The 568,094-nt window shown below is 50.1% G+C and overlaps 8 protein-coding genes and 1 long non-coding RNA gene across 15 annotated transcripts; 2 read left to right on the top strand and 7 right to left on the bottom strand.

Annotated features, from left to right (window-relative positions):
• The first annotated feature begins 14,834 nt into the window (after window positions 1-14,834).
• Window positions 14,835-41,952, top strand: Glp1r (glucagon like peptide 1 receptor). Its single transcript, XM_048347307.1, has 13 exons — window positions 14,835-14,953; window positions 20,939-21,035; window positions 22,162-22,269; window positions 28,404-28,522; window positions 28,696-28,802; window positions 31,510-31,663; window positions 32,251-32,410; window positions 35,228-35,288; window positions 35,764-35,833; window positions 35,929-36,017; window positions 36,380-36,518; window positions 37,337-37,378; window positions 41,780-41,952. The coding sequence occupies exons 1-13, from the start codon at window positions 14,876-14,878 to the stop codon at window positions 41,945-41,947; spliced, it is 1,392 nt and encodes a 463-aa protein (XP_048203264.1). The 5' UTR covers window positions 14,835-14,875; the 3' UTR covers window positions 41,948-41,952.
• An 18,175-nt stretch (window positions 41,953-60,127) lies between these two features.
• Saysd1 (SAYSVFN motif domain containing 1) lies at window positions 60,128-64,147 on the bottom strand. Its single transcript, XM_048347827.1, has 2 exons — window positions 63,905-64,147; window positions 60,128-60,783 (listed from the first exon to the last, which is right to left on the bottom strand). The coding sequence occupies exons 1-2, from the start codon at window positions 64,109-64,111 to the stop codon at window positions 60,439-60,441; spliced, it is 552 nt and encodes a 183-aa protein (XP_048203784.1). The 5' UTR covers window positions 64,112-64,147; the 3' UTR covers window positions 60,128-60,438.
• A 14,684-nt stretch (window positions 64,148-78,831) lies between these two features.
• On the bottom strand, window positions 78,832-102,229 carry LOC125352622. The gene is made up of 3 exons (XR_007211195.1): window positions 102,135-102,229; window positions 87,941-87,945; window positions 78,832-78,845 (listed from the first exon to the last, which is right to left on the bottom strand). It is a non-coding gene; the product is annotated as an uncharacterized LOC125352622 (long non-coding RNA).
• Window positions 102,230-103,208: 979 nt separating this feature from the next.
• Window positions 103,209-137,837, bottom strand: Kcnk5 (potassium two pore domain channel subfamily K member 5). The gene is made up of 5 exons (XM_048347826.1): window positions 137,297-137,837; window positions 107,967-108,078; window positions 107,291-107,457; window positions 106,624-106,792; window positions 103,209-104,226 (listed from the first exon to the last, which is right to left on the bottom strand). The coding sequence occupies exons 1-5, from the start codon at window positions 137,480-137,482 to the stop codon at window positions 103,331-103,333; spliced, it is 1,530 nt and encodes a 509-aa protein (XP_048203783.1). The 5' UTR covers window positions 137,483-137,837; the 3' UTR covers window positions 103,209-103,330.
• A 29,206-nt stretch (window positions 137,838-167,043) lies between these two features.
• On the bottom strand, window positions 167,044-172,762 carry Kcnk17 (potassium two pore domain channel subfamily K member 17). Its single transcript, XM_048349204.1, has 5 exons — window positions 172,526-172,762; window positions 170,280-170,394; window positions 168,500-168,660; window positions 168,235-168,409; window positions 167,044-167,336 (listed from the first exon to the last, which is right to left on the bottom strand). The coding sequence occupies exons 1-5, from the start codon at window positions 172,760-172,762 to the stop codon at window positions 167,044-167,046; spliced, it is 981 nt and encodes a 326-aa protein (XP_048205161.1).
• A 1,542-nt stretch (window positions 172,763-174,304) lies between these two features.
• Window positions 174,305-177,972, bottom strand: Kcnk16 (potassium two pore domain channel subfamily K member 16). Its single transcript, XM_048347306.1, is given in 6 exon segments — window positions 174,305-174,522; window positions 174,755-174,859; window positions 174,862-174,919; window positions 175,717-175,883; window positions 176,145-176,259; window positions 177,760-177,972. Coding segments are annotated over 6 exon segments (876 nt in total).
• Window positions 177,973-185,836: 7,864 nt separating this feature from the next.
• On the bottom strand, window positions 185,837-416,227 carry Kif6 (kinesin family member 6). Its single transcript, XM_048349203.1, has 22 exons — window positions 416,094-416,227; window positions 411,590-411,699; window positions 410,555-410,629; window positions 365,032-365,179; window positions 360,752-360,861; window positions 348,364-348,493; window positions 332,619-332,825; window positions 316,602-316,745; window positions 315,068-315,154; window positions 310,810-310,913; window positions 284,661-284,766; window positions 283,503-283,641; window positions 282,258-282,476; window positions 236,108-236,216; window positions 227,726-227,781; window positions 202,268-202,318; window positions 193,795-193,885; window positions 192,803-192,938; window positions 191,194-191,291; window positions 189,687-189,872; window positions 189,325-189,431; window positions 185,837-185,905 (listed from the first exon to the last, which is right to left on the bottom strand). The coding sequence occupies exons 1-22, from the start codon at window positions 416,157-416,159 to the stop codon at window positions 185,889-185,891; spliced, it is 2,496 nt and encodes an 831-aa protein (XP_048205160.1). The 5' UTR covers window positions 416,160-416,227; the 3' UTR covers window positions 185,837-185,888.
• A 39,722-nt stretch (window positions 416,228-455,949) lies between these two features.
• Daam2 (dishevelled associated activator of morphogenesis 2) lies at window positions 455,950-552,004 on the top strand. 6 transcript variants are annotated; one of them, XR_007211194.1, is made up of 27 exons: window positions 455,950-456,202; window positions 504,822-505,035; window positions 507,770-507,859; window positions 509,236-509,310; window positions 509,874-509,968; window positions 512,770-513,103; window positions 513,855-513,965; window positions 515,333-515,436; window positions 516,456-516,522; window positions 517,656-517,773; window positions 519,732-519,870; window positions 522,841-522,899; window positions 523,021-523,205; window positions 523,546-523,845; window positions 527,920-528,027; window positions 529,573-529,599; window positions 530,435-530,541; window positions 531,511-531,595; window positions 534,048-534,154; window positions 534,315-534,403; window positions 538,095-538,263; window positions 538,404-538,511; window positions 538,826-538,886; window positions 540,326-540,457; window positions 541,479-541,649; window positions 541,743-543,747; window positions 551,994-552,004. XR_007211194.1 is itself a non-coding variant. In XM_048347820.1 (26 exons), exons 2-26 carry the CDS (start codon window positions 504,862-504,864, stop codon window positions 541,962-541,964), a joined length of 3,237 nt encoding a protein of 1,078 aa, XP_048203777.1. In that variant the 5' UTR covers window positions 455,950-456,202; window positions 504,822-504,861; the 3' UTR covers window positions 541,965-543,803. The 6 variants fall into 6 exon arrangements, 4 of the variants coding, with proteins under 4 accessions (XP_048203777.1, XP_048203779.1, XP_048203778.1 ...); XR_007211193.1 differs by lacking the exon at window positions 551,994-552,004 and adding an exon at window positions 543,817-544,767; XM_048347820.1 differs by lacking the exon at window positions 551,994-552,004 and having other exon boundaries at window positions 541,743-543,803.
• Mocs1 (molybdenum cofactor synthesis 1) lies at window positions 545,600-567,359 on the bottom strand. 2 transcript variants are annotated; one of them, XM_048347824.1, is made up of 11 exons: window positions 567,188-567,359; window positions 562,509-562,635; window positions 561,085-561,252; window positions 553,152-553,316; window positions 551,683-551,744; window positions 551,389-551,500; window positions 551,154-551,266; window positions 550,679-550,789; window positions 549,572-549,692; window positions 548,477-548,524; window positions 545,600-546,680 (listed from the first exon to the last, which is right to left on the bottom strand). In XM_048347824.1, exons 1-11 carry the CDS (start codon window positions 567,311-567,313, stop codon window positions 545,920-545,922), a joined length of 1,914 nt encoding a protein of 637 aa, XP_048203781.1. In that variant the 5' UTR covers window positions 567,314-567,359; the 3' UTR covers window positions 545,600-545,919. The 2 variants fall into 2 exon arrangements, with proteins under 2 accessions (XP_048203781.1, XP_048203782.1); XM_048347825.1 differs by having other exon boundaries at window positions 546,541-546,680; window positions 548,462-548,524.
• Window positions 567,360-568,094: the final 735 nt, after the last annotated feature.

The following is a 568,094-nucleotide window of genomic DNA, read 5'->3' as shown; positions in this document are numbered from 1 at the left end:
TTTCCATCACCTGGAAAACACAGCCCTCCGAGTTGGTCCAAAGACAAAACAGCCTTCCTGCCCACTCCGTCACCCACCTTGCTCAGGGGCTTCTCCCCCTGCGACTGTGTGTGATCCCTTGAATGTTGCATGTACTTTTACCCTCGTGCTATTTCCTTTACCTACCCCCAGCCCCCCTCACACACAAAATCCCCTACTCAGGATCACAGTTCAAAGCCAGCCTGGGCAGAAAAGTGCCCGGAAGACTATTAGCTCCAGTGAACCACTCAAAAACTGGACGTGGCCCTGTGACTCAAGCGGTAGAGCAGTAGCCTCAAGCACAAATAGGCTCAAAGATAGCACCCAGGCCCCGAGTTCAAGCCCCATGACGGACAAAAAAAAAAAAATTCCTCTTGTGTAGAACATCTGAAATTGTGGTATCTTGCCAGAGGCAATGTACCATAGTACAACCATTTTCTGGAAAACAGTCCGGTAGTTTCTTAAAAGTAAAAGCCACTCTTAGGTGGTAGTGTTAGGTCTGCCCGGGGAGAACAGCCCCTTCCCCCCCCCCCCACGTGAAGGACAGCACATAGCCTTATCAGAAGTCACCTGCCGGGAACCGGATCACCTGGGACTGTCAATCACCTGACTGCAAGTCAGCAAAACGACCCAGGCTCTGAGGTCACTTCCGCGTCTGTGGCGGCCACAGACACTCCTTGCCTTTCCCTGTAAAAATTCTCTCTCCACCATTATTAGTGGAGCACTTGCTCCTCTCTGAACACCTACATCTGGTGCTGGCTGGCCGTTTGGTTGTCCCAGTAAACTCTCTTCGGCCTGCACCACGTACGGTCTCCTTTAGGGAAACCCTTACAGGCAGGAGGAGCACCGAGAGCCTGAGTCCATGCAAAGACAAGCATGGGAGTGGTCCTCAGAGCTCTGCTTGCAGCGGCTGTTACCAACAAGCGCCGGGAAGGGTGGTGCTAGCCCCACAGTAGGACAGAACTCAGTAACTAGAAGAGCCAGACTTAATGTGCAGTGCAACATGGTGAACCCCAAAATAATTAAGCTGAGGGAGAAAAGTCAGACCTCCCCCGTATAGAGTTGCAAAAAATGCAAAGCAACCTATAGCGAGAGAGAGCAGCTCAGGGGTTTTCTGGGAAGAGGGAATGGGAGACAGATTGCATACGCAGGGAGATGTGTTCATTCCCTTGATGATGCTGAGAAAGAGGAGGGGGAAGAAGAGGAGAAAGAAAAGAGGAAGAGAAAAGAAAAAGTGAAATTGTAGCCAGGCACCAGTAGTCTGTAATACTAGCTACTACTGAGGCTGAGATCTAAAATGAATATGTTCATTTACAAGGGCTTTGTCCAGCCACAGTAGCTCAGCAGAGGGGAGCACAGAGTCTGTCTTTGGGGTTAATCATGCCAAACACTGCACACTGGCCGTGGATGCCGCTAGGACTCGGTGAGAAGGGAAACCTGAGCTTCCTCAAGCAGCAGCGGTGGACGTTCTGGGAATGTGGTAGAGCACTGGCCTTGAGCAAGAAAGCCGTGAAGAGTGAGAAGTCCTGTGAAAAATGGTGCGATCGCCCTGACAGTCAGTTTGCAAGTTTTCTGTGCCTTAGAAAACATACATGTCTCATGACCCAGGAACACTAGTCCTAATATTTAAGTGAAATAAGAATCTATATTTAGGGGCTGGGAAGGTGGCTTAGTGGTAGAGTGCTTGCCTAGCATGCATGAAGCCCTGGGTTCAATATATAGAAAAAGCCAGAAGTGGCGCTGTGGCTCAACTCATAGAGCGCTAGCCTTGAGCAAAAGCAGCTCAGGGACAGTGCCCAGGCCCTGAGTTCAAGCCCCAGGTCTGGCAAAAGCAACAACAACAACAACAGCAGCTATGTTTAGCCCAGTGCAGTGGCGCTTGCCTGTAATCCCAGCTACTTGGGATTTGGAGACCCAGAAGATCACAGTTTAAGACCAGCCTGGACGATAGAGCTAAGGAGACTTGTTGAGATTCCCCATCTCCATGCGTGCCCTGGGTACAGTGGTGCCAATGTGTCTTCTCAGCTGTGTAAGGGAGATAAATCGGAGGATTGTAGTGCTGGCCTGCCCAAGCAAACGCGCAAGTCCATACTTGTCCATTAAAAGTGGGCCTCAGCCTCCCCAGGGAAGAATTTGGGGGGGGGGGACAATCCTGCAGGGAACCCATGAGGAGAATTGGGGGGAGGAGGAATCTATGTGCAGAGCTTCCTCTTGCCTTCCTTTCTCCATTTCTTTTGAGTTCAAAATAAATCCAACCTCTTTTCCTCTACGTCCCCTTTAGGCCCTCCCCAGAGATCCTTAAGTGCAGGGAACTTTCCAGAATACCTGAAGTAGCAGAAAGAGACCCGAGGCACATGTGATTCCTGTGTGTACTGAAAGGCTGGGAAAGAAAGAACAGTCTCCACTCGAGGGAGACCCCAGACAGAGCCGAGTTACAGGAGGAGATTTATTTTTAAGACACCCTCCCCCCCCAAACAACAAAGACAACTAAAATGGGAAAGCCTCCATTCTCGATGGCCGTCATTGCTTCTGACGTTTGGAAGGGGAGCGCTGGGCCTGGATGGAGGTGAAATCCCCGGGTGTACTTCCTCCTCCGGGGCTGGGCTCCGCCCTGCAACACTCAAGCCTTCATTCACATCGCCGTCTCAAGCCTTCGTTCACATCGCCGTCTTCCGAGGGGACGATAAACACTTTGGAGCAGCGTTCAAGGAGTGATCGACTCCCAAGTCAATATGAAGCCCTTCCCGAATCTGTTGGTTTACAGGTTATCCTAAGATCATTTCCTTCCCCCACCCCCGGCCCCCAAGGAGCTGGGGAAGCGGAGAGGGGACGGGCCAGGTCACCTTTCTTGGTAGAGAGGGGGGGGGGGAAGGGGGGAGGCTCTCAGGCTGAATGGCAATGGCCTCCTGACTTCTGCCACCCTTTCTCACGCAGGATGGGATTGATTAATATCCAGGCAAAAGTTCTCATTTGACCTGGTGCGCACAGTCAGTGCTTGAACCTCTAAGTTCCTGGCACCTTCTGGGCTTCTTGAGCATCGTGTCTACAAAAAGGGGGGGAGGGCTCCTTTGCAGTCCCCCGGGGGTGAGTCCATGGGCATTTCTGTCTCTGGCAGCCCAGGGTTTCCTGACATGTGACCAGGGAAAAGGGCACCCATCATTTGTGGTTTCCGCAAATGCCTGCCTGATTATGCAAGCCCTCTCTTCTCTATTCTTCATCTTCCATTGTCCCCTGAAAAGATGCCCAGTGTCCTGTCATGATAAGACCGGAAAGACAGGTTGACGAATAGAAAAGGTACTTCTCTCTCTGTTCTTGTCTCTCTCCCATCTGTCTGTCTGTGTGTCCCTCCTGTCTGTCTGTCTGTCTGTGGACTCCTCTCCCCCATCTGCAGAGTGAAACTAGCTGTTTCGTGTTGAAGCAGGGCTACCTCAGCTTTGTCTCTCCGATGTGTCATCCCCTCTCCTGGGGAAAGCAGTCCTTTCAGTTTTTTTCCATGCTTGTGGAATTCTTCTTTAGAGAGCGGACCTGCTCTTTCTGCCCATTCTGCTTTCTCCAAAAGCGCCAACTGCCAGGAGTCAGCCGTGCCAGGCCCTGGCGGGGAAACACATTCGCTAGACCCCAGTCCTGCTCCCAAGCCTTGCCAGGAGAGAGCAGAGGTCCCGGGTAGTCACACTGGGTACCCCTCAGACACCCCTCGGTGAGCCAGCTCGCAACATCCCTTCTTGCTCCTCCTTGTACCTGGGAGGGGCTGGTGCTCGCTGAGTGAAAGCAGAAGACGCAGATAGGAAGGGACCAAGTGCTGCCCTGCCTTTTTTCATGACATCCTTCCAACAGCCCTGGAATGTTCTGGGGCCCAGTGCTGGAAGACAGCATCACCAGCCCTACATGCCGCTTGTCCCCCTGGGTGCTGTGGGGGAAGCGTCTGGGTTCCCCTCCACCCTCAGAGTTGTCCCGGCCGCCTGCATCCCTGAGACTCGACTGACAGCTGCTGGGCCGGTGTCAGCCCTGCCCAGCCCTGCCGGGCGCCCGCCGCCCTCCACTCCCTCCTCATCCTCCAGCCGGCCATGTACACGTCTCTAGGTCAATTTATGTATTAATTTGTCACTTGCTGCATAATATTTAGCACTGGGATAAAAAACAACAACAACAAATAAACCAATCCTATGAGGAATTGATTTTCCCTTCCACATCTGTTCATGAAGACATAAATCTAAAGTTTTGCTACTTAAAAAGCCTTCAATGCAAATATAATCTAAAATTGCTAGGCTTTGAAGTTGGGCTTTTCTGTCAGAAGATGTTTATAGACCTGATCCCTGGAGCCTGGCCACTCGTCTTCTGCCTCCGGGCTCAGAAGACATTGATCACCTTTGGAGATCGCTTCCCATTCACCGCAAGTCAACGCCACAGGCTTGTGTGCAGCTTGCACGCGTCAGCCCTGCCCCTTGGGAGAGATGCGGGAGTCCCCGAGCCCTAGAACCCCAGCTCTGCACACGAATCTCCGCCTGAACCAGGAAGTTGGTTTTTGCCCCACAGCTGGAATCCTGGGTTAGGGAACCCTTGGAAGTCCTGGGAAAGGAGAGGCCGAGCCATCAAGGGTGGAAGGGATCCCCCGAAAGGAAGTGAGGGGAAGAGCATTCTGGAGGGAGGAGCAGGAAAAGCAGGCTGGAGGGCGTGGCGTTTCGTTTGCCTGCAGCACAGGACGTTTGAGGGGGGCAGCTGGGAAGAAAGGCTGTGGAGGCGCAAACGTGCAGTAGCCTCAGGAACTGGGTGGGCGTGGCCGTGACCATTCCAAAGCTCTTTGCACGTGCACCCATTATCCCACCGTTTTCCACAACCCTCCTTCTGTGGGCTACAGCAGGGACCATCAGACAACAGAAAAGTGACAACTCAGGAAACGAAGCCCACCTGTTCTAGGGCGAGTGGCGGGAGAATCCGAAAGAGAATGCAGGCCTTCCCCGCCCTGTGACCGGGACCTCGGTCCTAAGCCGCACCAGAAGACCACGCGCTTGCTTCTCAGTGACTGACACAGTTGAGCTTTCTTAGTTTGCGTTGGGGTTTAATTCCCTGCTTTTTCTTGCGTAGAGGCATCATGGGTCGCCACCCAGGAGTACTCTGGCACGGGACGATATCTTGCCAGAGGCCGTGGTGGCTGGTCTTGGATGTGGCATCGAAGGTAGGCTTGGCGGTGCTGGCAGAGGCGTAGCAGTCACCCGGTGCTGCTTCCTGGGTGCAGGGGCCAGGACCGCGCCATGAGTCAGGCAGGAGGTGGAGGATGCAAGGCTGCATCTCTGTCCACACGGAGCTTGCTCCTCTTGTCTCCTGCTAGTGTTGACCCACCAAGATGGCAGAGATTGGGGCAGGCTGATGGGTCTGCAGATGGCAGTGGGCATCTCCTGTAATCACTCAGCACGACTTCACTGCCCTTGTCTCTGGTGGTAACAATGGCCTTGAACTTTGCCCATTGGCCAACGGTCTGAGTTTTCATAGACATCATCCTCAGGACCCCAACCTTGAAGGGCATCTTCGGGAAACAGTCAGCCACCTCCGGCTCCTTGATGGGAAGGAAGAGGCCAGATCTTCCGGACTTGATTTTAGGGTCCTTGACCTGATCACCTAATCCGGCACTGGGAACTCATTCCTTGTTTTAGATAACCTTCCCCAAGCTCTAGTGGTCCCAGCTTTGGCACTGGCCATAACCAAGACCCCCACCCCACACCAAACAGTGGCACTGCCAACGTCTCCCGCAGTGTCCCCAGTCTCCCTTCAGTGTCCTCCTGCCCCTCCCTCAGCATCGGATGCTGCCATTTTCTTAGAGATATTGTTATGCTTTGAACAGGTTCCCAACAGGTGCATGATGTTGAAGACTTGGCCCCCAGTGGGGGGTGCTGTTTTGGAAGTTCTAGAAACTGATGGAGGTAGGGCCTGGGTGGAGGGAGGAGCCTTTGAGGCTTATACCTGACCTCTGCGTGCGCGCTCCCCTCTCTCTCTCTCTTCCTCTCTCTCCCTCCTCCCTAAAGTGTGTTTTGTCACAGCAACAAGAAAGCTAACAAATACAGATGCGTTTGTACATTTTCACTTCCCCAAACTGCCCTATTTGGAGGGAATTCTGCAGGCCAGCTCCCCCGCGGGCTCCCCTGCGAGGCCCTGGGTGGTGGCGTTGGGCATCTGAGCCATTAGGTGCTGTGGTTGCTCGTCAGCTCTGTTTGCCATCCCATTTGGCAAATGACCCAGAAATCAGAGCATTGTCAAGTACCCTGGGAGTGAGGGCTTTTAGGCCAGGGAAGGAAATGATTCTTGAGCCAGCCTCATGAGGAGAAAGAGCAAGGTACAGGAGGGCCTTGGAAAATGAGCCCTGCGAGGCGGTGGCACGGGGCCACAGGAGGCCCCGCTGGTGGTCAGCCCAGTGCCACTGAGGCCTTGAGCTGGGCGTGGTCAGTGGGACGGGGTGAGGCCCAGGAGGCTCCAGGATGAGAATCTGCCTGAGATTGGGGTCCTGCCTGCCCTCTACTCCCAGAGTCAGAGTCATTCTGGTCAGAGGCCATCCTGGTCCCCTGCGGACCCTGTTTCTCCTCCAGGCAGGACGGAGGGGAGCAGCCGAGCGTTTGGGTGGAGACGGCCGCTGGCTGGGGTGGGGGCGGGGTGGGGGGGTTAACACGTTGGTCTGCGGAAATCTCTTCTTTCTGACTCAGGATGCTGTTGTGTCCTTTTCTCATTTTGGTCACAGTGGGTTTCCTCTCCGTGACAGAGGAGCTCAAAGGCTACGAGGAAAGAGGCCCCGTGTGACTCTTCTCTTCATTTGCTTTCTGGATGTGCGAAATGGGCCACATGTTCTCCTTCCCCACAGGAGCTTTAATTCCATGAAGGGTCCGTGTGGGCTCTGTGGTAACAACCCCTGCCAAGAAACCCACTTCGTTTCCAGAGAAAAAGGCAGATGTGCGAGGACCGCTGGGACGAGGGACAGTGAGGGACAACTTGCTACAGTCACGGCTACACAGAATCCCAGAATCCCCTTTCTGAGGCTTGATCCTCCGAGTTGGAAGACACAGGGGAGAAAGCCCTCGGTGTCGCCCGTGGACTAGCCGGCCGTGATCTCATATGGGCCCGGGGCACCTGCCAGCTGTGTTCTCCAGGTTACACTAACTTCAAGGACAACTGTTTCCCAAATCCCAGTGGCTTAACATGCTACAACGCCACAGGAGGCTCTGCCCCACACCACCATTCAAGGGCCCAGGCTCCTTGTGTCTGTCTGGAGGCTCTTCCCATCTTCTGGAGCTGGGCGTTCTCTACTGATCCGCTATGTCTCACACAGCAGAGGGCCAGGAGGGTTCCTTGGGAAGTTCTAGGGTCCTGGCCTGGAGGGGTCTCCATCACTTCTCTTCATGTTCCATTGGTCACACGCAATGCCAAGAAGGACTAAGAAAGATGACTTCAAAAGCCGGGTGCTATAATCCTAGCTACTCAGGAGGCTGAGATCTGAGGATCGTAGGTCAAAGCCAACCAGGGCAGGAAAGTCTGTGGGACTCTTATCTCCAATGAACCCCAAGAAAACCAGAAGTGGCTTAAAGTGGCAGGGCGCTAGCCTTGAGTGAAAAGGCTCAGGGACAGCACCTAGGCCCTGAGTTCAAACCCCATGATAGATACTTCCCCCCACAAAGGGCTTCAGTGTTTTCTGAATGAAATTGTCCCTCTCTAAAGGGATACTTTGCAGTCCTAACTCCCAGTACCCAGAATGCAACCTGCTTTGGAAATAGTGTCTTCACGAGAGATAATCAGGTTGATAAGATCCTTGTGCAGGGCCCTAATCGAAGATGACTGGAAGTGTTGTAGAGAGGGAGATTGGGACACTGAGAAATACTCAGGGAGGAAAGACAACACAGCCACCCAGGGAGAACGCCGCCCACAAATCAAGGAGCACCCCAGGCTCCTGGAAGCTGGGAGAGAGTCCCTCCCGGAGCAGATGCCCCTCACCATTCTGATAGGGAGCGAGCTCTGTCAACGCTGCCCTCTCAGCCTTGGAGGCTCTGGAACCCTGGGACCTTAAATGTCTGTTTGCCACATCATTTGCAAGACTTGCTCACCTGCCTGCTTGTTCCACCCCCCCCCCCCCATAACCAGCAGTAAAATACATGTTGGGTTTGGGACATCCGGGGAGCTGCCAGCTTCTCCTGTGACCCCAGCTCTGGTTAAAAGGGGGAAGAAAACAGAAACCAGCTCCTTCTAGAAGCTTTCTGGCTCATGAACATGCTGAGCCCCTTACTCAATGTCCTATGCCGCCCCCCTGGGACATTGGCTACCTCCTCCCTACTCCTGATGCTGAGAGAGAGAGAGAGAGAGAGAGAGAGAGAGAGAGAGAGAGAGTGAGATCATGGCCCCAGGCATTTCAGGCTGGACTCCCCATGTGGAAGGGGAACTGTGTTGCTCCCACCTGGCTGTTTCTTCTCCCCTGGGTCAGACCTGCAGAAGCCTTGCCAGCACCTTCCTAAGGGACCTCAGACATTTCAGCCCCTAGGTGCTGTGGGACTCGGGGTCCCTCCTTGTAAGGGGAGTCCCCTCCCGCTGACTTTCCTGTCCACACAGGAGTCCAGCGGCGAGCGGCGCTGCGGCGCGTTGGAGACAGAGTGTGCTGCATCCCCCCAAGAGAGCAATGATCACCGGAGCTCAAGAGGCCGTAAATCCTGCCCGCGACAGCCAGAGCTGGACAGGGCCCAGCACCTGGCAAAGGTGGCTGGCTGGCTTGGGGAATGGGGAGCAGCCAGGGTTACCAGGGGGAAGGGTTCCCAGGTCTAGCAGGGGATCAGCTAGATCGCCAAGGCCTAACCTTCTAGACCCGGGGCTCTAGGCAGCACTGCCTGGGCAGGAAGGGAGCGCTGTACTGGGGGACCCTGGCCTTGGCAGCTATACCTGCTGCCTGGCTGAGACCTGGCACAGCTAAAGCTGCCATTTATTGAGGAGTTCACCCATGCCAGGCTCTGGCCAGGGCCTGCTTCTGACTGTGACATCCTCCCTCGCTGGTCAGTGTGGCTCCTGGGGTCTACGGGTGAGTGAGGCTTCAGGAAGGGTTGCATCCAACTTCTCTCGGGCTCCCTCAAGCCGTGGTGGGCTTGTTGCGTACCTGTTCTCTGCATCGCCATCTTTTACTTGTAAAAATTGGGTTGTCCAAAACAACTCCACTTTACAAGCCGGTGTTGCTGTGGGGTCAGGTTTCAAGAGGGTGGAGACAGTGCTCTGAGGAGAGAAGCAGGAGGCAGAGAGGCAGAGGCCTTGGCCACGTGGGTGGGCATCTTCCGGAACAGGCTGTCCGCAGGGGCCGCAGCAGCTGGGCTGAAGACCCTGCCTTCTGCCAAGGGCCAGGTGAGGGTGCTAGTGAGCAGGACAGGAAGTGACATCCAAGCGACCCACAAGTCCTCGGAGATGCTGGCCCTCATCATGATACCCACGCTACACATCATGAGTCAGGTTCAGCATCACTGAAGATTATACAAGTGCCTGAGGTGGATTGGAACCCATGACTCTACAGTCCATGCGCATCTATGTTTGTGTACAAGTACAGGCTAAAAGGTGGTGGTGACCAAGATATCAAAAAGACATTTGCACTTCCATGTTTATCGCTGCACAATTCACAATAGCCAAAATATGGAATCAACCCAGATGCCCCTCCACAGATGAATGGATCCAAAAAATATGGTACCTATACACAATGGAATACTACATAACAATCAGGAACGGTGAAATATTGTTATCCGCAGGGAAATGGTCAGAACTTGAACAAATAATGTTGAGCAAAACAAGCCTAGAACACAGAAAACAAAGGGGCATGATCTCCCTGATATATGACTGTTAAGATGGGGTGACGGGGAGACAGTAGAGACCAGGTCTGTGAAACCAAAAACTTCTTGTCAAATGGTATTTCCCACAGGATTGGGTCAGCGACCCAACATTATGTAACTAAAACCAAACAACTACTCAACATATAAAGGTCAAAAATTGACCTCTCAGTGGAATACAATAGCTCAAAAGCTATGTATGTACGTTCATATAAGACTATTGTTGACATATTGTCTAATGTCGACATTACATTTAAAGCCCTAGGCGAATTTTCTTTGGCGTAGGCCATGTGGCTACTGTATATGTTCTTGGTACATTGTGTATTGTATATATGTCTACCTGACCTAGGGAAGGGAAAGAAAAACAGGGTGTAAGATATCACAAGAAATGTACACACTGCCTTACTACGTAACTGTACCCTTTTTGCACAACACCTTGTCAAAAAATTTTTGTTTAATTAATAAATAAATTTAAAAAAAACGTGGTGGTGACATTTCCTTCATCTCATCACTCAGAAGAGGGATTCCGTCTTGAACTTCAGGATAAAAATGGGATTGCTTAGGGAATTTCCCCCCTCTTCTTCCTCCTTCCCCTTTCCAAGTGAAAGAGCTGCCCTTCCCACGGGCCCACTGTCTAAGACTTCCCTTGGAGAGGGGTGGAGAGGACCGGTGGCTACCCTCAGGCCAGCTCCCTGGACAGCCCGGTAGCATCTTCTCCTCTGGGCCACACACCAGCTGCTCCTGGCCCCGTGTCTGAGCACAGGCTGAAAAGCAGGTGTCTGTGGAAGCCGGCAGGCCTCCCCTGGGCTCCTTGAGAAGCCTGGGCCTGGGGGGGGGGGTAGCAAGCTCAATGCTTGCTGTGGAGGCAGGAGCGCCTGGGAGATGCACCTGAGTCAGGTTGTGGGGAGCACGAGCCCCAAACCCCTGGAGGCCACAGGTCCATTCGCCTACCCAGAGCTTCTTTCTACACGAGTGTGGGGCAGGGCATGGGAGACCAGGTCTGCTCCCATGAACGACCCACTTTTCATCCCTGAATCCCATCCATCAAATGGGTTTAATAACTACTGGGCCATAATACTTGACGAGACCAGACCACCAAGCATCCGGTTAGTGGCTGTTGTTTCTGTCTCCATGGTTACTGTGAATACAGTTTAACTGCAGGACTTCCTAACTCTTAGGGAGTCATCCATCCATCCTCTTGCTCCGGGAAGCCTGAGGGAGGGGCTCTGCGAGCAGCGTGGGGAAAGAAATGCGCATGCCCAGTACACACCTCATCCTCTCTCCCTAGAAGGCTTCGGGCACCTTGTTGTATGGACGTACCTCAAATGCACCCGGAGAGCACAACTGCAGGCACAGAACCCGGTCCCTGCCACGACCCACTGTGCTTGTTCTTCAACATGAGAGTCCTGAACACCCACTATGTGCCAAGTCCCATGAGAGTCCTGCACCCACTATGTGCCAAGTCCCAGCTGTAGGCTGTGGGCACAGAGGACGGCACAGGGCATCCATGCCACGGCGGGGACAGCAGTGAGCTCGGGGGTGCCGTCACCCCACCGCCATCACGTCCTAGCTCCGCTGTGTCCCCACAGTCAGGTAGGGGACCCATGAGGCGCGAAGGAGAATAATTAGATTGTGATTTTAAAAAGGGAGGACTGGCTGGGCGCTGGGGGTCCACACCTGTCATCCTAGCCACTCGGGAGGCTGAGATCTGAGGATGACGGTTCGCAGCCAGCCCAGGCAGACAAGTCCATGAGACTCTCCTCTCTAGCAAACTACTCAGAAAAAGCCAGGAGTGGGGCTGTGACTTCAGTGGTACGAGTGCCAGCCTTGAGCACAGAGAGGCTCAGTGACAGTGCCCAAGCCCTGAATTCAAGCCTGCGGGACTGGCAAAAATTAATGAATTAGTTCATTCATTCATTGATGGGAGAGCTGGAGGCATGGTTCTAGCTGTAGAGCACCTGGCCTGGCAAGTGGGAAGCCCTGAGTTCAAAGTCCAGTACTGGAAAGAAAGGAAGAAAAAGAAGGGAACTGACTTTGACCTTGGAAGTCTACTTACTTTGCAGGCTGGGAAGGCCAACCCGCACAACCTCCCACGGCTTCGGGACCGTCGTGGCTGGAGCAGAGCAGGACACCTGGTCAATCGTCCCCCACAAAACCAAAACAGCACCGGCACTTCCTGGACACCGTCCTGAGCTGTGCTGAAATACTGCATGGGCTCCTCCGGGACCCAGGATGGGGACAGCGCGAGAATCCCGGACCATGCCTGCTGAGATGGGTGGCACCAGCGCCCAGGGCGCCCAGGCCGGCCGCCCTGCCCCTAGAGACCCTCCTTCGCCCTTATCTTCAGCTGGGGGTGAAGATTGAGGCACGTGGTTTCTCTATATTTGGGAATGCGCCCAGTATGCGCCAGCCCTCTGCCGTTGGAAAGGAAGCCATGGTGGGTGCATTACAGAGCCTGTGACCACGCTAGGAATGCTGGGAGCACTGGGAGACTGGCGTGGACTCCACGGACTCGGGAACCGTCCTTCCATTCCTGTCCATCTGTGAGTGGCAGCGGTCCCTAAGGATGCCTAGATTTCACTGACCACACACACACACACACACACACACACACACACACACACACACACTTCTCACAGCCAGAGAGAAAGTGGCCTTTCCAGTGTGGCACATGCCAGATACCTGTTCAAGACATGTAATGTGCGGTTGAGGAATTCATGGGGGAAAGTGCCAGTTCTGTCCGGAGGTTCTGTCTCCTCCAGCCCCTCGCTTCTCCCCATCCCTTACCCAGTAGAGCAGAGCCTGGGAGCCATTTCCTATTACATGCCTTGTCTTCTCCCAAATTCATACTGAAATTTCACCCCATTATGAGACCAGGTGGGACCTTGAAGAGGTGATGAAGGCTGGGCTCTCACAAATGGTTCATGCATGCAGCGAAAAGACCAGTAGGTGAACAGGTTAGTTTGAACATGTGTCTGCTGTCAAGGCCAGTGGGGCCAAGTGTATAGAAGACTCTGTCTCTCACCATCTTAGGCATCTGCCACCCCGAAAGGTGTCACCAAATGACAGCACACACACCTGTAATCCCAGCCGTATCACCGGTTGTGGGTGGGCACAACCTTGGAGCAGAATTAGAAACCAAATCAAAACTCTTTCCTTAAATAAAATGGGCCCAGTTGGTGGCACTGTAGTATTGCTAGAAGCAGACGGAGTGATAAAAACTGAATACTTAACTATACCCATGACTGCCTGGCATAAAAAGGAGTGCTTGCCAGCCTCCCTTGCAGCTACCAGTGCCCTATGACTAAGTTCTGGCCAGCTGGTTCAGAATGGGCCCCACCGCATTCAGGATATGTTGATATGAGTCATCACCTAGTCCCTGTGGCCGGAGTCTTCCTGGTGGCCGGAGATTGGATTTCAGGACTGCTGTGGACCACTGGAGGAAAGACTTGGACCAGAGAATATTGGAAGTTAGAGGATCCGGGGCTGGTTAGGGATGGAGATTACAGATTAATGACCAGATTATAGCACAGACCTCAGGGGCTCTCAGCAGGCCCCTGGGATGAGCTGCCTGCCTTGGTGACATAAAATACCTTGGCTACCCAACTATTGTGGGGACACAGTATGAGTCGGGCTTGGACACAGACACCCAAAGCTCCTCCCGGCCAGGAACAAGCCCCTGGCAGAGAGCGAGGAGTCTTTTAAATACCCTGCAAGAAACTTTAACAGCGCCTGCCCTCACAGGGGCTTAGCTCTGTGGAAATAGCAGCTCTGGGATGCTGCATGTATTCATTTAACACCCACTACCAGGGCTAGAGAATAATCTCTCTGAAGGTACCAAAGGCTTCTCTTCTCCATCTCCAGGGTCTGGCACGTGAGGTGTGGAGAGTTCTGTCACTTGCAGTTGAATGAGCTAACTCTAAATGACACACGAGGGACACCGGCATCTGGGGGGGGGGGGGAGACGGGGAGGACCAGGGACTCTTAAGAGGTGGGGGGGGGGGGCGGGATCTCTTGCTGGAGTTCTTCCCTTTGGGGGGTTCGAACAGATCCTGCTTTTCTCAAGACTTTGAAAAGTTCAGGTCATGACCCCCTCCCCACAGCAGGTCCAGGGCTGGGTGTTGTGCCACCCACCCTTCTTCCCAATGGCATCAGGTTCTTTCCCAGGGAATCCGCTCTCCCATTCCCACCCCTCCAGGCTGCCAGGAGGGAAGCCCCGGGAAGGAAGGTGTAGAGAGCCGGAGGAGCTGCCCCGCCCTGGGCTGGGGTGAGGGGCAGCTAAACAGAGTCCCCGCAGGCAGGGCGAGATGCAGGGGCCCAAAGAACAGCCACAGGCCACAGGCTTCTAACAGCTGGCACTGGGGCTGCTTGAGGGGTGAGCTGCCGAAACGTATGGAAGCTTCTAGAAAGTCACACCCAGATCTCAACCCCGGGGTTCCCACCTAGAGGGGAGTCTGTAGAACCTCCCCACCGTCGGGGCTCCACGGATGTGCGCGTCCTGGCCGCCCCATCCCCTCGCCCACACCCCCTGGTTGTCCAGGACCGCCCCCCCCCCCAGCCTGGGGGGCGGGGCGGGCTGAGACCTGGGCGGCCTGGCGGTGGGTCGCAGCCCTGGGGTCGCGCTTTCTTTCTGGGAGAAGTCTGACAGGCGATGTGACCTTGGGCCGGTCCTGTCCGCTCCCGGACCTCAGTTTCCTTCGGGGTCCCCTGAGCAGGGGAGCGTGGCTTGCTTTGGCGGGGCACGGGATGGGGACCGGGCCCCAGGGTCACCGTCTGCCCCGCTCGCCCCCTCTGCGCTTCCCAAACCCAAGCGGGCCCGGGCGGAGCGCGGCGCCGGGGCCCTCCCCGGCGGGGACCCGCGGGCTGCGGGGCGGGGAGGCGGCCCCCGCCCGGCGCCTCCCGCGCGCGGGGCGGCCTCTCGCCGGCTCCTCCCCTGCCGCCCGCCGCCCGCCCGCTCGCCGCCCGCCGGGGACCAGTCGCGGCGCGCGCGGTTCCGCAGGTGGCAGCGATGGCCCAGCGCTGAGCGCCCCGCCATGGCCGGCGCCCCCAGCCCGCTGCGCCTGGCGCTGCTGCTGCTCGGGGCGGTGGGCAGGGCCGGCCCCCGCCCCCAGGTGAGCCCAGCTCGGGGGGCCGCGCGGGGGACGGGAGGCGCGCGCGCCCCGGGGCGCGGGGTCTGCCCAGGGGCCCCAGACTTGAGCCAAACTCCGCGCTCGCCGTGGCCGGGACGCGAAGCCGCGCGGGGAGGAAGGGACGGCAGGGGCTCGGGGCTCGGGGGCGCTCTGATGGGGCGAGGCTGACGCCCCGACCCCGGCGGGGCGCTCGCGTCCTCTCCGACCCGGGGCCCCTCTGCTCCCGCGCCAGCTGCCCCGCGTCGCCCCGCGCTGACTTGGGCGTCGCATCCCCGTCCCTCCCGGACCACTTTCCCAACTCCGGCTGCCCCTGCGCGCCCGCCCCTGGCCCGCCCCACTGCGCGCCCAGGACCCCCCGGCCGGCGGGGGCCCTCCCGCACACGCGCGTCCTCAGCCCTCTTGGTGGAAAGAAACCCGGAAAAGATCCGGGAACGCTAAGAGGACCAGGATGTGGGGACCCAGCGCCTTCCCCATCCGCCTCCCCTCAGAGCTTTGACTCATAGCCCCAGGGACCCCGGTGGCCGCGTGCCGTCCTTCCCCGTGACCTCCCAGATGGAACCAAGTGCCCCCCTTCCAGCCCCTGCAGCAAGCGCCCCCGAGGCCGGCGCGCGCCCCCTCGCCCCCCTGCAGACACCCTTCTAACCTCCCGCACTGACGCCCCACATCGGAAGGCATAGGGGGACCCACAGGGACACCCCCATCTCCTTGGTGCGGCTAGATGACAGGCTGCAGGTGGACCCTTGAAGTTCCAGAGCTCAGTCTGCCCTGCCTGCTTTTTCTGCCCCAGGGGGAGGACGGGGGAGGGGAAGGCCGGTGCCTGTGGTCTAAAGATGCTGGGACATGATTGAGCAGAGAGGAGCTGGGGGTTTGGGGGTGCCCTGGGAACTGCTGTCTTCCCATCTCCTCCTGCTCTTCTTCACCCCCTACCTGAAGAACTGAGCTCTTTGGGTGTGAAAATTCAGGTGTGTGGCCAGGTGGGGCTCTCACCTAAAGGGATAGAACACCTTTTCCGGACCCCCAAGTCCCTGTTCCACATTCAATCCGCCCCTCTTCTTGTCCCCCCCCCCCTCGGGCACCAGCACCCACCCCAGTCCTATGCAACCCTCTTCCCAGCCTCTTCCTGGCCCATGCCATCTCCCCCCCCCCACACTCCCTGCAGGCTGTGGCCCCCTTGGTGACATTGGGATCTGTCCAGGCCACCAATCCACTGCTGGCTCCCTCTTCCTCACCTCCTCTGGAAGGCTGATCCTCAGCCGCTGCTGCTGCAGGCCGGGGTTGCAGATCTGGGTAGGATTAGAGAGCAAAGGTTCCTGGGGCTGCCTCTCCCCCTCCCCCACCCCCCAGATGTCAATCTCCTTAAACTGACCTCTTCCCCACATCCCTCCCCCCCACCCCTGTGAGCCTTGGCCCACAGGACCGGAAGTGCAGGTGTGGAGCAGGGAGCGTGGGCGGGGGGGGGGGGGGGGAGGGGATGACCCTCCTGGTGGGGCACTGGTGTCCCTGTCCGGTGCCCCTGCAGAGATGGGAGGGACGGGCAGCTCTGAGGCTAGACCACAGTATCCGTGAGCAAGCCTTGTGCAAGTGGATAAGACACTAACAGATAGGTGTTGCCCTTTTTTATTTTCTGAGCTCACAGGGCCGAATGCGGGAAGATGGTGGTGGGTGAAAGTGGAGTGAGGGATAGGCAAGACTGTGATGCCCAGCATTAATACCAGATAGCAGTGGTGTGCCCATCGGTGATCCAGGATCGGATGTTTAGCACCCTGAGCCTCAGTTTCCTCATCTGTGAATAGAGGTCATCCACTTTAGTGCTTAGGGCCATGAAGCAGGAGGAGGCGCTGGCACCTTGGAACCGCAGCCTTAGCCCCTGGGGGGAGCTGGTGCGTTCGTCCTTGGGGACCTGGCGTGTGCCCAGGGTTGCGGACTAGAACCTGAGCGAGGTCGCCGAGGAAAAGCGTGATGGAGGCCAGAGCTGTGTGCTGGGCAGTGCAGACTTTGTCCTGAGCTGGGAGGGACATGGACCCAGAGTGACAGCGGGCAGGAGCAGCCGAGAAACCAGAGCTGCCCTCAGAGGCCTTGCACCGGGGAAACCCAGGCCCCTTGCTCAGGTGCAACCTGTCCCTGGGAAAATGTGTGTGTGTGTGTGTGTGTGTGTGTGTGTGTGCACGTGCATGTACGTTCATGCATGCATGGGTGATGAAGAGGTATTTAAGGTAGATAGATGAGGGGGGAGGAGGGTGCAGGGCACGAGCCCCCGGTTCACTGTGTATCTAGCAGCACCTTGGTGCGTGCTTGTGTGTCTGACAGTGGGTTACGGTGACCTGGGAGAGTCTTGGAGTGTGAGGGCTTGTCAGTGACTGGGGTGGGGAGTGGTGTGCTGTTACAGTGGGAGTGTGTGTGTGTGTGTGTGTGTGTGTGTGGCCATCTGTGTGTGGTTTTCTTGGAGGAGTGGACTCTGGTCAGGGTCCCTTGAGGATGCCTGGGTGACACAAGTGGCTATATGGGGGGGAGGGGTCAAGGGGAGCTTGTAGGTTGCCCTGCCTTGCCCTCTGTTCAGAAAGAACCAGGTGGGGGACAAAGCCACGGGGTTCCACGCCCCACCCTCCAGGGCCCAGTGATAAGAGACACTGCGTGGGACCCAAAAACCCACAGCTGGCTAGAGCTTCCAGAAAGTTCTCCTTGGATCCTTCTCTGCTTCCTCTGGGGAGCCCTTCCTTCCTCATCGCTCCCTGCTCAGCGGCCCAGGCAGGCTGGGGCATCTTCCCCGCTTCCTTCGACCCAAAAGTTTCCAGAACAGAAAAGAATCTGGTGCCTGGATTGACGTGGAGGAAAACAGCCTTTTCCAGGTGTGGTCAGGCTTTGCAGAGGGGGTTCCTTCACCAGGAGTGGGAAGGCCCCCCCACCTCGAGAGCTCCCCTCTGCCCCCCACCTCGAGAGCTCCCCTCTGCCCCCCACCTCGAGAGCTCCCCTCTGCCCCCCACCTTGAGAGCTCCCCTCTCCCACCTTCGCCTCCTCCCGCTGCTCCTCCACGCTGTCGTGCGTGGGGCTTGATGAGTCCCAGGGCCTTCCTCCTGCCCCACGTGTGGGAACCAAGGGGAGGAGATGCCGGCTTGCCTGGTGGGGAAACCGAGGCCCCAAATGACAGTCCACATGGACAGATGAGAGCCGAGAGGCCAAGGGAAGACTCGTGGTTCTTTGTGCAGAACTCCTCCACTTCCTCCTGGAAGTCCCTTGCTGACTTCCTGTCTCTTCCCCAAGTCCAAAAACTGCCAGGCATCCCCTCGTTGTCCCCGGCTGCCATCCTCCTCCTCCGAGGGACTCCTGGTTCCAACGCCACCGGTCTGCTGTTCCTCTGCTGTCCAGGGCTCTTCCTCCAGGGCGCCGGGCGGTGCTTCCATCAGGGATAGGACACTGGACTGGGTGTCTCCCCCGCCCCCTCCCACACCAGGCTTGGGGAGGGGCCTCAGATCCCAGAGGAGGAGCCTGGGCACTGGCTCCTTGGCCTGCCTGGACCCTCCCTTCATCCTGTCCCTGCCTCACAGTCCTAGGGTGACCCTGGCCCCCAGATCTACACTGAGACCTGACCCCAAACTCCTGCAAGCCTTACCTGCTACCTTCTCCATTTAGTCACTTGTCCTCCCAAGCATTTGGGCCCCGGCCCCAAGCTGCCCGAGGATTCTCTCAGCCAGGCTCTGTCCATCATCTCTGTAGCCCCGCCCTGTCACCCTCTCACCGCCACCCCCAACACGCCTGGGGCGTCCCATGGGGGAGGGGCCAGAGGGCTCCGGGTCTGTTCTCCCTCTTTTCCTCTTAGAGACAGAGCCCAGGGCATTTCTCCCCAATGCTCAGCCCTGCCCACCACTGGCGGCTGCTGCTTTGAGGCCAGCAGAAAAGGGGAGACGGGAGAAGACAGTGGGTGTGTGGGGGGGGGTTCCTCTGCTGAGGGTCTTGTGAAGCAGGGTCTCGAGCCGCTGGAAGCCGTGTGTCCTAGGGGCCTCCGAGGCCCCCGGGCCCAGGACCTGAGCAGAGGCCGTGCTTCTCTCAGCAAACCTGTGATTCCAGACGGTGACATTTCATGTTCATGTAGGTCTTACATTTTATACAAGGGGCTCTCTGCCATCTTGACAATTGCAGCTTCTGAATGAGGAATATTTATTTATTGACTTTAAAGCTGCTGAGGGGGGGGGGAAAGGTGAAAATTAAAAAAGCATCACAGCCCAAGCCCAAGACATCACCAAGAAGAGCCCAGAGATGTGTAGCAGGGGTGTGACCAGTGGAGCAGCTCGCTCACAAGCCAATGTTTAACCCCTCTGGGCATCACCTTTATTGGGTTTTGGTGGTGGTAGTGGTGGTGGTGGTTTTTGTTGGTTGTGGGGCTTGAACTCGGAGCCTGGGCGCTGTCCCTGAGTTCCTTTACTCAAAGCTAATGCTACCACTTTGAGCTGCAGTGCCACTTCCTGTCCATTACCTTTATAATAATAATAAAAATACTTTTTAAGCCAACGCTAGGTCAGACGCAGTGCTTGTGCCTACGATCCTAGCTACTCAGGAGGCTGAGAGCAGAATTAAAGTTCAAGCCCAGGCAAAAAAGTTCATGAGACCCCATGTCAGCCTGTCATCCCAGCTACCCAGGAGGTATAAATAGGAGGATCACTATCCAGGAGGGCCTGGGCATGCGTGCTACTTGTAAAATAACTAAAGGAAGAAAAGGGGGAGGTGGGGGGGATTATGGTTCAAGTGGTAGAACACTTGCTTAGCAAGCATGAGTCCCTGAGTTCAAACACCAGCACCGCCACCAAGAAAGAATGTTTTTGGGGCTGGGGATATGGCCTAGTGGCAAGAGTGCCTGCCTCGGATACACGAGGCCCTAGGTTTGATTCCCCAGCACCACATATACAGAAAACGGCCAGAAGCGGCGCTGTGGCTCAAGTGGCAGAGTGCTAGCCTTGAGCAAGAAGAAGCCAGGGACAGTGCTCAGGCCCTGAGTCCAAGGCCAGGACTGGCCAAAAAAAAAAAAAAAAAGAAAGAAGTTTTTAAGCCAATGCTCTTATCTGTAAGCTAAGGTTTATGTCCCCCACTCAAGTAGGAGGCCCTCTCCATTTAGCAGGTGGGACTTCAGTGTTCTGGAACCTTCCTGACCCTCTTCCCCATGTCTTCAAGACCCCTACCTCCTCAAGCTTCCTGTTGGGTCTGTGTTGTGCTAGAGGTGGTGGGTAGGAATGGGTTCCGGGGGGAGGGGGAAGGCAGGAGGGATGTCACCTTGTCCTCAGCCTCGTCATAGCCACTGGCTGCATGAGTCCTGCTTCTCCAGGTGCTGTGGGCCCTTGGCTGAGTGAGTCTCCCACTCCGGCCTGTGTGTCCTGTCTTCAAATGATGGAAAGTTCCAGAAGGCCTCAAGCAGGCCGGCCAGAACAGGATGAAGCCCTGGCCACAGGCAGTGACTCCTAGGTGAAGGCAGACAAACCCCACACCCCACACCCTCTGCTTTCTTTTTGCCCCCGCCCCCAAAGCATCAGATATTTCCTGGGCACCTCCTAACCTGGAGCCATGCGCCATCTCCTGGGAAAGTCAGGGCCTCTGCCCAGAGCAGAGGTGGCCAGCGCCTGCTGGGGTTTGTGGCTCCTGGAGACCGCCGAGAACAAGAGCGATGGGCGGGGAATGTGGGAATGTGGCTTCGCGGTAGAGTGCTCGCCTAGCATGCACAAAGCCCTGGGTTCGATTCCTCAGCACCACATGCACAGCAAAAGCTGGAAGGGGCCCTGTGGCTCAAGTGGCAGGGTGCTAGCCTTGAGCAGAAAAAAGCCAGGGACAGTGCTCAGTCCCTGAGTTCAAGCCCCAGGACTGGCATAAAGAGAGAGAGAGAGAGAGAGAGAGAGAGAGAGAGAGAGAGAGAGAGGAGAGATGGATTGTAGGCAAAGGGCCAGCCGAACCCACAGTCCCCCCCCCCCCATTTCTGTCCTCCTTCAGGGTGCCACTGTGTCCCTCTCAGAAACAGTGCAGAAATGGCGGGAGTACCGACGCCAGTGCCAGCGCCTCCTGACCGAGGCTCCACTTCCAGCCACAGGTGAGTCCAGATAGGGCCCTCTCCCCCCGCCCCCAAGGTCCCCAGAAGGCATGGACGGAACCTACCCCCATGGCGGGGGGCATCACTGGCCTCTCTAGAACGCCACCCACCCCGGGTCCCCTTCCCTGTGGCTGTGCTGTCACCTCCCGGCTTGCTTCCCACACCACCCAGGTTCCTGGAGCCCGGTGTCCGCATTTCCCTTCTGGCGAATCCCCGTGGTCTCTGCCTTGTTGCCTGTGGGCAGCTTTGGGGTGTCTTCCTTGTTGCTGCTTTTTCTTTGATCCCTGGGCCCTGGCCTTACCTTGAGTCCAGAGACCTGACCTTTCCGTTTTCTATTCTGCTCAGCACCCCATCCCAGGCCCAACAAACCCTTACCACACAAGCTTTATAAAAATCAGCTTCCATTTGCCAGGCACTGGTGGCTCAGGCCTGTCATCCTCACCACTCAGCAGGCTGAGATCTGAGGATCGCCGTGTAAAGCCAGCCCGGGCAGGAAAGGTAGCGAGACTCTTCTCTCCAATTAACCGCCAGGAAACCGGGAATGGCACGGTGGGCAAAGTGAGAGAGCATTGAGCAGAAGAACTCAGGGACAGCGCCTAGGTCCTCATTTCAAGCCCCACAACAACAACAACAAACAATCTGTTAGTTATGGGGGTTTCCATACATGTTTTAGCAGAATCTTTTGGAGAAGATTTACTGGGAGGAGGAGGTTGAAGGGGATTGGACACAGCTGGACGGACGTGAGTTCTAATCCTGACTCTGATCATAACACAGGAAGGTTTCCTCAGCCTCATGAGCCACCATTTCCCTCTAATGTGGCCAAGATGCTGTATGAGCAGGTAGACAAGGCATGTTTAGTGAGCATTTTCTGTTCAGTTGTCTACACACACACAACCTTTATGCCCTAGGGCACAGAACATATCCCCAGTTCAGGAGGACACGCAGGTGTTAAGTAGCGCATTCAAGGCCCCACCCTCGGTGAACGGCCCGTCCCTTGCCGGGCCCCTGCTGGGAGGTGACAGTGCTTTACGTCCAGTGCGTGCTCAGTAGAGTTGAGCGGGGCCAACCGTGGTGCTGAGCCTCAGGCCGGCCCAGGTGGGCTCAGAGCTCTTCCCGTCACCTGCAGGCCTCTTCTGCAACCGGACCTTTGACGACTATGCCTGCTGGCCGGATGGGTCCCCAGGCTCCTTCGTGAACGTCAGCTGCCCCTGGTACCTGCCCTGGGCCAACAGCGGTGAGTGTCGCTCCCGGTACCCGGGAGGCCAGGGCAGGAGGGGGCCCTGCTTCCCTTCCCGATGCTCAGCCCTCCCTGCCCCAGAATGTCCCCAGACCCCCCCCCCCCGGAGTGGCCCACCTGCCTTTCAGAAGTGTCAAGTGTCGGGGGGCCTAAGGCCTGTGCTGGCAGGTATGGGGGGGGGGTTCTGAGTCTGATTTAAAGTAGGAATGTGACCCTCTCGGATCTAGTGGTGAGGGGAGCCAGGTGTGAACAGATCCTGGTTTGGGGGGGGGGTATGATGTACATGTATGAATCCTGATGGGTGTAGATGTGTGTGCGCATGCACGTGGGGGGCATGCACAGGTGTGAACAGATCCTGGTGCGTGTGTGTATGTGTGCTTGTGTGTGTGTATGTAGGGGGGTTATGACGTACATGTGCAGGTGGCTCATCCTGCTTCCTGATGTTTTAGGGGTTCATGGGGATTGGTGGGCAGGACATGGGTGGCCCGTCGGGCCTGCCCAGCTCCCCTCTGGGTACCATGGTGGGTATCACTCAGACCCATCAATGTCCACCGTGCACCAAGCATGACCAGAGTACACTCATTCCTTCTGGCCAATGTCCCTCCAAGACAAGTCCCCGGATTGCTTCCCATTTTCAGATGAGCAAGCCGAGGCACAGAGAGGCCGAGTGGCTTCTCGAAGCTCACAGAGCTCCCGGGCAGGAGGCCGGGGAGTCTGTCCCAGAGACTGGTTTAATCACTGTGTTGATTGCTACACCCGCTTCCTTGGAAGAGGGGTGCTCACCTGGAGATGGGCGAGTGGCCCCCGACCCCTGCTCTGGAGGTGCCACAGGAAGGGCAGCGAGCCCCTGGCCGCTCCCTCTGCACCCTAGGTTTGCTTGTAGATGGCCGGAGCGGCTCTGTGAGCAGGGACCACGTTGCCAAACCTCTGTGGGCCTGGGTGGGTGCCCTTGGGCGCGGGATGGTCAGGTGACATGGAGTCAGGCATGGGAGGAAGGCAGGGCCTTGTGGACGGGATCACTATGCATTTCTCCCACCCATCCTCGCTGCTTCTGGGAGGTTCCAGAGCCCCCTGAGGCACTCTAGACCCCAGGGAGCCAGGCAGGGGACAAGGCCCATCGCTCAACGCTAAGCGCCCCCAGCTCCGCTGCCGCTTGCGGCACCATCCATCACCTTTAATTTTATTTGAGCAGGAAATAGGTCCTGGCGGTGCCCGTTTATGAGCGAACATGGTTTTATTGCTTTCTCCATGAAGATAACGGCCTCTGCACGGCCCCCCTGCCAGCCTCTCCGCCCCCCCCCCCCGCCACTCACCAGGCTAATTCACTCAGGATCTGACACTCGGAATCTGCCCCCCCCCCAACGAGTGGGGGACCTGTAGAGACGCCCGCCTAGGCTCCCACAGCCAAGTTGCCACCCCAGGCCTGACCGTCTCCCTGGGAACCGGGGCTCCCTGAGCTCCCTCAGGGAATGGGGGAGCAGGAAGGAAGCAGTTCTCAAGCTTCCTTCAGAATGGGGGTGTCTGGCCCAGGAAGCAGCCCAGGGAGAAACTTGACACTGGGAGTTAAGAAGGTGGGCGGACCCCATCCCTGCTGGCCCCTCAGACCTCTGTGGAAGGACGGAGGGAACTTCAAGGACGTCCCCGTGGGGATTGGAGAAGGCCATGGACTTAATCATCCTGGATGGGGCAGGTTGGGGGCAGGAATGACAGCTGGGGCTGCCTTGGGAAGCCAGAACCTCAGAGCCCTCCCTGAGGGGAGGAGGGAGGAGGAGGGAGGAGGAGGGAGAGGTGGAGGGAGGGAGGGAGGAAGCCAGGAAAATGCCCAGACTCTTTCTCCCAGCCAGTGCCTCCCACTGGCCAAATCCAACCAAATCTGGAATAAGAACAGGCAGGGAGAGGAGTGGGCGGTTGGAGAAAGGATTCGCTTCAGGGCCGTGGCCGGACCTCAGCTAAGTCTTCATCAGGAACTCCCTAGGCCTCTGGTGGGTGGTGGGTGGCGTGGGCGAGAAGGGACCTTCTGGTGGCTCAGGCCGGGGTGCGGAGGGAGCACCGAGCCATCTTCAGCCTGGAGTAGGGCTTTGGGAAGGCGCAGATGACAGGAAGATGCCGCGGGGAGGGGAGGGGGAGGGGGAGGGGGAGGGCCCTCCACAGGGGGAGGACATCGAGGTGGCGCATTGGACATGGGGCCACCAGGCTTCAGGCATGTCCCCGGGCAGCCAGCCGAGCCCTTGCCATCTGACCCTTCTAAATGAGGACTTGGGACTCTGGATGGCGGGGGGAGGGGGAGCAGACGGGGGAGAGCCCGGTCCACCCACGGGAGGAGGAGGGAGGCCCACGGGCCCAGTGGCCGCCTCCTCGAAGCCTTCCACAGCCCGCTTTACCCACCGGCCTGGGATCTGCTGCTTACCAGCCTCATTCGCTGCCCCTCTCCTGCTTCCTACCTGTTTGTTAGCTTAGTTCTAATTATACGAGAGTCATAAACTGCTTTTAAAATAGCTTATCATTCGCAATTCTTAGAAACTCCGGCAGGCATCCCCCCTCAGTAGTGTTGAGCCCGGGAGCTTTGATAGCAGGCTGGGGTTGCCAAGGGAATTCAGGCCTGGCCTGGGCCCGAGAGTTGTTCTGGTGCAAGGGGCATCCTTCCTTCCATCTCTGGCCTCTGTGTGACTGTTGTTTGGTTTGGTTTGGTTGGTGCCGGTACTGAGGCTTGAACTCAGGGCCATGAGCTCTCACTTGGCTCTTTCGCTCAAAGCTGGTGCTCTGCCACTTGAGCCACACTTCCCCTTCTGGCTTTTTTTTTTTTTAAGCTGGATACGTAGAGATGAGAGTCTCCCATTGAGACGGCTCCCTTCTTACAGATGAGAACATGGAGACGAGGGCGGTGACGTGACCTACCCAAGGTGCCACCGCTAGTGAAGGACAGAGCTGGGATTTGGTCTCCAGTGTGGAGTTTAGAACAGAATCTCCTCTTAGTCACTGACACGCGGCCTATCCCGTGCCCCTACCCAGAGCTGGTGCTTTCATCGCCGCCGGCCTGTCTTTGACCTCCAGCCCATACTGCTGCGTTGGGGACAGTGCCTCGAGTCTCAGCATCCTCATCTGTAAAATGGGGCCCTGTGGTCCCTCCCCGTTGCCTCTGTTGCTAGGGAACAGGAGCTAATGGATTTCCTCGCAGCTCTCCACCATGCTGAGTGCCTATGTCCATGTAGACGGGCACTGCTAGCTTGATTTCAGACGCCACGGCAGCTTCTGGGTGTGTGGGTGCGTGTGTATGTTTAATTGAGGGGTTTTATTTCAACACTGGGGTCTGGTTAATGAGATAGTCCTGGGTCTCCTGGCAAGTGGCCACCCAGTCACCTCCTGTGTAGCGACACTGAGGCCAGCCCCCCCCCCCCAAGCTGGATAAAGCTGGACTGATAAGCAGGGTGAGGCCCTGGCCTCCCCACCTCCAGCCTAGATGGGGGCCCGGGGACCACGGGGTAGCCAGGAACAGCCCAGGCTTCTAATACTTGATGGGAATGAAGGAGAACTGACGGGCACTGGTGCACGCTGGCTGAGCTTCTCCGGGATCATGGTGGTCCCTTGGCGGTGTGCCTGGAATGCACACCTCTGTGCACACACCTCTGTGCACAGTCACACACTCCCACTGGCCCCGGCCCTGGCTGCCTGGGGTCCACATTGACACAGAGATCCACCAGGAAGAAAACACGTGTCAGGAAGTCCAACCCCAGAGGAGGCGCAGGGTCATTGTTGACTCACCAGCAAGCTTGGTTACTTCCGTTTGGCCTCTGGAGGCAGACACCTAGGAGCTGGACACGGCATATACACCTGCAGTTGTGGAGTGCCTACTGTATACAGGGCCTGGTATACTGCAGCCGTGGGGGTGGTAGGATCTCCTCGCTGTGTCTGTCCCCAGCCCCGCTCCTTCCCCTTCGTCCTCCTTCCCACACAGACTGTGGCCAGAGCCGGTGGCATTGACACCAGTTTCATTCCTCAGAGTGTCCGGCCAGGTCCAGATTAGTGTTCTTGGGAAAGCCACAGCCCAAGATGGCGTTGGTGCCGGTCCAAAGACTCGACCTCGGTCAAGAATTTCAGGCATCCCTGCCATAGATAAGAGAGGCATTTGGAGGCCTGAGAAGAGCCCTTCCTTCAAGCTGCTGAAATGAGACTGTGTGTGTCCCCTTGTCCACCTCTGTCCGTGCCTGACTTTGCTCTTACACGAATGGGGGATGCTCTGCCCACCGTTATTCCCAGGGTGGAAAGTTCCATCATTGGAGTGGTCAAGTTTTTTTGTTCCTTTTTCAAGGGACGTCTCATTTAAAAGGCAAGTTCTTCCAGAAGTAGTATCGCTGACCATGATTTGTTACTGTGTACCAGGGTCACCATCACTAACAGGGACCGGGTTCAGTTTGTTTGTGAAAGGAAGGGAGACAGAAGGAGGGAGGAAGCCCAAAGAGTCTGCCCCGGCTGGGTGAGGGGTGAGGGATGATGGGTGACGGGAAGGACAGGGTCCTGCGGCTGTGTCAGTCCTGCACAACAGCTGACGCAGGGCCTGCCGCCAAGGTCTCGCTGCAGGTCGCGACTGGACCCCAACACTCATCACTCAGCCTTTTCTTACTGCTAATCTCGCCATCTAAAACCCAACCATGGTGGCTTCGCCATGCTTTCTCTCTCCCTCACACGTGTGCCTGTCTCCTATTGCTGGGAACTTGGTCTTCAAAGCCTTTTATGAGTCTTTTGCCTCAGGCTCCCTGGTGCCAGATTTGAGCTCCCCTGCAGGGAGGTGAGCGCGAAGCCCCGCATCCCAAATACAAGAGCACACTCTCCTCCTTTCTCATCAAAACCTGAGCAGGGGCGGCACGCGGGGCATGATGGGAGACCCTCACAGCTGGATGCTCAGGGAGCCGTGAAGGACGATGGGGGAGACCCGCCCCCCAAGTTTCCTAGGTCTGTGTTTGGTCCCTGCTGGTTTGCACAGATCCTATTCCTTTCTTAGAACTTCTCGCTTTCCCCGTGGTATTCATACTAGGGGCTGCGCCTCCTCTCTCAGATCGTGAGCTCCTTACGCAGGACTTACATTGCTTCTTTCTCAGGGGGGCGATTCCCATCTCCAACACGTAACTGGGGAAGCTTTGTGTCCCCCGCTTTGAAGGGAGAATTTCCAAGGGAGATCTCCTCGTCTCCACATGGGGACCTTACGTGTTCCTTTTAAAATCCCCTGTCTCTGCAGGGAAGTGGGTGTCCTCGGTCCGGTTGGGCCTCTCTGAGGTAGGCATTGGCCCGCTTCCTCTCTCAAGAGTTCAGGACCAGGTTTGTTCTTGGATCTTCTTCTTCCGACAGCGTGTGGGGGAAGAAAATGGCCCTGAGTCTGGACAATCAGCAATGTCTAGGGTGACTTTCTTGCTATGCAGGCGCTTTACCATGTGAGCTATGCGTCCAGCCCGGCGGCAGAGCCTCTGCTTAGCCCCGCCATTGTCAGGAATGCGATCTGAAGCCAGGGGGGACTGGGGGACGAATCTGGACTGACACCTCATTTAAAACACTTATCTGGTTTAAAAGATACGGGTTTATCCCGCTGTGTCTCTGGGTGCCCAAGAAGAAAAGCTGAGGGCATCTGAGTGACTCCCCTCAGGGACTCCCCGTCCAATTCCTGGGCCATCGAGGTGTATTGGAGCCATGGCCTGAGGGCTGTCTACGGTCCGCAAAGTCACTGGTCACACAACGGGACAGGCATGGATGTTTCCCAATGGCCACCACCAGCCATTTGCTTATGTAAATAATGTTGCGTGGGCCACAAAACGATTTTTAAATATTTTTAAATTATCGTCAAGTAATTGTACAAAGGGGTTTCAATTCAACGTATCAGTTGCTGAGTGCAGTGAATCTTGATGAAGGATGTCATGAATATCCAAATGGCCCTTGACAGGGAAGAAAAAGTCCAGGGGGGAGGGGTGTTCCTCTTTGGTTTTGTGTGTGAGAGGAAGGCCCAGAAGTGTGAGTGTATGTGAGTGTGTGTGTGTGTGCGTGCACGCGCACAGGGGGTGAAAGGTTGCTGACGGGGCAGGGGGAGGAGGCATGAGGAGGGACCGTCATCCATCCTCAGCGTCTCCTGTGCTCCCCCGCACCTCCAGTGCTGCAGGGCCGCGTGTATCGATTCTGCACAGCCGAGGGCCTCTGGCTGCACAAGGACAACTCCAGCCTGCCCTGGAGGGACCTCTCGGAGTGCGAGGAGTCCAAGCGGGGGGAGAAGGTGAGCGGGGAGGGGGAGGCGGGTTCTGAGCCTGCAGGGGTGGGGCGGGCATCTGACTCACACAACCAGAGACCCCGTGGGACCTGGCCACATGCCCACCCGAATCCCTGTGTCCCCGAGAGGGGAGGCCCCGGGCCGCATCACCCACGCCATGTCCCTGTGTGCACACACAGAGCCCCCCCGAGGAGCAGCTCCTGTCCCTCTACATCATCTACACCGTGGGCTACGCGCTGTCCTTCTCCGCCCTGGTCATCGCCTCGGCCATCCTCCTGGGCTTCAGGTAAGGGGGGGTGGACGCCCCAGGGGGCTCTTCACTCTCACCGGGTGCTCAGGTTGCCCCTGAGCTCCTCAGAACCAGGCTGGAGACACGTGCAATCTAATCTCTGCGTGCGTGCCGAGTGCAAAGGGAAAGAAAGAAAAAAGAAAAGGAGGGGGGGAAACCCCACTCCTGCCCTCCCCGTGAGTGGCGGGATTGTGGGGAATCCTCTCGCGTGAGCAGGTGTCACTTAAAAATAATCCGTGGGATTTTCGAGACCTTGGGGATGGGAGATTTTGCTCTGTTTGGTGCCTGATAACCCTAACGGAAAAGTTCTTCCTTAGGTCTCACCTAGACCAGCAGATCATAGTTTGAAACCAGCTCAGGCAGAGGATTCTCGAGAGACTCTTATCTCCAATTAATCCGCAAAAAAGCCAGGAGTAGAGCTGTGGCTCAAGTGGTAGAGTACCAACTTTGAATGAAAAAGGGTATTGGTAAGAGTGTGAGGTCCTGAGTTCAAGTCCCAGCACCTGAACAACAAAAAAAATCGCAGGGGCTGGTTTTGTGTGCATTTGGACCACATGTCATATACATTCTCCTGCCAATCTTTATGTTTTTGTGAGATTCATCCACAAGAGCATACACAGATAGCTTGACTAACATAAACTATCTGCTCCCGTATTCTGCTGTTCTAGAGCGGTTTATTTGCTTGTCATCATTTGGGTGGACATTTGTTTCCTTTCCTTCCAAATACGAGTCCCTGTGGCAGTGAGCTCCTCACCCGGGGCCCTGGTGTCTCCCACGAGCGGCAGGCCTGGCACCTGCTTATCTAGGTGGCTTTGCTAGGCGGTGTTCAGTTGTTCTCCGAAGTGACTGATGCCCATTTGATCTCCCTTCTCAGCAGCAGTGAAGGAGAGTTTCCTTCACTCCAGACGCCCCCCCGATTTCAGAATTAAACTGCTGCCAGTCAGACGATCGCTAGCTGTCTCATTATGATTTCACTTGCCTGTCTCTGATTCCTAGAAGGATCAGGCACTTGTCTCTGGTGTGGCTTAAGGGTTGGCTCATTCATAGCCTCTGATTGTTTTTAGTGGTTAATGTGGCTATTGGCTGTGTATTTTAGCCACTGGCTGTCCTGAATCCTGGCCAGGGATATCCCTTTTCTTTATGATTTATTTCTTCATCCATTCAGTGGTGCTTTTCTGCACAGAAAAGTCGTGCATTTAAAAGTTCTGCATCGAAACCAAGCAGCCAGTGGTTAGCGCCTGTAACCCTAGCCACTTGGGAGGCTGAGATCTGAGGATCTTGGTTTGAAACCAGCCTGGGCAGGAAAGTGTGTAAGATTCTTCTCTCTAAATAAACACCAGAAGGCCGGAAGGCTTTGTACTTGCTGGGTAGGTGCCCTGCTGCTTGAGCCAATTTTGAGATACACTATAGGTGTTCACCCAGGTGGGCGTGCACTGGCACCCTCCTGTTTAGACTTCTCGCCATAGCTGAAATGAGGCGGGCACTACCATGCCCAGATGTTTTGGTCTTAAGAACTTTTTTTGTCTGAGCCAGGCTAGACAGCACTCCTTTCCATGCCTCCTACTTTTGGGGGATGACTGGGGCAAGCCACTAGGTCAAGCTGCTAACTTTAAATGGGATCCTCCCAGTCTCTGCCTCCTGAGTAGCTAGGATTCCAGGTGTGAGCCACCAGAACCCAGTGTTTACCTGTCTTTTTGTTAGACTTATTTCTAGGGACTCAGTTGAAGTGTGAGTGGATTTTAATCTTCTAATGTACCTTTTAACTGTTTATTGCTGGTGATCTAGACACAATCAGCAGCCTTGCTCAATTCTGCCCTCTGCACATGTTCTTGGGGTTCTATAAAGACAATGTATCATCTACAAATAATAACCATTTTGTTTCTTTCATCCCTCCCTCCCTCCCTTCTTTCTTTCCATCTTTCCATCTTTCTTTCTTTCTTTCTTTCTTCCTTCCTTCCTTCCTTTCTTTCTTTCTTCATTTCTTTCACCAGTCCTGGGACTTGAACTCAGGGCCTGAGCATTGTCCCTGAGCTTCTTTTGCTCAAGGCTAGCCCCCTATCACTTGAGCCACAGCTCCACTTCTGGCTTTTTCTGTGTATGTGGTACTGAGGAATCGAACCCAGGGCTTCATGCATCTTCGTGCATGCTAGGCAAGCACTCTACCACTAAGCCACATTCCCAGCCTCCCTTTCTTTATTGTTGTGGCTAGGATCCATAGTGCATATTCAAGCAACAATAGTACATATTCTTATTTTGTTCCTGATTTTAAATGAAATAGTTCTACAGTTTTTGGATTAAGACCGATGTTCATGGATGGGGCCAGGGCTGAGCGATGGAGCACCGGCCTAGAATTCCTGAGGACATGAGTTCAGTCCCAGCACAGGAAAAAAGCAAAAACAAAAACAAACAACAACAACAACCAAAAAAAACCCATGATGTTAGGGTTGGAAATGTGGCTTAGTGGAAGTGGATCTTCACACATAGAGCTTTATGGAGGAAGACGCTATGGTGACTTGAGAATGTGGGCGGGAGGAAGGGGACTGACAGCCCCGCCCCAGGCTTCACGGAGAGTCAGGATGCGAGAAGACACAGATCCACGTTGGAGCTGGAAGCTCGCCTGATCCGTGGGTTGGCCTGGGAGCCAGGGGTATGGAGTGGAACCGCTGGCCATCTTGCCAGAGAAAGGCCCTGCTTTCTCCCTCAGACACCTGCACTGCACCCGGAACTCCATCCACCTGAACCTGTTTGCGTCCTTCATCCTGCGAGCGCTGTCGGTCTTCATCAAGGACGCCGCCCTCAAATGGATGTACAGCACAGCCGCCCAGCAGCACCAGTGGGACGGGCTCCTTTCCTACCAGGTGCGTGGCGTGGCCGGAAGGAGCCTGGGCAGGGAGGGGCAGGCCCCTCTACGTAGGCCCAGGACAAGGAAGCGTCAGAGCTGACCAGCCTTGGCCTTCACAAGCCCCCAATCTGATAAGAGAGGCCATCTAGTCTGATGGGAGAAGCAGTCTATTCTGGGGAGCCCCTAGTTTGACAGGGAGACAGTCCATATGGGAGATGCCAGTCTAAGGGGGGGCGGGGGGGACCCTAGACCCTGCCCTAGGGAGCTCTCAGTCTGACAAAGGAACAATCTGGAAGGTAGACCAGAGTTTGGAATGTAGCTCCGCCATTCACTGGGCTGTATAACTCGGGAGCCATGGGTCCCCATCTCTGAGGCTGTGTGGGGATAAAATGCTTCCTTCCACCCACGAGATGGGGAGGGGGAGGGGGTTAGAGCGCGCAGAGTTCCTGAGCGCCAGCCCAGGCTCAGAGCGCTCCCGTCCCGCGGTACCCACGGCAACATCGTCCTGCGGTACCCACGGCAGCATCGGAGCTGGGACAGGACAGCCAGGGGTGAGCCGGACAGGCCGCTGCCGTGCTCACGAGCCCCTTCCTCTGCCCCCAGGACTCTCTGGGCTGCCGCCTGGTGTTCCTGCTCATGCAGTACTGCGTGGCGGCCAACTACTACTGGCTGCTGGTGGAGGGCGTCTACCTGTACACGCTGCTGGCCTTCTCCGTCTTCTCGGAGCAGCGCGTCTTCAAGCTCTACCTGAGCATAGGCTGGGGTAAGGCCGAGGGTGGGCAGCTCGGAGCCCCCGGCCAACTTGGGACTGGGAACCAAGAATGGGAGCCAGCCCCCCGGGACGACCACCGCCTGGTGACAGGACCCTCGTGGGGTCACATGTACCCACGCTCACCCATGGCGTGACTCTCCTGCCCCCCCCCCAACCCAGGGAAAGGGCGCGTCCTGGCTTCGGGGTGGGGTGGGGGATGGGCGGGTGGGGAGGACACACTGCCTCGTGATGATGAGCCCGGGCAGGCCAGCCCCGGAAGGCCAGGGGTGGACTGCGGATGTGTCTGGAGCCCAGCTGGAAATGTTCTAGCCAAAAAAGTTTGCCAAGAACCATCGGGTCCCTTTTTTTTGCTGGAACATTTCTGGTTGTGCTTCTGCCTCTCGCCATCCCTGGAGATTCGCGGAGGAAGGAGGCCACGAGCTCCGTCCCCACCGGGAAACCGAGGCAGCAGCCCCTTCGGGAGCGGCCGGCGACACGCTGCCAGCACCCAGCCTGAGAACGGGCACCTGCCTGCCCTCCGGTCCTCTCTGATCGGCCTCGGGGGTACCGCCCATCACCCCATACCTCAGGCTGCCCGGCTCCTGCTGCCCCTGACCGCCAGGGACCCTCCACAAGTCCAGGAATGTGCTGGAAGCATCCCCTCACCCCTGTCATGGCTGCTAGCCACCTGTTCAGGAAGCTGCTCCAGGCCCCAGGCCCTGGCCTTAGCTCTCTGCCCTCTCGGCCGCCTGCCCCGTCCTTGTGCTGCATTCGCCGTCCCGGCGTTCTTCAGCCTCGTTGTAGAAGAGTAGCTCTGCCCGGGACTCACTGTGGCCGGTGCCTTAGACACACCAGGACCCACAGAGAGACAAGGCCATGAAAGCAGGGCAGGCGCTGCACCCCAGGCTCCTGGGCCCTGGATCCTGGGCCTTCTACCTCCTGCCTGTCGTACGCAGGCCTCGGCCCGTGCTCATCCCTGCAGTGCCCTTGAGGGCCCATCGAGTCTCTCACAGGTGGCCTGTGCACAGGCCTGGCTTCCGCACACAGGTCCTCGACTCTCCCCTTCCTCCCCCAGCACCTGACCCACCCTCCTGACATCGCCTTCCGTGCGTCCTGCTCACCCTGCCCAGTAGCCAGGCAGGCAGGGGCAGCTGGAGACGCAGGGTGGATGCCCAGGGAGGACAGTCTTTGGGTGTGGGGGGGGGGGGGGACAGCGGCTGTCCATTCTGGGAAATAGCGTCAGCCCTGTTGGCGCCGGTCACCATAGTAACCTGAGGGCGGGACCAATCGCAGGGATGGGAGCGAACCCGGCAGAAGAGCGGGTGGTTGGGAAAGGCTGCTGAGGACGCCCTGCTCTGGAGGTGTCTGAGTGGGAAGTGGGCACGGGGAGCAGCAGCCCTGTGAGCCCCTTCCCTAAGCAGCACGGCTTTCCTCTTTAGGAAGTGGGAAGGGGAGAGATAGACGTGGAGAGAAGAAACAGGGTCCAAGGGCTCCTGTGTGATGCTAGGAGGCGTAGCTCACGTCGGGATGGTCAGGGACAGGCGTGACACACAGCAGAGGGACCAACGTGAGGATTCCGCCATTGCTGGGGGGGGGGGTCAGCCATAAGGTGCAGTAGCTTCTGCTGCAGTCCACCGGAAGCTGGGTCCCCCAGGAAACGGCAGAGGAAGGGAGGTGAGTGACAGGTGGGGGTGCTAGGTTCAGCATAGCTGAGTGCCCCTGGCCCCGGGGTCCCTAACTGCAGTCAGTGCAGTTGTCATCCGGGGTCGCTGGGAGCTACTTCCGAGGTCACCGCAGAGGTCATTTGCTGGGGCCGCCTTGGGACCTCTCTGTAAGCTGAGTGTCCTGGTGACATGCCAAGTGCTCTTCCCCAGAGTAAATGGAGACAGACAGACACACGGAGAGAGGCGGAGAGGAACCGGGACGAGCCGCAGGGGGGTTGGTAGCCCCGTCTCAGAAGCGACCTGTGTTAGGGACCGCGTGAGGCGGGGCTCGTGGGGCTCTGCGCCGGCTTTGCATCGCTAGAGTGAGGTACCCGAGGCACATCACTTCCGAGGAGGAGAGTCTTGTTTAGCTGGAGTTTGCAGTCCAGGGTCAGATAGACCTGTTGAGGCTCTTGTGTGGTGCTGGATCTCAACGGCAGGGTGAACATGGAGAGACAGGTCAGGCTGGGATCTCAGACATCCCCTTTGGGGGCCTGCCCTCAGCAGCGATGGAGGAGCACTGGCGATCCCACCCGCCCCCCATGAGAACCGAGCCTTGAGCCTCGTAACCACGGCGCTAGGCCACCGTGGGGCTAGCATCAAGGACGGGGCTGCTGCTTCTCCTCCAGGCTTCCGCCCAGCTGCACATTGGGGCGTGGAGCGGGGAAACCAAGACCCATAGGGGCTTCTGGGGCCTGAGGGAGTTGACAGGGAGGGGTGTGTGAGCTAAAGCACAGGCATTGGAGGGTCCACCTGACCCCTTCTCATCCGGCGTATCTTCCGGAATCAGCAGCTCTGGCCCTCTGCTTGTGGGCTGGCTGCGTCCTGGTGTCTCGGCCAGGACCATGGGGTCAAGCCTTGGTGTGTGTTAGGCACACAGGAGCGGCGGGACTGTGGAGTCCGGGACGTGTATGTGTGTGTGTGCGTGTGTGTGTACGTGTACACCCGTGTGCGTGCTTCCTGCCGCCTCGCTCCTCTCAAGCATCCAGACCATCCTAGAAACACATTTGGGGCCAGGCAGGAAGGGAGGGCTGGAAGGGTAAGGGGGGGTGGCGAGGCCTCTGAGCTCCGTGGCGTGGCCGTGGCCTGCCAGCGCCTCTCCTCTGTGTCTCCTCTCTCCTCTTAGGCGTCCCCCTGCTGTTTGTCATTCCCTGGGGCATTGTCAAGTACCTCTATGAGGACGAAGGGTGAGTGTGTGGGGGGGGGGGGGGCGGGTGCTGAGGGGCCCAGCCTCAAAGCCCATGGGGTTCTTCAATCTCAGAGCATGAATTGAGATAGCAGGGGGCCAGAAGCTTAATGTGTGACATGAGTTCTTGGGCCCCTCTTCCCTGCCCCTCCCTCTGCCCCTGCCCCGGGATGGTGCGGTGACAGGTGGCCCTGGGCCTGGGGGGGGGGGAGGGGGGAGTCCTCTGTGACATTTCTGTAACTCCCGTGAGCCAAGTGTCATGGTTCGTGTATGATAAGCTAGAAATGCACAGATGTGTTTCTCTGTGTATGACCACCTATGGAGGACGTGTGTGTGTGCGCGTGTGTGTGTGCACGCACGTGTGCTTGTGGGACCGGTTGTTGAGTAGCTGCAGTGGCCGGAAGTGGCAGGCACCGTGTGCCTTTCCAGCCCTGAGCCCCGCGTGCATTGGTGCCTCTCGCTCTCTCCCTCCTCAGCTGCTGGACCAGAAACTCAAACATGAACTACTGGCTCATTATCAGACTGCCCATTCTGTTTGCCATTGGGGTGAGCCACGGCGTGGGGGGTGGGAAGGGGGGGCCCTGGTGGACCCCGGGCCGGGCTCTGAGAGGGTCCCAGCCTCGTTCCCATCCGCCCCGCAGGTGAACTTCCTCATCTTCATCCGAGTCATTTGCATCGTGGTGTCTAAACTGAAGGCCAATCTCATGTGCAAGACAGATATCAAATGCAGGTGACCTAAGCCGGCCGGTGCTGCTGGGCGTCCCTCCGTCCCCCCTGAGAGCAGAAAGCGATCCTAGCATACTCGGCCTAGAGCTCTGTGTGACCCTGTCTGCTCTACCCAGGCCGGGCCTGAGACTGCACCCTCCCCCACCCCGCCCTTCCCTTCAGCACGTCTTGGATGAAACTCTGGGTTTCTGGGGCCTCGAGCGCTAGCCTTCCCGCTGAACAGCCTGGCTCAGGAGGGGAAGGGCGTCCATTACCCAGATGGAGGAAGGGGGAAGGGCACCGAGAGGGGAGGAGTCCATGCTTGCTCCCCCCCCCACACCAAATCACTCTGAGGGTTTCGCTGTGCCCCCCTCCCCCGCCCCCCAGGCTAGCGAAGTCCACCCTGACGCTCATTCCCCTGCTGGGCACCCACGAGGTCATCTTTGCCTTCGTGATGGACGAGCACGCCCGGGGAACTCTGCGCTTCATCAAGCTGTTCACGGAGCTCTCCTTCACCTCCTTCCAGGTGACTCGCAGCTGGGGAGATGAGCATGGGACACGCTGGAATTGGGGGGTGGGGGGGGGCGGTGCAGGCAGGGGAGGAAGCCAGCTTCATAGATGGGAAAGGTGGGCAGGCTGAAGCCTGGGGGAGCGGCCCATGCCCAAAGCCACAAGGTGGAAGCAGAGCTACGGGTAGCACCCCAGATGCCCTGACACCCCAGCCCATCTTGTCTGCAAGTTGTCAGGACAATAGCCTTCCCTGGTGTGGCCCTAGGCATCCGCCAACCACTTAGGGGGAGGCAGGAGGTGCCCCGAAAGTGCGTTTATACACTGGTGCATGTAGCCCACCCAGAACTCAGCACGTGAGTGGGAACGCCCTGGCTTGAGCCTCCAAAATGCTGCAGCCAGATGGGCCGGGACCACGTAGCTTCAGCGCGAGGACTCGATCCTCTCCGCCATCTTAGTAGGGGCGTAGGGACACAAGAACCTGACCCCAGCCCCTGGAGAGCGTTGCAGGATGCCCCTAAGCACCCGGGCTCTCGTGTGTGCATTCACACACGCGCGTGCATCCGCACAGAGCTCAGTTCTGGGGCCCTGGGAGTTGCGTGAGGGCAGGGGTGGGAACTTCTCCTGTTCTGGGCCTTCATGAGCTCTGGCGTCTTCAAGAAGCACTGCGTGAGGGGCCTCTCACTCCTCAGAATGGGAATCAGAAGGAGCACTAAGACTTGGGGACGGGGTCTGTGGAAGCTAGAGCTCCAAAGCCCTTCCCTGGGTCAGGGCCTGGCTGCGGGCCCCTCCCTCCTGCTCCCTTCCTGCTGACCTACCTGAACCTCTCGCTTGCAGGGGCTGCTGGTGGCCATCTTGTACTGCTTTGTCAACAATGAGGTAAGGCCTGGCCAGGGGCAGGGGAGCTCTCCTGGGAGGCTGCCCCTGTCTGGGGTGGAGCTGTTTCCGGGGGAAAATTCCCAGCTGAGACCCCCCTGCAACCCGCTGCAGTCTAAACTTGGGGACACACCTTGTGTGTGTACTGTGTGCGTGCCTCTTCCCCCTCCCCCTCTAAATCTCAGCCCTTTTCTCATCTACAAGACAGGGGTCAAAAGCCCCATTAAGGAAACACACTCTGCCAACGGTGGCAAACGGAGTGGGCTGAGGGTAAGGCTTCATCAGGCCGGATGCCTAAGGCTGGTTCCATGCCCCTTGGCATGAAGAACTGGGTCCTTCAATCTCATGGGTGCTCAGGAAGCAACTGCGCTTCTGTTTCCTTCCAGAACTTAATGCTTCCCAGGGGCGGAGGTCATTACCGAGGAAGTGAGGCAGGGCAAGAGGGAAGGGAGGAGAGCGTTCCCCCTTTCACAAGGCCTCCTCCAGCTTCTCTGAACAGGGGCGTGTGTGTGTGTGTGTGTGTGTGTGTGTGTGTGTGTGTGTGTGTGTGTATGCTGGTTCTGGGGCTTAAACTTAGGGCCTGAGCGCTGCCCCTGAGTATTCTGTGCTCAGGGCTAGTGCTCTACCACCTGAGCCACAGCTCCATTCCTAGCTTTTGGGCATCTAATTAGAGATGACTGACTTTCCTACCCTGGCTGGCTGCAAACCATGATCCTCAGATCCCAGCTTCCTGAGTAGCTAGGATCACGGATGGGGTCCACCGGCGCCTGCCTCTGAACTGGCTTTCGGCTTTCTATAGGCTGGGAGCACATGGCCATCAGATCTCTAAAAATTGTGGGAAAGCATTTCCTCTGTGCTTCCTGCAGGCAAGCGTTTTATTATGGCTGGTCCTGTGCGTCAGGCACAGAGAGAGAAGATGGAGGGTTGGAAAGGTGGAAAGGGATCGCCCTGGAGGAGTCGTTCCAAGGAACCTGGTGTGGACTGGGGGGACGCGCTCTGCGGGGCAGCCTCCCTTCACGAATGCTTCTGAGCCCGACGGGTGGGAGGAGCACCAGCCAGGAGCACCAGCCTGGCCAGATGTGGGCAGGAGCAAGACAGCCTGAATCCCTGGGGGAGAGAGGAGCAGGGGTCCCTGAGGAGACCCAGAGGCTCCTCGCGACCACCGTGTCACCTCCGAGCCCCTCTCCCCTTCTTCCCCCCGTCCCCAAAGCCACACACTTGCGCCCACACTTCGTGGAGTCTCCCCCAGCTCCTTCTCCCGACTCCATCCTACAAAGCCCAGCCCGTCGGGCACCTCCCTCCTCTCCCATCACCCATGCCTGGCCCAGTTTAGCAAGGAGGAAAGGACGGGCCTACATTCCTGCTCTGCCCCTGGCAGAGAACTCGACCCCGAATCCTCAGAGTTGTACTTTCCTGGCCAGACCTAACTAACTACAGGCCTCGCTGGCGTCTCCCCAGGCTGCTCCCACAGTTCCCGGAGACCCCGTTCCGAGGATGGGGATTCCAGCCACTTCCTTGAATCCTGCCCCAGAGTCCCCTCCTGCCCCGTTATCTCCAGACGTCTCACCGTCACCGGCTCCCAAGGGCCACAGGAGCTCTTGGGCTGAGGCCTCTGCCCACAGAGCTGTTCCCAGACCCCATGTTGCCATGGTAATGCCAGGTACTTGTGACTTGAAAAGATGGCCTGAGCATCATCGGTGTCATGTGGCCGGTGAAGCCTGTGCCCGCTTCTGGTAGGCAGGAAGTGGGAGCAGGGGTGGGCGGGCCTGGAGACGGGTCTGCCATCGCTCAGGTCTAAGGGCCAGTGCGAGTGGAGTCAGGAACCGTGCATGCGAGCCCTGTCTCTACCTGCCTGGCTGTGTGACCCAGGGCAAATCACGGCCTCCTTTGCCTCCTCTCCCCAGATGTAAGTGAAAGGTCACTGGCGTGTGTGTGGCATGGTGGCTGGCCAGGAAGGCAGCTCAGGACATGTTTGCTGGGCTGCAGAGCTCAAAGGGGAAGGAGCAGGTGAGGTCGGACCAGGCAGAAGTCCTGGGCCAGGGCTCCAGCGATCCATGCTGACTTGTTGGATTTTCATCACTGAAAGATCTGATGTCAGATGTCCATCCGTGTACTCGCCCCTTTATCTGACTTATTTAAACACAGTGACTGCGTGCCTGCTGTATAGCGGGCACTGTGTCTGGTGCAGGGACACAAATAGGAGGAAGACACAGCCTGGGTCCCGCTAAGAGGGGAAAGGAGACATGGCCTGGGACAAGCCGGGCCTTAAGAGCTGTTGTAGGCAAGGGACCAGTGGTTAAGAGCTGGGCACTGGAGCCAGGTTTGATCTAGGTTCGACCTGCCTAGTCCTAGGGAAGGTTTTTAAGAACTCTGTGCCAAGCTGGGCACCAGGTGCCTGTAATCTTAGCTACTTAGGAAGACTGGCATCTGAGGACAGGAGTTCTGAGCCAGACCAGGGAAGAAAAGCCCGTGAGACCTTCCTTCCTTCCTTCCTTCCTTCCTTCCTTCCTTCCTTCCTTCCTTCCTTCCTTCCCAGTCATGGGGCTTGATCTCTGGTCCTGTGTGCTGTCCCTGAGCTCTTCAGCTCAAGGCTAGCACTCTACCACTTGAGCCACAGCCCCATGTCTGGTGTCCTGGTAAACTGGAGATAAGCATCTCATGGACTTTCCTGCCCGGGCTGGCTTTGAACTGCATCCTCAGATCACAGCCTCCTGAGTGGCTAGGATTACAGGTGTGAGCCATCAATGGGATGCCTGGGTGAGACTCTTATTTCTGATAAAGCAGCAGAGAGACAGAGGTGGAGGTGTGGCTCAGATAATAGAGCTTTCGCCTGGAGCAGAAAAGCCAAGTGAGAGTATGAAGCCCTGAGTTCAAATCCCAGTTCCCACACACAGAAAAAAAACAAACAATCTTGTCTCTGTTTTCTTCATTTCTGCATCCAGAAAGATTGACCTCCCCCGCGGATGTGTGCCTCCCACCCCTGCCTGCTGCCTGAGAGCTGAGCAGGGCCAGGAACTGGCCAGGGTGGGAGGGTCGGGGGTGGGGAGGGTGCCTGCTGGACCTTCTTCCCTCCCCAGCCCGGACCCGGGCTTTACCATTGCTGGATACGGCCCAGGCTGGCCGGCAGGCAGGGTCTGGGCGCTCTCACTCAGCCTGACTCAGAACAGAAGTTCTTTTAAGGGATGGCATGCGGCCACGCCAGGCGTCTTGCTGGGCTTAGCCAGATGGATGAGAAGGGCTTGTTTGCACAGGGGCTGGTGGGGAGATTGGCTGAGAGCCCCTGACCAACTGCTGGCTCGTCTGGTGGCTTCGTTTTGAGAGGGACAGAAGCCCAGACAAGGCTGGGGCAAGAGTTAGGGACATCAAGAGGAAAGGCTCTTCTTTTCTTCTTCTTCTTCTTCCTCCTCCTCCTCCTCCTCCTCCTCCTCCTCCTCCTCCTCCTCCTCCTCCTCCTCCTCCTCTTCCTCCTCCTCCTCCTCCTCCTCCTCCCCTCCTCCTCCCCTCCTCCTCCTCCTCCTCCTCCTCCCCTCCTCCTCCTCCTCCTCCTCCTCCCCTCCTCCTCCTCCTCCTTCTCTCCTCCTCCTCTCCTCCTCCTTCTTTCATTGTGCCAGTCCTGGGGCTTGAATTCAGCTTGGGTGCTGCCCCTGAGTTTGCTTGTTCAAGGCTAGCGCTCTACCATTTGAGCCACAGCTCCCTTCCAACTTGGTGGGGTTTTTTTTGTTTTGTTTTTGGTGGCTAATTGGAAATGAGAGTCTCGCGGACTTTCCTGCCCTGTCTGGCTTCAAATAGCAGTCCTCAGATCTCCTGAGCCGTCCTCCTGAGTAGCTAGGATCACAGGAGGGAACCCTGTGCCAGGTGATCAGGAGACCCCCAACCTAGCACAGTAGGGACCCTGGTGGGTTGAGCTCCCCTGGGTTGCCTGCCCCTTTGGTGCTCACTGCTGTCTCAGGCTGGGAAGCCCCGGACCACAATTGTCTCCGCCCCCTAGCTTCCTTCCCCCCCCCCCCCCCCCCGCTGCTGTGAGGTGGGTGGGTGGGGGCTGGAGGACCAGCCTCCTCTCCAGTGCTGGCCTCCACCCCATCTCCCAGCACGTCTGTCTCCTCCCTCTCCTTCCCGTCTGTGATGGATTGTCGGAGGTACTTAGCTGAATCCGAGTTTGGAGATGGAAAAGGCCAATTAGGTCATCAAGCCCGTCTCTCCTGAGGAGAGGCAGAAGATCAGAGACAACAATAAACAATTTTATTGCGATATTCATGTAGGCGCCCGAAGGCCTTGACTTGTGTCTCTTAACATAATGCAGCGGATTTTTTTTTCCCCTTCCCCACTAATGTAATAACAGGGCTGCTTTATGGGAGGCCCATCGGCCTTGATGCCTTTGGTTTCTCTCCCTGTTTCCCACGGAAGGTCCAGATGGAGTTTCGGAAGAGCTGGGAGCGCTGGCGGCTGGAGCACCTGCACGTGCAGAGGGACAGCAGCATGAAGCCCCTCAAGTGCCCCACCAGCAGCCTGAGCAGCGGGGCCACCATGGGCAGCAGCGTGTACGCGGCCACCTGCCAGGCCTCCTGCAGCTGAGCCCCGGCCCCGCCCTGGGGGAGACCCACGGACACCCGCACCCCAGCTTTCCCTCCTCCAACCCATCAGACGGGCAAATGGGCAGGGCCTCCTGGGATCACGGACACATTTTCTCTGAGGAAGAGCAGCCTGCTAATTTGATCACCGTGGCAGGAGGAGAGGAAAAAATGGCTTCAGCTAAAAAGAGGAGGATTTCTTCCTGTCAAGCCACAAGGCCCTTGGGGTTGCCCCCCGCCCCCCGAATTCAAACTCAAACGCAAGGTCAATGGCTTATTAGTGGGATCGTGGCTTGCCAACGGAGGTTGCTCTGCAAGAGGCCGGTATAACCTCAGCCAAACACGACTCTTGGTCACGGGAGCCCACTCCGCCCGCATCCGGCTGGGGTGGCCACCCTCCTCTGCCTTCTCCTTCAGACGGAGGCTCTTCGTGCACCTGGGTGGCTTGTTTTCCTCATCTTTCCACTCATCTCACTCCTCAATTTCTCCTTGGGGGGCTGTGTTTGGGCCGCCAGGAGCAGCTGTCTCTGGAAATGGCTGTGCGTGGTATTGAGAATGCCAGGCTGGTACCCACTTCCCCGCCTCTGGCTGGCACCCACTTCCCCCCTGGCTGTTTGAGTGACTGCTGTCTGCTTCCTCCACATTCGGGGAATGAGGGCAGGCCCACCCCTGGCAAGCCCCGCCCTGGGGCATGCGTTCCCAGCTCTGTTCTAAGGAGGCTCGTTTAGGGACATGTAAGAATATCCCCAGTGTGGATGTAGATTGCCGGCCCTGGCTGGGAATCAGAGGGCAAAGAGAGCCACCACCCTTCCCACCCCGCTTCACCCCCGCCTCCATGGGGCGCTACCTACCCGTGGCCAGAATTATATCTCAAATGGAAGCTTGGGTGCACCCTCCAACTTCGGAGGAAGCCAACGAGCCACAATCCCATGCCATTACATCCTCCCACCTTCAAAATACACCCATGCACACACCCGTGCACGCACACACTGGGAGTTTGTATATACCTTACTCCTTTTCCTTTATCTCTGTGATTAGTCTGTTTATGCGCAAATGTGCCATTCTGACTTCTCCCACCTGATCAAAACAAGAACTAAATCATGTTTGCTGTGCTGGTGTTTGGGGGAGTGGGGTGGTAATTAATTTGATGCACCCACACTTTGAGCTAATTAATGTTCACCCTGCCTCCAGCCTCTCATCTCATTAATAATGAGTAGCACAAAGGCTGGATGGGGGGGAAATATCTATTAATCCTGCCCCGTGGAGGAAGCAGACAAGTTAGCAGCATTTGTGAGACCTAGATAGACAGGAAGGCGGCAGCATCAGGAAGCCAAGGAAGTTTCTAGAGCAGGAAAGGAATGCCTGGAGCCCAGGGCAAAGGGAGGGGCTCCAGATGGCTTCCCTTGTGAGGTGATCTTCCTCACCCTGCTTAGCCAGACACATTCTCCTCTGCCCCTCAGAAAGGCAGGCGGGGTACAGGGAGAATAATAATGGCACATAAAACACATCAAGCAGAAAATTCCTTATCCTTGGGTCTCAGTGAAGTGTTGGGTCTATGTTAATAGGGAAGTAGAACCTCGGGCTAAAGAAGGGGGGTACAGCCAGGTTGGTTGTCTCTTTGTCGCAGACAATGGGGCAGGTGGTGGGGGAGGGGGGCTTCTGCTCCCCCCAGAACCAGGACAGCCTTTCGAGTAACATCACGTGCTTGGGAAAATTTCTGTCTGGGGGCAGCCGGAAGACAGGCGCCGCTGGGTTGTTGTCGGCTACAACTCTGGTATCAAGTATCTCAGTTTGGGGTCAATGGCAAGATTTTTTTTCTAAATTACATCTTTTATTATCATTGAGTCAAGTTGTACAAAGGGATTCCCATTCACCATGACAGTCTGTAAGTACAGCTCATGGGGTTCAAGTTCATCCCTCTCGTCATTCTCCCCCAACTCTTCCACGCCCCCCCCCCCCATGCCCTTAGCTTTCCCTAGCTTCATAGGAAATGCATGGACTGAGGTCTTCCCTCTTCCTCTCTTCATTCTTCTACCCCCTCCCCCTGAATGATTTTGGAGAATTGTTAATACATGACACAGAAGCCAAGAAAAAGACGCTCGGGGAAAGCTTGAGGGGAAGAAAGCAACGCAGACAACCCGGCTTAAACTCTCCATTCTTTGCTCGGCGGCAACCTGTGATTCCTAGTGTGGGGATGTTTATATCTCTTTGCCACACCCCACGCCCTTCCACACTGAGGAAGTGTGGTCTTCTCGGACAAACACAACAAAAGGACTCTTTTCCCTGTTCCAAAACCCTGTACTATTAATATACGAGTGAATGGTTCTGCACTCCCTCCAAGCTATTCCCAAACTTGCCTAAGCTAAATATAGCTCCCGCAGGCAGGTCTGGGAAGTGTACTCTGAAATTCCACTAGCTGTTTACATGGCGAATGCATGTCTAAGTCTAAGTCTGGCAATTGCTGAGAACCGTGCTCTGGTCTCCTCCCAGGGCTGCTGGTGCAAGCCGGAGGCTGCTGGCCCTGATTGGCTTACGCTCTGAACGCTGGTGTGAATGGCAGCTGACTTCAGGGCCCTGATTGGTTTGTGCTCTGAAGGCCGGTGTGAATGGCAGCTGGCTTCAGTACTCTGGCCAGCTCCCTGCAACTTGGGAGGGGCTTACTTAAATCCCGACAACTCCTCTTGGCCCTTTGAGCAGCTACATCTCAGAACTTCACAAACCACACTGCAAAGTTGTCTTCTCTGTAAAATGGCAGGCATGGGTTGGGTGGCCACCTCGCACTCAAGACCATAATTTAATGGAGTTCTTAGTGACCCAAAAGCAGGAAAGATCTTGAAGACTTCTGCTAACCCCATCTATAGAGGCGTTGGGGCAGGACGGGGGCGAAGGAGAAACGGCCATTCAACATGGGCTAAGTGACCATCCACATAGACACATCAGGCAGCTCAAGCGTGACCTTTGGTGATTTACTCTGGCAAGAGGAGGGAAAGATAGGGCTTATTCTATTCTATTCTATTCTAGTGCTTCACTCATCCTTGCCTTAAAATTAGAACACAAAATTCATAGAAACGGCGTGTGAGCTGTTTTGGATCAGCAAATCCAGCACTCTTCATGGGGTTAGCTTAACTTTTTTCCTGTTGTTTTGGTCTGATGCATGTGTGTGTGTCTGAAAAGTTGTGCTTCTAGCCACACCGAAGTATACTAAAAGAAGCCAAAAGATGTCGTGAACTTCCCCTTTGCTTCTCTAGCGCTTCCCTATATGTGGAGACTGGCCAAAAAACAAAACAAAACAAAACCCCACAAAAACATAGCAGTACAGTTGGGACGAGACAGCGGCACCAACGGCAAGGGGAATCCATGAGCGTCTGTGTCCTGAGAGGCCCTCGTCAGGGCTGCTGCAACAGGCCGATTTCCTCTTCCTATACCTTCCCCTGTCTGTCTTCCACTAGGAGAGAACGTGTGTGTGTGTGTGTGTGTGTGTGTGTGTGTGTGTGTGTGTGTTGTCCTGTGCCTTCCAGCATCAAGTTAGGGCATGATGAGTCTGGAATCATGGCCCCCACTGGCTGAGCAGCGGCCGGCGTGAGGACAGCTGGGGTCTGAGTGCTAGATGCTTCTTCTCCATGCACAGACAGGCCTTCCATTATGGCTCATTCTTACGACGTGCTCAGGGAAGCCAAAATATATTCCAAAGCTTTATTTTCCTTCCACGGAATTGATTCCGATCAACAATGCTGACCCTGCTTTTGGCTTCTAGGAGGTAAATTATATATACATACTTAAAAAAAATACCTCAAAATATGTAAGCTTACTCTGCTAACATGGCTATGGGAATGACATCCTAAATATTCAGCAGAAACCAAATTACCATCCACTCACTTATTTTTTTTTCTCCTTTGCATGGCTGGAGTGAGTTCCCTTGGGAAAAGAAAATATGGAAAAGAAAAGCGTGAAAAGAAAGCGTCTGTCAACATGACCATGCGCCTTACACCTGCCCCGGGCCTCGAGCTGGAAGCAGCCTCTCTGACCCCTATCAGGAAGCGTTGTGAAGCAGTCTAATTTCAAACACTTTACTTAATGCCACAGTCTGTCTACAGTAGCTATAATTATTTCTGCTCTGTCAATGGATACAGACTGGCAGGAAGCAGATAAGCATAATGGTTTTCCAATAGCCAAGTCTCCTGTGCTTTGCCTACCTCTGACTCTCTCAGAGGAGAGAGATTTCTTGTCTCTGCCATTTTCGGTTTTCCGGGGCTGTATCTAGTAATGCCTGGGTTCTTCCCTAATGTACCCACCCTCTCCATCTCCATCCCCCCGTCTTTTAAGAGGTGACCCTGCTTTGCTGTAGCACAAATGTTATGCATTCGCCTGTGACTCATTTAGGGGTTGAACTAATGCACTACATTCCCTGGCACAGGGTGGAAGCCCATGGTTTGGAACCTCCTGTATACTGATTTTATACAGCCTTCCCGAGGGAGCTTGTCAAACCACCAGTAAATATCCAACCCAGACAGTCTAGCAGGGCTAATTATCAAGGCTTGCTATTTATTGTCAAAGCAACCCAAGAGAAGAGTGGCATGTGTAAATGAGAAGGAACTCCCCCCTTGCCCCGTCTGAATTGGGAGCAATTTCAGTTCTTAGGGATTTGGGGTGGGGTTTTTTGGGGGGGGACGGGGGAGATCCTGGGAACCACTGAGGCCCTAGCAGGAAGGGCAGGATTCACCCCAGAGTTCAGGAACGGGTCTTGCCAAATGGCTCATGTTCTACTTCGAAACCCTCAGTTCAAGCTTCCCACACTAATAATCAGGTGAACTCCAGCACGCCATTCATTTCAGAGGGATTCGACACAGGTCTTGAAATCAATGTACCTAGAGAGGGGAGCCAAAGCTCTCGCGAGGGACAAAGTTACATTTCTGTCCCTTAGTGCCTGTGGGAGACATTTGCTCTTCATGAATGTTTAAACAAGATCATTTTCATGCAATTCCTTCATGTATAAATTCACGTGAGATATGGTCTGGGCCTGGGTATGTAGCAAATGTGTGCGGTGTATAATTCTTTGTATCGTTGTGAATGGCTGTGGGCTCTTGCCTTAATTTTGCTCTGTAAGTCAAATACAAGCCTGCCGCCTTTGTGTCTCTCTTGCTTCTCGGGAAAGGAGGTTTTCTGTGATGTCAGCCCAGGTGACCCACGGCGCTGTGGGAAAACACAAAAGATGCTGTTTCCAGCCCAAGGGAAAGCGCTCTTGGCTCATTACTCACTTGGCGATTTTCATCTTCAAAGCACTTACCAAGTACTAATTTATCCACCGCAGCCTTTCTACAGGACTGCGATGCCATTTAATTAGAGAAGTTGGGTGGTCGAGTGGCTTACACAATGACTGATGGCCAAATGGGTGTGTATTCTAATTCTGCTCATTCATCTGATCTCCCCTGTCTAAATGAACTCAGTCCATTAAATCCATTTGAAGAAAAAAAAAAGTCATAAAAGCTTGAGACTTGTTTACAAAGCAGCCACAGAGTGTGAATGGAGCTGCTGTTTAGAGATTCAACTTGAGAGAAATAAACTTTCCTGTAGTTTCAATCATTGCTAGCCCCACCTGGTTTGTAGCTCACCCTTAGAGGAAAACAGAGGAATTGCAAATTCCCTCTAATAATAGCTTGGGTGTTTTGGGGGTTATTCCTATTTGAAGATCACTATTTATTTGAAGGTTTCCTTTAACATCCCCTCCTGCCTCCTTTTTTGGTGCCAGTCATGGGGCTTAAACTCGGGGCTTGGGTGCTGTCTCTGAGCTTCTTTTGCTCAAGGCTAGTGCTCTACTACTTGAGCTCCACTTCTGGCTTTTGGGGGGAGCAGTGTATTGGAGATAAGAGTCTCACGGGCTTTCCTGACCTGGCTGACTTCCAACCACAGTCTTCAGATCTCAGCCTCCTGAGTTGCTGGGATTACCGGTGTGAGCCACCAGCACCGGGCTCCCTTCTCCCACACTGCCCTCTGGCCTAGATGGAGCTCTAGAAACTGCCCTTTGGATCCTAAGAATTCCTTCTTGGAGAGCAAGTCACACCTTGAGCCAACCCCCCTCCGGATTTGCATATGATTTGCATTCCAGATTCTCTGCCCCAGTCTGGCTTTGAGCCTCCCCTGGCTCCACCCCCCCCCCCCCATGACATCCTCTCTATGTCCTCCTTCTGCTACCCCTGGGAGCTCTGGCCAAACAGAGTAACGAGTAGCAGCACCTTCGTTTCTAGGAAGGGGTACGCCCAGCACAAATTCACCCTGCTCTGATCTTGCACTCTGGCTTAGTAGGATTTGCACCCCACCAGAGAGAGGGAACAAGGAATTAGACATCCCATCCTGAAGAGTCCCAGCCCTGCGGAGACAAATGAGAGCAAGCCAGTGACCGGCCATGTGCCCCCACTGGTGCCACGCGAGGGAGGGCGGTGGGAGAGAACTCACCCCTGTGTACCCCCACGTCATGCCTATTGGGGGTCTTAAAGGTTTGGTGCCCCTCAATACTGTACTGTCTCAAAACCCTAGGCATTAGCTCTCACGCGAAGTGCAAGCTCATTCCATCTCTCTCTGTGTCATTAGATTGGAAACGAAAAAAACAGACCTACTATTGTGTGCCCATGAGGAGAAGTAGGCATTGCTATCTGCCAAGGCAGGAAAGGTGTGTATGCGGGGCGGGGGGGGGGGGAAGACAAGGGAGAGGCCAGAACATGGGCAAACAAAACAGAAAAATGGGGGCTGGGAACATGGCCTAGTGGTAGAGTGCTCGCCTCATGTATATGAAGCCCTGGGTTCGATTCCTCAGCACCACATACACAGAAAAAAGCGAGAAGTGGCGCTGTGGCTCAAGTGGTAGAGCGCTAGCCTTGAGCAAAAGAAGCCAGGGACAGTGTTCAGGCCCTGAGTTCAAGGCCCAGGACTGGCCAAAAAAAAAAACAACAACCCAAAAACCTGCCCACAAAAAACAGCAAACTGTTTAAAATGTGAACCATGGCTGCAGGAAATGCAAAGGAAGGAATTATAGGAGTGGAGAAAAAGAATGGGCTACAAGCAGCAAGTGACAGAAAGCAAGGTTAGGAGCCCCAGGTCTGGTCAATGTTTTAAATAACTCCTTCCATAAATCGGAGCTCCTTTCCTGTGGAGTTCTCTAATCCCCATCCATGACGGATTACTTCCTTCGCTACAAAAGATCATTTTCACTCACAGTGATTTTTAGGAAAAGAAAAAGACTCATAGCCTAGAGTAAATCCAACAAGACTCTTCTATGTCACCCCCTGACATTAAGGCGGCAGTGTCTGAGTTAACAGGACTCCCCTTTGTGTAGGGCCAGTGGACCTCAGAATTTATCTGTGGTACAACCTCCTACTGGGAACAAAATCGATAGCTGAGAATTACAAATACTGAGCGGTCCCTTGCCAAGAGCTAGATTACCATGGGCTGAAGTGAACACCCAGAGAGACCTGGCAGGCAGCTGGGGTGTGTGTGTGTGTGTGTGTGTGTGCGTGCGTGTGTGCGTGTGTATTTTCCAAGTCTCTAGAACCAGAGCTTGAGGCTTTCAATAATGTTTACACAGGACTTCACCATTCCAGTGACCTAACATGGGTGTCAGAAACACAGTCAGGACTTGGGAACAAGTTTAAATCCATTTAAAGAAAAAAAAAGTCATACAAGCTTGAGACTTGCTTACAAAGCAGCCACAGTGTGAACGGAGCTGCTGTGTCTCTCACAGCTACAACAACAAAAGGGAGTGACTACCTTTTAGCTGGGTCTGATTTTTCCATGGTCTGCCATCATTATGTATATTTCTGTCTGGGAGAGACAGGTGTTTCACCACTGACATTTTTTTTGCCCTCCACAAAGTTTCAGAAGCTTCCAGAAGGTTCCGGAGGAAGCTGAACCCACTGTTTCCATGCGTCTCACTGGTACCCACCAATGAGATGCCACTTGACAAGGAAACGACCCCTCCCCCAGCTTCCTCACCTCTCAATTCCTTATGTTCAAAGTGGTCACGAGCAAACAAAAAGGCAGAAGCCACACTTTAGCTCTCTCTGCTTCAAGCTAAAACGGAAGTCTTCACTGTGACATGTGGAAAGGCACAGTTAAGCGCAGACGGGAAGAAATTGCCGTACACGCAGGCTAACCACTGTATTTTGATGAGCTATCCTTGATCATCAAGACAACCATCTATAATATCAACGTGACGAGGGATTTACAAAAAAGAGCCACCGGACATGAAACCTGCCCACCAAAGCACCATGGGGCCACAACCGTGGCGTCCCCTCATCTGTGGCCTGGTGGGCAGCGCTCTGGCTCCTGGCCTTGAACTCCACTTGCTCTAAGGACGGGTCCCCTGCTGGCTGCCGGCCTCTCCTTGGGTCAGGCTTTATTGTTTTCATTAATGAGAACCCTAGCACCCTGCGCCGTTTCACAATCCGCTTGGCACCGACACCCTCAACCCAGAAGTCTCAGAGGGAGACATCTTTAGGAGCAATGGGATTAAAACAAACTGTGTAAGGACGCTGTGTTTGCCCCTAGAGATGATCCTCTGTAACTGAACTGCTACAAGTATTTAAAAAGTACTCCGGCCCCGTGCCAGTGGTTCGTGTCCATAATGCTAGCTACCCAAGAGGCTCAGATCCAGAACAACTGAATGATAATTAAAAAAAAATAATAGCCAGCAAAGAGCCAGGCTGGAGGCTTGGCTCAAGTGGTAGAATGTCAGCAAAGCAAGCAAGCTGAATAAGCACGACACCCTGAGTTCCAGCTCTGGCACCCACAAAAGAAACACAGGAAGGACTCTGCCTATAGGTACAGGGTTTTCTCTAGGAGTTATTAAGATTGTTCTTCTTTGTGAAGGGGCTAACTGAAGAGAGAGGAAATGGCGGGGGGTGGGGGGATGTAGAAATGTTAGGGTGGGTGGTGGAGGCGGGGATCTCTCTGGTAGCCTCTGAGAGTCTGGATGGAGCCAGGCAGGCGAGAGCTGGCCCTCAGGTCACGTGGGGAGTGACTCTCTACCAAGGGGAGCCGCTGCTGCAGAGACACTAGAGCTAAAGCTTAGTGCGCAGGTCAGCCCAGCTGTCTGCTGGTTCAGTCTCCATTCTCAGAGGTCACCCTTGAGACTACAGGCATGAGCCACCGACACTCAGCTTCCATTGTAACATCAGATGAGAATGAAGTCAGGGCGAAATTCAAAAAGGCATCAGAGAGGGATTTTCTTTTTAATGATTAAATAAACATCCTGTAATGAAGATCTAAAAATATGCCTTTTTGTTATTGCAAAATTGAAAAAATGCCTTTAAAAAGGCAAAATGCTTTATCTCATGAACATCACTGGTAAAATTATAAAAAGGAATATGAACAGACAGAATCAGCATATTTACAATAAATCACAATCCAGGGCAGCTTAATCCAAGATAAAAGGTTGTATTTACATGAGTGAGTCTGTGATATGACTAATTATATTAACCCATCAAAGAGGAAAATCACACGACAGAAGCCCATCGCACTGATTGCACTGGCACGAAGCTGTGTAAAACTCAATCATTGCTATTATAATGGTGATGCACAGAAGGGTACAATCACATTTATCAGGTAGAGAGTACATCTCTTTTTGGACAATGTCACCCCTTCCCTCCCTCTCCCAGTTCTCCCCTCCCATCCTTGACATCCTTGTTTAAGAAGGAAAGAAAGCCCCGTCAGTAAAGAAAGTTCAGGTGAACAATTAACTGCCAGATTATCTATTTGTCTCCCCATTGCGTCATGTTCAATGGAAAGTCATAAAGCATGCTCCTTAATGATAAGAACAAAGACAAAAATACCACTACTTCCTATTCTACTTAATGTTCTCCTGGAGATTCTAGCCAAGAAGGGTGAAACAAACAAAAGTTATACACATTGGGGAAAGAGGAAGTAACTTTTACATTATTTGAAGGAAAATCATTCCCTATGTAAAAATAAAAAAACAAAACAACTCACAAGAAATAAGGTCAAGTGGAAAAAAAACCCCACAAAAATTAGTAAGAGAATTTTAGTAAAGGGCAGGAACAAAATTAACATGTTCAAATTAATAGCTTTCATATTTGTATGTGCATGTGCACACACACATAATAGAAGGAAAATCCTACTTCATTTATAGTAAAAGACAAAATATCCAGGGACATAAAGCACGCTAGAAAATACAGTCGAATGACTATAATAAAGAGGTTTAAACCAACGTTATATGTATCTTATTCTCTTATTCTTGAACCAAGAAAAACTTAAATATATTACTTCTTATTAAATTATCTGTAAATTTATGATGAGACCAATAAATATCCCAACAGAAATGTGAAGGACCTGGTCAAGCAAATTCTAATATTCAGAAGAAGAAAATAAACATGTAAAGCTACATTTTTGAGGGAGAAAAAAATTAAATATTAGTAATGAAGATATTAAAACACTCTTTTAAGTTACAATAACTTTTATTTATTTATTTATTTATTTATTTTTTTGGCCAGTCCTGGGGCTTGGACTCAGGGCCTGAGCACTGTCCCTGGCTTCCTTTTGCTCAAGGCTAGCACTCTGCCACTTCAGAGCCACAGCGCCACTTCTGGCCATTTTCTGTATATGTGGTGCTGGGGAATCGAACCCAGGACTTCTTGTATACGAGGTGAGCACTCTTGCCACTAGGCCATATCCCCAGCCCTACAATAACTTTTATAAATGAAGTATAGAGTGTAAAAAGACAGGCAGATCAATGGAACAGGCCAGAAACTGAAATAGATACAACTATATGTGAAACAGACTACACACTAGAGACAGCTTTTAAATTACAGGGCAGAGGTGGGTTACTCAATAAAGGACAATAAAGAAAGCTGGGGGGCTGGGAATATGGCCTAGTGGCAAGAGTGCTTGCCTCGTATACATGAGGCCCTGGGTTCGATTCCTCAGCACCACATATACAGAAAATGGCCAGAAGTGGCGCTGCAGCTCAAGTGGCAGAGTGCTAGCCTTGAGCAAAAAGAAGCCAGGGACAGTGCTCAGGTCCTGAGCTCACGGCCTAGGACTGGCCAAAAAAAAAAAGAAAGCTGGATCTCTACCTGTAACATAACTCCAAAATAAATACTAAGATGATAAAAAAAACACCTAAATATAGAAAATGCAAACACTAAGTGAACATGGAAAAATTTTGCTGTATGGTATGAACCCAGAAGTAAACAATTAAATGCATGAATTTGACAACTAAAAAATTCCAATTAAAACATAATGTACAACAAATTGAGCAAAACTATTTGAAATTCATAACTCAAAGAGTCAATTTCCTTTATTTATAAAATGTTAAAAGTCATAATCTTCCAACAGCCACCATGGAAATCATCAAAGAATGGAACAGTTCTTAGGTAAATACAAATGGTTTCTATATTTATATAAAGAAGTTCATGGATTTAAAGAGAGAGAGAGAGAGAAATGTGTCAGGTGCCAGTGGCTCTTGCCTATAATCCTTGCTATGCAAGAAGCTGAGATCTGAGGATCACAGTTCCAACTCAGCCCAGGCAGGAAATTCTTATCTCCAACTAAGCAGCAAAGGCTGACAGTGGAAGGGTGGCTCAAGTGGTAGAGTGCCATCCTTGAACAAAATTAAGAGACAGTGCCTAAACCCTAAATTCAAGCCCCAGTACCTAGAGAGAGAGACAGAGACAGAGACAGAGAGAGATTCAATGAAATCTAGGAGAGTGTGACCGCCCACCTTATCAGCCTGGCAGAGAACAGAGCGCTGTTCGCAGTGGACCCTGGCAGGAAAGGGGACCTGTGCTTTCTCCTATCTGGTTGGTAGGAATGTAAACAGGAGCCATTTCTACACAGAGCCATGTTTTTCCATATTTAAGGTTAATGTCCCTTGACAGCAAACCTAAGGAACGAGCCGAGAGCTACATGGCCGTGTGCAGACACGGCAGGCGCAGGGCTGGTCGCTGGCATGGCTTCCGCGCTGGGTAGATCTCGGTACTGAAGCCGCTCTGGCTGTGGGAGGAAAGATGCTGCTCTGCTCACCGAGCTGAGGTACACGCGCGCTGAAAAACACGATGGCATTCAAAAGAGGAAAAGGAGAGAAAATCAGGTGTGGTGACCGCGTCTACTGTCTCAGCTACCAGGGAGCCGAGGCGGGAGGAGTTCAAGGGCAGCTTAGTTGAGAGAAGGAGATGGGGAGGGAAGAAAACAGAAGGGGGAGGGGTGCGGAGGGGAGGGGGAAAGAGGGGAGGGATGGAGAGAGGGAGAGAGGAAGAGAGGGAGGCAGGCAGGCATGTTCCTTCCTGGAATCGCCTCTCATCCAATTCTTTTATTCCCCCCCCCCCCTTAACATCCAAGTCCTCAGAACGCGTCAGTGTTCTCAGGATATTTAAGCTACTCCTTCATGATTATCATCTTTCTCTCAGGTAGTTTGTTCTACCCCAAAATGCTCCCTCCCTCCCTGCCCCCCCCATGTCTTCTGGGGAGCGCGTGGTCCTCACTGTCAGAGCAATGTCACGCCCTCCTGCGTAAGCCCTGGCCTGCGTGCGCTGTGGCACTCTGGCGGCCCTCTCGCTCTGAACCGGGACTGATTCCCGGCCTGGCCTGCGTTTGCCTGGGAGCTTCTTGAGGGAGGGGAGCTCCCCGCTGGGCACAGAGCGCCGAGCGCAGCTCGGAGCGGACGAACCGTGATCCTCCCCTCACGCCAAGAGCCAGCAGCTTTTCAAAAGGGAACACGGAATCCGCGTCACCCCTTACATAAATACTTCACACACACACACAAAGCTCAAGTCCTAAAAGAGGAAAGCACAGAGCCAGCCAGGGTCAGGAGCGCGATACGAGGCTATCATTCTTCAGCTGAAAAAGAGAGGACCGGAGCGGTTCGTAGTCACTGTGCACCCTATGGACTTCTTGATTTCTAGAGGAGATGAACACAAGTACAACACCACCTCACTCTTCTCTGTGTTTTCCAAAGTGTTCTAAAGTTCCAAAGAAAAATTAAGGCACCTTTCATTATAGTCTTTGGAATTAACTCCTTGGGGGGGGGGGGTGAGAGTCCGGGCTTGAACCCTGGGTCTGGGCTCTGTCCCTGAGCTTCTTTTTCTCAAGGTTATCACTTGAGCCACAGTGCCACTTCGGCTTTTTTTTTTTTTCTCTATGATTAACTGGCGATAAGAGTCTCATGGATTGTTCTGCCTGGACTGACCTTGAACTGTGGACTCTCCCAGCTTCCCAAGTGGATGCCACGCATGAGCTACCAGGACCCCACTCCAAACAGTTTGAAAAATGACCAACATTTCTCCCCCTGTAAACATACACACACCCATCTTTCTTCCCCTGGATGTAGTCATCGCTAAGTCAGCTTCCTATTTTAACACTTAGATTGACATCAGGGGCTCTTTGTCTCTATCTGGCTGGAGGGCACAGACACGGGAGGACTGTCAGGATGGACTCTGGGGGTCAGTGGGTATGAGCGGGGCTCTCAAATCTGCACCTCATCATGACTGTGCATGATTCTTCTGAGAGGGGCTCGATCCACAGAACGTTCTTCAAAACACTCAGTGATGGTTAAGGAAACAGTATCTATCTATCATCTATCTACCTATCATCCATCTGTCTATCTATATGCCTGTCTATCTATCTATCATCTACCTAAGGAAACAGTATCTATCCATCCATCCATCCATCCATCATCTCCCTATCCATCCATCTGGGGTTTGAACACAGGTATTGTTTACTTAGCTTTCTTGCTTGGCTGGTGCTCTACCCTTTAAGCCATACCTCTATCCCTGCTTTTTGCTGGTTATTTCAGAGATGGAATCTAGTGGACTTTTCTGTCTGTACTGACCTTGTACCTCAGATCCTCTGATCTCAGCCTCCTGAGTAGTTGAGATGAATCAGTAGGGCATGAATCAGTAAGCCCAGCAGGAAGCCGTGTTTGGGGGTGAAAATCCTGCCTTGTAGACCGGTCCTCCTCTACTCATCCTTGGTGTCCATTTCTCATGGAGTGAAAGAGGACAGAAAGATTAAGTGGAAAATTCCAGGAGTGAAGAAAGACCATTAATTTAAAGTAACTTTCACCCTAGTATATTGCTACAAGTGTTCTATTTGATTGTTACTTATTGTTATTCTATTACTGGGCCTGATTTATACATTAAACTTTAGCATAGCTATATATGTAAGAAAAAAAAAACGATTTTGTACAGAGTACAGTATTACTCATCACTTCAGGCATCCATGGAATGTATTGTGTTTGATATGGGGACCAATGACTAGAACTTGGAATTCAAAGTGCTCTGGTACCACCTTCCCCAACACACACACACACACACACACACACACACACACACACACCCCTGTATCAGGTTACCAACCTCAGGTAATTCTTCGTGTACTCATTTCTCTTCTCTCTCGGCTATCTGGGACTGAGGTCTTCATCCAATTCAGTGTTCCGGCTGTGAAATAAAAATATGTGCCGCAGAAACCAAAGCGGTTAGTTCTAAGTTCTCCTTTTTCGGCTTAGGGACCAATTAATTGTTCTCTCTCCCAGCCCCCCCCCCCCGCCCCCTACTACTGCCCGCTAAATCTAGAGAGGCACTGTCATTTGGTTTAAAAATATGGATATCATCAATCACATCGGGTGGCTTTCTAGACCTTTCCCAGGCCCTCAAGGGACCTTTCCTCCATGAATCTTAGAGAAGGCCTGAAGACAAACAGCTCAAGTGGCTGGGAAAAACATCCCTGTGGGGTTCCCCATGGAGAAAACCATCTAGCGGACCCCGAAGGTGCCCAGGCCGGGGAGCAGCGGCTCTATGCTGGCCCCTGGCGGCCGCATGCGCCCTGGCGTCCCAGCCCCATGAGCTCTGGGCGCACCGGCCAGGCTCACCGTGTGAGTCAGCCGTGCCCAGGCCCGTGTGCCGGTGAGTATTCGCTGGCGTGAGTGGCAGAAGCCAAACCCACAGAGTTGTAATTTCACGTCCATGTGCCTGCCTGGGGGCGGCTGGCTCTTCTGCGTGTGCGGCTTCGCGACGTGCGGTAGCACAAGCTTAGCAGCCTCACCTGCCTGAACTCCTAGCTTCTCAGCAGGCTGCCATCTAAGGAACAAGGTTCAAATACAGCCTGACGGGAAAGTCTGTGAGACTCTTATCTCCAATTAACCACCAGAAAACCACAAGTGGCGCTGTGGTTCAAGTGGTAGAGTGCTAACCTTGAACCAAAAATAACTCAGGGACAATGCCCCCCTGAGTTCAAGCCCCAGGACTGGCACAAAGGCAAAACAAACAAAAAAAACATCAAAGCTTTTGAGAAACATTGTTGCATCTACCAACTAGGTCCTTCACTCTTGCCCTGCTCTGAAACTCTCACATGCCAGAGTTGCACAACTCTTAAGATTTTTTTAAGGACAAAAAAAGGAGTGGGGGGGGGGGCTGGGGATATGGCCTAGTGGCAAGAGTGCTTGTCTTGTATACATGAAGCCCTGGGTTTCAATTCCCCAGCACCACATATACAGAAAACGGCCAGAAGTGGCGCTGTGGCTCAAGTGGCAGAGTGCTAGCCTTGAGCAAAAAGAAGCCAGGGACAGTGCTCAGGCCCTGAGTCCAAGGCCCAGGACTGGCAAAAAAAAAAAAGGAGTAGGGGAGGTGACTGTGGTCCAATTCTGCCATAGCCTGAAGAACAGAGAGCTGAGAGAGACCATTCGAAGGTGAGGCCACGTGACCAAGGCCACACCAGGTGCTCCAAGCCCATAGAAATCAGAGTAAAAAGGAAAAAGCCCATAGTGGCAGAGCAGCCCAGAGTGGCAGTCAGGTCCTTCAGTAAGGAGAAAGAAATTCTAAAGTGTGTCTCCCTCTTATAACTGCATTGTTCTTCTTTAGAGGTAACTAGAAACAAACTATCTTTCCTTAGAATCAATGTAGCCCTGCTCAAGGTGAACAACTGCTGTCATTCTGGGGTCTTTTCCAGAGGCTCCCTATGAACGTACAAGATGACAGGAGGGAACATAAGCAAAAACCAATTACTGGGAAGAGCTAGACTGTAACCACGACCCTGGTGCTCCTCGCCTCCACCCCACACACCGGCACTCACCTCTTTCCCTCAGGACAAAGGACACCTTTGATGGGAAGCCTCTCTCTGGGTTAATGGCCAGGCGCTGAGTGAAAATTCTGAGACCCACAGACCCCGATTCTGGAAATCAAGACTGTAACTGACAGTTAATGGTCTGGTAAGAACACACCGTCCTTTCTCCTCCCTGCCAGGCCTATAACAGGCTCACACCTTACTTTTCCTAGAAGGCAATGTCATCATTATGGGCCACTCGGGGAAGAGGTGACCCATGGCTCATGGAGAGTTCCATGAACGACAGCCTTCGGGCAATCTGGGCTCCTCATTAGAAAGTTCCCTTTGTAAAGACCACTACTCAGCTCCCTCCTATGTTCATTCTCTGCTAGACTGATGAAAAGCTTCAACCCTCCTAGAATCAGCTGAATGGATTGAGCCCCATAATGTGGGGTTACAGACTTGGGGTTACAGATGATCTGTAACTAATCTCTTCCAACAATACTCATTGTCCCAGACATTGGGGTAGAACTTTAATCGGGGAGACTTCTTGCTAGGTGAGCTTTTAGGAAAGAGGGAGGTCCACGCGAAATATCGGGGAATAAAGAAAACATTTGGGCTGGGCATGCTGGTGGCTCATGCCTATAATCCTAGCTACTCAGGAGGCTGAGATCTGAGGATCCTGGTTCAAAGCCAGCCCAGGCAGAAAAAGTCTGTGAGAGTCTTATCTATAATAAACTACTCAGAAAAAGCTGGAAGGTGACTCAAGTGGTAGAGCGCTAGCCTTGAGCACAAAGAAGCTCAGGGACAGAGCCCAAGCCCTGAGTTCAAGCCCCAGGACCGGCCAAAAGGAAAAAAGCAAGCATTTGGAAAACAAAACTGCACGTTAACCCCAACCAAAACCTCGTGTCACAGGGGTTCATCTGCTTCCCACCTTGTCTCAATGCCAAGGTCAAACAGATGAAACAGGAGGAGACTCTGCCAGCTAGGAGGGGCCTTCTGCTCGTTGGGTGGCATGGGGGACACTGGAAGAATGCTGAAGGTTCGGGGACGCAGGACTGGGCTGGTGAGTGTGCCCTTCTGGACTTTCCTAGAAGTAAACGCACCTCCCTCCCACCCCCAGCCAGACTGTGCGCTGGGACCACGGTCATAAGCCTGCTTTCTTCCACCCTTACCTTCCAGGGGCCTGGAGAAGGGCTGGCACTCAATAAATAAGACCTGAATGTAAACCAAGCGAAGGGCGTGCTTAAGTAAGTACGCCGGGCAGGAAAGACTCGACGACAACCACCATATGACTTCACAATGTTCCATCAATACTAATACCCGGATGGATAGCTCAACTCCGAAAGTAGAAACAACTTGCTGGGACCAAACTACTGCTTTAACACATCAGTCCTTTCATTCGTCAGCCTGCGTCAGGAGAGGGAGCTGCGCACTCGCAGTCGGAGCGAGCGGAGGCTGGCCCGTCGCGGCCAGGGGAGCACCAGGCAGCCTAAGCAGAGCAGCACTCTGGAGTTCTTCCAGCCTCCCCCCCCCCCCCACCCCACACACTCTGTTCTCCCTCAAGGATTTCTCACTTGAAGATGTGGTTGGGGAGGGGATGGACCAGAGGGAGCGAGGGAGGGAGGGAGGGAGGATGGGGGGGACCCAGGTCCTTCCCCCTCCCGCCAGAAAACGGCCAGAAGCGGCGCTGTGGCTCAAGTGGCAGAGTGCTAGCCTTGAGCGGGAAGAACCCAGGGACAGTGCTCAGGCCCTGAGTCCAAGGCCCAGGACTGGCCAAAAAAAAAAAAAAAAAAAAGAGTAGAAGAGGACACACTCCTCTCGCAGAACTGAGGGTTAGACGGACGCGCCTCACACACACACACAGCTTCGCTTTGTCCCGTTCGTTCTGACTTCGTCTCATCTTCTTTTGCCCGGTGGGAAGAACAGCAGAAGGAGGGAAGGGAGCAAAGGGCAGTGAACGGGGGACCTGATTCTGAAAGGGAGACGTTTTTAAAGACGTTCCAACAGCATTCAGGATGGAGAAACGCAAAAATGTAAGCAGGAAGAGGAAAATACAAACAAAACAGCCCCAGAACCTGCAACTAAATGAAACTTTTCAGGAAAAAGCAAACAAACCAATCTACCCTGGCGATCAAGGCCTAGCGCTGAACCCGCAGCCCTGATGGTCCTCGTCCTCCTCCAGCAGCTGGGAGCTTTAACAGAGACGCCGGGGCCTCCCTGGGGCCCCCCATGACCCCTCAAATGATCACACACACACCGGCATCCTTGCTGTGCAGCATAGAACGTTTATAAATGGCCACTGCCCCCATAGGGAAGGTCCAAAGAGAAAGATGAAACTAGGAGAGAACTGTGTCTGAAGTCCACTTGGTCCTGCGTGCCTGAGGCCGCGTCGGTGGTGTTCCAGGGCTCGGGCGGGCCGGCCACGGGTGCGGAGGGCCCGGCCTGGGTGCCCTATCTCCCCTCCGGGGGTCTGAGCTGCAGCTCGCGTTCCAGCTGCTCTGCAGTCAGGGTGCCCTGGATGGCCTCGCAGCCCGGGTTGAACACGGAGTAGGCACTCCTCTCGCCTGCCCGCTTCTCCTCGGGGCCTCTCGTCCCCACGTACATCCAATAGAACAAGGACAGGACGAAATAAACCAGGCCGAATTCCAGTTCCACAAACAGTCCCAGCAGAACCAACCAGAGGAGAACCTTCAGGACGGTGACGTTGATCAGGAAAGATTGCTGGCCGCTGGAGGGCAGAGGGACGGCTGGGCTCCTGGGGGGCCCTGGCGGGCTGCTAGCAGGCTGGGCGGTTCCCTGGGATACACACGCAAACACAAGTAAGAAGAAAAGGGCAATGGAGCCAGGAGGATCAGAACTAATCTAAACAGGCAGTCCTCACTGCTCTAGGAAGACTGCGGCGCATTTCGTTTCCATTTTCTTGCCCTCCTTTTTAAAAACCATCACAGCCAGACAGTGTATGTGCCCCTGCTCCAACCCCAGCAAAACTCATCAGCACTTGGGGCGAAGCGACTCCATAAAAACCCTGCAGCGCCCGCCTGGGCTCCGTTCACAGAGCCATTGCTTCAGATGAGTCTGCTGCTCCCCCAAGCTCATTTGCGCCCCACACAGAATCCGCCCCCCGTAATTGCTAATGCAATAGCCAGCCAGTCACCGTCCACATACCGTTAGCTGATCCATGCCCCCCCACCCCCCCCCAGGAAGCGCGAATCCCGTTCCCAGGTGAAAGCAGCACCGTTGCGGCCATCACCATTCCACCCCACCACCATGCCGCCAGACCTCTCTCCAAACCCGGCCTGCTGGCAAGCGGGTTGGCTCGATTGGCCACCACCTCTGCCCAAGGCCCAGAGACGCAGTGGAGGGCAACACCCGTGCGCAGGCTGCTGGCTGGGGGCTAATGGGGGAGCCCGGCTGTGCAGCTCCCGGTCAGTGCTCACTGAACCCTTGGAGACACCACCCACAATCAGCACTGCCTCTTACCCTGCAGCCCAGGCGCACGTTTCAAGTCACCCCAATTCCACCGGTCCTCTCCTTCCGGTTCTGTTTTCAGAACGGTCACGCCACGGGCTACAACCTGGCCTGGAAGTCACTGTTTGTAGCACAGGTTGGGTGGGACCCACCTTCCTGCCCGAGGGCTGGGATTACAAGTATGTGCCACCATGCCCAGCGTACACAGTTCGTCACCGAGGATAAGACCCTCGCAGTTGGTTTTGTCATCCACGCTAAAGGGGTCCTGACTTGCGGCTTGGAAAACAACACAACAGGCTAAACATTTTCTAGGCAACGTAAGCCAATGAGCCTCTATGGGATCTTGATGCCCCAAAGACCCTCTGAGGCCCAGACCATGTGGGAGTCCTCTGCCTCCCAGAAACCAACGGGCTCTTCCTTATAGCACCAAAGTGTTCCGCTCTAAGTGGTTCTTTTTAAACCGGGACACACAGGTCCTCGAGTGTTCACATGTACCACAGAGTCCACAGACTATCTTGCCTTTCGTGTCTCCAGAGCCAAACCCAGTACCCCCATACCCTATAAGGCAAAACTTGAGTTGGGCTTCTCAGTTACCCCCAATATTCTCTGATGAATATTTAGAAGAAGGCCACAAATATTAGTCTCCATAAAAGGTATTTGTTGGCTGATTTATGGTGCTTTAGAAATTCTGTTTTGTTAGAACCTGCTCTCTTTTTAGCACTAGAATTGTAATTATTATCTTCCCCATTAGACTGGAATGTCTAATTAGACTGGAATGGCCAGACTATAAGCATATCATGAGCACAGGGAAGCTGACACTCCCACCGGATTACAAAAAAAAAGCTCAAGCATTTTCTTCTTGGTGTGGTAGAACCTTATCACAGAACTGTGGAAGATTTTTTTTTTTCCTCCAAGCAAAATTTGGGAGGAGGGAGATGAAGGGTATAGAAATGTCCCTTGTCAAATGACTATTGAAAAGCAGCAATTACAAATGGAAGGCTAAAGAAATCTCTAGCAGCCACCAGTGTGCCATCAAAATCACTAGATAAGAGAGAGGTTGGAAATTTAATGAGAATTGTTTACACCCAGGGTAAACCAGGGACTATAAGCATCCGTGAAATCAGCCTAAAGCCAAGTAGGCAGGCAGAGCAATTAATAAGAACCACCAGGAACCCAGCACCTCCTCTTATCTTTTTGTCATGCCATTGACTTGTGGCTTTTAATAATGAAAGCTTTCTCCCAGTCCAGCTTTGCTATGTCAAACTCTGTGATCTCATATTCCTTTGGAAAAGAGACATACAGTCAAAAGCTCATTGTGTGGCTTAGACATTGTTTGTTAAAGGCCAGGGCAAAAAAAAAAAAAAAAAAAAAGAGTAGAGGAAATGGATTCTAAAATCCTGAGCAATTGTGCTGGGTAAATTCGAATCCACAATGGTTACCCAGGGAAAATCGTGACTGAATGTATGCAAGGAAATGGGCTGTTGAACTCTGCTGCCCCTCTTTGCCTCTTTTGGCAGGTGAGGGGGAACCATCTGCCTGTAGTAGAGAAAAATCCTGAATCAAAATCGAATTACAGGGCTGGGGATATGGCCTAGTGGCAAGAGTGCCTGCCTCATACACATGAGGCCCTGGGTTCGATTCCCCAGCACCACATATACAGAAAATGGCCAGAAGTGGCGCTGTGGCTCAAGTGGCAGAGTGCTAGCCTTGAGCAAAAAAGAAGCCAGGGACAGTGCTCAGGCCCTGAGTCCACGCCCCAGGACTGGCCAAAAAAAACCAAACAAAAAAAAATCGAATTACAGTATGTTCTTCCTGATTAAAGGGAAAGTTCCTGGGAATGGGAATGTGGCTTAGTGGTAGAGTGCTTGCCTAGCATGCATGAAGCCCTGGGTTCAATTCTTCCGCACCACATACACAGAAAAAGCCAGAAGTGGCGCTGTGGCTCAAGTGGTGGAGTGCTAGCCTTGAGCAAAAAGAAGCCAGGGACAGTGCTCAGGCCCTGAGTTCAAGCCCCAAGACTGGCATATGAAAAACAATAAGCCAAAAAACCTCCGTCTTGCAGAGGTCGTGACCAAGCATGGTAGCCACGGCAGGAACACCCACGACCACCTGTGTGCTCCAGTCCCACTTGTGCAGCACAGGCGGCCTGCGGTACCACTGAGGCTCCCAGGCTCCCAGGCCCTACTGGAGCCGCAAGCCCCGCAGTGAAGAGAGGGCGCCGCGCCGTCCACAAGTCCCAGGGGACCCCAGGCCCCGCCTCCGGGCAGCCGGGCGGCCCAGGCCCCGCCCACCCCAGCGGAGAGGGCGGCTCTCGCTCGTGGTGGGCGGGGCCTGGGGCGGAGTCTGCGCGGGCCTGGGGCGGGCCAGGGGCCTCAGGCAGAGTTTCCAGAAAGTCCCTGGCGGAGTCCCGGGGGGTGGCGCCGCCGAGGCTGAGGTCCTCTCTCCTCACCTGAGCGGGGCCGGGCGAGGCTTGGGTATCCGCAGGCCTCGGGTTCCACCCGAGGAACCGCTTTAGCCAGCCAGGCGCTGCCTTTGGGGACGCGGCTGCTTCCGCCTTCTCTCCGGAGGCTGGTGCGCTCTGGGTTGCAGGCTTGGGCTGGGCCTCCAGCTCGGCCCGTTTGCGGGCCGCCCGAAACTCGGCTAGTCGCTGTTCCATGGCGCGCGCCTCGGCCCCGCTCCCCGCGCTCCCGGAGCGCGCCCACCCGCCCGCGCGCGCGCCGAGCCCTCGTCCGCGCTCCCGCGAGGCGGCCGGGACGTCCTGCGCCTGCGCGGCCCGCTGTCGGTTGCGCCTGCGCACTGGCGTTCGGCGGGCGCCTGGGCTCCCGCGGGTTTGTGACGCTCCGGGGCCGCCCGACGCCCCCGCCTCGTCGGCTAGCGGGGCCGGGGCCGGCGCGGGCGCGGTCCTCGGGGAAGTCGGGCCCAGCATCCCGGAGCACCGCGCGGGAGGGTGGGGCCGGGACCAGCCAGGAGACCCGAGATCGCTAGGATGCATCCAGCTGGGCATCGGGACTCACGCCTGTCACCCCGGCTACTCCAGAGGCTGAGGCTTGAGGACCGCGGTTCAAAACCAACCCCGCAGGAAAGTCCCAGAAACTCACCCCCAGCCAACCACCAAAAAGAGAAGTGGAGCTGGGGCTCAAGTGGTGGAGCGCTAGCCCAGAGATCAAACCCCTAGTTGCTGGCAGCACAATGAATGGGTGAATGATAACACTGTCAGATCTAAATTATGCCATCACTAGTGGGGAGAACGAAGACCAGTGCCCCCGGAGCCCCTGAAATGCTACTTTCTTGTCAATGTGGTAACAGATGCACACAGTGCGATTACAAGGAAAACTTGTGCACTGTAAGTTACACTCCAATGTTTATAAACTTTCTGGCTTAGCAGAATATGTCAGTATAGCCTTCCACCATAGCAAGAGCAAGGAAGTTTGCACAGCCTGCATGTGAGTATCATGGACTTTATAAAAAAGGATCCGAAGTGGAGCTGAAAAAGCTCAAGGCTAGTGCTTGGGCCCTAATACCAGTGCTTAGAGAAAGTGTCTCATGGACTTTCCTGTACAGGCTGGCTTTGAATTGAGATCCTGAGATCTCAGTCACCTAAGTAGCTAGGATTATAGGCGGGAGCCACTGGCGCCAGGCTTGCACTCGGAGGGTTTGAGCAAGAGATTAACTGGTATATGAATCACACTGGCTGCTAGAAGCAGGGCCTGGGGCAAGTGCAGGTGTAGAAGGAAAACCATTCAGGAGCAAATAGGTAGAATAAGAGAGACTGGGAGTTTGGGCTGGTGTGGTTTTAAAAACAAAACTGGTGGGATTATGAAGTTTTGGAGATTTGAGCCACAGTGTTATGTGGATGGGTTGGATGTGGAGTATGAGAAAAAGAGGAGTCCAGATCTGGAAATACCTCGCTTAGGATTTGTGCATTTTAAGTTGCACCTCAGTAAGAACAGGTGTTCCAATGGACTGAAGAAGTGGTTGACTTTATAGAAGGACTCGGAAGACAGGAATGAGACTAGAAGATGAACTGTCATTTCAAAGTGATTTTCCTTATAAAGGTGAAAACAGAAGAAATGCTTTTTATTAAACCAGCTTTAAGTTTGCCTCTTTGCGAGGTGTGTTTGGGGGGGGGGGGGGTTGTTGGTGATTCCCTCCTGAATTCCTGCAAGGTTGGATGAATAACTTACATGTGGGATTGTGGTACACAACTTTTAGCATGAGTGACTCCTTTTCAGTCTGGCCAGTCCGGCTACGTACAGAAGCTCAATCCAAAATGATGGCTCCAATAAGTATCACTTAAGAGACTCATGCATATTCACTGGTAGCCGGGACAAACAGGTGAATGGTGCTGGGGCCCTCTGCCTTTTGGGGTGTGGAGGGACCTCTAGGAGGAGAGGATCATGGAGTGAACACTAGAAGTTCTGTTTGGAACATGGCAAGCGTTTGAAGCACCTGTTGGCTATCCAAACATAAGTGGATAGCTAGTGAGAAGAGGAAGCCAGGACTGTGGAGCTTAAGTTGTAAGACCACCTGCATAAGAGGAAATTTTAAGGAGAGGGGTTCAAGCCTTGAAAGGATGGTGTTTCTCCACCACATTGTCCTTCAGCGAGAAACCACAGAAAATGCCTGACCTGTGTTGGTGTTGGGAGCAGAGGTGCTTTTCCATGAGAGGCTGGAGGTCTTCCTGCTCATGGACTTCGCCTGATGGGTCTTACAGCTGCGTTGATGACCCACACCTGGCAGACAGAGAGAATGAAGGCATGGGCTTTGTAGATGTTGAAACAGGGACCCTGACTAAAAGTGTAGCAGCTTCAGAGGGTTCAATAAGAAGGGTTTGGTGAAGGAGTTGGTTGTGAAGGTGAGGCAGGATGAAGGGAGCTAGCGAGGGATGGTTCACAGGGTGTCATGCCAGAGCCTAGGCTGACGTAAAAGAAAGGAGCCCTTAACACACCCTAGAGCAGGTAGAGAAGGGAAAACGGGAGATCTGCAAGGACAAATAATACCTAAGCAAATGTGACTGTCATTCTTATCCTTCATTGCTTTGGTAAGCTTATTTTCCCTGTGTTTGCTTATTCCAAATTCATTTTGTCTTGATACTTTGTAAGCCTGCTTCAATCCTTTTTGGAAGAGGTTGAAAGAATGGGGGTGGGGGGGGGAGATAAGAGCAATGTTCATGAGGAACAACTCCTGGCAGACCAATTTAATTTCCTCTTTAGATAGGATTGTGAAACCAGTTGACGAGAAGAGTCCCCCCTACCCCCCAAAGAATGTACTTGATGTGAATTTAATGAGCTTTGCTTCCTCAGGGGGCTAAGGGATGGTGAACTTAATAACAGGAATCCGGTTGTAGAAGCTAGGACACTGACAAACATACGCGACAGTGGTAACACCAATATGCTACAATGCACAGGCAGGGCCCAACCTCAGAGAATTATCTGGGCCCAAATGTGGAGTGTGCCAGGGCTCAAAACACTACAGCAAATGAGTGGAGCTGCAGGGTCGCTGAGGTCTGGCAGGAAACCCGTAGGCCTTTCTGAAAACTCACCTAAAGGGCTGGGGATATGGCCTAGTGGCACGAGTGTTTACCTCGTATACATGAAGCCCTGGGTTCGAGTCCCCAGCACCACTTATGTAGAAAATGGCCAGAAGTGGCGCTGTGGCTCAAGTGGCAGAGTGCTAGCCTTGAGCACAAAGAAGCCAGGGATAGTGCACAGGCCCTGAGTCCAAGGCCCGGGACTGGCAAAAGAAAAAAAAAACAAAACAAAAAAACCACCTAAAACAAACAGGGTTGGGGGTGTGGCTTCGGGTGGGGGAATGGGGGTGTGGCTTCGGGTCATGGAATGGGGGTGTGGCTTCGGGTCATGGAATGGGGGTGTGGCTTCAGGTGGCAGAATGCTGGCCTGGTGAGTACAAGACTCTGAGATCAAACCATGCAAAAAAAAAAGGTGGGGGGGAGGAGGAAGAAGAGGGAGGAGGAGAGGGAACATTCTGGAAGAAGGTACCAAGAATACAGCATCCTGACAGGAGGAGGGACTGTCCAGCACAGCCTGGGTTCTGTCCTTCTCCCTGCTACGGTAAAATGCCTGACCTGTGTATTTCAATGATGCCCAGAGCATGAAACCCAGCGTGAATCTGGGGATTCCTCAGCAGCTGGGCAAAGCAGCACCCACACAAGGGAGCCTCCCCGCCCCCTGATCAGCCTTCTGCGGTCCTGGGGAACCTGCTCCCGGTGGGTCCCTGGTGTGTGTGGATTCTGGCCATCTGTCAATCCTAACGCTGCCCCGCCTGACTTGTTATGTAATCGTTCTGTCTCGTCGGACTTAGTCCAAGAATGTGAGTGGCCTCCGGGTCTGCCTTGAGCCCCTGCCAGAGTCAACAGCCCTGGCAGGAGTCGGGCAGCTGGGTTGGTGGTGTCGAGGCTCCCACCCGACTTAGAGACCCTGACAGAAAATGGCACAAGAAGCCTGCGATGGGCAGCCTCTTTCCGGGGTGTCCCCTGGCGAGGATCAGTAAGTTCACAACGTTCACATAAAATACCGGCATCGCTCACCCCCAGTCTCTCCTGCTGTGTGCACAGATGCAGGAGCGGCTTCCACAGGTGTTGGGGTCACCCCCCCCCCCCCGCATACATACTGAAATAGACTGTTCCATTTTGTCCAGCCATTGGTGGATCCCTCCCCCGCTCAGGGGCTTCAGCAGCCATATTGCCCCCAGCCTCACCCTCATGAACGCACCCAATGCCTTTGTTTCCCTTCCTGTCTTGTTTCCCCACCTTCCCTATTGGTGTTTCCTGGAGAGAAATCTCTCAAATTCAACTTTCATCTCCGGATCTTCTGAGAGATCTCACGCTGAGACCCGTGCAGAGAGACCTAAGCAAGGCTCCTGGTTGAAAGGGAAGAGAAGGAGAAGGCTGCATTTGTGCTTTGGATACAGAATGTTCCCTTAGGCTTGTTGGTTGCTGATTGGGCCACTGAGCAGTGATTGGCTCACGGGGGTGATTGCGTCATCAATGGGTTAGCTCATTGATAAATTCACAGCTGAATGAACTATTAGGAGTTGAGGCCTCTTTGGAGATAGAGGTCATCGTGGGCATGTCCTTGAAGACTATATCTTGTTCCCGGTCCCTCTCTGTCTCTCTCTCCTTCCTGGTTGCCATAAAATGATTTTCCAAGATGATTTTTCCTTGCTACAGGCAGTGGAGCCCAAATGACCATGGGCCAAACTTCAAAACAAGAGCCCCAACAACCCTTTGTTCCTCAAGGTGTTTCAGTTTTTCTGCCACAGCAGAAGAAGGAGGAGAACATTTGGAAAGAGAAATGAAGCTAAGAACAAGGAAGGGGGGAGGGGGGAGCCTGTCAGGACCACTTCTGGGAAGGTGACTAGCTCATTCTTTATTCTAGCTCTGGAGGTCGTTCCTGTGGCTCTGTCCTTCAGGGACTTAAGAGACCAGGCCATTCAGGCAGCAATTGTTGGCTTGCGTATCTGCTACCTGCCAGAAGGATCTTTTAAAAGGATCTACAGTTTCAGTATGTAGGATTTCAAGCTCACGAACAGACAATTGCAACGTAGAGAACTAAGGACGCAAAAGAAGAGTACCATTTCAGGCTGGGAAGTATTATGACTTCTTCAGATTTAAATATGGGGAGATTGAGGCTCAAAGGGAGTCAAACAGGAGGTCTGTAATTCTCTGCCATTTCTGTAGACACGAAGCTACTCTGACAACCACTCAGTTCCTAGTCCTCCAGTACCTCCAGTATTATCTGCATTTGCTTAGAAAGTTTGCTTCCTGGCCCCACCCCATCTCACCTGCTCTCTACTCAGGCCTTTTTTTTTTTCTTCTGTCATTGGTTATGGGGCTTGAACCCGGTGTGGGCACTGTTCTTTTATTTTTTTTAATTTAATTTATTTATTAATTGAACACAAATTTTTTGGACAGGGTGTTGTGCAAAAAGGGTACAGTTACATAGTAGGGGAGTGTGTACATTTCTTGTGATATCTTACACCCTGTTTTTCTTTCCCTTCTCTAGGTCAGGTAGACATATATACAATATACAATGTATCAAGAACATATACAGTAGCCACGTGGCCGCGCCCAAGAAAATTCGCCTAGGGCTTTAAATGCAATGTCGATATTAGACAATATGTCGACAGTAGTCTTATATGAACGTACATACATAGCTTTTGAGCTATTGTATTCCACTGAGAGGTCAATTTTTGACCTTTATGTGTTGAGTAATTGGTTTTAGTTATATACTATTGGGTCGCTGCCCCAATCCTGTGGGGAATACTATTTGACAAGCAGTTTTTGGTTTCACAGACTTGGTCTCTACTGTCTCTCTGTCTCCCTTTGTTAACAGTCATATATCAGGGAGATCATGCCCCTTTGTTTTCTGTGTTCTAGGTTTGTCTCGCTCAACATTATTTGTTCGAGTTCTGACCATTTCCCTGCGAATAACAATATTTCACCATTCCTAATCGCATTGTATTATTCCATTGTGTATAGGTACCATATTTTTTGGATTCATTCGTCTGTGGAGGGGCATCTGGGTTGTTTCCATATTTTGGCTATTGTGAATTGTGTGGGCGCTGTTCTTGAGCTCTTTTACTTAAGGCTAGCACTCTACCACTTGAGCCACAGCGCCACTTCCGGTTTTCTGGTGGTTAATTGGAGATGAGAGTCTCACCGACTTTGCTGCCTGGGCTGGCTTCGAAACATGATCCTCAGATCTCAGCCTCCTGAGTAGCTAGGATGACAGGCATGAGCCACAGGGCCCCGGCTCCGCTCAGGCCTTTGCCCACAAACCTCTGCTGTTGGTTTGAGCTTAGCCTTTCTTTTGCTCCATTCCCCACAGTCCTGCTATCTGAAGCCTGTGAACTGTCCCTTTCACCTTTCCCGAGCTCTTTTTCCCTTCCAAGATCTCAGGTGTGGCAGGTTTCCCAAGCACCTGTATCACGTCCCCATTGCAGGTGCTGAGCTCTGTGACTCAGAGAAATAACTTCCTGTGGAGGCTAAGATGCTCACAGAGCCTGCAGCAGCACGGCACAGATCATCTGTATAGAAATCTCCACCCCATGGGCTGGGAATATGGCCTAGTGGCCACAGTGCTTGCCTCAGAAATCTCCATCCCAAACTCTCTCAAACCATCGGAAGGCATTTGGAAAAGACTCTCTTTGCAAACTGACAGCGCAAACACATAGAAAATGACAAGCATCATAAGCTTTAGAGGAATCCGCTGGCAATTATGCACAGAAATAAAATTGGAGAGAAGGTGAGTTTTTGTTCTTTAAAATCTTTGCAAGAGCTGGGCACTGTCAAAGTCCAACTCCTCAGGAGGCTGAGATCTGAGGATTGTTGTTCAAAGCCAGCCTGGACAGGAAAAGTCCATGAGATTCTGATCTCTATCAAAAAGCTGGAAATAGAACTGTGGCTCAGGTGGTAGAGCATCATCCTTGAGGGAAAAAGCTAAGGCACAGTACCCAGGCCCTGAGTTCAAGGCCCCAGTGTGAGGTTTATTTATATCTTTATAAATACATAAATAATACAAAAATTCTTGCAAGAAATGGCCCGTTTTGCATATATGTATGCATATATATGAGCAATGTATCTCCTGACTCAGCCCCTTTCTTAGAAACTTCTCCTATAGCCCTTGCATTTATTTCTAAACACTGATCAAGAGTCTTGCCTAAACACCAGGGTTCGGAGACCCAACAGACCCATCTTTCATGTGCTAGTGTTGTCTGCTGCTGACACTCAGAGGCCGAGCTGGCTGCTTCTGCCTGCCTTGATAGTGGGGCCCCCCGCCCCCCACCCCGGCTCTGCTCTCTCACAGTAGTCACCTGCTTGGCTGTTAGTCATTCGGATGTTCTGCACCCTGGGGAGTCTGTTGCTTGCCAGAGGACAAGATGGGAAGTGGGGTGACTCCACCCCCCCCACAGGCCCCCCTGTAATGTGTGAGATATTTTTTCCTAGTCTTATTTCCTATCGAAAGAAGTTTTTTTCCCTACCTCTGAGTTCATTCTTAAAAAAAAAAAAAAAGTCTTAATTTCACCTTGAAGATCATTGACTCATTCACCACGAACAACCAACACGTACAGGGCTCCTAATAATAGCTGACCTTTGCAGAGAGACTCGCGTGTCACACCGGGAGTTGGTATGGACTTCATTTCTCAACAGACCTGCAGGCGGGCACTTGGACAGAGCGGACACAGATTGGCCTCACACATCAAGCAACTAGCAGGGACGGGATGTATGTGACTCCAGAGCCCCAAACCCACCATGCTGCCTCCTTCTATATGCAAATCACCCCCAAAGTTCCGAGGAGTTATAAATAAGAGCTCATTAGGCTCCAAAATAAAAGGCTTAAGTACAGCAGAGGGGAGGTGAAACAAGAATGTGGTGAGATCCATAATGCCTGACGTGGTTTGAGAGAGGGACGGGATTTCAGTACGCTGAGAAGAGGAAACCAGCCAAGAGGCAGAGGGATTTGAAGAAACATATGGTTCAAGTTCATTTCTGACATTGTTCTGGGCTGTCATGGGAAAGGTGGCCAACTTCTGCAGTGGTGTAGTTTCTGTCCTGTAGAGAGAAGTTCAGGCTTTCAGTGATAGGGAGACCTGGGACCAGAACACCTGCCTTCACAGAGGTGGGGAGAGAGGAAAAAAGGCTCTAGCTACAATAATAATAATAATAAACAAAATCTTAAGTCCCTCTGCGTCTCTTGGATCTCCAAACAGGACTCAGCAGTGGGCCAGTCTCTGTAAAATCCTCACAGTTTAGTCCTTCCAATGAAGAGCTTGCTACGGTCCCTTTGTCCCCAGTAGACATGTTACCACTGTGCATTTATTCTAACTGCAGCTTCGCCCAATGGCACCTCTTACTCCCCCACATGGTGGAAACATTGTTTCCTCTCTGGATTCATGGCAGGTAATTCTTGTCTCCTCTTGTCTGTGTGAATTCTAATCCCCAGGTTATTGTTAAAGGCCAAATAGCTTTGGAGCTTCTCCAAGTGTGTGCAGTGATGAATCCATTCTCCTGAAGCTTACACACAGAACTGAGCAATTCAAAGCTTCCATTCAGCATAAAACCAACCGCTATGCATTTTGGGAAGAGGTTGGGAAATTATTAGACCTCAAGATGATTCTCATCTCACTGGTCCCTTGGACAAGGTGTGCTGTCTGTCTTTAGAAAATTACTTGAGCAGGGACTCTAGTAATAGTGGAACTTTTATTTATCTCCTTCATGAACAGTGAGTTTTGCCTACATCTTCTACAAACCCCTATGGCAAGCTAAGGACATTGGCATTGTTCGTTGCAATGTATAGATGACAAATCTGAAAGCCAGAGGAGTAGAACTAGGTTCCAAGTGTTAATCTATTTGAATTCAAATTCTGAGTTAACTAAACCACTTCTCCCAAGTGTGTGTGTGTGTGTGTGTGTGTGTGTGAGAGAGAGAGAGAGAGAGAGAGAGAGAGAGAGAGAGAGAGAGAGAGAGAGAGAAGGACAAGGAATAGAGAAGCCGCATTGCCTTGTTCGAGCTTGCTGCCTATTTTCCTTTCCTGTTCCTATTTTCCCTTTACCTTCTTATGCCAAGAGTGGACACAGGAAAAACCAAAGATACAGGGAGGGAAAGATCAGCCGAAAAAGTGGAGTCTGTTCTGCAGAAGCTAGCTTCCCCTCTGTATCATTGCAGAGCCCCGGTGGACCCACAAATATCATTCTTGGCTAATCATGGAGGCGCCCGGCAGTTATGATCAGCAATAAATGATTCACACAGTCATCTGGGTCCCTGCAACCCAATCCACCATGTTTTTTGGAAGGAGTTTTATTCAAGAGAGCACATGGATTCCTTCCTTTCTGAATTTCCATCCTTTGCTGATTCCCTCTGCTTTTTGGCTGAATCCTTCAGCATTCCGACTCCACAGAGCTGAATGGGAGAGGTGTGGGCGTATGAATATAGCCAAGAAAGTCTCAGCTCTGATTCCTGAGCAGTGGCACTTTTTGGTATCAGAGTTATTCTATTTATTTTATTTTTGCCAGTCCTCGGGCTTGAACTCCGGGCTTGGGCATTGTCCATGAGCCTCTTGTTTGCTCAAAGCTAGCACTCTACCACTTGAGCCACAGTGCCACTTCCAGCTTTTTCTTTTTTAGTAATTTATTGGCACTGCGATCCTCAGATCTCAGCCTCCTGAGTAGCTGGGATTACAGGTGTGAGACATTGGTGCCTGGCTTCAGAGTTATTTTAAATTGGAGGCACCTGAAGAGGAACATGGCCTGCATGTTGGGTTCAAGGTTTTGCTTGGAGATTGAGTTTGTCCCTTCGCATGCTATTATTTGCAGATGGAGGAGAATTCTCCTGGATCCCCTTGGTGTGTAGCCATTAGACCTCCTATGGCAGTCTCCATTAGTCTCCTATGGCAGGCTGGGCCTTCCAGAGCTTTAATTGGCTCTAATGTAGAGTGGTTTAAAATAATTCACCCTTCCACAAGCTAATCTCTAGAAGGAATTGTTTGGAAATGAACCATGGAGAGAATTCTTCATGCTCAGCCCTCAGTGGGTTGCATATTTTTCTAGAAACAAAGTCGATGTCAGGACAGAGGAAGGGGAAACTGGCTGTCTGACTCCAAATTTATTTCCTCTCGTCTGCACAGTCTCCTCCTTGTCCTCTAAATGCAGCTGTTGAGCCCAGGGCACTGTGCATGGAGAGAGTCCTTGTATTCCCACACCATCCCGAAGATGAGGTGGTCGAGCCATAAGGGCAGCTAAGTGCCAGTGTGTGGCAAGCAGACGCAGACTGAGCGCTTGCCTTGTGTCTCGTCTACAGAATGTGCCGGCTGGACTCACTACTGTCTGATTTGAATTGATTGAAGATGACATTTATTAAATCCATTCCATGATTCCACACAGACACCTGATAATTCTCTGCCGCAGGAGCTGTTACATCTACACTGGGGGTGTTTATAAGCATCCCTCCTTAAGCTGTGCCAGGAGTATCCACCCCTTGGTTGTGACAAATAAAGTTATTGCTCTGGGTTGAAAACCACTTTCAATAGTCCCCTTCTCTCTACAGAAGATTCAATCACCTATTTACTTTTTTTTTAAATATTATTTACTGAGTACTTACTAAGCCCAAAGGTAACTGAGACTCAGTCTCTGACTCAAGACACTCACAGCCTACATATAATTATAATCTAGTATACCACATTTCAATGTCCAAGAGATGTTCAGAGGAAGGAAGGTGGGAGGGAGAAGGAGTGCAGAAGACTCTGGAGCAGTTGATGGTTAAGGGGAGCATTGGGAGATGGCTGCATAGAACATCCTCAGCTGGCATTCCCAGCCAAGGGGGGTGAAATGGGGTGAGTGAATGGGATGAGAAAAGACAACAGCCTGTTTCCTCAAAGCTCTTTGGACAGGTAGTAGTGATAATCACTCGGGGACTGAGAAGCCACCTCAACTCCCAAATCCCAGACGTGTGTGATCCAGCAGGCTTGGGGGGAAGCATTTCAGAACTCTGAAGAGCTCCTACCAAGGCGGGCATGGAGCTCTCCAGGGTGCTGAATGGTGTCCCTGTGGACCCCCTTCAACCAGCAGCTGTCTATCTGCCTAGGACCCGGCCGGCCTCTCCTGGCTGTGACTATGACTGCTGCCATTGGCTGGTGCAGGTAGTGGAAAGAGTCCAGGTTAACCAACCTAAGTGACTCAAAGCAGGGGAGAACCCAATAAGTCATTGTTAGTATTATCCTATGTTGTAAATTATGCTGTGGTCCTAGCCTATGAAAGAATGGGACAGGGAGCAGGGAATGAGGCTTAGCGGTAGAGTGCTTGCCTAGCATGCATGAAGCTCTGGGTTCGATTCCTCAGCACCACATAAACAGAAAAGGCCGGAAGCAGCACTGTGGCCCAAGTGGTATAGTGCTAGCCTTGAGCAAAATAAGCTCAGGGACAGTACCCAGGCCCCAAGTTCAAGCCCCAGGACTGACCAAAAAATAAAATAAAAAGAAAAGAATAGGACAGGTGCTTTGATAGCCCTGTCGTTATTTTTTTTAACAATTTTATTTTGAACTTTCTATATTTTCCAGGATATCTATAAGAAGACTGAATTTCGTTGCTCAGAAAAAAGTAGCATTAAAAATAATAGGGGCAGGGGCTGGGGATATAGCCTAGTGGCAAGAGTGCCTGCCTCATATACACAAGGCCCTAGGTTCGATTCCCCAGCACCACATATACAGAAAACGGCCAGAAGCGGCGCTGTGGCTCAAGTGGCAGAGTGCTAGCCTTGAGCAGGAAGAAGCCAGGGACAGTTCTCAGGCCCTGAGTCCAAGGCCCAGGACTGGCAAAAAAATAAAAAATAAAAAAAAATAATAGGGGCTGGGAATGTGGCTTAGTGGTAGAGTGCTTGCCCAGTATGCATGAAGCCCTGGGTTCGATTCCTCAGTACCACATAACAGGAAAAGTCAGAAATGGCACTGTGGCTCAAGTGGTACAGTGCTAGTCTTGAGCAAAAAGAAGCTAAGGAACAGAGTCCAGGCCCTGAGTTCAAGCCCCAGGACTGGCAAAAAAAAAAAAAAAAGTGGAATGATTCCTATGAAATATAGATAGGGTGCTATTAAAATGAATTTCAGCTGGGCACTGATAGCTCACAGCTGTAATCCTAGCTACTGAGGAGGCTGGGATCTTAGGATCGAAGTTTCATAGCCAGCCGGGTCAGTCCCTGAGGCTCTTATCTCCAATGAACCACCAGAAAACTGGAAGTGGCTCTGTGGCTTAAAGAGGTAGAGCACTAGCCTTGAGCAAAAGAGCTCAAGGGCTCCCTGAGTTCAAGCCCCATGGGGGGGGGGGGCCGCGGGGAGGAACTTTCAAGAAACTTTGAAGTCAGAAACCCATAAGGGAAATGAATGAAAATGTCTCCCTGAGAAGGAAGGTACTGTTGAGGAGGTCATGATGCTGGGAAAACGTTTCAGAAACCTACAAATAGCCTCTTATCGTGTTCTCCTCTTCAATCTCTCCCGATGCCCCTTCTACTGCTTGTCAGGACTCTGGCTGCTACATGGGGGCTGGTGTTTACGTGTCTCTGCTCAGGGGAAGGTTTGCATGTTACTACGGCTATGGGGGTGGTGGGGGACATCCTGGGAAGCCCCCTAAGCAGCTCTCTGCTGGGGTGGTCTCCAGGGGAGCCATTGTACAGCCCTTCCCACACGCGCCATCTTACCTGGCCGTCTTGTCCACAGGGACGTCTGCATCTAGACGCCTATTTCCATTTAGCCGTGTGTGTGTATGTGTGTGTGTGTGTGTGTGTGTGTGTGTGTGTGTGTGTAATGGCCACACATTGGTTTATTATTGGATGCCTTGTGCTGCTAGCCAAGTGTAGAGACGTCTGGGAGGCTGCGCTCCTGGCTCATGGGATTTTTCTTCCTCTTACACTTCTGACCTGGAGGAAAGGAAATGGTCCGTCCGGACACGCAAGGGACACACAGCGCCCGGCAGCATCCTCTCTGCTTTCCTTGGGAGAAGCCTCTTTTTTTTTTTTTTTTTTTTTTTTTTGCCTTCTTCTTTCCCTGATTGAGTCAGATGCTGACCTCTTAGCATCTCCCCTCATCTTCCTGTTGCCCTTCCCGGCTGGAGATCAAAGCTCACCTCAGGAAAACCTCAGGGGGCAAGACATAGCCCACAAACTCCCAGGGCCCGGAGGGGAAAAGCAAGTAAACAAGGGACTGACGCATTTGTAGACAGGCCTGGCTGGGGGTGAATGAGAGGAGGGAAGTTGAGGAAACTGTCCAGGATGGGGGCGGGGTCTGGACGACTCCAACAACGCATTGTTCCTCGGGGTTCCCAGGGAATGAGGTAGGCCTCCCACAAAACAAACGTGCCAGGAGGAGAGGCTGTTTGTGTTGATAAACACGGAATGAGGGGAAGTGACCGCCCTGAAGGAATGAATGCACCGTATTCTGGGAATCGGTGTCCGCACACCTAGGGGATGTCAGAGGAAGGAGACGGAGCTGGGACAAAAGCAGGCCCTGTTACAGATTCTTCAACACGGAGGACGTGGAGGGAGGAAGATCTTGGTTCAAATCCCGTGGCCTTGTGTTTCCTAAGCTTGGTCGCTTTGCCCTGTTGTTTCCTTTCTCTGGGCCTTAGTTTTATTTTCTGTGAGATAGGAATGACAATTCCTTACCCAAAGTTTTCTTTTTTTCCTTTTGGTCTGTTGCGGGGCTTGAACTCAGGGCCTTGGCATTGTCCTTGAGCTTTTTATTGCTTTGAGCCACAACTCCACTTCTAGTTTTCTGGTGGTTCATTGGAGATAAGAGTCTCACACAGACATATCTGCCCGGGCTGGCTGCAAACCAGGATCCTCAGATCACAGCCTCTTGAGTAGCTAGGATGACAGGTGTGAGCCCCTGGTACATGGATGGCTCCAAAAGTTTTCTTGAAGGCTTAATAAGGTAATACACTTAACATATCTGACACGTAGAAAGTTCTCAAGAAGATGTTCAGTCTTGGTGGGAAGGCGGTCTGTCAGCGTGGGAGGGAAAAGGGTTCCTAGGCCACGGCACTGCATTGTCACGGACTTTGTGCCACGTACCTCACCTTGGTGTGAGACTTTCGTAGCAGACCCTTTCAGTCATGGCTCTGATAAGAAGTCACCGTGTGAGCTTGAGCGAGTTGTGCCACATATCTGGAGCTGAGTCTCTGGCATAAGGGCCCTGGCTGAGGGGGTCTCCAGGGCTCTTTCTAAGCACCAAGACCTGTATCAAAGAAAATTGTGACTCAAAGACAATGCCCCCAAAAGCTGGGCACCGGTGGCTCACGCCTGTAATCCTAGCTACTCAGGAGGCTGAGATCTGAGGATCGCAGTTCAAAGCCAGCCCAGGCAGAAAAGTCCCGGTGAGACTCTGATCTCCAACTAACCACTCAAAAACCAAAAGTGGCTCAAAGTGGTTGAGTGCTAGCCTTGAGCAGAAGAGCTCAGGGACAGCACCCAGGCCCGGCCCCAAGTTCAAGCCCCACAACCAAACAAAAAAATAACCGCCCCCCCTCAAAAGTAAGAATGTGTAAAAGTGCAATCAGCAGTGAAAAAGCCGGAAGTAGAGCTTTGGCTCAAGTGGTGGAGTGCCATCCTTGAGTGAAAAGCTAAGGAACAGCACCTAGTTCCCTGAATTCAAGCCCCACTACAGCCACTCAAAAAAGCAAGTTCTGGTCCGTGGCCCTTGGCCCCGTGCGTCTGGGCCTATGGCAGTGGGATGTAGTGCTGATGGGCCACGAGGCACAGGAGACCTGCTCACTTTGCCTGGAAGCAAAGAAGGGAGGGGTATAGGCTAGGATCCCAATTTTCCCTTTAAGGACACGCCCCCAGTGACCTAACTTCCTCCCCTTAGGACCCGCCTCCTGAGGGCCCTCCCCTCTGATAGGGCCACAGCCATCAGGCCGGTTCCAAGGCTGTTTACGAAAAGCCCTCACTGGAGGCCGCCTGAATGGCTTCATCAAGCCAGGAGATAGAAACATTTCCTTCCAATGATCAGTGACATTTAGAGCTCCGAGAAGTGCAAGGGAAACATTTTTCTTGCTGACTCCTCTTTCTCCGGCTAATGAAGTGGTCATTAGAGTCTTTCAAAAGGTGGACTCCACCAGTCAAGAACGTGTCCTCCTCCCCCGGGGGAGGGAGCGACACGCCGTAAATGTCAGACATCTGACAGCTCTGTCGGGAGGGCGCAGAGCCAGCTGCTTGGAAACTGTGCGACCAGAGTCATGTTTCTTCTTGACCTGAAGCCGCGGCAGACTTGGGGGTCATGCCCCATGGGCAGATGAGGGGGCAGGTGAGGTGCTCCTGACCTGCTTTTGAAATCTGATATGGAGTGGGGTGCTGGCGGCTCATGCCTGTAACCCCAGCTACTCAGGAGGCTCAGCTCTCAGGATCACGGTTCAAAGCCAGCCCGGGTTGGCTGTCCTCCAGCTATGTCCTCCTCCACCCTCACGTCTAGGAGAGCGGACAAGTCCCAGCCACCGAACCCCCACCTGCTCCTCTTGAGCTACATTGAGGCTCCACAGTCTAGCCAGCGGCCAACTAAGGGCGATGGCCCACCCTCTGTTAGGTGTGTTAGTGACCCAAGGCATTTGGAAAGCACAGAGCACAATAGCATGTGCTAAAGGCTGTGACAAGTCCTGCAACAACTCCCAAAACTAAACAAAAAAAAAGTGTTCAGCCCGTTTCACGTTGGTTGGTTAGGCTCACATTTCCAACTCGTATTAATTCCCTTCTTGGCTAGGACAGCCTTGGAACGTGCTTCGAAGCCAGGCTCTGGGCACAGCAGCCTTGATCCAGCGGCCTGAGAAAGTCTCTCCGTCTTTCCCCATTTGTTTTTTTCCCCAGAGGGAAAAATGGGATTCCTCACCCCATTTTGAATGGTTGTCACATCATAGTTGACAGTCATTTATTTCATTGCTGACACTGAAAGAAAACCGTAGATGAAATATACCAAGCCGGTGGTGAGTACCGGCAGTGTTACTAACGTCCTGACGACCAAACTGCCTGCCCTCTGCGGTTGTGTGCTACCAGTCTCCAACTGTGTGTGTGTGTGTGTGTGTGTGTGTGTGATACTGGGGATTGAACTACAGGCCTGCCACACTCCAGCCACACCTTCAGTCTCCTGCTTATTTGTTTTCATCTCCTATTTTCTTGTGTGTGTGTGTGTGTGTGTGTGTGTGTGTAAGTGAGGATGGAGATCTTGCACCAGTTTTCAACAACAAAAAGCCAAAAAGCCAAACAGGAGCTCAAGGCCCCGAGTTCAAGTCCTAAAGATGAATCATTTTTTAAAACTCTTCTGTAAGGGTAACCTATGCTTCTGAGCAAGGTAGAACAATGGGGACTCGATTTAGCCTATGCCAGAAACTCAGTATTTGAAGCAATGATGTTTAGAACAACTGGATATCATTCAGTTTGCGGAGGGAGCTCAGGCAATCTTCCCCAATCTCCTAGGTAACTGAGACTACAGGTGTGAGTCACCAAGCCCAGCTCAGAAAATGCAGATTCATGGAAAGTGACAGCAAATGTGGGTACCGAGGGACAGGAGGGAGGGAGGGAAGGAGGGAAGCAAGGAGGAAGGGAAGGAAGGAGGGAGGCATGGAAGAGAACCAGAAAGGACACTAAGAAACTTCTGGAGTGATGAAAAAGGCTTGCTCTTTGATTTGTGGTGATCACAAGTGAGTGCACATATCAAAATGTGTATCAAGTTGCGCATTTACATAGACATTTAATTATATAATTATTGCCACTTCAATAATATAATTATATGTAACTATACACCAATAAATATATGTTAATATAGTGAAGAATATGATTTTTTAAACCTCAAAGAAATATACAAATAACTATTGGCATAAGGAAAAAGAAAGAAAGAATATAACATTAATTTGTTTTCCAGACCTGGGGCTTGAACTCAAAGCCTGGGCACTGTTCCTGAGCTTCTTTTACTCAAGGCTAGCGCTCTACCTCTTGAGACACTTCTGGCCTTTTCTGTTCATGTGTTACTGAGGAATCGAACCCAGGGCTTCATGCATGAGAGGCAAGCACTCTACCACTTTCCCAGATCACTAATTTTTTGCTTGGTGGAGGCGTACTGGGGTTTGAATTCCAGGCCTGTGAGCTTGCTAGGCAACCTGGGCGCCATGTCCCCGGCCCATTTTGCTATGATCCTTTTTGGATAGGGTCTCTCATGGTTGCCCCACCAGCCTTGGCACTTGATCTACCCATTGTATGTGTCTGCCACAGAGCCACAAATGCGTACACACAATCTGTTGGCTGAAATAAGTCTTTTAACCAACTTGGAAGTTTTTGCCCAGGTTAACCTTGAATCCCAGCTCTCCTGCCTCTTAAGTAGCTGGGATTACAAGCGTGAGCCTTCATACCTGGACAAACAAATGGAGGTCAATTTTCTTCCTCTTTTTATTTTGGAGGGGGGTAGTACTAGAATTTGAACTCAGAACCTTGTAGGCAGGCACATGTGTGAACGCGTGTGCACACGTGGACACACACACGCACGGCATTTTCTGGGTGTGGTGACACATGCCTAGAATCCCAGCATTCAGGAGGCTGATGTAGAATCATGAGTTTGAAGGCAGCTTGATTTATATATTGAGATTGTCTCCAGAAAGGAAAATTCTCTTTAGGAATTATCATGACATTTTGATAGCGTCTGTGTTTTGGGTTTTGGAATTATTGTTAATTTTCTGAGGTCTGAGCATGGTGACACAGTTAGATAGAAAAATATCCGTATTGATTAGACATGCATCCTGAAATATAGAGAAGTGAAGTATCGTAACGTCTGTGGCTGAGTCTCAAATTCTTCAGCTAAATTATATTTTACATAATAAAAGAGGGGGTGCCCGTGACTCACACCTGTAATCCTAGCTACTCAGGAGGCTGAGATCTGAGGATCCTGTTTCAAGGCCAGCCCAGGCAGGAAAGTCCATGAGACTCTTATCTCCAATTAATCACCAGAAAACTGGAGGTGGTGCTATGGCTCAAAGCGGTAGAGTGCTAGCCTTGAGCGAAAGAGCTCAGGGACAGCGCCCAGACCCTGAGTTCAAGCCCCACGACTGAACCCCCAGAAAAGGCAAAATGGTAAGAATTTGCAACAATGACTAAAAGTATGTAGGGTGTTTGGTATACTAGCCTTTTTCAGTATAATGTTTCCAAAAATATAAAGATATCCCATTACCAAGAGAACATCAGGGAGGGAAAAAAAAATAGTCTTCCAGAGAAATAAAGACCCCAAAATACACATCGCCCTCAGGAAGCATCTGGGCTCGAAGATAGAATCAGATAACTTGAAATCATTCGGATGCACAGGAAGATGAGCTCACTGCTTGGGGGAACGGAGAAAAATGAGAACAAGTGGGAGATATTGCGAAGTTGGAACTCAGTGGGAAAATGGCACTCTTTTTACTAGTAATTTTATTAAAAACCAAACAACTTCCAGAGGAAGCTAGGTCCCTGGTGAAGAGAAGCTAAGTGAAATGAAGGGGAGGCGTGCCCTTGAATTAACGTTTAAGAAGGAAAACTTCCAGACTTACGGCATTCTGAGGAATCACTCTGGGCTTTCAGAACAACTGATGGCCAGGGCAAGAAGATAGAAAGTTCAAGAAGACAGACAAAGGCTACTTCTTGAACAAACTTAAGATTCACAGAAATAAGTAGCATTCAATACCAAGTAAGGTGGACTGTCCAGCAGTCGTGGACCATTTTGGGGGGCTGGGAATGTGGCTTAGCGGTAGAGTGCTTGCCTTGCATGCATGAAGCCCTGGGTTCGATTCCTCAGCACCACATACACAGAAAAGGCCAGAAGTGGCGCTGTGGCTCAAGTGGTAGAGTGCTAGCCTTGAGCAAAAGAAGTCAGGGACAGTGCCCAGGCCCTGAGTTCAAGCCCCAGGACTGGCAAAAAAAAAAAAAAAATTCAAGAGGTACTAAAATATAGGCTCTTTCCTTTTTCTCTCAACTTAGTGTGGTATTGTGTGTGTGTGTGTGTGTGTGTGTGTGTGTGTGTGTGTGTGTGTGCCAGTCCTAGGGCTTGATCTTGGGGCTGGGGTGCTATTCCTGAGCTTTTGTGCTCAAGGCTAGTGCTTTGCCACTTGCGAAGCAGCTCAATGTCTGGCTTCTGGGTAGTTACGTGGAGATAAGAATCTCATTCATGACTTATGGACTTTTCTGCCTGGGCTGGCTTCCAAATAGCTGTTCTCAGATCTCAGCTTCCTGAGTCTAGGATTACAGGTGTGAGGCCCTGGCACTTGACTAGCATGGTAGTGTGTGTGTGTGTGTGTGTGTGTGTGTGTGTGTGTGTGTGATTTAAGGTCAATCTAAGAATAATTAAAAGTCTTTATTAGCATGAATTTTGCCTTCGTCCTTATAGTCTGCAGTGTGTCTCTGATGTGGAAGTCACTAAAGTGGTCCAGCCCTCTGTAGTTCATGCATAGACGTGTATTTAGTTCTCATTGGAATCATAGACATGCTGAACAAAGTGAGCCTCTTTCTATCTGATTCTTCTGTCCACACTTCTACCTTCAACTTACCGACCCGGATGAGGAGGGAAAAATGAGGGAGAAGGAGCCGTGGGCTGCTCTGTCTTTTCGTTTCTTCCTGGGACATGGTTTTCAGGGTCAGTGGGTGCTAACTGGGTCGTAGTGACAGGACATGACAAAGTTCCCCCGCCATTCATGTTTCTCAGGACTCTGCTTCCTTCTTTTTCTTTTTATGTACCAGACCTGGACTTGTACTCAGTACCTGATGGTTTTGCTCCCTGGCTAGTGCTCTACCAACTGAGCCAACCCTCAAACCCCCAAAAAGGTTAGTGATTTCTTTTCTTTCTTTTATTCCACCTCCTTCTGGCGTTGGAAATAACCTCCAGCCTGCGGATGACTCCATCTTATTTTCCTTTTTCTTTGAGTCTGTGACTGAAACTTGAACTCAGTACATGATGCTTTTGCTCACTGGCAGGCACTCTACCAGCTGAGCCACTGCGTCCAGCCTCACAACTCCATCTTAGAGCTACCACCTCCTCTCACGTCCCTCCCATTCACTGGTGTGGGGGGGGATGGGGGGAGGACAGAAATTCCTTGCTTTGGAAGCCAAAACACTGGGTCAAAGACACAACTATGAAGAATTTCAAGATGAGCTGTAAGCCAGACCCGCCCCAGGTCAGGTGGTGGGGTTGTTTGCAACTTCCCAAGCTGCCCACCTTGGAAGCCAGACCCTTACCACAGGGCTGAGTCCTCTGAGAGAGAGATCTAGAAGGGAATATGCAACTATCTATCAGCCTTGATCTAGTATAACAAACCAGTCTCCTCAACCATGAAGGATGATGTAATCGAGGCAACCCCGGGGTGTGCGCGGTGAGCAAACAAATATGTAAGTGAATGAATGAATGAATGAGTGAATGAGTAAGTGGGGCACTGGGTGAGTCAGTGATTGAATGAACGCATCCATGAATGAACGGACAATCAGGTGGATCCATGAGTAAACAGACGAGTAAGTGGATGAGTGTGCAAGTGAATGAATGAATGGACAAATAAGTGAGTGAGTGAATGAGGGAGTATATACATGAGAGGATGAATGAATGAATGAGGAATGAGGAGCCCCCCCGCCCTCACCGCCCCCCCCCCCCCCACGAGGCCTCACGGCCTTCCAGCTCATTTCCAATTTGCTTTCGGGTGTCTTCATTTCTAGCCATTACAAATCATCTTAGGCAGAGGACAGGGTCTTAAAACTAAAATAAATCAGACAGATGAAAGCAAGGTACTCCAACAGAGCTAGCCCCCCTCCCGTGCCCCCCCCATCTGGACCTGCTACTCGGGTGCCCAGGCCCGGGCACCCAGAAGAATGACTCTGCAGCAGGCCCGTCTCCTGCTTCTGACACTCCCCCTTCATCTTCCCAGCCTGGACGCTTCGGCTGTGACTCCAGGCTGCGCCCCAGGTGCTCAAGGTCAATTTGATCTAATATTCATAATTAGTTGTTGCCTCCCATCTGAGCGGCTGCTTCTGCTTTGATGGGCTAAGCACCCACCGCCCCTCCCGAGGGGAGGGCTGGCGGGGAGAAGTCCATTAGTCTTTATGGCCGGGGTAACAGTTCACTGGAGGCGGCGGGCGGCTCGGCCCCCTACGCACCAGCTTCTCAGCGATGCACGGCTGGGCGTCGTGGGTGCCCACCACGCGTGCTGACACGGGGGGGCTGGCCTCCGGTGTGGGATGTGTCCATTCCTCCACTGTCCCAGGGGGAGAAGAAGGAGCTTTGTCAAAGATACAGGTGTGTCCTCAGAGAGGATGAGAGCAGACCTTGCTGGAAAAGCTGTCGTCTGGTGGCATTCCTTCCATAGTCCAGCTCTATCGCTCCCTCGTGTCTCTTTCTCTCTCTATATGGAGTATTATATGTGTACAGGTTATCGTGTGTGTGTGTGTGTGTGTGTGTGTGTGTGTGTGTGTGTTGATGCCAGTCTTGGGGCTTGAACTCAGGGTCTTGAGCTCTCCCTTACTTGACATTTTCCCTTAAGGCAAGCACTCTACCACTTGAGCCACAGCTCCACTCCTGTCCTTTGGCTGGTTAATTGGAGATAAGAGTCCATAAGATTTGTCTACCTCGGCTGGCTTCAAACTGTGATGCTCAGAGCTTCAGCCTCCTGAGTAGCTAGGATTCCAGGTGTGAACCACTGGTGTCCTGCCATGTCCCATATATATGCATATTTAATGGATGGAGTGGAATTGGTAGCAATTTGATTTGTCAAGGAATGGTGTTAGAGCCTCCAGGGCCAAAGGATTTCTCACAGCTCTTGGAGTCTAATCATTATTCATTTCTCTCCTTACTCCGATGAGGAAACAGACTCAGAGAAGAGCCTAAATATTCAGGACAAAATTCCCAAGCATCCTCAATTCCTAACAGTAGATGGCCAAGATATGAGCATTCCTCCATCCTATAACAACTAAGTATTGGAAGTAGGTAACAAGAATGGTGGATTGGGCTGGGAATATGGCCTAGTGCTTGCCTCGTATACATGAAGCCCTAGGTTCAATTCTTCAGTATCACATATATAGAAAATGGCCAGGAGTGGCGCTGTGGTTCACAGTGGTAGAGTGCTAGCCTTGAGCAAAGAAAAGCCAGGGACAGTGCTCAGGACCTGAATCCAAGCCCCAAGACTGGCAAAAAAAAAAAAAAGAAGAATGGTGGATTTTTTTTTTTTTTGTAGGCAGGGAAGATGTGTGCCGACAGGACCCTGGAGCAGCCGGGGAGTGAGGTGAGAACAGAGTGAGGACATTTGTCCCCCAGGAAGGGCTGGCTCCTCCTGGAAGCCAGCTAATCCAAGGCTGGGCCTGGTTCACGTGAGTGGAGGGGGAAATAGTTACTGAAGAAGAGAGCAGAAATCCCCCTTGGGGATCTCATAGGTGAAATTTTTGTGAAGCAACAAAACAAGCAAACCCCAGCCAGCCAGTGGTGGGGTCTGGTGTGAGGAAAATAAAGCAAAATGAAATAGAGTCCAATTAGTTTGCTTAAACAATATTAAATTCCAGAGGCAAACAGAATGAAAGCCCTACTGACATTACTTGGAGCTGCAGAGGGGCCAGGCAATTATATTAGAGAAAGCAGATAAGTTTGTGAGTTTGCCAAATAATAATAATTTAAAAAAAAAAAAGACCCCAAACAAAAACCAATCACAGAGATAAAAGCAGGCTGTATTCTGCCACCCAGAAAAACAGACCTAAATCATTCCTTGACTTTCAAAGCAGACCCTGAGCACCTGAGCTGGAGGCAAATAAGATTTTTTTTTGTGATTTTTTTTTAATGGTGTTATCACAAATTGCCTGATTCCTTTGCCTGGAGCTAATTTGGATTAATCTATCTCCCCGGGAGGTGATAAAATTCTTCCTTTCCTGCATAAACCTTTGGAAGGACAGATGGTCACTCAACTGCAAATGAAGTTTGAATTTTCTTACCATAGTAGCAGGAAGGTGAAGGGGGAGGGCAGCGGAAATATGGGTGTCAAGAACTAGGAAGGAGGGGCCAGGAGTTTAGCCTAGTGGTAGAGTGCTTGCCTCGCATGCAAGAAGCCCTGGGTTCAATTCCTTAGTATCACATACATGGGAAAAGCCAGAAGTAACACTGTGGCTCAAGTGGTAGAGTGCTAGCCTTGAGCAAAAGCTTAGGGACAGTGCCCAGGCCAGGACTGGCAAAAAATTTTAAAACTGGGAAGGAAGTGGGGGGGGGGGGGGAGGAGCAAGATGGAACCCTTTGTCCTGTCCTGTTTGGGAATTGAAAAGTACCTTCACCACGTTTTCACCCTCCTCCTCCTCCTCCTCCTCCTCCTCCTCCTCCTCCTCCTCCTCCTCCTCCTCCTCCTCCTCCTCTTCATCTCTCTCTCTCTCTCTCTCTCTCTTTCTCTCTCTCTCTCCAATACTGGGATTTGAACTCATGAACTTATGCTGTACCATGCTCCCAGCCCTTGCTTACAGCTGTTTTTCTGATCTGTTTTACTTCCTCCCTCCTTCCCTTCCTCCCTTCCTTCCTTTACTTGGGGCAGCTTCTGATTCTATCTCTGCTAGTATTACAGGTATGGCCTACCAGGCATGTTTTGTTTTTTATTGGCTGTAGGGCTTAAACTCAAGACCTGATCACGGTCTCTGGATTCTTTAGCTCAAGGCTGGCACTCTACCACTTGAGCCACAGCGCCACTTCTGGCACCCAGGGCTTCATACATGCTAGGCAAGCACTCTGATCTTGAACCTGATCCTCTGGTCCCCACCTCACAAGTAGGTGGGATTACAGGTGTGAGCTACCATACCCAGCTCATGTTTCTTTGGGGGGTTTGTTTTGTTTGTTTTTAAGATGGTAAGTCCCTGGTTTTTATTCAGGTTATGGCACTGTCACCTCAGGACACTCACCACAGGACAATCTCTGTGGAATCCTGAATTCCACTGAGAATCTGGTCAAAGGGTGTGGGCTCCTTCCGTATACAACACACGCACTTGCCCAGCGTTGGTGGCTTAAGTCTGTAATCTTAGTTACTCAGAAGGCTGAGATCTGAGGATCGTGGTTCAAAGCCAGCCTAGGCGTGAAAGTCCATGAGATTCTTGGGCAGGAAAATGCATGAGACTCATGTCCAATTAAACACCAGAAAAACCAGAAGTGGATCTGGGACTCAAAGTGGTAGAGTGCTAGCCATGAGCAGAAAAGCTCAGTGCCTAGACCCTGAGTCCGAGCTCCACAATCCACCAAAGATAAACTTGTAATTGGCTATGGTTGGTGTGCACATGCACACGCACACACACATGCATGCACACACACGTATACACACACACACAGAACCATTGTCCAGACTAGAGAGAGGCAGGCCTGGTTCCATGAGGAAGTGTGCCTTCAGCCTCAAAGGAAGCTCTGCTTCTCGGAGTGTTTTTCTTCTTGGAATTCCCATGTCCTCCTCATGGGCACTGAGCATAAAGGACCAGCACTCCAGCCCCCCATGCGCGGTCCCGTGCTGGCTGCGTGTGATTGTTCGCGTGGGCCAGGCGTCTTTAGTCACGCAGGCAGCGCCGTGTCCTTCCCTGAGCAGGAGGTGGGTGCTTTGGGAAGAGCTGGGCGGGCCCAGAAGGACATAAAAGACACAAGCATGCCGGGTACCCATGGCTCATGCCCGCCACCTGGTCACTCGGAAGGCTGGGATCTGAGGATCGGTTCGAAGCCAATCTGGGCAAGAAAATGTGTCACACACTTATCTCCCAATTAACCACCAAAACGCCAGAAATACCCTTGGAGCCACAGCTGGCCTTCAGCGAAAGAGCTCAGGGGCAGAGCTCGGGTCCTGAGTTCAAGTCCCGGGATTGGCACAAAAGTGGGGGAGGGGGGAGGAAGACAAGGTGTCGGGAAGGGGGAGGGGGAGAGAAGGTGGACGGGCGGGGAGTAACCGGACAGGAAGGGACCTTGAGTGCCAGCCAAAGTAAAGGCCTGGACTCGGCTCTGTGGGCGAATGGGAGCCAGTGAGGTTTCCAGGGGAAGGGCCTTGGGCAAGGTGCAGAGAGGGCAGTAGGGGTGAGCAGGGCCCTGATGGAGTCCCCCCCCCCCACCTGCCCAGGAGGAAGAGCGTGGGGGGCTGACTTACACGGCACCCTTGACAGTGGGGGGGGAGGGGGGGACTCGAGTGCGACGGTCAGGGGAGGAATGGAGTCCCCGAGTCCCCGGCCCCCCACTGGCAATGTCCCCAGCTCCTCCAGCCCCACCTAGGGGTGCACCTGCGGGACCCGATGCAACAGGTGCTCCAGGAGTCCTCCCGGCCGCACGCCAGCGAGGCCGGTGGGACAGGAACGGAGTCCTGTTTTACGAATGATGATGGGGAGGCTCAGAGAGGTGGTCTGGACCTATCCAGGGCACGTGGCGGGCTGGGGAAGGGGTACTCGAGGCGTTCCCTCAGTGCTACGTGGCTTGGCTTCTTGTGACTACTCTCTGGGGGAAAGCCGGAGGCAGCCAGAGCTCCAGTTTCCCCCATTTTGTCCTCAGCCAGGGTGCATCGCCCTGGGGGAGAGTCCCTGGCCTGGGGGGGGGGTGGGGGCTGGGGGTGCCCGGCGAGGGGCTGGAAGCAGCTGCTTGGCCATTGGTGTGACCACCAGGGGGCAGTAGTGTCCTGCAGCGTCTGTGAGGTCCGCAGAGGGGGGCGAGGGGGATGAGGGCGCTGCCGCTCCCAGCCGCTCGACCCCCGCCCCCTGCTGCGTGGCTCTGACCCACGCTGGTCTTTCTTGGGTCTCCGGGGCCGGCCTTAGGCTCGGTGCTCACCCACATTCAGCCCCAGCGCAGCCCCAGCGGGGACCCCCCTCATGCCAGCCTCCAACCTCCACGGTGACCACCCTCTCCGCTGATCCCCTAGAAGAACTGGGAGAGGTCGCGCTCCTCAAAGCAAGTTCCCCGGGACCCCAGGGTATGGGGGGGATCTGGGAAACCAGGCAGGCTGGGCAGGACGAGGATGCCGAAGGAAGCGGTGGAGACGCTAAAGACCCACATCTCCATAACTACCAAGGCCTGGGGTCCCTGGCAGAGGGGGCGTCAGGGAAGAGGTGGCGGTTACCAGGCTGCAGACCTCCCCCGAGCTCCAAGGCTTTGAAGCTGGGAGCCGGACACCCCTTGCCAGCCAAGTTGATGTCGTGGTAACAGGGACAGGACCGGGGTGATACTTCCAACCCTGGCAGCTGCTTCCTCGGGGCTCATCAGCCCTGAAACTTGAGGGCCTGCAAGGCCTAAGAGCAGGTTCCATACAAAAGACGCTGGGGGACCGTGACACAGAGGAACAGGAATGGCCACCAGTGTCTCACCTCTTAGGAAAGGCCAGAACCAGAAACAGACAAGACAGACAGACAGACAGACAGACAGACAGACAGACAGACAGACACACACACACACACACACACACACACACACACACACAGCGCCGGGGCTCAGGGGCTCAGTGTCTGCTGGGGACAAGGTCAAGGGGCGAAGCAGAAGGCTCATGCCTGTAATCCTGGCTACTCAGGAGAATCAAGGTTCTAAGCCAACCAGGGCAAAAAGGGAAGTGAGATCCCATCTCACCAAAATAAGCTGCATGTGGTGGCCTTCTTCAGGGGTGGCGCGCTTTGGGGGTCCCGGGTATGTGGATGGCATAAGTGGGAGGACTCTGGTCTGAGGTCAGCCTTGGGCAAAACAATGAGACTCTATCCAGAAAAATACCCAGAAAAAGAAAGAAAGGAAAGAAGGAAGAGAGAAAGAGAAAAGAAAATCCAGCCCAGGCAGGGAGGCCCCTGATCTCCAATGAACCACCAGAACACCAGAAATGGCTCTGTGGCTCAAAGCACTGGCCTTGAGTGAAAGGGCTCAGAGACAGTGCCCAGGCCCTGTGCTCGGCCGGCAGAGCTGGAATGAGTGTGGTCCAGTGAGAGCCAGAGGATCGGGGGAGAGGTGCACCCTGGGTAAGGTGGGGCGGGAGGTACGCCCTGGGTGACTGGGCCTCAGGACTTCTCCTTGGCGCCCGTTCTCCTGCTAGCATTCCAGCCTGGAGGCAGCGGATGAAGAACTCCACACCCCCAATCACAGATGGGCGAGGTGACAAGATCACGTGACCACACCCACCCCGCCCCACCCCACCCCCGTGACAGGTAGGTCACCTCTCTTATGCAGCTGGCTTTGCTCTGTGGCTCAGGCCTGTCAGCCCCGGGGCTCCGGGGTCGCCATACCCACCTCAACACAGCTGAGTCTAACAAGGAAGAAAACAGGGCCCTGCATCCCCCCCTCCCAGATGCCCCCCCCCCCCACATCAGTCTTCCTGGTCTGGGAGCTCCTGGTACAGCGTTGTTCTGAAACAACCCCGCTGTGGTTGAGGCAGAGTCTGGGCTCAGCTGGGCTCGGCTGGGCTATGCCGTTGGGCTCCGCTCAGCCCTGTCCCACGGGCGGGCTGGGGGTTGGAGGCGGGCACCCCGGGCCTTGCCCGGCGCCTGTGGACTTGGCATTTCCCATGCTTGGATTATGGCTTAGCCAGACTTCCTGTGCAGGTGTGCCCATCCCGAACCCTGCGGGGACAGGAGGTGGAGAAGGTCTCAGACTACTCAGTTTGTCTGCTTATTCAGTGAAGGTAAAAAGGAGGAGAGGGGGCAATGAAACCAATGGGCCCTTCCTGCTTCCCCCTTCTAGGACCCTCACAACCCAACCCAGGGCCCGGGGACCAGCGGAGAAGGCCCAGGACACCAGCTTTGCCTTCCCAGCAAGGATCTACAAATGCAGAATGCTGAGCTCTGCACACACAGGAGCACGCACAGCACGGGGACCCCTGTGACAATCCCATGATGTGAGTACACACACACACACACACACACACACACACACACACACACACAGCCTTTGTGTCTTAAAATCAAAATCAATGAACCTGGGCAGACACAATGTCACCAGGCTGGCTCTGCCCTAAGGGTGTCACAGAGCCACAGTGCCAAGATGGAGAGTTGGCTGGAAAAGGGAAGGAGGGCACCTGGCACGGGCCGGGCAGGCCAGGCGCAGCAGCCAGGCTGTGGTGTGGCGCCTGTGGGTTGGATGGTCTCCTGGGAGGAGAGCCATGGAGCCAGGGCCTGGGGCCCAGTAGGGAGCAAGGTGGAAAGCAGACAGCAGGACAGACAGACTCCAAGGACATCTTATTCCCACCGGGGCCAGGCTATTATTCAAAAGTGTGGCTAGCCAGGTGCCAGTGGCTCACACCTATAAACCTACCTACTCAGGAGGCTGAGATCTGAGCATCCTGGTTCAAAGCCAGCCCGGGCAGACAAAATCCAAAAGACTCCAATTAACTAGCAAAAAGCTGGAAGTGGGAGTGTGGCTGAGTGGTAGAGAGAAAAAGCTAAGCAAGAGCATGAAGTCCTGAGTTCAAGCCCCAGCACCAGCACTCTCTCTCTCTCTTGCTCGCTCGCTTGCTCTCTCTCATACACACACACACACACACACACACACACACACGCATGCACACCCCCCCCCCCCCCCCCGGCAAGGATCAGCTTGATATGAAAGTGTCATAAAAAAAAACAAGCTCATAGCTGGGTGCCAGTGGCTCACGCTTGTAATCCTAGCTAATCAGGAAGCTGAGATCTCATGATCTCAGTTCAAACCCAGCCCAGGACGGAAAGTACATGAGACTCTTTTTTTTTTTTTTTTTGGCCAGTCCTGGGCCTTGGACTCAGGGCCTGAGCACTGTCCCTGGCTTCTTCCCGCTCAAGGCTAGCACTCTGCCACTTGAGCCACAGCGCCGCTTCTGGCCGTTTTCTGTATATGTGGTGCTGGGGAATCGAACCTAGGGCCTCGTGTATCCAAGGCAGGCACTCTTGCCACTAGGCTATATCCCCAGCCCAGTCCATGAGACTCTTATCTCCATCAAACTACTTAGAAAAAGCCAAAAGTGGTGCCTGGGGCTCAAGTGGTAGAGTGCTAGCCTTGAACAAAAGAAGCTCGGGGACACGGCTCAGGCACTGAGTTCAAGCCCCAGGACTAGAAAAAAAAAAAAAAAAAAGAAAAGAAAAAAAGAAAGCGGGCTCATGAGTCCTCAGATCTACTGAACAAATAGGACCTTTTGTTTGTTTTTAATATTGATAATGGAACCCAGACATGGTCCTTCCCTCCTGGGCAGTTCGGGCAGGTGAGGTTGGCAGGAAGGTTTTCTTGAAGAAGGGTCACCAGAGCTGCATTAGCAGAGGTAACACAAAACATGATCACCTTCTGGAACACAAAGACCAGTGTGGCCAAGAGGCAGAGGAGTTGGATCTGATGGGATGCATGTGAAATTCTCCATGGAGCCAGAGAACCTTGGTGCCAGCCACACCCCTTGAAGATCAGAGCTCAGAGAAGCCTAGAACATGACAAATGGAAGGAAGCCCTGGGTTCCAGAACATTCCTCAGTAGCACATAAACAGAAAAGGCCAGATGTGGTGCTGTGGCTCAAGTGGAAGAGTGCTAGCCTTGATCACAGAGAGGCTCAGGGACAAAGCCCAGGCCCTGCCTGAGTTCAAGCTCCAGGGCTGGCAATCAATCAATCAACCAACCAATTAATGGAAGGAAGGAACAGCAGGTTTCATCCAGACCAATGCTTTGAGCATAGATGAAGACGCTGTCCCATCATACATTAGCTGTAAATATGACCTTAGGTACCAGGTATCTCATCTAAAATAGTTGGGGATGAAAAGAGACTCCCATTTTGGGTAGGCTGGGAGTGGGTTTTATGTGTTAGATACACTTGAGTCTCAAATAAGTGGGTTAAGGAAATCTCACTTTTCTCACAAGCCACAGTTAGTACGGTGTCCCATGGTGGTGAAGGACCAGCTGCCTTCTTGTGAGTTGCAGCGCTGACACCTACAGCATGTGGCTCCCATTTCATACAGTTCAAGATAGTGGCTTCAGCTCCTGCCATCGCATTCGCACCCGTTGCCTTTTAAAGATGTGATCCAGATACTGCACATAGCACAGCTGCCCCTACCTCATCGGCCAGAACATAGTCATGTGGTCACATCTAGCTGCAAGGGAGTCTGGGAAGTGTAGTTCTTAAACAGAGCAGCTCTAGGTCTGCTTAAAAATCAAAGTACTATGTAAGAGTAGGAGCTTAGATATTGGGTGCAACAAGTAGAGGGAGGCAACTTGGGGTCTGAAGGAACAATTGGAGCCCAGTTGTCAACATGGTTTTCCCCTTGGCCTTGAGCTGCCCTGGCCTCCTTCACTATTCATCAGTCCCTGGCTCCATGCTGCCTGTAATCCACCGGATGCTTGCTGACCTCAGGCAAAGGGCTCAGCCTGTGGAGGCTTCGGTGGTGTAGAGTTACAGTGATGGAAGGGGGTCCAGGGGCTTGCCTCATCCTGCATCTCAGCCCACGCTGGGTTCTCAGGGGCTTCCTGGCAGGCTGCAGGAAAGAGGCAGGGTTTCCCGCACATACCTCAGCACTCACCCTGTCAGAGGCTACTGCTGTCCACCACACAGCAGGCAAAGGCCAGGATGGGGTGGGTAGGTGGGAGCCAGCCCTGTGTTCATTCCCTACTCCTGAGCCAGGACCAGGGTGGTCCTGCAGCCAGGTAAACAGCTGGTGGCGGCAGCTGGAGTGGCTGGTGAGATCCTTCCCATCAGATGACCTGACCCTTCGAAGGCCAAAAACAACAGCAGCCGGTTCATGAAGCCAGCAACCTGCCCACAATCTGAGCTGCTCATCCCAGCCAGCTGCTGGAGATGGCTCCCTCTCAGGAACTCTGCTCTCTGCTCTTGTTTTCTCTGAGGATTAGAGGTGTGGGCGAAGTTGGGGTTAGAGGAGAGCAGAATTTCCCAACTTCACCATGACATCATTGAAGCCGGACAGTTTCTTTCTTTGCCAGCCTGTCTGCCTGTCTGTCTGCCTGTCTGCCTGCCTGTAAGTCTCCCTCCCTCTCTCCCTCCTTCCCTCCCTCCCTCCCTTTTTCTTGGAAGTACTGGGGTGCTTTCAAGAACTCATGGCCTCATCTTGCTAGGCAAACGCTCTACCACTTTAGCTATGCCCCCAAGCCCTTGTTATTCTGGTTATTTCCAAGAGAAGGTCTTGCTTTTTGTCCCAGTTCATCTTGCACCTCGATCCTCTCATTTATGCTTCCTTGTATAGCTGGGATGACAGGTGTGCACCATGATGTCCAGCGCTTTCTGTTGTTAGGATGGGATCTCATGACCTTTCTTTTGCCCAGGCTTGACTGGAACCATGATCCTCCTAATCTCAGTCTCCTAAGTACCTAGCACTATCCCTGTGAGCCATTGTGCATGGGTATGCTGCTTTCTTATAAGGACACAGAGTCCCCTCAGGGCCTCCCTAAGCCTCAAGGGTCATCTCCAGAGATGGGGCCATTACTGAAGAGGAAGCCTGGAGAACCGTCTCTGTTCTCTTTAAAATCCTGCTGAGGCAGTGTGGTAAGGCATAATCCAGAAGAGGAAGGATGGAATTATGGGATGTATGTTATTCTGATGTTTTGTCTTTGTGACCAATACCCAATGGGGGCGGGGTATATATGAAAGATGAGATATTTGTTTTTGACTCACAGTTTGAGAGGCTTCAGTCCACGAGCAGCTGTCTCTGTTGTTCCTGGGCCTGTGTAGAGGCAAAGCATCATGGCGGAAGGGCAGGGCGGAGCAGAGCTGCCCACCTCCTGGCAGCCAGGAAGCAGAGAGGCCCAGGAAGGGGCTGAGGACAAGACACGCCCTCTAAACCCCCGCCCCCAGTCCTCGACTTCCTCTCGTGAGGCCTGCCCCTTAACTTTTCCACTACCTCCCCAAATGGCACCACTCAGTGGGAGCCCGGTGCTTAACCTTGACCTCTGGGGACCTTTGACCTATGGTCTTAGCAGCCTCAGATCATGTGATACCACAGGTTGAGTAAGTTATCAGGAAGAGAGGTTGGTTAGGGCTGATGGGTTCTGGACCAAGGTCAAAGGTTACTGAACCTATGAGAGTGAAGAAAGGGATGACCCTGTCCAAAAAGACATGTACTTTTTACCTGACTTACGTAACTGTAAACCCTCTGTACATCACTTTTCTTTTTTCTTTCTTTCTTTATTTTTGGCCAGTCCTGGGGCTTGGGACTCAGGGCCTGAGCACTGTCCCTGGCTTCTTTTTGCTCAAGGCTAGCACTCCGCCACCTGAGCCACAACACCACTTCTGGCCGTTTTCTATATATGTGGTGCTGAGGAATTGAACCCAGGGCTTCATGTATACAAGGCAAGCACTCTTGCCACTAGGCCATATTCCCAGCTCTTTAAAAAAAAATTTTTTTTAAAGAATTGAATCACCCAGCACGGTGCCAGGCATCTGATGGCAGAGACCAAGAGCCTGTGTGCCAACGAGCAAACTAACCAAATCTGCTTTCATAGGATGTTCTGACGTCAAAGTAACTCATTAACCCATTAGTTACATGAGTAGATTAACCCACCCATGAGAGCAGACTGTTAATCATCTCTTAAAGGCCCCATGTCTTTAATGTCTTACCACGAGGGATAAATACCAACCTGAGGGTTTTTTTTTCCTTTGGGTGTGGAGGGCGCGGGCAGAGAACCACAGAGTGGAATAATCAGCACCATCCTGGAAGCTGAAAGGGGCTGGTTGAATTTGAGAGTTACTGTTAATTTTCTCAGGTGTGATAAATATCCTTAACCTTAGGATCTGCCAGCTATTTAGAAACCAAGTATAAAATCAGGTATAATATGGTTTATAAATTTCTTTCAAATCATTTGCTAAAAAACATAGGCATCCAGGCATTGGGGGACAGAGATCTGAGGATCACAGTTCAAAGCCAGCCTGGGCAGGACCGTCTGTGAGAGTCTTATCTCCAATAAACTACTCAGAAAAGGATGGATGTGGTGCTGTAGTTCAAGTGGTAGAGGGCTAGTATTGAGAAAAAGAATCTCAGGGACAGCACCCATGCTCTGAGTTTAAGCTTCAGGACCAACACACACAGCAGATGATAGATAGATAGATAGATAGATAGATAGATAGATAGATAGATAGATAGATAGATAGACAGACAGATGGGATGTAGTCATGTAATTAACAATTATTCTGGCTCTTTCCTGTCTGACCCAGTGCTGATTCGTAGCCACTAGACTTTGAGATAATCTGTTGTTGAGAACATAAAGCACACACGATTTCAGGCTTAGTATCAGAAGGGGGAGGAAAACTATTTCACTAACCGTATTTATGTTCATTGCAAATAAAAATGACATTTGGAAGCACATAAGGTATGTTACCAAAGTTAATTTCATCTGGTTCCTCCTACTTTCAAGTGCCTCTACTAGAAAATTTAAAATTCAGAATGAGGAGGGGTAACACAGTGTAGAGTACTTCACTAGCATGTGGAAGATCCCAGGTTCAATCCCCCACTCAACCAAAAAGTAAACTTGTATTTTCCATGGAAGAGCGTTGACTAGATGGCGGGAGGTGAATATTAAGCAGACTCCTCCCTTTTGAACTTTTCTGTACATTTGAAATCCTCTTACTAGAAAGGAAGAATAATGCTGGGTGCTGGTGGTTCACGCCTTTAATCTTAGCTACTCTGGAGGCTGAGATCTGAGGATCGCAATTTGAAGCCATCCCAAGCAGGGAAGTCCATGAGACTTTTATCTTCAATTAACTACCAGAAAAGCAGAAGTGGCGCTGTGGTTCCAAGTGGTAGAGCGCTGGCTTTGAGTGAAAAAGTTCAGGGACAGCGCCCAGGCAGGGCTTGAGTTCAAGCCCCATGAGGAAGGGGCTACTTCTGGGGTTTGTTTTTGTGCTTCTGGGGATGTAAGTCAGGACCTCATATGTACTGGGCAAGCACTCTGCTATGGAGTTCCAGCCTTGACTACTGCAGCAAGACAAGCCAGATGAGGAGAACCATCAGTGTGGATGGGCTACATTGCATGACCCTATCTCAAAGACGGAAAAGAAATGCTTTTTTTTTTTTTTTGGCCAGTCCTGGGGCTTGGACTCAGGGCCTGAGCACTGTCCCTGGCTTCTTCTTGCTCAAGGCTAGCACTCTGCCACTTGAGCCACAGTGCCCCTTCTGGCCATTTTCTGTATATGTGGTGCTGGGGAATCGAACCCAGGGCCTCATGTATACGAGGCAAGCACGCTTGCCACTAGGCCATATCCCCAGCCCCCGGAAAAGAAATTCTTAAAGAGCTAGCTCTGACTTCGAAAAGCAAGGGGGACACGGGGAGAAGGAAATTGAAAGTCTACAGGAAAGATCTGTCTGTGGGCAAAGCTAGGCCGCTGCTCTTTTCAATTGGCAATCTGAGGAATATTATTTGACTTTTAAAAAGGTATTTATATCTATTGCTTTGCTATAAATAGACATTGGATTACAAGATTAAAAATAAAAAAAGAGCCCAGGTCATTTGGAGAAAGACAAATGACTACCCAGCCTTGAAGGTCATTCTAGACGCCATACTGCCTGCGTCACCTCCTTCGGAGCCTTTGGGGGAGACACCCCCTCTCGCCTTAGGCCATGAGTCACAGATCCCATTGTTCCCCCACCCCTGCACCATAGGATATGGGTGACCACCTCACAGGGAGGGGCCCAAAGCAACCTCCTGGTGCTTTTGTTTGCTGGACTGCCTGCCCCCATCCCCAGGGGTACTGGCTTCCTTGCCAGGTACCGAGAGTCAGACAAGGGGCACTGAGTGCCAAGGGAGAAAAAAAAAAAAAAACAATCTTAAAATATCCACTGTGGGAATTCAAGATCACATGGGTGAGACTTACTTTACCACAGGTAAACATGTCCCTCTAGGCAGAGTGTGTGTGTGTGCGTGTGTGCCAGTCCTGGGACCTGAACTCGGGCGCTGGGCGCTGTCCCTAAGCTTTTGTGCTCAAGGCTAGCTCTTTGCCACTTGAGCCACGGTTCTACTTCCGGCTTTTGGTGGCTGATTAGAGGTAAGAGTCTCACAGACTTTCCTGCCCGGGCTTGCTTTGAACCACGATCCTCAGATCTCAGCCTCCCAAAGTAGCTGGGATGACAGGCGTGAGCCACTGGCGCCCAGCTCATGGTTTAATTTTTAAGAATGGCTGTGGCTTGAAAACTTTCTGAAACGCTAACCATTGACCCCCGGAGCCGGCCTACGTGGGCCACTGAGTCAGAACCTTTGGGACCTAAGTGCACAGAAAAACAGACAGGGTTGGATCTGACTGTCCGGCAGGTAAGTGCTGCTCGCTTTCTTTCCCCTCCGCCCCCAACACGGGAGACGCTGAGCAACCGAGGAGAGGTGTGGCAAACCCAAGTCCTCCAAGCGTGCGGCAGCGAAGCCCAGAGCAGCCCCCGGAGCGCGCAGGTGCAGGCGGCAGGCATGGGGGAGAAACACAGGTTTCCACGCAGAATGCAAACATAGGCCGGCTTGGCAGAGGATGCTGCCAACAGAACGCACCTGACCCCTGAGCTCTCCAGCCGGGGGTTCCCAGAACCTGGCTATTTCTGGGCTTTCCTTCCCCACCCCCACCCCCACCTTCTGAGTCACGATCTCTCCAAGGTAACGCTCAGGAACCTCCTGGAAGGTCCTGGTAGTCACCACTGGCCTGGCCGGGGGTGCTGGACCTATGATGGTTTTTGCACTGTCCAGTTGTTGTGGGTTGTTTATCTTTTGGGCATCCCCGCCCTTGACCAGGTGAGTTTGCCCCAAACAGACTTGTATAGTGGTGAATAACACAGGTGCTGGGTTCTCAGAGGAGACTCAGGCTCTGCCGTGAGCGGTGCGACTTTTGGGTGAGTTATGTAACCACTCTGAGCCTCCAGTAACGGGAAGGGGGGCGGGGGGGGGGGAGGAACAGCAATCGAGATGGTTGTGGAGATTAAATGAGATGATGTGCACAAAGAAATCACAGTCGCTGTCTAAACTGGGTGCTGGTCATCACCCCTGTAATCCTAGCTACTCAGGAGGGCTGAGACCCACAGGGTGCACAGTTGGACACTATTAGCCCAGGTAGAAAAGTCTCCAGAATAACCAGGCCTGGAGGTGTGGCGCAAGTGGTAGAGGGCCAGCCAAACAAGGACAAGTCCCTGAGTTCAAAATCCCAGAACTACCCCCACCCCAAAAAAGCACACGGGTATGCAAGCTGGCTCTTCAGAGCAGCCAGGGCAGGACTGCGGTCCCCCACAAGCTCACAAGCAGTTTGTCTCTCTTGCCCTTTCTTCTCTCTCCCTCTCCTCCTCCACCTCCCTTCCTTCCTGCTACTGCTGGATCTAGCCTAAAGCCTTGCTCCTCGGCAAAGCCAAATCAAGACGCTGAGTTTCCTTCTTTGGAAAGTTTAAGTTGGGTCGTAAAATGCTGCAGCCCGCTGGGGTCCTGCAGAGGAATGGAAGTGAAAGGGTTTGGTGGGCTGGACGGCTGGTGTGAGCATTGGTATTTCCTGGGATGCACAGGGATTTGGAGGGGGATGCAAGAATGAGACCCAGCTGCCCTGTCTTCTGTCCCTGAAGCCAGGGAGGGAGGTGGGGGAGGGAGGGAGCGATAGAAGAGGATGCAGACAGCCTCCACTGCCTGGGGCGGGCTGTGTCCCCAGCCTGTCCTCCAGACTCAGGTGACTTGGCGCTAGGTGAGGTGACTCATCGGGCCACCTCAGCCAGCGACAAGGTGCCTCAAGATCACCCACCCAGACCCGCTGGGGCTCGCCCTTGTGGAACAAGCTTTGTCCCCGGACTTGGCCAGCTCCTAGACTGCCAAAGGGAGGTGCCCGGGCTCTGGTCAGTCACCCTCCATTTAGTAAACACACTGGGCCTTCAGCTGAGGGACAAAGGTGAAGCAGCCCCTCCCTGCTACCCACTTCCTGCCAGGGGAGGGCGCTGGAGAGCAGACCAGCAGCTGGCTCCAGCGCTGAAGACGAAGCTGAGTCCTACTGTCAATCCAACAGGCCTATCCAGGAGGGAGAGAGGAAGGGCGCCCAGGAAACCCCACCAGCAGAAAAAGGTCAGACTGGCCTTGAAGATGAACCCTGCAAGGGAAGAATCGGTAGTAGAGGCAGGGAGTCTTGAGGTGGAGGCTCATTCTTTCACTCATCCGATACCTGTGGTGCCCTCCCCTCCCCGGTGCTGTTGGAGGGACCCAAGGGAGGGGTTCTAGTTTAGAGTGATTGGACCCATGATGGAGACCAGGGCAGGGAGAAGGGGCAGAGGTCCCAAGAAGTGACACATTGAATCCTAGACACCCTACCAGGTCACGCACTGGCATTTGATTTCTGGGCCAGCTGTGTACAGATGTGGAAACCAAGAAGCTGTTATCTCAAGCGTGGGGAATGGCGGTGCACACCTGGAATTCTAGCACTTGGAGGAGGCTAAGGCAGGAAGATGATGAGTTTGAGGCCAGCCCAGGCTATAAGGCAAGCCACCCCCCAACCCCGTCTAAAAAAATTACAAGAAAAGGCAACTGGGTGTGGTGGTTCACACCTGTAATCCTATCTACTTAGAAGGCTGAGATGGGAGGCTCCCTGTTTGAAGCCAGCCCAGGCAGGAAAGTCCATGAGACTCCTACCTCTAGTTAACCACCAAAATGCCAGACCTGGAACTGTGGCTCAAGTTGTTAAGACAGTGTGTGTGTGTGTGTGTGTGTGCGCGCGCGCCAAACTAAGAGAGCTGATGAGCCAGAGCTCTGAGCACACTTCAGGGTCCCTCAGATAAGCCGCCATTTCCAGAGACCCTTCCAGGACAAGGCAGTCCACCCTAAGCTCCAGAGTTCTCCCAGTGACTCCCAGTGACGCCATCTTCACCCCCCCATCCCCACCAGATCTTCACAGGGCCTTCCAGACCACCCCACCCCCTCCACACCTGTCCTTTGTCCTCCTTCCCCAGGGGCCACAAAACAGTCCCCTCTCCCCCCATATATATATAACACACAGCAAGCTGGTTTGTCCACGTTTTATTCTTTAAAAAAAAAAAAAAAGTTGAAAATAAATTACATTTGGCGCCATTGCCAGCTATGTACATACAGTGTGGTTCCTGGACCGGCTGACCACGAGGAACTCCTGACATCTCTCAAGGAAGGTTCCAGGCTGGGGGGGGGGGGGGTCAGCCTCTGTAACCATTTAAGAGAATGAGCGCGGACAGTCCTGGGCCGTCTTCACATGCGGGGAGGGGCTGGCTCGGGCTGAGGGTCCCTGGGAGGGGAGGGGCTTAGCGCGGGCCTCTACGGTGCCCCTCCCACCCCAGCCACGCCCCACCCCCCCATGAGGCCCTGGCACGGGACAGTGCAGCCTGGCTGAGGCCAACAAGAAGGTCCTTGTCGAGGGTGGGGAGCAGACCTCCCAATAGGACCCCGGCTCACTTACCACTGGCTAGGAAGCCAGTAACAGGTTGTAGGTAGAAAACAAAGACAGCAGTTCACTAAAAAAGGAAAAAACAAAACACTCAGGGAGGAGCGGGCTGGTCGGAGGGGAGCACGGCTGACCCCCAGGGATGTCAGCAGCAGCGAGTTCTACCCACCCCCTTGCCAGAGAAGAGTCTGCGGACAGTTTCACATTTTCTTGGCTCTCCTGCTCCAACGCTTGGCTTACACACACATGCACGCACACACGCACATGCCACAGGGAGCAGCAGTTCCATTCACATTTTTTGGGGGGGTGGGGGGAGGGAGGTCCCATCTATGAGCCAAGGACAATTTGGCCTGAGGTGGGGGAGCGTGGGGGGAGGGGGGGTAACCCAGAGGGGGAAGGACAGGGAGTGTGGGTGCGCTTAGCCGGGACTGGGGTACACATTTCTGGGGAGGGGCGGAAGTCACCAGAGCTAGAACTTCAGTTCACGGGTGCCACCTTCCCTGGCCCACACCGGCCACCCGACACCCCCCCCCCCCCACCAGCGTCTGCCATTTGCTTGGTCCAAAGGAGTGTGCGACGGGGCGTGGCTACAGGGAAGCCCTGGCTCGCTGGGAAGGGAGAGAGAGGGGTCCTGCCTGAAATGTACCAGCTCGGATCACACCTTGCGCTTCTCCCAACACTTCTGGGGTCCCCAAGACCAAGCCTGGGTCTCACTGGGGAATGCACAGAGGGGATGCTAGGCACGAAGACGTCGCTCATTTAACACTGGTCAACTCCAAGAGCTGAGGGATCCCTCCCCACCCCCACTCCCACCCCCACCCCCGGACTGGGGAAACCGTGTGACATTCAAGCACGTCAGTGATGGGGGAGACTCGGGAAGAGCGCAAGGCGCCGGGGGCCCCCGATCATCAGTCTGGCCCGCGGGGCTCGGGCCGGCGGCTCCGCTGGAGAGCAGAGGGCTGGCCTGGGCCTGGCGCAGAGGGGAAGCAGGGAAAGGCAGGCCTCGGCCCCCCACGTCCACTTCCAGGACTGCCCCCTCTCCCAGGGGCCCTGGCCACCGGCGGCGGGGCGGGGGGCCGGCCCCCCCTCACGTGCCTCGGGGGCCGTCTGCCTTATTGTATTCGTTCAGCAGTTGCTCGTAAGGCACGGAGAGCTCCGACTCGGTGCTGGTGAAGGTGGACTCGTCGGACGAGGGGAACTCGCCCGGGGTCAGGGGTGCCTCGGCCACAGGCCCCTCCTGGGGCTGCTCTTCCCCGACCAGGTTGTCCTCCAGGGAGGACTTGGAGGTGTCCTCGTCGGACAGGCCGGCGTCCTCGTTGGCGAAGGCGATGCTGGCGTTCTGGAAGATGAGGGGGTGGTAGTCCAGCGTCTCCCACGGCTCGCCCTCCTCGCTGATGCGATCCAGCTGATTCACGAACACCTCCGAGCCTGGGGAGTCCAAGTCCTCGTCCGTCCTGGGGGCCGGGGGCCCTGCCTCCTCGCCGGGGGGCCGGGCCACGTGGCCTTTGCTCCTCAGCGTCTGAGACACCTCCTCCAGGCTGGGCACTCGGGTCTTGGAGTAGACCACCAGGGGCGCCAGGGAGGCGGGGACCCCCGTCAGCTCTCCTGCCTGCAGCCCCCGCCCGGGCCCCGGTCCCGGGCCCGGGCCCCTGTCCCCACCCCCGCCATTCTTCATGGCCTTCTTTCCGATCTGCTTGATGAGGTCATTGTAGGTTTCCTCCTTCTTGGACAGGAAGCTGAAGATGTTGATGTCCTTGGTGTGGGCCCCGTGGCCGCCCGCCATCTGCAGGGCCTTGCGGGGGTGCGGGGAGCTCTCGAAGGATTCCTTGCGCCTGCGCCGCCGCTTCTTGATGGCCTTGTGGACCTCCACGAACATGCTCACCTTCCAGTTGACGAACAGCGACAGCCAGGCCAGGCCCAGGTAGATCCACAGCTCCACGAAGTAGCGGTACAGGGCGTGGTAGTTGGCGTTGGGGTTCACACCTGCGAGGACAGGAAGCCCAGTGGGTCAGGCGGGGGCCCCCAAACAGCCGTGGCCAGAACTGTGCTGTCTACGCAGGCATCGGAGCGGAACACTCTGTGTGCGCGCGCGCGCGTGTGAGTGTGTCTGTGGTGACAACTCCGCTAAAATCATGATGGAGACATAAATGGACACATTTACAGCCCACGGTCAAACTGACCAGAGTCCAGTGTGGGCAGCAGGGCAGGGTCCCCCGGTGGGACCCCTTTGAACAATCAGCAGACGGTTCAACAAAAACTAGGAGCTGAAATAGGCCTTGTCCAAGACAGGTGGGAGTTCAGGAGAGAGCAAGGACAGGCCGATACTGTCATAAAATGCAACATGCAATTATGTAAAAGTGGACCTAGGCCATTCGAGGGTGGGGATGGGATGGGAAAGACTGGGAGAACAATGGAAGAAAGGGTGACATGATCCAAATGCACTGGACTTGTAACCTGAATCTGGAATTGAAACCCCTTGGTAATTTAAGATAGCCTTGAGCAGAAGAAGCTCAGGTCCTCAGGACTGGCAAAAACAGAATAGTAACAATTACTATTATTATTATTATAAAAGACTTTTAGCCAGGCACTGGTGGCTCATACCTATAATCCTAGCTACTCAGGAGCTGAGATCTGAGGGTCACTGTTTGAAGCCCGCCCGGGCAGCGTCTATGAGACTCTGTGGTCAATCTCCAATGAACCACCAGAAAACCGGAAGTGGTGTCATGGCTCCAAGTGATAGAGCGCTGGCCCTGAGCTGAAAGAGCTCGGGGACAGTGCCTAGGCCCTGAGTTCAAGCCCTATACAACCGGCAAAATAAATACTTGGATAGAAAAACCAAACAAAAAAACCCTGATGGGAAGAAGCCGCACCACCGGGGCCCGGGCTGCGCGGGCTGAGGGTAGACTCATAAACTCACTATGAGCATTGCTCAGCAGGTCGGCATGACCCAAGAAGCGCTGACGATGATGGGGAATATTCCGAACCGTCTCTCCCGGGCCCGCTCTGCTTCCCTGGGTCTCGCCTTCCTCGTTCTGATGGCTCCACCCTGTCTGTAGCCCTCACCTCCCAGGCCAGGCTCCTACGGTTGCTGCTGCAGGGAGCCTTCCGGGGCGACCCTCACGGCTCTGGTGGCTGGTTCTCTCCTACATTCTAGGGTTGAGATTCCTATCATGGCTTCCCCCTTGCAGCCATGTCCATCTAGATCCTGTCCCCTCCCCACCCCAGGGCAGGAACTATGATTTGGGGAGCTGCTGTCTGAGGGATGCCGTCCATGTTGCCCAAGGTTCCTGTCACAAGCAGATTGAGGATGACGGGAACCAGAGAGTTGCAGGTGCCAGGGGCTCACGCCTGTAATCCCAGCTACTCGGGAGGCTGAGATCTGAGAGACAGAAAGTCTGCAAAACTCTTTTATCTCCAATGAAGCACCAAAAAGATGGAGTGGAGCTGTGTCAAACCACAGAACAACTAGCCTTGAGCAGCAAAGGCTAAGGGACAGCGTGTAGGTCATGAGTTCAAGCCCCAGTACCGGCACAAAAACAAACAAACAAGGCTACCCTCTGTACTCAGCAATAGAACCTGCTGGTTTCCCCCCCCCCCACCACGTGGTGGCCTGGTCCTTCTTACCCACGCACCTACAGGAGGAGGGAGCTGAGAAGCAAGCAAAGGCCTCACTTCAAGAGCTCTGGGCTGGAAGATGGGGCCTTGGGGAGCCGCTGCATTATCTCCCCGCAGCAGGCAGGACCCCCCCCCCCCCCCCCCGCAGCTCTGCTCCATCCTGTGCCTCCCACCCACGCAGCTGCCCCTCCCAGCACTCCAGGCCCTCTGGGTAATCAAGCCCGTGTGGAGGTCAAGTGGGCAGGAGGCAAGCATGAGAGAAATAGACCCTGGGTCAAGAAGATTAAGAACCACAGGCACAGTGAGCGTGTGTGTGGTGGTGGGGGGGGGGGGGGAGTGGCGCTGGTTCCAGGCCTCCAGACACAAGGGACAAAGAATCCATTGCCTTGAGGATTAAGGGGCAGAGGAGGGGGAGGTGGAGGGGTGGAGGGCGGAGGGGGCAGGGCAGCCTGGAGAGAGAAGGCCTCTCTTGTGTCTGTGCTTGTGGCCAGCCAAGCCTCAAGACAGACACCTCCTCTGGGCGATGAACGGGAGGTCCCCCTGGCTTGGCTCTGACTGCAACCTGGCCTATAGGAGGCCCGGGTGGACCCAAGCTCAGGGCTCGCGAGACAGCGAGAGGAAATAGCAGGAGGAGAAGGATACAGCACCCCCCCCCACCATGGCCACCCCCCCACCCCCGTGAAGTTTTGCTAGATAGAGACCCAAGATGAAGCAGCAGAAAAGAAAGGGAAGGGGAGGGGGAGGGGAAAGGGGGCAGGGACTCACCAGCCACAAAGTCACCGAAGCCGATGGTGGAGATGGTGATGAAGGAGTAGTAGAGGCCCTCGATGTACTTCCACTCCTCGGTCACCATGAACACGAAGGGTGGGATGACCAGATGGACCAGGACACCCCATACAATGAAGATGGCTGTGCACGTGATCTGGGCCTTCCGCTGGGGGAGGGAGGAAAGGGGGGCGGGCAAGTCAGACAGGTGGCAGAGAACCAGAACCCAGAGACCACTGGGGACCCCCAGAGGGCTGGGGAGACGCCAGCTGGGTGCCCATGGCCGAGCTACCCAGGGCTTCCTGTCCAGGAAAGAGGCAGATGTCCTCTCGCTGACCCGGAAGGGCAAAAAGGGGCAGAAACTGCACTCCTTCCCATCTGTCCTAACAAGGGTGCTCCAGGCCTGAACGCCGTCCCGAGCTTTCACGCAAGACTAGTAGCGCTCTACCACTTGAACCACAGCTCCACTTCGGCTCTTTTTGTGGTTTATTGGAGATAAGAGTCTCATGGATTTTCCTGTCCGGGCTGGCTTTGAACCATGATCCTCAGATCTCAGCCTCCCGAGTAGCTAGGGTGACAGGCGTGAGCCACCAGTACCCGGAACCTTCCAGATCTCCATTGTGTCACGATCCCCGTCTCTGGCTGGCACCTAGGACTGGGGACATACCAAGCTCACGCCTCTCCGAGTGAGGAACTGGCCCAGCCTCTTGGCACGTCCCCCGAAGAACTTGCCCAGGGCACTGATCCACGTCAGGCAGAGCGGCACGCCGAAGAGCCCGTAGAAGACGCAGAAGAGGCGTCCGGTGGACGTCTTGGGAGCCACGTTGCCATAGCCTGAGGAGAGAGGCGGTGAGCTGAGGACAGGGACACAAAGCCGCGCCTTGTAGCTTCACCGTCAGCTGGGTGCCCAGCCAGCCACCATGAAAACACCACGCGTTCCAGAAATCCGGTGACCCACAGGCCGAACCTCGTCAACCCACAGAATGGCAGGCAGCAGCACATGGCGTTTTAAACCTCCAAGTGCTGGAACGGGTGACCACGCAAGCACGCACAGAACACCGGGCCTTGTGCGGGGAGCAACCTGTACCTTCTCCTGCCTGGCTCCAGCCATTGAGCTGTGTCCACTGCTTCAGCTCCAGGAGCCCCAGGCCAGGCCCCCCTGGCAGGCCTGGCTCCTTACCAAGAACCTCTAAGTCCGTATGAATGGAAGGGATAGAGTGCAATTTCCTGCCTCGGTCCCCAACAAGGCGGAGTCACGACCAGAGCTGACTCCCTGAGGCTCTGGCTCTGGGTGGAGAGGGGGGGACATGGGGGGGGTATCCTCATGGCCTCTCGAGACTCACCAATAGTGGTGATGACGGTGGCTGCAAAGATCATGGCATTAGGCCAGTTCCAGTTGTTGAAGGTCTGATTCCCGGTGATGGCCACGCCCTGTCCCGCAGCTTCTGATACCACCTGGGAGGAGACAACAGGGCAATGGTGCTGCGAGCTAAGCCAGGCCCCCAGCAGGGCCGGTAGGCGGCTCATACCCGTCATCCAAGCTACTCAGGAGGCTGAGACCTGAGGATCTGGGCAGGAGAGTCCTGGGGACTCTTCTCTCCAGTTAACCACCCAAAAGCTGGAAGTGGAGCTGTGGTAGCCCACAACCTGATACCACCTGACCAGCCCCAGCCCCACCCCCGTCCTTGGGAGAGGGGGGACCCCACAATGGGGCCTCCTAGATGGTCTGAGTCCCACAAAGCGAGGCTCTACATCTGAAGTTCAACTACTGTAAGTCCAAAGACAACCTCAGGATGACCCATCCAGACAAGGGAGCAGGAACTCAGCCAAACACTCCATGAAGCGCAAGCCAAAGACATCAGGAAAAGAAAGACACGGGCGTGAGGGATGGGGAAGGAGACGGAATTTCTAAGCCACCCGAGACACAACTGAGGTTGGGTAGGAAGGGACGGGTGGAGGGCTCTGAAGGAATGTGCAGGCCGTGTAAGCGATCCGCATACTCGGGGAAGAATTTTCCATGATGACAAGCTTGCCCGACCGACCGACACACCATCAAACCGCGCACTGCTGGCTCCCCCCGCCATTTCCAAAACACTGGCTATGTGGAAGACAGGCATCGGTACCTCGAACCAGGTCAAGCCCCAGCCTCGGGAGAAGCCCTCCCATGAGTGATTACCGGATGACAATTAGATACTGACAGGCCAGCAGAGCTAAGACAAAAATACGAAGGACCATCCGCAAGTATTTCTTTCTGGCAGGGTGCCGGTGGCTCATACCTGCAATCCTGGCTACTCAGAAGGCTGAGGCCTGAGGAACACGATTTGAAGCCAGCCCTGGCAGAAAAAGGTCCGTGAGAGGGGCTGGGGATATGGCCTAGTGGCAAGAGTGCTTGCCTCGTATACATGAGGCCCTAGGTTCGATTCCCCAGCACCACATATACAGAAAATGGCCAGAAGTGGCGCTGTGGCTCAAGTGGCAGAGTGCTAGCCTTGAGCAAGAAGAAGCCAGGGACAGTGCTCAGGCCCTGAGTCCAAGCCCCAGGACTGGCCAAAAAAAAAAAAAAAAAAAAAGTCCGTGAGACTCTTATCTCCAATGATGCAACAAAAATCTAGACGTGGAGCTGTGGCTCAAGTGGTTGAGTGTCAGCCCTGAGTGAAAAAGCTAAGAGTGCAAACACCCTGAGTTCAAAACTCCTGTATAGGCACCCAAAACAAAAAGCCTTTCTTCCCAGTGCTGGGGAATGAATCCAGGATCTCACCCCTGCTAGGTGAGCACGCTAACCACTGGGCTACACCTCTAGCCCCATAAGAGTTGTGAAAGCCTTCCTTTATTTACTTTCGAATGCTGATCCTGGGGCTTGAACTCAGGGCCTGCACACTTTCCCTGAGCTTCCCGCCCCCCACCCCCCAAGGATAGTGCTGCTCTACCACTTGAGCCACAGCTCCACTTCTGGCTTTTCGGTGGAAATAGGAGTCTCATTGGACTTGCCTGTCCTTCCAGGCTGGCTTCAAACTGTGATCCTCAGATCTCAGCCTCCGGAGTAACTAGGATGATGGGCGTGAGCCACTGGTGCCTGACAGACAAACCGTGGAAGGAAGGGAACGAGGAGGTACCAGTACCCTGGGTGCTGACATTACCCAGAAGACACTGCGACTCCCCTCTGCCTCCAGCTGGTATCTCTGACACTCATCTTCAGCCAGGCTGCTTAAAATAAAACAGATGAGAGCAAAAGAAGATAAAACCAGCCTGCCCTACACAGGGAAAGACTCTCTCCAAACGTAAGGAAATAGAGAAGATACAAACCCATATAAGAACGCCTTTCAAGTGGGAACGGAATGGCTGATGGGAGACGGCTCTGCGTCACCAACCTATCCTTCATTCCCAAGGAATAGTGGGGTGTAGCAAGACACCTCAGAATACAAGCTGCCCCTACTTCTGCACAAAAAAAAGGGGAAGGGAAGACTGGAGACATCTGGAAAGTGAGCCTCCATCTCGGGCAAACCTTTTGCCTGTTTGTTTCAAGATAACTCCCTATGTAACCCCCACGCTGGCTTCTATAGCCTATACGCATGACCCTCAATAACCCACAAGCCCACAATCACCTGAGCAGACATCAGGAACGCCCACATGCCTAAGATAGGTGTTATCTTTGAAATTTAACTCTTGCTTCTTTGCATTAGAAAAGACCAACCAGGCCTTGGGTTTCACTAACCTTGAGTCAACAAACATGGCTGCCAAGGAAAAGTGAATAATACCAAGTCAGAGCCGTGAGCGCCTCTCTCCCCAGGGTGGGAGACACTGGTGCATTCTGGGTATCAGGGTTCCCAGGCTACGTTCACCAGAGGGTCTTATCAAGGGGAGATGGGGTGGAGATAGAGATCTAGCTCCGAATGAGCAGCTCGTGCAAAGATCAGCTTCTGACAACCATAAATATTTACACCAAGGGTGAGTATAGTTCATCAGCACTGCACACTGTTCGATAGAATTTGAATGGCGGCTCATCTGGGGCGGGGGCAGCTTGGAAAGGGCTGCTGGAGGGGGAGGGCACTGTTCGTGCCAGGCACAGGGGGCGGCAGGGCAGTGAACAGGCAGTCCTGTCCTCCTACAGGCGGCTGATCCACACGGTCGATGGGAGACGGGAGCACACTTGTATCACCCGGGCGTCAGACGCATGAAATGCTGAGGCTGGAGGTCAAGACCACGCATGAGACTGCACTGCTGAGACCCCCAGAGCCCATGCAAGGTAATTGGAGGTGCAGGAAAACAGAAGAGGTGAAGCAGCCAGTGAACTAAAGGCTGACAAACAAACAGTCCGTCAGCTGGTGGGAGCGCACACCGGTCATCCTAGCTATCCAGGAGGCTGAGAGCTGAGGGTCATGGTTCAAAGCCAGCCTGGACAGGAAAGTCAATGAGACTCTTTTCTTTAATGAACCACCAAAAACATGGAAGTGGAGCTGTGGTTTAAGTGGTAGAACACCAACTTTTGAGGGAGAGAGCTAAGGGCAGCACCCAAGCCCTGAGATCACACACACACACACGCACGCACGCACGCACGCATGCACGCATTACTAAGTAACATTAGGAGCATGGAGAGGCAGGCGAGCCGGGGGTCCTGTTCTTTACCCTGAAGATGGCATGATGTCCTCCCATCCCCTACCCACTACCCTGCTTGCCTGGGGCCCTTTGCCAGTGCCGCCTCCTCTGCCCACGAAAGCTGAGCTTCCGGAGTTGAGGGATGATTGTGAAGTTGGGGTGCCAGCACCCTGTTCCCACAGCCCGGTCACGGTTGGGATTCTGTGGGGGGAGGAGGAGGGAAGGCTTAGGTCTCCCAGAACAGAGGAGCTGACCGGAGGATGAAGGCCATCGGTGGGTCAGGAGAGGGCCGCGGGGGAGGCAGGCAAACACCCATCGGACAAGGCGTCCTGTCCTGGGGTTAGAGAAACAGCTTTCCCAGGAGGAGGCGGCCCCCGCTCACTTGCGGGCTTCTTTAACTTGGCTCTCAAATCTATACAAGACAATATTTTCATTTTCCTTCTAAGCCTAGAGGGGGATGGGAAGGGGGGTGGAGGGGGAGCTGCACCCACCCAGGCCTCACTGGGCTCCTGTTGGGGGACAGAGTAGAGTTAGCTGCCTGCCTCTGTCACCTCCTTTATAAGGCCGCTGTGATTTATTGAGTGCTTACTACGTGCCAGGTGCTGCGCTCGGCATTTTATGAGCTTTTAGCTCATTTGATGAGGACAGAATCCTGCTGGGAAGAGATAATCATTCTTTCCACTTTGCAAACCAGGATTTGGGCTTTTGACAGAGTAAAGTGGCTTGACAGGGTTTAAAACAACAAACCAACAACAATGGACTGGGATTAGATAGAACCCAGGACCTTCTGGATGCTGGGTACCGCGATCCCATCCTCTTTCCCCACGAAGACCACAGGAAGGAGGCCCGGCACGCTTCCGCCCTTCCCTCCCATCTGGGAAAACGGCGCCCTAAATAAAACCAGTCCAGCCACTCTACCCCTGCCCTCCACCGGGCGACACCCATACTTCCTTCACTTGCTGTCCCCACAGCCAGGGTCCCCCGGACACCCGAGGCCTTCCAGCTGGGCGTCCCCTCGGCAGGAGTGGACACACCCAGGGCTTGGGGACCTGTTTCCAACCTCACACACACGGGCAGGCAGCTCTCCCCTTTATAGGCTGGGGCATTAAATCCCAGCTACCTGCCTGTTACCCACAGAGCTCTGCCCACCGGTGGCTGCTCCTCCTGATTATAAGACCTGCCTTCACCCTAGGACTCTTCCTGTATTTCCTCAATGCTCACTGCCCCACCCCCCACCCCAGGGTCTCTTCGGAGGCAGGACAGGCTCTCGTTTCTCTCTTCAGGCCCTGTCAGTCTCCCGGTCCTATTGCCATAGGTGCTAAGTTTGCTATCTGAGCACTTCACCAGGGCAGGCCCTCATCCAAGCACTTCAAAAAGCACTTAGCTCACTGAATCATTATGCCGGGCAAAGCAGATAGGATGATTACCGCTATAGTAAATAGGCAAAAACAAGCACTTAACCAAGGTCACACAGATAAGTCGGTGACGGAGGCGGGATGTGAACCCGGGCGGCGCGACTACACAGAGAGCAGCGGGGGACACAGAGCAGGAATCTCATTCACACGTGAGGCCCAAGTCTGGACCGGGCTCTGGGCGGCTGCAGGGGGGGAATGTGGGCAGGAGTGGAAGGTTCCCCAACAGACTCCTCTCTCTATGACTAGACTAAGACACTCCTGGCACATAGTAGTTCTTCAACTAGGTGTATTTTGGGGTTTTTTGTTGCTGTTGTTGCTAGTAGTAGAACTTGAACTCAGGACCTAGGCTGAGCTGTCCCTGAGTTCTAGCATGCTCTACCATTTGAGCCACAGCTCCGCTTCCAGCCTTGGGGTGGTTAAGTGAAGTAAGAGTCTCATGGATTTTCCTTCCCCGGGCTGCTTTGAACTGTGATTCTCAGATCTCGGCTTCCTGAGCAGCTAGGAGAACAAGCACGAGCTGCCAGTGCCCCACTTCCACAAACCTTGAGTGGAGGCTGAGATCTGACTGGATCACGGTTCAAAGCCAGCCTGGGCAGAAAAGTCAGCAAGGTCTCCAATTAAGCAGCAAAAAGAAAGAAGAAAAAAGTAGATGTCAAGATGAACATAGCAGGGTGGGGAATATGGCCTAGTGGCAAGAGTGCTTGCCTGGTATACATGAAGCCCTGGGTTCGATTCCCCAGCACCACATATATAGAAAATGGCCAGAAGTGGCGCTGTGGCTCAAGTGGCAGAGTGCTAGCCTTGAGCAAAAAGAAGCCAGGGACAGTGCTCAGGCCCTGAGTTCAAGCCCCAGGACTGGCCAAAAAAAAAAATAGATGAGCATAGCAAGACATTTTTTTGCCAGTCCTGGGGCTTGAACTCAGGGCCTGGGCACTGTCTCTGAGCTTCTTTTAAGTCGCACGCTACCTCTTGAACCACAGCACCACTTTGGGGTTTTTTTTATGTCTATGTGGTGTTGAGGAATCGAACCCAGGGCCTCGTGCATGCTAGGCAAGCACTCTACGGCTAAGCCACTGGGAGAGAAAGTAAGCAACTCCTCCCGAACAGAAGAAAACCTCGCTTGGCTTTCTCTGCCCCAGGCGGACTCAACCTGGGGAGCTCGTTCCTGAAGGTTCCCTGGGGGTTAAGGGAAGGGGGTGCTGGGCTGGTGGTTTCCGGGTGAGGAGCCTGAGACGTCTCCACCCCTCCAGCAAGGTAGTGACTGGCAGCCTCGGCCGGATGCCCAGTGGAAAAACCGCTTTGGGGGTTAAACAAACACTAAGTCTGGTTTCCATCTGCGGATAGCCTGTTGGCCTTGGCATGCGTTTACGAGGTCCCCGCCCCCACCCCCATCAAAACAGGTTAAAAAAAAAAAAAAGAAGCTCCAGAGGTCAGGGCAAAGCCGGGCAGCTGCCTCTGGCGGAAGAGCGCGTGGAGTGCCTGGTGCAGGCCTTCCTTCCACCTGCTTCTTTCTGAGAAGCGAGAGCAAGGCCCGGGAAGGAATTCTTGGTATTTTCCTCTGCCTGGCCCAGGTGACGGACTGGGGTGTGGCTCGGAGGGGAGCTGTAGTTCAAGGCAAGGTGCTGGCACGATCCCAATGGTGCCACCCGGCTCCCTGCACCAGCTGGGACCCAGGTTGCGTGGGCTGCGCCTCACGGAGGCAGGGAATGGATCTGGGGCTGAGCGGTGACCCAGTCTCCCTTACACCGGGAACTCCCCTCTTCTTTTGTTTTAAGCCCCTCTGCAAATTACTTCTGTACCCGTTCCAGTAGCTGCACAAAGTGTCTGTCCTGGTTTCAGCAACAAGAGGGTTGGAGCCTGGCACTGGTGGTTCACGCCTGTAATCCTAGCTACTCAAGAGGCTCAGATCTGGGGATCACGGTTCAAAGCCAGCCTAGGCAGGAAAGACCATGAGACTCTTATCTTCAATTAACCACCAGAAAACTGGAAGTGGCTCTGTGGTTCAAGTGGCAGAGCGCTAGCCTTGAGCCGAGGAGCTCAGGAACAGCGCCCAGGCCCCAGAGTTCAAGTCCCACGATCAATACTCACCCCCCCCCCCAAAAAAAGGGGTTGGCTCCATTGTTGGAGCTTTGGCATGCTAGGATGACAGGATATGAAGATGGGGAAGAAAGGGGAGAGGGATTCCATTGGGCTCTACTTGTGCTTTGAGAATCTCCAAAAACCTTCCCCCTCTACCTGCCTAGGAGCCCTGGGTCCACTCAGGGGACAGGTGAAGCCCCGTTCATATTCACTTTTTTTTCCAGACCAGCCATGTAAGGCCCACATGAGGGGTACCCTCCAGTCCCCCACCTGCTCCATCTGCTGCCCTGAGACCCTTGCTGTCTACCTTTTCTATACCTCTACCCATGCTCAACCAGCCCCATCTTCGCTTAGCCTTGTGACACTGTCCTCTCGGCTGGCTCCGTGCCTCCCCTCTTCCCGTGCACCCCATCTTTGATGGGGGCCTGTGCCTCCCTCCCGCCTGCCTTTCTTGCTTGGTCAAGGTTTTTTCTCCCTGGCTGCTGAGAAAATTTAGGAAGAGGTTGAAGCTGTGGAGTGACATGAGAGAAGAATGAGGGTGCAAGACGGGGGAGGGGGGTGACATGAGTGCAGACCCCCTCAGTCCCTGGAGATAGACCCTAAGATGCCTAAACGCATGGCTGGCCACGCACCATGCAGTAAGTACCATAACAGACAGGCAGGTAACACAGGCATCATGGATACGTGCCGCCAAAGGTCTGATTCATGTCCTGGGCTGGCTGGCTGCCAAGAGATTTCACCCTGCTGCCTCACAATGTTCGAATTCACCGACGACTTATGGAATTTTCCACGTGGCGATGTCAGCCGCAGCTCCCTGGAGCCAGGGACCGCAAACGCGCGGAGAGAGGAGGAGGAGGAATATCGAACTGTGGCTTCATGTGACGTTACCTAGAAAAGTAGGGGCGCAGGGTAGGCTGGGGAAACACTTGTGGTTGGGTCCTAGGCCCCAGAGGTCCTGGGACAAGCAGTCCGGACCAGAAGTAGGAACTGAGGTGCTTAAAAGCTGCCCTTAGGTGACTGATAACTACCCGTAGCCCATTTATAAAAAAGCAAGGAGGCCCTGGCCCAAAGTCTGCACAGGTGACTGGCAGCAGCTCTCTCCTCCTCCTTTGGATTTCCCCCACCCACCCCCCTGGGCCCCCACCTACCCCCCCCCCTCCATGGACTATTGATCTCACTCAGCAGTCTCTGCAGAGCCCTAGGCACCGTGAGATCTCACCCTCCCTCGCTATCGGGGAGCGGGCTGGTGCCAAACGCGAGGCAGGTTTTCAGCAGAAACTTCTGCGTTTCCGACATTCACAGGCCTGTCCTCATCCAGGAGGGACAAAGAAAACAAGATAGGTGACCCTGCCGGCATTGTTCTCAGCTTGGGGTGGTCACCTCCCAGCTCCGGGGGCCAGGCGCCCCTCCCGTGAGAGCCGGGTCCAGGGTAGAGCTCCGAAGGGACCGGCTGACCTAGGGCTGCGGCAGGTTTGGCTAAAGCAAACAGTGAAAGGCTGGGAGTTGGGACTCGGGAAGGGTGTCAGCATTCTGAAGCACCTGGAGGCCCGGGTGACGAGTGATACTGGGAATCCCTGTGTGTGTGAGCGCGCGTGTGTGTGTGTGTGCACGTGTACACAGGGGACCTTCCAAGCCCTGACTCCGTCCCCCAGCTCGGCTGCCTGCCTGAGAACTGGCCTTGGGGAGGAGGAAAGAGATCCCGCCCCTCCCCAGCACCCCCACACGACATGATCACCCTCGCCTCAATTCCTGAAGGACTCCGTGCTCAATGCCAGGAAGGGCGTCCTCCATCTACCCACAGTGCCGACCACGGCCCGGTCGCCGGTCGCCAGTCCCCAGCCTTAGGTGCTGGACCTCTTTCCCGCCCTCAAATCCCCATCGGGAGGCTGCCTGTCCTCTGCGTTGATGCCCGCGGTGAGCTGAGCGGGGGCAGGGAGCGGCTCCAGTTTGGGGGAATGAGGAGCTCCCTTCCCAGGGTGCTAGGCCCCGGAAGGGGATTGTCACGTTTGCTTCCGCCCCTTCTCCAGCCCCGGCAGACACCTACCCCCCACCCCCTCCATTTACCCTGACCTTGGAGGAGAAGGAGCAGCCATGAGAGAATCACCAGCTACTCGGGGTTTCTAAAAACAGCACCCTGGTGCGGCGCAGGCCACAAAGGAGGTCGCGGGAAGCGCTGACTCGCCATCCCCGCGTTCGGGTCGGGCCATGCCAGGTAGATGGGAACACCCGCACCCCACAGGCCCTCCCAGGCCCAGGCCCACACGGGACAGCCCATCCCAGGACCCACAGACGTCCCGTTTGTGGGATACAGAGGGGGACAAAGTCCTAGGTGCAGAGCAGACACACTGGGGTTCGAGTCCTGCATCCCAGCGTCCCCAGCCTATCCGTTCCCCTGGGCCACTGCTCCGGGATCCACCTTCCCCATCTAGGGAATGGGAGCCACCCAACCTCACAAGGGGCAGCAGGGATGACAAACAGGGCCCCCTCGGTGCTGGGTGCAGAGGATGTTCCAGGAAGCAGAGTGTGGCCAAGTGGCATCCCGGACACTTGGGGGGATGGGCAGGGGCGGGGCCCGTTGTGCTGAGGGTCTTCGAGCTGCAGGTGGCCTCCACTGTGGGAGGGGCAGAGCTGGCTGTGATGGAATGGCCACCGGCCACCGACCTCACCTAACCTCACCTCATCTAAGCCCCCTCCCCCGAGCTCACCACTGACTGACTGGCCTGCGGGGTAGTTTATCTGGCCCACTGTGTATCTCCAGATCACAGATCACACCCTTTGCCAGCGGGGGGGGGGGGGGGGGGCAGGTGCGCCCCTTAATCCCACAACAGAAGGTAGCAGGAGGCTGGTGGTCAAGTAGTTGACACCAGAATACAGGACGTGGGAGTCCTCAGGTGGCTGGGGCGGATGGGGAGTCCGCACAGGTGGCAAACGCCGGCTGGAAGGGTGGCAGTTTCCAGGTCCCGGTGCCGTCCCCCCAACCCCAGAGGTCCTGGCCCTGATGAGTCAGCTCCCTTGTGTACTTTGGAATCGGACTCCAGAGGAAGGAGACAGAGGGATTGGGGGAGGGGGAGGGGAGATGAAGGTCCAATGCAGCCTGTCTGCGGCTACTTGCTTGCTGGCTTAAAGAAAGGAAGGGCTAGCTAGGCACTAGTAGTCTGTCTGGGGAGGCTGAGATCTGAGGATCACAGTTCAAAGCCAGCCTTAGCACGAAAGTCTGTGAGACTCCTATCTTGAGCAAATGACTCAGAAAAGACCAGAAGTGGCGCTGCGGCTCTCAAGTGGTGGAACACTAGCCTTCAACCAGAGAAGCTCAGGGACAGAGCCCAAGCCTTGAGTTCAAGCCCCAGGATTGGTGTGCACGCGTGTGCTCGCGCATACACACACAAAGGGGGAACCTAGTACCCCAGAATCTGAGCCCAGTAGCTGCCAGTTCTGTTCTGTTGAGCACAGCTGCCTGCTCAGGGCAGTCTTGCTGCGTGGCCAACATCCACAGCTCCCACCCTAACACTAGCTACATTCACTCCACCCCTCCAGCCCACTCCTATATCCTTACAAGGGTCACGGCAGACCATCTGTACCCCAAGGCCCACACCAGCTGGGCACAGTCCCCGACCCGGGGCCTGCCACCGGCCCGTCACTCTTTCTCCCCAGCCTTTGCCCGCCCGTGGCAGCTTACTTAGGGTAATGAGTAACTACCCATCTTCAAGGGCTGGGGTTCTGATGACGGGAGGTTATGAACCCTCCTTCTTTATTATGATTTGTTTAAGACGACCAAGTGGTTAAACTGTAAACCTCCTCACTAATTAAAAAAGGAAAGCCTGGAGGGTTACCGGGCGGCTCACCCCAGCCTGACTCCCAGGACATAGTCCCCTGTCTGTTTACAAAAAACCAACCCCCCGGAGCTGTCCAAGGAGCTGATCTCTCTAGCCATGCCCAGAGCAAGATCTTACCCCATCTTTCCCCACACAGCTCCCCAACACCTGTCCCAAATTCCAGCCCTATTGCCTGACCCTGATCTAAATCCCCCGCTGAAGGCCAAGTCCATTTCCTCTGGTGCGGGCTTGAGACAGACGTGAGCAGGCTTCCACCCTCTCTGGGAATAAATTGTACAAGAAGGTTCCAGCATGCCCGCCCAGGCGTCATGGTAATGGACGGTATTCTTCCTGCCTCCATAACCCACTGTAAGACGCGTCACGTTGTACCATGCCCACAACCCCGAATACACTGTGCCAAAAAGAGGCCATGGCGGGGGGGGGGAGGGGGGAGCCACGCAGAATCCCCATCTGTGATCCCAGGCCACAAGGCTCACACGGGGTACCCCTGTTTGGAGACCCCAGGGAGGATGTGGAATGATGCGTGTGGCGGGTCCTTCCTGCCCCTCACTGCCCGGGCATGTCAGAAAGCAGAGGGACACCCAGGCATGGCTTCTCCTACCCCGCAGGATGGCCTCCACCCACCTCCCATCCCTGGCCCGTAGCGGCGTGGGCTGTGACCGGGGTTAGACACACGGAGCGCTTTGTGCTGAGGGTATGGAAAAATACAGCCAGGCTCTCGGAAGACAGAAAGGCTGGGCTGAGCGAGGTGAGGTGAGGGGTGTGGTAGGTGGGGGGCGGGGGGAACCCCTCTCCTCCTCCCCCTCCCCTGCAACCTGAGTGAGGCCCAAGGACCAGGGACAGGCTGGGCCACAGGAAATGGAAAACCGCCAGTACAAGGTTCTTGACTGAGCTGCAGTAGGGTTGTGAAATGCAGGAGGAGGACCATGGTTTGGAGACAGACAGACAGACAGACAGACAGACAGACACACACACACACACACACACACACACACACACACACACACACCTTGTCTCCTTCTACAAGAGCTGGAATTGTAAGCAAGAACACTTCCCAGGCCGGGCCTGGTGGCCCGGTGTCTGAGATCCCAGCACTTGGGAGGATGGAGCAGGAGGATGGCGAGTTCCAGGCCAGCCTGGGCTACATACCAAGTCCCTGTCACAAAACAACTCAACACAGGTTCCCGAGGCCGTTTTTAACCCACTCACCCTCCTTCCTGCCCTCCCAGGATCCTCACGGCCTCCAAGCAGAGTGCCAGAGCATTCGGCGGACGGCCTGCACAGCGCTGGTGATCTCCGAGCCCGTAAGCCCTGGCCTCTGTTTCTTTGTAAAAATGACCAACGCAGCGGCCGCATCCCGCCAGCGCTCAGGGTTCCGGCAAAAAGCGGAACAGAGTGTGAAACGTGGCTACATCAGAGATGCGTCTCGTTCTCTCCCAGCATCTACACACGGGGGCTGGGGTTAGGGGTGCTCCAAGATTGCAAGCCAGCTGAGGGTCAGGCAGGAGGGTGACGCAGGGGACCAGGGCCCTACAAACTCGGACTAGGTCGGCAGAGGAGAGCCTGCGGCCTACACTCACCCAGGGTCCAGCTACCCTCAAGTCTGCAGAAGCAGAGCCTCTGTCCCAGACGATTGAGGTCTAAAACAAACTGAGCAGTGGACTCAAGGACACTGTGTGAAAAAGGGGCCTCCCAGTCCCTTCCCGATCAGGAGACCAGGGGGCAGGTGGAAGACCCAAAGGGTTCTCTTTACCTGAATATTCTCCTAGGCCTTAGGCCATTCTCTCTCTCTCTCTCTCTCTTGCCAGTCCTGGGCCTTGAACTCAGGGCCTGGGCACTGTCCCTGGCTTCTTTTGCTCAAGACTCTGCTACTTGAGCCACAGCACCACTTCTGGCCATTTTCTATATATGTGGTGCTGAGGAATCGAACCGAGGGCTTCATGTATACAAGGCAAGCACTCTGCCACTAGGCCATATTCCCAGCCCCCATTCTCCTCTTTAGAGGGCCCAAAGCACAATCACAATCAGGTCTGCTTGCTCCAAATGTTCTATCTGGCCAGGCACCAGTGTCCCCGGCCCATGTTCCCCTCTACTTATGCAGCCCAGAGAAGATGGGACCCCGAGCCACAAACAGACATTCCTCTGCTTGACAGAGCTCAGGGCAGGGCCTACTGATTCATCGAGGATTTGCTAGGCAACAGCCATGTGCCCAGCACTGGACAAAACAAAGGACGGACAAGCCGCAGCCTGCCCGGCGGGACCTCACAGCCTGAGAAGACAAAGGCAGACCGATGGGCTAGTTATGGAAAAGATTGAGAGAATGCAGCGGATAATCCAGCAGCAAGGCCAGAGAGGCCGCCAGAGCCATGCCAGTCCCCTTTCAAGGACAAGCAACAGGCAGGGAAGTCCAAAAGCAGAGGTAGAGACTGAGGCACAAAAGACACAAAGGGAAGCGTATCAGTGCACGCGTCTCAGCACTAGGGAGGCTGAGGCAGGATAGCGGTGGGTTCCCAGCCCAGCCTAGACTATGCGATCAGCTCAAGGCCAGATGGAGCTGCACAGGGTAGCAAGACTCTGTCCCAAAACAAAATAACCCTGCAAAAACGAACTAAGCCTAAAGTAATATCATAAATGACCCACCAGAAACAGGTACCTACATGTCCCTCTGTCTACCACCACTCACCCCGAGAGTCTTCCACCTTCCCTGACCTGGAATTTACCGTAGGCCTTAGAAGTAACCTGGGAAGAAAGCCCCTGGAAAGCTGGGTGCCGGTGGCTCACACCTGTCTTCCTAGCTACTCTGGTGGCTGAGATCTGAAGATAACACGACTTGAAGCCAGCCCTGGCAGAAAAGTTTATGAGACTCTTATCTCCAATGACCCACTCAAAAACTGGAAGTGGAGGTCTGGGAATGTGGCCTGGAGGTAGAGTGCTTGCTAGGCATATATGAAAGCCCCGGCCGGGTTCAATTCCTCAGCAACACATAAGCAGGAAAACAACAACAACCAAATAGAGGGGAGCTGTGGCTCAAATGGTAGGGTGCAGCCTTGAACAAAAAGAGCTCAAGGACAATGCCCAGGCCCTGAGTACAAGCACAAAAAACAACAACAAAATATCCCTTGCAAATTTAAGTCACCTCCTTCCATTCTTTCCAGATCTGTGGGCGGGGCTATATATGCTCACGTGCCCAACCACTGGCACCTCCTGAACCCCCAGGATGAGGCTTTTCAGTGGGAGGCCCTGAGTCCAAACCTTACCACCAAGAGAGAAATAAAACTATTAAAAAGGGAACTCAGCAGCCTCGGCAATGAGCAATATCACACTGGAAACTGAAACCACAAAGCAGGCTACAGATGATTCATACACTACCTCCCAATGCATCCTACCTGAATCTCCCTCTGGATGGGGGTTTACTGCCTCGGGCCCTCGAGCTGACCCGAGCCTCGGGCCACTGTCCACACGCAACATTCCAGACTGACTGACACACGCGGCCCTGGGCCGTTAGGGATTTGGCCTGTGCTGGTGTTTCCTGTTCATCTTAAATAAAGCCTAGGCAAGGCCCCCTGTGGTTTCCTGGGAAGTACACGTGAATCAAGACCACACTTGTCCGTGGGAGTGTCAAGAGCGAGCTCCCCGTGGGGTCGCAGGCCAAGGCTGGCTATACGGGTAAGCGGCGTGTGCTTCCTGACCAGGGCCAGGCCAACGGTCACTGGCGAACCTCTTGGTCTGTGGACCAAAGGCTTCACCTTGGGTTTCTCCAGGCATGGGGCTTCAAAGTGCTCCCAGTGAGTTATCCTGTTGGCAGCTCAGCAGGAGGACTAGCCCACTGGACAGGAAAAGATGCTGGTTTTTCAGGGAACCTCCCACGAAAACCCACGTTTATTTGTGCTTCTCAGCAGCCCTGCGTCGTAAAGTAAAAAATAACCAGGGACATCGAGTTTGCCCCCTCTTAAAGAGCGGAAGCTCACTGTTACGAAAGCAGCGCGACTAAACTGCATTACAGAAGGCGTGAGGCAGGAGCAGGAGGGGGAAAGCCATCAATAATTCTGTCTCTCCACCTCAAGCCCTGCCTGGCTTCTGTTTTTAAAATTGAGTTTCTATGACTCAGACAAAACCATACACTTGAACTTGTACCTCCCTGCTTCTTCCCTACTCCGTGCAGCCTCCAACCCACCCACAGCTTGTCTCTTCATGCCTGAGGGCTGCCCACGCCACAGGCTGGGACCGGACCAATGTGATCAATAAACACCATTTCAGTCTTGAGCAAAGCACTGGGCAGTTGTGCAGGAGGGGGGAGGAGTGACAGGCAACCCCCCCCCCCCCCGCAACACAGCTAGCAGAGAAGGCCACAGGCAACTTAACTTGGGCTCCACGGCATTCATTCTGAAGAAAATGCTGGGGAAACCCACCTCCAGTCCACAGTGGCCTTGATGGCTATGGGAACCTTCTAGAATGACTCTGAATTTGCCCCTACTCCAGCCTGGGAACCTGCCAGACCAGCACTGATGATGCACTCTGACCCTATAACCTGTGGACTGGTCATGCAGAACGGCCTGTCCCCGACCGTGAGTCCCCCCCTCCCCCCCCGCAGGTGGGGAACAGGAGTGTGGTCACCCCAGGTGCCTGTCAGCTTCACAGTTGCCAGGCCAGGGCTTGGCCCTCCGCTGGGAGCACTAGAGATGGGTCCACGGGACGGCGGGGGGAGGGAAGGCTGGGGCAGTGCTGCGAGGTGGGCCAAGGGCTTAGGATCTTTGGGGTGGGGCTCTAGTTGAGGGCCCTGAGTAGGTAGGAGGGCTAGAGTGCGGAGAAGGCAACCCCTAGCAGAGCCTGCTAATGAATGGGGTGGAGGGAAACCAAAGGCAGCCATTTTTCTTAATCCCTAAACCGCGCGCACGTGCCAGTCCTGGGTCTTGAACTCAGGGCCTCACATCACACTTGAGGCTGATGCTCTCCCACTTGAGCCACACACCCCCACTTCCAGGATATGTGGGGGGGGGGGGGAGGGAGGCTTCTGGCTAATTGGATTTACCTTCCCGGGCTTCCTTCAATCTGTCAGCCTCGGGAGTGGTTAGGATGACAGGCCTAAGTTACCGGTGCCTGGCCTATGTAAAACAGGAATTTGCATGGCGGCGCCTCCCCCACCCCTCCTATGTTAAGGCCTTACCAGTCAAACGCCAGTGTTGCCTAGTATTTCCTTAATCCCCACACCCTGATAATCCGGGCCTGAGTACACAGTTAGCACTAGGTGTTTACCTGCCTCCGTGAGCAAGCCCTGGCTCACAGAGGTGCAATGGATCTGAACTTGTTGGCCATCAAGCGAGTTAGCAGAGCCCCCCCACCCACCCACACACACCCCGAGGGGCTGGGCTGTCTTCTGGAAGAGTCCAATGCACTGGGCCATTCATCTAAGTGTGAAAAGCAGAGCTGGGGCTAGAGCCTGGGGGGGGGGGAGGGGGGCTGGGCCGCCTTTAATCAGGACACCCTCCCTTTTCCTCTCCCCTGGGGGTGCTGACAAGACACTCCTGCATCAGCCTGCCCCACTTAGCCGGCTCAGCACTTTATCCCCTTGGCAAGAGGTGGCCGGCTTGCTTGCTTGCTCGCTCAAGGGGGGGGGGGCAGGGACGCTGGGAGAAGGGCTCCCTTCCAAAGCCAACACCAGCAGGATGCATTCCACAAGCCAGGGGGCCAAGTTCTATTTGAACAGGAGTGACAGGGACTGCATGGGAGATCCTTTCTACCCCAGAGTGGATGGACAGGTGCCCGCCTCCGTCCCACTCTGGGGGAGGCAAGGGGACCCAGGAGAAGCCACGAAACCCTTCCTACTGAGTCCTCAGCACCCCTACCAAGAGGCGGGGTAGGCACTGTCTGCGTGGGGTGTGTAACCCCTGGAGAAAGCCGCAGCAATAGCTTAATCTCCAAGCGCAGAGTCCCAGGAGGGGCTAACCCCTGGGGACGCCAACTGGACAGATGTGTCGCTGCTGCTGTTTTTAATGCCTGTATGTCATGTGGAGACTCAGAAACCCTCACAGCAAGAGGCAAATGACTCCTAACTTCTAGCTCCTTGATTCTTTGGGGGGGGGAGGGGGAGGCTCTCAATCTCAGGGTCCCTGCTCCCCAATCCTTGCAAGAAACAGGAAGCCTAGGACTGAATGAAGTCATGTTTTTTTTTTTTTTTAAGGGCTATAAGGATAAGAATTGGGGAAGAGACTGCAGGTAAGGACACAGGTAACAGCCCAACCCGACTGGCACAGTTATATAACCCAGGTCTTTCCTGAACAACTTTTCTTTAAAAAATGGTTGAAATGACCAACAAGCCATGTATGTTCCATGTAGCCAGGAAACAGCGGTACTTGGATGTCCGAACTGACAAGATGCATGGGGCCAGGACTTCGTGGAGGAGCTGACAAGCAAGTGTCTGTGGCCCTTCCCTAGATGCCGGGCGGCTGTGGCCTAGCATGAGCCCTGAAACAGGACAGTTAACTGAGAACTCTCAGGAGGCTGGCGATCCAGTCCGCTGTGTGACCTTGGAGGTATTTAACCACTCTGCCTCAGTTGCCTTATCAGCAAAATAAGAGTCCTTTATCTCTTACCTGCTTTGCGAGGCTTTTGTGTGGTTCTCAGGGCCATGTTATTTACCCACCGGTCATCTGCTCTCATTGGATACAAACCTCAAGGTCTTTGTAAAAGTGAAAACTTGCCAGCACCAACAGCAAGTAATCTTAGAGACGTGGGAGGCTGAGACTTCGATTTAAGGCCAGCCTGGGCAGGAAGGAAGGTCCATGAGACTCTTATTTCCAATTAACCACCAAAAAGCTGCAAGTGGAACTGTGGCTCAAGTGGCAGTCCTGAGCAAAAGAAAAGGCTCAAGAACAGCGCCCAGGCCCTAAATTCAAGCTCTAGCACTGGCCTGGGCATAGGCACACACACACACACACACACACACACACACACACACAATTGCCAAAGGCATGCAGGCACAGAAGTTTGCTGAGGTCCAGCAGGACCAATGGTAGGAGTCCAGAAAGAAGTAGAACCCCAGACAAGCAGAGCCCCAATCACTCAGGCCCCTTCAAGGCCTGGCTTATTCTGAGGGAGGAAAGCTAAAGTTGTCCATCTAGGCCAGTAACCAGGGGACCCATTAGTAGGTGCAGCCATCACCTTGGACTGGCTGGCTGGCTCTCTGAGGCCGTTGCCTCTAACAGGAAGCCTTCCTTCCCTTCCTTGAAGGCTGCACTGGGCTCTGTTTGATTCTTTGTGTGGCTTCCCCAAGCCCTGGGTGAGCAGAGCAGCCTAGGACAAGTTGCATAACCTCCTCCCACCTCCGGGCCTTGGCTCCAGGTCGCTGCAGACCAGTTCAACAACCCGAAGCTCTCTTCAGTTTCCACCGTGTTACATCTGCAGCCAGGGAGGTGCCCTGGGCATGAAGCATTTCCTGAAGACTCCTAAGAAGGGCCGCAGCCCCCAGCCAGCCAGTAAGCACGCCACGCCATGCTGGGGACACTGGACTCACCGGAGGTAGAGTCCGGCCCTGGAGAAACTCCAGAAACCTGAGGTTCCAGTCAACGCCCCCCCCCCAAAAAACACCCTCTTTTCTGAGCCTACCACAAGTTCAACATGTGCCACTCTTTATATAAGTCCCTAAGGGGGGGAGGAACCTGGCACTCAAGATCCCCGAGAGAGGTGGGCTGGGCAGGTGAGGGTATAAAGTTCAAGTAGAAAGAGCGCTCTGCACCCTCAAACCGTCGTCAAGGGTTTTTGTTTTTAAATTAAAAGCAATTTCAAAAGGAACTAGAGCCGGTACCAGTGGGTCACTCCTGTAATCCTAGCTACTCAGGAGGCTGAGAGCTGAGGCTCTTTTGCTGAAGGCAAGGGGTTGGTGCACCATGTTTGGGTACCTACAAGCTTCTTGGAGCACTGGGTGGGGCGCCCTAGGCAACACCCTGCAAACACTTGTGCTTCTTCCTCCCTGTAGGGTGGGCCAGGGGTGCAATCGTGGAGGGAGCTGCCCATGCCAGCCAACAGCACAGGCCTTCCTCTGGCTCCTCCTCTGGAGATTAAACAAGATCAGGGGCGTGCACGCCTCCTGGGGTCCTACCCTGCTGGTCCACTTGCCTTTCCTGGTTCCTACAGATCGTGGCCATGGCATTCCCTAAGAGACAGACAGGAGGAACCAGGGCTCAATGGTCCTCATCAGAGCCGTCTGGGCAGGCCCACTGCACGTGGGGGGCTTGCTCAGAAAGTACCAGCTCAGAGAGGGCCTGCAGCCCAGACACTAAAGACTGGGAACCCATCTGGAGGCTGCCTGAAGCCTTTTCATCCCCCAAGGAAGGAAGAAGGCTGGAGAAACTTCGTGGCCATGCTAATGACTCACACCCGTCATCCTAGCTACTCAGGGAGCTGAGATCTGAGGATTGCGGTTCAAAGCCAGTCCCAGGTTGGGCAGGAAAGTCAGTGAGACTCTTCTCTCCAACTAACTACCAGGAAACTGGAAGTGGTACTGTGGCTCAAAGTGGTAGAGCACTAGCTAGCCTTGACTAAAAAGAGCTCAGGGACAAGTCTTCAGTGCAAGTCCCATGACTTGACAAAAAAATAAAGGAAGGGAAAGAAAAGGAGAGAAGGAGCAGAGAAGGGGTCCCTAGAGATAAGAGACCCTGGCAGGGAGGATTACTAATTCTGTACAGTTCCCATCAAAGGGGGAAAAGAGACAGACAGCTCACCTCTTGAGCTTTCACACAGGCCAATTTTTGGAGGAAGCAAGCAGTGAAAAGGTCTCGAGAAGGCTGGGAGTGTGGCTTAGTGGTAGAGTGCCTAACTAGCATGCATGAAGCCCTGGGTTCAATTCCTCAGTACCACCTAAACAGAAAAAGCCAGAAATGGCACTGTGGCTCAAAGTGGTAGAGTGCTAGCCTTGAGCAAAAAGAAGCCAGGGACAGTGCTCAGGCTCTGAGTTCAAGGCCCGGAACTGGGAGGGAAGGAAGAAGGAAAAACTCTCAGGATTTGTAGAGCTAAGGAAGAAGGATTAAATCCTGGGTACAAATCCTAAGTGCCTGTTAAGCAAGTGAAAAAGTCCCGAGTTCAAAACCCAGTACTTCCAAAAGCAAAGGAAAACAATGAAATAAAAAGAAAAGGCTAATGACCCTGACTTGAGCAATATACACTGTACACATTTACTGAATTATCACACCCTGCCCCATAAACACATACAATTATTATATGTCAATTAAAAAGACACACACTGAAAGTCGCCCAGGATGGTGGTACACGCCTATAATCCCAGCACTTGGAAGGCTGAGACAGGGGAACCAAAAGTTGAAGACTAGCCTAGGCTCTAGACAGCAAGACACTTACCTCAGAAAACAAGAAGAAGAAAAAAAAAAAAACAACCCTGCCCTTACAGAGCCCATCTGATAGGGCTTGAAGAGGGAAGTGAGAAGACATTGTGGTCATGGCACGCTGTCTTCCTCCAACAAGTCAAAGAATCAGAGGCGAGCCTGGGCCTGGTGTACCTGACTGGCTTCCCCCCCACCCCCCCCCCCGCCCCGCCTTGACCTTGCAAGAGGCTCAACCCCCTCCTGACTGGACTTCCGACCAGAAGGGAGACATAGCACGGAGTCTCCTTCAGAGCCTCGCATACCTCGGGCAGTGTGGACACGTGCCCGAGAGTTGGCACGGGTGGGGGGGGGGGGTCACTGCCCACACCAGGCCCTTACTGTCTATCTAGCTCTCATGTAACAGGCGTCCCAAGCCTTCCTCCATGAATGAATGAACCCAGGGAGGTAAAAATCTAGCTGGGCGTCACGCAGTGCGCATATAAAGCCCGGCCCTAGGTTAGATCTGCCTCTGTCTACGGTGGCCTGGGTGAGTTTCTCAGCCCACAGAGCCAGCCTCCAGGCTACATGACCAAGCACGGTGGAGCAAGGTTGGTCCTATCATCAGTCACCCTGCCTCGCTTTTCACCAAGACTCAGGACATAGCAAGTCTGGTAGGAGGGGGGTCAGGCTAAGCAGCTGCAGTCAGGATCAGGCCACGGGAGGTGACAACAAGCAAAAGTATACAGTCCTGCCTAAATAGGGCAGCAGGAAACAAATATTTAGATAGAGGAGAGGGCAAAAGGATGTACGATTCTAAGCCAGTCAGAGTCCGGGCCACCAAGGAGGCTCTGAGGGGGCAGAGACCTCCCAGCTTCCGTGGCCACCACCCAGGGAAAAAAACTCAGGAATTCTCCACAAGGAGAGGTTTCCCCCAAAGATGGGGCCTGGAAGGGGGAGGGAAACCCAGGCTTTCAGGTGCTGACTGAAACTCATCTGTGGGTTCTCTGGCAAGAAATGGAGAGTGTGGGCTGGGAATGTGGCCTAGTGGCAAGAGTGCTTGCCTCGTATACATGAAGCCCTGGGTTCGATTCCCCAGCACCACATATATAGAAAATGGCCAGAAGGGGCGCTGTGGCTCAAGTGGCAGTGTGCTAGCCTTGAGCAAAAAGAAGCCAGGGACAGTGCTCAGGCCCTGAGTCCAAGCCCCAGGACTGGCAAAAAAAGAAATGGAGAGGATGTACGACCCTTAGGAGGGACGTAGTGTGGGTTCACGCGTCCTCGTAGGGCCTGAAGACAGGCGCCCGAGATTAGGTACCCGGAGAAATGGGCAAGAGGACAGTCGATGCCTAAGAGTCACCGGTGACGTGCGCCAGCCAGGACTGAGTACAGCACTTCACCGTCCCATCTCAGAGAGGACTTGCTCAAGGTCACATCCCATGCTCAAGGTCACACGCCAGCATAATGACGGCTCCGTCCGCAGTGATGTGAGCAGACACGGAAAAAAAATGTGACACAAAAAAAAGCGTGGCATGGGAAACACCCCACAGAAAGCCCAGGGGACTGAAGGCCACACTCGCCTTCACTTCTAGCTTCTCTCTCTCTCTCTCTCTCTCTTTGGTCAGTCATAGGGCTTTGAACTCAGGGCGTGGGTGCTGTCCCTGAGCTCTTTTGCTCAAAACTAGTGCTCCACCACTTTGAATCACCAAGCCCCCACTTCCAGAACTACGATCCTCAGATCCTGAGTAGCTAGGATTACAGGTGTGTGCTAATGGCACCCAGCTTTTTTTGGGGGGTGGGGAGGGGGGTACCGTTACTAGAGGTTGAACTCGGGGCCTGGGCACTGTCCCTTAGCTTTTTTTCTCAAGGCTGGTGTTCTACCATTTGAGCCACGACTCCACTTCCAGCTTTTTGGTGGTTATTGCAGATAAAGTTTCAGGGGTTGTTCGGTTGGTAGAGCACTAGCCAAGGAGTGAAAGTGGCCACAGCCACCAAGTTTTAGTCTTGGTCTTAGACCAAGAAAAAAAACATTCACAGACTTTCATGCGCAGGCTGGATTTGAGCGGAGATCCTCAGATCTCAGCCTGAGTAGTTATGCATACAGGCGTGAGCCACGCCTATCTTTAAGGCGGATTCATCTCCCTTCGGTGCGTACTTTGAACTTATCCAGAAAGGAGGGACACGGGGTGAACAAATGCAGCAGTGGCAATCACAGGACACTGCACTGAAGATGAACTATACAACTTGTGGGTAGGGGATGGGAGAGCAAGGGAAGGGTGACATGGCCCAAAAAGTAACATACTCCCGCCCGATTATGCAACAGAAGCCCCTCTGCGCATCACCTTCATAATAACAATAAAGTATTTAAAAAAGAGCTTATCCTGGTGAATTAGGCAGCATCCAGCTTGGTACTGCTTCTCACCTCTTCTCCTCTAGAGGAGGGGGAAGAGGCTGTGTTTATTCAGAGTCTGGCTCCCCCCCCCCCACCTCCTCCCTGCAGAAGGCTTTCTTCTACAGGCTGCAGGAAACAGGAAGTGAACCTTCCAAGGCGCTATGACCCGGGTCCATCTCTCCAGCTCCTACCATCTGCAACCCATCACTCAGCACTCTGGACTGGATTTCCCCTCATTTCACCATCACGGCCCAATTTCCTTTCCCCAGCTTACCCAGAGCTCAGGGGCTCGCGACCCTCTGACATTGAGAGCTTCTGCACACAGAAATGAGAGCGGAGGAGGGGGGGTCGCCCTCCATTCTCACTGTACCCCCTCTGCCCGGGGTATGCCTTACACAAAGCCTACCAGCCTTAGACCCAAGCTGGGTACACCACCCCACCTTTCACACCAAAGGGGGGGGCATAGGCAACTTGAGAAGCTAAACCAGAAGGTGGGGGTGCCGGTCTGCAGGGGCTTTCGGGGAAAACCCACACTTTATCTCCTGAGGAAGAAAAAGGAAGGAAAAGAAGTGTCCTAATCACAACGTCCATCTGTGCGGTAAAGGGAAGTACCCTCAAAAAAATTCAGTTAAAAATCTGTTAACTGGGCGCCGAGTGCTCTATTTCCTTGAAGTTGTAAACTGGCTGTGAAGGAATGTTCTGAAATGTTATCCACTCCCGTTATTTGAAAATTGCCAAAATCCTGACGGAGTTCAAATTCCTAAGCCAAACCCGAAAGAGCTTCGTCATTTGACCCTCACATCCCTGGCCAGTAACTGTGACCCCACAGTACATGGTGGCACTGTTACACCTCCCTAGGGGACTATGGGTGAGACAGGGACACCGTACCCCCAGCTCCTAGTTCACTAAAAGACTCGGTTGAGTTAGTTGGGCACCTGTGGCTTACCACACCCATAATCCTAGCTACGCACGCAATAGGCTGAGATCGTCAGGACCATGGTTCGAGGCCAGCCCAGGCAGACAAATCCTAGAAACTCTTATCTCCAACTGACCAGCAAAAAGCTAGAAGTGGAGGTATGGCTCAAGAGGTAGAGTGCTAGCCCTGAGCAAAAACGAAGCTCAAGGACAGCGCCCAGGCCCTGAGTTCAAGCCCCATGACTGACCAAAGACAACAACAACAAAAAAGACTGTCTGGGGGCTTTTGTCTCAGGAGCCTTTGGCTTCTCTGCTCCCTAAAGCCTTGGTAACTCCCTGACCCCAACCCCCACCATAACCACACACTCACAGTCCAGAGGCTGAGTGAGCTCAATCTCACAGCAAACAACCAAGTTCAAGATGAAACGCCTTTGACCTGAGGTCAGGCCCAGCCAAACACAGCATCCCAAACCCGGGGATTGTGTGTTTCTTGTAAGTGCCAAACTATAAATAGGGTACAACCCTAGGAAAATACTTAAAAGCAGCAATCAGCTCTCTTGCAGGCCCCCTTCACTGCTCCGAGACTCCCCAGGCCTTCCAAGAACCTTTCAGCACTTGCAAATTTCTAGCCTTGATAATCCTTCTCTTCTCCATTACTGTGTCATCTCATTATTCTCAGGCCTCCAGTAAAACACTTTGATTTCATCAAAGTTTACTTGAGTCAAACCCTAACCAGAGCAGTTAACCAAAGCGGACTTTGCAATTAGAAATTGTGTTGTTTTATTCTGTTGGTGGTGGTGTTGTTGGCGGTGGCTTGACTTTAAGTGGACGGTAAGAAAACAAGCCATGCCAGGTACCCTCGGCTACTCAGGAGGCGGAGATCTGAGGATCTTGGTTTGAAGCCAGCCCATGCTGGCAAGTCTATGAGACTCTTATTTCCCGTTAACCAGCAAAAAGCCAGAAATGGGACTATGGATCAAGTGGTAGAGCACCAATCTTGAGTAGAAAAAGCTAAAGGACAGTTACCCAGGCCCCAAGTTCAAGCCCTAATACCAACTGACACAAGAAGAAAGAAGTATGGGCTGGGAATATGGCCTAGTGGTAAAGTGCTCGTCTCCTAAGGAAGAAGTAGGGCACTGGTGGTTCATGCCTGTCATCCATCCTAGCTACTCAGGAGACTGAGATCTGAGGCTCAAGGTTCAAAGCCAGCCCAGGGGAAGCAAAGTCCATGAGATTCTTATCTCCAATGAACCACCAGAAAACAGGAAGTAGCACCGTGGCTCAAGTGGTAGAGCACTACTAGCCTTGAGCTGAAGAGCTCAGGGACAGTGCCCAGGCCCAGAGTTCAAGCCTCACGAGAGACAAAAAAAAAAAAAAAAAAAAAAAAGCAAAGAAAACATGCCATTAGGAAAGAATTTCCTCTAAACACCCAACTTACCCACTCTCCACCTCTGCAGCCCAGGCCTGTGAGAATTCAAGCCGGAGCTATTGAAGCGGAGGCCTCTCCATCTGGATAATCAAAAGCGCTATTGTGCTCCCTTCACTTACAAAGGCAGTTCAGCCGACCAGTCAGTTTTACAATTTCCACCAGGCCTGAAACAACAGGAGTGTTCAGTTTTAACCCTCAGCTCTCCAAGACGGAGGGAGGAGAAATTTTTCCTCCAAAGCATAAAAAATCCAGTATGGTCCATATTAAGCTCTAGTCGGATATAATGATCACATCTATAGTTTTAACTGTTTTCAAAATTTGGGGAGGATTGGAGTCAGTAGCAGGACATCAAAACCCCGGTGAGTGAAGACCCTGGTACCGGCAGCTAGCTACTCAGGAGGCTGGGATCTGAGGATCACACTTTGAAGCCAGTAAAGACTCTTACCTCCAATTAACCACCAAAGAGCCAGAAAGAAGGGGAGCTGTGGATCAAGTGGCGGAGCACCAGCCTTGAGCAGAAAAGCTAAGGGATAGGACTCAGGCCCTGCGTTCGAGCCCCAGTACTGGCATATACGCACACTAACAAAACTAATAAGACTTAACACATAAGGGGAATCCAAGAGTTTCCTAGACTGAGTAAAGTGAAGGGAAATAGTTTCTGAGACACGAGAGGGCAGAAGAACCAGCCCCAGGAGACATGGGCTTCTCAGAAATCACAGCAAGAAACCCAGTGTCCCATCCCTGCCTAGGAGCGCTCCCCCCACCCCTTGTTCCCCAGTGAAGGTCCTTTCCCGAGGAGACATGACTGTGGATGAGTTTACCCCCACTGGGCCCCGGCCCAGCGCCTGGCGCACGCAGGGCCCTTCACAAATGCTTGCTCACCAATTCCCACGCACACTGAAATCTGATCCCCTCAGACCTGAAGGCTGAGTCTGCGCAGATAGAATCCCGGGCAAAAGATACCCTCCTCTCCCCTAATTTTTTTTTTCCCTCTTGGGGTATAATAAAGGGTGTAGAGAACGCACATCAAGCTTCAAAGCACTTCACGTACTGCATTCTCTCAAAGTCCTTTTCCGCTTATGATCACTAAGCAGAAGGACTCGCACTCCTTCAGTTCAACTTTGCTGTTTGTTTTTTGCAAAGGAGCTAGGCGGTGGGGGGTGAGCCAATGCATTCATTACTTCAGTGACGTGTGGGCATCAGTAAGACCGGATCATACCAGATCAGCCAGGCAGCCACAGAGAAGCCAGTGTCCCAATGCCTGTTCCAGAGGAAACAGAAAATAGAATTTCCCAGCCGTCTGGACTCTAAGCTGAACCAATTTACTAATCAGCTCACTTACAGAACAACAATGCCACAGCCGCACGGGCCCAAAAGCCAGAGGGCAAAGGTAGACCAAGGGGTGGGCTCTATCGGGTGCTCACAGGTGTAATCCAAGCTACTCGGGAGGCTGCGATCTCAGGATGGGGGCACAGAAACCAGCCTAGGCAGGCAGGTCAGTGAGATTCTTATCTCCAATTAAACAGAAAAAAAAGAAAGAGAGAGAGAGAGAAAAGAAATTGAAGTGGAAGTGTGGTTTCAGTGGTAGAGTGCCAGCTTTGAGTTTTGAAAAAGCTAAAGATCAACACCCAGGCCCCGAGTTCAAACGCTAGTACCTGCACACACACACAATTTAAAAAAGGTGGACCAAGGCGCAGGCTCCTGAGTCACACTACCCGGTCCACAGATGTGGCTTGTGTTGCTGTGGCCACTTTAACTTCTTCGGGAATCTATTTCCTCGTGTAATGGGTTAGGTCACAGGAAAGAGTACCTGAAATAGTGCAGGTAAAGTATTTGGCAAGCTGCCAAGTTCAATGAATGCTCGGTAAATGCTAGAGGCAAGAGACTTGCCTGATTCCTTTACCTTTCTTGGTTCTTTACTGGAGCCCCACCAAAGCCCTCCTAAGTGCAGAAGGGAAGGCAAAGGTGAGTGCAGCTTGATGACAGCAAAACGAGCCTGGGTCCTCTCCAATGCTCAGAACAATTCCCCCCGGAGTCAGTCTGCTGTAAATGGCTAACTTTCCCTTGTGAGGGCCGCCTAAGGGGTGCAGGAGGAGAGCAGGGGGAACAGACTTAGCAAGAGGCTGGAAAAGCACACTCTGGTGAAACAAGATGGTTCTGAAGGCAGGAAGGAGGGCAGCCACGTGGCTCCACCTTGGGGGGCCGCTGGGGACTTGAAAGCCTGCAGAGCCCAGCTCGACCGCAGAGGGAGGGAGGAAGCACCTGACAACCCAATCAACTTCTAAAAAGAAAGGTGCCTGGCCGCCCTTTTTGCTTGCATCTGAAAATACCCCTGGGCCCGAGGAAAACAACTGAACCCCACCCCAGAAGGCACAGCCCTCAGCTCCCCAAAGAGAGGCCACCTGGAAGATGGAATTCCCAGCTCAGGACAGCCTTTGGTGACTCCCAGTCATTTAGAACCAGCCAAACAGCACCTCCTGTGAAATGCCCAAGCAGCTGCATGCAGAAAAGCTTCAACGCTATCCCGAGGCCTGAGGCAGAGCCCCAACTCACAGACCCGAAGGCTGCGATGAAAAATGATGTTAGCAAATGCTTTTATGGGTTCATTTTCCTTTCTTGGGTTTTTTCCTATGATCCGAGTTGTTTTGGCTCAGGTGGAGACAGCTATCCTTGAACTTCTCATCTAAGAACGTAGCTATAACTGTCTCCAAATCAGATGATGCCCAAATCCTTCTATTAAAAGTTACCTGTCCATTTGGTTGACAGATCTAGCAAGACCACAAAATAAAGAGATAGTTTGTTCAAAGGAAGCCGTCTAGCCTCTGAAGTTACCATCACCAGCTGCACCCGGCTTTCCTAGCTCCTGGAACACCGCCCCCCCCCCCTTCCCTTCTTGTGTTTTGAAGTTTATTTTCCCACATTCAGCCTTGAATTCTTTCCTTCCTTCCCCTGCAGTCAGTAGGATCAGGGAAACACCACCAGCAGCTCAAGGCTTTATCATCACGACCCACTCTCCCGCTCCTCTAAACAAAGGCCCAGCGCAAACTAAACAAAAACTCTCCTCCAGAGGAATTGCTTCCTCAGGGGAAATCATAAAGTGATACTGCCCACCTCCCCTGCACACACAGAGGAGGAAGGCACCTACAGGAAGGTGCACACACACCTACGGAAGGCACCCACAGAATCTCCTGTTCTGAAAAGAAGCCAGCGCTGGGCACAGGTGGCTCACACCTGTAATCCTGGCTGCTCAGAGGAGGTGGAGGGGGAAGATGGAAGCTCCAAGCTAGCCACCATAGGGACCTCTGCAAAACTCCAGTTAGCCAGAAATGGCAGTGGCCTTTGGCTCAAGCGGTGGAGCACCAGGCCTGAGTGGAAAAAGCTTAAGGGCCCCAGGGCTCCGAGTTCAAACCCAGTATTCACATTCAAACCCCACACACACCAACCAAGTATCTCCCACCCCCACCCCCAAAATTTCACCAGAGTAAGAAATGCCCAGGCCCAACTGAAAATACAATGTAAACCTCCCCTCGCTGCTGCCGGCCTCCTGCAGGCCTTCTACGGATGGTTCTAATTCTCAGATGCCCGTCTGGGTGACTGTCTGCCCACTGAGGGGGAGATCACACAATTAGCAAGATGCCTTCGTGTTTCCTGAATGCTGTCAACCTCACAACAGTTTGGGGCGGTGAGAGGACGGGTTCGGGTTCGTTCCCTGCTTGCAGATGGGAGTGCTGGAGGCTGCAAAGTGGGAGATACTAACAAGTTGTGAAGGGATCTGTATTCACACACAACCGGCCCATGATCCCGGCTAGGATGGTGAGTCGCGTTAGGGGGGCAACGCCATCCCGGGGTGCGCCCCAGATCAGAGGCCCGGGGCACACCCCGGGGAGCTCCCCTCCCCCGCGCTTCCCTCCACTCCCCTCCCCGTCTTCCCCGAAGAGGGACTCCGGGACTTTTGTCCGTTTGAGCAACCTTCAGCTTTCACAAAAAGTTTCTCTCCAGCCCTTCAGGGATGTCTCGGGGAGATAAGCCTTCCCGGAAGCCGGGAGCGTCCCGGGCGGGCGGCGGGGACGCCCGCGCTCCTCCCGGGGGCGCAGCCCGGCAGAGACCCCGGGCACGCGTGGGAGACATCCCGGTCCGGTGGGGGGGGTCTCCTCCCTCCGTGCCCCCTTCTCCCTTCCTCCCTCCTTCCCGCGGCTCCGAGTGGCTCACGCCCCTGAGAAGAGCCGGGCGGGCGCGGCCAGGGCCCGGGAGCCCGGAGGTGGAGACGCGAGGGGTGGCACCCGGCTCGGCTCCCGGACTCCGGGAGCGACTCCAAGGAAAAGATAAACGCCTTTATCCGCCCCACAGCCTCCCTCCAAAGAGGGAGGCACCCGCACACCCACCCCGGTTCACCGGGGAGTCAACCCCAAGTTCTCTCCCGACCAACTAGGAGGGGTTGGCGCTCCTGGAGACCTTCCCGTGCCCCGTCTCCCACCCCCCTCCCCGCGCCAAGCCAGCGACCGACCCCGGCGCCCCGACCCGGGATGGGACAACCTCGCCCGACAGCTACCCCCCGGGGTCCCGGGGTAACAGGATGATCGGAAGCCGCGGACGCCCCTTCAGCACGGCGCACCGACCGACAGACAGGTCCCGGTGCCTGTGGGGGTGCAGGCGGTGCCCTCGGCGTGCGGGTGGTAACTATGGGGTGCGGGGGGGGGGGACTGGCTCACCCTCAGGATCTTGTCCAGGCCCTCCTGGCCCAGGCACGGGAACTCCTTGAGCAGACGCACCCTCTCCGTGTAGTACGTCTTCTTGGCCTCCTTCCAGTGCGGCTCCTCCAGCACCTCGAAGATCGCCGCCCCGATGGCCAGGTAGAAGATGATGGCCGAGGTGAGCAGAGGGCCCCGGTCCACCATGGCTCCTGAGCGGCCGCTGCCACACACACAGCCGGCCCCGGCCCCGGCCGCCGATCAGGGTCCGCCCGCCCAGCAGCTACTGCAAACAGCTGTTTGAATTTGGAGCTCCGCATGCGCAGTAACCCCGGCGCCCGCTGCCAGGATCAAAGTTGCTCCACCAAGTTGGCTCACTGAGCGCGGGGGATCTACACGGACGCCGCTCACCCCGGCCGGGAGGGGTGAACACCAAGGGGGCAGAGAGACCGCCCCGAATCTCCGGAGCGTGAGGAACCGGCGGGGAGCGGTGAGCAACTCAAGCCCCAGACTCCGGGAGACACGTGCGCGGCTCCCGCGCGCACTACAGCAAATGCGCCCGCCCGCCTCCGCACGGCCCTTTAACCAGCGCCGCGCGCGCCCAGCCCGCCCGCGCCGGACCCGGGAGGGGCGGGGCCCCGAGGCCACGCCCCGCGCCGGGCCACGCCCCCTCGAGGTGTGCGCGCGGCCGCCGTCGCGCCCCGCGGGGGCTGTGACCTCGGGGGGTCCTCGCCCTGTCCCCCCCACCCCGGCCTCCGGGCAGCGCCCGCGGGGTTTGCGGCCCCCGGGGTGGATGTTTTCTCTACAATGACGTTGCCCCTCCGGGCTGAGATCTGCCGTCCATTTCTATGGCCGTTTTCCTTGCAATGGCATTTTCAGTTGCTGGTGTTTCTTCTACCCCTGGTGGTGGTGTGTGTTTTCCAGTGTCTTTCCTCTCTTGTCACGCAGTCTGTTGTTAAAGCTGGAGGAAGGGGTTAGAAGAGCTGTGGGCAATTGTGGAAGATACTAGAAATGATTGTAGCCCCCCTCCCCCCCCTTCCCCCTTCCCCCACCTCCCCCCAGTGCAGTCAGGATTCCCTCCCACCTCCGCCCTTGTCACCTTCCCTGCTGGGATCTCCAGGCCTGGAAGCCACAGTCCTTCAGACCGCGCACTCTCAGGCAGGGACTGCTGCCACACGGCTAGACCGATTGCACCTTGCAACCCCCCCCCCCCACTGGAATGTCAGCTGGAGGGCTGGCTTGTGTGGTGAGGAAGCCTGCTACATAGCAATGAGTGCCTGGTGCATAGGACGTGCTTGGTAAGCAAGTGTGCAGTGACACGCGCACACGCGTAGGTGCTATCTCCCACTCACCTGTGGCTGCATATTGTAATATATCTTTTCTCTACGTCTAAGCAGGGCATCTCCGCCCATTTCCCAGCGAGGAAACTGAAGCCTTGGCGGGTTAGTTGAGTTCACTCCATTAACCGCAGCCAGAAATGGGAGGGGAGGGGAGCATTCCTTTCCCAACTCTGGACTCAAAGGCTCACCCGGATCTCATGTGCCTTTCTGAAGGCAGGTGGGGCAGGGGCTAGAGTCTCTGAACCTCTGAGATCTCTCTCTGTCTGTCTCTCTCTCTCTCCTTCTCCCCTACCCTCTGTCACTTTGTCTCTGTCTTTCTGTCTCTCTCCCTCCCCTCCCCCCCCCTTTTTTAGCCAGTCCAGGCTCTAGCACTTGAACCACCGCACCAGTAGCAGCTTTTTCTGAGTGGTTTATTGTAGATAAGAGTCTCTCAGGTCAGGTGCTTGTGGCTAATGCTCGAGGTCCTTGCTACTCGGGAGGCTGAGATCCGAGGATTGTGGTTGGAAGGCAGCCCAGGCAGAAAAGTACCGTGAGATTTTTTTTAATCTCCCACTCTGGAAGTGGCGCTGTGCCTCAAAGTGGTACAGAGCACTAGCCTTGAGCAAAAGAGCTCAGGGTCAGCTCCCAGGCCCCGAGTTTACACCTTATGACCCACCAAAAAACGAAAAAGAAAAAGAAAAAAAGACTCAGCTAGTTTAAGAGTGGCTCAAGAGGTCACAGGCTCTTGGCTTGGAAAATTCTTGTGCTCTCTCTTTCTCTAAACCTGTGTCCTCTCTGTCTCTGTGTGGGTCTGTCTCCTTCTCAATTCATGTTCTCCCCTCCCTCCTTCCCTCTCCCCCCCCCCTTACCCTGCACTGGGGCTTTGAACACAGGGACTGAACACTCCCTCTATAGCTTTTTGTCCAGGCTTTTTGCTCTACCTTGGGAGCCACACCATTTCCAGAGTCTCACAGATTTTTTTTCTCTGCTCCAGCTGGTTTTAAACCTCGACCCTCATAGCTCAGCCTCTGAGTAAGTCGTGTGAACGGACAGGTGTAGCTCAAGTGGTAAGACAACAGCTTTGAACAACAAAACATTCAGAGACCATGCCTAGGCTCTGAACTCAGTACTGGCACAAAAATAAGACCAAAAAAAAAAAAAGTTCCAGCCTGGAACACCCAACCTATTCTCCACACAGCAGGGCAGGTAGTAGTAGTGGCTTTTGTAAACAAAGACACCCCGTGGTGTTTAAACAGCCTAACTCTCAAGAGGGAAAAGGGGTGAAGTGGGTGGGATATTATTTTATCTGACTGACAAACCCACCCCACTAGATTATATGTATTTTTGTGATTATGCTTTATGTACTGTGGCTGTTAAATCTAAACTCACCTCAGTCCCACCTGGAGAAATTGTCAAAATAGATCATTTGTTTTGGCCAAGGTCATACCAGTTCCCAGTCACCAAAGGATCCTCGCCCAGCTTTATTTCTTCCTCATTTCAATTAGGTAAAGGGATTATTCTTGCAGTAAAATAAATAAACCCTTGAGGGCTGTGGATGGAGCTCCCAGGTAGAGTGCTTGCCTAGCATGCAGGCCAAGTATTTTTTTTTCTTTTTTTTTTTTTTTTTTGCCAGTCCTGGGGCTTTGAACTCAGGGCCTGAGCACTGTCCCTAGCTTCTTTTGCTCAAGGCTAGCACTCTACCACTTGAGCCACAGCACCACTTCTAGCTTTTTCTGTTTATGTGATGCTGAGGAATCGAACCCAGGGCTTCATGCATGCTAGGCAAGCACTCTACCGCTAAGCCACATTCCCAGCCCCAAATATAAATTAAAAAAAAAAAAAATACCTGAGGTGGCCAGGCACGTCAGAGGCTCTGGCCTGTAACCCTTGCTACTCAGGAGGCCGAGATCTGAGGATCACAGTTGGAAACCATCCTATACAGGAAAATCCATGAGACTCTGATCTCTGACAAACTGTGGAAAAAGGCCAGACATGGAGCTGTGGCTCAAGTAGTAGAGCGCTAGCTGTGAGTGAAAGAAGTTTAGAAGCAGCACCCAGGCCCTGACTTCAAGTCCCAAGACTGGCAAAATGAAAAAAAAAAAGAAAGAGAAAATAAATCCATGAAGAATATAAAGGGGTTCAATATCACAATTGCTTGAAACTTTATTTCCTTAATAAAATAAAGCTCTATAACTCTCAACTCTCAAAGTCCAATGTGTTCTATTTTTATTTTGTTCTTTTCCTATTGCAATCATATTGAACGACTTACAACATTTCTTGCTTTATGAAAGCCTATCACTTATTTCATGAAGTTGCTCTAGTCAGTGAGTCATTTGAAACCCGAGAGAAGCGATTACATTTCCATGTGCATCTAACTTGTTCACTTAGAAAGATGTCAATGTGCATCATAATACAAGCTTCTTGTTTTATTATTTGTGTGTGTGTGTATGTGTGTGTTTGTACTGGAGCTTGAACTTGGGGACTGGGCACTGTCCCTGAGCTTTATTCACTGATGGCCAGTGCTCTACCACTTGTGCCACAGCTCCTCCACACTTGTGACTTTTTTTGGATGATTAATTGGAGATAGGAGTCTTGTGGACTTCCTTGCTCCAGCTAGTTCTGAAGGGCAATCACCAGATCTCAGCCTCTAGGGTAACTAGGCTTACAAGTGTGAGCCATAGGCACAGGCGAACCTTTTTGTTTTATAGTAGGAAAAGGCCAGCTGCTGGAGGCTCACACCTATAATCCTATCTACTCGGCCCGCTGAGAGCTGACAATCAAGACTTGAAGTCAACCCCAGGGAGAAAAGTCTGTAGGACTCTTATCTCTATTATCCACCATAAAGCTTGAAGTGGAGGTGTGGCTCAAGGAGTTAACACCAACCTTGAGCAGAAAAGCCAAACCATTGTCTCTCTCTCTCTCTCTTTCTCTCTCTATCTCTCTCTCTTTCTCTCTCTCAAACACAGTCACACATGCACAAACACAATTATAGAAAGAGAAGAGTGGCAGAACAAAAATAACCTCATGGAGCAATAAAATTGTTCTACTAAAAAAGCTCTTGAGGGCTGGGAATGTGGCTTTATGGTAGAGTGCTTGCCTAGCATGCACAGAGCCTTGGGTTTGATTCCTCAGTACCACATACGCAGAAAAAGCGGGAAGTGGCTCTGTGGTAGAATGCTATTCTTTTTTTGGCCAGTCCTGGGCTTGGACTCAGGGCCTGAGCACTGTCCCTTGCTTCTTTTTGTTCAAGGCTAGCACTCTGCCACTTGAACCACAGCGCTACTTCTGGCCATTTTCTATATATGTGGTGCTGAGGAATCGAACCCAGGGCTTCATGTATACCAGGCAAGCATTCTTGCCACTAGGCCATATTCCCAGCCCCTAGAATGCTATTCTTGAGCAAAAGGAGCTCAGGGATAGCCTAGGCCTTGAGTTCAAGCCTCAGGACTGGCAAATGAAGAAAAGAAAGAAAGAAAGAAAGAAAGAAAGGAAGGAAGGAAGGAAGGAAGGAAGGAAGGAAGGAAGGAAGGAAGGAAGGAAGGAAGATCTATTGAGGCGGTGCCAGTGGCTCACACCTGTTATCCTAGCTACTCAGGAGGCTGAGATCTGAGAATTATGGTTTGAAGCCTTGAGAAGGAAAGTCTATGAGACTCTTATCTCCAATTCACCAAGGAAAACTGGAAATTGAACTATGGCTCCAAGTGGTAGAGTGCTAGCCTTGCTCAGGGACAGGCCCTGAGTTCAAGCCCCATAACCAACCAAAAAAAAAAAAAAAACCCAAGAAGAAGAAGAAGAAGGAAATTCTCAAGCATGGAACAACAGATATGAGTCTTGACAACACTATACTAAATGAGAGAAGGCAGTCACACACACGCACACCCGGGCACATCCTCGCTCGCACACAAGACCAAGGCTGCATTTAAAGTGAGTCAAACTCATAGAAATATTCATGGCTTTTCCTACCAGTTTCTTGGAAGGGGGTGGGAGGAATTGTTACGTAATGATTATAAAGGGGTATAAGGTTTCAGTTTTGCAAGACCAAGAAGTTCTAAAGATCATTTGCCCACAGTGAGAATCAAGATAAGACTACGGTGTTTGCAAACTATTAAGATGGTTTAAAAAAAATGGGAGGGGTCCTGGAGATTGCATGCTAGGCAAGTGCTGTATTCCTAAGCCACACCTCTGGCTCCTCAATAAATTTTTTATATCATGTGTTTTTTGCCACAATAAAAAAAAAATCAAGTCATGAAGAGTCGAACTTCTAAATTTGATAAGACATCTAAAGTTGCAAGAATGGGCCGGGCATTGAGATATGTTTAAGGGACAATAATGACATCAGGTAAGGGTGGTGTTGGCAGGTGGCAGTTATTCCTAATAGCAAAGCTACCTGCCCTTTGCTCCCAGAGCCAGCTAAGCCTACCAAGAAATGCAAGATCAGGGCTCCAGCACTGATTCCACAGTTTGTGTGCTTAAGGATTTCACACAGATCTCTATCACCATTTCAAAATCTTTTCCTTAAACACAGAAAACCACCATTTCACTGCTGTTTGGTAACATCTTAAGTTCTTTATTGCCAAGTAAAACAATTTAAGAACAAGGGAGCCACTCCCACTGCTCATCTGACCCATTCAGAGGTCACCTGGAGCCAGTAATCAGACTGGTCATTTTTAGGCTAACACAGTAAACTGGGACTTGCAAGTGCCAGCCCCCCCCCCCCCCACCCCCGGCCCACCTTCCTCTCCAACTGTCATTGATTCCTGAAAGTCCCCCATTTGAGAGCCACTTCTTAACAGTAAACATTGCCTTCGTCCAAAGACTTTTTTCCAAACCCAGCATTAAGACAGGAACATTGGCCCGGGAATGTGGTTTAATGGAAGAGTGCTTGCCTTGCATGCATGAAGCCCTGGGTTTGATTCCACATACACAGAAAAGGCTGTGGCTCAAGTGGTAAACTGCTAGCATTGAGCAACAGAAGCTCAGGGACAGTGTGCAGGCCCTGAGTTCAAGCTCTGGGACTGGCAAAAAAAAAAAGACAGGAACACTGGAGCGGAGCTGGGCATGGTGGTGTACACTTGTAATCCCAGCAAGCACTTGGGCCCAGTGACAGTGGCTCATGTCACACCTGAAATGCAAGGGCCAAGATTTGAAGCCAATCCCAGGCAGAAAAATGTGTAAGACTCTTCATCAGCAAAAAGCTGGAAGTAGAGACGTGGCTCAAGTGGTAGAGTACTAGCCTTGAGCACAAAGAGACTCAGGGACAGCACCCAGGCCAAACAAACAACATGACCATCTGATTTCTGTTTGTTGTTGCACAGGAGTTACATTTGGTCTTGCCTGCCTGGCACAGAAAAACAAAACAGAAAAAGTGCTCTATCACTGAGCTATATACTTCCTGTCCGGTTCTCACTTTGCCCTTAATCTTTTTTATTTTGCCAGTCCTGGGCCTTGAACTCAGAGCCTGGGCACTGTCCCTGAGCTCTTTTTGCTCAAGGCTAGGGCTCTACCATTTTGAGCCATAGCACCATTTCTGGTTTTCTGGTTAATTGGAGATACGAGTCTTATGGGCTTTTCTGCCCTGTGCCAGGGATGGTTTTGAACTGTGATCTTCCAATCTCAGCCTCCTGAGTAGTTAGGATTATAGGCATGAGCCACCTGTGTCCCGCTATGTGTGTGTGTGTGTGTGTTACTGGATTTTGTCTCGGGCCCTCACACTTGCTAGGTAAGCACGCTACAACTTGACCCCTAACCCCCAGTCTTTTTCTTTGCTTTGTTTTCCACATAAGAATATCCTGTTTGTCAAGGTTGGCCTCAAACGATGAGGCCCTATCTCTGCCTCCTGGGATTATAGTTATAGACTTGCTCAGTCTACTCAGCTCTTTCCATTCCTTTTTCTTTTGTTGTCCTTGGGGTTTTATTATTTGTGTGTGGATCAGGGTCTCGCTCCCTAAACCAGGCTCACCTGCAACGACTCACGGTGCGTTCCGCGCTGGCCTCGAGCTCACAGTCTTTCAGCTCCAGCTTCTGAAGTGCTGTTGAAGAGTGTTAATGGTGTTGTAACGTAATTGGCTGACTTTATAATATGGCATATGTTTAATACTATTACACGCGCTACATTAGCGCCAGGCATGGCGGTGCGCACTTGCAATCCCAGCACTTGGGAGGCGAGGCAGGAGGATCGTGGGTTTGAGTCCAGCGTGGGCTGCCTAGCAACACCTAGTTTCAAAAAAAACCAAGAAGCAGGGGTGGCATTGTCCAAAAGGAAATGCACTCTTGCTAGCCTTGAGCAAAAGAAGCTCAGGGTCAGTGCCCAGGCCCCGAGTTCAGGCCCCAGGACTGGCAAAAATAAATAAATAAATAAATGTACTCTTTACCCAACTTATGTGACTCTAACCCCTCTGGAGATATCACCTTTGTAATAAAATTTAAAAAAAAGCAAGAAGGAAGAAAGAAAAAAAGAAAAGAGGGGAGGGAGAGAAGGAAGGAAGGAAGGAAGGAAGGAAGGAAGGAAGGAAGGAAGGAAGGAAGGAAGGAAGGAAGGAAGGAAGGAAGGGGAAAACAAGACACTAGAAAAAGTCCCTAGGCTTTTCCAGACCTTTCCAGACAGGTGCATACAGCGAGTTTAGCCACAGTTCCAGCAGACACGTGCCTTCCTGGGTGCAGCATCTTCAGGAAGTCTCCCAGGGGGCAGGACGCGTCCTTCAGGCGTGGGTGGGGACGGGCTGGGGCGGGGGAGAGCAGCAGGAAAGCCCTGCGCCGCCCTGGGCACTCAGGAGGTGTTCCCGTGTCTGCAGTGGGCAGGTGGGGCTTCGGGCTGTGTGTGGTACCCGCTGCTGAAGGAGTTTAACACCATCAGAGATCTACCTCCCACCCAGGCCCTTCTGGAATGCTTTGCTGGCTCTTCCAGCCGCTTCCCCAGCCCCCTTGTCCCCCCTTGCCCCCCCCCCCAGTCCAGTAGACCACTGTGAAGTCCACTGACCCTGCGCCTGGGACACACGGATCCTCAGACAATCTGCCGCTTGTCGGGCAGATGGGCACAGGCTGGGGCTGGTTGGGAGGTGGGCGGGGAGGGAGGAGGGAGAAGAGGGTGCAGAGGGTGCCAAGGGGGAAGGAGGAATGGGTATTCCTGGAATGTCTGCCTCCTGAGCCAATGTCCAAGAGGGAACTGCGCAGTAAACAGAACATGAGCACACAGGACTTTGTCCTAGGACATGCAACAACAGCCAGGGCTGGGGGCTGGGGGCTGGCACTGGGGATAGGGTTGGGGGCTGGGGCTGGGGCTAAGGTTGGGGGCTGGGGCTAGGGATAGGGTTGGGGGCTGGAGCTGGGCTGGGGATAAGGTTGGGGGTTGGGGATGGGGTTGGGGGCTGGGGATAAGGGGTTGGGGCTGGGGTTGGGGGCTGGGGCTGGGGGCTGGGGCTAGGGATAAGGTTGGGGATTGGGGCTGGGGGTAGGGCTGGGGGCTGGAGTTGATGGGTGGCTCTCACCTGTCCGTGAAGCTCTAAGGGAGGGAGGTGCTGGCAAGGAAAGGTCCAGGACCACCCTGGCCCTGCCGGGACCAGCAAGTCCTGCCTGGAGGAACCGGAAGATGCTGTGCTTAGGGGAGCAGCCCACCTCCATTCCATCCAATTGTGCTTCTCTGAGGTTGTCAGCACAGCCCCTCCTTCCCCAAAGAGATGAGGCCAACTGGAAGGCCATGCTGCTTGCCAGAACTTGAACTTTTCGACAAAATCAAATCTGTCGATCCGGCAGGGGACAGAGGAACATGTTTGTCTATACCTTAGTATATAATGAATGCAAATAGCAAAAAACATCTGGCTTCTTCAGCAAATTAATACTGAGGGTGGGGGAAGGGAGGGGAGGAGAGAAGGAAGATTGCAGAGTGGTAGTGTGTAATCTCTTGTTCTGTAGACTGTAAGCTACAGAAGCTGGAAGGTCACAAGAGATTAAGAGAGCAATTGATTGCATGTATTCATATGTATACAAATATGCACATGTACACATATATGTATATCCAATGAACTCAGGGCCTGAGTGCTGTTCCCGAACTTCTGCTCAAGGCTAGCACTCTACCACTTGAACCACAGCGCCACTTCTGTTTATGTGGTACTGAGGAATCGAACCCAGGGCTTCATGCATACAAGGCAAGCACCCTACCACTAAGCTACCTTCCCAGCCCCTATGTACATATACTGAGTGCACTTAACAATAATGCATTGTATAAAGAGTGCTGAAAGATAGATAGATGTATGAAAATGTCACAATGAAACCATTATTGTGTACAATCGATATTCATGGTAATAACTTTGAAAGTGTGAATCACATAACTCTTCAATGTCTCAAATTATAGTAGTTAATGTAATAATAAACACATCAGTAACACTTAGAGGAGACGAGAGTAAGTTGTAGATCTTTCTCATCATAAATAAATAAGTAAATGAGCAATGCATATGTTAATTAGCTTGATTTAGTTTCCTGCAATGCAAACATATTTCAAAAAGGCATATCAGATGCTATAAATATATATATATAACTTTTTTTAAAATGCTAAAAAATTGTTTAACAAACAAATAACTTAAAGATAGTAGGGAACCAGACTCTGGTGGTCTGTAATCCTAGCTACTCAGTAGGCTGAGATCTAAGGATTGCGGTTTGAAGCCAGCTTGAGTAGGAAAGTCAGAGACACTCTTATCCCTAAATAATCACCAAAAACAAAACAAAATAGGAAGGGGAACTGCCTTGAGCAAAAAAGCCAAGTGAGAGCTTAAGGTTCCAGGTTCAAGTCTCAGTAGTAACACACACACACACACACACACACACACACACACACACACACACACACACACTTGTTCTACGGACCAGAAGTTCTTCAAAGCCAGGCTGGTGACTCTCTTGCTAGCTAGTATTCTTAGTGACAGATGTATCCTAGGTGCTCAATCAATTATCTGTGGACTGACTGAGCGACCGACAGACTGGGGTCTGGGCTAGAATGGGGCTGTGGACCCCAAAGGGCAGCTGAGCACTGGATGAAAAGAGGAAGGCTTCAGTCAGCAGAAAGTATGTAGCAGCGGCATTATTTCAGAGGTAGGACAACGCAAGGCAACAAAGACCTCTTAGCCAGACACTAGAAAGATGGCAAAGTAGGGAATGAAGCCAAGAGAGTGCAGGAGGGGTGTATGGGGGGTGGGGTGGGGTGGAGGTCCAGGAGTGGTTCTTTATTTAAGGCTAGGTCTCTCTATCTATATAGGCTGGGATGGACTCACATTCCGATCCTCTGGCCTCAGCCTCCAGAGTGCTGAGATTACGGAGGCACAGGTCTACACCAGACCCACCTTGGGGAACAGGCCTAGAGGGCAAGGAGGGACCACAGGTCAAGAATTCCAGACTCTGAAAAGACCTATTTGGGGGCTGGGCCCCTGGGTGGCGCTTGCCGGCTCCTGCCCTGGCCCGGCAGCTCAAGCGGTTTGCCGCTGGGGCTTGCTTCAGAGCTATGGAGAGGAAGCGGACTGGGGCCAGGATACAAACTGATGGGAGTTGAGTCGGGAACGGGGAGGGCCTCCAGCGCCCATCTCCTGGGTTGGAAGATGGACGCCCGGACGGCCACCAAGTCCACCCACTGAGTCAGAGCCCGGGCTGCAGTTTAGGAAGATGAAACACTGAGCCAGGAGTGGGTGGCTTGTTTCCCTGCAGCCGGAATCACCAGCTTGGGCTGAGGTGTCCTCCGGCTCCGGCCGGCTCAGGCTGGACCCATTTCTTATTCCAGGTGTGTCCTTCCCCCAATCCCGACGTGAGTCACCGAGGAAAAGAGGATTCAATTAGCAGAGGCTCAGCTAGACTGCAGCTGGGCCCCGAAGCGGGGTGGGCGGGCCGCGCCAGCCTCCCCGCGGTAGCTTGCCTATGGCAAAGGCTGAGCGCAGAGGTCAAGTTCACTTTTCCAGATGCCTTGCCAGGGCTCCTGGAGAAGGCGGTTCCAGTGCGGGGAAGGGAAGAACATGGGGGGGGGGGGGTGGTGAGGCAGAGGTGGGGTGCCCCTTAAAGGCTGTGGGCATGGGGTCGGCCACACAGCAGGTTCTGTGTGAGGGGAGCCGTCCTGAGGGACCGCAGCTGGGCAGATCGTGGGAGACGCTTCAGGGTGCTCTCTGTGTGTGCCCCCTGACCCCGGGGTCACACTGGACTCGTGGGGGTCACATGGGACATACACTCCGTGGAGATAAGACACACCCGCTCATTGCTCAGGGAGAAAAGTCCAGCTAGCTGCCCGCAGATCTGTTTTCTGTAGCCAAGCAGCCCGGGCTGGGTCACAAGGAGGGAGAAGAGCTTCTTCTCCTTAGCTCACCCTTCAAAGACCGAAAGTCCAAGACCTGGCGCCTCCCTCCGCCGCCGATCCGTACGTGGCGGGGGGGGGGGGGGGGGGCACGGTGCTCCGCAGAAGAGGCGGGAGGGCCAGGCTTATGTGAGCGTGCGTGCGTGCGTGTGCGTGTGTGTGTGTGTGAATGATCTAACCAGCACCCACTAAGCTTCACTTCTCTTCTTCTCCTTCCTTCCTTCCTTCCTTCCTTCCTTCCTTCCTTCCTTCCTTCCTTCCTTCCTTCCTTCCTGCTTTCCTTCCCACCTTCCTTCCTCTCCTCCCTTTTCTGGGGCAGTACTAGAATTTGAACTCAGGGCCCAGAGCTGGCTAGGCAGGGGCTCAACCCCTTGAGCCACACCCTTAGCCCAAGGCACAGCCTCTGGAAGATTCCATCACCCATTTGTGAAGGTTGCATAAGGAACCTGACTGAAAGCTGTGGCACAATTGGGGGGAGGCGGGGAGGGGCGAGAACAACAGGGGGAGTTTTTTTCTGATTAAAATATGATTTATGCACGCCTGATAGCGTGTGATGAAATCCCTTGAACCCAGTCCTGGTGGCTCACATGTGTAATCCTTGCAGCTCAAGAGGCTGAGATCTGAAGATTGTGGTTCAAAGCCAGCCTGGGTAGGAAAGTCTGTGAGACTCTGATCTCCAATGAACCACCAGAAAACCGGAAGTGATGCTGTGGCTCAAGTGGTAGAGAGCTAGCAAATTTGAGGCTCTGAGTTTAAACCCCAGCGCCATCACCAAAAAAGCAGTTGAAATTGTACTAAGAAGGGTAGGGCTGGGGAGAGGAGGTAGGAGAGAGAGAGAGAGAAGGGGTGAGGTTGATGGGGTACTTCTTTTGCTCAAGGTGTGCACTCTACCACTTGAGCACACCCCCCCTTCTGGCTTTTTTTGAGTAGTTTATTGCAGATAAGAGTCTCACGGAGTTTCCTGCTTTCAACAGTGATCCTCAGATCTCTCAGTCTCCTGAGTAGCTGGGATTACAGGAGTGAGTCACCAGTGTCGGGCTCAATCCTCTACTTTTTCCACAGTGGAATATTTAAGGATACAGGTAGAAGGGGCTGAGGGACAGAGAGAGAGAGAGAAATGAATTTGGTGAGTAAAGAAGAGTCTAGAGCTGGGTGCTGGTGGCTCACCCCTGTAATCTTAGTTACTCAGGAGGCTGAGATCTGAGGATCGTTGTGCAAAGCCAGCCCAGGCAGAAAAGTCCATGAAACTCTTTTATTTCCAATGAACCACCAGAAAACCGGAAATGGCGCTGTGGCTCAAGTGGTAGAGCGCTAGCGTTGAGCTGAAGAGCTCAGGGACAGCAGCCAGTCCCAAAGTTCAAACCCTATGACTGACAAAAAAAAAAGAAGAAGAAGAAGACGGCTCTAGAACAGAGGCAGAGCCCAGAGGTAGAAAGCTGTCCTAGAACACACGAGGCCTTAGATCTAAAACCCATCATTGAAAAAAAGAAAATAAAAAGATTAGGGCCTCTTGATGGTTTGGAAAAAGATCAAGCTAATTCCACAAACCTGGATGGAGGCTGGGACTGTGGCGGTAGAGTGCTCGCCTAGCAGGCACGAAGCCCTGGGCTCCATTCCTCAGTACCACATACACAGAAAAAGCTGAAGTGGTGCTGTGGCTCAAGTGGTAGAGCGCTAGCCTTGAGCAAAATTAGAAGCTCAAGGACAGTGCCCAGGCCCTGAGTTCAAGCCCCAGAACTGACAACAAAAGAAAAGAAGAAGAAGAAGGAGGAGGAGGAGGAGGAGGAATACTCCCATGGACCCCTTTTGCCATGCTGGTATGGTTTCTAGGCACCAGGGAAGTATGACAAACTGAATTCCTGCATACCACTCGCACCTGTTTCCTTCTGAGTCAGAGCTGCTGAGTTGCCTAGGTTAGCAGCAGCCATAAAACCCCGTAGCAACCCACTTGGAATCTGCATCCACGGGTGATGGACATCTGCTGAAGTCGGTTGGCTTCGGGCCTGGAGTCATCTTCTCTGTAGAGACTGAGGCCCTTTAAGGGGAAAGGGTGCTCGGCCCAGGACTGCAGACTGGACTCCAGGCGGGGCACTGCCCAGCACCGGGTGCTGGAAAGCCCTAGAAGCTGAGCGGGCTTCCCGCAGAAGAAGGAAGGCTGGGAGAAACAGGGTTGTTGAGCTGGGCACAGTGGCTCACGTCTGTAACCCTTGCTAGTCAGAAGGGTGAGATCTATGGATCATGGTTGGAAACCAGCCTGGGGAAGACAAATTTGTGAGCCTTTTAGTGCCAACTAACAGCAAAAAGCTGGAAGTAGAAGTATGGATCAAGTGGTACAGTACCAGCCTTGAGTAAAGGGGGGAAAAAAGCCAAGCGAGAATTACCAGGCCTTGAGTTCAAGCCCCAGTACTGGCACAAAAAGAAAAAAAAGAAAGAAAAGAAGGGAAGGAGGGAGGGAGGACAAACTGAAGGCCTACTTATCTTCCCAAGGCCAAACAGCTAAATAATATCCATTATTGACCTCAACATCCCTAAGACTGACTTTTCTCTTAGGATCCTGAACCCAAGACCTAGGCACTGCCCCTTAGCTTTTTCCTCAAGCTCCACACCTGGCTTTGTGGTGGATCAGGGGAGTCTCACAGCCCTCGCTTTGAACCCTGGTATCCCTTGCTGGTCTACTTGGGCTGGTCCCATTCCCCGCCCCGCCGGCTCCTGCCCCGTGGGAATGCTCAGCCATCGAGGCCCCGGGGAAGTGGTTTCATCCAGGAACTCGAGTCCCTGTTGTCAGGGTCTCAGCCAGCCAGGCAGGCAGGCAGGCAGGCAGCCCTGCTGTTTTATGCTTCGCTGTATAAACAGACAGCAGGCAGCTCTGGTTCCTGACAGATGATAAGGCCAGAAGACTCCGGAAAGCTCCGGGCCCAGCCTCTGCCCCAGCTGAGCTCTGGCGTGTCGTGGAGCGAGTGCCCCGAGAGCTGAGGTGTTTTCTCAGGTGCGGCCTCTCCCTGGCTGCGGCAGGGATTGCTCCACTCGGAGCCCGGTGCGCGAGGGGTTAATGTGGGGGCTGGAAGATAAATAGGTGTGCAGCTCCCTGGCAACAAGGCCGCCTCTGAAAACACCTGCCCTGCTGGCCTCCCCACCGTCCCAAAGTACACCCCTGCAGGCCTCCCCACCACCCAAAGTACACCCCTGCAGGCCTCCCCACCACCCAAAACCACAGTAGCCCCCAGGGCCAACCTCTCACTCTCTTTATCTCCTTTCTTTTCTTCCTTCCTTACTTTTTCATTTCTCCTCCATTTCTCCATTTCTCCTCTTCCTTTCTTTCTCCTTTCTCCTTCCTTCCCTCTCTTCTTTCCTCTCTCCCTCATCCTCTCCCTCTCTCCCTCCTTTGCCCCTTCTCTTCTTCCTCCTCTGTTATTCTTTCCCTCCTTCCCTTCTCCCTCTCCTTGACTTTCCTAGCCCCCCTTTCTTTCTTTATTTTTAATTTGGTGTGTGTGTGTGTGTGTGTGTGTGTGTGTGTGTGTGTGTGTGTGTGTGTTGCCAGTCCTGGGGCTTGAACTCAGGGCCTGAGCACTGTCCCTGGCTTCTTTTTTTTGCTCAAGGCTAGCACTCTGCCACTTGCGCCACAGCACCGCTTCTGGCTTTTTCTGTGTATGTGGTGCTGGGGAATCGAACCCAGGGCTTCATGCATGCTAGGCAAGCCCTCTACCGTGAAGCCACCTTCCCAGCCTGGGCTTTTGTTTGGAGATAAGGTCTCCTTGTATACTTAGCCCACGTTTGCTTGGAATTCTCCATCCTCTCATCTAGCCTCCCGACGGCTGGGATTCTAGGAGTGTGCCACGATGCCAGCCGAATTATCATTTTTTAAAACCATCTATTTTGAAGTTACTTCTATCTCGCAGAAACTTCCAGAGACAGGATGGAAGTTCTCACCCTCTCACCCCGGCTCCTGGACAATTCTCCCCCCATTTTCTCTTCCCAGCCTCTTCCTGCGCACGCCCCCTCCCCTGTCTGTGAACGCCAGCCTCGCTGCCAGGATGTTGACGGACGTAAGAATCATCTCCTGCATAAATCGGGGACTTGACCTTGGCCCCTTGTTTTCTAGCCAGTAAGATGTCATTTAATTGCCCAGTAAGCTGTGCTGGCAGCCACGGTCTCGTTCCGGACGCTACGCCAACGCTTCTGTGGCTTCCACAGTTTTGTGTCATTCCAGTGGACTGTACCCAGAGGGAAGGGTGGAAGGTCTAGGGGGGGTGGCAGGCAGGTTGGGGTAAATAAGGCCGTCAGGTAGAGCCCCTAGGACCCGATAGTGGCTCCTCTCTAAACACCGGTCCCCCCCCCCCAAAGCCCCCCTTCTCACTACGGAAGGCCCGGTAGGTAGGCCCGGCACTATGCCAACAACCAAGTGATTGCTGGCTGGGGTCCGGTGGCTCACGCCTGTCCTCCCAGCTACTCAGGAGGCTGAGATCTGAGGATCAATGTTTGAAGCCAGCCAGAGAAGGAACGTCCATGAGACTCTTATCTCCAGTTAAACACCTCCCCCGCCCCCCCCCCCCAAAAAAAAGCAGGAAGTGGAGCTGTGGCTCAAGTGGTAGAGTGCTAGCCTTGAGCAAAAAAGTTCAGAAGCTGGGCTCCAGTGGCTCATACCTGTAATCCTAGTTACTCAGGAGGCGAGATAGGAGGATCGTGGTTCAAAGCCAGCTTGGGCAAGAAAATCCCTGAGACTCTTATCTCCAATGAACCACCAGAAAACTGGAAGTGGTGCTATGGCTCAAAGTGGTTGAGTGCAAAAGCTCAGAAATAGTGCCCAGGTCCTAAGTTCAAGGACCTGCACAGAAAAGAAAGAAGGAAGGAAGGAGGGAGGAAGGAAGGAAGGAAGGAAGGAAGGAAGGAAGGAAGGAAGGAAGGATTGATTAGATGTAACTCCTTACCCTTGGAACAGGACTGTCAGTCAAATTAAACTGGTTTTCTACATGAGCCCGCCTCAGGCATTTTGCTGTAACCGGGAATGAGCTCACAGTGGTGCGGGCTGGAATCTAGCACGTGTGTTACGTTTAATTGTCATGCCCTGTCCTTCTCCTTCCATCTACATTACTTTGTCTTTCTCTGTCTTTTGTATCCTTAACAGTCTTCCTCTTCCTCCTCCTCCTCATTCTTTGTTGTTGTTGGTGGTGGTGGTCATGAGGCTTGAACTCTGGGCCTGGGCACTGTCCCTCAGCTCTTCAGCTCAAGGCTAGCGCTCTACCACTTGAGCCACAGCACCGCTTCTGGTTTTCTGGTGGTTCATTAGAGATAAGAGTTTCATGGGCTTTCCTCCCCGGGCTGGCTTTGAACCACAGTCCTCAGGTCTCAGTCTCTCGAGTAGCTAGGATGACAGGCGTGAGCCCCCGGCAGCCGGCTTTCCATCTGTTTCTGAGATAGCAAGCCTCTCACTCACATTGCTTGGGCTGGCCTCCAACTCCAGGCCCTCTGGCCTCTGCTCCCGGAGGAGCTGGGATTATAAACGCGCACCACCATGCCTGGCTGAGGTGTCTGGAACCCTACCATCCCAGCCCCAGATGCCTGGGGATGGCTGGGGGGGGTGGGGCTTGCTGCCATTGCTGGTTCCTTGTGAGCCAAGAGCTGGGGGAGGGGCTGTGCTGGGCCTTCCAGAAAGATGGGCGGGAGCCCCACTCCGAGCCCCATCTCTGGGGGAGGAGGATGCTGGTGCAGCTCTGTGCAGCCTTTGAGGGCTGAGAGCCCAGGCCCGAAGATCCAGTCCCTGGGACCTCCCTCCACCGGGGTTCCACAATGGCGGGCGTGGCCCGTTTCCATTCTTCCCAAAGGGAGGCCGTAGCTCAAGTGGCTTCTTGTACTGGTTAAAATGATTTTATTTCATATATTGTCCGGCAACATAGCCCAGGCTAGTCTAGAACTCTTGATTCTCCTGCCTCGACCTGCGGAGTGCTGGGATTACAGGCTTGTGCCGCCACACCTCCCCTGAGCTTGTGGTTTTGATGGGCATGTCCCCGATGTCGGCATGGTGCAATAAGTGATGAGGAGGAATTTTGGATGCTTTCACCATGCAGAAATGACAGATGACTGGGGAGATGGGAACGTGCAACATGATCTCAGTATTATGCAAGGGCTGGGGCGGGCTGGAGCTCGGGAGTATAGAGGGGGCAGTATGTGGCTTAGGGGTACAGTACAGGGGTGAGCTGCAGCTCAGGGGTACACCTGGTGCTTAGTCTGTTAGAGTCTCTGGGTTCTACCTCCTGCACCACCAAAGCAACCCAAAAAGTATAGGCATTAAATGTGTGTTGGTGAGTGGAGTTCCCTGACACTATGCATACCTTTTGGAGGTGGGGGGGCGGTCAGTCACAGGGTTTGAACTCAGGGCCTCGGCATTGTCCCTGAACGCCCCTGTGTTCAAGGCTGGTGCTCTACCACTTTGAGCCACAGCTCCACTTCTGGTTTCCTGGTGGTTCATTGGAGATAAAGAGTCTCCCCGGACTTTCCTGCCCAGGTTGGCTTCAAACCATGATCCTCAGATCTCAGCCTCCTGAGTAGCTAGGATGACAGGTGTGAGTCACCGGTACCTGGCTTCAACTGCTATTCTTCACCATGCAGCTCTCAGTAGGAGTGGAAGCAAGCCAGGCTTGGTGAAGGACAACTAGTAGTGTGGTCACATCTGTATAAAGTGGAAACAGCCACAGGGAAGCCACAACTGCAGGTGACAGGCGTGACCCGGCAAAAAACTCATTTGTATGTTGGCCAATGATAGAAAACATAAAAGATGCCATTTTAATGGTGTTCTAAGGTGCGACTCGTTACATTTGGAATATTATAAAGCCATCGATCACCACCACCGATTTCCGAATCTTTTCCTCATGGGGAACAGAACCCAACACATAGTAGCCCCTCCCCCTCCCTTAACCTCTCACGAACTTTCTCTTTCTATGAACTTAGTTCTATGAACTGGGTGCTTTGGTCATCAGACAGGAATCCTGTAGCATTCCTCACTTCCTGCCTGGCTTTCCTCACTTAGGTTCATTCACCTTGGGTCATGAATCAGAATCTCATTCCTTTTTTAAGGCTGAGTAATATTCTGTCATAGACAGAGATATATCATGTATTGCTTACCCATTCATTTGCTGGTGAATGTTGTTTAAGTTGCTTCTAACTCTTTGTTTGTTGTTGTTGGTCCTGGGGCTTGGACTCAGGACCTGAGCACTGTCCCCGAGCTTCTTTTGCTCAAGGCTAGCACTCTACCTCTTGAGCCACCGTGTCACTTCTGGCTTTTTCTGTGTATGTGGTGCTGAAGAATCGAACCCAGGGCTTCATGCATGCTAGGCAAAGCACTCTACCGCTAAGCCACATCCCCAGCCCTAACTCTTGACTATTGTGAGTAATACTGCTATTGTGGATACTACTGGATAAGGGTGTGGGTTTTGCTGTGTGTGTATGTGTGTGTGTGTGTGTTTCCCCTGTCTTAGGGCTTGGACTCATGATCTGGTCACTGTCCCTGAGCTTTTCTTTTTTTCCCTCTACCACCCTAGCCACAACTCCACTTCCAGCTTCTTGCTGGTTAAGATATAAAAGTCTCACAGACTTTCCTGTACAGGCTGGCTTTGAACCATGGTCCTCAGATCTCAGCTTCCTGGGTAGCTAGCATTGCAGGCGTGAGCCACAGGTGCCCAGCTTTCCCATCCATTTCAAGTCAGGTGTCTACGTGGTTCCTGCCTGTCCTGGGGTGTCTCATACCTCACACCCCGCTGCCATCCACAAACTCCATTTCCAGCAGAAGCAAAGCCTAAGTAGGCCTGTGATCGGAGAGACTCTATCTCCAGTCCACCCAGGAAAAGCTGGCCGTAGCCCGGTGTGGTGGCTCACGCCTGTCACACTAGCTGTTCCGGAAGCTGAGATCTGAGGACCATGGTTGGAAGCCGGCCAGGGCAGAAAAGTCCCAGTGAGACTCTCATCTCCAATGAACCACTCAAAAGCCAAAGGTGGCGCTGTGGCTCAATCGCTACAGCACTAGCCGTGAGCACAAAGAGGCTCAGAAACAGTGCCCAGGCCCCGAGTTCAAGCCCCACAAGGGACGCATACACATAAAAAGATAATAGTAGAGCTCAAGGGCTAGAGCCCCAGGCTGGAGTGAAGAAGGTCCAGGTCCAGGGTGCCGGTTCCCGTTCCGGCGCGCACACACACACTGCACAAAGCACTCCAGCACGACGCGGCACCCCTGCCCTGCAAACCGTTTTACTTCTTAAGGTCCCTGTAGACAGATGGATTTCAGGTGTGTGATAAGCACCTTGGGGAGGATTGTGAAAGTCGGCGTTGGGCTGTTGCACGTCAATGTCTGTGTTTCCCTACTTTCTCCTCGTCACCAACCATTGTGGATAGACAGGAGTAATGACTGGCATTGTCTAAGAGCTGAGCTCCGAGGTGAGCAGGGCACAGGGTGGGAGACTCAGACTCCCCCTCCCCCAGCAGGGCAGCCCCCTCCCCTCAGGGAGGAGTGGGGGAGACTCAGACCCCCCTCCCCCAGCAGGGCAGCCCCCTCCCCTCAGGGAGGAGTGGGGGAGACTCAGACCCCCCTCCCCCAGCAGGGCAGCCCCCTCCCCTCAGGGAGGAGTGGGGGAGACTCAGACCCCCCTCCCCCAGCAGGGCAGGGGTGCCACAACCCCCCCCCCCTTCCTCCACCAAGCACATACTTGCACTCCTCCAGGGGAAAGCTGGGAAAATGTATCAGCTTTTCTGGGGGTGGGGTAGGGAGGCTGCTATGGAAATTTGAACTCTGGGCCTTATACTTCTGCTTGTTTGCTCCACTGGGGCTCTACCACTTGAGCCACACCTCCAGTCATGCCTTTTTTTTTTTTTTTTTTTTTTGCAGATTAGTTGGAGATGAGTCCTCCAGGACATTTGTGTTTGTGTGTTGGTCTTGGGTCTTGAACTCAGGGCCTGGGCATTGCTCCTGAGTTTCTTTTGCTCAAGGCTAGTGCTCTACCACTGGACACACATTCCTACTTCTGGCTGTGTGTGTGATAGATCAGAGGTAAGCGGCTCACAGATGTTTCCGCCTAGGCCGCTTGGAGCCCAGATGCTGAGATCTCAGCCTCGGGAGTAGCTAGCATCGCAGGCTAGGTCCACCCGCCCTCCAGAGGCATGCTTGGAGCTCTCTGACCTAAGACGTCCACTGGTTTTAGAATAAAAGTTAAGAACCCAGTCCGGGCAGGGAGTGCCCGTTACAGATAAGGGAGTATGAGGGTAGAAACTGAGAGAGACTTTGAATAGCGATGGTGCTTGTTTTTTTTTTTTTTTTCTTCCATTCTTTAACCAGAAAACAATGTTGCTGCTGAAAGTTTAAAATGCTTTCATTCCACTTCAAAAAGGTAGAACGACTTTGCTGGTGGCCGGCTGGAGCCTTTAACCCTAAATGCTCTTGGGAGACAGAGAGGAGAGGACTGAAATTTGAGGCCAGCTAGGGCAAAAAAAAAAGTTAAGAACCCTCCACCCCTAGCAATCTCAACCAAACAAGCCGGGCGTGGTCCTGTTCAACGTCATCCCAGCTGCGCGGGAGGGGAGGCTCGGAGTAGAAAGATTGGGGGGGGGGGAAGGGGGGAGATCCTATCTGGCAAGACAAAACAAAACAAGCAGATTGCAGAGTGAGATTTACGTCTCCCCACTCCTTTATTCCGTCCCCTCCCTCCCCCACCTCCCAGGATGTAATGGCAGCTTGAGCATGTTGATGTGGAAAACAAATTTCTCTTGTATTTAAAAAAAAAAAAAATGGTGTGCGACCGCTTGGAAAGCTGGCCATCTCTTTAGCACGAATGCTTCTCGGTCCCGGCACCCTGCCGTTCCTTCCCTGGGCTGCTTTCCAGTAGGACCACAGACTTCTACTCACCCTAGATGGCTAGACAGCCCCCGGGGGAAGAAATCCAAACACCCAGGGGTGGTAGAGTAGCTGAATGAGTTGCAGTGCCTTCTCACAAATGGCATAGTATGCAGCCAGGAAAAGAAATATGCCATCAGGTGTGGTGGTGGGCATCTGTGGTTAAGGGAGGAGGATCACGTGTTGAAGGCCAGTCTGACCAACATAGAGAGTCTCTTCCTCACAACTAACAACCCCGAAACAACCACACACAAAAAGATGTGAATGATTATTATTGTTTTCTTGTCGGTCATGGGGCTTGAACTCAGGGCCTGGGCCGTGTCCCTGACCTTTTTTTGCTCAAGGCTAGCACTCTACCACTTTGAGCCACAGCGCCACTTCTGGTTTCCTGGTGGTTCACTGGAGATAAGAGTCTCACTGGACTTTTCTGCCCAGGCTGGCTTCGAACCATGGTCCTCAGATCTCAGCCTCCTGAGCAGCTGCCGGGCGTGAGCCACCGGTGCCCGGCTTTGAACTGCTATAGCCACGCAGCTCGCGGCAGGAGTGGAAGCAGCCAGGACACCTAGTGGCGTGGCCACATCTGTATGAAGTGGAAACACAGCCACAAGGAATCCACAGCTGGAGGCAGGCCACACTTGGGGGGGAGGGAGGGCGTAAAAATGGGGGAACTGGGAAGATCCTGCCCCTGTCTGGTACCTGCACGGTGCTCACCCTGACGGAACCGGAGGCCACGCCGTGGGGGCCACGAAGGCTGGGCCTTCCCGCTTGGCCTGAGCGCAGCAGGGCGACAGGACTGCCGGGAGATGGCGGGGGTGAGCCGGGGAGACGGCACCCCAAAGCGGAGCCTTGGAGGTCAGCCAGGGACCAGGAGGCTGGCCCGGGCTCAAAGGCCGCCTCAGCACTATCAAAAGAGAACAAGAATCAAAGAGAAGTTGGCCTTGGGGCAGGGAGGGGGAGCGGCTGGCTGCCGAGGTAAGGGAGGGAGAAACATCTAGAAAGGCTGGCGGCGATTGGGCCACACTGGGCGTTGGGAGGAACGTGAGCTCGGCCCCGGCGTGGAATGGCTCCTCCCAGCTGGGGCTCTCGATCTCCGGCTTCTTTACCCTCTGCTCTCCTTTTCTCTCCAGGTAGCAGGAGTTTTCCTTCTTGGCTCGAAGCCCAGCTGTGTGCACAGCCCATGGTTTCGGGACGGTTTGGTTCTGTCACCTGTTTCTTACTCATTGGTCGTGGAAATGTCCTGGCACAACACCCTGGCTCATGCTCACTCAGGTTCCTTATTTGTTTTCTTTCTTTCTTTTGGCAGTCCTGGGATTTGAACTCAGGGCTTTATGCTTGCCCGGCAGGCGCTCTACCACGTGAGCCGGGTCTCCAGTTGCAGTGCCCTTCTGTCTGGCTTTGTTTTCTGTCCTCCGTCTGAACCTGCACCCTCTTTGGAACTCGTGTGGTGTGTGTGTGTGTGTGTGTGTGTGTGTGTGTGTGTGTGTGTTGGTTGGGGGTTTGCTGTGAATTGGAGATAAGGGTCTCCCGGACCCTGTCATCCTCAGATTCCAGCTTCCTGAGTTGCTACTATTACAGGTGTGAGCCACTATCAGCTCCTAGCTGACAGCTATTATCATTACCTTTACTATTATTATTTTGCCAGTCCCGGGGCTTGAACTCAGGGTCTGAGCACTGTCACTGAGCTTCTTTTGCTCAAGGCTAGTGCTCTACCACTTGAGCCACATTCCCAGCCCGCTATTATTATTATTATTATTATTATTATTATTATTATTGAGACTTGCTATGTTGCCCAGGCTGGCCTTGAACTTGCATTCCTCATCCCAAGTAGGCAAACACAATTAGAGTCCTGTCTCTGCACATGGCAACTTTTCAGACATGGATTCCACAAGCAGTAGCGCCACGAGGCAGCGTGGCAGTGTTTGGCCGAGCATCCCGAGGGGGTCAGGCTTACGTGTTCCGTGTGAGGAACTCTGGGTAGGAACACCCAGCAACCCCAGGGAGAGGCTGGCCGGCTCCTTGGAGATCTCGGCAGGGCTGGGGGAGTGGAGGCTCGGGAACCCCCAGTTCCCCGCCCTGGGTCAGTGCCGGGCAGTGCCGGCGGGTAGACGCCGAGGCGGAGGGACTGTCTGTTCCCGCAGAAGGAGGGATTGGCCATTGTGCTGGGGTTGCCCACGTAAATCAGTCTGAACGATCTGGAACCTGAGTTCACTGGGAAGCTTCTTGGACCTGTCTCTTTGTGGGTGCCCATGGAACTTTCTAGAAAGGAGCCTGCCCCCCCCCCCCGCCCCCACCTCCCCCAGGAGGCCCAGGAGGCCATTTGGGATGGCGCCAAAGGCACAGAGAGATAGAGGAAGCTGGCCTGAGTCTGAGCCTCAGTTGGCTGGCTTAGGATTTTCTTCTGTATGCTTTGTGCTCAGCCAGGCTCGTTTCTATGGCTACAGGTTACAGGTGGATGGAAGATGGAGTGGCCCGAGGAGATAAGGATCAAAGGAAAGGAAAGGAAAGGAAACAACAATAACAACAACTCCCCCCCCACCGCCCCCCAGTCCTCAGGGTTCAGTGAACTGAGATGGGGGGTTGGGTGGGGAAAGGTCTGCTAGGATCCAGGCATGTCGCCTTTGGGTAATCTGAGGGCATTTCTATTTCATTGCTCAATTATTATTATTAGCTGTTGTTGTTCCAGGACTCGATCTTGAACTCGGGGCGCTGTGCACTTAGCTCTTTTGCCCCAGAATAGGGCTCTGTCTCAGTCTCGTGGACCTAACTGCCTGGGCTGGCTTTGAACCGAGATCCTCAGATCTCAGCCCCGCCCCCCCCCCCCCCCCCTCCAGTGGCTAGGATGTTGAGCTTGTTCCTTTTCTGTTTCCAGCTAAATCTCCCCCCTAGGCCACTCGGTGTATTCCCAAGGTGTCCCTCCTCCCCCCCCCCCCCCAGCCCCCAGCCTGCTTTCCTGCTTTCCTTTCTTCTGTGGAGTTGCCCGCCACGCTGGGCGACCCCGCATTCATACTGGACTGGAATAAACGCCAGCCTGTATTGACCTTCGCCCCACGATGCCCAGGGAAGCCGTTTGGGCGATGAATTCACTCTCTGCCAGCTGTGCTTCGAATCTTAACTGTTCCCCCGGGGGCCGGCGGGTTCGCTCCCCTTTGCTTCCTGTCTTCATCCTGGGTGGAGGATCCCGTCACTCCACACCCCCGGCCCCACTGGCCCCGGCAGCCACGGTGTCATTCTTTTTGCAGTACTGGGGATTGAACTCAGGGCCTTGTGTTTCCCAGGCGGTCACTCTGCCCTCGAGTCAGGCTCCCAGCCTCTTTTGCTTTGCCGTTGGTTTTCGGATAGGAGCCCCAGCTTTTGCCTGGGCTGCACCTGGGCTGGGGGCGCCTCCCGAGGAGCCAACAGACGGGTGTTCTCTGCCGGAGGCCGCAGGCTCCGGGGGATCACAGAACCGAAGCGACCGAGGGCCCAGAGCGCCCACAGGGGACTCGGACACTTTGGGAAGAACCAGAGCCACACCGAGCGCCCGGAGCCAGGTCCCGTCCCTGGCCCCTGCCCGAAGCCCAAGGGGGACCAGCAGGTGCCGTATGCAGACCCGGTGGCGAGGAGGATTCTGGGAGCAGAACCCCTCTCTCCCCTCTCCCCCCTTCCCCCCCAATGAGCACTGTCACCTGAGCTGGCCCACACCACACACCCTCTAGCTCCGTTACACACCATGTGCACGCCAAACCACACACCTCCAGCGCCATGACACTGCCAGTGGCTACGGCAACCAGAGAGCAAGCGCCGGGACGGGAGCGAAAGGAGACTCCACCACTTGAGCCACAGCGCCGCCTCTGGCTTTGCCCATTCACGCGGTGCCGAGGCGTGGAACCCAGCGCTCCATGCGTGCTAGGCGAGCGCTCCGCCGCGGAGCCACCTTCCCGGCTTCCCGGGCCGTCGTGCTTGGCTGGTGCTCGACCACTTGAGCCACACCTCCAGCCCCTTTTCGGATTACGTTCAGGAGAGGGTCTGGCTCTGTGCGGAGGCCGGCCTGGACCGTGAGCCTCCTGTTTGTGCACACCCCCCCCCTCCCCCGCGCCCGTGATGACAGCACATCCCCACGAGCCAGGTGTGTTCAGGAGGGCAGCAGTGGGCCGGGCCTCCGTGGTTTGCCTTCCTTTTTGGTGTCTGTGTGCGTGGGCCTGGAGGCTGGGAGGAGGAGGAGGGGGACGGGGGGGGGGGGGGGGAGGAGGAGGAGGAGGGGGAGGGGGAGGGGAAGGCACTGGTGCTTGTTCCTCCCCACAGTCTGGCATTCTGTCTTGAACTTGAACCTCACGCTGAGGGTCCTGGGTAGAAAGCCAGCCGCCCCACACCAGCCAAAGCAACGCTCTTTGTGTAGCTTGGTGCTCACCGCGCCCTCCTGGCCGAGGGGCGGCTCCTGGCTCGCCGTCTGCAGTTCCCTCCCACCTCCCCGAGGCCCCCCGGCCTTGCTGGCTAGCTCACCCCAGTTCTGGGCTCTCTGAGGGACGGGCCAGGAGTGGGGCTTGAACTCGGGGCTGGAGTGTTCTCTCTCTCTGAGCTTGTTTTTTTTTTTTTTCTCTCAAGTCTGGTTGATGCTCTACTACCTGAGTCACAGCTCCATTTCTGGATTTTTTATTTTTTTGGGGATAGTTAATGGTGAAGTAGAGTGGGGGTTCGCTACAATGAAACGGGGTCTCCCCCATGGGAGGGGATTCCTGGTTTCCTCAAGAGTCCACCACAGTCTCCAGCTACAAGATGACAAAAAGACAGATTATTGGGGAAGTAAAAAGTGAACAAAAAGTGAACTGACCGGCCTTGATCGCAGCCCAGACTCGGGAGCCGGAACCGCCGACCACGTGTGCAGCCCAGACTCGGGAGCTGGGACCCGCGTGTCCGTGGGGCCTTCCAGCCTGGTTATAAGGCAAACATCACAGCCAAACTTGCCACACGCAGGCGGCCAATGAGGATACAACACTTACAGAGCACGCTAGGCCGCACGCAGGTGGCCAATAGAGTTACAGTCTGTCTCATGGTATCTGTTTGAACCAACCTATCGTTCTAGTTAGAATTGGCGCATGGATTTGGCGGGGCTCACACGATGCAGGTGGATTCGCCTACTCATAGGAGGGCATGGGTTTAACCTTGAACGTTCCTTGAACTTTCCATGCTTCAGGTGGTCAAGCAGTTTACACAATCTTATCACAGCGAAGGGGAACTTCCCTGGACAGGGTGGGGGAGATCTTGGTGAAGATGGAGTTGGCTTCTGCTCTCATCTGACCTGGCGTCAATCTGATGCCCCTCCACAGTTAATGATGGCGCTGGCCAGCTCTGACCTCCCTATTACAAATGGGAGAAAAGCGTCTCACAGATGAACAGTGACCCTCAGCTCTCAGCCTCCGGGGAGACAAGTGTGAGCCTATGGGTGCTGGAGATGGAGCCCAAGGCCCCAGGCGCTGGAGGCAAGCGCTCTGCCCCCGAGCTACGTTCCAGGGCCGCATGATAGAGCCTTCTACTGCTGTTTTCTCTCCTCCCTCGTGTTCAATTCTCTTGCGTTCCATCTTCTTCCTTGTCCTTCCTGCCCCCTTCCCCTGCCCTTCTTTTCTCTTGTATTCTCTGTCCTTTTCCTCTCTGCCCTCCCCTTCCCTTTCTTTGTGACCCCCTCTGCTCATTCCTCAGGTCCCAAAGGCTTCCACCTGGTCCCGCCCTCCCTTCTCCTCACCCGCTCACCCAGGTCAGCTGAGTTAAATAACACTCTCAGGCACTTGCACCTTGAGCCAGCCTTTCCTGATGGCCACCCAGCTGACTGTGCTCCTCTTCCAAATGCCCACTCTCCTCCAACATCAACGCAGTTCCACCAGCTCGAGCATACGACTCGCTCCAAACTTACTCGGCCATGTGCAAGCTGTGCTTCCTATCCCAGAAAGACTCCCACTCCTACTGCAAAGCCCACTCACATCATCTACCCCCTGCCGAGGCTGCCCTTCCCGCAGGCAATGGGACGTCCTCACCCCTCGGCGGCGGGTGGAACCTTCTACTGGGCTTCCTGAGGTCGCCGGTGGGGCGGAGCCCAGCGGCCACCAGACACTGTCCTTATCTGCCTGGCTGTCCTTTCTCCCCACGCTTGCTCGTCTTCCCTGTCAGTCGATTCCCAGGTCGCGTGCAGCGCCCGCACCTCCCTGTTTGCCTTAGTGTGGACTGCGGGGGGGGTGGGGGTGGGGTGGACCAAAGGGGAAGGCGTGGGGTGACAGGAAAGCCCAGGAGACGCTTTATCTCCACTTAGTGACAGAAAGAGCTGGAAGCGGAGTGGTGAATCCAGTGGTGAAGTGCTCGTCTTGAGCCAAAGGAGTTTAGAGACAGCACCTAGGGCCTGAGTTCAAGGCCCAGGACTGGCAGATCAAAGAAGAAAGAGGGGGGGAGGGAGAGGGTCTGCTTTAGAGGGAGCACAGGGCCTGGAGGCAGAGGTCTATCTGGAGCCACCATGGAGGGACTCAGGCCGTCCACACACCGAGAAATCCAACCCCCCCTGCTGCCTGGCCCGGGCCTGAGGCTCCTCTGTGAGTTGATCCAGACGCTCCTTCGGGGGCCAGAAGTGAGATGACGTCAGCCACACCCCCCAGCAGGACACTGGCCTGCATCATGCCCCCCCCCCCCCACCGCTCTGCCCAGCTGCCCCTCCGGCTGGAGAGGGGCTTTCAGAGGGGCCCAGGACATGCCGGAGCCCGTGCTGGGGGTGGGGGCCTGGCCAGGGAGCGCTGATATTTGTGGGGCCCCAGAGGACGCATCACATTCGGGGTTCTGGACGGGCCAGTCTTCTTCATCCAGGCCCGGAGGAGCAACCCATGCCAGGGCTGCCTTATGATTGGCTGAGAACCCCAGAGCTTGGAGAGAGGCCCAACCAGGAGGCCCAAGGGGTGGGTGGGTGGGCGGGCTCCAAATCCAGCCTCCTCCTCTCACCCCAGGACCCCCTCCCTCCTCAGCCCCCTTGGCTCCATCATCATCATCATCATCATCATCATCATCATCATCATCATCATCACAGCCCCCCTCCGGCCTCAGTGAGCCAACCCCCAAGCCCCAAGCCCCGCCCCGCGCCAGCCCTCCCTGCCTGCTGGATTTGCCTAGCCGGGTTTCAATGGATTCTTCTCATTGGCTGTGGCCTAGATACGGGTAAGGAGCTGACCAATCAGAAGCCTTCTCAGGCTGGGAATGTGGCTTAGTGGTAGAGCGCTCACCTAGCATACATGAAGCCCTGGGTTCGATTCCTCAGCACCACAGAGAAAAAGCCAGAAGTGGTGCTGTGGCTCAAGTGGTAGAGCGCTAGCTTTGAGCACAAAGAAGCCAGGGACAGTGCTCAGGCCCTGAGTTCAAGCCCCAGGACTGGCAAAAAAAAAAAAAAAAGAAGAAAACAAACAAAAAAGCCTTCCATGGACGCTCCTCCCCACCAGCCCCCTAGGTGGGTCCCAACTGGGTCTACATGAACATGGGGGTGGTGGCAAAAGGTTTGGTGGGAGAAACAGAGAAGACTTGAGGCTGGGTTAGGGGTGCTAGGCATGAAGGGGCCCCAGGAGAGGTAGAGCTGAGGTCCCCCCGGCCTGACCCTCTCTCCTGTCCCATCTGTGGAGTGGTCAGACCCTTGCACTTCCTCTCCTGGGCAGTGGGCCCCATGACCCACGACCCACGACAGGGCCGGGTGTGCAGGGAGAGCTTGAAGGGGCCCATGGGAGCTCAGAGCCCAGCACCCCCCGGGGCCTGACCGGAGGGCAGCTTCTCTGTGAGTAGGCTCCAGTCCTGGGGTGCTGCCTTTGTGTCTCGGTGTGTGTATCAGAATTAGGTTAGGCTGCGGGTGACAGAAACACCCAAAGAATTGTCCTAAGTAAGGCGTTTATTTGTCTCTTACACAAAGGGAGTCGCGTGGGCTCTAGGTTTGTACGATGGCTCTGGGATCACGGCAAGTCCTGGCTCTGTCTGTCCCTGTAGCACAAATCTCAGGCCTGGTGCCTACCCCATGGCACAACGAGGCAGCTGGAGCTCCAGCCATCCCGCTGGCATTGCAGCTGGAGGAAGGACGCCGGGGAAGAAGGAAGGGCATGCTCCACCCCCAGAGTCACATCTCACGAGTTACACGGGACACGTGCGTCCCTGCAAATCTCATCGGGGTGGGGTTTAAGTCACCTAAGTTGCCTCTGGCCTGCAAAGGCGAGGCAAGAAACAGAGTCTGGGCGGGTCACGTGCTGTGTTTGAAATGCGGGGTCCCTGGCCCTCAGCTGTCCATGCCACTGAGGGGGACCTGAGTGGACGGTTCCAGACGCTGTGTGACTCCCCCAGGCCCCTGGGGGAAGCAGCCTGGCAGCTCCCCGTCCGGGCCCTGCCTCCGGCTTGGGGCGCTGGGGGCCCCCTTGGGGCTGCGGTGGAAGCAGGCGCACGCGCCGCCGGGGGTCTCCAGCAGGGAGAGGATGAGCTTGATGATCAGGGCCAGCCACGCCATGCCGAAGAGAATCCACAGGGACACCACGTTCTTGTACCACAGCGGGTACCGGCGGGAGGGGTCCATCCCTGGCGGCCGGGGGGGGGGGGGGAGGTCAGAGGCTGGGGGTGGGGGACCCTGTTCCTAAACACAAACTGGACCCCTGGGGGCTCCTGGCCCAGTGGCCCCCACCCCAGGGGTCCAGGCGGCCGGCTGGCCTGGGCGGCTCTGGTCTGATGGTTTCCAGGTGTGAGCCCAGACCTCCCCCCTCCCGCAGGGGCTCTGTGCTTGGTTTTGATTTGTAAGTGGTGGGGCTTGAACTCAGGGCCTGGGCGCTGTCCCTGGGCCTCTCTGTGCTCAAGGCGGGCGCTCTGCCACTTGAGCTACAGCGCCCCTTCTGGCTTTTTTGGGTGGCTCATTGGAAATAAGCGTCTCACGGCCTTCCCCGCCTGGGCTGGCTTTGAACCGCGATCCTCAGCTCTCCCTGACAGCCAGGGGCTCTGACGCTTGCTCGGCCGCCCTGGGCTGTGCCTGGGCTTCTGGAGTCTGCGGGGCGGACTGCGGGGAAGGAGGTCGGGGCCGAGCCGCCCAGGCTCACACCCTGCCCCGCTTCCTGCCCCCCCCCCCCCCACCGGGCCCGAGCTGGCTGTGATTGCGTTAGGATGATTGGGTTACGGCCGGTTCCGCTCGGGGCTCAAATGAGATCAGCGGCGCGTGGGGGGCGCAGGCCTGGTCTCCCCGTTTATTTCATTGTGTGGCCCAAACCGTCCGCGCGGCCAGGGAGCCGGCAGCTGGCAGGGCGCTGGGCTGAGCTGCAAATGTGATTGTGTGTGTGGGGGAGGTGAGGGTGGGGGGAGAGGAGGGGGTGGGGGGGAGGGAGGAGGGGGCAGCCCCAGCCCTGGTGACTCCGGGATGGTAGCAGCCCTGAGTTCAAGCCCCAGAGGCCAGCCTGGTGAGGGGACCCCCCCCCCACCCCCCCGCGCTCACCGATCACGTAGTCGCCGAAGCCCACGGTGCTGAGGGTGACGAAGGCGAAGTAGAAGCTCTCCAGGTAGCTCCAGCCCTCCACGCGCGAGAAGAGCAGCGGGGGCAGCAGCAGGAAGAGCAGCAGCCCGGCCAGCAGCGCGCCCGCGCCCGCCAGCCACCGCGCCCGGGCCGGGTCCTGGGGGCGGCCACGCGGTCAGGCGGGGAGGGGTGCCGGCGCCCCCCCCCCGCCCCCTGCCTCCCCCCGCAGCCCCTCCCCGCCCCTCACCTGCCGGCTGCCCCCCAGGCGGCGCGCGCACCCGTGCACGCCCCGCTGCATGAGGCGCCCCAGCCGGTTCAGCACCACCAGGTTGAGCGGGATCCCCACCAGCGCGAAGAAGACGCAGAAGAGGCGGGCGGCCATGGTCTGGGGGCTCAGGTTCCCGTAGCCTGAGACGGACGAGACGGGGTGCTCAGGGGGGCCCGGCCTGCCCCTCTGCCCGGCTCCCCTGTGCTGACCCTTGAGACCCTTCCCTGTCCGCTCACATCTGCGGGGGGGGGGGGGCTTCTCCAGAGGTGCTCACTCCCGTGCCCCGCCCTGCATGCCTGCTGCACACACGCGCGAGCACACACACACACACACACACACACACACGCCCAGGGCTTGAACTCAGGGCCTGGGCACCGTCCCTGAGCTTTTGTGCTCAAGGCTCTACCGCCTGAGCCACAGCGCCCCTTCCAGGTTTTGGGGGGGGGGTTCTATCGGAGATAAGAATCTCGCACACATTCCTGCCCCGGGGCTGGCTTTGAACCTTTGAAGCTCAGGTCATCAGCCTCCCGAGTAGTTGGGATTACAGGCGTGAGCCACGGGTGCCGGCTCTGTGGTGTGGGTCGGGTTGGGTACTGGAGCCCCTGCTGGGGGGGTGGGGTGGGGTAGAGGGAAGGGGAGACTCAAATGGGTGCTCTGGGAATTGAACCCCCACTCACGGGCGATGCCTGGCCTTACCCCAGCTGCCTGGAACCTGTGGGCGCCAGTTCCCACCTCACTCAGGGGTCCCAGGGAGGCCCGGAGGCTGAGCAGCTCCTGGATTTGAATCCCAGCTCTGTCCTTGGGCTCCATCTTCCCGAGCCCATGCCTCAGGGGTAACATGGGGGTGTCGACACCCCCAGAGTGAGACAGGAGATGGTGTGGATGGGACTGAGTCCCCACAGGACACGCAGGAGCGGACCCCTCTTGTCCCCGTCTCTGTGTCAGTCTCCAGGCCACCGGTCCACGGTGCCCCTCACCCCGAGAGGACCCCACAACCGGCTTCGGGTTCTTCTAGGACAACTCGCCATCTACGGCTTCTGGGCAGGTCCCCTGCACTCGGGCCCCGCTGCCAGCCTCCTTCCCAATCACTATTTTGAGATAGGATCGCGTTTTGTTTTGGTTTTCCCCCCAGGCTGGCCGGCCTGGACAACAATCCGTTTATTTTACACTTCCCAGCATAGCTGGGAGGACAGGCATGTCTTCTTCCCAGACCTGGTTGCTGTGTGGAGATGTGGGGGGGTGGTGGTGACCCTAACTTTTTGCTGATGATGGCCTTGAACCACTATCCTTCCCATCTCCACCTTCAAAGTAGCTGGGATTACAGGCATGAGCCACCGGGCCTGGCTGTGCGTTGAGTGGCCCCTCACGCTGGAACATCAGCTCTCCAAGTTTGCCCTGGCCAATCCACATCCCAGAAGGAGCGGCGGGTTCAAGGCCCCGGGAGGGAGGAGGAGGAGGAACCGGAGGCGAAGCCGGGGCTGCGGCGGGGGGAGACTGCCACCTGGTGGTGAGTCCGCGCCACGCAGGGGCTCGTGTTCCCTGGGTGTCTCAGCTCCGGCCTCTGCTTTTCCACCACAGACCCAGGGAGGCCCAGGACCCCCAGGACCCCCAGCAGCCCCTGTGCCGACCCCCTCGGCCACACGACACCCCCCTGGGGGTCGGGGTGACATGCGGAGTTAGGGGGTCCCCCGAGGCTGGAGCAGCTACGCCGTACCCCAGGAAGAGGCCGCCCGACCCGCAAGCCCCACGCCGCCCTTACCGATGGTGGTGATGGTGGACACGGAGAAGAAGAAAGAGCCCACGAACTCCCAGCGCCCCATGCTGGTGGTGTTGCTCAGGAGGGGGGCCCCGGCTTTGTAGGCGCGGATGATGTCCTGGAAGAGAGGGGCTGCACTGACCACTGGCTGCTGACCGCCAGGCTCTGGGCCCCCGGCCCCCCCAGTGCATCAGCCGGGGGTGCACGGAGCTAACCGGATCCGGCACTGCTACTTTGGCAATCAAGGTGGCGGGGCGGCTGCGGCATCCTAGGCGGGTGAAATCAACTCCTTTGTGCCTTGGTTTCCCCATGCGGCATTGGGGTGGCTGTGCCGATTGGGTGCTAGCGTGACAGTACTGGGAATGTTACACAGAAGGAACGTGTTCGTTCTAATGAGGGCAAGACTGGGAGGCTTCACAGAAGAGGTGATCTTTTTGTGGTGTGTGTGTGTGTGTATGTGCGTACACACGTGTGCATGCTAATACTGGGCCTTGAACTCAGGGCCTCTCATTCTTGCTTGCCTTTGGGCTTTTTGTCTGAGGCTGATGCTCTATCCCTTGAGCCACAGCTCCACTTCCAGCTTTTCGCTGGCTCATTGGATTTATTTGCCAGGATGGTTTTGAACCTCGGTCCTTGGCTCTCAGCCCCAGGAGTGGCTAGGATTATGCGTGAGCCACCGGCGCCCGTTTGAAGAGGTGGTGTTTTACTGGGGCTGCTCCAGTGGAATGGGAGAGTCAGACAGGACTGGGGCCCTGGGGTTTTGGATGGAGGGGAGGGCGGGGCTGGCACAGGGGTGTGCTGGAGGGGCGTGGCCTGAGGCAAGGGCGTGGCCTGCAACAGAGGGCGTGTCCTGCGCTAGGGACCCGCAGCATGGGATGGAGGGCGTGGTCTGTGATGGAAGGGCGTGGCCGGTGGCAGAGGGGGCGTGGCCTGTATCCCAACATGGCCTGGTCCAGGAGGACAGAGAGGACGTCTTGAGTGAGCAGTGAGGACTCGGGATGTGGGGGGGGGGGGGCGAGGGGGTTTATGAAAGGGGAGGGTGGTGAGAGATTTAGAACAGGTGGAGGAGCAAAGCCAGGAGCGGGGCGGCTTGCTCTTGACCTTGAACCCGAATGAGGTCCAGAGGGAGGGTTTGTGTGGCACATCCTTACTCCTGAGGATGGCTGGCGTGGGGAGGGGGGTGAGCTGGAGTGGGGAGAGGAGGGGCTGGGGGATGGGGAAAGCTCTCCCCCCACCCCCCAGGAAGGCTCAGGGTTGAGAGCCTGGCACAGAGCTCTGGGAAGCATTTGCGTCCACTTAGAGCCTCTCCACAGGGTTTCCTGTTACCTTGTGTCCCCTGCCTGGCCGGGGATTTGGGGTCACAGGCTAACCTCCTCGTGCAGGAGGTGAACACTGGGAAGGGTGGGTGAGGTGTCTGGACAGGGGGACTGTGGTCTTTTGGGGACCAAACCAGGCTCAGGAAATGCGATGGTAACACAGCTGCCAAATGGAGCTGCTGCCTGTCTGGAGGCCCAGCCGGTGGGGTGGGAGGGACATCCCTCCTTCTGGAGGACCTGCCTCCTGCCTTCTCCACTCAGACCGGGGGACCCCTGCCTCCTTCCCATCCTGACCCCCCCTCTAGCCCTCCCCGGCACCGGCAGCTGGGGTCACTCAGCTCTCAATGTCGAGAGACCGAAGGCGAAGCAGGCTCAGCCCCGTGTCTGCCCCTTTCCTTCCCCTCTCCCCCTTGTCCCTGTCCCAGGCAAGCGTGCCTTGGCCTCTGCCACCGTCCTGCAGGACGTGATGGCCCTGTGCCCTTTCCCCTCAAGGTCCCAGGGCCTGGAGCATCCTTAGGCCCGGCCACAGCCCCTGAAGCCCCCTTCCCCTCCCCAAAGCTATTTGCACACTGCTCTCTCTTTGGAAAAGGCCGCTCGTGTCCTGTGACGATCTGGCCGCAGCCACCGGCAGACTCTGCTGACCAGGCCGGGCCTGCGGGCTTGTGACCGGGGAAGCAGCTGGCCCTGGTGGCCCCCAGGTCCCTCACGTGAGGTCTGCATCATGCTTGTGTCTGGGGACAAGGCCAATCTGCCCGGTCCTCCCCTAACAGCACTCTGCCCCACGGTCCCCTCCGGAGTTGGGGTCTTCTCCGCTGCGGCGCAGCCCGAGCCTGTGGCCCCCCGGTGCCCAGCGTGCGCCTCTCGTGCCCACACGGGGCCGTCTGTCCCCCTCCCGCGCCCGTCTGCACCCCAGCGCCCCGGCCCTCCCCTGACCCGGATCAGCAGGTCCAGCGCCGGGCCGTCCAGACACGTGTAGTTCTGTAGGAGACGCCACTTGTCCTGCTGGAAGCTGCGGCTGGAGTCCTGGGCGGCGCGGCCCTCCAGCGCCCAGAACACGCCGGTGCCCAGCACCAGGTAAGCCAGGTAGGCGAGCAGCAGTAGCCCAGTGCCCTGCACCCGGCAGCCCCGGGCCGGGCAGCAGGGGGCCGCGCGGGCTCGCAGCCGACACATGGCTGGAGAGACCCGGGGCCAGGACCGGAGCCGAGGCAGAGAGGAAGGCCGGGGAGCCGGCCGCTCCTTCCCTAGCCAAGGGTGCTGAGGGGTGGGACCGTCCAGCCCATCCGGCCTGCCCGATCCAATCCCGGGGACCAGAGAGGCCTTGAGCCAGGGCAGCGGCCCCGCCTTGCGGAGGAGCACCCCCCCAGGACAAGGAGGAGGGGACAGCCGGGGACTGTGGGCCTGAGAGGGAGGGCCCAGGGCATTTCCCACAGCGGGGGGGGGGGGGGAGGGAGGGAGGGACGCCTGAAAACCTCACAGAGGAAGAGAAAGCAGCAGCCAAGTTTATTGTCTCGAGGCTCAGCCTGAGTCCTTGGACCCGCGGCCCATCAGATGTTCCCCCCCCCCCGCCTCTGCCACCCCTGGTCAGCAGCCCACCCATCCCTGTGAGCTTGGGAGGCAAGCGGACCTGGACCCCGGGCCGGTCCCTCCCTGCCCCCGTGGCGGGAGGAGGCCCCTGATTCCCCCTCCACCCTTCAGGAGAAGGGCCCAGGCTGTTTTTGTTCCCCGGTCCTTTCTTGGGCGGCAGCGGGGCCTGGGGCCTCTGTGCCGTGGATCGGATCTCTGAGCTCTGGGCCCAGGGTGGGCACCGTCCAGAGCGCTCAGCCCGGCATGGGGCGACAGGAGAGCCCGGGGCCTGTGCTTCCGGCGGAAGAAAGGCAGGGTGTGGGGAGTGGGTCCCCCCAGCAGGCCGGGCCCGTGGAGCTCATTTCCAGCAAGGCTTTTGGGATTGGCTGGCCTTCTGGCTTCTTAGGGTGAAGCCCGGGGGCAGGGGGGGGGGAAGGATATGAGGTCCAGGAGGTGCCCCAAGAGTCACAAGGCGAGTGGCAGGACACTCCAAAGGCTCCCAGGCTTGCTCAAGGTCAGCGCTGGGGCCTCGAGGCCAGGGTTGCTGGCAGCTTTCCTGCCCCTTAGCTAGGAGCTTCATGGGGGCGTGGAGCTGCTCGTCTCCAGGAGAGTTGTTCTGAAATGTCTGTCCGGTGCCCTCCCAGCCTCTGGCTGGGCCCTGTTTCCATTGAAGCCCTTAGGATAGTGTTGAAGGCTGATTCTCTGGGAAATTCGGTTCTGCTAGGTCAAGGCCACAGCCAGAATGTGCGCTGTTGTATCTGAGGAGCCTGGCAGGGTGCCCGGCATGGGGGGGTGGGGGGACATTGTGTGTCTATCAGATGAGCCGAAAAGCCAGTGACCTGGCTTGCTGTCTGTCCACGGTCTCCTGGAGGGGGGAGGGGGGCGCTCGTACGTGGTGAAGGCAAAGGAGATCTGATCATACGGTCCGTGTAATGCAGATCTGATCCTGCGGTTCATGCTGGCCTTGGGGGTGGGGGGGTGGGCAGAGGCCGGAGCCCTCTGGGTCCAGGGTGCACGCCTCCATCCGCACACATCTTTGGTCCTGCTTCTGTCTCCCCCTTCCCCCTTCCCCTTGATCCTCTTCAGGTTTGGGGAGGAAGTGGCTGGACAGGGGAGGGGCAGAGGGGCTGGCTGGACCCCCCCAAGGCCTCATGCAGAGATGGGGATCTTGCGAGGTCTGGGGGGGCCCTCGGGGTCAGGTGCGGCCCCATCCTTGAAGCCCCTGGAGAAGGTCCACAGCTGGGAACACCTGTGCAGAAGCAGGGGGCCCAGCGAGAGGACGAGCGCCAGCCAGGCCAGTCCCAGGAGGATCCACACGGCCGCCAGGCTCCGGTAGACAGAGAGGTAATGCTTGCTGGGGTCTGTGCCTGTCGGGGAAGGGGGGGGGCAGCAGGTGTGGGAGGGTCCGGCCACCCCCCCGGGGTTCCCGAGGGACCCCTGCCCGCCGGGGTGTTCTCTCCCCGGTGGTCATTACAGGGGTCGGCGGATCCCAGGGCAGGACTTTTGAAGGTTACGACCGACAACCCCCGATATCACCCCTTCGCACCTCCCCCCTTCAGAACCCCCCCCCCCCGACCCCCGCGATCTCCTCCTCCTCACCCACAACGTAGTCCCCGAAGCCGATGGTGCTCAGCGTGATGAAGGCGAAGTAGAGGCCCTCGCGGAAGCTCCAGCCCTCCACGTGGCTGAAGAGCGCGGGTGGAGGATGAGAATGACCAGGGTGCCCAAGGTCAAGAACACAGCCAGGCCCAGCACCTGCAGGAGCTGCGGGGGGGGGGGGGATGGGGATGACCCTGAGTCCCCCAGGAGACCCTGGGATTACAAGGGTGGGCTGCGGAGGGGGACCAGGGAAGCTTGGGGGCGGGGCTGGATCAGATCTAGGATCCTTCCCCACCCCCGGCGAAGGCCTTCCAGTTTGGGGGGGGGGGTCCTGTTGGCTGGTTAATTGGAGATACATCTTACAGACTTTTCTCCACCAGGCTGGCTTCTCATCGCGATCCTCAGACCTCAGCCTCCTGAGTAGCTGGGATTACAGGTGCCAGCCACCAGCCTCCGGCTGCTCTGAAGTCTGTTTCTGCCCCCCCCTTTTGTTTTCTGTCAGTCCTGGGCTTGAACTCAAGGCCTGCACTATCACTTCGAGCCGCAGCTCTACTTCTGGTTTTTTTTTTTTTTTCTGGTAGTTTCGGTGGAGATAAGAGACTTTTCTGCCAGGTCTGGCTTTGAACCGTGATCCTCAGATCTCAGCCACCCGCGTAGCTGGGAGGACAGGAGGGAGCCACCGGCGCCTGGCGGGGGCCTGCTTTTGACCCCACGAGGCGGCGGTGTTCCGCGTCGATCACGCAGACTTACGGTCCGGATTCCGCGGGAAAGGCTGGCCAGCGGCTAGCCCTGTCATGACCCTGCCGTGCCAGCCTGTGTCGTGAACCCCCTCCTCCTGCTGTCCGGGGCCCCGTGGCGGCCTCCCACCCGCCCCCCCCCCGTGGGTGTCTGTCCTCACCTCTGCTCACCCACTTAGCCTGGGTGTCTGCAGCCCATCTGTGACGGTGCACGAGGACCCCTACCTGGGCACGCCTGGGCTGGCCCTCCCACGGCTCCGGGGTGGCCAGGCGGGCGCGCAGCCCTGTGCCCAGGTGGTTGAGGAAGACCACGTTGAGAGGAATGCCCACCAGGGCGTAGAAGACGCAGAAGATCTGCCCTGCTTCCGTGCTGGGTGCCAGGTTCCCGTATCCTGCGGGGTGATGGGGCGCGTGCACGTCGGGAAGGGAGGGGACCCCCCCCACACTCCCCGCACCCCTCGCTGTCCCCACCACCTCCTTGCAGTGCGGAGAGGGGGGGATGTCACCTCCAGAAGTCCTCTGCCCCCCAAAGCGGGCTTGGTCTGCGGGCTGGCTTCCCTGCCTGTGTCTCCTGTGTCAGCTCCCCCGCCCCCCGTCCCCCAGCCCTGGCCAAGGCGGGGTCCCCAGCCCGCCCCACGCTCTGTGCCCCTTACCTATGGTGGTGACTACTGTGCCTGCAAAGAAGAAGCTGCTGCCGAAGTCCCAGTTGCTGGGGTTGGTGGAGTTGCCTTTGGGGTTCACGCCTTTCACCCAGGCTTCCATGATGACCTGTATCGGGGGACAGGGGACGAGGGATGCACGGTGACTGAATGCCATGATGCTTCCAGAAGGGTTTCGGGGGTGGGGGTGGGGGGAACATGGGATCTGGGACCCCAGGGACGCCCACCCACAGCCTGGTGGCGGGAACACAGAACTCCCTTCTCCAAGAGGGCAGGGGAGCTGGCAGTCCGGCTCTCTGCTGCCCCCTAGCGCGCCCCAGCCAGGCCTGCAGGGCGAGCACGAAGGCCCCGCGTGGGGCTGTTTTCCCGGGCTGGGTTGCAGGCCTATGGTTGCACGTGTGTGCACGCCTTACGTGTATGTGCGTGTCACATGCGTGTTTCTAGAACTGGACTCCTGGCGGGCTGAGGCCCAGGCTCCCTCCATCCCTGGCCCAGCCCCTGGGCCTCCTTCCCCACCCCCTCCCTGCCTTGTCCCCTTAGCTGGGATTTGTTCCAGGCAGAAGCTTCGTCACCTGGCAGTGCCCCAAAGCTGGGCTCAGCTGCAGCCTCTCCTCTCCTCTCTGTGGGAACCCTTTCCCACTGGCTCCGGTCACAGTGGGGTGACCCCCGGTGGGACGGGGCAGGAACTGACCCTCTTCGAGGTGGATGTCAGCCCTCCCGGCTTTTTCCCCACACACCCAGAGAGGCCCCTCGGAAGCTTTCCAGGCCACGCCCTCCCTGGAGGCCCTCTCCCCGGGGGCGGCACTTGTTCTAGTCCTAGGCCATCCCCACTGCCACCCAGAAGCTGGAGGGCCCCCCCCCCACCCAAGCGTGGTGAGTTTGGGGGTGGGTGGCCATCTCTGAGAATCCCTAGGTGATGGAGAAAGAGGTGGAGGTGCCTTCTCCCAGAATCCTCCTCTGCGCTCGCCTGCCCCCCTCCCCCCCACCCTCGTCCTCGGTGAGCAAGTCTGTGGCCTTGTGGGGAACAGAAGTGTCTTGTCTTCCCCGAAGAAGTCCAACAGGCTTGTCAGTGCAGCCAGTCCTGGGGCTTGAACTCAGGACCTGGGCTCTGTTCCTGAGCTGCTTTTCTCTTGCTCAAGGCTAGCACTCTACCTCTTGAGCCACAGCGTCACTTCCGGCTTTTCCTGTGTATGTGGTGCTGAGGAATCGAACCCAGGGCTTCATGCACACGAGGCAAGCGCTCTACCACTAGGCCATATTCCCAGCTGGAGAGGGCTTTGGATCGGCTGCCAAAATGTCCTCCTCAGCGCAAATGCCTTTCTCTTGGCCTTACCCACGGGGATGCTGACTGACGGGGACCCGGAGAGGGTGGGTGGCTTGCTCAAGGTCGCTCAGCCATCCCACGGTGGGCCTGGGACCAGGATCCAGGCCGGGATGTCACCAAGCACCTGCTCCTACCACACTCTGCCACCAAATGGATCCTGAGCACCCGGGATGGGGTGTGGGGTGTGGGGGGGGGCCCTCACCCGCCACAGGTGCTCCTCTGTGCCCGCCTTTCCACCCCTCTGGTTCCCCCGTCCCGTCCGGGGGGGGGGGGGGCTGCACTCACCCTCACGAACCGCTCCAGGGCTGTCTGGTCCAGGCAGGTGTAGTTCTCCAGGAAGCGCAGCTTCTCCAGCTGGAACTGGTCCCTGGACTGAGCCTCCGCCTGCTTCTCCAGGAACTGGAACACGGCGGCGCCCAGCAGCAGGTAGCAGAGGTAGGCCAGCAGCAGCGGCAGGACGCGGCCCCGCCAGAAGCCCCGCGGCCCGGCCTGGGGCATGGCGCGGCCCGGGCTGAGAGAGAGGCAGCACTGAGCGAGCACCGAGCCCCGGCTCCTGCCCCCCGTCCCCGCCCCCAGAGGCACAGGTGTCTGTGGCCCGAGCGTCTGTTTGAACAGCGCCGCGGGGCTGAGCGTGGAGTGCAAACAGCCCCGCCGCCCCCACCCTGCCCTTTTTCCATGCGTTCAGCACTCGCTGCCATGGCCCCCCGTGGGCCAAGGTGTCGGGGCCAGATCTGGTTTGTGTGCCCAGGCTGCGGCCTGCTCTGCAGTGCCCGCCGCCCCCCCTCGGGCTCCACCCGGGAGGAACTGACGGTGGGAATGGCCGGCCTACTGGGGGCACCAGAGGCTGATAAAAGGAGGTGACGAATCAGGACGAAGCAGAAAGACCGGGGAGCCTTAGCATGTGCAGGGATGCTAAATGGGGTGCACTGGCCTTATCACCTGGGCTTCCACCTGGGACCTTCCCACCTCAGCCTGCCCAGGGCTGGGGCTCGAGCCTCCCCCCCCCACCCCGTCCGCCCTGCCCCAGCAGGCTGTGCGGTACTGAGCTGTCATCCCTGAAGGTCGCTTGCTCGGCAGGGGGCTCAAGAGACCTCCTCTGGAACATTTCACCTCTCTTCAGGGCTGAGTACTATTTCATCACACACGTCTATCATATGGGGTTCATCTGCATGCTCGTGTGTGTGTGTGTGTGTGTGTGTGTGTGTGTGTGTCCTAGCAGGTGGAGTCTGCTGTGGGGGTTTGGGGTGCAGGTGTCTCTGGAGGATGGGCTGAGCTGCAGCTGGTTCCTCTGCTTCCTGCATAGGTGACTTTGGCCACCGGGCGTTGCTGAGATGCTCAACCCATCCCCGCACACAACTCCTTCTGGAGCTTTCCTTTCTTAGAAGCCAAAACAGCCCATTGACGTCCCGGTTAGGTCTTGCGTTACTTCCCAGTGGGGTCACGACTTGTTTAGAACCACCATCTTCAGGCTGGTGATAGGAACCCGGGAGCAGCCAGGTTTCTGGAAGCATCCGGTTCCCACATTAGTGCTCCCACATGGAGGGGCAGAGGGGTCCCCCAGCCCCGTTTTGTGGAGGCCACGGGACAGGAGTCTGAGCAGCCGAGGACAGGACCGAGGGGCACCGTGAGCTGGGCCGCTGCAGCCCAGTAACGGGGTGTTCCTAGGAAGGCGCTGCCAGGAGCGGACACGGGGTCTGGACTAGACAGGACACCCTGAGGGGTGTCCCTGCCCGTGCCCCGCGGGGTGAGGAGAACAGCTTCCTGGGGCACCTGGGGGTCTCTGAGGTCACCCGGGCCCAGCGCCCCCTTGCCTGGGCCCCGGGCTCTCCCAGGCCGCCGCGGGGAGACGTGGGCTTGAGGGGAGAAGGAAGCGTCTGGAGTCACAACCCCACCCCTGCTTTGCTCCGTGGGTTTGGGGAGGCCCAGCCGTCAAAAGGCCCCGTGAGAATCAACTCTCCACCTGTGCCGAGGGCCGCCAGGTGCGCAGGTCCCACTCGCGTCACCGGGAAGCTCGCCCTCCAGGGCCTGAAGGCCCGCGGCAACTTCCGCCCCGCGACCCCCGCCGGCCCGGACGCGGCCACAGGGACGAGGGCTGTGACAAGCTGGGAGGGAAGAAAGGGAATAAAGAGAACAGGCTGAGGGTGTCTCCCACAGGCTGGGGGGAGGGGAGCCTCAGATCTGGGGCAGGAAGTGAACCAGGTCACTATGGGCAATGGCAGTATACTCCCACTTAGGGATTCTGTGCTGAGAGCCCCCTGTGTGCGTGTGAGAACCAAGAGCGCACCTGAGAGCCCCGTGTGCACCTGAGAACCCACTGTGTGCACCTGAGAACCCACTGTGTGCACCTGAGAGCCCACTGTGTGTACCTGAGGACCCACTGTGTGCACCTGAGAACCCACTGTGTGCTCCTGAAAACCCACTGTGTGCTCCTGAGAGCCATGTGTGCACCTGAGAACCCACTGTGTGCACCTGAGAACCAACTGTGTGCACCTGAGAACCATGTGTGCACCTGAGAACCCACTGTGTGCTCCTGAGAACCCCATGTGCACCTGAGAGCCCACTGTGTGCACCTGAGAACCCACTGTGTGCACCTGAGAACCCACTGTGTGCACCTGAGAGCCCACTGTGTGCACCTGAGAGCCATGTGTGCACCTGAGAGCCCACTATGTGTACCTGAGGACCCACTGTCTGCTCCTGAGAGCCCACTGTGTGCACCTGAGAACACACTGTGTGCTCCTGAGAGCCATGTGTGCACCTGAGAGCCCACTGTGTGCACCTGAGAGCCCTGTGTGCACCTGAGAACCCACTGTGTGCACCTGAGAACCCACTGTGTGCTTCTGAGAACCATGTGTGCACCTGAGAACCCACTGTGTGCTCCTGAGAACCCCATGTGCACCTGAGAGCCCACTGTGTGCACCTGAGAGCCCACTGTGTGCACCTGAGAGCCCACTGTGTGCACCTGAGAGCCCACTGTGTGCACCTGAGAGCCATGTGTGCACCTGAGAGCCCACTGTGTGTACCTGAGGACCCACTGTGTGCACCTGAGAGCCCACTGTGTGCACCTGAGAACCCACTGTGTGCTCCTGAGAACCATGTGTGCACCTGAGAACCCACTGTGTGCTCCTGAGAGCCCACTGTGTGTACCTGAGAACCCAGTGTGTGCACCTGAGAACCCACTGTGTGCTCCTGAGAACCCATGTGTGCACCTGAGAGCCCACTGTGTGCTCCTGAGAATCCAGTGTGTGCACCTGAGAGCCCCGTGTGCACCTGAGAGCCCACTGTGTGCATCTGAGAACCCACTGTGTGCACCTGAGAGCCCACTGTGTGCACCTGAGATCCCACTGTGTGCACCTGAGAACCATGTATGCACCTGAGAACCCACTATGTGCTCCTGAGAATCCACTGTGTGCACCTGAGAACCCACTGTGTGCACCTGAGAGCCCACTGTGTGCACCTGAGATCTCACTGTGTGCACCTGAGAACCATGTGTGCACCTGAGAACCCACTGTGTGCACCTGAGAACCCCATGTGCACCTGAGAGCCCACTGTGTGCACCTGAGAACCCACTGTGTGCACCTGAGAGCCCACTGTGTGCACCTGAGAACCATGTGTGCACCTGAGAACCATGTGTGCACCTGAGAGCCCACTGTGTGCACCTGAGGACCCACTGTGTGCACCTGAGAACCCACTGTGTGCACCTGAGAGCCCACTGTGTGCTCCTGAGAACCCACTTTGTGCACCTGAGAACCCACTGTGTGCACCTGAGAACCATGTGTGCACCTGAGAACCATGTGTGCACCTGAGAGCCCATGCAGAGCCAGCTGGAGTGATGGTCCTTCCTCCCCCCCCCCCGGTCTCCGCAGCCTCGCATGCCTGGCACGGCTCTGGCTGGAGTCTGTCTCAGGAGCACATCCAGTTTGCTGGGTGGGGAGACAGGAAACCCCACTGCAATACAAGGGGGAAATGTCAGCCGTGAGGTTCTCTCCCCCCTCTCTCCCTCCTTCTCGTCCTCTCTCCCTCCCTTCCTCCCCCTGCCCCCCTCTCTCCCCCCTCCTCTCCCTCCCTCCCTCCCTCCCTCCCTCCCTCCCTCCCTCCCTCCTCTCCCCTCTTTCCCTATGGCCTGGTTGAGTGGCCTCCACGTGCTGGGGTTCAGGGGAGCCCCTGCAGGACTGCCCATGGCACAGATTCTGCCTCCCGCTCCCCTCTGCCCCCAGGTGGGCATGGCAGCCCCAGGACAGACGCAGGGTGATTTATGAGCCTTTCAGGGAATTAGTGCCGCTAATGGGCAGAGCCAATTTGTGTTCCTCAAGGAGGGGGAGGGCGAAATCAATTAATGGGGAATCTGACCTGGCCGGCCAGGCAGGCCTCACGGGGCCTGACATCCGGAGGTGATAAGGGGCTTCCTGAGGCTGAAGTAATTGGGAGATGGGAGGAAAAAGAAGAAAAACAAACCCCCCAGATCAATTTCATGTACCACGGGCAGAGAAGGCAGAGTCAACACAGCCGGGGCTGGCCTCTCTCACCTGACAGAGCGAGATAAGGAGCGGGACGGGCCCCACCCTCACCCCACGCAGGTATTTATTTGCCTTCAGAGCCCCTCAGACACAGCCAGGCGCCGGCGCCAGTGGTGCAGGTGACTCACGCCTGTCATGCTAACTAATCAGGAGTCTGAGGTCTGAGGATCTCGGTTCAAAGCCAGCCCAGGCAGGAAAGTCTGTGAGACTCTTTTTTTTTTTTTTTTTTTTTTTTTTTTTTTTTTGCCAGTCCTGGGCCTTGGACTCAGGGCCTGAACACTGTTCCCTGGCTTCCTTTTGCTCAAGGCTAGCACTCTGCCACTTGAGCCACAGCGCCGCTTCTGGCCGTTTTCTGTATATGTGGTGCTGGGGAATCGAACCTAGGGCCTCGTGTATCCGAGGCAGGCACTCTTGCCGCTAGGCTATATCCCCAGCCCTGTGAGACTCTTAATCTGCAACGAACCACCAGATAAACCAGAAGTGGCGCTGTGGCTCAAGGGGCAGAGTGCTAGCCTTGAGCAAAAAGAAGCCAGGGACAGTGCTCAGGCTCTGAGTTCAAGGCCCAGGACTGGCAAACAACAACAACACACACACACAAAACAACAACAAAACAAAAACCAAGAACGCTCTACCTTCCCCGTCCCATGTGTTCTGCATGCATTTTGTCGTTTCCCAGATTCGCAGCCGACCTTTCTCCACCTTCCATGCCTCAAAGCCCCTGGACGGTGTCACGGAACACTTTCCTGACCCACGTCTCCTATGGCCTAACTCCCCACAAATCCTTTTCTCCACACTCCATGTCCCTCATCTCCTCATATCACCCAACACCTAATCCGCTGTCCCGGTCCTAAGCCTTCCTCCACAGCTTGCCCTCTGGCTGGACCGAAAGCCCAGGCCCGCAAGAACCCGTTATTAGCCCATTTAGTTGCCTGTGTGTCCATCGCCCTGTTGATTTGCATGGAAAATTGCAGGATGGGTGTAGCTTTCAACTCCTGGCAACGTCACACCGTCGATGGTCCACCCTTGTGAGCTCCTGCTCATTCACGTTCGCATTTGAGGACTTACAAAGGGAGTATTTTGGCTTATAAGCATTTCTGTTGCATTAAAAGACAAAGTTCTACAGTTCTGACACTTCTGGCTGTTTGGTCTCCGACCACGGAGGCCAGACGCTTCTGTGCCTCTATCGTGAGGTTTCTGTGTTCTGGCTGTTGGTAACACAAACGATTCCTAGCTCTGTATTATTTCTGGAAAGTCACGGGCCTGCTGGTTCCTTTCTGGAGCTTCTTTCTCCTGCCTTGGTGGTTGTCAGCATGCATATGTTGGTCTACGGTTATCGCAAGATTGCAAATCTCCAGTCTCTCTCTCTCTCTCTCTCTCTCTCTCTCTCTCTCTCTCTCACACACACACACACACACACACACACACACACATTGGAACCACCTTGACCCCCCTGTACTCCCAGCTTCATTTCTTCCACTCACGAAACCACCAGACTCTCGTTTCCCTTCCTGCTCTGCAGCCTGGAGAAGCTTGGTACACGGGAACGCAGGGCGCAACCTCTCTTCTATCCCTTCTCCTGGGGACCAACCTCCCGCAGCCGGGTATCCAGTGTCTCAAACCCCATTTCTTTCTACGAGTTTAGTTTTTAGTCATGTCACTCAAGATTGGAAATGGGGGCCCTGTTGCTCTTGTCATGGCTGTGAGGTGGCAGACTCGCTTTCTTGTGTACAATCAACTCAAAAGTGCCTTACACTAGGCATCGGATGGCACAGAAGGAGCTCCAGTGAGACATTTGGGCACATTTATACACTACATTCATGTAGTGTTTCTGGGTTTTATTTTTATTGGTTGTAGGACTTGAATTCAGGGCCCTGGTGCTGTCCCTAAGCTTCTTTTCGCTCAAGGCTAGCACTCTCTCACTTTGAGCTGCGGTTCCACTTCTGTTTTTTCTGGTGGTTGATTGGAAATTAGAGTCTCACGGTCTTTCCTGCCCAGGCTGGCTTTGAACTTTGATCCTCAGATCTCAGCCTCCCGAGTAGCTAGGATGACAGGCGTGAACCATCAGCACCCGGCTTGTTTCTGGGTTTTAATTTCTGTTATTAGTTATTACAATTGAGGCTATGGACCACACCTCCCCGAATCCCAGTGGTTTGTGACAAGCAGCCTTCGCTCTCAGAAGGACAGGTCTTGGGGTGGCTAGGATTCTGCTGACTAGGCGTGGCTTGACGGGAAGATCTGCTCCTGCCCCGGTTTCCGGGCTCCAGGATCTGGGCAGGAGGGGCGGGCACCAGCTACCCACAGTGCAAGAGGCAAGGCCGAGCATGGCACCATGTTGCATGCAACATTGAAAGCTCCTTGAGCCGCAGGGCCCGTGATGGAGTCGCTCGCGAAGCACCCCTACTCCCTCCATGTTCTGGGAGATGCGCTGTGGTCCGACACCAGCCCACACACCCACGGCCCAGGGTCCCCTGGGCCGGCTCCCCTCCCCCCCCCACAGGCCTCCTCTCCTCTCCACTTCCTCCACTGCCCGGTGACTGCCGAGGGGGGCAGTCCACACCGGGGCACCTCACATCTCTGTCAATAAGGCCTTTGGCTCCAGGAGATAAGGTCTCAGCGGGAGATGCTAAGTCAACAGACCCCCCGTGGGGCTCCAGAGAGAGGGGTGCGGGCACTAAAGGTGTGCCAGGAAGGCCCTTGCCGGGTCCCCGGGGGGCTCCGCACACTCCACACATCCCTGGGACTCGTGAGTGGGTGCCAGCGGCTCTCGAGAACCTTCTGGAGCCAGGTGGTGAGGCCTTCCCCGGGTTCTATGAACTCTACTGAGGACTTGCCATGTTGCCTTAGGGGTGTGGTGAGGCCCCAGACAGTGGGACTGGATCACAGGGCCGGAGGGAAGCCGACACCCAGCCCACCCGGGAAGGGACGCTGGCCACTGCGTAGCTGTGTCAGGACCCTCCAGGCCTGCCTGGGGCTTCCGTTTCCCAACGGGAAAACCCAGGCTCCGCGCGCCTGCCTGGCTTTGGGATGCAGTGTTTTTTTTGTCCTTTTCGGTGTGATCCATTCTCGCAAAGAGCTACAACAGGCGGAGGAAGCAGTTTAGATGGGTGTGGTTTAAGGCCCTGGGTTTGATCCCCAGCACTGTGGGTTAAGAATTTAAACAAAGGAGAAGAAGCCCGTCTCCCGGCTGAGATCAGCCCATCTCACGATCCGTGGGATCACAGGCCCTGTGTCTGGGGGACAGAGACACCAGGAGCCACAGGCAGGCTTCTTGTTTATTCCGTTAGCCTCATTCTCCTCGCCCTCCCGGTCCAGCCTGGGCGGGCGGAGGTGGTGCTGCCGGGCGCCCCGGCCGGCCGCCCTCTTGCTGTCCCTCGGCAGATCTCCAGCGTCCCCCGTTTTCTGGTGCTGTGAGGTCCTCGGATGTCAGGGAGGAGGGCTCCCGGGACATAGGCCTGGCGCCCCTCACAGGCCCCTCGATGGCTGGGATGGCGGAGGATGATGGAGGGGGGGTGGGCGCTGTCGATCGGCAGGCTCCGTCACCCCGGCCTTGCCTCGCCTGCCACGGCCATTCCCGAGCCCCCCCACGCCCAGGGAGCTGGTAAACAGCTAAGAATCAACAGCTTGTTCTCCCTGTGCATGACGCCGCCCTGTGGCTCCCCACTCCCAGAGTTACCGTTCCCTGCCAGCCATCACCACCACCGTCCAGGGAAGCCCTCCCGGCCGGCAGCCCAGCCGGGGCTCCCCGGTGACCTCCAGGACACCGTCCACAGAGGAGGAACCGCAGCTCGCGCCGGCCGCAGTCAGATTCACTCTCTGCTCCCGGGCTGGGAGAGGGGAGGCGTCTCCGGCCGCACTGCCTTCCTGCAGCAGAGCCCGGCTGGCTGGCTGCTCACCACCGGGTCAGTTGCCTCCCAGACCTGCAAGGGCACGGGGTGGGGTGGGGGGCTCTTGGTTATTAGGCTGTGCCGGTGGGCACTGGCTTTTCCCTGAGGCCGTTGGCCCCGCCCCCAGCCAGTGCCCCGCCCCCACCAGTGCCCCGCCCCCCAGGGCCTTCGGCTCTCCCCCTCCCCCCTCCGAAGAGAGAGGCTTCCTCTGCCCTTCCCAGGAGCTTCCTGGAGTGGAACCCACACTCGGTTTCCTAACTCCGTGGGGTTCACCGATGCTCTCAAGTGACCATCTGGGAGAATCTCTCCTGGCCTTGCCTTTTTTTTTCTTTCTTAGTGCCAGTCCTGGGGCTTGAACTCAGGACCTGAGTGCTGTCCCTTAGCTTTTTTTTTTTTTGTTGTTGTTGTTCAGTGCTGGTGGTGCCCTACCACTTGGGTCACAGCTTCACCTCTGGAGAGTCTCCTGGACGTTCCTGCCCCGGCTGGCTTTGAACCATAGCATCCTCAGGGCTCAGCTTCCTGAGTAGCTGGGATTATAGGCGTGAGGCACTGGAGCCCCTCTTCTTGCTCATGAACAGATAGGAACTGGATGAACAGAATGGCTCCCATCCTCTCATCTCCTGAGGCCGGACACGGAGAAAGGGGCTTTGAACGGAGGACCAGGACCTGCATGCTAGCCAGGATGGTCCCTGACCATGGCCAGTCCTGGGGCTTGAACTCGGGGCCTGAGCACTGTCCCTGCCTTCTTTTTTGCTCAAGGCTAGCACCCTACCACTTGAGCCACAGCGCCCCTTCTGGCCATTTTCTATCTATGTGGTGCTGAGGAATCGAACCCAGGGCTTCACGTAGACGAGGCGAGCACTCTACCGCTAAGCCACCTTCCCAGCCCTCATACTCATTTTTATTTTATTTTGTGCTGCTACTGGGGCTGGAACTCAGGGCTTGGCACTCCTCCTTAGCTTTTTTTTTCTTTTATCTTTTCACTAAGGGCTGGTGCGCTAGCGTTTGAGCCACAGTTCCGCTTCCAGCTTTTAGCTAGTTAAGCGGAGATAAGTCTTATGGAATTTTCTGCCTGGGCTGACTTTGAACCCTGATCCTCAGCCTCCCGAGTGGCTGCCACGGCAGGTGTGTGCCACCTGCTGCCTGGCACGTTGCTCATTTTTAATCCCCTTTGATCTGTCCTGCTCAAATAGCGGCACAGGCAACCCGAGGACGGGCGCGCAGGTGATGTGCTTAGTCGCTCTGGACGCGTGGCTCTCGCCCAGTGCTCTGTCCATCCACACCCGGGCCGGGCGACACTGGGGCACAGGTGAGGCTGAAACCCACTGCCAGAACCGGGACCCCGCGGAGCAGGTTCGAGGCGGCGCTCATAGTAGCCTGGGCCTGGATTGGCTAATACTGCTGGTGGAGAGGGAGAGGGAGTCAGAGCCGGCTGAGCCCTCCCACGGACTGGGGGAGTGTGGGGGTGAGGACCCTCAGGGACACAGACCCCCTCCCAGAGAACACCACGTGACCCTCAAGGCGGCCTTCCCAGTGTGTTCACCAGGACGGGGTTTGTGGTGTGGGGCCAGGGGTCACCTTGAGGCCCTTCCCTGCTAACCACTCAGCTCAGCACTTTACGAGGCCTTTGCGGACGTTCTCTCTGCAGAGATGGGGCGCCGCTCCATGACATACTCGGGGAAGAAGCTCATGGCGGGGCGCCTCCCCATGACCACATTGGGTCCAGATGACCCTAGAACCGAGGTCTCCTTTCTCCCTGTCCCCTGCTTTCTGCAGCCTGGCCCAGGCGTTTTCCCGGCTCTTATCTAGGCGCAGAGGGGCTCATGGCTCTGGGTGGGAAGCCTTTCAGACTCAGGGATTACGAGCGCCTGCAAGTTGGCGTCACAAGGTGGCCGGTCCAGGGGTCCAGTGAGTATAAAGTCCTGTCTGGTGGACCTGCGCCATCGGCTGTGGTTGCTACCTGGGGAGCCCTTTGGTGAGGAAGGGACCCCCCCCCCCCGCCCCGTCCCCCGTCCCCAACCCTCTCTGTGGCTTCCTATGCAGCACGGAGACACTAGGATTGTTTTTTCCTTTGAGAATCCAAACTGGATGCTGGAATTCGTGTGGGTTTTGATGAATGACTTCCAGGATGCTCTGTGTTTGGAGAACACAGCTCCCAGCTGCAGGGCAAGCGGGGCCACCCCGTGTGTGTGTGTGTGTGTGTGTGTGCATGCACACGCGCGTGCTCGAAGAGGCAAATTCCCCACAGCAGAGCGGGTGCAATGGAGACAGCAGAGGGAGAACTGAGAGAACTTGGGCCACGCCGTTGCCGGTGCCGGACATGGGGAGAGGCTGACCGGAAGTTTGTCCTGGAACCCCGGTCCCCTCTGGGGTGATGTGGGGAGGTCCTTAGGTCATGGGGGACTGTCCTCAGATGGGATTAAAGTAGTTCTCTAGAGCTGTGGTTCAAGCAGTAGAGCGCCCGCCTAAGCAAGCGAGAGGCCCGGAGTTCAAATCACAGCATCAGCAAAATACAAAACAAAACAAAACCACAGCCACGAGCCTGGCCCCTGGAATCATTCTTGTCTGGCTTCCTGTCTGACCAGGTGATTCTCCATCTCCCTCTCCACGGAGCCCCGCCAATGCCAGGGCCCCGAGTCCCCGGAACTGGAAGTCAGCCTCTTTTCCTTATAAGTTATCTGCACACAAGGTATTTTTGTGTCGTCACGAAAGACGGACTCACAGACCAGCAAGGGAGGGTGACTTCTGAGCTCTGAAGCAACGGGTTCTGGGGATGAGGCCGAGACTGAGCGAGGCCAAGGAGGAGGCCAGCCTAGGCCTGGCCTCCACTGGACGTGTGGAGGCGGGAGGCAGAGGCCCGGTCAGTTCTTCGGAGGGCAGAGGAGAGATGGTCAGATGCCAAAAGGAAGGGGGAGGGGTGTGCATGGACCAATTATGAAGGCCAGGCAGGGCCTCCTCCTCCTCCTCCGCTTCCTGTGGTCCAGCGAGACACACGGACTTCCTCTAGGACAGACCTGGGCCTCAAGTGTTTACGTCCACAGCTCGTTGGCAAGAGCTCCACTGAGATGGGGGAGCCGGACTTCCAGCCAGAGATCCAACCAACTACCAAACCACCACCCAGTGCCTTCCTGTTTAGACAAGGCTGGGCAAGGAGAGCCGCCCAGAGGGACGGAGGAGCCCAAGGCGCCAGGGCCCGGGCAGGGCCCCAGAGCCCAGCCCGCCCCGCTGCCCACCGCGGGGGCCTGTCCTATCTTGGTGTGTCTGGTCCTGAGCCATGGGACTTTCTCCAGGGGGGAAACAGAGGCAGGCCACACGGCGTGACGAAGGCCTGCAAGCTTCGTCCTTCCTCTCACCTTCCTGTCCTCATCATGCCCCCCCCCGCCCCCGCCACCGGCCCCCGCAAGCGCTGGGGTGCAGAGCGGGGAGACCGAGGCCCAGGGAGCAGCACTCACCCTTCCTCTGCAGGATGCTCTGTCTGGCCTTGATGAACGCCAGGATGTCGGAGTCCGTCTGGCTGTCCCCGGTGAGGGGGATCGACGACACGGGCCTTTCGGGGGGGCTGCGGACAAGCACAGGCCTCGGTTCACCACTCCACCTTCCCCGAGCGCATTTCCTTTGTGGGGGACCCCGGCCCCCACCGCGCCGGCCCTTCTCTCATGCGAGACCCCCCCCCCCCACCTCCACTGGAGCTTCCAGAGCCTTCCCAGGGGGCCTGGACAAGGGGTGTGGCGGCGTGTGTGTGTGTGTGTGTGTGTGTACCACGGGGGAGGCAGACGCCCCTTCAGGGCCTCGGAGGGAAGGGGCGACCCCTGACCTGCTTTCCAGCCGGGCGTGGCTGCCGCTCTGGCCCCGGCTGCCTGGGCCGGAGCACGGCGGCGAGGGCAGGTGGCTCCTGGTGCTCAGGTCACTGCAGCAGACGGACGGAGGGAAGAGACCACGGGGTGGGGGGGAGGTTTGCACGCCGCGTGGCGGCCCTGGCCCCGCCCCAGCCTCCCGCCCCCTCTCATGTCACCCACATCACGGAGCCCTGGATGCCCCGAGACCCAGAGGGCCTGCGGGCTGCTGGGTCGGGCTCGAGCAGATGCAGGACCCCGGGCAGCCACTAGGTGGCAGGCGCCGCACGCTTTTCGTGCTCTGGGGAAGGTGGGGGAGGGGGGAGCGCCCTGTGGGGAGGGAGGGGTGGCGGGGAGGGCCCTCGGGGAGGTAGCCGTCAGCTTGGGGACATCAGCGCTTTCTTGAGGCGGCGGCTAGCACCTGTCTGTTGTGTCAACCAGCTCATGGGGAAGGGGAGGGGTGTCGTGAAGCAAAGCCCCTAGGCTGACATTGGAGACCCCCCCCCCCCGCCCCCGTGTCATAGCTGAGTTTCTTCAGCCCTCCGGATGGGGCACGAGTGGCTCTACCCTTTGTGCCAGCCGCTGGCACAAAACCCATTTTTTTTTTTTTCCTGCTGATACCCCCTCTAGAGAGGGAGCCTACCGGCTATCAGAAAGAATCATCTCCATTTTAATAAGGCCTAATAAGCAGTGTTAGCAATAATTAGGCCCCGTGGGCTGCTGGCGTGTTGACTGTGAGCAGAGGCCAGGTCTGGGCCTCCGGGCTTCTGGGCCAGGCCCAGTGGGCAGCCCACGAGAAAATAAAAGGCTGGGATCAGCGGGACTGACTCTCTCTGTCTGTCTGTCTGTCTGTCTCTGAGTCTCTCTGTCTCTCTCTCTCTGTGCCAGTACTGGGGCTTGAACTCAGGGCCTGAGCACCGTCTCTGAGTCTTTTCACTCAGGGCTGGCCTTCCATCACTTGAGTCACAGCTCCACTTCCGTTTTTCTGGTGGTTCACTGGAGATCAGAGTCTTGTGGACTTTCCTGCCAAGGCTGGCTTTGAACCACGACCCTCAGATCTCCGCCTCCTGAGTAGCCAGGGCGACAGGCTTGAGAACCCCTGGCACTCGGATGGCAGCTGGGCTCTTAGATGGCACTGACCATTTGTCATAGGACCGTGGTGTGGGAGGGACGTCGGGGGTGTGTGTGGGGGGGGAAATGCCCCGCTGCTGGGGAGAGCTACCGCCGTGAGAGCCGTGGCCGTGGCTGACACGTCACACTGGGAGAATGCCGACACATTCATGTAAGTTCTGATCTGCTCTGACCTCTGACCTGACGGAGCCCAGGGAGGCGGGAGGGCGGCAGGGGGAGTGCCTGCCCATGGCTGGCTTGGTGTTTGGTGTCGGGAAGGTGCTAATCCCCTCCTCCCCCTCCCCCGCCCTCCCCCCCCCCCCGCCGGCTGACCCAGGCCCTTGGGCTCCCCCCCCCCAACTTCGGAGTCGCCCTCACCTTCTGTTGGAGGGGAACTGGGAACCGTCCTGCTGGGAGCCGGACGACCGGGGAAGCGGCTTCACGGGAAGCAGCGAGTTCGAGGCTGGGGAGCACACCTGTTGGCCCAAGAAGGCGTTTCATGGGGAGACCGTCCCCATGCTTTTATCATCGAGGGCCGTGTTGCCCGTGCTAGGCAAGGGCTCCACCCCTGAGCTGTCCCCCCCCCCCCCGCCAGAGACTCCATAAGGGAGAACAGGCAGCTATCAGAGTTACTATATACAACATATATGGCAACAACCACAATCAGTTAGGACTGTAATGCTGGGTGCCTGAGCTACACAGGAAAAAGTAAGCGTGTAAGGAGGCCCGTGGGAGGGTTTTAGGGAGGGGTGGAGTGGGCTGGGGAGGACAGGAGATGGTGGTGGGCCGGGACGCGTTCACACGTGCGGGAATGTCACACCGAGTGCCTTCCAATCACAGGCGAGTACTTCAGGCGCTGGTAGGAACTCTCAGAAAAGCCCCAAAGCTAAGCATGACCCCCTAATTCTGTCCTGTGGAGAAGACGTCCAACGTGCCTGGTTCTGCCTCTGCTCCCCACCATACCCGGCAGTCAGACACTGACTACCGCCTGGCTGCGTGTCCTCGGAGCTAACTCGCTTCCCAGTTTGGATGGCCTTAACAACGAAGAGCTCTGCCCAGGAGGGGGCTGGGAAGGCTCTGCCCACCCCCCACAAGTGACAGAGCCACTCTGTGTGACAAAGCACGGCAACGTGTTCTCTGTCACTTCTCTCTCACAGCCATCGAGGTGCTAGCTCCGGGAAGGAAGACCGGCCCTGGGTGGTTTGTAACACTTTCTGGCAGGTTCTTTTAGCCTTCAAAATATTGCAGAGACATTCGAGGAATTTGTCTGGGAAATATGTAAAAAAAAAAATTATCCGCAAATATGTTTCCACTGAAAAATGAGAAACAATCTAAATATCAAGAACAGATTGGTTAAGCTGATTAAAATATATTCCTATACAGCATCCAGGAATGATATCGTAGAAAGTAACACGAACAGAAATGTTCATTCTCAAGTTAAAAAAAGCTATTTGTGATACCTGAAAACCAATAGAATTCTATGTTCATAAAAGTACATTGAAAGCCTCCTAGCTACTCAGGAAGCTGAGATCTGAGGATCATGGTTCAAAGCCAGGCTGGGCAGGAAACTCCATGAGACTCTTATCCCTAATTAGCCAGCAAAAAAAAAAAAAAAAAAAAAAAAAAAAAAAAAATCTGGAAGTGGAGCAGTGGCTCAAGTGGTACAATCCTAAATCTCAGAGACATCACTCGGGCACTGAGTTCAAACCCTAGCACTGGCACAAAAAGAAAACCAAGCCACATTCACGTCTATACAGGAAGAAAAGGCAAAGTCCTATAAGCCACCATGGGGGTATCGGTGGTCTCTACGTGCAGAGGCCAACGGAGCTTTGGCTTTCTCCTCGGCATCTTCCTAATGTTCTGGCAGAAATGAATGACCAGTCACGTGGTGTCACTGGACAGCTTAGACAACGCCACGGTGGCACGTGGCGTGGGACTGTTGGGGACTGTGACTTCCGGGGCGGGCGAGGTGGGGGGAGGCCCATACTTGCAGGTTAGTGGCCTCCTCTGCCCACCAGGCTTCGAACTCCTTCTGCAGCTTCACCTTGGCCCTGTCCATGAGCAGCTGCAAGTGCTCGATCTCCACCTTCAGGGCCTTCAGGCGCGTGAACGTCGTTTTGTACCTGCGGGATGGGAGCAGGGGTGGGGGTGTTGGCGTGCGGGCGCTGCCCTGGTGCTGGGGCCCGGAGCTGCTTGATAGTGGCCCCCCCCCGAAGCCAGGGGGCTGGCATCAGGCTTGAAGTCCACTGGGCAGAACTAGAGTGGTTTAATAATCAAATGAAAACAAAACGAAGCCCTCTCCTTGCAAGTGGAGCTGTGGTTCAAAGTGATGGAGCTCTAGCCTTGAGCAAAAGGGCTCAGGGACTGCGCCTAGGCCCCGAGTTCAAGCCCTGCGGCTGGGGGAAAGAAAGGAAATAGTGGAGTGATTCACTGTTTCACAGGAGGCCCATGGAGATCTAGGAAGCAGGCCTGTGTGAGATCCCCAAGAATGAGAACTGCCTTTAAGGGGTGCACATGTGCTCTCTCTCTCTCTCTCTCTCTCTCTCTCTCTCTCTCTCTCTCTCTCTCTCTCTCCTATCTGGGTCTTGAGGGCTATTCTATGATGGCCATGATGTCCCTGCTTATGCTTGGGGCTCTTCACTCTAGAAGTAAAATTATTTTGTGCCCCTAGATGGTTCAGGATGTCCCCAAGACCTGGAGCCAGGAGGGGAGGGGGAGAAGGAGGGGGATGGGAATGAGGGGGAGGGGGAGGGCCACCTCCTCGGGGTGGCATGCTCCGGGGCTCCTCTAGGTGGCAGCAGAGGACAAGCTCTGCTGCAGCCTGAGCCAGGTTGGGCCGGGCCGGCCTCGGCTCCTGTGGTTTGAGGCCCCGCGGTGGCTGGGCCCACTTTCCTGAGTGGGTCCAGCCCTGGGAGGCTCAGGGCACCCCAGGGGTCAGGCGGTGCGAGGCTAGCTGGTAGAAGAAGGGTGGGTGCCTACCTCCTCTTCTCTTCCTCCAGCTGCGATCGAAGCTTCTCTTCCTGCAGGTCTGGCCCCGGGGGCTGGGAGAGGCCTGCGCTCTCTGAGATTCCTGGAGGAGGGAGACGCCATGGCTGACCTCCCACAGGACGGCCTCTCGTCCTTCTCCGTCCCCGTCCAAGGCGGGGCTGGGCTGGGCTGGGCTGGGGTGGGGTGGGTGTCTCAGGTCTGGTGGACTCAGGGCAGTGTGTGTGTGTATGTGTGTGTGTTTGTGTGTGTGTGTGTGCGTGTGTTTGTGTGTGTCAGGTCCGGTGGACTCAGGGGATGTGAATGTGCACACCAACCAGCCTTGGTGACACGGCCGAGCACTTGGTGTGGACGGTATCCTGCGTGCCCACCCTCTCGTGCCAGGGGCTGACAGGTGCCACAGGAGAGACGGAGGTGGATGGAAATGATGCGGTGGGAGCACAGAGCCTCCCGGGAGGGGACGGCAAGGCTGAGAGGCCCGGAGGAAGGCAGGCGGCGAGCTCAGGGCACAGAGCCTACGGGAGCCAGTGCAAAGGGCCTGGGGCCGGGCGCCGAGGTGGGTGCGGGGACCCAGGCCAGGCCTTGGTCCAGGGCTGTGAGGGATCTGGAGGGGGCTGGGGAGGGGAATGGCTTAATCTGTTCCCTTTCACAAGTTGTTGGCTGATGGAGACGGAGCGTCTTCGTGCTGCCGGTGGGCAATGCCAGCTGGCGCCGGGATGGGGTGAGCCTCCTGAAAGGCTCTGGGAAAGAAGGCCCGTGGCACCGGACCTTACGTATCCAGAATGAGGGCACAGCGTACCCACGAGGCACCAGCTATTCGCGTTGCCATGACAACCAGACCCCCCCCCCCCGGGTCCTGTCTGCTTAGCAGGTGCATTGTGAGCCCACCAGGAGCCTGCCGGGCTGCTTCTCGTGTTTCCCGAGGCTGGGAACCCTCCGTGCCCACTGCAGGGGCACCGGGCTGGGGGCTCGAGGGGCGCCAGCAGGAGCAGATTTGTAATAATGCCGGCTCTCCCCACTTCTGGAAACCGTATCCAACTGTGAGCCGATGGGTGGATCAGCCCGCCCACCCGGCGCTCATCCCTCATGGGCTGGAGTCACGAGTGAGCCCGGAGACAGACCCCGTGGTAGACAGAACGGGCACGTCAACCCGCAGGTCAGCCCGAGAAAAGGGCCAGCGCCAAGGTTGGGAGAGAGTTAGTTGCGAAGAGACTTCTGACCTAGCAGTCTGACTTCAGCCAAACTCATCCTCCCCACACCTCCCCCCCCCCCCCCCCCGCCTCCCAGGCAGAAAGGGGGCTTGGAGGAGGCCACACGGAGAGCCTGGTGCCCTGGGGGGGGGGGCACGGGCAGAGCCTGATTCTCATCCAGGACCCCTGGGCCTGGACTTGCCAGTTAGGTGCCAGGAGCAAGGAGTTGCTGCTGGGCTCCCCTGGGCTTGCGTGAGTTCACATGGCTGCGAGGGGCCCCCTTAGGTCAGCTCTGTGAAGAGGCCCTTAGTCCAGTCTCTTCATGAGTGCTGCCTACTGAGAAGCAGCACGCGGGTCAGCACTCGGTGTGGAGCCAAGCAACTGCCTGGGCAAGCTGCCAGCCCCCGTCCAGAGAGCCACAAAGCTCCGTCCATGACGGAGCTTTCTGGGCGTCCACCCCGCCAAGAGGCCCAAAGCCATGCTGTAACCGGACTCGTCATGGAGTCCTCTCCTTGGGGAAACCGAGGATGGTCCGTGACAATATTCCCTTCCTAGTGACAGCTGGCCTTAGCCAGGGTGAGGGAGACAAGTCTTATCTTGGAATGAAATTTGAATGATGAAGACTGAAGTTATAATATAAATGGCACCCTCCTCTCCTCCCTTTTTTTGTGTGTGTATGGATCAAAGACCTTAATATAAGACTTGAGACTTCGAGATGACAACAGGAAAACATAAGTATAAGCAGTGAGTTTCTAAGTAGGCCTCTAATAGCTCAGGAAATAAGAGCAAGGATTGGTAAATGGGATTACGCCAAATTAAAAAAAAAAAAAAGCTTCTGTACCTCAAAGGGAACAAAGTCAAGAATGAAGAGACAGCCACAGAGTAGAAGAAAATCTTTTGCCAGCTATTCATGAGAGGAGGGATTAATATCTAGAATACATAAGGAGTTCAAAAAAATTAAACACCCAAAGGACAAATAATCGAATGAATAAGTGGGCAGATGAGTCGCGTGGTACAAAGGGCTAATGTGTGCACGAAGAATGTTCAACATCCTTAACCCTAAAAGAACTGCAAGTCAAAATGACACTGAGATTCCATCACACCTCAGTGGAAATAGCAGCTATCAAGTGAACAAAGAACAGATGTTGGTGAAGATGGCGGTGGGAGAGGCTTAAAGGTTGCTGGTGGGAATGGGAACCAGGGCAGCCACTACGGATATCCACAGAGAAGGCCCTCAAAGATGAAGACGAGAAGGAGCAGATGACCCTGCGGTACCATTCCTGGGTACCCATCTGAAGGAATCTAGAAACACCTGCACACCTGTGTGACAGCAGCCCAAATGTGGCCAGGAAACGATGGCTTAATATACACAATCGAGTGCATTAAGAACAAAACCATGGACAGAACCCCAAATCCCCAAATCAGGTAAACTAAGCCATACTCAGAAAGACAAACATTATGTTTTTGCTCATCTGCAGAACCTAGATGTAAAAAAAAGAAGACATGAAACATGGGAAACCAGTAGAGAGGGGGAGGGGGAGGGGTGAATACAATCCTCCTATATTATACTCATTAAAAGGAACAATGAAAACCCACTAAAAATGTTTTAGCCGGGCCCTGCTGTCTCACGCGTGTAATCCTAGCTATCCAGAAGGCTGGGATCTGTGAATCATGGTTCAAAGCCAGCCTGGGGAAGACAAATTCAAGAGCCTCTTATCTTTCATTAACCAGCAAAAAGTTAAAAGCAGAGGTGTGTTAAAAAAAAGTTAAAAAGTTAAAAAAGTTAAAAGCTCCAGTGGTAGAGTCTAGCCGAGTGCAGAAGCCAATCAAAAGCACAAGGCTCTGTGTTTAAGCTCTATTACCCACACCCTAGGAAAGAGAAACATGGATTTTTGTTGTTGTTGTTGTTGTTTGTTTTGCTTTTGGTTTTTTTTTTTGGGGGGGAGGGCGAAGGAAGGGCACAGAAAGGGAGGGAGGGTGAACAAATGTGATTGTGCTATTCAGTACACTCTCTATGGAAAGTGAACTGAGTAATTTGTGGGCAGGAATGGGGGAGGAGGTCTGGAGCGGAGCAAAGCAGAGGAATGGATGACATTATCCAAAACAAGAAGTGTCCTCATTACCAGGCTTATGAAATGGCAACCCTTGTGTAGAATACCTTTTTTTTTTTTTTTTTTTTGCCAGTCCTAGGGCTTGAACTCAGGGCCTGGGCACTGTTCCTGAGCTTCTTTTGCTCAAGGCCAGTGCTCTATCACTTGAGCCACAGCGCCACTTTCAGTTTTTTCTGTGCGTATGTGGTGCTGAGGACTCAAACTCAGGGCTACATACCTGCCAGGCAAGCACTCTACCACTAAGCCACACTCCTAGCCCTGTATATAATAACAATAATATATTCTAAAAAAAAAAGAGTACCAGAGGGGATACATTTGATCAAAGTATATCATGTGCATGTATAGAAATATCACAACCAATCAATCCCCTTTGTGCAGTTACTAATACTAATAAAACGTTAATAAAAATGAGCTGTTTTTGTTGTGTCAAGGAGCAGTTGGGTTGGGTTAGGTGCACATGCCAACTACCCCGCAGATTCCAGTTTCAAACTCTGAGCTCTGCACTTCGGTGTTGAGCCCTGGGGGCTTGTCCCTCCCAACTGACAAGGTTCTCAGGCAGTTGGCAGTGAGGTGTGCCTTTTAAATGTCAACCACAGGTTCTTGTTAGAGTTTTGATTGTGAACTGAAGATGATCTAGCCCTTGATTAAATATACCAGAGAGAGAGAGACAGAGAGACAGAGAGAGACAGAGAGACAAAGAGAGGTGTGGGAAAGGGAGAGGGAGAGGGAGGGAAGACATGGCCTACATTTCTGGGGCTGGACTCTTCCCTCTCATTCCTTCTCGGTGTGACCATTTAAGAGCAGAGTACCTGGATTGCATTATCTCCGCTGCTCTCATAAACACTTTCGGTGAGTTATGCCTGCAGGCCAGGCCTCCTGCTTTTATAGAAGGTCGATACAGGAATCATCTGGTTGAGCAACATTTTGATATCTTTTGTAAAACTGCAGCTGAGGACATCCTTCATTCTGTCACTCAGCGTCCTTTACCCAAGGATCCACACCGTAAATCCTGACTTGTGTTTAGTTCCAGGAAGAAATTCTATTTCTGCAGAGAAATTAGTTAGCCTGCTTCCTGCTGTAACTCCGGGCTGCCCCCTCTTTTCCTCTGCGGCTAGACAAATTTATTGCCTGTGTGTAATTTGCTCAGCTGTGGGGGCCAGAAGCACTTTCTCCTCCTCTTAAATGGACTTATTTTATTTTATCTTCAAATGTCTCATTGTGCTTTTGCAAGATGGCCGGGTCCGGGGGTCACCTGGGGAAAGATTCATTTGCCCGTTGGTTTAGCGTGTTTACTGCTAGCACCGGCTGCTGGGGGTGGAAGGATGGATGCAGCGGCGCCCAGCTCTCCAGGAGCCCACGTTTCAGTGTGGAGAACCACGGGGCATGAATAATTACAGAACAGGGCTGGGATGCTCAGAGATGTGCTGGGCTTGGAGGAAATGCACCCCTGGGGGGGCGGAGGCCAGGGAAGGTTTCCCCCTGAGTTGGTTTTGTTCCTGTCATGGGAAGAAGATGGTAGATGGATGCACAGATGTTTTGGAGACTGACACTTGAACAGCGAGATACCTTTCCTGCATGTGGCCTGTCATCCTGGTGAGAACAGAAATCCTCCGAGGGTAGGCACCGGATCCATGCCCTGTGCAGACTCCACCATGCTGGGCAAAGGGCCCGGGGTAGGGTGGGCAGGTGCTGGGCAAAGCGTGGCCCAGCCAACCTGTCTGGCTTTGCACCTCACAGCTAGGCAGGTTCACTGAAGCTGACTGGGCTTTAGTTACAAGGCAGAGACGATGCTAGGGTCTGCCTCACGAGGTGTTTGGGGCATTAAAGAACAATGCCAACAACATGAATCAGGACTTAGAACCATGCCTGGGATATTGTAAAAACGTTCCAGGGACTCTGGCTAATAGCCCCACCTGCCTCTTCTACCATCCTCACTGTTCATGACGGCGAGGCCAGGAGCCTGCCCCCCTCACTGGGGGACACAGCGCAGGGGCCCCGCCCTCCTCGGAGTCCACCTGTAACTTCCGTTTTGTTGATGATGTTCCTTCTTATTTTATCAGTTGAGGGGCTTGAACTCAGGGTGCTGTCCCTGAGCTCTTTTGCTCAAGGCTAGAGCTCTACCACTTTGAGCCACAACCCTATTTCTGGTTTTTGAGTGGTTAGCTGGAGATAAGGGTCTCGTGGGGACTTTTCTGCCTGGGCTGGCTTTGAACCATGGTCCTCAAATCTCAGCCTCCTGAGTAGCTAGGATTACAAGCGTGAGCCACTGGCACCCAGCAGTGATGTTCTTATAAATAATCACTAATCTTTCTCTGTCTCCTCTCATAATGGGGCTTGAACTCAGGGCCTAGGCACTGTCCCTGAGCTGTTTTTTACTCGAGGCTAGCACTCTACCACTTGAGCTCCACTTCCAGCCTTTTGGTGGCCAATCACCAACTTTCCTGCCTGAGCTGGCTTGGAACCATGATGCTCGGATCTCAGCTCCTTAAGCAGCTAGGATTACAGGCATGAGTCGTGGGTGCCGATGTTTCTCTTAAAGGGCACTCCCTGGATGTGGCTTCCATGTCTAGGGGTACAAAGGCCGGGGGTGCCCAGGGCTTCTCCCACCTCGTTTCTGTCCTCATTAGTCTCCCTGTCTGCTGTTTTCCCAGGAGGACTAAGGCTCAGAGGATCTTATGCTTCCTGATACACTTTGGGCAGGTGGTAAACAGAGTCATAATCTAGCTATCCAGTCTGGAAAGGGGGTTGGTTTGGAAAGCTTCCTAGGAAGGTGTGTGCATACGTATACACACACATGCATGCCGCCCTCCACACAACTGGCCTGATCCTTATGCCGGGGGTGGGGACAAGTGTTTGCAGCTTGTCTATGAAGACAACAAGAACAAAAAGGGTTAGATTTACATTTGCCGATTTCCTTGGTGCAAACCCTTGTGCCATGGCTGATTTAAAGCTACGGGTGTGATGTGGCCTTGGGCAGAGATGTGCAGAAGTTCACTTGCACGCAGTATTCCCGCCGTGCAGCTACGGTAGGTAAGTACTGTTACCCGGATCCTCGTGGCATAGAGCGAATTAGCCAGCCAGTGGTGGGTTTTAAGTTATTTCTTACTGTGTTTTTAAAATATGACTTAATTGCAAGCTTACATAATTTGATTTTCGGCATCGACTGTGTTTAATAACAGCTCCCCAAATTCCTGAACCATTACCAGTTGGCTCTCCAGCTATGGAACGAGCCAGCTCCAGCACCCCCCGCCCCCTGGGGTATATCTTCCCATCATCAGCTCCATGATCTTTTCCAAATGGTGCCTCTCACATCGCAGCTGGAGCCGCGCTCGGCAGGGAGAGGAGGTTCCCCGTAGACACATTTCCTTCTTCAACAGAGATCGTGCCAAATGGACGAGCCCACGTCTCCTGCTAAGACCTGCCCGTCCTGCCCAGTGCCCTCTCAGGTATTAGGGAAAAGAAAAAAAGGAAAGAAAGAAAGAAAGAAAGAAAGAAAGAAAGAAAGAAAGAAAGAAAGAAAGGAAAGAAAGAAAGGGAATAATAAAAAAGGAATATTTAGAAGTAGAGGAATGGCTCCAGTGGAAGAATACCAGCCATGAGTGAAAACAGTGAAGGGACAGCACCCAGGCCCTTAGTTCAATCCCCGGTACAGATACTTAAAAGACAAGGGATAGCGAAGAGAAGAGGGAGAGGACTGTAGGACGAAGATGGAGACATTAAAAGGGGCAGTGCAAGGGGCTGGGAATATGGCCTAGTGATACAGTGCTTGCCTCGTATACATGAAGCTCTGGGGTTGATTCCTCAGTACCACATATATAGAGAAAAAGCCAGAAGTAGCGCTGTGGCTCAAGTGGCAGAGTGCTAGCCTTGAGTAAAAAGAAGCCAGGGATAGGACTCAGGTTCTGAGTTCAAGCCCCAGGACTGGCAAAAAAAAGTGTGTGTGTGGCAATGCAAATTGATCCCTGCTATCTTCCTCCATCGGATGGCCAAATGACAGGTCACCAGGTGACCCCAATGTGCTGTGTGGACAGTTACTCTCGCGGGACTCCACTGTCCTAGCCCTCGGCCCAAACCTGAGCCAGCAAGGTAGGCTCAGTAGACAACCTGCAGTGTTGAGAGGACTTCTCCAAGAAGAGGCTCCATGGGCTCTATCGGCAGTGGGGTCACCTGGGACCCCCGTGCCCCAGGCAACCTCCTGCGGGGTCCAGAGGACAGCCTGCCAGTGAACCCCAACACAGCAGCTGGGGGACGCTAATGCTTCCTCTCTAGTGGGGATGGGATGCTTTCAAATACAAACAGGTATCTCCCCAGTGCCCTTAATTGGACGTCTAGCGGAAGTGCTGTGTGTTTGAGGCCTAGCTGAGCCCGGCTGGCCCTGACACCTGCCGGGGAAGGCCCCAGGGAGACGAGGCGAGGAGCTGAGGCCCCAGACTGCGAGGAACAGCTCGCCGGAGGCTCCCAAAGACCTCGGAGGCTGAGAAGCATGCAGGTGGCCTTCCAGGCCCAGGACGAGACCTGCCCAGAAGCAGCTCTCGGGAGCTCTCAGGGCCAAGGCCAGCAGGAGGAGGCCTGGGCAGCCAGGGGGCAGGAGGCCATGGTGGGCCCCGGGCCGTTCTCAGGGGAGGCCCTTGCTGGAACACAGGTGGTTGGGCCTGGCTCACTGGAGAGGAAGAGCCACACGGTCCTCCCAGGTGGCTCTGAGGGACTGAGGGAGACCCGGGTTCAAGTCCTGCTCAGCACGCACAAGCCACACGACCACGGGCAAGTCCCCGGATGTCGCCCACCTCTCAGAGGCCCAGACGAGGATACGGGGACATAGCGCACAGGAAGCCACGCGCGGAGACGGGCAGCTGTCCCGTCGCTGGTTGGCACCCTGGTTGGTGAGCTCTGGAAGGGGCTCTAGAAGGCTGAAGCGGCCCCCGAGGCGCTGAGACGTGGTGTCGATTAAGGTTAGGAGTGGGTGGGACAGGCCGGGAGGACGAGGACACAGCGGGAGGGGCAGGGGACTGGGCGATGACAGCAAGCGGATGTCCAGGTGGGGAAATGAGTCCCGGGGGGGGGGGAGCACCCTAACATCCGCACTGACCCTGGCCCTGGGGGCGTTAAGGACCAGGTCAGCTCGCACCACTGTCGCCTTCTTCCCGCGGGCTCTGTCTGTGTACTCACCCAGAGCGACCTGCTGCTTCTGCCGCTGGGTGATCTCTTCCTTCAGACGGCCTGCGGGGGACAGAGGAAAAGCGCCGCTGAGTTTCCGGCGGTGGCAAACTAAAAACCCAAACCATACGGAGGCAGAGAGAAAGGGGGACACCAGCAACCTCAGCCTCCCGGGCCAACACCACGCCACGCCCTGGGTTGTGGCGGAAGCAGAGGTGACAGAGAGCAGTACCCGCACATCAATGCGAGGACACCATTCACCCTCACCTCCTGCCATCCTGGGGTTCAGTTATCTTACCTGTCACTCGCGATCTTTGCTAGGGTACTACTCTCTCATGATGTTCTATTATTATTATTATTATTATTATTATTATTATTTTGGCAGTCCTGGGGCTTGAACTCCATTCCGGGGCACTTGTCCCTGGCTTCTTTTTGCTCAAGGCTAGCACTCTACCACTTGAGCCACAGCACCACTTGCGGCTTTTTCTGTGTATGTGGTGCTGAGGAATCGAGCCCAGGGCCTCTATGCATTCTAGGCAAGCACTTTACCACGAAGCCACTTTCCCAGCCCTGGTGTTCTATTATTCATGAAGGGAAAGGGAGCTTTTGGTGTTCTAATGCCCCACAGGACCCCATTAAATCCATATCTTTCTTCAACTTATACAAACCCATGCAAAGCATTAACTATAGTGGGGTTAGCTGACAACCATTTTAACTGTCAACTATTAGGTATGAAACTCAAAGAATTTTAGGTTGTATAGGGTTGTGGAGCCAGAGGCCAGTGGAAGCATCAGAGTTGCCATTTGTTCAGGAAGCTTCTTTCACAAGAAATACCAGCAGAAGAGAAAATATTCAGAAGATGGAGCCAGAGTTGAAGTCATGCCCCGTGAGTTACCTGAGGCATGGAGATGGAGAAGAAAGGATTTGGAGGAGGGAAAGGTCTTTGGATATCTGAGGGTTATCATGTGAATGAGAGAACAGATTTCTTTTGTCTTATTCCTGTGGGCAGAAATCAAGTCAAAAGAAGGCAGTCTTGGGGGCTTTTAGCTGGGGGGAGCCCCCCCCAGCTCATGACAAGTACTGTTTCAAGGTGGATTAAGTTGTCTCAAGATGGACTAAATATCTCAGCACAGAAGGCAACTCTTTCCTGAGTGCCTGAGCAGAAGCTGGGTGACCATCTGTTGGACTGTGAGAAGGGGAAATTCTTGCTCTGGATAAGTGTTTTTTTTTTGGCCAGTCCTGGGCCTGAGCACTGTCCCTGGCTTCTTCTTGCTCAAGGCTAGCACTCTGCCACTTGAGCCACAGCGCCACTTCTGGACGTTTTCTGTATATGTGGTGCTGGAGAATTGAACCCAGGGCCTCAGGTATAGGAGGCAAGCACTCTTGCCACTAGGCAATATCCTCAGCCCTTGGATAAGATTTTTGAGTTGCAGGTTGCCCCCCCCCCCCGCACTAGTCTCTAAATACCACGATTCTATGCTTGAGGGATGGGCCAAACAGCAGCCCTGGGGGTTGCTTATGTCCCAGTGCTGAGCACACTTGTTAAAATGTCAGCGCTGTCTGGTTTGCAGGCTGGTCCATGTGATCAGGCCACTGGGGGATTCTGGGAAAGCGTGGGAACTTCCGCTCCGCCCGCTGCTGCATTTCTTTCTTCATACAAAGTGCATTCTGCACCTTCAAGGCAAAGAGGAGCAGGCGATGGAGTGGCCGCGGGAGTTCTTGTTGCTCATGACACTTGGTCGGTGTGATACGGGGAAGAATGGCAGAGGTGATTCAGGGTCACTTCCCACCCAGCTGAGGAATCCATTCTACAGAGTGAAAGGGCACATCTCTGGATTTGTATGTATCCAGGCTGCTCCTCCGGGGATGAAGCTGAAGCTGGGTGGGAGCTACTGGTGCCTGCTTCCCTGTGGCCTCGCTCTTTGGGCCAGCCAATAGAAAGGGATCTCTCATTCTCCTATCTGAGAACGCCACACTTCCTTGGCTGGACTTGCCCTTGGGGTTAAATATCACCGGCCTTGACTCACACCTGTAATCCTAACCACTCAAGAGGCTGAGATCTGAGGATTGCGGGTTTGAAGCCAGCCCAGGTAGAAAGTCCCTAGGAGACTTATCCCCAACTAACCACTCAGAAACAGGGAATAGAGCTGTGGCTCAAAATGGTAGAGTGCTAGCCTTGAGCAAAAGAGTTCAGGGTCAGTGCCCAGGCCCCGAGTTCAAGCCCCATTGCCTCCAGGAGTGTTATTGTTTAGGGGAAGGCCCTGGAACACCTGCCTGTGTGCTGTGTGTGTGTGTGTGTGTGTGTGTGTGTGTGTGTGTGTGTGTGTGTGTGCTGGTCCTGGGGCTTGAACTCAGGGCCTTTGTACTCACTTGGCCTTTTCTGCTCAAGACTGGTGCTCTACTACTCGAGCTACATCTCCACTTCCAGCTTTTTGCTGATTAATTGGAGATAAAAGTCTCAACCATTTTCTGCCTGGGCTGGCTTTGAACCGTAATCCTCCTATGTCAGCCCCCTGAGTAGTTGGATGACGGGTGTGAGCCACCGGGGCCCAGCTGATGAACTGAGTTTATAGAAAAGCTTACACATACAGACTTCACATGCAACAAATAGGGCACACCACACAGGGACGTCTCTCCACGTGGAGCAGGCCAGCCAGGACTCTCTCGCCGTGACAGACCGGACAGTCGGTCAGCGAGGCCTTGGCGCCGGCCCGCTCCTTGGGTCTCTGGCGCAGGTGCCTCGTGCTGCGAGCCTCACAAGGGAACCGCTTTCCTGGCTGGTGGCTTGCTCCTGTGGGGCACGCGCCGGGCGGTGGCCTCCCCGGACGGTGGCTTCGCTGACCCCCTGGGCCACCCCAGTCGCACGCCATGTCATAGGAAGTGTCCAGCCTGGCACCTGGCGGCTTTCTCTGTGCCCATTAGAAAAGAGTCTTCTTCCCAAAGCCCAGGGAGCGTGCTTGGCACGAGAGAGTGCAGGCTTCTCTGCGGCCCTTGGCTTGACGGAGAATTCTACGTATAAAAACGGACGCTCCGGATAAGGAGACCTTCCTACAGGAGGAAAGATGGGGCTGTCTAACGTGACAAGCTGATGAAAGTCGCCGGCAAGCTTCGTTAGTGGTGCTCGGTTTCGGTGAACCGGCTAGCGTCCCCCACCATATGGCAATTTTTTGAGCTATCCTAAATACACTTCTACAAATAGCCTCCTGGTGGGTGCCGGATTCCCTTTGCCAGCAGAGCCATTCCTCACGTGAAGACGAGGCATCCTGGCACCCTGCGGGATCGGATCTCGCAGCAGCTCCCCAGGTCTTGGCAAAGGAAGGAGTTGCCCAGGTGGGGCGGGGTGGGGGCAGGGGAGGGGTCGGGGGAGCGTCGGCCCACCATGCAGCTTGCTGTCCTGACCATGGTGATAGATGTGCTGGTTTTGGCCTTGGCTCCTGGAGATATGGAAAAGAGAGGAACCGGAACCAGAGAACTCCCAGCCTGAGGCAGGAGACAGACTGGGAAGGAATCAGGGAGTCCAAACTGGGGTGAATCTGAAAGGGACAGGGGAGGGGAGAAGGGGCTTCTTAAAGGGGAATGTGGGTGAATGGTCATTTTTCCTGTAGTAACTTCGAACAGGACCTTGTACAATCATAGGCTGCACAGCAAAACACCCCCCCTTTTACAATTGACCATCATCCTCATCATCAGCATTATTTGCCAATACTAGTGTTTCTGGGTTGGTGCTGGTGGTAGGGATGGAACTCAGGGCCCGGGCACTGTCCATTAGCTCCTTTTGCTCAGTTCTAGGGCTCTCACTACTTGAGCCACCGCTTTTTGGTGGTTCACTGGAGGTGAGAGTCTCACGGACTTTGCTGCCCGGGCTGGCTTTGAACCGCGTTCCTCAGATCTCAGCCCTCCGAGTAAGCTAGGATTGAAGGTGTGAGCCGTCGGCTTCCAGCTTGATACTAGGGTTTGGAATCAGGCGCTCGGGCTTGCCCAGCTGGCTTGCCGGGCAGGCGCTCTACCCCCCGAGCCACGTCTCCAGCCCAGTAGCGGCAGGTGCAGAGGGGGCGCTCCGGAGGAGATGCAGGGCCTTGAGAGAGACCGGGGCAGGGCAAGGCGTGTGGAAGTCATGCGCTGTACGGGGCGTGCGCTCTCTGTTCGTTACCATGCACGTCACAGGGAAACCTGAGTTTGGATGTCACTGCTCAGCGTGGGGGTGCGACCGTTTCCCCTCGCGCCTCACTCTCGGCTTTGCACGCCTGCTCGATCGCTTGGGGTCGCTCACCATGTCTGATGACTGTCTGGCCAGTCCGTTCACTGACGATTTCTCCAGCCACCGCCGCCAGCCACGCACACGAGTCACGCGTCTACTGGCTATGGAGTCCTGTGCTCTGTGTGAAGTGCCGTACAACATGCAAACTAGTAGAAGACCCATTCCAGCCTAGCAAAGTCCAGCACAGGTCTCAGCTACTGCGTGACAGTCCGCGGCCGCCCCAGAGGCTGGCCTTGCTCTCCTCCCTCAGGCCTGGTGGGCTAAGTCTATGGTTCATGGCTATAATGAAACACCAGAGGCAGGCCAACTCCGGAAGGAAATGGGGGCTTTGTGTAGCTCGCGGCTTTTGACGGCTGAACATCCAAACAGGATGGCACGGGTTCTGGGGAGGTGACTGCTTTAGTGTAGTCATCTCATGGCAAATGACAACGGTGGGAGAGTGGGAAGAAAAATAGCACCTGCTCATCAGGAGGCTGGAGAGAGACTGGACGACCCATTGGCCTTCATGAAGGCCCAGTGCCCACGTGATCTCACGGCGAAACCCTGGGGGCGGGGGGCACACTTGGTTCACATCCAAACCACAGTGGGCCTGGCTTGCGAGGAGCTGAGCCTGAGCTCGGCTCCCGGTGGGAGTTCTATTTGGCGGCACTGGGATCTGAACTCAGGGCCTCAGGCTTGCTTGGCAGGTACTCTATCACTTGAATCCTGGCCCCAGCACTGAGAGGAAGCAAATCTCTCTATTACTTTCATTTTACTGTTGAGACAGCTGGAGTTGAGTTCAAATCCCAACTCGGATACTCCTTAGCTGAGTGGGCTACTTAATGACATCTGTGTTTGAATGTCATCATTGGAAACCGGGAATAAGAAATATAACCGCAATCAAGTTTGCATGGCCATCTCGCAGGATGCTTAGGATAAGCAGAGGGACACAAGCCAGCCCATGTGACAGGCCCTGCTGACGCCAGGTATGAAGGCTCTTTCAGACCCATGGAAAGGCCACCACCTAATTCAGATGACAGACATGAAAGGCCAAGTTACTAAGTCAATGGCAGACATGAGTTTCCAGGAGGGAAAGGTGGATTAAGAAAGACATCTCGGAACGGAGGGACCAAGGGTGAACAAATGCAGTCCTGGTTCTCACTGGACCCTAAGTGGAAAATGAACTATACAACCTGTGAGCAGGGTTGGGAGGGGAAACCTGGAAGAGGGCAAAGGAAAGGGTGACACTGTCCAAAAAGAAATGTACTCTCCACCTGACTTATGTAATGGTAGCCTCTTTTTATCACCTTTCTAATAATAAAAATTACACACATGTGCATGCACACACACACACACACACACACACACACACACACACACACACACAAAAGACATTGCTGCCCAACGCCAGTGGCTCATTCCCACAATTCTCGCTATTCAAGAGGCTGAGATCCAGGGCTGGGGATATGGCCTAGTGGCTAGAGTGCTTGCCTCGTATACATGAGGCCCTGGGTTCGATTCCCCAGCACCACATATATAGAAAACGGCCAGAAGTGGCACTGTGGCTCAAGTGGCAGAGTGCTAGCCTTGAGCAAAAAGAAGCCAGGGACAGTGCTCAGGCCCTGAGTCCGAGCTCCAGGACTGGCCAAAAAAAAAAAAAAAAAAAAAAAAAAGAGGCTGAGATCTGAAGACTGGGGTTCGAAGCCAGCTCAGGCAAGAAAATCTGTGAGACTCATCTCCAATTAACCAGCACAAAACTAGAAGTGGAGCTGTGGTTTAAGTGGTAGAGTGCCAGCCTTGAGCGAAAGGCTCTGGAACAGTGCCCAGACTCTGAATTCAAGTACACACACACACACACACACACACACACACACACACACACACACACACACGGAGAGACAGACATCTTTACTAGAGGTGAGACTGAAGGAGAAGAGCAAAGGACAGGGGGATTGAGGGAGGACTGGATGGTGTCTCAGTTCGAGAGGGCTGTCTGGACATAGGCACAGAAGGTTCCATGGTCACCTTTGAAGCTCAGTGTTTGGCAGGTAGGCGTGGGATGGGGGGGAGACTAGGTTGTGCTCACACTACACTCTGGGGACAGGGGTAGGAAATCCCCAGGGGCTCTGAACCCAGGTAAAATCTAGTCTTCTGTTCAGCTTGACCAAGATAGCATCCTGGGAAAAATCAAAACGCAGTAGAACCTGGATGTGGGGAGGATATATGGATGACTGGTTTGGGCTGAGGCCTCTCTGAAATGTAAGGTTTCGTGGATGTGAATCCTCAGTGTTGATTCAACTGTGACACAGAAAGCCAGGTTCTTCGTACTAACACAGAGGATCCGTGATAATCAAAAGGTTAGCGCCCGGAGGCTGTCCATAAAAGTAATGGACCTGGAATAAATTAAGTGTGTAATCTTTAGATGAATTTCCAACCAATGGAGGTAGGTAAAAATCCTTTAAAGGGGCTGGGGATATGGCCTAGTGGCAAGAGTGCTTGCCTCGTATACATGAAGCCCTGGGTTCGATTCCCCAGCACCACATATATAGAATATGGCCAGAAGTGGTGCTGTGGCTCAAGTGGCAGAGTGCTAGCCTTGAGCAAAAGGAAGCCAGGGACAGTGCTCAGGCCCCGAGTCCAAGGCCCAGGACTGGCAAAAAAAAAAAAAAATCCTTTAAAGCCTTAAAAGCAGACCACTCCTCTCCCCGTTGCCAATATATATTTCATTATTTGAAAAAAAATCTGTCTGGGCCAGAACCATCTCTTCCCACCACAGCCATGGTGGTTAACATAAAAAGGAGTAGCAAGAAGATATTGTTGACTTAGATCACAAAGGCCTATTTCTGAAGTAGGGCAGACACGCAAAATAGCGAATTGAGCCCGAGCCTTGATCTGGGTTTCCGAAGCAGGAAGGGAACTCAAGGTGCACCATGCAACATGGGGGCTGTACGTGGCTCATGGCGTGAGATGCGAGGGCGTCTGTCCCAGCTGCTGCTTGGGAGAATCTGGTCCCGGCCTGTTGTGAGCCCCACGAGGACAGGTCCATGCCCTGCCTGCCGCTGCCTGCTAAGCCAAGCTGCTAACCGGCCGCACAGTGCCAGCGGCCCGGTCCCCAGCCCTGCTGTGGAGAGACCCTCCACACTGTCTTTGTGACAGCCAGCTCTGGGTTGGGGGACCTAGCGGGGCTGTCTGCCAGACAGGAATGAGCGCGAAGATAAATCAAGTTAGAGAAATCAAAGTGTGTCGAGTGAGAATGGGCCTGCCCACCAACAGGCCAAAATACATGAATAAATCTAGTGCTACAAAAGAGAGTAAAATCAATAGTTGAAACATGAGTGAGTTACAGGTGAAAGTAATTTTCTGGACAGGCAGATACATTTATTGATGTAGGAGCACAGGAGGTTGGGTTAATCTTATGCTTGAGGGCACATGGTCTTGGTCAGTCTGGGCACAACCTCCTGAATGTGTGTGTGTGTGTGCGCACGCGCCCGCGTGTGCCTATAGATATACACATATGTGTGTATTATAGACAGATATATAAGGTATACATGTATATAATGTATATATACAGAGAAAGTTGTGAGATGAGGCCTTGATAAACATAAAGTATGAATAAGATATTTAAGTAGAGGTATTTAGCTACTGACTATGAGAAAGTGCATAATAATGAAACTATAAAATAACAACAAGAACAAGAAGCTAGGAGTAATAATAACAAGATGGCGACAAAGGGGAAAGGTGCGAGAGGGGGTTAAAGCAGGCTGACTGGATTCGTGGATTCGTGGATTTTGTTAGGAAGAGGATATTTGTTGAGTAACTTCAGACCTTGCTCTGGTTACTTTTTTTTTTTTTTAAACTCTGGAAGACTAAAAATACATTCTCTGGCAGCCAGAGCGATACCAGACCAGAAAAAAGACAAGGGATGTGTGCTTCCGGGAGAAGATGCCACATTTTGATAATTCAGCGGAGGGTAAGCGAGGAAGAAGGTGAGAATGAAGAAATGGAGGGTAAAAGGTAAAGACAGCCCCAGGTTTGGTCACCCAGACAGTGGCCAGAGCCTTCCCTACACGTGTACATGTGTAACCTTGTGTGCGCACACGCAGCATGCGAGCCTTTGAGCCCTTGTGAGCACTAAGCTCAGGTAGGGAGAGATCGGCGAAGCTGTCCCAGGAGGTGACGGACCGGAAGAATGGAGGATGGATCCAAATGAAGGCCAAGCGAGGTAACAAAGGAGGTTCGTTCTAATATGCGTGTATGATGTATGATTTGTGTATAACAGTATGTGTATATATATGCATCGGAAGAAGTTAAAAGCTCACTGCCATAGACTCTTCAGGAGGAAATTGAGATTTCCAAGCAAAATGGCGCCCGGCCACCCGCCCTCCACGCATGGATAAGATGTCACCCGTCACTTGGGCTGGGCTGGGCCGATCCATAGGCAAGTCTTGATGAAGGGGTGCTCAGCTTTGGCCTGGGGTGGATGGAAGGGAGGTTTTGGAAAGCCTTGGGCTGTTGCTGAATCGCAGAAGAGAAAGGTCCAACCAACACAGAAGAAGAAGATGGGAGACCAGGAGAGTGCTTTCCATGCTGGGCAAACATCTTTTTAAAATCCTTTCCATTCCCAAACGACATCTTAGTCTTCCAGAATTCCAGATTCTTCTTTAATTTAAGATGCTAAGCCTCATCTCTGATCACATGATTATGCCAGGCAGAGAGAAGAACTCAGCTCATTCTTAAAAAAAGACATCAATAATTTTAAGGAAAAAAAATGTCACTGGAAGTTGACAATGTGCTCCCATGGGAATTTTGTAAGAGCTCCTTGTCCCCCTGGCCCTGTGTTTTGGGGAGGGTTCGCCCCACGTACCTGATAATTGATGAGCACTTCAGCTCAGGAAGGAAACACCGGTTGCAGTCTGAGTTTCCCAGACAGCTGTTTCCTTATCATCAGGGCAGTATGCGGCGATCACATTTTGAGGAATGCTCTCATTTATAAAAATATGACCAAATTATATCATGTCTAGGAGACTCGACTTCTTTTCCAGACAGGATATTCATTCAGACTACCCAAGTAATCATAATAATCACACAAGATTAGCATGTTCCATCGGAAGCTCAGGCATTTTGGCTATTGTATATGGTTAATTAAGCTAAGGAGCTTATTGATAGCACCATTGCAGTGCGTGATAATATTCCATAAACATATTCTGAGAACTAAGCAAATAAGCCCATCTGTGAAAAGCCCAAACAGATAGGAAGAAGTAGGTAAGTGTAAGGGGAAAAAATAATTGCAGCTCGGCTACCAGCATGAATTGTTCAATCCGAAAGCCCTCAGGGAGCTCAGGGCCAGAGAGCGTGTTGGCTTCCACTCAAAAGATGGTCACTGGAGATGTTTGGAAGTTCTTATCTGCAAAAGAAAGGGACGCAGCCAGCTTCCACCACGGGCCCTGGAGGAGTAGCAGGAGCTCTCAGTCTTGTCTGACGATGGGGCGGGGCTTGCTGAGGATGCTGTCTGGACCTAGGGCAGAGCCTGTGCAGCCAATGGCGTCTGACTTCCGTTTGCATTTTCAGATGGAGCCTGGGGCCCTGAAGGTTCACCTGCTCCAGAGGTGAGGCAGGTAGGCCGGAGGTGAGGCAGGGAGGTCCCATCTCTCCGCACCCCCCCCTCGCTCTGGACGCTGGTTTGCAGAGATCCCTTACCAACTGTGAAGGCGGAGGAGCAGGGCCCACGGGGGGACAAAGTCAATCCCGAGCACTGAGATGTTTGAATTTGCGTGTATACATATGTACATACACATAAATATGTATATATATATATATATAGTTTAAAAAGCTTGGATTAAAACTTGAAGACAGCCAATTTGATATTGATCTCTGATACATTTGATACATTCTTTTACTCTAAGCTAACATCTGATTTCATTCACTGTTTTTATATATTTGTTTACTTTTTGTGCCAATCCCGGGGCTTGACCTCAGGGCCTGGCCTGTTCCTTTTTTTTTTTGTTTTGCTTAAGGCTGGTGCTCTGCCACTTGAGCCACAGATCCATTTCTGGGTTTTCTGCTGGTTAGCTGGGGATACGAGTCGCATGGGCATTCCTGGGCTGGCCGGCTTCAAACAGAGATCCTCACATCTCAGCCTCCTAAGCAGCTAGGATCACCGGTGTAAGCCACCAGCGCTTGGCTATTCATTTTTAGAATCAGCTAGTGCTTTAAAAAGTCAGTGCGAGGAAACATGCCCTACTCGGGATCAGTGCCGGTCGTCCACCCGACCTATGGAAGACCTGCGCTACCCAGGGCCGGCCTGCTGCCCTGGGAACTGTTCTGCACGTGAAGAGACTGGACAGCAGGTGAAACAGGAGGTTGCAGACGCAAGACAAAATCCAATGGAAACACATTTAGCTTCCAGGTTCATAGGTCACTTTTTTTTTTTTAATGTGTTGCCTGTACAGGTTGCTTGTCTCGGAGCAATGGGCCAGGCCTTCTGTCGAATCGGTGAGAGTCCCCTTGCCGTCTCCTGTACTCACAAAACTCACTCGGAAATTCAGGAGAATCACTCAAGAGAATCAAGGGAAGGAGCCCGGGGAAACACTGATGTCACAGTGCAGTGTGGCTGTCGTGAGCTGGCTGAACACTGTTGGAGACTCAGCGGCAGGAAGGGCAGGAGAAGTGGCGGAAAAGACTTCACAGGGGATTCCGCGTGTAGACCAGCGGAAAGGACGTGGGGCTTGGGCCACAGGTGGATTGGCGTTGGCCCGGGCACTTACTACCTGTGACCGACCTTGGGTTAATTCATCCATCTGCGCCTCAGTTTCTTCATTAAAGCAGGATTATGACAACAACCTTGGCAGCAAGGACAATGAGGGCAGGGCATCTTGTATGCGATAATGTTGCATGAGGATGATGGAAGCAAGTCCACTGCAATTGTTTCTGAGGCCCTGATTACCTTACATTCTCTTTGACGGAATCATCTCTCAGGCTTAAATTAACAACAAATTATCCTGGGCCCTGAGGACTTTACTCCGGTGCCTCTCTTCCCAAGGAAGGGCCCAACCCTATGGGCAGCTCTTGTGATGGCCCAAATCAGAGCTCCATGAAGCAGAGCCATTGTCCTTTGACAGTCACTGACTCCAATTCCAACATTTAATGGGCGTAGTTTATCTCTACTAAATCTCCTGCCTCCAGTTCAGTGTTGCTTTCATTAGTAACGGGGTCGTTCATATTCCTTTATAGTCAAATGTGATTTATTTCTGTAATTGGAAGTAAATGACTTTTTAATAAGCTTGCTTGAAATGCTGGTGGTAATGGTCCTGTCTTTGGAGCCTGTGATGATTCCTACCCCAGGTCTTGCTATTTTCCTTTAGGACACAGTACAAGAACTCTTTCCCCTTTTGTTTCTTCTGTGGCTAAATATTTTTAAAGAGGAGGGAGGAAGGGGAGAGGCAGAGATGGACTTGCCTGCCATGTTGGCTAGATGCTTTGCAGAAGTGAATGTGAGTTCTGCCTCCATGAAATTCTAGTTCACATGGCCAACTCACAGCTTTGCATCCCAGTGGGTTTCAGCTGGTTATTTAGGGGAAGATAAAGAACCCCGGGGCAAGGGCTAGAATGAAGAGGGAAAGCAGAGACAGAACAGAAGGCATATTTCTGCAGCACAGCTTTGGGGAGGTGGAGGAAGTTTAGGGGGAGGTGTGCAGACACATCGTTGGCCATGGAAGGGACCAGGAGGAGGGCTGGAGACAGAGCCATGTGTAAGGAAGGAGACACAAGCCTGGGGAGGGAACAACGTTAAGGGATGGCATTGGGAAGGAAGAGAAGGCCAAGAAGAGAGAAGGAAGCGAGAAGAAAAACAGTCACAGAGAAGGAATCACCACAAAGATAACAAGAATTTATAAGCTTTGTATTGAACTTCAACTTCTATGTCTGTAGTAACAAAGCTAAAAAGCCTAAAGAATGGGAACTCTTTGCTAGCTATATGTCAGACAGTGGCCTGTTTATCCAGAATATACACAGAGCTCAAGGAACTAACCCCTCAAAGAATTGACAATACAGTTAATAAATGGGCAAACAGGCTAAATAGAGACTTCTCAGAAGAAGTAAAAATGGAGAGTAATCACATGAAGAAGTCCTCAACATCTCTGTCCTTAAAGGAAATGCAAATTAAAACATCAGCTATACCATCCGTAAGATTGGCCATCATCAAGAATACAAATAAGAACAGATTCTGGCAAGGGAGTGTGTGTGTGTGTGTGTGTGTGTGTGTGTGTGTGTGTGTGTGTGTATAAGGAACCCTATTATACTATGGGTGGTAGTGAAAATTGGTGCAACCACTGTGGGAGTTTGGAGATTCCTCAAGAAAAACTAAACACATAACTTCCCTAGAATCCAGTGATACCACTCTTGGGCATTTATCCAGAAGATCACTACTCAGGATACAGCAAAGCCACCAGCACAACCATGTTCATTGCTGTACTATTCACCATAACTAAGGAATAAAAACAGCCCAATACCCCTCAATGGATGAGAGAATCAAGAAAATGTGGTATATATATACACAATGGGATTTTACTCATCCAATAAAAAGAATTATATTACATCATTTGCAAAGATATGGATGGACCTAGAAAAAAGTATGTTAAGCAAAGTAAAACCAGGCCCAGAGAGACAAAGGATGCATATTTCCTTTCATATGTAGAAGTTAGATCTAGTTTTTGTTGTTGGTGGTCATGGGGCTTGAACTTCAGGGCTTGGATGGTGTTCCTGAGCTCTTTTTTTGCTTAAGACATTTGCTCTATAACTTTGAGCCACAGCGCCACGTCCAGTTTTTGCAAGATTAACTGGAGATAAGAGTCTCATAGACTTTCCTGCTTGGGCCGGCTCTGAACCATGATCCTCAGATCTCAGCCTCTTTGTTTTTGGCCAGTCCTGGGCCTTGGACTCAGGGCCTGAGCACTGTCCCTGACCTCTTCCCGCTCAAGGCTAGCACTCTGCCACCTGAGCCACAGCACCCCTTCTGGCCGCTTTCCATATATGTGGTGCTGGGGAATCGAACCAAGAGCTTCATGTGTAGGAGGCAAGTACTCTTGACACTAGGCCATATTCCCAGCCCAGATCTCAGCCTCTTGAGTAGCTAGGATTACAAGTGTGAGCCACTGGCACCTGGCTAGATCTAATTTATAAGTGTACAAGTAAATACATTCAGGGCACAAGCCCATGCACATAGAAATAATAACCAAAATATGGTATATGCAGGGGAGAATTCACATGGAGGAACTCCTTAGAACAACGAAGGCACTGTCTAACAAAAATGAATAGCAGGAGGCGGCTGGGTGAGCGGGTAGGGGAAGCCAGGGGGAGCAATGAAGAGAGAAAGGGGTTATACTATTCAACATGTATCCCATGGAACTGGGAAAACCGAGGGGATGAGTAGGGTTGGAAGGGATGGGGGAGAACTATGAAAGGGACCAGACCAACTGCACTCAAACGGATGTGCTGCATTGAAATCCCATTCTACCACCACTTAAAGAAAACATCGAATCAACAGTGCACTGAATATCCATAGTTCTTTTGTCCCCTAATTTTGTTTGGTCTTTGGATGGAGCCTGGGGCCCCCTGCATGCTAGAGGCGCGGTACGACAGAGCCACCCCGTTCTGTCCTTCCAGTGCAGGTCCCTCCCGGTGTACTGTACCCGGCAGATGGCAGCCCCTGCAGCATGGAAGGGGACCAGGAGCCAGCAAGCTCTGCAGGGCTCAGAGGCCACATGGAGAGATCTCCCGAACAACAGCTCGGGGACGTGTTTTGACACGCCGGAACTGGTTTCCCGCAGGGAAGCCAGTTAGGGATCTGTGGCCCTGAGACAGTGGGGATGTCACGGGCCGGGGACCCGTGGGACTCACTGGGAGAAGTGTCCTATGTCACATGCCATCGCCCCTCCTGGAGCGAGGACCCGGTGGCTTCTACGGGGCGAGTGAGGGGCCAGCAGGCCTGGGCAAACTGGAAAGGGATGACATTCTTTCCAGTGCAGATGGGCTGATTAGATTCCGAACCGACGCCAATCCCAACTCTCAAACTGCTGAAGAGAGGAAATCTGGTTAAATGTGTTTTTTTTTTTCTTTGCCCTTCTTAAAAATATCAAAAGCTAATATTTTGCAGACGGCTCTGTGCTGGCCATGCTGGCCAGGCCTTGTGGGGTCCAAAGCAAACACACCGATCCCCATTTGCTCAGCGTCGGGAGGCAGGGGACGTGGCCAGGGAATTTAGAGAGGAATCTGAGGATTGTGCTCCATCCTGGACTTGAACTAGCTCTGCCTTTGGAGGAAGGAGAGTGTGACATGGTGGGGGGGGGGGCGGGGAGGGATAGGCAGGGAGTGGGGGGGAGAAGCTCCCTGTGGCCTTCGGATGTGTCACCGGAAACAGCTCCTCGTCCTCCCCAGCCCCGATCCCATCTCTTCACCCTTCAGGGTGGGGGCCGGGTGAGCTGCGCTGTCCGCTTGTGAACTTCGTGCCCGGCCCTCGGATGCCATTGGTTGGAGACAACAGGTTTGATGTCATGGAGTTCGGGACCACAGAAATGGCAGGAATGTGTTTTGCACAGGTTGGATCCAAACGCGGCATCTTAGGTCAACAGTGTTTGTGGGCTGTTATTTTAAGCCCCGTGGAGATGTTACCTGGCTCTTAGGAAATCACTGACCACGCTAGCGAATGGGGAGTGGCAGGGAAGCCATTATCCTGTGCATGCTATTAAGAAAAGACCCGAACACACAGGAGTGGCCAGCTGGACACCCCTAATTCCTCACGGGGCTGGGGGGGGGGGCGTGTCGGTGAGGCCAGGGCTCACGAGCGTCTGCCCTACGCTTTCTTTCTTGTTCGTCATCCCCCTGGTCTGAAAAACATTATCACTACCCACAGTTAATATATTCTCTTACAAACAGAGCTAACTCTTTGGGACCAAAGTCAGCAGTAAGAGGAGAGGAAATGAAGCATTCTAGGGCCTGATTTCTTAGAGGCCTGGCTGGTGCTTTGGGGGTGGTGGTGTCTGGTTTGCTTTTTGGCTTGGCAGATGGGGGTTAGCTATAGCAGCCCTTTCTTCTGCTCTGACCCTATGCTAATAGAAACCAGATTACCTAGACCATGGCTGACATTGTGCATGCTGGGGTGAACTCTTCTCTCTTGCTGCCTCAGTTTCCCTTTTGGACTGCCACCTTGGGAATAGAGCTGTCACATTAGAAGCTGAACTCTTTTCTCATCTCCATAGAGCTGTCACATCAGAAGCTGGACTCTTTTCTCATCTCCGTGAAACAGCTACCACTTCAGGGATGGTGTGCTGCTGTAAGACTAGACAGCCTTCTCAGTGGCTCGGACCGAGGTGGTCAGGCCTTCCTGTCCACATTCTCAACCCACCTGGGGTCTCTCCTGTGGGTCTGTGTTTGCTCAACAGACGCATAGCAACTGCTGAATGGGTAAGTCTAAGGCCTGGAGTTTCTACCTAAGCCATCAATTTCCTGCCAACACGGAGGCAAATGTTCCTACCGTAGTCAACACATTTTTTACCTTCATTGCATACAGGACTGCCGAAGCCACTCTTTCTACAGCATTTCTACAGACATTACAGGGAAAGCCAGTCTACTATCAAAATACAGTGGAAACCTAGGTATTGTACAATGGCTCATGTCTATAATCCTAGCTATTCAAGAGACTGAGACCTGGAGGATCATAGTTTGGAGATAGCCAGGGCAGAAAAGTCTGCGAGACTTCATTTCCAACTAATCAGGAAAATGTCAGACTAGAGGCATGGCTCAAGTGGTAGAGTACCAGCCATAAACAAGAAAGCCAAGTGACCTCTCAAACCTCAGCACCTATTCATACTGAAAAAATATAGCTGGTGGAAGGATATAGGTGGTGGAAGGATATATATTTGTTGTTGTTGTTGGTCATGGGGCTTGAATTCAGAGCCTGGGTGCTGTCCCTGAGCTCTTTTCACTCAAGGATAGCACTTTCTACTTGGAGCCACAGTGCCACTTGCGGTTTTCTGGTGGGTAACTGGAGATAAGAGTATCACAGACATTTTTGCCCAGGCTGGCTTTGAACTGTGATCCTCAGCTTTCAGCCTCCTGTGTAGCTAGGATTACAGGTGTGAGCCACCAGCATCTGGCTAGTTAAGAAATGATCAAGAAAAGTTTTCCTACTTCATTCTGCCTCCAGGATATTTGATGCAATATCATAGTCTTTTAAAATATGTTACCCTAGCCACTTCTTGGATTTTTTTGTCTTTATTAATTTTTTTTAGCAGTTTTTGTAGAGCTTTTTCTGGATATAGATTTCTTGGAGTAAGTTTGAATTTCTTTTCTTTTTTTTTTTTTGCCAGTCCTGGGCCTTGGACTCAGGGCCTGAGCACTGTCCCTGGCTTCTTTTTGCTCAAGGCTAGCACTCTGCCACTGGAGCCACAGCGCCACTTCGGCTTTTTCTATATATGTGGTACTGGGGAATTGAACCCAGGGCTTCATATATATGAGGCGAGCACTTTACCACTTGGCCATATTCCCAGCCCAAGTTTGTATTTCTTTAAGTTTGAGTAAGATTGTACTTTAGTACTTTCAGTTACATTTTTAAATAGAGTATACTGATTGTATAAAGGGGTTTCATTGTGATATTTCTGTACATTCCTACAATGTACATCAAATTCTGATTGCTCTTTCTCAACAACTATGTTTTAGTGACAATTTGTGCAATGTGACCAAAGTTACTTATGTATCTTCCTTGTGAGAGTATTATGGTGAGCCAGGTCAATGACTCCCAGTTCAAAACAGTTCAAAAAGACAAGAGTAGCCAGGTGCCAGTGGCTCACACTTACAATCCTAGATACTCAGGAAATTGGGATCTGAGGATTGTGGTTCAAAGCCATCCTGGGTAGGAAAGTCAGTGAGACTCTTATCTCCAATTAACCACATACAAAAAAAGCCAGAAGTGGAGCTGTAGCTCGAGTGGTAGACTGCTAGCCTTGAGCACTGAAGCTCAGGGATAGCACCCAAGCTCAGAGTTCAAGCCCCAGGACCAGCAACAAACAAACAAATAAAGAGAGAGAAAGAGAGAAAAGAAAACAAACCAGTCTTATCTAAAATTGTGCCAAAAACCCGAGAAAAACAACTGTCTTAGGGTGCTTCCAAAAATCCTAAGAGAAAATTGAAACAAGTGACAGGAAGAAAACATCTGCTATATATCTCATAGATAAAGGCTCAATATCCAGAGGGTACAAAAACTTGCTACAAAAGAGAAATCCAACCAGCCAATCAGCAAAGAATATGAGATAAATGACAAAGAACTCAATGGCGCCAGCTGTTAGGGAAATGCAAATTAAAACCATAATGAAATACCATACTTTTGCTCTCCAACTAGTAGAATCTAAAATGGCTGATATTATTATGTACAAGCAAGTGTGGAGAAATGGGTCCTGTTGCGTGCCGATGGGAATATAAACAAATGAAACCCCTAGGACAGACAACTGGGGAGCCCTCGTGAAAATTAAAAATACACATGCTCTGGTCCTTCTAATTCTGTTTCTTGGCATCTTTCCCCAAACCTTCAAACCACTTGCATTTGCACACTTGTACACACACACACACACACACACTGCATGCATCATTTCTGATGGAGGAAAATGAAAAATGTGAAATGCTTGTTATGGAGTAGGTTATAGATCACGCAGCTCTATCCATCTCTCACATACTGAGCATACTCAGTATGAGCAGATTCATACTCACTGTTAAATAGGAGAAGCCAGGTACAGAATAATGTATGCACTGTAGTCCCATTTATCCAACAAATAAGATAACTTTGTAAATATTCATCCATCTACTATCTATCCACCATCCATCCATCCTCCATTTATCCATCCATCATCCATCCATCTACCCATCCATCCATCCATCCATCCATCCATCAATCCATCCATCCATCTCCCATCCAAGATCCATCCTCCATCCATCTACTATCTGTCCATCCATCCATCTGCCATCACTCCACCATTCATCCATTTATCCATCCACCCACCCACCTATCCATCCACCCATCCACCCACCCACCCACCCATCCATCCATCCATCCATCCACCCATCCATCTATCCATCACCCATCCAATATCCATCCTCCATCCATCTACTATCTGTCCATCCATCCATCTGCCATCCCTCCACCATTCATCCATTTATCCATCCACCCACCCACCTATTCATCCATCCATCCATCTATCCATCCATCCATCCACCCATCCATCTACAAATGCACAGAAGAGGATGGGGGGAGATACATGATAGTTGCAAATGGCTAAGAAAGGCCTCAATCAGCCTGTCTATCTACTCTGTCAACTCTAGCTTTCCTTACCTAACCATCTTCTACTGTGAATCACTAAACCACACGCTGACTCTCTTAACACTCAACACCATGCCAGAGGCAAGGGGGATTGCATAGTTCAGCAGGCCTCTGGCATTCATGAACTTTGTTTCCACAAGCAGTCCCAGTCCCATGGGCTACAGTAATTTGTCTTTTCCCAGGACCCAAATTCAAAGGCTAAGCACAGGGACACCTGTGTGTCTGGGAGAGTACGTCAGTACGTGAGGCTCCTTAGGGATTGCAAAATTGCAACGCGATTGTTTTCCATCTGGTGGACACTGAGCTACTTCTCCTAAGAAATCTCATTAGAAATTCCCAACGATGGGCTGGGGATATAGCCTAGTGGCAAGAGTGCCTGCCTCGGATACACGAGGCCCTAGGTTCGATTCCCCAGCACCACATATACAGAAAACGGCCAGAAGCGGCGCTGTGGCTCAAGTGGCAGAGTGCTAGCCTTGAGCGGGAAGAAGCCAGGGACAGTGCTCAGGCCCTGAGTCCAAGGCCCAGGACTGGCCAAAAAAAAAAAAAAGAAATTCCCAACGTTGAAACCGTGGATGTTGTGAGGAGGGTGATAAACCTCATGGGATTGCTCTGGCTCACCCAGGACGTATATCCCCCCTCTGACCAGTGTATCTGCGTTGTATGTCCCTGGCGGGACCCCGCTCACAGACACGCCTGACCCCTGGTGCTCCTGACCCAGTTGACATTTCTTTTTCCTTCCCTTTAACTTATTTTCTAATGCTGGTACACCAGCTTCAGCTGAGGGCCTCACGCTCTGACTTGTCTGTTTCACTCAGGGCCAGTGAGCCACAGCTCCAGTTCCAGCATTTTGCTGGTTAAATGGAGAGGAGTCTCAGGGATTTTGCTGTCCTCGCTGGCATCGAACTGTGATCCTCCAGACTCAGCTTCCTGAGTAGCTAGGTTAATAGGTGTGAATCACCAGTGCCCGGCCAGGGTTGACATCTTGGCAGGGTGCTTCTGATATATAGATAACAGCAGTCACTGGCAAAGTTATTTTAGAAATCCCAGATGAGAATTATCATGTCAAGGATGAACCTCACTGCTGCGCTGAGATTGGAATGTATCCGCACCCTTCTGAAAATCTGAAATGACTCTTCTCTGAGGGAGACAACCTAATTCATGAAAATGAAATAGGTATTGGGAAAATTGGCTATGTGAAAAAGATTCAACGTAGAGCCTCTGCTTAGATCATATTCCAGAATAAATCCTAAATGAGTTGAATGTAAAAAAAAAAATAAGGCCTGCAACAATTAAAAAAAAACAACCCAACGAGAATATTTAGGAAGGTATTTAACATATTCTCGGCAATGAACAGCCCTTTGTTATTACTGTTACAGGGACGCATAGAAAACAAAAAGATCAGTGGATTTGGCTTCATAAAATAATAAAATAAGAGCCCTGTAATTAATAGAGTACCTACAAAGGCTGGTGGGTCACTTTCATCGGCAAAACCAAGAGGTGCATCTTTGGAAACCAGAATATTAAGAAATGGATGTTGACTAGTAAACCCTTCCCCCAGCTCTGTGAGAGGAAGTTCCAGATGTCAATCACCTGCCTGCCCCGCCTTCCTCACCTTCCCCACGCATGGAGACTCTCTGAAGCCACCACCATCTGGCCAGGGGAGCTTCTGACTCTGTAGAAGGCCCTCGGCAGCTGCTGTCTTGGAGACCTTGAAAATGTTAGTTGGGCCAGTCAGCTCATACACAGACACACAATTAACTCCTTAGCCTGGGACACGGAATGATGAAAGATCCCTGGCCATACCCAAGTGTGGTCGGCGGGTTGTGGACTCACAGAGACTCCAAGGAAGGCCTTGGGAGGGGGCGTTGGGACGCTGGGCCTGCGGCTCTTGATGGCTCCTGTTGAAGGAAGGGGCCTGGATCTAACTACTTGGTCCTCAGGAGAGTCTGGTCACCCGCCGTCCATCCCAAGTCTGAGTTAGCTCAACTAGATCTCTACATCTGACAATCGAAAGAGCCAAACTAGCCAGGTGCTGGTGGCTCACGCCTGTAATCCCAGCTACCCAGGAAGTGAGAGCTGAGGATCACAGTTCAAAGCCAGGAAAAGTCAGTGAGGTCCTGATCTCCAATGAACCACCAGAAACCCGGAAGTGGTGCTGTGGCTCAAAATGATAGCACACTCGCCTTGGGCAAAAGAGCTCAGGGACAATTTCTAGGCCCTGAGTTCAAGCCCCATGACTGACCAAAAAAAAAAAAAAAGCGCCGAACAAAGAGTTCATTGTTTCTGTGACCTAAATGCCATGTACAGTGACTTGGGGTTCATCTTGGAGAAGCAGGCAGGAGTGGTAAATCATGACAGTTTAGTAGGAAGAACCCCCTGGCAGCTTAGCCTGTCTGGGGAGGGCACTGGGCTTAGAAGGCAGCTGGCTAAGCTGAAGGCAAACGGGGGTCAGGTTGGCAGAGAAGATGCATGGACTGTAATCAACAGAGGGTTATTATTATTATTTTTACTGTGGACAGTGGATGCCTAGCTTTCCAAATTCTTGGCCTCGCTCTGTGTCTATCCCCTCCAGGCCTGGAGATGTCCACCTGTCAGCCCTACGATCACGAATGCAGTTTTATATTCCAAGGATGGAGATGGTGTCAAAGACCCTGACTACACCAGCCACACTGTGCGTGATAAATTAATAAACTGTTCTCTAGCGCACATTGCGATTGACATGGGCCCTGGGCAGGTTCCGGGGCCAGCATTCACAAACCATGGTAAGACTACTCCATGGGGACTCACAGGAGGCAGCTGTCCATCTTCATCTGCCCACAATCCTGCCACCTCCTCGCTTCCTCCTCTCTATACAACTTGTCACTGCGTGTGTGCTCCAGCCCCCTGGCTTGTATCAAATCATGGTTCTGTTTGAGCTCCGAACTATGACAGCAAAAGAGTCAATCAACTTCACGAGGGTATCTGTCATAGTAGTTATGGGCTGTCGCTCAGATAACTGCTTGTCTTGAAACACCCTGTGATTTCAGTGACATCAGAACTGTTACAGACGGGACCTCAGGAAATCACCCATGCTCCTCTAGACACCCCGAGTCATCTCTGAGAGACACTGTTCATTCCCACGCCTCAACATTCCTGGGATCTCCAACCATCTGATCATGTTATTGACAAGACATCCTTTCACACAGTTAAATATGCTTTCAAAATAACTGAAAATTAATTCTTCTGTTTCTGACACAGAATCACAATTTATAGGTATTTCTTTACAATACTGAGTAATACATAGATTTCCTTCCTTCCTTTCTTAACTTCTTTCCCTCCCATCCTTCTTCCTTTCTTCCCTCCGTCCCTCCCTTCTTCTCTCCCTTCCTCCCTCCCTTCTTCCCTCTTTTTTACCCTTCCTTCTTCCTTTCTTTCTCTCCTCAATTCTCTGTCTCTGTCTCTGTCTCTCTCTCTCAAACCACTACTGGGGCTGGAGATAAAAAACGATCAAGGCTGACATGCTACCACTTGAGCCACAGCTCCATTTCCAGCTTTTTGCTTGTTAATTAGAAGAGTTTCATAAGTTTTCCTGTCCAGGGTGGCTTTAAACTCTGACTCTCAGATCTCAGCTTTCTGAGTAGCTAGCATTACAGGTATATGAGCCAGATATAGATTTGAATTTCCGTTTGGTCATTTACTAGGTCACTTCACTGAACTCCATTTCAGAAAGTCTATAAAATGATGGCAACATCATTATTTCAAGAGCAAGAGCACATCAACCATAGGACCAAGCTTCATTACAAGACATCTATAACAAGCGAAAAACGTCCAAACGGGATGGTCACATCACTCATAAACCACCGTGTTAAGCATATGGCAGAATCTATGATGCAGTCACATAGGCTAAACATTCTCTACTTGAAATGTGTGCACCTCCGATTCTGGAATATTTCCACAGACAACGCTGGCGGAGCATCCCCAAAGCAAACCTCACCATTCACCACAGAGCATGACATGAGTACAGAGTTCACAGCCATTTGGATTTCAGACTTACAGAGTAGGGACATACACCCAGGATGGGACTTCATGAGATAGCACAGGCCAAGTTCTCGTGGACTAAGTGTGCAATGACCAGTGTCCTTGTTATTTGCAGCCGGTGACAAAGGGTGACCAAAGGAAATACTTGGTTCACATTGCTATCATGTAGCAGAATGAATTAGAAGATTTTCGAAGCTCTTTCAAAGTTCAGGTCCAAGAGGAGACCTCGAGTGCAGACTTAAGTATGGAGCATACACAAAACAGAAAAGATAGGGAAAATAGTCCTATTAATTCTGTGCATAGAGACTCAAATAGAAGAAATGATTCCCCCAATCCCAAGTGGGCCAGGGAAGTAGTTTAAAAGGGCACTGTTCACGTGGTGGGTGGAAATCCTACTTTGAAGCTTGAATGGAGGGACAAACATTTCCAGGATCTTTTGCTAGTGTTTCAGGCATCTGCAGTTTCTCTTCATGCTCAGTAACTACTATGACATTCCCAATAATTGTTGAATTGATAGCCTGGCAGGTCGCGAGTGAAATCCCTATGCCCCCATGTGATGATGTCAGTTTCCATTGAGGCCCGAGGGGTCTGGGGAGGGAAGACCAGGTGCCAAGAAGAGGTGTCCGTCAACTCTTCCACCTGCCTCCAAACGCAGCTGGTTCCTGGCCTGGGTTAGCCTGGGCCTTATGCCAAGGAACAACCATTTATTGCCTTTGTCTTTTGCCAAAGACAAGGCTGGCTGTGGTGGAATACTGTTGTGGAAAGACGGATGCCAGAATTGTAGCAAGTGAAAACCGTGTGTCATGTGCAAGTGCCTCTAAGTGCCTACTTCCTTCTGCAGAGTGTGGGCTCAAGGGCAAGGTCCGGGGCATCCCGATGGCAGCGCTATGTACATGAGTGTGTTCAAAACACAGCTGCGTGGAGACAGCTGCCCGCAGCTCTCCCACAAACGCAGCGACAATGGCTCTCCAACAGCCGCAAGCGTGCCTGGGTTCTTCAAGGAGGCTCTGCGTTGGTTATTTCTTCCATTTCTGATTTCAACTTATCCTTGACATACATGGGTGATGGGAAAGGATAGGAGTTTGATACAAGAGTTTATCTAGCTGGTTGGGTTGGTTTCTTAAAAGAAAAGGAAATGATAAGGTGGTTGTGTGTGTGTGTGTGTGTGTGTGTGTGTGTGTGTGTGTGTGTGTGTGTGTGTGTACTTGGGGTTTGGGTGCTGTCCCTTAGCTTTATTTGCTCAAGGCTGGTGCTCTACCACTTGAGCCGCAGCTCCACTTCTGGCTGTTGTGAACTAATTGGAGATAAGAGCCCCAGAGGCTTTTCTGCCCAGGCTGGCTTTGAACTGTGACCTTTAGATCTCAGCCTCCTGAGTAGCTAGGATTACAGGCATGAGCCACTAGCACCTGACTCAAGCATCAGCTTTATTAACACTACAGATCCAGCCCCTTTCCCAGCAGCCCAGAAGCTCAAATCTCAATACTGATGTAACCTATACTCGTTATTGTCTGAAGAAAACCAATGCTTACTTGCCCACGGCTTCTGATATAAGTTATAAAGACGTCTCTTCTGGCAAGCTGAGGATAGCCTTCCCTCCCTTGACTGCAGGCTCCTGACCCAGGCACCAGGTCTACATTGCACTTCAGCATATTCTGACCTGCCTAGTCTTGAACATGCCAAGCTAGATCCACTAGCATAGATCACTGCACCACAGAACACAGACCTGACCATATTTGCAACTACAACCCCTTATGCACAGATCAAGAAACTACATGTACTAACGTAAGCAACTGTGCTTTCTGTTACTAATTCGTTTCTTTTCACTAATGTTGCAACAGTGTCATTTTGATCAACAGAGTTAGATATTTTTTAAGTGTTGGGGACAGAACCTATAGTTTTGCACATGCTAGGCAAACGCTGTCGTTGAATCGCATCCTCAGCCTTAGATATTTTTTAAAGGGTATAACCTTGCACTGCTTGGGGAGGGCTTTCTGCCTTGTTCTTTGGGGGATGAAGGCAGTCATGGGGTCTCTCCAGGGGAAACAGTGCTGACCAACAGCAGGAGCGACTCAGGAAGCTGAGATCCAGAAGATCAGGGCTCCAGGCTCAGCCTGGATAGAAAAGTTCATTTGACTCCATCTCTAAAATAACCAGCAAAATGAAGGGCGGGAAGCATGGCTCAAGTGGTGGAGCACCATCCCAGAGAGACACTGTGTTCAAACCACAGTACATAAAAAAGGTATTTTTATAAAGATAAAAGACTGCCACCTTGCAAGGTGACACGAAAATCCTGTGGCTTCTGCCGTGGCAGGTCTGGAGGCTGACACTGCTGTAACCACGGAAGGTGACGCTGTTTCAAGGAGAAGTGACAGGTCACACAAGAATGTTTTCCCTAAACCGAAGAGCCAGGAGTCGGGTCACAGGGAGGGGTTCTTGGTGTCTGGAGCTCAGCCCTTTCTGCCTCAGTGGCCGAGGGAGCCGTTTCCTGGGCTGCCACAGCCTCCGGCAGTCAGGACTCTTTGTTCTGTTTCTGAAGTCAGAGGTGGACAGTGGCGTCTGAGCCGTCCTCACTGTGCAGGGCAAGAGGAGGGAGCAGCTGCCAACGCTCTGTGTGGGAGGCTTGAACTCAAGCCCACACAAAGACAAGGACCGTGAATTCTGGAGGAAAGCAAGCGCTTTTCCTGATGGTCTGGCGAGCAATGGCCGTATGACACAGTGGGGGTGTGGGGGGGGTCCCCGCTCAGAGCAGCATGCCTGGCAAAGGCTCCCCGAGGGGCAGACCTGCCTGGCCAGGGGCCCACGGTGGCCTGGTTGTCCCCAGGAAAGTGGCGTGAGGACAAAGGAGGCTTACCAATTTTACTTCGTGCTTCATTGATGCTTTCTCCCAGGGCCTTTGCTTCAGAAAATCTGGAGGAGAAAAGGAAAAAGGAAGGAAGGAAGGAAGGAAGGAAGGAAGGAAGGAAGGAAGGAAGGAAGGAAGGAGAGAGAGGGGAGGGAAAGGAAGGAAGGAAGGAAGGAAGGAAAAGGTTACTTTGTTTTCACTCTACATTGTTTAAAAGGTGAGATCTCTAAAAATGGTACAAAACTCATTAAAGTATATAAGCAAACAAAAGTGAAATGTATGAGGCTTAAAGTTAGAGATGACATTTGAATGAGTAGAGTTATCACAGAATGTTAGACTCTTCAGTATGGAATTTTTATCCTCCTATTGTCTAATTTGTGGGTTTTGATTCTGGTTGTCTTATAATGCAATGTGATCTATTGATCTAAGTATTCTTAGTTATAACTAAGTATTCTTTTTTTTTTTTTTGCCAGTCCAGGGGTTTGAACTCAGAGCCTGAGCACTGTCCCTGGCTTCCTTTTGCTCAAGGCTAGCATTCTACCACTTGAGCCGCAGCACCACTTCTGGCTTTTTTTATATATGTGGTGCTGGGGATTCGAACCTAGGGCTTCATGCATGCAAGGCAAGCACTCTACCACTAGGCCACATTCCCGGCCCAATAACTAAGTGTTCTTTAACAATTCTTTTTGGTGGTATTAAGAACTGACCTCAGGGCCTTGTGCTTGCCGGGTTGGCACGCGAGTCTGGAGCCATGCCTCCAGCACTCATTGTTTTCGAGATTTGGTTCTCAGCCTGTGCCTGGACTGTAATCTTCCTATTTACATTTCTCACCATGGTAGGAAAACAGGTGCACAACGCCTTGTCCAGCTTGGTTGAAAAGAGGTCTCATCAACGTTTTCCAGCTGGCCTGGAACTGTGATCCTCCAGATGGGTCTCCCAAGTAGCTAGAGCTGCCAGCGCCCGGCTTTTCTTTGGGTGGGAAGTAAGGACGACTAGGTTTTGAACGTAAGGCCTTGTGCTTGTTAGCAAAGCACTCTATCACTCGAGTCATGGTCCCAGCCCCTTTTGCTCTAGTTATTTTTGTGATAGGCTCTTGCATTTTGGCCCAGGTTGGCCTCGGAGAGCTATCTTTCTACTATGCCTCATGCAGAGCTGGGGTTTCAGATGCCAACCGCCACGCCTGGATGGTTCTGTTGTAAGGAATCTCACTAACTTTCCCCTCAGCTGCGGCATCAAGCTGTGATCCTTTGGATCTTTGCCTCTCTAGTAACTGAGATTACAGGCATGATCACTATGCCCACTTGGTACTTTATAGCTAAATAGTATCACTTGAACAATACATTTTCCTGATTATAAAGTGGCATAGCGCCTGACATCAGTGGCTGAGACCTACAATCCTTGCTAATCAGGGGGCCGAGATCTGAGGATCATGGTTCGAAGCCGGCCTGAGCAGTGTGTGAGACTCTTGTCTCCAATTAACCAGCAAAAAGCTGAAAGTGGAGCTATGTTTCAAGTGGCAGAGTGCTAGCTTTGAGCACAAAAGCTCGGGGACAGTGCCCAGCCCCTGAGTTTAAGCCCCAGGACTGGTACAGACACACAGGCACACAGACACACAGGTGCACAAACAGTCACAGAAACACACACAAGAAGTGATCTATCAGAGAATGGCAAGCTGTGGCTGATTACAAGCAAATCCAGACCACTGCCCGGTTCTTTAAATAAAGTTTTATTGGTACATAGCCAGAGCTGTCCGTTTGCATCTCGTCCACGGCTGCTTTCGTGTTCTGGCAGCTGAGGGGAGTAAATGTGCCGAGGACGGCATGACCTACAAAGCCGAGAATAGCTACTATTTGCTGACTCCTGTTTAGAGATGATTACCAAACCAGACTTTGAAAACTGCAATAGAAGGAAAAAGCCCTGCAGAAATGGAGGGAGGCAAGAGGAACAAACGCAGTCACGGCCCTCAACAGACGTGATGTGGAAAAGGAGCCAGGAAACCTGTGGGCAGGGACAGGATGGGGAAACTGAGGGACAGTGAAGGAAGGCGTGACATTACCCAAAAAGAAATGAACTCATTACCTGACTTATGGAACGGTAACCCCTCTGAACATCGCCTTCATCACAACAATACAATTATATTCAAGGGAGACCAATTCCTAACAATTCCCTACCCACAAAGAAGCACATTTTGATATGCATATCCACCCAGTCTTTTTTTTCCAAGCCAGTGCCTGTAGTGTATAAAATTTTGTGTCCTGATTCTTTCTACTCAGCTATGCTGTTAGAAACTCATCTTTGATGGCCCATGAGCCTCTTAAAATTTTTATTTTTTGCGGGGGAGGGTCAGTTGTGGGGCTTAAACTCAAGGGCCTGGGCACTGTCCTTGAGCCTTTTCACTGAAGGCTAGAGAGTCACTGCGCCACTTGCGGTTTTCTGGTGGTTCACTGGAGATAAGAGTCTCAAGGACTTTCCTGCCCGGGTTGGCTTTGAACCACGATCCTCAGATCTCACTCTCCTGCGTAGCTAGCAGGAAGCAGGGAGGAGAGAGCATTCCAGGCAGAAGAACAACATCAAGGCAGGCCTGGGTACCATAGCTGCTCTGTGCTTGGTAGAAAAGAAGTGTGAATTATGTCATTGCTATTTTCCAAATCTGTCGTCTTGGCCGGGGCCTGCAGTCAGGAAGCTGCGGGGAAGGGGGACTAAGTTTTCCTTCTCTCTTGGGTTTCTTGGAACGCCAGCGCTGGCTCTCGAGTTAAGGCTGTTGAGTTTAAGCTCATTGTGGCTTAGGTATGTCTTCTCCATCGGCAGGGCTTCGGGGATGGAGCAGATTCCCTGTCGGATGCAATCTAGATTGGATTCAGCTCAGCACACAGTCACAGGAAGCGCAGGTCAGCGCACCGGGCCCCCTCCGGCCTTCGCGGCTGGACAGCTGTAGGTCGCGATTCGCTCCAGGTCATCGAGAAAATGAAGGTTACCTTCCCACTGTAGGTTCTGCTCGAGGCACAAGGGGGCGTTTCCACTGCGGCGCTGCCCAGCTAAGCCCTCGTGGGCTGTGTGCTCTTCTGCTCCATCTCTAGGGGCTCCTCGGTCTCCTTTGCAGATTCTCCATCTTCAGCCTGGCCCCGGAACGCTGGTGATGCCAGGGCTTTGTGTTCCGGCTTTCTCCTTGCTGCTGCTCCCCCCGGGCGTCCCTCTCGGCCAACTTACTATGTGGATTTCCCTCCCTCCCTCCCTCCCTCCCTTCTTCTTCCCTCCCTCCCTCCCTTCCTTCTTTTTCTAGTCCAGGGTGTTGAATTTGGGCCTTGAACTCTGGACTTGGGCGCTGTCCCTGAGCTCCTTCTTGCTCAATGCTAGCACTCTACTATTTGAGCCACAGAGCTACTTCTGGCCTTTTCTGTGATTAATTGGAGGTAAGAGTCTCACAGACCTTCCTGCCTGGGCTGGCTTTGAACCACGATCCTCATCTCTCAGCCTCCTGAGAAGCTAGGGTTATAGGCGTGAGCCACCAGTGCCTGGCTACTGTATTGACTGTTCTTGGAGCTTTCACCAATCTTTCCTCATCAGAGAGGAAGACAGAAGATGATACTTTGCCATTTCTTTCATCTGTGAACCAACACGGGGTACCTTGGCAGCTGCCTCTGTGTGTGTGTGTGTGTGTGTGTGTGTGTGTGTGTGTGTGTGTGTGTGTGTGTGCTGGGTACTGGGGCTTGAACTCAGACCTCTGTGCTTCCATATGGTTTTTCCACTCAAGGTTAGCACTCTATCACTTGAGCCACAGCTCTACTTCTGGCTGCTGCCATGTCATTGGGAGGAAGATCCTGCTTTGAAATGCCAATATTCCTTTCCGATTTCCTCCTCCCTGTATCAAGATGGTGGCCCTTTGGCCTCCCATTGAGCATTTCCTCCCTGACTCTTGAGGAGCTGTGGCCGTGGCCTCCCACTAGCAGGAAGCTACCTGTGCTCTCAAGCTAAGCTTCCTCCAAGGCCATGCCAAAGGTGTCAATCCTCAAACAAAATAAGAGGTTTTATGTCCGGCACCATTTAAAAAACTGGGGAGGCCAAGCAGATCCTAATCTAATCTCTGTTCTCAGAGCTCATAATTCTAGTTCATCTGACAAGGTATAAATACAAAAATAGAAATGGAAAAATAGTAAAGGTTAAAATCGACATCTCCTAGGAAGCAGGGAGCACCTATTTGTCATGGGTGTTATTTCCAGATGGTGTCTGAGGTTTCTCTGCACGCCAGTTTGCCTGTTGGTTTTAGGTTGCTGTTCTATTCTATGTTGGATGGATTCTAACTGAGTGAAGGGGCTCTTTTCTCGCTTTAGTTCACATTATCAATGCCTTTATTGCCAACTGTAGTTAATCTCCCCATTCATTTCTTCTTTTGTTATTTAATGGGACTCTGTGTCTGTGGGATTCAATTTCTCTCACAAAAGAGAGTTCACCGTGCATTGCCTGGGTACTGATATTTGCCAAGCATGGGGTCACCAGCCTCTCCTCGTATTATTACACGCCAAGGATGAGTCATGCCTGCAAAATGCAGTGATTGTGATCTGTAATTGTCCTCCACTGAAAAATCCTGTGGAAGAACTGGCTCGCCTGCTCTAGGGCACCGAAGGGCAAATATCCTCTGAATGTGCCAGTGTCTTATTTCTGTTGTCACAGGCAGGCAGCACAACCTCCCCCAGACTGTGAACCAGAACTTGGGGATCCTGGAGATGTCAATGAGGCAAAATTTACTTGGGGGAGGACAAGGAGAGCAGAAAAACCCTTCAACCAAGTACCACGGGATGCGTGCTCCCTCCGGCTCTGTACCAGGGAGAGGGGAGGGAGTTGGAAGGGATTCTGGGCCACCAACAGTGCCCGCATTAGGGATTAGGATGTGTTGCATGTGTGTGTGTGGGGGGGGGATTAGTTCCAATCTATCTTTTGGACATGTTTACAACATCACGTCACAGCAGAAATGTAGGTTGGGGGGAGAGGGGAGTAAAAAGGGAGGCCAGGCTGGTGGGTCCTGGGAACTGAGGGCGATCAGAAGAAGGAGCTCTTCCGTAGAGTCTCATCATCCTAGCGAGGAGGCCATCCCCAGCCCAGGACGGACCGGTCCTCGCACAGACCTCTGCGTGGGTCCTCCCCGCCACTAGGGGGAGCCAAGGAAAGGTGTGGAAGGGGTTGGGCTCCCTAGCATGACATTTCTACCTAAAAGACAGCCGGGAAGCGGCCTTTTCGGGGACACTGGTTGTGCGGTGTTGTTACATGAGGACATTTCTTCCCCTTGGTTCTCTGCCTCAAGCAGTTGTGACTGCATAACAACTGACAATGGAATAATCTCCACGGGTGCAAACCCAAGAACCCATCTTGAGAAGAGGTGAAGTTCTGAGTTAGAACCTTTCGCCCCGGGAGCCCAAGAGTCCTTGAGTAAGTGGTAGTGCAGTAACAGTACACAGATGAGGGGTTATTTGTTAAACGTGGGCTGGTTTTGTGATTTTTTTCCATTCTGTTTAAAAAAGACTGATTTGCTGGAGGAAGACCTCTTTTCAGAGAAAAGCTCTGTGTGTGTGTGTGTGTGTGTGTGTGTGTGTGTGTGTGTGTGTGTGTGTGTGTGAGAGAGAGAGATTCTTTAATTCCCTTGTACCGTGGCCAAGTCTGCAGCCCATTCTGCATGAGCTAGGTCTGTTTAAACTCAAAGCGCAGGTTGCCAGGGTTGTAACGAACTCGAGTGAAGATGGCGGTGCGCTGAGAAGCCTTGAAAGCCCACGGCCCCGTCTGACCTCCGCCCACCCCCACACTGGACACGGACCCAAACTCAGACCCAAACCCAAGCCATAATTTTAGACAAAGAAAGACAAGGTATGTTTTCCCTGCCAGTGGTCCTTAAACTTGAGCTAGTAAACTATTTTTTTTTTAAAAATCTGTAGAGTTTTGAGGATTCTACTTCAGAGATTCTGGATTTCAATGTCTCTGGACAATGTCTACACCAGGGGTTTCTAAATCTGGTAGCTAGGGATATATATATATATATATATATATATATATATATATATATATGGATCTATCTATCTATCTATCTATCTATCTATCTATCTATCTATTGGGCTGCTCAGGTCTCATCTAGTTAAATCAGAATACCTGAAGAGCTGGGCCCAGGGTTGTAGGGTTTAAAGCTCCAGGGGTCATTTTAATAGGAAGCCCGGGTTAACAAGTCATCAAGGTAAGCTAAGAAAGCTCAGGCAAGGACATGGGGGGAAACCTCTTTGAATGTCTTTACGCAAGGATGGAGCAGTTGTCTTCTACTCGCCAGGCTTGGCTTCAAACAGCCAGGGTATGGCCCAACGTAGCCATCCCTAAAATGCGTGGCTTACCGTACAGGTACGTGCACGGAGGCCTGCGGCCCCCCCGGACCTACACGCTAAGATCTGTGCACAGATCTGCTTTCCTACGGAGAGCATGTTCAGCTTTGACCAGACACACGTGACCTCCTGCCATGGCTTTAGCTGCCCCTGCCTTCTTTCACGCGCTCTTCTGTTCCTTTTCATTTTCCTGTCCCGCTCCGATGCCTTTGCCTGCACGCTGTAGTTTCACGTGCACCTATCTGTGCCTTATAGGACTTGCGCTCCTACATAGCACTGCGGTTTATTCTTGTTGGCACACGGACATTGAGCCCATTGCTTCCAGCAGCGGCATCTTGATCTGTGGGCTCCCCCAAGCGCTGGACACCCAAACTGTGCCTGACTCTCCTCAGCCCCTGACAGTGCTGCTACGTACGAGATGCCTTATACGTGTCCCCTGAGGATCCTCGATCAGGGCACGTTGGGACATACATCCCAACGAGGGATCGCAGGGTGCAGGGGTGCGTGGACTTGCTTTGGCTGAGAAGGGGCGGATGGCTGTCCACCTGTCGCCATCGCTGAGGAGTCCCCACCCCCACCCTCTCAGGTGTGAAAGCCACTGTGGGTCCAGACTAGTCCAGACCTTCAGCCCGCCGTGCCGCCGGCCCTTCCCCTTTCTTCTCCGGGTCTGCCTTCCTGACCCTCCCTGCGGCGGCTGTATTAAACAGCTCGTCATTCACAAGTCTTCAAATGCCCCTTGAGTTGTTTTCCATTCATGCCTCCTTCCATAGGCTCTGGAGTCGTGGCTCTAGTCTGTGCAAAGCCTTGCTGCCTCCGCCTGACCCCTGGTTTCTCTGATTCTCTTGCCCCTGGCTTGCCTCCATGGTCTACCATCTTGGCCAATTCTTCTCTCTCTCTCTTTTTCTTACAAAAAATGTTTTTCATCTAACATGAACTTTTTGGATACATTCATGTTTGTGGTGTTGGGATGAAACGTGGAGTCTCCCCTGCGCTAGGCAAGGGCTCTGTGAGCCACACCTCTAGACCAACAATGCACCTTCATGTCTCTGCTCCTTTGATTTGTTCTAAGTCCTACATGCAGGTCCCCCTCCCTCCCTCGGGTCTCTCCACAGCATGGGTCATCACTGGCCCTACGCCTCTCCTTACGCCGTCTCCCATCGGGGCCCTCAAGGAGTTGTTTTCTCCTGGTTCTCCCCTCTCTGTTTCTTCTGTCCTTTCTTCTGCCTTTCCTTTCAAGTCCCCTCCTCAGGTGTTGTGATCTAGGCCTTCGCACTTCCACTCTTGAGAGCCCTACAACTTCCCAGCCTTCCTTGAATTGTCACTGGAAGACACACAACTCTCAAGCACAGATCTCCTTTCAATTCATCAAACTGGCCATGCAAAGTTGCCTTGTGTGAAGACTCAGAGTCGCAGTGGACTCATTGCCAGACTAGAACTCTTTCTTTTGAGTCCAAGACGGCGCCTCTGACAGTCCGGATTGCAGCAGTTGGAACGTATGGCCTCTAATTCACAGACTAGCGCCAACACATTCCCTAGCTGCTTGTTTCTAAAGTGGTCCAGAATGCTGCCTTGCTTGATAACAGCACCACCATCAGATCCTGCCTGCTCTGATGGGGGAGAAAGCACCGGAGGCTGCTGGGTTACTAGATGTGCATTCATGTCCTTTGACTGGAAAGTGCTGGACTCCTTGTGTCGCAAAGCTGCCGGGCCCGGAGCTCTAAGAACATAATTGGCCCGTAAACATTCTCTTTCTGCCTTTTGAGCAGATGAGGACTAACGACGCCGTGACGCAAACACGTGATAAAGCGTTTCTGCTACCAGTAACACGCCCTGTCCTTCAAGTCGCTTGCCCCAGTGGTGCAGGGGTGACGAGGCTCCCACACACGAGAAAGATGGGCGTACGTGAGCGTGAAGCCACGTGGACAGCGTGCAGAAGGTAGGCTGACCCAGTGAGAGGAAGGGCAAGTAGCAGACTTCCCCCAGGCTGGGCTGGCTGAGCCGTGGGGCCCCAGCTGCTCTGGGAGGGGGACGGCCTTACCTCTGCTTTAGAATCTGTTTGTTGTCATCGATGGTAATGCTGTCGGCGTGGTCCCGCTTGAAGATTTCAAAGGCCTCCTGGCGCCCCAGTGACATTTCCTCTCTCATCCCTGCTGGGAGACATAGGGAAGTGGCGTTGGTAATGGCATCAGGATCCCATTAATTTCATTGGCTCCAAGAGGCCCACAGCAGAGAGGGGCTCTGGCCAGACAGGTGGCTCCGGGCCTGTCCAGCTGGCCCCCCCACCAGGCCTCTGCAGTGGTACCCGCTATCCACCCCCCCCACCGTGGGGCGGGGCCTGCAGGGCCACGGCTATTGACTGGCAGGGAGTGGGGTTTGGAATGTCTGGTCAGAGGAAATGAAAACCAGAGCGCCGGGCCCCGGACTGCCGAGAACATCTGCGAATGTGCTTTCTGTCATCCTCCACGGCTGGCCGCACCTCTCTTTTTGCTGTTTTGCCCCATTTTGGTTTTCTGTTAAATCTAATCCCGAACTTCCAGGCATGGATTTATATGAATTATAATCCAGACAGAAAGGCAGAGATCTAGACAATTCTATTTCTTTTTTGGTCAGCCATGGGGCTTGAACTTGGGGGCTGGGTGCTGTCCCTTGAGCTGTTTTTTATTTTTATTTTTTCTTTTGCTCAAGGCTAGCGGTCTACCACAGCACCACTTCTGGTTTTCTGGTGGTTAATTGGAGATAAGAGACTAATGGACTTTCCTGTGCAGGCTGGCTTCAAACCATGATCCTCAGGTCTCAGCCTCCTGAGTAGCTAGGATTACAGGCGTGAGCCACCAGCAGCCGGCTGAAAATTTGACTGTTATTCTCCATGTAAGGATTCATCCTCGCTTCTCATGGTTCTTATCCAGGGCTTCGGTTCCCAGTCATCGTAGGGCCCAAGTTCATGTCCAGCCTTAATACCTGGTATTGCTATTTGTCACGACTGCCCAACCCTCACTGCTGGGCCTGGCTCAAAGCTCAAATTCAGAATCCTAGGGTCAGAAAGCTGGGGGCTCTTTAAGAGTAGCTGGGGGAACCATCCCTCCCGGCTCCAGGCCCTCCTCCTCCCTCCTGCATGAGGAGGGTCTGCGTGGCAGGTGCCTAGGCTCAAGTTGGCTGAAATCCCACTTTCTTAATGTTCCGTGCCTTTGAGATTCTTTGCCTGGGAGGCCACGTTTTCACCCAACAGCTCTGCTTCTCTCTGCAAAGTCAGCCTTAGCTGACTGTCACCGCCTCCCCAAAGCTTTTCGAGGCCCAACCAGGCTAAATCCTCCTCCTGCCATTGCTCTTCTTACTCCTGCTCCAGGAGACACTTGTCACCTCACACAACCACTCCTACCGGTGAAGGCAGAGATAGTGTGTGTGTGTGTGTGTGTGTGTGTGTGTGTGTGTGTGTGTGTGTGTGTGTCCTGTTTAACGGCAGGCATTTGGAATATGTCTTTTAAGTGACTAGGACCAGGAATGAACAGACATGATGATGGCTCATTTGAATGCCACAGGAGCACGGATTAGGGCTAGTGGGGCTCACCAGAAGGTCTGGGGCTCCAGAGACACACTCATGTGGGCCACATCCAGTAACCAATCCTCTCTGGGAAAAAACAAACAAACCGCTGAGTCCTAACTCTGAGGAGCCAGAGCGACCCATCTGACACCAATTTGATGATTCCCGGGATAAAAATAGCACCATGGAGAATGTCTGAATGGTGAGACACACAATGGCACCCCACCCTTTTCCAATCAGAAGCAAATGGGCACGGCTCATGTCTGTCTCCACATCTGTCCTGCACACTTCCCCAATCTAGCAGGACTTGGGAATGATGGATATGGAACCCCGGTGTAGGAGACGTTTGCAAGGCACATTCTGCCCACCGCCCCCCCCCCCCACACTTTGTAGGTCTCAGCAGGAGCCCAGGAACACACTCCCTACCTTCTCCCTGTTCCCAGTCCTTGCCCAACTGTAGTGATGTATGCTTTTGCAGAACAATAAAATAACAACAGCCGGTGGGAGGCATGAATCTGTCTGGAATACAGTTAGGGAAGAGGAAAGCCCCCAAAGGCTCTCCACCGGAGCCCGTCTGCAGGGTGCCTGGCTACCTCACAGAGGAGACGATGAGAAAGAAGGTTCTCCTGGCCAGGAAGAGGCAGTGGCAATAACGGCTTCTCCTGCAGGCTCTGCGTCTCCTGTGGGGGGCATTCATGGGTGGCTGGCTGAGGAGGGGGTATTTACCCTGTTCCAGTGTCCCAGGCTTTCTTGGGGCAGTGAGTCTGGGGAGGGCTTACCGTTGACTAAACAGCCCCCGAGTCATTTGAGATACACAGCAGGAGCGGAATGGATGTGCAGGGCACCGAGAAGGGAGTCCAGACAGAAAGTCCACTTGTGATTGTGTTATGCAGGATGGAAAAGCACATTCTGCTAAGCAAAGGTCCTGCTGACGAAGTTTGGAGCCAGCAAGCAGCGCAACCTTACACACAAATCACAGTTTGCAGAACTGAATGTGGTAAAGTTACGCCCGAGGTATTTGAACACTTCGGGGAATCTAAAAGACACTCGAGGGTCCTGCAGGGCCGTGGGCTGCTGCTTCTCCTGCTGTCATGGAGGTCCGGTTCTGGATCTGGGATTGCTTGTGGGTACCACAAGTTTGATGGCTGTGGTCCTGGCAACTAACTTCCAAGTATCCGCCAAGGGAGGCCAGAAGAGGCAGCTGGCTGGTCTTGGCCCTAGTCTGAAGGCAAAGAGGCAAAGCAAGGCATCCAGGCCTTCCAGAGACGTCCAGAGACGTCCCAGAAGACCCTCACATGGGACAAGAAGCCGAGGGTCTGCAGAGAGAGGCCCCGTCTCCACCCCTTCTATCCCCAGCCAGCCTCTTCTGCTTGCCCTCAGCCTACATCCTGATCGTTTTATACTCCTATACAAGCTCTCACCCCAGTTTGGAGGTGCCCACAAAATGAATGCAATACTTTTTGTGTTTTATATACTTCATATTATCTCCGCCTCCCTTCCCCTAGGAGAACTGAGAAAGCTCTAGTCTTGAAGCGCACATTGTACACATCAGGAGGAGAAAGAGCAGGAGGAGCAGAAAGAGTGGTTGAAAGCTCACCTTGCTAATGAGACAATCATCTGTTTATTTTCTTCCCTCAAGAAATGTTTATTTATCTTGGGCAAGGTGCTAGGCATGTGACAGAAATGCAAAATGGAATCAGAAGATTAAAGCTTTCATCCTGGTGTTAATATAGTTCAGAGAATGAGTGAGCAAATAACCGCAGGGCTGCCTGCAATAGGGAGGCCCAGGGAGGGGGGATGAGGAGGGAGGGAGACGGGAGAGCTACCTCTGTCAGTGAGACAGGGAGAAGGCAGCCGGGAGGAGGGAGCCTTGGACTTCACCGGGAAGGGCACTGAAGGCTGGTCAGTATTTGCCAGGTAGAGAAGAAGTGGAGATCCCAGGTTGGGGTGATCAAGGGGAAGTGTGAATTATAAAGAAAATTATGCGAATCTGGGTGGTTCTGCCATCCAGCGGAAATGACCTTGGTGCCGGTGGGCCTAGAATCCCAGCAATTGAGGAGGCTGAGATCTAGAGGATCATGGTTTGGGACTAGCCCAGGTAGAAAAGTCCACGAGACTCTTATCTTCAAAAGAATCAGCTTGCTGGCTTGCTGAGTTGCAGGGCCATTTAAAAGCGACTACAGGAGACCCCTCCGAACCCAACAGGATATTGTACTTTGAGTTGGCAGGATGATTGGAAAATATTTACAGGTGTCTAAGGTGCAATCTCTTCCGTCTTTCAGCATTGATTCAGGAGCACGCAGGCAGAAAGGGCAGCAAGCAGGAGCTTTCGAATCTTGCTTTGGATCTCTGTAAACACTGGGTGTCCAGATGCGTGTGTACTGGTACTTTACGAGTTTCTCAATGCTCCATCGTTTTGTTTTTTTTTTCTCTCACCCTAAGATTCCGTTCCTTATTTTGCTAAAGAATAGAATTCAGTACCTTTGGAAGCTCTTTCCACCCCAACACAGAGTCCCATGGAAACCAAAAGGCTGGGCAAAACAGGGGAATGGAGGAGGGTTACCGCCAGCGCGCCGCCGCCACGGGCCCTGCTGTCCGATTTCCTTTAGTGTGGGCCTGAGCTTAGTCTCCTGGCTGTTCCCAAACAACTCACTGCTGCTTAAGCCCTTGCTTAAACGTGGACAAAAGTGGGATGATGGAAGGTTGTGTTATTCATGCTGAACAATGGTTTCCTAGTCATAGCCAAGGACCTCTTTTCTTTGGGAGCCATTCACTCCGTGCCAGGCTTGGGTTCTCTCCGAGTTCAGAAGAAGAGAGGGGAGAAGAGATGAGCAGCAGGGAGTGATGGAAAAGGGAGGGGGACTGGGAACACAGGCTTGAGAGGCCTCGGAGCTGGGTGGGGGAGCTGTTCAGTACTAAGCGGGGGGGGGGGGGGGTGGCTGGATAAGGGAGGAACCTTACACTGTCTCTGGCTTGGTGGGGACAGCTTTTGAAATGGACGGTAGCCGGATGGCTCGGAAATATAGCCAAGTGACAGATACCTATGCTCTGCAGGGGTGTATAGTATTGTATGGACTCGGACACAAAGTTCTATGTATATGGGAGTTTCTCAGTGAGCGTTGATCTCGGCAAAATACACAAAAATATCCTCCTGTAAATCAGAAGAGAATGCCATCCCTGTGTGTGTAGGCAAAAGTCAGGATGAAGGAGGAGGAGGAGGAGGAGGAGGAGGAGGAGGAGGAGGAGGAGGAGGAGGAGGAGGAGGCAGAGGAGGAGGAGGAGGAGGAGGAGGAGAACGGGGAGGAGGAGGAGGAGGAGGCAGCAGGGAGGATTTGGATGAGGGATGAGCCAGAGCTGGGGGAGGAAGGGACAACCTATCAAGATGGACCAGGCGGGAAGCGCAAGCCAGGAGCAGTAAGAGGATTGGAGGAAAGTCAGTGATGCGGCTCACTGACTGACGGCTGAGGAAAGACGCGATGGAAGGGGCAAAGGCCGATCACCAGCGTGGCGTATGGACAGCAAGCGGCTCCCTGACTGACTGGATGCATGGGACGAGGAGGACTAAAGGCATTTAGCAGGAGAGAGACCATCTCCAAGAGGGAGATCGAAGGGGACCCCTGGGATTCTGTCTCACCTCCCTCTCACGCCTGTGGGGCCAACGCTGTTATTTAGGAAGAAGAAATGTCATGGGCAGTTCCCAAAAGACAGGGCCAGCCCTCTCCTTCCTCCCAGCAGAACCCCTCGCTGTATCTTCTGCCAGGGAGACTTATCAGAGCATCAGAGCTCTTTAGTCAGGCTCCACTGTCAGTCCCCATGCATCTCCTTTAACGGATAGCTGCCAGATTACTAAGCAAGGAGATGACAACGGGCATTTAACAATAGACATGGCTGTCACGGGGCTGCCTGCCCTGTCCCCTGGGGACTGACATCAGAGAGCCCCCCCCATCCCTCCCCCAGCAGCCATAGCTGTGGACAGTCGGGTGGGAAGATGTCCCCCATGTTCCTTGCCCATCCGGGTGACGGAGGTGACCACAGAAAGCAGCGGCATCTCCCACGGTTCTGGGTCACTTGAAAGGGCCAGGAGCACAGCCCAGCTCCAATTGAAGGGGTGGCTGGGTGGATCCAGCAGGATATGGAATTGGAGGATGAGGGGGAAGCGTAAAAACCACTTAGCCACGGGCCAAAGTGACTGCAGATGTGAAAGCCAGGGATGAGACCTTTGGGGCGGCCAAAGACACTCATCTAACCCCACTTCTGCTTTTGATGGACAGCTTCGAGGATGGGCTAGGTCCCCAGGGCTGTGGCGTTCTAGGCCCCCGGGCTCAAGCTGGGGTCTCACCTAGGCTGCAGCCCTCGGATGAGGCCTTGCCTTGGGGTTTCCCAGGTCGCCACATGAAAGAGGTCAAAAAGAGAACCTTCCATTAGAAGATTCTCGGGGCTGGTCTGGAGCAGGCGGAAGCATGGCAGGCTTGGCAGGAGCCCTAGGGAAGAGAGCAAAGGGAAAATCTGAAGTGGAAAGCCACATAAACCTTAGGAGACCCGCCCAGTGGCGGTGGCACCGCATCTAAATAAATCAAACGGGTTCCGACGGCTGGTGCCAGGAATCACACATGCCACCCTGGGACCCTCGAGGGCCCGACAGTGCCCGGCGGGAGGGCTGGGTGGGGCCGAGGGGGCAGCGCTCAAGGGAGGGCGTGTTTATCCTTTGTCTGGGCAACCGTGTCTGACTCACAGTTTTGCCCTGGGCAGGGAAGAAAGGCCTGGAAGGGCAGAAAAGTGGACCTGGGGCCTCTGAAGGAAGGGCAGCTCCACGTGGGGGAGTTTGCTGCTTGGGGTCATGGGAGCAGTCGGACAGAAAGCCTCTCCCGAGGTTTATCTCATGCAGATTCTCATTCAGGGCCAAGGGTGCCCCTGCGGGCGGCCCAGAGAAACGGGTGGACAGAGGAAAGCACGGCTTGGAAAGCAGCCTGGGTCACGCTGGCGTTTCTGGGTACTGGAGCGAGCTCAGGCATCCGGAGGCTGGTAACATTTCCACTGAATAAGATGGCTGGCCGTGGCTCCTGCTGCCCAGCCCGACGGGCCGTTGATTTCTGCCCATCGATGTGGCCGCCCCGATAAGCCTCAGTGCCCAATTCCAGTGCCTAAAATGTGGGCCCACCCTGGGAGTTTGTGCGGGTCCTGACTTGGTGGGGTGGAGGGGCAGTTAGTGGACAGGTCCACCGAACAGGGAGAAAGCCAGCCTTTCTGTGCGGCCCATCCGGCAGGATCTGAAAACATGGGGGCTCCCGAGCTGGGCTGTCACCAGAGGGAGCTGAGTTCTATGTCAGTCTGTGCTTGGGGGTGGGGGTGGGGGTGGGGCAGAAGCTAAAGAACTGTCGCCAAGCTCTGTTACCTCTCCCCAAAATGAGATGAGGCCCCTTTCCTTTCCCTGCCTGAGTTGGGCGTGGATTTCACACAGTCTCTACGCCGTTTTTCTTTCATCTATGTGTTTTACAAGAAAATGAAATGGCAGCTACTGGTGGCTCATGACTTTAGTCCTAGCTACTCAGGAGGCTGAGATCTGAGGATCATGGTTCAAAGACTTATCTGCCTGGGCTGACAAATCTGTGAGACTCTTATCTCCAGATAACTAGCAAAAAGCCAGAAGGGGAGGTGTGGCTCAAGTGGTAGAGACTGCCAGCCTTGAGAGAAAAAGTCAAGGTAAAGCACAATGCCCTGAGTCCAACTCCCACTACACACACACACACACACACACACACACACACACACACTGAAGATTTACCATCTAGCTCAGTAGTAAAAAAAAAGTCCCTTTTTTGAAATGCATATGGATTTAAGCAAAATTCCATTTCCTAGGCTTGGAAGTAAGTGTGAGGAAAAATGGCGTTTAGAATGTGTTCATGTTACCTTTGGAGGGGGAAAAAAAACCTGGAAAAGACTGTGTGCGCGCGCGCGCGTGTGTGTATGTATGTGTGTGTGTTCTTCTCTCTGACAGGTCTTGCTCTTAGGTTTTACAAATAGTAGCTTGGTAAGGAGTAGTAGTGGAACTGAACAAAGCTTATTAGTAATTTCCTGTGAGCTGGAGGCCTTACATATGCTGTTTTAGTTAATCTCACTGTAGGTCGTCCTGGCCCATTTTACATGTTGGGTAATTGAAGTTGAAAGAGGCTAAAATTGACTCAAAGGCACAAAGCAGCAATGCTATAACTTGATGTTAGGTTTGCCTGACTCCAAAAACCGCTTTTTAAATTTTTTTAATTTTTTTGTGGAAAGGGAAATTTTTCAGCTTTATTAGAGTATAATTTCCCAAACTGCATATATTTTGATATGTACAATGGGATGATTTGATGTGTAAATACTTTGTGAAATGATTACCACAATTAAGTAAATCAACATTTGACACCTCACTCTGTGTGTGTGTGTGTGTGTGTGTAACACTTAAGACCTACTCTTAGTAAACTCTATGGATTATTTATATTATATATTGTCAATGCAGGGGCTGGGAATATGGCCTAGTGGCAAGAGTGCTTGCCTCGTATATTGTTAATGCAGGTGCCTTATGCTGTTCACTGAAGCTGAAGAACGTATTCATCTTAGAGCTGAAAGTTTGTGCGCTGTGACCAACGTCTCCCCATTCTCTCCAACCCCAGCTGCTGGCAATCATCATTTCATTTGGTTTCTAGGAGTTCAATCAGCTTTCCCCAAAATGTTGCGAGTGCGTGCTGTGTGGATAAGTGGACATCACTTTCCAAGCAGAAATAACCACTTTCCATCTTGGACCTGCTAGCCAGCCTCGGATGCCCATCACGAGGTCGGAGATGGTCAAGAACACAAGGAAATCTGAGAAGCGCTGTGGGCGAGGGTGTGGACAGGAAACCGCCAGTGCATGATAATCCGAAGAGCCAGGGATGCGAGAAAGCAGGGAAACCGAGGAAGGCAACAGCTGCCTCAGGGATGCTGGCTGACCCAGAATGCAGAAGAGTCGAGAAGGACCCAGGAGGTCACCGGGTCACTCTGTTCCCTCTCTGTTGCCCGTGCCTCTCTGGGAGGCGCTTCGCTTAAGACATATCGTTTGTCCATCTACAGGCCGTCTGTCAACAAGTCCTGGCTATGTGCTCCATTGCGATCTCTTTTCTAAATCAAATCCATACTATCCTTGGCTATACAGTTTAATGTTGGAGGAGGCGTGAACAGATCAAAGCTTCCACCCAAAAGCGAGAGAAATTTCTAGATGCTACCCCGAGGGTCCGCGGGATCCGGGAGCTTCCCTCGGCTACTAAGGGGAACCGAGGAGCTACTGGGCGGGTGGGATCCGTGCCCTGCTTTCCCAGGGTGTTCCTGGCAGGAGACTCGGGGAGCTTTGGAGGGGCTCGTCGGCGTTTCCCGTGGCGCCAGGCTGTTCTTCCGTAGCGTGTGCTCAGCACGCGGGGGAAGGAGCTGCAGCACCGGAAGGCACGGCTCGGAGCGCTGGTTCCAGTTACCCGCCCAGATGACGGAGGGCATGTCTGCCATCGACAGTGCTCGCAGTCTTAGCCTCCTCGTTATACAATGAAGGACGGAGAAGAACAGACGTCAGGCGTTCTGTGAGCGTCTCCGCTTGAGAACTAGCAGGGAACAGAGTACAGACTACCAACAAGCTTTGCCGACTGCAAGGACGAGCAAGAACCAGCTATCTCTGTTGAAACTGTTTTCCTTAAGAGTGCTTTTTTTGTTAAAAACTAGGTATATCACTCAAACTCATTCCCCTCCCCCACCCCCCGCACGTATGCTTCACCATAAAAAAATAAAGAAAACAGGAGACGGCAGCCATGAATCATTGATTTAAGTCTCTGACAGAATGATGGAATAAACATGGAACGCACTATACCGAGCGAAAGTGTAAAAATGAGTTATAATTATCATGGTAAGTAATAATGAGTCATCTGAAAAGCCGCCCGCCACGGCAAGCCGTGTGGAGTGGAAGGGCCGCTTGGACACAGCGGGAGGAATCCGAAGGTGGCTGCAAATGACGGGTTAGGAGAGAGAGAGAGAGTGCGGCTCGCAAGGCCAGGCTGGCTCCATGGTTTCTGGGTTCTCTGCTTCCCGACCACAGGGGCCAGGCTCATTCCACAGGAACAGCCTCATCTCATTGAGAAAGTAGTGGAGGCAGGATGGGGTGGGGGGCTTCCTCATCCTCCCAGCCCTGTGTCCACCAGGGGGCTCTCATGAATACCAGTACCTGACCCTCCCCCCCCCCCCCCACACACTTTGGGTAGTGGAGGAACAGGCATCATCTGATCAAGAGCCAATCTTCTGTCCAGTCTGTAGTCCCTAGACTCCCCTCCTAGCCTCTCTGCATCCCTTACCCCTTTTTGTTCTTATCTGATGAATTGGATATCGCTATTTGAATGTAGGCCTCTCTTCCCAGTCTCAGTCTGTATGCCACTGGAATAGTCCTTCGAGATTCCCTCGTGGCCTCAGCATTGCCCAAGCCAGAGGTCGGCCTCCTGTTCCTATTTGAATTTTCAGCTACGGGAGCATCGTCCTGCGAAGGTGGGGTATGGGGGAGACGTGCAGTGCTGGCCGGGGGCCCACGGGTTAGGGCATCTCAGCACAAACCACATGCTCCGCCACTTCCGGGTCCTGTAGCCCTGCTGTCTGTCTGGACCAAAGGCCCTTCCCCTCCATAGTCCCTGCCCTGGCCCTCTGCCATGTGACATTCTCTCCCATCATAGCTTTCTGACTCAGTTGGAGGTTCTAGAATGTGCTGCCACAAATATACATGAACATGAGAGAAGTATTAACACCCCTCCTGTGTGTGTGTGTGTGTGCGCGTGCTAGTACTAGGGCTTGAACTTAGGGCTCAGGCACTGTCTCTTAGCCTGGTGCTCTACCACTTGAGCCACAGCTCCACTTCCAATTTTTTTGGTGATTACCCAGAGAGAAGAATCTCATGGACTTTCCTGCCTGGGCTGGTTTTGAACCGTGGCCCTCAGATCTCAGCCTCCTGAGTAGCAAGGATGACAGGCGTGAGCCACTAGCATCCGGCTCCCTCTGTGTTCTTTGCACGCAGCAGTAACTCACAAGCAGCCTCTCTCTCGGACCTTGCACGCAGAGCATTTGCCTGACTCCTTCGCCACTGGCTTCCTTCCGCACGTGTTTTAAAATCCTATCTTTTCTTCAAGCCGGGAGCAGACCGTGGTGGATTGTAACGAGCCATGCCGTAGACACGGGGTCCGTCCGTCCCGTCCCCCCATGCGAAGCGGCGCAGGAAGAAAGGAAAGAGGGGCTAAGACGCTAAGTGGCAGGATGCTAAGATGTGGTTTGCTTAAAAACCAAGACTGGCATTCCTCTGCGGTAGACAGTGTGCCCCGCCGCAGAGGGGCCAGGGCAGAGTTGCTGCGGGGGGGGGGGGGGGCTTGGGCAGGCCGGTGGGGAGGCGGTCCTTTCTGCTCAGCTCCAGGCTGCCCCTCACTTCACCCAGCTCTCCAATGAGTTCTGGGGGTACCTTGGGCAGCAATTTGCTCTTTGGACATGGAGAATACAAAGAGTGAGCAGGCTGAAAGCCCCTGCAGCTAGGCTGCCTCTGGTTTCAAACAACCAGTCTTTGAACTTGTAATTATGAGTCACGGGGCTCCCGGTCTGGTGCAAAAGTGACTCATTTTAACTAAATTATCAGGTCCCCCCCCCACCCCGCACGCTTGTTACCAAATGCTATGATCAACCAAGAAATTAAAAAAAAAAAAAAAGGAACATTCTTATTACAAAAGCAGGGGGAGTAGAAAGACCACACTGTATTATGCTTCCCAGACCCATGGATCAAAGTCAAGCTCAGGCCTAGTGCAAGCCAAGCGACAAAATAAACAGTAAAAGAAGAAAATGGCACAGAAAGCAAAGGATCAGGAAAATTGATTTCAGAACGAATGCAGAATTGACCTCCGCAGCCCACAGCATGAGAGTCCTTCAATGTCTGATGTGGGGACCTTCTCCCCGCCTTCAGACCTTCCTAAAGTCCCCCTGGACCTACTGCCATTCAGCTCAAAGAAGAACACTTTCTTTTTTTTCCTTTTGGGTGATTTTTTTTTTTTTAACTCCCAACTCTGTTCAAGAGTTGGCCATGCTGGATGCTTCTGAGTTTCCCAAAGCGTTACTTCGACAGATGGACTGACAGACCCAGCAATCCTGTTAAATCGATGTGACTGAGGGGTGGGTGCAGGGTGATGGGAGGGATGGGGGATTCACAAGGCCCAGTTTGGGGAGCATCCACCTGCAGCAATGGTTTTCCTCTTTGTCAGTTGCACAAATACTCACTGATGTAAGCAGACAATTTATCTTCCCCTGTGCTCCTGGTGGAATTAACACTGCCCCAGATACAAGAAGGAAGGATGGTTTCAGAACAGGTCAGCAGGATACAGGGTCCGTGTGTGTGTGTGTGTGTGTGTGTGTGTGTGTGTGTGTGTGTGTGTGAATTTGGAAGTATGGTTTGAGTCTCCAATTAATCCATGGAATTGTATCAGTAGTTATCTACAACACTGAGGGAGATACCATAAGCCACTTGGGGAGTTTGTCTCTGAGTTAAGATACTTGATTTCATTTTTATTTTTTACATCTTTACCCAAATTACTTTCCACTCACAACTGCTTTTCTTGTTTCTTGAATCCACTGCTTCCGGTCCCTCTCACAGAAATAATCATTATGAGAAGGGATCATTGTATATCTCTCCAAATGAAATCCATCCATCACTGAATAGTTTCTGAATACCCTAGTCCCTATAGCTGATAAGAATCCAAATAAAAGACATGGAAATAAAGTCAGGCTACCATAGTTCCCACCCAGCCCCTAACTGGCCATTCCAGTGCACAGTTCTTGTCTTCTCATCCTCCTGGCCTCTCCACGGTGTCAGAGTATCCCCTCAACCATGCAATGCTCTCTACTGGCATTGTGTCATATTTCTGTCCATACTGGCCTTCTGCCGCCAACTCCATTCTGAGCCTCCTTACAGGCTCACAAAGTGTACAAGGAATAAAGTATAAAGAAATCTTCTCTACCAAAGGGTGTTGCCATCTTAACTATTTCCAGTTCCAGGGTCTTCTTCCAGAGTCTCGCGAGGCCCCATGTGTTCTCAAGACTTTCCCAGAAAGATGTAAAGTCCTGAGGCTTGTCCAGCGTTGGTCACCGAGATGTTAATGTTAGTCCCCGCCCCCATGCCTGAGCTCAGCCAATCCAGTCGGGCGGCAGGGCCCTCTGTGTGAGGTGCAGACAGAGTGTAGGCACCTGCCTACTCGGTCCATGCTTGTGTACTTGGCTCCTTGTCATCTGCGGGCCCTCCTGCACAAGCCAACTTTGCCTTGCTGAGTTCCTTGTGAGTGGGTGTCCTTATTCCCACACGACACCTCAATATCCCAAGATATTTCTTAGCAATCATTAGTGGATAATTAGACACCGAGCTGGAGCTATCAAGACAAGACTGGTTCTTTCAGGTGGATCAAATATCTAACATTAAAGAAAATTCACAGACTAAATAAAGCCCTGGGTGAGAATACCCTGTTAAGGCTTTCTATGTGAATAGATCAATATAGAGATTTCTTCACCTGGCTTTAAATCTTAAGAATATTTGGAACTAGAAGGACCACAAGGAATTAAAAATTTCCTAAAATTTTTCTTGTGCTTCAATCCTTTCTGTAACATCTAGCTCCAAATTCCCTCCCGTCCCCCTCTCTGCCGGTCCTGGGGCTTGAATTCAGGGCCTGGGCTCTGTCCCTGAGCTTCTCTGTGCTCAAGGCTAGCACTGTACCACTTGAGCCACAGCGCCACTTCTGGCTTTTTTCTGAATAGTTGGATATAAGAGTCTCATGGACCTTCCTGCCCTGGCTGGCTTCAAACTGTGATCCTCAGTTCTCAGCCTCCTGAGTAGCTAGGATTACAGGTGTGAGCCACTGGCGCCGTCCCTAATTTCATCTCTTTGAATGTGTCCTTTCTGTTCCTTCTTGTCCATAGCAGGAGACCAGCCTCTGACTCACCAGATTCACCCGCCCCAACCTACAATCCAACCAAACCTCTCCAGCAATAATTCTCAAATAACATGTATTTTAGAATCAAAACATTAAGTTTTAGAATAATACGGGGTTTTATTTTTTTGGTAGAGTACTTGAATATTTCAATGTTGAAAAAGAAAGGAAAAGAGAATCTGTGATCTGACTAAGCAAGAGAGAAGAACCATCCTATTTTAAGGTAGTTTCCCCAAACTTTATCTACCATAACTGACCCCTAACAATGGGACAGAAGCCCAAAACTTTCAATTCCTCCTCTTCACTTCACTTTGTGTAACAGACAATTCTCCAAAAACATAAGAGAAGAATAGCAATGATACCTCAGGGGATGGCCGGCCTTCACCTTCCCGTGTGTGTCAGTGTAGGAGCTCTGCACTCTTGCTTCCCTTAGGCTCCTCAACGGCTCTGTTTAGTCCGTGTACCTGTTTAGGACTTGCCAGTAGTTGACCCTATTTATGATCTGTCACGTGTATGTTATGGTCTGAGAGCACAGAAGTAGTCATACTCCTATTCAAAGGGCATAAGAATATTCTTACACGTATGCGTATATTCTTCTACTTAGCAGAGAGTGGTCAAAGTTGCCTGGTTCTGATAAACAAGATGATAGACTCTCAGGCATTTGGAGAGGCTCCGCGGTGTCCTCCTACGTGGATACATAGATCTCATGGCTGCTGAAGGTCTGGAGGCTGAGGCTGACCTCCCTGCCCCATCTCCACTAAATCCAGTGGCTGCTTGAGATTAGCCAGTGCCTTAGGTACACACCCGCGCACCAAGTTCAGGGGCTCAGTGACATGTCCTTAGTTTGGGATCATGGGAAATCAGGGGCGTCCGTTTTGAAGTGGGGTCTGGCTGCGGTGCCCTCACTGGGCCCTTCCTGAGCTCAGCCTTGCTATCACATCACTGGGCGCCCTGCCCCCCACAGCCTGTGTGTCGATGGGCAGTGGTGCCCTGGCCCAGTCAGCCGGGTGGTTCCAGGCCCCCCTCAGCCAGCAGCGCCCAGGGAAAGGACATCTTCACCAGGAGCCCACCACCGCCAGTCACCTGCGTGAGGGAGACCGTTATACTGCGGAATTTAGTGCAGCGATGCATCTACGATGGATTATGCGTCTTTTAAGAACTGCCTTCTTATTTTGAATTAAACAAAACTTTTAAGTTTTGTTTTTGCAGTGTTGGGGGTTTTAACACTGGGCCTTGTGGGATTATGTCCCAGCAATAATGGAGTTATATCCCCAGCCAAGCACTCTGTGTGTGTGTGTGTGTGTGTGTGTGTGTGTGTGTGTGTGTGTGTGTGAGAGAGAGAGAGAGAGAGAGAGAGAGATACTGGGGCTTGAACTTAGGGCCTTGTGCTTGCTAGGCAGGTGCTCTATCACTAAGCTATGCCTTCAGCTGGGTTTTAGTGTCAGATGTTCTCTAGGGGAGACACCGATACTTGCTGCCCAGATTCACTTATTCTCTGCCCTTCTTAAAGTGGGTTCTTTTAAGATCATATTGCTTTAAGCTGATCTGATTTTGTTTTTTCCTTTAATGGAACACCACGGGATTCTGTTTGCCCTGGACCTTTCTGTTCCGTGGAGTAGTAAAACTTAACGCGGAGCTGTGATTTGATATTACAAGGCCAGGGGTGCCAAAGCGCAGCCTTCCTTCACTTTTCCAGAAGTTTGTAAAACTTTGGTCCAGCAACATTTCAGGATGTAATCGGAAAGTGTTTTCAATGCCCGAAGAAATGTGAACTCCTCCGTTCTGGTTTCATTTCCTCCCCGTCCCTCCTTAGGGCGGCCCCTGTGAGTGCCTGGAGACCCAGGGGTTTGGTCGGAGGAGGAGCAGCTGGATCTGCGTCCAGCCCGTGCTCCCTCCCCTCCGATGGCCTGACCTTTCCTTCTGCGTGTCTCTGTGTCCTCAGGTTGAGTGTGCCCCGTGCTCGTCATACTCCTCCTGGGCAGGGACACTGGCCACGTGGTCGGGGACGGACCCGCCACACTTTGGGATTTAGTTAGGTGTGGTCAGTTCATGGATCGTCCATTCACAAATCCACACGTGTTCCACCAATGCGCGTGCCCGTGACGGCCGCGGGGTGAAAGCCTGATTCAAACACTGCACCCTGAAGCTCCGCGTGGAGGGTCATACCTATAATGCCAGTACTCAGGAAGCTGAGGCTGAGGACTTCTAGAGAGTTCCAGGTCAGCCTGGGCTACAGACTCAAACCTTATCTCAAAAAAGTATTGTACCGGGCTGGGGATATGGCCTAGTGGCAAGAGTGCTTGCCTCGTATACATGAAGCCCTGGGTTCAATTCCCCAGCACCACATATACAGAAAATGTCCAGAAGTGGCGCTGTGGCTCAGGTGGCAGAGTGCTAGCCTTGAGCAAAAAGAAGCCAGGGGCAGTGCTCAGGCCCTGAGTCCAAGCCCCAGGACTGGCCAAAAAAAAAAAAAGTGTTGTACCCTTAAAATGACAAATGAGCAATGACTCCGCCCTCAAAGACCAATGGTTGGTATTTCTGCCTTTTGTATTATTGGGGAACTAGACAGAGGGTCATATTATAAGCAAAATCCGCTGCCCATGCCAACTGCAATAGGAAATCAAGTAGACTTTTGGGGCTCCTGCATAATAAAGAGAAAAAAAAAACCGAACCAACTAGCAACATTCCATCCCTACCAAACCACGCAAACCACGCACGCATGCGCGCACGCACATACAGTTGTCTAGGCATTCCTGACCTTGCTGAGACACCAAACACTTCCTGTTGTCTGCATTTCCAGGGGAGCCCTGGGCAAGGAAGGCAGTGGGGTTCACTCTGTGGTACCTCGTCATACCTTTTTCTGCACCAGCCAAGGCCAGCGGGTTCTCTAACAAAGATGTTGTACATTCTCCAGCTGCTGACAGAGCACAAAATGACTCTACCTTCTAGGTCCTCACGAAAAAGAAAAGGAAATAATAGGACAATACGAAATCCAGGTAGATGAGAAAGTATCACTTTGCTGGCTTTTCTGCCCATGTGCGATGGAAACTTTTAAGAGCCCCCTTCTTCTCTCCATACACCCTCTCTCTCTTAATGGCGGTAGCAAGAAGATGGGGTTCTGTTAGTGCAACGGCTGTGAGTCCTTTAGATCCCTTGCTGCTGACCCAGGGCCCGGGGTTTAGGACGCCAGGTCGTGGGGAAGAAGACTAGGTGTCGGGTAACTGTCCCTCTCCTGCCAGGATGGTGTGCAACCAATGTTTTTAGAATGACATTTGTCAAAACTGGTTAAAGTGGAAAAGAAAGAGATCAGCTTCAGTGTTTATTTTCTGCACATTTTCCTTATCTGAAAAACTTCCTTTCCCACCGGGTACTGCCTGAATGAGTCTGCTTGATGCATAGGTCAAATGAAATAGAAATCAGGGTTTGCACCCGAGGTAGATTTATTTCTAGCTTGACTTTTCTTTCGGAAGCCTGTATTTTCTATGCCGTGGAGGCGTTTCACTGATTAATTTGGTAACCGGAGGATGGTAGAACTCAGGACTTATCTTTTTCAATGAATAATTTTCTTTGTGGAAAATTCATTTGAGTCTTGATCCAGGAGCATGATTCCAACGATGACAATCCCACTCACTTATTTTTTTTTTTTTAAATTTGGTCTCTGGAAGGTCTAATCTTTGGGAATAAAGGGTTCACATTATTTTTATGGGACTCTGCCGAAAAGCTATTATCTGAAAATAGGTAACAAGCAGTAGAAGACCTTTGACAAAGAACTATTGAAAGGGAAAGTTATCTTAAGAGTTTGAAGTATTAAAAAAAAAATCTTTGGTTGTATGGGAGCCATGAGGTGTGACTAGAAATCCAGTAGGGAAAAATTAGTCATCAATATGTTATCTGTTCTGGGGCGAATGTATTTGTTTTCAAAGCAACTTTCCTCCTTAGTGAAGAAATCTTTTTAACCGTGGGTACCCAGTAACTAGGGTGACTGACGCATCACAAATGCTTTGTAAATCTTGTGCACTTAGGTGAATAAATTAGGATAGCCTCCAAACCTCGTATTTCACGTCAGAAAGCCAGATTCGTGACTATTTCAAGGGGGAGGGGGGCGGGGCGGATAAGCAATCACAGAACTGTAATGAATGGGCTGGATTCTCCGGCCGAGGAGGGGTTGTGGGCTCTAGCTCCTCCAGGGCGGCGGCACGCTGTGTGTGGCCGGCTCGGGCCCTGGGAGTGAGGCCCACGAGCCTACCTCTCCACGGCCGCCAGCTCCGCGTGACAGCGGCAGCACTGCCTTGCGGTGGGCAGGCTGCCTCCTGGCAGGGTTGTCATCCAACACTATTAATTCCTCGTTCATCTCCAGGAGGAGGATTCAGGGCAACTGTGAGAACTTCAGAGTGTAAGGAGAACGGGGTAAGGATGCTTTTTCGGTTGCTGAAAAGTGAGGATAATGTCCCTGTTTGGTTTTATTCCCCACTCCCACCTCCAATCCCACCCCCAGTTACTAATTTTGTGATAAATTAAGAAAGGAATTCTGGGAAGTGCCTGAGACAAACGCCTGGGTTCTTCTTTAGGGAGTGTCTGACCTTGAGCAAGTTCTGCCACTGAGCGATGGGTGTGCAGCAGGGGTGGAAATAATGACATTCCCGCCTCCCAAGGGGGTTCCCAACGGGGAAGTGACGGGGCGGACACAGGAAGCGAACAGATGAGGAACTGCTGAGCTCCTGTGAAACCTGCATCTTCCTGACTGGCTATCTGGAAACGCAGGTCCCCACGAGCTCCCAGAATAACTGGGATGGAAAGCGCGCAAGTACGCAGATGAGGTAAACCGCCTATTTATTTATTTATGCATGCCAATAATGGGGCTTGAACTCAGAACCTCACACTCTCACTTGGCTTCGTCCCTCAGCACCGGTGTTTGGGCCACTTCTGGCTTTCTGTTAGCTAATTGGAGACAAGAGTCTCATGGAGTCTTCCACCCCAGCTAGCTCCGAATCGAGAGCCTCAGATCTCGGCCTCCCGAATATCTAGGATTACAGGCACACAGCTTATCTTATGTTTCTTGAAGGGAAGATTATTGTCTAATTTAAGGATTCTAACTCTAGTGTCGTGAGTATTGACTCAATCATTTATTCAGAGAATCATCTGCTGGGTTTACAAATCTTGGCTGAAAATCTATTTTGTAGCAGGGCATTTGGGAGAGATATAGAGTGACAAAGTCAGGCCCCTAAGCTAAGGAAATTATGATTTATTGGGCTCATAAGCTATAAAAAGGTTTAATTTAACTTCCAATAAGAGAAAAGGTAATTAGGACTACATTGCACCTAACAGACTAGAAAACCCACTAAAATAATAGCCCAATGTGCTGGTAAGGTTGAGGGAAAGAAGGGAGTCACAGTCACTGCTTGGTGGGGCTGAAAATCAGCACAGAAAGAGCCCCTAAAAGGGCAAAGCAGCTATCTCTATTAAAATTATGAATGCATGTAGGCTTGGTACAGAGTCTACTTTATTGTATGGGTATACACTTAAATACAAAATGACATATAATTCATATCAAATGGCACCCAGACAAGCTAATTTTCACAGCATCCATCTATAATAGCACAAGATTGTTAAAAACCACATCCTTTGGTTCAGAGCTGGCTCTCCATATAATTGAATATTTTGCAGCTGACAAAAAGTATGGGGGAAAAAAACACCTCTACAAGATCTATTTATAAGTGAGAGAAATCAAAGCGAAGAGAAGCTTTTGTATAGCATGCTAATTTTTTTTAATATGGAAAAGGAAGAATCTACATGAATGTTTGCTTGAGTTTCTAGCAATAAGCCCTGGAAGCACACACAGGGAAATAATGAACATGTTTAGTTGTGGTGGTGATGGTTGGGAGATGGTTTGGGCAGGGGGCGGGGGGGGGGGGAGATGGGAGAGAGGCAAAGTGGGAACCGAACTGCTCACTTTATATCTCTTTAGATCATTTTCATTGAAGAGCCATGTGGATATATATATATAACCTCTTCAAAACATATACTTTTTTTAATTTTAAGGAAGATGCACACATGTGCCAATAATGTGTCTAATATACATTGCTGCCTCATTTTCTAATTAAATTTAAAACTCCTTGAGGGATGAATTGCATAAAAGCCTTTTGAACTAATCCCTCAGACAGTCTGTCCTCCTCCAGTTTCTCCTATAAACCCTTGCCAGCTTAATCTTCCCTCAAACCCCTCTAGACAGATCGCCAGAAATGATTCCTTCTGCTCCCTGCACCAAATCCCAGCATCTCTGTTTGGTGTTTAAGGCTCTCCACAAACTCCTCCCACCCCCTACGCAGGCACTGCACTTTACTGGCCACCCCTCGAAGACCCCAACAAGCATCTTCTACCCCCACCAGACTGGGCGCGTCTGCTCAGTGTTCCCAGTCCTCTGTCTCTGCCTGTGTTGTTTTCTCTGTCTGTGAGGATGCCTTCTACTCCCCGCTCTGTCTGTCCTGAGGGCCCGCTCCCCCCCTCATCTTCCAAGGATACCCCTTCCCTAAGAACTGTGATTTTCAGAGGTCAAACAGATGTAGGCCAAGTGTGACCATGATTCTTTGTGTCCGTTCCCTGCATTTGACTCTGATGTTGCAACTCCGTAGAGTTAAAGACATGGTGACCTTTGCATGTGTGCAAGGAGGAGGCAGGTTGGAGAATTTTATTTTATGTGTTTGTAGTTTGAGGCTTTGGGGTGTCCTAGAAGCTACAGTCTTGAGTTGGGTAGCAATGGAGGGGAGACGATGGGACAGTCCTCTCAAGCTTGGCCCTTCATGGAGGAGCTGCAAAAAGACCAGCAGCTGAGCAAGGTAAGATCCCCAGGGGGCTCTTGGGATCTCTGGGTGTGGGCAGAGCTCTGCTAGAGACTGAGGATGGAAGTGGACAGGGGGAAGTCAGGAACCGGGGGATATTTCTGTTGCAGTTGCCCTATCCTCATCCTAAGCAGATGGTACTTTGGGAAACTCAGCTTAGAGTTGAAAGCCTTAGCTAGATCTTCCTTTGGTCCTGGGCTTTTGGGGTCACTGAGTGACTGAATTCTGGAGGTGGTGTTAGGAATGGCTGGGAGGCTCTGTGTGTGTGTGTGTGTGTGTGTGTGTAGCAGCTGCTTAGAGCCTCATGGGTTTAATCATGAAGCCCAATCGCCTAGCTGACTAGGAGAGTAGCCCTAACTCGTTACAAATGTTGCATGGGCCAAGAGCACCAGGAAACGTGTGTGTGTGTGTGTGTGTGTGTGTGTACCTGTCATCTCTCTTTTACACTGTAGAGAAGGAAACTGAGCCACAGGGAAGGAAGCAGGGAAATGGTTTATGATCTTGCAGACCCTTGAAACAAAGAGCTAGCCCCCTTCTTTCTCCACCCAGGTTGCTCCATTCGCTGGTCAGGTTGTTTTGTGATGTAGATAAATGACCAAAGTAAGGCTAATGGAAATAACAGAATATGGAACCTAGACCTCAGTCAAGAGGTGTCTTTTGTTTTCCACCCCCATCCCTTCTGCATAAGAAATGAGGATTATTTCATTTTCTTCTAAAAATAAGAAATAGTAAACAGATTTGAGGTCTTCTTCTTTCTCTGGCCCTTACCCCTTTGGGGGAGGAATAAAAGAGAAATGAAGAGAGGATCACCTGAAGTCTTGGCTTCCCGTGGTGAGCTCCTTTCCTCTCCCCTTCTAATGTTTCCCCCCCCCCCCAGCCCTTTCTTCCAACTCTGGCGAGCACGCCCCCACCCAGCCCCACCTGTGGTGTCTGCAGCTGGGTTTAGGAGGAAATCATGATTTTTAAAGGTTTCCCACCTGACACCTCATCAGCGAGTCCTGGCAAGGCGGGGTGCACCCCGGTGTCACACGCCCACTTTCTCAGTGAGCACTGTAAAAGGCAGCCTGTCCTCCCCCCCTTCCCCATAACAGTGTGGAATCCACGGCTGGGGCGTACAGATTAGAGCAGTGCCTGGCAGGCATCTGAAAGAGATCTGGAGTTTGACCTGCATGGGGAGAGCACAGCACTGCCATGTTTTGCTGTTCTGCCAGGCTTTTATCCAGGATTCAGAGGCGAAACCCAAGGCCGGTTACCGTCATATTCAGATGATTCCCTCAGAGAAAAGGGAAGTGGGGAACAGCATTTCAGGATGAGTAAACAACATGAGATAAAACTCTGATGGAGGACAAGGTATCTAAAAGTGACATTTCTCACGGACTGGCTGCTCTGTTCATCAATTCCGATGGAGGGCCAGGCGCCAGGGATTGTTCTTCAAGTCACAGGGTGCAAACTGAGGGCCACACAGAGGTGCCAGCGAACCTCTGGAAGTGACTTCAGGGCACTTAGCTGCCACCACCACCACGCATTCATTACGTCACGCATTTCCCCCAGCTGGTGTACACCACGCGCCCTGCCACGTCGCACAACCCCCCGTTTCCAACTTGTTTTCTTTACAGGGCCTGCTCCGTAGCAGACGCTCGGGAAATAATTCCACCCAAACCGTATTTATTGAGTAGATGCTCCGCAGTGTAAGATGCATAGCGGAGGAGGCATGAAGAAAGCCATTCCGCCACGTAAGGGGAGCCCTGAGGCCGTGAGCGGGACCCGCTGGGTTCCTGTCCATCCACAGGGTATGATATGAGGAGTGAGCTTAGGCCCCGTTCTGCAAGTAGGCTTTGCTTGTTTTCACTTCTCTCTGGGAAGCTCGGACCTCCACGGGAGGGGACTGGCTGGCTAATCACCGTGGCTGTGCACTGACTTGGAGAGGCAGAGAAGATAAGGCAGACTCACAGAACCCAAGTATTCACGGGCCATGAGGATCTGGGCTGGCCATCCCAGAGCCTCCCTCCCTCCACCCTGCCCAGCTGACAGTCACCGGGTGTCACTGGGTGACACTGGGTGTCCTGGACAGAGTCATGAGCTCTAAGGAGTTGGCTGTTACTTTACATCGCCATGTTTTGGGATGGCTTCTTGTGCCATGTTAACCGGAGCCTTGTTCTTTAAGCTGTCTGAAGGAGACGCATGGAACAAATACGTTTTTGCCAAAAACACACATAGGCGCATATTAGGGAGACCCTGAACTTCAGCTTGGGCTGAGTCACGAAAATCCAAGTGGGTGGATAACACGTTCAACCTCGTTTCTGGAATGACCAGTGACAATGTCAATGCCCAGGTTGTGGGAAACAACAAGGCGAGTGCTAGAAAACTCACTGTGATCTAAATTTATCAGTAATATCTGAATATTCACACCGAAATATAAATAAGGCTTTCTAGAGGAAACGGGAGTAGAAAATCCCCTTATATGGTTGGTATCTGAATTTATTACCAGCAAGATGAACTATAAATATACATTTATTACCACAAGACTAAAATGAGCTATAATAAGTATGATGTTATATACAAACCAATGAAAGATCTGAAAAATCTACTATAAATAATAAAGAATATGTCAAATGATCTTAAGAACAGCGCTATATCCTTTCCGAGCCGATGAATATTTATAAGTTTAAAAGAGCAATAAACGTTAATAGAATTTTGGTTCTAATTTCTTTTATTTAAGAACTGAATTTATGTTTTAGTAACTTCATCCAAACTGAAGCTAAAGGTGACAGAAAGCCAAGAACAACTTGGATTTTCACTTCTTATAAAGATCTAGAGCAGAAGAGCAAGTCTGCCAGTTTAAAATGCCTTTGGAAGGGGAAAATTCCATGTCTAGACCCACGTTAGATTACTGTAGTGGACACTGAGCCCACATCCCCCGTGAGGACCAAAGGTCTCTGTCCCCAGCCCCTGAGGGTCAGGTTGGCCCATGGAAGGCCGAGGCTAGCCCTCTCTGAAGGTCTAAGATGGCTCACCCATACCCTTGGTACCTTGAAAGGGACAGGTGGAAAGCAGTCACCCCAAGTTTCCTTCCTAAGGACAGCCAGCACCCACAGCTGGCCAGTACACTCTACCACAGGACATGCCTGGAGAGCCAGCTTTTAGCTCTTAAGCGCCTGGCGGGGCCTACCTGGGCCTCTTTGAGATAGTTTTCTCAGCTCAATGTCTCTACCCAATCCTGCTTGGTTCTCCCTGGCAGTGGTGCCGATGCCAAGAGCACTTCCTGCAGCAATCACTCGATGAAGGAGGGAATACACAGAGCAAGGAGGAAAGAACAAAACCCCAGAGGAGCCCCCAAGGAACACAGCCCAGGGTCTGTTTTTAGTTTTGCAATTGAGAAGCTTAATAGCTACAGAAAGTGTCTCAGGGCTTCCTGTCTAGGCTGGGGTTGCTTTCTGCCTTATGATATGAAGATGTTAAAAATCAAAGTACTAATTTTTATAATAAAATTATACTATTACTTTTTCATGAAATTTCAGACCCATTCTTACATCCCAGAAATGTCATGGGGCTAGAAGACTTTGAGTCCGATCGCAGGTAAATATTAGCCCTAACCCTTGACCATTTGGCTAGAATATGTTCTGATAATCTCTAATCATATGTTTGCATGAGTATGTATGTATGTATGTATGCATGTATATATGTGCCATCCATCTATCTATCTACCCATTTGTCCCCCAGAAAATCTCACAAAGTATCACTTGCCTTTAATATCTGTCATGCATGAATACGGTTTCTGTATTGTTTGATTAAGAAATTTCTCATTATGAACTGGGCACGGATGGCTCATGCCTATAGTCGTAGCTAGTCAGGAGGCTGAGATCTAAGGATAGAAGTTTAAGGCTAGCTTGGCAGGAAAGTTGATGAGCCTCTTATCTCCAATTAAGTATTAAAAAGCTGGAAGTAGAGCTGTGGCTCTGTGGTAGAGCACAAGCCTTAAGCAGAAAGTACGAAGCTCAGGGACAGTGCCCAGGCTCAGCCCCAGGACCAATACATACACATACATGTACGCACGCATGCACACCCCCCCCAATCGCCCATTATGACCTAATTATTTTTCCTAATCCACCAATGAGTCAATGGCACCGATGCTGACAGCAGTGGTGAGATTCGCAGCCCTTGGCACTCGCTGCACCTGATGGGCAGAGTGGGGATGGAGACAGCCCACCATCCGGGCTCGCGGAGGCTCAGCCCTCCCTTCCGATTGTGAGGCTCTCATCCTCGTTCAGCGATCAACCTGTGTGGTCTGCTACGTGCTTCCCACACACGCTGCTTGCTGTGCCCACGGCTGCCTGGTTAATGGCTGCCATTCACTCTTCAGGATGCAAACATCCTGCCTCCTTTCAGGACCCTTCCTTAACCCCATGGGACTGGATGGGGTCACCTTCTGTATTCCAAACAGGCTACATTATCGTTGCCTGCCTCCTAGGTGGCTTTGAGACCCTGTTTTATCTCTGACTCTTTGGGACCTGGCATCGTAGTCGGTACATATAGGTAGATATGTGGCAAATCTCTGCTCAATCAGTACATATACGTCCGGCCATTGACACATTCCCACTAGAAAGAGATTGTCTTGGCTAGTCACTTCCCAATCCAACGTTAGAATTCTGGCTTGCTTGGCAACCACAAATAATACTATAAATTCTTACGGATTGATTGACAGTTTGTGTTTTATAGTCCTGGGGATTTAGCTTGCCCGAGTCCGTGCCCATTAATTTTCAGTAACTCTGAGCTAGATCACCACATGTACCTTCTAGAATGGCTAAGCTAGTGATTTCATAAAGTTCATATTATCTTCTAAAATCTGACAGCATCCATCTGGCATCTGACTCTCAGAGCCTACCTTCTCCCTGACATCAATTCGAAGGGCAGAGACACTATTTGAAACCTGAGGCTCTTTACAGACTAGCTTTCCTCCATGTCTTCACCTGACTTATGGTGACAATTGCTTTAGAAATAAGTTTTAAGGTATTTTCTACTTTGTCCTGCTTTGAAATTTAAAAAATACTACTTTCTAAATCGCCTTTACTCATTTGGATTTCTGGTGTGGGATGTATATTTCCATTTTTTTTCCAGTTTCTCTCTTCCCCCCCCCCAACAAAGAAAGCTACTAACAATTTTCCAGATTGTTTTTGCTTCAAACACAAATTGGTGACCAGATGTTTAAAAGGCAGGGATTGTCATGGTAAGGAACTCGAGAGCGACGCATGGGTCTTCCTGGACCCATGTAATTAATGCCGCTAATAAATAACCTTCAACTATTTATTTCTTACTTGTCGTGAGAGGAGTCAAGGTTTAAAATTCAACTACAGTAGAAAACAGGAAGTACAAAGAGTAGAAAAGGCTGACACTTGTGAGAAGAGCCACAGCATTTCAGTGCCTTGAAGTAAGAGTAGACAGTGGACCCCAGTGGCCGGTTAAAAAGAACCAGGAAAACAGCTGCAAGGGAGAGCCAGCCGAGGAAACATGGAGGGAGAAAGGTCTTACAAATGAGCAAACCAAACCTCAGAAAAACCCTACTTAGGATCAACCTAGAGGCACCACAACAGTACATGGCTGTCAGTCATTTCAAAAAGCAAACCGGAGGTCTTTATCAGAGCAGTTCCCAGAGCCCAGGAACGACAGAAGGCAGAAAATACATGAAAACGTGAACCGCTGGTGGTGTGTGTGACCCACGACATTTACATCCTTCTTATCCTATGGCCAAGTTCCACCCTTGGGTATGGGTAAAAGCTCTTCATCAACGGGGAGCACATGAAACGTGCAAAGGACAAACCTGGCCCTCGGTGCCTTTCTGAGGATATTAATAAAGCCGTAGCAGAGAAAACAAAGGTGGTGCTATCGGGTTTCGTTTCAGAGACAGGGAGGGAGAGATGGAGGACCGCGTCCTTTTCTCCATCTTTGTCTCCCTGGCACCAAGTTCTCACGGGTGCAAGAGACCCTGGGGCACACGGTGGCCTCCAAGGAGAAGAAAAGCAACGTAGAAGGGGAAATAAAAACCTCCGGGCCAAAGGTGGAGAAGTGAACCCTCTCACATCTTTATGGATGAAAGCAGCAGGAAAGCTACTGGGGAAAATATATTCTGGATCGGAAACAAACAGGAGTTTTCTGAGTCGGACATCTGTTGCCTGTAAGGCACATCACCTCTCCGTGCTGAGCCCTGGGGTCTGTCAGCCACAACAGCAGAGGGTTGGTGGATCGGGTAACTATGACAGAACCTACAGCTCTAATGTCCTCTGATTCTCACACCATGTAAAGTTACCAAAGCGTTCCACGAGCAATTCAAGGCGGTGATAAAAGTTGTAAGGGGAGAAGAAAGTTAAAACAATATCTCACCTGACAAGACACTGTCAAGGCTCAGGAGCTCCCCCCCCCCCCCCATAACAAGAGGGGTAGCAAGGGCCTGAGTGATGATTTCCCAGCGACCCCAGGGATGGTCAGGCTCGGTGGCAGGCCCTGCGCGGGCACCATCCCTAAGTGTCCTTCAGTCTGTACATTCGATGTGCTGGCCAAATGCGCTCACTGCATGATCTCCTAGGGCTCACGTTCGTCTACACTCTGCTCCTATCACCACGGAGAGGCAGTCTTACCTATTTCCCCTGGCATTCTGGGTAACCAGCAGAATTTGGTGGGAGACGATCTTGCAGGGCTTTCTGGGCTGGGTCCTTAGTGAAAGGCAGTGCCCTCTGCCTTGTTAGCTTGCACTTGAAGACGCTGGTGACGGAATTAGCAAGCTGTTTTGCTGCTGGTCGCTGCCCTGTTGTGAAAACGTCCATGGAGAGACAGCGCCTGAAGAGGCCCCAAGACAATGTGGGAAGATAGATCGACTTGCCCTGCATCCCTCCTCGCTACTCTCCCGTCCAGGTCCAGCCCGATCCGACAACAATCACAAGAGAAGCCCTACGCCAGACCTCCCCAACCCCGCTCTCTCCAGCCTCCTATCCAGAGGAACCGCAGAACAATAACATTACTGTCCGTATGTTAAGCCCTTAACTTTGGAGTGACTTATTCCTTAGCAGTAGCTAACCAGTAGGTTTCGGCATGTTGTTTTCCTGTGATTGGTGTATGCCTACACATAAAATGCCTATGTGGCACTGGCTTTGGTTTTGGGGAGCCAGAAGGGACTTAAATCTATAATGGTTTTGAAGACAATGTTAGCAGAAGCCTTACGATTTCTTGGTGAAGTCTTGAAGAAGGAGAGGAAGTTTTACTCGGGCCGGAAGAAAGGAGACTTGGTGAGCAGCACTGTGGCTGGCTACTGTGTCTACTAAAGTCTGGAGGCCAAGGTAACGGTCCTGAGGAACCACACCCTGGACCTGATTTCGATCCTGGATTCCCAGCCTGATGCTTTCCACAGGCTCTTCATTTCTACAGGCAGAATCACAGCCCAAATCACAGAGCCAGCTGTATCTGATGTGATTTTCTTTTCTCTTTGACATCTAAGCCATCAACCTGGGTCTTACCTTCCTCCATGAAGCTGATGGCTTCACAACTTATAAGAAACTCCTTTGGAGATGGACTAAAGCTCATATTTGCCTAGGGTGTGGCCCAGACTCTTCTATTTCTTGGGTGCATATTACATGTTTGATGCAGAGAAAGTGGTGGGGCCTTCCCCCTTCCATCTACAAATCCTAGGGAACATACTCTGGTGACAGAATTCTTTAGTTCTAACGCTGCCAATCCGGACTGACTCACAACGTATTTATGTGAGATAAATCAAGTATGTTCTGGAATTTTAGAGTTGGAAGGGACCTCGGAGATCCAGGAGTTCAACCCCTTCATTTTACAGATGAGGACATTGAGGTTTTATTGGTCAGCAGATGATGGTAAAGTGGTTATGTGACCTGCTCAAGGTCCTGTAATTAATGGCAGAGCCAAGACTTGAAATTCCTTCCGTCATTCCATTCCTTCATTTGATAAACTTTTCCGAGAGCCTGTTGCGTCAGATTCTTTCCTTCTCTGTTGATGCCTGGTCCATGATGGTCAATAGAATCTGACCTTAGACATTCAAGCCTATCTTCTGAATCTTTATTCTTTTAAAAGTAGTTCTAGAAAAGGCTTGATGGGTAGGGATATTAAAACCATTGCCTTTGGGCAAAGTATTGTCTGTGAATTTGGATCATTTATACCAGAGACCATCTGTACCCTCTTACCACAGGTAACCAAGAACCAAGTAGAGTGGCTATTTTCCAAATAGAATAATTTTCGTGCTTCATAGCATCTTTGTCTGTTTTCTGTTGCTAGAACTGAATATCATTGCCTGGGTGACTTATAAAGAGTGAAATTTAATTCAAGCAGGGTACAAGTGGCGCACGCCTGCAAATCCTAGCTACTTAGGAGGCTGAGATCTGAGGATTGCTGCTTGAAGCCAGCCTGGGCTGGAAAGTCCACGAGACTCTTATCTCCAATAAACTAATCAGAAAAGGTCACAAGTGGCACTGTGGCTCTAGTGGCAGAGTGCTAGCCTTGAGCAAAAGAAGCCCAGGGACAGTGCTCAGGCCCTGAGTTCAAGCCCCAGGACTGGCCAAAAAAAAAAAAAAAAGTGGTTGTAGAGAAGGGGAGGTCCAAGGCTGAGGCCCACATCGGGTGAAGGCCTTCTTGGGGAGAGGGGGGCTTTGAAGAGCCCCACAGCAGTGCACAGCACTGACTGCACAGTTAGAGGGGTGCATGTAAGAGACAGAGCCCAGCTAACTCTACGTGTCTCCTAGCAACGGATTAATGTGTCCCCCTACTCTGGAAATGCATTAACTTATCCACCCGCGAATGGATGGATCACCTCTGAAGGGTTCCACTTGGTCTCATCTCTTCCTATCTCACAAGGGGGATTAAACCTCAACACGAGGTTTGGTGGGGCTGCTGCAAGCCCAGCCCATGGCTATCTCCAAACGACGCACCTCCCACCCAGAGTGAGGCTTTGGCCTTTCTCTACCTTCTCTCCAAAACTTATCAGAAGACGGAGGCCCACCCGGAAGCCCTCCAGGCTTGCCAGCGCCTCCCTGGGTCTCTCTACGTGCAAGCTGGTGAGTTTAGAGGGCCCCTCATCAAAGTGTTCCCTGCTCCCGGCCCCGCAGCTCCAGTTGCACAACTCGCACACGTAGCACATCCTCTGTTTACAAGAACAGAAGGAACTTGACCGGCTTCACGTTCCTGGAAAAAAATGTGACTGAAGAACCCACTTCCTCCTTAATCCTTTCGGGATTCTTGCCGGTTGCTTTCTTTGTATGTGTGTGGAATGTTTACTGGTTTGATGTGTAGCTTAGAAAGTCATGACCGGATCTGGCGAGGGGCACGGAAGCATTCCTAGCACATCATCCTGCACCCAAGAGAAAAATCCTTCACGTGTAAAATTGCACGTTCATTCAGGTTGTGCGAGGCGCAGGAACATGGGCCGTTTTTAGTCTCTGGGATACTTAGATATGAAGGAGGAGACACAGCCCATTCCCACCACAAGAGAAGGTGACAAATGAACAGAAGTTAACACTTAGTGCCCAAGAGGAAAATATTGTGTGTCCAGGGGGGGTGATCATCAGCTTTCTGTCACGCTAATGAAATGACGGAAATCACCACCTTCCAAAGAGAAAGGGTTTAATTTTGGCTCACAGTTTTAAGGGTTCCAGGGTGAGGTCCAGAAGGTCCACCGTTTGGGCGTGAGGTGGGGGAGGCCGGGTGGCACTGGTTGGATGGAGTACGTGGGGGGTAAAGTGTTCACCTCCAGGCTGGGGAGCACAGGGCTCTGGGAGGCAGGGGCTGGGGCCCCTCAGTTCCTCTCTGATGACCGAAGGACTTCCTACCTGGCCTCAACGTCTTATTGTTCCATCACCTTCTAAACGTGTCACCCCGGGAACATCCTGTTGGGAGATATTTAACTTCCAAACTGTAGCCAAACATTAAGTAATGGTGGGCATTTAGAGGAGAGGTAATCTCTTTTCTTTCTTTCTTTCTTTCTTTTTTTGCCAGTCCTAGGGCTTGGACTCAGGGCCTGAGCACTGTCCCTGGCTTCCTTTTGCTCAAGGTTAGCACTCTGCCACTTGAGCCACAGTGCCACTTCTGGCCATTTTCGGTATATGTGGTGCTGGGGAATCGAACCCAGGGCTTCATGTATACGAGGCAAGCAGACTTGCCACTAGGCCATATCCCCAGCCGAGAGGTAATCTCTTTACATCACATAGTATTCTTTTTAACAGAATATAAGGAACTACATCAAGCAAAAGCACAGGTCTAATTTCCTAATAAACAAATGCCCTCTAGAACTCAAGAGGCTTTAAAAAAAAAAACAACACTAAGAAAAAAACCTAACGTTCAGATACAAAGGAATGGTCATTTCACTCATGAAGGGGGAAAACGAAAATCACTGTGATATTTCCTTGTCCTCAATTCTTGATCCTTTGATTTGAAAAAAAAATAATAATTAAGATGCACGAGAGAGGAAGTATTCCCAGTGGAACACAGTCGCCGTCCGTATGTCTCTAGTGACTCCCCGGACAAGATAAGCCCTTGGTGAATCTGCAGTGTTTCTTAGCAGGCCAGAAGTTGCCAGCCTCGCCTTTAATCAGCCTCCAAACATGCTTTTCACATCAAGGGAGTATCACGGGGGGGGGGGGGGAGTGGACGTGGGGACCCCAGGGGACTCGGGGCTGCCAAGCAGACTTAGGGGAGGGAGAGAAAGGTGGAAAGAATCCGCCCCCGCGGCCCCCACACTCCGTGCTGGTGGTCACTCCAGCACGAAACACTTACCAACCACATTTCCAGCAGATGAGATAACTACATTCCCCAAAGACCCACAAGACGGACACATTTCCTGCTCCGGCTCTACGGTGTCCTCCGTTCTCTGAAGGCGCCAGCGAGGGGGACAGCTGTGCGGGACCCAGCCCGGGCACCGCTCGCTACCTCTCCCCGCTGTGGCGGGGCCGGGATGGGAACCGCACACAGGGAAGGGGGGTGGATTCCAGCAGCGGGTCACGCGTGCAATAGAAGCGGGAGCTCCGGGTATACATGGGCAGCAGGCGTGGCTCGCCGTTCTTCCAGGCCTGGCCAGGATGGGGCTTCCTGAGGGCAGGGGAGTGGATGGATGCTCTGTAGGCCTTCTGTCCTCAGTAGCCACGTCTCCTTTCTGCCTTCCTTCAGGATGTTGTGAAAAGGAGAGGTGTTCTGGTATAGGCAAGGGTTTTGAGTCAAAGGGGTCAGGGGTGCTGGAATCAAACACGCCTGGAAATCCTTGCTGCTCCGGAGGCTGAGATCTGAGAGAATGGCTGTGCCCAGTCCATTGGAGACTCTCATCTCCAATTACCCAGCAAAAAGCTGGAAGTGGAGGTGTGGCTCAAGTGGTGGTAGAGCACCAACCTTGAGCAAAATGTCAGGGGGGGGGGTGAGGGAGGAAGAGAGACAGAGAGGGAGGGAGGGAAGGAGGGAGGGAGGGAAAGTAGTTGTGGGGGGGGGGACACGCTAGACTTTTGGCCAATGATTGCAGTGTGGTTTTTAAGGGAAGGGACATGTTAGCTACCATCTTTCAAGGTTTTCTCACCAGAGAATCCCTGTTTTGCAGAATGCACGGGGGCTGTACCCACGGAGGTGGGGGGGCCATCCCAGCATAAGAGATAAAGAGTGAGAGCCGTTCCGTCTCAGGCTGCTGTGGTAGTGGGGGGGGGGAGGGGGACTGGAGTCGGATCCGCCGGAGTCTTCCTATATGAATTACTTTTTCCAGTTCTATCTTTCCCTCAAGCTGTCAGCTCATTTTTCTTCTCTTCCTTCGTAAGAAACCCCTAAAGCATCTGCTACGCTTCTTCAAATCCCACACAATCCCTACTCCATTGCCTTCCGGCCCCCCTGCACACCCTTTACCGAAGGTCCCTGGGACCTCGCTGTCCTGTCTCACCTCATTTGCCACCGGACCACGGGATGGATGGGAGGCGGCGGCGGCGGCGGGGGAGGCCCAGGCCGAAGCGCTTCCCACTGGCCCTCCATGTCGGCTTATTTAAGGCTCATAGTCACCTTGTGAGGAGATAAGTAACTCCCTGTTTTCCCGGGGAGCTCCAGCACCCATGTCTGCTGGAACTGAAGGATGAGCTGCTCCCTCTGCTCATGATCACGGGAGACGATAAGGTTTAGAGGAAAACAACAACAACAAAAAAAAAAGGAACCACCATTTCAAGTCTGAGATGATCACCGGGTGAGTGAATTCATCTTGATGGGAAACTATTGTGTGCGGAGAAACTACCCATCAACTTCCGTGTCTGAAGTCAACGGGAGCCACTTCATGATGATGAGTTCTGAACATTTTCGCACGGACCTCAGAAGGATGAGCACAGATTTAGTTCATTTATCATATGACTAACAGGACTCAAAGCCTGGGTAAGTATAGGTTTTGGCTTCTGGAGCTCATCTGTGTGTTTGTGAGACCCTTCAGAAAAATCAGCAAATTTAGGAATTCCACTCTGATTTATAGTGCTTCATCAAATTACTTAAAAGGAAAAAAAAAAAAAGTCTGACATTTGCACCAGATTTACAACATGGTCGCCATGCTGCATTAATTGCTGGGGTCACAAAATAAGAGAATCCAAAGCGGTGTCTTCTGCCTTAGGTGTCTTGCCGGCTTATGCGGCTGACTTCAGGGCGGGGTGGGGGGTGGGGGGGCCACGCGGCACGTCCGGCTCCTTTATGGGGGAGCAGCCGGGCCACGCTAGGGAGGGAGAAGTGTTCCTTCTCCATCCCTTTTGCAATTTCTGTATGTTCATCGTCGGTGACAGGAGGCCGCCTACCAACATGTCAGCACGAGGATCCGCTCCAACACAAACAACCCAGCACGGCGCAGCCGACGCACAGAGCGAGATCCGCGCCGCCTCCCGCCATTCCCGCTCAGCGATGACAGGCCGGGTCCGAGGAAAGCACATCCTTCAGCGCCCCAGGAAGACCTGCGGGGCGGCAGGCCTCCGACGCCGCACCGTGGCTGGGGTGTGCGGGGCCTTCCACTCCCCAATGTCCCAGGCAGGAGAAAGGGACTGGTAATTGGATCCCTTTGCCAATCGGCCACTGGTGGCACAAGTCTAAGGCTCAGAGCCGGAACTTGTTCTGGAAGTTAGAAAGCGGGACTTGTCACCCTTCGTGACAGCGCCTTGTGGTTCTACAGGGGGAGACCTCGAGACAGAAATGACACCCGCGTCCTTTGCGCTGCTGCCCTTTCCCCTCCTTCCTGCCGCGAGCACCCTCGCTTGGTACCTTTTCTACGATGTTCTTCTCACACCTCCTCTGTCCGCGTCCTTTTCACTATGCGACCCACCCCCACGCTATTCCTCCTCACATTCCTACAAATCGTCGTGGAAGACACACTTAATAAGCCACTGGCGACCAGACAGTCAACCAAGCTACCTGGGGAATGGGTTCCTTGCCAGGGGTCTTTCAAGGCAGCCCGCCTGCGTGCGGCAGAGCAGAGGGTCCTGCAGAGAGAAGAGCTCTGCGATTCTCAGACTTTAGGGTGCACTGGGGTCCTCTGAAGAACTGGCAGAAGTGCAGCGTGTGGTGTGCCGGGTGGACAGGGGAGAAGCCCGAGAGCCTCAGGTGGGGCTGGCGGGGTGCAGGCCTCCCCTCCCTCCCCCTTGGAGGAAGGGAGCAGCATCCAGGAGCAGATGAGCTACCACAGCCCGGTGGTGAGGGATGGCTCAATGGAGGTGCTCACATGGACCAAGGCCTAAAGCACAAGAACGGGCAAAATACAGCTGGGCTCTGGTGGCTCGCGCCTGTCATCCCAGCTACTCAGGAGGCTGAGATCTGAGGATCCAGGTTTGAAGCCAGCGCTGACAGGAAAGTCCACGAGACTCTTCTATCTCCTATAAACTACGCAGGAAAAGCTGGAAGGGGCGCTGTGGCTCAAGTGGAAGAATACTATCCTTGAGCAACAAGAAGCTCAGGGACAGCGCCCAGGCCAGGCCCTGAGTTTAAGCAGAAAGAAAGAAAGAAAAAGAAATGGAATGGCAAAACAGTGTCCGCAGCTGGAGAGGGGATCGGTGTGGCCCGAGGGGGCTCTGTGTGTGTTCCCAGTGCAGGACTGAACAGAGCTAGTTACTGCCCGGTAACACTGACCTGGCAGTTGGTTCCGAGACCGTTCTCTGTTCATTCTTTCTATAAATAGTTCCTTTCTCAGGAAACAACAGAAATGCTTCCAAAATCCCACGGAGCATGCCATCTGTCTGTTTCCTCTGGGAGTAAAATAATTGGGATAAGATTATGAGCAAGCACCTCCCTTCTCTCCCTCTCAGGCCTTCCCATGAGGGTCACAGCTCACCAGTGGCTTGCGGAAGCAATCCCTACTGTACTCTACACAGGAGGGACCGGCTCTCGCCGCTGCTCCTGCTCACACAGTTGGTATAAAGAATCAGAAATGAAAGGGGGTTATGTCTCTACAGAGGGAGCAAGGAGTCGGTGGTGACTAGAGACGTTATGTTTTAGGCTAGGTTCTTGTGATTCTTAAAAAAAAAAATTACTCAGTAGGGCTAATTACCAGTTTGAATTGTACATCTGCTTGTGACATGGTAGCCTGTAATGAACAGAGATATTTCCAGGCTTTCTGGGAGCTGGGGTTTCTGGGCTGCCCACCTGTAGCCCATGCCAACAGGACCACAGCAGGAGATGCGTTAGCTGCCCTGGTTGCAGAGGGCTGAGGCTCCTCTTGGTACCGCTCAGCTGGCATTGTGACATTCTACCACCCCCCCCCCCCCGAGTCTCCCATCCCCACTCCATGCTGGCCTGGGCTATGCATCCGGGTTTGTCCCGATTTCTCTGATAACTCCTTTAGTTTCTTGCCACAATGGCGGCCACCCCTGAACTTCAGGCTGGGACCTCGTCTGACACCCTGATATCCATCCTGATTCCCCCAGAGCCTTTCCCTCAGAGGTCTCGCTTCCATTTCTTGTCCCTCTAACCACAGTCGAAGGGTCTTATTGCAATCTGACTGGCGATGAAGATCCACAGGGATGCTGCCTTCCCGCCTAAAATGCGCCTCTGGCCTATGCATCTAGAGGTTTGCTTTTCCTTACTAATTAGTCCCTCCACAAATGGAAGCAATAGGTATTATCTCACCTAAAAAAAGGGTTAAGATCAGTGAGGCTGAGAGTTCAAGTCACTTGCCCAAAGCCACACAGCTACAGAGGGAATCCAGATGGAACTTTTAAGCCATAATAGCGATATGCCATTTTTTCCCCCTATTCACGGTGCCTCGGCTCCTGAAGTTCCTGTCTGTCTTTGAGGTCCCGTAATGGTGCCCTGGCTGCCTTTCTTGGTTCATCTAGCCTGCAACAAGGGCTCTTCCTCCCAGTCAGTACCTGCTTGTGGCACCCCCATCCTTCTTCCTCCTCTTCCTCTCTCACCAAATCCTGCCATCCATGCCGATTCCTTCCATGTGCTTGGTCCTCACTCCCCGCCATCTATTGAGAGCTATGTTGATATGCTACCTTGAAGCTAAGGAGGCTCCATTTTCAGGGTCCCTCCCCGCAAGGGGGCCTGGGAGGGTCTTGGCATGGGCACAGGGTTGTGAGGTGAATCCTTCTCACACACAGGTGTTCCAATCACAATCACTGCAAGCCACTAGACCTTCCCACTGCCACACCTCCCCATCCACACCTCTGTGTGGACACCTGGGGTGCTGAATGGCTTTGAAGTTGCAGGGCCTCAGTGGGACATTTCATCTGGGCTTAGAGTGATGTTAGTAGAGCCTCTCAGTTACCTCAGCGAATGCCTAAGTTATTGCTAGCTGGCACAGAGTAGGAATAGTGTCTGGTGATATGTTTTCAGTGTGCTGTGCCATCGCACCTGGTTCTACGGTGGTGGGATCAGGTCCTGTGGGGTCTGGGTCTTAGGATGTAGTGAGGTTTGAAATGTCTGGGAAATGCCTCCGTGTGAATGGTCTATGCAGCTGTGAAGAACATTGGACTGTGGGAGGGGTAGACAATTAGAGAGGGGGAGGGAGGGGGAGTATACTCAGCTATCCGCATACACGAGAATGGAACAAGGCCATCACAGAAGACACAAACTTCAAGATCGGGGGGCATAGAGGGGTTGGGCAGAGGACTAGTGGCCTTGACACAGGCTTTTACGGTTGGTTAAGGATTCAGAGAAGAAGTAAAGGAGAGCAGAAGACCCCCCGGCAGAGCAGAGCACTGGCAGATTCAGTGGTGGTGAATGGCACGCGGAGAGGAATTCCTCCCTCCCCCTACCACATCAGACGCCCTCGGTGGCTCCAAGTCACCTGCCTCCTGGATGGAAAAAAAATGATGTTTCAGACCCAGTGTCCATCTTGGGTCGGACGAAGCTGTTTCACAGAACTGGCTAATTGAACACGGGAGCAATGAGCCTGGGGATAATGAGGCCCCGTGGGTTCTATTTGCTAATGGCAAGAACTGGTTATGTCACACTGTACATGTAATTACGGTGGGGAGAGGTAATGAGCGTTTCATTCATAAGTTATGAATGAAACGGGTTGGATACTCGACTGGGGTTTTGCTTCTGCCAGAGAAATGTAAAGGAAGCCTATCTGTCATATATCCGCACGGACATCATCAGTTTAACAGAGCTCACTGAGTTGAGAGAGCAGCCTACCTCCTGGTCCTGTCTGCTACCACAGAGGACGCCACCAGGAGACTACAGTGGGCCTTGGTGACAGGAAACACCAAGGAGCCACAGTGGGCGGGGCGTGACTTGCCCATCCTCTCAGGTACTGCTAATGCGGGCCCGCCCTGCGAATGCCTCTCACGGGGAACATAAAGGGAAGGAGAAATGCTGTGTCCTCAGAAGCTGCCCGACCCCAAGGAGGAGTCAAAACTGGAACTTAACCCATGAATCAGCAGACGGGCCACACCAGGCAGCGTGACAGGGCACTGTTTATGTTAGAGCAGGATAGGTGCAGTGGAAAAATGGAATTTGAAAGGTGTGTGTGTGTGTGCGCGCGCGTGCGCGCGCATGTGCGAGCTGTGTGCATTCTGTGGGTGTCCCTGATATATTTGCACAGCTACTTTAAAATGATTTAGTCACCCTTTCATCTGCTAAGTGTTGTGCATTGCGGGCTAATACTCCAAGAGGCTCAAGGGCTCTTTTTCATGTCATATCAGTGGATTATAAAATATGGAGGTGACATATTTCATTGGGAGTTTTACTATAATGGGGGGGGTGACTGAACAACACAGGGCTTGAAATATGAAGTAGTATACCACAGCCTTGTAAAAAGGACACGCCAAGTGTTAGCTTATGCTACTAGCATAAATTTCTAGGAGAGATAAAAGGAAAGGGCATCAAGCACACACGCCAAGTCTAGGCGGGGTGTAGACTTCAATGAGATTGCTCACTGTTTGGTAATGAGATCTGAAGGGAGAGACTGGTGTTCTGACACTTGTTGAAAGATTACTGTCTAACACCCTTAAGCTTCTGAGGCCATTCATATGCTACAAATGACACTCAAACGATTCAAATAGTAGATGCTGAGTTTCTAGAGAAATAAAACCCCTACAGAGATGTGTGCATATCTCAGGGGCACAAAAGCAGAACCCCCTGAAAATTCAAGATAGCCAGGTGTAGGTTTTCATCAAGGTCGAAGGTATGTCTCAGAGTTACACCTAAGTATCTTTGGACTGTATCTGTTAACTTCATGTCCTCAGTTCAGATCTGGAAGTGAGAAAGTCTGGCAGCCTGGGGAAGTTCATAAGTACCTATGCTAATTGTTCAATTGGTCAAGTTCGACGAGAGGTTATTTCAGTGGAATAAAATAAATAGTACTTATGTTCAAGTTGTCTGCTTTTGGAAATGTCAGAGTATTTCTGGCCATTTTAAAAAACTTCCACTGTAATTGGTCATATTCCTGACAGGAAATCCAGTCATAAAACTTTCCAGAGTAGCTATACACTAACACCTTGGCTCCTGGGAGCATGCTCAGAACAAAATATGAAGTCCATCATGCCATAGTTTGAGCCAGTACTTGCCTAAACGAATACTAGCTAGCTTCCATACTAGTTCCTTCAGGTTTAGTGATTATTGGGTGCCCACCTTCAGATAACAAACTGCAAGACTAAATAGAGGACCAGGAGAATTCTACATGTAGCCAACAACATTCATTGACAGTATCGCAAGGTGTGCTTTTGCAAGCAGTGTTCTACAGAGCACAGCATCCTGTGAAATGCGGTGAGGAACTCTAAGGCCAAAGTCTGGGAAACGCTATTCACGAGTACGTTATCTCCCCCTTGTTGCAGGTGCCCAGAGTTCTGCCAGGCCAGGAAGACACAGCTGAGAGACGCAGGGTTGAAAGCTGCAGTGCTGGGCTAACACAACAACTCCACCTACTCCTGTTCCCCAGAAGAGAGAGACCTGCGGAGACTGCGCAGCCCAATACAACTGCATAGACCTCCCTGTGCCCACAAAACAACACACACACACACACACACACACACACACACACACACACACACACACACACACACAGAAAGCCCAGAACTGCCCACGAGGTCCTGAACCAAGAAGAGAGCACAGATGAGGGGCAGGCACATGAAACAGAGCTGTCAGCCAAAACAAGGGGTTCCCAGTCCAATGTGAATTCAGATAACCAATGAATATACACATATATATGTATAATATATGAATATATATGTATAGCTGTAAGTATGTCCCAAATGTTGCATGGGTATACTGAAACTTGAACAGACTGCTGTCCATTTTCACTTGGTAAATTTGGTATTCCTGTCGAGATGACACAGGCTGCCAGGGTTTGAGCAGTGCTCAGTCTAGCACCCACATCTACGAGGCCCCAGAGGTTCAGAAAATTGGATGGCTGTAGGATCCCAAGAAACATCCTGCTTATCAGAAGTATGAGGTGGAATAATGAAAGGCAAAGCCATTCACAGATTTTTTCCGAAGCCTGGCTTCAAGTGCCGTGACCTCATGGGCAATTACAGAAGGAGAAAGTGGGGATACAGATGAGCCCCAAATGCAGGGTGTAGGCTTCTGAGCAGAGCTTTGTGACTGAGGAAGGTGAAGCAAAGATAAAGAGGACATGGTGGTGGCGGGGGGCAAAAGGGGGCTTTGCAAGCAGAGCCCAAGGCTCTCAGAAACCAAATCTCCACATGCACGGAGGACGGAGGCCTTTGCACTACCGCCGTTTCCCCTGACACGCACGCTGGCATGAGGAACACAATGGAGAAGGAAGGCCGGCGAGACCTGTCAGAGCAACTGAGAGAGATGCTTTATAGACATCATGTCCTACTACAAAATAAAGTCAGGATCCACTTAGCAGTCTCTGGAACACATCCATTCCCTTCTGAGCACAACGACAGAAACTGTTTTCACTTTTGTTGGTAAAACCCCCAGAATTTCATAGGGACGAACTGATGGAATTCTTGAGTGCCCAGACAGGAGAGGCAGGTGCACTGCTTGGTGTAATTAGTCTCTCATCGCAGGATGTGTTCTGTTCAGATTATGGTCAGAGGAAAATCACGGAGAGGACACACACACACACACACACACACACACACACACACACACACACACCCCGCACGTGGCGCGTGAATTTTCTTGATGCTCCTTGATTTGCCCTGTTTTAGCATCTGCTTCCTTTAGGGGGCGCTCTGAGGAGGCAACTCAATAGTGAAGCCATATTTAGGAGCCTACAATTTAGGAAACACAATACCAGTCTTATAAACAACTGACTCTGGACATGACCCATATCTATGAACCCACAAAACTACTGTCACTGATGCAAAAGTGGTGCCGAGTCCGAGCTCCTTTCTGCAGAGAGAGCTGCTGTCGCTGCCAAAGGCCGCCCAAGACAGAATCCCTCATGCCTTCCCCAAAATTTCTATTGCACGTTCTCCTTCCTCACTTCTAGGGGGATCCTGTGATTTCACCGGGCGTGGAACATTCTAGAAGCCAGCTGACCTTCCCTTCCAACTCATCCATCACCTCATCCAGGAAGAGTTCATTTCAAAGGGAATTCTCAGAAGGGTATCATTAAAAAAGAAAAAAAAAGAAAAAGAAAGGATGGAATCTGCTCCACGTTACCAGGCCTGTAAGCCTCAAGGATAATCAATCTTACCATGACTTTTAGCCCTGTCATCTTTGGCCACCCACAAAATGGAAGCCCCTCCGGGAAGCCGTCAGCTCAAATATTCTTCTCAGCTTCCTTGCCCTACCTCTCACTCATCGCACCCGCCCCTGCCATTGCTGGCCTCTCTGGGGCCCGCTCCACCCCATTCTCGAGTCCCCATTCCACCCCTCCCACGGGCTCACCATTTCCAAGCTCTTCCCTTCCAGCCTCCTCGAACGCGGCCATCAGAGGCTGCCTTCCCGGAGCCCTACCAAGTAGAGATGTTCATTTGCTACACTCTAAATACCAAACCAGCCAGAGGACCGTGTTGGCTTTCTTTTGGTTCCTTGGCGACAACTTCAAAAATCATCGTTTTTCTTTTCTTTTTTTTAAACACCAAGCCCAAAGCTTTTTCCTCCTTTGAGATTCGTCCCCGTTGGCCTCATTACCCACTCGGTCCAAGGATGCGGCTTAAGATCGCTCAGTGGATATTGGTTTAATGAGTAAGCAAACACCCCAGCTACCCTGAGCAACTCGGTCTCCTGGCTCACAGCTTTGCTTTCCACCCATTTCCTGCCAATATCTCGAATGTCTTCGACACCCACAAAGGAAATTCATTTAGCAACTCTAGCCTCCAAACTCCTTCACCTCCACGGTCCATGTGGCCCTGTCTGTCCTCACCTCCTCAGGCCTCCGCACCCACTTCTGTTGGCCACACCCATGGTGACTGCGGCCTCGCCCCCTCCCTGCTCCCTCTGGCACTAACCATTCTCTGGGCGATGGTTCTCTAGCCTCAGGCTACTCCCAGTCTTCAGTAAGGGAGTCAACAGAATGCCCCGTCTCTGCCCCCCTCTCCCTCTCCTCCCTCGCCACCTCATCTCCTTGGATCACTTTACCCGCCCACAGTCAACGAATGATCCATCAATGTCTTTGCAGGCACGCCACCGCTGAGCCATAACCAGCTTAAGGTAACCATTTTAGGCAGGTTATGTCTGAGTTAGATCCTTGTTTCCTACCTGAGCATGTACCCGGGACTGTGATCCACGCATTTTACACATCTCGTGGTTCCTGGGGTAACAGGCTCATCGCATCTAGGTTTCCTCTCTTCAAATGGGGTCACATTGACGTCACTGCCTGAGGTTGGCCTGGAAAGCGTACGAATGACCCCATCCTACCTCATGGCTTAGAATAGCATAGGCCACTCTACCCAGTGATGGGGCGGGAAGAGGCCTCAGGGCTTTCCTCACTTCAATCAGTTCTCCTTGCTGTACGTGCCTCAAATACTCATCGTGTCTGCTCAGTCCGTGGCTGACCGGGTGCAGGCTCTCTCAGCTGCTTAGCTTAGCTGTGCATATAGCATTCTGTCTCTCCTACTTCCGGTTTTCAAAATTCTAGGGCTGTTGTAGAGCTGACTCCATCTTGATTAGGGAAACATGGTAGGAAATGTTGGGGGGAATAGAGCTGACTCCATCTCGATAATTAGGTCAACCTGACCCCAAAATTCTGCTTCTGCAAATGGCTCGCACGTTTGTTGCTTACTCTACCCCCTGCATCAAGCCCCTCCATCTGTGCTGTGCTTTTACCTTTATAAACCCTGCTATCTGAGGGTCGGGGCTCTCAATCCAGATCCGCTGCATCAGTGACGATCGTGAGTCCAAGCTCAAGCTTGCAATAAAGACTCTCGTGCATTTGCATTGGAATCGGCTCCTTGGTGGTTTTGGGGGAACCCAAATCTGGGCATAACAGGGCCAGATGAGGAAAGGATGGATTCCCAACTCTTTCTAAACCAGGTGGAGAGAGAAGGCGGTTGATCCGCTTTCTGCCTACCTCTCTTGGTGATTCTAGAACAATACTCACATCCGCTGATGAAAATAATGAAGAAACCACCACAAAGCAGGCAACTTTCTGTTGCTCCCAGCCTTGTCTGGTCTGGCTACATCCTCCTCTACCTTCTCTCCATCAGGTTTCCCTTGTAGTTTGATATCTCTGGTTCATCAACTTCTCTACAAGCTCACAACCTGTGTTTCCTCTTCCAATCACATCTTCTTTTCCTCAGCGTCTGGAGCTGATGACTGGCTCCACCATGTTTCTGAGAAACTCTGAACGATGTAGGCCATTTTCCTGAGCTTTCCTCACTAGATTAAAAATGCCAGCAGTGCTATAGATAGCGATTTCCAAAACAGACAGGTGGGCAGGTAGGTCGACTGGCTTGCATGCATGCTGATTGGCAGGTAGATAGGTAAGCAGATACACAGGTAGGTGAGTAGGTAGATGGACAGATGGGCTAATGGATAAATGGCTAGATTGAAAGGTGAGCAGCAGACAGACAGACAGCTAGGCTACACGGTGCTAACGGTGTCTGCTGAATGTGATATAATGTTACAGGCTGCGTAGGGCCTCACCGCAGAGTTCCGCAGTGCAACTGCCATGCCTTCTGTTCCTTTTCCTGGCTTTCAGCACTGAGTGAAGGAGAACAGAAGGAAGGTGTTGTGGGGAGACACTTTCAGGGGTGGCCAGGTGGACTCTCTTTTTGCATCAGCGACAGCCCTAGGGACAGTTACTAGACACTCATGACACCTCCATAAGACAGGAAAACTTCCCAAACAAGATGGTGATGATGATGGTTGTTTTTGTATTTGCTTTAGTTTACCAAGCTCCTCCTCTATAGATCACTGCCTAACAGAAGCCCAATGGGGCCCCAGAATCTTAAACACCGTAATCAGCTATGCCAGTGTCCTACTGAGCTAACTCATCCATAATCTCCGTTCTGTTTCTAGTTCTGTGGGAAAAAAAAAGCAAAGCCAATCCCCTGTGGATCCCTTCCCCAAATGGTTAGGTCATTATCAGTCCATTTGTGAACCGACTCCTATTCAAAAGGTTTTTGTTTTTTTTTTTTCTAGAAACACATCCAGTGACAGCTAAAACAACTCCTAAGCCCTTCCAAACAGGAGGCTCTCCTCCAAAAGCTTTTACCTCATTTGGGCTTGGACTTTACAAATAATTTCCATTATTTTCCTACCAATTTTCAGTTCAAGCCGAACTTACTCTCCAAACAAAACTCTACTCCGTCTCAATAGCAGTATCAAGGGAGCTAAAAGAGTTGACTATACTTAGAAGAAAGGAGAGGGGTTAGGAGAGCCTGTGGGGAAGAGGAATTCTGAGATGGGAGATGGTCTGGACGAGAAGAAATGGAAGTAAATAGGAATAGAAAGGGTTGTCACGTGGCAAGGGCCAGGAAGTGATATCTGAGGACACATTTATACAAGAGCACCGACGCGTCTTTGAAAAAACACCAGGACACAAAAGAACTCGTTCCGCCGCGAGTCACAGGGTTATGACATGCGCTGACTGAGCCTTAGGACGCACGAGAGCTGGGGTGATGACCAAGCTCCCCTAACGAGACAGACTCACAACCGAAAAGCCCGGCAGGTTGATCGAATCAAACTTTCACAAGAAAGGCCTTCCGACCCACCGTCAGACACGCAGCTCAGGGCGTTTCCTGATGGCCGGCTCTCAGACGGGCAGGGAGTGAGGGAGACAGATTCCTGGGTTTTCCTGCCAGCTTTGTGGAGAGAGCGTCTAGTAATCCGGCTGGCTTGGGAGAGGAGGAGAGAGGAGAGACAGGAAGGACCGGGGAGGAGGTACGACAGCGCTTGCTTTCCACAGCCTTCAGTGCTCAGCCTCCCGAGGGCCGTGGACGTCCCCGCCGCTTCTGTGACCTGCCCTATGACTACATGGCCTTGGACCATGGTCTTGGCCACCAGGCCCCAGTGACTCAGTCCATCTGCCTTCCACATGCCAATCACCCAGGCTCTCCCCCCTCCCCCCCAGATGCCAACCAGGCCTGGTCCCTTCGTGTCCTAAAACGCCCCCTTCTCCCCCAGGGCCCCGGCGTCCTCCACCTGTGACACACTTCCCACTCAATAGGGATCCGGGCAAGTGCTACACAAATACTCAGCACTCAATAGTACTCAATAGAGCATTACACTCCGTACGCAGAGGTACTTGGTCCTATAGAGGTACTCAGTAATATAGAGGTGCTCAGTGCTATAGAGGAACTCAAGACTATACAGATACTCAATAGAGTACTATACTTAGTACTTAAGAGTTACTCACAGAGTACTATACTTAGTACCACAGAGGTACTCTGTACTATAGAAGTACTTGGTGCTATAGAGGTGCTCAGTACTATAGAGGTACACAGTACTAGAGTTACTCAGTACTGTAGAAGTACTCAGTGCTATAGGGGTACTTGGTGCTATTGAGGTATTCAGTTCTATAGAGGTATCTGGTACTATAGAGATACTCAATAGAATACAATACTCAGTACTATGGAAGTACTCAGTACTATAGAAGTACTTAGTAGGGTGCTGTACACCATACTACTGAGGTACTCAGTACAGTATAGGTACTAAATAGAGTACTATACTCAGTACTATAAAGGTAATCAGTAGGTCAGTGGCTCTTTTCTCTGTCCATCTGTAAGTATTCCAAGGGCACAGGTTGTATTTTGTGTTTATGTTTCTATCTGTAATATGAGAGTAAACCAAGAAATTATAGGTTAAGGAGTATATGACATAATTCAAACAGAGAATTTAGCATAGCACTGGATATATACAAGGGCTGTATAATCTTGGGCTGTAATAATAATCAGCATTGTCCCACACCAAAGTGTGTGCTCGATAAACACGTGTGGAATGAAAGAGAATGACTAAATGGATAAACTAAAGAATTCACAAGTCCAGACGCCTCCAATCAGCTTTTGTCCATAGTAGAACACAGCAAAGCTGTACAGAAGACAGAAAAAGAGAGACAGACAGACAGAGGAAGCAATATATTTTTACTGCCCGTGGCCATCAAAATAAACAGTACAGATAACATTTTTTTTCTTGTTTTCCTAGGACTACAAACCCATTCTGTGGGGTGGCAGAGGCACTAGTGAGGCAAGGAGAATTAGATGTCAGACGTGCAGGAACGGGATATGATACTTCAGGAAAACGGTTCCCCACGCTTCTCAATGTTGCCTTTGTTAAGAAAAGCGCGAGCTCCTTCATGAGTGAGCGCCACACTGAGAAATGGTTCCCAGGCCGATCCTGGAGAGAGCCACACACGCCCATCCCAACACGCATTGGTACAAGAACATGCCAACCCACGTGGCTCCAAGAGGAGGCGCAGGGCCTCTGCGTCCCGGCAGATCCCACGCTTCAGACGGCCCAGGGTCCAAAGCCAGTGACGTGGTCTAGAACGCAGCAGTGCACATAAACCAATGTGGGCTTCTAGCACGTTCCGGAGCAAGGGTACTGACAGGCCTGTGGCACCCATGAATTCTGATGATCTGACAGAGTGTTGCTAATTATGTGACAGTACGTTAGGCCTGTGACAGTACTTTAAAGCCATGTGGCAGTACACAGTGTGTGTGTGGATTTAGATGCAGACATGGTATCATCGCGTGAATGATAGGACCTTCGACCTCTGTCTCTGCCCTGTGGGTCACAGAAAGTTCTTCCTCCCCTCTTTCCCAAGTTAACTTTTCTATTCTTGCCCCGGACTCAGCTAGGTCTGTCATCAAAAGGTGTGAAAGCTCATAATTGGTTTTTCTCAGCACAGTCATCTAATTGGGGAAACTGATTAGCGAAGAGATTTGATGAAGAAACACTGTCAACAAGCATATCACGAGAGCGTTCGGTGCTGAAATCCATCAGAGACAGTCGAGAGTACTGGCGATCGCGCCCACTGACCTGTTTTGTTGTGCAGCAGTCTGGATCTGCCCCCTGAGGTGCGGAAGTCGGGGGCCTGGGTGGGGGCCGAGCACCGCGGCGTTCTCTGACCTTCCTCCCTGCTACCGGGTGGGAAGGGTGAGCTGTGTGGGTGTCTCGATTCTCCTCTGTCCACGTGACCTAACTGGAGAGCCTCCTGCATCTTCTTCTTCTCCTTTTTGAGCATGTTGACCAGAATATCTGAAATTTGACTTAAGGATGTAGTAACTCAGGCTGGTTAATCCGGACCAAAGCACAGCCGCTCCAAATGCCTAGTAATTTCACCGATCGCTTTGCTCCCTCACACGTGGGACTTCTAGAGGACTTCGACATCCTGAAGGCCTAGATTCAGTGGTGGATAGTAAGGTACGGTGGCACCATTATATGAAAAAACTGGCGAACTTCTCTATGTGTGTGTGCGTGTGTGAGTGTGTGTGTGTGTGTTTAAATGCTACAATTGTCATGAATATGTTAAACCTTTAATAAGAACCTTTTATTATGGGATACAGATCTGAAGAAATGCAGGGAGACTTGAGGTCCACCCAGCCCTGCAGGGTCTCCTACAGATGGGCCCATTTTATCAGCATCTGGAGGCTACACACTTTCTATAGGCGGCCGCCACTTTCAGCGCCCAATACACACACACACACACACACACACACACACACACACACACACAGCCTTCTGGAGCCAAGAAGAATCCTGTCTTGAACACTTATCTAGGTTCACATCCAAATCTGGGAACATTTGTAAGTGGAACCCATAGACTAGCATTGGCTTTTAAATTTAAGAAAAAGAAAGTTACATTTTAATCAATCTCTGCTCTTCATAAGTTAAATACCATTTGCCTTTTTCCTTTTCTTTTTTTTTTTCCAGTTACCATTGGAGTTTTTCACCCACACACCAGCCACAAATTCTGGGCCATGGTGATGCTGTGGTTAGCTTAGTATCCGGTCAGCTAGCTAAAGATAACCAGCTAACTTATTGGCTCATGACTGAACCAGAGAGAGTCCCAGGGAGTAGTCCAAAATATATCGCACCCCCCCCCCCCCGCCATATGTAAATGCTAAGAGCTGGCGTGAAACAGCTCAGGCTTTTCCATGAAGTGAAAGTTCTCTGTGAGAGGAAGGATAAGAGGGGGAGCTGAGGGGCGGGGGAGGGAAGGTATCTATCTATGGGTTCCTGGCAGCAGGGAGGAGACTTCCTCCTCGCTTCAGAAAAGGATACTGATTTCGTTATCCCTCTGCTTGAGAATGTCCTGTAGCCTTTTATATTCTTCCTCTTTCAGCGGTTCCCGGCAGTCCTGGGTTTTGATTTCTGAGACTGTTGTACCCTTCTCTGGGATCTTGCTGTCCTTCAGTAGTTTCTGTAGATGAGAGACGAGGGGAGTGGCCCTTCTTCGATTCCAGATCTCCCGGGTAGCCGGGCCTCATTCCCTGAACACACAAACGGTGCGTGTGCTGTCCCCTGCCCCCTCATCTTTCACACCAGTGCATGCATGTTGCTGTGGTCTTCCCCTTCCTCCGGCCTTCCTCATCCTGCCCTGCCCTTATCTCCTCTTCTCTAAGCTGGGAAATTCCTATGGAACCATTCTTTCCTCCTGGACTCCCTCCTTCCCCTTTTTCCAAGGCCACGCCATCTATTCAAGCGCTTACCGTGTATTGCAATCATTCTTCATGTATGTCTCCAACGTGACTCCTTGTGCCCTCCCTGTACTTGGGCCATAGCAAATGCACCCACACGTGTTCATTAGCCTCAAGGAGTATGATTAACGCTAATGATATTTGCCCTTCCTCATTGTGAATGTTGAACCAGGTACAGAAAAACCAGAGAATGATTTGGATGTCTGTCTTTTTGTATTTTTTGGCCAGTCCTGGGGCTTGGACCCAGGGCCTGAGCACTGTCCCTGGCTTTTTTTTTTGCTCAAGGCTAGCACTCTGCCACTTGAGCCTCAGAGCCGCTTCTAGCCATTTTCTGTATATGCGGTGCTGAGGAATTGAACCCAGGGCTTCATGTATACGAAGCAAGCACTCTTGCCACTAGGCCATATTCCCAGCTGCTCCAGAGAATGATTTGGATATCAAAATGCTGAAAATAAAACCACGCACAACACAATCATTCCCATCTCATTTGAAAAACAAATGGTTGTAGGAACATGGAATTCCCATAGGAGCTGGAGATTCATAGCAAAAGAATTAGAAGTCCATGGTATACACTGATTTTTGTTGTTGTCGTTAGCATGGAAGACATAATCTGAAGAAACTCAGAAATACACATCATATTGGTTTAAAGCTCACACTATTTTCTGTGTTCTAACTTCTCAAGGGTTGGTCAACTCGGGCATGGAAGGGAATGGATTCTCCCAGAGGAAACATTCAAACTTACCTTTAAATAGTGAAAACAATGATGGATTTTGCGCATATCAGCTCCAACCTCTAGTCTACCCTCTGGATCTTGGTCTTCCAAAAAGGATGTGATTTGGTTTTCCAGCCTGAAAACACACAACAAATGAGAAGCCAAGTGTGAACTTGAAACTGGAGCTGTCTGGTGGTGTTACTTGACTGTTTCACATTCAAAGTAGAGGAGGATATTGTTCCCATTTATTCCTGGAAATAAAGTTATCGGGTTTGACTATAAAAACGAAGGGAGTAAGTAAGCCAAGACCCAGAGAAAAAAATCTGCATGGTTTCCTTCATTGATGGTGGCTAGAATGTGCCTCTAAATTTATAAGTGAACATGCTGGGTGGACGGCAAGGGGTTGCAAATGAATTACCTGAAGTATATAATAGACTCTATGGAGAGCTTAACTAGTACAATTTCTTTTTAGAAAGACAAGGTCAGAACCCAACATAATCAGTGCCAGGGGAGGTGTCAGGGAGAGGGTGAGGCCAAGAGGGGAGGAGCGGACGAATGAAGGGGGGTGGTTAGGTAGAATGCAGTCAAGAATTCATTTATATACCACACAATTAAGAACAGGGAAGGGGTGGGCCGAAGGGGGTGTGTGTGAGAATGTTGAAGGAGGTGACATGGATCAAGATGCATTGTATTCAGAAACTGCTTTGTACAACCAAAGGTAATAAAACTTTTTTTTTAATTAAGGGAAAAATCATTGATAAAGGGCAATCTATCACGATTCAATTATTTGACTAATCCCCAATGAATTTTCGCACACAGCTTTCAATATAAAAGCCATTAGATTTTTATAACCCATCCGTCCTAGTCAAGCTGAATTTCTTTGCCTTTGTGCCCGATTGCCACATTGCTAAAGAAAGTAATGAAAATCTCTTTTATTAGCTTCATTAACAATTCATGCTCCTCGGCCCACACTGACACTGCGCTGAGGGCTCTGGAATTCTTTACACCATACCTGGATGATGTATAGTCTCCACAGTGGCGCTGCTAAATCTGTCCATAACCTCCAAAGTCTACTTTCCCCCAAAAAGGCGGCCTCTCACCAGATGGATAAAACGAAGCCGCCACAAACTCCTTTAGGACCTGGGTTGTTGAACGTCGACACTAGACTATTGAGGCACCATTTCCATTCTGGAAGTCAAACAAAGAAGTAGCTTGAAGTGTTCCATAAGAGACGGAGTCATTGCTTGATGGTCACCTAGTTCATGGGCAATGGGCTAGGGATCTTACTCAGGTTTTCCTATTTAAGTGAATAAAGCTAAAGAGACTCTCCTAGTTTCGTCTCTTTGTACCATCCTTTGCTCAGTATTTCTAGTATTCCTTTTATCGGATGTCCATTCAAAAAGTCAGAGACTCACTGTTAGCATTTCCCTAGCCTCAGGTCCTCAGCTCCTCCCACTAGCCCCCAGATCCACCCATACCTAATGAACCACTCCTACTCACTACCTACCTACTTCCCCTTTACCCCCCAGAGAAAGAAGCTGCCACCTGGATAAGGTGCAGACGCCATGTAGCTCCCTCTCCCGTGGAAACTATGGCCCCACTAATAAACCTCCTTATGAACCTTCTTCTCCTGTCTGTGATTATCTCCGCATGGTCCTCTGGGATGGCAGAGACCTATGCTTTCACTCACAATCCCATGTATTTGGTAATGTGTCTGTATCATTAGCCTGTCCATGACCATCCTACTTTCCTAGAAGAGGAAAGGAAAGCCCAGGGAAGTTAAGAGGCTCGCATGTTGTCACAGAGGTAGCACACGGAATCAGTCACACTTGAAAACAGGTCTTTCAAATCAAGAATCTGAGTGTTTTCCATTTATACCACAGATTCTCACTCAACTCAAAGAGCTTTCTTCCTCTTGCTGTCAACTGTGGCACACTGCGCTTGCATTTTTTACTCAGAACTTTACTGAAGACTTTTTCTTATTGCAAGAAAAGATGAAAACAACAAGGTTAGTGGGACCCGGCACAGAAAAGTTGTGTCTTCCACCTCAAAGGAAATAGCTTTCAGCAGGCTGTAATGATGGAGGCTCTCACAGTAGGAAGGCAAAGGAAGACCTTGTTTTGACTTTGCAAACCAATGGGCTTTTCTTATGGGATTTGACCCTTTGAAATATATAGTGTTGGGGTAGCATGAATTTTTCAAAAGGCAAGTTCAGATAGCAACAATCTATTAATTAATAACAAGTATGATTAACTACAGTCCTCAGGACATGGAAAACTGAAGGCTGAGATTGTGCCAATAGGAGGAGAACCAAGGAAAACTACACACGCATATTTTTCAGGGTCATGTTTATTTTACTTATCTTTTGGTAGGATTCCTCTGAAAGAACTATTCCCAGTTGGGCTTAAAGGTAGTCACCTCAGCAGTTGCTCTTTTTAGAAGTCCCTGGCCTGTGACAAGTATTAAATGTGTTCCAAATCTCCTCCTCCACTTCCAAACAGTAAGAGAAAGTCCAACCCTCCACCCACCAGCCGCTCTGCTGGAAAGAGTTCCTTTTAATAATGGGAGGGGGTGGGGGGAAGCTCAGGGTTTCTGTAATGCAGGGGAATGGCACTTTCCTTTAAGATTTATCCGAGTAATACGTATTTCCTACATCTTCTCAAAAAACACTGGTATATGATGCCTCAAGTGAGAGCTGTATAGCAGGTTTTTTTTTTTTTTAGGCTAATTGGGAATACCAGCTTTTATTTAATTTACTTTTATTTTTTCAAATTAAAATTATGACCTTTAGCTGTACAGATGAGTTGACATTGAACAAAGCAGTTTGTAAATACAATATATCTTGGTCAATGTCAGCCCTTCCAATGTTCTCATCCATTCCCTCCCCAACCCACCCCTTCCCTCAGTCTTCTTAATTTTGTAGGATAGACACTGGACTCTTATCTGCATTTTACCCCTCCTAGGTTCTTGACACTTGGAGTGATTTGGACTCACAAGAGTGAAAAATCAAAATGAAACCGCAGACCGGTTTGCCTCTGGAAGATAAGGTCTATTTATAAGAATATGCATTCATGATCATGTACTCCAATTTATGGAATTTTTAAAAAACTCTATTACAGAGAAAGACATTGTGACTTCACATTTATATACGAAAAGCCAACAAGAAGTTCATGCTAAGGATAAACTTTGCTTTTTTTTTTTTAATCCCTGTTTTGAAATAATGTTTAAATAAAACAGTTTTAAAGACATTTTATAAGTTCTTGTAAACGGTAGTGATGAAGGTTTTTTTGAAGGCTACCAACATCAATGTTGTTTTGGTCAATCTAGATTCCTACATGGCCAGCGGACTTAAGGGTTCAGTGGGTTTAGAACAAGCACACACGGCACCGGAAGTGCCCGGCCTGTCTGAGGGGGGGGGGCGGCAGCAGGTGTGATGGCAGAGGCCGATCCCCAGGGACCTGGGGTTGGCAGGGGAAGAGTCGGGGACTTCTCCTCACCAAGCTCCAATCACCTGTGCAGGAGGGCACGGCTGTGGTCCTCCATCTCAAGATGGCAGCGGATGCTCTAGTTGCGTGCTGGAGGCAGCAGCTCACGGATGGAGGCTGCCGGTGCATAGCGGGCCTTGGGCTAGGGCAAGAGCACTCCCAGGACAGCAGCTGCTAGCAGGGCATTGGCCTGGCTACCCTGCCCAGGGCACCCGGCTCCAGGCAGAGCAGAGAGAGACACAGCAGCAGCACTGGCAGTGGGAGTGGGATGGGGTGTGGGTTTGGCACAGGGCGCCGGACGCGCGAGGCCCCTGCGGATGCTTGGCTGGAGGCCCCCCCCCGCCACCTCCTTCCTGGCCATCCGGGCCCTGTGGGGTACCAGCCTGCAGCTGCTCACCTCACAGGGACACGCACTGCCCTGGAAGCGTGCAAGTGGCCCTGGGAAGGGTGGGTGGACAAGGAGGCCCCGGGCTCACTGCCTGTGGCCCCCTACTGCTTCTGCCCAAGCCTGCCCTGTCCAGCTCCAGCTCCAGGAAGCCTCACGACGAAGAAGTGCTCAGCTGACCACCCCATCACCCCCACCCCGGCCCTGACTAGTCTGAAGCCCAGTGCTGAGCTCAGCTCACCCCCATGGATCCTGGCAGCTCTAGACACGTGGACGCAGCAGTGTTCTGTGCTACAGGGCAGCAGAAGCAACAGCGATTCACCAGAATGCAACCCTTTTTTCTCCTTTAAATCCACCCATTCCCCCTCCCCCCCGCAAGCCCAGGATTCTGAACTCCCCAGAGCTGTCCTGTCTCTCCTTGACTGACTGGGACAGTGCCTGGACTTGGAGCAGTGCAGAAGCTGATGTCCTTGGAGGGGCGTCCCCCTCCTCTGCCTTTCTCCAGCCCCAGAGGCCTCCACAAGGAGAGTGATGGTCTCTGTGACTCCCTTGTCTACTCCCAGCCTCTGGCCCTGTACGGCTGGGTTGCATGCCGTCGGATCTGAGAGCTTCTGGAACTTTCTCCACCCCTCCCCTCATACCTGTACATCCCGGGGGAGGGGGAGGTCACAGACTCCCCAGGCTCCCCGCATCGCACAGTTCTGGCTGCAATTTCTACTCCATCCTACCCCCACTCCGATACTGCATGGAGTAGGCTTAGCCCCTCCCCCAGGGAGCCAGAGTGCTCCAAGCCCCTCCACCTGCGTCCTCACCGAGTTCTTCCCAAGTCCTGGCCTGGCTGCTACCCAGTGGCACAGAATCAAGGGCCTGTTATCACCTTCCCAGAGCATCCTCAGCACAGAGGGAAAGATGGGCCCGCAGGGCGCCCTGGCCAGCACTGCCCCGGACTCCGCCTCTGATTCCCCACCCCAAGCCTACGATACCCCTCTACTGGCCCCTCGCCTCGGGCACCTGCAGAGGTGGTGGCTGGGAGCACGGACCGGAGGGACTAGGGTTCTCATGCCAGGGACCTGGGAGGGCGGATCCCTGAGGATGGTCCAGATCTCCCTGCGTCCCACCAGCTCCCTTCAGTTCCGTTCATTTACCCTCCCTCTGGGGTTAAATTCCCTGGGCAGCGTCCAGGCTTTCCAGACAGTTCCTTAATTTGAAGGGAAATCAGAAGCCATACCCACTCTTTGCTCCAAATCTCGGAGCTCTTTTTTTTTCTATAGTCCTGTCTTGTACGAAATTAAATCTGTAGGTAACATTAACGTTTAGAAAGAAATACTTCTCAGCTGGTAGCTTTAGCAAGAAAAATTAAATAACAGCTTTGGTTTATAGTTTAAAAATACTATATATATATATTAGAACGCTTGTAAGAGTTTTAAATGATAGATTAAAAGGACTTTGCTATTTAAAATGCAAATTAAATGCTGAATGTTTCCATCTGATAAAAATTATTGTTTCTGTCATATGAAAAGCAGAAGAGAGCTGTTTGGAAACATGTTCATATTGAATCAGAAGAAAATTGATGCAAATTGAAGCATTTAGTCTAATTGACTTTGATGTATTACAGTGTTGATGGGTTTACAAGGTACAGACAGACTTACGATGCAATCAGATACTGACGAAGAATATTTTCAACATAATAAATTAAGGGGAGGATGCTACAAGACCTACCTAAAGGACAGTACAGGCTTAAAGGCACAAAGAGGGGCAAGTGCTAACTGGGAGTCTCATGATCTCAGGGAGGACACAGGACCAAAGTTTATAAAGTTTAGATAATAAGGTCCCAATGCCATTTTCTTTCTAGAAAAAAAATATACCATTTGTGTAACTATTTAAAGATAATAATAGAGGACTGGGGAAAAAAAGGAAGTACACACACACACACACACACCATTCATGAGTTTTTGTATGTGATTTTTTTAGATGGAAGGAATCACAAAGCCCTAAAATTGTATATGTAGACTCCATGGAATCTCATTGGTGAAAACATCTATGTGTATATGTGTGCATGTGTGTGTGTGTGAAAATATTACGAACAAACAAGAAAGCGCTACAGGTGTAAAAAAAAACACAGCAAACTTGGAATCAATTTTTTAAATTAAAATGCATACTTCAAATAAGATAAAATAAAATGCATCCTTCTATCCATCCATTGCAAATGATAATAGTTACTCTGGAGCAGTGGAATCCCAAGAAATCTTCGTTTTTCTTTGTCCATTCTCACAACAAACACGGAAATGGTTTGTCGAGTGGAAAAGAAAGAACTGTTAAAGCCTCACAATCTTCAAAGCAAATCAAACAATCTCAGGAACAGAAATTCTCAAATGGAATTTACAGGTATCTGCATCACTTCCCTAAGGCTGGCGCTCTGGGAGAGAGACCGACCGTACTTGCTGTTGGGTTCTGAAATGATATCCACTGTGGAAATCCTACATGGCTTCTGTTGCCTTCAGATGGGTTCAATCTGTGAATACGACCCACGTACTCACTCTGTGGTGCTGCTTAGTGGCCGGTAGCCATCCCTGTGTTTGTTTATCCATCTTTAGTGTAGACTTTCAGGAGCCAGGTGTTAGGCATTGATGTGAGTTATTATTTCCACACACGCACATTTGCACACCGTGGGCTTTCTTTAAGTGGTATTGCACGTCTAAAACCATAAGGAGAGCCAACATCGGCATCAGGAAGTCTTACAAAGAACATCCAGCTCTGTGTGTATGTAATCTTCTCCTGTGACAAGAGCTACTGGGAAATGCCAGAGAAGAACGCAAGCAGTCTTGCACGCGACGAGGGTCTCCTTTCTCTATGTGAATTAATTTCCTGGAGTTCACAAAAGCTAAAAAGCACTGAGCACAGCAATACATAGCGGCAAGGATGAGCTAGTGCGTTCCTATGTTCACACTCAAGACTATGTAATGCACAAGCAAACACTGGGTCTTCTGATGAATGAGCTGCGCGGGCCAAAAGAATCCAACGTGTCAACGGAGACCCAACACACGGAAATGCCGCTCAGGCCTCGTCCTTCCTCACGTCACTATCTGCTTTCCGTGCCCATTAATCTGGACAATTAGAGCCCAACAGAGTTGTTTTAGGAAAATAAAGTATTTGCGAAAGCACAGACTAAGTCCTGAGAGGGAGACAGGCCTTGTTAATTATATTAGATAACTTTCTCAAGAATCCAAGAGTTTCCATAAACGATTCAAGGATAATTAATACAAGGTGTAGCCCACGATCTCCATTTGGGTTTTAATATCTTTAAAATGTAATGTCAGGACCAAAAACATTTTGTACTGAGGTGGAGGAACTTCATCTGCAATGAATTATATCTCATGAATGAGAGAAAGAGAGAGAGAGAGAGAGAGAGAGAGAGAGAGAGAGAGAGAGAGAGAGAGAGAGAGAAAGAGAGAGAGAGAGCCATTAATGAGCTCTGGGGTATTACAAAGTTAGGGTTATTGCTGCTCAGCCTGCCATTATTAAAAGCCAGGAACAAGAATGCCTCAGAATTAAGACATGTGAATTCAGGAGCCCCCCCGCCCCCTTTTTAAAGATTCCCTGATTAGTTGGGCCTCTTCTCTTCAAGGCAGTACGAATCAACTAATCAATACTGACCATACTGTAATAAATATATTTCTCAATTTGGTACCACTGAGACATTTTAGGGAAGATCTAAATTTAGAAAAGGCTTACATTTTTCACTGCATTATGGGAGATCTAAGACAGGCAATAATAATTAAGAATGTGCTACTGCATTCATTTATTGACTACCGACCCGCGATGTAGGTGCTAATATCTAAAGACGAATAAACACATTCAGCTCTAGTCACCCGAATTTCCCCTTTTAAAAAATGTTTGAGGGTTGGGGGTATGGCCTAGTGGCAAGAGTGCTTGTCTCGTATACATGAGGCCCTGGGTTCGATTCCCCAGCACCACATACACAGAAAACGGCCAGAAGTGGCGCTGTGGCTCAAGTGGCAGAGTGCTAGCCTTGAGCAAAAAGAAGCCAAGGACAGTGCTCAGGCCCTGAGTCCAAGCCCCAGGACTGGCCAACAAAACAAAAAAAAATGTTTGAGGTAGCTACATTGTGGCTGTAGCCTGTGATGCTAGCTACTTGGAGGTGGAGATCAGAGGGCTGGAGTTCAAGACCAGCCTGGCATAAAAGCTGTTCAACTCCCTCTTAACCAATGACTGGGTGCAGTAGTGTAGGCCTGTCAGCCCAGCAACCAGGGGGAAGGGCAGTCCCGTGTGGCCAGGGCTTAAAGTGACCTAGCGTCAAAATGGGGATGGAGGCATGGCTTAAGGGGCACAGTGTCTCTCTAGTAAGCACAAGGTCTTGAGTTCAATCCTAAGTACTGCTCACCCATCTTTTAATTAATATTCAATGGTATTTTTCTTTCTTTTTTTTGGGGTGGTGGTGTGTGCGTTGGTTGTAGGGCTTGAATTCAGGACCTGGGTGCTGTCCCTTCGCTTTTGTGCTCTAGGAACTTTGAGCCACAGCGCCGCTTCCGGTTTCCTGGTGGTTAATTGGAGATAGGAGTGTCACAAACTTTCCTGCCTGGGCTGGCTTTGAACCGTGGCGATCCTCAGATCTCAGCCTCCTGAACAGCTAAGGACTGCAAGCGTGAGCCAGCAGTGCCCGGCAATGGTACTTTAAAAAAAAAAAAAAAGTCATAGAACTACAAATATTTATCATTTTAAGGCAGAAGTATTCGGGGAAATGATGTAAATGAAAGCAAAACTCCGGTCATATAAGACAAAAACCGATCCTGGGTTGTAAAACAAGTGCAGCCGACAGACAAGTAAAAGAAAAATATTTATTTGTGGGTTATATGAGATTCTAGCTTAACGGGGCACCCTGCATTTTTATTGGCTAAATCTGGCCACCCGAAGCGAACATCCAGAAAGCCCGTGGGCCTTCCAGCTTTGAGCCGGCCGGTGGGTAGCTCATGGCCAGCGCGTGCGGACTCAGGTGCGTGGGAGGCCCAGACAACAGCTTCTCGTTAATAACTAGAAGCACGGGTGATAAATCTGAAGCGAGGCCAATGCCACTGTTGCTTTTCTGAAACAAATAAATAAAATAAAAACGTCCTTCCATCCCTGCCCATGGTGTCTAAATGTTCCCGCGCCGAGAGCACACTGCAGCTTTGATGGATTTCTTAGTGAGTAAGTCGGAGAGTTTACACCCTGGAGAGTCCTTAGGGAGCCAGAATTCGGAAAGACTGAGTTTCTTAGGCCGGCAACCAACTCGATGGAAACCCTCGCAAGGCTTTTTGCATCTCTGGATCTGTCTACGCACCTTCCGAATATGGAAACCGGACACACGAATTTGCTCCTACCCCTGTAACTCAAATGCTGGAAATCTTTAGCAGACACCTGCTAGGGGCCATCTCTCTGTTCTTCCCAGTCAAAGCAACTACTCACATTCCACTCACCCTTGTTCCAGCACCTCATTTTGTATAGGGCCTAGGTCATGCCCTGCCCACACCACTGAGCAGGCAAACCCTCTAACATCTTCTGCGTACTACGGATCTTAGCAGTAGCACGCAGGAGTAGAAATAGCTGATGCAACGAATGCAGTCTGGGTACGGTACAGAGGCAGCAGGAAGCCTCTGTGTTGTGAGAGGATAACCAGAAGCACCTACGGGTCAAGCTGAGACTTCAGCCTCATGACTAAAGCAAGGATCCACACTCCCAAACCAGAGAGAGCCGGGTGCCGGTGGCTCACACCTGTCATCCTAGCTACTCAGGAGGATGAAATGTGAGGATCATGGTTTGAAGCCAGCCAGGGGAAGGAAAGTCTGTGAGCCTCTTATTTCCAGTTAACCACCAGAAGGACAGAAGTGGAGCTGTGGCTCAAGGGCTAGAGAGCTAGCCTTGAGCACAAAAGCTCAGGGACGGCAGCCAGGCCCTGAGTTCAAGCCCCAGGACTGCCGCCCCTCAAAACAGCAACAAAAACAGAGAGAAGGGGTGGCAGGGCACAGAGGTTATTCCTGAGTCCCAGTTCAGGAGGGGCTTCAAAAGGAAAACCACCCCTCTCAGCCTCGGTGCCTCCTTATCCTATGGCGAAGCCACACCTAAACGTAAGATGAAGGACATGAAATGCTTAGGGGTGGGAACCAGTGGGAAGGGTAAAAGGAGAAGGTGGAAAGCGATTGTTATATGCACATATGAAAACAGGATAATAAAATGATTCTATTTATACACAGGATTTGTAAATAATAAAATGGTTTGATTTTCTTTATACACACACAGGAAAATAGACAGGAAATGACCTTAAACAGGTGGGGATCAGAAGGCGGGGGTAACTTGGGTCACAGTGCATAATGTGCATGGACGGAAATATCACAATGAAAACTTTTTGTACAATTAATACACACTAAAAGAAATACTATCCTAGTAGAGGATTAGCAGCGAAAAGGAGTCCTACACATTAAACTATTCGAAAAATAAAAAGACCCTAGACAGCACTTGCAAGGAGTAGTTACGAAAATGGATTCCAGCCACAAAGAAGCTTTCAAGACAGGAACCCATTTAGGAGCCAGTATTACGCAATCTTTGCTTTTCTACCTTGGTGATTTAGCCCTGAGAGGATGTGTCTTTGTGAAATCCATGCTACTGCCTGAAATGCATCTCCCCCGCCCCCTTTGACTAATGACAATAAAGAACGGAGGAGGCACAAACTTTGGGCAAGTCAGTCACTTGACCCAACGGGTGACTAACAAGAAAAATTAGGATCTATCTGTGCTTTTCTTTTTTTTTTTTTTCTGAGCAAATACCTCAGAGGTTAGTGGCCCCCTGACTACTTGAACTGTGAGGAATTTCATTATTGGCAGAGACCCTTGAGTTTTATCAGCTGTGGCTACTTCTACATAAACGGCCTGATAGTAAATCAAGTGCTGGTTAGTGTACTGACTTCTAACACACGGACAAGGAGCCGAGGAAGTGGATGGATATTTACCTCATGGCCCTGTTCGCTATCTGGATCCGGGGGCCGATCCCTTAGATGAAAATGGGCTTCTTCCCCGCCCCCCCCCCCCACCAGGGGGAAAGATCAAGTTCGGTCCTGTCTCCTATCAGACATCCCAGAAATGATCATCTCTCTCCACCCAAGCAAATCTCAGGCCCCAGGCAGGCCTCAGAGCCGGGGATTGATGGGACAGCCAGTAGGCCTAGTCTTGTTCTTTGCCAGGGGACGCTCGTTATCTGATCTCTAAAGCCCACGGATGAGGAAAACAACTGAAAGGTGCTAAGCAGGGGGAGGGTGCAAAGGAGGGGGAATCTGGTCTCTCCACTAACTGTGGAAATGGTACACCAGGCCGTCGCTGCTACCTCGATATTAATGATGTCAGTTTTGGGGGATGGCAAAAAGTTATAAGGACCCTCAGTTAATGATAAGTCCATTAAGAGGTACTAGGGAAATTGGGCACAAAGGATGGGAAGAGAATGAAGGATATCTTGAAGAAGAGAACAGAAGAATAGTCAGTCTCAGGTCATCATTGACTTAGCTTAGCTCCTTGAGTTGGGTAGCTAAAACTCAGATTATTTGCTGGGCCAATCCAGCCTAACCTCTTGTTGTCTGGGCAGATTTTTGTTCTCTCATATGATGTAAAGGCTGTGGATAAATCCTAGCTTCCCCAGAGCATGAGAGAATGCCAGAGAAAGGCTCTGGGCAGTTGAGCCTGGATGGGAGTGGGCTGGAAACAGGAGGTGCCTTCATTTGGGCAATCTCACATTTTATTTTGCTGTGCCTTGTAACAGAGGCAGACCGGCGACGCAGATTTACATGTGACCTGTAGACAATTCTCTGTGATGTTGTGCCTTAGTTCAAGAGCCTGCCAAACAGCCATGTTCAATAGGCATAAGATTAAAAAGAAGTAGAATTTATCACCAATGCTTCTGGCCTTGACAGATCTGAAGTTCCCATTTTCGGGGCAGCAGGACAATAGAATGAAACAGAAGGGGAAAGCTCAACACCTTTTCTAGAACACTTCAGGGGACCAGGCTAAGAGTTGCCTCTGAACTCTAGTTAGCCCACGTAACTGATGTAAGCAAGTGAGAAAAAGCAGAGGATAGCCTCCAAGGTTAGATTCCCAACGCATACAAAAAGCAGCAGCTCCTCCCCTCAACATAACCAAGCAAGCAAAACCCTTCTCTATATCAACAGCTTTCATGCCCATTTATAAGGTCCTGTGACGTCCACCAGCAACTTTATAATAGGCTTGAGTATTTTCTTTCTTTTTTTGCCAGTCCAGGGGTTTGAACACAGAGCCTGAGCACTGTCCCTGGCTTCCTTTTGCTCATGGCTAGCACTCTGCCACTTGAGCCACAGCACCACTTTTGGCCTTTTCTATATATGTGGTGCTGAGGAATCGAACCCAGGGCTTCATGTACTTTTTTTTTTTTTTTTTTGGCCAGTCCTGGGCCTTGGACTCAGGGCCTGAGCACTGTCCCTGGCTTCTTCCCGCTCAAGGCTAGCACTCCGCCACTTGAGCCACAGCGCCGCTTCTGGCCGTTTTCTGTATATGTGGTGCTGGGGAATCGAACCTAGAGCCTCGTGTATCCGAGGCAGGCACTCTTGGCCACTAGGCTATATCCCCAACCCCTTCATGTACTTTTTGATACAGCTACGATACGGATGTTGAAATGTGAAATTCTGAAAATGGGAAGCAGAAGGTTTTGTGGACATGTCCAACCTTGGGAGGGAAAGAACAGAGAGTTCAAAAGAAAAACAATGGAGCAGTACCTGAAAGAAACATTAAGGTATTAAAACAAAACATTCCTGTTGCCCTTCCGCGCAGAGCTACAAACTCTTGATCTAGCCAGGCTCTTGATGGTTTCGGGTTCTGATCCCAATGTTGGACATAGTATTTATAAATCCCTTGCAAATCGTCTGGGGAAAATGGCTTCATGCCAGCATGGAGGGTTCGCATGGTACTTCTGGTGTGGTTTTTGTTCACTCAGATTTGGGCATGTCCAAATGTTTTCTTCTTTATGCCCCTTCTCTTTTTTGGGAGTAAGGATTTCTACTATGAGTATATCTGACTTTCCAACGTAGGCATATTACATCATATAAACATACATACACATTTGGACAGACTTGAATTCTTTTGTATTTTAGGTCAAATATATAGTTTATGCATCAGATGTCTTTATGACTCAGGTTGTTACTTTATCTTTGAATTCCCAAGCATCTTAAATGTTTCAGTGATTTTCTTTCTTTCTTTTTTCTTTTCTTTTTTTTTTTTTTACTCAGGGAGAATGTGGAACTCTGTTATGGTTAAGAAAGTGGCCACTAAGATGCAAAGGAAATGGGGCCAAATTGGAAGCACTTCATGAACATTCCATCTTAGCAATTTATAAGCTTTTGTTTTGCTTAGCCTTTTAGATACACAGTTGTTATCAGCAGTATATGAAAACCTCCAACCTGAAACAACTGGCTAAAGATGTACAATATATGATAGGCCTAGCATAAAAATACAAATATTATAAAAATAATTTAATGCTAAAATTCCAGAAACAGTTGTAATTTAGATCATGGAACCAGTGATGTGTGTTGCGCAATAATTTTCTATATGCCAAGAGAGAACATTTGCTTTTCATTTAGTTATGAAGTTTGATGTAAAAGTGGAGTTGACTCTGAATGGCATTTTTTTTCTGTGTCCACTAACAAAACAGATATATTTTGTGTTGCTTAGAGGTGTAAAAATCCTCAAGTGACATTAATTCTTTTGAAGATAATTTTATTTTTTCTATAAAAATTTTGGGACATACATTCAGGTAAAACAACCTAGAAAAAAAAACCCCACCGTTCTTTCAGTGACATTTTCATATTTGTTTCACAGGCACGAGTGGATGCATAGGCTAATCAGAGACATTACCACATGGTAACAGGGAGGGAGTGGAAGACAATGTCTTTTGCCAACCCATCTGTCAGGGAGGTGGATTCTTCATCAACAGGAAGAGCAAGCCACTGAATCACAATCAGCATGGCCACACTGATAGAATGCCCACGGACCCAGGCGTTGCGTCCAGCACATTCCATGAGTCAGCCCTAGAAAAATGGCATGACAAGGTAGGTACTAGCATGACGCTCTGCCACAGATGAGTGACTGAGAGACACACGGGTGATATGATCTGCATATCCGTGACTGGAAGATGGAGGCGCGGCCATGTTGGTATTTGCTAAGCTCAAGATTAGAATTCAACGTCCTTGACTGTCAGTCATGCAAATATATTTTCTCTGTCTTGACTCTAAACAAAGTTAAAAAAAAAAAAGAGTTGTGTGGTAAATTCTGGATATTTTGGAAAGTTCCTCTATCACCCAACACTCTGTGAGATTAAGTTCCCGGGACTCGGCACACAGCGCCCACCGACGGTGCGTGCTGGATCTAATGGCGGGAAGCGCTTTCTGCCAACAGAGGTGGATTCCGAGCAAGCTGGAGCAGCTCTCTCTATACATCTGAGGGATTTGCAAAGGTTTATGGGAAGAAGCTGGAGAGGACAATAGGGCATAACTCTTATCAGAATAATCACTGAGGCCCCTACCACATGTTGAGTACCTTTCCTTTCCTTTTCTTTTCTCTTCTTTTTTCTTTTCTTTTCTTTCCTTTCTGCCAGTCCTGCGGCTTGAACTCAGGGCCTGAGCACTGTCCCTGAGCTTCTTTTTGCTTAAAGCTAGCACTCTACCACTTGAGCCATAGCGCCACTTCCGGCTTTTTCTGTGTATGTGGTACTGAGGAATGGAACCCAGGGCTTCATGCATGCTAGGCAAGCGCTCTACCACTAAGCCACATCCCCAGCCCATTTCGGCTGCCAGAGACACAATGTGAGCAGCTCTTGGGGTCTTTGTGCACAGGGAGCACACGCAGAAAGAAGGCAAGTTTACCGGCAATGGACGTTAAACATTAAACGTGATGCTGTTGCTATGGAAGAAAATAACTCAGCCAAGATAAAGAGTACATTTTAGGTTAGATGGTCCAAGAAGGTCTGTGGGGTAGGAGATGCTTGAGCAGGGAGGTGAGGGAGAAGTGTTTCAGGGGAGTGATGGGAAGGAACCAGGGTTAGGGACGGACGCTCAGGAGGAAGGCTGCAGAGCTGGCCCGGGCCGGGCCACCCGTGGTGACTGCAGGTCTCAGGAGGAGCTCTGGAGGGTGAGGAGGTGGCTGGTTCTAATGGGAAAATCTCATCCGTACTGACAAGAAATTAGACACAGACTCTTGATGGTTTGTATTTTGTAATGAGCAAACTGTGGAAGATGGAGTCCAGCCACGTTCCCTACAATCTGCGAAATACTGTTCAGACTTTGAGTGGGCTTGGCATTCTCTGTGCCTCTGTCTCTGTCTGTCTGTCTCACACATATGCATACACACATACAATCGTTAAGGTACAGTTTTTTTTCTCACCTTTCTTTTCATTTATTTTATTGTTCCCTGTCTTTCTTTCTTTCCTTCTTTCTTTTCTTCCTCTCTCTCTCTCTCTCTCTCTCTCTTTGCTTTTGTTGTTAGGATCACACCATTCACCTTCACTTTTTTTTTTTTTTTGGCCAGTCCTGGGCCTTGGACTCAGGGCCTGAGCACTGTCCCTGGCTTCTTCCCGCTCAAGGCTAGCACTCTGCCACTTGAGCCACAGCGCCGCTTCTGGCCGTTTTCTGTATATGTGGTGCTGGGGAATCGAACCTAGGGCCTCGTGTATCTGAGGCAGGCACTCTTGCCACTAGGCTATATCCCCAGCCCCACTTTTTTTTTTTTTTTTTTTAAAACTTGGAAGTAACAGGTTCTGCAACTTGGTTCTTGAGATAGAGCTTGAACTCAGAGCCTGGTCACTGCTCATCAGTGGCTGTTGTTTTTTTGTTGTTTTGTTTTGTTTTGTTTTGCCAGTCCTGGAGCTTGAACTCAGGGCCTGAGCACTGTCCCTGGCTTCTTTATGCTCAAGGCTAGCACTCTGCCACTTGAGCCATAGCACCACTTCTGGCCGTTTTCTGTATATGTGGTGCTGGGGAATCCAACCCAGGGCTTCATGTATATGAGGCAAGCACTCTTGCCACTAGGCCATATCCCCAGCCCCAAGGTACAGTTTTTTGAAATATACTCCCTCTACCTTCACAGTGAAAGATACTCCTAGATTATAATAAAAGCAGTTTATCCCGCTGAGGAATCTGTACAGCCTATGCCATTTTTTTTGTCAGTTGTGGGGATTGAACTCAGGGCCTATGTATTGTCCCTGACCGATTTTGCTCAAAGCTAGCTCTCTACCACTTTCAGTCACCACCATACTTCTGGTTTTTGAGTGGCTAATTGGAGATAAGAGTCTCACGGGGACTTTTCTGCCTGGGCTGGATTTAAATTAGGATTCTCAGACCTTAGCCTCCTAAGTAGTTAGGATTACAGGTGTGAGCCACTGGCTCCCAGCTACGTTATGATTTTGAAACATGTGTTTTCAGTTAAAGCCACTTATAGACCAGTGTCAATAAAATAAATACAGAAATGATAAAACACTATTGACTCAGAATCACATGCTAACAATAGACTACTAAAAACAAAACAGGGTTGGTATCTCCTTTATCCTAAGACTACCTTAACTCAAATACTGTTTCATTTCATTTCTAAAAAGAGCCCGAGAGTCACAAGATTTCCAGTCACTCTGCTGACATGTCTCAAATGATAGGAAATGGTCTTGATTTTAATGATTCTGACCCATACTTTTTGGAACAAATTATCAAATTTTAGGTTCATGATGCCACTCTACCTGAAGCCATAACCAGTTTTCTGGTTCTTATCTAGTGCACGCTTACTGAGGAACTGAATCCAATTCAATTTTTATTAGACTAGCCAATAAAAAAAAAAACAGTTGAACTGTGGGTAGCAATGAGTTTTCCTGAAATCGCCTTTAAATATTTCCTTTAAAAGGATGAAAACATGGATGCATTTGCTATATGTTGCTTCCTCCTGGCTTCCCTCCTCTTCTCCAAACCCCGCCTGGCATTTCTGCCCAGGCTTGGGTCCTAGCCAGGCAGCGCCCCTGAGAACACCCCTGCTCATTCCCGCTCAACACGAAACCCAGCACGGCACCGACGGTCCAGTCGTTGTTGCTTCCACTGAGAAGAAGAGCAACCAGATACAAATCTGTTCTGTCTTGATGTGACACAAGAGGGGACGACCACACGGTCTCCCTTGGGGTTTATTTATTTGCGCTTGTATAGAAGGTTTGGGTATCAAGGAAGCTTTGTTAGTCCAAATGTTCCCTTTTAAGCAAATATCCATGCTTATGGATTTCAGAACACGGTGTTTGGTCTTAAACTATTTTCAACGTCAAGTTATTTAATTTTTACAAAGGACGATGTTGAGAAAAGAAATCTTACCAGATAGCCATTTCCAAAGAAGCCCAGACCCAAAGCAAAGGCTGCTCTCTCCATGGTATAAGGGCCTGAGGGCCACCCACTGTCCAGACTGGAGGGACCAGTGACCATGGAAAGAAAAGCTAGAGACTCCCGAATACCAAGTTTAAAGGCTTCCCCGGGCCCGGCACCGTTTCCCGCTTGATAAGATGGATCACCGGCAAACAAAGCCAATCAGTTGTTTAAGGCGGTGTTGATCTACAAGGAGGGGAGTCTCAGTAGCTCATCTTAGGTTGTGTAACTCCAAGTTCATAAGCCAGTCAAATACCTCCCAAGTTCCTCCATCTGGGATTCCAGAAAGTATCGTCTACATAGGATTTGCTATAAGACATATTCACTGCATATTCTCTGATGGTGTGCCACAAAATGACACAAATGAAAGATGGCGAGGCGCTCTCAGTTACAGCAAACAGTCTGCTCACACATAGCTTTCCGGACGGCAGAGGACACAGGCATCTCTGGAGTAATGCCACAAACACCCCAGGGGAGCTCCCGTATGCGTTCCCTTTAGCAGCACAGACTCGAAAACCAGGGGGATTCCAAGGTTAGCCTGGCCCTGGTGCAAGGGTGACACAGATTTGGGAAACTTTCCATCAGAAAGTACAGAAAACATGGAAATGTGTAGCACGGTCGTATTTTACTGGGGCTGCAGGCTTGAAAATGGTTTCTTTGATGAAGAACAAGTGGAAGTGAGATTTGAAGATAAGTGGAACAAAGGTGTGTGTGTGTGTGTGTGTGTGTGTGTGTGTGTGTGCGTGTGTGCAGTGCCATTGGCTAAAAGGGCACAAGAGAGATGATGCGAGCTGTGGCTGAAAACAGGAGAAAAAGGTCAGATGAGGCAGACAGTTGCAGGTGACATAAAGGACTTGTGCTTTTTACCAAGAACAAAGGGATGCCGGAAGGCGCTGAAGAGTTGTAAAAATGAGATGAGGAGATTTCCTCTTTTAAAAAGGGGTGTCTTCTGGCTACAGAGAAGATTTGGGAGGGAGGTCCAAGGAGACCGCGATGAGAGCACTGGAAAGAGATGATAGAGATTTGCATGGTAATGGGGAATGGTCAGACGCAGCACAAGTGACAGGACTTGCAAATGCCAGTGCACTTGGGGCTTGGGGCTATGAGAAAGGGAAAGGTCACAGGTGGTTATGAGCTCCCAGGCTTGGGAAGCTTCAAGAGATCCTGACTGGGAACGACACAGTGGCATGGAACAGGTCCGGGGAGAGGTGGAGTACTCAGTGTGGGGTACATGTAGCCACCAAGTAAGCAATGGAGTGACTGCGCAGGTCAGAGAAGTACGGGCTACAGAAATGAATATGAAAGACACCAGCAGCAGTTGGATGTCAACCGAAATGTGCATGTGGATGAGACCGTCTAAGAAAAAGCACAGAGGGACAAAAGATGAGATTGTGGGACAGTGCTTCCAGGAATGCCAACGGGAGAGGAGAAAAACTCAGAGCAGGATGCCAGGGAGCAGTCAAGAGGTGGGAAGAAAACCAGAGAGCAGGGTGTTTTGGTAAGAAGATGGCCACCAAGTGAAGAGAGATGGGCTGAAATAGACCTACCTGGAGGAATCCAGGGCCTTGATGATGACAGAGAGTGTGCGGGGGACTGAACGGGAGGGAAGGAAAAAGACCTTCAGTGAGAGCACCTTCTTGGAACAGTTTGGCTTAAAAGGAAGGCAAAAGAGCAGGACACTGAAGGGGATTTGGGATGAAGGGGGTCTATTTTGGTTTTACAGGTGGAAAACTTTGAATCCATCCACCCATCCACCCATCCATCCATCCATCCACCCATTCACCCATCTACCTACCCATCCATCCATCCATCCACCCATCCACCCATCCATCCATCCATCTACCCATCCACCCATCCACCTACCCATCCATCCATCCATCCACCCATCCACCCATCCACCTACCCATCTATCCATCCATCCACCCATCCACCCACCCATCCACCCATCCGCCTATCCACCCACCCACCCATCCACCCATCTGCCTATCCACCCATCCACCTACCCATCCATCCATCCATCAACCCCTCCATCTCAATGACTATCTCAGGTTCCTGCCAGGCCAGGTTCAATCCAGATCCTCATGAGTTGGAGCTTGCTGTATGCAAGCTCACCCATACAGCTTCAGACTTTATTCCCCCTCCTATACACAGAGTCCTCTGTCTCAGCACCCTTAGTAGAAAGGCACCCTCTTCTTCTTGGCATTCCTTAAGACCTATTCAGTTTACTCCATGATTTCTCCCACTTCTGAAATCCAACATGATTTTTGGGTCAGTTGGGCAGCTAGAACTCAGGGCCTGGGCGCTGTCCCCAAGCTCTTTTGCTCAAGGCTAGCACTCTACCGCCTTGAGCCACAGTGCCACTTCTGGTTTTTGAGTTGTTAATTGGAGATAAGCATTTTACAGGGGCTTTTCTGCCCAAGCTGGCTTTGAACCAAGATCCTCAGATCTCAGCTTACTGAGTAGCTAGGATCGCAGGTGCCAGCTACCGGTACCCAGCCCTACATGCTTTTTTTTTTTTTTTTAATCACAGATAACTGGGCTGGGGATATAGCCTAGTGGCAAGAGTGCCTGCCTCGGATACACGAGGCCCTAGGTTCAATTCCCCAGCACCACATATACAGAAAACGGCCAGAAGCGGCGCTGTGGCTCAAGTGGCAGAGTGCTAGCCTTGAGCTGGAAGAAGCCAGGAACAGTGCTCAGGCCCTGAGTCCAAGGCCCAGGACTGGCCAAAAAAAAAAAAAAAAAAAATCACAGGTAACGAGTAAATAATGATTAAGCCATATGTAAACAACTGATGTTAAATTTTGCAGATACAGAAAGATATCATAACTCTAATGTAGATATAATGAGAATCAACTCTCACTTTATATACAGAAAGAAACTTAAGTCTAGAGAGTCATTAAAAAAACTAGTAAGTGTAGACTTGGAGCTAGAGGTTGAGAAGTTGTGTCTATTTATTCTTTCCACTAATATATTCTTATTTCCTGTTTCATTTATTTGTTTTGGTGGTACTGGGGTCTGAACACAAGGCCCTGAACTTGCTGTGTAGGCTCTGAACCACTTGAGCCATGCTTCCAGTTTGCTTTCTGTTTTCTGTAGATGTGTGTGTGTGTTTGTGTGTGTGTGTGTGTGTGTGTGTGTGTGTGCCTTTATATGTGTGTATAGCTTTGTGGGTGTGATTCCCCCCAACTGTAATTTGTTGCATTTACTTTTTGTACTTCATACTAATAAACCTCCAAAGCACCTATTAAATGATTAGTATTGGTAGGTACTCAATAAATTCAGACTGAAGGACTAAATGGTTTGCATAAAGATTTCTTTTTCTGTTAGAAAGGATCCAGATATTTAGAGGCATTTTGGGCAAAATGGAGCCCAAGAGATCCAGTTCAATTTCAAAAATATTCCACTCAGATTTGGGCCAGGCTATAATGCTTCTATCCTAGCCAAAGATCCACAGGCTTGATATTTTACCAGACGAACAAAGCTGTGTGTGTTTAGAGAATCAATCACAATCAAATCTTCACCCAAGAAGTTCTGTGTAAACATAAACTTGGCTATACAGCCTTCATCCAGCTGTCTCTTTTCAAATTTACCCAGCCAAAAAAAAAAAAAAGATGTAAACTAAAAATATCACAATAACTGGAGGCTGACATTTGAAATCCTCTTCAATTAAAGCATCCAGGTCAATGCAACAAATATTTACATTAACAACTAGAATGTTGGGAAACGGTTCAAAAATTTGATAGGACTGGAAAGGACAACCCAATGATATTCATGAAATTCCCCATGTATGCATGAAGACTCTGCCCTCCCTCCCTCTCCCTCCCTCCTCTCATTCTGGGGCTTGACCTCAGTGCCTCCAACTCTCCAACTCTTTGCTTGGCTTTTTCACTCAAGGCTGGTGCTCTACCACTTACAACTTTTTGCTAGGTAATTGGAGATAAGAGTCTCACAGACTTTCCTGCCCAAGCTGGTTTTGAACCGCCATCCTCGGATCTCAGCCTCCTACGAAGCTGGGATGACAGGCGTGAGAGCCATTGGCGCCCAGATGAAGTATCTACTTTCTGACGCCCTTCAGGGAATCCCTGGGAGCAAGGCCTGTATGCCCTGATCATCTGGGACCCAGGACCCAGCAGGACAGAGCGGCGGATGGGCCCCAGGGCTCCCCAGATCCTCTGTCCTGTGCTGCTGCAGGACTTATCCTCTCTCCAATACCCCTATTCCCTCCTGCATTGCACATGCCCTGAAGGATCCCAATGGTTGCACTGGGTGGTAGGACCACAGTTGATTCACATTTCTGAGGACCCAGGGACTCACAGGACCAAGTACAGACCAACGGGATTGAACAACGGTGCCCCACGACAAGCACATTTTAAGTCTACAATCTGACTTTAGTATGATTTTTTTAAAAAGTCCCTTCAATTGGTGAACACTTAAGAGTGTGCTAATTATAGCTAACCTAGTGGATTATCACAAAACAAATGGCAATCACAAACCAATAGACCCAAACACTTTCCTGAATAACTCTACCGTCAGTGAGGATGCGAGGTGGCCCTGGGCAGAGGAGAGACATCCTTGCTGTCTCCGGCCTCCGCAGTTCATGACCAGAGGTCAGGCCAGGTGGAATGTTCTGGAGTGCCAGTACTGGGCATGGACTCAGAGCCTGGGCGCTGTCAGAACCTGGGTGCTGTCCCCCCCTTAGCTTTTTTTTTTTTGCTCAAGGCTGGCATTCTACCACTTGAGGCACACACCCCACTTCCAGCTTTTAGGTAGGAAATCGGAAACAAGAGCCTCATGGATTTTCCTGCCTGGACCGGCTTCAAACCATGTTCCTGAGCAGCAAGGATTACAGGCGTGAGTCACCGGTGGGTGGCCAGCAGACTTCACGTGACAGCAAAGCGATCCGTCATTTCACTGGGGATGACCGAAGCTTCTTTAGGAGTGTTTCAACTTGTTTTTACATGATGCCTGAGCTCAGAAGTAATCACTGCTATCTCTACATTCTCAGGGTTGTTTTTTCTTTAACATACATACAAGGTTTTTAATAGTGATTTTATGGACACCAGTATATTCTCTTTTGAAAACATATTAATCCTTTCCCCATGAATACTTGGATTTTTTTTTTCATTTCTTTGTTGTCAAAGTGATGTACAGAGGGGTTAGAGTTCCATGTGTAAGGCAGTGAGTACATTTCTTATCCAAAATTTTCCAGCCGTGTTTACACGTGGTGTCATCATTGTCTGTGCTCTCGGCTGTCACCACAACGACATGGCGAGGCCCTGGAGAACAGGACGCAGGCATTGCTTATCGGCTGTGGTCCCTTCAGGACCGCAGGTGGTTCTGGGAAAGCTAGGCAAAGAACGACCGGAGGAGCGGATGAGCCACGTTCGCATCGCCAACAGACACACTAGTCAATGGAGAATCTGTTCAGACTGGCATTCGCGCATTTGTTACCCAGGGAGCAGAAGAAACCTGTCCACGATCTGTTGTCGTAACTTTCTTTTTTTTAAATTCTACTTCCCAAACTGCTGGGGATTGAGCAACGGTTACTTTAATAAAAATAAAACCAAAAAACCTCATATGTGAAATAAATGGCACGTGGAGAAATGGCATCATGTAAATGTTATCTACGACTCAGAAAGCAAGCTGATTCCTGTGGCTCCTGTATAGTTATTGCATTTTTGCTTTTGCTGAATAATAATAATAGCCATTATTATTATTATCATCTGTGATAATTCCTGGAGAGGGTCCTAGGTTGCGGTGCTTCTGTCTGAGAGACTGTACATCTATAAGATGTCTCCATTATATCCTCATGTTTGGACACTAGTTTGTCTAGACCTAGAAAAACACATTTGCGATGTTCTCTGCAGTTGTTCCCCAGCTCTATGAATTCTCATTTCTAGAGTTGTTGTTGGTGAGAAGTCTGTTTTAAGTCAGATCATTGACTTTTAGCAATGTTTTCTTCTCTGGTGAATCTGGACACTCTACTATATATTTTTTAAGGTTCTAACTTTTTTTTCTATACTAGGGCTATATTGCTTAGTGCTTAACAACTCATCCTCGTGTCTAATGGCTTGTTTCTCTTTCATTCTAGAACATTCTCAGACATCATTTCTACTATTGGCTTCCCCGAATTATCTCTGTTTCCTTTGCCATAAATTTCTATTTATTAGACGTGGGTAAATTTAGAAGGATTGTCCAGAGCCTTTTCTTTTAAATACTTTTCTTCCTCTGCAACCTTTTAGATGCTGGAAGAATTGTTTAGCCCTGATCTTCCTAGCTTACTAACTTTGCCACTTGGTTTTTTCATTCTACTATTGAGTTATGACATTCACCATGACGATGACATTTCCATCCCTCCCCCTGCCATTTCTAAGATCTTTTGACTCTATCACAGAAATCAAGATCCAGTTGTTGTTTCCTAGATGCAATCCCATGTTTTATTTTCCCACATTGATTACATCTTTTTCTTGTTAAGGCTTCGTTCTACACCCCTGCAAGGTGGGGGCTCCTCTTGCTCTTGTCCTTCTGACTGCCGGCAGCCCTATCTATCTATCTATCTATCTATCTATCTATCTATCTATCTATCTATCTATCTATCTATCTATCTATCTGTCCATCTATCTGTCTGTCCATCTATCGCCATTCCTGGCTGTAACTCTGCAGCGTCTCGGCATGGACAGCTGGTTTTGGATGAGAGACCAGAGCAGCTCTCACTCATGGTCCTTTATCATTTCCGGTGGGGACAGGGATGCACAGAGCTGAAGGCAGCGGCTGGTCGGCAGAGCTTCTTCTGGTCTTTCTCCCTCACTGGCCCGGAGCCTGCCCCGTGTCTCCGTCCTCAGCACTGAGGAGGGGGCTCTCCGGGGACACGCTGCTCCCACAGCACTGGCAACGCGCCTTGGGTGTTCTCGGTCCTCGTGGCTCCAGTGTTCCGCCACTAACAGGCACGGAGGCTGAACGTTACTATGCTGAACCCAGGTCCTCATCAGTCCTTTTCTCTGCTCATACGAGCCTCTACCTTTTACTGTCTCAAAACCCTGGAAGTTTCTCTAGTCCCCTTTGAAAGTCTGCTTCCTATGTTTAGGCATGGCTATAGATTCATGCACTTATTTATACTTTTTTATATAATTCTTTAGATTTAGCTCAGCACAAACATATTCCATGTCCTATCAAAAAATCATCACACGGCAACTCTTCCCCATAAATCCAGCTCCTTTAGCCACCAAGAGAGTAAAATAAGAATCAAGAGGAAGCACTGGCACTTTCTGCATTTACTACGTTGCTTTGGTACTGCCCGGTGAGACCCAGTTTCGACCCCTCCCCTCTTTGATCCTGCATCCCAGGAAACGACATTCTCTGGCTTCTTTATCAGCTAACTTGTGAGTAAGCTCAGCGGCGGTAGACTGGAATGGGGAACAGAGAGGAGTCAAGGGCTGCCCCCAGGATGACGTCCCCAAGATGTGGTCCCCAAGACCAGCCCTCAGCATGACCTAGGCCTGAAGGTCCACTCCAGCTCCTGGCGCTTGTCCCACTGTCCCTCTGGTCCTAGGGAAGACAGGAAGCTCCCGCTGTTATTCATCTCCTCACTACCTGTTGAGCTTCTCAGAAACACCATCCTGTAGCCCCCCCCACCCCCCCACCCCCGGCCCGCCTCCATGTCTTCTAATAGATTCCTTCTGCTGAGAGGCCTAGAGTCGTTTTCTTTTCCTGGATGGATCGTGACTTGAAGATCAGAATTTCAAAGAGATACTTTTCAAAGATAATAATAGGTAATTCCTTTCGGGAGGGGGGGGGAGGAGCCCCAGTGGGAAAGCAATTCTCAGCTCTGTGCCCCCGAATACCAAGGCTATCCCCAGCGATTTCAGAGGATGCTACACAATCCTTCAGAAAGGTAAACCTTTGGCAATACGATTTCACTTCCGTTGCAAATATGCCACAAAGCAGTTTTGTACAGAAAGCCTTAGGGACCTATCATGTTCTTAATGTTCTAGAAGTAGGAAACAGCACGCTGGAGGAAAGGAAGCTTTGGGTCTGACAGGAACTCCCACAAGGGCCTTTTCAAGGTTCAGCCTTCCCTCACATGTGGGCAAGATGCACAGCAGTATAAAGAGCACGATGACCTCTCCTATGGACTAATTTCCCTGGTGAGGACAAGTTAGGTGAAACGCCCTTCCTTCTTTAGGCAAACATAGGGTTCTTTTTTTTTTTTTTTTAAACCTTGGGTAATTCTATTTAAACCTTGGGTAATTCAGAAATAAAGAATGCCGCTGCCTTTTAAGCCTCGTCCAGCATTGCCACAGTACAAGGCTTGAGAGCAAGAAGCATGAGGAAGACCACCACTAGGGCTTAGGATTAGAGAGAGAGAGATGATGATGAGGCGTCACGTGGGTCCCGGATACCCGCCCCCACTCCCCGTTTGTGTGTTGGAACTACAATGGGGGGACCATCTATTCCTCCCAGGAGAGGGCTTCCTTTAGCACGGGACCCATTTGTGCTTGCAAGCAAGATGAAGTTTAATACCAAGGATGCGTCTCAACTTCCTGTCAGGTCTGAGGCGCCCAGCTTCCGTGTTCACGTGTTACGTTACAATTGCACAAGGATTATGCACACCCCTCCCCCGCCCCCAACTTGTCTGCAGCTGGCATGAGGAGGATTACCCCCCCCCACCCTCCCGCTCTGTTCTTTACTCCTTCAAAGCTAAGGGCGGCACACACACACGCTGCCAGCTTCAGGCAGCTTTTCCGGTCCTAGGAGACTGCCAGGCTTTGGGGTGAATTCATTACAACAAAGCCAACAGAGAGACTTGACACCAACTTCCACCCGGAAAGAGAGCCAGGGGGGTGGAGGGGGCGAGCTTACCCGAGGAGTTGTGCTTCTGTGAGTGCCTCCGTGCGCTGCTCCCCGGTGACCATGGCCAGCTCATCCTTCAGCTCCTGGATTTCCTTCTGGAGGCGTAAAATCACCTGCACACAGCAAGGCGGGGGAGGAAGTGGCAACTTGTTGTGAAGGTGACCTTGGTGGCAGAGCCTGCGCAGCTCTTAAAATGATGAACTAGCTGTGTACCTGGTGGCTCACACCTGTCATCCTAGCTGCTCAGGAGGCTGAGGTCTGAGGATCACAGCTCAAAGCCAGCCAGGGCAGAAAAGTCCCCATGAAGCTCTCATCTCCCAACGAACCACTCCAAAACCGGAAGTGGCGCTGTGGCTCAAAGACGTAGAGGGCTAGCCTTGAGCACAAAGAGGCTCAGGGACAGCACCCAGGCCCTGAGTCCAAGCCCCACGACTGACAGAATAAAGTAAAAAGATGAACTATTTTAAGGATACAAAAATGGATAGAGAATGATATAAAAGGCATTCCTGTCCCTACTATCCAACGGTACCATTTTATTAAATTAGATCTAGAATTGCTTTGTTTTATTTTTTCTAACAAATAAAACATTACTGATGTAACTGAGCGCCCCCCCCCCCCCTTATTTTTATTCCTCTTCCATCCCTCCTGGAGAGATCATGAACTACCATGCCTTTTGGGGGAATAAAGACATGCCCTATATGTTTGTATGCATTTATGTTTTTGTATATTTACTCCATATGTATGGGTGCCTGGTAATGAATGCATGCTATCATTTCCCAAGCCTTGCACTATGTAACTGTATTTCTACATCTAGTTGCATCTTGTTTTGTTTTTGAGCTTATTTTTATTGGTTCCTGTGACGCTGGTTCATTAGATTTCATGAACATATAGCATTTCAGTAACAGGACAAAACACAATTTATTTACCCATGTGTCTTGTGAATGGCTATTAGGATTTTTAGAGATCTTAAAAAATTATCTTTAGGTAGTTATACAAGGGAGTTGCCATTCAGCAAAGCAGTTTATGAATACAATGCCAGCCCTTTCCACATTCTCACCGATCACACTCAACCCAACCCTTCCCTCAGTCTTCTTAACTTTGTAGGACACACGCCGGATTCTTGACTTCATTCTTCCCTTCTTCTCTCCATTTGTCCACCACTTCCCTCCCCCCCCCTCCAACACCATTCCACCCCTGTCAAGTACTCACTTCCTGGTATTTATTTCCTTGAGCTTTGACTTTGCCTTTCTAAGGAATTACCCTATTTGATTCTCCCTCGAATCTACTGTACTTCAGTTCGTACATTTGTAGACCCTTGCATACCAGGCAACATATTTACTTGTATGTGGGTAAGCTAATTCTGGCTTCCATGCCAAAAAAAAAAGCAATCTTTGTCTCTCTGGGTCTGACTTACTTTACTTAACATAATGGTTTTCAGGTCCTTCCATTCATATCATTCGATATACTATGTTATTCTTCCTAATGGATGGTAAGATTTCACTGCGTATATATACACCAATCAGATCACACACGTGTATATACTATACGTTGTATTAATTGTACCATCATAACACAAACTTCCTAAAACAAAAGTAGTAAGTTGCAGGTTTTGCTCTTCCTTGAATGTTTGCTATTACTTAAAAGTAAATAAATGAAAAATAAGCTCCCTTCCTTACCTCCCTCTCTCCCATCCTCATTTCTGCTTTCCTTTCTTTGTTCATTTCTACAATTCTTTTGCTCAGAGAACTTCCAGACTAAGGGGTATGTGTGTGAAAACTGAATTTCAAACCTAGGTCGAGTGCAGAGATTTAACTTTTCACCAAAACCATTATGATTTTTCCTGTCTACAGTGTAGGCTGTGGCAGGCAAGCTGATCCAACGTTCTCCTGTGTTAGAGGATAGAATCTTCTCTCTGGTTGGTCCCTTTAGTGGTTTTATGTGGGGGAGGGGGAGAGGAGGTGTCTTGGGTTCAACTCCTGCCTGGCAAAGGCCCAGTAGTCACCCCCTTCCCCATGCAGGGACAACTGCAGCCTCAGGTTCGATCCTGGGCCCTGGAGAACATCCCCACTTCCCGTCAGCCTCAGATGGGCACTCCAAAGATGGTTTCCATTGTAGACAGGCAAGTTTCAGGACCCCTGAACTGCACATCCAGGACCAGGAGTCCAAGAAACATGGCACTGGGCATTTCAGACGTGTCAATGGTCTTAGAATTCCATTTAAATACATAGGATGGTGTTGATTTTATCTGCCTGTTTCCCAAAACAGTGTCAGAATCATCAGGCTATGTAGAAGGAATGCTCTAGAGAACCTTCCTCTTAATAATGACACCATCATTTTTTCTACTTTTGTAAAGGCTTCAAAGTCAAAGCAGGTATTAAATTCTGACTGATGGAGTAGCAATCTCAAATTGAAGCCAGATTTCCATGGTTTGAAATGATCCCAACTATACTTCCTACCAGACGGCTGCAGGAACTCTAGAAATTCCCCAGCTCAGGCCTGGTTCACCATCCTTTATCACTTCTGGTCTCTGATGCACCAATATTTGTAATTGTACAGGACCCCCTCTACATTTGCCGTTAAACTTGAGAGTAAGGGCTGGAGGCATGGCTCAAGCAGTACAGAGCCTGCTTAGCAAGTGCGAAGCCCTGAGTTCAAACCCTAGTTCTACAAGAAAGAAATGAGAGCAAGTCATAGGAAAGGAAACCTGTGTTGTGTCTTGGGTGAGTTTTTTTTTTAAGAACAATTTTTAAATCATCATGCTTCCACTGACTTTATCCATAAAATAATAAACATGAACACGAGATTTAGATGCAATTATTAAATAGATCGGGAAACAACACTTGTCAATTATCAGACTCTCCTGCACTAGGAGGACCTCAGTAATTTGTTCAATTATCAGCTAGTAGTTTTTTTTTTCACTCTCTCTTTTCTTTAAATCTCTTAAACACGTGACAGTGCTCAACTTATTATTGTTTTTCAAATTCTGAAATTGCTTCAAGGAAAATCTCTCTAGTCAAATTAATAGAAAAAGAAAAAGAAATAAACCCTTCAATGCCCAGTAAGCTTACTTTCCTTAAATTACAAACTACTATTTGTTTCTGGGTTAAGAATACCCTTCCTATCTTTCTTATTCTAGCCAGCCTGCCAATGTGCTGTAGGTATAGACCTAGGAGCAAAGTCACCCAAGGAATGTGGTTGCATCTGGCTGGCCACTCTGAATTCTTCCTCCTCTTCAGGATTCTCCCTGGTTCCAGCCTCATTTTTTGGAGGGTCAAACTGATAATTTTTTAAAAGATTTTTGCCGAACAGGGTAATTATGCATATGTATTTATTAACCATTATTTCCCTACAGGCTTATATTTTTGAAATTAATTTTTTTCTTTTCTTTGTAGCAACCAAGTTGGCTTTAAATTCATAATTCTTCTACATCTCTTTAGTGCTACAGTTATAGGTACATGCCACCATGCCCAGCTCTTTGTATGATTTTATCTAAGATGGTGTGTTTCTGGGTTTAGAAGGGCATATACAGCCAGGTGCTGGTGGCTCATGTCTGTGATCCTAGCTACTCAGGAGCTGAGATCTGAGGATCATGGTTCGAAGACAGCCCAGGCAGAAAAGTCCTTGTGAAATTCTTAGCTCCAATTAACCACTCAAAAACTGGAAGTGGCGCTGTGGCTCAAGTGGTAGAGTACTAACCTTGAGCAAAAGGAGCTCAGGCACAGTGACCAGGCCCTGAGTTCAACTAAAAAAAAGAAAAGCATATACATGCAATTTCATTTTGTGCGGCTGTTGTGTTTTGTATGGTGCTGGGGATTGAACTCAGGGACCTGTAGGTATGAGGGAAGCACTCTACCCCTATACTACATTCCCAGCCTTAGATATTTGCACAGAGAATCTAGTTATATGGTTGTTTAGAGAATTCAATCAGTTAAGGAGCTTCTAGTATTTCAAACACAGCCTAGTAAAAAAGTAAGTACACCCTCAGAAGTTTTAGCTAATCTTCAACACAATTTTTTTTTTAAAAAACATAGTTAAGGGGCTGGGGATATAGCCTAGTGGCAAGAGTGCCTGCCTCGGATACACGAGGCCCTAGGTTCGATTCCCCAGCACCACATATACAGAAAACGGCCAGAAGCGGCGCTGTGGCTCAAGTGGCAGAGTGCTAGCCTTGAGCGGAAGAAGCCAGGGACAGTACTCAGGCTCTGAGTCCAAGGCCCAGGACTGGCCAAAAAAAAAAAAAAAAAAAACATAGTTAAAAGTTGCTTACCAATCTGGGGTCAATTTCTTCATTAAGAACAGCTTCGTTCCTTATGAGTGCCACTCTTTGTGCAAATCGGCAAGTGGATATAGACTCCTAAAAAGACAAAAGAATTTCTTAAAATATTATGGCATAAGAATATTTCTCTATGGGTAAAACTTAATTTTTATTCTTAGGGGGAAAAAGACATATGCCTAAAGGGTGCTATATTAAAAAAATAAAAAAAGACAATGAAGAGCCCTGGCTCTAAATTAAGGAGCTTTGCTTTAGGACATTATTGGATATAAAAACTGGATTTGGCGAAATAAAATGATCAATGCCCAAATTATAGGAGATCCTGAGGTCTTAGATAGCAACTGTGTGTATATTTTCAATCACAGTTCTCTCTCTCTCTCTCTCTCTCTCTCTCCTTTTTTTTTTTTTTTTTTTTTAAAAAAAATTGGTTCTGGGGCTCAAACTCTGGGCTTGGGTGCTGTCCCTGAGCTCCTTTTTTCTCAAAGCTAGTGCTCTACTACTTGAGCCACAGCACCACTTCTGGCTTTTTTTCTATGATTAATTGGACCTAAGAGTCTCACGGATTTTCCTGCCCCAGCTGTCTGCAAACAATGATCCTCAGATCTCAGCCTCCTGAGTAGCTAGGATCACAGGCGTGAGCCACTGGCTCCTGGCTTTGTTTGTTTTTTTGTCTGTCCTGGGGCTTGAACTCAGGGCCTGGGCACTGTACCTGAGCTTTTGTGCTCAAGGCTAGCGCTTTATCCCTTGAGGCACAGCGCCACTTCCCACACCTCTCTTCAACCAAATATATAGAGAGATTCTATTGGCTTGTTGGTCAGCCTGTCCTTCTGTCTGTCTGTCTGTCCATCCACCTGTGTGTGTGTATGTGTGTGTGTGTGTGTTATAATCACACTATATACTATAACCCACAAACAGGAATAACAATAAAACTGATCTCTATATGGAGCAAAGGTACCTCACCATCAAGGGCCGGGGCCTTTATTTGGGGGGTGGGGAGGGGGACAGAAGCTCTCTGTTGCTTACTGTTGTCCCCTCTAGGAAAGCATCTGGATTAAATATTAAACTGAAAAGCATGAGCCACGGGCAGGCTCCAGAATGTCACAGAAAAGCCAATCAGCAGCAGCCCCTGCCGAGGAGGTGGGCTGGGTCCTGCCCTCCACCCGTCTAGCAACCAATCTCCAGGTACCATCAAGGCATCCTGCTCTCACCAGTCGGGAGCAAAACTGTGAGCAAGACAAGTTGATAGGACACCCCTTATTTACGTGGCTGAGAAAGAACCAATCGGCAGGAGGCTTCTAATCATCCTGGGCCGTAGGAAGTCAGTTCTCACGGGGCGCGGGCAGTCATTGCCACAGTGGCCAATCGCCCAAAGCTGTGGGCTCTGCGGGGTCTGTGCCTCCGAAGGCCTGTCTCCATCCAGTGGACAAAAGAGCAAACTCCCCGAGCGGCCCTCAACTCCAGCCCACAAACTCGGAATAGACACCCCGGCCGACTAAGATCTCGGCTCGGGAAAGAGGGACCATCATACGTCAATGTTCCTTTTCTCCAAGGACAGCGTCGCGATCATGGAGGTCATGCAGTTCCCTCCCAGGCTGTCCCGCAGCACGCTGGTCATCATGGAGTTCCGGTACGGAATGTGTGAGCGGTGCTTTTCTGACAGGGCGATGATGACCTGTATGAAGCAGGAAAACGATGGCGTCGTCTTGGCAGAAGGGGCAAACGACAGAGCTCCAACAACCACACAAATACGGAGACAGAATAATGACGGCGCGCAGCAGACACCCACGGCTCAGGCACAGAATGAACATCGTAGCGAGAAATCTTCAGAATAAAAAATGGTGATGATGGCATGAAGTAAATGGAGCATTGCGAAGCCGGCAAGTGTTGGATGTGTGAAATCACTTGTGTAGAAATGGATAGACTATTATTTAGTGTGCAGCCATTGGAAAATCTGTATAAAAACACAGTGATCATCCCTGATGACTTTAATCCTACCAAAGCAGAGCTGCAGGCTCCATCTCCAAGACATAAGAAGCAGATCAGTAGAGTGGAGCCTTGGGAAGCCGCCTAGAATGAGGCCCAGACCCCAGACTATGAGGGAAGATGGCAAGAAGGAAGTCTGTCCACGGTGAAGTCCCAGGCTTGCAGGGGAATGGAGCCCAACATCTTTTCCTCAGTCTCCTCATAAGTAAAACTGAGACCAAAACAGTCCCTACCTCTGAGGAAGTGGAGATGATTGACAGCTAAAATGTGCACGGTGCTTACAGCTCTGTGTGCAGGTTGGCTGACTTTGCAAGGGGTTGAGTCATTTGTCTTGGTTTAACTTGGGCTTGCTCATCCTAAGTCTCTGAAGTGGCTCCTAGGAAGGTACTAGATGGATGGATGAATGGATGGATGCGTGGGGGTTACTGGACAAAGCGTGCTGGGACAAACGGACCAGTGGCTCACCTCTGTAATCCTTGCTACCTAGGACGCTAGGATCTGAGGATGGTGGTTTGAAGGTGGCCTGGGTAGAACAAAATCCAAAGGACTCCGATCTCCAATGAACCAGCTAAAAGCCTGACGTCGAAGTATGGCTCAAGGGGTAAGGCACCAACCGTGAGCAGAAAAACCAAGCAAGAGCATGAAGCCCTAGGTTCAAGCCCCAGTATTGGCAAACACACACACACACACACACACACACACACACACACACACACACACGATGATTCTAACATCTGGATGTCCATGGCAAAGCAGCTGGCTTAAGTCACCACAGACTGTGACCTCAGGCCCCAAAATCCACTGGGCCACAGCTGCCTCTGCTCTCCGGCTGCCCAGCTGTGGCTTCGAAGTGTGATCCTTATGTCTCAGCCTCCTGAGTAGCTAGGATGACAGGGGGTGAGCCATTCTCATGGGCAGCAATCACTTCTATACCCTGAAAGATGAGGCTTTCACACCTACCCCTTTCTCTGCCTCCCCTACCCTCTCCCCGGCTGGAGTCTGAGCCGATGGTCTCCTGCCCTTGTACCAGAACTCCCTCATCCTCTGCATGGCCCCTCCCCCCCATTGCAGTCCTAAGGCCAGGCCTCCATCCCCTGCCTTCTGTTCCCATCAGCTTTGCCCTGTAACCAGCTCTCTCTCATGGGTGCATCTCACTCCATAGGCCCATGGCAGGATTAAAAGGACATGACACCTGCCAAGACCCCCTGCATTGACTTCCTTCTCATTCAGCTTCTGAGTTGAGCACACATTCCATGAGTGCGCTCATCGCCTCCCTTGGCAAACACTTTATTTCTTGGTAATTGGGGTGCCATGCATTTCTTGTCTTCCCTTTTCCTCAAAAAAACCCCCCAAAAAACTAGCTCATGAGTGCCTCCTTCTTTGCAAGGCCGCAGGTATGGCTGAGCTCCAGAGCTCCGGTTTTTGCCACCATGTCTTCCTATTTATACTCTTTACCCATGCGACTTCATCCTATCTCCTGGCTTGCTTTCTTGCTTTCTTGCTTGCTTGCTTTTTTCTGGTCTGTTACGGGGCTTGAACTCAAGGGCCCGGGCACTGTCCCTGAGCTCATTCACTCAAGGCTAATGCTCTACCACTTTGAGCCAACAGCTCTACTTCCGGTTTGGTGGTTCACTGGAGATAAGAGTCTCATGGACTTTCTTGCCTGGGCTGGCTTTGAACCAGGATCCTCAGATCTCAGCCTCCTGAGAAGCTAGGATGACAGGTGTGAGCCCCCAGTGCCTGACTCTTGATGTCTTCCCAATATGTATCACAGATCCCAATCTCCCCAGCCATGTCCACGTCTCCATCCAAGTTTCTATGCTTGCTTTCTCTCCTCTCTTTTCCCATGATGCTTTCACAGGCCTTACCTGCCATTATTAATGGCACCGCCGTTCTCCCAGTTAATCAGGCTAAACCCTAGCCATCAAGTTTGATTTGTCCCCATTCCAACATCCAATTCTAGGGTTCCTTCTGTGTTACTGCTGCATAAGGCTCTGGGTCAGTCTCTCTGCTTCTACTTCTGCCCATCCATAGACTATTCTCCCTATAGCTGCTGTGAATGGTGAATTACATCAAGTCACTGTCCTGCTCACAACCTTCAGTAGCTTCCTAAAACATTTAGCACAGGGCCCAGGTCCTGTGTGACCCCTCCCCGCACCTGCCCATCTTGCCTCACCTCCTGCCATAGTCCTTCTGCCCGCACCGGCCTTCGCGTCCCATCAGAACCTCTGAACTTGCTTTTCTTTTTTTTACCTCAAATGCCTCTGCTCCCAACAGCTTGCTACTTCTTGTCATTCAAATCTCTGTGTACATTTTGTTCCCTCAAGAGGACTTTTTCTGGACATCTTATCAAATAGAACACATCTATTTGCAGCTTCTTAAAATTGTGTTTGTGAACTCGCCTACCATGCATCAGACTTCCTACTTGCTCTCCGAGGCCAGAAATGTCACCTCTCTTATTCACAACTCTATCTCTGCTGACTGGAACCGTGCCCGGTTCCTGGCACGTGTGGCAGAAACTAAGCTGTCTTGCTCCATCCTCAGGATAATTCCTCGTCTAGTTTGATTTCCTATAAAACCACATGTCCTGCTCTCTCTTTCTCTCTCCCTCTCTCTCGCAAGTCTTATTTTGTACAAGGCAGCCCAAGTGTACAGCCGCCTCCTGTGGGATTGGGAGGTGAGCAGCGAGAGGAAGATTAGGTTGTGGGAGAGGCACCGTGTTCTTCTGAGGCACTTGTGGTAGTCTCCGGAATCCAGGGCTCAACGTCCTAAGTGCCAGGTCAGGCTAGCAGTAGCACTTTGGAGACCGTTTTGGTGGTGTGGTTAGGTGTGTCTTCTGGTTGCTCTGCTTCTCTGCTGGGCAGCAGCCAAGCCCAGTTCTCTGGCTTTTCTTGAGATTCTTTATGTTTAGTAAACTCGGTGCCGCTTAAAATAGCTACTATGGATTTCCCTAGGAAAACTGATCAATACGGCAGGGGCTGGACACTTGTTCTGTGAAATGAAGGAAGGCAAGAGATGAATCTGTTTACCTAGGAGAGCCTGGTGGGAGATTGGGGGAACTGTTCTGGTCCAACTGGAAAGGAAGAGGAAACATGGCTGACTGAAGCTAAGTGGCAAAGAATGCCAAGCAACGTGCCAGGCCCTAACAACCGAGAGGACACATTAAATATGGAAAACAGGCAAGGAAGGGCCAAATCCAGACACCATGCCAAACAGGCAGGGATTGGTCTGACTGAAGTTCAGGGAAAGCAGTGAGATGGCTCAGGAAATCAGCCATTAAACACCTAACAATTCTACAAGTACTTTTAATGTTCTTTCACAAAACAAATATTGCTGCCTTATTTTTCCCTCCTCTAGGAAACATTGATTTCTTTCCTACTCAGTGGATTCATTGACAACTAACTTAACATAAAGAAGAAAAGGCTCATGGAGCTTCTGTGGATATTACATTGTATGTTAGCAAACTCGATTTTGGTTGCAAATAACAAAATCTAATTTAACCAAAAGCATTTTAGGTCATCAAGGACACTTATTGCTTGGTGTAATTAAAATAGGAAAGGCTCAAGCCAGGCATTGGTAGCTCATACCTATAATCCTAGCTTCTCAGGAGGCTGAGATCTGAGGAGCGCAGTTCAAAACCAGTCCAGGCAGGAAAATCTGTCTGTGAGACCCTCGTCTTCAATGAACTACCAGAAAACCGGATGTGGTGCTGTGGCTCAACGTGGTAGAGTGCTAGCCTTGAGCAAAAGAGAACTCAGGGATAGGGCCTCGGCTCAGAGTTCAAGCCCCACTACCACCCCTACCCCCCAAAATAAGAAAGGTTGTAGGCGAGAAATAATCCCAAAGAAACAAGGCGTGTGGCTCAATGGTAGAATGCCTTTCCACCACCAAGGACATAGTTTTGTCATCCATGTGGTAGAAGTTAGCCTCTTCATAGTTGCAGGGTGGCTGGGTCATATCCCATGTATTAAAGTTTACTCATAACTCAGGTGAGATTGTCTTTCCTTATCATCAAATGGCATTGAGTTTCTCTAAGGACCCCCTTGACCCTCAGTTCACCCTTTAACTGACCATTATACCCAGGAGGAAGCCTCCAGTCCACCCAGACTGGCTCTTGGAACTCCTTCCTCAAATGGACGCTGCAGAAGTAATTCCAATGTCCTCTCCAGAAAAAGCATTCAAATGGATGAAGAGATGACTTTAAAAAGTGAAGTAAGCTCAGCACAGCGATGAGCGCTGTGGAATTCTAGCTACTGGGGAGGCTGAGATTGGGAGGATTACAGTTTGAGGCCATCTTGAGCGAAAGGTCCACTGTATCTCAACAGGAAAAAGCGAGGATAGTGGTGTGTGCCTGTAATCCCAGCTACATGATAAGCATGACTAGGAAGATCATTGTCCCAGGCCAGCCTGGGCATAAAGGCAAGACTGTATCTCAAAAATGACTACAGCCAAAAGGCCTGGGGGCATGGCTGAGGTGGTTGAGTGCCTGCCTACTACCCTAGTACTTTACCACCAAAATGGAGTAAATGAAGGCAACTCTTGAAAGAAAGAAGAAACCAGAATCTGGAGTGAGCATCTGGCTTTCCATTTGTGTGATCTTAGGCAAATCTCTTAGCCTTCGTTTCCTCACCTGTAAAAGTGAGATTCAGATGCCTGCCTGTCTTGGAGAGACTTTTTTTTTGGTCAGTCATGGGACTTGAACTCAGAGCCTGGACACTGTCCCTGAGCTTTTCCACTCAGAGCTAGCGCTCTACCACTTTGAGCCACAGCTCCACTTCTGGTTTTCTAGTGGTTAATTGGAGCTAAGAGTCTCATGGACTTTCCTGCCCAGGCTCACTTTGAATCATGATACTCAGATCTCATCCTCCTGAGTAGCTAGGATTACAGGCATGAGCCACTGGCTCCCAGCTTGGAGAGATTGTTTTGTAAAAATGAGAGTTAATTTCTGGGTCAGTTCTTAGTAAGATAGAAAGCATTCAGATAGAAGCGTCTGGGAAATGTCAGTTCTTGCTGATCCTTTCTGGAGACCTTGTAAACACAGGCCTGGGCCATTCTCTGGCTGAGGACTTCAAGTGGGTGTCTCTGCTCTGAAGGGGACCAGGGAGACCGCGATAAGCACAGGCCATGAGGAGTAGACTCCAAGCTGCAGAATGACCCACGAGGTGCAGGGAGTGGGGTGAGGGGCAGAGGTAGGATGGCTGTCGTGGGGCTGCTGGGGGCTCACCCAATTTGCCAGGAACCCAATGATCTTCTGAAATGCACAGGAGTAAGGAAGAAGCATATAGGTTGCCGTTTTTAAAAAAATGCTCACTTCTATTTTTTTTTTTTTAAATTTTTTTTTTATTATCAATTGAATATAAATTTTTTTTTTTTTACAAGGTGCTGTGCAAAGAGGGTGCAGTTACATAGTAGGGCATTGTGTACATTTCTTGTGGTATCTTACAACCTGTTTTCCCATCCCTTGTCTAGGTCAGGTAGACCCATATGCAGTATACAATGTATCAAGCACATATACAGTGATCACAGACTTGGTCTCTACTGTCTCTCCATCTCCCTTTGTTAACAGTCATATATCAGGGAGATCATGCCCCTTTGTTTTCTGTGTTCTAGGCTTGTCTCACTCAACATTATTTGTTCGAGTTCTGACCATTTCCCTGCAAATAACAATATTTCACCATTCCTAATCGCTATGTAGTATTCCATTGTGTATAAGTACCATATTTTTTGGATCCATTCATCTGTGGAGGGGCATCTGGGTTGTTTCCAAATTTTGGCTATTGTGAATTGTGCTGCGATAAACATGGAAGTACAAATGTCCTTTTGATATCTTGGGTTTTGCTGTTTAGGATAGATGCCTAGGAGTGGTATGGCTGGGTCATAGGGTAGGTCTATATTGAGCTTTTTGAGAAACCTCCATACTGTTCTCCAAAGTGGCTGTACTAATTTGCACTCCCACCAACAATGGAGAAGGGTTCCTCTTTCCCCACAGCCCCTCCAGCATTTGTTGTTTCCTGAGTTCAGAGTATAGGCCATTCTAACTGGGGTGAGGTGGTATCTCAGGGTTGTTTTTATTTGCATTTCCTTTACTAGCAGGGATGTTGAGCATTTCCTCATGTGTTTCTTTGCCATTTTTATATCTTCTCTTGTGAAGTCTCTCTTTAGCTCTTTTGCCCATTTCCTAATAGGTTTATTGGGCTTGGAGTGGCTTAGTTTTTTGAGTTCTCTGTAGATGACAGATATCAGGCCTTTGTCTGTTGCTGTGCTGGTAAATATCCTTTCCCATATCGTTGGCTGTCTTTCTATTTTGGTGGCTATGACCTTAGCTGTGCAGAAACTTTTTAATTTGTAGTAGTCCCATTTGTTGAGTCTTTCCCCTATTTGTTGTGCGCCTGGGACTCTATTCAGGAAGTTCCCTCCTGTGCCTATAAGTTCTAGTGTCTTTCCTACTCTGTCCTTCAGTAGTTTCAAGGATTCAGGTCTGATGTTGAGGTCCTTGATCCATTTTGAGTTGATCTTGGTGCATGGTGATAGGCTTGGGTCTACTTTGAGTTTTCTGCATATGGCTGCCCAGTTCTCCCAGCACCAGTAGTTGAAGAGGCTATGTTTATTCCATTGTATGTCTTTAGCTCCTTTGTCGAATATCAGTTGGCTGTAAGAGTGCGGTTTTATTTCTGGGTCTTCAATTCTAATCCACTGGTCTTCCGATCTGTTTTTATACCAATACCATGCTGTTTTTGTTATGATGGCCTTGTAGTAGAGCTTGAAGTCTGGTATGGTGATACCTCCTGCACTATGTTTTTTGCCTAGAATTGCTTTGGCTATTCTAGGTTTTTTGCTGTTCCATATGAATTTATGGATTGGTTTCTCTATTTCAGTGAAGAATGTGGCTGGGATTTTGATAGGTATTGCATTGAATTTGTATAACAATTTGGGCAGTATGGCCATTTTCACTATATTGATTCTGCCTACCCATGAGCATGGGAGGTCTTTCCATCTCCTTGTGTCTTCTTTGATTTCCCTTATTAGATTTTTGTAGTTTTCATTGAATAGGTCCGTCACGTCCTTGGTTAAGTTGATCCCTAGGTACTTTATTCTTTTTTTGGCTACTGTAAATGGAATCGTTTCCATAATTTCCTTTTCTGTTTGTCTATTGCTGGTGTACAGAAAAGCTGCTGACTTTTGTGGATTGATTTTGTATCCTGCTACTTTGCCAAATTGGTTTATTAGATGTAGGAGTTTGGGTACTGAGTTTTTTGGGTCCTTGAGATATAAGATCATGTCGTCTGCGAATAGGGATAACTTGATTTCTTCCTTGCCGATGTGTATCCCTTTGATGTCCTCCTCTTGCCTTATTGCTATGGCTAGGGATTCCAGTACTATGTTGAACAGAAGTGGGGAGAGTGGGCATCCTTGTCTTGTTCCTGTGTTTAGGGGGAATGATTTAAGTTTCTCTCCATTTAATATGATATTAGCAGTTGGTCTGTTGTATATGGCTTTTATTGTTTTGAGGAATGTTCCCTCTATTCCTGTTCTCTCCAAAGCTTTTAATAGGTATGGATGTTGTATTTTGTCAAAGGCTTTTTGGGCATCGACTGAGATAACAATGTGATTCTTGATTTTAGTTCTGTTTATGTGGTGAATTACATTGATTGATTTACGGATGTTGAACCATCCTTGTGACTGAGGGATGAAGCCTACTTGGTCATGATGTATGATATTCTTGATCACTTTCTGGATCCTGTTAGCTAATATTTTATTGAGGAGCTTTGCATCTGTGTTCATTAGTGATATTGGTCTGTAGTTCTCTTTTTTTGTTGGATCTTTGCCTGGTTTGGGGATGAGTATGATATTAGCTTCGTAGAATGAGTTCGGGATTTTTCCCTCCGTTTCTATTTCGCGGAAGAGTTTGAGGAGTATTGGAATTAGCTCCTCACTAAAGGTTTTGTAGAATTCATTGGTGAATCCATCTGGGCCTGGGCTTTTCTTAGTAGGGAGGTTCTTGATTACCTCCTGTATCTCACCGTAAGTTATTGGTTTATTTAGTTGATTTATTTCTTCTTGGTTCAGTTTGGGCAGTTTGTACTTCTCTAAGAATTGATCCATTTCTGTAAAATTATTGTTTTTTGTTGAGTAGAGGTTTTGGAAATAGCTCCTTATGATTGTTTGAATATCGTGTGTATTTGTTGTAATTTTTCCTGTGGAGTCCCTGATTTTACGAATATGAGTCTCTTCTCTTCTTTTTTTTGTGAGTCTTGCAAGGGGTCTGTCAATTTTGTTTATTTTCTCAAAGAACCAGCTTTTAGTCTTATTTATTTGTTGAATGGTCTTTCTATTTTCAATCAGATTTATCTCTTCTTTAATCTTTGTAATCTCTCCCCTCCTAGTCGTTTTAGATTCTGTCATTTCTTGTTTCTCCAGTTGTTTTAGTTTCATCGTGAGGGTATTCACCTGCTCTGCTTCCATTCTTTTAATGTGGGTACTGAGTGCAATGATCTTGCCCCTCAGTACTGCCTTAGCTGTGTCCCATAGGTTTCTTTGTGATGTGTTTTCTTTGTCATTGTGGCTTATGAATTCGTTGATTTCATCTTTAATTTGATCTGTGGCCCAAGTGTTGGATAGCAGCGTGGGGTTTAGCCTCCAAGAGTGTGTATAGGCTCTGTGGTATCCTTTGTTGTTGAGGGTTACCTTTAATCCACTGTGATCAGATATAATACATGGGATGATGTCAATTCTTTTGTATTTGCTGAGGTTCTTTGTGTGGGCTATGACGTGGTCTATTTTGGAATATGATCCATGGGCTGCTGAAAAGAAGGTGTATTGGGTCTCTGTAGGGTGGAAGGTTCTATATAGGTCTGTTAGATCCATTTGGGCAATGGTGTTATTTAGGTCCTCAGCTCCCTTACTAATCCTCTGGGTGTTGGATCTGTCTCTTGGAGAGAGAGGAGTATTAAAGTCACCCACTATGATTGTGTTTGCATCTATCTTGCTCTGTAATTCTGTGAGAATTTGCTTGACATATGTCGGGCCTCTTTTGTTCGGTGAGTATACATTTATCACCGTGATGTCTTGATTCTGGATTTTTCCTTGTATCAATATGTAGTGTCCTTCTTTGTCTTTTTGAGTGGACTTTAAAGAGAAATCCAGCTTGTCTGAGATCAGGATGGCTACACCTGCCGTTTTGGTGGGTGCATTTGCTTGGTAGATCTTGCTCCATCCTTTCATTCGAAGCCTGTTTTTGTCCCTTGCTGTAAGGTGGGTCTCTTGTAGACAACAGATGTCAACTTTTTGCTTGCGGATCCATTCTGCCAGTCTGCTCCTCTTGATCGGGGAGTTTAAGCCATTTATATTTAAAGAGATCAAGGATAAGGGTGTTTTTTCTCCTTCCATTTTCTTGTTGGGCTGTTTTTTCCTGTTGTTTTTTTTTTTTTTCTTCTTGTCTTTAGTGAGCTTGTGTTTCTGCTGGACTTTGGCTATTGAAGTTTCTTTCTGAATCTGTCTGTGTGTCTTTTACGATCTCTGTTGGGTGGGCTTCCCCTCTTAATATTCGCTGTAGGGCTGGTTTTTTATTCACATACTCCTTTAGCTCCTCTTTGGTGTGGAAAGATCTGGTTCTCCCTTCGAATGTGAACTCCAGTTTCGCTGGATATTTGATCCGAGGTTGTAAATTGTTATTCTGAAGTACTTGGATGGTGTTCTTCCACTCACTTCGAGCTTGGTAAGTTTGTGTGGATAAGTCGGATGTTATTCGAATCCTCTTCCCATTGAAAAAAGTTTCCTTCTTCGCTTTGGCTGAATTCAGAATTTGCTCTTTAATCTTGAGGTCTGTAGTCTTGAATATTATGTGCCTTGGGGTGGTTTTCCTGGGGTCTGGCCTGCCAGGTGTCCTATAGGCTTCGGTTACCTGGATGGGGTCCCCTGTGAGATTGGGGAAGTTTTCTGCAATAACTTTATTGAGAACATGATTAAGCCCTCTGCTCTGATATTCGGCTCCTTCTTCTATTCCAATTATGCGCAGATTATATCTCTTGTCTTTGTCCATTAGTTCCTGGAGTAATCTTCCCTGAAGCTTCACCTTTTCTTGGAGTGTGGTCATTTTCTGGTTGTTGTCAGCTGCTTCATCGTCCAGGCGAGAGATTCTGGATTCCATATGGTCCACTCTTTGTGTTATGGTTTCAATTGCGGAGTTTATGGATGTCAGAGAGCTATTCATGGTTGTCATATCAGCTCTGATCGTGGAAATTTCTTCCTTTAAAGAGTTGTATTTTAAATCTATTTTTTCATGCATTTCAATTCTCAGGGTGTGGAGATTTTCTTTAAAGGCGGCTTGCATTGTATCCATTTTTGCTTCCATTTCTTTAAACGAGGCTTGCATTGTATCCAGTTTTGCTTCCATTTCTTTCTTGGCTTCCTGGGTGTCCTTCCAGATTTCCGCTCTAAACTCCTGGAATTGTTTTCTGATTTCATTTCTGACGGTTTCGATCATTCCTGTTAACATGTCCTCATTTGCTTTTTTATTCTCCATCTCCTCTCCAGTCGTGCTGCTTTTTGGAGCTGGCGAGTTGGCTTGTCCTTTGATGAACTGAGTTATGTTTCTTTGTGATTTGCGCATCTGGAAGTCTGTGTAGATCTTCCCTCCCTTCTGTGTAGGCGTGTCTGCGTCAGCAGGTGCTGTCGCTGTGGCCCCGCCCACCAGTGCAGGGCACGCCTATCAGAGCGGGCGCTTTCGCCGGGGCCCCGCCCTCCTGTGCACTGTGAGTCCCCTACAACAGGCACTTAAGTGGGGTCTGCCTCCCAGAGCGAGCCCTGGGTTGTTGGGTTGTGCTTGCGCCCTCCCGCGAGTCCGTTGGGGGGGGGAAGCAGTATGTGTGGGGCCCAGTGGGATCGACTGTCCGGGTGTGGCTTGGCACCCTCAGACCTCGCCTCCGCTTCGAGGAGGGGGAACGAGATCAGGCTCAGGTGACCCTGCTGGGCTGGTATTGCCCACCAGCGCCTGTGATTTTAGTTGTAAGAGTCCGCAAGGTCTAGGCGCCTCGGGTGGGGCTTGCCCTGCCGGCCGTCCCTGGCCCCTGTTGGGAAGGGGACGGGGCTGGTTCTGCCAGTTCAGGAACCTTTGGGGGCTTGGGGCTGTTCCGCCCTTCCCCTGCTAGACTGGCTTCCCAGTGCCTGCTGGGAGCTTCCCGCCTGATTTGGGGAATCTTTGTTCCCACGGGAGTGGGGAGGGGGAGGGAGGGAGATATATCGTCTTTGTCGGGCTTGGGTCTCCCGTTGGGGGAAGGGATTAGGGACTCACTTTTGCTGCTTTGTGGTGTGGTGTCCCGCACCGCCGTTGGCCCTTCAGGGGTTGGCGAAGTGTCGTGGTGGCTCCCCCGTTCCCTCTTTCTGCCGCGCTGGGTTCCCTTGTCCGAATCCGGTGTGGACCCGAACTTCTCGTCGCTGCTGGGTGTGTCTTGGTCCGCCACCCTGCTTTGTGTCCGTGGGGTCTCCCGCTATATGGATTCTGCGCTCCTGGCAACCTGTCTGCCGATCGCCGGGTTTCCCTTTCCCAGCCTGACCCTGTTTGGGCCAGGGCCGGCTGGTGGGGGGAGGGTGCCCCGATTAATCTCCGGCTCCGTGAAGGTTTTCGGTTCTTCTTTTTTGCTCCCTTTTTGTTTTCCTGCGTTTTCTCCACTGCTTCTGGATGCTGGTTTTGCTGGTTCTTGGTGGAGTGTTGGGTGTTGGAGTTCCCAGCTCGCTATTCAGTTGGTGCGAGTCGGGGTGCCTCCCTATTGTCTCGGCGCCATCTTTCTCTCTTTTCACTTCTATTTTTGATTCCCTGTTAAATGCAATGCCAGATGCTCCTGAAGGCATTCGGTGAGTGGTCAAGAGCAGAAGCTCACGCCTATACTTGATCACAGCTCTAGGGATCTACAGTGAGGGGCTGGCAGCAGCAATTCCACGTACTATCTCACGAAGCAAAAAGACTTTCTTTCTAAAGTGCCCAGAAGGGCATGGAGACAAAGCCGCTGAAAACCGAAAGGTTTGGAGTGGCTATGGCTAGAACTGGCACCATTAATTTTTTTCTGCTGACGAAACTCAAGCACTGGGAGCCAAATGGAAACCCAAGGCCTAAACAAATCCTCCTTGCAACGGATGCATCACTGGCCGGAGGAGGTGGTTTCTCACTGCAGGGCTGGGCTGACAGAGGCCCTGGGTCATGCCAGGGGCACTTGGGTGCATTTCCAGCTAGCACACGCATGCGCGGCTCCCTTCCCTCTCCTCACACGAACTCCTTGGTCGGTGGCCAAGATGTACCCTGTTATTGTGGCTTCGAATGTTTTTGAGGAAAGGATTTTGGACACAAGGACAGCTCCAAAACCAACAGCACTCTGGCAAAAGGAAAGTTATTTACTTACGAACATAAGAGGGCGCCTCCCATCAGATCAGCTGCCCCCCCCCAGCCCCCCTCGAGCAGGTGTGAGGTCTCGCCTCTGTGGCCAAGGTAGCTGTTGGAATTCTGCAGGGAGTTTCTAAATCAACGCTGGCTAAATCAATGCAAGGCCGCGCGCCAGTCCTTCTCTGCCTTAGGATTCAAGGGGTTTCGATTCAACAGGTCAGTTTATGGGCGCAATGCATCTTGATCAACGTCACCCCTCCCATCATTCTCCTCCATCTCCCCCCCCCTCCCAATTCATCTCTAGCTTCTATAGTAACACCAAGAAAGAGATAATGTAACGAATCACAGGCACTCGCCAGTGTTTCTGTTGTGGGGTTTACTTGTGTTAGGAGGATAGGTTCCCATGCATTTCCGTCTTGATCTCCTCAGTCGTACATCACCCCCACCGCCTAACGAAGTTCCTAGCACCCAGTGGGGACTCAATCACAGCCTAGTGAATAAAGGAGTCGGGGGATGAGTGAACGAGCCAGCGAAGCTAGTTATGCAAAATCATGTCCCAGCCCCGTTCTCCTTAGCTATATAACCAAGCACCCCATAAAGAGAATCGGGTTGCAAAAGTTCTAGAGTTATGCCACTTCATGAAACATCTTCTCGCTTTTTATTACTCTTATCATTTAGACAGACTCCTTGGTTGTCTCTTCCTGAGTGCAATTCCAACTTTTCTCTCCTATCCTATTACTTGACAACACTTACTCACATCTCCAAGGTTAATATTTATGTCCTCCTTTCTCCTGGTGCCGGCCCCCCCCCTCCCCCTGACCTTATGCTGAGTCTTCCTCTGGCCTGTTGAAGGCACTCGGGTCTCAGGGTAAATTGCTATCAGCTGCTGTGCTGCCCTGGGTGAAAAATGAAACAGATGAATTACACCCAGAGAGCTAAGGGTCAGAGGCATTTGATTGACATCGGAGAGTTCATCCCCAGAGTACAGCAAGGAGCTGACAGGCTCGCGGTTCCCTGGCCTGCTCTGCCCCTACCCGTTCCTGACTTGCTCCCCCACTCGATCTGCAAGTCTCTGCTTAGTGTCAGGCCCAGTGGAGAAATGCTACTAACTTGCACCTCCTTGGTCTGTGTCAGATTCCCCTTCTAAGCTCTCCTCACACCTTTCCCTTGCTCTGCACCGCTCTGACTTAAGTTTGCTTACCTACTTGATGCTCCCGGCTTAATGGTTGCAGGCTACGCCACTCTCCCTGCTCAGACCGTGAACTCCTTGGGGAAAGTCCATTTCTATTTTCATTCACTGCTGTTCCCTCTGTGCACAACCCTCCTTATCATGACAAATGTTCACCAGATAAATAAGTTATCGGCATAGAAAGTCAAAAACCACACGGCCATCAAGACTAAGTAAGACTGAAGAGAAGACAGAGAAGTAAGGGGAGGCGTAGTTTTAGGGCCTGGCAGAAGCTTGCTAAGGTTGTTAGAGGAAGAAAGAAAAAGGATATCAGAACAAAACATTTATCTCTCGCGATTACACTTGGGGGAAATTTAGCTGATGAATGCAATTTTGTATGAAAAGATGGACAATAATGGGAATTAACACAGTGCCACCATCTGAAACCAGTCGATACGTTTTTATTGAAATGAAGCACGTGGAATACGGTTCATTATGTCTTCCTCTCACTGTCCCATTAAGGAAAAAGCTCTGTGATCTCTCAGGAGTTTGAGTAGTGTGGAATAAAACAGCCAGAGAGAACTCAGGACTGCTGACTCTTGTCAAAAGCACTAAACAGACCAGAATGCCAGGCAGGCCTAATCTCCGGGTGCTGTACGCCAGCTTCATCTGGTCAGAGCCGGGCCCTGGGTTCGTGCAGACAGACACCCGTGCAGACTACCACAGTTCCCTCGCAACCAGCTCCGAGCTGATGTGACCACTGTAAAGCACTCAGCACCGAGAGAGACATCCGTCCCCAAAGCTTTCGTGAGGCAGCTAAAGAAAGGCGCCTTCTCCCTTCCTTCAATTCTTCAGCACCCACATTCTCAAACAATCCTTCTGCCTCACCAGTGTTTCTCTGTCAGAGCCTGGAACTTGTTATCTCTAGCATTTTAACGCAGACCTCTTATACTCACGGATCTGAAAGGCACTCAATTAATCATCCAATCCAATTCACTTGTTTTAGAGCCGAAGGTTTATTTACTGGGAAGATTTATTTCCCTAAATGCAGAGGCACTTGCTCCGCCACCAGAATCAAATTCAAGCAATCAACACAGAGCGCGTGCTGGGCTGGACTGTAGTGGGCTTGGAGAGGAGGTAGGGACAGGACGGTAACGCTCAAGATGCCAATCACAGGGCAGAGTTACTGAGTAGAGGGAATCACTAGAAGCTGGGGAAATTCGGTCACCTCTAAGTTATGTTCTCATTGTCAATCTCCTTGCCTGGAAAAGCAGGCAGCACTATTTATTTTACAGTGAGCCCAACAATGCAAGAAGATACAGCCCAACAGGCAGAAATTTGAATCTCAGTTCAAATCCTCCTCGTACCACTGGCAGCGAAGGGGAGGGAAGGGGCTTGGATGGCTTGAGCTCTTATACTCTGCTGGGGAACACAGCCAACACCCAGAAAGCCAGGACGTTGTGAGGTTTCAATGATGAGGTGTAGACTAGAAGCTAGGGGGCGCTCCTGTGTTCACAGTCCTGTTACTCATTATAGCCAGAGGTAGAAACCCATCAGAAGAGGAGCAGAGAAACAAAAATCCGATGCTATGCAGTGTGAAGAAGGAAGGGGATTCTGACTCATGCCACAATACGGATGAGCCTCAAACACACTATGCTGAGTAAAATAAGACAGACGGGGATGTCGAAGGCAATAAGCCCGCGGTTACACTCCTGGGAAGCACCTAGAAGAGTCAAAGCCGTAGAGACAGAAAAGTAGAAGTTGGGGCTGAAGACATTAGGGAGAGGGGTTCAGTTCCCATCTGGGATTGTAAAACGTTTCCAGAAACCGCTGGTGGTCATGGTTACACAGCATTTGTGAATCTATTTAAGGTGAATGAACTATTCACTTACAATAATGAACATTATCAATTTCATATGTGTGTGTCTGTGTGTCTGTGTATGTACAGTACATTGGAAAAGAACACAAAGATGCCATCAGAATGCCGGATACAAAGTCGGCGTCGCGCGCGCAGCAGTTACCTGTTCTAAGTAATGCAGGGACAGGTTGATGTACTTGGCCTCTGTGAGAAGCTGGCCCCCGACTCCCGTCTTTGCCACGCGCTCTGAGCCGGCCAGGTCAACCAAATGCAGCTTGGCATGCCGGACGGTCGCCGATCCTGGCTCCTTACTTGATAAGTGAACAGTGAAAATGCAGTGGGAACGGGTGGAAGCTTGGTTCATGGGAGTCTATGGAAAAGAAATTGGGAAGCAAAAAAAAAAGGATTTGAACAAAAAGGAATTTTCCCGAATATCAGATTATTTAAATTTGTATTTCTAATGATAAGATATCGCCCCCGGAAGCCGACGCTGTCAAATGGAGTAAAACACACTTGCGGCGGAGAATGTGGGAGGCGGTGGTTTTCAGCAGATTGGGTGATTGATGTGGATGAGCTGATTGGACAGTGACGAAGGTGTTCAAGGAAGGCAGATGGAGTCCTCTCGCCAAGATGATAGCTTTATTTCATGACCCACCTACAGTTCACCCCCTAAGCTCGGCCATGCTAAAAACACTTAATGTGATCCCCTGGAAAAGAGGCGAGAATGTGTGTATCCAGAATGGGCCAGCTGGGCACTGGTGGCTCACGCCTGCAATCCCAGCTACTCAGGAGGCTCGAGTCTGAAGCCAGGAAGTTGGAAGCCAGCCCGGGAATACAAAACCAAGAGACTCTTATCTCCAATTAACCAGAAAAAAAAAATCCCAGGAGTGAATATGTGGCTCAAGTGGTAGAGTGCCAGCCATGAGAGAAAAAGCCAAGCAAGAATATGAGGGCTAGGGGCTGGGAATGTGGCCTAGTGATAGAGTGCCTGCCTTGCATGCATGAAGCCCTGGGTTCGATTCCCCAGCACCACACAAACAGAAAAAGCTAGAAGTGGTGCTGTGGCTCAAGTGGCAGAGTGCTAGCCTTGAGCAAAAAGAAGCCAGGACAGTGCACAGGCCCTGAGTTCAAGCCCCAGGACTGGCAAAAAAAAAAAAAAGAACTTTGTGATAAAAGGGGCTCAAGTGGTAGAGCCTGTGTGAAGCCTTGAGTTCAAATCTCAGAACAACATCCCGACAACAAATTTACGAGCTGGCATACATACCAATTAGGACAGTCATTGCAGCGTTATTTGGGAGAGTAAGACCCTGCTGTGAGATATGAAGCCCGAATGCTAGCACATAGGTGCTAGGAGAGATTAATAAACGGGAATAATTCAGACGATGGAGAAGCTGAAATGAAGCCCCCTTCAGAAAGGCTGAGCGCGACCTGGAGGAGAGAGCGTCGACATGGACGCTAGGCCAGCGCTTGCCTGACTACAAAAACGTCATGTCCTGCTGCTTGTGGCCTTGCGATAACCTTGTGGTTATTGCAAGAATAAGAACCATGGGCCCAAGGACATCACCAGCTAATGATGTTGCTGGCCTTCTTTGAAGGATGGAAGGAAGAAGCCAATGAAGAGACTTGAGCTTTTTCTGACAGGCGGTGTTCCTTTAATTTAAAAAACCGCAAGAAGCACGTTGGTAAGAAGCTGGTGGCTCACGCCTGTAATCTTGGTTGCTGAGGAGGCTGAGATCTGAGGATCACGGTTCAAAGCCAGCCTGAGCAGGAAAGTCTGTGAGATTCGCATCACTTAGTCTACCAAACAAGCAGAAAGCGAAGCTGTGGCTCAAATGGTAGGGCATTAGCCTTGAGCAAAAGAGCTCAGGGACAGTGCTTTGGCTCTGAGTTCAAGTCTCAGGGCCAACACACACACACACACACACACACACACACACACACACACACACACCCCAGAAACAAAACCCCCCACAAAACCCAAAAATGTAAGAAGCAAATTCTAAGTTTTGAAAACACTAGATGCTAGTTACATGGTCATAGTATTATTATTATTATTATACTTTTTGAGTTTTTAATTCTCCAGAAGAAATTAATCTAAGCTACAAGTGAGGAGTTAGTAGTCTCATCCCCTCAAACAACAAAGAACGAGGACTCTCCAAATGAATATTCATAGAGTCAACATATTCATATCTCCACCTATGTAAAAAAAGAATTTCAGTATGGATACATATGTATGCAAATAGGGCAATGCATTTGGATACTATTTCAACCAGACATTCTTCTGGTAAATATGAATTCTTTGCATCCACTGTGGTTGATTTACACCAGCTAGTAAAATATACAGATGTCAAAATACTGGCCTAGTTTTGGTGATGGTGATGTAGCCAGTGAATGAAGCAGGCTGGAAATCTGGTACATTACTCATTGCCATCACTGTACCCAAACTGAGCCAGTGTGTGATTTTGTTTGCTAAAGAGGATCGGCAAATAACTGTGCACGTAAAACCGCAAACTCAAATTTAGACTCTAAGTTGAGGTGTTTTGGAAGTGAGTGTAAGTTATTTGCAGAACTTAAACATGGGTTCCATTTCACCGTCATATACAACAATAAGTTGCACTGTATGGTGACGAAAGCCAAATTAACAATCAAATAGCACAGAGAATATTTTCGGCACTGTCTTTGCCTCCCAAGCGGATAGGCTGATTCTATAATCACATGGAGACCCTTTGTGATTGTTGGAAGCATCCAGGCATAACTACTTCAAAGGAATATGAGAGTTAAAAAACCCCATAAAACTGGGATGGGGTAACGAGTTTGACAAGAAATGGACTTACTACCTTAGGTATAGATCTATAACCTCTGGGTACATCACCTTAACAATAAAATTAAACACACACACACACACACACACACACACACACACACATAAAACTGAGCCAGGTGCCTGTGGCTCACACTTGTAATCCTAGCTACTCAGGAGCCTGAGATCTGAGGGTGGTGGTTCAAAGCCAGACTGGGCAAGAAAACCTGTTAGACTCTTACCTCAAATTATTCACCCAAAGAGCCAGAATTTGGGGCTGTGACTTAAGTGGTACAGCACCAGCCTTTTAAGAGCTTAGGAATAGCACCCAGGTCCTGAGTCAAAGCGCCAGTTCTGACTAAATAAATAAAAAAATAAAATTGCCTTTCTGGATTCTGTAACTAAAGTGCACCAATATACTGGAGGAGTTCACGAGTGCAGTTGTGTAATGTCTCATAAATATTTTCTGCATGAAGTAGTGGTTGGTGTCTTCTTAGACAGCACTTTCTTAAACCTCAGGAGTCAGTCTCTGTGCACTGCTGTTTGAGTGTGAGTGGATGTGTCAGCTGCTGTCTGTTCTGTGTTCTCTTAGGGGTGTCATTATGTCTCGTGGGCATGTCTGTTTGCTTGTCCTTTTAAAGGTAAAACGGTACGAAAGCATTTCTGAAAGTGCCTGCAAACAGATGGCACCATTTAGGAAGATTCATTCAAATCAGAGCCCATATTTTAAACAAATGTGTTTTTGGCACTAGGTTGTGCTTTTGGAAGAATCTCGGGATGATTAATTGTCTGCATGCAGGCAGCTTTCACGTTTTCTATCAGCCTGTGTAGCTAGCTGTGTTGGGCAGGGCAGAGAAAAGGAGGAAAGTAAGAGCCAGGCCTCACCCTCAAGGAACTTGAAATCTAGTGAGGAATAAGAGCCAGATTCTGGATCCTGGCTTCCAGTTCTAGTATTGCTAGCAAACAGCACATGGTGCATAATTATACCATTTCTGGTATAGTATCTGTCCATAATATGGAATTTCTCTGGGAAATTATAAACATACACACACACACAGAGTTTGTTTCTATGACTGAATCTGATTAGTCACTGCCCCAACATTACACTATCTTGGCTCTTGTTTAATGTTGTGCCATCTACAATTGAACGTATCTTGCTTATTCTCATCCAAAAACTTTATAAGACCTTGAACAGCAGGGAAGAACAATAATATTCCAAAACGATCACCTCCATCCGCCACCCCATTAGGTAACAGGGATGGATATTTTCCAAATGGCTTCAATCCAGGTGCGTTCTTATGCCCTTCAGTTTTCTCTGTGTATCCCTGTGTTCATCAGACTTTTGGTTACTGGGGTAAAGACATGAGGAAAACAATTTAGAGTAATTCTTTAACTCATGCTTTGTAGGGGTTTCAACCCAGGGGTAGCTAGATCCATTGATTAAGGACTGAGGTTTGAGGTAGGAATATGCTGTAGAGGCTGCTCCCTTCATGACGGCCAGGAAGCAGTGGGAAAGGGAACGGCAGGGCTTCCTCCCGCTAGGTCTTTCTGGTCCATCTGGTCCCACCGTGTATTGGATGGTGCCGCCCACACTCCAGACAGCCCCCTCACCTGAGCTAATTGTCTCTGGAAACACCTCACAGGGGCACCCAGAAGTGTGCTTTACTAATCTCCCAGGCACCTGTCAATCCAATGAGTTCATCAATCAAGATTAGTCATCATAATTCCATTACCTCCCACGCTGACACCCAAGCAATCTCCTTAAACTATACTTAATCTCCAAATAAAGACAATCCCAAAGCCTTAATTCCTCTTACTATGATGCCATTATCCTGCATGAGAGCAACAATGGGCTAATCCCTTCCTCCAGAGTTGTTGGGGCTCAGCTTTGGCCTTGAGGGGGAAGGGCAATGGAGAGCGCTCTCGAGACACCGCCCTTCCTCCAGCCCTGGGGGAATGCAGAAGCAGGCCACAATTCTCTGGGTCCGGAACCAGAAGAACTGGCTTTGCAACCAGCCCCCCAACTTTCTCGCCAGCCCATGTGCCCCCCAGTCTCGCGGGCTTTTCGCCCCTGGGGTGGTGCTAAGCAAGTGACGTTAGCTCATGAGGGGGTCCTATGACAAGCTCGCCAGCCTATCACCAGCTCTCTGATCGACCACCCCTTCTCTCTTCGCCCCCTACTATATCAACTGCTAGCCCCTCCCTTATTAAATCAAATTTGCTCTTGAAGCGTCTCCGAGATTCGCGTACACCTGGCTTTCTTCACGGGTAAGAAGGGAGGTAAAGTGATCTTGTACAGCCGTGCCGCGTGCACCTGAGGTCTTTCCTGAGCCCCCCACTCCACCCTGGCCTTACCTGCGGGTCGGGTGACCAGGGGAGAGGGTGAGAAAGAGAGCGATTAGAGTAGAGTAGAGCCTGACCCCCCGCGCCGGGGAGGCGACCCGAGCCCAGCACAGAGTCTCAACTGTTTCAGTGCTGCTCAAGCTCAAATCCCAAGTCTCCACTGAGACTAAAGCCAATACCTAGTTGTGAGCTTCTCTAAAATTCTAGACACAGTTTACACCCTTGCAACATATACAGGCACAGAATAAACATCCTATGTTGTTTTCCCTTTCCAGGTTGTGGAGGGCGGGGAGGCTTGAACTCAGGGCCTTGCGCTCGCTAGGCAGAGGGCCCACCGCTTGCGCCACACCCCAGCCCTTCCCACGTGGTGGTCTAAATGTTTAAAGCTGTGCTTCTGGCCCTTCATTGTAAACCTCGTCCTTAACTAAGAAATATTTCGTCTCTCCCCCACTGGTTCAGTGGTTTCTCCTGCCGTTTCTCTCATGTTAAATGGACTGGTGTGGGAGGCTCACAATTCCCTGGACGGGACAAAGCAAGGTACATTTTTTCTTTTGCTAAGAGATTGAAAATGCAGGGCCTACCAAAACCTGCTCACGCTGTGCCTCCATGTCTGCTTGCGTCGCTTCATGACACGCGGCTCTGTAAAATACTCCCCACTGGATGTCCTCCTGTCAGAATGAATGAGCCTAAATTTATTTCCCTTTCTGACCTTTCTCCTTGTAAAAACATCTGGATGCTAGAAGAGTAATCAAGATGATCTTCCTCGCTTGCAGGACGCTAGGTATTCTTTCTTATCTCGCATATCGCCAAAATAGTTTTAGAAAAGAGAAAGAAACAAAGGAGAGACTAGGTACAGCAATTTTATTTGAAAAGTTATCAAAAGCTTGGGGCAATATGGAACCCGTGAGAACGTTCTAGCAATTATGATTCCTATTGCTGATAAGAACAGCCTAATATTTTTATTATTATTATTTTTTCTCCCTAACAAGTCTGGAATCAATTTGACAGGGACTTGATTTTCATATCCTTAAAGATCTATCAGATGACTTAATTCAGGAGAACTAGATATGATGATTCTGATGAAGCTTTCTCTGTCAAATGTCAGGATTTGGGTGATTATTTCCTTCTGGGCAATTGGTCCAAGGTTTGGCAAATAAATGTCCAACCCAGTCTGCTAAGTGGAAGATGCAATGACAAATGGAGAAGGACAAATGGAAACACTACAGTGTCTTTTGTATGGAATCATGTTCACTATATCACCCCCACTTGCCATTCTGGTAGATTATACTAAAACCAGTGGCATGAAGTTCTGCTCTCTGAACAATGAAAACTCTATAACCTCGAAGAGTTGCTCCTGCTTCTTTTTTTGTCTTTGTCAATGAACTAGACCTTAAGAAGAATCATAGATTGGGTGCTGGTGGCTCACGCCTATAATCCTTGCTAGTCAGGAGGCTGAAATCTGAGGATCTCAGATGGAAGCCATCCCCAAGAGACTCTTATCTACAATTAACCACTCAAAAGCCAGAAGTGGAGCTGTGGCTCAAAGTGTTAGAGCTCTAGCTTTGAGCAAAAGAGGTCAGGGACAGCACCCAGGCCCAGAGTTCAAGCCCCACAACTAACAGCAACAACAAAAGAATCACAGGTAAATTTAGTTCTCAATGGCAGTAAGTTACTTTTCACCACTCTACCACAGCTACTCTGTATCTTTTTAGAAAAGAGGCATTTTCCCCCTCATCCCTTTTAAAATTCAGTCTCAAATGTGACACACATATAACTGGAATAATAATAATTTCGAGGGACAAGGGCTCACAAACGTCTCAAGAACTTGTATCAGTTCATTCAAACCTCTAAGAATAAACTATTTCAGTACACGCTGTACACCTTCACCTATAGGTAAACTGGAAGTACCCTTCTTTCTCTGCTGTTTAGGCAACTAAGACATTGGGACTGATGCTATCCCAGCAGAACTCAGATGTACATTTGGGTAATTTTTGTTCTTGTGAAAGAAATTCTGTCACACTTGATTGTGACAGCGGCTCCCTACGCATTGGGAATTTGGACACATATTACAAACAGACACAAATTGGAGGACATTATCACTTCCAGAAGGGATATTGAGTGCTAGAAGCACAGATGTTTAGTATTAGATGTATTATTTAATGCCATTTTACCATCCAATCACATTCTCTTACATTGTGTCCTCCCATCCTCTCTGGCCATGAAAAGCTCTTGGTGTTTGGTAGACCTGGTAAAGCTCTAAATGGCATGCCCCAACTGGGTTAGTCAGTGACCAAGGACCCCGTCTCCTCCTTCCTACTTTAGGACCAGAACAAGAAAAACAGATCGAATTAGCCCACTAGAGACTGAAAACATCAATCTCTGTGTGTGTGTGTGTGTGTGTGTGTGTGTGTGTGTGTGTGTGTGTTGGTCCTGGGGCTTGAACTCAGGGCCTGGGTGCTGTCCCTGAGCTTCTTAGGTTCAAGTTCAGTGCTCAATCACTTGAGCCACAGTGCCACTTCCGGCCTTTTCTGCATAGTTTATTGGAGATGAGAGTCTCATGGACTTTCCTGCCCGGGCTGACTTTGAACCTCAGTCCTCAGATCTCAGCCTCCTGAGTAGCTAGGATGACAGGCGTGAGCCACCGGTGCCTGGAGAGTCCTTCTCATAGCAGAGCAGCTTTGCGGTTTCGATGCTCAGGAGCTCTTCTGCTAGCAGCAGTGCGTCTTCCTCCTCTCAGTGGTTTGCAGAAATGGCTTCACTCCAGCCAAGGCTAGGCTTTTTTTTTTTGCCCATTTCTTCCTTTTCCTTACTTTGATCTACTCTGCAGAGATATCGAGTACTAAAGGCAATTTCCCCCCAAGGCCTCTTGTAGCGGGCATCCCGCTAGGAAGGCAGCTTCTCCTTCCTTCAGGACCATGAACGCCTCCCACGGAGTCCGGCCCGCCCTCCATCCTGGATTCCTGCTCAGAGTCATCTCTGGGTCAATCCACCATCCCCTCGGGATGCTCAAGTCCTCTCTCAATGAAACCACCTGCCTCGAGTTCCCTGTTTCAACTCCTCGAGAGTGGTTTGTATTTCTGGCTGGATCCTGACTAGCTCAGCCATGATTTAATAAATTCTTGGAAAAAATCATACAGGATGGGTAGAGATTTTTTTTTTTTTAAAGTTTGTGTGCTATTTTGCCAAGTTACAGGCAAGACGTGCCTCTTCTTGACACACGCACCCTTAAACAAATACACACTGTCTCCTGCGATTTGTTGCTCTCCTAACGGTGGAACGTATATAACCCCAAATACCAAAATACTGCCCTCATTTTAATTTGTCTGCCTGAAGAAGCAGACCTATGTCTTGTATACAGTGCAATAATCAGCTCAGCCCAAATGCATCTCCTGTCATCTTTTGTCTTTAAAATTGAGTGCACAGGCTGGGGGGGGGGGTGAGCTGGTGGCCCCCATCTGTAATCCTACGCAGGAGGCTGAGATATGAGGATCAGGGTTCAAAGCCAGCTCAGGCAGCACAATCCGTGAGACTTATCTCCAATTAATCGCCCAAAAAGCTGGCAGTGGAGCTGTGGCTCCCGTGGTAGAACACTAGCCTTGAGCTGAAAAAGCTGGGGACGGCACCCAGGCCCTGAGTCCAAGGACTCAGCCCAGGACTAGGAGCCCTCCCCTCACTAAAAAACAAAAAGGCCCCAAGACTAGGTGCCCCCCCCCCAAAATTAAAAAGCATTGAGTGCTAGTAAATTCAACTCGCACCTATAAACACAGACACATAGACACACTGACACACACATACACACAAACAAACTGAGTGTACTTTTGAGGGTTTTCTTCTTCTTCTTCTTCTTCTCCCCCCCAATCTCTTTCTCTTCTCTTTTTCCTTTATTTTCATTTCTAATGACGCTTCTGTCTCTCCAGTGGCTTTCTTTGGCTCCTCATTTCAATATTGCTTTTCTTTGTGTTGTAATCATTTCTTTGAACTTTTCTGGAACTTTCAGCTATTTTTTAAAAACAAATTTTGTACTCAGGGGACATATTTAAAGTTATGAAGATCATATCCACTGCTCCCCGATGCAATCTGACTCCCACTGTATGATCTTTAGCCCTGATTCCCATTACATATTACAAGGATAGGTCTTCATCTGTTTTTGTTTTTGTTTCGTTGGTTGTAGGGCTTGAACTATACCTGGGCGCTGTCCCTGAGCTTTCTTTTGCTCAAGGCTAGCACTCTACCACTTTGAGTCACAGCTCCACTTCTGGTTTTCTGGTAGTTAACTGGAGATAAGAGTCTCACACACTTTCCTGCCTGGGCTTGGCTTCACACTGAGATCCTTAGATCTCAGCTTCCTAAGGAGCTAGGATTACAGGCGTGAGCCACCAGTACCTGGCTTTGGTTTGTTTTGTGACTACTTTACTATCATTGCCGTAGAAGAATGGGTGAAGGAACCTTGACGTTAGGTTTGTGTCCTGAATACTTCCACATTATCTCTCTTACATCTTTAGCCTTAAGAGCATATACTTTCTTCAGCAGTTTGTAGCAATGGGTTTGGAATAGCTCACAGTAAACTCTCTGAACCCCATGCACCAAAAGCCATCCTTCTTGGCCTACGCCTAGAGCACTGATCATAAAAATGGTCTGCAGTTAAGGCTCGTTCCTCAGCCCCACCTGCCATTATGCAGAATGAATATCTATATTAGACCTCCAGGTTCTTCTTTCATACTTGCCTCTGCTCCGAGATTTCATCACTCTAACCAAAATGTCCTTGGATGTGTGTTAGACAGTTGTGACCCTCTCTTTAGGGGAAATCCTATCCTGCCCGAGGTCAGAGGACATATGTGTTGGTTCTGGACACCCTCCCTCACCATACTTCAAATTTCATAGTCTTTGGCAGGTTTTCTCATACTTTGAGGTTATGGCTAGTTTCCTTGTTTTACCGAAGATTGCTTCTTTTCTATTTTTCCTTTTTTTTTTTTTTGTGGTTCTGGTTGATAGCTTTCAACAATAGGGGATAGAGTAAAAATGACTTTATTCTGCATTCTACAGATGATGATTTTAAAGATCAGAAGAAACTCTGGAACTCAAGTTGTTAGAGCCAGAAGTTTTGTATCCCTGTAACAATGTATACGAAGCAAGGACATGTTAACATTCTAACAATGGCAGTACCAGGCCACTTCATTTCCTTTAATCAGTGTTTTAGATCTCAAGTACTCATTGCTCATGTAGCAACACCAGATTAGGTTACACAGAAACAGAATGCAAACGATGCTGTGACACAGAAACGCTATGTAAATAATACAGCATATTTCTCTTATGTCTCATGTACACCGTGGGAGAGGAAAAAATGTCTGGCATATAAGAAGTGTACAACATGGAAGCTTTCTTCTTCTTCTTCTTCTTTTTATGCACATAGAATGTATATATCACACTAGAGGAAATGATAGAATTATCACTAAATCCTTGCCAAGGTGACCTATTGGGAGCTAATAATAAGAGAATGCTTTTCTGCTTGCAATGAAATCAGAGCCAAACTGCATTTATATTCCGGCCAGGTGCTTTGCTCTTTCCAAGCTCTCAAATCTTGTAATAAACTTGCTAACTCTACATCACTACTATATCTTCTAAGCAAAAGTTTGCAAAAAAACCCCCAAAATACAAACCATGTGACTATTCCTCTGTCCATACAGTGGGATGAAATTTTGAAACACTAGTTGCAACCCAAATCTTCTTGTGACCCATGCACACTACTACATGAGGAGATTCAGGCTTTGGAGAGGTATGGAGAAACATAATCATGAGTAAAACTGTCACAAGCAAACTAAAAACAAAGCAAAACAAAAATGGGAGAAAAGCTTTCTACCCCAGTGTCTTTGCTTTAAGGTGTATTTGTCTTTGCTGATGCTACCTCTCTGCAGTCACTTTGCAATCAACCTGGGTTCCAGGAAGGACCGACTGATGGATAACATCTTTATGGCAAGGAAACTAAAATTACCCCTACAGAAGGACAGACCGCTCTCCAATGGAGACAAGTGCCTGGAAAGATCAGACCGGACCCCAGGGCCAGAGGAATCATCTCACTAGAGCCAGAGGGCCTCCTTCCCTTGAGGCCCAGGAAACTAGTTCTCCAGCACCCAGGAGAACCAGAACTGAGCTAAGGAGAACCAGGCCATATCCCACACTGGCACTGTGAGTGCATACCCTTGCCCTTGGCCCTAATTCTTCGATTAGATTACTATGTGAGTCTAATGCTTGTGTCTAATCCTCAAAGATATCTGGTGATGCGCTGAAATACTATCTTCCCATGGAAGCGTGCTATGCAAGAAATCTCCTTTCTCTTCCCTTCATCGTGTCTCTTTATTTGACATTTAGTGGCCAGGTCCGACATTCCTTTCCCATCGCTTTCTCTACATCTTGAGACTTGCATGAATTCTTGTCTCATCAGATGCAAGGACCTAGGCAGACAGCTGTGTTGATTCTCTAGTAACGTTCTTCTGGGAACTATTGCATCTCAAAGCATGATATCAAACACAGAAGCTATAAAATATTGGACTATGTTTAAGAAAACAAAAGAGAAAGTATTTGCTAAATACATCGAAACAAAAGATGATCATTTTTAGCACTAACCAGCTGTTTCTAAGTTTGTTGGAAATGTGGAAAGCAAGGCCACGTTCTGCTCCTCATGGAAAGCCCGTCCACCAGGCCTACCTGGGCATCCAAGAGGCAAGCGGGTAGAAGAATGAACGAGGGCAGAAACACAAAGGTCAATAAAGATATGAAAGGAGTTAATAAAACCCGCAAATTAAAGCAGTATTTTCATCACTTCTTTTTTTTTTCCTTGTAGAGTGGCAGAACTTTCAAGTTTTATGGATCAGGGCAAGGGTTCTATCTAGCTTTGGCGATGGTAAGCTCAGTGTCTCCTAAATTAGATACACTCCCAAGATGCTAAAATGACTGGTGGTCCCATTCCCAGGGTCATTTGCATTTGCCCCGCCTTGAAGTCCAGCCTTACCCCTTGGTCAATAGCATCTGCACTGAACATCCTGTGATAGGTGAAAGAGGCCATTTCTTGGATAAACCTTCTGGCAGATGAATTCAGAATTTTGACTGTGGAGCTCAAGAGCATGCATTTGAGCATTTTATGTGTTTGTTCATTTGATTTTTGTGTGGATGTGGATACTGGGCTTGAACTCAGGCTGTGAGTGCTGTCCCTTTCTCCACCCAAGGCTGGTAGTCTTACTGGAAGAGCTATACCTCCTCTTGTGGCTTTTTGCTGGCTAATAGGAGATAAAGGTCTCACAGACCTTCCTTCCCAGGCTGCTTTCAAACATCAATCCTCAGATCTCAGCCTCCTGAAGTAGCCAGGATTATAGGCGTGAGCCACTGGTATGCAGTCATTTTATCCTAAGGGCATAATCTGGTTTGATTCAAAACATTGGTAGGACTGCAGGAATTATCTGAAAGTTCTGAATAAATACGAAGTGGATGGAGTTGCTCTTAATAACTTTTCCTGAAGATGCTGGCTACGGGTAGAGCAGAAAAGGAAAGCACTCTAACTTTGTGGCCCACAGAGTCAGACTTTGTTTTGAAAATGTTTGCTGGTTACCCTGGCAACCTCTGGATTTTTCTGTAAATGGGAAACTGGGAATCTTGGGGTTTTTTCTTTTCTTCCCCAAAGCATGTTTAGTATGTCCTTTTTATCTTGGTAAGCTCCTTCTGTGCTGACAAATTACATTCTGACAGCTAGGTTGTAATCCAAAACATGCTTCCTTTTAAGTGAGTGAACAATAAAGAATTGCCAGGAGGTGACAATGACTTCTCACGTATAGTTTTATGCGTGTGCGTTTGCTTTCATTGCATCCAAGAGATAAACAGGTGCAAAATACTTGGAATACTTAGGAAATAATTTGGACACATATCCTCACTTGAAATACTCGACCAGTGTCAGTTTGATTAGTGTACTCATGGTATAAAGAGCAGACATTAGGTTCTGAATCAGCTGGTCATGGGACTGCGGCTGTCTGCTGCAGAGCTAGGGCAAGAAACCCAGCTCTTTCCACCCCAGTTTCCACCAATAAAGTAAGAATCGGGAAGTGTGTGTGTGTGTGTGTGTGTGTGTGTGCGCGCGCATATGCATATGTAGGTATCTATATGTATATATCTCATATATGACATGATTATATGTGTGTACATGTGTGTATATACCGTAAGTATGATAATATATATGTGTGTCTAATTGCATACATGGACGATATAAACAATTCCAAGTCTATTGCACAGGCTCTCAGAGTAGCCTGGCACCTTCTAGTACCAAATTAAAAACAAAATAAAAGCAGAATCAAAATATCCAAAATCTATCAGACTTGGTTTAAAAATAACCAAGCTTCCCATAGGAAAAAAAAAAAGTGACACAAAAGTTAATGCATAAACTGGCATTATTAGTTGGACTTCTTCAAGTGTCAGTTTTTTAGGACACTATTATTAGACACAATCACCCGTAATGGGGAAAGACTTAGGACTTCAAGTGGAAAATATGACAGGTGAGTTTCATAAAGGCAGTTTCTCAGAACTTCACAAAACAGCCTGAAATACTGCACGGAGTCAGCTAAATGTAACGTGTAGTTCTGCAACAGAGAATGGCCGAGCTTTGAAGCCACTGGAGCCTTCCACAGGCCACTGTAGCCAAGGGCTGGGATGGGCAAGGTCATGGCCTCCTCTCCAGGGACGGGTCACCTCTGGAAGAAGGTCAGCATCGGGGCAGGGGGTCCTTTTCCAATAATATCTATGAATCTATAGTTTCTTCATATGGCACATATATAATCCGTTCTTGTTTTTGTTGGTACTGGGGTTTGAACTCAGGGCCTCACTAGCAAGGCAGGTGTTCTACTACTTGAGCCATACTCTAGCCCCGTATTCTGTATCTCTTGGTTTGCAAATGACAGGATGGGGTGGGGGTGGGGGTTATGCTAAGCCTTTCCTTGTTGTCTGTCCTAATTCTTAGTGTGCACGTGTGTAGTCCTCAGGTTTGAATTCAGGGCCTGGCACTGTCTCTGAGCTCAAGGCTCGTGTTCTACCACTTGAGCCACAGTGCCACTTCCGGCACCTGGCAGTTTGCCCTAATTCTTAATGTGCTTTTAATCCATAACCATCAACTACTACAACAAGTGCATCACCAATGATCACCCTGAGCCAACACAAAAACATTGTACAGCAAAATAAGAGATTCTGAAATGAAAAAAACAACAACATATAAATATCTTTCGAATGAAAGGAAGAATTTAATAGTCCTTAATCTGTATTTCACCCACCACCCAAACTGGAGCTAGAGAAATTGTTCAGTATACTGAAGAAGTATCAAAAGAATAGACAAGAACACAAAAGGGTTTTGACACAGCGTGGTGTCACCACCCGGCTTTCCCTTCTGTACCCAACGCAAGGTGACACAGCCAGAAGGAAGGTCACACGACGGAGACTGTCCTCAGACCACTTCCTTTCCGAGTGCACTCGTCTCCCATTCTACTTGCTATCGAAGACAAGGTGGACATATAACGCCAGGAGCGGGTATAAAACAGAAATTGCAGCCTGGTGCTCACGGCTCACGCCTGTCACCCTAACCTCTCAGGAGGCTGACGTCTAACGATCACAGTTCAAAGCCAGCCCAGGCAGGAAAGTCTGTGAGACTCTTATCTCTAATGAACCACCTGAAAACCAGAAGTGGCGCTTGGCTCAAAGTGGTAGAGTGCCAGCCTTGAGCAGAAAAGCTCAGGGATAGTAGCGTGCAGGCCTGGAGCTCAAGCCCCATCCATGGTCAACAAGAGAGGTGGTGGTGATTGTGAGTGATAACTGCAATCTAGTCACTACGGACCTGTTCCCAGATCTCCCTTCAGCAACACCAATCCCCCTTCCTTTCCCCTCAGATTGGCTAGAGGGAAACTTCTGACACCCCATCTCTGGTCAGTAAACGGTTAAGGTGGGGGTCAACCCTGGTTCCTGCCTTGGCTTCCCAGATGAAGTAAAGGAAGCTAGTAAAATGTGACTGTCAGACAAATGACAGATGATTTTTTGGCCTAAGTGTGTTCCAGATACTACAGGAAGACATGCCTGTGTCACCTCTAAATGCATAGAGCTCTTCCCTGTGTTCCGCACGCGGTTCTGAATTCCTTACACACATAAAATCGCTAACGAAATGAAAATACATGGAGTTTCCAGGGTATGCGGTGTGTGACGGATCTGAGGTTCGGAAGAATGAAATGCGTTTTTTTTTTTTTTTTAATTTCAAAGGTCATGGGAGACTTTTGTTACAATGAAGATATATTATGGGTTGCCACTGATTCGCTGCAAGGCAATTTGTATTGAACTGAAATATATAAACAGGAAAACTGAAAGGCAGAAGACATCATAAAGTAGAAAGAGCAGTGGGCTGAGCGTCCTGGGGTCTAGATTTCAGTCTCTGTGCGCTAACTGCGTGACTTTGGAAGGTGTCCTGACTTCTCTGAGTCTAGGCTTCCTTATCTACAACAGGAGGTTTGAAAAAAAAATATATGTATATATATTTTTGAGATACAGTCTTGTTATAGAGCACAGGCTGGCTGGAACTCACCATTTTCCTGCCTCCACCTACCAAAGGCTGCAATTCCAGGTGTGTGCCACAACACTCAGCCCTAGGTAAGATCGTGTTTGAGGTACTTGGCTGCCTCTAAGGTTCTGTTGTGTGTCACGAGGTTAGCAGATAGAGAAACGTTTTTCTCTGTGGCAGAGAGAGGCTCCTCACCTCTGCGATCATTCGGTTGGTGTCTCCTAAGAAGAGCAGATTCAGAGCTTCCTCCTCAGTGGTTGCCTGGTGGAGCGATAGGTTCTTCAGGTGGATGTTCTGGTCGGGGTCTTCCAAGATGGTTACTTTCCTGGAGAAATGGGAGACAAGCAGACCGGGAACTGTTGAGAAGGAAAGGGACTCCACGTGTGCATTTTTATTCTTTTAAACTGCACTGTGAGATGTTTTGAGCTTGGAAAACTGAGTAGCACATCAGATACCAGACAGCCCTGGATTAAGATCAAACGGCGACACTCCCGCCACAGTATTACCAACTAGCCTCGAGGCTGCAAATACACGACACACTTCTGAGTTAAAGCCATCTGCCACTGAAGTCATCAGCGCATCACATCAAGCCCCCTTAAAATGCATATTCTTACTGCGTTAAAAATGCATATGCTACTTTCCTGCCTAGCTATCGGGGAGCTGGACTGTGGTGGGGCTTTGTCATAACGAAGTTTCTCACACAGGTTATACGCTAATCCTTGCGTTCCATTTCTTATCACTGTTAATTGGCGCGACACTTCAAAGCTCTTCAGCTTAGACAAGATGAGACACGCCCCCCATCCCCCCCGTCCCCCTCCCCCCCGCCCCCATGCCTCTAGGAGTTTTTTCTCCTGTGTAGTTTTATCATGAACGTAAGCAAAAAAGGAAAGAAAGAAAGAAAAAAGATGGATCTTGCTGTCGTTTTCATTTCTGTCAGATCTGGTTCTCAATCTCTTTTCCTTGATAACACTCCTTTTCCAGCCGTTCCATTCTTCCAGTCGGAGCGGTAGATCTGGAATTTACCTTAATGGACATTCTGGGGCCGACACCATTTTCTCCCAGGTGAGTCCCACAAGCTGGCTGTGTCACTGTTCTTGTTCCAATCCTTTGAGGACTTCCTGAACCTGCCCAGCATTCACCCACCGTCCTCAGGCCCAGCCCCACAGGCCTACAGATGCCAGCTACCACATTGCCAGACTTGCCTTCTGCCGTCTTGAGTTTCTGACTTGTTAATTTTCTAAAGAACTGTTACAGAAGGAAAGGGTGTTTTTTTTTTTTTTTTCATTCATGGGTATTGCCCAATAGTATCTCCAGCTTAAATAAAAACATTTAGAGCTGATCATGATTAGAAAAGGCAGGCATTGTCCAGCCCAACTTTAGAAGAAAAGCAAATGGACACATGTTAGTTCTGTCCTTACAAAAGCTCAGTAAGCATACCTTCACAGTGAGGTGGTTTTTTTTTTTTTCAAACACTCTAATGCTTGCATCCTTCTGGTTTTTGTAAGGGAGTTACCTAACCTTTCATATGTAATTTGTGAGCACTTAAAACACTAATTGCTCTAAGCAAATGTAGCTCTTCCAGCCCATCTGTGATCAATGTGTCACTAATAATGACACATTTGCTGAATTCTGGACTCCTTTTCGTCTCCTTCAACAATACCCACAAAGATGGAAAAAGATCTGTTCCCCTAATGAAAACAAGTGCAATTTATTTATTTTTAAATAAGACTCATAAGTGAGCTTATTAAAAATGCTTAAGAGTTCAAAAAATGCTTGGAAAATATGAAGGCATTTTTTAATTGAAATGGATGAGTTGGGTTCTATTTTTAGGAACCTCCTTTATTTCTTTAAGAGACATTTCCACCCTGATCCTTCTGACGTGCCCGGGAAAAGTTTGGCTCAATGAAATCTCCAGGCATACGCAAATCAGAATCCTTTCTCAACCCACGAATTTTGGGGGTCCAAATCTTTTCACCTGTCAACCGTGAAAGAGGCTAAGTGCTATTGGAAGATAACAACCCTGAGATAAATGGTAAGGTTAGGGCATAAAAAGTGACGAAGGAAAAGAGCCCTGTTCACTTGAGCATGAAGTCAAGGAATTTTCAACTCTGGAGCCAAGTCATTTACCAAACATGCTGGAAGACCCAGACAGACACAGTGCTTCTCTCATGCAAGTTCAGAGCAGGGAGGGGCTCGCAGGTGCTAACCTCAGCCCCAACCTTAACCCCAGCCCTAAGAAAAGAGGCTGTGGCACCGTCTTTAGCGATCAGATTTTGTAAAATCTTCAGGTGATTGTGGCTTATCACCTACTGCTTTACTGAAAATAAAAAAAAAATGGAGAAACTGAGCAAAAATGGAATGTGTGCTCATCCATTGGTCAGCCTAAGCAGGCAACTGATAAAGGCTGGTATTGACATAGGATAATTTCAGGCACAGGTGGAATGTGCTTGCCACACATCAGCCGTGGCTTTTGGTGAGCCTACTTTTTTCTTCTATAGTTATGGCTGCTTCAGAACACGTTTGCATCTAGGTATCTGCCCAGCGGTGGCATTTAGATTAAAATACATTTTTTTCCCACATGCCCATAGCTTTTCATCATGGAACTTTGAGCTATCTTTTGTAACCCAACTGTATGAGTTTGTTACCTATTGACATGTTTTTCTCACTATTATCTGATTTCTTGTCTACGGGGGCTTTAGACAAGTAAATAAAGGAGGAAAATGAGGTTTAAACTTGTTTGCCTTCTCTTGTATGTTTTTTTCTGCTAAGCACCCATTGTGGACATCCCGGATTCACTGGAATGTTGGGGAGCTTGTGTTCAGGGTGGGGAAGGTTCTTCCATTGGTGCCTTCCATTAATTGAGAGTAAGAACTTGGCTATTGTTCTTCCTATGTCTTCCAGTGAGCTAGAAAGAGCCTACAAATTCCTACCACGTAGCCAAATGGAAAAGATTCTCTGTTTACAGAGAAAACACAAAAGCTTGTTTCTTCTCCATCATTAAGCAGGCTGAGTATACTTAACAGAACTTTTCCACTTACATATCCAAGTTAGGCCTATCAGGGATTTTTTTTTTTCCTTTTGCCTGAAATCTAAACATTTTAGCAACATTTTTTTTTTTGGTAGGGAAAACTATTCACAGGCCCATTCAATAAGAATCAAATAAATAGTTTGGTGGGTTTCCATCTTGGGAGTAGGATGTTTATGTAAGAAAGGCTAATAAAACCCTCTTTCAAGCCCATAAAAATGATAGTCAGAACCGGGTGGTAGAGTAGGAACTCAGGAAATGGTTGCTCATGTGCTGGAGGGAGAGGGAGAGAAAGGGCCAAGGAAGAAGGCAACTCGAGGAGAGACTTTTACGATGGTTCTTAGTCTAGCTTTGGAAAAAAAAAAAAAAAAACCCAAATAACAAGAAAAAACCGATCCCACCGGTGACAGGGCTTGAGACATTCTCACTGCTAGAAGGTGCAGCGAGGGTATAGCTCAGTGCAGCTTCCGGGGAAAGGGTGAGGGTGGGCGGGCGTAACACACGGATGCAGGATTTTGTGCAAAGGGGGTTGTCCAGGGGGAGGGCAGGCAGAGCCCTAAGGGGAAACCCTAGGCCTGCGGGAACCCTAGCCAATACTCTACAGCTCTTAGTAGAGAGCAGGCTCAGACGTTCGCTGGTCCTCGGGCTTAGACCGCCTGAGGACCTAGGAGGACAGGCCCGACCCATCACGCGCAGCACTGGATTTTAAAACAGGATGCACAAAATGCGCATGCCAAACGAAGCAAGTTTGGGTCTAATGCCTAAAACCAAAAACCAAAACTCCAAAGAATGACCTGGAAGGGGTACTCAAATACATCCGCGTTTTCAGGGGGTGGAGGCTGCGATGTTGCATGCTAAGCAATTATCCCAGGTGGGTTTTGTCCATAGTTAAGTTCAAGCTTCCTTTCTTATTTTTTATTTTGCCAGTCCTGGGGTTTGCACTCAGGGCCTGGGCACTGTCGCTGAGCTTCTTTTGCTCAAGGCTAGCGCTCTACCACTTGAGCCACAGCACCACTTCTGGCTTTTCTGTTTTCTGTGGTACTGAGGAATTGAACCCAGGGCTTCATGCATTAGGCAATCACTCTACCACTAAGCCACATTCCCAGCCCCTTTGCCTTCTCTTTTTAACTGTCATTGTCACCTTCATACTTCCCATAATGCTCTAGCTCCAGTCCATCTCATTCCAGTTCCAGGTTGGCTATGCCAATCACACAGTGCATGACTGAATAAAAATCTCCAGAGGCTACACCTTGCCCTCTACATCCTCGCCTTCCCCCCCGTCCCGCCTTCCTGCTCCCACCTGCTCCCTCTCAGGGCTCCAGGCAGAGAGGCCTAGGAACCACCACGGAACAAGCTCCACGTGCTTCTTCTACCTCTCTGTCTCTGTTCCCGCACAAATGCCACACTGTCTTGCTCCAAGCCCTGCCCCTTGGCTAAAGGGCCCTTCCACGTGCCATCTCTTCCGTGGATGTTTTCTGACCCCTGCACTCTTGTAATTCCCTCCTCCTTGGAGACTTTGTTATTCGTTGTCAGTTTTGCAGGATGTTGTGTTTCATATTCCACCTCGTGCAGTCTTACCGTAGGCGGGGCCACTCTGCCTGGAGTTCCAGGAAAAGCAGAGCCTCTGTTAGTAAATCAGGTGCTCGGGACAATCCCTGGAACAGAGCGTTGGACCCTGTGGGTGAGTTCATCTGACTAGACTGTAAGCCATAGGAACAGAGCCTACCCTTCGCCGTACGTGCTGTACTGAGTTAAACTCAACATCTGGCAACTTTTTCCTTTGGGATGACAAATGATCAAAAAACATCCCACAACACAGCCAAGACTTCAATAGTGGATGCTGGAGCTGACTCGTTCTTTTACAGTACTAAGATAGTCACTGGCATCTTAAATGGGAGATGCTTCCGTATTTAGGAATACTAAAATTACACTGAAGCAAGGTGACTATTTTCCCTAAACTAAGACTAACAGTTAGATGGTGTTTCTTATAGCACGAGACAGAAGACACCTTCAAAAGTGGAGGTTTTGTTTTTATTTTAAGTTACTAAATGTAGAATGGACTTAATGCACATGTGTCCATGTAAGTCTCTCCATATAAAACCTCTGAAGATAATTATGGTTTCATATACAGCAGTAGGAAATAATGTAGAGAAACCTTGCCTCAACTGTCCAGTTTTTCCTAACCAGAGCTGTCTCAGCCACGAGGCTCCTGGCGGTGAGATTTCCCATTTGTTACCATTCTCTAGTGACAGATAATGTTGGGTTGCTCTGCATAGACTTACTTTCCAGTCTGTACGTTGGCTTTAGTGAGATGCCTACCCAACTTTAAATTGGCTTGCTTTCTTGTTGTTGTGTTCTAACGGTTCTTTGTAATAGTTTGGGCATAAATCCTTAATCAGAGGTATGTGATAGTTAATTCCTCTCAGCATGTCACCTGACTCTTCAGTCTCTTAACTGTATCTTCATAGTCCAGAAAAACTGACCTTCAATAAAGTACAACATATCCCCCTTTTTATTTCTTTCATAGATCATGCTTTTGGTGATAAACTTAAAAATGTATTGTCTAATAAGTCTAATTCAAGTTCACCCAGATTATTTCCCCATTATCTTCCATAAGGTGTGTGTGTGTGTGTGTGTGTGTGTGTGTGTGTGTGTGTGTGTTGTATATTTACATCTATAGGGCTGGGATGTAGCTCAGTGGCAAAGTGCTTGCCTGGCAAGTATGATGTCCTGGGTTCAATCCCCAGTACCCAAAACACACTCCCCCATTTACATCTATGTCTTATTTCAAGTTTATTTTTCTAAAGGTAGAAGGTCTGTGTTTATACTCACCTTTTTCACATGTATGCACATGTTGCATTCAGTTTCTACCATCTGTGGAGAACACAGTTTCCTTCCCATTGAAGGGCTAGCACCCTTTGTCAAAGACCAGTTGGAGGTGTGTACGGGTCTACTTCTGGGCTCTCCACTCTGTTCCACAGATGCATTTGTCAGTTCTTTTGCTAATATTACACTGCCCTAATCTATTGTACCTCCACAGTACGTAGCCTCTTGCCATTAACTGTTCTTTATCAGGTTGAGAAAATCTCCCTCTCATCCTAGTTTGCCAAGAGTATTTATCAGGAATGGATGCTGTATTCTGCCTAGTGTTTGTGTTTTTCTTTTTGCATCTTATTTAGATGATCATATAAGAGTTTTCTTCTTTAGTGTATTGGACAACAGATTACAGTAATTGGTTTTTGAATGCTGAATCAGTCCTAACATCTCTGCAATAAGCCCCACTTGGTTATAGCATAAAATTCTTTTAATCACGGTTGGATTTGATTTATGGATACTTTCCTGAGGAGTTTCAAATCAGATTAACACTGTAATGGACTCTAGTGGTATTTTTCTTCTCGTATGTTAACTGCTCTCTGTGATTTGGATAATGCTGGTCTCACTGAAAGAGATGGAAAGTATTCCTTCTGCTTCTTTGTTTCAGAAAAGAATGTACATTTGTTACACTATTCTATAAAGATTATATCATTTGCATAGAGGTATGGCTTTCTTGCTTTTTTTTTAACTTGGCAACATTTTTTTTATTAGCCTCTCAATCATCATCTGAAAAGAAAACATTTTTGAGTAACATCACTAGAAACTGCTCTGATAAAGCAATTACTACTATGCATCATAAAGCAGGCACACAGTATTTTACAATCACAAACAGTACTGTCCCACATCTACAACACTAGAGGATACAATTAAAAAGGCATTATGGAGGGGCTGGGAATGTGGCCTAGTGGTAAAGTGCTCGCCTCGTATACATGAAGCCCTGGGTTCCATTCCTCAGCACCACATATATAGAAAAAGCCAGAAGTGGCGCTGTGGCTCAAGTGGTAGAGCACTAGTCTTGAGCAAAAAGAAGCCAGGGACAGTGAGTTCAAGCCCCAGGACTGGCAAAAAAAAAGGCATTATTGAGACTTGATTCTTCTTTTCCAGCAGAAAGCCCAAAGGACGGTGCGTAAAGCAAGGCACTTTCTTAGATAGGACATCCTTCCACCGGCAGCACAGTTCTAAGTCCTCACTCCATGGATATCAGCTACACACACAAACCACACCCCACAACCATGGGAACCATACAAGGACAACTGAACGAAGGCAAGCAAGACCCAGCCTAATAGCACTTGACCCTGTCTGTTACATTTGAATGGCTCCAAAGAAGGAGATGACAACGCAGCCAGACACTGCACACTGGGGCACGTCTAATATTTAATCGTCTCCTCAAAGATAACTGGGGCTGGTCAGAGGAGCCATATGTGTGTATATGTGTGCACATGCGTGAGCGCTTGTGCATGTGTGTTATGGCAGCTTGCTATTTTTATAGCATAGTAATTGGATTGTACACAAAGTTCAGTGGTAGCCGATCTCTCTTTCCTGGATGAGCAAGCACGTGGCTTTATTTCACTCCCACATATATGCCCGACTTCCTGTTCTTGCTTTATTGCAGTGGCAAGTATTTGTGGTCTCTATTGAATAAGAATGGTACAAGTGGACACGCTTGCCTTGCTCCTGATCATAGTGACACACTATTCGGCCTTGCACGATTACACAGAGCATTAGCTGTACAGGTTTGCAGATGCTCTTTAACAAGATGAAGCCATGTACTTCCACCCTTGTTGAGATTTCCATCATGAATGAATGTCAGATCATCTTTCCCTGAACTTAATATAATTTTCTTCTTGAGCTTGTAGATGTAGAGATGACACTGATGGATTGTTCACTGAACTTGCTTTGCAATCTGAAATAAACCCAATCTGACTGTGGCATGTACTTCATGCATTTTTGTATTTGACTGCCAATATCTGTTAAAAACGTGTGTGTGTGTGTTGGTACCGGCATTTGAACTTAAGGCCTCATGCTCTTGCTAGTGCTCTACCACTTGAGCCACATCTCCAGTCCAGCTTTTGGCTAGTTCCTTGGAAATAGTCTTCAGGACTTTTCTTTCAGGATTGGCTGAGTCACTATCCTTATATCTCAGTCTCCTGAATAATTAAGATTATAGGTATCTGGCCTTTTGGAGAATGTATGGGCCTAGTATTTGCCTGTGGTACTTTTGTTATTATTGTCTTAAATAGGTTTGGGGTACTTTTTGTCTGGTTTTGGTATCAGGGTTATGCTGTCTTCATAGAATAACTTACCAAGTGTTTTCTTTTCTGTCTCTTGAAAAAGATCATGTGAAATGGTTTACTGAGAGTCTGACAGAATTCTCATAAAATATCCTGGCCCGGAAATTTCCTCTTGGAGAGCTTTTAAAATATGAATTCAATTTCTGTATAACTACAAGATGATTCAATTATGCATTTCATCTTGGCAGGGCTTAGGCTAATCATTTTGATGGCTAATTTCTATGTCAGTATTTCCTACATTTACTCAAATGATACAGCAACATTTGCAAGGAAGCAATGGTCTTTAGCCTGACATTATATATACAAAATCCGCAGGCCGTGTATGAACAAAACCATCTAAAGCAAGAGAAAGGGAAAATACATTAGGATATAAGAGAAAAAGAAAAGGCAGAATGTAGATGACAGAATATCCCACAGGTGATATTTGGGGAGGCTACATCAAACACTGGAAAGGAAGCTATTACTGATGGTTTTTATCATCCAACATTGAAATGACCCTGCGCTTAATTTTATGTGGTTAAGTCCAGTCCAAGAATACTGCAATTTTCCATTGTTAAACCTGTTATTAGAATGCAAAAGGAATCAAATGTTATTATCCCTCTAATGACCAAAGCCAAAAAGCTATTTTGTCTACTGTTTTTGCAAGGCATTCAGAGTGTTTGGGACATTCCAGCTCCTAACAATGAAATCAGTGAACCAGAGAGATAGGATTTCAGAGTTAGAGCTTGTCCCAGATCTGGAGTGTGCGAAACCAGATTAACAGACCATGCTCTTAATCCAATCCAGCAAAAGTCACATTTCATTTCATTTGTCATCATCTTAGTAAAAGGAAAACCATTCTACCCTGTCTCTAAAACCTAGCAGACTCAACAGCAGTCAAATCCCATTTTCCCCAAACCAGAGGACTACACAAGTTTTGAGATGCTCTGGGATTTCAAAGTATAAAATATATCTGAAGTAAATTGGTGATAGTTACAGATATGGGAATCTCATTTATTAATATGTGTTTATTTTAATGGAATTGCCTTTCATGGAATTATAGTTCAAAATATAAGAACATTCTTAGACAGTGTGTGTATATTTGTGCAAGTGTGTGTGTGTGTGTGCACGTGTGGGGGGGATACAGTGTGAGAAGAAAAGCTGGTTACATTCTTAGAGACAAACACGGAGAATGAGTGCAAGCATGCTAAGGACACAGAGTGAGTTAAGGCATTGTACCTGTTCTTTTCCTGGAGGAGAATGTCAGGAAGTATGGAATTCCTTCTGATTTTAATTTTGTTAAAAAGCGAAGAAAAGTCACCAAGTCAGTCTTAACCCAGTGAAGCTCATCAATCCTTCAACTGTAGACATTGGAGGTGGGAAGGACATTAATATTATTTAACCCAATGCTTATCTTTATAGACAGACAGGGAGAAGCACAGAACAATGAAAGAATTTATCTGAGACTGGAATCTAAATGTCCTGACTACCAATCAAGTACTCTGTATATTACACGTCCAGTGCTATTTTCTCCCTCTCAGTCCTGCCCACAGTCAGGCTGTACCTAATCACATCAGTTAAATTCAGACGAATACAACTCAGGCTCTGTTCCCCTCTCTCTCCTCTCTCATCTTCATAGTATCAATGTAATAGATAACCTTAAAAATTATGTAACTATACCTCTGAGAAATTTACTAGAAACATAAATACCCAGCAGGATGACCAGACACCAATTACATGTAACATCCACTCAAGGTTTCTGACTTTTTGAGCTAACTCCTTAATATCCACAGCCTCTGTAAAAATTGTGGTATGTCTTTTGCCGTGCCAGCATACAAGTGCAAACATGGAGGTTTTAACACTTGCTCTACTGCTAATCAACTTCTTGTGTGACTCTGGGAAACTCATCTTTCTTTGGGCTCAGTATCCTCAATCAGCAAAATGAGGAGAGTCTCATCTTCTCTGATTCACCTTTCTTTTCAGATTCAACCCAGTTCAAGGTTTGTTTATTTTGTTTGTTTCTATATTTCTTGGGTCCTTCTCTCCCTCTCCATGCTCATCCTAGCCAAACTCTTCAACCTGGACTCTGGGTTTAGGTGGGACTCATAGAAAGCAATTTTAAACAAGACTTAGTCTAGAGACATAGAGGTCAGATCGGAGGCTAGAAAGTGAGTTAAGAAGTAGTTAGAATAAAGTCTAATCTCACACTGAAAGTTATCGGCCCAGTAGCCTCCTCTCTCATAACCTAGCATGTTCCTTTCCTAGGCATCACAGGACCCACTTAGTAACAGCAGTAAATAATCAGCCTCCACCCTCCTTCACCTTGAGATGGAACTCCTTTGGTGTAGCTACAACCATCCAAGGCAGCAAGATCCCCTTAGAGTGACCTTCAGGTCTGAGCAGCTGCAAGACCCCTTATCTACTACTCGGGCAGCAGCCATAAACCCCAACCCTCCACGAGGAAGCCCCTGGTCACTTCCACACCGGAGCCCTGGTCCACGCATCCACCCCAGAGTCTTGGCCTCCTAACCTTGGAGGTTATATAGGTCACCTCAGACAATAGCCCCCACTTCTCTCTTGTGAGAAGGGGTCTTGCCAGTCCCTTTGCTGACAATCAACTTTTCTTTGTTCTTTGTGCCTGGATGTCAGTGTGGTTTTCTGACCAAGTCTAATTGCCTCTAACACAACTCTTTCTAAAAATGCCTCCATTGGACTTCTCCAATGGCACCTTGTTTCAGTCCACTGGGCTGTAACAAAATAGAAACTTGGAAGATGATTAAACAGACAAAAAGCTAGCAATGTGTCTCTCACAGGCCACAGAAGCAGCAAGTCCAAGATCAGGGCACCAGTCCAGCCAGGTCAGATCGGCGACAGGCCCCTTCCAGGCTGTAGACTCATTTCTCGTGGCACCTTCTACGTGACAAAAGGCACAAACAAACTTCCTTGGGCACTGATTCTAGTCAGGGAGGCTCCACCTTCAGGGCCCAATCACATTTCACATCCTACGGGCCCCAGCTCCTGATAGGTCACATTGGTAACGAGGTCACATGGGCCCCTCAGTGGGACATTTGGACCACAAGGTCCTCAACACGCAGCCTCATGTCCTATCCTTCCAGTGTAATAACTTCTTCCATTCTCCATAACCTTTATTCTAATAGTTTTTAAAGCCAATATTTTCTCCAGGAGTCCTCTCCTTCCTCTTCATTCTTTTTTTTTTTTTTTTTTTTTGGCCCATCGTGGGGCTTGGACTCAGGGCCTGAGCACTGTCCCTGGCTTCTTTTTCTCAAGGCTAGCACTCTGCCACTTGAACCACAGCGCCACTTCTGGCCATTTTCCATATATGTGGTGCTGGGGAATCGAACCCAGGGCTTCATGTATAGGAGGCAAGCACTCTAGCCACTAGGCCATATCCTCAGCCCCTCCTTCCTCTTCATTCTTAAGGAAGTATTTACGATCCAAATAATAATTTCATTTCCCAACTCCCTCTCACAAATATGGTAAGCATAAAAGAGTTGACATGCAAAAACTCTCAGCCAATGCCAATGGAACAAGACAGAGTATAAAGATTAGAAATTATTTTATTTCTTCTTATCTTTTGCAAATTAAAATAACTGGTTGTTAATCTTTCCTTTTTATTGTTAATCTTTATTATAGAGAATTGATATAATACTCCTAAATGACTGAAAATATTTAATAAGGATATTAAAAAAACACTTTTTTTCTTGGCCATAGGCAACTTCTGATATATGAAGATCCTACCAATTAATATGTCTACTTTAGGCAGATACTCAAACAAGCAGTGAGAAGTATTACATAAACGAGGGCAGGGTGGCTTACTCTATTAAGAGATAAGCTTTGGGGACTATTTACGTTTCAGTGTCAATCTAATTGATTAATAATCCATCTGAGTGACAATCTGAAATGATGATGAGTGTTAATCTCAATGACAGAAGGAAAGGATTTGGGAAAACTTTCCATTTCTCTCCTCATTCATATTCTCAAACTCTAATTGACATACTTTCTCCAGCGAAAGGCCACAATTAGAGGAATTCCTGGGGTTGATGGGGAGGGGTAGAGTAACACTATCCTATCCCATCAATGCTTGAAGCATCCAGAATGTTCTCAGAGGCCTTGTACTACACTGGCTTATGCCAACTCTCCGCTTATGCCAACTCTCCAAATGGCGCCTTTCCCAAGAAAGGGGTTTCAAGAAATTTTAGTTTCTCTCACTACCATCCAGTTGACATGACAGAGAAAAAAAAAAAAACCCACTATATTTTACAGAGAGATTCTGTTATCCAGGATTTTGCTAATTATGATTGAGACCAGAAACACACAATGTTTCAAAGAAAACAGTTGAAGGGAAAACATCTGAAAACAATTTCCCCCCATTCTTTGTTGTTTGGCTACTCACGGCAGGTCTTCCAATCTGGAGGCTTCATGTCTTGGATCTAGTAGATCGTAACCACACTCATTGTAGATTTCCAAGTAGGAAATGTGTGTGGTGTATATTTTGCTGCTGTCCTGATTAGAAAAGGGAGAGATGTTATTTAATGACTATAAATAACAATTCTGCTTTTAGAGAAAGACAAACACACTTATCCACGTAGTGTCTTCATAGCTTCTCTCTTTTCCTTTCCATTTTATATGGTTTACATTTTCAGTTCGTGACACTTTCAAGTTGCCATTACCATATGCATGAAGCTTATTCTGTTTTTAATGGCCAACACCCACAATTACAAGTAACTTCAGTCTGTTATTTTTTTTATTGGTTCCACATTATACATAAAAACTTAGTAGACACTTACAATGAGCCAACTTGGTTGTAGAACTGTATAACACACCATCTTTTAGTTTCCAGACCAAAAAAAAAAAAAGCAAAAGAAAAACAAACTTACATCCTGTGAATAGACTATTCATAAAAGAACATAGATCATTACTTTGGTTCCAAAACTTCAGTAGCAAAATAGTTTCCATCTTCAATCATAATTCCTTTTTTACTTTTCTAATAAAGAATACTTTTCTGATGACACAAATAGAAAATAATGAAAGGAAGTATGATTCAGGGGTCTAGAGCATCTGCCTAGCAAGCATAAAGCCGTGAGCTCAAACCCCGGAACCTCCAAATGCTAAAATCCCAGTCCAATAAACTGTGGGCCTTCTTGCACTAGGCCTCGAGTTTCATGCTCAGTAAAATAAGGAACCAAAGGTAATAAATCCCTGTGTCTTTTTAGTTGAAAATGAATTATTCTTTGGTCCTCAAATGGCTCAAACTCTATCAATACAGACATTGCTATTTCATTTTTTTTAAATGCTGAGTGAAACATGGAAGTAACTCTTTGCTCACATGTGACAACATTGATCACTCAAGCTGTGGCTCAAATCCCACGTGGGAGCTTCCGTCGAAGATGACCACAGACTCCCAACCCAGGGCCGGAACATCTACTGGTGTGAGGCCTCTTCATGATTTCACCAGATCTGCACAACTCTGGCTCACAGCTTGCTTTAGTACAGGTATCAGTATAAAGACAAGAAATGCAAGACAGGTTCTGTGTGGCCACTGGTGTAATTCAGTGTCTCCCACAACACTCCATGGAACATTCCAGGGAATTCTGTGCTGTGGTCCACGAATGCACTTGGCTCCTCTCTCAGACATCCTTCTGCAGTGCTCTATGCCCCACGGAGGCCCGTGTGTTTCTAACAGTTATCTGGACATACCCCGGCCAGCCTCTGGAAATTACGGCTTGGCGTTTTAGCAAAGAGTTCTGCGCTCTTCTTGGCGTCAAACAAAATTGGGCTTGAGCGCTGAATCTGCTCTTTCTACTCAGCACAGGATCGTCGTTCTGTACTTCACCATGACCACACACCAGGGAGGGAGGAAGAATCCTGATCTCGCCAAACGAGTGTGACAGAGAAATGGGGCCTTGGGTTTGAAATCCTACCCAATGTGTGTGGCCTACAACAGGTGCCAGTCTTGCTGCGATTGCTATTGCTGTTGGTGGTGCTTTTATTTATTAAGTTGAGAAGCCTCCAAGTGGAGAATGAATTATGTGAACACAAAAGGACAAAAAGAGAACAACAAAAAGAACAGCCAACTTGTACGCTGGTCTGCGGTGGAGCAACCTTCTCCCAGGAACCAGAATGAACTATAAGAAGTTGGGACGAACAGCAGGTCCTCTCTTTGAGATGAGAGGGATAAAGACTTCTGGCTCCTCCAGCTTGTGGATTTTCTGGATTTTTACTGGAACACACACTTAAAATCCATTGAACTATGTGGCAAAGCTACCTTTCCTTATGACTCCTTTCTGGTGTCTTGCTTGCCAGACTGTAATGTAACACACATGTTTCCTGCAGACATTCTTCCCTTTTGCTCCCCCAAACAAGTATGAACCTCACAATACTCAGAAATAGTGAGCAGGGTCAGTTCTCTTTCCTTAAAAAAGCAGTGACCATTTGTTCTGATGGCACTCACAAGCATTTCAGGACCCATATGCCCTGGGCTCTTAAGTTACCATGAAATGAAGACTTTGCAACAAGTCAAATGTCACCTTTAAGCAAGTTCCAGTGGCCCTGGGGCAGTCAGCTGGGATCTCTGGGCACCAGTGTGCATTTTATGCTATCCATTGTGGATAAACTTCCTGTTGCCTCCCTTTAAAAGTTGCCTGATTGACTGCCATCCAATGCAATTAAAATAAATGTACTGGCTAGCGCCAGTGGCTCAGGCCTGTAATCCTAGCTATTCAGGAGGCTGAGATCTGAGGATCATGGTTCAAAGCCAGCCCTGACAGGAAAGTCTGTGAGACTCTTACCTCCAATGAACCACCAGAAAACCAGAAGTGGTTCTGTGGCTCAAAGTGGTAGAGCACTAGCCTTGAGCAAAAAAGCCCATGACTGACAATAAAGCAAACAAGCAATCAAGCAAGCGCTGTGCTCCAGGGTGCAAACTGTCCATTCACAGGTTGCTTCAGCCGCACATTGGCCAATCATCTTTTTCCAAACCCAGGAAGTTACTTGGGACCACTCCACGTGGGAGATGTAACAATGAACCCAATGGGTGAGAAGTTCTTGAGAGATATTTCCATGTCCAGAGCTCTATGTTAGGAAGTGCAGGGGAAACTAAAAAGAGATAAGAACTATATTTCATTAGGAGAGGATCTGTTGATTCTGCTCAATGGAAACTGAAGTTGGCTTCATTTGTTCCGAGAGTTTCAAAGGCTTCTCTGAAAGTGGTCAGGCATAACTTTGCCACATGCACCTGTATGAATATTCATGGCTGTGGTAATAAGCATCACCCACCGCGCGTGCACTGTGGGGTCAGCCCCTTCATACGCTGTGTGTCCGGCCTCCACGAGCACAGCCAAACGATGCAGGCCATGGGCAGCCATGGTACCCTTAGTCAGAACCAGGTCAGCCCACCCCACACCAACCCCATCCATTTCCCCAAGACCACATGTTTTTTTTCTATTAGGCCACAGCAATAAAAAAAACTTCTAGAAATCATACTCTGACTTTGTGAAACGTGAGACTAGGGCAGGTAATATCAAAAGTAAATGAGTAAGCGAAGAGAAGCGTTTTGGACACAGCCTCTCCGTCATCCTCACCCCCCCTCCCGTCCACATTCTCTGGCTTGCAGACTCGGTACGCTCGAGCTGGCGAGAGATGAGCTGAACGAATGGATAATTGCTACTTTATGGATGGCAATTAGAATTATGCAGATCTCAGCGATTTCTTCTCATCTTTGCAACTCAAAATGCAAATAACCGACAGTAAGAGAACTTTTTGGAGTGTTTCCGCCCCCCCCCCCCCGCCCCGTTTTGTTAAATGACCTAGTTAGGACATTCGTTATAAAGAATATGTGCAAACCAGGAATTGCTGGAGCTAGAACGGATGCTGAAAAGTCCCTGCTTCCACCGAGGTGCCTCCGAGGGCATTGGTTGAAACCTCACCAGCAAAATAAAGTGAGCCGAAGCTGTGGAGACAGCACGGTGCGTGGAGTGTGCTAATGGGCGCTGAGTTTGCTTGGACAGACTCCCAGGATTGAGCTTCAGATCCAGTGTTTACATGAACCCAAAGGGCAATATTAAATCAGAGGCTCCATTCTCCAAACTGTAAAATGGGGATGAGGATAGCGACTTGGTTAGCTGTGTTACATGTTAGGTAATGATCAAACATGTAGAGGCACTCAGGAAATGCCAGAAACAGGGAAGACGGGGAAAGTCCTCTTTATAATAATAATGCTGATCCTAAGGAGGTTTGTTCTCTGATAAACACCTTTGACTTCCTAAAAGCGTGGAAAGAAGCTGCCACACAATGCTTTTTTGAGGGCTGCCATGGCTACATGAAAGGCCTATTGTGGCAAAAGGCTATACCACAGTTTCTTACTGAGCAACTCCAGCTGTTAATAAGGTGGGAGCAGGTAAAAAGGTGCCGTCTGCTCTTTTAAGCTCCATGGGTGTGTATGATACAAAACCCAAGTCTTTGCCAAAGTAGCAGCAGCTTTTTAGTGAATGAGAAGAACCTTAATTTCTACTTCTCCAGCAGAATCCTATCCTTTCCTTAAACGTAAAGGCCAGAGTTATGAGACAGTGATCATTTCTCGTGTAGTTACAATAGGATATAGTGTCGTAGCACATTTCCTGGCCACGGCGAATTTGTGCAGAATATATGAAATACAAAAGGAGCTTCGCTTTGTACCTTCTGCAACTGCTCGAAGATGTAGGATAGCGTCCTTGGGATAATGCCTCTGTCGCTGTAGCGCTCAGCCCCGCCCGTGATGGTGAAGGTCTTGCCACTGCCCGTCTGCCCGTACGCAAAGATGGTACTGTTGTAACCTGCCAACACACTGGAGGAAGGAAGAAAACAACCTGAGCGTCAACATATGAGATGACTGACACCGTAACAGCCATCGTACCAACACGGCGGCGGTGACAGCAGAGAGATACTTCGGGGTGCAAGTTATCTAGCTAGAACTTACCTTTCAATCTAGGAATCTCAGCTTGCTGGTATGATGAGATAAATGTAATGGAACCCAATTATCTTTAATATTTTCTTCCTATTTTGCTACGTTGGAAGTGAATCAAAAGCATATGTTCATAAAGATGGCCTGGGTAAGTGCCACCGCGATGTGGCAAGCTCTCTATCTCATCTGGTACCTTACATGGTGAGGAGCCATCCCTTGAACACCAGGTGCACACTCTGTGTGCTACGATGTAACACCAGGTGCACACCCTGTGTGCTACAACAGAATACCAGGTGCACAAGCTGTGTGCTGTTACAGAACACCAGGTACATACTCAGCACTACTATAGGACACCAGGTACACACTCCTTGTTCTCTACACATCTTGTGTAATTCCCTAGCTGATGTTTAGCACCCACTGAACATCCTCCAGGAATCTCCTCCCATTTCTTCCTTTGAGTGCCTTTCTGCTGGAAGACACTGGTCCACGAACGAGTTCTGCAGCCCTGCCTGGCAGCCTGGGATCTATCTGGTGGTGGTCTGAAGCACCCTTGATCTTCGCAGCCTTTGCAAACCACCACCTGGAACATTGGTTTTTCACGACGTGCCTGACACAATGAAGGCTTTGAACACTGAGTCTTTCATCTCTGCTACACACAACAATAAATGCTTGGTGCTTCACTGTCTCTCTTGTTACAAGGGACCCCTTGATCTCCAACATGTTTTCATGGAACCGGCTACGATGATGTCAGCTAATGGCCCCCATATTGTGAGGGTTTCTTTCTCTTTGTAAATAGTTTGGCTCCTCTGACATCTCTCTTCATGGTCCATGCTGAGAATCTTTCTCTTCTACTACTATGAAGGGCCTGTGGACCACCCGTTCATGCCTGCATGCTGAATGACCTGATCTTACAACGTCCAGTCAAAACACACCTCTGGGGCTGGGGATATGGCCTAGTGGCAAGAGTGCCTGCCTCATATACATGAGGCCCTGGGTTCGATTCCCAAGCACCACATATACAGAAAATGGCCAGAAGTGGCGCTGTGGCTCAAGTGGCAGAGTGCTAGCCTTGAGCAAAAAGAAGCCAGGGACAGTGCTCAGGCCCTGAGTCCAAGCCCCAGGACTGGCCAAAAACAAACAAACAAACAAACAAAAAAACCACACCTCCGGCACAGAGCCCCTTATCCAGTGGTCAGTTACATCCTTGGCATATTACACAATGAACAAACCAACAGTAACATCTTCAGTCACAGATCCATGCATGTTTTGTTTTTTTTTTTTCCTCCACAGTGTTATCAGTGTTTTCAGAATCACAGGACTTAATGCAGGGAGGAGGAAAAAAAAGTATCAAGACCATGACTCAACTTCTATTTTGAGAATTGTAGTGATTTTTCTTTATGTGTTTTGACACGGAGACAACACACTGTTGAAATTTCTCAGCCTGCAAGACACTGGAATCGCCAAGACACATTTATGCAGATGATGATGGAATCTTTTTTCCTCCCAGAATGTGTCATCAATGATAGAGGAACGTCTCCTTCACAGTATCATTTGAATATAGGGTGTTGCTTGGCCATAAATGCCCTAGGTAAATGAAGTCTATAACTTAAAGAACCAGTCCTTAAACCTTTTCATTCTTTATATGAAATGTTCTAAAACACATTAGGCACTGCCTGTCTTGGAAAGCAAAAGAATACGAGCGCATGAACACTTCCATTTAAAAAGTGATCGAGATAATGCCGTGAGTCCTGTAACCTGTCCCACTGGTGCCCACTAATCGTTACATCTGGTTTTTTATCTTCCAATCTTACTTTATGCTGAGGGATGGCCCTGTGGATCTGCCCCTAGTATGAGCGCCCCCTACTGTCACTGTCTGTAAATGAAAAACCAGATGAAGAGCCTCCCAGAACACTGTGTAAAATAAAAGGAATGCAGGCTCCACTTACAGAGAGTCCTATGGCTGTTGATTGCCCCACAAAAAAACAAAAACAAAAACAAAAAAAAGGAAAGGAAGGAAGATAGGGTTGTGGACAGGCAACTGTCTCTAGTTCCTTTATTTGAAGATCTCTCATCCCAGCTCAGTCTCACATTTGCTCTTCCCTGGGACTCAGGCAAACTGAAGCTAGAGGAAGAGGAATGGTGGCGGAAATCCTTTCCTTTATAAGAACAATGACATCAGTGGCAAAAAATGGTCAAAATTACCTTTCCCAAAGAACCCTAGGGCTTACCCAAAAGTGTCCAACCAACCAAGGGGTATTTATTTAAGAAAATCGGCTGAAACTCAGTGTAAACAGTAAGTGTCATGGTACTTTCACGTGAACATGCCCGGCCTCCTTTCCCCAGCTCCATGGAGGCCTTGAAACACAGTAGTCCTGAGGCCAGAGGAGCTGTGGAGACCCGCAGCTCAGCCATGGGAAGAGGAGGGAGGACATGTTTGGAGTTCCTCAAAAGTCCCTGGTCCCAAGGCATTGCCCTTCTCTGACCTTTCTGGAATCTCTGTGGAGCAGCTCCACTTGTGTGCCTAATTGTGTCCTAACTCAGAGTCCATGCCGTGTGAGCCATTCTCACAACCATTCTCACAGTGTTTGTGGAAAACAATCGGAGGCAAGTGTGTAACGTCGGAGCTGCAGGGAGTCAGGGAAGAAGGTGGCCAACTCACAAGAGAGACGTGTGGAATATGCTGTGAGCTGCTTTGTGAAGGTCAAATTTGGCGTATGTAAATCCTATCACATCAAAACTGCTCTAATAATAAAATGGCAAGGAAGAATCTATACTAAATTGTTAGTAACAACTGTTTATCGCCTTTTGTGTAGTCTTTTTAAGAGGTAGAAAAGGGGATTCGTAATAAATGAAATGAACTAGTGACAAACTCAGCAGTGAGTCATTTTGGTGAGAAATGTTCCTGTATTTCCTAAAATGAACAGTGGTGGCTACCTTTTAATCCATCACAGCTAGAGACAGTCCTGACAGGTAAAGAAACCAACCTTTATAAACTCAGAGGTTGATGGTTACATGGTATTTCTGTTATGGAAATCCTCTCCTTTTTGAAAAAAAAAAAGACTTTTCTCTGGGAATTTAAATTATAAAGTGAAGATATTCTGTCAGTTCTTATCATTTAATATCTGCATGAATAAAACAAAAATAAAGCTTCTACCCTTGGGGAGATTATAAAATGATACATACTCCCCACATTTCATTTCCTTCTAGAAAACTACCAATAATTCTTAAGTGAATATTATTCTTTGTTTAACCTGGCCTAAAGTAGAAGATTGTCTAAACATATCTGCATAATGTGAGACATTTTCCTTACCCCGAGTGGAAAGGCTAAACAGTTTCTTACAGAGTTTAAGTCAGAGTAACCAATAAAATTATTGTGATGATAATTTAGTGCACTAAAACAAAAAAAAACTGGATAAATTCTAGTCCTTGCAGTTTAAAGGGATGATCAGATGGTTGGGACAAAAGAAACAAACTAGTAGAATGTTGGATTTTATCACTAGTGCCATTAGAGATCTTCCATTTACATTCTAGTCAGCAGAAGAATTCTCAGTAAGGTATTTCTGAGAAACAGAGAAACGAGGCTCAAATGGCTGCTGAACCCAGGACCAGCCTGGACTCGGAGACTCGTGCAGGACTGGCTTCGTTTCTGCAGGCATGGACAGGTAAGCTGGAACCCTAAGAAGGCTAGCTTAGCTTAATCTAAAATCTGAGCCTTGGGACAACTAAGAATCAAAGAAACAACATGCATTTATATTTTATATGCTGCTGAAAGAAACAAAACAAAACAGTTCATTCAAAAAACACAGCCCAATTAGTACTAAGACAAAATTTGTTTAAGACGATGTGTGTTGTCTTTATGTTTAACTTGAATTTAAAAAAACAACAACACATCTTTGCTTAATATCAGGAAGACAAATTTGGGACCAGAGTGAAAATTAAACTTTCCTGTTTTAAATATACAGTTAATTTCTTTACTCTCAGATTGCCTTCCCAGTTCTGAGAGCCAAAAGCTGAACCTCCCTTACACTGAAGTGGTTAGAACAGTTCTTTCCAGCCCACAGTTGCCTTCCTTCTACAATAACGCCCCACGGTGGCACCAGCCCTATGAGCAGCTGTGTGTGTGTGTGTGTGTGTGTGTGTGTGTGTGTGTGTGTGTGTGTGTGTGCTGGTCCTGGGGCTTGAACTCAGGGCCTGGGCACTGTCCCTGAGCTTTTTTGCTCAAAGCTAGCAGTCTACCACTTGAGCCACAGCGCCACTTCCGGCTTTTGGTAATTGATTGAAGAGTCTCACAGACGTTCCTACCCAGGCTGGCTTTGAACCACAATCCTCAGATCTCAGCCTCCTGAGTAGCTAGGATGAGAAATGTGAGCCATGGGCACCTGACAGCTTGTTGTTTTTTTTATGGAGCAAGTGACTTAACCTGCTCACCTTAGACCCCTCTGCTTGCATAAATCCAGAAGGCTGTATATTTTTGAGACCTGGAAGCTGAAAGACACAGTAACTTATAATTGACACGATGCAACTCTACTTTGCCCTATATAGACCATGATTCCCTTGTTCCTTATGCCAAAGGATCATGCAACCTTTAAGTCTCTAGCAGGTATTAGGTTATGAGCCATTCCCTGTCTGTTCAGGGGGAGAAATGGGGAAACAGGCTGTGGATGGGGCGGGCGGGGGGGGGGGGGGGCGGGGGCGGATGTGAGAGTAGGAGCCATTGAGAGCATATCTTTCTGCCCCTCAGACTCCCTGCCCCAACCCTCCCTTCTTCTAAGAGGCCTCCATCTGAAAACACAGGGGTAGGGGTGGGAGGCACGGGACTCAGGCCTGGCCTGTCACATTCCCTCCGCCCTGGCCCTGCCTGACTTTAACAGCCTCGGTTCCAAAGAGGCTGAGGGTAGCCTCAAGGAGGGCAAATAAGAGTGTCTCCCATCTGGATTTTTTTCTGCCGGGGTCCTGGGCTGCCGGATGTTGCACGCTCTGCCCTTGCAGCGTTGGGCATGTTTCAGGGAGGAGGAGGAGGAGGAGGAGGGGGAGGAGGAGGGGGAAGAGGAGGGGGAGGAGGAGGGGGAGGAGGAGACCGGCTATGCCAGTGTAAGGACCACGGCCCTGGTTTCTTTCAGGACTCCCTTCAATCCTTGGAATGAACTCTGGTATGGGAGCCAAGAAACTTTCTCTTTCAAGTTAGGATTCCACTTTATCGCAACCTCAACAGTTTCTAGAGTGATCTGAAAGATACCTCCAGTCCCTTGACGTAGACCAGGAGTCCCGAGCTGGCACTGGCTCTTTCTACAGGAATGTCTCAATTTACCTCACCTGGACCGTCTGTGTGTGGGACATGGGCGGGTCCCACACTCCGCCACGTCCTACAGTCAGCTGCTTTCCAAATGCAGGTAGTTCTCCTGGACCCGAAGAAGGCGGGGCTTCTGTCACTGCTCATTAACAGAGCCCAATCACAGAGCAGTCTTTGTGAATGCCCCCCCCCCACACACACACCAGGGCTGTACCTTAGGCCATTCACTTTGTTAGTCACATCATGGCATTCGCGCCCGCCATGCACGTGGACCTCCGCGAACCACCTCCCCGGAGGTAGTGTGCAACGTGGAGGTTCTGCTCAAAGCACTTAAGTTAGTTTCCCTAGGCTAGACATTGTCTTCTCTAAAACCATTCTTAGATCATTTGCAATCTCACTCCTATGATATATTAATGCGATTGTAAACCCGGGTAAAGAAAGCGAGTGAGCTCCGTGCATAGTTCATTTTGGTCAATCTAAATCAGATCCTTGGGGTAAGGGGTGGTTTATGTACTTATGTCCGGATCATTCAAAGTAAGCACCTGGCAGGCCGACTGATTTCTGGACCAGGGTCGCCAACAAGAGACCCAGCATCCACATGGAACCAGCTAGGCTTGCTTGGTAGCCCTCCCCTTCCCTTTCCCCTCCCTCCTTTCCCCCCGCCCCTCCTTTCCTTTCTGGAGTCCAATGCCCTTAGCCCTCAGGACCTGTGTCCTCCGATTCACACACAGTTCTCGCCAGGGCCCGTGCTTCACACTGGTTTGCCTCACAGTGACCGCTGGCTTTCCAGAGGAATGTTGAGTTCTGAAATGCAACTCAGCAAATGCTAAGAGAACAGCATGTTGATTTTTTTAAAGTCAACATAAACAAAGCTAAATATAAGTATCCTCCAGGTCTTGAAATGTGATAAACAATTCCCTTATCCCATCCACGGCCCAAGAGACAGAGCAGATAGAGTTTCCGTCACTGTCCACATTTCATCAGGGAAGCAAGAAAGTTGGTGATTTCTTCAAGAACAGCTGCTTGGGCACAATCAGGACTGTCACTTTTAGATGTTTCACAAACCCCTCCTCAAGTTATATAAATGATTTACAAACGCCTTGAAGAACTTGCCACTGCTTTTCTGGGGACCTATAGAGAGTCTTTTTAGCTCCCTGACTTCAGGGATTCATTCACAGTCTTGTTCCAACTACTTCAAACCAAACTTTGCAGGGGGCAGACATGTCACTTCACAAAATCCATAATCCAAGCAGCCTCCGCGGAAGGACCTGTAAGATCTTACCCACACGGGATGGCTTCATAGCCGTGATTCCATGGACTCGTTCCAGGCCCAAGCGCTCTCTAAATGAAGCTGTTTATTTCCTGAGTTCCTGAGGAAACCATTTTGTTTTCATATTAATAATAAGCAGCTTAGCTCTGGACACATGACAGAAATGGATGAAACTTCAAGAGAAGAAAATAAGCCCTCTGAACACGATCCAGTTCTGCAATATGTTCTGGTTTGAAGTGGAGCCTACAGTATTAAAAGGCGAAGGCTACGGTTTTATCTTATTTACATGAAAAATGCATTTGCTGTGGCATTTCTGACAGATACTTTTTTTTAATGACCCTCGAGAGTAAACACTTAGATTCATTAAATACGTAATCATTCTCAGATGATCATCTAAAATAGCCAACTGAAATGAAACAAAGTATGGTATCAACCCATTATCTATAGAAATACTACATAAAATCCAAATCCGAAGGTTTCTTTCGTAGGGCTACAAAAGAACATGGAAAACAATTTTTCTGAAAATTGTAACGCTGAGGTCGCCACTGGAAAATTGATTATGTTTTTTTAAACCTCCACTATATTATGAGAAGTCTAGTACTGGGGTTCTGAGGATTTATAGGACGGGAACATTTATTGTCAAGAAACTTGCAGTGGGATACATGATTGCGCGTGCATACATACACACACACACACACACACACATACACCTGCAGCCTTAAAATCAGTCAATCAAAAGTGATGTAGAAGTTCAGGCTTGGGAATGTAAACCACATTCAGGTCACTGGAAGCAAGTGAATAGGCTCAAGGTGTGTCTTACTCCAAATATGATATTCTTCCTGTTATCTAGGTTGTCAAATGGGGCTACTTTTTTTGTAATTTATTTATTAATTAAAGAAAAGTTTTTTTTGACAAGGTGTTGTGCAAAAAGGGTACAGTTACATAGTAGGGCAGTGTGTACATTACTTGTGATATCTTACATCCTGTTTTTCTTTCCCTTCCCTAGGTCGGTAGACATATATACAATATACAATGTACCAAGAACATATACAATAGCCACGTGGCCTACGCTGAAGAAAAATCGCCTAGGGCTTTAAATGTAATGTCAACAATAGACACTACGTCGACAATAGTCTTATATGAACGTACATACATAGCTTTTGAGCTATTGTATTCCACTGAGAGGTCAATTTTTGACCTTTATATGTTGAGAAGTTGTTTGGTTTTAGTTACATAGTGTTGGGTTGCTGACCCAAACCTGTGGAAATACCATTTGACAAGAAGTTTTTGGTGGGGCTGGGGATATGGGGATATGGCCTAGTGGCAAGAGTGCCTGCCTCGTATACATGAGGCCCTGGGTTCGATTCCCCAGCACCACATATATAGAAAATGGCCAGAAGTGGCGCTGTGGCTCAAGTGGCAGAGTGCTAGCCTTGAGCAAAAAGGAAGCCAGGGACAGTGCTCAGGCCCTGAGTCCAAGGCCCAGGACTGGCAAAAAAAAAAAAAAAAAAAAAAGAAGTTTTTGGTTTCACAGACCTGGTCTCTACTCTCTCCCCCTCCCCCCTCCTTAACAGTCATATATCAGGGAGATCATGTCAAATGGGGCTACTTTTAAAACCTAATGATCAAGTGTGTTCATTAGAATCCCACCTAGCTAACCAGTCAGCCCACTGGTTATGTCCTGCAGATGTTCAAGGAAAAAAATAATACCATAATCTTAGAGATTAAAATGACTAACTTCACTTAAAAAATATAAAGGCTAAGAGGGGCGCTGGAGGCTCATTCCTGTCATCCTAGCTACTCTGGAGGCTGAGATCTGAGGATTACAATACAAAGCCAGCCCAGACAGAAAAATCCCTGTGAGACTCTTATCTCCAATGGACCACTCAAAGACTAGAAGTGGAGCTGTGGCTCAAAGTGGTCAAAAATCTGAGGGGCAGCGCCCAGGCCCTGAGTTCAAGCCCTATGACTGAAAGGAAAAAAAATATATAAGGGCTAATTATAATAGATTAAAATTAATAAAACAGATTAAGTTATTCATCATAGCCTAGATATGGAATCAGCTCAGATGCCCCTCAGTGGATGAATGGTATATATACAAAATAGAATTTTACTCGTAAAGAAATAAAATGACCTGGGAAAAACTATGTTAAGTAAAGTAAGTCAGGCACAGAGACAAAGGATCCATGTTTCCCCTTATATGTGGAAGTTAGCTTTAGCTTACAAACTCATAACTAAATTGGGTAGTATGCAAGTATATACAAATGTATTAAGTAAAACACAGTAGATAAAAAGGAGAATGCAAATAGTGTGAATTTTTTAGAAAGACAAAGTCAAAATTCAGTAAAATAAACCACCAGGAAGTAGGGACTTGCAAAGGATGGAGTGGGGTCAAGGGGAAAGAGGTGGACAAATGGAGAAGAGAAGAATCCAATGTCGTCAAGAATCCAATTCACACCCTACAAAACGAAGAGGAGAGAGGGAAGAGGTGGGGAGGGGACGGAGTGGGGGAGAATGTGGAAAGGGGTGACGTTGATTGAGATCTATTGTATTCATAAACTGCTTTGTTGAACGGCAACTCCTTTGTACAACCACTTAAAGATAATAAACAATTCATTAAAACAGCATTCAATCGGGCATTCCCGTTCTCATCGTATGACCACAACGGTGTCAGTGACCCGGCCTGTGGTAAGCCATTTATGGAGTTGAGTACTGTGCAGTTCCTGGGTCTCCTTCGCTGTAGCTCAGCATTCCACTGGGGACAATAGTGTAACACTTACAGGCAAAGGGAAGAGAGACCACAACCACAACAATGGGCATCACCCAGGCGAGTGATGGGGCTAGTGGTGTTGGAGCCGTTGAGTGCTTTGTCTCTCCTCAGGTGTTCCTCTGGAAGGGACAAAACCAAAAGGAGAAAGAACTGGAGTGTGAGGGGAAAGTCAGAAGATTCAGAGCAGGGGATGAAAGAGTGCAGATTTTTCCCTCAATTCCCTTCGATGCCTGGCAGCTAGATGCTCCTCTCAGTTCCCCATCTGGACCCCAAGGTCCACGAAGAGGCTGCACCTGGTGGAGAGCAGCTAAGGAGACTTTACAGAAAAGACCAGGTCAGCGCCGGATGGCCGAACCGCTCTCCACCCCTTCTCCCGACTTCACAGCTAGCTGACTATTCATAGGGAACAACAGAGGGCTTTGTGCAGCTGCAGAGAAGAGAAAATTCCACAGAATGCTGGCGAGGGTGGTGGATGGACTTTTCTGGGCAGAGAGCTGAGGAAGTGGTCCTGTGAATGCCCAGGACACAGAACAACTCTTGAGCACTGGGTAGAAGACTCCAGAACAAAGGCCAAAGCCAGGGGCCATTTCCCAGGATTATAGGCTCCAGGTGATTGTCATGGTATGAACATTAAAATATTTGATTTTTTTTCCCCGTATACTAGCTTACCTTATAGTATTGTTTATGGTGGCTCTTATGTCCAAACTTTCCTTTGAATAAAGTCAACCTTTTTGTCTTTTATGTTCTTGAATTTTTGTTTTCCTTAAAAAGACTCTCTGATCTCCAGTATTATAAATATATTTTCTTCGTTTCCCTCTACTTTTTTAAAAAATTAGTTATTTAAGCCCTCAGACGTTTGCCCTTTGTTAATGACACAAGTTAGAATCCAACTTTGCTTCTGCTCAGTGGATAGTTAATTCTCTAGCGGCATTTTTAAATGATCCACAAATTCACTCAAATTTTCATATACACCAGTCATCTATTTCTGGGAAATTTTTTTTCTATCTCCTTGGTTTGTTTGTCTATTTCTGAGCTAATCCTACGAATTTAATTGCTATAAATTTATAACACGGTTTAGTTTTGGGTGGTGAAAGTCAGCCTAACTTTGTTTCGGTACAAAATCATTATGGATATTCTTGGGCATTTTCTTTTCCTGGCAAGTTTTAAAATCAGTTTTGTCAAGTTCCAATCGCTTCTGATTTATTCGACCACAGAATTCATTTTTTAAATATCTTTTTATTTTCTTAAGTAGTTGTACATTCAACAGAGCAGTTGATGAATACAGGGCCTCCTGATCAATGTCACTGCCCCTTTTAACATTCCCCCCCACCACTCCCACCCCACTCCTTCCCTTACTTTGCTTCATTTTTTAGGTTATGTATTGAATTTTTGAACTCATTTTTCAGGGATGAATGCTCAAAAGAACACACTCCAGTGATACATGGGTTCAGGTGGTGCCTGGCCCAAAGATTTGTTTTGTTTGGTCACTGTAGTGTTGGTCTACTCATATTTTAAAAAGCCTCTGACACGTATCTGGGAGCCAAAAGTAAACAATGAATGTGCAACAAGGTGTGTGTGTATGTGTATGTGTACACACACGTGTGGCAAGTATGGTGGCTGTCTTGCTTTACCAAATGGCAGCAACTGACTGGAGGCAAGACATGACTGTCCATCTGTTCCCATGGGCCCTCAGTGCTTCTGTTTCTGAACTTAGTCCCTTTCGATCACTTAGGCAGCCTTGCTAGACCCCGGGCGTCTGAAACACTGTCCTTAGCATGAGCTCTTCCCCGCACATCTTCTGTCCACCCTGCCAAAGAACAACTTTTCTGTACAAATGGAATGGGGCCATCACTCTGACTTAGATAACATGATTTAGAATTGGTGTATTTACTCTATATAATGTTTGTTGTTTACATATGTCATGTAATATATATTTATTATATTTATTTATTGTTATAGAATTGCTTTATTTATAGAAGACAGAGTAAGGTGCAACATTTTTCTGTAGGCCACATGAGGCCTATCGTAACCTGGAATGTGTTTTACGTATCAGTTCACAGCTTCTGTTTTCTCGCCATTTGGTCTAGCCCAGTAGGTTTCCCACGTATTCACTCACGCTTGAATTCAAGTTGCTATCTGTAGGGAAGGCCAAGTCGCTTCCCCTGTGCGAACCTAAGCCCCCAACCCCTTTGCCCACCCACATTTCCTTAGGCTTCACGTTGATTTGCTTGGATACGTTTGAGCTCTCTGACTCTCTGATCTCATTCTATTGCTACCTGCCCTGTAACGGCCTTTTAGACACTTCTATAGATCGTAGTGACTGATTTTCTTGTCTGTTTGACTCAGAAGGCTGGGCTCTCCTGATGGACAAAAGCCTTAACTTTCATCAGTTCAGCACCTCTAAGCCTAGGGCATGATGATTAGAAGCAATAGGCATTCAATAAAACCCACAGAATGAAGACAGAGAATTCTGGAGGAAGGGACAAAGGGAGGGAAGGCCTTATAGATTAATCACTGTCTCCGATTTTAGGGTGCTCATTATTCAAATGAATAGAATACCAAGCAGGACCCAACACTCACATCCCTAAGAAGAGAGTGGGATTAACTCCATCCTGTATCATAACAAATAGTGAGAACATAAATATATGATTGCTTCTCTGACAAACTTAGAAGGGCTATGCAAAGAAAGTAAATATCACAATTTTTTTTTTTTGGTTAAATTTAAGGGAAGAGGTTCTCATGTAGCCCTACATTGTCCTGTAGCCAATACACTTTTTCACTTTCGCTTCCAAAATCGTAAAAGAATTTGATGGACATAAGTGGTAAAATACGCAAATATTTACTTTGCATGATTATCCATCAGTCTGTAAATTTCAGATGATCTACACACAAACAGACCGCAGGATGCTCTCTGGCAGATACGAACATTCTTCCCACATACCGACGACCCATCAATGATTCCAGTGTTGGTGTAAAAAGTATCCCAATGAGAAACTTCAACCTTAAAGTCACAGTTAAGGAACGTTCCCAGGCTCTTTCAGTGGGAGGCACAGTTTGCATCTATCTAGCATGTACACGTAACAAGACACACATTTCCCTTAGTACCACAGTGGTGCTTTGAACTTCAACATACAGGAAATTGAGCAGTTACGACTCCCCCTCATAACTTTAACTTATGTACTTTGTACATGCTATTCGTGTAAAGTACAGGAACCCAAAGGTTAAGCCGTAAGCCGGTACACAGGAAGGACATGTTTATGAATAGTCCAGCTTCTCATCTCGCTTAGGATGTCTACTTCTCTCTATAAAAGAACTATATGCTAATATGATGTTTCCCATATGCACAGTGAATATGGAAGGGGAGTTTGGAATTGATGCTTGGACACGTAACTACTCTGGTGGGTTAAAGCTAAATAAAGCATTTAAAAAAGTACTTCAGTTAAAAAATTGCTATGCATTTCCAGGACTTTTTTTCTTGATCACAAAGTGAAAACAAAAATGGCATCTACTTCCAAACAAAGAGAAAGGCAGCGCTCTTAAGTATATGAAAATCCTGTAATAGTTGAAAGAACAGAAAATAAATCAGTCTTACAGCATCTCTAAATTTTTTTATTTATTATTTTATTTTCCCTCTAAAAACTCCTAGGATGCAGACATTTTAGAAGAAATTCTGTCAGCCTGGAAAAATAAGTCTCTATCTTTCTTTAAAAGCATAACTGACTTGATGAATAAGAAAAAATAACTTATTTTGTTCTACTACTGTTTAAGTCAACAAGCTGGGGCCAGCTCACACATTTCCACCCAGGGGGAAAAAGTTCAGAGCAAATGAAAACAAGACTCCATAACCAAGGTTTGCACACAGAAGGGCCGAGAAGAAAGGCAGCCAAGTTGGAATTGAGAAATCCCCCTTAGTGTGTGGTTCTTACTTAAATATAGGGGGTGGGGAGGAGGAGAAGAGGGAGGGGGAGATATGTGTTAGAGATTTCTTTTAGGTTCTAATGAATCATACAAACTAAGGGGCAGAAGGAACAGCTCACTTTCGGGTAGGCCCACCCAAACTATTCCAGACAGAAGGGGAATTTGAATTCTATTTACAGCCTGCCAAGAGAATCCACAATTGCTCCTAAATAACTCATTCTAGTATTAAATAGCTCTGTCAAGAGATCTTCTCAATATCTCCAGTAAATCCTCTGTGTTGACATTTAAGATGGAAAACTGGCCCCAATGTGACTTGAACACGTGGTCCCCTAACCTAGGGGTTAGAGTAATAACCGTAAAGACTCATACAATAAGACCGATTCTCTACACAGTGCAGAGCAACCTCCCAACTGTTACCTAACCCATACCTGGGCCAAGAAAGTGCTACAAATAGAAAATATATGTTCTATTTTGTGATCCATATTGGGGATATGATCTCATTAATCTGGTTTTCTTTCCTTAAATGTGGTGCACCAATTTTAAAGCTAGCAAAGCATTTACTGCAGGAAAGGGTTGGTTCTGTGTCTTTGCCACTGCTCTGGTCAGAAGGGCATGGAATTGAGTTTTCAGTGACCACGAGTGACCAGCTTAGCTGCAGACCAACAGGAATCCATACAGCTGCACTGAGTCTAATTTACAGAGACGAAAAGAAATGGCTGAAATGTGATTATGCTGAAAACTGGCAAATTCAGCTATCTCCTATTTCCTGTAAGTCCACGTACAAAGCATTTCATCAAAAATCTCCACTTAAATCTTGGTTGAAGGCCTATTGTTTATTCCTTTATGCATCTGTTTCTTAAACATTCATTCAAAAAATGAATGTGTGGTTCCCCATTTTCTATATAGCACTTCTGGGTCAAGTCATCTGGCTGTCGAGTCTTTTGAAGTACAAGGGTCCAAGTTCACTGTGTCAAAGGCTCACAAGATTTTGTCAAGGAAGCTTTCCTTCAGCTGTAAAAATCTTGGGCCTTTTATTTGCAAGCCATCCAAAACATCCTTCAAAGAACACTTTTTGAAGTTAAGGAGCCTCAATCTTCAGCTGATTCACTTCTGTGACATGAATGACATCACTTCGAACACACTCCATGAGAGAACTCCACAAGGATTTCAGGATACCAATAGTTAGCCTAAGATAACACTATTCCTAATTGTCCCTAGAGGAAGATGTTCTAGAAGCTTTCCATTCTCTTTTCCAAGGAGCCAAATATTCCAATAGAATTATTCTGGTCCACAAACATAACTATATGGAGTATTCCAGGGCAAGTGATAGTTTTTTTTTTTTTTCCACTCCTGTAAATCCTTATGAAAGTATCTTAGAGTGCTTCCTTCATGTGGAAAATGGGCGTTTTTGCATTTGTTTTGTTTTGTATTGTCTCTGCCTTTCTCTTTCTCCCTGAGTACTTCAGAACCCAAGCCAGGTTACTTCTAGTGCAAGTGTTACAAGGTAGAAGAACCATCCCTCCACAAAGACTGAAAGTCCACGGCGACTATCATTCACAAGCAGCTGAAAAGATTCTGCTAGTTCAGAAAAACTATCCTTACTATGCTATTATGTATTGATACAGTCATTTCATAATAGTAATTATTTTTCAACCATGTTTAGGCTTGATTCTTCAGGATTCACTTTTACCTTTTAATAATTTTTAATTCTATACTCCCCTTACTTGCATTTTTTTTATTTCTCTTTAATCTTGTCTCACAAAGACAAGCTAGATTAGCATATATTGCATTTACCCATACTTTTAGATTTTGGGGGCCTCTGTTTACGTGTACGGAATGGCTTATTTTCTTTTGTTTTTTTCCCCTTTGCCTCTGCATTCTATCTTTTCCTGGGAATGGATTTTCTTCTACCTTCAGAGTCTAAAGCATCTTTCACTACCTCCAGCAGTAGGAGTAGGGAGAAACAGAAACCAGAGGACCAGAACAAAAAAGAAAAGAACTCACAAGGCCTTACAGTAAAGGAAAGACTAGAAAAGTGCAAAAGGGAGCAGACCGAAAAGGAGCCCCAGCCCTGGGGGGTGGGGTGGGGGACTAAAGTCCCCATGACCCCATGATGGGTTGGTGACGAATCAGACACCCCGAATGACACAGCCACCATCAAACTGAAGTTCTTGGCTCCCCTCAGGATTCCTGCACCCAGCAGCCAGGGGACCAAGAAGGACACAAATCAGGCTAATCTTCAACCAAGAAGCCACCACAGTGATGTGTTTGATTTGTTAACCCAGAAGCTTCAGCTGCTCAAGGAGAGAAGAGACGTAATTATATTGATGACTCTGTTACCTATAGCCAAACTTAAATAACTGAGAATAAAGATCAAATAGACGTACTCTTGTACAAAATAGGTTTTAAGAGTACAACTCTTCATATTCCTGGGCTGCTCTGGGTATTTTATTTAAACGGTTTGAAATAAAAAAAGAGATTATGATGTCAATTTGAAACACATAATTGATTTTGGACTTGAGATATTAAATTGAAGGGCTTAGGTACATGTGGTCTAATATTGGATGTAATGTTGAAACGCTAAGAGAAATGGGTTTGCTACGTGCAAATGCTTGATTACTATTATTTTTTAAGTTGTTTATGGGCTCAGAATGGCCATCAGCATTTGAAGTGCTTATGAGAGTCAGATACATTAAGTGCACAAATGAGGCCTAAAATGTTTATGAGCACGGAACTACTCACACTGATATCAGAACTAATCGTTTAGGGAAATTTAGACTGTTAAAGCTGAGTTAACCACATGTTAGTAAGATAGCAAATGAAAGAGGCTGTTATATAATAATGACTGAATCTGAAAATTAAATCATAAGCTTTGTAGGTTGAAGCGGGCTTCTGAAGACATAGCATAATAGATTCAATGTGAAGTTAAAATCCAATTAAAAAGAATTCCTTTTTTTTTTTTTTAAATTCCCTTGAATAACAAGATACTTGAACTGGAAGAAACTCCAGGAAAGGAAGGACTTTCTTTGCTGGGTTCCCCCAGCATCTTCAGGTCTAAAACAAGGAAAGTCTGCAACATGCTCCAAAATGTCACCAAATGAGCATGCGCAGTGCTTCTGGGTGGAAGCCACCGGAAGTCGTTTCTTTCATCATGTTAGTAGAGTCTGAACTCAGCCTTGCACTTCCTTGGCTGGCACTCTACCCCTTGAGCAACACACACACATGCACGCACACACACACACACACACACACACACACACACACACACGTGAGTTCAAACACTTGACTCAGTCCAAAAAAATGGTCCTTGACTAGGACAACCCAAACCATGCAGACATTTTGTTGTAATATCCAAAGAGTTCTCTCTAGCCTTCCTTCCCGAAGATGTCTCCATAGAACACAGAAAGCCCCCACCATCCAGCACCCCTGGATCGTCGTCCAGCCTTTGTGGGAATCCTTGCTAGGAAGAGAAACTCAATGTCTCACAAAACAACCATCCCTATCTGGTCAGGTTTAACTGTGGCCCCAGCCAGGGCTGGGGACCTTGGGCCACTTTGTGGTAACCGTCCCTGATTACTTCTGTTCAGGTCCCCGGAATTAAATCAGTTTTTCTCTAAATTCCTCAACTACTTGACAGAAAAAAAAATACAACTCAAACTCCATTCTAACTTTAAGTAATAGTTAATATTAGTTTCAAGTGAGTAATACAGTTCTAATAATAAACAATATCAAAGTCAGTAATAAAAAAATCTGCTACAAGCGAAATTCATCTGGAAACAATACTAAAATCATAAACATCATTGAAACATTTATTGCTAGGACTAAATGCTGAGCGACCTCCTATCAAACAACTCTTTTTTAAGGGAATGGCCAGAAAGGAACTGAAATAAATTCCAACTTTAAAAAACAATTTTGTTTTACTTTACACACACACAAAACACAATTTGATTCGAGAAGAGAGAGGGAAAATATATTCTCTTAATGTCTTTGCTTAGTTGTTTTGAGAAGGTGCAAACACAAACCCAAGGGGGGAAGAAAATGAGAAAACGCAGTCAAATGTTTCACCACCGGTCACTTCAGGAGTCCACCAGCCCACCAAAGCTGGGCTTCTCGGGCCGTGCTGCTCCCTCACTCTGATTCTTGGAGGAAGGGCTCCTCTCTTTGGAGGCTGATACCCAAGCGATCTTCTGTGCATGTGAAGCAGAGAATGCACTTGACAGAGCCAGAGGCTCTCAGTTCATCTGCATAATTCATCTGCGTCCTGCTTCTTTGAGGTGGTGAATCATTTCCTTTGCGTTGAAATATTTTCCACAGCTCCTACAGGTCCATTCTCGGTTTATTTTCCTTTGGAAAAGTTACAGTTCATTCAGAGCCAGCTACTTGCAAAGCTCTCGTTGTAATAATAAACTCTCGGGGCTTGTTTCTTTTCTCTCTCTCTCTCTCTCTCTTTTCCCCCCTGAAGCTTGACTGAGCTCACCGTGTACTTAGGTTTTAAACAGGCTAGGCATGTTTGGTTCTTGCTGGGGGTAGCATGGGGGTGCCACCTCTTTGGTGACGCAGCAGCGTGGAGACCTGCAGGTACTAAGTGGATATACCAGGGTGGCCCGGCTGAGCTGGGCTCTGATACCTGCACTTCAGCACACTCACCTTGTGGAAGCATTGCCATTCAGGGCAATACCTCATCATTTGTTTTTCCTTAAAAAAGGGGGGGGCCTTTCTGGGCAACCCAGGCAGGGGTAGACGATGACCCCCTTCTTCTACGAGTCACTGGGGAAGAGCAGTTTTGTGTTTTTTTTTAGTGGAAAGAGTGACTGTAAGCTCTGCCCAAATAGGTAAGCAAGTCCACGGTGACACCCCAAATGTAAGCACTTGACTAAAGGAAGCTCCATCCCTGAAAATGGAATTATGTCATTAGTTTACCTAATAATGTTTTCAAAGACCAATAAAACAAAACAACTACAAGAGGCAGGGGTCTGGTCCTCCCCCCCCCCCCCTCAGCCCCTTGCTCCTCTCCTCCTTTCCTTTCTACACCTGCTTCATCTAGTCTCTCTCACAGTGGCCGCGATCCTACAAAAAGGAATGATTTCCCGGCACCGCAGGGAAAATAGGGTGCAAGCCCAGAAACTGCCTTCCCACCACCACTCGTGGGAACATTGATTTGAAGGCGTCTCTGGGTTTGAACTAGCGTCAAAGTGGCCCGGATTTGGCGTGTCTGGTTTTAAGCTGGGGAAATCTTAACTACTAAGTAATCAAGAAGAACACAACACGAATTGGAAACGAATCGGGTAAACACGACTCTACTAAGAGTCAGAAATGGAACCATTTGTCATCCCAGCACCACTGGCTGGAAACAGATCTAAGACTGCTTTGTATGTGACACCTGGCATGGAGTCACTGAGTTTGGAGGTGAGCTTCATGAAGATGGAGGAAGACTTCTGCCCTTCTTGCAATGTGGTTCTGGAACCATGCTCACAAATCAAGGAGTCACACCAAGAAAAAGTCAGAGTTTGAAGAGCAGAAGGTAAGAAGCAGAGGCCCCTACCTGCATAGTGCACATACAGAGAAAGTCAGTGGTATCCAGGACTTAGTGAAAATGTGCCTGGAAGCCAACACCCCGCCTTGAAAAAGCAGATCACCCAGAAGTTGGTGCTTCCCCGTCTCACCGTGTGACGTCAGCTGATATCTCCCTGATGGATATGAGAAAGAAAATCAGCTTCTCAACTCACAGGATTGTGGAGAAAAAGGTTATAACCTTTGTGCTCAAGATAAACAATGTTGGGTACTCACGTAATGTGTTGAGTACGTGGTTCATTTTTTACATTTATTTCATTTAAAATCATGTCCTTAGGATAAGCTTTCCATCTTGCGGTGGGGTTAATGTTTCTTTGCTGATTAACTTTGTCTCATAGGCTATAAATAAGACAATGATGGGTTTAGCCTGCTCACAGATACAAATATATAAAACCTTGATTGGCAATGTCAGATAGCAAATGAGAATGACCAAGAGAGACTCATCTGCTGCTTTTGGTGGTATAGTGAATATGTGTATAGACACTCACAATTTTCACTATGTAGTGTTAGTGTGATGCTATACTATTGGAAAAGTAGCAACTTTGTTTCTGATTTATAAGTTGTATACCTAAACATAAGATTTGTAATATTTCATTTACAAACTGCCTTTGACACGTGGTTTATCTGTTAATAGTGTTTTCTCAAAGTACAGTCAAATGTCTTCCAGAATTTCAATATGTGCTTACAGTAAATAGTCCCTAGCTTGTTAAAAGGTTGAATTTTGTTGATTTTATTTTTGTTTTTACTACACTGGGCATATAGCATGGCTGAAGGCATTGTAATCATTTTTACATGGTGGGAATTTAGAAAGATCGTGTATGAAAATCAATATAGTTACTCTAGTCAGTATCTTTGATTAAGACTTTTCTTTTTCTAAACAAATGCTATTTCCAGTTAATGCCTTTGGCCTTCTAGAATTTTCAAGGACCATAACATTTTGTAGAAAAAGTTCTGTATCTTATTATTGTAACCAGTTCAGCTTGGGATTGCTCTGAAGTATTAGCTGCTTATAAAGAAAGTATAGTTGGCAATATTTCCAGGCTGAGTTCCATGTTCAAACCTTTGCCTGAAATAATCTGCATGTGAATGTTAATAGAAATACATATAAGGAAAATAAAAGTTAAGGTGACCTAAAACAAAAGGCATAAACAATCATTTAGTTCTTAGTCTTTGTAAGGGCTCTGTGTTTAACTTGCCCCAACTGCCATTAAAGGAGAACAGATCATCTGAAGGCCTGTTAAAGTTGATTGATTTACATGGAACATCTATAACTTCACTGAAATCTTAGGCTAAAATAAATTGTTTCAGCTTTTGGTTGGCATTGACTAGAATGTTATTAGTGAAGTTGATATCCTAAACCTTGGTTTATTTCAACCCATACTATCATAGATAATTGAGGCAAATACAGTTTTTATCTAGTGGTTTTCTGCTTATATCCAGAGTACTGTATCAATTAAAAGTGTGTTAAGCTTGGAAAAAAACTAGTTGACGTACTGGGAAATAGCATATCTACATCTATATCTGCATATCTACATCTCTATCTTTCTGGGAAACAGGAAGCTTTGAGAAGACAGAAGGAAAGTACAGGAACATTGTATGTGTGTGTATATGCCAGTACTGGAGTTTCTCCGCAAGGCCTTTATCTCTCATGACAGGTGTGCATCTCCACTTCTGGCTTTTTGCTGCTTAGTTGGAAATAAGAATCTTCCAGACTCCTGAGTAGCTGGGATTATAGGTGTGAGTCACTGGTGATCAGCTTTTTTGAGGAACAGTTTAACCAATGAGTGAAACAAAATAAGAAAATCTAAAAGGAACTTAACAGATGTCCAGTACTTTCAGTACCTTTTATTAATCTATCATCTGAAATTTAGGAATATAAAATACCAAAATGATAGGTAGTACAAAGGAAGAAATACAGAACGTAGCTTTGTGAAACTCTTCCTATAAATGAATGACAAAAACCTCATCCAACCTGTTTATATCTTAGCAGGAAAGGAGACAGGTTTGATGCCTTAAACCAAATATAGGGTATAAGTTAGCCCTAGCAGACTACAGGAAGAGTCTCTCGCTGCTGGTTTCTTTGCTGATACAAACTTCGGTGAGTAGAATAGTACAGAGTACTCACAAAGGCACATTGTTTTTACTTAAGACATATTGACTGGACTGAATTGGACCAAGCTGAGCAAGTTCATTAAAAGTAAGCCTTGTGGGCAAAATACTGAAATGTAAGCTGAAATGAATAACAGACTGGGACCCATTTGGAATGGTTTCAAGGAGTTCTGATCAATGGCTGGCTGGCAGCTCTTTCGAGTTATGCCCCTAAGCTACGTACATGGATGATTACATTCAATATTTTTACCAAACAATTATGAAACACTTGAATGGCACGTATATCAAATTCTAAGGCAGCTCATAGCTAGAAAGTAAAGGTAACAAACTAGTTAGCTGAGTTAGGAGTTAAGAAAAGAAAAAGCTGGAATGAGAAATGAAGTCTAAAAACAACAACAACAATAATCCAACAAAGAGCAAAAAAAAAAAAAAGTCCTGTAGCTCAATCACATTAAACAGAGCAGTTGCATTCACTCAGAATAAAATAATGTAACATGACTGAGACATCTAATTCTCTCACTATTGCTGCCCAGAAAACCTGTCATCTCTTCATCTAAAATCTATTTAGAGATTGGGGGTTAATATATGTGTGGGTGTATATATATATATATATATATGTATATATATATGTATATATGATGTAGACTTCTTCAAATGTGTAATTAATTTTGCAAGAATATAAGTAAAAGACTGAGGGGCCAAAATAACGAGGTAAATGGAACACAAAGTCAAAACCCACGAGTTAGTGCTGGAGGAGACAGGAATGTGGGGTGGGAAAGAATGGTGGCATCAGAAACCAGGGCTTTAGGCCAGCATGGCATGGGTGGTTAGAACTGAGATATCTTTAAAAAAAAAAAAACACACCAGGAGAATATGAATACAGAAATAACAAGGAAATGCTCCTGTCTCTGCCTAAGGGCGGGTAAAGTATTTCTTTAGTGTTGGTGGACATTGACTTATCCATGAGTGTAAGTTATAAGTGTATCCTACCCATAAGTTTGTAAATCTCAATCAATGAGAGTAGCATAAGAAAAGTGGTCTGCTCTATGCTGAGAACTTTAAAAACATGAAAAACGAAATTAAGGCAGAACTAAGGAAATGGAAAAAACCTCCCATGCTCCTGGATTGGGAGGATTCATATAATCAAAATGGCAATATTGCCAAAGGCTATCTACAAATTCAATGCAATACCCATTAATATCCCAACACAATTTTTTAATGAAATAGAGGAAGCAATCCAGAAATTTATATGGAACAATAAAAGACCCAGAATAGCAAAAACAATCCTAAGCAGAAAGAACAGTGCTGGAGGAATTACAATACCCAACTTCAAGCTGTATCATAAAGCTATAGTAATAAAAACAGCTTGGTATTGGCACTGGAACAGGCATGAAGACCAATGGAACAGAATTGAAGACCCAGAAATGAACCCACAGAACTATGCCTACTTAACCTTTGATAAAGGAGCTAAAAAAAATAGGATGGAAGAAAGATAGCCTCTTTAACAAATGGTGCTGGCAAAACTGGTTCAACACATGTAACAAACTAAAACTAGATCCTTATATATCACCCTGCACCAAAATCAATTCCAAATGGATCAAAGACCTCGAAATTAAAACAGATACCCTGAAAACACTAAAGGAAGGAGTAGGAGAAACACTTGGGCTCCTTGGCACAGGATGGAACTTCCTTAACAAAGACCCAGAAATGCGACAAATCAAAGAAAGGATGGACAAATGGGACTGCATCAAACTGCAGAGCTTCTGCAGGGCAAAGGACATAGCTCACAAGATAAACAGAAAGATTGGGAAAAGATCTTTACCGGCCATACAACGGACAAAGGCCTCATATGTAAAATATATGCAGAACTAAAAAATTATATTCCTCCAAAACAAAACTGCAAAGAACCAATAGCCCCATCAAAAAGTGGGCTAAAGACTTAAAAAGAGACTTCTCTGATGAGGAAATGAGAATGGCCAAGAGACATGTGAAAAAGTGCTCTACATCACTGGCCATAAAAGAAATGCAAATCAAAACAACATTGAGATTCCATCTCACCCAGTAAGAATGTCCTATATGAAGAAAACTAACAATAACAAATGTTGGAGGGGATGTGGCCAAAAGGTAACCCTACTTCATTGTTGGTGGGAATGTAAACTGGTTCAGCCACTCTGGAAAGCAGTATGGAGATTCCTCAGAAGGCTAAACATAGAGCTCCCCTATGACCCAGCAGCTCCACTTTTGGGCATCTATCCAAAAGACCACAAACAAGAACACACTAAAGCCACCAGCACAACAATGTTCATCGCAGCACAATTTGTCATAGCTAGAATTTGGAACCAACCCAGATGCCCCTCAGTAGGCGAATGGATCAGGAAAATGTGGTACATATACACAATGGAATTTTATGCCTCTATCAGAAAGAATGGCATTGCCCCATTTGTAAGGAAATGGAAGGACTTGGAAACAATTATACTAAGTGAAGTGAGCCAGACCCAAAGAAACATGGACTCTATGGTCTCCCTTATAGGGAATAATTAGCACAGGTTTAGGCAAGTCATAGCAGAGATCACAAGAGCCCAATAGCTATACCCTTATGAACACAAAAGATGATGCTAAGTGAAATGAACTTCATGTTATGGAAACGATTGTTATATTACTGTTGTAATTACTTTCAACATGCAATGTAAAACTGTAGCTTCTATTATTGATGATCCTCTTGTATGTCCTTCCTGTGGTCGTACCTTCATTATCTCTGTATCTTATCTGAGTACATTGGAAACTGTGTATGCAGGTATTAGAACTAGGAAACTGTAAAGGAATACCAAAATCGAGAGACACAGGGTAAAAAAGACAAAAGCAATACTTGCAAAACTGTTTAGTGTAAATCTACTGAACAACTCATGGGGGGAAAGGGAAAAGGAAAGTGGGGGAGGGAGGAATGAGGGAGGAGGTAACAAACAGTACAAGAAATGTATCCGTATCCAATGCCTAAAGTATGAAACTATAACCGCTCTGTATATCAGTTTGACAATAAGAAAAAAAAAAGTGGTCTGGGTGGGGCTGGGGATATACATGAAGCCCTGGGTTCAATTCCCCAGCACCACATATACAGAAAACGGCCAGAAGTGGCATTGTGGCTCAAGTGGCAGAGTGCTAGCCTTGAGCAAAAGAAGCTCAGGTCCTGAGTCCAAGCCCCAGGACTGGTTTAAAAAAAAAAAAGTGGTCTGGGGATCACTGGAGCCCTGGAAGCTAGGGTGTAGTGAAATAATAGATGAAGCTCTCCAGTAGAGATCTGCTCACAATCCAAAACAACAAAACCACATAAGCCACAGCAAGCCACCGTAAGAGAAAGTAACTGCTACAGCAAGCAAGCACTCACGGGCAAGCAGATAAGGGGATGCAAAGGATTTTCTTTTCTTTTGGCAGTCCTGAGGTTTGAACTCAGGGCTTGTGCTTGTTAGCCCAGTGCTCTCTACCTCTTGAGTCAGGCCTCTGGGCCCTTTTTGCTTTAGTTGTTTTTTAGATAGGAGCATCTTGGCCTGTGGATCCCTTTACATGACTGGGGTGGTGACAGGTGTGCCCTCAGTTTCTTGAGAGTTGTTAACCAACTTTTCCCCCACCCCCGGCCCGGGCTGACCTCACAACGCAATTCTCCCAGTCTGTGCCTCTTGAGTAGCTGCACACGACAGCACTTGGCCACCAGAAATTATATTTTATACATTGACTTAATACCGAAAATAATATAAGAAAACAAGAGGAATTAAAAAAAAAAGATAGAAGAAATGCTGCAAAGAGCAATAAAAAGGGGAAATATATGTGAAGGGTAGAGACAGCACTAAATCAAATTTTTAAAAAACCTCTTACTATGAGTTACAGAAGTAGGCAAGATAGAGAATATAGGGTTAAGCATTCAAAATAAAAGAATGTGAAATTTACAGAATTTACATCAGGCATGGATCCTCAGCTTTGGGCAGCAAAGTGAGTCTGAGTTCTAAGTGGGACTGATAAAAATAAATCCACACTGAGACCTATCATTAAGAAACCACAGAACACATACACAAGTAAACTCTTAGAAACAAATTCAAAAGTCATTTGTCTTAAAAAAAAAAAAAGGCAAGCTCAGATGGACTAAAGCAACCTTCTTCAAAGAAAAAGGTAAAAAAGGTGATGGCCTACTATCTTCAAGGTACCAAGAAAGTACAACTACCAACCAAGGTCTCCATGCAAATCAAATGAAATCTAGTGAAAGAGTCAGTAATGCATAGATCCTTTCTGAGAAAGCTACTAAAGGATGAGCTTCAAGAAGGAAGAAATTGAAGTCAGGAAGACCAAGTAGAAAAAAAAAAAGACAATTCTGAGCAAAAGAAAGTTATAAAAATGAGGAAAATCTAGATACGTACTATTTCTTTATAACAATAATGACTACTAATTTGGATCATATAAAATCAGTATCGAATAAAAATAATTAACAGCAGTAAAATAATCAAAAGAGTGATTAAGGTTAATGAGTAATCAGAAAATTACAGATATTCATATTTTTACTCTATGAAGTCAAGTGTGCCTATGTTTTTTAATTAATGTTAATTACTTTAGAGGACTCATTGTATAGCTCTAGCTGGCCCTGAACTTACTGCATAGTCGAGGCAGGCATAAAGCTTGAGCTGTTTCTGACTCAGCCTTCTGAGTGCTGGGAGTAGCACAATGCCAGCTTCAATTCTTTTCTTTTTACATAGCCACAAGAAAAAAAGAAGAAAGAGGGCTGGGAGTGTGGCTTAGTGGGAGAGTGCTTGCCTAGCATGCATGAAGCCCTGGGTTCAATTCCTCAGCACCACATACACAGAAAAAAACAGAAGTGGCACTGTGGATCAAGTGGTAGAGTGCTAGCCTTGGCAAAAGAAGAAGCTCAGGGACAGGCCTCAGTTCAAGTCCCAGGATTGGAAAGAGAAAAAAAAAAAGAAGAAGAAAGAGAACATAAACTTTCCAAATAAGCAGTGGAGGAAACAAAAGTTGGTTAACAGAACAGATGATAGGAAAGGAAGGAAGAAACAGAAAAATAAAAGGATAAGAAAAAGCAGAGCACATAGAATATAAATATAGCAGTCATAAACACTGGAAACCACTAAATCAACCACAACTTGAATTAAAAAAAGAAAGTAAAAACTATCCGTGCCACTTATAAGGAGGCACAACTAAGCCATAATAGGAAAAGTCAGAAAGTAGGAAATATTTTTCTATATCCCACTGAGTATAAATAACCCCACACGCCATGTGCTTACATCGATGTGTTGGAATACTGGATGCTGACCCAGTCCTCTGAATGCTCTTATGTAATATTCTGTGCTGAGGGTTTTAGGTATGGGCTTTAGGGAAGAAGTAGCAGATGTCCATCTTTTGGGGAAAAAAATGGAGTTTAAGATTAAAGAGGTGTTAGAGATAAAAATGAATCCCTTTATGGGATCAAAGGAATGATTCTCAGTAAGAGAACATAATTCTAAGCTAATAACATAACCTCCAAATATCTAAAGCACAAACAAATTATAAATAGAAATAAGTGCATCTCTGGAGGCTTGAGTGAATCTTCCTTGGTTCTTGGTAAGTCAAATGGAAAATAATTCACATAGATACAGCAAATTCCAACCACAGAGTCAATGAGCTTGAGCCACAGGACAAAAATATCTGGAATCCTGAGAGGAGGGAGTTAATTAGCTATTAAGGGACTTTTTTTTTTTTAAACAATTTCAAAAATTGACCCTACAACTCAAATTTCAGCTGAAGATCTTGGTCAAATGTCTTCTAAGATCCCAACTAACTCTGAGATTGTCTACTTCCAGTAAATATTTCAGTGAAAAGACTTAAAATCTGGGCCGAGTTTCTCTTTTTTCTTTTTTTTTCTGTTTAAATTGGGTAAAACTCTAAGATGAGTTATAGTTTGAGGTACAAACCTCAGCCATCCCACTGTGTTCCACTTGGAGTTTGGTGAGGCCGAGGACCATCCAGCTAAACCCAAAGAAAACTTCATGGGTGTAGTCCAAAGAGACCCAAATCAAACGAACCAACAATTCCACACAAGTTCTCAGGAGCCAAACCCACTGAATTTCCCTCTGTCACGAAGACTTCTACTAGACCCTCACATCCACTGGGGCCTAACTTGCCTAAACCTCAGACCCGTCAAGACACCATCAAGTTTGAAAGATGAGCAAAGGCTACAGTTTTGTTTTAAAGAATTAGCTTCAAACTACTCAAGTTTCTATAGCATCCTGGAGTCCTTACAATAGAGCATTTTGGAGTCCACTATGGAATAAAATGATGGAAGAAATAAATCACCCCAAGTCCCAGTAACCCTCTTCTATGGAGTGAAAAATTTCCTTCCAGACATGCCTCATGGAGGGGGAGAGGCTCTGGGTTCTGACGTCCAACAAACAAAACGACAGCCCTGTTCCAAAAGAAAAAATAAACAGCAAAGTATGTGTGAAAAGAATATAATGGGCTAAAATTTACAGCTTACATCTTTATGAAGACAGGCTGGGCCCAAACATTAGTTTCATATACAATTACAGCTCTGTTGCTATAAAATCCGACAAGAACAAGAATGAGCCACCATTTAATTGGTATGCACAGTCCTTACTTGTGTGGAAAGCGGTGCTGGATGTACTGATGTAAAAGTTTATATCTGCAAGTTTATGGCATCTCGGCGTTCCTTTCTAGAGGGTCCTGTTTATCTTATATCATTTTTAAGGGCAGCATTAGGGAGGTGTTACTGTCACTAGAGTGCACCCTGCCATCTGGAACTCAGTAAGGGCAATGGGGGAGGGGGAGCAGAGCAAGGAGGACAGGAGATGAGTTAAGGACAAAGGAATCTGTCCAACCAACTTTTAGATCCTTAGGAAATTGGCAGGTGACAGTCCATCTCTCTGGAACACCATCCAGAATGCTGATGCTGATGTCTGAATTTGAGAGATCAGTCTTATAATCCACACACACACACACACACACACACACACACACACACACACACACACACATGAGAGAAGTTCTTTTCTGGAATGGAAACTATTAATAAACTTCATGATCTATCTTGTTATTTCTGCCATCTCAAATACAGCAAAATCAGTTAGCTCTTCATCATTCTCCCAGCAAACTTTCAGCTTTTTTTTTTTTTTTAAACAGACACAACACCTTAATGTCTGTCAGTGATTCTCACTGTACCTGCTGCAGGGATAAATGCTGGCTGGTTTAGACTGGGTTTCAGACAATGTATGGCTAAAGGAGATAAATATAACAGCACCAAATGTAAGGAAACATGGAATAGTGGAGAAAGAAAACCCACCACTTTATAGACAGATTGTTTATTACTAGAGGAGACAGGATGGGCTTGTTAATAGAGATCTCAATCGAAGAAGTGAAAGAGAAAGAGTGTAATATGCTAGGGAGGGGTCACGCAAATGTCCCACCCTACTCTGACAGCCTGATGAATTCTAGAAATACAGCAGGACAGGGTGTAGTGGGTAATGATGCTTAGCGTAGCGTCTTCGATGAAGGTGCGCTTTCATGAAGATACATCGAAAGCCCTTTCAGTTAAAATGAGGAGTGGGACGTAAAAGGCAGATTATAGCGATAGAAGGCCAAGGTGAAGAAAACACAGCTCTGTCCTCAAGATGTCCAGTGTGCAAGATAGGAACAGACAAACTCAATTATAATAAGTATATACTCAGTATTACAGCAATAAGGCAGATACTTCTAGACTTCTGTCTGACAGGGCCAGGAGAAGCTCTATGGTAAAATGACTTTTACAAGTAACTCAAGACCTGCCCACACTGTAACATTCAAAGCACTACCAAACAGAATCTGATGATCCAACGTGAACACAAGTGGTGCTAAAATGAAAGATGGGTTTTCATAGTGCAACAAAATGTTTCCACTACAGAGTATCCGATTAAAAGCAAAAACAAAAATGCATCCTGGCTCTGATTATGACACATTGTCAGCATCAACTATTTCACAATAGAAATGGTTCTGTTTTGTTTGGTTCTGCCCCTGGTTCATGTATGTTTCCACATGTGAAAACAGCCCCTGGTGATGGCCCTGTTTATGGTACAAAAGAGTAGGGGAGATCATAGATGTTTTTATTGGCATATCTTAGTTATACAAAATGATAGGTTTCATTGTGACACTTTCATATATACATATAACATACTTTGATTATAATAATTTGAGAGTCTTTCCTTTTCACCAAGTGGCAATTGCCTTTTAATTTGTTTTCCTTTTCAACTAGCCCTTTTTCCAATACACAAATCACGCAGCCACAAACAAGCAGAAAAATCTAAAACCAGCATTAAAAAAAATACCAGGAAGTTGGAGAAGGGAGGCAGGAGGCTAGACCCACGGTCTAGCTCTTCCCTCCTGCAATCCAGTGAAACAGACAGCTCACTGCTCTGTCCCCGGGGTCTGTGAAGTGCAAATAACATTTCTGGCACTGTGACAAATTCTACTATCACAAAGCCAGCGCGCACAGCCCATAGAAGTCACTAAAACGGGATTTTAAATGTGCTGGCGTTACGTGTGCATTCAAGAAAAAGCACATCTCAAGGAACAGTGGATGTCAGAAGACACATTTACAAATGGAAGAGTTTGCAAAATTCATCTTTCCCCTTGCAGAAGAAAATATCCCCTTTCACAGGGCGAAACACTAGGTTCTGTCAATTCACTCATCCATAGACATTTAGGCTTGCTTCTTGTATAGGAGGCACTGGCTTCGTGGTAAAGGCACAGCAATAGTGAGAGAGAACAGGACTGTTTTCTCATGGGGCTCATGTTCCAGTTGGGGAGACAGATAAGTAGACATGCAAACCATCAGAGAAGCTGAGGCTGGAGGACTGGAAGTTTAAGGGGAGTCTGGGCCACATAACAAGATACTGTCTCAAAATAATAGTAAAAATAATAATAATAATAATAATAATAATAATAATAATAATAATAATAAATCAGCCAGTTTAGAGTAGAAATGAGATGACTGCTTTCACCAGATCAGGTAAGAATACGTTCACATTAATTGTCTTGGGAGGTTGGAGAAGGCCTCTCTGAGGAGGTGAAGCTTAAACTGAGATCTGAGCAACAACGAGGAAACCTACCGAGGGACGAGAAAACCAGCCCGAGAACACTCCGAAAGAACACCGCTGCAGCCGGGGTGGGAAGATGGAAAAGGGAGGTCTGGGGAGCTGGTAGAAGTTAGATCGTGGAGCATTTTATAAGCAAGGCGAAGGAACCTGTGTTTTCCTCCTTTTAGATTTACAAAGAGCCTTTGCAGGATTTTTTTTTTTTTTTTTTTTTTTTTTTGGCCAGTCCTGGGCCTTGGACTCAGGGCCTGAGCACTGTCCCTGGCTTCTTCCCGCTCAAGGCTAGCACTCCGCCACTTGAGCCACAGCGCTGCTTCTGGCCATTTTCTGTATATGTGGTGCTGGGGAATCGAACCTAGGGCCTCGTGTATCACGAGGCAGGCACTCTTGCCACTAGGCTATATCCCCAGCCCCTTTGCAGGATTTTAAAGAGGGAAAGACCGCACTCTGACTGCCGCGTCGTGGATGGGTAAGTGGCCAAGGCAGCGATGGTGGGGAGGGGGGTTGGTAAAACCCCCCAGCATATTCAGTCTTTGGCCGGGACACTCCAAGCAAGCCTCGGTTGTGTGCCTAGGGCGCTAGACCCGTGCGCTTGGTGGCTGAGGGCCATCCGCCAGCAACGGCCCTGGAGCTGGTTCTCAGGATGGGAGTATGGGGGGGGGGGACATGGAGGTCACGAATGGCCTGAACCAGAACGGTCTTCGGAGGGCAGAGTGGCTAGGAAGTCAAGTGTCCACAGAGGGTCACTCTCTCCGGGCAGTTTTTTTTTTTTTTTCCTGGAGAAAAGAAAATGCAGAGATGGAAAGCAGCTGGAAGGCAGGCGAGCCAGTGAAAGCCACTTTTACTGTTTCAAGAAGGACCCGATTGCGAAGTCAAGAAGGTCCCAGGAAATAGGACTCGTCAAAGGCAGGTCACACTGTCCCTCGGGCAGAAAGCCGAGGAACCAGGGGAGCCCCAAGCTGGCACAGGTGGCATGGCGGGAGACAGGACTTGATGAGCCGGGTCTATTGCTGAGAGGGAGCTAGCTGAGTGAGAGAAAGCTTGAGAAGAACTGCCTTGGAAAGCAGTCCCCCAGGAAAGTGCGCACTCCAGCGCACACACGCACGGACTGTGGGAATCTACTGCACGCCCGCCTGAGCCTGTGGGGCGTGAGTCTGGAGTGAGTTCAGTTTGCACAAGCAATGGTTTTCGTGTAGCGACATTCAGTGGTCCAGAATGGCAGAGGGGAGGGGGCCATGGATCAGGTTTAACCAAAGAAGGGCTTTTGCCGAGTCAATGCTTGGGGCGGGAGAGGGGGGAGGTAGGAGAATTAACAATGTTTTGTTCTGTATTCTGGGCCTGGGCGCTGTCCCTGGGCTTCTTTGTGCGCAAGGTTAGCGCTCTACCACTTGAGCCACAGCACCACTTCCAGCTTTTTCTGAGTAGTTTGCTGGAGGTAAGAGTCTTATGGACTTTCCTGCTCAGGCTGGCTTTGAGCCACGATTCATAGATCTCAGCCTCCTGCATAGCTAGGATTACAGGCATGAGCCACAGGGGCCCGGCTCAGTGGTATTTTTTCTTTTCTTTATTGACCATGGATTAACCTCGTGTGGGTCACAGGGCTGACCGCGGTACCTCCTGTGGCTGACGGTGACGGCTCCTCCAGCCGGGACATACATTTAGCAAAACTTCTGTTTGGGCGATCACTGGATACACTCGCCCTTTGTTACAAGTCAAATGCACAGATATGTACATTTTTAATTAATGCAATATAAAAATGTGCTGCACAAATCGCTTCTCATTCTACTTGATCTTTTAAAGACCTTATGAAAGGCTGTTCTTTAAAAAAAAATGATTTTAAGTAGTTGTACCAAAGAGTTGCCATTCAACGGGGCCGTTTACGACTGTAGTGCCTCTTGGTCAACGTCGCCCCTTTTAACATTCTCACCCACCCCTCCCAGGCCACCCCTTCCCTCACTCTTCTTCATTCTTAGGTTGTTAGTCATTATTTTTGCCGTGTAACAACGCAATTTATGTGCATAATGCACCTTTATCCATGCTATTCCTTCAACATCTTGACCCGCCTTTCGCCACCCTGTCCTAATTTTTCTCAATTCTGTGGCGTACACGGTACACATTCTTGCCTGTATTCTACTCTTCTCCCATTCATTCTTCTACCCCTCTCCGTTTGCCCCCCTCTGCCTTACAAGGATCCACTCCCTGGTACTTACTCTGTTCTTTGAGAATGAAGGTTGGATTAGAAAACACCGTCGTCTTTGTTCTTAAACATCCCTTCCTATTTGGAAGGCGGTGAGTCTTTTGAGAAAAATCAACTGAATAGCTCAATGTGATATCTTACTCTTTAAATCTTTGCCAGGACAATGAAATACATCATATTGTGTAACAGGGATTTAGCTTAATAGATCGGTCTGGATCTCAAAGTACAGGAAATGGTAATTTAAAAAAACTAGGAAATGATACTATCTATTGTTTTTTGGGGGGTATCTGCCTTGAAAAGTAGCTCCAACCAGGATTTTCCCCTTTTATGTGAGCAAGACCTTGAAAATGAACTCAAAAGTACATTCTCTTTATGCAAAACCATTTGAAGACTAGATGCTAATTACATAAATGACATGGTAAAACAGAAAGCTTTTAATAAGCAGCTTTCTCTGTGAGTCTTACAACACAGCTCTTTCTAGAATGAATCTTGATGTCAACACCTAAGTCAGTAGTTTGGAAAAAAAAGATTTTCTTGTGCTCACAGCTTTGAATTTCTGGTCAAATGCCCTAATTTGGCAGTTTTCCTTCCTTTCCCTCCCTCCCTCCCTCCCTTTCTTTCTCTTTTTTTTCCTTTCATTGTCCACAGTAATACCAAATGTGAATCCAGACAATAAGAATGAACTGCAAAGAAACTCTGGCCTTCTCCCATAACCCAAACACCCACGGTACAAAAAATGACTGGGAAGCAAATTTGTCAAGAACAGGGCTTTCACTACAGAATAACCACCCCCAAACCCCAAACTATAAACAACCACTCACTCCACTGTGCTATTTTTAACCAGGACACCTGAGTCATAAATGTATTTTTTTTTTCTTATTCATGCTCCTTAAAGCTAAGCTAGTTTACCTGAGGTGAGTATAATTACAGGCTCTCGTCTTAGGACACTTTAATGGCCCAAAGATCTCAAAGGGACTGTAATGTTCTCTTCAGTATTTTAGCACGAGCTGCTGTGTTGCAAAAAAAAAAAAAAGTCCACTGCCAAATAAGCCATCCAGAGGCTACACGCCATGGTCACCACAGTACCCAGAACCTTGTAGCTAAACAAGCCCAAGAGGACAGGAAGGTGACAGGCGGTGGGAAGGGAAGGTGACAGGTGGGGACATGGTGGGCTAGGATAGTGTAGAATGAGTGGCGACTGGTGGAGAAGACAGATCGCCCAGTGCACAGCAGACAGAAATGACCACATCTGTTCTAGAAATGAGTGGACGGGGCCAAAGTTATGTTAAACTAGGTCACTGCGAGATGTGAATACTAAGTTCCAAGGCCAGGACTGAAGAGAGTCTAGAGAATACTTACAGCAAAGAACTCTTCTCTAATAGGGTAAGCAAAATGGGAACTTCTTATTCCTTAACATCAAAGAGTACCATCCTTCCATTGTTTTCTGGGCAATAGAAATACACATCTTTTGAAGTATGCAGATGAAAGAGCCAGCCAAGGAAGAACAACAATTTGGTTGATCAACTGGTGTGTGATCAATGGAATTGCAAGATGTCTTTTCAGTGGGCAGATTCCCCAGACAATATTGAATTCGTGTTATGACTCCTATCACCACGCTGGGGTACGGCATGGCGGTCACATCACCAAGTCTGAAGCCGGCCTTTGGGGGCTTGAATCCCGGCTGTATCCCATGTTAGCTGTGCCATCTGATGACCACTCACTCGGAGGTGCTCTACATTGCTTTCCTCTCCAAGGCTAGCATTTAAGCGGGGCACCTGCAATCCTAGCTACTCAGGAGGCTGAGATCTGAGGATCACGGTTCGAAGCCAGCCAGGGCAGGAAAGTCCACGAGACTCTCATCTCTAATAAACTACTCAGAAAAAAGCCAGAAATGGTGCTGTGGCTCAAGTTGTAGAGCGCTAGCTTTGAGCGCAGAGAGGTCAGAGACAGAGCCAAGGCTCTGAGTTCAAGCATTTCTAGTCAGGTGGCAGCGTACTGCAGAACCACCCGGAAGAGTGTTCAGTCCCCAGCTGGCGGCCATGGATCTGTTGCCCAGTAGACCTGAGAGCTCAGGGGAAGGAAAAGGTTACTGTGATCCCAAAGAGAAATAGTCACAGAGCACAGGCTGCCTGAGAAGGAAAGTGACCTTGAGCCTAAAGAAAACAGTGAGCTAAGAAGACAGGACAGGAAGAAAGCCCTGGTCTCTCAGCCACCATCGCCTGCTGGGGCTTTTCCACTGCTGGATCTCAGGGAGCGCAGGGGCCCACCCAGGTCAGCCTGCTGGGGCAGAAGGGGGGGGGCGGCGGGGGAAGGAGGGAGGAGATCCGGGGGTCGACTCAGCATCAGCCCTTGTGGTCCTGAAACCCTCTGATGACTCCAAGCCTCTAAACTTGCGCTAAATCCATCTACACCGGGGTAACTAATTGTGTGACAGGCACGGATTGTAAAGACAGACTCAGAAGCTCGCAATGAATGAGCCGACGTGCATTTCGATAGGTATACACCAGGGACCCCCAGGCCACTGTCTAGTCAATTTACTACAGCCTGTGAGAAAAGCAGGGCCGTAGGAACCAGCGGTTAGCCTTTCTCAGATTTCCCAAGAAGCTGCAACAGTACTTTGTATCCAAGCCAAAACCATAAAAGGAAGTGTGGTAAGGCACCGCGCTGAGACCTATGGCCCCACCCCCGGCCATCGCTACACGCTGGCTTTCTATGAACTGTAAATAAAATACGACGCAATTCCGAAATACATGAGCGACAGAAAACGCTTAAAGGTAGCAGTCTAGAACTTAGAAATACAATGAAAGATGCATGAAAATGCCTTACGTTGATTTTTTTTTCTTGTAGGTACTGTGCCCTGCACTTGCTATGAAGGTGTTCTACCAATTGGATCATACCTTTGGTCCTTTTTGTTCTTGCCAGTCCTGGGGCTTGAACTCAGGGCCTGAGCACTGTCCCTGACTTCTTTTTGCTCAAGGCTAGCTCTCTACCTCTTGAGTCACAGCGCCACTTCCGGATTTTTCTGTTTATGTGATGCTGAGGAATCAAACCCAGGGCTTTGTGCATGCTAGGCAAGCACTCTACCGCTAATCCACATTCTCAGCCCCCCTTGGTCTTTCTGCATTAGTTATTTCTGAACAGGGTCTAACATTTATGCCCCAGACCTTGAGTCTTCTATTTATATTTCCCCAATAACTGGTATAACGGGCTCATACCACAAATGTTTTACAAAGTTTCTTGCGTAGGCTGGTTGCAAACTGCAATCCTCTTATTTGCCACCTTCTGCGTAGTTAGGATTACAAGGGTGACCAACCATGCCCAGCTTACACTCATTTCTAAATGGCAAATCAGGAATTAACAAACATCAGGTCATGATATACTCCCATCTCTCAGTTCAATAATAATACACATTTCAGGATACACATGTTCGCAAAACCAAACCACACTGTAAAGTACCATATTCAATTTTATTAATAAACCGAACTTGAATTAGTTAATTCAAAGTACAAGGAAGTGTGTGACATTTGTTAAGTGGGAAAAAAATTAAAACACTTCTTCCTATTTATATAATCATAATATGATTTACTTTTTATTAGGGTAAATATTATAATGCAATGTTTGTGAATACAGTGATGAGGAACTACGTTAATGCTTCTTTGTGATCTATATGTGAGCTGACTGTATCGTTTAAAACATCTCTAGGGGCATTCCAAGATCCAGAGTGTCACGCAGAGGCCTAATCTGGAAGACCTGGCAGGGGAGGCCCGGAACGAGGCTCGTCATTCTGTAGGTGACAGGAAGTCACTGAAGATGGCACTGAAGAGGGCTGGGAATGTGGCCTAGCAGTAGAGCGCTTGCCTTATATACGTGAAGCCCTGGGTTCCATTCCCCAGCACCACATATATAGGAAAAGCCAGAAGCAGCGCTGTGGCTTAAGAGCTAGAGTGCAAGCCTTGAGCAAAAAGAAGCCAGGGACAGTGCTCAGGCCCTGAGTCCAAGCCCCAGGACTGGCAAAAAAAAAAAAAAAAAAAGAAGAAGACTGCATGGGGAAGGAGTAAGACTGATGCAATGAATACACTGATTACCAGGCAGTGGAGAAAAAAATGACCTGGGAGGGGAGGGCCTAGCCCTGGAGGCCAGAGGGGTGGCTAAGCACATGGGCAGGGAGCCGGAGGGTGGGAGTGAATGAGGACAGACAGGCAGGGAGAAGGAAGAAGAAGCGAGGGAGAAGGAGCTGTGAAGGAAGCACGAACAGCTGGTGTCACTGACTGGATACAGGGGTGAGGGAAAGGAGGATGGACTGTCAAGCGTAAGGCCTGCTCAGCCACTGACAGGAGAGATAGGGATGGCTGGGCGGGCAGATGGGCAGGCTGGGGGCTGCATGTGGGCCAAGGAACCAGGGGAGAGTCCTCGTGGGAAATGCAGGTGAGGGACGAAGATGGGGAATGTGTTCAACCCACGGATGCAAATGGGAACTTCTGCGAGGAAAAGGCACAGACAGGATCCTGGGTACAGGGCCGAGACTGGGGGCGGGGGGGGGGGGGGGGGCGGGGAGGGGCAGATGAAACACTGGAATCTCAGATAAACAGCAAATACATTTTAAGTAGAGTATGACCTGTGCAACATGTGTGATGTAGTTTTGCAAAAGAAAAAAAATAATTCAGTCACGTTTATCTGAAATTCAAATGTCACTGGGTGTCCTGTATTTTCATTCACTCAGCGTGGCAGCCCTGGTTGTGGGTGAATGAGGAGAGACATTTCTAAGAGCAAAACGGAGCTGAGACAAAAAGCCCTTGTGGTAAGTTTAGGCAGGGTAGGGAAATACCTGGAAGAGGAGGAGAGAAAGAGGCGGAAAGCAACAACAGATACGTGCTGAGACGTATTTCTCTGATAACCATTGTCAATATAGTCAGTATCAAAAATATTCAGTCTGGGCTGAGAACTTGCTCACACCTGTAGTCTGAGCTGTGCAGGAAACCTAGGAAGGAAGACAGGAGTCTGAGGCTGGCACGAGGCAACAAAGCCCCCATCCAAGTGGTAGAACAATCTTCTTAGCAAGTGGCAAGCCCTTGATTCCAACCCCAAGTACCACAAAAATATTAATAGTAATTTAAACATGAAATAAGTAAATAATAAAACAAAAAAGCAGTATGCAATGCAATGACAACAACTGAGGAGAGAGACTCTTCTGGCGACTTTGGCACATTCTACTCATTGGAGATGTTCATGGTCCTGAAATTCCCTTTCAACCCCTTTGCTCTTCCCGTATAAGTATCGTTGCCTTTTTGGCTACAAGATTTTGTCTAGTAATTAGGATTTCTGTATCTCACAATGGAACCGTCATAGTTACTCTAAACTTATAAGGCATGATTCTCATAAAGATAGACGACTTGGTGGTAATTCCATTACTGGCAGAATAAAACAACTTCTTAGGTGACAATGTTTCCATTAGTAAACTGGTAAAGAAAAATCAGAGCCTCAAACAGAAGTCCGAGCTGCGTCACAGCTTACATCAGGCCACTCCGAACACTTCCTCCACCAGCTCACCCCGGAAGGCCTGGGTGGCCTTGGCCTAGCTGGGCTCCTCCAGCTCCTGAGCACTGTGATGGGAAGCAGGTGGGAGTCCCCACTTCCTGTCACTGGGAGACACTGACTTATCAGAGCATAGGCAAAAGGTCTGTTAAACAAACTCTCTCTCTCTCTCTCTCACACACACACAAACACACACACACACACACATACACACACACACGCTGTGGCCGTCATCAATACCCATATGGAAAGTTCTATCCTGACAGAATCATGGATCTCTCTCCACATGAGATGTCTCACATCACCTCAACCTGGCTTGTGAAGGACTTCCGGTCAGGCCCATGTCCCACGTTTATTAGCCCATGTTAATCATCTAAGGGGCTGCCGTGGGGACATTTCTATACTTGTATACGATGTATCCCAAACTGGCTGGCTCCCTCATTCTCCCTCACCTCCCCTTCTCCTGTCCAAACGCGAGTCCAGCAGGGCCCACAGTTCTGTTTCCATGCCTGTGTACGCGTGCCTGACCCCGTTCTCCGCTGCCCGGCCCCGCAGGCTGCCGCCTGCCCCTTACCCAGCTTGCTTTATCTCCCCGTATGCTCACTTCTTCAGTCAGTAGCTTAGTCAAACAAAAGACAATCATCAGGCTTAAGACTTTGAAAAGACGAAGAGTTCCATATTTATTTAGTTTTCAAACCACTTAACTTTCCGTGTGTAGATTTTGTACATTTTGGTCCAGTTTTAGGTTCCTATAATGGATCATTCAGAATTATGATTAGGAAGAATTTTATTAAAGAAGCTTTGAACTCACTTCTCAGTCTGCCCTTTTAGTCTTGGAGAGGCTGGCACCTGCAAATCCCTTTTTCGTTTGGTCCAAGACTGGGATTTGAACTCAGTATCTGATACTTTCGCTCATTGGCTGGCTGAGCCACTCCCCCCCCAGCCCCCTAAAGCTTTTTTCAATAGCCTAAAATTATGACACATGGCTCTCACATGTATTTGAACCCATTTACAGGTCAAATAGAATAATGTTACATGTTTTTATGTGTCTAACAAAGAAGAGTGGTGATCCATTCACAGACATTTGCTGAACCCCATTTTACTACTTGTTTTATAAAGTAATTGTGAAGGGAAAATATTTTCTTTACCATATCTACACTTCAATAAATGTATCCAAGACTAATAAATATAGAGCCTTGTTGTATTTTCTCTAATTCTAAAAGATCAGCAATACAGGAAATGAAGAGGAGTTAGTCTCTGAGAGAACAGTGCAGCATAATTAATATAGTTAAGTTTCACTTTTAAATGATACAGTGGCTCGGCTAGTTAGGACAGGAATGAAGCACCTTCTCTGCTTCAACAGGCTAACCAGCCGGGTGAGGTGGCCCCAGCCCGTAACCCATTCTACTGAGAGTGAATCTCAGATAGTAAACCTACCTTTGACTCTCTACGGAGCCTGAAGAAGACCATTTACTTAAGGAGAAGACTAATTCCTAACACAATTGTTTAGGCCCTCAGACAGTGGAGACACAGAGACTGGAAGGTGTTCCTATTACTGGGAAGACTGAGGCAAAAACAGGATCTGAGAAGAGATAACTAGTCCTCACCAACAAAGAAGTGTTTCGGCCTTTATAGCAAAGTTCCCAAGGTCCTGAACGCCTTTCATAGCTCTCAAATATGCTGCACAGATATGAACTGCACTATTTAATTAGCATGCATAATGGGAATCCTCCATAATGGGACTTGCATTTATTAAAATAGATGGGAGGACAAGAGTGCTCACAGTTAGACAATCTGAAGAATCAAGAATCTAATTTGCCCGTTGTGAGGCTGGGGAAAGCCCCTTGCCGTTATGTGAATCCTCTCGGCTTGCTCCGAGACTGCACGCATGTCCAATGGTTTTAGAATCCCTCCGGTCCACACATGTTAGCTGACGTCTGCTATGGACTAGCACCGTTACAGGTATTCAGACTTGTCTGCAAAGCTGACGTCTGAGCGGACTTTAAAGAGGCTACAAGGCACGCGGGTATTCCAGGCAGATAAAACAGAGGGCAAAAACCTTAAAGGCAGAGGTTTGGGGAATATATAAAATCTATAGTAGAGAGCCAGGCACTAGTGGCTCACGCCTATAATCCTGAGATCTGAGGATCGCAGTTCAAAGCCAGCCTAGGCAGGAAACTCCATGAGACTCTCATCCCAAAAAACTACAAAAAAAAAAAAGAAAGAAAGAAAAAAGCTGGAAGTGGCGCTGTGGCTCAAGTGGTAGAGCATTAGCCTTGAGCAAAAGAAGCTCAGGGACAGCACCTAGGCCCAGAGTTCCAGCTCCAGGATTGGCGGGCACACACATAATCTGGAGCAGAGAAAGTAAAGGTGGGAATTTGGAGGTAGGGAGGTAGAGAATAATATTGATGTTTGCTAAATTTGACATCTTAATTATGATACTGGCAAGGGAGAAACAGGTTGTGGAAGACCTAGGCAGGACTGCCTAGATTTCTGGGTGGCCCAGTGCACAATGAAAATTCAGGGTCCCTGAGACAAGAACCAGGGGGGGAAAGCACAGGGGGGAAATGTACTGAAAAAAATCAATTTTTTTCTCTTAAAAGTATTTTACGACTGCATTTACAAGGATCACTTATAATTAAAAGGATCATATGGGTCCACGAGTAATAACAAACATCCATATTGTAAACATAAATGCTGGCATTATAATTCTACATAATGTAAAAATACTACTATTTTATGAGTGCATTTTGAATGATCATATCATTTTCCTGGCCTATTTTTCAACACAGTCATTATTGACATCAAAATTTATGTCTGAAACAACTTTATTTTCAGTGGCTATAACTGAAAGCAGAGCCTGTCGCGCTTGGCAACATGTAAGGTCATAAATCATTTAGATCGTTTTTAATTTTGAGAAAAAGTCTTCCTCTCCATGCAGCTATGACTGGAGCTGTTAGGAGGGTTTTCATATGCTGTGACAACACTGAGCGAAACTTCAGATACACTGTTGCAAAATATGAGTTTTATTATCTCTCAGCTGGTGATTCTGGTAAAGTAATTTCTTTTCGGAAGAAGCTGGCTTTTGATCTAGGTAAGTGGAGGACTGGGAAGGGTTCTAAGCACGGATGTAGCCCAATACATGCCTCACTAGTTCTGCATTTCTCACTAGAGAACTAGGCCCAATAAACTCATCCAACTCCTGCATTAAACTTGATTTACACAACGATCATTTTGCTTTGGGGAATTCGATACGAACTCGAAAGTAGTATGTCGGTCCTTACTGGGGACAACCTTTGTTACAAAGTAGATCGTGTCTACTTATTCAATGTGACCCAGATGCCATTAGAAGCACTGAGTGTAATGAATTACAGCCGAGAGATGGAAGGAACTGGCCGCAATGTGAAGGCCTGTGGAAACAGGTTGGACTCCAGCTCTCTGGATCTCTTAGGGCCTTTTCCTGATTAATCTTTGGGTCTTCGTCTCGTAACTGTCATCCCCCAATGCCCCCAGGGAGATCTCCAGACTCCCCTCTACCCGACGCCCTCCCTCCCAGCTTCCGCTCCTGCTGCCTGCAGCCTGCTTTGCTCTGGTTTCCCCTCCTCTACGATGCCAAGAGTGAGAGTCCGACCACTCCAGCTCACTGCTGCTTCCTGGCTCCCAGCCCTACACCCATTCCCTCAGCAGCCACAGGGACCCTCCACCACGATGCTCTGGACTCACACATGGCTTCTGCTGACCCCAAGGTCACAGGGCCATGATGCAATCCCACTGAAGCTGTGGGCAGGGTATTTTCCCTTTTCCAGAAGTGGAGAGGATGGAAGATTCAGTGATGGTGCGATGGACTGCTGCCAAAATCGTTTTCATCTCAGTGTATTATTGTGCCTGGAATTCTATCAGACTTGGATTTCTTTTCCTACATAAGAAGGGTGTGTGTGTGTGTGTGTGTGTGTGTGTGTGTGTGTGTGTGTGTGTGTCAGTCCTGAAGCTTGATCTCAGGGCCTAGGTACTGTCACTGAGCTTTTTTGCTCAAGGCTAGTGCTCTACCACTTGAGCCACAGCTCCACTTTTGGCTTTTTGGTGGTTAATTGGAGATGAAAGAGTCTCAGGGACTTTTCTGCCCAGGCTGGCTTCAAACCACCATCCTCAGATCTCAGCCTCCTGGGTAGCCAGGATTACAGGTATGAGCCACCTGTGTTAGGATAAACAAGGATTTTTTTTTTTAATGACACAAATTCCTGAGAAAAGTAAGACTTGCTTGTAGTGCTGGATATACATTTAGCACCTGATAAATATTAGCTGGATGAAAGATAATAAAGTTCAGTTCATATAATCCATGTTCTTTTGAGAGAAGTTATCCCAAAGACGGCTTAGAGACACAGGAAAGAAATGTTACTGGGAGCACGTGGAAATCTCACAGTGTGGGCGATCTGAGAGACACCGGGACCCAGGGAGAACAGCCTAGGAGGGAGGAGGTAAAAGGGAAAGACACCTTTCTCATCTCTCATTTGTTTGTGTTACTCATGAAGAGGCTCACTAAAAATTCAGAACACATGGGCCAAGCATGAGGGTAGAGCCCCAAGTCAGAGAACAACAGAAATTCTACTATAAAAGCCAGATGCCTGTGGCTCACGCCTGTGATCCTAGCTATTCAGGAGGCTGAGATCTGAGAAGAGCTGTTGGAAGCCAGCCCAGGCAAGAAAGCCTATGAGACTCTTATCTCCAAATAACCACCAAAAAGCCAGAAGTGGAGAGGTAGCTCAAGGGGTAGAGCGCCAGCTTTGATCCAAAAAAGAAAAAAGGAGAGAACCCAGGATCTGAGTTCAAGCCCCAGTACCAGCATCAAAAAAAAGCTAATGGGCAAAATGAGACCAAGCAATGTGAATTTCAAACCCCTGGGAAGAAATGAGGAGAGAGCTATTACCTCCGTCTGTAGATTCCCTCTGTGTTCCCACTGTCAAGATAATCTTCCAGCCCAACCTCAAAACAAAGATGCAGACACAAGGAACACTGTTTTGTTCTGTTTCTTTTGGACCTGGTTTACTCTGCTTTGGGAGGCACTTTCTGAGGAGAGGAGCTAGGAACTTCCCAGGCTAAGGCTGGGAGCACTTGTGGGTGCCTTGCAAGCCATGTGGGCAGAGCCTGCCCTATCTACTCAGCACTCCCTGTTCCCATTCGCCGCAGGCCATTCTTTGTTTCTACCCCCTCCACACAGATACTCACTGCAGTTAGATTCATAGCCAAGTACCAGCAGTGGAAAAATCACGGCAATGCACTCAAGTGATATTACATATATTCGATTAACAATCATAATAATGTCGGGATGCAAATCTATAGTGTGTGAGATATATTTGTTAGCCTATCAGAGGCAGAAAGTAAGCAGATCAAAATGTTCACCTGGCCTTTCCTTTTTGAATTCTGGGGTGGGGGGGGGGGCGGATCAGGAAGCAGGTATCAACCAGTGAGGGACAGGGGTGGGAAGTTCCCCAGCATCTTGGTCTCGGGGGACAACTCTGGGCCCGCTCCTGCATCGGTGTCTGCATGTCCCCTGGGATGCAGTTGCTCACAGTGGTAACCAGCTCTTTAGCGCAGCCAACAATGGCTTCCTTTTCTCACTTCCACACTCTCTACTTGGTGCTTCCAGGGCTAAACTCCCAAATATTGTGCTTTCATGAAATCCTGGGCCCGGAAATACATCCATTGGCGGGAGCTTCCGTCTAACACACCAGTTGGTGTCTCTTAGGGTCTTAGGGCAGCCCTCAGGTACCGTGATGCATGCTCTATCTTTTGGGCTACCCCCGACCCAGTTATCTTCACCGCAGGTAGATGACGACAAGGGTCGGAGAACTCACGGTGTCCACCTTCAACTCCATACAACTCTCAGGCTTTTTCTTTCTCTAGGTATTGTAGCAACTGAACTGGGGGAATGAGTTATGTGAGTAGCAGCAACCCTGCAGACTTGTGAGGGAAGAGAATTCCAGGCCCAGGGCACGGGGCGAAGGAATGGTTACTGTATACAATCAAAGTTAAACAGGCCGAGGAAGGAGTGGCTATGAGGCTCCTGGGAACCAGGCATGTGTGACATCTCAGAAGCTAAATGCGGCAAGGGCTTCAGAGAAGAAGGGATGATCCAGTGTGTGGAGACAGAGGGCTTACCAAGTGACACGGGGGTGAGAAAGGACTATTAGGAAATCTAGTAGATTTACTCAATTTCAGTGAAGCACGGGAGAACAGCCCGTGCTACCGACAGGAAGGAACTGCAACGGTAAACAGTTCATCCTTTCCCATCCCTTGCTGTCAAGGAAAGCTGGGGAGAGGGGGCGTGGCTGGAGATAGAGGGGGGCCTGGATGGAAGAGAGGAGGAAGACCTGGAGGTGCAGAAAACATTCCAGGAGACTTCTGGTTAAAATGCAGACTAGCTCTGTAAACAGTGGCCTAACTCACATGATTACTAAAAGGAGGGGAGTTTCAGGAACATTTGAGACCTGAATTCATCCAAAGAGGGGCGGTTATTGGATTGTGATTAGAACTGAGAGAGTTCAAGCCCACTTTGATTGGATTCCACCCAAGGAAAGTAGGCTATATGGAAAGAGAAGGGCTTGGTTGGAGTGAGGTTCATAGCCCAGGAGCCTCAGAGTCAAAAACCTGGTTTCCAGTAATGCAAGCAAACAAAGTGACAGCACCGTGAGTGGATTTGGAAACTGGGGTTCACTGAGAGGATACAGTTTTCATCTCAGTTGTGAAGATGGATCTATCTGGGGACCGCTGGGTCATTAAAAACAATCCAAGTGACTTCAAGATGCAAAAGCAACCTTCATGAGGACTCCCTTCTCAGTACAGACTCCCTACAACATGCCAGCGTGCTTATCACCAGGCTCTGGCATCCACAGGCACCAAGGAGACTTTGCCACGACACATGGACATGCGGACATTCTGATTCGTTCAGTATTCTCACGGGAGTTTGATGCCAGTAGCAGCCATACGGAACTATCCGGAGAAAACGAAGCCAAGAACCCAGACACATGAAGACCTGGCTTTGAAATGGCCACTGAGATAGAGCATTGTTAGCCCTCATTAGGCCTCCCAGGTGCCAGCCATACTTTATTTATCCATCTATGTGCTTGCCATAGAGAACTGAGGAGAGAGGTGTGGAATAATATCTAGAAAAATCATGTAGGTGTCTGTGGACAGTTTAACTAGCAATGAGCAGGGCCCTTTAGTCCTTTAGCTTACGTGTCTTTTTGCATGAGAGCAAGCATGGCTGTTTGGTCTATACAACGGGTTTGTTTGTCTTGTGGCTCAGAATCTAAGTCTAAAATACATGACTAGATGAGCAGAAGGCATCTGAATGCTGTCATCATTACAGGCCTGGGCTCCAAAGGTGATGGCTGATATACCGAAACATATCATCACAATTATCTGAGGCTTGAAGAAAAGATGAAAACCCGTGAACCCACTGAACAGAAATCTGCGGGGGAATCCTACCTTTCAGCCACTGGTTTGGCAATGTGTTCAAAAATGATCTCTTGCTTTGCATCCTGATCAAATATCCTTTGGAATCTGCAAGGTGGAAACGGTCATTATTTAAAAGCTGAGCCTTTTGGACACGATTGGGTTAATAAACCTTGTTGTTCTGAGAGCGCCGTACATGACTCCGCGTTGACATCAGCAGGCTTACCTAACTTGTCACAATGTTGGCCCTGTGTCCCACCACACTGTTGCCGTTGTACTCCTGTTCACAAGTGCTGGGTAAACAGAACCGCTTTGACAAAGATCTGCACAATCGATCCCTCTGAAAAGCGGCAGCAGCTCTGGGCCAAATAATAAACTGTGTGTGTTTAGCTCTCAAGAGGGACAGTGCCTGCAATCGGCATCACATTGAAATCTAGACCACTGCATGGGCTGGAAACCCAAGAACAGGATGCACACAGCCAAAGAACTTCTGCTACCTGACCCGCGAGAAGCACCGCTGCACTGAACTGCAACACTGTCCATGGGAAGTTTCTTTCCCAGCCCCTAGCTGTCGAATCCTGGTGTCAACCATTTCATTTGTGGGATGGCTTTGGTTTTATGTTCTTGACTGTGACTCAAAAGTCAGTAAGTCAATTAAGAGCGATCTGTTCTGCAAAGCGAAGTCTTTATCAGATGGGTGGAGGGTAGGGGCAGGGGAGGTGGTGGGGTGGCAATGTCACTTCCTGCAGGGCACAAGGGCCGTGGCACACCTGGGCTAGGAGACACACAAACCATTGTCTTACAGAGAGGCAAGGAGGTCCTAGAATGTATGGCCCCATTAAGACATCCCAGTGAGTAAGAGATGAAAGAGAGAGAGACAGAGACATGGAGAGTGAGACAGAAGGAGAGACAGAAACACAGACACAAACCTGAGTTCTATCTATTGGATGAGATGCCTGTACTACTTTCTCCCTAGCTGGTGGAGCTAATGACTTCTCAGTGGATGATGGGACAGGACAAGAATTGGTTCAAGAATAAAGCCGGAATGGAGGAGAAAGGTAAACTTACCTAAATCTGTAGCTTTCTCGTTTATTATTCACAAATCCATCTGCCAGATCGTGCGGTAAGATGATTTCCAAGCTGGGTGTTAATTTTTCATCTTCGTCTATGGAATAAATCTGCAAATAAGCAGATGACAATGAGTGCAAACTGGCAAAATTCCAGCTAGAACTCTGGCCATGTTACTGTGATTTGTACCACAATGGTCTAAAAGATATGCTTGTAACATAAAATGTCACCAGGCATTGGTGGCTCATGCGTATAATCCTAGCTCCTCAGGAGGCTGAGATCTGAGGATTGTGGTTCAAAGCCAGCCAGGGCAGGAAAGTCCATAGGACTCTTTATCTCTAACCACCAGAAAACGGGAAGTGACACTATGGCTCAAAGTTGTATAACACTAGCATTGAGCAAAAAAGCTCAGGAACAGCGCACTGAGTTCAAGCCCCACAACCAACAAAAGACAAAAGGCAACAAAAAAAAAAAAGAAGAAGAAAGAAGATAAAATGTCATAGTGTAGTGTAATCTGGATATTTTCTCTTGGAGTTACATATGGACTTCAACATATATACAGAACAGAAGAAGAGTTTTAACCTAAATCAAAGCTCAGTTATCCTCTGGGTGATCTAAATTTGAGTGATCAAATTTAAACTTTTGAATGTCTCATTGTTATTGAAAAGCAATAGCTCTGGAAACTAAGTACCGCTTCCATTACGGATCAGAGGTTAACATGTCACCACAACCAATGCACATTTCTAAGCATTTGCATAGTAACAGACACAAAGACACAAGGATGAGATCTGAGCTTTCTCAGAGAGTTCCCAAGAACTTTCAGATGCCAAAGCTCGTTTCCCAAACATAGTCAGACATCTGAGGAAAGACCTGTGACCTCAAAAGACACATTCACTGCTGGTCTTTGATGATATTTTTCAAGTTTTCATCCTAGCTTAGCCAGCGATTGGCAACTGACCAGAGAGAAATGATTTATCCTCTCTAAGCTGTGGAAACGGAGAGTCCCAATCAAAGACTCCACAAGTATAAGCATTCTCTGAGTTACTTTTTGGTGACCAACTTTTGTGTTTAGTGCCCAGGAAAATCAAGATTCAAACTTAAGGAAAAGAAATCATATGGCATAAGGAAATGAGGAAGGTTTGGTATCTACATGCTGAGCTCCATTTACCAGACTCAAAGCTCCTTATTCATAAAATGAGAAAAACAGGATTACTACCCATCAAAGATTCTGGAGGGTGGGAGGTGGGATGAAATGACGTAATGAAAATGGAAGTATTCTGTAATGCATCATAAAAAAGTTAGTGGTTAGATTTAGAGGTGGGTGGTTTGTTTTTTTTTTAATTTTTAAAAAGAGGCCTTGTCTTTCACCAGGAAATAAAATTCTTTCTTACAAGCAATGCTTCCTGTTTAAGACCCATTTAGATGCCTGACTGGGGGTGGGGGTGGGGGGAATCATATTCCTAAACAAATAAAAGCCTACCTAAACCTCTAAAAAGTATGAATAATTTCCTAAACTGATTTTTTAAAAATTGAAGCTGCCCATTTAAAATGAGAAACTTGTGTACAGTAAATTATTTGGAGAAAGTAATGTCGTCAGATTCAAGGTTTTCTGGCTCAGTTTTCTCCAGATATTTAAAAAGTCTGCCCTGTAGGGCACTGAATTTAAAAAATTAGTTAAATAGACAGGTGAATGAAGGAAAGTGTACAACACAAGACACACAGGAGTTCATGCATTCACAAAACAACAACAAAAAAAACAAAAAATGCCACAAACAAACCTGTGACTTCTCTGCTTACAAGAGAAAAATTAATGGGGTAGACACCTTTGTTCTTCACCTACCTGAAGTACCCATTCTTGGGAGCATTTAAGTGAAGCCCTCAGGGCTAGAGGAGTTTGGCCTATAATATCCTGGCTTACTGTCCTTGCTGATAAAAATATTTATCGTCCAAGACATGACCTGCTCTTTTTTTTATTGTTTTGTTTCTGGGGAGAAGACAGAGCAAATGAAACAAACATGTTCCTGAAAAAGTATAAAATTTAAAAAGCACGGCCACTGTTAAAAATTACCAGGTATATGGCTGGGTGCCAGTGGCTCACACCTACAATCCTAGCTACTCAGGAGGCTGAGATCTGGGTCTGCAGTTCAAAGCCAGTCCTGGCAGAAAAGTCCCTGTGAGAGTCTTCTCTCCAATTAACCACTAGAAAACCAGAAGTGGCACTGTGGCTCAAAGAGCAAAAGAGTTCACTGCCCAGGACCCGAGTTCAAGCCTCACAACCAACAAAATAAAATAAAATAAAATACCAGGTATGTTTATGCTATATTTACCTTTGTTACTAACCTGTAAGTTGTAATTTAACTTATAAGGCCTTACGCCATTGAATCACTGCTGGCCTAATGCCAACAATAGCATATGCAGGCAGAGAAGAAACTATCTAGAAGATACGGGGCTAGTATGTGATAGTTGTAATGGTGATGGAACTATACTCATTCAATATTCTTCCCTTCCTGTTCTCTCTCTGGGTTGGTGGCATTATGTTACATCCCAGGAAGAATTTGGCATCATGAAAATTCAATTATGACACCTAAAAATACTTCCTGGAGGATCAAACAACCTATTGGCCAGACTCCCCTAGGAAATAGAAAGAGGTATGTTAAAATATCTAGCTACTGCATTTCTGGGAAAGAAAAGGTTCAGTATTAAATCCAAGACTCTCCATCAACTCGACAACCCTGCCCTTCCCCTCCTTCTTCCTTCCCCACAGCTGGGCATGTTTCTAATTGCCAAGTCAGTATAAACTCTACCTTTGACCTAAGAATTGGGAGGTAAATGTTACATAAGATGCACTCTTTACGTGCACTTTACTAAATCTTTCCATAGGTGATTCTAGTTGGAGATAAAAATGGAAGTATATCTGTAGATCTTGTCTGTGCTATTTTATTTCTGTGACAGCATGGGGGCTTGAATTCAGGGCCACGTGCTCTCACTTGGCTTGTTCACTCAAGGCTGGTACGCTACCACTTGAGCCACACCTACTTTTTGCTGGTTAACTGGCAGAGTTTCATGAACTTTCCTGCCAGGCTAGCTCCAAAACTCAGGCTCCTCAGATCTCAGCCTTCTGAGTAGTCAGGATTATAAGCCTGAGCCACTTTGCCCAGCCCAATTCCATTTTGTATGGAACAAAACAAAAGCTTATAGTAGAGGGATAGAATATTATTAATATTATACTCCAGGCACTCTTAAACAGAAACCAAATTGCCCTTGCCTAAATTCTTACTTTGGAAGTCAGAATAACCTCCCCTCCCCTCCCCTCCCCTCCCCTCCCCTCCCCTTCCCTTCCCTCCCCTGAGAGAGGGAAAAGCTTTGGATTTAAAAAAAAATCCTTAAACCCACAGTTCTGTTCCTCTGGGCAGAGTGTCCTAGCATCATGATTTAACCTGAGACTCAGTTTCCTGACTTTAAAATGAGGAAGATATTACCAGCCTTACGGAATTTTTGTGAGAATCAGATGGTGCAAGTTAAGCACCTGTCCCGTGTCAATTTCTCAAGACATGGCCAGAATGATTGTGCCAGCTTTTAGGTAGAGAAAACAACATTTTGAAAGATTTATGAACAGTATATACCATTTCTGCTTGGAGCAAGGGCAATGCTTTAATTCCTTCATAACGACCAGAATTTAACACACCTGAGGAAGAACCCACTCAATCACCATGAACTTTTGCTGAATGATGTGCAGTGAGGATTCTGTGTGTCATTCTGCAAAAACATCTCTGACTTTATCTACAATACGAGTATGTCAAGATCCACGTTTATGTCGCTAAATGATCACACTGTTAGTGAAGAAATTCCTGAGGCTTTATTGAATGCAAAGTACCGAGTTATGTGTATGGCATATATATGTGTGTGTGTGTGTATGTATATATATATGTGTGTGTGTGTGTGTGTATATCTGCTCCTGTTCGTATTTGTATCATTTCAGACACTTAGAAGCATGGATCTCTTGTATTGTAGATAAAAACACATGTGAGTGAACTTGTATGTGTGTGTGTGATGTGTGACAGTTTTCTAGAGAGGTGCAGGACCTTACCTGGGTGTGACTAAGGCAGTCTACAAGCGTGCGCACGCGTGCATGTGCATGTATGCACGGGAGTACCTCGTGTGGCTGAGGCAGTCTGTGAGTGTGCGCACACGTGCATGCACCACAAACAAGGGTGTGTGCAGGTCGCACGTGTGTCAGGTGCCGGGGCTGCACGAGGTGGGCGTGGCCCGGCGCCAGCGCCCCAGCGCGAGGTGGGCGTGGCCCGCCAGCGCCAGCGCCCCGCGTCCCTGACAGCGTGCGCATGTCTGCGTGGCTAGGGGGGCGTCGGGGTCAGCGTGTGCGGAGTTCCGGGGCGCCCCTCACCCCGACCACCCCAGCCCAGAACCCTCGCGTGCTGACCCGCCCGCCTCCCCGGACAGAGGTCCCGCCGCGCCCGAGCCCCCTCCCCACCGAGCCGGCCCGTACCCCTGATTGGTGCTTCCGGGCCGGGGGCTTCACACGGGCGAAAATCTGGATCGTCTGCTTCACCATCGCCGCCCTGGCTGGAGCTGACCCTTGACCTCTCTTACGCCTGGGCCCCCCAGACCTCCGACGCTCACTATCTACGGCCACCCACAGCCTTAGCAACAGTAACTAAGGACACTACCCAAAGAGCACCGCGGCACCCGAGACCACGCCTCTTCTCCCTCATTGGTCGCGGGCGGGGGCCGGAGGCGGGGCTGGGGAGGAGCCCGGCGGAGAGCGCCTCGCGCGCGCAGGCGCGTGCGCCGGGCCCGAGATTTAAAGGGACTGCCTGTTCCCTCCCCCCCACCAGCCCCCCCCCCCAACCCCCTCCCCATCCCCGCCTGGCCCGGTTACCGAGCCGCGAGTTCTTTCCCCGAGACTCCGTCTCCGTTTATACGGAAGTCATCCTGCCCGTGTGCGTGTGTGTGTGTGTGTATGTGTGTGTGTGTGTTCGTGGAAGACGTGGTGTTTCATCTGTTGACAGAGACCCCCGGGGGTCGGGGCCGTGCAGTGGTCCAGGCAGGGGGGGAGACTGCCTGCCTCCCGTGTAACGGACGGAAACCGCAGCAGATCCCACTCTACACCTTCCAGAAAGGCTGGATGGAAAAAAAAAAAAAAAAGAAATAGTGTGCCTCTCATCATACGCAGTGATCTTTTCTTTCTTTTTTCTTTTGATCTTGTTTGTTCACTCATCAGCCTTTGGGTGGCGGGGGCTGGGGGAGCATGGGGAAGGACAGAAATGGGGGGACAATAGGTGAACAAATGAGGCCTGCTACGCACTAGACACTATGTTGACAATGAACTCCACAGCTTGTGGGTGTGAAAAACAGGAGGGGGGGGGGAGAGGGAAGAAGGAGAGAACCCAGAGGTGACATTGCCCAAAAAGAAATGTACCCTTTATCTGACTTAGGAGACGGTAACCTCTCGGCACATCACCTTTATATAGAATAATAAAAATATCTAATAGTAAAATAGTGACCACGTCTATGCTGAGAGGGATACAGAGAAAATGACTTGCTCATACTTTATGCTTGGCGGGAATGTAAAGTGGATGCTGTATCCTTATATAGCACACACTGGGAAAGATTGACTTGTTTTTTTTTTGTTTTGAGACTGGGTATTACAATGTAGCCCAGGTTGACTTCAAGTTCACACACTTGGCATTTATCCCAGAGATACTAAAATTTGTGCACACATGAAAATTTGTGCACATTTCTAATAACCCCAAACATCCCAACTCAAATGTCCTTCCCCTGAGAAATGGTTAAGCAAACTGTGGAATACTATTCATCAGTGAAGAGGAATGAATATTAATACATATAAGAACTTGGATGAAGTTCCAGGGAATTACATTTATTTTTTTAAAGCCAAATCCAGAATTTAAATACTATAACAACCTTGAAATGACAAAATTACAAAGAGAAGATTCGTTGGTGTCGGGGGGGGGGGTGGTAGATAGCATACGGAGAAGCTAAAAAGGTAGTTACAAGCCAGATGTTAGTGGCACACACCTGTAATCTCAGCAACTGAGGAGGCTGAGATGTGAGGATCATGATTCAAACAGCCCAGGCAGGAAAGTCCATGAGACTCTTATCTCCAATAAACTCCTTAGAAAAAGCCAGAAATGGTGCTGTGACTCAAGTGGTCAAGCCCAAGCCTTGAGCACAAAAAGCCTCAGGGACAGAGCCCAGGCCCTGAGTTCAAGCCCCGGGACCAGCAAAAACAAAAACAAAAAAAAAACTGTAAAATATAACTGTGGTCTCTAATCCTAACAACTCAAGAGGTTAAGAGCAGAAAGATCATAGTTTGAAGCCAGCCCAAACCCCCACCACCCAAAAAAAGCTTTTGAGACTTAGCCATTAGCTAGGAATATGGCCTAGTGGTAAAGTGTTCGCCTTATATACATGAAGCTCTGGGTTCGATTCCCCAGCACCACATATATAGAAAAAGCCAGAAGTGGCGCTGTGGCTCAAGTGGCAGAGTGCTAGCCTTGAGCAAAAAGAAGTCAGGGACAGTGCTCAGGCCCTGAGTTCAAGCCCCAGGACTGGCAACAAAAACAAAAAACCAAACAGAAAATGAAAGCTGGAGGTGTGGCTCAAGTGGTAGAGTGCCAGCTTAGCAAACTCAAGGCCTTGAGGTGAAACCCCAGTACCACAAAGGCAAAAAGAAAGAAATTAAGATGAATTGCTGTGTATCTAACTGTGGTGGCAGTGGCTATAGAAATGCACAGGTGATACAGCCCTGCGTGGGTCACAATCACACACCCACACACGAGGGCATCCAATGAGGGAAAGACTGATGACTGTATCATTGTTAGCTCACTGATCACTGATCAATGTTGTGACATTGCACTGTAGTGATGCAAGATGAAAATATTGTGGGACATTGGAAGAACACTACTCTCAAAATAAATTGCTGTTTAAGGCCACCCTTATGAAAATGAAAAATACAATTCAGGAGAAAAAATTTGTAAACATCTGATAAAGGACTTGCATTTAATATATATAAGAATGTTAATACCCTTCCACCAAATAGAAATAAATCCAATTAAGAAGAGATGGAAGGAGCCTAATATTTATACAAACACATCACCAAAAAGGATATATAGCTGATTTTTTAAAAAGTACATGATAAAAGATGCCCCAAGCTGTTCATTACTAGTGAGATGCAAGTTAAAACCCAATGCTGCACCACCATGTTAAGAAAAGGAAACTAGGATGGGGAATGTGGCTTAGTGATAGAATGCTTGCCTAGTATTCATGAGGCCCTGGGTTCGATTCCTTGGGACCACATAAAGCAACAATTAATTAAAATTTAAAAAAAAGAAAAGTGAAACAGCAAGTGTTGGCACTGGCACAGGTCATCTGCAATTCCCACACATGACAATGAAGAAAGCAAGATGGGCCCGCCACTTTGAAAAAGCAGTTTCATATAAAGCAATACATATCATTACCATATAAACACAGAAATCCATGCCCAGCTGCTTACTCAAATGAAATGAAAATTTATGCTCTTTCAGAAATGTAAATATGGGTGTTTATAGTGGCTTTATTCACAATTGTCAAAAACAAGGAACATAGTAAAGCGCTCTTCAACTGGAGAATAGATAAACAAAGTGGTACATCCGTATAATAAAAAAGGATGAGCTACAGATGCCTGCATCGTGGTTAAATTTCAACTATATTATGTTGTGTGAAAGATGCCAGACTCAACAGCTACACATGTTCTATTTCCATTTATATGACATCTTAGAAAAAAAGAGGGAAGAAAAGGGAAATCATAGGGTTAGAAAGCACAGCAGTGGTTTCCAAAGACGGAGTAGGGGAAGAAATTGGCTGCACAGAAGCATACGAGAGTTGGGAGAAGGAATGATGAACCGTTGTATATTTTGCTTGTGGTTGTGGTTACATAACATAGCTATGTGCATTTGTCAAAACCCATAGAACCATCTATACACTTGAAAGGGTGTACTGTGGGTGATTTTTATACCATAATTTTAAAACAGAATGGGGTATAAACAGGTGTAGCAAAAACAGAGATGGAGCAGAGAAGGAGAGAACCAGGTATGCATTAAATAAGTGTCACTTGAAAAGGAAGAGGTGCGTCAGGATGGAATAACCAAGTGAAGGTATTCACCTACACAGGTAAAATAGATTCAAATAGGGCAGAAGAAGAGATGTGGAGTTGGAGATGTGTAATTTCAAATGCCATGGAAATTCAACAGGTGACCAGAAGGGTCCTAAAAGAAAATCCATGGTTGACAAGATGAATTTGGAAGTCATTGAATTTTTTTTCTTCCCTACCACTGGCCAAACTGTTCAGGGGAATGGAAATACTGACGCTGATGGGCTGGAGAGGGGAGGGACTGTGGAGAAGGATGGAGAGAGCAGAGAGGTTGGAGGGACAAAAGGAAGAAATGCATCCTGAAGGCCAACAGCCTAGAACCTTAGGAGGAGAAGAAAATGTTCAGCAGTGTTGGGCAGTAACAAGGATGCAGCCTCCAGAATGTGCACGTGAGCAAGAGGAAGGCATTAACGATCCAGACAGTGGATTCTGAGGCGGCGTGAGATCAGAAGTGAAATGGTTGGAGGCGGAGATCTACTTGGGACATTAGGAGTGGAGGCAGGCAAACCAGGCTACTTGTTTCCCAGACGCTTCCTCCTGAAAGGTGGTAAAGAAGGAAAACACAAAGGTGAAAGCCAGAGAAACAGGGCCTGAGGAAGGGTCTTTGGTTCACCTCTAAGGAGGCAAACCCAGTAGAGATGGATTCTAGGCTGCTTTAAGATGCTCGTGGCCTCTGGCATGGAGGACTGGTATAGATAGAGGGGAGGTGAACTAATGGGCTGGGATGTAGAAATGTTCTGGGTCGTGTGATCTAGTGTACAGAGGAGGAGGAAGTATAGATTCAAAGCCAGACACTGTAATTCCTAAGAGCGCGACCTCAGGCAGGCAACGTGTAATTCTATAAATGGGAGGTAGTGATCTCATTGAGTGATCATAGCAGTTACACGGGGGGATGTGTGTCAAAATGGCAGTAGCTATCTAGTGACTAGGCAAGATTCATACCCCCGGATTGGAATTCTTGCAGTTCTGACCTTTGGTTTTTGATATTTTTTGGTTCTAAACACCTGTTAAAGAATAGGAACCATGGCATTACATAGGTATAGATGACTGACTGAGATTGCAAACTCAGTACAGCTTTTTTTGTGGTCCCCAGTGCCAATCCATCTCTGTTCCCAGTATAAGCAACTTTAGTCCTTCCATGGCCATGCCTGATAGCTTTCCTCAAATCTCCAACAGATGACCGTAATGGGCACCAACTGGGCTTCGTGATGAAATCTCCAAGTTACAGTGTCTTTCTCACCACTGCAATTATATGCGGCATTATTAGTTATACCTTACCTCGTTTGGATGTGTGGATTCAGGCACATTCCCATTGTCTGAGAGACTGCCGCGGTCCAAATAACAGATAATTGCACCAAATTAGCCAGGCTTTGTGAGCCCCAGATCTGAGAGAAATTAAGCTGTGTCTGAAACGAATTAGTCTATAGGCAAGTCAGTTAGGTTTTGTTTGCTCGTATTTTACTGTTGCTGTTTTGATTTTGGAGAAAAGTTGATGTTCGCCTCTGGTACTAGTTTTCAACTATCTCCTTGGTGCCACAACTGTAAAATATCTGAAAGGGACCACTAAAAGGTTTATTGGCTGGTAATTTTGATATAGAATGTATACATAAAATTGCCTACTTGCAGTAAGCTTCCCCCTTCCTTATCTGATCTATGGCTTTGTGGGAGTATTTGTAATTGTTAAAAACAACAAACCTACCCTGGTCATGTGACTTATACTCTTTTCTTATTCTCAGTTAGATACAAACATTAAGACACAAGTTAGATGCTTCACTAATGCTATACTGGGGTCTTCTGCTAATAACTTCCTCCAAGAAGCAAGACCAGTCATCAGAATTCCCTGGTTTTTAATAAATAGCAATATAAATCAATTGATCTGCATCCTTCCTTTATAGAGGTATTGGCTAGCACACCACCCACTGCATGGGGCTTTGGTTTTTTAATTCTACCTCAATAAAGTTTGTTTAAAAATATAAATATCTATACTCTCCATTTTAGAATAATAGGATCGAACTTCCCATAGTGTGTATTAATATTAAATATTAATTCACACGGCTCACTTCTTGAGTGTCCTTAGGATTTTGTGGAAGGAATTGGATCATGTAGAAGCCATAGCCCCTGTTTCCTGCAAAAGATATTAGAAATCCCCTTCTCAGCTGAGTAACCCATTTATCATTCTTCTGGGTGGCTAGCACCCAGAGGAAAACCCCCTTAATACCAACCACTCAGCCTAAAGAGGAGCATTAATTTCATTGTTTCTTAACCAAGCAGAGGCTACACAGAGAAATTTCTGGTACTCATTAAATGCTAAATAATAACATGCTGTTAAATTGCAGAGCCAGGGTACCACAAAATCTGTAATCTATAATTTCCACAAAGAATTTTCTTTTGAGAATATGTTGGGCTAATTTAAAGCATAATTTCATTAACATAACCATCTCTCCACATAGAGCAGAGGGGGGATTCATAAATTTTTTTAAATTTAATTTTATTTTTTACCAGCGCTTGAGTTTCTGGGATAGTTGGGGTTGATAAGCTTGTATAGATACCTTTGTCCTATCAGTGGTGGAGTTAAGATTTTTCACCATCCAAAGGGCTCATGCTTCCCCCCCCCCCGTGTCTCTGTTTCTCTCTGTGTCTCTGTCTTCATCTGTCTGTCTTTCTTACCTCTCTGCCAAGGCAGAGGCCCCATTTCTCTCTCAATTTGAGTCTCTTCCTGCAGGCCTCCTGCCGTCTTCCCCCCACCCCCCAGCAGCAACATCAAAGTCCTTTAGGGCTGGAAGCTGGTGTCCAGCCACATACAATTACAGAGTGCATGCAGCACAGGAACCAAATGACAGTACCGGAACCCAGAGGGAAGGCTCCAGTTTTGAATGGAAAATATGACTGCTTGTGTATTTATACACGGCCTCCTCATAAACAACCAGAATGTTTCACCAACATCTCAATGAAGCAAGGGAATGGGTGGAGTTAAAAATAGTTCCAAAATACCTCTCCCCCAGACTCCCCCAAGTGGCTTATATAACAGCATGCTTTATCTGACACATTATTCACTCCCACATACAAACCGTATTTGGCCCATCCCCAATGGAGGTGTTTAGCAACCAATCCCTGTCCTAATCTATTTCTGCTTCCTCCCCTCCCACGGACTCCTCAGCCTCCCGCAGACCCAGCTTTTGTGTCTCTCAGGCCACCGGGCCTTTCTAAATGGCACCCTCCAGCGCAATACTTTTTGACTGTACATGTTGGGATAATATCATGGTAGACCCAATCAGCTAGGCGTGATTTCCAAGTTACTCCTCCTCCTTCCTCTCTCTTTGTGTGGTTACCTTCAAACTGTTTCCAGGGCTCCATGACCCTGCCGCCAAAGAATCTCCTGTCTCTTTCCCATCAACGCACCCCTCACTACTTGTGGCTATAGTTCAGCATCTAAGTCCCTCTCTGCTACCAGAAGCAATGGCCTCCTAGGGTCTTGCTCTGTCTTCTATATCTGCTACTGATTTACATGTGGCAGACCAGTTCAGATGCCGAGGTCCTTCATGATCTAGTCCCCCACCTTCTCTCCCCCAGCAAGCCTTGCGTTTTCAAGCATTCGTCTCTTGATGCTGTTCCTGAAGTTGGCCATGCTTTCTCACCCCCTGTCAGTCTCCTTCAAGATCCAAATCACAGGTCACAGGCTCCACAAGCACCATCACCCCCATCTCCACAGGGCAAAGTCAGAGAACGATGTCCTCCACAAGGGGCCCAGCTTTCACATTCCCTTGCACTCGCTTGCTTTCATTGCCTGCTGTTGTTGCTGGGATGGACCTGTCTCTCTGTCATGCCTGGAATCACTTCCGGGTTACGTCTGCACCCTGTTTATCTATATATCTTTCAGTGACCAATAAGGTTTTGGCTTCTTATCAGACGATTTTGCACTTTCTGATCCCCGAGTGAGTGGATGTACAGCTTATGCTTATTGCAAGGTATCCATAAAACCTTCATATATTCCTTTACTGTTGTTGTTGTTTGAAATGTGAGGGGATATGTTCATGGTCAAAATCACTTCCTCTTCATCTCTCCATTAATTAACTGAACAGAGAGAAGCTCAGACTAAGCAGGCTTTTAACAAGGAGTAGCATTAGAAACAGACACGGCATTATAGTTGCAATTCCTGAATCCCCTTTATTCAGGTTAAAAGAAGAAAAGATGGCTATACATTTCTCAGGGTGATCAATTTAGCACGTTAATGTTTGCAGCCATGGAAAGTAACCGAAATGAGATCTGATAGAGTGATAAATCTGGAAACAGAGTAATCCACTCTTAAATTAGGGTGTCTCTTTTGGGGATGTCTGGAAAGCATTTAATAAAACTAAGGATGAGCTGCTTAATTTAGGAAGGGTGCACCTTAGAAATCACCAGTTAAATGGTCACTCACCTTCCTTAATTTTGTGTCAAAAAGAGGAGTTCAGAAGTCTGAAAGTTGGTCTCTGGCTCTTCTCCCACCCCTCCCAAGAGTTTTCTTCTCCCAAACATTAATGTTTCCCAAATTGCATAGTTGAAGAGTTCCTACTCCTCCTGGAGTTCTCTTCTCCTAGCTCTGGCTCATCGTCTAGAAACCTCTCCTGTCCTCTCGGTTTAAATATAAGACACTGGCTGCCTGTGCGCCCTTAGCTCCAGACTGTATCATAACGAAGGCTTAAGAAGGCAAAGTTCAATTTTCCCACACTCACAGTGGTATTCCCTCAGTAAACCTGTTTGTCTTCAACGAAATAATTCTGTATTTGTTGGCTTGGTGAAAAGACGCCTGTAGAGGTGAGACAATCTCATCTGAGATTGCATCTACTCCAGGCAGATACAGAGATAGGGATTGTTGTAGGAGCGAATTTTAGACAGAATCTCCAGACAACAGAGGAGGAAGGGGAAACCATGATGGAAGCATTCCCAGGTGAGAAATGAGGCCTCCGTCCCCCTGAGGATCCTCTGCAAGGCGCCAGACATAGTGTGACGGCTCCCCCAAGGCGTGAGAACGCTGGGGTACTTACCCAGCCATTCTTCTCCCCCTTTGTTGGAGGCTTACCTACTCATGCCATGTCTTCATCCGGACTCAGGGTTAGCACCTAGGACGAGGTGTGCTGGATTATGTAACACTCATGTGGTTAAACGTATACGAACACACACAACTCTCCTCATGCGAGTGTACCATTTGGTGTTCTTACCAACAGCATTTGAGAATTGTACCTGCTGTATCTTCATCAAACACCTGGCCTGGGCATTGAGAAGACGGTCACTTGGTAAGTACTATTACCACTGAGTAAGCACTCTGACCACTTAGTAAGTACTATTGTTTTTACTGTTAGTTTCTGTGGTGATGTTTCATCTTCCTCATTGATGGGCTTCTCCGCTATGGATATATTCTTTTTATGAATTTTAAATATTTTGGCCACTTATTAAATTGGGACATTTATTTAATTTTCTATTTTAATTTTGGTGAAGTTTAAGGTTTTTTTTTTCTTTTCTGTCTTCTGCTTTCAGCGTCACGTCTGGTTCCATGTTGTATTTTTTGTGGGGAGGTAGAGCAGTACTAGAACCCCCAGTTCTTACTCTTGCTGGGCAGGTACACTGCCACTTGAGACGCACCCCCAACCTCTTTGGCTTTAGTTAGTATTTGGATATGGTCTAAGCCTTTCTGCCTAGGCCAGCCTATACTGCTGAAATCAGCCTATTCGTGTTTCCCTCATGACTAGGGTGATAGGCATGCACTCCCATACCTAGCATTTTATTGATTGAGATGGCAATCTCATGAACTTTTTGCCTACTCCAGTCTTGAACCTTGATCTTCCCAATCTCCACTTCCTGAGCAGCTGAGATTACAGGCACCAGTCACCGTGCCCAGCCAGGTCACGAGATTGTTCCCCCTAAATTTTTGATTTCTGCGTAAATAATCTTAAACGTAGATCTGTGATGCATTATGCTGCTTTTTAAGTTAATATGTATATAATACATAAGGCATGCAGTCTACTGAATTGAATTCAATGCTTTTGAAAGACGTTTTCTTCCTTGACTTGGAAAAGCCTGCTTCCAATTCACTTTTGCAAGTCTTAAGAACAAACTCATTTCCTTATATCAGATTTAAAATTGGTGAAAAGTCTTCTCTGAAGCTGTGTAAATTTGAATGAAAAAAAAAGGCTTGCCTTCAATCATACAGTTGGCTGCAATTCTCATCAAGAGAAAACAGATAAGAAACTGGAATGTTGAAGTTTACTTGGGCAAGCTGCCCAAATCCACACACAGTAGGTATATTTGTCTCTATATATGCCCCTACTTGGGTATATGTATATATGTATATGCATTTCCGTAGACTTGTTTTTTTTTTTTTTTTGGCCAGTCCTGGGCCTTGGACTCAGGGCCTGAGCACTGTCCCTGGCTTCTTCCCGCTCAAGGCTAGCACTCTGCCACTTGAGCCCCAGCGCCGCTTCTGGCCGTTTTCTGTATATGTGGTGCTGGGGAATCGAACCTAGGGCCTCGTGTATCCGAGGCAGGCACTCTTGCCACTAGGCTATATCCCCAGCCCCGTAGACTTGTTTTATTTCTGACTTATTGCTTCTCTCTAGAGCTTTCAAGTCATCACTTTTACTGACTCAGAAATTCCAGCTACTCTTTTCCAAGAGGCAGAAAATTTTGGTTAATGGGTTTAGAATTTGTCACAAATGGTCACGTTATTCAGTTTGTGAAATGTCCTTGACTGGACTAGACCAAAGATGGATTCCACCTCCCCCCTATTACATCACTTAGAAATGGCTACCTCTGCTCGTAAACACACAAAGGCATTTTATCCCAAATTTTAGTTATTTAAAAAATTTATCTTCACTTTTCCCAGCATCAGCACATCTCCCTTTGATTGGGTGGGTAATGTAAAGAATCTTGAGTGTATTTGTCTGGCCTAGAGCCAGCCAGAAGAGCAGCTTAGCTTCCCTGCCAGAGCTCCTGCATTTGTGGTTGGAGGCAACTTCAACACCATGTCCATGGGACCCTTCCCCTACAGCCAGGAGCCTCTTCTGATTTCTTCGATTGAGGGCTGATGACTTTCTCACTGTTGCTGCTTTATGAATGTTTATGGGTTCGCTGAATAGAAGTTACTGTCCAACTTTGGCTAAAATATTATCCATGGATTTAAAACAAAATGCAACAATCGGCCAGGAGCCAGTGGCTCACGTCTTGTAATCTTAGCTACTCAGGAGGCTGAGCTCTGGGGATCACAGTTTGAAGCCAGCCTGGGCAAAAAAGTCTCCAGGAGACTCTTATCTCCAATTAAACACCCCAAAACCACAAAGGGTGCTTGATTGAATTGTTTGTTCAATGCGAAAAAAAAAAAAGATTTTTGTCTGCAAGGCTTGTCTCTGTCTCAGCATGTCTGAAGCTCTGCTGGGAGACTAGGAGCTGGGGACATTATATGTATAAAGCTGCCACACTCCCGTGCTTGGCTACTGATGGCAGCCATTGCCCGGGGCCTTGGCTGCTCTTTATCCAGCAACCATCCTCTCACGGGGCCTTCCCCAGAGTTAAGCAGAGCAGCTTGAAGGCCTAGTGATGGCTTCTTCCAGTAATAGTGTGTTGGTAGAAGGAAGAGGGAGGAGGAGCAAGAGAGAGAGGCAGAGAGGGGGAGGGAGGGAGAGATACAGAGAAAAATAAAGCAGAAGCGTGAACAACTAAGATGGGAAGTGACGCAGCCCCTTTTCCACTATGTCAGAACAGTTATGAGTTCGCATTCAGGCTCAGGGGAGAGACAGTCACATCATAAAGAAGGCTGAGATAGGATGGATGTTGGCATAGGTCCTGTGTCTCAGAAGGAATATATGAAAGTTCATTTTCTTTTTCGGTTGCCAATGGAAAGACAAGCTGCGATGGAGAAATGGGAAAATGTGAATGACATTCTTTCTTACATTAAAAATAGAATTAACAAAAATATGTAATTTTACCCAGAGCAGTAGTAAACGAGCATCGATGGATTCGTTTATAGGAGTGCAAATGTCAGGGAAGCTAGCAATCTTGATAAAACTGCCTTGCACAATTGATGAGTGGCATCTAATATCTCACCGCCGGAGAGAGAGCTGAGTTCGACATATCCTGACTGCTCTTTACGTGGAGCACTGAGTAGAGGATGTGGCACTGTGAGCAATGCCCGCCATCAAGCACACTGATCCTTCTGCAGTACCGACTTATCTGGGGCAGCATTTTGGATCCTAAGTGTAAATTATAAGATAGACGGGTGCTTTGGAGAGCGTAAGATGGGTCTGGAGTGTCACAGGAAAACAATGATAACACAAGATGAATTTTATGAGAAGCGAACATCTTTCCACCAAAGTGGTCAGAGACCCGAATGGAGCACTCTATTTATTAAAGGTGCAGCCAGCCCGTATAACGAACTAACAGATCGTGGAACACTTTGGCAAGGTGATAATTCCATTTTTAGGTCAGCTGTTAGCCTATCACGCATCAGATACATTAGGACCAATTTCGAGCCAAATGGGCTTCATAAAATCCTCTGTAAAAAAAGAAAATCAATACATATTAAGATAAGGCCCCATTCCTCCATATGGATAAAAAGATATATGGGTAACCAGTAAAGTTCCCTTAAAGGAAAAGATCCTAATTACAGAATTCAGAGGCTTCAAAGCCCATCGGGCACACACACAATAAATGAACCATCGTATCCAGGATAGATGTGTGAGCCGCTGCTTTATAGGAGGCTCAGGCTGAGATGATGAGGAGGAAACTGGAATTGCTTTCCAGGCCCCAGGCCAAACCAAGCTCTCTGGGCGGTGTGGGCCCTTCTACATCTAGTTAGATTCTGGTAGCACTGGCTAAGAACAACAACAATAGCATAGACAAAGACAATTCCCATTAAACTGTATGTATGGGGGGGTGCGTGTATGGATAATAACTACGTCTGAATCTCTGTGTGCTTGGTATTTGTCCCATAGCTCAGGCCACTGGCAAGAGTATCCAGCAGTGACCTGGCTCAGTGTTATAGACAGGAGGGTTTTCTTTCATCATGGCCGGAGTCCACTAAAGATTTGTGAGCTGCACTGAGTCTATTTTAGCTATGAGGCCCTCGTCGAATGCATAGCTAGTAAAGATCTTCTCCCATTCTGTGGACTTTTGTTTTATCTTGCTAGCTAGGTCCTTTGCTACACATGGCAAAGTTTGATGCATTTGTCCAGCCTTTCTGTGTTTTGTTGTGGTTCTGGATCTTTACTTAGGAAGTTTCGACCTGTGCCAAGGAGCCCTCGTGCTTCCTCCGTCGCTTCCTGTAGTATTTTCAGGGTATCTGGTCTTACATTGAGGTCCTTGATCCACTTGGAATTGATTCTGGTACAGGGTGATATAGAATGATGCTTATCAAAATGAACTCTAAGAAATGGAAGCAAGAGGTTCTGTTTGGTTTTGTTTTCTGTCTGTTTGCGTTATTTTTTTTTTCATTTCTTTTTTCCCCTCTGGTTTATTCCCTTCTGCCACTGTTTTTGATTTCTGTACCCTTTGTTTTGTATATAAGTTTATCTAATTTGGGGAGGGGAAAGGGAAGCACAGAAACGGTGGGACAAAGGGTGAACCAATTCAGCAGTGAAACCCACTAGACACTATGTTGGGAATGACTTCTACAACTTGGGGAGGTAAGAAGTTGAGAGGAGAAAAACTGGGAGAGAATGAGGGAGGGGGTAACGCTGTTCAAAAGGAAATGTACTCATTACGTGAATCATGTAACCATTACTCCTCTGTACATCACCTTTTACAATGAAATTTTAAAAGTTAAAAAAAGATTTGTAAGCAGCAAATGAATACTGTGACTCTTAGATTATTAGAGTGGGCATAAATCTGAAGTAATCCACATTTACATATGAGTCACACACACAAAAAAATCACAGATGCCAACTTTCCTCCTTTCTCTTGAGCTAAGTAATTTAAAAATAATTTACAGTCATTGTCTTGTGCAAAAAAAAAAAAACAAACAAACCCCAACACTGCACTTTAGGAAAAACCTACTTGGAATGCTAAATTTCCATAAAGGTTCCTGCTTGATGGGTATATTCAGGTGCCAGAGACAGTCCTCAAATTGTGTTCCTAGAGCTCTGTCTAACTTTAGTGGTATTGGATGATGGTGCAATGGCATCCTCCATCCTCCCAGTCAGCCTGGAACTCTTGGCTCCCAGTCTCTGGGAGGAAAGTAGGATCCATTTCCGAGGAGCACACTTGATGGAGGCTGTTTGATCGAAGGCTTGGCCACAGTCCACACAGACCCGAGGCACGAAGCACATGGAACGGGTTCCTCCTTTCGTCTGACAGTGGAGCCAACAGCCGACTCCAGCCTTCTCTTGTGGGGCCACAGCTGGTCACTTGGAATCCTTGTCAGGACATCGCCTTAGCTTGTGACTGTGGGATGCCACCCATTCCCCAACACCAGCAGCTCTCTGCATTCCCCACTTCCAGTGGTGGCTTCTTCTTATTCTCCTCAATGCTTTCCAAAGTTCTCATGATCTCTCTCTCTCTCTCTCTCTCTCTCTCTCTCTCTCTCTCTCTCTCTCTCTCTCTCTCTCTCTCTCTCTCTCTGTTTCAGCCATTGGAGCTCTTTGCCTGTGGGCCACAGAGAGGTGCCTTTGCTCTCCTCCATAACTTTCCTCATGGGTCAGATCCAGGCCCAGGCCCCTATTAACTGTATTCCTCCGTGGTAGGGTTGGTTGGTTGGAGGAGCTGCCTCCTTTCTGTGCTGTCTGGGACACGCTCTTCCTGTGCAAGGAATGACGCAGCATATAAATGGATTCTGAAAATAACAGTCACCATGCCTCTTGGAAAAACCAGGATAAAATTTGCTTGAAACAACCAGTGCAAGCTTAAAAAAAAAACAACCCACAAGAACTTCTGAAACAAAACAGAAGCCCTTTTGGCCTGTATAACTTCCAGTCAGGGGTTTATTTATAGAGACAACCCAACAGATCCTTCTGGACTTTCCTTTAACCTAGTAGATCCATGACTTTTCTAGTTCCTTCTTCATCCTTCTAGTTCCTTCTATCATTCTTCAGCTCACTTCAGAATCCATATGCTGAAACGGCACAGGTAAACTCATACAGCCAATAGCATCAACCATTCAACTTCTGTCCCATGAGTGAAAGATGAGTTATAGCCAGATCTTCAGCGACCACATGTAAGATAATGTACTCAAGATTTTTAGGGCTGCAAGGATCCAATTCCAAAGCTGACTTCAACAGCTTCACAATGAATATCTCCAAAGCTAAATTCCAAACCTGATGCTATTTAAAATTTTTTTTTTGGTTGGTCCTAGAACTTGAACTCAGGGCCTGGGCTCTGTCCCTGAGCCTCTCTGTGCTCAAGGCTAGTGCTCTACCACTTGAGCCACAGCACTATGTCTAGTTTTGTGGTGGTTCATTAGAGATAACTCTCATGGACTTTCCTGCTGGGGCTGGCTTTGAACCGTGATCCTCAGATCTCAGCCTCCTAAGTAGCTAGGATCACAGGTGTGAGCCACTAGTGTCCGGCTCAAATACTATTTTTGTAACAGCGTTATCCTCCCTACTTGATCTGTGTTGAGAACTTAGGCTTTTTGACTCTTCCTCCAACCTTTGTCCCCAAGTTGAATTGGCTACAGTGTTATTGCTAGTCATTTCCTAACAGCTTTTTGAGGTTTCATTAACATTTCATAAAGTTCAACCACTGTAAGTATACTCTTTGATGTTCCTTAATGAAATATATCTGTTCAAGCAGCATTCAGTTTTCAACTCTCTGATGCCTCTCTCCCAACAATCCCACTGCACCCTTGCCTAAAGCAACCACGCCGTCAGTTCCTGAGGGTTTTCTTTGCTGGAATTTCAAGTGAATGGAATCCTATGATAGGAAATTTGTGTAGCCCTGCCCCCCGCCCCCCCCCCCCACAAGATGCTTTGGATATTCATTGATGCTATTGCATGGGTCAATAGTTTATTGCTTTTTGGTACTGACTGTGCTGGATGGTATGAATTAGGCACATTTTGTTTATCCTCGGACACTTAGCTTGTTTCTAGTTTGGGGCCACAGACCTTTGTGTGGCTCTAGGCTTTCATTTTTCTTGGGCAAGTTACCTAACTCATCTACATCCTTGATTGCTTGAGGACCCAAATACTTAATGGTTATACAGTTGTAGGACCCTAGAGTGCCCTATAATGTTGTAAATGACTCATTATACCAAATATATTTAGTATATAGCTATCGTTGTATAACTACAATAGTGGAGGAAAATACATGAGTACCACAGCCAGCTGGATTCAGTTTGCATTGAGATGACGATCATTGCTGTCTGTGTAACCTTGGGTAAGTTACTTAACATTTGCATGCCATAGTTTCTCATCTGTAAAGTGTACTTATGATATATTATTATATGTCATAATATGTAATATGTTATAATAATAATGTATTATATATTATAATTATGTTATACATTATATTTATATAAATGTAAATATATTATTATATATTATAGTATGGTTATATTTTATATAATATATTATAATAATTATAATATACACAGTATGTTATGTATGACTACCCTACCAATTACCATGAGGATCCAAATACTTAATAGTTATAGTGTTGTAGAACTCCATTGAGTGCCTATATTGTTGCAACTCTCTCACTTATGCTTTTATTTTCACCCCTTACATTCTTAAGAGGAACGCACCCAACCTAGCAAAGATCTTGACTGCACGCATACATTCGGTAATACACCGGAGTTGAGGGTGGAGTGTTTGTGAAAGGCAGCGTTGGAACATAGACATCGTCTGCCCATGGCACACAGCTCTGTGAATTCCCCTCCCCACCCACTACCCCACATCCTCCCAGTGGCCTCCCATTACCCAGGGCACACGGAGCGGCTGACAGCCCGTGTTAGGAGTGGGGCTGAGGATGGTACAGACTCAAGCTCTCCGTCTTTTGACCTTGACTTCAGAGAGGCTCTGACATGCACAGCAGAGGTCATCCGCTCTGAGCTCCAATCCCGGATTCTCTTTCTTTACTGGGCCAACGATGTAAGCTCTCTGTTTCCTTCAGAAAAGCTTCTGTGGGGCTTGAGAGGGTGCCAGGAGAACTTCCCGCTCCTGGCGGGGGTGTGCACCTGGCTGCATTGGTACTGTCATGGCTCGCTGGGCCTCTGCATCCACAGAGCAAGGTGATCCCTGCTGTTTCCTTATGGGCCCTACAAACCACGAGGCTCAGGACACAAAGATCTCATCTGTACTCGGATGTGTCAGCACAGCTATGGAGTGTGGGAGGCCTAAGAGGTTCCTTGCCTTTGTGTTCTATTGCTTTGTTCATCCTTTCAGTCTGGGAATAATATCACAACTCCCCCGGTAATTTAGGATAGGGACAGAAATGCATCTTTGCCCAACAAACCCCACTATTTTCCTGAACCTTGGGCTTTGGTTTCGCCAACACTATTTCAAATCCTGCCCTCTGTCTCAACATTGCGCACAGAATGGCCTCTATAAACTTGCTATCAAAGTGCTTCCCAGATGAACTTTGGAACAGAACAGTAAGTAATACCACCAAAGCAGCCGTCATTGGGAAAATAATGGTTTTTCTTCTTTTAAATAGCCTAGTATTCTGACCCCTACACACTTTGATGTGTCTACATTTCAAAAGGATGCATAAACTAATTGGCATTAATTTTATTTTTCTAAAGTAGTTGCCAAAAGAGTGCCTAATTTAGAATTGTTCTTTCCATTCTACTTTGCAGGGGATTTAGTCTGGGGTAAGGTCGTGTCACAGAGATTGCAAATCAAAATTGACTTCTCCCAGGCTTCTAAGCTTCACAAGAAAGCGGTCCCCAAAAATGGACTGGAAAGTCCTTGGAAGCTTCAAGAAGGTCGAGGTCAGGATTATGCAAAGATAGGAACAGGCAGTTCATAACCTTTTTTTTCTTTTTGATATTTTTCAAGTGTGATGGTGAACTCTGAGTTAATAAAACACAGAAATAGAGACATAACAAAAACCTCTTTGGCACTGAGAAGGATAACACTGGGATATTCTGAAAATTTGCTAGATAAGCAACCCATGTTCAAAGGTGAAATAAATCAGACAAATGTTATGATTGATTTATTTAAACATGAGTCCACACTTCAGGGGGAAATGGTTTCTGGAGGAATTGAATGGAATTCTGGATATGGGTGCCAAGAAATTCCTTGAAGAAAAATTGCATCTACTAGATAAAACCAGGATACAATAACACCCCGAGAGCAGCCTGCCAATTTGTAGGATGATTTGCCACAGCAGATATGTTTATCCTTGCTGCATGCAGGAGAAATTACGCTCAGGGGTGTGACAGAAAGAACCATCTTTCTTTGACAAAATGCAGCAAGTGGAATTCTACTGACAGGAGTTTTCACAAGTGTCAGTGGATGAAAGTCAGCCACAAGGATGGAGTGGTAGCAGGCAAGATGTCTCTCCTTTCCTAATGTGAGTTAGCCAACTGTTTAAGAGAGTCCTGCTCAAATACAGGGATGTAAACTGTAGCCTCAAATACAGCCTGGAAAAGAGATTTTTTTTAAAGCTATAGCCCTTGGCCTGTGTTCCAGTCATCTATTGCTGCGTAACAAAATGTCCCAGAATTTAGTGCCTTAAAACAGCAACATTTGGTCATTTATCTAATTATTTGATTATTTATCTAATGTTGAGTTATCTAACTTTTTGAATTATCTAATTTTAGTGATCTAGTGAATGTGTGGTTTTTAATGACAGTGAACTTGTGATTTAATGAATTTCTCTACTAGTGAATTATGTAATTTAGTGGGTTTTTTTCTCCTCCATAAGCTATCATCTGGGATCACTTAGCTGTATGCATATGTTGTCTGGGAGGGGCCAGCAGGTCAAGATAGCTAGGTGTACCTGTCTATCAACTCAGTGTTCTTTCTGGCTGCCTCTCCATGTCACTGACTTGAAACCTAGTGGTTTCGAGGTAATCCAGATTCTTACATGGCAGCTACTTTGAAGAGAGAGGAGAGAGAAATCAGAAACAGCCAGATCATAGACATTCCCATTTGTCACTTTGGTCCATTCCATTGGTCAGCGCCCAGCATAGACCAGCCCAGATGCACAGAGAAGAAACAAAGCTCCCTTATCTTGGTGGAGCAGCATGTACATGGCGGGAGATGTCTCCTCTGGAAACTACTACAGTCTGAGGAGAGGGGGCTGACAGGGAAGGGAGGAAGGGAAAGGAAGAATAAAAAAGCCCTTTCCAGAGGCGACACAGGTGTGTGGAGCTTTGACAAGTTGTCACTTTTAGAGATGGTATAAAATGGAAATGGATCCTGAGAAGTTCTAGGGGAGTCAGAAGGAGGAGTGGGGAAAAGCGCATTAAAACGAGTCAGACGTCCCGTGGTGTTGTTCATTTGGGGCAGTTACGTGCACAGGAGAACCGAGCCCTTTTTAGCTTTCTCTTTGGGTCACTGATGACTCTGTGAGCTGGTGCTTTTGGGTATAGGAAGGCAGAGGGCTCGGGATGATGGGATCAGCAGAGCAAGGTCAGTTTCTCCATTCTGTTCTGGTTGCAAATTGCTCTTCTCTTCAGCGACTCTGATGCCCAGAGTCCTTATCTAGGAAGTGAGAAATATCCTTCTAGGGCATTCTTGCAAGTGGGTTCATCTTTACACCACAACAACTTTTTGGTGTATTGGAAGCTGTGGTGGCATTTAGCGAAGTGGGACCCGGAACGAAAACTCCAAATCCCAAGCAAACCAGGCACTTTGGGGTTCTAGCCTGAGTGTCAGGGGCACCCCAATTGAGAAGACCTAGATCGTAGGAGTGATATAAAGGGTTTGGGTTAAAGTGTAAGGGATTTGAAAAGTGCCAGGACTTCTATTTTCCTTGACAGGGTGATAGAACCCCAGGCAATAGTGATATTTCAGTGCGATGCCTCTAGAAAATACATCTTTGAACTTACATATAGAGAGGGTCATTGGAAACGAATGTTCTATGGTTCAGTTGCATAGAAATGTCACGTGGAAATAGAAAAGATTATGATTTTATATAGAAAAAAAAGCTGAAGCCAAGGGCTAGTGGCTCACGTCTGTCATCCTAGCTACTCAAGAGGCTGAGATCACGGTTCAAAGCCAGCCTAGGCAGGAAAGTCCAGGAACTCTTTCTCCAGTTAACCACCAGAAAACCAGAAGTGGTGCTGTGGCTCAAAGTGGTAGAGTGCTAGCCTTGAGTGAAAGAGCTCAGGGACAGCGCCCAGGCCCTGAGTTCAAGCCTTGCAACTGGAAAAAAAGGGTGGGGGGCCTGAAGTTGGATGAGGAGATAGGAGGATAGAAAATAGGGGAAACTATCATAAGCTTCTGAAAAATTTCTTCTTGGGATTGGCTCATCTACCTCTGTGGAAGGCATGACTTCCTATTTGTGTTGTTCCTAAAGTTCAGCTTTGCAATATAAGGGTCACATTTTATTCACCCCTAATTGATCATCTATATCAATTACATAATTTATTGTTATATATTGTCTGCCAATCCCAGCTGGTGACAATTTAACCTGGCTTAAGTTTAAATTTTATATGGGGGCTAAACAAATGGATTTCTTTTTCTCCAGGATGAAACTCAGCTCATGTAGCCCAAACTAACTTTCTTGCATTTGTGACTCCTAATGAATCGGGTCATAAAATGAACTCTTTGACTTCCATCTCTTTGCTTCTGCCCTCTTTCCAGTGGGCTGTGTTTCCTCATGAAGTGTTTGGGGCAAAGCTTGGTCTCATCCATTTTGAGGCCTGGGAATGGCTAGGAGTGTGCTACCATTGTGTGGTTGGGCGATGGGAATTATAATATGGAAGCAGCCACGTGAGCGGAGTAAACCTCACCTGCTCTTAAGTTCCAATGGTTTCAAAATTTCAAAGCCTTTGCATGACTTCTAACTTGTCCATAGATGATACAAAAGGAGGCACAAACACAGCTGCTTTTGCCTCTGTTGGCTTTCCTAAGCTGCACATAAATGTTTTGATGGAGTCCACCTGGGCCAGGAAAGGACTCAGCGCGTGAGGGAGAGAGGGTTGCCACTGATGGAAGACAGCCATTCATTATCCACAGTGTGAATTACCTGTGGCAAATGTGAAAGGCCCATTTCAGTTCTTCTTGTACCTACCACTTATCTGGACTCCTGCCCTCTGTGGCTGCTTCATGTGTGCGCTGGGAACGTCAACTCCATTTCGGTATGTTCTCTTTGATGGTTCAGAAGGCATTTGAGAGTGCGCAGAGCCCCGGGGTCATGATTATAAACAACAGTTATTGTACTGGAGAGTTACAGATGTGCGGGTTACTAGAGGCTTGTGGTTAATAGAATGCTGAACAACAAAGACTTTATTGTATAACGGAGGAGGGAAAAGCTCCCAGCAGCAAAATACATACTCCCAGAAAGTCAGAGGATCTGGTGGGGGGGGGGGTGTGGACCAACAAAAAGCCAACACATGAAGTTGAGTTTTTCTTTTATATAAAAAAATGTTTTTTTGTTCCCCAAAATTAAATGGTCAGAGTTTTTAAAAGTTCCCTGTGGGAAATACTTTGCTTCAAAGGAGAGAAAGAGATCAAATGTAGATGCAACAAGCCAGTAACTCCCATATGTAAACTCTTTTCCACAGCATGGTTAAGCCTTTGGTGAAATCTGATTAACTCAGGTCACTGGGGAACCATTTCGTGGCTTTTTATTTCATTGTACTGATCCGGGCCCCGGGGACCTCCTCTTCTGTACACGGATCATCAGACCTCTTCTTTCTGTGGGAAGTCAAAGGCAGGTCAGGAACAACCTCGCCTCTTTCCATCAAGGCTGTCACTTGGCTTCGATTGTGGAACTGGATATCTAAGCTGTGCCATGCTGCGAGGCTCACGAAAACCTAAGAAAACTCCATGAAAGTCCTGCTAACTATCCTAGAACAGGTTAGATTCATGTTGAAAACAACATATGCATTTAATTGGTACATAGTAATTGCAATACTTATGGGGTACAGTGTGGCTTTTTTATATACATATACAATGTATAATAAACAGACCCAGGTAATCGGCTCATATACCACCTCTGAGATACATCATTTCTTTGTGTTGGGAACACTCAACATCTATTCTTTTGAAAGGAGGAATTTCTCTCTGACTCATTTCCCAAGACTAGTTAGCTGTAGACCAGAGCAAAGCCCACTGAAGGTATTTCATGCATTCGCTTGGTAAGGCTACTAAGCGCTTGACAACTGTTCTGTGCATACCTTACATGTCTTCTGCTGGCTCCTCAAGATTCATTCCCACTTCCATCCTGAACCAAAAGGGGAAATGTAAATGCTAGCTCAAGATCTCAGGAAATGTTGTTGTTCTTCCTTTCATGCCCTCAGACATCCTTCTCCAACTGGGTAAGGCAAAAATGAGAACGATAGGACATTCAGTGCCTCCCAATGCTCCCAAGAGCTCGGCCAGACACACTTGGGATGGTTCTCTAGGCAGCTTGTTTTACTAGGTATGAGCTTAAAAGGTTCTGGTCCTTTGCAGACTGTTTCTGCCTGCTTATGACCACTAAGGATCCCCAGCCCTGCAAGGCATCAATTATATTCCAGTGACGGACCAGGTGAGAGGGTATAAGTGGATTCATGCTGCTCTGGAAAGGCCTGCAGGTGGTAGGGTCTTCACACTTGCCAAACCTAACGCCTCAGTGCAAGACAGTGCCCTGCTTCCCTTGTTCCCTTCAGCTCACAAAATTCCTACAGTAGCAGGGCTTTTCCCTCAGATTGTGAAAGGCTCTCAGGGTAGCATGTATTCTTTTGTCAAATCTGAGCCAAGGGCAGGTGGCTGGCTCATGCCTGTAATCCTAGCTACCCAGGAGGCTGAGATGGGTGGATCACAGTTCAAAGCCAGCGTGGGCAGGAAAGTCATGAGACTCTTATTTAGATAACTATCAATAAGCCAGAAGAGGAGCTGAGGCTCAAGCGGTAGAATACTAGCCTTGAGAAACATATGAAAGCAAAAACAACATGCAGGGGCAGTGCCCAGGCCAAGTTTAAGTCCCAGGACTATCTTGTATACACACACACACACACACACACACACACACACACACACACACACACACACTTTTGTTTCTGGTTCAGGAGAAGCATTGAGGTTATAAATGAAGACAGTTATATGGAGAACCCTAAAACACATGAAAAGATGAAGGATTAACTTCTCTTTACTTTGGAGAGAAATTCTGTCTTGTTTACATTCCCCAGGGTGGGGGTCATTTGGGTGCTGGGGCATTATTCCTGGGGTCTGGACCATGCATTCATTCCCTTGGGTCATGGATGTTGGTGTCATAAAGTCTCTGCAGCCTAAGCCAGAGCGCAAGCCGGTCGCTTTGTAGCGGGCTGTGGAAGAGAGCCCAGGCTTTGCTTTCCTCCGCAGTCCCAGCAGCCAGTCCAAGATATAATGAGTTTGATGTCACTGACGACAAGCAAGCAGACAATGGGGTTGATTTTTTCCACCCTGAGATTCTGTATGGGCTCCCAGTCAGATCTGAATGCATTGTTAGCTCTAATAGAAACCAGAGCAACGTGCCTAGAGGATCCCTAACGGCTCAAAGAAGTACCAGTCAAGAACCCAATCTAAGTTTGTTAAAAACAGAACAGAACCAAACAAAACAAACTGAGCACCTGCTCTGTGAGGATTGCTTTACATAGGTTTTTCTCTAGTGCAGAAGACAACCTGGCATGCTGAATATGATTCCTAGTACTCTGGATTTACAGAGGAGGGAAATGAAGCTCGCCATGGTTTACCTCCATGTGGAAGGACACCGGATGACTGAGTGCAAATTCTGGGACATTGTATTATGTCCGTCAGCCTCCAAAACCCAGGCAGACCAACCACTTCACCAGGACTTTTGGGATATTGAGCTATCTTCTTGGGCATGTCCTCCTGGGCTGGCAGCTCTTATCTCCTCAGTGTTGTGCCTTCTAGTGAATTCTATTGAAATGGAAAGACCAGATCCATAATTTTGTTCCAATATTTCTCAGGGCTGACCTAACCATTTCTCTCTCGTGCGTCTGACCTAAAGACTTCTTGCTGTACTCTGAAGTCTTCTCTCTTGCTGAGCACTGTTCCACATCGACCCTCTCATAGACAGATGGTTTGTGGCTTGCCCTTCCTGGCCCTTCCATAGACCGAGAGACTCCGTGTTGGTTTAGGCAACCAAACAGCCAGGGGAAAAAAACTGATCTTGTCTTTTAGAGTCCCAAGTGAGGTTTTAAGTTTTCTTGGCTGCCAACTTAAAGTCAATTGGAAATAAATCTTCAAGATTCTATACAATCCTCCTCCCTATCCCTTCCCTATACCCTGCTGTCCTTGAATTAAAAACTTGGTAAAGAAATGGAAGATGAGGAGAATTGGATTGGATATAAAAAATGCAAACACCAGTTGTTTTTTGTTTCTTTTTTTGCCAGTCCTGGGCCTTGAACTCAGGGCCTGAGCACTGTCCCTGGCTTCATTTTGCTCAAGGCTAGCACTCTGCCACTTGAGCTACAGCATCATTTCTGACCGTTTTCTGTATATGTGGTGCTGGGGAATCGAACCCAGGGCTTCATGTATAAGAGGCAAGCACTCTTGCCACTAGGCCATATTCCCAGCCCGCAAACACCAGTTGTTCCTATCAAATGTTTTAAATTAATTTTTTTCTACTATTTTACTTGCAGAACTCAATTATACAAAAGGGCCTCATTGCAATATTTACATACATGCACACAATATGCTTTGATCAAATGTATCCCACTTAGCATACTCTTTTACTTCCCCTCTCTCCTTCCGTTTAGCAGCTTTGGTGGGTTTCACCATGGTACCCTACCACCAGCTCATGCCCTCTTTGGCTGATTCCCCTTCCCCCAATAGTCCCCATTTTGTAATTATTGCTGTGCGGCAATGCTTCCCGATGTAGGATCCAAGCAGAGTGTCCGCCTTTGAGCCCGGATCTTTGGAGAATGGGAGCCAGACAGAGGGAAGCTGCCCGCTGGGGACACAGAGCAGAGGCGGAGCCGGACAGTGTGGCTGGCGGTTGGTAGCAGGATTCCGGTGAAGGTTGTATGAGGCGGCCAAAGGCACTAGACAGCAAGCTCAGATCAGAGCAAGGCAGATGCAATGTTGACGTCTGGGGTCCTCCTGTGTTTCGGAGAAGAGCCGAATCCCTTGAAGACGGCTCCCCCTACTCAGAATGGGCGCTGTTAGTGCTGTGCTGCAAAGGTTTCCTTCTTCCCCCGCCCTCTCCAAAATGCCAGCCAACTTCCATTGAAGACGTGCCCCCTTTGAACAGATCTGAACTTTACACTTGCCTGCACACATCGAGCACGTCCACGTTTACTGTGCTTTTGGACACTTCGTTTTCCTTGTGGGAGGCCACACACCTGAAGAGGTTGGTGCTCATCTGTTATTGCCCAAGGGAGACAAACAAGTACTCCCCTAGGCCAGCGGGGATAAAACACATTCAAGCCCAACCTATTTGCAGAGAAATAATTTAAAGATGGTTCAAACACACAAAGAATAATGATTTCCCCATGGATACATTGTGTGCTCGCAGGCTCCATAACTTTGGTCTTAACATGCAGAGTCTCATAAAACATTCAGGGCAAAACAAAAAAGAAACAAGTAGTGTACAATGGAAGGAACCATTTGTTCTGCAACCGAACGGCCCTCCCCCAAATTCTCCAGTGGGACTCTGTGGCCAGGCGCCTGTGTCGGGCAGGGATGTTGAGACACATGAGGAGTTAACCTTTCCCCCTCACTGTGGCTTCTTTGGTGCTTTGCAGTCTGCCCTTGAGGTAGGTTTGTCTGTGTTTATTTGTTCCTTTGCCTCTGCACAAAAAAAAGAAAAAAATAAAAGCAACATCAAAGCAGTTTTGCAGCTGGACAGTGAAGGAATGGCCTGGCCCCACGGAGTGAGACCACAGACAAAGGGGAATCGTTTATTTCTGGCTCTGACACCGTCCATCCTCCACCACTCGTGAAGGACTGGGAAACCAAGACGAGCTTGACTCATCTTGGAGCAGAATCCTGGCTGTAGCTCTCGAGGGCTACCTTCAGGCTGCTGGAGCACTCTCACCGGAGCCCTCGCGCGAGCAGGGGAGAGGCCTAGAAACCATCGCATCCGAGTCTATCTAGGCAGACCTTCTCTAAGCCCACCTCTGCGGATGCCATCACAAACCACTAACAACCCCTGACAGCCTGCCATCTCCCTGCCTGAGGGTACCAGACTCTAGGGGGCTATCAGAAGTAATGAACTGGTTGGTTTTTTTTTTTTTTTTTAGTATTTAAAAAAGAAACCTGTCCATTCTGTAATAAGACTGTACACGCTGGCTAAAGAATAGGGTTCTTTACTTCTGGGGTAGAGAATTATATCAATTCAGCCTGTCACAATACTATTAAATCCTCTTTGCAAATGCTGATTGGCTATTTATGGAAACCTAGGACTTTCTAGGAGTTTAGATTTTAGGACATGAGACCTGCCCAAAAGGTCTGTTGCGATGTTTTCTTCTTCTTTCTCAGTGGGTATCCTACCCATTTTCTCGTTGCCCACTTAAGTCCTGAAGAGAAGTAGAACGTATCATCATTCTGAATTGGGAGCTTCTAAATTTGGCTCTCCCAAGCTTGAGTTCGTGTGTGTGTGTGTGTGTGTGTGTGTGTGTGTGTGTGTGTGTGTGTTTAACCAGCTCATAGATGGGGACCAGCTAGAATAAAAGGATTAGAATGTCCCAGGCTCCTCACTTGCTTTCTCTAAAGGTCTCATCAGCAAGGGAGCTGGTGGTAAACTCAACAAGGGTCCTCCAGATGAAAAAGAACCTGGATACAGGCAGATGTTCCTTGAAGAGTTTAGAATGAGCAGACTCATTGTGGAATCTCTCAGGAGCCCATGCGCCCAAAGAGAGAATGGCTTCTTGCCGTGACTTATTGGGTGAGCAGTGTATTATGAAGCCACTCCTCACGGAGTGGGAGGCCGGGGAGGGAAGGGGAGGGAGACAGGGAAGAAGTCAGCTCCTGCAGAAGGCGAGTGGGAGAAGGGTTCCGCCTCTTCTGCTGGAGATCTGACCCGGGAATTCATTGTGGTCGCGCCCCACGAGCCGTCCTTTCATCCGCTCACCTCTCAGCCACGGATCAAGGGATTTTGTGGGTGCAGAAGAAGTCATATGGCAACATCTGTATGGAGGAAGGGTGGGAAGCAACGAACGAGGCACAGGCGCAGGTACACTGGAATGACACCACAAAAGAAGGGGTTTTGCAGAACCGTGGCAGAAAGGGACCCCGGGGACTCCCTGTGAGGATAGGCGTTGTCCGCCAGGCCTCACCTCCCAGGCAGCGGTTCTTGTCTCCCATCTGCCTTCTCTCACGTGATCGGGTTTGGATCTTTGATTTGAAACTAACCAGACTCTGAGCTGAGACCCCATTCTTCTACCTGCCCAATCAGGATCTGAGGTCTGGTCTGGAAGGCTCCCTCTCTCAGAGGCAGTGGTAGAAGGTGAATTGTGTGCCGGCTCACACTCACAGTGCTCTGCCCTTCACACCACCTTCACCCTTAGTGATCTAGTGTCCGGTCTCCATATGCCAATGTTCCAGTCCCGATTATTTGTCTGTTGGGACCGATTGCACCATTCCTCCGTCTGGCTGGTCTGTTCATGATTGTGTTTGCTTTCCAGATATGTTAGCAGAAAAGGTAGAAAAAGGCTGGGCACCGCTGGCTCATGCCTGTAAACCTAGCTACTCGGGAAGCTGAGATCTGAAGACCCTGGTCCAAAGTAGACAAACCCAACAGATTCTTATCTCCAATTAACCAGCAAAAAGCTAGAAGTGGAGACGTGGCTCAAGTGGTAGAGAGCCAGCCTTGAGCAAAGAAAAGCCAAGCAAGAGTACAGGGCCTGAGTTCAAGCTTTAGCATTGGTGCATGCGTTCACACACACACACACACAGACACACACACACATACACACCGCACACACACTCTGTCTTTAAAATCTTCATACCAACATCTCAGAAGGTTATAGGACTCATCAAATTTATTTTCTGGTTATAGTTTTTTTTTTTTAAGCGATATAATCTGGAAACAGATAAAAATGTGGTAGTAAAGGAGAGGAACGCTTTCCAAAGTAGGTTGTTTTTTTTTTTTTTTTTAAGTGATGACCAGAGAAAGATAATCTGCCTGTTTGGCAAAGCTTTGTTTGTTTATTCAAAAAAAAGTCTTTTAGAAATGACTGCTTTCTACAATGCAAAGGAGGTATGAGAGGGAGAATCGAAATAGTTTTCTGTGGGTAATTTATAAGCCAAGTGAGTTCTGGGGATTAAGACTGTCTACCTTGGTTTGGGTTATTTGATCATTTAAAAACTTGAATGAGCCGAGGCAGCCCCTTCACTGGCTTTCTGGTGGCCCCTGTTGTCCTCGTGTCCTCAAAGATGAGTTCTGGTGAGATTTATGGGGTGGGGGGTAACCCCTCAGAGGAGCTGGGGCCAAAGAGGGGCACTCGGGGCCCCTCCCCTCACAGGCCCCACCTCAAGGACTCTCACAATGATGCCTTTGAGTCCAGAGACCCTCGGCCACACAGGCCTGTCTAATGTCTCCAAGGAAAATGCTGGAATCCCCTGGAACAGAGCGGAACTGCAAGGGGAGAGACGTCGTTATCCTCAGAGCCGGACTGTAAATTGTGCTGTTTAGTCTGTGCGGCACTGAGGAGGTCTGGGGAGCGCAGTGTGATCGTTTTGTGGCTTTGGCCCTGGCAGGTCTGTGGGTTCTCTCCTGGGCACCAGCGTGGGAGCTTTTCGGGTCTGCATTCTATACCCCACAACGAACAGATTTGTCCCAAATAGATCAAACCTTCTCACGGTCAGTTGAGTGGCTGTGTAAACAAAAGGGCCAGGCTGGGTCTTCAAGACTTGAGTTCTCATCCCGACTTTGCTTCTCCCTTGCTGTTCAACCTGAAGAAGGCCACTCACTGTCACTGCCCCGAGGCCCGGCCGAGAACCGCCCCCCCCCCCCCCCCACACACACAGCTGAACTGCAGTTGCACTGAGCCAGTCTGGAGGAGATGTGTCCCGACTGCCATGGGTGCACTTGTACCCTTCTAACTCCCTGTGGTGGGTGTAGACGTGTTCCCGCATTTCTGTCTGCATCTTGAAGATGTTGGCCAGCCTGAGACCTCCGTGTCAGACTCTCCCTTACCATTCTGTGGAACCCAGGCTCTGGGCCATCCTGTATAAAATAGGTCTTGTTCTCGACTCTCTATCATGGCACAAAGGTTATTTCTATCTATCTATCTATCTATCTATCTATCTATCTATCTATCTATCTATCTTAGGCACAGCACTTTGTTTCCTTCTTGCCTTTCTTGCTAAATTATGAGTTTCGAAAGAGTGTGACCATATTTTTTTTGGTCACACTATACCCTGTCACCAAGCATAGTCCCTGACGCAGAGTGGACACTCAGGAAAGATTTGGTAGGATGAATACACGCCCAACAGGCAGCTTGGGTAGATACTCTCTTCTTTGCTTACCTAATGAAAGGTCAAGTTCACAGTCAGTTTTTATCCATGGTGACTTCTAGATATGTCCTCACATCCTTAATATCCATGACCCGGGTTTTCTCTCAGCCTGGGAATGTAGCTTTGTGGCAAAGTACTTGCCTTGCATGTGTGAGGCCCTGGGTTCAATCCCTAGTACTACCAAAAATAGAAAGAAAAGAAGTAACCCCTTTTGATGATGCTAGTGTTAATATTTTAGATCTGATACGTGCAGCCAAAACACATCTAGCTGAAAGCACTGGAAAGTTTGTGTTCAAGGGCAGAATCAATGAGCTAGAGACTTCTTTGGAACAATAAATAAAACAATGACGTGTGTGTGTGTGTGTGTGTGTGTGTGTGTGTGAGAGAGAGAGAGAGAGAGTTTCACAGGAATGCTGGCTGTTTGGTGCAGGAAGGAGTCTTTTCCTATTAAAAAAATAAAGCAGTAGAATATTCTCACTATACTGTATGTTGAGCCAAGTCTCCCTGTTCCATGTGGACTCCGGAACACATTTGTTTTAAATTATTCTCTAATTGCTTAAGTGTCTGTGGTGTCTTTTCTCTTCACTTAGGGGCTGGAGAATGGAAAGAGAGAATATCCCTGTCCCCCCCTCCCACCTCTGCCTCCAGGGTGCAGACCCTCCCTGAGCTGTCCTCCTGGGCTTTGTGAGAGGCTAGTGTGCAGGAAGGCATGACCTCGGGGCGTGAGAAATCGAGAGACCACTGGGCTCCCCTTCCAGTCTTCCAAACTTGCTCCTGGGTTGGGAAACCTAACTGTTTTGCTTTTGTGGCCATGCTAACATATATACCTCATTAGTCTGTTTGTCTTCGAATCCACCCACTCTTCAAAAGCGAAAGAAAATAGCCAGGGCTTAAAATAGCTCAGTTGTCTATGTGAGAACCATTGCCAATGCCTTGATAAGTACTGCGAGCCTTTTCTTAATCTTTGCTGACCCTGTTTCTGGAGACACGAAGCTGCCAGGGCTTGGTCGATGCCATGACTCTCTCTATCGGGATCCAAGTTGGGGTCCCGCGGCTGCAGAAAGGAAGGGAGGCCTGTGTTGTGACAGCAGTGGCCACTCTGAGACTGCCAGAGTCGGGCGAAGTCTTAGGCCTTAATGTTTATACCTGAGGTAGCAGAGGCTCAGAGACAGAGCATGACCTGCCAAAGGTCACTCAGCTTGGAATGGCAAGGGAGTAGCTTACCCTCATTCCAGGTTCACAGTCTCCAGCTGCACCCAAAGTCAGAGGCAAGCAGAGGACTCTGATGAACACGCAGTCATCAAGTTCCTTGTGAACCTTGCCCAGGATTTCTTTCCACCCAACTCTAGAGACTTCTGTGCTCCATTTGTCTGGAAGAAGAGCTAACCATTTGTGTTTTTTTTTTTTTTTCTGACTTATTCTGTGTCTTCAGGCCTTGAGCTTCTGGTGTGTAGCTCATCTGGGTTTTGTATCACCCTTATGCGATTGCTATTGTATCGACCTTATGGATAACTAGCATGGCTATTATAACTGTAGTTATGCCCTCTGCGGCTCGCTTTTTTCCCCCCAAGATTTCATTTTTTTATTTTTTAAAAACTTTTTGGCTGTGGTTTGTCTAGGTATGTGTTTATTTCCTATTTTTATGTTCTGAGAGTGGACTTGAACTCAGTATCTGATGCTTTCATTCATTGGCTGGCACCTGACCACCTGAGCTTGCCTCCAACCCCATGAATTTCTTATTATATTTCATTCACTTAGACTTGGTTTAGTTTCTGAGATCAATGGATTAACTTTTTCCCCCAATTTTGGAAATTTTGTGTTACTGTGACTTCAATTTTTTTTTTCTTCCTCACTCTGGTCTCTTTTTGTGCTCTCTGGTGCTGGAATTTTTATTATATGATTTTTGGCATCATGCATGAAAATCCAATCAATTTTCCTCTCCCTGGTCATCAGATTGGTAATTTCTATGGATTGCTCCTTAAGTTTGCTTTGTTTCTTCTGCCCTCTTGAATGTTTTCTTGAGCCTTTCTAGAAAAAAAAGTTGCATTTGCACTAAATTCCATAATTTTAATCTTGTTTTTTTAAAAAAAAATATGGTTTGTGCCTTAATCAAGAATCTTTTATTTGTTAATTAGTTTTTCTTTTTTATTATTATCTTCCAGTAGTTGTACAAAGGATTTGTCATTGAACAAAGCAGTTTATGAATACAATATATCTTGATCAATGTCACCTTTTCAACAGACTCACCCATCCCTTACCCACCCCTTCCCTGACTCTTCTTAATTTTGTAGGATATACATTCGATTATTATCTGCATTTCCCCCTTCTTTTCTTCATTATTTTTGTCATTCAAAAAATTAATTATACTTTGCTTTCTTTTGTTTTTCAACTTATTTATAGTAACTGACTTTAAGTCTTCAGTCTACTGAACCCAGTATTTGAAGATACTCAAGAAAATTTCTTCTCTCCTACGTGGGTCTTGCTTTCCTACTTTGAGTCTTATAATATTTTGTTTGTCAGGTGATCCCTAAGACAACCTGTAGCAACTTCAGATTCTAGTTTTGCTCTCTCCTGAAGGTTGGTGTTTGTATTTCATTTGTTCATTGTTCATTTTTAATTTGGATTGGCTAAATCTTCAACATCTATAATATGTGGGCATTGATGTCTCAGATCACTTTGGTTTTTAATATTCTTTAATTTACAATATTGGCCTTTTGTTGTTCTTATAGTTAGTTGTGAGACCAGGACTCGAACTTGATACCTGATGCTTAGTTCATTTGCTGGCACTTTTACCAATGGAGCCACACACACCTCCGACCCTGAGATTGGCTTTACAAGGGTCACTTTTGTGTCTGCGTCGTGTGGTGGCCAACCAATGATTAACATCAGCCTTAACCCAGAACACGATTCCTACCCCATGTGAAATGAGTTCTCAGGTTGTCCTAAGCCTTTGGCTGGATCCCCCGAGTGCTGAAACGGGTGGGTTTGTTTTGACAATAATATCCAGACTTATGGTGGCTTTGGGCTGATGAGATGCCTTGGGCTTGCTGATCTTCTTAGCCCTCTCTAGAAGTCCGTCCTTCCCCAGGGCTGGTACAGTTGCAAGATGGCTCCACTTTAAGACACTTTTCCCTGGAAGCTCTAAGATGCATTCTTCCTTGGCCCCCTGCTACCTAAGTTCCACTGCCTTCTCTCCCTTTCCCTGCTTCTCCTCCACTTCACTCAGTTTGCCAGTGTTCTACTTTTCACACCAACTTTCAACCATGTGGTTCAATCATTCTGCCAGTTAGTCCTCTTGGAGGAGATTAAAAAAAATATATGGCTCCTGGCTCCCTTTCTCCCTCACATGGCCTTCAGAACCCCGCATGAATCCTGAGGCCCAGCAAGTTCAAGGAATGCAAGACAATTCACAGAGTTCCAGGACGACACACACATGGCCAGTGTCTCTTCTCGTCATGGCTTCCAGATTACATCTCAACACTGTCTACCATGTCCAGTTTGGGGAGCACTTCCTGAGGTCTGTGAGTCACCTCAGATAAGGGAGTGCCGGAAAAGTAATTCAGGGCAGGTGTCTTAAAGGAATCTGCCTTGATGCCCACAATTTCAAGACCCTTGCTTGGTGTTTTGTTTTCTTGTCGGTTGTGGGGCTTGAACTCAGCCCCTGGGCACTGTCCCTGAGCTTTTGAGCCACAGCACCACTTCTGATTTTTTTGGGGGGTGGGGCGTATTTTAGTTGGAGATAAGAGTCTCACAGACTTTCTGCCAGGGATGGTTTCCAACTATGATTCCCAGATCTCAGCCTCCTGAGTAGCTAGGATTACAGGCGTGAGCCACCAGCGCCCGACTTATTTCCAAGACTTTTTAATTTTTTTTTTCAAACTTCCCATGGCAAGGAATTTTTAAGAAGCATGGAACGGGGGCCTCATTAATTCCTTTCGAAGATCTCCTTCTCACTTGTTCATATGGCTCTAGGATCTCTTATCTTGTTAGATGTGACAGATAGGAGATGCCTCCTTAAAAATTCCAATTCAGCATCCTGTTACACTTGTGTTTATTTTTAGACTCCCCCCTCCCATCCCCTCTAGACTAAACAATATTTTCCTTAACATCGTGGTGTTCATCGATGTCATGTGAAAAACGGGCTCTGAGAGACAGTGACTGGGGAAACTGGGTGAAGCAACTCCAGGCTGGTCTTTATTGTTGCAGTAAATCTTAAGACCTCGAAGGCCCTACGTGTGTTCTGTGAGGTTGTGGATAGGGACCACGCCAAGTATATAATTTTTTATCAAACTTATTTAACCATGAGATGCTCTTCCCTTCTCTTTTTGGCAACCTATGTCCAGAGGGTAGCATCCTGTAGGAAATATTTCGGAAATACTGGCCGAAAAGGTACCAGTAGACAGGGAAGATAGTTTCTTCCCCATCTTGAGAAGTTTCCTGAGGTTAGCAAGTCTCTAGCTCTTCATCTCCCAACCACAGCAATTCTCAAAGTTCCATGCATTTGTTGTGGTTGTTTCTAAACACCTGAATATGGTAGAGGTTGGTTGTATGGTACCACCACTAAACTCGGGCTAGGGAGCCCATCTTATTCTTCTCTTGCATCTTCAGGCTTACTACGATGCCTGGCACTGAGGATCCAGTGAACAATATCTTGTGTGGGTTCAGAGGGCAACCAGGCTAAGCATTCTCTTCTTTTATCTCTGTGTGATGTGTGTATGTGTGACAGAGAGAGAGGGGGGAGAGAAAGAGAGAGAGAAAGAGAGAGAGAGAGAGATTGTATACATACAGATGAAGAATTGCTGAGAACGATCCAAAAGAAATAAATGGACTACACAGATTGCCAACTTACTGAATGGTAAATTAAAAACAGACTCATAACACCATTATTTTACCATTGGAAAGATATTGTCCTTCAAAAGACAAAAACCAACGAATGATGAGATGTATCATGCTTCTCTTAAACACCTGGAGTCTGACAAAAGTCCTTCTCAACTACACGCACATGTACGTGCCAGTCCAAGTCACACACACCTGCAGATCGTGAGCAGTGTCATATGAGTGTTTTAATGGAGAAAAGTGTAAGCATGTGTTTGTGTGTTGCGTGCATTTTGCACATCCTTACTCCAATGCAGGTCAATTAGGAAAGTTTCTTTCTCTCCTTTCTTGGTATTTCATATATTCATATATTGTATTTTAGTCAGATTAGCCTCCTCTATTGCTTTCTCTTTCTCCCTTACCCACATATTGTATAACAGCATTCAGGGAGATTCATTATGCAATTCTCATATGTGGGCACAAGGTATTACAATATTATTTATCTTCCACAATTCTCCTTCCTGTGTCCTCTTCGCTCGTACCCCCAAGCAGTCACAGTTACAATCATATTCATACATGCACACACACACACACACGCACACACACACATCTTTTAGGCTTAGATCCCATAAATGGGTAAAAACATGATATTAGACTTTTGGGCTTGGCTTATGAAAGAATTTCTTCTTTTCTTCCTTCCTCTCTTCCTTCCTTCCTTCCTTCCTTCCTTCCTTCCTTCCTTCCTTCCTTCCTTCCTTTCCTTTCCTTCCTTCTTCCTTCCTTTCTTTTGTCAGTTGTGGTGCTTAAACTCAGGGCCTGGATGCTGCCCCTGAGCTTTTGCACTCAAGGCTAGTGCTCTGCCACTCTGAGCCACAGCGCCACTTCTGGTTTTCTGGAGGTTAATTGGAGAGAAGCATCTCACAGACTTTCCTGCCTGGGCTGGCTTCAAATGACCATCCTCAGAGCTCATCCTCCTGAGAAGCTAGGGTTATAGGTGTGAGCTACCAGCGTTGAGCAAGGAGGTTTCTTTCTTTTTAACTTGAAACTGATTAGAGTACTTGGCTGTCAGCCTTATATGTCAACGGGGACATAATTTACTACGTTCGTATGTGACTGCGAAGGTGTGAGACTCTGGTTCCAGAAATAATTGGAACACCAATGGCTTCTAGTGGGCATGGCCTTCCCTAGCCTGGGGACCTTGGGCTCTGCTTGCCGATGGGCTGGGGCCACCCTTCTGCCCACTCAAGCACTCCGCTCCCGGTGTGGTGTGATATCCCATCCCACATCTGGCCAGGTGTGGGACACTGTGCTGAGGTTTGCCTCTGAGGGGACCACATTCCAGATTCCGCACACCCACGTGGCGTGGCCTGCCTCGGGGAGGGGGTGGAGGTGGATGGCGGCTGCCGCCACCATGTCCCAGGATTGTGTGTCTTGTGGTTAAACACTTAGGGTTTTGACGTAGGCGAGCAGCAGGACTGACCCTCCAAGCTATTGCAAACAACCTGAGAAGGCGTCTCAAAAATGCAGGCCCTGGCCTCAGAGGGAGACTGCCTTTAAAGGGGCAATTTTCCAATCTCTGCCTATTTGGTGTGGTCATGTCTGCGCCAAGAGAGATTTTTCTTAACTCTGGGCAAAGAGGTTTGCAGAGATCCCGGTGCCAGGAGCCTGGAGAATTCAACGTTAATGCGAAGTGCATCCTTAGTGTCTCATGAGCAGAGCAGTGATGCGTGCTGGGAACGCAACAGAGAAGGAGGTGGGAGAGGGGGCAAAGAGAACAGGACACAGGAAGGATGTGTGCACACAACAAATGTTTCCTAACTTAATTCACACTCCAGCACTATGGGGTGGATCTCATAATCTGCATTATGCAGAAGAGCCAAGTGACACATGGAGATGGACGAATCAGAGCTGAGATTAGAAATCAAGCTCTTCAGACATCATCTTTGGAGGCCTTTCTACTATACCACAAGAGCCTAAACTATCATCCAGCTTCTGCAACATCCCTAATTCATGTCCCATGGATAGGAAGTTGCTAGGAGAGCTGTGGGCTTCTTCTCCCTTTTGTGAGATCCTTGGAAGTTAGGGATTAGGAGTCTAGAAGTCATGTCCTAGACAAAGCTGCTCATGTTCCTCATTGTCAGGGAGAGAAGCATCACACACAGTTAGGCCCACGGTCAGAACTCCTGAGAATTGGCCCAGTTCAGTTTAGGACAAGCTTCTTCTGCCTTCTAGGCATTGATAGTTGATAGCAGAGTTCATGGTCTTCCAAAGCAGAGCCTAGGGGTCAGCAGGTTGGTTTCTACAGAACAGGGGATGGAAAAAGCCAGGCTCAGCTATGGCCTACATGATTCTCCACCTCCTTGGTCTTTGAAGAGGTTGAGGTAGAGACTGTCATTTCCCTTTCCCCCAAATTTTCTTCTTCCCTGCCTCCCCTCTGCTCTCCTTCCTTCCTTCCTTCCTTCCTTCCTTCCTTCCTTCCTTCCTTCCTTCCTTCCTTCCTTCCTTCCTCCCTCCCTCCCTCCCTCCCTCCCTCCCTCCGTCTCTTCTTTTTCTTCCCCACCTTTCTCTTTCTTCTTTGTTTCAATAGGAACTTGATATGTATCCAAGGCTGGCCTCAAACACATGACCTTTCTGCCTCAACTTCTGGAGTAGCTGGACTGATGAATGTGGAACACCATGCCCAAATAAGGTAGAGATTTTGGGGGATATTTTCCTTCACTTGATCTTCATAATAATCCTTTGGGATGGAATAAGGAATGGTCTCTAACCTCTCTTACAGACAAAACCACTGGGTCTCCCATTTCATGGCTCAGGTCAGGGGTCTCCAGAGAAACGGATCTAATGGGGAATGGGGAGGGGAGAAAGAGATGGAGAGAGGGAGAGGGAGAGAGAGAGATAAGGAGGAGGAGGAGGAGAGGGGGGAAAGAGAAGGAAAAGTGAGGGAGAGGGAGAGGGGAAGGGGAGGGGAGGGGAGGAGAAGGAAAGGGGGAGGGGGAGGGGAGGGGAGGGAAAGGGAGAGGAAGAGGGAGAAGGAAAAGGAGAGGGAGAGGGAGAGAGAGGAGAAGGAGAAGGAGAGGAAAGGGAGAGGGAGGGGGAGGGAGAAGGAGAGATGGAGATTTTAAGGAATTAGCTCATGTTTGCATGGGACTGTGGAGGCATTGGTCAGTCCAAACTTATGCTGAAGTGGGTCAGCCAAGTTATGCTGAAGACCCAGGAAAGAGTTGCAATTTGAATTCAATGGCTGCTAGCAGGATTCTCTCTTGGTGTGTGTGTGTGTGTGTATGTGTTTGTATTTTGGTAGCAGGGAGTGTGTTGGGGATCTGGTCTTCATTGTTATACCAAGGCCTTCAGTTGATAGGATGAAGCCCACCTACATTTGTAGAGGGTAATCTACTTTCTTCAAAGCCCAGCAATTTAAATGATATTATCCAGAAATCATCTTCACAGAAACATTCAAACATTTGACCACATGTCAGGCCACAGATGTCACCCAAGTTGACACGGGGACTGGATCATCACAAACATGGCAGTAGGAGGCTGGGCTGGGGATTTACCAAGGTCTCTGATTGGAACAGGCAAGTTCTCTTTGTTATGCCCAGATTTGGGTCCCCCAAAACCACCAAGCAGCACAGGAGAGTCTTTATTGGAAGCTGGAGCCTGGACTCAGAACCTTCACCTCTGCAGCTGATCAGGATTGAGAGCCCCGACCCTTCAGTGAGCAGAGTTTATAAAGGCAAACGCGCAGCACAGATGTAGGGGCTTGATGCAGGGGGTAGAGTAAGCAACAAACAGCAAGCAAGCATGGCACAGATATAGGAGGTTAACACAGAGTGGAGCAAGCAACAAATAAGCAGAATTTGGGGGTCGGGTTGACCTAATAATCAAGATGGAGTCAGCTCTATTCCCCCCAAGATTTCCTACCATGTTTCCCTCATCAAGATGGAGTCAGCTCTATAACACTCCTCAGCTTCTTCCATAACCCATGTCACCACATCAGGAGAAAGTGTTTCATAGTCATAGGGAGCCGATACTACTTAGATGCCACACTAATGGGGCTCTCATTCCTCCTTCAAGAACCCTTCCCTGAGCATGGCTAGGGCTCAGGCCCTGTAGACCAGGAGCTCTACCCACGGAGAGTGAGCAGGAAGGGGGCTTCCTGGGGCCTGCTTCTCATCACTTCCTCTTTGGAAGTCCAAGCGGCTGGGCCACACTTACTGAGATGCACCCTGCACCAGGGTGCTATGCTGTTCCCAATGAGCAGCATGCTGCACAGAACCCTGCAACACCTTCTAGAACAGGCAGGTGAAGGATGTTGAAAGCCCTTCCCTGGATGGTCTCATTTACATTGGGGCTTTCAGAATGGTAGGGCTGTGGAAGGGGGTGTAGCGATGACCTTGGAGTGGGGCCCCTCTCTTCATGGACTGCTCTACTCATCAGCCTCAACAGCACAGTACTGAGATGCACATGGCTGACTGGAGTCCCTCACTCCACCTCCCCATGGAGGCTGAAGTCAGATCATCTGGGCAAGCATGGAGACTCCCTCCTCTGCTCAAACCTGGAGAGTTCTGCTGTTACCCTGCCTTACTTCTCCCTCTGGTTCTTACCATGCGCTCTTCCTGCTATCTCCTTCTCTGGCTCCATTGCCCCTTTCTTTAATTCTCTCCTGCCGCTCGCTTTGCGGGAGATAAAGTTCCTCAGTATGTGTGTGTCAGTCTTGCATAGCAGTTCTGACAAACACAGCCTGTAAAAAGCAGTCAAGACTTCCTTTCCCAGGAGGCCTCACTTCATTCCCGCTTGCCCTGCGGTGGCTAATTTCTACCAATTCCTTAGACAATTACCGAGCTGCTGTGGAAGTCAAGCCTCCGATACAAGGAGTCTGGCCCAAGGCTTTCTTCTTAGTAACTCTTCGTTCTTTTTCTTTGCAATAGCAATAATGATGATGATGATAACAATAATAATAGTAAAACATGCCTTTTATTGAATATTTGCTATATTCTGGGCAATACAGAACAGACAAAAGTTGGAAAAGAGGAATGGAAATGAAGAGGAAAATGGTATTTGGAAAGGAGTCCCCCTTTGCTTGCAGAGGGACTCCTGGGCATGAGGAAATTAGAAAAAGATCAAATTTTTGCTCCAGAATATTGCCAATTATGGAGACAGTTACTCTTGATGGAGGCAATTTCCAATCCAGTCAAGGAAATGGATCACAATCACATTAAAAAATAAATAAATGCAACTTTAAAAAAGTATGAATAAGAACTATTGTCAATGGTTCAAACTATGTCTATAAGCAAGGAAGTAAGATAAATTGACTGATGTTGAGTTGGAAAAGCTACACAGAGGCAGGGAGTGTGGAACATAATTTAATAAAAATAAACTTTTTTTTTCTTTTGGTAATACACACGCTCCCAAGGAAGAAATGGAAAAGTTGTTAGGGTGTGGACGCAGGCTCTGTCTTGCCTGCCCACTATCCTGTCTTGCCAGGGGAACTTGGTCCAGGGAAGGGCAGTTGGGTGAGGGACAGGGGACGCCCCCCCTAGCCCGGGACCCTCACCCACGGGGCTGGCCCTGCACCGTGCCTCCTCCACCTTCCTGCCCAAAGGACCAGCAGAGGCGCAAGCTACGGGACTCTGGTGGCCACTTCGCCTCTTTGACCCAGCCATGTTTCCAAAACACAGGGAGCCCCAAGAAGGCTCCCTGCCAGAACAAGGGTGGGGGTGGGCAGGAGAGGCGGGGGAGGAGGGGGAAACAACTCCCCTCTTTGTGCGCCCTCCCGGCTCCTCGCCTCGCCCTCCCTCCGCCCTGGCTCTGTCTGTTAAGTGTGAAAATTACAAATCCCAAGGAGCTGCAATCCGAACCGGCACCTAGGGAGAAATTCAGAGTTTCCTTGCCATAAATACCCCCAAGCTCCAAGACGCCTGACGTCAGAGCGGGGCGGGCGGGCGGGCGGGGAGGGAGCAGCCTGGCCGCTGGAGCCCGAGCGGGGAGCGGGGAGCGGGGAGCGGGGAGCGGACCCGACCGCGCCGCGGGAGCGCAGGAGCGCCGGAGCGCCGGAGCCCCAGCCCAGCCGGGGCTGCAGGGGCCGCGCCGCGCCATGGGGGCCTCCGGGTAGGTGCCGCGGGCGGGGGTGGGGGGTGGGGGGGCATCGGGGCGCCGGGTGACCCCGCCGCACTCTCCCCTCTGCCTTCACTTTCTTGGAGAGGGCTCCACGCTCGGGAGTTGGAAGCGGGCAGCGCTGCGCGCGCGCGCGGGCGGGCGGGTTGTGTGCTTTCTGCGGTGTTTGCGTGGAGTGGGCTGGGTGTGTGTGTGTGTGTGCGTGTGATCGCGCGTGTGTGAGAGCGTGAGTGTGTGTGTGCGCGCTCACGCGCGTGCGCCCCCGCGGCTGTCCCCCCCCACCCCCCCGCAATCTGGACGAGGACGATGTCTTTGGCAAACTTTATAAAGAAAAGTTGTTGGTTCCGGAACGCGAGTTCTGGGTCCTGGTTGCGGCCGGCGGGTGCGCGCGCGCCGGCTGACAAGCTGGGGCGGGGGTGGTGGAGCTTCGCGGTTGTGTGGGTGACGTCCACTTGGGACGGGTGGGTGGGGGGCACTGAAGTCTCCCGGAGCCCCCGGCTCTCCCTTGCAGGCTGCCTCACCCCCCCCCCCCCCCGGCCAGCTCCAGGAGCAAAGCACAACCCGGGCGTTCTTCTGGTGCTCAGGGTCCCCACTGAGGACCTGGGACAACGAAGGAGGAGCACTTCCCGGGGAGGGGTCCCCAGGCGGGGACTCCCCAAATCCGTGGCGGTAAGCCCGACCTGGGGCCAGGCTGGGTCCCTAGCTGAGAGATGGTAATTGTGAGGGGAGGGGAAGGGGCGAAGCCGGGGTGGGGGCAGGCTGCCTGCCCCCCCCCCCCCGTGTCCAGCCCTGGATGCTTTTGTACATGTCCACAGGGCAGGGTGAGAGCCAGGTTCCCCGGGGGTGAGTGCCTGCGTGGGGCGCCCCAAACAAGACACAAACGTCTAACATAAAGACATGTGTCTGGGTTGTGGGGCGGAGGAAGCGGGGGGGGGGGGGGGCGGTGGAGGGGAGCGCGAGAGATTTTTATCAAAATTGAACACAGATTGCTGAGGTCTGGGCTGTTGTTAACTCTTTTCTCTCTGCTTCGGCCACTTGGCCACAGTTACGTGGTGGGTTGGGAAAGTTCCTAGGAGAAAGGGAACGAAGGAGAAGAAGAAGAACAATAACAACAACAAAATCACACCTCTGTAGGGCTCTGCAGGTTTTCCTACAAGTTGCATTTAGGAACAAAGGAAACTTCCCATCTTTGACGAGTTCCAAGTTCGGAAGTTCTCTGCTTTAGGCTATGGCCGCGGGGTTCTGGGATTTTCGGTGTTCCCAGGCAGGAAGGGAATGCTGACTGTTGTATGTAGGTGCAGTTTGGGGGAGGGGGGCAAGGCCAGGGGATGGGGGGCTGCAGGGGCTCTGGACCCCGCGGATCTGGGGCACAGCACAACCTTATCTGTAACTGGAATCCTCAAGCCAGGGGCAGAACCTGCATTCCTAGCCTTTCTCCCCGCAGGTCTCTGGTTTTGCATTTTGCAATAAAGCCAGCCTAAGATGTTTGGGTAGGAGGATTACCCGACTCCCCCATGACCTGGGGGGGGGGGGCAGAAAGTGTGAGCAGGAAGGCAAGCTGGAAATAAAAACAGACCCACCGGAAGTGGAGATTTGGGGAGGGTTTTTTTTTTTTTTTTTTTTTTTAAGAAATTATACAAATTGACCCCCAGGGAAGAGCCATTAAAAAAAAAACAACAAAAAACGGAGCAGGCAGCAAGGTCAGAAAAGGCACTTGTTTTTACTTCAGGTAAGAGTTGCCCCGTGCAGTGTAAGCAAGCGGGCAAGGTACACAGAAGTGCGCGCAAACAGAGGTGGCTCAGTACCCATGAAATGCACGCACGTGTGTTGACTCACGCCGCGGCCTGGAGCATGGAAACACAAGTGGGCCGTTTCTTCATCTGGGCTAGGAATTTAATCCTACCCCCACTTTCAGAAAATGCACACATGCACACTCATACATACACAACTGTGCCATTATTGTCTTGTATACGCTGGCTTCTGACTCCTGAGTTTTCAAAAGTTTCCCTTCTGATCCTTGGATACCAAGGGAATACTTGTGCCCCCATCAGGACAAAAAGAGGAGAGAACATTCTCTTGGATCTGAGGGGGGGGGAGGAGAGGGGGAGGAGAGGGGGGGAAGTGGAGGCTGAGAGGACACCAAGAGGAGGAGAGGGGAGGAAGTTGCTTCTACCTTCTGAAGGCTGGCATTCTCCTTGAACAACCTCTCTCCCCAGTCCCTACCTTCACCATTGTGGAACGCATGCAGGGTGAACTGCCCTTCCTACTGAATAACCTGGAATCTAGGGGTAGAGGATACCGAACCAAGAGTGAGGAAGAAAGGCCTAGAATGAATAAGGCGGGAAGTAGAGGCTTGCTTCTTAGATGTTTTGTGGAGCCAACGGGAGTAACACATTTCACTGTTTTCACTCATTTCCATGATTAAAAAACAGGCTATACCAGGCGCTCTGGGGGGCTCATGCCTGTCATCCTAGCTATACTCAGGAGGTTAGATCTGAGGATTACAGTTCAAAGCCAGACCGGACAGGAGAGTCTGTGAGGCTCTAATCTCCCGTTAACCAGCAAGAAGCCAGAAGTGGAGCTCTATAGCCCAGATTGGTAGAATGCTAACCTCGAGCAACAAAGCTTAAAGGACAGAGCCCAGGGCCTTGGGTTTAAACCAAGGACTGGTAATAAATAAAGACATCATAGGTGGGGGAAGGGATCCATCACCCATCAGAGAAGGACTCCTGGAAATATTCTGGTCCCAACACTGGATTCCTCAGGGGATGCTGAGAGCCAGAACAGGGTTTTCAATTCTTCCAGTGTGCGCAGTTGCTCCCGAGGCTCCGTCGAATCCTGATTCTCCCGGGTTTGCTCTGGGAGTTACTTTACCCACCCTAGCCCAGACACAGAGCTGGGAATGCTGTAGATTCCCACTAAAGAGACTCTCCTCCATGGGAACTTGAACACTGGCTCTACCACTTTGAGCCATGCCCCTAGTCCTTTTACACTTGGGTTATTTTTGAGATAGGGCCTCACTTTTTTTTTTTTTTTTAACCAAGGACTGCGCTGTGATCTTCCTGTCTAAACCTCCCACCTAACTAGAATGAAGGTCAAGTGCCACTGGGATCCAGCTTATTTTGGTTGAGATGGAAGAGGGGGTGTGTGTATGTGAACTTCCAGCCTTGAGCTGGGCCTCGAATTGCCATCCTCGTAGAGCTCTGTCTCTTCAGATAGCTAGGCTCACAGATGCACGTTGCTGACCTAGTTAAAGGCGATATTGTGTTGTCCCTTTTCAACCAGCAGGTGCATGTGGCCCCCGCCCCGCCCCGCCAACTCTAGCCTCATACTTCCCATGGTTGCAAGTGAATGAGTAGAGTTTCTGGGGCTCCGGTCACTCTTCCTGTCCTCTCTCCAGAAAAAGAGACCAGTAAGGATTATCCAGGAGTGTCCCTAGTCCATTATCCCTAGGGGCGAAAGCAGGGCCCAGGTGTCTCTCTTAGAAGAAACCCTCTAGGAACTTGAGCTACCCAATCGCCAGGAAGAAAGGTCGCAGAGCGGCATGCTCGTGAATGGTTGAGGAGGGGAAGGTCAGCAAAGGTGGCTGGTGTGTGTGTGCTTGTGAGTGTGTAATTGAGTCTCGGAGGCAGAGGTTGCTTCTTTAGCCATTGCTCGTGGAAGAGGCTCGGATCTGATGGGCTGTCGAGAATGGCAGCCTCCGTCCTCATGAATGTCTCCCGTGGGTGTGGGTGGGGAGGCTGTCCTGGGTTGCTGGGGGAGAGGACCCCAAAGGGGGAAAGGAGCCTCATCTAATGTTGGTGAGCGCAGCGTCGGGGCCTCTTGCCCCATCCCTGGGCATCTAAGTTATCCTTCACATTGACATTTAAGACTTTGAAGATCACATTTGTTTTTGTTTTGTTGACGCTCTCTCTTTAACTGTGGCCTGGGATGACTTTTAAGCTTTTAAGAGGCTCAGTCAGTGGCCAACTTCACTTGAGATGGCCCAGATATTTTTTTTTGAGTGGGGTGGGGGTTGGTGGGGAGAAGAGGGAGGTCAGTTGAATTCTTCCCTCCTGGCAGCATCTATTTCTTCAGCTCTCTGCTCACATTTTTTTGGTTTGTTTATTTTGTGTTTCCTTATGAGGTTCTGAAACTGCACAGTCAAGAAGGGAGGAAGTGCCTTTCTTTGAACTTGCCTGTCGCTATGACAGAGCCGCCCCCAGGCTTATCGGAATGTGGGCAATCGCACGTGTTGCTATTGAGTTTCTTTCTAGGTTCTCCCTTTATTTAAAAAAAAAAAAATCAGGAAAAAATGAACATCGGGGAATTTGATGACACTTTAAATCTTGGCTGAGCATTGGCTGAGTGACTTGCTGAAGGCCCCGGGTTTCCATGGAATGAGCTTTGAGTTCTGAGTTCTAGCACCGCGAGGTCACAGGTGGTTCAGTCTCTCACCTCCCTCCCTCTCTTTGTTTTAGTTCAGTAAGATAAGGATTGTGAGGGTTATGTTCCAGTTGAAATGAAAGCATTTGTGGGCTGCTCAAGGCTGAGCCCAACGTGAGTGCCTTTCCTGCCCCTAGCGCTAAGCTCACAGGACCACTGGGGTTTGAACATTTGTCCATGAGTCGAAGAAAATAAGCCACTTAGTGGAGGCTTAACAATACTGCCCCAAAGTCACTCTGGGGATGGAGACCTTTAATAAAAGTGTAGCACTGAATAATCCTCTCCATGCCAGACAAAAGCGGTCCCATGAGGCCACCAACTCATTTATCCATGAACTTGGACCATTAAGAAATTCATACATCTTCTTCTAAAAATGCCAGACATGATCTTCCCTCAAAGACTCAAAGTCAAACTTGTGGAAAGAAATCACCAAGGAACACCTACTAATTTATTATCATTTGCTATTATAATAATTTATTATCACTCATTAATAATGACTCGGGGTAATGACAATAGTCCCTTGAATTTGTGTAACATTCTACAATTTGAAAGGCATGTGGTTCCACTTAAACAATGTCACAATGCTGTGAGATTGCTATTAACCACATTTTCTAGACCAAACTCTGAGGGCTTAAAATATTTATATCATTTCACATAGCAAGAAAATGGAAGAGATGGAGTGAAAAAAGTAACTCCCAAAGCTGTAGGTCTCAACACTACACATTAGAATCATGCAGAGGGCCTGTAGAAATATCAATACTTGGACCCACCCTCAGACCATTAAATTAGAGTCTCTGAGGGCAGATCCCAGGTCGCCACAGTTTTATAAGTCTAAGCTGAGAACCACTGTTCTCAACCAAGAGTGGAAATCACTAAACTAGGTGCCCAGGTTACCATGCACAGGGAAAACGTGCAATATGACTTGACTAGGATTTAAGCTCTATGAAGGGATGAATTTAAAAGAGTACCAGGAAGATGGTCAGTATTGGCTAGTGAATGCATGAATACACAAAATAATGTAAGATGAAGATCAGAACCCGCTTGCCACCTTATTTGATAAAGTTTTATTAGAACAGAGCCACGTCCATTTGCTTATGACTGTGTTCGGGCTATCATGGCAGAATGGAGTAGATGTGGCAGGGACTGCATGTCCAGTAGAGCTGAAAATATTTACTTCTTGTCTCCTTACTTGAAAGGTGGGCTGGGCCCTTCTCCGGTTCCCAGGATGAACACAGCAAATGTATTAGTGAAGAGAATATTACAAATGAAGAATATAGATCCTAGAATCAGAGAAAAATCTATGTATAGTGTCTATCTCAACCACTTACCTATTATAAGACTATGCAGATTATTGTTTCTCAGACTCAGTTTTCTCTTCTGAGAAATGGGGATGGTAATAAAATAATAGCTCCCTCATAGGATGGTGGTGAGGGTTGTGAACCCCTGGTTGAGGGCTATAGCTATGATTGCTGTTGTACTTGCTGACAGTTCAGTTTCAACCCAGTGTCACAAGACAGACACAGGATCTAGTACAAAAACAGTTAGCACTAAGTAATCTCATACCACCGAGAATGATGGGAGGTTTCAGAGATAGTGGGTCATTGCAAGAGAGTAGGACTCAGGCCCAGGATATGCAAGTGAGGTGCTCTTTTATGGCTGACTGCCTTGTCTGTCTACAATTCCCATCATCCCTTAAGGGTTTGCTTAGGGTTTCTATCCCCTAATATACTCACAAGTATGTCCCACCTCTATTCCCTTGTTGGTAGTTCTCTCTCCTAGCCTACTCGTTCTCCTAGGCTTGCTCAGATATCCTCATCCCTCTGGAACCTTCCTCTGTGACCCCAAGATCTCGGCACACATTCCCATCATATTTAACACACTGCACTGTGGTCAAGGAAGGACTGAGTCTCCTTCATGCTCCCGGCATGTTTTGAGTTTCTGAAACTTAAGTCGCCTTGTAGAGTCCACACTTTTAAAGCCAAATAGTGACCAAGTGAGTTCAGCATCCATAGACCCTCGATCCAATGCAGTAATACCCACGTTAACCCTCAAGGGATGCGTGAGACTTGCCCAGGTATGGGGGGACAGTGCCAGAGACATTACCACAACTAACCACGTGGACAAGAGCTACCGGGTGCAGAGACAAAGCAGACTTCTTTTTTTTTTTTTTTTCAAATTTTTATTATCAAACTGGTGTACAGAGAGGTTACAGTTTCATACGTTAGGCATTGGATACATTTCTTGTACTGTTTGCTACCTCGTCCCTCATACCCCCTTCCCTCCTCCCACTTTCCCTCCCCCCCCATGTGTTCAGTTCACTTACACCAAACAGTTTTGCAAGTATTGCTTTTGTAGTTGTTTGTCTTTTTTTACCCTGTGTCTCTCAATTTTGGTATTCCCTTTCAATTTCCCACTTCTAATACCAGTATACACGGTTTCCAATGTACTCAGATAAGATTACAGAGCTAGTGTAGGTACAACCACAGGAAGGTGAAACAAGAACATCATCAATAATAGAAGCTACAGATACAGATGGGACGTTGAAAGTAGTTACAACTGTGATATAACAATCGTTTCCATAACATGGAGTTCATTTCACTTAGCATCATCTTATGTGATCATAATGGTATAGCTATTGGGCTCTTGTGATGCTCAAAGCAGACTTCCTGTTTCCTCATCTCTGTACACTTTGGTGGCCTTGAAATCTGGAATGCTTCTCTTAGTGGCTAGCCAGGGAGGAGGGAAAGACAGAAAAAACTTAGGACCAAGTCTTTGACTTCTTGTCAGCAGATGTGACAAGCTGGGTTCTTGGGCTTCTCTGGTTTATTCGTTTCTAAGTGCCAAGATCTTGGGGCGTGGGCTGGGCTGGTCAGCCTTCATGGACACAGTAAGGGAGAGAAGCTTCGTCGCAGATAGTAGCAAACAGCAGGTGAGCCCGGGCTTCGCTCTTCCCCTTCAGTATGAGTTGCGCCACCCTCATGGATTTTAGTGACAACTTTATTTTGGCAGTAATGGCATTGCATGTATAAAAACGTTGATGATGAAATTCTCTTCCAGCCATCATAGGACAGCACAGGAAAGTGTTCACTTTGAATTACATAGTTCTCTAGATTGTGCTCAACAAATGGACAATTAGGGGCTGCCTCCTAAGAGGGAAAGGAGAAATGAGAACGAAATCGTATTTTTGTGTGGGTCTGTACTACATACATGGTGCATTGTGGGTAATCTTGTATAATCTATTGCTTGCTTGATCTTTTCATATTATGAAAAAATTCTTCCTTGCTTAAACATGTGAATCAATATCCTGCAAAGACAAGTGGAAATTGAATCACATATCTCCTTCTATGCCCTGGTAACTAATGTTGACAGCCTTAGTGGCATGCGTGTCTTTCCTTAACTTTTTCTCTGCTCATATATACTAGCAGGGATATATATGTATAGGTAAGGAGGGTCTTGCTTGAAAGCTTGGTTTTTTTTTTTGTTTGTTTTGTTTTTGGTGCCAGTACTTGGACTTGATCTCAACGACTTGGGTCCTTGGTAGCATTCTACCACTTGAACCATACTTCCACTTCTAGCTTTTTTTTTTTTTCTGGTTAGTTGGAGATGAGCCTCCCTAGGGGCTGGGGATATGGCCTAGTGGCAAGAGTGCTTGCCTCGTATACATGAGGCCCTGGGTTCGATTCCCCAGCACCACATATACAGAAAATGACCAGAAGTGGCGCTGTGGCTCAAGTGGCAGAACGCTAGCCTTGAGCAAGAAGAAGCCAGGGACAGTGCTCCGGCCCTGAGTCCAAGCCCCAGGACTGGCCAAAAAAAAAAAAAAAAAAAAAAAAGAGATAAGCCTCTCTAGGACTTATCTGCTTGGGCCAGCTTCCAATTTCAATCTTTAGATCTCAGCCTTCTGAGCAGCTAGGATTCAGTGATTGCCTTTTTTTTTTTTTTCTGAAATAGAATCTTCCTTTATCTGTTACTCTGTAATGTACATTTCTTCTCGTTCCCTAAATATCTATACCTATGATGGATGGAACTTGCTTTTTTTTCTTGTCTTCCTTTATTTTTTAGTATCTAAACATCCACAGCTTTATATATTTGAGGTCATGTCTGGCCTGGCTAGGATGTTTCCTTTTTCATCAGTCTTGCCCATTGGGGCTCCGTCCTGAGTGACCACCTCGAGTCGGCTACCTCAAGCTTCATCCACCACCAGGAAAGCTCTACCCTGGCTGGCCCGGGTGTGTATGTGGTGGTGTGTACCCAGCTTGCTGACGACTCTGGAACATGACCTCGCTGTGTGCGAGCCCCTCTGGGTTCAAGGAGGCTGTGGAACACATCAGGCCCTGTGCCTGCCTGCTTTTGTTCACCTGAGGTAAACTTACCAACCTCAAAGGTTTCTTTTGGCTTCTGGTTTTGGAGGGTTCAGTCCCTGGTGAGTTGGGCCTGTTGTTTTTGGGCCTGTGGCAAGACCACAAACCATGATGGAGAGTATGTTATGGAACGAAGCTCCTTGAGTTGTGGCTTTTGTTAAGAGAAAGAAGAGGAAGAGACTGGGGTTTTGCCATCTCGTTGTAAAGTATGCCCAATGACCTAAAGGCTTCTCACTAAGCTCCACCTCATAAAGTTCCCCCCACCTCCCTGCAGCATGTTTCCGGAATCCAAGGACCTCATGGATCCTTGGGATACCTTTCAGATCCAAATGATAGCCGTGCCTTTCCTCCTCACCTGTGTTAACCTGTCTTCCTTAGTCACTGACTACACGAGAAACATAGGATAGGGAGGGAGCCTGAAAGGCAAGATTGGAGAACAGGTCTGATGGGAAAAAGAAAAACCAGGACCCTGTATTTGAATGCCGCATTCGGATTGTCTGGCGGGGTCCACGTTTTTGTATAGCAGGTGCTGGACTGTGCCCCTGATCTTCTCTTCAGGATCAAGTCCCCAGCTTCAAGGCGGGCTGACCACAGACCAGTCCTCCATGGAGACACCTCTGTTGAAGAGATGCTTGTACACCCAATAGGAGCCATGAATGTCCAGACCCCTTATCTAAAACGGGAGCATCTGGCTTCAGGTTCTCCCTGGGGTTGGAGGTGAGGCTGCATTGAAGTTCCCCTTCTCCCTCCACCCTCCCGTCCCTCCTCCAGGCTATACAATTCCAGGAGCCTTCCTGATAAGCCTCCTGCCCTCTCTCAGAGTCTGCTCTCCAGGACCTTTTCTTTTTTTCTCACCATTTACTAACCCACTCAGAAAACATCCAGCCTTGCCTGTGCCCTGGTGTCTGCTCTGTGAGTTGCAGATAACCAGGTTGCTTTCACACCAGGCTGTCAGCAGTGTCAACAGGGAAGTGCCTGCAAAGTGCTTGGCACCGCGCCTGGTGAAACTCCCCGCAAGCTTAATGACTTCGATGAATTTGTTTGGGAGGAGTCCATTGTTTTCTAGATTACTGTGGTAGCTATGTCTGACTAGGAACATGTGCATTATTTTCCCCTTTGTCCTTTGTTCTGGGTGCTCTCTAGGTGACACTCGACTGATATTTCTATGAGAGTGGAATAAGTGGGCGAGAGTGAGCTCATGGCTTGAGCTATATTGCCAGATAGGCGTTTATCTCCCAGCCCATGCTGATTGAAGATGAGCAGATGGATGTAGTAATAAACATAACCGTGTAGCCTTGACAAGGTCCTGCCTGAACACGGGACTGGGCAAGCTGGCCTTTGGGGTTCATCTCCACCTTACTGGGCTTTTGCAAGATGAAATGTGTGTGCTGCAGGGAGTAGGATGTGGAGGAGGCTGTTCATTCTCCTGGAGTTGCTCTTCCAAACCCCGTTCTTCCCTCTGCGTTCTTATCTCTTGCTCCTTTGTCCCAAGCACAGGGGGTCTGGTTCTATATTTTGAGCATATGTTCAACTTTACGGGATAGTGACAAACAGATCGGTGAGAGGTTAGTTCCGTGTCTCCCATTTTTGTTAAAGGAAGAAGCAGATACACATTGGTAGTGCAGGGTCTTGTGAGTCGCTGGAATTCCCGTGATGCTTCCATCCTTCCTGGCCTTCCTTTCTGAGTGCCAGAATGTTCTAGGAAGCCTGCTTGGGAAGGAGCCCTCTACACCAGGTACTGTGCTAAGTGTTGGGTTTCTTAAATTTTTATTTCCTCTACTTCAGCTCTTCACAGCAATCCCATGAGATGAGCACTGCCAAAGTCTTATAGACAAAGAGATTGAGGTGCAGATGAGGAAACTTGATTGGCTTTGCAAAGAATATGCCGGAAGAGGGGACAGAGGATCAGAGTCAGCACATGGAAATCAGGGCTGCCTGAATCGCACTGGGACCTCTGGTAACTTTTGACTCACACAAGAGACAGGAAGGAATAAGGCAGCTCAATGAGCCTGGGAAGGCAAATTGCTTTCCTGCCCAGGGGCTGTTGGAGAAAGTCATAAATTTCCTGGAAGGCACGAGAGACCATGTAATTTGCTGTCTAAACCAGGACTCCCTCAAAAGTGAAAGGGGAGCTAGCTGGATGGGACATCGAGGAAACAATTCTGAGTCCAACCCTGAGATGTAGCCCCCCCTCCCACCATTCCCCCCACTCAGGAAGTCTGAGTTGACATGGCTGTTCTAGTCAACAAAGCTGTCTAGGTTATTTTTAACCCTTTCAAAATACTCTCTGGAGTTGGAGAGGCTGAGCCTCTCATCTCCTCTGTTTATGGGAAGACAGGATTTGACCTTCTTTCCCTCTTCACACCAGGCAAGGTGTGGCCTGGTGACAGGCCAGAGCTAGTTTTCAGGGAATACTCGCTGAATGTAGGTGCCCTTTATTTTTGTGTTCCTCCTTTCATCATTCATTCACCTATTTATTTCTAAACATAGAATAAGAACTTTGTTTAGACATTTATCTTTTTTTTGCCCTACTATTCTACTGGTCTAGAAAAGAAGTCAGTTGTATGCATGTGTCTCTATGTATGTCTGTGTGTATGTATAAAAGGACTAGGAATAAAAGGAGTCAAGTTTATTGGTAACAGAAGATGTCATCTCGTGGGGCACTTGGTATCAGGACCCAGGTTTGAATCCCCACCTTCCACAAAGTATGGAGCATTTGTAAGGCTTGGTTTTTGCCCAGTGTACAGTGGAAAGATTGTGATCTTGGGCTCCAGCGCTGAGGTGAGTTTGAATGTTGTAAGGCGTAGGAGACGTACTAGGCACACTGCAGAATGCTGGAGAGTCCTTGGAGTTCATGGTGTTGGTTGTCCAACAAATACTGGAGAAGGTTTTGGGTAGTTTGCCTTGTATGCTGTGTGAGATGCCAGGAAGGAACCCCAGGGAGAGAGATGCGCTCTTGTTCTGAGCTCTTCAAGCCAGGTGATAGCGCCTATGTGGCAAGTCTGAAGGACTAGGAAGTTTTCTTCGTAGATAAGGAAGTGACCCGCAGATTCTTCAAGGCCTTAGGAATTTGTTGTGGGTAAAAATATGGATGCTGCCTCCAGCAGAAAGATAGGCAAGGGGCTGCCACGGTCCCCTCTGTTGGTGATGTCTGTGTACCTGTGTCATAGATAAAGGATCCAGTGAGAACACTCCCTGTATGCAATGTTCACAGGGTTTCAAAGGAGGCCATTCTCCACTTGGCCTGGGGACTGTTAGACTTTCCACTCCGTGTGCTCCATCTCGAATATCATGGCTCATGGAAAAGCTCCTTGGCTCATAGCCGGTGTGCAGAGGAGGGCTTCCTTTTCCTTCCTCCCACAACCCTTCTTCCCTTCTCACGCATTCCAATGAAGAAGCGTGGAAGTGGCTCCAACTTGTTCCAGTGCTCCCCAGGAGAAATCCTGTTGGTTTCCGTGACTAGAAAGGTGCTTTCCATGTGTCCCAGGTCCTTCTGGGACATTGTTGGTGCATGGGATATTTGCAAATAGACTCTTCTCCCAGATGCCCTGTGCACGTACGTGGTCATCACTACTGTTTTGGAATAACAAATCTTGGCCTGATTTTTTTTTTTCCTTTCTGACTGGTGAATTTGTTCCATGGTATTTTGACAGATCAACAAGCATCATAGTAGAAAGCAGGACAGCAGTTTTTGGTGTCATTCCCATGTCACAGATTGTTGCAACATTCTCCACTTCCCCTCTGCCCCTCCTCCCCCAGCCCCATCACTTACTTGGGAGTTACTGGGAATTCTCATTCTCATCAGTATGACAAACTGACCACAAGGGCCCTCATCCAGGAATCCTTTTGTTCAGGTGCACTGGTACCAGAGCCGAGCTGACTTCTGGGAGTCTTCCTGCTTCCCAGAGTGCAGCGGACGCTGCGCATTTGTGCACCTGCCTCTTTCTTGCAGTCCCTTTCCCTCTATGACAGCCCCTCACCTCTGAAATCTGACCCGAGTCCTCCAAGCCCAGTGACTCACACTGAGTTGTCCTTGAGTACCCCTGTGCTCAGTCCTGCCCTTGACCTGGCCTTGACCCTCAGCTCATCCATCCAGAGGGATGCCGTTCGTGCTGGGTGGCTTTCTAGTCGCATCCTGTTGATTTATATAACACAGAATTCACCTTCATTGAAAAGATGAAACCCGCATGAAATCGGGACTTACTTGAGCAAACCCTGGTGCCTCTGCGAATGTATATTGCATCCTCTAAGACTCGGAGAATGTACATCTTGTCAGTCAGGCTCCAGGCAGAAACGGACAGAAACTTCTCCAAGGATGTCCCTGACAAGCGTTTAATGGAAGGATTATTTACTGTGGAGCCTGGGGGAGAACAGCTGGTAGGGGCTGGTGGGGGGGGGCGGTTCCAGGGCGGAGCAACACCAGGAAGTGGTCACCATTTGCATGCCTGTAGGGGAGGAAGGAAGGAAGAGGATGAGAAATGATGTCCCGGGGGTATCTCTCTTCCTTCTGTCCAGTCCCAACACCCCCCTCCCCACCCACCGTCCCATAGACGAATCCTACTGAGCCCCCGAAGCTCAGACAGACTGGACACATCTTCCATAATGGCCAGAATGAGGACCTGTCTTTAATTCACCTGGTAATAGCTTTCTTTTTTGGCCAGTCCTGGGCCTTGAACTCAGGGTCTGAGCACTGTCCCTGGCTTCTTTTTGCTCAAGGCTAGCACTCTGCCACTTGAGCCACAGCACCACTTCTGGCCATTTTCTGTATATGTGGTGCTGGGGAATCGAACCTAGACCTTCATGTATACGAGGCAAGCAATCTTGCCACTAGGCCATATCCCCAGCCCCTGGTAATAGCTTTTTATGTAATTTAGCCTATGGTTTAGGCTGCCTGGCCACAAGAGGCTTACTTAGGTGATTAAGTCAGGCAGAAAGTTTGGAGGAAGAGAGAGACGGATGGTTATGGGTCCAAGGTTTTGGGCTACGTTTAAAAGGAAGACGTTTCTTGTTTCTGTGTGTGTGTGTGTGTGTGTGTGTGTGTGTGTGTGTGTGTGTGTGTTAGCACTCGGGCTTGAACTCAAGAGCCTCCATTCTCACTTGGTTTTTTCACTCACTCAAAGCTGGCCCTCTTACCACCTGAGCCACGCTTCTGCCTCGGCGCTTTGATGGTTAATTGGAGGTAAGAGTTTCATAGACTTTTCAAATGGAACCTTGGAAGGGACTTGGGTCGCGCTATCCTCAGAGTTCAGCTTCCTGAGTAGCTAGGATTTCAAACATGAACACCGGGGCCCAGCTAAGGAAGAGGGTTCAAATCACACTGGGGGGGGGGCAATTTAATTTTATCATTGACCCTCGGGGGGGGGGGCGGGGGGGAGGTACCCTCCCTGCCATGGCTGAGACCTGAGCCGAGCCTGTCTGCAAGCCACACTTACCACATAGATCTTAGGAACTCTGAAGAGCAGGTGAGCGGAAGGCACCCTTGGCTGGGGCTCCCGTCTCCAGCGTGTTCCTCCCAGCGCTGCCTCGGGGGTACCCCTCACCACCCACCCCAGGGTCTTCCCTGAGGGTGCCTGCCCTCCTGCGAGAGCTGTGATTGATGTCAAGAGGCAGCCTTGACCAAGTGACCCGCTTATCAGCAAAGACCCGATCTCTGAGTACCGTGGCAAGGCATGCCGAAGGCAAATGACACCTCTGCACCCCTGAGGTGGCCGGCCTGCCCTCGAGAGGAGTGCCCATCTGTGAAGCGGAAGAAGGGAGAGCTGAAAAGCAACACAGCAACAGGCCCGGGGAGACTGGCCGAAGCCAGGGTGCCCTTGCTACCGGGAGGCGATGCGTGGAGCTGTTGGAGGCGGTGGGCTTTGAGAGCAGAGCCGCTCTCCTGTCACGCAGTGGCCGCAGGGCTTTGCATGACTCACTGGGGTCATTCCCGCAGGCCTCAGGTTCTTCACCTGTCCAGTGGACACGATAAAGGTCTGTTCCTCGTTAAGACCACCCATGCGAAGCACAGACATGCTTAGCTGGGAGCCACTGGCTCACGCCTGTAATCCCATCTATGCAGGAGGCTGAGATTTGAGAATGGTGGTTCAAAGCCATCCTGGGAAGGAAAAATCCAAGAGATGGTTGTGTCTAATGACCCCACAAAAAGCCACAAGTGGAGGTATGACTCAAGTGGTAGAGCCTGGAGTGAATCAGCTAAAAGCGCACTGTGCAGGCCCTGAGTTCGAATCCCTATACTGGCACACACACACCCATACACACAATCAAAAAAGAAATATTCAACAAACATCTGATTTGTGTTTGGAGAGGTATCCATCACTGCGTAGGAGAGGAGGAAACACTCCAACATTTCTGAACACTCGGTGCCCTTCTGGAGTGTCTTCATTCTCCTCATCCATTGCCCTCTTGACCAGCGTCACAAGTCTCAGTTCCCTTGACTCATACCCAGGATCCACAAAGCACCAGGGAAAGGCAAGGCATTGGGGGAGCCCGCCATCTGTGTGGCCCCCAGAGCCATGAGCTGTCCACCAGCCCAGAAAGCTGAAGAGGCCATCTAGTCTAGTGCTGGATAAAATGCCACTCCTCACAATGGCCCTAGAGTGACAAAAGTTGTGCTGGGCACCGGTGGCTCGTGCCTGTCATCCTAGCTCCTCAGGAGGCCGAGATCTGAGGAGCACGGTTTGAAGCCGGCCTGGGCAGGAAAGTCAGTGAGACTCCTATCTCCAATGAACCACCAGAAAGCTGGAAGTGGCTCTGTGGCTCAAAGTGGCAGAGTGCTAGCCTTGAGCAAAAGATCTCAGGGACCGTGTCCAGGTCCTGAGTTCAAGCCCCACGACTGACCAAAAAAAAAAAAAAAAGTTGCGAAAAGCATTTTAAGCTATGCGCCTTCCTCTCAACTCCTCTTACTGCCCCCTGCCCCCTGCAGAACCTCAGTACTCAGAGAATCACCCCCATAATAAACTGGCTTCAGGATGTCTAAACTAGCAGACGCTCCACTTCATTTATCCAAAGGGACTTTTATTCATGAGATACCCCACAGCACTGGGGTTTGAGGTTTGTATCCATTACAGTTTGAACTGAGCTACATGGAACAGAAACCTGAGTAGAGCTGCTTTGTCAAGGAGGGTTTTAAAAAGTGTTTCCTTTTAGACAAGTCTGTGGTGTGGAGTTGGTAGACCAGTTTCACGGTGTCGTCTGGGGCCAGGTTCCCTCGAGCTCTCTGCTCTGCTCTTCTTTGGTCTTTGTGCTCATTGCTTAATGGTGACAGAATGGCTGCATCCCTCTCTTACCTCACATCTACATTCCTGTCAGGAGGAAAGTGCACGTAGTTACTTCTGCTCTCGCAAACAGGCTTTGGTGAACGCCCTATTCAGAAATAGATCATAAGTGCGTTCAGTGGAAGTCCCCAAAATGCACTCTAGATGAAAGCTGACCCTTTCTGAGTAGGGCGTGCGGCTGTGTCAAATGAAGGCCAGGGGCTGTTTGTATGTAAGGAGGAGAGAAGAGGTGACCAATTAGCCTTGTGTACCACACCGGGTCTTTTCCTTCTCTCGTTAGCAGTCCATTCTCAAAGCATCCCCAGCCAAGACAAAAATCAACACCAGAGAATCACAGACCCGGTGTAGCCCATAGGAAATACAACATCTAAGCTACAGGGTGCTGAGGCTCACAGTCCCACGTGGATGAGGCTGTTGCTGGGGGCCCCAGCGCCCTTATGACTGGGGTCCCCTGGAGGGTGGTTCTGAGGGGTGCAGATTGCCCTTGGGGCACAGAGCTGGCCAAGGTCGAGGTGCCTGGGAACCAGCCGGGGACTTGCCCCGCCCCTCACCCGCCTCCAGTAACCAACCAGGAGCGGGCGCAAGGGCCTCTCCTTGCCCCTGTGGGCTAATTTTGCTTGGCGCGAAGCTTTCCCTTTGACCTACGGATGGATGGAATCGCTTCTTTATTTTCTTTCGTTCTTTGTTGTTGTTGTTTGTGGGGCTTGAACTTGGGGCCTGGATGCTCTCCTATCACTGTGAGCTACAGGGCCACTGGCGGTTTTCTGGCAAGTCATTGGAGATAAGTCTTATGGACTTTCCTGCCCAGGCTGGCTTCGAACTGTGATCCTCAGATTTCAGCCTCCTGAGGAGCTTGGATGGCCCGCTGAGGCACTGGTGCCTGGCTTGGAAGGTGCTTTGCTAGGTCGCATCAAACAGGAATGAGAAGCTCTCTCCCCAGGGGGTCCGGCCTGGTCCCAACTCCAGCAGCGACTGTGTAAAGGGCTGTATGTGTCTGTGTGGAGTTTTCCATCATACGGCCATGGCAGCTGGGTATTTATAGCTGGATGTGCAGAGAGAGCGCTTCTCACACGTGGCTCTGGCAAATGAGAACCTCATGTGGAGTTTGTTTTGTTTTGCTCCCCACCTTCTCCATCCATCCCAAGTGCTGTAACCAGAGCCACTGCTGCAAAGAAGCGTGACTACCATGGAGAGGTTATGTAAATTCACCGGGGCCTCTCCTCTCCAGTCAGGCCCCAGGGGATTGTGGGGGGAGAGCTCAGGGGTGACCCTACTAGGGCAGACTCTCTCCCCCATAACACTGCCCTCACTGGAAAATCTCCCTCGATGAACCCCTGCAGAACGAGGGTTCCTTGACACACCTTTGCCAGCTCCGTCTGTGCTTCTGAACTCCTCAGAGAGGACACATTGTTCTCTCTCCCCAGTTTGGCTGGGCTCAGTGGTCAGTGTGTGGCCTTCTCCAAGGCTGGAACTCGCTGGGCTGGGGTCTGGATGCCCAGGTCACTAGGGTTCCCTCCTGGTGGGATTTCCGCGCCCCCCCCCCCCCCCCCCAGTGGATTCCAACCTCCCAGAGCTTCCCAGGCAGCAGGCCCCGGCTCTTCTCCTGTTTCCTGGGAGGGAGATATAGTCATAGACAGCGTCAAGGGGAAGAGATGGAGGAATCTCTATGGGTGGACCTTCTGTGCTTTCTTGCTGGAATATAGAGCCTGTACATCTAGGCTTGAACCCTAAACAGCGGAGGTCTCGGAGGCTGGATGTGAGGCTGGGGTTCCAGTATAGTGGTGTTCCCCATTTCCTGGCCATGCCTCCTTCATCACTGCCCTTCTCCCTCATTGTTGTGGACCCACTGTGTGCTAGGTGGGCACTTGTACATTCTCACTGCAGCTATGCCACGTGGCTATGACCTATTACCCCTCCCCCCTTCAGACAGCTGAGGTGACATAGCTTGGTCACAAGACCTATGCCTTCTGCACTGCCCCCCCCCCCAATGGGTACCAACCATTTTCCTGTGTGGTGACTTTGACCACCAACTACCAGATTCCCATTGTGGTGTGCACCCCCCCCCCCACCCCACCGGCTCAGCAAGCATTAATTCTGCATCTCTTATACCTTTAGCTACAGAGCCAGGGCTGGTGACTTCTGATCAGCTGCTAACTTGAAACTCCATATCTCATCCCACCACCCTGGACTCTGAAGCCAACGTACTCTGCTCCCTTCTCCTCCTTCTCCTCCTCCTCTTCTTTCTCCTCTTCCTCTTCCTTCTCCTCCTCCTTTAAAAAATTTTTTGTCTCCCTCCCCCCTCTATTGTGAGTACTTAGAGTTTCCAAACCTAGGAGAGAGCCAGCCATTCATTCATTCTTTGTCTTGTTTCCAAGAATCCCAGATAGACAAGAATTCCTCCTTGAAAAGCCAGGCATTCCCAAGGAAACGCCTGTCACCAAGAACAGCCAGTGAGATTCCTCTCAGGCTCGTGAGCCAACCCAGGAAAAGAAATGTGGATTTCAGAGGCAGAGGGAAGAAGATCGACTCTTTCCAATAACCCACCGTGTTCATTCGCCAGCTGCCCACCCTCCCTTCCCTCAAACCCCAGCTGAGGAACTTGCCTTCACAGGTCATCTGAGGGCATTGACCGATGACATTTCCCACTGGCAAGAGAGGGGGAACAGAGGCAGTTTGGGGTGTGTGTGTGCGTGCGTGCGTGCGTGCGTGTGTGTGTGTGTGTGTGTGTGTGTACATGTACAGTTCTGCTAAATGCCTCCCCCCACAACACCAGCCACTTTATGTGGCAGGAACAATACCTGAGTGAAGAGACCTCTACAGAGTGAAGTTTTTTGAGGTGGGCATAGATCCCCAATAATGAATGATAAGCGAGTGAGCTGAGCCCAGCTGCTCTTCCGTGGAGAGGAAATAGCTCTTCCCACGTCTGAGCGCAACGTTACCCCTGTGTCTTAGAGGATATCCTCAGGAACATTTAGAAAATAACACAAGAATCCAGTGTACGTCCTACACAACTAAGAAGAGGGAGGGAAGGGATGGGGAGGGGAGGGATGGGGGGAGATTGTGGAAAGGGGTGACGTTGATCGAGACCTATTGTATTCATAAACTGCTTTGTTATGTGGCAACCCCTTTGTACAACCACTTAAAGATAACTATTAAAAATGAGTAGAAAACTCTTGGTGGGGGGGGAAATAAAAACTGTGTACTACACACACCAATGCATATCCTAGGCATGGAGGAGGAGAAGAGCTAAGACGAAGCTCACAAGTTGAATGGGCAGGGTAGGGTATAATCAAGAAAAGCTTTAGTAGGATATGAAGTGTGTGTGTGTGTGTGTGTGTGTGTGTGTGTGTGTGTGTGTGTGTGTGTGTTAAAGCACCCTCCTCTCATGATTCTAAGAGCCCATGTCAGGCTTATTATAGAAAACACCCAAGAGGCAGGAGAATAAAATAGCCCAGAAGCCCATCAGAGGAGAATGGAAAGGAGTTTGAGGATCTTCTCTTCCTACCCCTCACCACCCCCTGCAGCCCACCTGGCCACAGACTGCTCTTGGAGAACATGCTTTCCAAGTCTCCTCATATCTGGCAACATCTCTACTCTCGTCTCCCAGCATATGTTTTTAGAGAGGGTTCAGTGTGTGTTGTACATGCAGATGGGAGACAGCTTTGTATTCCCTTTCTGTTTTTATTCCTAGCTTAATATTACCGTCTTTTGGCTTGGGTGCGGAAGGGCGTCTTGCATGAGGAATGGTAGAGAAAAAGCCCAGAATCAAGGAAAAAGGAGCCTGAGGACACTGATTTGTAGTTAGGGCCCAGGCAAAACACCAGGCTACCTCAGGGAAGAAAATACATTTGATGTTTTTAAAAAGGGAGGGGGGCCTACATTGGGGCTTGAACTCAGGGTCTGGGCGCTGTATCCCTTAGCTTTTCCACTCAAGGCTGGCACTCTGTCACTTGCACCATAGCTCCACTTCCAGTTTTCGCCTGGTTCATTGGAGGTAAGAGTCTCACAGGCATTCCGGGCTGGGCTGGCTTCAAATCACGAAGTCCTTTTTTTTTTTTTGCCAGTCCTGGGCCTTGGACTCAGGGCCTGAGCACCATCCCTGGCTTCTTTTTGCTCAAGGCTAGCACTCTGCCACTTGAGCCACAGCGCCGCTTCTGGCCGTTTTCTGTATATGTGGTGCTGGGGAATCGAACCTAGGGCCTCGTGTATCCGAGGCAGGCACTCTTGCCACTAGGCCATATCCCCAGCCCACGAAGTCCTTTTTAAATGACGAGGATCTAAAGTTCAACCTCCTGGCCCCTGCGTGAGCGATGGGCAGCTGGCAAACAAGCTCGTCTCCCAGGCCTTGGCTCGGCTCTCTGCTGAGCATGAAGAGAGGGCTCATGTCACAATCAGAGACCTTCACATCCAACTGTGTGATTATGGTGGCTAGGGAGAAGCTCCGTTTTGCAGATTGGGAAAATGAAGTTTATAAAAGTAAAGAACCCGGAGCCAAGGCCGCATTGGACAGCAGCAGAGCCATGGTTTAGAGCCCTTTGTCTTTTTCCTGCATCGCTTCCCATGTCACAAAAGCCTGTATTTCCTGAATACACACCTTGCACTAAGTCTTTCTAGATGGAGTTCACTAAAGAACGGGGGGGGGGGTGGTTTCTCTCCTCCTGAGCAGCTAGCTCTGAGGATGGCAGCTCAAGCTGAATTCTCTATGGCTCCCCAAAGCAAGTGAACTCCAATCCCCAGCCCTAGAGATGCGAAGAGATCTAGTACATCCAGGTCACTTCTCATCCTCTTGGCTCTTCCTTCAGGAAGTCTGCCAGCTTGGGTTCCATTGAATGCGTATCCCTGGCTTCCTCCATTCTTTTCTGCACAAAGGACTCCAGAGCCGCTCCATAGTTGACATTGTGACAGACGTCACCTGAGGAGGCCTGCCCGCGATAGAGATACAGAATACGTGAGCTGATTCCTGCCCTCGACAAGCCGGGCTCAGTGGTTCACACACTATGGGAACATCACATACCTTAGGAACTGGTGAGAAATACCCGTCCTTGAGCCCATCCTCAGCTCCTTTATGAACCTCTTGGGGTGCAGACTGTGAGTTCAGTCAGGCTTACACAGAGATCCGTGCACACCCCAAACTGACAAATGACCAGTTTCTAGATCCTAAAGAGGGAGTGGTAGGTATTTTCCACATTGCCTCCAGCTGAGTTCCCATTCTACCCAGTTAAGATGATTAGTTAGCCAGCTGCAGGTGGCTCATGACTATATCTAATCCTAGCTACTCAAGAGGCTAAGATGGGAAGATCAAGGTTCAAAGCCAGCCTGGGCAACAAAGTCTGTGAGACTTCTATCTCCAATTAACCAGCAGAAAAGTAGAAGTGGTGCTGGGGCTCAAAGTGGTAGAGCACTAGCCTTGTGAGAAAAAGCTCAGGGACAGTGCCCAGGCCCTGAGTTCCAGCCCCATAACTGTCTCCTCCCCAAATGATTTATTAGCCTTTAGTCATAAGCAGAGTGAGCCAGAAGGTAAGCACATAGCTGAATTTGGATTTCAATTCTGTTTCTACTCTTTTACTCATTGTGTAGCTGTCCTTCAGTGAGTGGCTTAGATTCCCTAAGCCTAGACCACTTCCCCCTTAGGTGGGGCAATAATGAGATCCCCCCAGAGGGCCACTGAGATTGCTCCGGGAGACTGCCTATGTTAAACACTCGAGCAGAGCCGGGCATGTAGTAAGCCTGCAGAGAATGCCAATACCGGATGCCTGATAAACAACTCTCTTTGGCACTATATTGACTTACACACACACACACTCACCCCACATCACACACACTTGTACAAAGACCCTCTGAACCATGGTTAACTTCACTGTGGTTTGGAGAAACAGAGTGTTTACATTACAACAGTGCAAACAGCTTGAAACAGAATACTAGACATCCTTGGGCTGAAGAAGCTTGCTTGGCCTTCCTTCCTCCCTTCTCCTGTGTGCCCCCCCCCAGCCCCTCAAACAAACAAGTCACCAGCCTCTTTATCATGTGGAGTGGTTCAGTTTTCCATTCCCCAGCCCTGTCCTCAACCCGGCTTCCTGGCTTTGCTTTGCAAATCTTAAAAGACAACTTCAAAATAATGGACTGTTTATTCTGATCCTCATGGTGGGCCCCTCCCCCCCACGGGGGAAATGAAGAATAGCCACGAGATTGAATTCCCCACTGGTGTGAACTGAGGTAGCCCTGCGTGGTATGGTCGGTTTGGATTTGTTTGTATCTGAGTATGTATATTTCCCACTGAAGAATATCGTCTTTGCAATGTTCTTCCTGCCCTTCCTTTTGAACCTTTAGGCCCTGGTAACTAGGGGTTGAGGGTCCACCAGAATGTCTCAATCTTGGTGCAGGGCCAGATAATTCTCCGTTGGGTAGGAGTGTCCTGGGAATGGGTAGGATGTCCAGTAGTGCCCTGTCCTGTTCTGAATAGATGCTACTAGCATTCCCTAGTTGTGAAAACCCAAAACATCTCCAGGCATTGCCCAGGATTCCAGCAGAGAGCCTGTAATAAGTTAAACCCACTGAAACTTATCCTGCCCCAGAACTTCTTTCTGCCATGTACTTAAGGTCAGGAGACTGGATGCATCCATTGACAAGAAAGATGCAAAGACTAACATCTTGCTCTTTAATAGGATGCTGGGTGGTTCCATGTCCTCAATGGCTCCACGCTTAACTCTAACCCTGCATTTGAGTGAAGCCTATCCCATCCCTTTGCTCACCCTCATCCTATCCTACCCTGTTCCATTCCCATTCCCCACTCCATCCTATCCCTTTCGCTATCCCACCCCATTCCCTGCCCTAACCAATCCCCATCCCATCCTCTGTCCTTAGTCCAGCCCCACCTCTCCTTCCACCCCTCACCTCATCCCAGGCCCACCACGCTGTGGTCTCCAGCTTCCTCGGTGGGTCTCTTCACTTTCCCTGCAGCTGGAAACTTCACAGAAGCCAGGGGATGGCGGCCTTTGGGTTTTGACTTACAAAGACTCATCATCTCATTTCTAGTACCAGGAATTTTTTTTTTAAATCATGTTTAGCATTCTTGCTGCCGTAGTGGAAACTTTTGTTCTTTGGAGAGCTTCCCACTCTAGGCTCAGGTCGGATTCCTCAGCAAAACTCAGCCTTTTCCAGGCAAGTTTCACCAGTGAGATTGTACCTTTGATGTCCTCCTACATCTGCAGCTGAATTCTGGGCGAAGACTCCCAGGACCCTGAGAGGGACCTAGGAGGATGAGCAGCTGCAGAAAGGGCTGCGTGTCTGTGACTCTCAATGGGACACCAGGATCCAAATCCTTTTATGGTTCCATTGCTTTTCTGGATGTCTCTTCTCACATCCTGAGATGAAAAACCAGTTTAAACCAGTATAAAGTAGGTTATGCTTAATTACACATGGCCCCACCTTCTAGTGACTTTCTTCCTTTCTCATGCTGCCTATCTGTCATAGATTGACCAAAGGGCTCTGCTCACGACAGTCCTTTAGAACAAGTCCCATCTCAAATCGCTCCCTGTCAAAGGAAAAGAAAGCTAGTCCTGCCAATGGAAAGTTCTAGACTACCAGCCTGGTGGTGTTGGTGGCTCGCGCCTGTAATCCTAGGGACTCAGGAGGCTGAGATTGGAGGTTCAAAGCCAGTTCAGGCAGCAAAGTCTGGGAGACTATCTCCGAAAAAGCTGAAAGTGGAGTTGTGGCTGAAGTAGTAGGTAAAAAAGTTCAAGGCCCAGGCCCTGAGTTTGAGCCCTAGTATCGGCACTGGCGCACCATACACCACACACACACACACACACACACACACACACACACACACAAAAGTTCTAGACTACCAGTAACATTTGTGTTAGGCCTTTCCAGAGAAACAGAACTGACACAATTTACAATCAATCTGTGTAGATCACACAATTTTGTGAGTGCCAAGTCTAGCATCGGAAGGCTTGGCTGAAGGCCCAAGGGAGAGCCAAGGTTGCAATTCGAGTCTGAAGGCAGTCGGTGGGGGCAAAGTTTCCTGTTCCTTAGTGACCTTCATGTACTCCCTTGGGGTTTTCAGCTGATTGGGAGAGACCGATGCATATATTTTTGTTTCAAGTCTACTAATTTAAATGTTAATCTTGTCGAAAAAGATAGTTGTATAGAAATCTTTACTGTTTATTAGCCTTTCTTTTTCTTTCTTCTTTTTTTTTTTTCTGTTGGTCATGGGGCTTGAACCAGGGCCTGGGCACTGTCCCTGAGCTCTTTCACTCAAGGCTAGTGCTCTATCACTTTGAGCCACAGTGGTACTTCCTAGACTAGTGTTTAACCAAATATCCTGGCCCTGTGGCTTGGCTAAACTAATATATGAAATCAACTATCCATCCTAACATTCCATTTCAATCTTTTGTTCATGGCTAGAATTAGTCATGTGGCCCCACTCCGACACAAATGCTCAGGACGTACCATCAACTAGGTGCCTGGAACCGGGGTTGGGAGAACAATCACATTTAAGCACTATGAACCAGCACTACTCTAAATATTTTTAATCTAAGGATGAGAGAAAGTAGCAACCCGTGGTATTTTCATGGCTCTGAGATATATGAGAGAATAATTCTTGAAGACTGGGTTTAGGAGCCTTAAAAGGAAAGTTGGAAAATAGCTGGGTGAACTTGGTAGGGGACGACACACTGTCTTCTCCTCCAAATTGAGAATAGCAGGCCCTGGGGCTGAATTCTGATGATTTTTGCCTGTGGGCTCTGATGGGCCCATGTGAGAGACAGACAGAAGCAGGGGCCGATTTCCACCAGGGAGTGGGGTCTTGGATTGAGGGGTGGCTGTTGGCCTCTCCTTCCACTGATTGTCCCCCTTGAAGTTGGGAGCTGAGAGCTCACATCTGGACACAGCTGGAGCCTGTCCCAAGGAGTAGAGATGGAGGGACCACGCCAGATTTCTTCCTCTTCTGCGGAAAACATTTGGTTAGGATGGGCTGTTTTTCAAAGATGCCTGAAGCAAAGCCACATTAGCAGCCTGAGGGTGAAGCGACTCCATGTGTCTGTCTCAACGGTGGATTCTTGCCAATTCTGTGTCCCCTCGGGACAGGAGGACAGCCCAGGCCCTGAGCTTGCTTCTCAGGACGTGAAGTGGTCTATGCGGTCCCCTTGGACTGGGAGCAGCTGCCCTGAGCAGTAGCAGGACCAATCTGCCAAGGACAGAGAAGAATGGAGAGCCTGTTGTGGCAGAAGCCTGGGAACATGGCCTGGAGGGGAAGCCCACGCTGCCCGAGCTGGCAGCAGGAGGAATGGACCAGAGGGCCAGGTCACTGTGTGAACAGAGTTGTGCCAGCATCCCGCCCTGCGCAGAGCAAACGGTCCTCTAGGTCCGCTTCCTGCGCGTGGATACAGGTGCGCTCCTTTGCCTTGAACGCTCGGATAGACGCTGAAGAGCGGATCTGGGCTGCACTGAAGCCTCCCCGGAGGAGGCAGATGTTGGAGCAGCCTTGGTTCTGTCACTCATTGACAGACCACAGAAGTCCCCTGCTGGACTGTGCTCTGATCCTTGTGTTCTGCGCGTCTCTCCCGCGCTGGGTCGGGCATTTCTCCAAATGGAGCGTGCCAGGAAGGAGTTGAGAGGGTGTGCAGCGCTGGAGAGCTGGCTGGCCTATGGGAGATGGCCATCTTTGGGAAGGGACAATCGTCCAATCGTCGCCATGTCTCCTGTGCCTCGGATGCTTCGGCCACTGAACCAAAGGCTTCCTGTCTCATTCAGCGCTTGCAGGAATCCTTTGAGTCATGAAGAGTTTCCAAATGGAGTCTCAGAGGTTAACTGGCCGCCTAAGGATAACAGAGCTGATGATAAACTGCAGAGCCAAGACCAGAACCTGTTCATTCCTTCATTCATTTGTTCATCTTCCATCATTTCTTTTGTTTGTTCAACTCCGTTGAACAAGTGGCCTGCCTTGAACCAGCCAATCAACCAGTCTTGAGCCAGTGGCGATCACCAAAGACACAGCCAGGACAAAGGCTTGGAAAAGCCTAGTCCCAGCCTAACTCTGTAGCCAAGGGTCCTCACTCCCATCCCGACAGTTTGACCCTGGAGTCCATCTTGGGACGTCTGAGAGCTCTGCTGGAGAAGAATGTTCATTTCCTCTAGAAACGTTACATTTTTTTTTGGGGGGGGGGGTTTCATTTTTATAGTCATATACAAATTCTGAACCCTGTAGAATCTCCTAGCGGCGTGAGATTTTAGTCCTCAAGTGTGTGTGTGTGTGTGTGTGTGTGTGTGTGTGTGTGTGTGTGTGTGTGTACAAATGGACATCAAGTGGTTTCCTAAAATGATAGTGGTGAACTTTTGAATGCTTTGTTTTCTTCCTTACAGGAGTTTGTGCACTGTGTTCTCACAAGGCCCAGAACCCCAAAGGTCCAGAAAGGCAACATTGATTGTGCTTCAGAGAGGGAGGGATCCTCTAAAGAGAACATGGTGCCTCATCACCTCCCTTCCTTTCTCCTCCTTTCCCTCCCCTCTTTTCTAGCACATTCTATTGCTCTGGTCTCAGCTTCAGCATGGGCCCAGGGAAGAAACCCAGGGAGGATTGACCCAACTAGGAGAAAAGGAAGAATTTCTCGATGCTCTACTTCCGGTATTTCTGGCCCCTGCCAAGTCCTTATTTCTCTCTGACCCTTTACCGAGAGGACGGCTTCTCTGGGGCTGGGAAAGAAAGGGGAGTGTGGGCCTCCCTGGGACACCATGTAACTTTGCACCAAAGAGTGACGCTCACTCCCTCGCTTGCTCTGCAGTCATTTGCAACTTCTGTCATCTCCTGGGGTCTGGGGTTAGGTGAGATTGCCACCGTGCAATCCTTGACATAGAGAACTCGGGATATGATGCAAGCCCACCCACCCCACACATATCGGGGGCTCATTGTGCTGGCCTGGTTCTTTAGACGGAGCCCCCACTGGATGGGACCCCCACATACACACACCAGTGGTGGGGGGTTGTTGCTTCTTCCTCCTGCTGCTGGAGTTTAGGGTCTTGCTATGAGGTGGTTGTGGTCATACCGACTCCTACACAACATATCAGTGTGTCTCTGGCATCTAAACAAGCATCTTAGGCCTCTTTATTCATTATCTATCTGAGGCACTGGCAAACATTTCCTGTGAAGGATCGGAGAGGAAGTACTTTGAATTTGAACACCATGATGAGGTCTTTGTCTCGCTCGCTAATCATGTCTTGTTGTGGCCTGGAAGCTTCTATTGACATCTATATATGAATGGGCATGGCTGGGTTCCAGTGAAGTTGTAGTTGCAAAAGCCTGTAGGGTCCATTTTGGCTTGTGGACCACCCCTCACTAACCCGGATGGAGTTAATTTCTGTTGGAAAACATGGCTAGTACCCCATGGCCTGAGCACAATGGGGTAGGGTACTACACTTACAGGGGCATCATCTTGAACCCCATGAACATAACACTTCAACCACATGGTGCTGCCTTCCTGCCTTGCGCATGCTCCTCTCTCTCTCCCTCTCTCTCTCTCTCTCTCTCTCTCTCTCTGGTTGTTGGTCTGAGACTTGAACTCAGGGCCTGGGCACTGCCCCTTCACTTATTTTCCTCAAGGCCTGGGTGGCGCTCTATCAGTTGAGCCTTCAATTCTGCCTTTTTGCTGGTTAATTGAAGAGTCTCATGGACTTTTCTGCCCAGGCTGGCTTTGAACCTTAATCCTCAGATCTCAGCCTCCTGAGTAGCTAGGATGACAGGCGTGAGCTACCAGCACCCAGTCCTCTCCCCACTCTCTCTTTCTCTCTCTCAGTAATTGTATAAAGAACTTTCAGTTCAAAATGAGTCTTGATTAGTGTCAACCCTTTCATCCTTCTCCTCACCTCTCCCGTCCTGCTCCTCTGCTCTTCTTTCCCATGACTGCCTCATTTTGTGCGTGTGTTTTATGCTACACTTGAGAGAAATTGTTTCCTCACTTAGTCTCTACAAGGGACTCCAGCTCCTTGCCTGAGGGGGGAACATTGTTGGAATAAACTGGGATGACCTCTCCCTCTCGGAGTCTAGGCTGTCTTGGGGAGGGGTGAGGGAGGGGTGGGGGAAGGTTGGGGGGTTCGTGTGTACCATTTTGAGAAATCAGAATGTCACCACCTATTGAGTCCTGAAGCATCCTGTAGCTACATCCATCACTGCCACTGTAACCGAGCCATGCCTAGCCCCCTGCACCCCAAGATCAAGTGTCCCTGTTTGTTTTGACACCCTGTATGGGGCCTGGGAGATCATGATTTCAAAGCAAGACTTCTTTCTTTCTTCCTAGAAGCTACTGAAAACCGGGCAGGGGCTCCCATGTTAGCACTTTCAGATAATTAAAAAAGCAAACAGCGATCTCTGACAGAGATGGCTCTGCAGCCGGGAACAGAGGCGCTTGCCCTGCATGCTGGAGAGGCTGTCCCCCACCTGAATAGATGAGCTTCGAGAGGTGTGTGTGTGTGTGTGTGTGTGTGTGTGTGTGTGTGTGTGAGAGAGAGAGAGAGAGAGAGAGAGAGAGAGAGAGAGAGAGAGAGAGCACAGCCCACCTGCTGATGCCTTCTCAGCCAGACAAGGTGCCCAGGAGAGCACACGGGTGGGGAGGAAACTCTTGGCAGGGTGCAGAGCCCAGCGCCTCCTCTTCCCCGCCCCTCCGGGATGTGGTTGGACAGGGAGAAGGCGTGGAGCTGGGCCAGCTGGCTGGGGCCTGAGAGAAGAGGCACAAAAGAGACATCCTTGGGACTTGCTAGTCCGTTTGGTAGGCAGGTTATCCCCACTGTCTGTCTGCCTCTTGGCCAGAATGGGACAGGAGAGGGACCCTGCCCTGCTCTCAAATGGTGAAATGGCCCGAGTAAATGGCGTGGCCTTTGTGAACCTTCACTTCCCATGGCAAATGGAGCTGCTGCCTTTTATTGAATGTGTCTGGAAGGTGCGGCTATGTTGGTAAATACTCATGGAAGCGCACAGCACGCCTGGCTTCATGAACCCCGCTTCCTTCTCCTTCAGATATCTGTCTTGGTTCAGCTGCTCTGCTGGGGATCTGGCCACCCTAAAACATGGTGGGGAGAAGTCAGAGAGTTGCACCTATACCAAGAGGCCCAGGGAGGAAATGGCGGTATGGTTAGCTCTTGGTATCTGGGGTGACTGGAAAAACATGGCAAGTACCCCAACTGGCCGTTGGTTATGGATACTTTATGACCTTTCTCTGTACCCTTGGGAATCTCAGGAGTTTGTCTTTCTGTGAGTCAGTGCCTCACTTCCTTGCTCATGGGGCGAGGCCCATTAGTGAGCAGTGACCCGCTGCCTGGCAGAAACCAGGCTCTCAAATGGTGCATCTGGGTGGTGTCCTGAAACTGGGCTTTATGGGGGGCTCAGTTCTCTCTCCCTCCCTCCTTCCCTTCTCCTTCCTTCCTTCCTTCCTTCCTTCCTTCCTTCCTTCCTTCCTTCCTTCCTTTCCTCCCTCCCTCCCTCCCTCCCTCCCTCCCTCCCTCCCTCCCTTCCTTTGCATTTCATATGGTAAACTTCCAAGGGAAAAATAGAAATAAAGACCAGAAGAATTTGTAAGTTTCCAGAATCGTAGAGATCCTATTGGAAAGAGAGAGATGGAATCGCTTCAACCTTAGTTGAGTTCCTCCCAATACTTAGGGAAAAGATTCACTCTTGAATCTTGGCTACTATTTTGGTCATTTCTAATATGTGTTTACTTTGTTTTTTTTTTTCTTTTTTTTTGGTCCCAGAGCAGAACTTGGATGCAGCACCGGATGTCCTTGCTCATCGGCTAACCCTCTACCAACGGAGCCATGCCTCCAGCCCTCAATGTTTATTTTTCTGTTGTGTTTTGGTCACCCTTTCTAGCACATACCCTATCTTTGGCAGAAGGAACCTGCCAGCGTTTAGCTGCTCTGCTGTGAGTTGGATGGAAGGGGTTCGAGACACAGCTCAGACCTGAGTTGGCAGAGGGTCCCGGGACAGGACTTGGCTTGCGTCTAGGACATCGCCATCTTCAACTACATGTAGTCAACCGTGTTCTAAATACCTTGGCCCTGTCGGGGGGGGGGGGAGGGGGCAGGCAGAGCAGTGCCTCTGCAGCAGGAGTCTGAGAAAGGGGTTGCTGAGTTCACGCGACGGAGGCCCAGCATCCTGGGAGGAACAGGGGCTCCTTCCCAGAGTCAGGTGATGGGGGCTGAGTGTGTGGAATGACACTTCCTTGCTTCTGGGAAGAGCGGCTCTCACACCTCTGCTCCGTATGGGTGCTGGGGGGGGTGCCCTGGGCTTCAGAGGCAAATGGTCCCCAGCTCCTCTCCGCGGGGTCTCCATGCTATAGCTGCTATTCAGCTCGCCACTCTTTTTTTCTTTTTCTTTTTTAAATCGGTCCTTGGGCTTAAACTCAGGGCCTAAGCACTGTCCCTGTGCCCTTTTGGGTCGAGGCTAGTGCTCTACGGTTTTGAGTCACAACACCACTTCCGGTTTCCTGGTGGTTAAATGGAGATAAAAGTCTCACGGACTTTCCTGCCTAGGCTGACTTTGAACCATGATCCTCAGATCTCAGCCTCCTGAGTAGCTGGCATCGCAGGCCTGAGTCCCACTGTACTGAAGCTCTGTGTCTGTTTCCATGGCTTTCTGGGTCAGTCCGGCCGGGGGATGGGCTCTTAGGGAAGTGGCTGAGAAATGAGAACACGGTGAGACATTGGAGCGATGGGACAAGGCTCTGGCTAAAGTCACGGTCCTTCTGTTTGGTCTCTGTGATCTGGAGACACAGGGTTCATTAGCCCTGTACCCGGGGACTCCCCAGGCCGGGGTCAAGCGGGTTTCAGGACTCCCGGAGCTGAGTTCTGGGTCCTGAGCCTTCCAATGCTGCGATCTGTATTTTCTTTCTTTGTCAGTAAGGACAGAGTGACTCTCCTGTCCCCGGAGCAGCCCTGTGGCTCTGGCAGCCCAGCTGAGAGGCAGGCCACGTGGGAATAGCTGGGAAGCAAGTTCAGGCCTTGGGTCCACCTCCTCTGAGGCCAGGATGTGGCGTGGGACCCGGGCAGGCAGCGATTCCCACTGCTCAGCAACTGCCCTTCCCAGAGCTCCAGGCCTAGGCAGCCTCTCGCAGCGGGAGGGGTGGGGGAGAATCCAGCTGCCCGGGGTCAACACCCCCATCAGCACCAGGGTAGCTCCACACATACGCACCTCTCACAAGCATGCCACACCTGGAGAGCTGCCAGGGGCCTGCAACCCAGCCCAGCTTTGATGGGGGGCTGGGGGCAGAGGGGGTGGGGTGGGGAAGAGTCAAGGGTTAACCATTTCAGGCCCTGCCTGGGTCAACCTGACCCTGGGGCCCTCTGATCAGCTAGCATTCCTCTGATCACGTGTCAAGGACAGGAGTGGCCACACGTTATCGACGTGGGGGTGGAGTCATCGGCTTCATTGCTCAGAAGAGTCAATCTGGGTGGGTGGAGGTATGTAACCTGCCTAAAATTCATGCCCTTCCCGCCTTTATCACAGGATCTATTATGTGCCCAGTAGTGTATCCAGGCTTCCTGGCTACTGCAATGGATGATGGGTAGAATTGTCCCATGGAGCTTACGTTCTCCTGGCAGAGAGAAAACCCCTGTGCCAAACAGCCTGTCTGACGGCGATGAGTCTGAGTGGGAAATGAAGGCAGATGGGCGTAGGCAGAGCCAGGGTTGGGCCTGTGCACTCGAAGGTGACCTTCTAAAGAGGGTGTGCCATCATCTGCATGTGCCCTAGTCACTGTGTCCTGCTTGATGAAGCAGATGAGTGTCCAAATTTTCATGTTCAGATGGGGACATTGAGGCCCGGTAACTTGCCAGGCTGGGACTTGCAGGCAGGTGGTCTGACTCTCCTCTCCAGTCCTGGCTGTCCCCTGTGCCCTCCTGCCAAGGTCACAAAGACAGCAAGTGGGCAGAGGGCTGCCGAGACCCGGTAGATCTCAGCCAGACGGGGCAGGGGCAGAGGGGTCACGGGAGGGCTTGCTAGGTAAAGAGAAGCGCACTTACAGAGTATAAGGAGGAGGGCCCGCTCATTTTCTCTCCTGAAAGTGAGAACTCCTGTGTCTCCGGACTCCAAATCCAGTGCCCTCCTCCCCTGTACCCTGCAGGAGGGCAGAGGCTTTTCATAGCTCCACCATGTGTGCGACACGGCACCTGGTTATGAAGGAGGGACGAGGTGCTCAATTGTGAATGAATGAACAAATGAATGAAATGTGAAGAAAGGGACTTCTGCAATCATGCATGGTCCCTCTGTTATGGTTTGGATACGAAATGCGCATGCGTGGACTGTTTGGTCCCCAAGCTGGATAGCCAGTATTTTGGAAGGTTCTAGAAACTTGAAGGAGAAGGGGCTAGCTGGGGGAAGCTGGTCACCGAGAGTCTGTCCTTGGGCGCTGTGTCTTGTTTTGAGACCGTCTCTCGTTGCTGTCTCTGCTTCCTGTCGGCCATGAGGCCACAAGCTCCCACCGCCTCGATGCTCTGCCTAAACGGGCACAGGGTACCACGCGACCACAGACCAGACACTGAAACCGTGACAACCCACTTAAACACTTCCTTCCTCAAACTGCTTACGCTGGGCATTCTGTCACAGCTACGCTTCCATAGCTGATGTAGAGGAAAAGCCCTACGCCTGGCTATGAAAGGATAGCCATGGGTTGGCAAAGATGGCAGAGAGGGTCTTGTGGTTGGGTGGGGGTGGCCATTGGTATCTCTCCCCTCTTGGGATGTTCTCACCAGGTGACCAGGGTGACACTGCCTTGCAATGGCCATCTTTGGGAAGCCTGGCGAGGGAGGTGGGAAGTCATGAAGACACAGGTCTGTCTGGAGGGATGATGGTTCCCCCTTTGTGTCTCGCTTTTTTACCCCCGCCCCCCCGCGCCCCCTCCCCCCCAGCACTTAGATCCAGAGGCATTGCTGGGATTCTTGGAGTCCCCGAGGGAGGGATGGGGGTGGGGAAAGCTTAAACAAATGAGTCTGGACACTGGCATGTGGAGTGTGGCCCAGAGAGCAGGGGAGGAGGGGCCGGGGAAGCAAATTGCAAGCTTTAGAGAGGAGGAGGTTCTATTTTGGGTGCCTGCATCCCAGCCCCTCTGCCGGCCACACTGCACCAACCCTTGTCCTCTGCCCACGGACTCACCCCTTCCCGGCCCTCCCCACGTCTGGGTCTTGGCCTCTGCTCTATTTCTAGCTCCCATCCCTGCGTGCGGGTGCGGCGTGTCTTGGTTCCGTTTGGTGTTGAGTTCTGTCTCCTAGCGGTTTTGCTTGCATCCTACCTTCCCTCCCCCAGGCTTCTCAAGGAAGCCATCCCTGAAGTCCAACAGGAAAGAGGAGAGCTGCCCATGTGACTGACCACACCCTGTGATGGGGGGGTGGAGGGGTGGGAGAGCCCCAGGTGTCCTCTTTCAAGTCACAAGAACACCTGAACTCCGTGTCACTCATGGCCCTATTCAACAGCTGCAGAAGCAGAGCCCTGGACAGGCTGGGGGAACCAGGCAAGGCCGTAGGTCCGTTGGAGGCAAAGCCATGCCTATCACCAGCCTGACGAGTCCACCAGTCACGCCCGTGGAGTCTCCACTGTACACCAGAGACCGTGGGGAGCGGGTGAGAAAGCCGCTTGCCGCTCCCCACCTTGAGATTCGTGTGTCGGGTGGGGAAGGAGTAAGCGGCGAGGAGAGAGGAGAGCCGGGAAAGCCAGGGGTGGGCGCAGGCAGGGAGCGTGTGGAGTGGTTTTGACCCAAGGCCGCGAGAACGAGAGGAGAGCAGTAGAGTGCATTTGGGCTCAGACCAGGGAGGGATGATAGCGCCCGGCAGAGGCAGTTCTGCACTTACAGAACATGCCAGCCCGGACCCTGGTGAGGCGAGGGCAGTGCTACGGCCTGACCCCCCGGACTCTGCACACGGGGTCCCTAATGACCATGACACAGCCACACCCGGAGCGCCCCAGAGGAGCTGGGGTCCACTCCACTCAGCGGGCACAGGAAGCACTGCTGGGGAGAATTACCTGATGTGGAGGAGACTGGCTAATCTAGGAAATAGAAAACTCTGTGTGTGTGTGTGTGTGTGTGTGTGTGTGTGTGTGTGTGTGTGTGTGTGTGTGAGAGAGAGAGAGAGAGAGAGAGACAGACAGACAGACAGACAGACAGAGACAGGGACAGAGAGACAGACAGAAAGAGACAGAGAGAGACAGAGGCAGAGAGATTGGACATTAAAACCCTGAAATGAGAGCAACAGGTATCAAACTCCCTGCATTCACCTGGGAATCCCCAAGTTCTATATAATCATCTTGCCTTCACTGGGATATTTCAAGTTTGCTGTGACCACACAGGTTTAGGAGGGGGTGTTCCTTTGCCCGGTGTCGTGGGGTATTTTGGCAGAGACCTGATGCTTTCAGCAAACTTTGTGGAGGAGAAAGGGCTGAAGGGTCTGGGTTCCTTGGGTCTTCGTGAAAACCCTTACTTATTCTCATTTCATTTATTTTTTGAATTTTTTTTTATTACCTTTAAGTTGTACAAAGGAGTTGCCATTCACCAAAGCCGTTTGTGGATACAGTGAATTCTGATCTTTTCAACATTCTCATCCACGCCTCCGACCCACTGTTTCCCTTACTTTAATTTTAGGTTATATACTGATTTTTTTTTTGGCCTTTTAACAAAGCAGTTTAGGTATGCTGTACACTGCCTCTTGATCTAGGTACTTCTGGGGAGTGAATCTCTTTCTCACACTTCTTTCCACATTCCCTTTAGACTTCATTCATTCGGGGAGATCTGTGAGGACTAAGGACACATTGTCTGTATGGCCCTGTGCCAGAAGCTGTTCTTATGACCCCTGAATCTCAATGGGGTGGGGTTCATTGTATATACATGTGTATATATGTATATATACACACACACACACACACACACACACATATATATATGCTGACGCAAAAAGAAAAATCAAATAATGTAAGCACCACAAGGTAGTCTCTTAGCGCTCTTTGTGTTTGGGGGAAGCTGGGGGGGGGGGGCGGGTAGCCCAGGTAGGAGAGGTCAGGAAGGAAGGATGCTTAGAGGGAGTGGTAACTGCATGGTGGGGGGGGGGGGTTGGGCAAGGAGGCCGAGGCGGGCCCTGGAGACCACGGTATGGAGGAATAACCACGAGAACCCAGAGACTGGAGACAGAACCTTCCCTTAGGACAGGATATTCCCAAGCCAAGATATCCTCCCGCTTTTATGCATTAACCATTGTGGAAGGTTTGAAACATGTACGATCTTCCTGCCAGTTTAATGGAATGTTATCAGCCCTACTGCTGCGCTGTGCCTTAGGACTGATAGGACAGTCAAGAATTCAGAAAAATCCAGCAATTCAGGCAATCCGTCAGCTCTTATCAAGTTCCCCAGGGTACGTGAGGGAGTAGGAGACAGGGACATCCATGCCCTCTGGGAGTATCAGTCCCTGGAGAAATGGGAGGAGAGAAGGGGGGAGCCTGTGATTGGAAACTGGGGAGCTGGGAGTGGAGGAGTTAGGTGTTTGGGGAGAAAGGATCTGGCCAGGAACAGCCCAGCAATGACTGATCAGTACATCAGGGCCCAGCGGGCAGGAAGCCACCCGGATTAAAAGTAACTTGTCCCTGTTTGGTTCTGCCCCTTCGAGGACTGTGGGTAGGTAACCCTTTTGGGAACACGTAAGGAAGGAGTGGCTTGGCTGAGCTGTATTTCCTTGGGGCACACTGTCAGCGCAGGCTGCCGGAGAGACGGGCAGGACCAGCTGTGAGGTACGTGGTGGGCCGAGTAGAGGACAAATATGCCAGGCTGCGTGTTTAAAACGCATTACAGGTTTCAGGACGGCAAACGAGTTTCAAGCCAAGCCGAGTGTGTGCCCAGCTTGCACTCCTGAGGGGCTGGGCCGTTCTGGGGTTGTGGGATGAGATGTAGGCCAGGTTGCTGGTTCTTGCTAGGGCGCGGGGCTGCTCTCTGCGAGGGTTCAGTTCTTTCCTGAATGCTGGGCGGGGAGAGGGGTGAAGGGATGGAGCCCAGGGCCCCCAGGAGATGTCGTGCTTCATGGTTTAGATTGGGGGGGAGGGGGCGCGCTCATGTCCACCGCGATGTGGCTATCTCTGTGTCACGGAAAGGCTGCTCTTGAGTTTGGGGTTTCGTCAGATGCGGGGGAGGTGCACCTGTTTTTATAAACAAGTTTTCTCACTTGGGTGAGACGCTGGCCACCTCTGAGCCTGAGTTTTCTTGTATGTATGAATAGATAACATAACACTGTTTTGCAAGACGGCTAGGGCGGCTCAATGGAATATTAAGTATCCGATTTTTGAGTCTGGCCTTGCTCTTAGCAAAGTTAGTATCCTTCTTTCTAGAAATGCATCGAATTTTTGTTTTTATTATTTTAGTCGTGGGCGATCGGAATACGTTGGGATATACTATTCTTATCAATTTGGTTTTTCTTTTCTTTTTTTTTAAATTCTTCTTATTTCAGGCTTCATAGAAGATTAGCTAACACATATTGCCCTGATTTTAAATAGCAGAGGGAGATGCTGGCGCGCACACAGACACACACACACCACATACACACACACACACACACCAGCTGAGTGGAAGGTGGCTAGAATTAGATGGCGTGTTATAGGAAAAAGCTCTAGTTTGGCCATCGGGTTTTGAACCCGAGTCCTCACGCACCCAAAGTCCTGGTCTCACTGGGTCGCCCTGAATGAATGGTGGACCATGAGAATGCAGTCTCTTTCCTGGTCACGTGAGCGCCCTTCGGATGGCCTACTCCCGGGCCACCCTGAGGGTCACAGGGACCCAAAGCAGAGAGAGGCAGAAAGCATTTCCCTCCAGCGTTTCCTAAGTATGGCGCTTGGGAAATTCCTGTATAAAAAGGGGGCGGGGGCGAGCTGGTGAGAAACGGGCCTGCGGGGGCTTTTCATTGAGGGAGGCATTTCCTCTCTTCACTGGGGTGGGAAGCTGACGGCCAGGCTCTTGTTTCTGCTTCGTCTAGAAAGTCAGGGCACTCCTGGGAGTTTGCTTCTTGGAAGGTAACACACATAAAACACACAGCATACACAAATATATTTACATACACCACACACACAGCACCAACACATACACACCACACTACGTGCACACAGACACTCACCACACATGCACATACACCACCAACATATACATACCCCCACCACATACACACCTACAACCTGTATACACACACACACACACACACACACACACACACACCCCCTCTCTGTAATACACAGCCACCTGTTAGTACACATTAATCCCTGGCCCCCCTTTGGCTCCTTCTGTCCTGCAGCCTTTGCTGAGTATCCCTTACGGTTGTTGCCCAGTGCACAAAGATCAGACATTGCCTTCACCCCGTGGTACCCATTTCACATCCTCCTGATGCTTTGCCCTGAAAATGGCACATCACGGTTACCGTTCCCAATCCCCACGCCACGAGGGACTGCTGTTCTTATCTCCCAGGGGCTCTGGCTGCAGTCAGTCCAGCCCGGCATCCAGAGGCTTCCAGAAGGAGCCAGATTTGTGCCTGTGTGTGCTCCCCCGGGCTTCTCCCCCATCCCTCACTCAGCGCTGGGGACCCCTCGGCTTCTCTTCATGCTTGTGTGGGCTGAGCCGTGAACCGTGGCCATCGCTGTAAGCAGCCAGGGGCCAGGGGAGAGGATGAAGGCTCAGCTTGAGGACATCACCCCCATTCCCTGCCCCACCTTGTCCCTCTCCATAGGCAATTGTTAAGTTTCTAAAGGTTTGTTGTTTTCTAGAACTTTAACTAAGTGGCATCACATACGATGTACTCTTCCCCTCCCCCCCTCCCCCCCCCCCCCCCGCCAGTTCATTTTGCTTAGCATCTTATTCTGTGGTTCAACCACAAGGGGCATGAAGCAAGAACTCATTCTTTTTTCCTTGCTGAGTAGTATGCTACCATACATTTTATCGACTCATCCATTAGTGAACATTTGGGGTGCTTCTGGTTCGGAGCTGTGACATACAAAGCTGTGCTGAGCATGCATAAAGACTCCGTTGTGTTGGCATAGTGTCTCATTTCTCTGGGACAAATATTGAGGAGTGGAAAAGGGGGGGACTCTTAGGTAGATGTGTATGTAACCTTCTAAGTTGCCGTACCCCTTTCCATTTCCACCGTCAGCAGTGCGCATGGCGAGGTTCCTGCTCTTCCATGTACTTGCCACCCCCATAGGATGAAGATCTGTCTCTGAGGCTCTGTGGCTATGGAACTGGTGAGCCCCACCGAGGGGCCACATCTATGTGTTGGAGGAGGTGGCTTTCAGCTTGGGTGGGGAATCTCTGAGAGCTATGGACTAAGGAAGGCAGAGCCAGGGCTCTTCTACAAATATAGCCAAGAAGCCTTTTCAGGAGGCTGGGGGGGCGGGGGCGAGGGGAGATTAGCCCTGGAGTCCGCATATCGCCTTGTGGGGCCTCACAGGTTTGGGAGCCCGTGCTTGGGAACGAGATGATGCATCCTTGATGTTTTGTATAAAAGATGGTGGCATGGGGATCTGAGATTCCACATGGGAATCAAAGAGCAACCCAAGGGGATTCTGAATTAGGAGATTCCTGCTCTGCCAGGCTTGAGTGGCGTCCACTGCAAATGTCCAGCACCAGTATAAATGTCCATACCAGGCTGGGCACCAGTGGCTCACACCTGTCATCCTAGCTACTCAGGAGCCTGAGATCTGAGGATGGTGGTTCCAAGCTAGCCTGGGCAGGAAAGTCTGTGAGACTCTTATCTCCAGTTAACCATCAGAAAACTGGATGTGGTGCTGTGGCTCAAGTGGTAGAGCACTAGCCTTGAGTAAAAGAGCTCAAGGACAATGCCTAGGCCCTGAGTTCAGGCCCCACACAACAAAGTCTAGTACCAAGGGTAATATCAGCTTAGAGTAAGGGTGGGAAAGTCAATGGTGGTTGAGTCCTTGACCTCTGAATGGATAATGAGCTATTGGGATGTGACTCACCTCAGTCAGCATCTTTAACACTTCGTGTATTTTGTGGCAAGTAGGATACGGGGTTTGACTTACTCATTGATAGACAAGGCCCAAAGAAACTGTGTTCTCATGCCCACCAGCATTTGGGGTAGACTGTTAGAGCACTGTTACATTCGATCCTAGTTCCCTCCATTCTTTTTCTCTTACTAGTAACATTTTTTTTCATGGGAAAACAATGAAAATTGCCAGGAGCTGGTAACTTACACCTGTAATCCTAACTCAGGCTGAGATTTGAGCATCATAGTTTAAAGCCAGTGTCGGCTGGAGAGTCCCTGAGAGTCTTATCTCCAATGAACCATTGGCAAGAGGGAAGTGGACCTGTGTGACTCAAATAGTAGGGTTTTGAGAATAGCAAACAGCAACAACAAAAATAAATGAAGGGAGAGCACCCAGGCTCTGAGTTCAAGCCCTAGAACCAGCATACACACACACACACACACACACACACACACACACACACACACACACACAATCATCATCATCATCAACACTCAGGGTAAGAAATTTGGAAAACTCCAGAAAGAAAACCATAAAGAAAATCACCAAAAACTTCAGAGGCGATTATGACACCAGGGTGTGCATATGCGTGTGTCTGTCTGTCTGTCTATCTGTGCATCCTTATGGACTGACTATCCAACCACTTCCTGCGAACCTGTCCTTGTGCTTTACTATTGTGGTGTTTCCCGTCTTTCACAGTGTCAGTAACCCTGAGGTGGTCTTCCGGTCCCGAGTTTTGGGAGCATCTCTGTTCTGTACAAGCCGCCCCCCGCCCCCCCCGCCCCGGCAATGTAAGTGAGCAGCAGGCTTAGGTGTTCAGAACTTCCTCTGAGATGAGTTCTGCAAGCATTTCTAAGGCTCAGCCATTTGTCTTTCCCTCATCAGAACTATGTCCGCACTGTGGTGTATATTTGTTTCATCGTCTCCCTTCCAAACCAAACCTCATTCCTCTTTCCTGTGTGTTTTCCCAGCTCTTAGCACAGTACTCGGTTGGGCAGCAATTATTAGTTAGAACGAATGAATGGACAGAGGAACTTGCATGAGCAGAATGAGGGGCGCCTCGGGGTGAGCTTGAATCTACCTTTCCGGCCTCACTTGCTTTCTAAGCAACAGCTCTCCTTCCATCCCCGCCCTTTCCCCAACTCTGCGTTTCCCACTGTTGTCCAGGATTTACGACCAGCCAGGCTCTGGGCTGCAGCTAGGTTTGTTTGTTTGGTGTACCTTGAGGTGTAAGAGGGCACAGTGAGCCAGGGAACGCCCAGCCCAGGGGTCCGGAGTGTGGAGCGCCAGGTGCGTGGATGCAGAAGCGCTTCAGGTAGGCTCCTCCTTCAAGAACCTCCGAGATCCCACCCTTAAAAGTGACAAAAATGCTTGTGGTCCTGGAACCCCTGGGAGAAGTAGACCAGGAGGACTGATCAGTGGGGGCTTCTGGCAGCCCTGGGTCACAGGATGGTGGGGTTCTCCGGTGAGACCACGAGAGGTGCGTAGGAGGAAGCCATTGGCTGGAGCCCCCTTACCACTCCCACCAAGGCACCTATCTGCCTGGCCTGGGGGCGGAGCTCGGCTTCCTGGAAGCAGGAGGGGATGAGGCAATGTGTTGGAGTGCCTGGAGTGTTTCCCTTTGGCCAAGAGCCCCAGACCTCTGGCTCAAGCGTGTAGCAGAGCTATGGGTGTTGAAATTCCTTCTCCTCTCACTTCACAACGGCTGGCCAAGAGCTCCCGTGGGCTCCTGTCATTCGTAGTTTGAGTCCTTGCTTCTGTGTGTCCAGTCTACGTCCCATTAAGGTCTCTCATCCTGACACATATGTCAGTGTATGTGTCTGATGTCCATCACCTCCTCTCCATTTGAAGCAGTCCAGGGCCTCATTCCTTTTGTTCCCCCAGAGTCGCATCCTAATCACTCCCTCCTGTTTTTTCCCCTGTATAGTGTCCCCCACATATTCCACCAGAAATGTCTGTTGGAACCCTCACTCTGATTTGGCGTGGCATTCCTCTGTTATAAACCAACACAATCAGCAGCCCAAACCCAAGCCCTCAGCCTTCCATGGCTTCCCCTTCCTTGGCCTGGTGCTCCAAGCTTTTCTTCATTTTTCCCTCAGTCTTGTGTCCCTGGCTCCCCCTGGGCTTTGGTTGATGCCGAGTCCTCGTCCCGACACACCCTTGTTGAAATGGCTTCTTGGAGATCCTCACTAGCACGTGCCAATGTCCTTTCTACCTCAAAGCCTGGTTGCAACATCATTCCTTCAGGTAAAGGATCCAGACCAACCCAGGCAGAAAGTCATTCCTTCTTCTTTCCAGGGGTCTCTCGGATCCTTCCCTGCCTGCATCCTAGCTGCTTGTGCAGATCTCTCCCCAACAAGAAGATTAACTAGGTGAGGGTGAAATGTCTAAAAAACCTAGAAATTGCTTTGTAATTTGTAGTCACTCAGCAACAGTGGATGGAGGTAGGAAGAGGTGATGGATGACAGAGGAATGGATGGATGGATGGACGGATGGAGGGTAGGTAGATAAGTGGGTGGATGGATGATGGATGTGATTGATGCGTGATGGATGGATGATCAGATGGATGATGGGTAGAAGGATGAGTGGATGGATAGGTGGATGGGTAGGTTGATGGATGATGGATAGATGGATAAGTGGAATGGGTAGGTGGGTGAATGAGTAGATATAAAGACTGCTTGATCAATGTCTTAGAGAGTTACTACATCTTTGATTCCTGCCTATGGAAAAATTGACTGGAAAATTGGTTACTTTCACTCTTACTCTGTAGTCGAAGACAGTTATGGGGGCTAGCGGGGCAGGTTTCAGCTTTACCTTTTCCTGTGGGACACTATTTCCCCCCTCTTTTCCTCAGTCTTGGTGGCTTCTCTGTGAACTCCCACCCCTGGCTGGCACAGAAGAGTTCTGGGATGGACAGCATTTACTTTTGCTTTCTCTGTCTCTCCCAGAGCACATAAGTGGCTGTTAACATAGATCCTCCCGTCCTGGGAAGAGAACTCTTTTCTGAGCCCTGCTGAGACTCATAATGCCTGTCAGAAAGTCAGGTAGCTCATAGCCTGCCTGAGGCCTCTGGTAGTGGTGCTCTGCTAGGGAGACAGGCCTGGTCCCCCTTGACCACATAGGCTAGTGTTGTCTGGGAGCTGGACACATGAAAGTTGGTCTGCCTTCCATTTCCTGTCCTAGCCAGAGGTGCTCTTAATCCCAGTATCCCTTGCCACAGAATGCTAAATGGGGACAGAACCCTGGATTCTTGGTTAGCATCTTTCTGAACCTAGATTCCCTCATCTGTAGGAAAGGGAGGTGGAAGTCCCAGATAAACCTGGAACATGGCAGGTGCTTACTCCGTGGTGATGATCATTTTAGTGTGTTCAGAATCACTGGGTGTGGAGCCCAGCATTTGTGACTCAATGAACCAGACAGGACAAGCGAGGAGCCCACTGTGACATGTTAAGTCGAACTGGACGGATGCTGATGTGGATTAAAGATAATTAGGTACTGTCCATTACACAGGACCCAACCTAATAACACAGAGACCAACAGGCTGTTTTGATGAGCCAGGTAGTAAACATTCTTAGCTATGTGATGCCCATGGTCTCTGTTACTTTGCAAATAGCCAATAGTCAGTACTTGAATTAACATGACTGTGGGCCACTAACACCTTTTACAATGACATTCTATGGCTGGAGTGTAGCCCTACAGTAATTTGCTGAGGTTTACGATGCTTATTATATAAAACACATCCATATATAAGGAAACTCTGAAATATGTAAGTCAGGCATTGATGTGCCTGTGAATTGCACTTGATATTTTTCAGGTATTGGTCTGAGTGTTTCACGAAATACTAGCCAATTTATGGCAGCCCCATGCCCATACTGGTCTTCTTCCCTCCATTTTAACTGATGAAGAAACGGAGGCTCAGAGAGGCGAGGTAACTTTGTGTGGAGTCACATATAGTTGGAGCTGATTGCAATTGCCCAGAATCCCCCTGCACTTGTGGGAGAGCATTGTGCATGGAGGGTTCAGACGGCATCGGGGAAGAGGTGCGTGTGCGCAGGGGCGGCGAGGCCAGGTCTGCTGCTGCCCACAGAGTGTGAGAAGCCGGTCTGTGTGGGATGAGGGCAAGGGCTGCACAGGTGGCAAAGGGGAGGAGGGTAAGCAAAGGGCCCAGTGGTACAGCCTGGGGTATAGGCATTTCCTCTGGGAGCTGGCCCTGGGCAAGGCCATTTCCTAGGTGACTCCCAGCAGCCCAGGAGGGTCGATGCTCAACTTCCTGCCTGAGAAGCAAGGAATCCTTTACATTCTTCCTTTCCAATGCAGCAGTTCTGGGAAGTTCTGGGCCCCATTCCCAGCCCTCGGCAACTGGGGAGCAGTGTCTCCACTTGTATACCCCGTCCATTCCTCTTCCTAGAGGCTTAGCCACAAAAGAACGGGGTCCCAAAGCCAGGACACTGGCCTCGCTCATGCTGTGCTCTTCCTCCTCTCCATGCCTTTGCCGACTATGCCTCTTCCCAGCCCTTGTATTCTTCCTTAATTCTCTCATCTAAGACCGACTCACCTTCTCCTGGAAGTTTATCCTGCCTTTCCCTTCACCACTTCCAGGATGGACCGGGTCACCCTGTCCAAACACCTCGCTAAGCTACCTACTTAGCAGGCCGAGATCTGAGGGTCAATGGTTTGAAGCCAGCCTGGGCAGAGAAGTCTGTGACACTCTTATCTCCAATCAACCAACAAAATGCTGGAAGTGGTAGAGTGCCAGCCTTGAGTAAAAAGGCTAAGGGAGTGTGCAAGGCCCCAGAGTTCAAGCCCCAGTACTGGTATGTACACACACACACACACACACACACACACACACACACACACACATGTAGCTTGATTCCAGTGTGCAATGAGTAGCTAGATCTTAAGTATTAGCCTTATTCTGCCTTTACTTAACTCTGAGCAATAAGCACTGACGCTATCCGGTGTCTGAAGTCCTACAGTGCAAAAGCTGCTGTGTGGAGCCATTAGGAGTCAGGGGTTGGCCGTAAGGGTGATGACTTTCATCTTTACAGACCAAATGGGAGGGATGAAGTCACGTAACAGGAGGTCCTGGCAAGCTTGGGGCAGAACGTGGGAGCAATGCTGGTACCGGATGTGGAGAGCCCTGGGGGAAGTCTTTGGGAACAGGATACAGCCAGGCAGTGGGAAAGGTCTTTGGCTGAAGCCAGCTGTTGCACAGGGAGGAAACGGAGACTCAGAGACAGTGTATGGTCCTTCAGTGCTAGCGACAGAGCTGGGAGAGGCCCCAGGCTCAGAGTTGACCCAAGTGCAGTGTATGGAGGGGCTGATTGTGATTGTGATGGACAGCATGGCAGGACCAGCCTCTGCCATCACAGGCAGTGTTAGCCTAATGGCCTGGTGTCTTAGGCTTGACAGCCTTTGTTTCAGCATTGACAGTCCTTAAGAAGGCCCCGTGCCCCAGGAAGAGAGGAGAGAGCGAGGGGATAGCACATGAAAGGCAGGTGCTACTACTGATGCGGATTGTTCCACAGAAGGGAAAACCAGGTGATGCAAGCAGCGGCTTCAAATCCCTCTAGCCTGAGTTCTAGACCCCGGGATTTCCTTCTGTCCTTGCTTTTGTTGTTCGGTTGTTTCTCTGTTCTTTGAGATGGAGTCACCATTGCTCCTCTTTCCCAAAGACTTGCAGGAATAGTTCCGGCTACCTTATCTTTCCATGCTCAACCTGGGGTTGGTGACCAGGACTAGCTTTTCCTTTCTTTTCCTTTTTAAGTTTTATTTTTATTTATCATCAACACAGAACAATCATATATATATATATATATATATATATATATATATATATATATATATATATATATGATTTGTGGAGTACAATACTTTCTTTTAATATATATGTGACTAAATCAGGGATAATTAGCATATTAATAGCATATTCAATCAAGCATTGCTTTATGTTCTTTCCTATGGGCTCAGAGCTCAGACTAAAGACAAATCCCTCTGGTCTGGATTTCCTGGGTCTTGAAGGTACCATTGGGTGATTTCTTAAGTCTGGCTGAGTTAATTCCTAAAGATCAGCTCTTGGCAGCCCCATCTGGTCTGGCGAAGGGCTGCCACGCTAGACAGAGCCGGTTTTTACCTCGTGGTGACCCGCCATGCTGGTTTCCATCCAGATGCCCTGAGATTTTTAACTTTCACGGTTTTATCGGCAACCATTGAGGAAGTGGCTATTTTGGTGATAAAGATTTTGGTGATATAGAAGAGGGATTAAGGGACATTCCCAGAGTCACCCACGGGGGAGGCAAAGCTAGGAGTCAAAGCCTAGGCTATCTGACTTCCGGGCCTCTGCTTCTGCCGTTGTCAGCAGGAAGCTGGGGTGAGGGAAATGCTGGATCAGGGTGGTGGATGATGGAAATGATTTCCTACCCATGGGGGAGAAGAGAAGCAAGCAGCCTTGGGGATCTCCTCTAGCCCTTCTTGATCTGTGGGAGCCTTTGGAACTCAATATTCTCAAGCGAACCATGAGGGTTGGGGGGTCTGGAAGGCACGATGAGACAAAGACCCAGTGACAGGGTGGGGTAGTTGTGTGTTGGAGTCCTGAGTTTTAATCCCACCTATCTCTAGCTGTGTGACCTCAGATAGGACATTTCCTCTCTCAATCTCATTTTTCTCATCATTGCCCCGAAGCTCCATGTTTTCTGAAGCTGCCTTCCTGCTGGGGTTTCAATCTTAGAGGTTCAGGTGGGACCTCATAAACAGGGAAGAGGAAAAATGACTAAGAGGGGGTTTGTTGGGAGGGGGCTTGTCTTCAGGAACGTATGCGGGGCCGGGAGCTGTCATACGGGCTGCCCCTCAGAAGCATTAATATGCTCCACTCTGCAGAGCCCATGGCCCTCTTCTGGGGGAGGGGGCGGGACTTCCTGTTAGAGGGTCTGTGTTCATTTCTTCCCACTTCCCTACCCCAGGGCCACAGCACCCCCCTTCCCACACTCAGAGGAAATGCTGAAACGTCGGAGAGCAGATATTGCAAGGAATTGACGACTCAGAGCACTCATGGCTGTGAACAGCAGGTGTAAGGCAGAACCAGGATGCGACAGCTATCGCTTACCCTCCGATTCCGCCTGGCAAGGCTTGGCTTAGCAGCCAAAGAACAAAGAAGGCTGAGGTGGGAGACTGGGAATGAGGACAGGAAGATGGGGAGAATGAAGGCAGGAAGCGGGGATCACAGGCTCTCCTAAACCCGGCCCATCCCTCCTAGAGCCTCACCATGCTGCCTGTCCAGTCTCCCTGTCTCCCCTGCGAGCTTCCTGTGCCCCGTGTCCTACCCAGCCAGCCTCCCACTGCATTTTGGAGGCTAATGAAGCAAAGGGGGGTTCACTCTGTGTTCTGCACCAATGGGCCAGAGAGCCCTTAGCCTGCCTGCCTGCCTGCCTGCAGACCAGGGGCTGTGTGAAACCATCGCCTGGGTTTTGTCTCACCACCTCATGACCTTGGCTGCCAATTCCCACTGCAACCCCCCCCCCCCCCGAGTCTCCTTTTCTTCTGTTGTTCTCAGGTCTTTGCTGCCGTGAACTAGGATGGCTATTCATCTTCCTCACGAGTGTCCAGCCCTAGGGGCTGCCCTCTCTACAAAGGTTTCTAAGTACTTACCAACTTCCAGGACTTAGATATTTCAGTCCATATTTCCTGAATGTTTAATAAGGACCCATGCTAGGCAAGTGCTCTACCTCTTAAGTCATGTGTCTGTCCCCTTCTGCTTTAGCTTATTTTTCAGGTAAGGTATCAAGCTTTTGCCTGGGCTGGCCTTGTATCTCTGTCTCCCAAGTAGCTGGGATTACAGGTGCACACTAATACACACAACCCTCACAAGTTCTTTATTAGCTATGAGGTACGGAGTGAGTGCCAGAGAGACAGAAGCTAACCAATAACATAACACCTCCTTAGATACTACACTGTACTTGAGGCTTGAGGGAGTCTATTCAAAAGACACCACAAAGTTTATAAAGATAAAAATGGAGTCAGTAGGAAGTTCTAGAATGATAATTAAAATGAATCATGACTTCTATGAGAGGCCAGATAAGATTACATTTAAGTTATTAGTTAGAGTGTTGGGCGTTGGGAAATAAAGCAGAGTTCTGTGGATGTTATGGAATCCACTAGGAATCATGGATACCATCTTTATCTTGTTTTCCTTTTTGATAAGATTTGAAAGAGCCCCGTTCCAAGGAGTTAAATAGATTTAGCATATTTGAATTTCATGGGGCTTTAGAGAACAGCTCTCAGGTTGTCTTTATGAAAAAAGAGCGTTGGGAAAGAGTCATAACGTGGATTTAGAGCTGGTGTCTGGGCTGTACCCTCATGTATCCGCACACAGCTCTGGAATCCCAGAGGTGGTCCTGTCATGGGGATTCATTTTCTTATTGTAATTGGCATTTATGTTCTTCTTATAATCAGCAATGGCGTGTGCGACAGCCATGCAGAAATTCGAACCTATTCATGATTCGGGTCCTAGAGAAATAGCTCAGTCAAGAACACTCAACAGCGATAAAAGCAGAAGCTCACATTGATATCTACAAAGTTAAAGTTCGTGCGTGGGGTGGGAAGGGGCTGGCGGGCACAGGATGCTTTTGTCCTTGGGAGGCCTCGGGGCCAGTGGTTGGTGCTACGCTAGCAACTGTGCAGCCGTTGTGTCTGGGTCAGTGTTTCTTTTTCTCAAGCCGCTCACGACTGAGCTAGACTTCCTGGGAGGCCAGCCCAGGCCTACGTCTTTCTGCTCCAATCACTGCTCAGCTGTTGGCTGGCCATCACTTCTAGTGTCTGGCCAGGTCCATGTCCTCTGTCCTTGGATGGTGTGGAAAGATGTGACCACATTTGAACAGGCTGGGCCTGTTGGAGACCTTTGCAATGCTCAGCCCCGTCACCCAGGATTTTCTCTATTGGTACTTTGGGCTACCCCTCTGAGGGTCCACCTCCTTCTTCCAGATGCTCAAATGAGCCCTGGCCTGAATGATCATCTCAGTGTTCCCAAGTAGGACAGAGTGGGCAGGAACCCGAGCAAGACTCTGAATCCTTCCGTCCTCAACCACTCAGAGGGCTCCTGTTCTAAGAGCTGGGCCATATAATTAGCCCCGTGTTTGCTCTGCTAGCCAATGTCCACTCTTCCCTCCCCATTGGATAAATCTACCACCCCAGATCACAAAATGAATCAAGTGAGCCAGCAAACCCTGCTGGACATGCATGCCCCAGAGGACAGGGATCATGACCAGCACTGGATGGTCACTAGCTCTGGCCCCCAGGAAGTCTTATGCTGTGAAGACCGTCTTCCTCTCTTCTCCGGGGGCCAAGGGGAGGGAATGGAAAAGCATTGTGGCAGGAACCACTCAAGGGCCCTGTGGGACAAGTAAATGGTCTCACGTGGGAGTTGCCACAGGAAACAGAGAGAGTCTGAAGGGAAGAGAGGGGGGGCTTGGCTATGGAGCTGAGGGACAAGGCGGTTCCAAAGGCAGAGCGACCTCTATCTGCCATGCCTGACCACCCGTGCTCTCTGTCCCGCTGCCTAGATTGCGATGAGGACCCCCGACTAACCCGCCCCTGCCTGCAATGACCATGGCCCCCCGCAAGAGGAGCCGCCATGGCGTGGGCTTCCTGTGCTGCTTTGGAGGCAGCGACCTCTCTGAGATGGACCTCCGGGACAGCCATGCCTTGCAGTACATGGAGTTCTCCAGCACCATCCCGAACCCCGAGGAGCTCAACGTCCGCTTTGCAGAGCTGGTGGTGAGTGGGCGCTGGGGAGGGCAAGGGGCCGGTGATGACGGGGACCGTGGTGGATGGACAGGAAGAGGGGGACCCAGGGCAGGAGCCACCTCTCAGCGCTCTTCCAGGGGCTGAGGTGGGCTTCCCCAAACACCTCCCCAGTGTAGGGGAAACAGAGTCCCTCCTGCTGCTATTAAATTCTAGACTACACTGTGGCACGCTAAGGGGCCAATCCATGCAACTGCGAAACAAGGCAGCAAGAAGACTCAAAATAGAGAACTTGGACTCCTTTTTCTCTTTGGTTTTCTGGAGCTTGCCTGGGATCTTTTAGTTTCAGGGGCAGAATCGTGTCTATTCTGTGGACAGACACTGGGTGCCTCAGTATGGGGGTGCGATTGGCTACAAAGATGGAGGCCGAAGTGCATATGTCATGTCCTAGCCTGGTTTAAGATCTTGGCTGCGACGCTGTGTCCTTTGCCCCAGGAGCACAAGGTCGTCCTGACTTGCGATGCCCGTGCAGAACTGCACACCACCTGTGTTTAGGAGAAGCCCTGTGCGTGAACCTTCACATCCTGACCACAAGGAGACAGAACATGAAGGATGTGTGATCCTCCTTTTAGGAGATAAAGCCTGACAGTGAACAAGGCCCTGGACAGAGACCACAGGGCCTGCACCTGAGGGCCTACAGCTCGAAGTACAAGTTCATGTACCAAGAAACTTAAATGCTCACTCATTCCCTTGACTGGCCAGTCATGGAGCCAATAGAGAAACAGGGCTGTGTTTTGGAATGTGTGTCATTAACTCATATTTGCTAAGAGATGCATTTGATCAAGGCAACCCATTCCTTCCAAAATACAGGCACACCAAAAGATGAGGCCATGCAAACTCTATAAGAAAGGTGTCCAGTTTCCTCCATTGTTTCTGATTCTACCTTTCTCTGGGCTAGAGTCAGGGAACGAAGTGCTTGCTGGTGTTTAGAGTCCGATTGGTGCTACCCAGGGATATGTTCTCGAGTAAAATATATGGATTTTTGTTTTTCTGGTACCAGGGCTTGAACTCAAGACTCTAGGTTGGTTTTGTTGCTCAAGGCAGGGCTCTCTACCACTTGAGCCACACCTCCACTTCTAGCTTTTTGGTGATTCATTGGAGATAAGAGTCTCACAGACTTTGCTGTCCAGACTGACTTCAAACAATAATCCTCAGATCTCAGATTCCAAGTAGGTAGGATACCACTGGTTCCTGTTGGTTCTGAGAGTTTTAACTGAGGATATTCCTGGGATAGGTAGAGGACGGTTCTGCAAAAACAAACAAAAAGAAGCCCCACCTTCATTGGGCACAAACTCTGCGAAAGTCTTTAGTTGCAAAGGTGGGGGAGGGATGGGCATTATTTCAAACCTTTGTTGCTTGTGTTGTCCAAATGGAAGCCCTCGGACACTTGGGGTTACTGCCCTGTCTACACTAAGATGAGCTTTAAGTGCAAAATAAACACCAAGTTTTGAAGACTTAGTTTGAGGGGGAAGAAAAGGGATCTCTAATATCTGACAATTTGCTTACTAATTTTTTTACACTTACTACATGTTGAAATGATCATATTTTAGTCATTACTGGTGGCAATAAAGTGTAGTCATAAGATCAATGTCACCGAATTCTCCATTATAATTTTTAAATATGACTAGAAAAAAAGTTAAAGTGTATGTATGGCGCTCATGTTACATTTCTATCTGGCAGTTCTGACGGCTGTGAAAATTCTTAAATGTTTCTTTGGAGAATAAAAGTATAGATTAAAGATTATAAGTGTTAAGATTTAAGACCCCTGCTTCTTTATTTGTCACTACTCTCGTTTATCCTACCTGAAAATATTATGGTTAGTAATATTATGCTTTGAGGACTTAATGTGAGTTTTGCTTTTGATTTTGAAAAGGCTCACCACTGAGTTGAAAAGCATACTAGGTCCCCCATGGCCTGTAAACTATTTTTTTTAAAAAAATGGGCCCTGGAATTGCTCATTAATTACAGGATTAAACACTGATTCAAAAAGAGAAGAATTCAGGGACCAGTCAGTGCAGCTAAAGCTATAAAGTCACCCTAAACTACCTACAGAGTGGCCCTAAGGTATGATCGACTCAGTAGCTCACGTGTTCTGTTCCTTCAAGTCCTAGTGAGCGCCGAGCTTTGAGAGTGCATGGTCTCATCTTGGTCCCACGCGTGGCATTACTTCACTCCTCATGGAATGACATGACTTTTCTACTCTGCTCAGATCACACTCCCCATTCCACCAGCCTATGCTAAGACTCCTGTGAGGAACTTACGGGAGCCGGGGAATTTCTGGGAGAGAGACTCGGCAGGCCTGAAGGATGAAGCAGGGATCTGAGGAGGGACCAGATCTGTAGCTTACTCCTTTCTTCATCACACCTTGACTTGTGCCGTGGACAAGATTAGGAAAGACCATGGCAGAGAGACAAGACACCCTGGGCAAGAAGATAGGGGAGCAGCTAAGTCAGGCCCAAAGGCAGGGAACAGGGGGGCCCGGAGGGGGGGTGCTTGGTGGGGGACAAGGTGGCATGGCCAGGAAGCAAGGGATCATGGGTAGAAGAAGCACAGGTTTGGTGGAAGTAGTGGCATGCATGAGGCTCTTCGGGAGGAAGACGGCAGGTTGAGGGGCAGGTTCCGTGCCTCACAGTTTCTTGTAGGGTTGAATATTCTGATCTCCAGCATCCTTGGAGGACAGACATGTTTGTTGCTTTTGTCTTTGCAGGATGAATTGGATCTCACAGACAAAAACCGGGAGGCTGTGTTTGCACTGCCCCCTGAGAAGAAATGGCAGATCTACTGCAGCAAGAAGAAGGTACCTCCCCGACCCCACCGCCCTCCCTCTGTCAATCATCTGACCCCTCCCTCTTTCCTCTGACTCCCCTCTCTCCCACTGCACCTCAGGGGCCTTAGCAGGGGCAGCCCCTTCCATACAGGAAACCAGGATTCTATTTTCAAAACAAAAGCAGTGGGCAGGTCCTTGCCAGGTTCCAGGAGTGGAGCTGGCTCCCAGAGAGCAAAGAAGAGCCATCTTGACTCCCTTCCGCTGGTGCTCGTGCCATACCCTGGGCACCTTGGTCATAAGGGTTCTGCTCACAGGGGTGGCAGATGGGGAGTCTGCTTGTGGGTGTTCTATCTCTGCCCTCTCCCGGTTGGGGCTCACACCAGGTCCTTTGTTCTCCTCAGGGCTCCCCACTCTGCTCTGTGGAGAAGCTGCTGGTCTTCTGATGATTCCCCACCCCCCTCCTCCATCTCTGCACCCCTCTCTCTCCTCTCTTATTCTCTCGTGCTCACTTTTAGCTTTTCTGTTTCTCCACTCTGGTTTTCTCTTCTTGGCCCACCTTCCTCTTCTCTCCTCTGTCCTCGGATTTGGGGTGCAACTTGTTCCCCCCATCACAGAGGGTGATAAATGGGGGTGTAGGTCTAGTTACTCCTGTACCCTCCGGGAGGTCCTGGCGGGTCTGAGATGTTCCTCCTTCATGCTTCCTGCCCCCTGATCCTGGCTCTTCTCCTGGTCTTCCTGGGCTTCCTTCTCAGGGCTCCGTGCTAACCTTGTGGGAGAGGAGGACTGGAATCACACACCGTCCAGAGTTGGAGGGAACCCGAGGAAAAAATAGAGAATTAGTCACACCCTTCATTCTATGCAGATGGCAAGCAGTGAAGCCACCGGCCACCGAGACAGTGACCTCGAAGGGGCTTCCAGTCGTCCCAGAACCTAGGACTGTGGGACTTTCTTCTCCCCTTTCTGTAGTCACCATTTATCAAACTCTGAAGCTGTATCCCTGTTCTAAATCCCCAAACTACCACGCACCAGTACTTCTATATATTACGAAAAAATATCATCAGAAACACGAAAGATGTGAAATATATAAACATGAATTTGTATTCGACTCTCTAGTCAGAAAACTATATTGTGTTACGTATAGGCAGCATTGATAAAACCGGTCAAAAGGAATATTTTTAAAACATTGTATACTTCCCACTGCAAGCACACACCTGTATGGTGTCATGGCCTGCCCAGGTTATTGGCTGGCTATGAGATTCGGTTGCTGGCGGTGAGCATTTTAAGAGGAAGTGGTGGAAGTCAGGGGAGACTTTGTGTCTTCCTTCATGTCGCCCTCTGTGGGCAGAGCAGGGAATGGAACCCTGTGCTGCCATGTGGATGGACTCATACCCTCCTTCCTGTTCCAGGAGCAGGAGGACCCCAACAAGCTGGCCACCAGCTGGCCCGACTATTACATTGAACGCATCAACTCCATGGCGGCGGTAAGCCCTGCTCCTCTCCTGCTTCCCCACGCCGTCCACAGGGGGCAGCGCCAGCCCCCCACCTAACCGCACCTGTTGGCCTCCTCCTATCTCATTCCCTGGGGCTCAGCAGCTCTCCAGTGGCTGTTCCTCATGATCGGCCCTTTCTCTCATTGGTGGGGACTCACAATCCAGCCCAGGCAGCACAGTCCGTGAGACTCTTATCCCCAAGACACTACCAACGATGACAAAGTGGAGCTGTGGCTCATGGCAGAGCACAAAGGCTCAGGAATGGCACCTAGGCCCTGAGGTGGTGCATGTGCACGCGCACACACACACATACACACACACACACACATACACACATCTCGACATCGCACAGTCACTCAGTCAGCCACTAAGACTCCCCACTTCACAGATGGGGAGACCCTGGGTCTAGAGTCTGACTCTGTCTTAGTAAACCATTCCTGTGGCCTTGCCCTTCCTGAGCAAGGGTGACCCTAGGGTCACATCTGGGTTTGGAGTCTGTGCTACAGATGGAGAGCTTGGTGTAACCGCTTCCCTCTTCCACTGGCTGGCCCCAGATGCAGAGCCTGTACGCCTATGATGAGGAGGAGATGGAGATGAGGAACAAAGTTGTGGAGGACCTGAAGACGGCTCTCCGGACGCAGCCCATGAGGTAAGCCAGCCTGCTTCACCTTCTTTCCCTTTTGGAATGCCCCTGCCCGGTGCGGCGCATCCCTTGACTTCCTGAAGCTTTCCGTGGGGCTCTGTCCCATGCTGGTCCCCTTGGCCAGCTCTACTCCCAGCCTTCCCTAGAGCCCACCTCATCCACTTTATATCCCAGTTCTTACTGCACTGCTGGGAGGCTACAAGGGGCAGACAGGAGGGGAGGAATGGAGGGGAGGGCAGGAGGGGAGAAGCGAAAGAACTGTCTGAGGAAGGGAATGAGCAGAGTGAGCGCCAAGCTAGGAAGGAGGTGGGCGCGCTTGAGACTTTCTCCAACCATGAGGGGGAGATGTGGAGTCTGTGGGTGCCTTGAGGAGGGGAAGCCAAGGAGGCAAAGAGAAAGGAATGGGTGGATGGATGGACGTCCCAAAGGTCACGGTAGGACCCGACCCTGTCCTTCCAGACCAAGTGCAGCGTCCATGGAGGGCCAAGAGCCACAAGGGGTTTCTTGTATTTAGCTCTGTCCAGTGTTGCGTTAAATCTTCAACAATTTCGCAGACCAACTGTTCAAGTCAGTTTTGATTAAAATTTAAACCACATACGCCTAATAACTAGGGTATAATAAGATCATTTAATTTGTGTGCACCTGTAACCAAATAATTTATATCGAAACAATCTTTTGAAACGTATCACTCTCCAACTACCTAATTATTTTTAACATATTGTGCTATTATATATGCTTTTTTTTTTTACTATGAGGCATGTTCTTCAGATCACACTCAATGTATGTGCATGGCAAAGACCCTATACAATGGTGCATCTCTCTTCAAGTCCATGTTCAATGGCATCATTGGTAGCTATCAATGATATCACCCATCAATCACCAAGTCTATCAATGATATTGGTAGCTTGGGATGATCAGTGCTAGGAATAATACACAGTCCTGGTCAGGAAAATAGGTGAGCAATACGTTCAGGTTTTTTGTTTGTTTGTTTCTCCAGAGGGCCTCTAATTTGACATTTACTAGCCATCTGCTTTGGGGAGGGGTGTGGTGTGTATGTGTGTCATATTGTTCTCAGTTCTGGGAGCCTGAGAATGGGCAATAAGGGACTGGGAGCATGCCTATCTCTGTGCCCTTGGCTTACAGTGGGGTCAGTCTGAGCAAAGGAGATGGAAAGGCTGAAGTAGCCAAGATGTCAAGGGGTTGAGGAGTACGGGCAGGCTCATCTCCTACCTCAATTCATTTGACTGTCCCTTAATACAATTCTCATTCCAGTGCCATTGTGGAAATTTACAGAAGAACATATAATAGAAACAAAAAAAAAAACACAAAGAAAGATGCTTATTTTTAACCAAATTTGAAAGCATATTCTCTTTTGTGTTAGGTATATTTATACAACAATATAAAAGACATACAGATACATTTCTACAGCAATTCCATATAATGTTCCTTCCCTAAGGTAAATTTATAACAATTTCCTCAGATCATTAATGACGCTACTAACTTAAGGATTCCAAACCTTGTTTTTTTTTGTTATTTTTTTTAAATGTGTGTGTATTGCCAATATGTCTGGCACCCTGAGGAAACCTCAGGATTTCTCAGAAATGATGTTTTAAGAGAATAAAATATGTAAAGAGCAAGGTTAAGGAATAAACCAAATGCAATTAAAATATAGCGAGTATGTATTAAAAATGCATGAGAGAAGCCATAGCAGTGCCTCTGTTTTATGCCTCCAGTAGTGAGAATTGGCAGCAGGTCTGATAACTGTTATAATCTCGAGGTACTGATAGGTGTAAATGGCATCTCCAGGCATCTGCAACAACTATAATTGGATAGGGAAATAGCAGTGATTTCTTTGAGTAAGAAAGCCACAGATTCTGCTAATAATGCCGTTGTTTATAGCCTACATCCTCCAATGGAAGGCAAATGCTAAATTTTGGTGAGTGGTTATTAAAAGCAAAAATGTAATTTTCTATCTAAGTAAAAATGTAATTTTCCATCTAAGCCGCTAGACCCTGAGTGCTATCTCTCAATCCGTTAGAGGAACACAGGACTCAGGCTGAGAAGGCCCCGACTGAATGCATTTTGATGTTCCCCTAACATTTAAAGATAACTCCGCCGGATTTCTTAAATCCCCTGAAATATAGTTTCCTACTCTTGATTCAGTGGTTCTGATTGTTTCCTCGACTAGTCCTTATCATCTAACGGTAATTGTCTGAATGCAACTCACGGCCAATGATATGCAAATGTCCATTATGTTAGCTTTCCATTGCTTTGGCCAGTTACCTGAGAAAAGCAACCTAAGACAGAAAGGGTTTACTTTGGCTCACCATGTTGGAGGGTTCGTGTTTCTGGGCCTGAGGCAAGCTAGAACCTGACCAGGGCAGAGACTGCTTAACTCATGGGAGACCGGAAACAGAGAGAGACAGAGACAGCTCAGAGCCTAAGACAAGATACAGCCCTCCGGAGCCCGCCCCTCATTGACCAATTTTCTCTAGTTAGGCTCCACCTCCTCACATTTCCAGAACCTTCCCTAGCAGTACCACCAGTGGGGGAATCAAACCGTTGTCTATAAAACCCTTTGGGAGACACTTCGTACTGAAACCATGACCCCCAGTCTTTAAAATGCGGAGAAAATGCCAGTCTTCTCATCAGTGCGGTGGGTACGTCTCGTAAATGAGCTGAACAGCTACTCTAGGTCGGACCTGGTACCCGGAGGAGCACAGGTGAGTGGGGTCACTGTTTGCACATGTACCTGGGAGGAAATGCCGACGCAGGTTCACGTCTCCGTGGATGGCTCTGGCTGCTAGGTTTGTGACCCGCTTCATCGAGCTGGAGGGCTTGGCCTGTCTGCTGAATTTCCTGCGGAGCATGGACCACGCTACCTGCGAGAGCCGCATCCACACCTCCCTCATCGGCTGCATCAAGGCCCTGATGAACAACTCCCAAGGGCGGGCCCACGTGTTGGCACAGCCCGAGGCCATCAGCACCATTGCCCAGAGCCTGCGCACCGAGAACAGCAAGACCAAAGTGGCTGTGCTGGAGATCTTGGGTGCTGTGTGCTTGGTACCTGGAGGCCACAAGAAGGTGCTGCAGGCCATGCTGCATTACCAGGTGTATGCGGCGGAGAGAACGCGCTTCCAGGTGAGGGGTCCATCAGGGTGGAGCGGGGGTGATGCCGAGTGAGAGGGAAGGGCTGGGGGCTCCGTAAGGGAAACTGAGGGAGAGCTGGACACCTGCTTGAGGAGCAAGAGAAGACTGGGACCCAAGCCGGTGTCTAGAGGCTGGAATATTGGGCCGATTCCATTTTGCGTCTCTACAGCTCCGAGCCCAGTAACCAGCTCATGACAGGGACTCCGCTAAGAATTGTTGAATTAAATGCAATTGCTTGGGTCAAGATATTTTAGGCCTAAGGTCTAAGCTACTGCTTAGCGTGAAGACCGTGGGGGACCACACCATGCCTAGTCTCTTGTCTTCTTCCTGGCCTACACGGAAAGGTAGAAATGGAATCAATTATACATATGAAGTGTCAGCACAATGCCTGACAGGGTAGGTCTCGCAGTGCCAACACAGGCGTTTGCTCATCCTGGTACTAGACATTTCTGGCTACCTGCTCTATGCAGAAGGTGGCCCCTGGTGCTCTGTAAAAGATGCAAATTGTAGGAAATGTGGTCATAGAGCTGGTGAGCAACACAGAAAACAGTACACCACCACTGCCCAGCAGCAGACACCCATCCCTGAGGCAGAGGAGGGCTTTGGGCAGAGGCAGGATCTGGGAGGTCTGAAAAGACAGGAGTGGGGAGAGAGAATGGAGGAGACCGCCTAGATGGATGGAGTGTCAGGAGCCAAGGGGCGGAGCCTCCCACAATGACTGCTGTCTTGGCTTCCACTCCAGACCCTGCTGAATGAGCTAGACCGAAGCTTGGGGCAGTACCGGGATGAAGTGAACCTGAAAACAGCCATCATGTCCTTCATCAACGCTGTCCTCAATGCTGGAGCCGGGGAGGTGAGGCTCCTTTGCCCTGTTCTTGCTGCGTGCTCCCTGGTTCTCAATCTGGAGTAGGGCATAAGAGTGTGAAGGCTTCCTGGGTAAGTGGTAGAGAGAAGGGACGGGCCATCTCGGGGTGGGCCACTTCTGCTATCGTCATCTCCGGGTTAGCTTTTGGGCTGCGTGACGCTTACACTTTGAGAAAAAAAAAAAAAAAAAAAAAAAGAACAGCTTGTCCTGAAGCTCACTGTTCCAAGGGCAGCACCAGATCTCCTAGACCTGGACTACATGTAACCCCTTCTGTCTTATCAGTGGCTTTCAAAGCAGTAAGCAAGGCCACCCTGGCTTTGGGTCCCTCGGCATTCTTAAGGGCTTTATCTCAGCTGGAGGGGGCTCCATGAGGTTTTCTTCATGCACCGTGTGGGTCATGGACAAATCCCCGGAAAGCCTGGCTGATGGTAGCTCAAGGTAGTGAGAGATGGTTTCTGGAAGGAGGGCAACCTTTTTGAGCTCTTCTTTCTAGAGGTTTCTAGAGCTCTGCTTTCTGGATTTCTTTCTGGTTGAGTAGGTTATGTGTTCTTCTAGCACCTTCTGTCAGGATGTATGGCTTCTGGTTTCTCTTTTTTGGGGATCAAAGTAGAATCGATCAACCATCAAGATAGCCATATGAGAAGAACTTGAAGATCAAGTGAATGTCTCAGATTCTAAGGCAATCAGCTGTCCCCAATGAAGGGCAACTTGAAGGACAAAAGGGACAAGGAGAACAAATTCATGATCTCTACTTTCCCTTCTTCTCAGCCAGCAAGCTTTTTTTTTTTTCTTCCCCTTGCATGCAGTCCTGATGACCTGAGTTAGTGAGGTTGACTGGGGGGATAATCTGTCTTTGAGATGCTAACACCACCTGGGTTGGGTCAGTAGCAGCTGTTCACGGGTGTCATTCCTTCTGGTCAGCTGGCATCAGGTAACTTTTGAGACTATGACTTACCTCCATGGGCAAGGAATGGTACAGGCATTTTACAAACAAGGAAACAAAGGTTTTGTCAAGACTACACAGTGACAGAGCAGGGATTTAAACCAGGCTCCATTGGACTCTTCACTCCAAAGTTGGTGCTCTCTCCATCTCTCTCGAATACTATTCTTGGATGCCAGAGGCCAAGAGAACAAGGAAGCAGGGCTGCAGGGAAGTGAGGCGGGAAGGCTTGAGGGAGCTGGTCACCGGCTCGTGTTAGAGAAAGAGGTCAAAGGGCTGTCTTCTGCTCTTGCTTGGAACTATGGGATATGAGGAGGAGATGACAGGGGACGATAGCTGGTGATGAAGAGGCCACCGGCGATTCTGTGGACATGATACAAGCCCACAGGTCTGGTTCTCTCTGGGCAATCCCCAGGATAATCTGGAGTTCCGCCTCCATCTCCGATATGAGTTTCTGATGCTGGGGATACAGCCCGTGATCGACAAACTCCGGCAACATGAGAATGCCATCCTGGACAAGTAAGTTCCTGGCCCCACCCCAGACCCCACTGCAAACCTGTGGGGTCAGTGCCCCGGAGGGGGGCGGGTCATGACTTTGGGAAAAGTTCGTCCCCTTTCACTTCTGCTTCCCCTCCACCAAGGTCCGCAGAAGCAGTTCTGTGTAGGGCCAATTTGTTCTTGCCCGTCCTTTTGCAGGCGTGATATTAAAGACAGGTGAACCCAGGGGTTCCCCATCCGGCCTCACTGCCCCCCAGAGGACGTTTAGAAATCGTGGAGGGGTCCTTTGGTTTTTCACACCTTGGTTGGCTGAGGGGAGGGGCACTGTTGGGATTGGTTGCTGGGGGCCATCTTGCAGCCCCCTCCCCTCCCCCCCAGCAGAGCATGGTCCCAACCAAGTTGCATGCTGTAGACTCTGCCAAAGGCATCATTAAACGCCTCTACATTACCAGTGCACTCAGTGGGTTATATCCCATTGGTACAGGTTATTTTTACCACACTGGGTTTTAAGGGAGGGAGGACGGATTGTTTTGAGGTAGAGGGTGTTTTGGATGAGAGTAGAAAATGTGAGAGATCATCTTTGAGGGCTGATTTGGGAACAGTATGAAGTGCATGGGTAAGGTAGTCATCCCTTGACTGAGAGTGATTTTACCCTTCAGAGACACTCAGAAATGCTAGGTATTTGGGGATTCTTACATTTAGGGGCAGAGGTTCTACTGGTATCTGATGGGTAGAGTATAAGGATGCTGCTTAAACAATCTGCGGCATGAAGGTCGAGGACAATCAAGCCGGACAGGTCAGTACAGTCAGTCCGAGTTGAGAAAGACCACAGTGTTTCTATGGATCTGCCAAGACCTTCCTGAAGGGAGGCTGTATGATCTTCTAAGGGAAGCATGTAGCCTCCATCAGGAGGCCTCTTTCTGGTCTTGCCTTAGGTTTACCTGAATGAAGCTTCCATAGAGGGGTGGAAAGGACTGAACCAGTCCGCCCAGGCTGTCCTGTTACATTTGCCCCCTCTCCCCCACCCCTGTCCTATCCAGGCATTTAGACTTCTTTGAGATGGTCCGAAATGAAGATGACCTGGAGCTAGCCCGGAGGTTTGACATGGTGAGGACCCCGTGGGGGTGGGCCGATTGAGTTGGGGTGCGAAGGTGGCTCCACAATCTGCTCTAGACCCTGTTTTGGCTTGGAGGTTGAGGGTTTCAGGGTTGGTTCTGTCCCTGGTGCCCCCTCCCCCCCCCCCCATGTCCAGATCTTGCTTCTGAAATGTTGGTGTGGTTTCCTGGCTCCCGTCACCTCACCCGATGGGTTACAGCTGGGGTCACTTGCCCCAGAGACCAAACACTTGAAAGGAAACAGAGCCATGTTCTGCATGTACTTAGTTGGAAAAAATGCCTTTCCTGGGGCTGGTTTTCCTCATCTTTCCGGTGATATTCCTCCATCAGCTCTCTCCATCGTTAACCACGTAACACAAATTAATTTTTTCATAGGAGTCTGGCAATCCTAGAAATCTACACCTCTGTGCTTATAAGATGTATTAGAAAAATCCTACCCAGACAGCAGCCACCTGGGCAGTGCCTTTACACCGACAAAACCCCACTCATTTTGCTCTCCCGTACCTGGACTTCTGGATATGGAAGCCAGGCTCATAGAGCATGAATAGCTGGCCACATGACTAGAGAGCACACCTTGGTCTCGAACCCTGGTAGTGGGTCTGTGTCATAGTCCACATGTTATACCACAAGCCACGTGCCAGGCCACGGGCCATGTGCTGTTTTGAAGCACCTACACCCTGTGGTTCCTCCTCTTAGTTCACATCCACGATTTTCAGGCAGGGATGGACAGTTTTGACTCCCTCCTTCCCCAAGGCAGACGTGTGAAAGTGAGAGGTGTTTCTGATGGGGATGTCAGTGGCAGGGAGGCTCTGTGCATCTAGCAGAGGCCCGGGATCCCGCTAAGCAACCTGCTGACACAGGACAGCTCCTGCAACAGGGAAACATCTGGCCAAGAAGCCGATAATGCTGAGGCAGAGAAGCTCTAGTTTATGTAATTAACACCTCTCCCTCCCCTTTTTCTCCATCTTCCTCCCATGAAGCCCAGCTCGGAGGCAGGGGAAGAGAAGGTCTCCCAGGGCTGGGTGGGTGGCTGGAAACTCGTCTTCCTTTCATCTCCCTATTCTTTCCCTCTGCTTCCGGCTCCTCCCCTTCACCATGTGCTCAACTCCCCCCCCCTCCCCCCAGGTCCACATCGACACGAAGAGCGCCTCCCAGATGTTCGAGCTGATCCACAAGAAGCTGAAGCACACGGAGGCCTACCCCTGCCTGCTCTCTGTCTTACACCACTGTCTGCAGATGCCCTGTGAGTACCCCGCACTTGTGGTCAGCCAGAGCCCTGCCCGTGTCCTCGTCAGGCAAGTGGAGAGGAGGCTTCTCAGGGCTCTTGGGACCACATTCCTCTCTGAATCTGTCCTGGGGAGGCCGGGCCCATGACTCAGGCTCCTCCCCGCCCCCCTTAGGATAGGCAGGCTGTCCATGATCACGCGGGAGGAGCTGGGGAGTTGGCCCTGAGCAACTTTAGTATATTTAGTCCAATAACTGGTAGCTTGAGCACTGCAAAATCAGACAGCTCTGCTGTCAGCTCCTGACAGAGGGACACTCAGTCCCTGAGCTCCGGGAAAGAAGAGTCGTGGTTGGGGGGCGGGGTGGTAGCCCAGATGTATAATGTACTTGCCTTTGTTTTTTGAAGTTTTATCAACTCTTCCATCTATTCCTTGTTGACTCCCAATCCTGGCACCTTTCCACCACCTTTCTTTACAGATACCAAATAGCTTCTCACAAGCAGGTGGCTTACGATCCAGGGGTGCATTGGGATCGAATAAATTACACATACTTAGGAATAGTTACTCACAGTGCCATTGGAAACGAGCTTGCATTACACCATGGATTAGGCACTTTGTTTTTTCTCCAAATAGGATATTTGGACAATTTCTGTGATCTACCACAATGGCCAGCCTAGTGAGGCTCACCAAGCTGTTGATGGCGGTGCTGGTGGTGATTACGGGGATGGTTTGTGGTGATCGCTGTCATTGTGTGGTGACTTTTAGCCAGCCAGGATGGGAGGTTCTTCAGTAAACCTCAGGACGACTTGAACAATGTCCATCTATAATCCCTCTTTTGTATTGAGTTCTTTACATACAGAAGGGATTTTCCTTTCTCCAAGTCACAGTTTTAGATGAGAGGTATTCTGTCTCTGTGAATGAATGATCTAGATTTAGACTATTCCCCTGGGTGGAAAGAAAATGGACAACTCTGCTACTTAACGATGAATTTAAGGACATAGGTATAGAAAGTAACTAGAGACAGAGAGCTGGGCAAGGAATCCATTTCTTCTCCAAAACTCATCCCAGAAGTTCTTCACAGAAGCTATTGAGGGAACCTGGAAAATCCTATTATTATTATTATTTTGCCTCCCGGAAGTTCCTGCATTTGTTGGTTCCCGGGCAATGTGAATGGGTCTCTCTATGCTGATTCCACTTGGGGTACTGAGGAAATGATCAGCCAATTTCTAGGTGTCAGGTTTTATGTCAGCTGTGCTGGGTGACTTCCACTGGTGGTCAGGAGGATGAGTGTGTGGGATCAAAGATCAAGAGAGGATTACTGGTGGTTGTCACATGGAAAAAGCTGACTTCCAGCCAGACAATGAGTAGAGTGGGTGAGAGTGGAGCCCTGTGAGAAAGGCCAGCCACCACAGGGCATCCACGTCTTCACAATTCAAGGTCATCTCCACCCAGAAAGCTCCCTGCTTTTCTGTCAACTATGTCTTTAACTCTTGGTGCACATCTGTAACCAGTTTCCATCCTTCTTTCTCTGTTGAGCGATCATATATATATATATAGTCCTGAAATCATTTTTAAAAATTTCCCTGAAGGCTTAATTATTCAACAGGTAATATTTTAGAACAGGTGCTTTAAAAAAAATAGGTAGTATAAAAAAGCAATGTGCATTTCCAGGGCCTAGTATGACCAGAGTCCCAACAGAAAAGAGCACAACCAGGAAGCAGCATCTCATAGAGTAGAGAGATATGTCATGGGTGTTGAACACCCATGGAAGGTCGGGCATAGGAGATGATTTGCTCTGTGAGTCTTCATTATTACCAGTAGCATCGCCTCTTCCATCAGTCTGGGAATTTCGTGTGTGTGTGTGTGTGTGTGTGTGTGTGTGTGTGTGTGTCGGGAAAGGCATGCCAACAGCCTAGCCCTGGGCAGTCACACCAGGCCACAGCTCAGTGCATCTCAGTACATCTATCTCATCCCCTAGACAAGCGGAATGGTGGCTTCTTCCAGCAATGGCAGCTCCTGGACCGCATCCTCCAGCAGATTGTCCTGCAGGATGAGTATGGCGTTGACCCTGACCTGGCTCCTCTGGAGAACTTCAATGTCAAGAACATCGTCAATATGTGAGTTGCGTCATGTCCATCTTGACCTGTCCTCTGCTACCACTGGGCGCCCCCGCAGTGGAACTTCAGCTCCTTGTCAACCCAGACATCCCCAAATGGGTCCTCAGTGGTTTTATTTTTCCCCCAGAAGTCTCTAGACTCATGGACAAAGCTCGTCTCTGTCTTATCTAGTGTGACAGCCAATGGGGCTAATGAAGATTTGATATGTCACTAGTGTGACTGAGGGTCTGAATATAAATTGCATTTTATTTACATTTGAATGGCCTCTATGTTATGTGGCTAGCGAGTACCAGTACCATTGTTGGGAGCACAGGTGTGTAGGTGGTAGTCTCAGTTCCCAACCATACCCTTCAAGGGTTGGATTGTCAGAAAACTAGGGTACATAGCTAGCTCTAGCCCTTCCGCTTGCTGTCATACAGCCCATGAGCTAATACTTTTTTGTATTTTTAAAAGATTTTGTGTATGTGTCAGTACAGGGGCTTGGAATTAGAACCTCTTGCTCTCACTTGGCTTTTTCCACTTAAGGCTGGTGCTCTACCACTTGAGTCATATCCCTATTTCTAGCTTTATCCTGGTTAAGTGGAGATAAGATTCTCATAACCTTTTCTGCCTGGTCTGGCTCTGAACCATGGTCCTCAGATCTCAGCTTCCTGAGTACCTAGGATTACAGGTGTGAGCCACCAGCACCTAGAAGTTTTTAGACTTTAACCAAGCAAACACAAGCATAAGTGACAGGCCAAGTATGTGGTATATATAAAGCCTAAAATACTTCTCACACTGGCTCTTTACCAGAAGTTTAGTGGCCACTGACATAGAGCCTGATAGAGAGGAAAACAGAAATGAAATTAATTTTCTTCAGTTAATTAATAGTAAGATCTTACATCAAAATACTGATTTTAAACATTGTTTCTTAACATTTGGTATTAGTCTGAGCCAGTTGTCCTGAAGGATACAAATTAGTTCTCAGTGATTCATTATATTACATTCCAAAGCCAAGTATAAAATGAACTTTGACTTATTATTTTCCTTTGCACAAATAATCAGTTGTTGGTTGAGTTTTTTTTCTTCAAAACCCTAATTGGTATGTTGGCCCAGGGAAATTCATAATCAAAAGACAGCTTTTGTTTTTCTTTCAGTGAATTCCTGCTTCTTTCTGGGCAATAGAGGTACTAACGTCACTTTAAACGGCTGTGATTTAGAGGGCTGTTCCCAGGTGTGAATCGGCATTCAAGGCTTGAATTACCCTGAAATCTCTCTCCTCCACTGGCTGGAGCCCAGAGCCTGGGATAGAAAGTGTGTGTGTGTGTGTGTGTGTGTGTGTGTGTGTGTGTGTGTATAAGAAAGAGACAATGCAAGACAGGTAGTTCACTTCTCTTCACCCCATCTGTCTCCCACCATCACTTCTTTGTCAGTCTGGGGCTTGAACTCAGGGCCTGTGCACTGACCCTGAGTGTTTTCACTCGCACTCTACCGTGTTGAGTCACAGCTCCACTTCCAGTTTCCTGGTAGTTAACTGGAGTTGAGAGTCTCCTGGACTTTCCTGCCTGCACTGGCTATGAAGCATGATCCTCAGATCTTAGCCTCCTGAGTAGCTAGGCATGAGCCACCCAAGCCCAACACACCCCTACTTTTACTAGCTAACCAGTTTCTGGTCCTTTGCAGAGGCAGCCTGGGCACAGATAGGAAGGAGACAAGGGAAAGGTGTCAGGTGACCAGGGACTGTAGTAAGCAGGTATCCTGCTCTCTGGCCTCAGCACACGGGTAAAGATGTTCCTGTGCTCATTGACTCTCTGGAAGAGCCTTGCTGAGAATCCCCCTTCCCCCCCTTCCCCCCCCCCCCCCCGTGGGGGCTTGAGTCACGAGCAGTGCCTCACCCTGGGGTGGCTGACAGCCCAGCACACCATAGACATCCCGCGCTGGCATTCTAGTGGAACACTCAGTTCCTCCACAACGGTCACCTCTGGCCCACAGGCAACTCTCACCTGTCTTTCTATGTGCACGAACCTGAAGGATGCTAGCGCAACTACACTCTCCGCATGGCTCATTCCTTACCTGCTGGGTTTGTGTGACTTGAGCCAGACCGTAGTCTATACCCTGCTTCCTTCCCAACGTGAACAAAACGTGGGTCAAATGTGGTCCCCAGAAAACCACCTCTCTGATGGTGCTAAAGGAGGTAACACCCCAGCCACTAGGACAATGGCAACTCCCCAAAGAATTCTTCCCACCCAGTACTCCCCCTTTTTCATATTTGTCCCCTCTTTATATTCTTAATCTGCCTGAAGAGGCTGAAAGTCAGGATCTAATTTATCCACACTTTCACTTTTACAAAAGAACTAATATTTGGGCCCTGTCTGTGGGATTGTGCCCCTCCTTATATTTGGGTATCGTGGAAAAAGGCTTAGTGTGAACCCCATGTTTTAAGAGCTTGACACAAATGAGGTCTTCCTGTGTTAGTGGCATGCCCCCCTGACCCCCAGCCCACTCATTCTGTACTGTTGGTGTCACCAATTCTCTCTGTGGTGACACATTCATCTTTGGAAGTCTGCACAATGGTGTGGCCAGTATTTCTTCCTTTCTCAGATGCATAGACCCATTTTTTGTTTGGGGGGATTTTTTTTATTTTTTATTTTTTGCAAAGGAATATACGCATTTGTGCCCTAGGTCAGCCTGGAATTCAGTCCAAGTTCAGCCTTAATCATCTCTCATGCTCATTTCTGGTCCCTGGGTACCAGTGCGCCCTCAAGGAGCTGGATTATGAAGTGTTTGGGGGGACTTGGTGCTCTCATGGTGGCTACGTGGACCTGGGCAGGCCTGGGGCTCCAGAGAGACAGCTGAGAAGGAGCCGTTCTTGTTTTGTTGATGTGATGGGAGGTCAGGGTACCAATCTGGGGAAGAGGCATGGCGTATCTTCCATGATGTGGTAGATGGCTGACAGCAATCACCCGGCCTCTTCTCTTCTCTGCCCTCCAGGCTCATCAACGAGAATGAAGTGAAGCAGTGGAGAGACCAGGCGGAGAAGTTCCGGAAAGGTGAGAGGCTCTGCAGAGCCTGCTGGGTGCTCCCCGGGCCCCATCCATCTTCTCCCTGGGGGAGGATGCCACAGTGTGTGTTCTTATCTCCCATTTCCTTTCTGGGTCTACTGCATTGCAGAGCACATGGAGCTCGTGAGCCGGCTGGAGAGGAAGGAGCGGGAGTGTGAGACGAAGACAGTGGAGAAGGAGGAGATGATGAGGACGCTGAACAAGATGAAGGACAAGCTGGCCCGAGAGTCCCAGGAGCTGCGCCAGGCCAGGGGACAAGTGGCCGAGCTGGTAGCCCAACTCAGTGAGATCCCAGTAAGCGGGGGCCCTCCCTGTGGGAACAGTGCCGCCAAGACCCTGGGTATTGGGAGGATGGGGTGGGCGGAGCGGGTGGCGGGAGGAAGATTCAAAGTCAGTGGCCTGCTTGACTATGTGTCAGGCTTGCTGTTTCATTGTGATATGGTGTGTGTGTGTGTGTGTGTGTGTGTGTGTGTGTGTGTGTGTGTGATGCACATTTGGGTTTGAAGAGAGAAAATGATGTTGAACGGTGTGTGGGAAGTAACAGCAGGACTGAGGGCTTAGCAGACAGAGACTCAGATGGACCCAAGATCAGCTGGGATGACTGAATGGTTTTGACTTTTCTATCTCCTTCCAGACAGGCCCTTCGTCCTCCCCATCTCCCCCTGGAGGCCCCCTTACCCTGTCTTCCTCCATGACAACCAGTGACCTGCCTCCACCCCCACCTCCCCTCCCCTTCTCCTGTTGCCCCCCACCTCCCCCGCCACCCCTCCCACCTGGCGGGCCTCCCACCCCCCCAGGAGCCCCACCTTGCTTTGGCCAGGACCTGCCCCTGCCTCAGGACTCCTTTCCCAGCAGCCATGCCCCACTCAGGAGAAAGCACATCCCCCAGCCTTCCCATCCGCTGAAGTCCTTCAACTGGGTCAAGCTGAATGAGGTGAGCGGCCAGAAGGGGGGGAAGTGGGGTGGGCCCCCTGCAGCCAGTGGCAGGTGGGTGCCAGACCGTGGGCCTCGGCTCACGCAAATCCTCCCCAGGTGGTGGGAAGAGGGGCTAAGGAGAGTCAGGAGATGGGTGTGTGGGAGGACATCTACACTGGGAGCGGCACCGAGAAGGTGTGCGTGCTCCAGTGGGCAAAGCCGTCTGCAAATGAGCCTGTGTGTGCCACAGGTGAAAAGGGCAGCAGACAACAATGCCTGGGCCAGGCCAGGTACTTTCCAAACAGGACAGGACTGGGCAAAGATTTCCAGGAGAGGGTTGACTTGAAGAAAGTGGTGGGAGAAGATATAGGCAGAGTTTGGGCTGAAGTCAGGATTGGAGCAAAGAGTAAAATGGGCTGGAGTTTGAACGCCAGGCGGGGCTGTGATTCATCATCCCTGGTCAGAGCTGAGCTCACAGGTCACGTTCCTACACCAGTAGTGAGCATCCTCATGAGGACGCTCCAATTCCAAGCCCACACATAGGAGCTCATTTCTCTGCCGGGCTCTAGTGAGCACAGGGATCTCCTGAATTTCACTAGATCCCTAGCAATAAAACAGCAAGTCCGACTTAGAGGACCTTATACCCTAGGCAGGCACATATATGGCAACTTGCTTCAGTTAGTCTGACCCCCTACCCCCACTTGAAGCATATCTGTATAGATTCTAGCTGGGAGCTGGGGCTAATGGATCCCCTTAGACTCTGTACACGAGCCCATCAGACTCATCCATGGGAACTTTCTACCTTAGCATTGTGGGTGACCTTCCATGATTTAAGTGGGAAAGTGTTCTAGGTAGAGAAGAGATTGCTGACTAAGTAAGTAGTCGTGTGTTTGTTATCTGTTTCCTCCTGGTGGTAGACCAGTTGGCCAGCCAGGCTGCGGTTTGCTTTCAGTACAACTTCCTTCTGGAGGACCCAATGGCTAATGGTTTCAGTGAGAGGTAGCAGATGTCCTGGGAGAGTGTAGGAACTAGCAAAGTGGGAAGTACGGCCAGGAAACAACTAGAGAACCCTGAGGATGAGTAGAGGGAGAGGCTCTACTCTCTGACCACACCTGGTTTGGCTCTAACTTGGCAGTGTGATCTGTTTATCATGCCTCAGTTTGCTTGCTGTAAGATGATCTCCAAGCTCCTTTCCATCTCTGATTCATCATCTAGGGGCAAATTTACCACAAGGATACAACATTTTGGTTGTGTTTCCAGGGCCCCCGGTATCATCTGTGCTCTGTGTGATTTGTGTGAGAGTTCACCTGCTCACAGTGTTGCAAAGCAAGAACATTAATGTTAGAGGCATCTGCACCACCCAGTTGCACTCCATGGATCGGGGGAGTGAGAGCGTGAGGAAAGCTAGCTGCCTATGAACAAACGGCTCCCCAGAACCAGTGCCATGGGCTATGCAGAAACAACCCTTGTTCCAGAACAGAAATACTACGCTTTTGTATTGTGGTTAAAAAAAATAGAATGTTTTGTGTCTCCTAGACTGGCAGCTTATAATTTAAGTTTTAAAACTTTTTGGTAAGTTATAATATGCACCAAGGAGTACAGAATGCAGCAAGGCAACTAATTACATTTTGTGTGTGTGATACTTTCATTGTAGTGAGGTTCCTGCTTAGGATTTTTTCTGGAGTCTGATAATGGTAAATTCTACCAGATGTGAATTCTCCGAGAATCCAGTAGACCAGAAGGGTTTTGTTTTTCTTTGTGCTAGTACTAGGACTTGAACTCAGGGCCTAGGTGTTGTCCCTAAGGATTTCTTTCACTCAAGGCTTGTATTCTACCGCTTGAGCTATACTTCCCCTTCTGACTTTTTGCTGGTTCATTGGAGATAAGGGTCTCACGGACTTTCCTACCTGCTGGCTTTGTACCAGAGTCCTCAGCTCTCAGCCTCATCAGTAGCTAGTGGCGTGAGCCACCAGCACCTGGCTGAGAAGTCTTAATAAATAATAATATAATATTAAATTAATTATTGGTGGCACTTCTGTATATGGTTTAAGTGTGCTATCTCAATTTTCCGTCAACTCAGGGAGGTGAGCATTACTGAGACTCAGTTTCCTGTTATGTGATCCAGGATAAAAACAATATTCCTCTGTCATGGCGGACTGGACATGTCAACCTGATCCCAAAGTCAATGCTTTGTGCTGGAAACACCATGAAATGCATTCCTGAGAAAGATTTGCTTGGCCTTTGTGGATATATCTTTAAGAGGCCCAGAAGTCCTAAGGATCTAGACTGGAGATGACAGAGTTTTGGCCCAGAATAGTGGAAAAACTAAATTTGGGAATTGCCACAAAGATAGGCATATTAGGCTGATGGGGCAGAGGGACGGGGTGTACAGGAAAGGGCCTACCTCTCCCTGGCTTCAAACCACAGGATCGCTCCACAAAGAGCCAAAATCATCCTGGCAGATGTGGGGAGCAAAGCCAAAGCGGGTCCCCACATGGGCCGTCTTCAGGACGAAACAAGAGAAGGGGCCCGGGTGATTGAGTCTGTTGCCTCATGGGCACCCTTTCTCCATGTTGAACGCCAAGCTCTTTTACTCCAGCACCTTCCTTCCTTCTGGCTCTGGCCTCGCCGAGGGTAAAGACGAAGGAAGGCGCTGTCTCGGTGGGCATTCCCTCTCATCCTCCACCCCAGAATAAGCCACCCTGGGTTGCTCTGATGACCCTCATGCTGGTGCTACTTACCTTCCTGCTTTCCCCGATGTTAGGTCCCCTTCTCATCCATTCTCTACCCTGCCCCATCTTCTTTTCCAGGAGCTGGGGACCTCTGCCCATCTTCACTCTTCTACCCCACCCGTGGGCAGCTCTCTCTCTGTCTCTGTTTCTCTCTGGGTGTCTGAATCCTCTCTCTGTGCCTTGCCTCTCATGAACACACACACACACACACACACACACACACACACACACACACACACACACACACACAGTGGTTGTTTCTGCCACGAGAAGAATGTGTCTGTGTTGGGCTTGGCCAGCTGCCTGTATCCCTTGCTGCTCCCAAGCTTCTCGGTGCAGCATTCCACAGGAGGGTCCCTGGCCTTCAGAAGGCCACAGGAATGTCCCCTCCCCTCGACGCTGGCCTAGCCTCCCCTTTCCAGAGTTTAAGAAAATAAAAGTGAGTGAAAGGTATGTTTCCCTCTCCAAGCCTGCCGAGGCGGAAGGTGGGGAGGAGGCGCAGGCATCATCAGGAAGGTTCCCTGGCTGCCCTCGAGACCGGGGAAGGCAGGGGAGGAGGAAGAGTCAGAGCCTGACAGATGGATTCCTGGGAGGAGAGGGCAGGGCTCAGCACTGTCTTGGAAGCCATCAGCAAGGTGGACAAGGTGTTGCCACGGAGTGAGGGTGGTTTGGGCCTTGGCTCACAAAGCTCCCTTCTAGGCCCTTCTGGGCAAGAGCCCGACACAGAGATAGAGTGATGGCTCCGTTGAAAGATGGTGGTCTGTAAGCTTCAGGGTTCTTCCCTGGGTCTGACCAACTGGAAGTTGTGGCAGAGACTCGATGCTCGGAGCAGAGTCACTCCAGGATGCCCCAGCCTTTCCATGTGTCAGTAGACTGATCATTGGCCCGGGTCCGGGAGTCTGGGAAAGGGAAGGAGCATCTCAGATTCAGGAAATTCATTCTGTGCAGGCGCGGTCAGGATCCCTGGCCCTTCTAGGGCCTCCAGTCAAGGATGGAAGTAGCTTCCATTCAGCCCGGCCCAATATGGCCAGTGCAGAGGGGCCCTGGGGGGAGCATTGCTTTTGCCGTTGCTTTTCCAGAAGCCCAGGGTGCCTCCTTTCACACTTGCCCACCCATCACTTGGCACTTGTGGGGATGCGCTTGCTCATGGCCTCTTGGGGAAGGGAGGAGAGGGTGTCGGGCTCCACCTAGGAGCAGAGTGTGTAAGGAAGGCAGAGGTTTTGAGGGGAGGAATGGACGGTCTGAGGGCCTGGCTGTGGTAGCATGTGCTCCTGGAGACCAGGTGGGGTTAAGGAAGCAATGGGCATCGATGAAGGACCTGGGCCACCCACGTGGCGTCTTCTCCCTGCTCTGCGTCGTAGGAGCGAGTCCCCGGCACCGTGTGGAATGAGATGGATGACATGAAGGTATTTCAGATTCTAGACCTGGAGGATTTTGAAAAGATGTTTTCGGCTTATCAGAGGCACCAGGTAAGACTAACTAACCCACACCCCTCCAATCTCTTGGGTTTTGGCTTCTGATTGAACACCCTCTCAACTCAAACCTAGTCCCTTTTTTGGGTGTGCTGGTCCTAGGGCTTCAACTCGGAGCCTTGAACTCTCTCTTGGCTTCTTCACTCAGGGCTGGCATTCTTCCACTTGAGCCACACCTCCACTTCCTCAACCCTAGTCATCGTTTTGGTTTCCTTCCCTCCCTTCTCTATCCCTTACCACCCTGTTTTGCTTTTCTTCCTCACATATTTATGAAGTGACTTCACTTATTTATTTTTTCATGGCACTGGGGCTTGAACTCAAAGCCTCACATTTGCTAGGCAGGTGCCCTACTTCTTGAGCCATGCCGCCAGCCCCCTTTGTGCATTGGTTATTTTCAAGTTAGGGTCTCACTTTATGCCTGGGCTGTTCTGGGTTGCAACCGTCCCACTTGTACTTCCCATGTCATTGAGGATGTAAGGGTTCAAATCTCCATCTTCAGATCTCAGCCCACTGAGTTACCAGGATTACAGGCACGAGCCACTAGCACCTGGCTGTTTATTTGACTTTAAGGTGGGTGCCCAAGGCATCTGATTCCCTACCTGTAATTCTAGGGAGCAGCTTAGCCTACGCCCCTGTCAGGTTGGCAGCAGCTGAAGGCAGCAGCTAGGCTATAAGCTGAAAGGAGTCCTGTGAACATCGGTGTCCCTGGCTCCTCGAATGGGTGCTGGGGTCAGAGGCTATGTGGGGGGCAGCTATGAGGCACATTGATCCCACACATACCCCTAGTGTGCACATCTTCCAGGCCAGGGTCCTGGGCTGGCCCCTCCCAGTCTCCAGAACCCTGCAGCCCTGGTCACGTCGTCTCTCCCCGCCTCGGGGCCTTGGGCAGTGAGCCATGGGGCAGAAAAGGTCCTGAGAGCTGTGGTCTTTCCTCCATGCCTGAGGCAGGTTTTGAGCTAGTGGCCCCAGCTCCATCAGAGCCAGGAAGGGGGAGGACAAAGGCGCAGGCTGGGCCCCCTCCATCCCCCGTAGACACAGAGAACAGATAGGCAGGGAGCAACATGGAGGGTGCCTACTGTCCTAGCCTCCATGGGAAGGACTCGCATGAGTCTCCAGCTTGAGCTCCTTTGTATCTCTCCAGTGTTCCTCTCCCTCCTTTTTCCGGTGGAGGAATGGCCTCTGCCTTCTCCCACATTCTCAGCAGAGGAGAGGGAGGAGTGAGAAGTCGAGACCTGGGGTCAGGGAAGCCCAGGGCAGGGGGCCATGGGGTCTGCCCAGCCCCTGGATAGGGTGCAATGGTCCAGGATGGGGGGAGGGGAGCTGCCTGACCTCTACTTGTTTGGCTTCTCTGCGGTGCATGTCTGCTAGGAGTAGCTTCCAGCTATGGGGGGTGGGGGAGCCTCCTCCATGGAGACAAAGTGGACAGGCAGAGGAAAAGGCTGAAGGTCCCTCCGTCTGTTCTACTTGTCCTGGGTCCCTGAACCTCTCGACTAATGTATGGCATGTTTAATTCTCCATTGGCTGTGGCTGCTACCTGTCTAGGAGCCGATAACTAATCCTATTCACCAGGTGAGTCACTCGCAGGACTCGGAATATTCCCACTCTCAACCACTGTCCTGGGCTTTGGCTCTGAACTAGGCACAGAAGTGGGGGGTTTGTTGGGGCTGCCTCCCACCTTAGCACCCATCGTTGGAGTGAGCATGCAGGAAGGGGTGGGGAGAAATGTCGCCCACCTCTGTCAGCAATGGGAGGGGAAAGAAAGCCTCTAGGCCTTTTGTCTCCCTCCATGGAGCTCCAGGCAAGGCCTTTCTGCCTGACTGACTGACTGACTACAAAGGTTGGGCACTGCGCAGTCTCGGGGGGCAGAGTTCACAAAGATGATGATGTGGATAACAGTCCCTGGAATTGTGCACCATGGGGCCAAGCTGTGCTTAGAATTCTACCTCAGTTTCCCCACCTCCAACCTTGTGGGATAAAGACCCTGGGCATCTGGAGGTGTGCCTGTCCCCAAGAATCAGGAACTAATGACCTTTGTGGAATTTGGACCGACTTCTCATCATGATCTGAAGAGGCTCTGGGCAGTGGGGGTGGGGGTGGGATTGGGGGGCGGGGCGGGGGAGACAAGGTAGCTCTTGTCACCCAAAGCCACAGAGATTGTTCTTACCTTCCCCCCAACTAGTAGCACCCCCCTTCCCTAGGTTGCTGAGCCAGGAGAAGGGGGGCCTGCACTGACCCCCACCCCAGTTCTTTCTATCCCATAGTAAAGTCTCAGACTATTGTCCACAAGAAACAGCTGTTTCCTCTCCTTTTCACTCCCCAGGTTGGAAGGAGGGTGTCTGGGGGGGGGGAGGAGGGGGAAAGGGCAGAAGACAGGAAAAACACACCTCTGCCTCATTGTTCACAGAAAGAGCTGGGTTCCACCGAGGACATTTATTTGACCTCCCGAAAGGTCAAAGAGTTGTCGGTCATCGATGGCCGGAGGGCCCAGAACTGCATCATCCTCCTCTCCAAGTACGTGTCTGCCCTGCCTGTGAGCCCTTGTCCCGGCTGTCTTCCTGTGGGAGGGAAAGGGCAGGGCCCTCCATGAAACAGAGACCCCCCCCCCCAAATCCTAAGACCCCTGCCTGACTGGCCTGGTCAGCATGGGGCAGCTGAGTTGCTTTAAGCCGATGGAGGACTTGGAGGGGCATGATCTCAGTCCCCGAGCATTTCCCTTGTGGTCACAGAACAAACAGGACAGTATCTGCACTAACAGGGCCGCTTCTGTGCCGGCCTCCCCCAAGCCAGGGGCAGAGGGCAGAGCTCTGGGACTATTCTTAGTGCTGCCTCCAGCTGCCTCTGGGACATCTACCCCCTCTGTCCTCCCACAAGTTCCCAGATCTCTGTGTCTGCCATTCGATGGTGGGGAAGTGCTACATTCTCAGGTTTCCAGAGGCCATGTCCACAGAGGGGACTGAGAAGGGGACAGCCAGCTAGACTGATTGGAACAGCTGTGTGGGAGCTGGGTGGGTCCAAGCACACGTGACCCTGTCTCCTGAGAAGGAGAGGGAAGAGGAAGAATTAGGTACTCAGTGGCCTGCTGAAGTTCGGTCCTTCCGTGGAGATGTGGTAGAGTTTTCAGGCGGGAGAAGGAAGAGGAGCGGTCTTTAGTCTGCGTAGAGGAGGCCTTTCTTATTCCCAGGTGCCCCATGGACTTGGACAAAGCTTCACATGAGAGAGAGACACACACCAGGGACCTGAGTCTTTATGAGTCACTAAAATGCTTGTTACGCGCTATATGGAGTGTGTCCTGTTAGTTGAGCCTGAGAAGTCTGCACAGAGGAGGCGATGAGGGACGACCCAGCCATTCTCAAGTCCATGGTGGGGAAGGGGGAGGGAGAGGGGGAGGCTGGTACAGCAGCACAGGACAGAGGAGATCGGGGAGCCTCCCTGAGCTCAGCAGTGGCCAGGCTGCTCAGGGTGGCTCTCGTCTCGCTGCAGGCTGAAGCTTTCTAACGAGGAGATCCGGCAGGCCATCTTGAAGATGGACGAGCAGGAGGACCTTGCTAAAGACATGCTGGAGCAGGTGAGGACTCGGGCAGGAGGGCAGAGAGCCAGCCCTCGGGACAGTGCCAGGGGCCGCTGTGAAGCCAACACACTTGGGTTGAGAGAAGTCAGGAACTTGGAGAGTAGGTTTCTAGAACCTTCTTTGGACTGGCCTTTCTCCAGAGATCCTTGAGGTGCCTAAGAAGGGAGAGGAGGTACGAGTCATCTTGGGCCTCCAGGCCAAGTCAATACGGACAGCAGTCATCTCTCCTCCCTTTCAATTTGCGTTCAGTTTGCTACATGGCTCTGAAAGAACACAACAAAGGAATGTCAGTCAGATTTTGTTTAAAGGCAGACCACAGTCCTCCAGGAGGTATTGACTGGGGGAGAACACAAGCCAAAACCTAGAAGATATTATATATATATATATATATATATATATATAGACATATATATGTATTTATATAGAGAAATATATATTTATGTATAGGGATGTATAAATATATGTAAATATATTTATATTTTCATATATACACGTATATGTATAATTTGTACATATTTTAGACAATCATCTATTATCTCTCTCTATCATCTGTCATCATACTGCCAGTGATTCCACACTTAAGTATATACCCAAGCAAAAACAGTGTACACACTGACTAAAAGACACGCACAAAAATAATTATAGAGGGCTGGGAATGTGGCCTAGCGGTAGAAGGCTCGCCTCGCATACATGAAGCCCTGGGTTCGATTCCTCAGCACCACATATTTAGAAAAAGCTGGAAGTGGTGCTGTGGCTCAAGAGGTCGAGTACTAGCCTTGAGCAAAAAGAAGCCAGGGAAAGTGCTTAAGCCCTGAGTTCAAACCCCAGGACTGGCAAAATAATAATAATAATCATTATTATTATTATAATTATATAATTATTATAATTATTATTATAGAGCTTTATCTATAAAATCCCCAAAGTGTGAGCAGATCACATCTTCATCAATAGGAAAGTGAATCGGCATGATTATTATTTATACAGAATATGACTCAGCAATAAATAACAACGTATCAATGCAGTATTCAGCTTGGATGAATGGTAGACATTGCTTTGAGAGAAAGAAAGCCCTATGCAAAAGAGCAGCAGCTCCCTTCCATTTTCTGCAGATGTAACAAAACATCTGGCAGTGGCTAGTTTATAAAGGATAGAAATCTGTTTGGCTCACAGCTCCAGGAGGCTGGGGAGTTCAGAGGTTGCTGGGTATCTGGTGAGGGCCTTGCACTGCATCGTGGTATGGCAGGAACATCACACGAAGGATATGGCAGGTGTCTTAGCTGGCTGGCTCTTCTTTCTGGTGTCAGCCCGCTGCTGCCATTACCTCATTACCTCATCTTATCCTAAGTACCTCCCAAACGCCGGCCCCTCCCAATATCATTAGCCTATGAAGTTAGGAGTTACATTTCCATGCATGAACTTTTGGAGGAAGTATTCAAGCCATCGTGTCCAGTCCATATGACAGTGAATCTCTCTAAGCCCCCTAGTTTTCTCATGGTTTTTTTTTTGTTTGTTTGTTTATTTTGCATACCACTATTTGATCTCAGTGCGTTGCACTTGCTAGGCAGGTGCTCTATCATTGGGTCCATGTTTCCAGACCTTTTAGCTTCAGATTTTGTATGTGTGTGGTGGGGGGGGGGGCGGGGGGGGGTGGGGGGGTGGGGGGCGGTGTGTCCCCGAGCTCTTCTGCTCAACGCTAGTGCTGTACTACTTTGAGCTGCAACTCAACTTCTGGCTCTTTGGAGATTAGAGTCTCAAGGGTCCTTCTCTGCCTGGGCTGGTTTTGAACTATGATCCTTAGATCTCAGCCTCTTGACTGGCTAGGATTACAGGCATGAGACACCAGCACCAGGTTTTGGTTTTGGTTTCGGTCAGTCATGGGGCTTGAACTCTGGGTCTGGGCGCTGTCCCTGAGCTCTTCAGCTTAAGGCTAGCAAGCACTCTACCACTTTGAGCCACAGTGACATTACCAGTTTTCTGGAATTGCAGGTAAGAGTTTCATGGACTTTCCTGCCAGGGCTGGCTTTGAGCCACAATCCTCAATCTCAACCTCAGCTAGGATTCCAGGTGTGAGGCACTGGTGCCCAGCTGCTGTGGTTGTTTTTTTAATATAGGATCCATGTCACCACACCCAGCTTATTTGTTGAGCAGGGGTCTTGAGCACCTGCTTGCCTAGGCTTCCTTGAACTGTGATCTTCCCACCCTCATCTTCCATGTAGATGGGGTTATAGATGTGAGGCACCATACCAGCTCTCTCTATAGCTCAGATTGGCCTGGGATTTATCGTGCAGCACAGATTAAGATTTGCCCCCTCCCCCTCCGCCCCCCTCCCCCCGTCGCCAGTTTCCTTCTCTCCATCTTGAGCCTCTGAGAAACATACATTTATTATGCATTGAACTTTCATACTGGTTGCTCACCAATTTTCTGTGGGACCTGCACCTGCAATTTGCAGCTCCTCAAGTTCATTCCAGAGAAGAGCGATATCGACCTCCTTGAGGAACACAAGCACGAGATTGAGCGGATGGCGAGGGCCGATCGCTTCCTCTATGAGATGAGCAGGTTGAGGCAGAGGACTTGGTGGGAGGAGCAGGGATTGGGGTGGGGTGGGGTTGGAGGTTGGGGTGGCGTTCCACCAAGGAAACGGGAAGGGATGGTTGATGGGCTGGCTCAGGAGGAGGCTGCAGGAGTTTTCTGGAACAGTCGCTTACCCCGTCTACAGGATCGACCACTACCAGCAACGACTGCAGGCCCTGTTCTTCAAGAAGAAGTTCCAAGAGCGGCTGGCGGAGGCCAAACCCAAAGTGGAAGGTAGGGCCGAGGGCTGCCGGAGGTCTGGGGTACAGAGGTATCTGGGCAGAGGGAAACTCCTTCCTTACTCACCCCCCCACCCCCACCCCAAGAAAACAATGTCAAGGACCAAATTGGAAACAATGGTTATGATTAGAAGAGGTCTTGGTACAGAATAGTTTATGTGCCAACCATGTGACACACATCTACAGCTCATCATTCAGGTGTCCCCGGGGCGGGGGGGGGGGCATCTGTCCAGGGCCTCAGAGTGCTATAGAAATAGACAGTAGTGCTACATCCAGCTCCTAACCAGGCCTGGAATGCCTTGATCACATCCATCCTGGCCTACTTGAGAGGTATGGGTTTCCCGGAAGAGCCCTGGGCACAAAGATGGTAGTTGGTACAGGTGACCACTGAAGACACCCGATTTTCTGAGTCAGGGAAATCCCTTGGGTACAGGCCGATGTGGATCGATGTGCTAGTGAAACCCTCTCACACCAGCTGCTCATGCCCCCTGTGGACCTCTTCCTCTCATCTCCCCCAAATGGGATGCGGGTGTGATTCCTCCATCCCTTCAGCCCCCCCCCCCGCCCCCCTTCTTTCTTGTTCTGTGGGACTGCACAGCGGGGCTCTCCCTAGAGCTGCAGGTGGGGAAGGTGGAGAAGGCAAGGGACAGGAAGTCCTGGGAAAGGCAGGGAGCGCAGGCTGATGAGCAGACCTGCCATCAGAGGGGCGGGAACAAGAAGCTGGGAGGGGATACACTAGCAGAGCACGAGCACCTCCTGCTGGACAGCATGGTCACATAGCACTCCCACAGAGTGGCCCTTCCTGGGGATTGGTGGGCCTCTTGCGGGGGGGGGGGGGGGGGGGTAAGGGCAAGAGCTAAAGGCAGACGTGTGAACAGATGTTCGCATCGCAAGGTTGGGGGAACAGATCTCCGGGATCCTTGGTCTCAGGGAGAAGGAAACACGTCAGTGGCAAGTCTCCATCTGGCGGTTTCTCCTTGTCCCGGCTGTGGGTGAACCCTTTATCTTCAACTTTCTTTCTTCCTGCTGCTGGTTGCCTTTGGCACACTCGACATAGATAAGGGGTTCAGGTCAAGACGTAGGTGCTCAACTATTTGTGTCTCTTGGGTCAGTGGAGCAAATGTGAACCATTGTATTTGGAGCTGTAGCCTCATGAGAGTAGCTCAATTTCCAATCATTTCCTGCTCCCAGGAAGCCTCTCCCACCTTCTCCCCGAGAGTCAGTCAGCAGTTACTCTGTCTTTAATAACAAGCTACACAGAGCAAGACATGTTTGGCAGAGCCAGACTGCAGGGAGAAACCCACGGTTCTCTTATCTGTAAAGAACGCTCAGCCTTGGCAAAACTGTTCTTCTTGAACGGCTGGGAGCTGGAGGAGATACCCAAGTCGTCGTTTATGGAATGGGGCAGACAGCCAAGGGCTGTACAGGCATTTGGGTTCGTCTCCCTTTCCTTCCAGTCTCCCAGGAAGTGTTTCTGAAGTCGTTAAGATTGCGCCTACACCAGCTGGGTGCTGAGCCATTAGCATCCACCATTCTATGGAGGGGCTCGGGTCAAGCTGCTAAAAGCTAATTCACCAAATCTGACAAGTGTGATAATTCTGTGACTGTATTCACGCACATATTCTTGAATATATTCCGAGGAGTATTTCTGTCTCTGGGTAGACCAAGTGTACTGATTCTTATTATGAACACATTCACTAAATATAGTCGAGAGGAACAGAGTTGCAAATGTAATATCCTTATGAATAGATTCATGAATAGATTCCTCTTGTGAATGTATCTAAAAATGTCAGCATCGAATAGGGGAGTTTTCCTGTTTCTGCTGATTGCCTTTGAATTCTTGTCATTTTCTATTTTGCCAACATTTTTTTTTTTTAGCATTTTTAAGGAAGATTCCTTTGCAGACCTCCCCCCTCCCGCCCGCCCCAAATAGCATATCAACCTTAGAAATTATCCCAAGCAAAATAACTTGTGGGGAATTTTTATAAGTAGTTATTTCCCCAAATAAACATTTTAAAATTGAAATGTGACATGTATAGATTTAACTACATGCACCTAAATCCTAAGAGCCTTTGCCTGATGAATCATTACAAAGTGAACCCCTTCTTGTATAATCCATCTCCAGGTGAGGAAGTAGCTTCTAGACCCCAGCTCATTTTACATCCTTCTCCCAAACACTGATCCTGCCTGGGTATTCCTCCCTCCCTCCCTCCCTCTCTCCCTCCCTCCTCATCTAACTTAACAGCTATCTTGACGGTTTTAAACTTTATAAAATGGAATAATATATGAATCTTTTTTTTTTTTTGGTCCTGGGGCTTGAACTCAAGAGCCTGGGCACTGTCTCTGAGCCCCTTAGTGCTCTGAGCTAGTGCTCTACCACTTAAGCCACAGTGCCACTACCAGCTTTCTGAGTAGATAAGAGTCTCATGGACTTTCCTGCCTGGGCTAGTTTTGAACCATGATCCTTACATCTCAGCCTCCTGAGTAGCTAAGATTACAAGCATAAGCCATCGGTGCCTGGCTGGTAATTTTTAATCTGGTTCCTTTTGTCCAACATTATGGTTGTGAGTTATTCCTACAGATACATGTAGTAGTGAATACCACCTCTTATTTCATTATACAGCCCTACCATAATTTACCACAATATTTTCATTATAATTTAGAAACCCTGGGAACAATCCAAAATATCCATTCACAAGAATGGTGCTTTTACATATGGTACATATGCATTTGACTTAGAAGCTACTGGTCAACCCTCACTCATTTATCTACTTTACACCTTCTTTTTCACATTTAATTCTTTTAGATTGCTTTTGCTTTGTTGTTGCAGTTGGTTTTGTTTTACAAGCTTTCAGTGTTCAGATCTCTTTTTATCTTAAAGAAATGAATTTCTTAAGGAAGTTTGAGTTCAGTGTCTTCCAGAGATGGGAGGCTTGCTGTGTTCTTGCCATCACACTTAATATTCAAAAGAATACTCTGGAACTAGTAGCCAAACTCTCATGGAGGAACTCATGTCTCATTTCCGGGCATTCACACGAATCTGTGGTGGCTAAGGAAGGGCCAGAGAAGCCACAGCAGAATGAAGTGCTGAGGTTTTCACTACTGTCCACCTTGCTTTACGTTTCTAGTAAATGGATTGTTTACACATTGGAGGGAAACGGTGAAAGTGCCCAGAGAGGTTGGAAATACTTTCAAAAATGATATTCAACAGAACGTTGAGTAACTTATTTCATCAATTCTAAGAACCCCCCCCCCATCACCTGCAGGACAGAAATATGGGAATAGTATCATCAATAACACCATATATTTTTATCAAGAGATTTTTGTTTGCACCCCCCTCCCCCCTCGAATCAATAAGATACAGAATTTCGAAGCAGTCAGGCACACCCCATGATAGGTAAGATGGAGAAAGACAACGTTCTCAGGGAGGGCTGGCACACCTGGACGAAGGGCAGTCTGGTGACGTGGCCTTTGGCGAGGTGGTTTGCTTCCTTGGAGTAGGGAAGGAGAGGGGCTTGCTGCAAGTATGCAGGGTTTCTGCCCCACGAAGGCAGGAGACGCTGGGCAGCCCCTTCCCACACATTGTGGTGGCAGCATCTAAGGCCCATGGGGCGGGGGGGGGGGGGGGAGGGGGCTGCTGCCTGGTCCAGTTTGCGTGGGGATGTGACCGGCCCCTCCTCTCCCAGCCATCCTGCTGGCCTCCCGGGAGCTGACCTGCAGCAGGCGGCTAAAGCAGATGCTGGAGGTGGTCCTGGCCATTGGCAACTTCATGAACAAAGGGCAGCGTGGGGGTGCCTATGGCTTCCGGGTGGCCAGCCTCAACAAGATCGTGGACACCAAGTCCAGCATCGACAGGTACGGACCATCTGCTTCCTCGGGGGTCCCTCCTGTCCCCCGTGACCCCCTTCACCTGCCACCTCAGTTCCCCCCCCCACCGCTCCCCATCCCCAGTCCCTCGGCACCCCCACTCCTGACCCGATTGTGGTCCTCCACAGAAACATCTCCCTGCTCCACTACCTGATCATGATCCTGGAGAAGCACTTTCCCGACATCCTGAACTTGCCCTCGGAGCTGCAGCACCTTTCAGACGCCGCCAAAGTCAAGTGAGGCGCCCGCCCCTGTCAGACTTCCTTCTCCCCCAAGATCTCACAGGCGCCCATTTCCCTCCTTGAGGGGCCCGAGCTTCCCGGAGAAGCATATACCCTGAGGCACCAAGGGTGCTCTTGTATCCCTATTTCTGAGATAGTTCAAGAAAGCACTCCTATAGAAAGAATGCCGATAGGATTAACCCCATCTCCACGCTGGGTAGATGGAACCTAGCCCTGACAGGGAACCCTGGGGGCGAGTGCCGAATCATCGCTCCGCTTCTTAGCGCCAAAGCGGACGATCGACTCTGCCTCTCCTGTCTCCCCCACAGCCTGGCAGAGCTGGAGAAGGAGGTGAGCAACCTCAAGAAGGGCTTGCGCGCCGTGGAGGTGGTGAGTACACTCGTAAGACCCACTGGGCGAGGAAGATGCTCACACTTGCCAGGCGGGGAGCGATGCCGGGGTCCGCAGAGAGCAAATGCAGGCAGGGGCCAGATGCATCCGTGCGAGCCGAGGCTCCGGGCTGCCGTGCCAGAAAATCCAGCCCTGGAGGCCCAGCCCTCCGGAGGGAGTGATTGGTGTGTTTGGAGTTTTACATTTTGACATGAACAGAGAGGGCATCCATCTTAGCTTCCCATTGCTACAACATGGGATGTGCCCTAAGACTGCCATGTGCATAAATCTGATTCTAGTGGCTGGAGAAGTTGAAAGCTGGCTCAAGGAGGAGGCAGTTCGGCAGGCGTCCTTCTTTACATCTCTTCTCTTCATCCCCGAGCCAGTGCAGGTTCTGACTGCCCTGTTGTTGGAGCCTCAGGTGTCTTAGATGGTTCCAGCTACCATGTCAAGTCCATTAACCAAGTGGCTTATACACAAGACTTACTTCTCTTAGTTCTGGAGGATGGGACGGCCAACATCAAGATGCTAGAAGGTTCCCTATCCAGTGAGGGCCCGCTCTTCCTGGATGGCACCTCCTCACTGTGTGTTCACAGGGTGTCAAGAGCAGGCGAACATCTCAGAGCCTCTTTCCTAAGGGTGCTCATCCCATTCATGAGGGAGGGCTGTGCCCCCTGGCCCTGTCACCATCTAATCTTACACCCTAAAACCTTTCGCTTTGTGGGTGAGGAGATCAACACCAGAATCTTGGGCAGACACAAATATTCTGACAGAAGCACCAGGTCTCTCTGGTCCTGTCTCCTGCTCTGGTGGCTTCTCAGTTCATCTCTCCTCGAGGTTCTAGGCTGTCCAGTAGTTGGGGCATCTTCATTCCTTGGTCCTTCACCCCAAGGAACTACAGATCTTTCCTGTGTTCACTGTAAGGGAGGGATATGGGGAGAATGGACTCAGATGGAGGTTAAATATGGACAAAGTAAGGACAAAGCCCCTGGTGGCCATCAAGGGTAGTGGAAGAAGGGGAGAAATCTCCAAACTTCCAACTGGACTGTCCTGCAAAATACTACTGGAAAGAATGGTCCATGGTCCAGCCACACGATCACCGGCTGGGAGTTTTAGAAAGGTATCCCCTTCACCTGTGTACTGACCAGAGCTGAGATGGGGTCACACTGCAGACCTGGCTCTGCTGGGCTTGGGGTGGCCCCGGGCCTGCCATGTTGTGAGAGTTCCTAACCATATCGCAGACAACAGAAGCTGGCAGTGGAGGGGAAGGGAAAGACACAGACAGGTGGCTTCGTGGACAACACCTTAGAACTGTGGGCTTGAGTGTTGTCTCTTTAGTGTCCTGTGGGTGATGGGGACTGAGGGTATGTGTGTAGCTACTGAATTCCCAACATGCTCAGCCTGTATCCATCCAGCAGCTCTTCTCCCTTCTTCCTCAGGAACTGGAATATCAAAGACATCAAGTACGGGAGCCCAATGACAAGTTTGTCCCGGTCATGAGTGACTTCATCACCGTGTCCAGCTTTAGCTTCTCAGAGCTGGAGGACCAGTTAAATGAGGCCAGGGATAAGGTAGGAGGGGCTCAGGCCCCACCTCTGACTTTGCTCCCCAACTGACCCCACCCCACTGCCCCTCAGAGTCTTGGAATTCACTTCCATCATCCCTACAAGACAAGCTATGGTTACCACACACCATGAAGGAGACTTAGGTGTTGGGCACCACATTAAGTGTTCAGAGGATTTGTTTCACTCACTATGGGTAGGAAGTTAATAATCTCATCCAATCCATATGAACAGCGAGATGTGAAATCACTTGCCTAAGAAGTGGATGTAAATGGTAGAGTCTCTTCAGCTTAGCTTTGGTTTTGGTGGTTATACTTCTGCCACAGGCTCCATACATGAGCATCTTTTTAGTAGGTGCACTTTTTTTTTTTTAAATTCAGGAGGGCTGGATGGAACCAGAGTTCCAGTATTTCTTTAAAGCTCCAAGAAGTTATATAGGTGGCTGCTCCAAGGACCATGCCTTGGGTGGCAACATCTTTCTTAGCATCTTGTGGGCTGAATTAACAAAGGTGGCTCTCAATGGTAGTCTGCATAGTGCCTGGCGTGTAGAGATAGAGCTAGCCCTTTATGCCCATCGGATCATCTGACTTCCACAAGAATCCTATGACATTTATTTATCTCTGTTTCGCAGACAAGGCAGTTGAAGCCTAAGGGAATAAAGAAGTAATCCAATGAGTAGGCAACTTCTGGGGACCTTTTAAATCCTCCTGATCAGGCAGTGTTCGACTTTAGAAAGTTTCCTAAGGTCGAGACCTACAACCTAACAGAGCCAGAGAGAGCTCCCGGGGGGGACGTCCATCAGCCCCAGGCCACCAACGTGGACTGTCAGTCGGCCCCAGCCCACCAATTCAGCCATTGGCCCAAGGCTTTCCTTAGTTCGTCCCCAATGCTGTCGTAGCCGAGCCTTGCTGGCCCTCTGACCTTTCCCTCTCAGGCCCAGCACTGGGCTCAGCTCTGGCTGGGAGCCAAGTCGTGGCAAGTCCACCCTATCGGACGACTCTCCACTACTCCGTTCCTGTTCCCTGTACAGTTTGCCAAGGCCTTGGTGCACTTCGGGGAACAGGAGAGCAAGATGCAGCCCGATGAATTCTTTGGCATCTTCGACACCTTCCTGCAAGCCTTCCTGGAGGCCCGGCAGGATCTGGAGGCCATGAGGAAGAAGAAGGAAGAGGAGGAGAGGCGGGCACGAATGGAGGTCATGGTGAGTGAGGCGGGTCTGGGGGGTGGGGTGGGGTGAGGGAGGGGGGGTGGGTCTGAGTGGGGACGTCCCTGTCTCCCGTCGTCCCACCTGCAGCTGAAGGAGCAGCGGGAACGTGAGCGGTGGCAGCGGCAGCGGAAGGTCCTGGCCGGGAACTCGCTGGAGGAGGGAGGCGAGTTTGATGACCTGGTGTCGGCCCTGCGCTCCGGGGAAGTGTTTGAGAAGGACTTAAGCAAGTTCAAGCGCAACCGCAAGCGCTCCACGAGCCAGGCCCCGGAGGTCACCCGTGAGCGGGCGAGAAACAGGCTGCATTATTGACCTGGGGCCGGGCCGGGCCGGGCCGGGGGCTGCGTGGAGGAGGTGGTGACTTGGGAATATTTGGTGCTGGGTTTGGAGCCCTGGGCTGGGTCCTGGGAGCTGCGTGTGGCTGGACCAGGTGTCTCCCCACACTTAACCTTAAGGGGTGTCTCTCACCTCCCTTTCATATTGTTTATTCTCTCTGGGTGCCCAGGGGTCATTTTGAGGTTGGCTTGGCTGTCCCTGGCAGGTCCTGGCCTCTTGCTAGGTAATCGATACCGAGAGGGCCCCATCCTCCATGCCGGGCATCCGTGCCGATGCCGAACTGTTCTAGATCTAGACACCAGTGTCGGGAGGTGGGGGGGCTTGAACTCAGCTCTGGAGTGACAGGAACACGACTGACACGGGCCCGAGAGGCAGGGGGAGAGAAGCCCACCCTGCATCCCTCCAGAAGAGGCTCTGGACACCAACGCTCCTCTTGAAGGGAAACCGAAGCGGCACTCACCGTGCAGGCTAGCTAGATCAGCCCCGGGGATGTTCCAGGAACGTGCCGCGGAGACAGGACCACGAGGGACCAAAGCCATCAGGACAGAGCCGCAAGGCCTGTTTCCTGCGGAGCAAGCCCTCCGGCCTCCCCTTCTGTCCTCGGCCTCACCTCCCTGCTATCCACCAACACAAAGCCAGAAAACTCACCCTTGGGCTTCAAGGACTTCTGCTCACCGCCAGGCCCGAGGTGAATCTGGACAGCAAAGGGGCCTGAGAAACCTCCTCCGTCACCACGCCTCATGCTTGGGTCTGAGGACCCTGTAGCTACTCTCCGTGCCACCTGGCCACCATTCACCAGCAAGACAGTGACCCCCACCTGTCACCCTAAGTGCTTAGTCACCCCCTCATCAGAGGGCAACCCTGGGAAGCTCGGAAGTGAGCCCCAGGTCTACCCCTTACTGTTACTCACCCAGACACCCCTCTACCTTCTTTAATACCAGTTACCCGGCAAAGCCACAGTGAAAATCCCCACTCTCCATTGCACTGGTTCTATGTGGTCCTGAGGGCCAGGGTCGGCCGATGCATTCCAAGGAGGCATTTGGACTGGTGTCTGTGGGGGGAGGGGGAGGGCACGAAGACAGAGGGGGGAGACTGGCGAGAGAGATGGGGATGGGGGAGAACTCCCTTCCTTGGGGCCATCACTGCCTGAAGGAGTCAAGAGAGGAAGACGTAGGAGGCACCCACCAACTCGGGGGTTCCATTTTATTCTTCACTCCGATTTGTGGGAGTCCGTCCCGGCTCTGCCGTCCAATGCTGCCTTCCGTGCTGGCTGTGGCGTTAGAGTGTGGGCTGATGTATGTGCAAGGATGGTTTTTCTGAATGGAAGTGGGGGAGGCCAATGCTTTCAGGGTCTTACTTTCAACACGCCCTCCTCTCATCTTGCACAAGGTGAGCTGCCTGAGCCTCCACCATTAGAACGGTCTCTGGCCCTTCTGCCCCTTCCCCTTCCCTTCCTTATCCAATCCCCGGCCTGGCTCAGGACCGGTACCTGCAGACAAGTCTGCTGGGCTGGACTGACTCCCCAATGTGAGACTCGTGGGGTGAGACCCCAGCAGCTGCGTGCGTGCGAGCGTAGCAAGTGCACTAGGCGAGCCCAGCACGGGCATCGGTGGTGCGAGCGGGGCAGGCAGGTGGGTTCCGCCGGGAGGGATCTGAGCAAATGCACACGCCTGGCTGGCACAGGTGTGAAGCGGACACCTGGGACCCAGGCGAGGGCAAGATGAAGCTTTCTAGGAAGGCAGCTGCCAAGAGCTGCGGGGTTTTGTGTTCTCCATCTGTGCAACAAGGCGGCGCCCACTGCCAGGAGTGGGCGGTGGGGTGGAGACAGCGGGGTCCCAGGGGATGGGGGAGGGTTCCACCTCCATCCATCAGCAACATCCACGTCCTGGCATCCCCACCTGCGATGGAGGACCTGGCACGAACCAGGGAAGGTGAGTTCGAGGCTGTTCCAGACACGTCGGATCCTCAGCCAAGCAGAGTTTGGCTTTCCTGTTTACAGAGGGCAGATGCGTTGTTCCAGAACCCCCAGAACCCCACTTCCTTACCCTCCTGCCAGCATTTTGTTTTCCTTCCCTATTTATTATTTCCTCGATTTGGCCGGTGGCTCCGATACGAGGATGCCACTGTCACCGGGATGCCGCTGTCACCAGGTTCTGGCGGCGGCGTGGACTGTGGGCCGTTGTGAGTCCGCTCGGCAAGAAGGGGCCCGCGGGGGCGGCAGGGCCGGTCCTTGAGGTGAAGTCGCCATGGCGACTGCGGTGGTGTTCTCTGGTCTTGCTTTCTCCAGCGAGGGGGCATGGGGGGGGGCCCACCTTTTGCCGCCTGTTATCCTCCCCCCTCTCCCCCCCCCCGCCAGCTAATTTGGTGTCCAGTGTAAAATTCAGTCAAAATCTAATACAACCCTCTCAGCGGCAGGCCCCTCCCCATCCCATGAGGGCTGTTTAGGGGTGTGTGTGTGTGTGTGTGTGTGTGTGTGTGTGTGTGTGGTCCTCCATGTGGAAGGGAACCCCATCCCCTGGGTTGTGGACATCTGGGGTGCTGTGACCTTTCCCCTGGGGACCTCTACCAAAGGTACCAAGGCTGCTGCTGCTCCCATCAGCTGCCTCAGGTGACAAAATGAGGCTTGTGTAAAAAAGGGTTTTGTTTTTTTTTTTACTTGCACCTTTAAAAAAAAAGAATATATTATAATACTAAAAACAAATAAAAAACCCTATTAAATCCATACCACCCCTACCCTGCCTGCCTAGAAACGTGTTATCTTTCCATGAAGGGACTTGGGGTGGGCACAGAGCGGGGGTGGGGGGGTGGGGGGAGGGGGAGGGGTTCCATCGGCTCTGAGCCAGCCAACCAGGAAGCCTGCACGTCAGGTGACAGCACTGCAGCAGCGCGAATTCAAAGTATTTACCACACAGAGAGCCACCTGTTTCCCAGAGAGCTGGTGGTTAACCATCTGCCAGCGCTTCCTCTCCCATCAGCATAGGGCAGAGGCAGGCCAGGGAGTCAGAGTAAGGGCGGACCCAAAGAAGACCGTCCACATTAGCTGTCCTGGCAGACCACAGTCAGTTTGGGGAGGGAAGGAGAGAGAGAAAGGAGAGAGGAGAAAGAGATAGTTGAATCTAGCTGCTCTAATTCAGACCCTGATGAGGCCAGCCCACAACCTAACACCTTCACATTACGGTGCACGGATGCAGGTGCAGGTGCCTCTTAGCCTCTTAGCTGCTTTCCTCTCTCCTCTTGGAGAGTGGGCCTCAGGAGGGAATTCAAGATGGAACTGGAGCAGCCCAGTCCTCATTCTCCAACCTCCAAAGTTGGCACCGTGGCTTTATTTGTGCACAGTGTGGTGAAGTTCATCTTCAAATCTCTTCTTTCCCTGATGGGCGCCAGAGAAAAGAGGTGGGGGAGTGCCCCCACTGTGAGCGGCGGCAGGTGTGGGATGGGGGGGGTCAGTGGTTCTCAGGGCCCACGTGTGCGTGTTCTGCTTAGAGGGGGGAGGATGGAGGCCAGGGCTGCAAGTGTGAGGTGCGGGGACTCAGGCAGAGGGGGACCAGGGGCTGTTCTGAGGGGGGGGGGGAACTGTGACTTTACAAAGCTGCCAGAGAGAGAGAGAAGTCGTGATACATTCTTTATGCAAGCTTGTGCTTTCCCCTTCTCAAAGTGGGTTCCCCTGCTTAACGAGCCCTTATTCCCCCCCCCAGAGAAGGAGAAGAGGGAACCCAAAATGAGGAGGTGTGGGCTAGGCTGCCTGTCTGTCATCTGAGACGTGATTTTCTGGGTATCTACTATTGCTTTTTTTTTTGGCAACTGCTCCATTGCTTCAGAGTCCTGGAAGGCTTCAAGACAGGGCGCCCCGGGGCTGGAGGGACTTGACATCTGTCCCAATCCCACGGCCTCCGGGACAGCTGCCGGGGTGACGGGGAGGGGCGCAGGCGGTCTAGACCCGGTGGAAGTCTCCCCGCTGTCCCCCGGTCTTGCTGAGGAGCCTGACGTCCCCCACCGTGATGTCTCTGCTGACAGCCTTGCACATGTCGTACAGGGCCAGGGCGGCCACCGCCGCGGAGGTCAGCGCCTCCATCTCCACCCCGGTGGGGCCCCGTGCCCGGCAGGATGCCCGGATCACCACGGCGTGACGCGCGCCGTCCAGCTCCAGCCGGACGCGGACGTGGCTCAGGGCCACGTGGTGGCACAGAGGGATCAGCTGGCTGGTCAGCTTGGCCGCCTGGATTCCGGCCAGCTGGGCTACCGCCAGAGCGTCGCCCTTCCTCAGCTGGTTCTGCTGGACCAGCCGGAAGGCCACCGGCCCCAGAAGGACCACCGCGGAGGCCACAGCCACTCGGTCCGTGTCTGGCTTCTGGCCCACATCTACCATGGCCGCCCGTCCTTCGGAGTCCAGGTGAGTGAGCTTGTCTGAGGTTGACCTGGGTCCTGACGGGGCCGCAGACTCCCCGGACCCTGAGTTAAGGCACTTTGAGTCGGAGTCTTCTGAGTCTTTGTGGGAGCAATAGCATCTCTGCGGGGATCCGAACCCTATCCGTGGTTGGGCCGTGAGGGTCTGTGGGGCTCTGTATCCTTTCCACAAAGCCGACATCTGGGTGGGAACACTCACTCTGGGCCTCAGATCCAGAACATGGCGGGGAGCTCGGGAGGACACACTCAAACTGACCAGTGGGGACGTTCGAAGCTTCGAGGGCAGCCCTGGAAGGCAAGAAGGAGACAGGAGAGAGACTGAGCCCAAATGGCAATCTGCTTCTCCACCTCTCCTCCCCACCCCATCTTGCGTTTTCTCTTTCCCACTGGGGGTGTGGGGGTGGGGGAGAAGGCAGAACAGGAAGCATAGTGTTCAGGAACAAAATAGAAAATAGACGGAAAACAAGTCACGTTTGTAGTCCTTCGCCAGTTTCTGGGATGCACGGTCACTCCTAGCCTCCCCTTCTCCCATGAACTTTTTGTCTTCAAAGTTCTAGAAGCACTTAAAGGCCTGAAGGCTGAGGCCTGCATCCAAAGACCTCTCCATGTCTCTCTCTCTCTCTCTCTCTCTCTCTCTCTCTCTCTCCTTTTTGGTCTGTCTTAGCTAGAGCTGGATCTCCCCTTACATCACCAACTATTAGTTCTTCTCATCCTTACATTCTTTAGGGAGAGTTGGGAATCATTTACTTTACAAACGAGGCAGGAGATGAAATAACTTCACCTATGTACTAATGTCTGTCAAGGATCTTGAAGGCCCTCCGGTGTGCACACAAATGGACAGGCCCATGGGGATGGGCCCGGGCTCAGGTTCCACCGAGGTTGGTCCAAGGACCAAGATCCTCCGAATGCATCTCATCCTGGTCTTCATGCATCTCAACTTGGAGCAACCACCCCAAGTGGTTCAGACCCCCACAGAGGTCGGGGGGACCCTGTCCTAGGCAGCGCTTCTTGCACAGAAGGCACGTTAGTAGAGGGACTCTACTGAGGAGGCGAATGGTCTCCCAACCTCTAGCTTCCATCACCCTGAGCCTCCCGATTTGTCTGTGTCAGATGTCTATCTTCCCTTCTAGAGGGGCCATCAAGGGGCCCCCGGCACCTTGCCATGATGCTGCTTCAGCATAAGACCCAACCAGATGACCACAGTGCTGAAGGTATGGGGAGAAGGGAAATGGCTGGGTTTCTTCCCAGTGGCCTGCTTCCCTTCTCCTGCTCTGGGTGGCTGGCAGGCTGAGTGGCCCACTGGGCTCTCTCTCTACCCACCACTGGAGAAAAGAGCCCTTACCTCCAGTTTTGTTGAGTGCTTTCTCATGTCTAGTACTATAATCCAGGGGGCCTAAGTCTGCTGGCCCAGGGTTGAGGCCTCACCTGTTTGAATCTGCGCAGAAGAGCAGGGTAGGAGGCCACCCCGGGGTTTACAAACAGGCATTTTCATTTGGTGCATCCTACACTCTCCAGGTATCCTGTGCACGCATGCTCCCTAGACTTAGGACCGGACGCTGGGATTTGGGCTGTCACCTCGCTCAGACAAGGAGTGCACCGATCAGCTATCTTTGTCAAGCTGTACCTGGTCCAGATGCTAACAACACAACTATTAGAGTCTACACATAGTAGGTGCTCGGATCATTGCAGATCAGAGGGGAAGGGACGCCTGTGACCGGGTCCCAGTGGGAGAGGCGGGCGCCCCGAGTGAGGAGAAGGGCCCCGCCGGCACCAGGAGCTCGGTCGGTTCTTAGGGAACAGCTAACCCGCACAGTCTAAGTCTGAGACTTCCACCCTTCCCACCCACTCCCCGCTATCTGGACAGGGAGAAAAATGGTCATTTCCAGGGCACAAAGACGGAGGAGGAGTGGAGGACAGGGAAGAGAAGAAACAGTGCGGGCTCAAAGGGACAAGACAAGATGAAAGGGAAGTAGGAGAAAAGCAGAGATGAGGCCACCAGGAAGAGATGCAGGAGCCCGGTCCCCACCCCTCAGGACCCCCCCACAAGACAGGGGCGAGTGGTTACGTACTGCTGGGTCACCCACCGATGAGGATCATGGGCCGGTTCTTCATCTGGGCAATATTGAACATGCCTGGGGGAGGGGGAGAGGGGGAAGATGGGGAGAGATTGGGGAGCAGAGTTCACTGAAATGCTTAGGAACTGGTGCCCTGACAAAAGCCCCCACATGTGTCCATGTAAGGTCATCCAGAAATCAGTGAGTGGGGCGAGGGTTGGGGGTGTCCCAGGGCCCGGTCTTTCCTCCAAAAGGCAACCGCTCCGAGTCCAATAAAACAGCCCAAGAGGATCGCAGGGTCCTTCCTGAACAGGAAGGAACCTGCTACTCCCAGGCCAGTTACTCCCAAAGGGGAACCAGGATGGCACCCCAGGTCCAGAACTCCAACAGGGCTGAGGCAGAGGGGACACTTGGACCCGCCCTCTTCCTCCCGCCAGTCCTCTCCTTCCACCCAGACCTCGATCCTGCCCACAGTGACCTCCCCCCCACCTAGACCTCGATCCTGCCCACAGTGACCCCCCTCCACCCAGACCTCGATCCTGCCCACAGTGACCCCCGCCTCCACCTAGACCTCGATCCTGCCTACAGTGACCCCCCCTCCACCCAGACCTCCATCCTACCCTGTGACCCCCCCTCCACCCAGACCTCGATCCTGCCCACAGTGACCCCCCCACCCAGACCTCCATCCTGCCCACAGTGACCCCCCCCACCCAGACCTCCATCCTGCCCACAGTGACCCCCCCCACCCAGACCTCCATCCTGCCCATAGTGACCTCCCCCATCCACCCAGACCTCAATCCTGCCCACAGTGACCCCCCCTCCACCCAGACCTCGATCCTGCCCATAGTGACCTCCCCCATCCACCCAGACCTCCCTCCATCCTGCCCAGTGACCCCCCCTCCACCCAGACCTCGATCCTGCCCACAGTGAGCCCCCCACCCACCCAGACTTCCCTCCATCCTGCCCAGTGACCCCCCCTCCACCCAGACCTCGATCCTGCCCACAGTGAGCCCCCCACCCACCCAGACTTCCCTCCATCCTGCCCAGTGACCCCCCCCCCACCCAGACCTCGATCCTGCCCACAGTGAGCCCCCCATCCAGCCCGGCCTCCCGCCCCACCCTTACCTGCGTGCTGCCTCTTCTTCCTGCCTACAGCAGCCCCGATGATGCTCAGAAGCTCCTCCTCCGAGGCCCCTGCCCGCAGGTGGTCCCGCAGGGACACCTCAGCGTTCCCGAAGAGGCAGACCTGTACGGGGGAGTGAGGACAGTGGGCCTCCACCATCTCCGCCTCCGCCACATCCCCCCTAAGTCCTCTCCTGGCACCTTTGCTAGTGGACATGACCTTCTGGGCCCCACCCTTATCCTAGCCTGTGACCCCAGAAGGGCAGGTGAGCAGCAGAGGGCCGAGGGGAGATGAAAACAGGCCACCATTAAAACTTGACTAGATCTTCCCCAGCTCCGGTGAGAGGCTGGGCGCCAGGCGGGCTCAGAGGTGGGCGAGGTGGTTCAAGAAAACCAGCCGTCATCCTTCCACAAAACCTTATGAAGCACCTACTATGTGCTAGCCCTGCACCAGGACAGGGACAGTGGACAGGGACAGAAGATCTGAGTAGCCCAAGAGGGCAGAGGTTGCTAGAGGAGGTGCCAAGGACATCTAAGATGGAGGTTAAGTAACTCCTTCACTGTGCCGCCATCTCCCACCCCAGTCCCTGCAGCCCCCTAGGCGACATTCTCTGCCCTTCTCTGGCACTGTGAGGACCTCCTCGATGGCTTCCATCGGGGGGGATCCCCTCCAGCTAGCTTCTGCGTGTGAGAGATCAGAAGAGAAGCTCCCGGGCTTTCCCCCACACCCGCTCTGTGGACAAAGGGGTTTCTAGGGTCATAAAGAGCACTGAGCACTTAGAGCATGCTTGTTAGGAGCCAGTGACGGATGCCGTTTGCACGGTGGCACCCACAGGGACGGAATGGGTTGAGCAAGTGGGGTGCTGTGCACACAGATCCTTTAGCCCGCCCCTCTGATAGCAGTGAGGGCTGGAAAGGCTTCTCAGGAAGCCAGAAGTGACTTCGGGGACCCGGATGACGGAGTCAAGAAACCATTGGGATCAGGAGCTGATTCTCCCCTGCCGTTCTCACGATTGTTCAAGTCTGACATCACTGATGGTTCCAGCCCATCAGGGGGCTCGGGTGGGGGGTGAGATGGTACTTGGGGGGGGGGTGGCTGGGGCCATTCACCTTGAGGTTGCCGTCGGCAGTGATTCGAAGCCGGTTGCAGGTCCCACAGAAGTTCTCCGACATGGATGTGATAAAGCTGACCTGGCCTTGGAAGCCAGGAATTTTAAAGGCCTAGGGGGAGAAGGGCAGCGGAGTGGCTGGGGTGGGCCAGGAGCCTGAGGTCTTGGGCCCCGAGGACTCCCACTTCTCAGCCCTCTCTCAGTGGAGCCCGAGGGAAGCGGCACCCACATCTTGGGTATGATGGCTGACCCACGAGTCCCTGCCCCTAGCTGGCTCACCCTATAGGAAACCTGCCACAGACAGGACAGCCAGCGAAGCCCGTGGCTGTTGGGGTGTCCTCTGAGAAGTTACCTTACACTCCCCTGCCCCCCGCCCGCCCAGCCCCGTCGGCTTCTGCCATGACAGGCGCTGGTTACAGTGACCCTGGCCTCGCCGGGCTGGCGGCCAGCTCTGGTGAGGCAGGGCAGCCTCTCACCTTGGCTGTGCTGGATTCCTCCTCTGGAAGCTTCTTCAGCTGGGGCCACCGCTGCTGGATGGTGTCCAGCATCTCCTTGTAGCTCACCATCTTCTTGAAGTTCCACTTGTTGCCTGGATTTCATGGGGGATGGCGGAGTTGAAGGGGTGTCCACTCAGGGGAGCACATCGCCCTGGCGCTCCGCTCTGAGAATGCCCCAGTGCCCACCCCACTTGGCCCCCAGGGCCCCGCTGACCGTCGAAGGGCATGTACTCGATGAAGCGCACGTCCAGGGGCAGGCCCTCGGTCAGTGCCACGAAGTCCAGGAGCTCGTCCTCGTTCAGACCTCGCATCACCACGCAGTTCACCTGGACGGGGTGCGGGGAGACCATCGGGGCTGTCCCTGTACGCCCTCCCATGGGAACAAACTCGGGGCCTCCTGCAGTCCTCGCCCCTCCCCACCCAGTTGGGACAGGCCACGGTGTCTCCCGTGGGCTGGATGCTGCGGGAAAGGATGGGTGTTAAGTATATGCGGGTGGGAGGCTCTCACCTTCACGGGGCGGTAGCCCAGCTCGATGGCCTTGTGGATGCCCTCCATGACCTTGTGGAAGCCTGCAGGAAGAGGGAACAGCGGCTCCAGGCACCTCCTCCCTCAGCCCCGCCCCGGCCCGCAGGGAAGCCTCAGGCCTCCTCCCCAGCTGGCCAAGGGGTGGATGGAAGGGCAGCAGGGAATTCTGTGCATAGGATACTGTTCTGCTGAACTTGTGGTTGCCTGCCAGTGTTCCCAATCATCAACGGGTGACAAATGTCCACAGGCAGGATTCAGACCGTGGACCCTAAGGCCCTGACCAGCCATCTCAGCGAGCCCTCCCGTAGTCGAGAGGAGGAAACGGAGGCCAGAGCCGAAAGACCTCCTTACTGGAGGCCACACACTGTACCTGGTGGAAGGCAGGTTTTCCACCTCCCTCCTCAACGCCTCCTCCAATAGTCCATCATTCATTCACTTGAACAGAGGGAACACCTACTATGCCCAGGGCCCAGAAATGATCATTATGGGTACTGTCCTCACATCACCTCTCCCTTCTCAGGCTCTTGCCCCGGCAGCCATGGAGATGAGGGCCAGGCTCCCAAAGGCCCCTTCTCCTTCTCACTTCCCAGTCCTGTCCCTGCTCATGGGCTCCTCCATGAGGCCCTCCCAGAATTCTGCCTCCCTCCCCTGGCACTTCAGTGGATACAAGACCAGCACAGGATGTCCTCTGGGCTTTTATCTTTTGGTCCTCAGTAACCAAGAGGGCCAGGAATACTGAGGCCCCAGTGTCTGTGTGCTGTCCATCACACAAGCCCCGCCCCTGGTGGGGGCGGAGACTCAGCCATGCTTCAGGTTTTAAGTACCAGATGAATACCAGGAAAAGGAGGATGGCATGGCTGATCCGGACAATGTTTCTGAAGAAAGGAGTGGACAGTGGCCTCTCCCCCGTGTCCCTTCCGACCTCCAGGTGCCCTCAGTCACGGGTCATCCCTTCCTCCCCCAATCAAAGGCCATCCAGCCCCAAAGACATTCCCAACACGAGGACCGTGGCCAACGGAAGCCAGGCAGCTGACCCAAGGAGACCCATGGCTCGAGGCTGGCTCAATGTCCACTCTGGCTACTCCCCGATCAGATCCAGGAGAGCACAGGGCCAGCCACAGGGATGGGACTGGAGTCTCAGAGTGGCCCATGATGACAAGAAAAGTCTACCATGCTGGGGGGGTCACTACAGGATGACCAGCTAACTCAGTACCTCAGTACTCCGGCAGTTGTCTAGGTTTTCAAACTAACCAGTCTTTCATTCTGTAACCCCCTTAGGCCTGAGCAAACTGGAAGTGCAAAAGGGAACTGGTGGGTGGCTCCCCTTCATTAGCATCCCCCAGTGGATATCTGGAAAGGGTAGAGTGCCCAGGCTCATCCACAGTCCGGGCACCACGAGAATAGGTAAGCGGGTCCCGGGAGGTTCTTGGTCCCCTCCTGCAACTGCTCACCCTTCCTGCGGACGATGAACTCAAACTTGGCAGGCACCAGGGTGTCCAGGCTGATATTGATGGCGCCGAGCCCTGCTTTCTGAAGCTGGGGCAGCAGCCGGGCCAGGTTGATGCCATTGGTGGTGACACCAATCGTCCTGAGTCCTTGCAGCTGGTGGAGCCGGGCTGGAGAGACAACAGGGATACGTCAGCCCCGTCGGCCCGTGGTGAGGCCGGAGGAGGAGCTGCAGGGCAGAACCTAGTCCCAAGGCGATGGAGGGAAAGGACTCTCCACAGCCCGTGTTAACAGGAGAGGGAGAGGAAAGCCACAATAGAAATAACCAGAAGGTGAGTCTCTAGGTAATCCGTCGGTGCTGCACACCCAGCGGAGGACGGTGCAGGACTCAGGGCAGCCTCAGAACAATGGCTCCTCCTACAGGGAGCAGGGAAGGAGATTCAGGGAGAGGAGGACATCCGCTTCAAGTCACACGTCTAGTGAGAAGAGCAGAGCTGAGTTCAAGTCCGGGTGCACTTGGTCCCAGGAGTGTGGATTTAATTACCAATTACACCAGGGCTGTGAAGCAAAAGGGTTCCAACTAAGTGTGATTGCCACCCCTAGAAGAACAGGATTTAAAAGCCCCTCACTGTACTGGGAGGAAAGACAAGAATGTCACAGATAGCTCCGAAAGGTCAAGAAATATAGAAACAGAAAGAGCAGGGAAAAAAATCTATGACTCTTGAAAATAACAACAACAACAACAATAAAAACAGACAGGCGTCCGTCAGCACCTCTCGCCCGCGGATGCTCAGGTTCCCATATGAGGCGGTGGAGTATGTATCTGCACATAATGCTATGCATGAGCGCAGCCTGTTTTGCTCGTGGCTGATGCTCTACCAACTGAGCCACGCCTTTCCGGAGAGAACGTACCGTGTGGAACTTCATAAAGCCTCTGACCTGATGCTCCACTTCTGAGAATCTAATCTAAGGAAATAATCGTGAATGTGAATATTTACCTCTAGGATGTTCTTATTTAGACAGCAGTGCGTAAAAGAAAAATGAGTTAAATTAGGTTTTTCTCTAGATGGCAGGGTATTATGCCATCAACGACAGCTGTGTGACTTCACATCCAAGGCACAGGCAAATGCACAGGCTGGGACGTGGGGGAACAGGTTAATAACTTAAGAGTGGGTGCAGAGAGTAGGGGCAGGCAGGCTGCCAAAGCAGAACCAAGACAGCCATCACAAAGACTCGGCAGCCATGTTCTCTTTGCTTATCTCAAGTACACATATTATTACTTGTGCGAACAGAAGAGTTAAAAAAACGAAACTCAGTTGAAGAAGAAATAAAAGAACTTCACTCTTCCTTTGCCATCATGGAAAATAAATGTCTCCCTCTGACAAATCAACCTTGGGGAAATATACAACCTAGGGACTTGTTCTTTTTCTTTCCATGCCGGTACTGGGGCTTGACCTCAGGGCCCCGGGTGCTCTCCCTTAAGCATTTTTTGCTTAAGGCCTTGCGCCATGGCTCCAGTGAATGGATTTTTTTCCCCCTGGTTTATTGGGGAGAAGAGTCTTACTGACTTAGGATTGTGCCCAAGCTGGCTGGAAACTGAGATTTTCAGATCTCAGGGTCCTGAGTATCTAGGACTACAAGCATGTGCCACCAGTGCCTGGCTAATGTAGGAACTTTTAGAAAGGAAAAGAACATCTTTAAAAAAATCCCTTACAGGAAGGCAGCCCACTGTTTCAAACTGGTGTGGGGAAGGGGCTCTAACCTGGGGAGCCGGTGAATGGCAGAGAAAGTGTACTGTCAGCGATAAACTAAGTTAAAAATCTTCCTATGCTTGAAATTCAATATGCCGCTTGTATACATCTCATAAATGTACAAATGAAGACAAAATTTAAAATGAAACGTAATTAAAGTAATAGGCTTAGGCAGAAGGAGAAATAATGAAATGGAATACAGATAAGCAATAGGATACAGAATTTCAACAACCCCAAGGGTTGGTTTGTTGAAGACTTAGTAATATAAGCTTCCGATGAAATGGATCAAGGAAGAAGAAAGGAAGGCCAGGGGAAGGGTGGGGCTCCAGTGGGTGAGAAACTGCATACAGAAGGCTCTAGGTTCCTTCTCCAGGGGGTGGAGCGAGGCAAGGGAGAAGAGAGAGACACACACAGAGGGAGAAAGAGATAGAGACAGAGACAGATCGGGAGACAAAGGCATAAATCAACCAAGAAGAAATGTTAACATGGTAATAGTAATGATATAAGTAATATAAAATAAATGATACAGTAATAGTAAATATACATTTTAAAAACATGACCATACTTTGTGCTAACAAATCTGAAGCCAGGAATACATGATACATCTCTCTTTAGAAAGAGGTATCAAAACTGACTCCACAGAACTTGAATAGAATGGTATGTCCTAGAGAAATTGAAGCAGCAGTTAAAAGAAAACTCTTGCCAAGAAAGTCCTGGGCACCTTGAGATTTTTAGATTGAAATCTGGAAAACACTGAAAGATGTGATTACCACCAATTTCTAGGGTCTTACAGATAATAGAAGTTTTATTTTTTTTTAACAGTCTCCCAGATAAGATAAGAATGAACACGACCTCATTCTTTGAGACATACCACTCAAATCAGCTTGGCCAGGCACAGGGAAGGAAAGCGACAGGTCCATTTAATCCACAAATGCAGACCAAAATAACAAAACAACAAAAGTTTATACAGAATATAGCCAAGGGAACCTAGCAGGTGCGGAAACACAACCCACCGCCATCCACCTGGACTCATTCCAGGTGTTGCTTCAGATAATCTATAAATGTCACTCCGAATGAGAAGAAACCTATCGACCATCCCGTTCTACACATACAAAGCATGTGATTAAAGACGTAGGAACTTAGTAAACTAGGAAAGTAACTTCATCAGACTGACAGATGTTGTTTGTGGAAAGAACATAGGAACTGTCATTCCAGATGGGGAAATAAGCCAACATGTCCCCACTGCTACTGTTGTTCAGCACAATTTGCTTGACGTCCTAGACATGGTAAGAGGACAAGAAAATTGGGGAAAATTAGAAAATTTTCCCTACCAATAGGAAAGAAAACCAAAGAGTTACAGAAGATACAGTTCCTAGCAAAGGAAATTTAGGAGACTCTAAGACACACTGTAGTTCCTGCTAGGGGAGTTGGTGGCCTGGCAGGATAAAAGAAGAACCTACCAGAAACAAAAAACAAACAAAAAAATCAGAAAATGTGATTTCTTTAAAAATGAAATGACATTTGGGCTTGGCTAAGGCTTAGTAGGACAGTACTTGCCTAGCATGAGCAAGGTGCTGGCTTCAGTACCCAGTGTGACCGGACAAAAGGAAACAACAGAAAACAGAACCTTTTTCAGGATTCTCACCTCAGGTGATTAAAGAGACCACAACCAAAAGAGTACAGTGAGAGAACTCAATGGTGTAGGTGTACAACTGTAGTATATGTACATTGTGTATATTTATATGTTACTTATTACAATAATATATAGATTATATATAATAATGTTATATATTACATACAACATATTATGTATAATACATATATATGGCCAAAGGCACACAGAAGAAATTAATTTAGGGGCCCATAATGACACCAGAGAGGAGGTACTACCTGTGCAAGTTTCAGTTCTGGAGATAATTAAAATCAAAGAGGTCAGCAACAGAACAGGAGGCCTGAGCAAACAGCAGGACAAAGAGGAAGATGACTCAGGAAGGTAGCCAAAATGTGGGCCAAAATGGTGTTAATTTTCCAATTCAGTGCTATTAAAATCCCAATGGGATTGTCCATGGAGATTGAGAAACAGATTTAAATTTATAGGGACAAGGCTTAGTATAACTAAATCACTGTTGAAAATGGAAAAGAAAAAAAAAACAACAAGAAGCACTTTCTCAGGCAGGTAATGGTCTTATTATAAAGTTACAGTGATTAAGATAATGTGAAGTTGGCACAAGGACAGAAAAATTGACCAACAGGGCAGAATAGAACCAGCAACAGATCAATACCTCCATGGCAGGTTTATGGAGGAAGCAGAGGCTGTTCAATATGAGGAACTAGAAAACAAAATCAGCCATCTATGTGGAGAAATATTAAACTGGATTCCTAAAAAATCCACAGATGCACGAGGACGTAAAAGTAAAACTGACCACCTATGTATTAGTGGGAAATACAAGTAGTTGATTTGTCCTTGGGCTAGGCGATTCCTTCATGAGATACAAAGAGCACCAACCATACAAGACGCTGCTGATTGGTTTACGAATTGCTGCTGTTGAAAAGAACCATCCCAGAAAATGTGGGTGTTTTTTTGTGTTTTTTTTTTTTTTCAGACCGGGACTAGGCATTTGAAACATAGATAAAGAACCTTTATCAATGGATGTGAAAAGGCAAATAAATCATATGAAAATATATAATGGACACATCAGTTACTCTATAGAGAAAAGGAATATATAGCTCACGTGTGTGGAGATGGCTGATTGCATTATTAGACATCGTGATATGGACCAGCCCACCACGAAATCAAATTTTATACTTGTTCTGCTGGCAATAATCAAGAGCAACTGACGTAGATGAGGTGGAGGTCCTCTTACGCAGTGCTGGGTGAGAAGGTACAGGAGCAAACCACTTTATGTAAAATAATGCCCAGTCGTTTCCCAAAGTTCCCCATTCACATTACAGTTCTGTCCCTGGAGAAACCGCACATCAGGAAATGGGAACAGATAGAGGACAGGTGATCGCTCGATGCAGCACGTGTTACAACAGCCAAACTCTGAAACCCACTGGAGTGCCCATTTGAGATTTGAATGGGAAGGTCTACTCTTCCGACGTGCGGTAAGTTGTTTCACAGAGGCGACACACAGCATGACACTTAAAATCCTCACCTAGCTGTCAGGAAGGAGTAGAGGACTGGACACCACAGAGGCTGGGGGTTGGCCCAGGGCATACAAGCGACTGCTGACAGGGGGAGCCAGTGAGCCGCTGGGCGCAGACCTTTCCCAGGTATGGCGGCCAGGTACCAGCAAGGCTGTCTTGAGCTTGGGCAGGGACCCAGCAGATCATGAGGCTCGGGGAACGCTGTACCCCGCAATCCCTCCCCTCTGCTTTGGGGGAGAGACCTAGAGCAGGAGGCAGACTTTGTGCACACCCACCTTGGCCTTCTTTCCCCTCCCTCCAACCCATCCCTCCTTCCTAACCAGCGTGTGCATGCGTTCATCCTACTGTGACTAAAGCGTCTTTTCTATCAATGTAGTTTGCTTCCTTTCCTCTTAACCTCGAGAGCATTATTTCTCTGAAGGGTGCTTGCTTTGGCCAGGTAGCTCAGTCCTTATTACATTTTAGTTACATACCTTCTTTTCCTAAGCACTTTAAGATATCCTGTGAGAAGCCCCTTGAATTTTAATTAGCGCCTGTTCATTGAGCCACATCCTTTCACAGAATGTGAACCTGAGCTCAGCCAATGGGAGCGGAGGGGCGGGGCTGGCTGGGTTAGGGATAGAAAGGGAGCAGCCAGCCGCCTTGGTGTGTTTGCTTGCCAGATTTTTTTGGCTATTGGCGTCCCCCACCCCCCCCCCCCCCCCCGCAGAAGGAAACATTGCCTTGCTGGGTTCCTTTGGAGTAGGTGTCTTTTATCATACCCTAGCATCCGGAGCTGTTTCGAACAACATACCCATCCCAAGACATCAGGGAAGAAAGCCAAGGCCCAGGTCCAGTGAAGAACCCATAGGGGTCCCGGGGACAGGAAGTGGCAGCTGAGGGACAGGCCTGCCAAGCGTTCTGTTGGCTCTTCTTCCCACCATGCAAGTCAGCCACTGGCTTCCAGAAACAACTCAGAGTACCGAGTCTGTGCTCACTGGGCCAGCCAGTGACCGGCCCTCCCTCCCTCCCTCCCTCAGCTCTCCCTGGAGGCCCTGGCAAGCAGCACCGGGATTAGGGTAGCACCCATTGTGTGGTGAGGGTGGAGCAAGTGGCCTGAATGGGGGGGTGGGGGGTGGAGCTGGGCCTGGCAACCAGCAGGACTCAGCCAGGTAAGCCTTTTCCTGGAATCCAGCCTACCTTTCAACTCTGGGGAGCTGTAGAAACACAGGCTTGGCTTGCTTGGGATGGCTTGTCCAGCATAGAAATGCTAGCGGGGACCCCCGGTGAAGTGGCCAGGGGGGGCGGAGGGGAGCTGGCAGGGGTTCATGGAGGAGGAGACTCTCAGGAGGCCCTGGGCTCCCACACCACGTGGCTGCTCACTCAGCCCTATGCTGTCCAATGCACTTGGAGGGGATCCTAACAGCTGGGCTTCCATCCCCGCCTGTCTTTTGTGTCCCTGGCACAGTATTAGACATGCAAGCAAGTATCCCAGAGAATGTTCACCAAAGCAGCAAACAAGGGAGCGAGCTGAGGTTGGGAAATCCCAGCCAGAAAAGCTTGGAGGGAGCCAGCAATAAAAAAAAAACAAACCAAAAACCTAAGAGCCTTATTTTCCTTTGATTTCATCATCTACAAAGCCAGGAGCAAAGGTCTCTCTGCCGGTCCCTGGGCTTAGAAGCAGTCTTAGAAGAGGAATGCTACAGAGCTAGCCCTGCAGAGTACTTGGCACATGCTCAGTGTCCATGCTCATGTCCTCCTTTGGTCAGAGTACTTACTACCTACCTGTGAGACAGGGGCACTGCTACTCACTACCTGTGAGACAGGGGCACTGCTACTCACTACCTGTGAGACAGGTACACTGCTAGTTAAACAGAAATGTGTCTGACTCCCTACATTGTACTTACATCCCTTCATTCACTCAGCAGCTATCATTAGTACCCAGCAGGAATGCTGCAAACAGCAATACAGAAAGTGTTCGAGCTAGCAAATGGAAAAGGGACCAAAAAAAAAAAAAAACAATACACATGCTGCCCAGGGCTGGAGGCTCGCACCTGTCATCCTAGCTACTCAGGAGGCTGAGATCTGAGGATCACGGTTCAAAGCCAGTCCAGACACGAAAGTCAGTGAGACTCTTACCTCCAATTGCCAACAAAAAGCTAAAGGTGGAGATGTGGTTCAAGTGGAAGCACGCCAAGCCATGAGTGAAAAAGTTAAGCATCAGGCCCTGAGTTCAAGCTCCAGTACCAGCAAAAATAAATGAAATAATATGAACACACAACCAAGTAGCAACCACATGAAGTCAGTAAATGTCAGTACAAAAATAATCTGGGTTAAGAGCAGAGCTTGCCGCATTTTGCAACATGTTCTTTGTTACAACCATACAATTCTGCAAGAGTGACCTTTGACATATGCAAATGAGTGTGCTTGGCTATGTTCCAATAACACTTTATTGATGGACACTGAACTTACGATTTCAAATGAGTTTTTTGTGGAAGAAAATATCACCCTTTTGAATTTGGTTCCCAGCTATAAAATTTAGACAATGTTAAGCCCTTAGCTTGCAAGTCATATAAAAGCAAATTAGTGGGCCAGATTTGTCTGGTAGGCGGGAGCTTGCCAGCTCCTGGGATACACTGTAGATGGAAGGGTCAAGGGAGGTCTTGCTAAGAAGGCAAAATTTGAGCAGAGACCTGAATGAAGCCAGGCAGTGAGCCTTGGGCTCCTCTCAAAGGAAGAGCAAGTATAAACGTTCCCCTGGGAAACTGGGGAGGGGTGCAGAGGTGTCAGAGGTCGGCACAATGCCAGTCACGTGGGCTTTTCAGTCAGCTGGTTAATGTGACAGGAAGTCCTGGGGACCCGGCACTGAGGAGCTTTGTGAGCTTGGGCAAGCTAAACTTACTTTATCTCATGATTTCTTATCAGAATGAAAATACTACTTCGTCCCATGCGTCTCAGAGGGCGCTGGGGAACTTGGCGAGCATCCTGTCTGAATGAATGCTCGCAGCCGATCCTGGCATGAAATTGGGGTCCGGCTAAAGGATCCATGCATCTAACTCACCCACAATGTCCACCGCATCGGGCCGGATGAGCGGCTCGCCGCCCGTGAGCCGGATCTTGTCCACCCCTTCTTTGACGAAGAGCCGGGCGAGGGTGAGGATCTCTTCTGTGGTCAGTAGGTCAGCCCTCGGGGTCAAGGGGACACCCTCCTCAGGCATGCAGTACCGGCCTGAGGGAATGAAAGGAACAAAGAGGTAGAAAATAGGTAGGGTAGGCAGGCCCGAGAGTTCCCCCTTTCCCAGCTCCCTATCGGGTCAAATGTCCCCCTGAAATTCAGCCAGATGTTGACAGGCTTTTCCACGCCTGAGCGGTACACACCCCCAGCTCCACTTTCTCATCTCTGAGGGATTAGCGCCCCTCCCTTCCCGATCTGGCCTTGGCACCCTCCCATGGTGGAGCTAAGGGTGTGGTGAAGGATGGCGAACGAGGCCAAGATCAGAGCCTGGCACAGGGCAGGGAGATGCCCAGCATGCTGGAGCCTTCAGTTTGGGGGCAGCCCTGGAAAGGCCAGTGTTGCGGTGCCACTTCTGCTGGCAACATTCACCCTCCTCGTTCCATCTTATCTGGGGGTACGCTGGAGCTGTAAGAAGTACTTTCCGTTCTCGAAAGGTCCATAAGTCCACCCTCTACGTGTCAGGTGAGTGGAATCCCACTCTGTGGGTTGGAAAATGGAGGTGCTGCTTGATCAGGTGAGAGAGCGGAATGGGACAAATAGAGGAGCTGAGGAGGGGAGGCCCCATTCCCTGCCACCGCGACCAGGAGCTCAGTTTCATCAAGGGTCCAGTCAAGTCACAAGGTCACATTCAATAGGAAAGGGAATCACAATGCACCACTCCTTGGGGAGTGTTGACACACGGTGCGTATTTATTCACTCACCAAGTAAATAGATTCCTTATTGTGGAGTAGAATAAATAGGAAGGAGAGAGGGAAGGAAAGGAAGAAGGGAAGGAAAAGTGAATGGGAAAAGAGAAGTGGAAGTTCCTCTAGCAATGGATCCACCCCCCACGACACCTCTGAATGGCTTTAAGCAAAGAATGCTCCAGGTATTGGCCTGGCTCAGTGTGATTTTCCACAGGGCTAGGGCATCGTGTGGCGCTGCCGTATCTATCTTGTTTATAATCCCATCCCACTGCCTGTGGCCATAATTGTGGACTTGGGGAACAGAGAGGATCAGGAGGAAGGAGTCTTGAAAAGTGAGGCCCAGGACTCCAATCCAGTCATGGTGCTGTCCTCAAATCTAATAGCATGCAGGACCTAGCTCCCAGCGTCTGATCTGGAGCCCCACCCCAATCTCTCTTTGTCTGGGTGGAGATGTTGGAAATCAGAAGCGATAGACTGAGGAGGCTTTCTGGGCATGGGAAAATTCCAGAAGCCACTGGAGTAGAGGGACAACAGCCCCCGAGAGGGCCCGGGAAGGTGACTCACATCGGAGGTTGCATTTCTCGGTGAGTGAGATCCTCAGGTAGCTGTGCTGCCGGCCAAAGCCGTCGGTGAGGAAGGCAGAGAAGGGGGCTGCATGCTCCCTCAGGTACTGCAGCCTTGCGGGAAGCTCCTGCAAGGACAGGCCAGGGCAGAGGGATGGGCGCCTGCTCTCCCGGTGTGCAAGGAGACCCACAAGGCACCGCGTAGCTCCTAGAGCACCTCCCACGAACTTCTCCTTTGTATTCACAGACAGATTGGGAGGCTAGCTGAAGGACCTACCTGCTCAGTACTCTCAGCTAAGGGCAGCAGGATAGAGTGCAGGGCTGAGGGACTTCTGTCTCTTTTCCACCTTCTCTGAGGTCAGAGGAAGGATTAGGCAGCCATTGTGTGGGACCTTAGAGAACAGGATCTCTCTGTGGCAGGCTCCAGAGGAGATAGGTTTACCCTAACAGTTGTTCCCTCTTTCTTCTCAACAGTGACTTGCTATTTAGTGCTATTTATCATCGCGCCAGGCCACAACTACTCACCCCAATATAACCTGGGGTGAGGTGGGGTGGGGTGGCGGCAAGAGCTCAGATCAATCCAGGAACTGGGGGAAGGAAGATCAGAGCTAGAAAGCATGACTCAGCAATCTACTAAAAGCAACCCAGGGGTGTTGCAATCATCAATCCTTGCTCTACATACATACATGTGCATGCGTGTGCACACCACACACACACACACACACACATACACACTCACTCACACCTGGGCATTAGAAAGCCTCATTCTCCTGTCTCTTTCTCTTCCACCATTGCATGTCCTACTTTGCTTCTCCTCCTCCTGCTTTTTAACACTTTCCTTCAGAGGATTGAAAGAAAAATAATCCCTACTCAGGAAAGGCACACAGACAGGACTCAGAGGGAATTATGGGAGCAAGCAGCTGCCTAAGGTAATAATATAAAGTCCCAAACCATTCATTGTCTGAGGGCTCCAGCCTGGGCTGGAAGTTTCCTCTCTAGGAAGGTGTCCTGCTTGACTCAGTATCCTCCATGTCACTGCATGTGGGAACCAAGTATTCAGTGAATGAATAGGTCAGCCTCCAATCTAATACAGAGGCCCACTTCCAATCGAATCAGAAAGTTTTTGTTAAGTAAAATGCAGTTACACTGAATCATTATGTTTGCAGTCTCGTCTCTTCAGCCTGGTTCAGGAGTCTCAACGTTGACAGCATGCCAACGTCACTGAAGAGCCTCTAGAAAGGCAGGATGGCAGAGCCCTGCTCCGAAGATTCTGATAGAGTCGTGTCCCACCTTCCCACCATGCAGCCAGAGTGGAGAGCATCAGGCCAAGCCAATACTGGGTGTCATTTTAACCCGGGGTTGGCAACACTGGCTCTGAGTATAGGATTTGTTGTAGATGCATCTGAATGACAAGTCTGCCTCTAAACTGTTGAGTAAGTGGCCTGGATTCTCTCAACTTCCATTCCTTCCTCTGTAAAATTGGAGGCTTATATTGCACCATCTAACTCAATGGCAGATACTCCTGATACACTGTCACAATTGGGGCCACTTTCTTACCATAACTTCTACTTAGGTGTATTCATTCATTAAAGGAATAGCCCACCACGGACACTGTAATGGAAGCTGTGGTGGATTTTCCCACTTTGTGTTAAATTTCCCAGCCCTGACTTCCATCCGGACTGATGGCAGAGGCTCTGAGGCTGGGAATTTCAGACAGCCCCGCCCCCCCCATCCACCCACAGCAGGCAATTGGGGTGGGGTGGGGGGCTGAGTTCCTCATTGACACTCGGGTTCCTGAGCAGGCACTAGCAGCTTGCTCTGCTGCTGGTGAGCTCACCTCTACCCGATGACAGGAGGGTTTGAGAGAGCGGTAAAAAGGAAGTTTGCTCTGGTAAAGACTGCCCCAATACCCATGGGCCCCAGTGTACCAGCTATTGGGATAAGGCATACTAGGGTTTCCTCAAAATCAATCTATTGCATAGGATGATGCAGGAAGGCCTGGTTCTTCTCGCTGGCATTCGATCCCTTCTGGCACATTGAACTGGGTGCCTTTGCTTTGCCCAGAATCACCTTCTTGCTCATGCCACAGTCAGTGTGACCCATAGCTTCAGGACGGCCCCAAGCCTGCATAGAGCTAAAGATGAAGGGGTGTACCTGGGCTGGGCCCCACCCCCTGGGCTGGGTCCCCCCTCTTCCCGTAGGGAAGACTGTCTGGGACAGCTCAATCAGGAGCACCCTCTCGTCTACATACTTCCACATCTCCTTTGGAAAAGTAGCTCAGCCTGTCCTTGGACTGAGTCAAGGTCAAGGTCCCTTCACTGTCCACACACAGCCAGCTCTGGTTCAGGCCTTCCTTCCCTCTCATGTTCACACCCTGACACAACACAATGCCAATGGCCCTCTGCCCTGACTATCCCAGCACCCTGTGAGGAGTTGGCAGAGGGACTCTACAGGAAGGGAGGAGAAGTTGAGGGGTCTCAGACACTCCCATCCCTGCTCTGCCAACTGGCAAGCTCTCCAGATGTGCTGAGTATACAGCTCATCTCACTGCTGAAACTCTCCTCAAGACAGATCAATTCCGGTGCACCCTCCTCCTGCGTAAGATGCACCGACCCAACCCTCTGGATTTACAAACAGGAAGGGGGAGTAACAGCCAGATCAAACTGGAAGGCCAGAGCGTAGGCCTCGCTGTTCCATGTGACTCCTCATAGATGCATTTCAAGCAGCCAAAAATATCTGCTGACTCCAATGCCTTCCTAGCCATAGGTGAGGCACTGCTAGGAGATACCTAGAAAGGCAGAGGAGCCCGGCACTCGGGCGCTCCCAATCCAGAAACAGCCCTCGTGGTTTCTCTGTACTCCTACAGTTGACAGAAGACTATCCTGAGTGTGCAGGTGGACGGTGACTCATAGGGAACAGCAGGTGCCAAGGTCCACAAGGACAGCAGCAACAATGACAACCAGTTTTCTAGGACACAGCACTTCCAGGAGCCAGGCTTTGCTGAGTACCTATATTAATGTGTAACCTCTACAACACCCTGTGAAGTAGGTGTGACCACTCTCACCCTAGAGAAAACAGAGGCTCTGAAAGGTGAAAGGACTTGCCGAAACTCACACATCTAATAAGGTGCCAGACTGGATTCTCACCCTCCCTCTTGGTCTGATTTGGAGCCCATGTTTTCCCTGTTACATCACATTTGTCATGTATAGGAGGAGGGTAGATGTGGCATCTCTCCCCATAGGCAGATGGCCTGTTAAGACTTTGAGTTCCTTCTTGAGCACTGGAGGCTCATGCCTATAATCCTAGCTACTCAGAAGGCTAATAGCCGAGGATTCAAAGCTAGCTTACACATACAAATCTGAAAGACTCCTATGATCCTTTCACCTGCAAAAAGCCAGAAGTGGAGGTGTGGCTCAAGTGGTAGAGCACCAGTCTTGAATGAAAAGGCTAAGCAAAGAGCACCAGGTTATAAGTTCAAGCTCCAATACTGACACAGAGGAGAATGGGAGTTTCTGCTTCACCGTCCTATAATAACTTGAAAGTGGTTAACTTCAATGAGCTCCCCTGGAAATACATTCACCTCCCTGGGTTCATTTTGAGGACTAAAGGAGACCATATAGTAAGTACTCTAGGCCAGGCTCTCTCAGGAAAGGCACCGATTAAGGAAGAAAGGGATTACGAAACTTCCCTTTCTTCGCATACTTTTTAAAGGTCTCTCGGCCACCAGCCCTTCTAGTTGTTTTCCCACCTTTCACTCCATAGAATCTAGCTTTTCAAAGAGTTCTTCACTTCCCAGCAACTGTGGTTGCTTATCTGTGGATCCCAGAGGTGCTGAGATCAAGGGAAAGCAAGCAGTTTGAGCAGGAGCCTGGCTCTCAGGGAGCACAAGATGGAGGAGTAAATGAGTCATGCAAAGAATCCCAAAACTTGAAATCTAGTCCTGGACACTAGGAAAAGAACTACATGAATCTGGCCAAGAGATCTCACCAAATGAAAACAGATGCTTGTCCATGGAAATCATCACGCCAGCAAAACAACAAACTCAAAGCTTGGTATGCCCCAAGGTATTCTACAGGGTGCGGTCAAGAGTTCAGCGTGATCCCACCCAGCACTCTTTGAGAGAAGCAGAAACCTCTAAGCCTGAAGGCCAGACGCTGCTCCGGGCAGGTCCAGAAGGCGGCTGACCCCCTCCCCAAGGGGCCACAGGCAGAGAGGAGTTAGGACAGACAGGCCACACGGCCCTGCCAGGTGACTGGTGGCACTGAGCTGGCACTTAGTGTCACACTAGGAAGCAGGTGGGTCGGGAACAACACCTGATCGCACACGGACACCTCAACTCTGGGGATGAGGAGGAAGCAAACGTGTCAGGGACTCTTAAGAGTTCCTCTTAAGGTGCAAAGTCCCCCTTCCCCGAGGGCTCCCCCCCTCTCCATGCCCCGCAAGGCTGAGATCTGGCAGGGGGGGAGGGGGCTGGGGCGAGGCTCTGAGAAGCCTCCATCCCGCTGGGTGGCTGGTGACCCTGGCAGCCACCCAGAGGCCGTCGCTCCCGGCTCCCGCGTGCCCACGGGGTGCCCCTCCACAGGCGTGGGGTGACGGCTCGTGGGACTTTCAGGGTGAGGAGTAGCTAGCAAGCCCCCGGCCCCCTCCCCAGAGTGCAAGGGGCGGGCGGGGCGGGCTCACCTCCCCGGCGGGTTGAGGGGCCACCCCGGGGTGGGGCTGCGTCACCGGAGCCCCCGAGCTGCAACCCCGGACGCCGGACCCCACGAGCCACCGCAGCATCCGGAACGCGGGCCGCGCCGCCGCCATGAAGCCAGCGCACCACCACCGGCAGCGCCGGCCCGGACAGCGCGGGAGCCCCGTACGGAGCCGGGTCATCCGGGCGGGGCGGGGCGGGGGCGGGGCCCGCGCAGCCAATCAGCGAGGGGCCCGCGCCGCAGGGCTCTCTGGGAGTTGTAGTCCATTTCCCCCTCAGAGCTCTATTTTGTAGATTCAAAGTGGGCAAGTTTCAAAGGGGCTGCCAAAAAAAACCTACTGAGCACGGTATTTCAATGTATTACGAAAGAATCCAAATCCGTGAAGAAAACTGCATGAACATGGGGATTTCTATATACACCCAAGAGCTTTCTCCCCCTTCAGACTCTGGTTGTTAGGAGGTGAGCTTCCTCTTTCTCTGATCCTGCACCCAAAGTACGTCGAGTCTTGACCTCTGCCTTCAGCACAACTGGGGTGTGTGTAGGAAGAAGCTTCGGGAAGGGTGCTTGTGACTTTTGGAAGGCTTCCTGCCCACCCAGCATCACTTAAGACAGCAGTCCTGGCTGGAAGACAACCTTCATTGCACAGCTTAGGAAAGAAGCTTAGGGAAGCTAGGTGATTTCCCCCATGATTACATACATGGCTGGTAGATGTCAAAGCTGTAGGATTCAGATTGTTCTGAATTCAAAACCCAACTGTACAGTTGAGTCTCGGGATAGGTTGTGGAGGGTGCTCAAGGTGTGCCTCTTTAAAAACAGGCTGACGTCTTCTAAGATTTTCAAGGTTAATACATGCATAATAATGGCTTTTACAGTAAGAATCACGGCTGGAATCA

This window comes from Perognathus longimembris, chromosome 6 (assembly GCF_023159225.1).
Source record: "Perognathus longimembris pacificus isolate PPM17 chromosome 6, ASM2315922v1, whole genome shotgun sequence".
Classification (NCBI taxonomy): domain Eukaryota; kingdom Metazoa; phylum Chordata; class Mammalia; order Rodentia; family Heteromyidae; genus Perognathus; species Perognathus longimembris.
This window is presented reverse-complemented; position numbering and strand designations above follow the sequence as displayed.

Excerpts from the sequence above, each read along its gene's own strand:
- Daam2 (XM_048347820.1), top strand. The coding sequence starts at position 504,862 with ATGACCATGGCCCCCCGCAAGAGGAGCCGCCATGGCGTGGGCTTCCTG. Across the intron at positions 522,900-523,020 it reads GGCGGAGAAGTTCCGGAAAG|AGCACATGGAGCTCGTGAGC; the intron begins GTGAGAGGCTCT and ends ACTGCATTGCAG. Across the intron at positions 523,846-527,919 it reads ACTGGGTCAAGCTGAATGAG|GAGCGAGTCCCCGGCACCGT; the intron begins GTGAGCGGCCAG and ends TCTGCGTCGTAG.
- Kcnk17 (XM_048349204.1), bottom strand. The coding sequence starts at position 172,762 with ATGTGTCGGCTGCGAGCCCGCGCGGCCCCCTGCTGCCCGGCCCGGGGC. Across the intron at positions 170,395-172,525 it reads CGCTGGACCTGCTGATCCGG|GACATCATCCGCGCCTACAA; the intron begins GTCAGGGGAGGG and ends CCTCTCTTCCAG. Across the intron at positions 167,337-168,234 it reads CTTCGGCGACTACGTGATCG|GGATGGACCCCTCCCGCCGG; the intron begins GTGAGCGCGGGG and ends CCCGGCCGCCAG.
- Kif6 (XM_048349203.1), bottom strand. The coding sequence starts at position 416,159 with ATGGTGAAGCAGACGATCCAGATTTTCGCCCGTGTGAAGCCCCCGGCC. Across the intron at positions 310,914-315,067 it reads AAGAAATTGACCCCAGATTG|GTGATTTTACGCCTCCAGAA; the intron begins GTAAGCAACTTT and ends TGCTGTGTGCAG. Across the intron at positions 192,939-193,794 it reads CTGGAGGAAGAGAAGAGGAG|GTACAAAACGACGTTCACGC; the intron begins GTAGGCACCCAC and ends CCCATCCCGCAG.
- Mocs1 (XM_048347824.1), bottom strand. The coding sequence starts at position 567,313 with ATGGCGGCGGCGCGGCCCGCGTTCCGGATGCTGCGGTGGCTCGTGGGG. Across the intron at positions 561,253-562,508 it reads CGAGAAATGCAACCTCCGAT|GCCGGTACTGCATGCCTGAG; the intron begins GTGAGTCACCTT and ends TCATTCCCTCAG. Across the intron at positions 551,745-553,151 it reads GTTCATCGTCCGCAGGAAGG|GCTTCCACAAGGTCATGGAG; the intron begins GTGAGCAGTTGC and ends CTCTTCCTGCAG.
- Kcnk5 (XM_048347826.1), bottom strand. The coding sequence starts at position 137,482 with ATGGTGGACCGGGGCCCTCTGCTCACCTCGGCCATCATCTTCTACCTG. Across the intron at positions 108,079-137,296 it reads GCCTGGACAAGATCCTGAGG|GTGGTATCAGAAGCTGCGGG; the intron begins GTGAGCCAGTCC and ends GTCTCCTCCCAG. Across the intron at positions 107,458-107,966 it reads CACCGTCATCACCACTATTG|GCTATGGCAACGTGGCTCCC; the intron begins GTGAGTCTCGAG and ends CTCTCTCCTCAG.
- Glp1r (XM_048347307.1), top strand. The coding sequence starts at position 14,876 with ATGGCCGGCGCCCCCAGCCCGCTGCGCCTGGCGCTGCTGCTGCTCGGG. Across the intron at positions 14,954-20,938 it reads GGGCCGGCCCCCGCCCCCAG|GGTGCCACTGTGTCCCTCTC; the intron begins GTGAGCCCAGCT and ends GTCCTCCTTCAG. Across the intron at positions 22,270-28,403 it reads CCTGCCCTGGGCCAACAGCG|TGCTGCAGGGCCGCGTGTAT; the intron begins GTGAGTGTCGCT and ends CCGCACCTCCAG.
- Saysd1 (XM_048347827.1), bottom strand. The coding sequence starts at position 64,111 with ATGGAACAGCGACTAGCCGAGTTTCGGGCGGCCCGCAAACGGGCCGAG. Across the intron at positions 60,784-63,904 it reads CCTCGCCCGGCCCCGCTCAG|GGAACCGCCCAGCCTGCTAG; the intron begins GTGAGGAGAGAG and ends TGTGTATCCCAG.